At 42.5% G+C, this 576,716-nt stretch overlaps 4 long non-coding RNA genes and 2 other non-coding genes across 6 annotated transcripts; 3 read left to right on the forward strand and 3 right to left on the reverse strand.

Annotated features, from left to right (window-relative positions):
• Positions 1-23,159: 23,159 nt before the first annotated feature.
• LOC120638702 lies at positions 23,160-326,499 on the reverse strand. Its single transcript, XR_005660588.1, has 5 exons — positions 326,408-326,499; positions 292,168-292,389; positions 205,939-206,129; positions 166,424-166,514; positions 23,160-23,360 (listed from the first exon to the last, which is right to left on the reverse strand). It is a non-coding gene; the product is annotated as an uncharacterized LOC120638702 (long non-coding RNA).
• On the forward strand, positions 43,360-98,667 carry LOC114815143. The gene is made up of 3 exons (XR_003762918.2): positions 43,360-43,536; positions 90,958-91,156; positions 98,561-98,667. It is a non-coding gene; the product is annotated as an uncharacterized LOC114815143 (long non-coding RNA).
• LOC114815144 lies at positions 144,877-147,712 on the forward strand. Its single transcript, XR_003762919.1, has 2 exons — positions 144,877-146,848; positions 147,406-147,712. It is a non-coding gene; the product is annotated as an uncharacterized LOC114815144 (long non-coding RNA).
• Positions 203,166-203,302, reverse strand: LOC114815385. The gene has a single exon (XR_003763147.1). It is a non-coding gene; the product is annotated as a small nucleolar RNA SNORA7 (small nucleolar RNA).
• A 90,158-nt stretch (positions 326,500-416,657) lies between the features above and the next one.
• On the forward strand, positions 416,658-433,447 carry LOC120638705. Its single transcript, XR_005660590.1, has 3 exons — positions 416,658-416,725; positions 430,393-430,498; positions 433,382-433,447. It is a non-coding gene; the product is annotated as an uncharacterized LOC120638705 (long non-coding RNA).
• Positions 433,448-546,789: 113,342 nt separating this feature from the next.
• LOC114815251 lies at positions 546,790-546,927 on the reverse strand. The gene has a single exon (XR_003763016.1). It is a non-coding gene; the product is annotated as a small nucleolar RNA SNORA7 (small nucleolar RNA).
• Between the last annotated feature and the right edge of the window lie 29,789 nt (positions 546,928-576,716).

Genomic DNA, 576,716 nt, shown 5'->3' on the forward strand with positions numbered 1-576,716 from the left:
CCGCCCACCTGCACGTAGCTCATCCGACATAGGGGGGAAGGGGATGCCAACGGGCACACTGATTGTTGGGGTGCACAAATGGCAACCCAGCCGATAATGGGGAGATGCACTGCTGAGCGATGCCAGCCAGATGTATGCATCTGTCGTAGGCAGGTCTGGTTTCATGGACGGGGACCCGAGTGCCTATATTGCGGAGAAATGTAAAAAGAGACCTCTCCCCGTATGTCTTCTTGAGGGACTTTCTTGAGAAATACGGCGCGCTGTAGGCTTACTTCTAAAGGGAGAAGTCTCTGGTTTGCGGGGAAAAAAAAAAAATCAGAGGGGGATAGAACGTCTCCTCTCCTGATTCTTCGCGCCTCTTCCCAACTACTTTTAATTCAATGGGATTTCCAATGAAAAGATTCCTGATCTCGGTCATCCCTCCCTTCTCATCCCCCCGGCTCCCTGCCCCAGACACCATTTGATGGCAAGCAAACTGCCCCCTCCGAGCGATCGCTTTGGAGAGAAACAATCCTGCCTGGCGAACGCACCAACTTTCCTTCTCTCTTCCATTGGAAGCTGCAAAAAAAGCAAAAGGCCATTTCGGCAACGAACGACATCAAAGAGACGATTTTCCGAAGCAATCATTTTCCGATTCGTTTGTTTTCCGCCATCGGGAATAGAGGGGAGACCTCTCCCGATGTTTTCCCGACGCCGATCCCGCGGAATTCCGCATCTCTGGCTAGCCGACGAGCCGGGCGGAGGGATGGGGTCGGGCAGGGGGCCCGGGGAGGCCCCTCCGGCCAGAGGAATTGGGGTGCGCCTTGGCCCGCCTCCTCCTCCTCCTTCCATCCTGCTTTCTATCTACCCCAGCGCTTAGAACAGTGCTTGGCACATAGGAAGCGCTTAACGGATACCAACGTTATTAGGATGATGATGATCCACCCAGAAAACCAGGCAGGCGGTTGCCCTGCACTTCTTTTCCAGGGGGGATGGAGCCTCGGGGGCGACTCTGCCTTCCTGCAGAGGGGTAGCCCCTGCCCCTCTCAGGTAAAGCGGGCCCCTCCTTCCTCCCCTTGCCCCGTGGGTGCCAGCCTCACCCACCCTGCCAGGCTTCCTCCATCCCCGTCCCAGCAGTTTCTAAGGACCTGCCGGGACGGGAGGGGTGGGCTTTGGGAATTTGGCGGCCGTTTTCCCCCTCTGGCCCGAGGCACAGGGAGCCGCCTTTTCATCTTCCCTCGGGCCCACCCTTTTCCTCTCGCTCCTCTCTTTCAACGCTGCTCGGGTTGGTGCCCATCTCTCCATTCCCTCCCCTCTCCTCGGAGAAAGGCCCCGGGCTACCCTCGACGCCAACTTCCGAGGGACCCGAATCGTCCTCCCTCCAACCGGCAAGGCCGGGCTCGGGGTGCGCGGTGGGCCCGGGCTGGGCCTAGGCCCGCCCTACCCGTCACACAGGTAATAATCATAATAATCCTAATCATAATATTGCTATTTGTTACACGCTTACTCTGTGCCAAGCGCTGTTCTAAGCGCTGGGGTAGATACAAAGCAGCGTGCCTCTGGAAAAAGCACGGGTTTGGGAGGCAGAGGTCATAGGTTCTAATCCCGGATCTGCCTTTTGTCAGCTGTTGGGACCTCGGGCGAGTCATTGCACTTCTCTGGGCTTCAGTGACCTCCTCTGGAAAATGGGGATGAAGACGGTGAGCCCCACGTGGGACTACCTGATTACCTTGTATCTCCCCCAGCGTTTAGAACAGTGCTGGGCACATAGTAAGGGCTTAACACATACCAACATTATTATCGTTATTATTACCAGGTGGTCCCAGGTGGGGCTCACCGTCCTTATCCCCATTTGGCAGATGAGGTCACTGAGGGAAAGCGAAGTTAAGTGGAGCGTGGCTCAGTGGAAAGAGCCCGGGCTTGGGAGTCAGAGGTCATGGGTTTTAATCCCGACTCCACACCTTGTCAGCTGTGTGACCCCCGGGCGAGTCACTTCACTTCTCTGTGCCTCAGTTCCCTCATCTGTCAAATGGGGATGAAGACGGTGAGTTCTACGTGGGACAACCTGATTACCTTGTAGCTACCACAGTGCTTGGCACATAGTAAGGGCTTAACAAATACCAACGTTATTATCATTATTATGCTTATCAGGCGGTCCCAGGTGGGGCTCACCGTCTTCATCCCCATTTGGCAGATGAGGTCACTAAGGCAAAGCGAAGTACAGCGTGGTTCAGTGGAAGGAGCCCGGGTTTGGGAGTCAGAGGTCATGGGTTCGAATCCCGGATCGGCCACTTGTCAGCTGTGTGACTTTGGGCAAGTCACTTCACTTCTCGGTGCCTCAGTTACCTCATCTGTAAAATGGGGATTAAGACTGTGAGCCCCACGTGGGACAACCTGATTCCCCTGTGTCTACCCCAGCGCTTAGAACAGTGCTCGGCACGTAGTAAGCGCTTAACAAATACCAACATTATTATTATTATTCTCTATGCCTCAGTTCTCTCCTCTGTCAAACGGGGATGAAGACGGTGAGCCCTACGTGGGGCAACCTGATGACTCTGTATCCACCCCAGCGCTTAGAACAGTGCTTGGCACCTAGTAAGAGCTTAGCAAATACCAACATCATTATTATAAGGACGTCCCAGGTGGGGCTCACCGTCTTCATCCCCATTTGGCAGATGAGGTCACTGAGGCGAAGTGAAGTGACTTGCCCAGGGTGCGTCCCCTCCCTTGGGCCCCGAGCCCGGGAGGGCCTGTCGAGGAGGGGGCTCGGCCCCCTAATTCCCCTCCGCCCGAGCCGCAGTGGAGAAGAAGGGAAAGGCTTCCACAGCCAAGGGAAGGGCTTGAGGAGGGGACAGACCCCAAGTGGCCCCGGGGAAAGGGGGGGATGCCCCCCCCCCACCAAGCGACTACGGGCTCGGGAGTCAAAGGACGTGGGTTCTAATCCCGACTCCGCCACTTGTCTGCTGGGTGACCTCGGGCAAGCCACGTCACTTCTCTGGGCCTCAGTTCCCTCATCTGGAAAGTGGGGATAAAGACTGGGAGCCCCACGTGGGGCAACCTTGTATTTACCCCAGCGCTTAGAACAGTGCTTGACACATAGCACTTTCATTCAATAGTATCCATTGAGCGCTTACGATGTGCAGAGCACTGCCCTAAACGCTTGGAATGGACAATTCGGCAACAGATAGAGACAATCCCTGCCCAATAACGGGCTCACGGTCTAAACGGAAACACTTAACAAATACCGTCATCATTATTATTACCATCCTACCCCTCCTCCTCCTCCCGACCAAACGTTCCGGGGAGGGGAGGGAGAGGAGGGCAGAAGCTTTCCCAACCCTGATGGAGGTGGGGGAGGGAGAGAAAGGGCGCGGAGGTCAGGGGCCGGACACCTGGGTTTCTTAGGCAAGGGCCTTCCTGCAGGTCCCCACAACAGGCCGGCCTGAAACGCCTCAACCGCTCGGCCCCCACCGGCCGAGAACAAGGAGACTCCCTGGGGAGCCCAGGGATTCCCGTATCACCCCCCATCTAAGGCGGGGCGCTGGGCACAGCTCTTCGCAGGATGCTGGGTTGGGAGATTAGGGCCGGGAAGGAGCTATCCGTCTTCCTCTGGGTCACTCACACCCCCTTCTCTTTTTTTTCCCACTCCCTCTGTGACTGATCCTTTCGGTCTCTGCCTTTTTTCACTCCTCTCTGATTCCTCTGATTCTCTCTCTCTCCCTTTCCACCCCCCCACCCCCGACTGGATCTGTGCAAAACCTTCCTTCCGCAGTTAGGAGAAGCTCTCGGAAAGCTGCTGGCTGGATTTGTGCAGAACCCTCTTTCCGCAGTTAGGGGAAGCTGCTGGAGGAAAGTATTGCTCATAACGACATAAAGACACTTAAGCCCAGACACTTGAATGCTAAAGGTTAAACTTGCATTCTTCAAGAAAAGGCGCGCTGCCAATTTGAACTGTGATGTGTGTTCACCTTGGGCCTGTCACCCTCTCCCTCTCCCTTTTTTTCCCCTTTCCCACTCCCTCTCACAAGTTTCCAGTTCTTGGAATAACCGAGCGGTGCTGTTGGTGTTGCATTTTATTTTTGCTTCCTGGATTGCACTCACTTCCCCAGTCCTTCTCACTCCCTCTCCATAATTTTGGGACTGTTCATATCTTCCTCCTTTGCGGTCACCTGTCTGTTGCTGAGAGTTCCTGCTTTTCGATCTCAACAGCGAGAGGTCAAACCAATCGTATCCAATAAGAATGTACTAATCAACATTGGTAGGAATGGATGATCAGGAAATCTCCATCTTTACTCCCACCCAAACCCTTCACCCCTCTGATGCCATACTGGTACCGCGTAGCAGAAGAGAATGGCCACCGTTTGGGAACCTTAAAAATTGCTTCCAATGGCTCAGATTTTGAGTGGTGTATAAGCCGCTTCCATTGAATTTCAAATGGGGATCCTAATATTTTCAGATCGTGAAGCAGAGCAAACAATTAATTTTGTACACTGGAAAACCACGAGGATGTTCTGTGTCTCTCACAAAACTGTTGGTGTGACAAAGGTGGTTTATTCCCCCCTGAATGTTACTCCCTGAAATGTTGCAATGAGGAACGGATCAGTTGGCAAGGGAAAAAGGAAGGGGGTATAGATCTGCTTTTAGGAGGGAGACTAAGTCAATGACTGGAGGAAAGAAGGTAGCTTATATGAGGCAGATGAAGTGGAAGGGAAATCTCCTTCCTTCCCTGAACCATGAAATGTGACAAAATCTGGAAGGAGAGACCTGGGTCAGCAGAGCATAGGGAATATATAAAGAGGTGATGGGTACGATTTAGGGATAGATTGAAGTTAGGAGAGTGAAAAGTTGGTAACAGGAAGGAGGGGAAGAAAAAAGGGGCCCTCCACTTCTGATTCGACTCCATTGATAAATAAGAAGCCAGGGAAGGTTAGGAGAATGGTAGAATATACAGCTTTGCTTCCTTAAGCAGAGTAAGATGGCAGCGACATATGTCCCCTGAACGATTGTCCAATGTTTTATATTTAATACGCTGGCATTGTAACTCACCGCACCCATGATTCCACCGGAGGTTCACACTGTTATTGTAATTTTCTTATTGTTTCGGATGCTGGTAGGCATCTCATCTGAGTCAGCAACGCTAACAGGAAGGGATGACTAGCTGGCTCACTGACCATAAAAGAATCTGAGAATCGGGTAACCGCCAATAAGGCCCCAAAGACCAGTGAAATAGTGAAATAGCATCTAATATACCTTCTTGCTGCTCTTTCTAGTAGTTTGAAATTTCAGAGGGAGCTTTCCCAGAGGTCCCACCTTTAAAAGTCACCTTAAAGGAAGGAACAAGGGTGGAGAAGTAAGAGAGGAGCACAGAAGTCCCGCTGCCCCTCGGTTCCAAAATACCAGCGGTGGCCTTATTTATTTTAGCTATGGCAGCATCGGGAACTGAACCATTAAGAATTATTATATAGTGAGGGGAGAAGATTGTCAGTTTGAAGATGTGATCTCATCTCCCTTTACTGTATTTAGCTGAGAGTTTACTCTAGACTGGGCCTGTGTAAGTGAGAATGTGTGTAACAGGGCAGGATTGGCTGTGGCTGACAGAGGGTTTGCTGAAAGGCTTGTTAAGGAAGCACTACTGACCATGCAATCCAATTACATAATGCTTCAAAAAATAACTCCACTTGGATCCGGGAGTCTTGTCAGGGTGACGTATTTCATTAGCCGAGAAAGATATCAAGTATCCATCTTTCCACCCCAGGGCAAATAGCCTATTCAAGCACAGATCTCTAAGTACCCCCCCTAACAAGGAGTTCCATTCTCAGAGGCCAAGGGCCTGTTAATTTCTTCGACTTCACAGGTGCTACTGCACCCTACAGTTCAGCTTCTTTCAGCCCGCCCTAATGCTTTTGGCTGAATTACTTTAAGGCAAATGCAGGGGTCCCTTTTTTCTAAATTATCTGCTTCTAAAAAAAAAAATCTGGATAATGATCCCGCTTCACATCCCTGTGGCTGTGGAGGCCTATCCTTGAAGCACAGCAAAGAGATCGTTAATATTTACTTTTAACAGGTCCAGGAATCGCTGGGTTGGATTTTATTAAGTACTCCCCAAGCCTCTTTATTTACTGTCTGTTTCATTTGACCCTATTCTAAGATTCCTTTGTACCATTATTTGACTCTGCTTAAAAATCATGTTTTTTACGCTTTTTCCCTTATAACCTGGTCCCTGGAACTCTCCCCTATGGGATCAGGGTTTTTATTTCCCTCCTAGCATATGATGTCCCTAACATTTCTCTTTCCCAATGTTGAAAATCACTTGATTTGCTCCTTTCATCCTAAACCTCCGCCTCCAAGCCCATTTCTCTAGAGCAGTCTAACCTCTTTCAGGAAGACATATGGGGGTGGGAGAGGATCCGTTCTGTAGGTACTAATAATATTTGACCTGACCTTCACATTTCTTTCATCACTTGCCACCCCCCCACACTTTTGATTCTTCAAAAACAAAATAGTTCTAACTGCAGAAGTTTTAAGTCCACGATGGAAGAAATTGCCTTCTTGAGTTTGCTTTCCGTATCATTCCATTCACAGATCATTTTACCTGGGACCTGGAAACCTCCTTGTTTAGAAGTTAGCAGAAAGGAAAGGGTGAAGGCTGAGCTTCTCTCACTCTCCTCTACCCAGCAGGCGCTGCCTTTATGGAGTCTATTTCCAGTCTGTTTACCTGGCAAGTACCACATGACCAATCCAGAAGGAAATGCTGACATCATTGTCTCTCTTTCACATGTGCTCTGCTCCCTCCCTGGCTGCGGCTCCCTCATTGCATTCCTGCATTCACACACATTCTCAAACATTCCTCTATTCCTTCTCTTGTCTCACAATGCTCCTGCCTTTCTTCTCTTCTCACACGTACCGTTTTGCCTTCGATCTCTCCACCCTTCGTGGGCGAATCTTTCCATCTCTCGCATTCTCTTTCAGGAGTGACCGTTTACGTTCACTTGTGCCTTTTACCTCTCTTCTCTACGCTTTCAGGGTTTTGAAATAAAACAGGCTTTTAAGGCCTAGTAAAAAGGCCAGTCTCAGGCAAGATGGAGTGGGGACAGGTGGGGGAGAGGGAAGGATAGAACGGCCTATTGCTTTAGTGGATTTAAGAATTGAAGTGCTTGGGGTTTTGTCAAAAATGACTTTCTATTTAGTCTTTCATCTTCTAGCATCAATTTCATCGCTTCTCCTTAACATTACCATGAAAATTGAGCTACAGTAGATAGGTTTCCTCCCTTTCCCGCTCTCCAAAGCCTAACCGCATATCGCAGCAGCTTTCCGCATCTAAAGGGAAATTCAACGGAGGCCTTATTTTCTCTCTTATTTTTCATGCTTGTATCTACTAAGGGTATTAGCTGAGGTACCAAGCAGGCTTCAGAAATAGTCTCTCAGTACAGAACCTTATAAACGGGGAAAAACCCCTGGAGGCAGAGGGAAGGGGAGCCCGCAATACAGGTGCCTCTTGCCTTTTCAAAGGGTTATTTATATTAGGAACCATGTGGCAGGGCTCTGGGGTTCTGTTGCTCTGTGAAAGCTTTCTTGGTGCACTTGGGCACAGAGCCAAAGTATGCAGTTTAGAGGAAATGTTTAATAAAGACACGGGAGCCTCAAACTGTTTATTTATCCTCACAGAAAGGTGGAGATACCGTGTCCCTGGAAACTGCCTCAAGAGCTGACAGCAAGTCAGTGAGGCCAGAGGGTGAGAAAACTCAGGGAATCAAAGGGACGGGATTGCTTAGGCCAGAGGCCTGAGGCCTGAGTTGAGCTGAGTCTCTAATCCCTCTTTCTCTCTCTCTTATTCTCTTCCTCTCTCCTCCCCTCCCCTCCCTGCCCCCCCATACACACCCAATTCTCTCTCTTTTTTTCCCTTTCTCACTTTCCTTTTCCTCTCCTCTCCCCCACAACTGCCAATCCGAGGTTCATAAACTGTTGGGAAAAGAAGCCAACCATTAGTGAGTCTATTAAGTAACCATTAGTTAGGTGTGAACTCATTACCCTAATACACTTGGAGGTGGGATTCCACTTGTAGGACATTAGCACTTTAATGGGCACATTTACCACTTAGTGCAGGGTTTTAAGGAGAAAGGAGAAACACCTCAGTGTGGTAAAGGAACCATGTACTCTTTATGAAAGAGTCTAATGGAAAGAAGAGGGTCACATGAAGGTCGAAGCTGCCCCTTGCTTTTAAATTTTAAAATTCTTAATCCAAGATATTCAGTGACTGATTTTAGCCAGGCATCGTCTCATACTTCTCAAGTCAGAGCTGGCAGTGATAGGATTCTTGAGACAGGAACTCTGATGATATTAGTAGGAGGCTAGTTGGATGACATAGCCACCCAACTAGCTATCATATCAATATGGAAGAGTTTCTTTTTAATGCCTGTCTCCCCCGCTAGACTGCAAGCTCTTTGTGGGTCGGGAACATGTCGGATAATTCTGTTGTATTGTGCTCTCTCAAACGTTTAGTAGAGAGTTCTGCACATAGTAAGCACTCAATAAATGATTGGTTGACTGATTGAAGGAATCAGTGAATGGGTGAACCAGCAGAGCTATCAAGGAGAGTAATATGGCTAGGCAAGTGGCAAAAGAAAGGATACCCCTAGCATCCACATATAATAATAATAATGGTATTTGTTAAGCGCTTACTATGTACCAGACACTGTATTAAGCGCTGGGGTGGATTCGAGCAAATCGAGTTGGACACAGTCCCTGTCCTGTGTGAGGCTCACAGACTCAATCCCCGTTTTACAGATGAGGTCGCTGACTCCCAGAGAAGCCAAGTGACTCACCCAGGGTCACACAAGCAGACAAGTGGGAGAGCCGGGATTAGAATCCATGACCTTCTGACTACCACGCCCGTGCTCTATACACTGTGCCACATTGTATGAGGATTCTCTGTGGTTTCACGAGAGCTGGGTCGTGGAATTTACTACTACTGACAACTCCAAGGTAATCCACCCAACCACTGCTGCATTTACCCAGGTAAACCTTTCACTGTTTTCTTTCCTTTACTCACCCTACTTTACTTGGCTCACTACGTGCCTTTCCAACCTTTATACTTCTGTCCCCATGGTCTTGCTGGGCATGCCAGCTGAAACCCCCAATCTGCTCCTATCCTTGCCCTCACTTCCCACCACAACCACCAGTTGTCTGGGTCCCACTCTCGGAACCCCCAAATCTGCCCTGTCTTACCACAACTGCCCCTTTCTCCTGTGTATGGTTCTCTGGAAGCCCACACTGCCAGGTACTCCCAAAGCTTCAGGGTGGCAGGGCCAGAGCTGGGTGGAGTTGTGGAGGAGGCTGACTGCTGTTCCTTCCCAGTTGACCCAACCCCATCATCCTGAAGCTCTGGGGGTCTTGGGTGATACGGGCTGCAAGGGAACTGCATGGCAGGGAAGAGACATGGGAGGCAGCAGTAGGACATCTGAAAGGCAAACTCAAGGGATGGATTTGGATTTGCATGGCAGAGGAAGCTGGGGTGAAGCAGGGTCATGGTTTCAGGGGACCTGCATGGCAGTGGGGGAGTGAGCTGGGGAATCATGGGTCTGAAAGGCTGAAAGAAAGTGGGGCATGCAGAGACAGCAGGTAGGAATAAGGGCAAAGTGAGGGAAGGACAAATAGAGGGAAAAAATGTACCTGAATGACGGCGGGGTCGGGTGTATGTGTGTGTGGGGAGGCACCAGGGGACGGGGTGGGAGGGAGGAGGTTTACAATGGTTTTTAACCGGCAGCAGGAAGTGAAGCTACCCCTCTTCCATGCACCTTTCCGGGTTACTTCTTAGATCCTTTGTAGTTCTCTTGTTACTCTAAAATCTTTACCTTAAAACTAGACTTGCTGGTTCTCAGTTCTCAAATTACTGGGGTCTATGCTAGTTATTTAAATGACTCGGGTGTTTCTCAGGCTAAATATATGTGCGTTCTGCAAAGTACATAAAGTTTGAAAGGTATCTTAGATGAGTGTTTGACATTACCATTCTCAATATTTACTGAGCACCCAGTGGACTGTAAGGAATTGTATTAATAATTTATGGGGCTTATATTTCTATCTATGGGCCTCTGACAGCCGGTCCCATTTTAACTAAACTTTCTCATCTCAAGGCCGCATTTCTCCCCTCTTGTCAAGCAAACCTTATTGCCATCCTTCCCAAATGAACATTCTTACCGCCATGCCTTTGATCAAACCATCCCATAATACGGGACACCTCTGAGACTTTTTCGTATATTAGACTGTAAGCTCCTTGAGGTCGTGGAAATATGTGTCTTGCTACTGTTGTACTCTCCCAAATGCTTTGCTCAATACCTAGCATTCAGAAGATGCTCAATAAATATCAATGACTGATGGATTAAGTACTATTTTCATGGTATCTGTTAAGCGCATAACAAATTAGTTAAGTTAGTATGTGCCAGGCACTGTTCTAAGCACTGAGGTAGGTAAAAGATAATCAGGTTGGACATACTCCCTGTCCCACATGGGGCTCAAAGCCTAAGTCAGAGGGAGACCAGGTATTGAATTCCCATTTCTTAAATGAGGAAACTGAGGTACGGAGAAGCTAAGTGACTTGCCCAAGGTCACACAGTAGGCAACTGGAAGAATTGGATTAGTAGCCAGGCCCTCTGACACCTAGGCCCGGGCTCTTTCCACTAGGCCACCGTGTTTCTCTGCTTCTCTTATAAACTGACCTAGCGCCGTTCCTTACCTCTGAGTTTCAGCTTAAAGTTCAACTTCTCCAGGAAGGGTTCTCCATTCATAATTAGCTACATAGGAAATTTGTACAGTGCTTTGAACATAGTAAGCACCTAATAAATACAATTTAATAAATGGATGAAAGAACTCACCAGGATCAGAATGCTCTATAATTGTACATATGTGCAGGGCACTGTATTAAGCATTTGGAAGAGTCCATAAGAATTAATATATGTAATCCCTATCCTTAAGGATTTTACATTCTAGTGAGGGAATCGCCCACATCCTACCTCTTGCCTGGAATGTCCTACCTCCTCATATCAGACAGATAATTGCTCTCCCCCATTTCAAAACCTTATCAAAGGCAAATTTCCTCCAAGAAGCCTTCCCTGACTAGGCCCTCCTCTCCTCTTCTCCCACTCCCCTCTGCGCCGCTCTTACTTGCTTCTTCATTCATCCTCCCTCATATCCCCAAAGCATATATGTATATATATTATATATCGTAATTTATCTAATTTATATTAATGTCTGTGTCCCCTTCTAGACTTTGAGCTCGTTATGGGCAGAAATGTGTTTGTTTGTTGTTGTATTGTACTCTCCCAAGTGCTTAGTGTAGTGCTTTGCACACAGTAAGCACTCAGTAAATATGATTGAATGATTGAATGAATGAAAGGGAAATACACGCTAAAATAAATTACAGATTGGCCAAAGTACTGGAGTATAAAGATATGTACTGCGAGCCTTGTTGGGTAGGGATTGTCTCTATTTGTTGCCGAATTGTACTTTCCAAGTGCTTAGTACAGTGCTCTGCACACTGTAAGCGCTCAATAAATACGATCAAATGAATGAATGCATGACATAAAGTAGGGGCTTAAATAGCAAGAAAGTGCTGGAGTGGAAATTAGGTGACTATAAAGTGAGGAGATTGTAAAGTAATTGGGAAGGCCTCCTGGAGGAGAAGTGATTTCAGAAGAGCTTTGAAGACGGGGAAAGCCATAGTGGCCTGTTGGATGGGAAGGAGGACGTGAGCAATATGTTGGCAGCAGGAGAGAAGAGGGCAAGGCCTAGTGAGTAGTATGCTTGAGAGGACTGAAAAGTGGGAGCTGAGGTGTGGGAAAAGAGAATGGATAAATTGGAAGGAGAGAGCTGATTGAGTTCCCTTGAAACCAATGGTCATGTGTTTCTGCTTGATGTGGAGATGAATGGGCAACCACTGGGGGTTTCTGAGGTGTGGGGAGATGTGTACAGAACAGTGTTTTAGAAAAAATGACCCAGGAAACAAAGTGAAGTAGGGAATGGAGAGGGAAGAGGCAGTGATATCAGTGAAGAAGCTGTTGCAGTAGTCAAGCCGGATGAATACAGTGCTACATGTTTAGTATAGTGCTCTGCACTTAGTAAGCACTCAATAAATGCTATTAATCGATTGACTAATTTATTGCTATAATACACGGCTACACTAGGGTGGTGGCTATTTGGAGGGAGAGGAAGGAATGGATTCCAGAAAAGTGGAGAAAAGAACGACAGGGATTTGGTGACAGATTGAACATGGGAATTGAAAGAGAGGGAGTTGTCAAGGAAAATGTCCAGGTTTCAGGCTTAAGAAATGGGAAGGATAGTAGTTGTTGTTAACTGTGATGGGAAAGTTAGATGGAGGAGAGGATTTGGGTGAGAAGATGTGGCATTCCGTTTAGGACACTTGAGGGTGAGATGCCGGTAGGACATCCAGGCTGCTATGGCTCGGTGGCAGAAGTAAATACAGAATTGTGAAGGAGGAGATATAGATAGTAGTTGAAGCCATGGAAGTGGATGAGCTCCCCAAGGGAGTGAGTGTAGTTGGAGAAGAAAAGAGGACCCAGATCCAAGCCCTGAGAGATACTCACACACATATAAGTAGATGTGTATTTGTGTTGGCTTTAAATTGCCCTTCCTCCCTTATCCCTAGAAGGTTAAATTTTGGAGGCCAGAGATTGCACCTAATCTTAGAGTCAGGTAAATTTCCATAATGATTCCCAGAACTAGTAGGTATTCAGTAAAATATTAGATGATGATGATGATGATGATGAAAAAGAATTGATGTTGATTATATAGCCTATGCCTCAGCCCCAGGAACTCAGAGATCCAAGGCTTAAATTGGGTGGATCTGAAATCTAGTTCTGCTTGCTCCCAAGAAAGAGAGAAAGGATCTGAGTAACAGAAGAAGAATAAAAGAGCTATCACCTACTTCAAAGAAAGAAAAATACCAAAGTAAAAATACAAAAGAAAAAATATAAGAAAGACCTCCTCTTGCTCTCAGAAGTAGCAAGGACTTTCTCCTCTAAAAAGGGTAGTATAAATGCTGTATTTCTTTGACACTGAGTCAGAACTAAAAGTATTGGGAAATGGGGACACAAGGTAGAAAACCCTATTATCAAGAGTAAACTTGGACTCTATGTAAGGCACCCAGTGAATTGGCTGTGGCAATACATAATTCTAGTCATAAAACTAGTGAAATTTGAAGACAGCAAGTGTCCACTAGTCTTCTCTGCTGAGGTGTTGTAAGGATTAATAGGTTAAAATTTCCCAATAAGTTATTAAAGTGCTTAGAGCTCCCTGGAGCAGGAGGCACATGTAAGTCCAAGTCATAATAATAAAAGCAATACTATTCCCGCCCCACCTCCACTAGCAGCAGCTCCAACTTCTCCTATTTGAAGTAGAATTTCCCAAAGAGCCAATTCCTCCTGGGATTGTAGAGTCTGACAAGGTTTGTTTTCTCAAGGCTTGCTTGCTTTCCCCTTCCCTCCTCCCTCTCTTCACCCTCTCTGACCCTCCAACCCCCAGTGAAGGAGGAACCTAAGAAGGTATTCTGCCAGGGAGTTCTTAGGGATTTTAAAGAGGGATGGATGTGCAGGCAATAGATCTGTGGGAGCTTATATATACACCACATTTTAAAACATTTTATTTTATGTAAGCTCACCGCTAGCCTTTGGAGCACATCTGAAATATCAAAACTCTGAATGACAAACCCATGAATCGTCTCTAGGAAACCTCTACCATTTCTAGGAAATGTTACACTAGAATCAGAGAATTCCTGAACAGTCAACTAGTCTATCCTCCTGTTTTCAGCCAGACCACACTCAAACCATTCCAGACGGTATGCCCTATTTCTAAAGTTCTCGGGAGAAGGACATTTTTCTGTCTCCCATGGCGATAGATTCTGTTTAACCATTTTCATTGTATACTTCCTTATAATAGGCATGCTGTGGCTGTAACTGTGAACTCGGCCTCAAGAAGCACAAAACTCTGCTCTTGAGCGTGGCTTAGTGGAAAGAGCATGGGCTTGGGAGTCAGAAGACGTGGGTTCTAATCCCGGCTCTACCGTTTGCCTGCTGTGACCTTGAGCAAGTCATTAACGTCTCTGTGCCTCAGTTCCCTCAACTGTAAAATGGGGATTAAGATTGTGAGCCCCCATATGGGATATACCTTGTATCTACCCCAGCCTTAGAACAGTGCTTGGCACATAGTAAGCGCCTAACAAATACCACCATTATTAAAGTATCCTAAGGATTGCATTTCATTTTTCCATTTATCCTTGTCCTCATATTTTAAGCTGATTTTGTGTTCTTATCATTTTGTTGTTGCCTGATGTGTCCATCACTAGTTCTCCACTTTTTTTATGGTATTTGTTAAGCACTTACTAGGTGCCGGGCACCCTACCAAGCACTGCAATATGTGCAACCTAATTAGATTGGACACGGTCCCTGTCCCACATGGGGCTCACAGTCTTAATCCCCATTTTCCAGATGAGGTAACGGAAGCACAGAGAAGTTGCCTAAGGTCACGCAGCAGACAAGTGGCCGAGCTGGGATTAGTACCTCCAAGTAAATGAGAAGCCCTGCACGTGAGTAATGGAGTAAAAGTTAACGTGTCTGGAAAATGTATTTTAACAGGTCCCAGTGTCATCCCTATGTTTTAGGGAGCACCATTTGGGAAGCTCCAATCCAGAAATTATAAAATTACTATGTACTATAAAGTATGTAATGCTCTAGTTTAAATAACAAACACAATTCTGGAGTCCAAAAAGTTGCAGAGGGGAAGGGACTGGGAGATAATTCTCCCATTGTGCGTATCACTGTACTGTGTCCAGTTCTGAACTGCACTATTGACATGGAGAACGTGAAAAGAGCTTAGAGAAGAATCCCAAAGATGATCCAAGGGTTGGAAAATAAGGTTGGGATTAGAAGTCCCAGGCCCATGCTCTATCCACTAGTCCATGCTGTTTCCTTTTCCTGTTTACTCTTAGATAGTAATAATAATGATACTTGTTGAACACTTGTTAAACCCCTTGAGGGCCAGGGACGCTAATTATCACAGGCGTATTCTTTCCCAGTGTTTAGTAAGGTGCTTTGTGCAAAGTAAATTTTTAATGAATACTATTACTATTACTGCTCTACTACTAAGACTTGTCTGATGCCGTCGAATCATTTCCTACCCATAGTGACACCACGGACACATCTCTCCCAGAAAGTTCCGCTCTCCATCTGCAGTCGTTCTGGTAGTGTTTTCCTAACCTAAATCCCTCATGCTCTAACTAACGCCCCTTTCTTGGTGCTTCAGACCTGCTATGGAAGTCCAACTTATATGTGAAGGCTGCTGCTCATTCTCTGTATAGTCCCAGTTCCTTTAACTTTTCTCTACCAGGCCTTATTTCCCAACCCTTGGATCATGTCTGGGATTCTTCTCTAAGTACTTTCCATGTTCTCCAAGTCAGCCTTGAGTAGTGCAGTTCAGAACCGGACATAGTACACTGATGCACACAATGGAAGAATTAGCTCCTGGGTCCTTCCCCTCTGCAACCTTTTGGACTCGAGAATTGTGTTTGTTATTTAAAGTGGAGCATTACATACCTTATAGTACATAGCAAATTTATGATTCCTGGATTAGAGCTTCCCAAATGGTGCTCCCTACGATGCAGGGATGACATTGGGACCTGTTAAAATACATTTTACAGACACGTTGTCTTTTACTCCATTACTCACGTGCAGGGCTACTCATTTGCTTGGAAGCAAGCTCACGCACACGCTCAGAAGAGGGACACCTGACCACTCTTCTGGGAGCTGTCAACGGGGCCTTTTCTGAAGATCATTTTAGAGTGCAAATTTCTACTCCTTGAATTTTTGAACTCTGATCTCATCCCTCAGTATGCTGGCCACTCTACATTCTCACCCTTACAGTTAATTTTGAGCTGATCATTTTCGGTAAAGAACTGACATTATTAATAAAAGTATAAATAACCTTGAACCTTGGAAATGAGCTCTGAGCACTCATTTTGCTTCCCCAGTTAAATAGTGAACTATTCATAGCTACCTTGGGAATGAACATCCTCCGGCCACTGTGCACCTTCCTAATAGTTGTTCAGTCCATCCCACATTTTCCCATTTTATTGATGAGAAGGTTTAAAGATAAAATAGATTACATCTATCATTTCCCCTAAATATATCTTGCTCTTACAGAGGGAGACTGGATTTGTCTGGTGGGATTTGTCCTGTATGAAGCCATGCTGGTCATTAACTCAGTACCTTGTTCCCCTCAACTTGTTTGTAAATTGATTTTGAGATTATTTTTTCCCAGCATTTTTCTGGATATAGAAGTTACATTTGCTTTGCAGAACTCTTTTTCCAAGGTTTTTCCTTTTCCTAAATGTTTGTAAGCAAGAATAATATTCCAACTTTTCTAATAATAATAATAATAATGTTGGTATTTGTTAAGCGCTTACTATGTGCAGAGCACTGTTCTAAGCGCTGGGGTAGATCATACAGCTGACAAGTGGCAGAGCCGGGATTCAAACCCATTACCTCTGACTCCCAAGCCCGGGCTCTTTCCACTGAGCCATGTTGCTTCTCATCTTAAGGCATCTCTCCAGTCTTCCTGAGATTCTAAAATATAGACGTTATTAGTCCTATAAATGATTTTCATCAGTTGAAACAGACTTCTCTGACTCATAAAAGCATAGACTGGAGAAAAAAGATGTTTTGGTTACCATGTAAAATATGTGCCAAACAGTCTCATACAAGACCAACACAAAAGCAAAATTAGGTGGTAAAAGATCTGTAATGAGAACTACCTTTTCGCAGGCCCCTAGAGTTTATTTATTACATGATGTGATCTCAATTGGCTTGAAGTTATTGGGAGAAATGGGAAGCAGCATGATCTAATAGAAAGAGCTGGGCCTGGGAGTCAGAGGACCTGGGTTCTAATCCTGAGTCCTCACCTTGCCTGCCAGGTGACCTTGGGCAAGTCATTTAATTTCTCTGTGCCTCAGTTTCCAAATCTGTAAAATGATGATTAAATCCTACTCCCCCCGTTTAGATTTTGAGCTCCATGTCGGACAGGGGCTGTGTCCAGCCCGCTTATCTTTTGTTTGGTCTAGCGCTTGGCACAAAGAAAGCACTTGACAAGTTAGCTAGGATGCAGGCCATGGAAGTCTTATACAACCTAAAGCCCAATTTCTGATTATACTTAAAATCAATTAGCATATAGGTACTATTTGGAACACTTGGGAAACGTACTCCATGTGAAATAACACAAATGAAGGGAAACAAATGTACAGTCCCACCTGATGTCCTTGATTTACATTAAAAGATAACATTCCTGGAGAGTCCACTGCAGTGATCTAAACCTGAGGTCAGAACACTGAAACTCAGTAAAGATGTAAACGAGGCACGAAGGCTTGTAGCCTCCGAGAAAATGTAGTTGCAAAGTGCTCCTTTGGTTCTTCCAAGGTTTGAGGATGGGAGGATGAAAAAGCAGAAGCAAATGGACATCTTATGTAAACAAGGTCGACAAAGATCTCAGAATAAGGAGATTTTTTCCCTTAACAGATCATGTGGTTTAACACCTATGACTACCCATGAGCTTTAGAGCATTACTCTGTTTTAACTAGTTTGTGCTTCTTCCAATTCACTTGCTTTATCCTTGTCTCCAGCAGACACTGCTGGACAAGCTGAATGACTACACTGTCTAGGTATGAGGAACAGGAGGTAGAGAGATGAGTTATAGATTACTTCAATTCTTAAACAATTCACTGCCTTCTCCAGCCACTTCTCATGCAAATGAGCCTCAAAGAAGGAAGGTGCTTTATAAATGAATATAAATACATTATACTACTAGCAGTAAAAACACATATATTAGAAACAGTGACCTTATTTCTGTGACACTTAGACTACTCAAGACTAAATGGTAATGACCAGCAACCATAGGAGACACATCTCGAAGAAGAAGGTTTCAGAAAAGGGTCCCCTTTGTGGAATCATCAAAGAGTTAATGGAGCAAATGACCAGAGATTATTCAGACTTCAAACAATGAATTCAACAATGTTTCAGAAATTGTTTATCAAAAGATTTCTAAGGACAAGGAATTTCTAGAAAGGGAAATTCCATGCAAGTCCCAGCCTGCACAAGTACTTGAGGATGCCAGCTATAAAATATTCTGGGATAAAGCCATTATTCCTGACTTCATTGTTCATCCTAACTGCCAACACATCATGATCTTGGACAAGAAGCATAAATGAGCTGACATCATTGACATAAATCTGCCTCTAAAAGACAACTTTCAGAAGATGTGGATAGAGAACACAAGGCATCTGAAATGGGACATTAACATGAAGCAAAATGAACTAATGGGAGGATATAATAATAATAATGTTGGTATTTGTTAAGCGCTTACTATGTGTAGAACACTGTTCTAAGCGCTGGGGTAGATACAGGGTAATCAGGTTGTCCCATGTGAGGCTCACAGTTAATCCCCATTTTACAGATGAGGTAATTGAGGCACAGAGAAGTTAAGTGACTTGCCCACAGTCACACAGCTGACAGGTGGCAGAGCTGGCATTCGAATCCCTGACCTCTGACTCCCAAGCCCTGACTCTTGCCACTGAGCCATGCTGCATGGCATTAAACAGGTAGGTGTGAAAGAGGTGGATAGGGAATTCACCTAAGTGCCCCAAAAGATTTAATAAATTGTTCTCAGGTAGCGTGGCTCAGTGGAAGGGGCCTGCACATAGTAAGCGCTTAACAAATACCAACATTACTATTAGACCAGGATCAACCATTTGACTTTAGCTTCTTATAGCCTAGAACAGTGGGTCGATTTTCTTGAGGCTTTCAGTTGTTGTTAGAATGGGAAGGGAAAAAAGAGGACCCTAAAAATAATGAAAAAAGGAGGGTAACAAACTGGAAAACTAAGGGATTCCCGAAGAGGCTACCTGGAGTAAATGAATTTTATCATGGTGTTATAGGAACTCTCTGGGATGAAAGAATAAAACTACTGAAATGAAACCCTTCTCTTCTTTCCATCGTCCATTGTTGGGAGAATAGTATTATCTTGAAAAGAATAAGGACAAAAATTTCACTGGACAAAAAAATGAAGGCTTGATATCTATTTTCACTCCTGCACATGAGTCTCAGGTCACTCCTGGACTTGGAACGCCTCAAATTAATTTAATGTGAAGGTGGGAAATATTTTGTATTTATGATCAAAAGCAAATGTCAGCTCATGATTTAGCTCTAGGCTTTAATCAAGCCAAGGTGCTTATTGGTATACTTAGCTTCAGAAATATGAGTAATAAATAGAGTTTCATCTACTTCTTGATCCATTCTTAACATTTATTGAACTGAAAACCTAATTGGAGAAAACTCGGCCAATAATGAAACCAATTGAATCATTCAACAAAGTCTCAGTGAATCAAGAAACACCAAGAGCTTCGGGTTTGAATAATAAATCACGGGTGGAGGCAACTTTATTTTCCACTGACCTTGCATTGAATCGTCTGAACCACTGAGTCAGGATTTGGACAGCATTTGCCCTATAGTCAAAGATGAGATCCCTGATGAGATGAAGGGTTATGAAGAACAACTATACCCTCTCCTGCTTATATCTGGGAAATGACTTCTTCAAACCTGATCTCCCTGATTAGAGGGAGAATCAAAGTATTCAAGCAGTTGGGCCTCATTGATTGACTCAATACCCGGGCCTTGGAAAGGTTACTACACTCTCTACAACGCTGTACTCTGGCCACTAATGGTCTTGGTTGTCAAACGATGGGAAGACCATCCAAGATCTTCAGAACTGGTTGGATTTTCATAATCGGTGGCAACTACAGGACGTACCTGGGTCAAATCCAATAGGGAAGCAAGAATCTGTCCTTAAGTACCAATAAAGCAGCAGGGTATTTTGTCATGCATCAGTTTTCTCACTGCCATCTTTAATACTGAAAAACAGCAATATATGTGTGTGTAGTTACATATATATAAATATATGTACACAAGCGCGCACACGCACACACACACACATATATGTGTATATATATATAAATCTTTTCTCTTTTCTCACTTCCTAACAAACATCAAAATCACCACACTCCTCGAAAAATAGAAAAACACCGAATATGTACTCAAAACCCAATTCCTAATCAAAGATAAGACTCTACCCCAAACTAAGTCCTCATGGAGTTAGATTTTTCTGGGTAAGCTATCCCCCAGGAGTTGTTAGGTGCTTCTGGAAATAGGCCCTAGTGATCTGGAATAATTAATGAAGCTTCCAAAAATACCTAACATTCTTCCAGGGAGTAGTTTTCCCACTAGAATCATTTGTTCCATAAATGCTCACCATTTATACACGGGCAGATAGTACTTTCAAAATTGACCAGAGAAGGAGGAGACCATATTAGTGTACATGTCAGTTTTCACTGCGCATTGTGTATCTGTGTGCACGGGGCGGCTTCAGGGGTACCGGTTTCTAGAATGGCATTGAAGCGTGATTAGTGGTGTGTTTTGAAACCACTAGATTTGCCTGTACAGAGCTTCCCTGGCAACAGCTGTTTGGTGCTGAAAGCTTACATTTGCTATTGCAACTTCGGGTCAAAAATAGATACTTCCAGAAAAAAAAAATCCTTTCCAGAAATACTCTTCTCCCATGCAAACTCATCCAATGATTTCTAGTGTGACCTAGTAGAATTAGCATGGGACTAGGACTCAGAAGACCTGGGATCTAGTCCTGGCTCTGCCACTTGCCTGCTGTGTGTGACCTTGGGCAAGTCACTTAATTTTTTCATCTGTGCTTGTTTCAGCATCCGTAACATGGGGATGAAATACTCACTCTCCTTCCCTCTTAGACTGTGAATCCTTTGAGGGACAGAGACTGCATCCAAAATGATTCCCTTCTATCTAACCCAGTGCTTAAAATAGTGCTTGGCACTTTTTAATTAGTTATTAAATTCCATACCTATTATTATTTATTTTGGGGTTGGACCAGGCCAGGGAGAGAACCTGTAAGTCAACAGTCCGTAGAGAACACAGGTTTGAAGAGACACAAATTTTGTACAGAAAAGATGTTTTCCAGCCTGAAACAGTGTTACATGATACCGTGTGGAAAAGGGAAAACAGAGACCTATTTTTTCCATAGGCAGCTCAATAGATGGACTCTTTCAAAACTGCATTAGTTTCCATTTAATATGAAGTTTTGCGAGAAAGAGAGAAGCTGGACTTTTCAACACCTAGGACTCACACCCACAGAAACAAACACACTTGCACGCAAACACACACACACACACACTCACCCTCACTTTCTCTAGCACACCCTGGGAGAGCACTTATACAGCCTCCATGAAGCTGAGCAATAAACACTTTGTCTTCACCCTGCTATTTATGAGTTGCTTGGGGGCATCCTGTTCTCTCTGCTAGCCTTACCTGTGCATGAGATTACTACTGAACTGGGTTTTATTAGGAAACCCAGTAAAGAGGATCAGTTATGCCCACACAGCAAGACTCTGCTTTCCTTGTTACTTGGGCTAATTGCGTGGACCAAGTTTGGGACTGCTCAAGTTCAGCTGTCTTCTCTCCCCCTTTCATTTTCTTTTTTCATACTTCATCTCATTCTCTTTTTTCCTAAACCCTCGTGTTCCATCTTCCATAAAACCCTGGTGAGTGCTGGAAACTAAGGGACAGATGATGAGGGAAGGTGGTACAAATGGTAAGGAGGGGAAATTTCCTCTTCTTGGAAATTTATTCTTCTTTAGCTCGCTTGTCTACCTTCCTTAAAGGGTACCTGGGCAAGGCAGATGGAGAGGAAGTCCTCATTTTTATGCCATCTGTTCCTGTTTTTACCTAGGCCCAGCATCAGTGTGGGGGACAGTGGGATGGGCTTTGGAGAAAAGAGAAGAGTGGGAAAGAGCTGCAGGCTGAGAAGAATCTAGTTGGTTCCTTTCTTCGGGGGGAGGAGGGGGATGAGCTGCATTCTTTGATTGCTATCTTTTCCTTGGCAGCCTCCAAGTTTCCCCTCTGCCTCTGCCTGCTTCACCTGATAGGTTACTACTTGGGGAAGGGATGGCCCTTATAGTCCCCTGGGGATGCTGTGAGGGTTACAGCGGGAGCATTCTAGGAGTTTAATCTGTACTGCCAGATCAGAGCCATACTCTTCCTCCTTCTTTCCACAAACATCTGTAAATCTTGTAGACAGCAACAACATGACAGCAGGCGGGGCGAAGTTAGAAGCACCGCCCCCGCCCCCCAGCCCCAATCTGTAGAAGTTAGAATGTCTATAGTCTACTTAATCATTTATCCATTTTTCCATTCTCTTTTTCTTCCTCTCTGTAGACAGTTCTATGTCTGTCTCCTCCATCAGCCTGTAAACTCCTTCAGGATAGGGATTGTGTCTTTTACCACTATTGTACCATAAATTATCATCAATGGTGTTTACTGAGGGCTTACTATGTGCAGAGCACTGAACTAAGTGCTGGGGAGAGCACAGTTCAACAGAGTTGGCAGACACGTTCCCTGCCCATAACAAACTTACAGTCTAGAGGGGAGGCAGACATTAATACAAATAAATGATTTATAATATATCACTTAAAGATATGTACATAGATTGTACTATCTTAAATGCTTAATGCAATGCTCTCTGTATAATAGACACAAAATAAATACTATTGATTGATCGATTGCTGTGAAGAACCTTAATGCTGTTACTAGTGGTTTGGGGTGATGCTGGTGGGGGAATCTGTGAGGGTGAAAAGCTGGAGAACAGTCTTCTACCCACAGCTGACCAGTCATAGGGATAAATACTCCTAATCACCTCACAGAGTGACCTTTAATGAGAGCACTATTTTTTTATCTGTAATGGATCATTCAAATTTTTTTTTTTAAAAAAGAAACCACCTACTCCCAAACCGATTTAAATTACTGGAAATTATAGGGGAACACAAAATAGAAAAAAACAAGTAGATGATTAGGCTCTACCTGATGTTGTCTTTCAGGTTTACTTAGAAGTCTTTGTACTTTACCTTCAACCTCAGTTTTTTGAGACCCATAAAGGAGTGAATGCCACTCGAAAACCAGAGGGGGCTGAGGCCGAGAGCCACTGTATGACAAAGCTGGAGAAAGCGAATGGGGAAACAATGGCAAGATACATGAAAACCAGAGGAATTCAGTGGATCCAGTGCCTCATTTAGTTACCTCGGCAGGTTTCTTTTCCCTCGGTTCCTTCAGAATTGTACACTCTCCTTTAATTCTGGGAAGGGCAGCAGAAGAAAACGGGGATCATGGATACATCTTGTCCAGTTGATTGACAGAACACAAGCATGGAGGAACAGCACTTCTCAGGCCTCTCCCCACCTTGGACTAAACTTCCCCATCCTAGAAGAAAGACAAGACAGGAAAGGATGAGTTAAATCAGCCTCTCACCACTGAATACAGTTCACCGTTATAGAACAGATTAAATGCAGGACATTATCTCACCATAATGCCCTCCTGGCCGTATTCCCAGGAAAGTTCTAACTAATCTTAAAAATAGAAAGAAAAACGCAACCTAAATTCCATTCCTTTTCTTAAATGAGTGATCTGTTCAGTTCTATTTATTTTTCTGGGAGGAAGGCAGGAAAAGAAAGTGAATTTTAAGGCTTATGAAAATGAGCTACTAATAAACACTAGCCGCCGTGGTGCAGACAGCATGGCTGTAGTGAGGGTGGTATATCTGTGGCCAAAGGCCTCTCCCCTCTGATCATATACTTTCTACTTGGCAGTGTAACTCCAGGAAGGGATGGGGGCCAGTTGTGTGAGGGCAAGCATGGCAGAAGAGAGTACTGTCTGGGTACCTAGAGTGAGAAGTCAACCAGGGCTTTGGCAGGCAGGCTGCCTATTCTGTATACTCTCCCAAGCTCTTCGACCAGTGCTCGGCTCACAGTAAGTGCTCCATAAAGACTGACTGATCGACTCATTGATTGATCGATGTAGGTTCTGCCAGTGCACCTTTCTCTCGGTGTAGCAGGCCTTCCTGGGATCCACACGGTTCTCTGGTATAGCTTCCCCTTGGTTAGCAACCTGGCTGGCTGGATACAGGGGTAGCATCTTCATGAAGCTGGACTGGGTTTACCACAAGAACTTCATTGGTGCCCCAAACCATTGTGAACCCATGCCTTCAAAAGTAAAACCAAAGAAAACGAAACAAACTAACCAGCACAACGCATTGACTTGCCTCACTGCTTGTTTTGTTTTGCTGTCTGTCTCCCCCTTTAAGACTGTGAGCCCGTTGTTGGGCAGGGTTTGTCTCTGTGGCCGAATTGTACATTCCAAGCGCTTAGTACAGTGTTCAGCACAAAGTAAGCAGCACGGCTCAGTGGAAAGAGCCTGGGCTTCGGAGTCAGAGGTCATGGGTTCGACTCCCTGCTCTGCCACTTGTCAGCTGTGTGACTGTGGGCAAGTCACAACTTCTCTGTGCCTCAGTTACCTCATCTGTAAAATGGGGATTAACTGTGAGCCTCACTTGGGACAACCTGATTGCCCTGTATATACCCCAGCGCTTAGAACAGTGCTCTGCACATAGTAAGCGCTTAACAAATACCAACATTATTATTATTATTACAATAAATATGATTGAATGAATGAACTCACAATTCCTCTGAGATTCTTCTCAGCGTACAGATCGGAAACTTTTAGTTGGTCAATCAATCAATTGTATTTATCGAGCACTTAGAGTGTAGAGCACTATACTAGGCACTTGGGAGAGTACAACAATAAAACGGACACATTCCTGTCCACAACGAGGTAACAATCTAGAGGGACGAGCTTACAATCTACAGAAGTATATGATCTTTGGGGGTTTGCATTTTCGATGACAACTTCTCCGGAGCCCTGAGACCTAGCACTGCAGAATGGAGCGGTCGGGCTTTTCATGCATTAGGCTGGACTGAAAGAAAGTGGACCCACCCTTCTCCACCCCCACATTCTGGCATTAGAATCCAAACCTCGGCATTCCTCATGGCCACACCAGGGTAATGGGCAATGTTAGTTGATGGCAAAGTCCTAGCTGGGCTAATTAAGCATACTGAGCTAATAACCTCCCATTTTGGGACTGGTATTATTCATAATTTAATGTATTGCTGCTGAAACATTAACCTTTCGACAACTGGCTTCTTGCCCACAGCAGCCTTAGTGCTGACCATCTTTCAGTAAAATGAGTATTATTGTTAAAACAGGGATAAATCATTCAAAGCTGTAGCTTTTGTGTCAAACGGTATGTGAAAATAAGCAGTAAGCTAGGTAATTTATTTACCTTTTGGTGATTATTTTTATGATTTTATGATCATATTCAGTGATTCATAAACATTGGACCAATGCCATTTCATAATCATTTTACCTTTCAAATACTTCTGTGGCTGTTCTGCTTTTCATCTTTAAAAATTTCGGGATTGATACGAGACAGCTTAATCCAGACACAAATACAATTTCATTTGAAGGAAGAAAAAAAAAGCCCCTCAAGCCCCTTCATTTTAAGCACGTACAACAAACCATTTCAACGGGACCTCTTGGAGCTCCCACTTGTTACTGGGTTGCACTCACGGCAAGAAACTTGTCTTTGAAGTTGAACCCATGAAAGTGACTCAAATTCAAAAGAAAGGAGAGGAAAAACAGTTAACAATCTCCTGGCTGGACAGATGATGGGAAGAGCAGAGGAGGTGGAGGAAGGGCTGGGGAAGGGTTGGATGCATTCCAAATGCATTGGAAAGGAACGACTCATACTCCCGCCACCTGATTCCTGGATTGTGATTACCATCCCCAGGAGATTCCCATGCCAACTTGGGCAAGCTCTGCTGAAGGCCAGCAGTGGGCTTGGGCTTCAGAGAGGATTGTTTCCTTTCAGTAGTGCTTCTCCTCATGATGTTGAAAGGTGAGCAGTGGGGGTGAGTGGTTCTCCACTAGGGCCCCGGGGAGGGGTAAATGCACCCCAGTGTGGGATCATGTGCACAACATCGGACTGCGACGTTACAGCTTTTGATGTGTAGTCCCGCTTTCGGCTTCTAACACCCATTGCAATGCAAGTTGCAAATGATTCAGAATTGAAGTTAACTTTCAGGAGGCTGCGAGATGGAGGTCCAACGCCAGAGTGGGAAGAGAAGAAAGTTGCCACTAATGGTCTTCCAACCAGCCAAAACTTGCTCAGGAAAAGGCACCCAAAACCATGTCACCAATATCCTAGGAATCTCCAGAGTATCCTTGGAGTGTGTCAACAACACTAATGAGATTGGTGGCCTTGCAAATTGGCATAAAAGACCCAAGTGCAGGGAGGTGCCTAGATAGGTCTGTGTGCATTGTGAGAGCATTTTGATGCCCCCCCACCTCCCTTCTTACAGGACAGTGCGCACTTCAACATATCCTTTCACTCACTCTCTGCCTCTCATCCATCCACTCTCCAGTCCCTTTGCCCTTTTCCCTTCAGCAAACTGAATAAATATTTGACAGGGAGCAGAGAGACAATTTCAGGAAAGGGGAATGTGGGTCAGACAGAAACATCGATGGATCCTGAAACTAAACAATTTACAAACAAATCACAGGTCATCTGCTCCCTCCAGCACTGCTCTTTCAAACACTAGACAAGAGGATAAATACTGAGGACAATTCTCTCTGTGCTTCATGGTAATATCTTAATCACTTTGAAAGAAACATTAACTCTTGTAGACCACTTGAGTATACTGCACAATGTGGGCAACAATATATAGCCAGCAAAGGACATGAAAGTCCCTAATTGGCCTAAAAAGAGTTAAGGGCCCCTTCAAAATCCCCAATTTACAACCAGGGAGTAACGTTAGGCACTGGAAGAATTGGGCTCACTCCATTTAATCAGTACCCATCTGGTTATTTGGATTGCCTTCTGGACAGTTTATACTAGATTAGCATTGAGTATACCTTAAATCTGTATAGAACTTTTATTTTTCCAAAGCACTTTCATATCAATGATCTCCAGTAATCCTCGTTTTAACCCTGTGCAGTAGGGAGAAGCAGGTGTGACTACCCCCATTTTACAGGTGAGAAAACTGAGAGACTAAGTGACCATTTCACTGGAGACCCTGAGCCCAACAGGAACAGAACCTGGACTAGGACCCATGTCTTCTGACTTCCAGACCCATGATCATTCTCCTAGACCATGCTAGTAGAATAAACATCCTCCCCCACAATCCCGCTGGTCTTACCATCTTTGTGATGCTTTTAGGAAATTTTTCATAAGGGTTAAGGAGCAACTCCCAGATACTGATGACAATTCACCTTGGCTCAATACAGAGCAGTCAAACACATTATGTGTGTGGGAGGAGGAGTGAATGGGAAAAGAGGAGGAGTTATCAGAGATATATTTCTTCAGGGTATACACCTATAGCATTTCTCTTCTCACATACTCCTCAGGAGTCTCTACCAGTTGTGCCTGGCCAACTTCTGCCTCTGCCATTACACTGCTAAAAGTGAATGATGATTTGAAAACTCAACCCTGCTTACCCAGGAGCTGGCAGGGAATATGAAGGGAAAATAGTGAACAAAGAATCAAGTTCAGAGGACAGAAAATCACTGAAAAAAAAAATATAGCATGCAGATAGTATTTATTAGATACCTACCCCGAGCAAAGCACTATACTATACTAAGCACTAAGAAAAAATACATGGGTGAGAATTAGGTGTGGTCCTGAGCCCGAAAGGGACTCAATCCAAGATGGCTTTTATGTAGTTCCTCTAGCAGTCTAGTGGTGGGCCAGGTCACTCAATAATCTAGAATTTGGTAACTTAAAAGGATTCCTTTTTCTTTCCACTTTGGGAGTTTGTCCAATCACAAATACCTGGATCCTGCCCTGTGTTGCTAGTCTAGGCCAAGTACACTAGGACACCCACACCTGTTCTTATACTGTAGTTATCCTCTGAATATCGCTCAGGTGGTCCTTCTAGCTTTCCTGTGGCCTCACTGATATACCGACCCAGGAGATGTAATTTATAGCTGTAGCAGTAGGTCCAGCCCTGTAAAGCAGGCTGGATAAACTGCTTGGAACCCCAGCTGAAATATGATGAGTGCCTTTTTTTTAAAAAATGGCATTTGTTAAGCACTCTCTGCATGTGAGACACTCTACTAAACACTGGGGTACAAACAAGATAATCAGGTTGGACCCAGCCCATATCCCACACAGGACTCCCAGTCTTAATTCCCGTTTTACAGATGAGGTAACTGAGGCCCAGAGAAGTTAAGTAATTTGCCCAACGTCACCCGGCAGAGAAAGTGGCAGAGCTGGGATTAGAACCCAAGTCCTCTGACTCCCTTGTGTCCCCTTCATCAATCGTCATCATCATCGTCAGTGATATTTATTGCACCTCTATTGTTGTGCAAAGCACTGTACTGATGTCTTTGGAAAGTACAATGGAACATGCTCGTTAGGCATGTTCTCTGCCCACAATAAGCTTATGGTTTAGAGGGGGAGAGAGACATTAATGTACTGTCTGCTTCTTAATTTACTCATTTCATGCTAAAGAGTGAATTAAGCAGAAAACCCAGAATTGGTGAAATTCTCCTTCAATAATGTCAGTTAAAGCAGATGTCAGGAAATTTGATGTTATGGATTTACTTCTTAATATAAAGCCTAAAAAAATAACACAGTGTGAGATCTGTAATATGAATTGGACATGTCGATGGAGTGTGAATTGGATTCAAGACAAAATATTATGAATGGTTAATAGGGTCAGCCTACGTATACTTGCTGAAACATTCTCTTCGGTATGCTAATATTCAGAAACTACACTAATATTCAGAAACTACACTGTCAAATATCTTTTGTATCTTATCTCTGTGCTCACAGTGTTATAACAAATAAAAGTGTGTGGTTAGAAAATAGCATCACTTTTAAATAATACTTTTCCTTGAATACTAATTTTTGTTTTATATGTTCATTATATTTGTCAAATACTACACAGGCACATTTTTTATACTGAATTATTATGGAAATTTAAAAGCCGATAAAGGGTAATCTTTTAAATTTTTCCTCTAAAGAGAAGCAGATGGAGTGAGGGCAGGGAAACCAAGTCAAAAGTTACATCTTTTATCTTGATCTTGGACCTTAGATAGGCCAATTCCTCTTCTGGCTGGGTCTGCTCTGCTCTTCTCTCATTGGCTTTCCCAGTTTTAATTATTTAGGGTAATTCTCTGTGGAACATTTCCCCATGCTACATCTCTTCTTTAAGATTCTTCAGTATTTGTCCTTAGGGTTTAATATTCTACTTAACAGCAGCCAATTTGCAATCACCATCATAGTCATCATCATTATCATCTGCTTATCCATAGTGATAGAGAACAGGGATAACGTGGATAAATGCAATTCACAGCTAATCCCCAAACCTCATTTTAGATAACAGCTTCAACTTCCTCCCCCACTAAACTTCTCACCTGAGCTGTTAAGTAATACCCAAACCGACTTATTAGCATTCCAAAGTCTTTCCCTTCTCCTTCCACTCTCAGTTACAGGTCAAAAGGTTGGTAGCAGGAGGGAGGAGAAGAAGAGAAAGACATGAGTGATCCGCAAAATGGATAATCAAGAACTGAGTGCATTTGGATAATGGAAGCGTTCCCTCCCCTTTCTTCTGGCTTAGTCAAATGACACAGGGAGGGGAAGGGGCATCATTCATTCATTCATTCATTCACTAGTAATAATAATAATAATAATTATGGTATCTAAGCACTTACTATTTGTCAAGCGCTGTTCTAAGCGCTGGGGTAGATACAAGTCAATCAGGTTGTCCCACGTGGGGCTCCCAGTTTTCATCCCCACTTTACAGATGAGGTAACTGAGGCACAGAGAAGTTAAGTGGCTTGCCCAAGGTCATACAGCAGACGACTGGCAGAGCTGGGATTAGAACCCACGTCCTCTGACTCCCAAGCCCGTTGGTCTTTCTACTAAGCCACGTATTTATTGAGCGCTTACTATTTGCAGAGCACAGTACTAAGTGCTTTGGGAGAGTGCAATACAACAATAAACTGACACTTTCCCTCCAGGGTTCTGTGACGAGTTTATAGTCATGTGAGACAGGGACTGTGCCTGAGCACTTAAGTATCATCATTATTTCTTTTCACGCACCAAGTGCCCAACCCAGAGCCAGATTCACAGGGCTCGTGATGAGCCTCTATATTCGTGGAACAAATATGTGTTGTGTGTCGTTACATCAACGATGTTGAAAATTTATTCCACATTCTGAGTAATCCACACCCAACCTTGCAACATCATGGATGCTTGTCTTTACTTTGTGTCCACTGAAATCCCCAAACTCACATGCTGGAAAATCTCTTTATATTGAGATGACTTTCTGGAGGGGCAAGTTCCCCTAACAGAAGACACTGGTTTAGGGAGGATCAACAGGATGGGAACAGTGGCAGATATAGATGTATAAGGAAAGATGGAGAGCTGGAAGGAGTGAGTGTGAGCAGGCGTGCAAATCATCATCCTCCTCCTTCTCCTCCTCAGTATTTCCTGAGTTCCTACTCTGTTCAGAGTACTGTATCAGGCCCCAGGAATAATGCAATAAAATAGTCAACGTGATACCTACCCTTAAAGATCTCATAATGTAATGGCGAGAGATTATTGTGTGATTAGGTATCAGTGATAGAAAGGGTGTATTTGTAGGCAAATTGAATGGTAATTGGAATACCCCAACATCTCAGAGAATAAAGCAGAAAATAATTCAGTAATTCCCCCCACTTTTTAGGCATTCCCCCCACTTTTTAGGCTTTTTTCATCCTTTGGAAGGCAAATACCTCTTCCTTATGGGCGAAAGGGTTTGAAGATACTTCCTGAACTTAGAGGAAAATTTGGTTTGAAGATTTAAAAAACCAAAGTAATACTGGTCCCATAACATGGAAAGACAGACTGGAGAACCTTAGTTTTCTTTCCTTTCCTTTAGTTTCTACCTGAAAATATTCTTCATTTGATCAACATGTCCCTGAGGCTAGGTCAGTATTAAGGGAAATACCTTGGAGTTCATTCCAGTCCCTTGGAATTGAGTTCATTCTCCCTCAAGAATTTCAATTAGTTTAGTACAACTCTAGTGGTGTCATTTGGGCATATTACTGAAAAAACTACAGAAGGGCTGGAATGTTTTATAGAGACATTTGCCCAGCTCCTTACTCCCTGTAATAAAGGGTGGTCTTCAAAACAAATTGACAGTCTAACTAAAACACTGAAATTGAAATGAGGCCTACACTACTGCTCTATCCCATTTCTAAGGAATGACATTTAGCAAGCACCCAAATCAGCCACTTTGCTGAAATGACTATTACAATTGAATTCTGCACATGATTTTCAATCTGGTACAATGGGAATTCTGCCACTGTTGCAGTACCGTACAGATTTTGTGAAACATGGGAGTAATGTGACCAGTGAAGACATAACATCTTCATAGTTTCAGTGAATTTCTTTCATTCAGTATAGATGCTAGGTCAGGATAGGTTAAATAATAAAATCATTGGCCAAAATGACATCATGGAGTCATCCAAAAAGGGGAGGCTATGCCGAGAGGAGTATAGAGTTGATGGCTTTTGTTGCAGGATTATGATCTGAAGGGGGTTAATGAACTGAGAATGAGGCTTATATTTGTGTATGTAAAATGAGGAAGAGCTTCTATGCCTTGACAGTTTAATAGGGGACAATAAAAGCCGTCATTTGCCTTGGTATCTTTCATCCTACTTAACTAATTCTAAACCAGTTTGGTTGGTGACTGGATAACTTGCTAAATTAAATCCATGCTATATGTATAGGGCACGTGCATGTGTATGCACACGTGCACTCATGTGCGTGTGTACGCGTGCACTCACGTGTATGTGCATTCATACACATAGAGCCGTCATTTGTTTTTCAAGATTCACTCATTCATTCATTCAATCCTACTTCCCGAGCACTTACTCTGTGTAGATCACTGTAATAAGTGCTTGGAAAGTATAATTTGGCAACAGGTAGAGACAATCCCCACTCAACAGTGGGCTCACAGTGTAGAAGGGGGATACAGAAAATAAGACAAAACAAGTAGGCAGGCATCAATAGCCTCAAAAGAGATAAATAGAATTATAGATATATATGCATCATTAATAAAATTAGTAGAATCTAGATGACACCATTGATGGTGAAATCCTATTCGTGTATATGGATTTAACTGAAAAAATTGACGCATGCCCATCCATTCCACATTATGTGGAGGAAAAGGTAGTTTTCATGATGCCTCTTATTGGATTCACTGCTCAGCAGTTTGGGGATTGCATATTTGTTATTTGCAATTTTTCCAAAGCTTCCAATCCCCAATCCTGATTGTTGCCTGCCAGACAGGTCAGTAGGGTGATAATTTGTCAGTTTTACAATGGACAGTCAGTCTGGTTTTCTCTTGGTCTGTCCCGTCTGGTATAGATTTAGTACTGGAACCATTATCATCATAATAAAAAAAATTGTTTTAAATTTTCAACACCCAGCCATGGCTCTTGTTGCCAAGTTCTGGGTCAAGGACAAGGCATCTGAGTTCATATGGACCTGGGAAGGGTCAGAAGGACCTAGGTTCTAATCCTGCCTCCTCCACTTGTCTGCTGTGTGACTTTGGTCAAGTCACTTAACTTCTCTTTTCCTCAGTTTCCTCATCTGGAAAATGGAGATTAAGACTGTGAGCCCCATGTGGGACATGGACCGTGTCCAATCTGATTATCCTATATCTACCCCAGGACTTATTACAGTGTCTGGCACACAGAAAGCGCTTACAAAACCTTTTTTTTTAAAGAAATATAGAGGTTCAGGAACAATTGGGAGGGTCAGCATTCCTCAAAGAAATATTTGAGTTGTGAGCCAATCAGGGCAGATATGGACAGACTTGTGCAAAATGGCAGTCGTGTGATGTCATCAAGTCACTCCGTGAACCGGTAGCATGTGTGATGTCACAAGCATGTCCATGTTTTTGAAGTGCCATTGCTGGCCACCTTATGGTTCAGTGTGCTGCAGCTGTTTTCCCAAAGTCCTCTGCTGTAATTCCAGATTGCACTCAAACCAGAAGATTTTGCGGCTTCTAGCATTTGCCTGTTCCACCTCCTAAAGCTTCAACTTTGCTTTAAGACAGAGTGAGCCTTACACTTATCCTTTCCCTACCTCAGACTCTCTCAGACTACCCCTCTAGACTCTCTCCAGTTTTCTTCCTATGCCCATACTCCACTGCTCCCTTTGAGATTCCCAGCCCTCCTCGCTGTCGGTTCTTTCTCTGAAAGGAGCTATGTTGTGCAGCACAGGAGCTGAAGTGACTATTACTTTCACTACTGCGGTTATAACAGAGTTAAAGTCGAGGTTTCTAATTGCTCTCTCGAGGCCTTATTACTTGTTGATTAGCTCCTTTTGGGAACCGCATCAAACCTACAACAATAATAAACACTCGCTTCATTGGAAATTTTGTAACAACCCTACCTGCCCTGCAGGCCCAGTGCCTCCGTGCAGCAGCCTGACTGTGTGGGAATTGGAAATGGCAGTGTTTATTTTAGGCTTGCTGCCCCATTTTGGAGGCTTTTCCTCTCGATTTGGTGGTGCAGGATCTATGGCATATTTAACAAGCTGATAAAAGACTACTGGAGAGTTCCTGTTTGCCAAAGACTCTTACTTCTCTTTTTTCCTTTCCCCAAGCCCTAAAACACCCCCAGTGTCGTGAGTAAGTGGAGCTCTTGTGAAACGCTTATGTCTCTGAGGAGTTGGAGGGGTATTAGAGTGATAGCTAGCTGGTGAAATAAAGTGGACACGGCCTTGTCCCTCCCTGTGATAGGCTGTGTGGCTGGTTAAGGGGGAGAGGTCACAGGCACCTGACCTACTGCTTACTCAAGAGGAAATTCAGGAAAAACAAAGCTCAATATTCATGCCTACTGATCCTCCTCTGTCTTGGGATGTTGAATTAACATACACTGGCAATGTCTTGCTTCCTTCAGTTATTTATGTTAGCAGTCTTAGGACAGTCATTTGTGCCATAATATGGGGACTGGGTTCTCAAAGAATCTCATGATGTGGGAAAATCATCCTGTGGTAGCTATTATTAATTCAATGGAAAGTAATGGGTTAGAGGATGGATGGTTTTAAGAGTCCACCATGGCTGACACCATGAGAAGCAGTGTGACCTAGTGGAAAGATCATGGGCCTAAGAGGCAGAGGATCTGGATTCTAATCCTGGCTCTGTCCCTGGCCTGCTGTGTAACCTTAAATTTTCTGAGCCTCACTTTCCTCATCTGTAAAATGGGAATTCAGTATCTGTTCTCCATCCTAGTTAGAATGTGAGTCTCTCCTGAAGCACGAACTGTGTCCTACCTGTTTTTTTCTTGTATCTACCCCAACGCTTAGTACAGTGCTTGTCGCATAGTAAGTGCTTAACAAGTACTATAAATTAATCAGTGGTATTTATTGAGCACGTACTGTGTGAAAAGTATTGTCCTAAGCATTTAGGAGAGTAAAATATAACAGAGTTAGTAGACATGTTCCCTGCCCACAAAGAGTTTACAATCTAGAGGATATTGCAATTATTATACAAATTCCTATATATTCCTAGGCCCACCATTATTAGAATGCTTTACATCTTTGCCATTCATTGTTATTTTACTATATTGAATACTGCCAAGACCCAAAGAAACTCAAAGTACTGTAAAGTACAGAACTGTAAGGAAGAGCCAGAGCGTAACAACGTCTGACCTTAAATGAGGTCAAACACATGCACCCAACCATTTTTCCTACACTGAATATCCTGTGCCAATTTGTGGATTTTGTCACACCTAGAACAGACCTACACTGGAAGAAGAATAATCCCTAATATACTCAGCTCTGCCACAAACGCTTAATATGGTGCTCTGTACACAGTAAGCGCTAAATAAACACCATTGATTGATAATGCATATTTTCTATTTGAGTTTTCACTAGAATGCTTTTAGGAACATAGGGAACATTCTTTGGACAAGACTAGCTAGTTTTAGATTCTGCATGGCTTGATGATGGACAAAACAGTTGCATACCTGTGTGGTGTCAGAAACGTGAGCCTTCCTTAATGTGGAATTTGAAAAATGCAGTCCTCATGTTACAGGAGAATTGGATGTATTTCTATTGAATTTTATCAAATCAGGTAATGAAAATAAGTTTTATGGCAGAAATTGCTGCATTTGACTGTTACTTTCCTTCTTGGATTCCTTGAGTTCATCTGTGGCCCGGAAGTCTGTGGGTCCATGTTGTTAAGAAAAGAACAATTAGCCCAAAGTATATAGTAATATACCCTCTAAGAAAGGGAGGAAGAAAAAAAGAAAGAGATAAGCAGGGTGGGAAATAGCGTGTTCCAGTGGAAAGAGCATGGGTCTCGGAGTCAGAGGACCTGGGTTCTAATTACCAGCAACACCACTTGGCTGCTGTGTGACTTTGAGCAAATCATTTAACTTCCTGTGCCTCAGGTCCTCATCTGTAAAATGGGGATTAAATCACACTCCCTCCTATTTTTACTGTCAGCCCCATATGGGAGAGGGACTGTATCCAACCTGATTATCTTGTATCTACCCTAGTGCTTAGTGCAGTGCTTGGCACATCAAAAGAGCTTAGCAAGTACCATTAAAAATAAAGGAAAGACAGAAATGAGGAAGGTAGGAAAGAAGGGTTTTGGAAGGAAGGAGTCGACGAAAGAAGAGAGATGAAAAACAAAAACGGCATGAGGGACGAGAGAGGAAAGAAAAGAAAGAAAAGGAAGGACAAAACTGGAGAAATAGGAAAACCAGATTCTAGCTAAAGGGAAAGATTGGGTTAACAAACATAGGCCTTGCACCTTTCCTGGAAGGTTAACAAACTGGGCAGGGAAACTGAGAGTGAGTTGTAGTAGAGGGTGAGTAAAAGGCCCGAGGAAGAACAAAAGCTTCTGCCAGCTGCTATAAAATCTTTGCCCGCTGGAAATTAAAATTGCCTGACATGATATATATGGCCAATGTCTATCCACACCCATGTCCATATTACAGCAGCTTGGCAAAGGAAGATTATCAAAGGTGTTGCTGTAATGAGTGTAATTATAATTAAGCAAGAACATACCACAGGGTATAATCAAGCACACCTTTTACTTGCCCTGTTTGGAAGAGGCGAATAAGAAAGAGAGTCATGAATGCCCAGGGAAGGAGGGGTTATTTACGAGAGAGTGGTTAGGAGGAATCACCCTAGGCTGGTAGTTGGTTGTCCTTGAAATGCTAATGTGACTTGGAGGTGCTTGATTTTCCAAGGTGTAGGCCCCAATCTAGCTGTGATCCCTATTACCAGGACTTTGTTTCTTAAAAGATTGAAAGAGGGGTTGTATCCTGGTGTAATATTTACCTGGCTGTCTTCCACCCCTTTATTAAAAATTATATTACCATTGGTGCTGCGAGAGTTTTACTGAATACTGCAGTCAGTCAGTGACCAGTTTAAATTCAAGAGTTGTCGCTCAGCTGATTTCAGTCAGTGACTAGAATGCCACTTAACTGATGTCATTGACTGAAGTTGCAATTTTGACATTTTTAACAATGAACATAGTAATTTTTAGTAATGAACTTAACCAACTAATGGAAGTCTGACTAATGGCTTGGTTAGTTTCAGTGATAGGATTCCCTATGCCACAGGGCTAATTGCTGGGTCGCTCCTGGGGAGAACTGGTCTTTGGAGAAAACCATTTCAATTTCTCCTGGGAGGACTCAACTGGGGAGGCCATGGAGATTTTTTTTAAATGTAATTTGTTTAGCATTTACTATGTGTCAAGCACTGTTCGAAGCCCTGGGCAGTGTGGCTTAGTGGAAAGAGCACAGGCTTGGGAGTCAGAGGATGTGGGTTCTAATCCCGGCTCTGCCACTTTTCTGCTGTGTGACCTTAGGCAAGCCACTTAACTTCTCTGTGCCTCAGTTGCCTCATCTGTAAAATGGGGATTAGTACTATCAGCTCCATGTGGACAAGCTGATTACCTTGTACCTACCCCAGCACTTAGAAGAGTTACCCTATTTATTTTGTTAATGAAATGTACATCGCCTTGATTCTATTTAGTTGCCATTGTTTTTACGAGATGTTCTTCCCCCGACTTTGTTTATTGCCATTGTTCTTGTCTGCCTGTCTCCCCCTTTTAGACTGTAAGCCCGTCAAACGGCAGGGACTGTCTCTATCTGTTGCCGACTTGTTCATTCCAAGCGCTTAGTACAGTGCTCTGCACATAGTAAGCGCTCAATAAATACTATTGAATGAATGAATGAAAGAGTGCTTAGCATGTAGTAAGTGCTTAACAAATACCATAATAATAATTATTATTATTATGTTGGGCATCCAGGAGCATAACACTGAGTCCCCTAAGAGCTTCCAATACTCCCAGTAACCAATCAGTAAATCAGTCAATCAGTCAATCAGTGGTATTTATTGAGCACCTACTGAGAACTCAAATAAGAACTTGGAAAAGAACAGTAGAAGCAAAGAACTTGCAATCTAATGGACTGTCCCTTGCTAGCCAGCAACAATCAATCAATCAATGAAATTTGAACACTTACTGTGTGCAGAACACTGTTCTAGACACTTGGGAGAGTAAAACACAATAGAGTTGGTAGTCACATTCCCTGCCCACAAGGAGATAGAGGAGGTTGGGCTCCAGGGCCTTTCCTAGGAATCAAAACAACCCTGGACTCCGCACTCCTCTAGAGCTGGCCCTGCCAGACTTGGGCCAGGAGGGTGTGGTGAGTCAATGAAGCAATGATATTTACTCAGTGCTTACTGTGTGCAGAGCACTGTACTAAGCGCTTGGGAGAGTACAATGCAATAGAAATGGTAGACACAATCCCTGCCCTCCAGGGGCTTTCAATCTAGTGGGATGGTCACGTACTAGAGTTAGGTCTGGTATGGAGAGCAGTTGCAGGAAGCCGTAGACTGCCTTAATAATGTTGGTATTTGTTAAGCGCTTACTATGTGCAGAGCACTGTTCTAAGCGCTGGGGTAGATACAGGGTCATCAGGTTGTCCCATGTGAGGCTTACAGTTAATCCCCATTTTACAGATGAGGTAACTGAGGCACAGAGAAGTTAAGTGACTTGCCCACAGTCACACAGCTGACAAGAGGCAGAGCCGGGGGTCGAACTCATGACCTCTGACTCCGAAGCCCAGGCTATTTCCACTGAGCCACGCTGCTTCCCCAATGCCTTGACTGCCTTGTATCCTTATGAGCATCTGTGTCTGGTTAATTAGCTTCTTGGGAGGTTCCGTGGGACCAAATAGGATCTAGCTGGGGAGGGGGAAACGCTAATTTCAGTGAAGGTTGGTCACCACGAACTAAGAGTCTCAACTCTCTGGTGTTCAAAGCATAACTCCAGAGAGAAGAGGATGGGGATCCTCTTCAATAATAGAGAGGGACGAAGGCAAACTCCTTCCTCAAAAAATCATCTTAGCTAACAGATATATGAGGCTCTGTTTCTGGTAGCCAGGAACTAATTGAAGTAGGGGGAAAAGGCCATCAGATGGTCCCGGAGGGTCGAGGGACAACTGCTTCAGGCCCTGGACTTTAGACCCACCTCTCCAAAACATGAGCTGCTTGGTCTGAGAGGATGTGACTAGTGCGGGACCAAAGTGGTTTTTGGGATCAGCTCAACTGGAGATTGTGAAAAGGTGGTTTAAGGAGAACTACTGACCTATATCACTGCTAAGTATTTACCTTCCTTAAATTCACCCTTCCCCCACCATCCCAATCAGATCAAGCCTGAAAGCAACTGCTTTGTACCGACCGACTTGCTCTGGGCCTCTTCCTGTCTAGGGATGGCCACGGATTCAGGTCATGGGGGAAAGTGTTTTTTCTTCTGCACTAGCAGTTAGCTTTCCCCTGTGAAAAGAGACTTCTGTTAAACAGGCAGGCTGCTAGTACACCATGTGCCCGTGGCTGACAAGGTGGAAATGCTGGATCATACACATACTGTCTGCGTACAAACTAGAACACTTTTCCAGAACACACTCTTACAAATCCACTGGGCAGAAGCTCTAACTTGGGATCCTTGCCCACTTCCAAGAGGCAGAATGGTTTGCTGAATAGAACACTAGTCAAAGGTCAGGAAATATGAGTCATGGTTATATCATTTTTTTTTTTTGAACGTGTCTACAAACTCTGTAAATTGTACCCTCCCAGGCACATCCTTCGGTGCTCTGCACAGAGTAATCACTCAGTAAGTATGACCGACTCCACAGTCTCCAGTTCCTCCATTTGTAAAATGGGGGATTGATGGTGCTTAAAATTGGACAGAGTCTCAGAATTGGTACATTTTTTGGGGTGTGCCTGGGATGACAGAGCTGGATCGTGGGTCCTCAGTTGATCGGGGAGCAAGAGGCGTTTGAGGTGTTTCGGCACCCTGGGTGGAAGGAAGAGACCTAGGAGGCAATTGAACCAAGGGGACAAGAAGTGGGAGTCGGAAAGGGAAAAGATATGTCCCTAGCCAAATAGTGCCTAGGCTAATTGGTTAATTTGCGTCTATGATAGAGGTGGCCTGCATGGAGGGAAGTTTGATTGGTTCTCTTTTGAAACTACTTAAGTTCTGACTTCTAGCAAAGAATGTATGTTAAGCTCCTTAAGGAACTTGAATGACGGATGTAAGAGAGTTAGACAAAAAGAGATTCACAGCCTTTCAGTGTCATTCACCAAGAAATTCTGTGAGCCATTTTATAGTTTATTCATTTACTAGGGGCTTCTGGATGCTCAATCCACTGCCCAGATCACTCTCCCAGCAGCCTCTCTGCTCTCATTTCCTGTGCCTATGCTGCAGCAGCTCCTGGGGAGCAGTGTCAGAGGGAGGTCAGACAGGCCCATCAGAAATGGGGAGGGGGTGGAGAAAGGGGCAGGAGGAAGCAGGCGATGAGAGAAAGAACTTCCATTTCCTCTCCATAGAGTTTCGTCGAAGAACTGGGGCACGTGCATAGGGTAAAAGAAAGGGAGAAGGCAAATCGGTGTGGTAAACTGTGGGAGGAGTGAAAATCTGAAGCTTAGTAAAACAAAGAGTCTTTAGAACACTCCTTGCCCTCCTTAAAACTTTAAAGAGACACTGAATTCAGGAGCATTTTCAATCCAGCAGTGAGTGACAGGATGAAAGTCAGATGTTCACCAGGCTATAAAGAGGATGTCCTGAAGAAAGCACAGTATCTTCTATGCCCAGGCAGCATACACTTGTTTACTTACGCTGTGGGATTACAAGAACAGTGGGTTCAGAAGCATTTGCTAAATATCTTTTTGAACAATTAACTCTTTAGAATATCAGCTCCTCAAAGGAAGGGGGTGGAGTTGAAAGTTCTGTATAGACTCTAACCCAAGGTGGCAACTCACTAGGCGTTTTGTTCTCATCCAAGCTGCCAATCTTTGGCAGCTTTGGAGGTTGGAAGGTCAGCTGTTTTGAAAAGGGTGGGAAGGATTCTGTAGTTCTGCTCCACAAACCAACAAGCTTCAGGCAAGATCCCCTAAGGGTCCCATTTTAGACTCCAGTGTGGGGCAGGCAGGACCCCTTGATGATGGCAGTGACTGCTGCTGCCAATGCTGAAGTTTTCTAGGTTCTGTCTGCTGAAGAAAGGAAGAGTCAAGAAAATCTCATCACAGACATCGAGGAGCAGTTTTGGGCACGGCCAACTGGATGCGATTGCTTGCCCGGGGTTGTTGCCCATCACGTCTGCCATCCTCCACCTGCCACTTGCCACCTGGCTTCAATGGTTGTGCAGGATGGCAGGTGGCCATAGTAGAAGAGGAGGCACAAATCCCCCTCCACCCTTAATCTTGCCCTCTTCCCATCCTGCAGTTTTCTCTTTCCTTCTCTTTTCTCTTCTTTTCCTTTCCCCTTCTCCCTGTTCCCCCTTCTCAGTCGCCTTTCTTTCCCTTGCCACTCACCCCCACTCTCTCTTTCCTCTTCCAACTTCAGTTCCTTTGGGTCCCACTCTGCCTCCCCCTGTCCAGATACCCAAGTTGATCAGAGTCCTGGTCACTTGGAGGGGAAAGTGATTTCTCTCCCCATCCTATTCCATAATCCCTGGTTCAAGCACTTTTACACTTTTTCTCGCTCTCAAAAGAGAATCACTCCCGCAGTGGCAAGTGCCTAGGCTGCTGCGTCTCTGACACCAGGTGCACCCTTCCCCTCCTGCCTCTCTCTCTGTGGTTGCTTAGAGGGGGTGACAGTGACAGCAGAAACAGCAGCAGCAGGCCTGTCACCATGAGTGTCTCCACCGCCCCCTCCCAGCCAGACTTACAAATAAAACAGAGTCAAGGCCACGGCTATCATTGTGGGTGGGTGCCAGGGTCTACTCAACGTAGTTTGGAGCCTTCTCCAACCCAGAGAGGGAAGCAGCCACCACCACAAGTGTATTACAGAGAACATGACACGTTTTGCAACTTTAGCCCTGGGGAGATCTTGGCAGCAAAAAGCAGGACAGGAGCAAAGAGCACTGACTGAGCCAGACAGAGTTCAAGGTAGATCCGTGCACCGGCCAGGTCGTAGGGGCTGACTTTAGTCCGGCCTGGGTCTGTTACCAAAAATGTCTGGGTCCAGTCTGCTTGAACCCCATATTTTTGCAAGTTTACCTGGCCAGGTCAACCAGCAGGAGGGCATGTGGCCCTTTTAATGGGTTGTTTGGAAGCTTTGGTGGCTCAGAAGTGTGCCCACGCATACGTGCATGTACCCATAGACACACAGACACCTCCCCCACCATCCCCCATCCCCCTCCATTCTCCTGGAGCAAGGCCTCAACAGGAGACTCAAATACAGATTTTCATTTACTTTTCTGTTTGGCTTTTTTGTTTAGCTCGGGGGAGATAAAGCCAAAACAGAGGATAACATTTAAATATTGATTTAACCCTCAGTGGGCAGGCAGCAGGAGGTGGAGGAGACAGAACCTGCCCATACCCTAAGAGTTTTGACTTTGCCCCAGTCTCATCTAGCCCTACAGCCTTGGTTGAGCCTGTCTTGGGCTCTAGTCCCTGATCGGCATCATGGGGGTGGGGGAAAGCAGGGTTTGGGGAAGCCTATTGTCAGGCTTGCTTAGGGGATGCTTGAAAGGGCCTACTGGCCTCACCCTGCCTGAGCCTTCACTCTTTTGCAGAAAGCAGGTCACCCCCCTTCTTCCTAACGTCATTCATCTCCCACTACAACCCAGCACAGGCACTTCAATCCTCTAATGCCAACCTACTCACTGTACCTAGAGATCTCATCTTTCTCACTGCCTGGAACTCCCTCCCACTTCATATCCAACAGAACACCACTCTTCTCATTTTCAAATCTCTACTAAAATCATGTCTTCTCCAGGAAGCCTTCCCTGACTTGCCTTTCATTTCCCCACTCTATTTGCCCTCCCTCCTGTGTCACCTGTACGCTTGGGTCTGTACTCTTTAAATACGTTGATACTCACTCCACCCCAGTCACACAGCATTTGTGAACATATCCTCACATTTTGCTGCATCCCCTATCTGTAATTTATTTTAATGACTGCCTTCCCCATTAGATTGTAAATTCTTTGAAGGAAGGGACTGTATCTACCAACTCTATGGCACTGCGCTCTCCCAAGGCCTGAGTACAGTGCTCTGCAAATAGTAAGTGCTTAGTAGGTACCATTGATGAATTCCTCCTTCATCAATTGTATCTATTGAGCACATACTGTGTGCCAAGCACTGGACTAAGTGTTTGGGAGAGTAAAATATAACAAGAAACAGATATGTTCTGTGTCCATGAGAGCTCACAGTCTAGAGGGGGAGACAGACACCAAAATAAACAAATAAATTACAGATATGTACATAAAAGCGGTGGGGCTGGGTGGGGGAATGAATAAAGGGAGCAAGTCAGGGCGACGCACAAGGGGGTGGGAGAAGAGGAAAAGAGAGTTTAGTCAGGGAAGGCCTCTTGGAGGAGATGGCCTTCAATAAGACTTTGAACTGGGGAAGAGGAATTGTCTGTCAGATTTGAGGAGGGTGTAACAATACCTCTAATTAAAATAAAAGGAGGATGGTGTGTTTTCTGAGGTGGCATTTCAGCGGGTCTTGAGATGAAGTTTAAATGATAGCATGTTTATAAGCAACCCCTTCGTACGAGGGCAAGATGAAGAAAGATCTTGAAGATCTCTAGCTTAAGAGGAGTTGATCTCAAAGGCAGGGTGGAGGGCCTTCTTGAAATCCGCCTATAATGAATTAGCCCGAAGTAAAAGTAGGTGTTTATCTCAAATCATTGCCTCAAATAGTTCGCTACCTGTTGGAAGAAGGGTCTGATCGATGCAAACTGAAGCAGCCGTGCGTGAGCTGTTACACAGCGGTTAGTATTGATCAGAGCTAAAGTCTGCCGATAGGAATGTGGGGCGAACTGACAGGCAGAGAAGAGGGAAGGAGGAAACAGTCTTCGCTGGTGGCAGCCGTACAGAGGAAAGCCGATAAAAAGTCAATTCCACTTAACTGAATGGCTGCTAACTAAATATTTTTGGGGCCAGAGCCTTCCCAGATAGCAGCTGGAGCGTCTCTGTTCCGGAACTGAGACATCAAGCAGGGGCCGTGCATCGACAGGTGAGATAACAAAGACACTCGTGATGACTGGCGGAGGGGGAAACCCAGGCGGCCCTGTGGGTTAGGCTGAGCGTTCTGCCAGGGTGAGCGTTCTGGTTCTGCCAGGCTGAGCGTTTTTCCAGGCTGAGCGTTCTGCCAGGCTGAGCACTTTGCCAGGCTGGACCAAGCACACCAGTGACCGAGGATGGCACTGACAGGATGGAAAAGGACGGTGGCCGTGACAGAAGGGGGAAATCCAGTAGACTGGGGATGTTGCATCCCTTTCCTGGACAGCGAGCCCCCTTACGTGAGAACCTTCAGAACCGACCGCCCTGTGGAAAGCATCACAAGAGTCTGCCCCACCACAAATGGATTCTGATGGAGGTCTGGAAATAGTCACTTGTCTACTGACCCAAGGGGACTAACCATGTAGTTGAAGCAAATGAAAAAGACATGATTTCATTTTTATCTTCAATCTATCAATCACTAGCATTTATTGAATGTTTACTCTGCAGACCACTGAACTAAGCTCTTGGGAGAGAACAAACAGAGTTAGTAGACACAATCCCTACCCTCGAGGAGCTAACAATCCAGCCAGGGAGACAGGCACTAGAAGCTCTATGTCAGGTAAGAGATACAACAGATTATAAAGATATCTTTAAAAGGGCTTTGGGGAGAGGGGGTGGAGATGAGGGATGAGTCAGGGAAGGTTCCTTGGAAAAGACGTTATTTAAGTAGGGCTTTGAAGATGGGGAGGGTAGTGATCTGTAGGATGTGGAGGGGGAGGGAGGTCCAGGCAGGAGGGAGAGGTTGAGCAAGAGGTCAGTGGGGAGACTAGATTGAATCACAATGGGTAGATTAGTTGTATCTTCAAATGCAACTATTTGGAGAGACTGAAGTTATTGAAACCCTTTAAAACCTTTATTTGCAAGGCTGGGCAAGGGGATTTGAATCAGTTTCATGTGCCTGGTTGAGAAAAAGAAACACTTTATCACACAGAATATGGTAAGCATATTGAGTTGGTATCTCCAGAAACAGTGTAGGTAGGAAAAATATCAGTAGGTTCCAGAGATGCTTGAGTAGATTGCATTTGAGTAGCTTGTAATGTTATTAGAGGTTAAGGTAGGGATGTAAATGAGAACAATTAAGGATGTTGGATGGCATAACACTCCTTGAAAATGGATGTTGATCTCCTAGACCTCTGGACAAATGGGTGTCTAGAAGATCAATAGAAACTTTTTTTTTTAAATTGTATTTGTTAAATGCTTGCTGTGTCAAACACTATTCTAAGCATCAGGGTAGATACAAATTGATCAGGTCAGACACAGCCCCTGTCCCACATGGGGCTCACATTCTAAGTAGGAGAGAGAAAAGGTATTGAATCCCCATTTTACAGTTGAAGAAACTGAGGCGCAGAGAAGTTAAGTTACTTGCCCAAGGTCACACAGCAGGCAAGTGGCAGAGCGGGGATTAGAACCCAAGTCCTCTGACTCCTAGGTCTGTGGTCTTTCTACTAAGCCACACTGCTTCCCACATGCCCCTCCCCACCCCGTGCATCCAGTTGTTTTTAATAGACAGAATACTAGTTTGAACAGACCAATTGGTCTAACCCAGGAATGGCAATTCTTGTGTTCTTTTGTGGCCATGGTTCCAATTTTTCCAATCAAGGCTCTTAGGGAAAATGATGCTGGGGCATTCAAGACTGCTATGTTATTTCAGCTATGATTGCTAGAACCACCGATGCAGGGGCCTCTGTTTTTGCTCCTGTAGATGCTTCCAGGGGCCACTGCATCAGATTGGGCTAAATTTAGTCTCTTGTCTGCTGCTTCCAGTATCCAGGAATTTAGTTGAAAGAGAGGGCCTACAGATCATTCTAGACAAAACTTCACTTTTCAGCCCTGAGATTCAGATCAGATGCCCAAACTCCCTAGGAGTCTTCTGCTTTACTTTGGTTCCATAAAGCTGACATAAGCAAGCTATTCCTCTGCACTAGGAAATAAACTTGATTTTTTTTTTCAAACATAAAGTGTGTTGAGATCAACAGAGAGAGCAGTGATTCTAGGAAACCCCACCCTATCTGAAATATAGATGAATTTCAGGGAACCACATTTTCAGCTGAAAGTGGAAAGTCTATTGTATGGCTGAGAAAGTTCCTATGTTCCAGTGCAGAGGTGTCAGCAGGGTATGATGGACATGATCAGAATCATAATGGCATTTACAACAGTTAGGGCCGTATACTGTTTTTCACCTTAACTCCCTAGTTTCATATACAGGTATTTAGAACCTCTGGAAAATTTCCATTTCTGCACTGAAATGATCTATTCTTGGTTGCAAAAGTTACCTTTTTGCTTTTCAAAGGTTGAGCAAAATTTAGTTTTCAACTTTTCCCTGGCTAAGAAAACACGAAAAAGTTGATGTTTCCTGACTTAATCATGCATTGTTTTGTTCAAACAAGAAGACAATTCAATTTCTTTTGAATTTGACATGCAAGTTGCCCTGCACTTGGAACACCCACTCCATTAAGCCATTAAATTGTTGATTTGAAACTACACAAATTAATGTCAGCACAGTGCAATTCAAACCCCGCCTAAGAGAAAGGGTGACTATTTCCTAGGGCATGGGCTTGGTGAACAGATAGTCCTGCATGCACTAGGATGTCGAGAAGGGCATATCGAGTTAAGTGCACAAACCAGATTGAAAGCTGTTTGAGGCCACACATTGGCATCTACTAATTCCACTTTATTCTCCCAAGCTCCTAATACAGTGCTCTGCACAAGGTAGGCATTCAATAAATACTACTGATTGATGGATTGATTGAGTGGTCTTTGGTGCAGTGCATGGATGGGACTTAAAAATATATGTTCTATTCCCCTGCCTCCCCTTAAAATAACATAAACATTAAATAGCCAGCGTACTGGGTTTACCCTGATGTGTCTCGGAATAGATCGTAACTCACGGCTTAAGGCTGCTCCTTAACCTCAATCAATCAATAATATTTATTGAGCGCTTACAGTGTCCAGAGTACTACTGTACTAAGCGCTTGGAAGATACAGTTCAGCAACAAATAGAGACAATCCCTGTCCACAACAGGCTCATAGTCAGAAGGAGGGAGACAGACATCAAAACAAGTGAACAGGCATCAATAGCATCAGTATAAATAAATAGAATTATAGATATGTGCACATCATTAATGAAATACATAAAATTATAAATATACACACAAGTGCTGTGGGGTGGGGAGGAGGGTAGAGCAGAGGGAGGAAGTGGGGGTGATGGGGAGGGAAGGGGGAGCAGAGGAAAGGGGGACCATAGTCCAGGAAGGCCTCCTGGAGGAGGTGAGCTTTTAGTAGGGCTTTGCGGGGGGAAGTATGGTAGTTAGGCGGATTTGAGGAGGGAGAGCATTCCGGGCCAGAGGTAGGATGTACTGTAAGGTTGGTAGATACGGTTCCTGCTCTTGAGGAGTTTGCAGTCTAGTGGGGGAGACATATTAAAATAAAATACAGGTAGGAGAGGTGTTTTCCCTATTCTCAGAAATTGAGAGATTGGTAAAGGGCATTCCTTTCAGGCAGTAGGGAAATGTTATCAGGGCAGAGGGCACCGAATATCTTAAGAAAAGGCAGAAGGCCCAGTCCGACCAGGCACACTTCCGTATTCCATAGGGCGATGAGCCTGATGTATGGAACCTGGTAGATACATTTCTCGCTAACTGTGGTACTTGATAAGTGCTTGCTGTGTTCTAAGCACTGTATTAAGTGCTGGAGGTAGATTTACGATAATACCTGAATAATTCTAGCTGCAGTTGAAGAATTTAGAACTGATCAGAATTATAATACTGAAATTAAAAATTGAGAAAATGTTCATTGCGCAAGGGTAAGGCTCTCATGGAAGTAGTGACCTTTATTAATAAATATATGTCTAATTTTCATCTGAGGACTAGATTTAGTCCTGCCTGAAGGCAGGGGAATTGACTTAATGACTGTATAAACTTCCTTCCAGATTCTCTGCTTTTAACCAACCACATTTTGCTTCACGTTTTTATGTGCTAATTTGCCACTTGAATATAATGCATTCTTAGAGGTTGCACACTTAATTATCACGGTTTGGTTTTGATTATCATCATCATCATTTTTGAAGGAGAGGAGATTAAAAAATGGAGGCAACTACAACTACATTACAGGCCCTGTGAAGAATTGCTCAATTTGAGAATGTGAAGCTGCAAACTTCTGCAGCACAGTGGAGAGAAATGGAAGTAAAACATGTTTAGAGCATGTAAAAGACAATGTTTAAATCACTTAGAGTTTCACTGAGCTCCAGAGGAGGAATATTTTTCTTCTGGTTTACAGCAAAACTTTTCTTCCGGGAGAATCAGCTATCGTCACATTTTAAATTTTGAGGGTAAGCTACTTCAACTTAAGCTTTTTAACTACATTAGACAAAGTCTACAGGCAAAATAAAACTAAAGTAAATCTATAAAATAGGAACAAGCAAACAAGGTCCAGCCCAAGGCTTGGAAGATTGCTACTCAGTTCTCGGTTGCTACTGAGAGGCAGAATGGGTAGTGGATAGAACACCGGCTTGAGAGTCAGGAGGTCATGGATTCTAATCCCAGCTCTCTCATGTCTCTGCTGCGTGACCTTGGACAAGTCACTTCACTTCTCTGGTCCTCAGTTACCTCAATGGTAAAATGGGGATTGAGACTGTGAGCCCCACGTGGGACAGGGACTCTGTCCAACCTGATTTGCTTGTACCCACCCCAGCATTTAGTACAATGCCCAGCACATTGTAAGTGCTTAATAAAGACCATAATTACTAGAGAAGCAGCTTGGCTTAGTGGAAAAAGCCCAAGCTTGGGAGTCAGAGGTCATGGGTTCGAATCCCGATCTGTCCCTTGTCAGCTGTGTGACTGTGGGCAAGTCACTTCACTTCTCTGTGCCTCAGTTCCCTCATCTGTAAAATGGGGATGAAGACTGTGAGCCTCACGTGGGACAACCTCATTCCCCTGTATCTACCCCAGCGCTTAGAACAGTGCTCTGCACGTAGTACAAATACCAACATTATTAATTATTATTACTGTTCAGACTCTGGTAAATAGGATTTCTGGAAGAATGCTCACATAGGGGTGAGAATAGAGATTGTGGGAAGCGGGAACAGTGTGTCACGAAGGGTACAGAATTAGATAGGGGGAGTTAGGAGGAGTACATGTTTTTCCCCACCAGTATATCAGAAAATGAAATATTTCAGTGGGAATATTTACTAGCTTATTACCTATTGGAAATGTTGTAATATATCCAAGCAATCAATCAGTGGTATTTATTGAGCATTTACCTTGTGAAGACCACTGTATTAAGCATTTGGAAAAGTACTAATATAACAAGGTTGTCCACGAGGACAGGAGGAGACAGACATTAAAATAGATTAAATAGAACATAAATAGTAGAGGATAAGACTACTTACATAAACACTGTGGGACTGGGGTGAGATGAGTATCAAAGTGCTTAAGATGGTACATAATGGACACAGAGGGGAAGGCAAATAGAGGAAATAAAGGGCTTAGTCTGGGAAGGCTTATTGGAGGAGATGTGATTTTAGGAGGGATTTTTAGGTGGAGAGAATTGTGGACTGTCAGATATCCAGTTTATAATTACATGTACTTGGACTATGCAAAGGTTTTGGAGAACCTAGCGGATGAAAGGGTTCCACATAGGTCACTGGCCATGGATTCTTATATAACTGCAATGATAGTTGGTTAGAGGGGATGCCAAATTGTCAGCACTTTTTGGGGTGGTGGTGTGGTGGCAGGGGAGGTTTGAAACTCATTAAACTAGACTCTTGAACTGAATTTTCAATATATGGCTATCAAAAGGTTCCTGAGGATTAATGAATGATTTTCAAATTAAAAAAAAACTATACATCTCCACTATAAAAATCCATGCCATTTCACCCATCAACTACTTTCTCCAATGTACTTCCTCCCTTTCTTCCTCTCACCTGCCCATTCAAGCTCTCCAAATTATCCTGTCACCTCCTGATTCTTTCTTCCATAATGTTTCCTCTCCTTAGTCTTTCGCCTATTTATTTTCACTTGTGTCTCCTTTGCTCCCCATCCCCCATTCTTTTTTCCACTTTTGCTTACTCTTTTTGAGTTTATCTTATTCCTTCCCCAGAAATATCTTTTTTCAGACTGATTTTCCCCTTTCTTTTTTTTCTCCCTTCCCTTCCATGATCTTTCCTAACCCCCTGCTTCTTCCTTTCCCTTAAATTCTCCTATTCCCCTTGTGCCCCACTCTTCCCTTTCCTGCTTCCCCACTATCTTCTCTTCTCTCCAAGCCCCACTGTGGCCACTCATCTAGAAACTCTATTTACTAGGGTCTGAACGGTAACAACCTCCTAACCCTTGGATGGACGTAGAGGTTCATTAGTCACCAAATAAAACAATCACAGGCACAGACCCGGAGATCACTTTCTCTAGTCTCAGGTCTGTTAGTCTGTGGTATCTGTTAAGAGCTTACTTTATGTCAAACACTGTTTTAAGTGCTGGGGATGGCACAAGATAATCAGACCAGACAGAGTCCCACAGAACCCACGGCTCTAATTTTGTCCCTGTTTTTTTTTTTAATAGTATTGGTTAAGTGCTTACTATGTGGCAAATACTGTTCTAAGCTCTGGGATAGACACAAGTTAATTAGGTTGGACACAGACCCTATCCCGCATGGGGCTCACAGTCTAAGGAGGATGGTATTTGTTAAGCGCTTACTATGCTCCAAGCAGTGTTCTAAGTGCTGGGGTAATAATAATAATAATGTTGGTATTTGTTAAGCGCTTACTATGTGCCGAGCACTGCTCTAAGCGCTGGGGTAGACACAGGGGAATCAGATTGTCCCACGTGGGGCTCACAGTCTTAATTCCCATTTTACAGATGAGGCAACTGAGGCACCGAGAAGTTGGGGCTCGAACCCATGACCTCTGGGGTAGATACAAGGTAATCAGGTTGTCCCTCGTGGGGCTCACACTTTTAATCCCCATTTTGCATATGAGGTCATTGAGGCACAGAAAAGTTAGGTGACTTGCCCAAGGTCACACAGTGGACAAGTGGCGGAGCCAGGATTAGAACCCATGTCCTCTGACTCCCAAACCCGGGTTCTTTCCACTGGAGAACTGAGGCACAGAGAAGTCGAGTGACTTGCCGAAGGTCACACAGCAAACAACTGGCAGAGATGGGATTAGAACTCAGGTCCTCTGACTTCCAGTCTCGTACTCTTTCCACTAGGCCATGCTGCTTCCCTCCCTGCTTTCTCCCCTCCCCTTCTCAACCCTCACCCAAAGCAGAAGGTGCATCCTCTTTTCCCCTGGCAGTCACACTGGGCATGTTCGATAGGCAAGGGCAGTTTGTGATCTCAAGGTGGAAGTTACCATTCAAATTTAAAATCTGGTTTAGAAATCTGCCGGTTGACAGATCATAAAGTCAGTAGTGATCATCTTCCCATCTTCTTCGTTTCCTGTCATGCATTTCTTCTCCTCTCTTCCTGTGGTCCAGTCCTAGTAGTCAGCACTTAGTTCAGTCTTCTGCACCCAGAAGCGCTCAATAAATGATTGATTAATAGGAATAGTTGCCTTAGAAGCAGTTATAGCAGTTCAGTCTTTCCCTGAAGCCTTTACTTCCAAGAAAGAGCCCTGCCACCAGGGCTGCTGATCCTAGGGCTGTTGCCCCTTGGACAGGCTGAATGTTGATTGGCTTGGAAAATTCTTGAACTCTATATTCTATAACTAATGATAATAATTGTGATACTTGTTAAGTACTTACTATGAGCCATGTGCTGTACTAAGTGCTGGGGTAGGTTCAAAGCAGTTAGATCAGACCAAATCCCTCACCCTCGTGGGGCAGGGGAAGAAGAGGGACTCTTCCACTAGATTTTAAGCTCCTTGAGGGTAGGGGGTCTACCAATCCTTTTGAATTAAACTCTCTCAAGGGCTTAGAACAGTGCTCTGCACACAGTAAGCACTCAATAGATACCCTTGATTGATGAATAGATTTGATTCACTCCACTCACCAGCTTCCTGGAGTCAGAGAGATGTCCCGAATGACTCACTAGGGACCCAAGTTTGTCAGGCCTGGAACACAACCACTACTTTGAGAATACTTCAGTTCCAAGTGGGAAATTCCATTCCTGGCATCTGAAAAAGGTGTTGATACTCATTCTCATATCCCCCAAGGGAAGACAAAACTAGCCAATAAAAGAGCTAGCTCTTCTTCTTTTCCCTTTGCCAATGCTCTGAGCAAATCAGGTCAAGTCAGTCACTCGCGGTCTTCCTCTCTGAATCGCTGGGATTAGTTCTGCTCTATGGTCTGTTATGTTGCACGACCACATATCGTAACAAGACACAAAGCAATCAAAAGCAGCCCTGCCATTCCTCCTGGATCTGATATCCAAGATCTAGGTTGTATTTCAAGCCAACTTTTAGTGGGTTGGATCAATGCTTCGGTCACATAATGTAAAATGATTCTTCAAGAGTTTGATTAATAGTGTCACAATCTGAGCTCCAGTTCAGGTTCAAGCTTTTTCAAGTTTTATTATTTTATACAGTAATAAATTATGAGGGGAGAGAAGGTGAGCACTGGATTTTGTTGGGCCATCTTTTCCTCTCCACCCTGTCCACGTCTATCTTGGCTTGCTATGCCTGTGTGTCACTGCGGCCTGACTTGAACCAGACCTAGGACAAATTGCAACTGAGACAAATGGCGAGTGGGAACCCTCCCAACTGGCCAGGGGGTCAGGGTGGGTTATAGGGGCCGAGAGTTAGGTCAGACTTTCTACTTGACCTCTGAATTACTTGCTCTTCGAGGCAAAGCCAGACCACTCTAATAATGACATAGTACCCTGGGGATTGGATTTCTTGTGTTGTTCAATGCTTTAAAGAAGGCCTACACTCACTCTCTTGGGAAACCCATCAGTTTGCCATGGTTCAGCTACCACCTTTTTGTAGATGACTCCCAAATCAACAGCTCCAGACCACCCTTCTCACCTGCTCGACAATGCCAGATGTTTTCCTTCCTTTAGGACATCTCCACCAAGACGAATCACCAATTCCTTAAACTGAATATTACCAAATTAAACTTGCCAACCTAACCCTTGCACGTCATCAATGACAACACCGCCATTTTATCCCACAAGTCCCCAACCTCATCTTGGTGTCACCTCTGACTCTTCTTTCTCTTTGTCTTATTTATCAACCATATTCAATTTGTTCTCCATTAGTTAATCACAATTATTGAGTGCTTACTGTGTGCAGAGCACTGTACTAAGCAGTTGGGAGAATACAATTTAACAGAGATTTTTATGGTATTTGTTAAGTGCTTACTATGTATCAAACACTGATCTAAGCACTGGGGCAGGTACAAGTTAATTGTGTCGGATGCAGTCCCTGCCCCACGTGGGAATGACTCACAGTCTAAGCAGAAGGGAGAACAGGGGAGCTAAGGCACAGAGAAATTGAGGGATCTGCCGAAGGTCACACAGCAAGCAACTGGCAGAGCCAGGATTAAAACCCAGATCCTTCTGATTCTCAGGCCAGTGCTCTCTCCAGTAGGCCATGCTGCCTAGTGGAGACACATTCCCTTCCCTCAGAGAGCTTACAGTCTAGAGGGCAAGACAGACATTAATCTAAATAAATAAATTATGGATATGTACATAAATGCTGTAGGTCTGAGGGTGGGGTGAATAGAGGGATCAAATCCAAGTGCAAGGGTGATGCAGAAGGGAGTGGGAAAAGAGTAGGAGAAGTGGGAGAAGAAATCTGGTCTGCATCTATTTAGAGTAGATTTTTCAGTGTCTGTCCTAATCACATACTCACCTTGATGAATACTTTCCCTTTCATCCCATCAGCCACCTCAGCACTCATGTATTCATCTTTTGTAAGACTGATTTATTGAATTGATTCTATTGGCTAAGTCTATTCTCACACTCCTTGTAGTTGGCATATTCATTGATCTTTGCCTAGTTACCCCCAACCAAGTCAATACCAGACCAAAAACAAACTTTGCCTCTTCCAGTTCTAAGCTTACCCATTTCTATCACTCCCTTCCTCTCCAGATTAAGAACACAATTCCCAAGGAAACCCAAGTGAAAGGTAATACAAAGAGAAAATAGATCTTATTTAATTTATTTTAGGGCTGAGGCAGGAGGAGTTGCGGTATGTAGCTTGACTGGCCTTAAAAGAAAGCGAGAGAGAGAGAGATGGGGGTTGAGGGGGAGAGAGAGGGTAAGAGAGAAAAGACAAGTGGGGAGAGAAGAGGCAGGGGAAAGTAAAGGCAGAAAGAAGATGGAGGTAAGTAAAACATGTGAGATGATTCTCTAATGAAAATTACTCCAACAACTTTTGGGAGTCTTTGTAGCCTGTCTAGTTTATTGGGCAGGCAGAAAGAAAGAATCAAAGACCTTTTCAAAAGCATATTTTTTTATGCTCAAGCACCGTTTTCCAAATCATTCCACACCTTAAAATCTGGTGTGGAATTCCTGACTTTTAATTTCCTTGGTGCACACCTGCTTTCTCGCCAAATAGTCTCTGGAAGCCCCATTCTCTCGCCTCACTTTTCTATGTCTGAGGGCAGGAAACTTTCCTACTGGGTTATTAGCTCACTGCTGGCGACCCTCTCCAAAACCTACTAAGGCCCTTCCTTAACTTCACCAGAGGGAGTTACCATAAATTTTCACTCTCCTGGAGTTAGATTTTTCCAGTGAAGGGAATAGATAAGATTTCCCCTGATATGGCTGATCATTTCTCCTCAGTCCTCAGATTGTGTGACACCATTTATAGACAGGAGGGGCTAGGATGTTCCAACTTGTATGCTCCCACTGCCAACACATTTCCACCACCACGCAATAGGGCAGTTTACCAACAAGAACAGCTCCGAAGACATGCCCATCACATGACTAGCAGCATGGCCTAGTGGATAGACCACGGGCCTGAGAGTCAGAAGGATCTGGATTCTAATCCTGGCTCCCCACTTGTCTGCTGTATGACCTTGGGTAAACCACTTAACTTCTCTGTGCCTCCGTTACCTTATCTGTAAAAATGGGGATTAAGACTGTCCAACCTGATTAGCTTTTATTTACCCCAGCATTTAGTACAGTGCCTGGCCTATAGAAAGCTCTTAACAGTGGCATAGAGGATAAACCTCAGGCCTAGGAGTCAAAAGGTCATAGGCTCCAATCCTGGCTCTGCCCCCTGTTGTCTGCTGTGTGACCCTGGGCAAGTCACTTAACTTCTCGGTGCCTCAGTGACCTCATCTGTAAAATGGGGATTGAGACTGTGAGCCCCATGTGGGACAGGGACCCCAGTGCTTAGTACAGTGCTTGGCACATAGTAAGCACTTAACAAATACCACAGCTAATATTATTATTACTAATAACAAAAGCCATTAAATAAATACATAAATAAATGAATGAACACGGTTGTGAACAGTTTGAACACAGGGATTTTATTCTCATTCTCTATCCTGGAAACTCACTTTTAGAAAAGTGATAAAACTGTCTTGAGATTTCCTTTAAAAGTTTCTGCCTCTCAGAGACAGAAATTATGTTGTAAAATTCGGTGGTTTGGTTCTTGGCACTTTGAAATAGCAGGACTAATGAGATGAGAAGGAAACCAAAGTTGTCTTGCTGGAGTATGTTAGGTGGAGGGTAGGTTCGAGACTGTAGAAGCAGCACGGCCTAGTGGAAAGGCACTAGCCTGGGAGTCAGAACACTGAATCCTAATTATGGCTCTGCCACTTGCCTATGCTGTGACCCAGGGCAAGTCATTTAACTTCTCTGTGACTCAGTTCCTTATCTGTAGAATGAGGATCAAATGCTTGTTCTCCCTCCTACTTAGACTATGAGCCCTCTGTGGCTTACAGGGACTGTGTCCAAAATAATTTTCTTGAATTTGTCCCAGTACTTAGAACAGTCCTTGGAATGTATCAAGTGATTAGCAGATATGACAATGATTAATTTTAAGTCATGAATTTTTCAGTCCCAACCCAGTGATTATGCACCTTAGAGGCATCCACCCAAAATGTAAGACCACCTAAAATGTTCCTTACCATGTGTCCACTCAAACTGCTCACAAAATGTACCTTTCTGCACACAAATGCAAAATGTACAGAAACTGTATCGGAAACAGCATGGACTAATGGAAAGAGCATGGGGCTGGGAGTCAAAGGGCCTGGGTTATAATTCCACTTCTGCCACTAACCTGCTGTGTGCTCTGTGCCTCAGTTACCTCATCTATAAAATGGGGATGAGGATTATGGTCTAATGTGAGACAGGGACTGTGTCCAATCGGAATAACCCAGGGCTTTAGTACAGTGCCTGCTAAGTAGTAAGTTGCTTAAAAAATATAATAAAACCCCACAAAAACAGCATGACAAATCATAAACCCTTAAAAAAATGTTTGTATATAAAATGGACAACTACACTAGGGTGAAAAATGTGGTCCCATCTTTTTGGGCTGAGAATTTTGATGCCAAATTTCAGCTGACAGAAAATGATTTTCGCCTTCTAAGGCGATTTAGAGCAGATTAAAAAAAATTTCATTTTTAGTTTGTTGTTTGAGGCCTTTATGATGTTTTATTTGAGAGGCTCCTGGGACTTTTGAATAAACATACTGCCTTCTAAAACTGCAAGTTGCTTTTATTTATTTCAGTTAAGATGCCCAGTGACCTCTGGGCATTAAGCAGCAATAAATTACAATTAAAATAATAATCCTACTCATGAAATAATAATAAGTTTATAATGTGGAAAGATAATATTAGGTTATCCAGAAAACCTGTTTTGGGAGATGCCACAACTAGGATGACAATGCCTTTCTTCTGGAAGCCAAACATAAGCATTTCTTAAATAAAATCCTCTCTAAGAGCATCTCTGTTTTTTATTTCTTTAGCTATCTAATGCTGGATTGAGATTGGACTACTTAGGATTGAGTGTTAATTGTTTTTTTTTTCTCTTCTGCTTAATTCTTTGCTTTGGATTTGGGATGAGGTGGGGATGGTGACTGTAACAGATATTTTTGTTGATAATATTGCATTTTCACAGGCAGTAAAGGAAACAACAATGAAACCAACCGATATCATAGTTTGGAATTAAACAAAATTCATGTGTTATTGACCAAAAAACATTGACAATCTGTGAAGTTCAAAAAGATACTAGCAGTGGGAACAGCAGAAACCAACTGTGTTCTACAAAAGGATAAATTCTGAAAGTGTTTTCTAGTCCCTCTAAGACGCATACATTCCTCCATCTGTCAGCTAGCACATCCTCCTCTCCCAACTGTTCTTAAATTAAATGAATACATCTAATGGGAGATTTTCTCATGAAAGCTTATGAGAATTTGTCCAAAGCAAATTAAAACATTGCAATGTAATCATACAATTCAAATCACTAACTGTTTGCCTGGCTCCAGTGCTCACTTTTACCCGAAGGAGGAAATCAACCCTGAGCCCCAGATGGAGAAAATCATCCAGAGAGTAAACCTGCCCTTCTGCTCACTGGCCGAAGTTGAGCAGCTCCAACTTTAGGTTTCACTGTTCTGTACAGCCTGTTCTATACAGGAGTTAGGAGAGTAGAGAGACGTTAAAGAGAGGGAAGAAGTGTGGTTTCTTGTAGCTCCAATTCCTCTGATTTAATGACTACCATTTTGATCTGAGAATGGATCTTGGGAGGTCTCTGCGTGACCCTCCTGGATGTCGGCAGAGGCCTCAACTCATTTTAGAAACTGTTTTGACATCATAGCCCAGTTGGGGGCAGAGAGAGAATTACTCCAGAGCCAAGAATGGAGGGGAACCCCTCTTTGCAGGTGATTCGGTGGCTGTACCCACCTCCTCTCCTGGGACAGTCCCCAATCCTGACAGGTTGGACTATTCTGATGTAAAATAGGCACTTAGTAGCTAAGGGACTACCTACTACAATTCCAATTTTACAGACAAGGAGAATGAAGCACGGGGAGGTTAACCAACTCGACCAAAGTCAATCAACATGTCAGCAATCAATGGTATTTTTTGAGTGCTTACTGTGTGCAGAGCACTGTGCTAAACACCTAGGAGAGTACACTATAACAGAGCTGGTAGACATGATCCCTGCCCTTTAGGAGCTTACAGTCTAGAGGACAGAGGAGAGAATAGATCCCAGGTGACTTTACTCTAACTCCAGTGTTTAACTGGAGCCTTTCAATTTTATTCTTTCGTCACTACTTGCTACCTCTGATTTAACTAACATCTTTCTTCATAAGAGCTCAAAGCACTGCCCACCTATTATTTTGCTGTACCTTCAGCATGCTCTTGTGAGGTGAGGTAGAAAGGGTAAGGATTTATTAGGCTGCCGTCCCCACTTTATGGGGAAAATGAGGCACTAACTAGCCTGCAACATATCCTGAACCCCATTCAAGACTTTTGACTTTAGATCTAGCTGCAACTCCTTTAGGAAGAACAAGAAGATAGAGGAAAATAACTTTTTAAGTAGGTTTACCTTAAGGGAGTCAGTGAATAACCTCGGCACTAATAAAAAACTGCAAAGGGAATGGAGAGGCACAGTGCAATTATTTGAGTTGGAATGTGGCTAGGTCATAAGGTATTTGCTAAATCAAGGCATGGCATTTATTGAGCATTTACTGGGTGCAGAGCACTGTACCGATCACTTGGGAGAGTACAATTCAACAGAGTTGGTAGACATGTTCCCTGCCCACAAGGAGTTTACAATCTAGAAATGCTCTAGGTGCCAAGCACTATACTAAACATCGCAATAGATATGAGGTAATCAGGTTGGACACAGTCACAGTTTAGGTAGGAGGGAGAACAGGCAGTGAATCCCCATTTTACAAATGAGAAATCAGAGGAACAGAGAAGTTAAGTGACTTCCCAAGGTCACACGGTAGCCAAGTGGCAGAGATGGGATTAGTTCTCCCAGGCCCTGGTCTTTCCACTAAGCCGTGCTGGTGGTTGGTGACCTGGGGACCTTACTTTACCAGTAGTCATGAAGCAGGTTTCCCATCTCATCCAAGAGAAAGGTCCTCCACCAGCCCAACCGGTGCCAGAGACATTGGGTCCAGGAGAGATAGGGAAGAGTGCGGTCAAACACTGTTGTCCTTTCTTTAGGCAGCTGGGTTTGTCCTCTCCAAACTCTCCCTCAACTCTACCTGATTCACCCTGACAGGGTCTCAGTCCAGCTGCTATAACGACACAACGGATAACGCATCTTATTGCTCCATCTTCTGTATACGTCAACTATCTCGCCAGTTGTAGCTTCAATTCGGCCCTTCGTTCTGCCTTATGTGTTCCTGACCAATTTCTCCCTCCCCTCTTGGTCTCACTCTTTCCAGGCTGAGTGACAGAAATTCAATGCTGACCACTTCATTATCCAATGACCTTGTCCCTCTGGCCTTCTGCCCCTTTAGCTCTCCTGGGCAGCTTGCCCTACGTCACAAGTCCTTGTTAAAGGTCAGGACCTTCAAGCCATCAGTACTGGGCATGTTGTTTTAATATATCACCAGAGAAATCATGCCTGTCAGATCTCATTAAGCCCCTATTTATGGACTGTGCACCAATCTCTGCAATGGAGACGGGCTGCTACCTTTGAAATACAATCATCACCAGATCAACGGAGTACAGAGTGGGGATTACATCCTATCGATGAAGCCTCCATAATCTGCCTCCACCCTCACGGGCAGGAATGCGACCATCCTTGAATCAGAGAAATCCTCTTAAAACAGCCTTCCAAAAGAATGAGACCCTGAACTGGGTAGGCTTTCTTTATGAAACCTTTTAACCCACCTTGGTCCCTTTTCTGTGTGTTTTCTCTTCTTCCTGTGCTCAGTTCCCCCCTGATTTTTTGAATCTCTGTTTCTTTAGAGGGAAATCTTGAAAGCAATGGTTCTTTGCTCTCAGCCTGTCCAAGAACCAAGAGGATGATGGATCCAGTTGTACGAAACATACGAAACACCACTGACATACTATACTGGTTAGCAGTCACTGTCAGGGTTGTTGCCAGTCAGTGAATACAGTGAAACAAAGAGACCTTTTCTTCAAGGGATTATTGTTATATCATACTCTCCCAAGTGCTTAATACAGTGTTTTGTACACAGTCAGCATTCAATATATAAGATTGAATGAAAGAATGAAAGGGATTGCCACATTTTCCTGAGATGGCAAAAAGAGTTTAATCTCAGAATGGAATAATAGCAATAATAATAATGATGATCATAATAACGGTGTTATTTGTTAAGCACTTACCATGTGCCCTGAACTGTAGTAAGCACTGGGGTAGATGCAATATATGCAGATGATAATAATAATTATGGTATTTGTTAAGTGCCTACTATGTGCCACGGCCTTTTCTAAGTGCTGGGGTAGATACAAGGTAATCAAGTTGTCCCACGTGGGACTCACAGTCTTAATCCCCATTTTACAGATGAGGTGACTGAGGCACAGAGAAGTTAAGTGGCTTGCCCAAGGTCACACAGCAGACAAGTGGCTGAGTCTTGATTAGAACGCATGTTCTCTGATTCCCAAGCCCGTGCTCTTTCCACTAAGCCATGCTGTTTCTCGGATACAGTGACACAGACACATATCAGGCACAGTGCCTGTCCCACAGTATAAAGGAGAAGGAGAGCAAGTGCTTAATCCTCATTTTACAGATGAGGGAACTGAAGCACAGAGAAGTTAAGTGACTTGCCCCAAATCACACAGCTGGCCAGTGGCATAACTGGCACAGTGTTTGGCACATAGTAAGTGCTTAGCAAGTACCATCACTAGAAGCCAAATCTACCGACTCCCCGGCCTGTGCTCTTTCCATTAGGCCATGCTGCTTCTCACTGCTTCTCAATAATGTTTTAGTAACATTTTTAAGGGAATGACTTCAGTATCCTTTCTGCCCTCTGAAAAGCTGGAAACTCAGAACCGGACGACTTTAAGCCACCCCTAAGGCAAATGAGATGAGTAAGAGAAAAACCGAACCCCGGAAGAAGAGAAAACATATGTTTTGAATGGCAAGGTGGACTAAACATCAATGATAAGATGATTCTTAGAAGTGATGACTATTATAGCAATTCATTTGCTAACGGATGATTCAAAAAGCAAAGGGACTAATCCAGAAAAAAACCTTCCTTTCTGGAGAAAGGTATTTGAATAGTTAATAATAATGGTGGTATTTGTTAAGCACTTACTATGTGCAAAGCACTGTTCTAAGTGCTGGGGGGATACAAGAGGATGTTGTCCCACGTGGGGCTCACAGCTTTATGAGCCCGGGCTTTGGAGTCAGAGGTCATGGGTTCGAATCCTGGCTCTGCCACTTGTCAGCTGTGTGACTGTGGGAAAGTCACTTAACTTCTCTGGGCCTCAGTTACCTCATCTGTAAATTGGGGATTAAGACTGTGAGCACCACGTGGGACAACCTGATTCCCCTGTGTCTACCCCAGCGCTTAGAACAGTGCTCTGCATATAGTAAACACTTAACAAATACCATTATTATTATTATTATTAATCCCCATTTTACAGATGAGGGAACTGAGGCACAGAGAAGTGAAGTGACTTGCCTAAAGTCACACAGCTGGCAAGAGGCGGAGCTGGGATTAGAACCCATGACCTCTGACTCCCAAGCCTGGGCTCTTTCCACTGTTCTATCAGGCCTTTTTTTTCTGTCATGTTTATTTTGATAGGACAAATCTAGGTCCCAGATTGCACTAATTCTAAAACTCATGAGTGCGAGCATAAACCAGAGTCGCAGAATCACAGATCCAACTCACTTCCAGAATCTAATTAGTCAGAGGAATTCTGCCCTAAGCATGCAAACTTAAATGCCCTTGCTATGCTGCTTGTATCCCTTGGATGACTTTATTGTGCAATATTGAAGAGACTGAGAACACATGAGCTTTTTAAAAAACTTGTTTTTGGTTTACTTAACACCACTGTTAAAAAGTCCAGCCTTTCTAGCCAGGTAGAACCACACCATTCCTTCCATACAATTCCTTTGGAGACAAATGAGTAGACTCTACAACCTCTTTCTGGTACCCAGTTATGGCATTTACTGAGTATTTACTGTGTACATTGCACTGTACTAAATGCCTGGGAGAGTACAACAGAGTTGGTAGATTCTCTGCCCACAAGGAGCTTCCCATACAGATGGGGAGACAGACATTAAAATTAATTTTGGATATGCACATGAGTCTTAGGGGTTGAGGGTGAATATCAGGCATTTAAAGGTGGAGATCAAAGTGTACAGGTAATACAGAAGAGAGGGAGTAGGGGAAATGAGGGCTTAGTCAGGGAAGGCCTGTTGGAGGAGATGAGATTTTAATAAGGCTTTGAAGATGGGGCAGGTGGTCATCTGTACTATATGAAGGGGGAGGGAGATCTAGCCAGAGGTGTTGTAAGGGAGAAGCAGCATGACCTAGTCGACACAGAAAGACCTGGGTTCTAATCCCAGTTCCGCCACTGGTCTGCTGTGTGACCTTGGGCAAATCACTTCACATCTCTGTGTCTTAGTTACCTCAACTGTAATATCGGGATTTAGATTGTGAGTCCCATGTGGGACAGGGACTGTGTCCAACCCAATTTCCTTGTATCTACTCCAGCGCTTAGTATAGTGCTTGGTACATAGTAAGCACTTCACAAATACCACAATTATAATTATTATTGTTATTAAGGGATAGCCGACAAGAAAGATGTGATCGAGGTACAGGGATTAGGTTGAGATTAGAGGAGTAAAGTGTGCGGGATGGGTTATAGTAAGAAATCGGAAAGGTTAGGTAGGAAAGGGAGAGTTGATTGAATGCTTAAAGCCAGTGGAGAGGAGTTTCTGTGTGATGCAGAGGTGGGTGGGCAATCACTGGAAGTTCTTGAGGAGTGGGGAGAAAGGGAGAGTGAAAAGGCTGCTCCAGAAGTAACCCTATCAGAGGCGCAGGCCAGGGAAAAAAGCAATAAATTGCCATTCTAGATACCCAGAAGGACACCCCCCCCGGCAAATTGTGATGCCAGGAGACGCTTCTGGGGTCTCTCTAGGGGAGCTGGAGTTTCAGAGGAACAACAGATAGGAAAGGGGAATCTGAGAACTCCATCAGCACCTCTTTCCACTACTTCCAGCTTTGGTCTTTGTGAGGGGATGGAACTGGCCCAAAGCCAGGTGTCCTACACTGGGTGCAAAAATATTCAGTTCCGCCACTGTTGATTCCCACAAAGCCAGATGTTCTCTAACAGGGCTGGAGTAACCTAAGGCAGAATGCAAATTGTTCTGTCAAGTCCTAAGGAATTGTGGAAAGGGAAAAACTGCTAGTTGATGAAATAGGGGAGGCTGAAGTTTTGTGATCCGTTCTAGGTCAACTGGACATTGAGGTTGATAGTTCAGAATCCCTTGATATAGTAATCCATCTTCAAGGTCATCTTGACAGAAAACAGACACTGAGGATGGAGAGCCGTCTTTGCGATATCGATGAGCTAAAAAACCCTCCATCCATACAAGTGCCACCAGCAGCAGTGGAAAGAACGTGGGCCTGGGAGTCAGAGGACCTGGCTTCTATTCCCAGGTCCACCTCGTTCGTACCTGCTGTGTGTCCTTGGGTAAGTCCGTTAACTTCTCTGTGTCTTAGTTCCCTCATCTACAAAAGGGGTTTCGATACCTGTTCTCCCTCCTACTTAGACAGTGAGCCCATGAGGGATCTAATTATTTTACTCCTACCTCAGTGCTTAGTTTGGCGTTTGGCACATAATAAGCACTTAACAAATACCACCCACCACCACCCTCCAGGTAACTCAATCCCCTTATTGATCTACACTGGTTTCATTCTGATTCATATTCGAGAGAAATATTGTGGAGAAAGTGACTCCAAAGCACACAGAGGAGGCTTATCCAGTAAAACCCACTGCCACCAAACTGGAACCAGAATTTAATTAATTAGAAATTCATGTGCTGCACTCTTCCAACAGAAGTGAACAGAATAATAGTGTAGGTGTATCTAGGCTGAGGAGGCCCTAAAGCCAAAATCAACAAGTCAATTCGCGGGCTGCTTAAAAGCCACCATGATCAGTACATTTCTTCTTAAGTGATGGTGTCCCTACCTGCCCATCCGCTGAAAAGAATTCAAATGACGCTAACTATTGAAGACTTCCCGGGCTCTCTCTCCCCCTTTCCCTGGGTAGCTGTGGTGAATTTGCTGCCTAGTTGCAGCCCTGAACCTATCCATCAAGTCTAAAGGAAGAGAGCGTTAGAAAGGCAAACATTATCTGTGATCAATATCTTTACAAATCCAAAGGAAACCCCAGCTCCCAAAGGGTTAAGCCTGGGAAGGAAAAGCCATCAGACTGTTTAGTGAGCTAATGTTTTTATTGATGGGGGAGGCCTTTAAGTCCTCAACAGGGAAAGTGGCAGATTGTTTGTCTGGGTAAGAGGGAGCCTGAGGAGGGGGAGGAAGAGTTGAGAGAGCCTGGTTTGGAAGGAACATTATGTTGAAAGTTTCCCCGTCATTTTAACCCCTTATTTCTTTAACTCCTATAATATCAGAACCATTCCAGAACCTGGAATTATGTGCATTTTGAGTTAGAGCCCCTCTTCCCACCCTGGTGTAATACACATCTCACTCTAACAATCTTGCGATAATGCACATTTCAAGCTTAATGCCTGCGGTGAAGTGCACATCTTAATTTAACAACTGTGGAATAAAGCCCATCTCAAGCTAACATTCCTAGAATAATACATATTTCAACCTAACTACCCTAGCATAACACTTCATCTAATTCCCTCACTATAAAATACATTGCAATCTCACACCCCTATATAAGGTACATTTTAGTCTATTATTTTGTATTTGGTAAGCTATGTTTTGGTCTGTGTTTTCCATTACGGAGCAGGAATGTCTGAAGACAACTGTCATCCCTGGGGTAAAAGCTCAGAATCCAGGACGGGTTCCACCACAGCCTTGTGTGACATTCACTTGATGGATACGTTCCTGAAATGGATACGCTTCTGAACTTTCACCTTTGAAGACTTAGGTTCAGCTCTGATGTGCTTCTGCACTTCATGACTTACGCTTCCTGTTGGGAACAGGGAAGATCACAGACTCCAGCTGTGTCGTTCAACACAATGATCAGTCCTGATGGACCTTCCCTTTTGCTAACCATCAGGGCAGGGTGATAGAACTTTGTCAGTCCACCTTAAACGATCGGGGTCTACCTTACCAGAGACCCTCTGCGGTCAATGTCAGGGTCAAGGGTCAGGGTGTAGCTGCTTGCTAATAGAGTGTAAGCTAACATTGTTGTCAAATTGCTGGAGTAAAAAGACAATGCCCACCTCCCGCTGATGACCTTACCCTGGGGGAGGGGGATATTGGCTTTATTGGAAAACTGCCAGTCTCAGAGGTGATGGAAATGGCTGATAGCAGCTAAAGACTGTTTGATTGTTGCTGGAGAACCAGTTCAGTGGCTGGTAACCATCTGAAAGGCAGTTCATTGACTGACCCTGCAGAGCTGCTTATTGATGACTGGGTTTTCCTCACTTGACGAATCTCTCTTGAGCTTCCTATGTAGCAGGGATACTGTTCGGTTGTGGAAGCAGTCTGCTTAGCCGGACAGACCCAGGGCCTGGATATGCCTTTCTTTGGATCACAGAGCAGTTACAGATGCCAGTCGCTCTGGCTTCTAGAATGTAGTTCGACTTCTTTAATTGTGGCTCTGATTGGTTCTTCAGAACGGAACAGGAGGGAATGAGCGGGCAGTGGGTGGGAGGCATTTTACTGTGGTTGAAAGGGTCCACAATAAGATGACAAATGGTGAGAATAGCCCAAAGGGTGAGAAAAGGTTACAAGCACATTAATGTATTTTGGGATATAATTAGCCATGTCCCCTGGTGTGGTTCTGGGGTGGGGGGGTCAGGGAGGGGAGGGAAGGGAGGCCCTATTTCCAATTCATCATGTGCAAGATTAAGATTGCTTTTGCCTTATGGTGGTACCTTACTGTATATCAACAAAAGCAAGAGAGGATTCAAAATCAAAATGACCTTGCTAAGATGTGTGAGGTCTTGCAAACCAATGGGATGAAGTTCACTGATCCTCAAACTGCAGGGTAATTCACAAAAGGAAGAAAAAGAAAATGCAGAAATACAAAATGGTGAATAGCTTTGGGTGCTTGGGCAGAAGAGGATATAAGGGTCACAGTGGATCACAAGCTAATCATGAGCTGGCAATAGAGTGCTATTTTTGAGATAGTGATATATTAAAAGGTATGTGGCTCAGTGGAAAGAGCACAGGCTTGGGAGTCAGAGGTCATGGGTTTGAATCCCTGCTTTGCCACTTGTCGGCTGTGTGACTGTGGGCAGGTCACTTAGCTTCTCTGTGCCTCAGTTACCTCATCTGTAAAATGGGGATTAAGACTGTGAGCCTCATATGGGACAACCTGATTACCCTGTATACCCCAGCGCTTAGAACTGTGCTCTGCACATAGTAAGCACTTAACAAATACCAACATTATTATTATTATTATTACTATACTAGACAAGATCCATATGCTCAACAGTAGTCCAGCCCTTTCTTGAGTACAGTATTGAGTTTCCAATATTCAAACCTAATAGAGGGGTCAAGATTTAATAATAATAATATTTATTAAGCACTTACTATGTGCCAAGTGCTGGGTTCGATACAAGATAATTAACTCAGACAAAATCCTTTCTTCACATGGGAAGGGAGTACAGGAATCTAATCAAACAATCATATTTATTGAGCACTTACTGTGTGGAGAGTATACTATAACAGAATAGGTAGATACGTTTCCTGCCCACAACAAGCTTATCGCCATTTCATAGATGAGGAAACTGAGGGAGTGAGAAGTTGTGACTTGCCCAAGGTCACACAACTTGTAAGTGGCAGAGCTGGGATTAGAGCCCAGATCCTGACTGCCGTGTCAACTAACCTTGCATTTTCAATAGCCAGTCTTGGCTCAGATCCAGTGTTAATGCACTGTATGCCACTGGTGTCCTCCACAGCTGCAGTCAGGGAGGCCATACCTTTAGAGGCCTACGTTGGTGAAATGATCTATTGGTTTAGGCCTGTGATTTTTTCATGAGTTTGTAAATGATGTAATTTTGATTTTTGGAAACAGAGACGATTGGAATTTGCTGATGATTTACTTTCAGATAATGTATAATCGCCCTCCCCCCAAGATTGTACATGTCTTTCTGCAGAAGTGAATGTAATTAAAGAGATCAGTGCATGACCCTAAAGCCCCTCCCACATTAGCTGCCCTCACAGTCTGGCCTTTGAAAGACAATTCCAGCCTCTCCCTGCAAGATCTATTATTGTTTGCGGCTAAGTTTTTCTATCCCATGTCTGTATGACATTACAGCTCAAAGTCTAATACTCCTTCTCTGATTGCTTCACAGTTCCTCAAGGCCTGTGAAGAAAATTCATTTTGAAGCCTCATTCCTGGTAAATATATCTTACCAGATGGTGTGAAACAATAATAATTATTTAATATTTGTTAAATGTTGTGGTGTGAAGGTGTTTCAGAAGAAGCCCCTCCAGCAGTTGAGAATGACAGAAAATTTGTCTCTTTTCCAGGAGACAAGTCCCTCAGACTCAAACCCTTAATTTGAGACCTGGATCTTGATATCTTGTTCACACCACCAGCTCATCTGACAACATTTCACAGTTTGCTTCTAAGCTTGCGGAATTCAGGGACGGCTTTCGACTAAGTACTGCAGCTTAGCCCTGGAGGCCGCTGGTCTGGACCAGAGAGGGTTCAGAGAATCTATTCATTTCTGACCTGGCTCATGCCTTCCCTTGGTCTGAAGAGTTGTTAGAAGGCTAGCGAAGTTCCCTTTGCCAGTTGGAGCTTTGAACTCTCAGAGATGCTTAGGAAGGTTCAGTTCAACTGCCGACCCCAGAGTCACTCCAGGCACACTTTGATGGTGATGATGGTGGAGTTTCCCATCAAGACTGACAGAAGAGCCTTGGTGCTAGCGTGGCTCAGTGGGAAGAGCCCAGGCTTGGGAGTCAGAGGTCATGGGTTCTAATCCCAGCTCTGCCACTTGTCAGCTGTGTGACTCTGGGCAAGTCACTTCACTTCTCTATGCTTCAGTTCTCTCATCTGTAAAATGGGGATTAAGACTCTGAGCCCCACGTGGGACAACCTGATCACCTTGCATCCCCCCAGTGCTTTGCACATAGTAAGCTCTTAACAAATACAATTATTATTATTATTGTGCCACTCATACTCTCCTGTCCCTGTCAGACAGGTTTCCCCTGGGGTACAGAGTTCAAAGAGAAAGTAGTAGAAGTAATAGTAGTATTAGTAATAATCACTTAATCATATTTATTAAGCACTTTCTGGATGCAGAACACTGTACTGAGCACTTGGGAGAGTACAGTATAACAGAGTTGGGAGACACGTTCCCTGTCCACAACAATCTTACAGTCTGGAGGGGGAGACGGACTTTAATAAAAAGAAATAAATCCCAGATATATACATAAGTGCTGTGAGGCTGGGGGAGTGGTGAACAAAGTAGTAATAGTAGTAATTGACTGAGCACTTACTGGGTTTGAAACAAGCAAACGACACATTCCCTGAGCTTACATTATAATGGACCACCCTCAGATGAACCTGAAACCCTGGGTCGGTCCTAAAACCCTGCTACCTTCGGTGATATCCTTGGGACCAGGAGAGATCTAGGGATGTGTCGCTAGGGAGAAAGAAATGAAACAATCTTCTTCTAGGCCTTCTCTTGAGTATAACTGCCTTATTGTCAGACTACCCATGAAATTTGGGTTCTACCTCCAAACCCTGAATTATTACTCAGTTGATCAGTCAAGGGTATTTACTGAGTGCTTACTGTGTGCAGAGCACTGACCTAAGCACTTGGGGTGGTACAACACTTGGGATGGTACAATACAATAGAGTTGGCAGGCATCGTTCCTGCCCCCAAGAGCTTACAGTCTAGTCTAAGATGAGTTTCTTTGATAAACTGCTTGGAGACATACCAGGGCTTTGGGCTAGCAATAGGTTTCCTCATTGCTTTTGAACAGAGCTCTCTGAAACAAGCAAGATTGTCTCTTTGTTTAAGGAAAATAACCTCTTAACTGTCTGTTGCCAGCCAGGGTGGCCAGCCTGCTGATCTTGTCTCCTACCAGTTCTTTGGTATATCACATCATTTGAGACTGAGCTTCCCTATGTTTATACAATGTTTGTTTCTCTTCCTGATTGCAACTGTCCCATTTCAATTTACCATAATGTAGCAGTTTAAGAATCATACAATTATTCATTCTTCCAATGTACCTGGCAGTCAAATATCTCGTAGTAAGGATTACCTCAATGCTGGCTATCTGGCTTCCTTCCTTCCTTCGGTTCTATTTTCCGACCATTAGAGGGTGAATGTGGTTCTAAGATTCAGAGGTATTTCAGGTGCTCAAGAGGTTGGATGGGTCTTTTCCAATTTGACCAAGGTTTGGAGGTGGAACCCAAATTTCATGGGTAATCTGACAATAAAGCAGGTATACCCAGGAGAAGACCTAGGCCTATATATACCCAGTTCATATAGATCTCTGGATACCACTATGGATTTACAGACCTGCAGTTTAGTAAAAAACACAAAACAGAAAAAAACCCAACCTGTTGTCCTGCTGTCATCAACAATGCCAGTCAATCTGCCAAAAGCCATGCTGACATCCTTCATTCTGTTTTCCACCTTTTTCTATCTATGCATTCTTATATAGTCTAATATCTACACAGCAGAATCTGGCGATTGCATTTTAGCAGCATGACCTAATGGAAAGAGCATGGGCCTAGGATTCAGAGGACCTGGGTTCTAATCCCAGATCTTCCACTTTTCTGTGGCATGACCCTAGGCAGGTCATTTAACTTCTCTATGCCTCAGACTCCTCATCTGTAAAATGGCAATTATCTCCTTCTCCCTCTCCTTAGGTTGTGAGCCCCATGAGGGACAGGGACTGTGTCCAACCTTAATATCTTTTATCTACCCAGAGCTTAGTACAGTGCACAGAACATAGTAAGCACTTAACAAATACCATCATTATTATTACAATTATTAAAATTACCGTATTATCGTTCTTATGTTTTCTGTGAAAATTTGGTTGCGTGTAGGGAGTAGTCATAGCAGTAATAGTAGTAACAATTATTGCAGAAGAAGGAGGAGGAGGAGTATTTATTGAACACCCACTGCGGGAATTGCTCTGTACTAAATGCTTGGGAATCACAAAACAAACAAGTGTCCCATTCCTTGCCCACAGGGAGATTACACAGTTTACACATTAAATTATTTGAAAAGAGAGGAATTAAATAATTGAATCTACATGTTAGATTTTTTTATAGGGATTTATAAAATGGTAGCTATTTCTCACTTTCCCTAAATGTTTGGAAACAGGGTACCTTGGTTCAATGAAATTCCCTGAAAATTCCCAAAACTCTTTTCAATTGCTAGCTTAATAAAGCAATTAGGTAATTAATTAATATTAATGTCTGTCTCCCCCTCTAGACTGTAAGTTCACTGTGGGAAGGGAATACGTCTACCAACTCGGCTGTATTGTACTCTCTCAAGCACTTAATCCAGTGCTCTGCACACAGTAAGCACTCAATAAATACCACTGATGATGATGAGGAGGAGAAGGAGGAGGGTCTGATACACTAGTCTAGGCTTCCTATGACTGAGCATGTATGAAAATTAAAGCTGTCTGGGGGGAAAGAAAGAGTTGGCTCTGAGAGAGGAAGTTCACTGAATGTGAGAGTTGAAGGAGACTCAAGAACAAGGCTGAGGTTGTGGGCTTCTGGAACAGTGAGGCTGAGAGAAAAGTTAGGAGGAAGAGTAGATTTAAGAGGAAAGATGTGTGGATTGGTTTTAAACATATTTTGAGGTGCCAACCGAATACCCAAGTGCCAACCAAATACCCTATAGACAAGAAGAGATGTGGGATTGCAGATTAGGCAAGTGCTCTGGGTAGAGGGGTAGATTTGGGAGTTATCTGCTTAGAGTTAATTGGGGAAATCATGTGATGAACTCCCTGAGGGAGTAGATGGAGAAATGAGAAGGGCAGGGGATCCAGAATTGAAGTTGTAGGGCTCCCACAGTTATTTTAATGTCTGTCTGCCCCTGTAGATTGTAAGATCTCTGGAGACAGTGATCTTGTCTATCAACTCTATTGTGCTTTCCCGAGTTCTTAGCAGAGGACTCTGCACACAGCAAGTGCTCAATAAATACTATTGATCGACTGATCGGATGATAGATGCAAGAGGAGCCAGCAAACGAAACTGAGGAGCAGTCAGAGAGGCAGGAGTGGAATCAGGTTATTACCAGGTCAGCAAAGCAGAGGCCAGATAGTGTTTTAAGGAGGAGGGAGTGGGCCATAGTTTCAAAAGCAGCTGAGAGGTCAAGAAGGGCTATGATGGAGTAGAGCCCATTGAATTTGACTGTAGGGAGGGCATTGATGACCTTAGATTGTGCAGCCTCAGTGGAGTGAAGGGGTCAAAAGTCTGATGTAGTGGGTTAAGAATAGAATTGGGGAAGAGGAAGTAAAGGCAGCGGGTATAAAGAAATCATTCCAGGAGTTTGCACAGGTAAGGGAGGAGGGAGATGGGGGTGAGAGCTGGAGGGGGTTCTGGGATGAAAAGAATGCTTTTTAACTGTGGAGAAGACTTGGGATGCTAGAAGGCGGAAGGGAACGAGCCAACTGAGGGTGAGAGGTTGAAGGTAACAGTGAGGGAGAGCAGAACTTTACGGGTGTAGTCTGACACATCACCACAGTTCTCTTCAGGCTAATCATCAGCACATCTTGTGTGTGTGTCTCAAGGGCAGAGTCATCAGCATTTAACAATTCTTGGATAACTGTTTCGGGGCTTTTCAATGGTGCCTGAAGTCTGTTGGCTTGGAAGCTTTTCCCCGTAGATCGGAAACACATTCTTCTAGGTCATTTTTTGCAGCCTCAAACATGGCAGCATTGAATAAATTGAACAGTACTGGATCAAACCCCCAGCCCTACTGGGGAAAGAAAGATCCAGCTTATGGCTCTGCCTAGGGTAGGTTTGAGGTAATCTAGTCATGACCTACCTAGTGCATGCAGGAAGTGTGCTGTCTGCAGTGGCATCAAGTCGCGACCCAGGTGTAAGTGATAAAGGAGAATTCAATCGCATTGTCTCTGAAGGCTCCGAATCTCACTGTACGCTAATCAGCCCTAACAGTCGACTAAAATCCAAAACAGAATATAGATCATTTTATCTTCTCTTTCCTTTTCTTAAATTTGCATATGCAAGGATCTCATTTCCTTCCTAGCTGTCAGGGATGGTGACAGTTGTAGGGTTTTTCTAGCTTTATCAAGGGGGATTATTTTTAACCCAAATTATTTTGCATTGTAAATGTTCAAATCCACATTAAACCCAGATTAATGCAGGAATCAGCCCAAAAGGATATTTACTGAAAAAATAATAATAAGGGAAACTACTTTGGTCAGTTTCTCACCTAAAAATATTTTCTAATGGAAAATACAGTGTTTAGGATTAAAAGGTATACCTTAAAGGGACTCATACCTGTGGTAAACTCTCTTTCCAAAGAAGTAAACTTTGTATACAAACTATAGCCTTAGTCCTTTTTTCACAACATGACCGGAATTAATAATGCAGATAAATCCTAAATAAATCAGGATTAGTGTTAACTGAATCTTGAGGTTTAGTACGCTATAGGAAAATGAAAAGAGGAAAAAAAAAACCTCTTACTTGAAAAACGGCCGGTGCTAACGGGTGAGAGGGCATGTGGAAGGGGGGCAGAGGGAGGTCGTATTATAAAGGACCGAGGGCCAGCTGAGCTGGGTAATCAAAGAACTTCTAATCACTGCAGCTCTGGGGATGTGTTCAAAGGATCTTGTCTGACCACAGACTGTGGAAGGTCACAAGTGAAATGCAGTTGCAGGGAAGGGGGAGGGGCGTCTCCGCTTTTTGGACAGCTTCGCTATTTGCCTTTATTTTCGAGAGGTTGCTTTACATGGCTAGATTTTAGCATCTGATCGGCAAGCAGATTCAACCTCTTTGGTCATCGGTAGACTGAGCCACCTTTCTTCCTCCCCCAACAACAAGAGAAAAGAAAATTAAAGCCCCCGAAGTAAGTTTCCAAATGAAAAGGCTGACACAGTGCAGTCATCGTTTCACCCCAGTGCCGCTGCAGTTCCATACTCTGGCGTCTGAGTCATTTACAGCAAATAATCTAAATCCCGGGATGAATTTCAATGAAGTTATTTGAATTCTTTGATGTTCCTGACATGATGTCCCTAATGTCGCCCCCAAAGCTTTCACTCCGGATTTTGCAACATTCTCTGCTGGTTGCTGGGGGTAAAGTCTGCAGGTGATGGAAAATCCCATCTTTCTGTCAATATGAAGTTTACAACTAAACACTTTCCTATTTTCAACAGTCCCTTGCCTTATGGTGTCAGTGTCTCTTACTCTCCCTCTGCCCTCAATCCCTGCAAAGAATGTCACCACATTCTTTTTCATATTGAAACTCAGTTCTTTCCTGTAAACTGAGAGATTGGTGGAGTTCTCTATTGCACACCGAGGCTGTTTCCAAAGTCAAAATGAAGCAGAGCACTTAGGCAATTTTTAGGTTAACTCAGAATTTGCGAGTTTAATTATCTGGCTATTTACGTCAATCTTTGGCTTTACTTTTGCTGTGGATACTAAGCTATTAGCATACTGGATTCAACTGAAGCTTGATGCTTACCTGAAATGAACTCTTAAAATGCTCTTCCTTTCTGCTTCCTTTGGTGATAGTGCAAATTTAACATTTGTCCTCACTGCCCCTAATCGCTGGGCTGCCAAACTGGTCTGAGGTTTCTCAGAATTCTTGGAGTTTTGAGAAATCATATCTTCCATCTGTTTCCTGTTCCGTTTTTTAGCACTTCCTCCTCTTTCTCTTTCTCGCTCTCTCCACCAAGCTGGGGAAACACACACCAAGGGGCTAGTTGTTCCCGTTGGGTAAGGAACTTGGGGAGTCTGAAATTAAGCTATTACGTTTCTTTTAGGATTGTCAAACTCAAATCAACTCTGAACCACTGATGGACAAAAATCCACGATTTCATTTTTAAAACACTCCTAGGCACTGTTTACATTCACTCCTATCCTAGTATACTCTATGTAGTAGATATTTCGGGGAAGAGATTTGAAAGAGAGAGAGAATGTTTGCGTGCGTGTGTGTGAGAAGAGGGAGACTTTTAAGTGAATGAATATATAGTATATATCAATATAAGTATTTTATTGTGTGGGTCATTCTAGATAGTCTAGAATTTTAGGAAATATTCATATTCTGGCATTTGAGGAGGTTATCTCCATATGTAATCTGATTGGACCAGATCCTCACAGTTAGCAAGAAAGGGGTGTGTGGAGAATGTGTCTAGGGAAAACCCACATTTTTCCCTGAAAATTCAGTCTGTAAAACTGAAGAAGCTACTACTGATTTCTTTATAATGACAGATTAGGAGATGCTTTTCTGAGGTAAACAAACACAGATTTGTTCACCAAAGGAGATCTAGCCTGTTAAGCAATTCATCACACATGTGGCAGGGTTTTAGTGACACATAAAAGAGTCCTGGTTTTTGGTCCTCCCCCTAAGTTCCTTCGTCCTTTGCCTACCACAAAAAGATATCAGATCTGCACTTTGCCTCCCACCCTCATTGTCTGGGATAGGACTCTGCAAATGATCTCTTAAGAGTCAATCAAAAGCTGTGGTGCATTTCAGTCTGGTTTTAAGGGAGCACAAAAATTGTCTAAGAGCTATGGACACGATTGTCCACTTACCTCTCCTTCCGAGGGAGGAAGTGACTGGTGCCACAATTAGCTGATTGTATGAGCAGTTAGATAAATCACAATGCTTATCTGAAGATGTGGTTCTGGAACCTAAAATAAGATCTGGGTGAAACTCTAAACCCAGTGGTTAAAGGAGATGGGATAGCCTGAATAGCAATCTGAAATAAAGAGGGATAGAAATGGTTTTTGTGAACCCATTACTGATCCAATGAGGCATTTTTAAATTTATAGGATTCTCCCTGGAACTAAGCTTCTCAGAATCTGCCTTTGTTACTCAAACATGGTCAGATTTATAAAGCAAGGCCAGATGGGTTTGATCCCAAGATCCTACTGCCCATGGCAAAAGGGAAAGGTCATTAGTAAGGGTCAGCTTGAAGCTCAAAGGTGTCACACTTTGATTCCCAGGTACCTGCTAGCTAACAAGCAGGCATTACAGTGAGCAGATGCTAGAATTCGTTAGTGGGTAAATTTCCACTTAGGCTGGAAACCAATATGGGGAAACTATGGGCTGGAGGCTTAAGGGAGGAGACATCCAGGGATGACAAAGAAGCCAGGCAACAATAGAAAGTTACCAGAACTAGTAAGACGATTCCCTTTCCAGTAAAAGTCAACTCACTAACTCGTAGCAGCAGCTCGTTATGTCTGACTTTGCACAATTAAAAATGAGCAAACTGCTTTCAAACTTTGCACAGTAGCAATTACATCTGATTCCATTAATAAAAAAAAGAAATGAGGTCGGATGCTATTATTTTGAAGTTTAAATTCTGGAAAAATCTCCGCGTTGCTTTGTTTGGAATCTAACCCCAGTAGTTAGGAGTGGTATGATTAAGTTAGTTGGCTTCTTATAACAACATGAGGTTTGCTGTGGGACTAAAGAGATGCCATCAGACTCATCAAGAAGAAATGGAGCTGAAGGGATTCTGAACCACTGAAGCAGCCCAATAAATCCCCTCTAATAGTCAACATTGCTGGACTTTCTGGTGTTGAGGCTGTTGCATGAGGAGGGGGTCTGAAATGAGTCAAGGAAAATGAACAAAAATAGCTATTTTTGTAAAACCAATGGAAACCGCGTCTAATCCAGGAAAAGAAAATTGAGACAGGAAAGGGAGGCCCACATTTTTTAAGGAAATCATGTGGTGTTTTGGTTATTCTTTGTTTATGCAAAAAATTAACATCAGCATTAATTATGTCTTAGAAATGATACACTGAACCTTCACTGCTAAATTTGCACCCTTGCCAAGACAGCCAAACAAAAATAACATTCATCACTAGGATTAATGCAAATATATGATTCTGTGTTTGAATCCCCTGGAGGACTCAAACTGCTAAGCTCCTCACTAATGGCAGAAATCTGATCTGTACAGGAGTTCAAGAGATAGGAAGGATATTTTCACAAGGTAAGTAATGACAACTAAAGAGCTTAGGATGTTTATAAGACTTGTAAGGCCAAATTCTGGAAATGTAAGGGAGTTGGATATGCCAAGGGAAGGATTTGGGGACATTCTATAATATTTAGAAATATTTGTGAACTACGTAGTGCGTTGGTCTAGACCATACCCATTCTGATCCAGGAAGGGTGGGCACTGAGCAAACTTGCAGACACTCATTCATTCATTCAATCATACTTGTTGAGCGCTTACTATGTGCAGAGCACTGTACTAAGCACTTGGAGTGTACAATTCAGCAACAGATAGAGACAATCCCTGCCCAACAACGGGCTCACCGTCTAAACGGGGGAGCCAGACAACAAAACAGGATAAAACAAAACAAGTAGCCCGGTAGTCCATATCTTCATTTGCTCTTGAATTCACCTTCTCCTTCCACCACTTAAGTGCATGGGAGTTGAAACTTTCTTTAAGTCCTTTAATGGTATTCCTAAATGTGCTCTTTTCCTCACTCATTGTGGTTGCCTATCACAGAGTCAGTATTCAACCGCAGCAGGGACAGCTTTTCCCTGGTTATCAGTGTGCCAATCTGATAGCATATAAATGTTTTGAAAAGGAATAGACGGATATACTTCCAGGTGCAGTCACCAGTGAATTCATATTCAATGAAACAGTTTCTGAAAGCACCTCTTCCAAATTGGCATCGCCTAACAAGTCATGGAAAGGTCTTCTGCCTCAGTGTTTGGTTGCAGTTATGCAGACAATTAAAATGGTCTCAGGGGTGATCAGAGCTCAGTTCAAGGTCTTTACCCTGCCTGCCACCCTGGTCTACAGGCTCTGAGTCAACGCTTATTGATCACAAGAGCAATAGGGGTTTCTAGGCTGAAGGTACCACCTCATGGGATGATGAGCCATCATGGGAGTCATGAAGTTCCAGCTCCTAGGGAAATCCCACTGTACTCTTTGGCCCACAAAGATTTCCTGTTCAGTTCCCTTCCAAAGATGGAGTAAGGAAGACATTGTGATCCAAATAAAACAGCAATTTGGGAAATCACTTGCCGGATGTGGACCTCCAAATCCACCAGACCATCACTCGTCCCATCTTCAAAGCTTTTCTGAAATTCCCACCTCCAGAAAGCTTTCCCTAGTTCATTTTTCCTCTCCCCAAGTTATATCCTCACAACTCTCATTCATCTCAGCACTCTTGCAATGCCAATCTCCTGTGGTACTTGTGTATCTATAAATGTTGGTATTTGTTAAGTGCTTACTATGTGCCAAGCACTGTTCTAAGTGCTGGGGTAGATACAAAGCTAATCAGATTGTCCCACGTAGGGCTCACAGTCTTAATCCCCATTTTACAAATGAGGTCACTGAGGCCCAGAGAAGTTGAGTGACTTGCCTGAGGCCACACAGCTGACAAGCGGCAGAGCCAGGATGAGAACTCATGACCTCCGATTTCCCAGCCCGGGTTCTTTCCACTGAGCCATGCTGCTTCTCTAATTGATTTAGATGCTCTTCTATTTAAGGACTTTTCCCTCCAATCAGTAAATAATTATGGTCTATCTTGTCCCACAAGATTGTAAGCCTCTTGAGGGATCATATGTTCTACAAACATTTATTCTGGCAAGTGTTTAGCAGAGTGCTCTGTATACAGTAATGGCTCAGTAAATACTATTGATATGTTGTTGAATGGTTGAGGCCATTACCCCAGGAATATCCAGTGTCTAAGCCCAGTAGTTGTTCTAGTTAATGAAGGGAGATCTGAGAGACCCAGAGGACAATCTAGTTAGTTTTTAGTGACATTTTTCTCAGGATCCCAGATTTTGTACTCTGTTCACAGTGGCAGGGTAAATGCTCCTGGTATATTGGCAGACTGGACATAAGATAGAACAAGAGCGGGAAGATGGGTTCTCTCTGTGCCAACTCTTACATCTTAACTACTAGTATGCCTCTGCTCCAGCTTTGGTCCCACAGCAGTGTAAGCAGACAGGGCAAGCTTGCAACTGCTGAGTGGTCCTGCTCTTGATTTAGGATTGCAGTACTCCACTGTAATTGCAACTGACTATTACATTTCTTACAGAACTTCCTCTTCTGGTAAGAATATCATATCATTTACATATTAAAACTTTTCCCTGCAATTGATTGCGACCTCACAATTCACTAGACAACCTGCCCATTATCTAGAATTGCTACATTCAGTTACCACTACGGGTTTAAAGCCCAGCCTAATAGTCCATTTTTGTTCAGGGGCTATTTAGGCACTACAGCTAGTATTTTCCCAGTGTAATTGTAGAAGGACAAAAATTTCCACACAGCCAGCTATGTATTCGGATGAAGCCATGCCCAGCCCTAGAACTACAATGACATGCATCTTAACTTTATTTCTGACAATATGTTTCTGGTTAATTTGTTTTTTTAAGGAAATCCTTGAATTCCTCTTGCTTCTCTGACAAACTTTCAGGAATTCTGCATAGCCATGTAAGCCCGTCAATGGGCAGGGATTGTCTCTATCTGTTACTGAATTGTCCATTCCAAGTGCTTAGTACAGTGCTCTGCACATAGTAAGCGCTCAATAAATACTATTGAATGAATTTAGAATGCACTGCTATTGATAATCAACCTTCACCCCAAAGATATCGGTCTGTTATCTCTGTAAGCCTTTCAGGAATAGCTGTCAAACTTGAACTCTAGAACCACATCTTCATAAACCACTGTGACTGCATTCTCAGGGTCCTTGATGATGTAAATTACAAGCAGGGCAGGAGGGAAATACTATTTTTTGAATTTTTGGATGACTTTTTCCATATTTACCTTCATTGGTATAAATTATTCATTTTTAACATAAGGGAAGGGGTAGTTGCTTGTGAGCATTTTCCAACACTCTCTCATCAACCTTTCTCCAGGCCTAACGGAAAAAACTATTATTTTGTTCGCATTTTGCTTGCCCTCTCCCATCCTCCTTTATGTTTGCTTTGGGCTCTGCTTGCCCACTCCCTTCCTTGGTACTCATTTTAGAATACTGTCCAGCCACATGCATGTGCAGACAAGAGATACCCACATGGAAGGGAGGCATAGAAGCACCAGGGGAGTGAAATGGCAGCCTCATCTCTATACCTCATGAGGCATTATGGATAATAGGCTCCAAAGTGCCAAGGAGCGGTTCCCATGTTCACATCATCTGAATGGCTCTCTAGTCCATGCTTTGTTGTACAACAGAGACAGATATTAAGGATGAGAATTCTAGGGCTGGAGCTAGGCCTGAGAGGAGTAGGGGTGAGTGAGTTTGAGCTACCTTTAAATCTGAAATGTTGATATGCTCTTTCCCTCCTAACATCAATCAATGGTACTTACTGAGCACTTGCTGTGTGCAGAGCTTGGGAGAGTACAACCTGACTGTCAACTATCAGTTTTGCTCTGGTTGGCTGTGTTCATCTGTTTACAAGGAATATTCAGGCAAATACAATTTTTCAAGGTATTTCAGCCATTAAACCAACCCAAGTATCTTGACTAACTTTTTTTAAGTTTTAAATAAAATCCAGAAGATTATGTTAATGCTGAACTTTGGATAATTTTGGCAAAGTCTTCGTCATACCAGGGAGTATACTTGCAACCACAACTGCATATGATAGAAAAAAATGAATTTTAAAATTAAATACTTCTGGTGCCAGTCAATTTTTTTCCTGTTTCCTCTATATAATGGTCTCTTAATAAGTCTGACTTCTGGGCCTTTGAGTCATTATTAAATGGATGATAATTTTTGATATAGCGGAAGTAATGTTTGAAGCAAACTGAAATTTGGAGAGTTTTGTTTTATTTTGGTTATTTCACCAGCAACACTGAGGGTTCTTGAATTTCAGAGCATTGGAATCAATCAGTCATTCGATCAGTGGTATTTATTGAGTGCTTACTGTGTGCAGAGCACTCTACTAACTGCTTGGGAGAGTACGGTACAATAACCACAAGGAGCTGACCGTCTGCATTCTATTCAACAATAAAGGTTGTTTTATCCAGTACAGTGGAAAATAATAAAAATAGCAGTAGTAGACTTGTATAGTCTTGGAAAAAACCTATAAAGATGCGGACTTAAGTTCGGATTGTGGGCAATGGAAGGGCAGTTACTAGTGAGTATTTTTTTAGTGTTTTTTTAAATGGTATTGCTAAGTGCTTACTATGTTCCAGGCACTGTACGATGCTCTGGGGTAGATACAAGTTAATCAGGTTGGGCTCCCAATCTTAATCCCCATTTTACAGATGAGGCAACTGAGGTACAGGGAAGTTAAGTGGTTTGCTCCAAGTCACACAGCTGACAAGTGGCAGAGCTGGGATTAGAACTCAGGTTCTTCTGACTCCCAGGCCCGTGTTCTATTCATTAGGTCATAATGCTTCTCAGGATTGAAAGGATAGGAGCAAAAACAGTGAAAATGGCTGCCTTGGGACTAATTGCCAAGGTTAGAAATTCTGTGGAAAGTTCCTGTAGTAGAAAAGAAAGAGCCAAGATTTAGAAGAAAGATGGCCCTTGGAAGTGAGAGCAACTTGAGACAGAGAGTGGTAACTGCTGAAAACTGGACATGGAAGACGACACACCCACCAGGCTAATTAAATTTGATACAAAATTGGGGGATAAAAGTGGTAATTACAGGGAGGGGAGTACAATTCAGAATGCCTGGAATGCATTAGGACTGTGGGCCAAGTAAAAGGCTATGTAATTTAATGAACAGAAATGTAAGTTATGAAACTAGGAAGATAAACTAAGAAATGAGAATATACCTGGAGGCCTTAGTATCAGCATTTGAGAGATGCGGCAGATAAATTAAAACCTCCCGTCTAATAAAAGAAACAATTATCAAAATTAAGGGAAATACAAATAGAGGATAGCAGTAACAAATCTAAGTGAATTGTGCTAACTCTCAAAGAGGGGATTTCCAAGGCCTTATCTGGTTACTGAACCCAGTTTTGGCTACCTTGTTATAAAATAGGTATTCTAGATCAGTAAATGGTATAACATAAACAACCAGGATGATAGAGATTTATTGGATTTCCTTAGCCGAAACCATTCCAATAAGGCTTGTAGACTTCCGAAAGGAAGAGATTCAAGGTTGAGTCCGCAGAAATAGACTATTCAGAAGAGAATTCCAAAGAGGTTTTTAGAATGTCTGTGAAATATGTCATATTTCATATGCCTAGAATGGTCTAGACATAGCAAGACATTGGATAAAATTTCCTATAGACCAAAGGGAGTTCTTAGAGGGATTTAACCCCCGAGGAAGCAATAAAACCAAGTAAACCACTTCAAAAATGCAATTGACAACTAGCTCAGGTTAGGCAAGAGCAGGTGGAACAGCCAGCTCAGATCAAGGGAAAGACTGAGGTGGATTGCCTTGGTGGAAAGGGCACAGAACTGGCTGTCAGGAAATCGGGGTTCTAGTGCTGGCTCCGCCACTTGTCTGCTGCGTGACCTTGGGCAAGTCATTTACCTTTCCTCAACTCTGAAATTCCACTCTCCAACCACAACCTCAACAGCCTTTTCTCCCATACATCCCCTCCTCAGACTGTCCAGTTTAGTCAGTGGTATTTAAAAATAATAATGTTGGTATTTGTTAAGCGCTTACTCTGTGCAGAGCACTGTTCTAAGCGCTGGGGTAGCTACAGGGTAATCAGGTTGTCCCACGTGAAGCTCAGAGTCTTAATCCCCATTTTACAGATGAGGAACTGAGGCACAGAGAAGTTAAGTGATTTGCCCAAAGTCACACAGCTGACAAGTGGCAGAGCGGACATTTGAACCCATGACCTCTGACTCCCAAGCCCGGGCTCTTTCCACTGAGCCACGCTGCTATTGAGAGCTTACTGTGTGCACAGTACTATACTTAGCATTTGGGAGAGTACAATGTAACATTCATTCATTCATTCATTTATTCATTCATTCGTATTTTTGAGCACTTACTGTGTGCAGAGCACTGTACTAAGCGCTTGGAATGTACAATTGGGCAACAGGTAGAGACAATCCCTGCCCAACAACGGGCTCATAGTCTAAATGGGGGAGACAGACAACAAAACAAAACAAGTAGTCAGGCAAAAAATAATAGTATAAGTGCTTACTATGTGCCAAGCACTAAACACTGGGGTAGATACAAGGTAATGACGTTGTCCCACATGGGGGTCACAGTCTTAATCCCCATTTTACAGATGAGGTGACAGGCACAGAGAAGTTAAGTGACTTGCTCAAAGTCACACAGCTGACAAGTGGCGGAGCCAGTATTAGAACCCATGACCTCTGACTCTCAAGCCCTTGCTCTTTCCACTAAGCCACGCTGCTTCCCTAACAGTAAACATGTTCTCTGCCATCAAGGAGTTTACTTCTGATCTCTCAACCCCCTCTAATTTTCTCCAAACCCAACCTACTTTTCTTTTATGAACAAATCCATTCTCTCAATTTTATCCCCTCCATTGAACTCAACTCCCTCGCTTCTCTATCCCTCCATCATTCTTTTACCACCACCACCAAATATATATACACACAGTAAACTGTGATTGTGCTTGGGCCACATATAACTGCTGGTGGATATCCAGACAACATGCCCGCCTCATTCATCTCAAACTAACCCTCAAGAGCTATAATTCTGCCTTCACTACTGTCAATCAGTCAATGGTATTTACTGAGCACTTACTGTGTGCAGAGCACTGTACTGTCCGACAGCAATACTTCTCCATCTTTATTGACTCCCAGGCCCATTGCCTGCACCAGCTGTTTCAGACTTTCAATTCCTTCCTCAAACCCCCTGTCCTTTTGCCCCATACCTTTTGCCCTTAATGGCCTTGTCATCTATTTCATTGAAAAAAATTAAAACCATTAGGTGCGATCTCCCTAAAAATCTCCTCTGCACCTCTCCAGTCCTACCTTCATCCCAACCTTCTTCAACTCTTCCATCCTTCCCAGCAGTATCATGAGGAGATAGCCCTCCACCTCTTAAAATCTGCCCCCCTCCACTTGCACATCTGACTCCATCCCTTCACACCTTATTTTAAAACACTTGGCCTCTTCCTTCTCTTTCTAACAGTCATCTTCAACCACTCACTCTCTAAAGGCTCCTTTCCAACTGCTTTCAAACTTGCACTGTTCTAAGCACTGGGGTAGAAACGAGTTAATCAGGTTGGACACAGCCCCTGTCCCACTTGGGGTTCACAGTCTTAATCCCCATTTTACAGATAAGGCAACTGAGGCTCAGGGAAGTGAAGTGACTTGCCCAAGGTCACACAGCACACGTGGAAGAAGCAGGTTTAGAACCCAGGTCTTTCTGACCTGCTCCATCCTCTAAGCCATGCTTCTTCTAGGAAGATTAACTGTCACCACCCCCTCCTGTTTCTTCTCCTATCTCAAAGGCCACGCCTTCTCAATCTCTTGCTGTCTCTTCTTCTGTCTCCCATCTTCTAAACTGTGGGAATACTAAAGGCTCAGTTCAAAGTTTCCTTCTATTTTCCACCTACACCCAGAGCCTTGGAGAATTAATGAACTCCCTCAGTTTCAACTCACTCTTCCCAAATCTACCTGTCCAGCCCTGTCCTATTTCCTCTGCCGTCTCACATTTCCTTAGTCAATCAATCAATCACATTCATTGAATGCTTATTTTGTGCAGATCATGGTATTAAGCGTTTGGGAAAGTACAATATAACAGAATTGGTAGACATGTTCCTTACCCCAAAGGAGCTTACAGTCTAGATGTCCTGTTAACACCTCACATTTAATATGTCTAAATCAAAACTTCTCATTTTCCCATCCAAACCCTGTCTTCTACCAGGCTTTCCAATAACTAGACAAAAACACTATCCTTCCTAACTCACAAACCAATAACTTTAGCATTATATTTGACTCTCCTTCATTCAATGCACATAACCAGTCTGTCACCACTCCTGTCAGTGCTATCTTCAGAACACCTCTAGAATTCACCCTTTCTCCACCCTGTTATCACGCTGAACCAAGCATGGATTATATTCTGCCTTGATTACTCCATCAGCCCTCTCACTGACTTCCCTGCTTCCTGTCTCTCCCCTCATTATCAGTGGTATTCATCGAGTGTTTATTGTGTGCAGAACACTATACTAAGCGCTTGAGAGAGTGCAATACAACAGAATTGGTAGGCACATTCCCTGCTCCTCTCCAGTCTGCACTTCACTCTGATACTCAGGTATTTTTCTAAAAAAAACCTCAGTCCCTGTTTTTTCTCTCCTAAGAAACCTCCACCAGTTGCCCATCATCTCTGCGTCAAATGGAAACTCTTTTCCATCAGCTTTAAACCACTTAATCAGCTCTCTCCCTCTTACCTTACCTTGCTGATCTCTGACTACAATCCAAGCACACGTTTAGCTCCAATGCTAATCTTCTCACTGTGCTTTGATTTCATTTTCCTCATCATCGACCCCATGCCTAACTCCACCCTCTGGCCTGGAACTCCCTCCCCATTCATATCTGACAAACCTCAACTCCCCTCATCTTCAAAGTCCTACTAAAATTATATTTCCACAAAGAGGCCTTCCCTGACTAAGCCCTGACTTCCCCATCTAAGCCTTCCTTTCAGCATCGCCTATGTACTTACACCTGTACCACTTTAAGTACTTTGATATTCACCCCTTCCCCAGCACCACAGTACTCATGTATGCATCCATCTTCATTTATTTTAATGCCTGTCTCCACCGCATACCTCCCCACCCAACCCCATCAGTCTGTAAGCTCCTTTTGGGCAGTGATTGTGTTTACCTACTAAACTGTACTGTACTCTCCCAAGCACTTAGTAGAGTGCTCAGCACACAGTGACTAATACCACTGAAGGATTGATTTTCCATGCCTTAGTTTCCTCATCTGTGAAACAGGGTTAAAATACCAGTTCTTTCTCTTTCTCAGACCGAGAAGCCCATGTGGGTCAGTGAGTGTGACTGACCTGATTATCTTGCATCTACTCCAGCACTCAGCAGAGTGCTTGGGACATAGGAAGAGCTTAATGAATATTATCACTCTTATCATTACAGTTTTCGGCACTTCAGCTCCTGACTTGGGGTAAGTACTGAGGAGTTTTTATATCTCAAACATTTGAAAAAGCTATTTTCAGGTGCTTTTAGGAATGGAGAAATAAGAGCTTTTCTATCCAAATGATAAGCAGTCGCCAAGAAATTTTAAGCAAACTTATGTTGCTTAGGTGAGTAGGGCCCTTTTTAAAGTCACCCAAGGACCCTGCAATTTGAAAAGAGCAGGAAAAGCCATGAAGCAAATGAAAATCCTAGCAAAGAAAAATGGATGGCATGATCGGGATATTAAATGTGATTAATAAATATGAGAAATGCCCAACAACCTTGTTAAGTGTTTTCTGACGCTGAGAAGATTCCCATAAATGTGGTCAGGGGTGATAAATGAATGAACTCCAAACTACTCTAGCTCCATAAACAGCATAGTGTCCATCAGAGGGTGCTCTGTGAGCCAGACACTGGATTTGTTGCACATCAACAGCTGGGTCTTTGAGTTTAGGGCATTTTTAGTTGAATTTTTTTCCTCTTTTAAAAAAAACACACACACAGTTGAAAAGAGACTGGTCTTGCAACTAGCAGCCCCGAGACATACCTGATAAACAGTCTGACTAATGAGATTGGAAATTCTTTTTTTTTTCTTAAATTTGCTCATTATTTGGTTACAGTCTCCATATGGCAAGAAGAGAAGGGGGAAAAAATCTTCCATTGGCCCCCAAACCACATATTTAATCCATGCGCTTATGTCAAACTTAATTACAGGACTTTTGGCATAAAATAACAATCCACATCCTTGGAGAGGAGAACTTAAGTAGTTAATATGTGCGATTGAGTGAAATTGCTTTGCTGAATGTTTATGAGAAACCTAAGACCAGTGAAATGTGCTGATATTTTAACCACTTAAGGGCAAAACCTTCTATTCCCAGAAGTTGAGTGGAAGAGGACCTTTCCCCTGCCCTGATATTTGTCCAAAAGCCCAAGATGAACAATGGCTGGTGAAATATTTTGATGAACAATTTCATCAATTAGAGAAAAAAATTAGGCTAAATAGTTTCCATAACTTGCCATTTTCTCAATGAACTTTTGGCAAGTTGAAAAAGCAGCTCCATTTCCAACCTTGTCTCTATTCCTTGCAGAGAATTGTCCAAAACATTAAAAATCTTTTCTTTCCAAAGTTTACAACGTTCAATTTTAGTCTTTTGATCTTTTCTACCTTAGTTATCCTTTAGGGCTATTCATCTTTACCCTTTACCTCAATTGACATTTTCATGCTAATGAACTCAACTGTACGTAATCTATACATGTGAGTTGCATCTCTGACCAAAACTGCACATTGGTTTTTGACCCTTAGTGGGCAAAAAAAATCAGGGTGCCTTTCTTTCCAGGGGATTCCTGGTCTTTTTTTCCAACCCTGGGTCTCATTTCCCACCAAAAGATGGGAAATTTATCCTATAATTTACTGAAGAAAAAAACTGCCTGTAATACTTGCATATATATATTGCATCTTTCAACATCCCTAATGACCTTTCCCCATCTAGTAGTTGATTAAGTAAACTCATAGCTTCATCTTAACTTCCTTCACCAGAATATACCAGAGACAGAATTGCTTTTTTTAGACTAGAGGAACCTCCTAAAATATAAATTCATCTCCTCCGTTTCCTTCCTCATCACAGGCATCTGATGCCTCGTTTGAGAAACACTGCTTGAGACTGTTGCCGACTGCTGTCATGGCAGTGGTGGGGGGTGGGAGAGGGGCTGGCCAGAGAGACTGAGGCAGCCACAGGACTTCCTGTGGCCTTTTTGATTAATGCTACAGCCTGTTCCACCCAGCCAACCACTTTGGAGACCCACTCCAGCCTCCTCCAGAATTCCCATTCAGAGGCAGGGCTGCTCTGGGGCAGAGGAATGGAGCAGTAATGTTGGGTCCTGGCTTGGGTCCAGATGGGTCTGCAGAGGTGGCAGCGATCTTCCCCCAGCCTCACAGCAGCACTGCCTTTTATTTTCCGGAGATAGCGCCAATGTGAAGCAGACTGCAACGGTGCTCCAGACTGTGTGCGAATTCAAAACACTGCGATAATGATATGACACTCACTTGCCCACCTCAGGCTCCACGCCAGTTTCCAATGACTCTGGCTGGTTCATACATAAATACAGAAATATCATCATCCTCCTCACACTACCCTGCTGACTTTCGATTTACTTCATTTGATGGTCATACCTTCCTCTTGACTGTAAGCTAGTTGTGGGCAGGGAATGTGTCTGTTTATTCTTATACTGTACTCTCCCAAGTGCTTAGTATAGTGCTCTGCACACAGTAAGTGCTCAATAAATACAACTGAATAAATGAACTCCCTTAGTTCGAATGCTGCCATCATGGACCCATTATTTAATCCATCAGCTCATATCTCTTTTTAGTTTCCTTTTTCCCTCTCCTTGAACTTGTTTCTACTTCTTAGGGTGAAAAGCTCTTTTCATCCCTTGATCTTCTCCTATTGTTTACCTCATCTGAATATGCTTTTTTTCTGTAGTTCTATTTTCCTACTCTATTTTCTACTTTTTCTCATCTCTCTTGGGTAGCCGAATTCACTTGTGGTTCTTCTTTTTTTCAATAAATGCCAGGTAACTTTAGCGTCAGAGCAGTTTTCTAAGTAGGGAGGCGAATATATATTTTTTAAATCCCCGAAGTCCATTGGGCTTATTTGAAAGGGACTTATTGGCCGAGTGTGCTTGAGGCAAAACAAATGTCCATTACAAATAAAAAAATCGAAAATCCACATTTTTTAATGGTGTGAACATTGGCTGCTTCATTTCCCTCCCAGTGAAAGGAGAATTGCTGAGTCCCTTTTTTGTCAAAATCAGGGAGTCTGCCTGACTGACAGCTGCTGCCTGGGGGGCTGAGGGGACTGATCCTTTTGCTCTTATCTGCTAAGGATTTGCAGCCAGCTAGTACACTCATGGGAACAAGAGAAGCCCTTGAGGAAGGGGAGACTTTGTTCAGTTAAAACCACCCTGGTATTTGCTCAAGGGGAAAAAGCAGAAGCAACAACCATAACTATAGCAAACTGCCCCAGTCCCCTCTCTGCAACTGGCTATCTAGGAGCAGGGTCCTCACTACTTTTGCCCCCCACCCCCACCTTGCCAGCTGACTTAGGCCCTGGGAACTGCTTTTGGGTCACTCAGGATGCCATTAGGGTAAGAGGGCAGGGGTAGGTGTTGGGGAATCCTGAAATGAAGCTCATTAATCAGACCCAGTGATGAGTTCAGGGTACTCTGGACAGGCCCTAGTAGCACTTTGCTCCAAAACCATTAGTCTCTCTGGTTGGGTGGCGAGGGGATGATTCCTGTTAATTTTAACTGGGCACTGAAGGCTAAGGTTTTGGTGAAAAACAGATTTCACCCCTGAAAATAATCCTGTCCCCAAATGTCTTCCTGGTGTTGATTTAATCCAAGCCTGAGAATGAAACGCTCCAGTAAACCACAAGGAAAATGAATAATATTCTGGGAAATATGATTACAATGGGCAGACATCCCACATTAGGTGAGACAGTCCTACAGTTTGTATTGCCTTCTCACCATCTGAATTATGGCTGGTGGGACCATCCAGTCTCGTTTTTGCCTAAAGTGGTGGTGATACTGACATGAAAGCCGGCACATTAACAATGGTGACGAGTAAGGAGCCATCACCATGGAATAGATGCCGGGGGAAGAGGCAGGTTTTCAACTGTTTGAAGCAAAGGCCTCCTTGGAGAATACTCTACATATATGTGTACTCCATTTTGTATGTGCCTGTCTTTCCTGACTCTTCCTTTCTTTACCTCTCATCCTCTACCATCCCTTTCTCTCCCCACTCCCTGGCCCTCTTTCCCACTGCCTCCTTTTCCTGCCTTTTCTCCCTCCTAATCTTGGTCCCCTGATTTCACCCACATTTAAGCCACGCCTCCTATCCCACTTTGTGCTTCAGAAAATATGATCGCCTCAGTCAAAATGGAAGTTTGTAATGAAATAAAACAGGTGGTGAATTTAGCATTTTAGTTTGCACAATCAGCTCAAGAAATAAATCCCCCTGCAGGCTCTGCTATTAAAACCAAACTAATTATACTTTTATCTGCCAAGGTAATTTCCTTGATATTTTCCGTAACCCCTTGGACTCATCCAACTCACGAAGAGCCAATGCCATTCTAAAAGCACACGGAAGAGGGAGGATGCATTTTTTCTTATTTAAATGCCGGACTCATGGTCACTTTGAGCTCACCCTTGGCATCGCTCCGTGAATTTCCTTTCTGATTCCGTATGAGGGTCTTCGTAAGACAATTCGATGCCCTGAGGCAGAGCATACCTAGTAGTGCTTGGCAGTATTATAGACAATCATTAGTAGGGGAATTAAAGGCAGGTATATATTTATGTGTGTGTGTGTGTGTGTATGTACACACTCACACACGTGTGAGCACATATGCATATTTGTGCCTATTCCATGTCTAGTTGTTTCAGAGTGAGTGTCATCATATTACTGAGATCTCCTGGGTAGCACTAATTTTTACCTAAACATTGGACAGACACACTTGTTTTGTATAAAACGCCTAGATTTACATACATGCAGGTAAGGTATGTATGATGACTTAATCTACGTGGTCAGGTGCCAAATTTCAGGGGTCGGTTTGAAAATTTGGCCAAGTACAGGTCTATCCCAAGTACAGGTCTATCTCACGTCCAGATGGACGGAAAAAGGCAAACTGGAATTCTGCTACAGGCCTCTCCCAGTATGCCACACACTGCTGTTTCCCACCCCTCCTCCACTGCTTTGCCAATTCCTTTAGGAAGGATGAAGAAGTCCACTGACCCTGAGAACCAAAAGAGCACATACTCTTTCCCCGAGGTCACAGACACTCCAAGTGACATCACGGCCTCAAGTCTCAGACGGCCCGGCAGCTCCAGAGAGAAGGGTGAGACCTGATGTAATGGCATCTCCCATTCCAATTTAAATCTGCCCTGGAATTGGCCACATTCGATGCCCTCCTCCTCCATCCTGCTTGCCGAAGGCTCAGTCTTCCCATGTCTGCTGGAAAGATCTGTCTCCTCTGACAGATTCAAGATTCCAGACAGAACTTTCCCATGCCATCGTCCCTCAAAATAGCTGAGCTCCTCAGTATTTATAGCAGCACAAGACTCTAATGGGCCAATTTGTTTGAATTTCCACTGCTTTTGTGTTTAACTTACCCCTCACCCGTGGGCAGTCTCTTCATGCCTTTATTGATGGGGTGTGTTAGGGTGGAGGGGGAGTATTCAAGATGGTAGCTGAACAGAGCATGGGCTGTTTTGCATATTTACTGTTCTTTAAAGCTGGTTTTCTGAGAGAGAGAAAGAGACAGAGAAAGAGGTTTCTGTAAGTAGCTGGGACAATGAGAACAAGGCAGGCAGTATGCCAAGCACGGGATGGCTGCCAAAACACATATCATTAGCTTGGGCCAGCTATAAGCAAGGAAATGAGAAACATATGTTGGAGAGCAAGGTTAGGAGTGAGGGACTATGGGTCAGTGACAGTCGTCCGAAAACTTTTCCCTTGTTCTTCAGCTGTGGCCTGGTGGTGTCAAATGTCATTCTGACTGCCTTGATTTCTCATGGCGGTGGTGCTTGTTTTGTTTTGGGGAATTTTTTTTTTCTGTTTCCTGATGTGTGTTTTTTGGGAGGGGGAAGGGAACGGACAGGGAAGGATTTGTGATTTTTTTTTTTTCAGTTATGGGAAAATAACAACCTTGTTTTCCGTGATGCTCTCTAAATTCCTCACCCTTCCCTGAAATAACGGTGTCTCTGGAACTGGGATTCTGACTGGCCTGTGAGAGGAGAAAGGGGAGGGCTGTGTGTTCCTAAGTAGTCCTCACTGTTCTTTCTTAAATATAATTAGATGCGCCTCATTACCTCACACTGAAGGCCTTTTGTACTTTTTAGAGTTCTATTTCCTGAGATCCACGACATGCTACAGCTTGTAGTATACACTCTCATTTTATATTGTTTTAACAGTTTATTTTTAACGTTTTTCATCCCTTCTCTCTGCTATATCCAAACTATTTGGAAATGATTTCATTTTACACCAAAGGCCACACCCAGTTAAGCCTTTAGTCACTGACACCAAATGGAGTGAATACATTTTCCCAGTACCCTTCCTGTTTCTCTTCCCTCCCCTACATTCCTTTTTTCTTAAGAGTTTTCCCTGGGCAGCTTCTAATAAGCCTTTTCTCTTTGCCTCCCCAGGGCGGAGACCCCTGTTCTCTATAAACCCCAGATGAAGAACAGTATCACACGAAGCGCAGACGATATCCCAGGAGATTACTATGTGGCTACTGTTCTGAAACAGACAACAGCTCCAGACAGCTCCAGACAGCCAGCCCAGAAAACTCACCACATGAGGCTTGGGGAGTCAACTTTGGCCTAAGTTGCGAAATGGACACAGGTCTGTACCCATCCATTTCACATTAAAAATGTTTGCAATGTCTGTGATAGAATTGTGTTGGGGCAGGAGAGAATAACATCGCGTTTAACAGGGTACTTAAAGAAATCAGTTCAAACCACTCCTACTCTTTCAATAAGGAATGAAACGTGTCTGAATGGTTGACTTTTTCAGATAACTTTAAAAACTTACAGGGTGTTTGAACATTTTTCCCCTCCATCCTAAGGCTTTTGTCCTAAAATACATGGCCCACCTAGCTTCTTGGGGGTCTCAGGTCTCTGCAGAGCTGAGGTCCATGTTCTCAGCTCAGCTTGCTCTGTGGAATCCTTCTGACCTCTTTTTCCTGGTTGCTTTCTCCAGAGGTAGGTTTGTGGCTTCTTCCCAGCTGATCACTCTTCTCGGAAATGTGAATAACCTGGATCCCACATTGGGATAGTCTGAGGGTGGCCTATCCTGATTAGGTCTCCTCAGTGATATCGTTCTACAGTTCCCTTTAGTCAGAGAGCACCTCTCTTTAAAGTGCCACACGAGGGTGGCCAGGGGTGGCAGAGTGGGTTAGGAAAAGGAACTGCGGAACAATCAATCAATGGTATTTACTGAGTGCTTACTGAGTGCATAGCACTGTGAGAAGCACTTGGAGAAGACGAGAGGTTGACTTAGCCACACCACAACTTCTTTTGATAATAGCATTACAGGAGTCCTTCTAAGATCCTCAAACTCCTGTCCTGGGGATTTTATTCCCAAACTTCACCCTGTCTTTTGTCCTTTCTTCCTTCTCCCTTTCTGAATGGAATGCTCAGATCTTTTTCCTCCTAGCTTCTGTGAATGTGGGTCTTTCTCAAAATCCCCTGCCAGCTCACCCCTCCCACCCTTTAGTCTCTCAACTTTCTTCACCTGTGACATTCTTCACCTAGTCTCTCTCATCCTGATGGTGTTTTGTAATCTCTCACTTCTCTCTCAAACAACTCCTATCAGTCAATGGTATTTATTGAGTGCTCACTGTATGCAGAGCACTGTACTAAGTGCTTGGGAGAGTACAACAGAGTTGGTAGACATTTTGCCTGCCCACAGCGAGCCAATGGTTTAGAGACAACTTACAATCCAGAGCTTCCAAGTTTCCCTTATCCTTGTCATCACTGACCCATGTCCCTTCAGGGATGCTTTATCTCACATTCCTTTGGTAAATCCTATCCCTACTTTCCCACCACTCCAAGCACCCTTTACCTGCTGTTGTGCTACCAGACTGTGCAGAATAAGGATACAGTTCAATCTTCCACATATTCATTTCTATGCTAATGACAAATAATATAATATAGAGCAATGAGCATGATGGCAATAAGAAGTCGCTCCTTTTCTGCTACTAGAAGGGTTTGGAGATGAATTAACTCATCTTTCCCCATTAAAAGATCAATGTCTAAGCAATTACTCAGGGAAAATCCAAGATTAGGCATGTGCTTCCTTACCTGAACACATGAAATGAACACAAGAGACCAGATAGAGATAAAGTTATTGTTCATATTCTTGATCCCAATCACTCTCCATAAGGACCTATTATGTTAAAAGTGATGTAATATGAACCAAATGGTCCCAATGAACACCCCCTCCTTCATCCATGACCAAGGAAAGCAAGGTGGAAACTGTTTCCAATTGAATTTTTTTATTATTGATTGATTGATAACCCACTTTTCGCAAAGGCTGAATGCACTCTGCTAATTACTTCTTCTGGGAATCGCTTTGCTTTGCCCTTCTGGGGTGGAATGTGGCAGTACAATGGAAGAGAATTTAAACCACATCAGCAACAGCTTAGGGCAGAGCTGAGGCAGAACAGCCTATGGCCTTCATGTCATTATCCTTTCCTCCTTTAGAGTAACAACTTAAAGTTTGCTAAAGGCCTCCCATCAAGTCCTGGCCCAGCCCAGTGCTGCTTAGTTCACCGAGTTTAATTCGATTACAGCCAGGAGTAAGATGGGAATAATGAAAAATATCATAAGGCCCGACTCAGAGATGACTCTTTTTGACTATATTCACCATTAGCTGCCTCAGTTATTCCACCCTCAGGACTTCAACCAGTGATGAGATGACCATGAGAAAGCTGGCTCTTCCACCACTAGTATTCTTTTTCTTGGCAGGGTTGAACTGAAATCAGTGAGCTGGTATAAGAGTAAAAGCCTGAGGTGATAGAGGTGAAAAGCTCTATGAACATATATTGCCACCAAACAATGAATCCCTAAGTTTGGTAGGACTTAATAATAATAATAATAATAATGTTGGTATTTGTTAAGCGCTTACTATGTGCCGAGCACTGTTCTAAGCGCTGGGGTAGACACAGGGGAATCAGGTTGTCCCACGTGGGGCTCACAGTCTTAATCCCCATTTTACAGATGAGGTAACTGAGGCACAGAGAAGTTAAGTGACTTGCCCAAAGTCACACAGCTGACAAGTGGCCGAGCCGGGATTCAAACCCATGAACTCTGACTCCAAAGGCCGGGCTCTTTCCACTGAGCCACGCTGTTTCTCTACATTAGTGATCTTAACCAGGAGGCCAAGATCACATACTCCTATATCAATTCCACTGGCCACTGAGTATTTTAGGAAAAGCTTTTTAGGAAAGTCATCTTTCAGCAAGAATACAGTACTCAGTTACATGTATGAGAGACTGAACAGGTTCTAGCAAAGCCTAAATGGCCAGAGTACCCAGAGGGGGTACTCTTTGTGCAGATGGCCTATTGGAAAAATTGAGAATGCTTCCATTAATGAAGAGAGGGAAAAGCTTTACACAAATGTTTTGTTCCTGTTCAAATCAAGATACTTTTTTTTTTTAAATGTCATTTGTTGCTGGGGTAGGTATGAGATAATCAGGTTGGACAAAATCCCTGTCCCACATGGGGCTCAAAGTATTAATCCCCATTTTACAGATGAGGTAACAAAGGCACAGAGAAGTTAAGTGACTTGACCAAGGTCACACAGCAGACAAATGCAGCAGGGATTAGAACCCACATCCTCTGACTCCCATTTCTGGGCTCTTTCCACTAGGCCATGATTGTTTCTCAGTGTAATCCGGGAGCATATACAGGCTCTTTTCCAAAAGGCACAAGCAGTGAGATGAAGCAGCACAACTTGGTAGTTAGAGCATGGGTCTAGGAGTCAGAAGAATGTGGGTTTTAATCCTGACTACACCATATATCTTCTGTGTGACCTTGGGCAAGTCATTTAACTTCTCTGGACCTTAATTACCTCCTTTGTAAACTGGGGATTAAGAGTGTGCCCCCTCTGTGGGACAGGGTCTGTGTCCAACCTGGATTAACTTGTATCTACCCCAGCGCTTAGAACAGTGCTTGGCACATAGTAAGCGGGTTAACAAGTACCATAATCATCATCATTATCATCACAAGGCCCTGTTCATTGCATTATAGCCCTTCTCTTCACCACGCTCTAATAATCTAAGAAATAAACTCCTTTACAGAAATTGAAAAACTGAGCCCAGAGGTGTGAGGGAAGGAAGAAGATGGGAACAAGTCAGTGCTGTACCCATGAGACAGCAAAGCAGCAGCCCAAAGAAATTAAATTTTTTTCAGAATTATCTGTGTGGTACATACAGCAAGTGCTCAATAAATACCATTTATTGACTGATTGATTGTTTCGCCCATTTCTGTGGAAAGCAATGTGGGTTAGTTAGAAAGGGCATATATCTGGAGTCAGGGGGCCTAGGTTCAGATCTACTTCTGCCACTTGCCTTCTGGGTGATCTTGGAAAAGTCACCTAACCTCTCTTTCCTCATTTAAAACATGGGGCTAATAATGCCTACCTCCACCTCACAGGAATGCTGTGAGGATAGAATGAGATCATTGATTCAAAAGAACTTTGGAAAAATAAAAGTGCAGTAGAAACAGAAGCTATTATTTCACAGTGCCAACTTATTCACTGTACCTCTAACTCATCTATCTCACCACTGATTCCTTGCCCACATCCTCCCTCTGACTTGTAACTCCCTTCCCCTCCATATATGACAGGCTACCACCCTCCCCTTCTTTAAAGGCCTATTACAATCACATCTCCTACAAGAGGCCTTCTCCAACTGCTCCCTCTTTTCCCCTGCCTCCTCTCATTCATTCATTCAGTCGTATTTATTGAGCACTTACTGTTTGCAGAACACTGTACTGAGCACTTAGGAGAGTACAAAGTAACAGAGTTGGTGGACATATTCCCTGCCCACACGAGCTTACAGTCTAGAGGAGATCTCTCCCTTCACTATTGCCTAGGTGCTTGGATCTGTACTCCTTACGCACTTTATATGCACCTCACCCTTAGCCCCACAGCACTTATGTACCTATCCATAATTTATAGTACTGTCCACTTCCCCCTCTAGACTGTAAGCTCCTTGTGGGCAGGGGATGTGCCCACCAAATATTTTATATTGTACTCTCCTAAGTGCTTAGTACAGTGCTCTGCACACTGTAAGCACTTAGTAAATGCCATTGATAGACTGACTAATCATACTCCGTTTAATATTTTGAATATCAGCAATAACACAGTCTAGTCCAATGGATAGCATATGACAGTAAAAGTAAGGGGACCTGCACTCTACCCCTTATCTGCTGAGGCACCTTGGGACAAATCACAGCTTTCGGAAAGTCCCATGAATCCCATCCAGAATGGTACACACACCAGTTCAGTGTTATTATAAGTTGCTACCGGTTTTCCTTCACCATTGGTAGCACAGTACCAATCCATTAGCAGAGGTCAAAGTTCTCCCATAAGGTCCGCCTTTCAAAAGAAGCAGGTTTTTCTCCCTGAATTTAAAGTTGTTTAAGTTGTCATGACAGTTTCCTAGGCCTTGATTAGATTTACGATGATTGAATTGCACCCCTGTTCCCCAGACTGAAGGGAAGTAGAACTGGTGGAAGGGAGAAAGAAAGACAGGACTTTGTTTCTACAATATTTTCAAAATATTAAATCAGCTTTCAGATGCAATGACAAAACCATCCCTGAAGGAGGCCAAGGGGCCCAAAGCATGTCTTTTCATCTGAAACCTGATAAAGGATTTAAAAAATCTCATAAAAATGAAGTGAATTAAGACTTCTTCCCTTCAGTCTAGGAAGAAGGAGGGCAGTCCAGTCATTGAAAGTCTAATGAAATGCAGGTTTATTTAATTCTTAGAACCTTAGTGTTTTCCTGACAGCCAGCTGGATTTGAGTGCTTGGAAGGGCATATAGTATTCCTGAGAATGGATTCTGAGAACCACTCTACAACCTTACCCCAGTGTTGCAAGAATCTAGGTGGAAGATGAGCCCTAGTCCAGTTGGCCTACCTAACCTCCAAAGACATTTCATGCTTTGAAATAACTGTTTGATAGGGAGGATTTTCTAGCTTATGTGGTTGGAAATGAACCTTATAGACAGAGATGCCTGAAGTGCAGGAAATTCCTGAAAACCTAACTGCCTATCATTCAATGCCTGCTTAATAGAATACTCCAACTTTATAAAGAGACCAAGCTGTGCCGAGGGAGCACAGTCTCCCTCAGCCCCATAGCACTTTTGTGCAAATGTCTGTAATTTATTTATTTGCACTGATATCTATCTTCCCCTCTAGACTGTAAGTTCGTTGTGGGAGGGGAATGTGTCTACCAACTTTGTGATTATTGTACTCTTCCAAGTGCTCAGTATAGTGCTCTGCACAGAGTAAGTGCTCAGTAAATATGAGTGAGTGATTGAGTTGTAAAGCTGGAAGGCTGGAGGCAGGAGGATCTAGATGCTCAGTTCCAATAGACTAAATGAGAAGACTGTATTTCTGTATTATTTAGAGGCTTTAGGGGATCAGCATCTTTATAACCATCTTGATTTTCCTTTTTTTCAAAAGTGAAATACACTGGGTCCCACCAACCTGTGGTTTGTCTGCTGGGGTTTTAGTAAACTCTAGTTGGGGTTGCTCTCCCTGACAGAGCATTCCATGCTACTTGGAGGTAGGGTCCACTGACCTCTGACCTCTGTGTTCTGCAGATAGTGTCAGAAACAGACCAATTACCAAAGAGGGTCGAGAAAATCAAACAGAGGCAGAGCAAGGAAAGGAAAAGAACAGATCCAGTTTTCAGTCCTATTGCTTGAATTTACCACTGTGTCAATACGAGGTGATAAATCAAGAGAGATATTTACTGATTAAAAATACAGACTCCTACGGGAAACTTATACTATGGGTGTAAACAGCTTTAGGAACAAAGCCTGAGCAGACTGAACAGAACTAGGGCCCTCCTAATCATAGTTGGGCAGCTCTGCCTTCATCCAACTTTGTGACCCAAGACCGCAAAGAGAGCAAGTTACTTGACTCAACTCTTTACCAGTACAAAGACCCCAAATATTTATAGAAAAAAAAATGTGGAGAGAAGCAGTGGAAAGACAGGTAACCCTAGAAGTCAGATCAATTCAAATGGAATACTCTTATTACATTCTTAATTTTTTCCTTAAGTCTTGAGTCTGGTTGAGAGCTACAGTAAGTCCTAGATCTCTGCAAGGTCAAGAGTCATTCTTTGGCTCATGATTGGGCATGTGTCAGTTTACTGTTGTATTGTACTTTCTCAAGTGCTTAGTACAGTGTTTTGCACACAGGAAGCACTCAATAAATATGACTGACTGAATGAATGATTCTAAAGCTGAGGAGAGAAGATGGGAGATATGGGGAGATGGAGCATGGCTTTTACCGAGTCCAAGGCAAATGGAGACTTTGTCCTTCTAAACCCACCTCTCTCTGGCTGCTGCCCCTCCATCATCCCTACTGTCTCTGGCTGGGATCCCTGGGGGGAAACCGAAGAACTCCCACTCTGATGACGCCTCCTGATGGAGGCATTAATTACGCCACTCTCCACCTTCACATATATCATTGTGATTTGTCACGTGCCAGTTATTCACCTCGATTTTCTTATCGGGTCAGAACGGTATTGCTATTTCAGGGAGCAGTGCCTGTAGAGGACTCTCTTAGTATGTAGTCCAATCCTCTGTGACTGTAAATTTTCTTTTAGCTAACGATAGCTGACATTAGTAATGCAATCACCCCAAACTGCCTGCCTGATAGGGGGAGAGGCCCTGCTGTATGTCTATTAATGGAATGGTTCATGTACAGGAATATGCTTACTGTTACTCTTGGCTCTGTTTCCCATGGATGTTCCCAGTGCTAAATTCTGCCCTAATAGTCTTGCATATAATTCCTTCTGAAGTCAACGGCTAACATCCCATCCTCCCCCACTCCCAGTTGCTGATATGCAGCTCCAATTGACTTGAGGTGGGATCATGTGACACTCATCCAAAGACTGAAAGTGCTCAAGGTCTGTTAAAAGGCTTGGCCTACTCCTTTCCTGAACAGTAATACAAAGGGAGGCAGGCATGTCTTGAGGTTTGATTTCTGTGACCTTTTCCCTAGGTGCTATGAAGAGGAGGAAATGAAGAAAATCCCAAATAAAGCATTTAGAAGTTCATACTTTGGTTTTTAAAAGGCAGCTGTGAATAATAAAATTCCTATATAATTAACCTGGCTCCTCCCACGTTCTTTTGTAACTGAGTAACTGTGAAATGAGGTGAGAGTTGCTTTGTTTTGCTTTTTGCTTATGGAGGAGTCCATCAAGTCTATCCCTGTTGGAGAACACTCCTTGGCTGGACTGCATCAGGGAGCCCATCTCTTTCCCTCGGCCTCCGGAGATTGTTGATGTTACAGCTCAGACGTCACACGCTGTCTTAAGTTCTGGAAAACACTGTGGCTTTTTTTTTAAAGGAAGTTATGTTTATAGCTGTTGCGCTTGACTGCTCTTCTGCCCTTCTGAGTTTCCTCTGAATAGTTTCCAATATGTGCATTTATCTCTGGATGAAAATACATCTTTGAAACATGGAGAAATTAATTACGGTTTCACGAGATGGGAAACGGGCTATTGAAAGCCACGGGGGCGCTCCGATCATTTTCTTCCTTCTTAGAGACCCAGCCTTGCCCTGTAATACCATGGCCTGAAGCCCTTGAAATTGAAAACAGTTGTGAGACTGGCAACAGTACAGAGCTTGTGCCAGAACGTGAGCCCATAAGGAGAGGAGCCCCAAGGAGGCAGTTCGTGTGTGTGTGGAGAAAATGAGGGTGGTGTTTTCTGTTTTTGTGTTTAACACTTCAGCAAGTTCTTGTCTTGCTTTTTTGCTTTTAGGGCAGAATGCAGGCTGTTCTGGGGGCCCAGGATCTGTGCCTATCAAAGGAAAGGTCTAAGCAGCCTCCCATCCACACTGAAACAGCTACTTCTCTCCTTCGTATTTTTAGCTTCCCCTCTTTGCTGCCTGTCCGTCCCCACCAGACGCTCATAGTGATTCATGCAGAAGAGCTGTGGTCGCTAAGCCCCTCCCCAGACCTTCCCTGAAGCCTCAAACCAGTTCAGTAAGAGCCTGGTTAGCTCTCTCCTCCTTCCCAAAGTGCTACGAACAGTACACTTCCAGGCTGCTCTACTCTACTGGCAAGGCTTGCGGGAGAAGCTAGGAGTTAAGCCACACTAACTTGGAAGATGATGTCAGGCAAAACTTTGAAAATGAAAAGCTGCATTTTTCATAAAAGATTTGTGTTTTGTGACAGCTCAAAGATAAGGCTCCAGAAGAAATTTAGGATAGTGAGTTAAGGTCAGACTGGTGACCTCATCCATGGAAGACTCTTCAGGAAGATTTTTATAACCTGCACTGTTTAGACGTCAAAAGATATTGGTGCTTCATAAACTGGGGTTCAGTTCAGTTGGGGTCATCTACTTCCAATACCTGGATCTCCTTACACTCCTCTGTAGTGAGCACCCTTCTTCAATCCTGAAGAAACTTTTTAGACTGTAGTCTAAACCTCTAGACTGTATGCTCCTTGAGAGCATACAGCCAACTCCTTTGCACTGTACTCTCCCGAGTCCTTAGTACAGTGCTCTACATGTAGTAAGTACTCAATAAATACCACTGATGGATTGATTGATAATTTATAAATTTAGTTCCAACCTTAAGAACCCAAGGACCAGAATAAGCTTGGCCATATCAAAGTTCAGTAAAGTTCAAGCGTGATCCTGACAAAAAGAAATTCAGCTAAAAGTCATCATCAAATGGGTCTCCACTGACAAAGTAAAGCTGAGGAAATTGCAATGAGAGTTTGGCCAATTTATCTGGTTATTTCAGTCAGAGTGAGTTTCTTCCCCAATGATCTAGTTATTTGCTTTAATTCTCTGTTTCGATTTGACAACAGAAGCCAGGTCATTGACAGTAAGGAGTGAAAACAGACATCAATCAGTAAGCAGTTCCAGGCATAATTGTATCCTCAGTAAAACTCGGTCTGGAGGAATTCAAGGGAAGATTCAAAGATGTTGTTCTTGATCAACCCACAAAACACTCTGAAACTACTTTCTGTTCACGTCTCCAAAGAGTGAACAAAAAGAATATTCTAAAAAAACAAGCTCTGTCATTCCCAGGTAGAATCTTTGTGCCCCTTAATTTTTCTACTTCATGTTGATGTCTCTCCCTCAGTTTCTTGCCAGTTTCTCTCTGTGTCCTTCTCTTTGTGCTTCCTTTCCCATAATTCTCTTTCATAGCCTTTCATAACCTATAAGAAGCAGTGTTGCCTAGAGGAAAGAGCTCAGGCCTGGGAGTCAGAAGGAACTGGGTTCTAATTCCAGCAGTACCACTTGTCTGCTATATGACTTTGGGCAAATCATTTAACTTCTTTGCACCTCCATTATGACATCTGTAAAAATGGAGTACTGTGAGCCCCATGTGAGACAGGGACTATGTCCAACCTGATTTACTTGTATCCACCCCAGCACTTAATACAGTGCCTGGCACAAAGTAAGCACTTCACAAATACCACCGTTATTATTATTATTACATGGACTGTGTCCCACCTGCCTAGCTTGAATCTACCCAGCATGCAGTACAGTGCCTGGCATATAGTAAGCGCTTAAAAAACCCATAACCCGCCTCCCTCCCCCCCAAAAAAAAACCAACCAACAACTTTCTGGTCATTCTCAACTCCCTCAACCTTTTAAAAGGAAAATGTTCCCAAGGTCAAGAGTATTGGTTTGATCAGAATTCATCTTTTGGGACTCTGACTCTAGAATTAGTAAATATGAGAAATGTTAGCCAATCAGGGATCCTTTAGTGAGCAGAAAGGCCCATCTTACTAAATAGGTCCTTGGTATCCTGGAAGTTCAGTTTCCTCTTAATGGGGAGTATTTGGTTCTAAATTAATAATTTAACTCTGGCTAAATGGCTTGACCCCCTAGGTTTTCCTTCTGAAAACTATATCCTAACTGGAGAAGACTTCTCCCTGTCTCATGAAAACATCAGCTCTTTCCTCTACTATCAAAGTTGCAGCATAAGTAAAAAATAAGGAAACAGAAACAATTCCCATTATTATCTTAAACCTCTATTCTGTAGGTATTAAATTTGGATTGAGAGGTCATCTCACTTTGAAAGTATTTCCATCTGTAGAGCTCCATCCTGTGTCTGTTAAATTAAGCCTGAGAATTCAAATTGTCTCCCTCTAACTCCAAAAATATATATAGATACTTCTGAAAGTGGAAACTATTTCAGTGCTTATAAGTAATTCTGTGGGAGTCAATGTGTTCACAGCTTCCAGGCCAGGAAGGCTGACCCTTCCCAATCTTTAAAAGGTTGTGGAAAGACTGTAAAAATCAAATCAAATAAAAATAGACTCAGCTTTTCTCGCACTAAGGATATTTGGGAACGAAATCTCGGGATGGAAAAGTTGTGGGTGAAAAACACACACACATACTGTATTTGTCCAAAAAAATTTAATTAAAAACTTCTTAGAGTGATAGTATTTATTTCACTCTCTCTCATTTCCAGCTCATTCTTATCAGAATTCTGTCAGCTCGAAAACTGACATTTTCCTGTTCCGATCTTTCCTCAGATAGAGAAGAGGGGATTTTTTTTTCTATTGGACTGATGCAAACAGCAGATCAACCTACAGAGAGACGTCAAGGACAGTTTGGAGTCCTAATCCCTGACCTGCCTGGCCTCTTCTAACTAGCTATTGACATTGAACTTAAAAAGCTGCAATGCTGAGATGAGATAATGTTTTAGAGAGAAAGAGAAAAGGGCTAGGGTGAGGGAGGGAGAGCCCTCCAGAAGTGAAAGTGTTCCTATCATGTCAGCCCAACTTCAGTTTCTTTTAAAGTCGAGACTTTGCTTTGACCTAAATGGTTGAGTCAAAGGGAATGGTTTCAGCCACTTTGCATCCTGAAGTCTTGACCAGGAAGGTAGCATCTTGGGAGATGTATTTCGGTTATTTGATGTTAGCCACATGAACTATATGATTTGCCAAGATTCTGGGTAATGCAATGTTTTCTACCCAGGCATGATACTAACTCTGTTGCATGATATCAACTCCCTTGTACCATGTTCTCCCAAGCCCCTAGTAGAGTGCTCTCCATACAGTAAGTGCCCAGTGAACACCACTAAAAATGGATCCTTTCCCAATTTACAAATAATATGGGTCACTTAGCCAGTGTAAGAGCAGTCTTAGAATAGGTTCTTTGAATATAAATATTCTCAATTGGGTCAAGGTTTTTAAGTACAAACTCTCCCCCCCACCCCCGTTTCCTTTGTTTCTCCTCTTCCTTTTGTCCTTCCCCTTTCTTAGTATTGGCTTTTGTTTATTCCCATTTGAGGATTTCATTCATTCATTCAATCATATTTATTGAGGGCTTACTATGCGTAGAGCACTGTATTAAGCGCTTGGGAGAGTACAATATAACAACAAACAGATATATTCCCTGCCCACAATGAGCTCAAGCAGTCTAGAGGGGAGACAGACATTAATATACATGTATAAATAAATAATAGTTATCTACATATATGCTGTGGGGATGAGAGGGAGGATGAATGAAGGGAGCAAGTCAGGGTGATGCAGAAGGGAGTGGGAGAGGAGGAGAGGAGGGCTTAGGGAAGGCTTCTAGGAGGAGATGGGCCTTCAAGAAGGCTTTGAATTTGGGGAGAGCAATTATCTGTCTGACACGAGGAGGGAGGGAGGGCAAGAAGTAGGATGTGGGCAAGAGGTCGACGGCAAGATAGATGTGATCGAGGTGCAGTGAGAAGGTTAGCATTAGAGGAACAAAGCGTGTGGACTGGGTTGTACTAGGGGAGTAGCGAGGTGAGGTAGGAGAGGGCAAGGTGTTTCGTGCTTTAAAGCCAGTTGTGAGAAGGAGGAAGGTCTCTCAGCCCTGAAAACGGTGGGTTTGACTCATTAACTAGGTGCAGTGCTAAATGAATATGATTTTCTCCAGAACTCCTGATGGTAGAACAGTTAAATGATTGTGTGGGGATTCAGGGTTGCAGAAGTGCAGTACTATGCACCTTCTTCCCATTTCCAGCATGAGCTAGGAGATAGAATTCGGAGGGCTTTTGCTACTACCAATCTAACATGGAATAAAACTTAAAACAGATAAAGTAGTGATCCTTAGGATATAATTTGGTTTAGTTTAGTTTTTTTAATCTAATTTGGGTGCTCATATTTTCCTTCCTCCCATCTAAGGCTACCGAGCTGGATTGGCTAATAACTAGATTAGCAGAGGTGCTGATTTAGCTTGATCAATTAAAAGGAGAGAGCAGATCTTTTCTCTACCTTTATAGTAGTCTCTGTGTCCACTAGACCAAGCCTTTGGGAATTTAGAAGGTTGGCCAAAGGCGCAGCACATGAGTAGATGAATATTCCCATCACTCCATATCATCACGGTAGCCAGCCATGATTTCCTTTACCTTCTTTACATCCATTAGGCCTGACAAAGCACTAGCAAATACACTGAAGGGAACAGTCATACCCTGGACTCTGGGGAATCATCTAAATGACTTAATAGGTCTTGTCCATCTTTAATTTCCATGATTCTCTGATATGGTGGCTGCCTATAAAGGGGCAGATTGATTTTTTTAGACTGACTTGTTGGTTTTGAAAGCACTTAATGAAGAAGGACTTAGCTCTATTCAAGATTCCTCTTTGACCCTCCAATTTATCAGGTATCTATGCTCAGAGACCACCCATCTTTTGACTTCCACCCTTAAGTGATCAGGAGGTGGCTGCTCACTTTTACTTTGTGCTCTAACAGGGATTGCCTTATAGGTTGCAGGAGAGTCCCTTGACCTTCCTCCCTCAGTCTTCCTTCTGTAAATTATGGATTTTAATTGCTGCCAGCATTCCCAGGGGAAGCTTACATAGCTAACACTGTAAAAGGCTCTGAAGACAAACAGTACAACGTAAATGTAAAGAACACTTTTTGATGGTTACAGAAATCTAAATCACTCTGCACTCTCAGTTTCATGGGTTAAATTGCAGTTGATGAAAACTCAAGACAGAAGTCGTGAACTAAACTCCTTTATTCAGTCCAACAGGCCTATTTCCAATGAAAATAATACTTCAAGGCGTGTGGTGGAATTTAAAGTAAGTCAAGCAGTAAGGAGAATGTAACATAAGGAACCTAAAATATATATGGAAATATATATGTGCTATTATTATATTATATATTACATTATTATATATTTGTATACTGACACTGATCTACCAACTCTGTTACATTGTACTCTCCCAAGTACTTACCACAGTGCCCGGGACAGTACTCAATAAATACAATTGATTGATTGGCTGATTGATTTATCTGTCTCCTTGTGGGCAGGGAACATGTCCACCAATTCTGTTGTAGTCTACCAAGGCTTTAGTGCAGTAAGCGCTCAATAAATGTCATTTATTGACTAAGCCATTTATCCATAGGCTACAATGAAGGGCCCTTTAACTTCCGCAGCACTCAGAGAATTTAACAAATGCAATAACAGTAATAATGACAATAATAAACAGCAGCATGGCTTAGTTGAAAGAGCATGGACTTAGGAATCAGAGGATCTGGGTTTGGATCTCTGCTCTGCCAATTGCTTGCTATGCAACTTTGGGCAAGTCACTTAACTTCTCTGTGCCTCAATTTCTTAATTGTAAAATGGGGATTAAATCCTACTGCCTCTGACTTAGACTGTGAGCCCCAGTGGGATAGAGACTATGTCCAACCTGGAGAAGCAGCGTGGCTCAGTGGAAAGAGCACGGGCTTTGGAGTCAGGGCTCATGAGTTCGAATCCCAGCTCTGCCACTTGTCGGCTGTGTGACTGTGGGCAAGTCACTTAACTTCTCTGTGCCTCAGTTCCCTCATCTGTAAAATGGGGATTAAGATTGTGAGCCCCACGTGGGACAACCTGATTCCCCTATGTCTACCCCAGTGCTTAGAACAGTGCTCGGCACATAGTAAGCGCTTAACAAATACCAACATTATTATTATTATTACCCCAGTGCTTAGAACAGTGCTTGACCCATAGTAAGTGCTTAACAAATGCCATAATAATAACAGTAATAATAATACAGAATAGAAACAGGACACTAATAGCTCCAGACACTAACTTTGCCACCTACGTAGAGATGGGTGACTGATTCTCCTATTTATCCTATTTTAATTTCCTACAGTTCCTCCCAAATGCCCTCATCCTCCACCCACCGTCCTGCTAACAAAGCAGCATCAAGACCGCTGGGTCCCCATTTCTCACTTCCATCATGTCTGTTTTGTTGGGACAATTTTAATGCAAATGCCTAGGTGGATGTTCCTAAGACAAGCCTATGCTGTCAGACAGAAAGCCCAATTGTAGGGCAATCACCAAAAAGGCATTCAGCTCTAACATAGCATAACCTGAGATTAAAGGGCATTGCTGTCCTGCCTCAGTTCAAAGTATAAGGAATATGTATTAAATAAATGGACATTTTTGTATTGAAGAGGGTCACTGCTGGATTTTAAGATTTCTGCCTGGTCATGGACTGGCATGACATGAACAGGAGTCCAGACTGAACTCCTCTGTTCTAGGCCAGGTAGGAGATGAAATCATTGTTTTGTTTCTATAACCTGAAAGATCTTTGCAAGAATCCTCCAGATCTGATTCCCCACACTGGCTGAAGAGTTCCTCTAATAACTAAAGTAGAGGTATAAAGCCCGACAGGGTCCATTGAGATGGTGTCCATTGCTTGACAAGACAAGACAACCGTCCTTATGTGATCGTCGTTAACAACAAGACCTTTGAGCCAATTAATTGTGAAATGCTTTAGAGAATGTCTCTGAATGGACCCTGTCCAAACTTCATCACTGTCATCTACCAACTGCTCAACAGACTACAGAAGCTAGAGGCCTTTACTCATGGATCCAATATAGAACCTTTAAAATTATGAAAATAAAGCGGGCTTAGATAATGCTTCAAAACTTTCCTTGAGACTTCTTCTTCTGATGGTCCACAAGACCACCAATGGTTTTTAAATGGTATATGTTAAGTGCTTACTTTGTGCCAGGCACTGTCCTGAGCGCTGGTGTAGATATAAACTAATCAGATTGGGCACAATCCATGTCCCACATGGAGTTCACAGTTTCAATCCCCATTTTATAGATGAAGTAAATGAAGCATAGAGAAGTAAAGTGACTTGCCCAACATCACACAGCAGACAAGTGGTGGAGCTGGGAATGGAAGTCGGGCCTTCTGACTCCTAGCCCTGTGCTCATTCCATTAGGCCATTCTGCTTCCCAATTCTGGACAAGAGAAGAATTAAATTACTAAAAGGTTGGGAACCAGTTCATTCTGAAGAAATTTTAAGATTTAATTAGGACCATCACCATCTTAGTCACTGAGATTCAACATACCGAAGAAGCAGCATGGATTAGGGAAAGAGCACAGGCATGGGTTCTAATCCCGGCTTCACCACTTGCCAGCTGTTTGACCTTGGGGAAGTCACTTAACTTCTTGGTACTCTCATTCCCTCATCTGTAAAACGGGCATTCAATACCTCTTTCTTTTTTATGACATTTGGTAAGCACTTATTATGTGCCAGGCACTCTCTTAAGCAGATACAAGAAAATCAGATAGGATAATAGTCCACATGGGGCTCAAAGTCTTAATCCCCACTTTACAGATGAGGCAAATGAGGCACAAAGAAGTTAAGAGACTTACCCAAGGTTTTACAGCAGACAAGTGGTGCAGGCAGGATTAGAATTCAGGTCTTTGTGACTCCCAGGCCCATGCTCTATCCTCTGGGAAACACTGCTCCTCCCTTCCCTGTAGACTGTGAGCCCTGAATTGGGCAGAGACTGTGTCCGACTTAATAATAATAATAATGTTGGTATTTGTTAAGCGCTTACTAGGTGCCGAGCACTGTTCTAAGCGCTGGGGGAGATACAGGGTAATCAGGTTGTCCCACGTGGGGCTCACACACTTTTAATCCCTATTTTACAGATGAGGGAACTGAGGCACAGAGAAGTTAAGTGACTTGCCCACAGTCACACAGCTGACAAGTGGCAGAGCCAGGAGTCGAACTCATGACCTCTGACTCCGAAGCCCAGGCTCTTTCCACTGAGCCACGCTGCTTCATTATCTTGTAGCTTGATTATCTTGTAGCTACCCCAGCATCTAGTACAGTGCTTGGCACATAATGAGTGCTTAATAAATAACACAATTATTATTATATACTCACTTAGAAGCAGAATTCTAAACCATCTCTGTCATCTTTTTTAAGGTATGAGGAAAATGGGATTACATTTACCGTAGAGAAGCAGTGTAGCTTAGTGGCTAGAACACGGGCTTGGGAATCAGAAGGTCATGGGTTCTATTCCCGACTCTGCCACTTGTCTGCTCTGAGACCTTGAACAAGTCACTTTACTTCCCTGTAAAATGGGGAATGAGACTGTGAACCTCACATAGGACAGGGACTGAGTCTAACCCGATTTGCTTGTATCTACCCCAGGGCTTAGTACAGTGCCTGGCACATAGTAAGTGCTTAACAAATACCAAATTAATAATAATAATTATTATTATCCAAAAGATAAAAAAAATCAAAATGCCTCTAATGGCTCTACTCGGTGGCACAACTGGGAGGGGTGAGCGGACGGAGGGGCAGTCTCTCTCAACTCACTGGGACAGCGGGGATAAGAAAGGGCCTAGAGTAACTTGTCTCTGCGTAGGCTCTGCCTCCTCCTCCCACTTGTGGGAGCTGCCCCGGCCCTGGTAGTTCCCATAGCTGTCTTCACTTCACACTCCATCACCCTCTCGCTGTGAAAGTGGTGAGGGGAGACTGGTTTCGAAGGGGGTAAAGCCCCTGGGAGGAAGATGCCAGGCTGGTAGCCATCCAGGAGCACTGTTTAGATAATATGTCCCCTATAATAGGGGGACCCTGCCATCAGGGTCTCTTTATGGGTCACTTCTGGGGGAGTAGCAGCAGCAACAGAGGGTTGTCCACAAGGCTTGGTGTGAAGCTGGTGGTCAAGGCTTGGCCAGCTATTGAGTTTGTTGATTGCCACCAGCCCAGCTCCATGTTTCCAGGAGCTTCCCTGGATTCTAGAAACCAGTCCCTTCTGGCTGTGTCCATCAGGGTCTCCACTGCTCTCCACTGCTTCCCTCTGTTCCTACAGAAAGTGGAGTGGGGCAGACTCGGAAGTGGGTGGGAGCAGGTCACTGAGAAATGCTACATAAAGTCTAAAATCAAACTGGGTAGCTTTGACCACCACCTCACTGCAGAGCTGAGAAATGAACAAGAAAAGGAAGACACCTTATTGTTGTCCCGAGAATGATGGAGTCTCCTGCCACATCTGATGGACCAGCCTTGGTCCAAAGATCCCAGGGGCAGAAACCTGCTTGAAAGATTGATTCTAGTGCTAGTTGTTCACACAGCGTCACCCATACCCTGCCATTCCTGCCAGTTACGTTCCCACTGGGGTTCAGGGATGCAACAAGTGAGGGGTGGAACCCCTTGCAAAGCGCACCCAAGAAGTTTACGTACAAAATAAAGAGAGGCAGCATGGCCTAGTGGACAGAGCATGAGCCTGGGAGTCAGAAGGACCTGGGTTCTAATCCCTGCTCCACCACTTGTCTGCTGTGTGACTTTGGGCAAGTCATTTAACTTCTCTGGACCTCATCTGTAAAATGGAGATTAGGACTGTGAGGCTTATTTGGGATATGGACTGCATCCATAACCTGATTATCTTGCATCTAGGACTTAGTTCAGTGGCTGGCACATAGTTACCGCTTAACAAATGACATTAAAAAAAAAACCCACATAAAACAAAACCAAAAAAACCCAAAGTGTTGCTAAGCTCAGCTTTGTCGGACTGGACTTGGTTCAGAATGTCTGAGTCTAGGCCTCCAAGTGAATGTTGAGCTTGCATTTAAGCCAAGGAGAGCTTCTGGAACTAGAGAAAATGTTTTAAAGATATCCTTACGTCAGACAAAATTCAAAGTAAATAGAGAGTTAGGAATAAGGCCCTGGCCATAGATCACTCCTCAAGCCCTGAAGCTTCACCTTGTGAAAGGGAGATGGAAAGAAGAATGACTGTATTTATGCTGGACTGTAAGCTTCTTGTGTGCAGGGAATGGGTCTACCAACTCTTGTATTATATCTCCCAAGTGCTTAGGACAGTTCTCTGCAGGCAGTAAGCATTCAATAAATACCATTGATTCATGGATAAGAGAGCAGTGGAAACAGGGCCCTGAGACCTTGATCTACTCTCTCATCTAAACGTGTGCCCAAATGCAGCAGATTTGGCTAGTCTCACATCAACCTTATAAGTCATATATGAACACCTAAATAGCACAGACAGAAAGCAGAAGCATTCTCATTCCCAAGAGAGTGCTGCTGCAGCTGAGTGTGGACAGAGATGACACAGAAGGGAATCCAACCCAGAAAAAGGTCTGGAGAAGGAAAAGTGATATAGGGAAGATGTCGGCAAAGAGGGCAGTGTGGGCCGAGGAGGCAGAAGAGTGAGGAGCAGCTGACAAGAGGAGAAAATTGGGTGGCCAGACTGCTTTCTTTCCTTTCAGTTTGAGAGAGGGTTTATCTTCCCATGACCCCGTCAACCTATCCCATCTCCACCAGAAAACCAGTGGTGGAAAGGTGCTTGCATTCCCCTCTCCCTCTCAATCTGCATCCCTGCCCAACCTGATCGGCATAATTCACGGAAAAGAAGGAGAGAGAGAGGGAGAGAGCTTTTCCTCCTCTGGATATTTCATCAGAATTCTCTAAGCTTTGTCTGTAACCTCTCTTAAAAACCAGAAAATGAAACAAGACATATTTCTGGGGCTGTCAGCAGGTAGATCCCCTGGTTTTGTGGTAAGTAATCTCTCTGGGAGGAAGTCTTTGCTCTGATGTCTGTGTTGAATGTTCTGTGGCTCCCCCCGGCCGCACCGGTGCAGGCCTATGTGCTGGGAGAGGAGGCGGTGATGATATTGCTTCTAACAACTAGACTGAAGTGTAGCCTTAGGCTATCTTGCAAAGCCCCCTCCAAACAGCCTCTAATTAATTTTTATCCTGCCACTCCAATGAGTCCCGGGAGTGCAGCAACCAAAACAACAAAAACCTCTCATCAAGTCATTCGGAAAAAGCTTTGACGTAACGCTTCAAGATTTCAGATCTCCAAAAAGGAAACGGGTGCAGAAGCTTTGCGACTCGATTTTTCTTCAGTTTTTCTCCCTTTCTGTCACGGTGGCCACAAGATGGGCTCTTGACCTCTGGCAAGCAGGGAGGAGACCAGCTTTCTGCTTAGGTGCTATTCCAGGGAGCGCTTTTGAGGCTAGGGTTGACAGAGAAATTAGCCAAATCCTCCAATGACTCGTTCACTACCTGGACCTATGGACTACTTTCTGGTCCCCCCAAACCCTGAACGGAAGGAGGAAGGGGACTTAATGCTGAGTTGAGGTGCAGCTTTGGTAAGCAGAGAGGCTTCAGCCTCTGTGTAAAAGCCCTCTCTGGCAGAGATCGTATTGGAAACAAGGAAGAATCCCCACAGAGACATTTTAACCTTCTGAGTACAACAAAGATCTGGCATTAGAGCTTCACCCTCTGGAAGCACTGCTGGCAACAACACAGCTTCACTGTTTGCATGTCAGCGGCTTGAGGGATTCTTTGTAGGATAGTCTCGCTCTTATTCCAAAGGGAATCGAATGGTGGAGGGAGTTCTCCTTCTCACTGTACAAGTGCTGACTGAATCGGAGGGGGAGGACTTTCACTTGTTGCGCTCTATGCTGAGTCTCAGAACACCCCTGCAGAACCTGGGCCTCACTATAAAAAGCAGATGAGCAGCACACGCTTAGAGACTGTTATCTCATCATCCCAGACTGCCCCTCCAACCCTAGCAACTGCCTTGCGATCCCCACTACTGGGCACAGGGAGACCATATGGGAAAGTGTGGACAGTTTGATGCGAACCATCACTATTACATGGAGAACGAGAGTGGCAATAGGATACCCAAGCAGTTGCTGTATGGTGACCTGAAATTGGAAAATCCAAAGCAAGGAACGAAGAAGAAACTTTTTAGGACACAGTAAAACAAAACTTCAGAAAATGCTGTATCCCAGTTGAAAACTGGGAGTCAACTGCTGGTATTACATCAGCCTGGCATGTATGATCAAGAAAGGAGTGGCTCTTTCTGAACAAAATTTTGGAAAGGAATAAGAGACAGGGAGGCAGAAAGGAAAACAGCACCAGGCAATGAAAATATTTATCATGACAATTACAAGGGATAGCCTTTTTGTTTGTCCAATGGGGTTGGAACTATGAATCCCCCGTTGTGGGCAAGAGATGTATCTGTATATTGCTATATTTTACTCTACCAAGCGCTTACTTAGTGCTATGCACACAGTAAGGGCTCAATAAATATAATTGAATGAATGCCTTTTCAGCCACATACATACTCATAGGTGAATTTTACCATCAGTGGTGTCTTCTTTGACAGCACTGTATACACACATACACATACTCACTACTGGAAAACAACTTAACGCTTGCCCTGCTAACAATGCGATATCTCCTTTCCCTATCCCCAGATAGGAGTTTTAATAATAATAATAATAATGTTGGTATTTGTTAAGCGCTTACTATGTGCAGAGCACTGTTCTAAGCACCGGGGGAGATACAGGGTCATCAGGTTGTCCCACGTGAGGCTCACAGTTAATCCCCATTTTCCAGATGAGGGAACTGAGGCACAGAGAAGTTAAGTGACTTGCCCACAGTCACACAGCTGACAAGTGGCAGAGCTGGGAGTCGAACTCATGACCTCTGACTCCGAAGCCCAGCCTCTTTCCACTGAGCCACGCTGCTTCCCCAGCTGTTTTAGGTAGGCAGGCACCAGGATACTGATCACTCAATTGCTGATGAGGCAGCAGTGGCATTCAGAGACATCCTGAGTGCCTGAGCTGCTCTACTTAGTAATGCACTGCCCACTCTGAACAGGGAAGGGTCTAGAAAAGATGCCCAAAACTCTGCCTGTTCCACCAGACTCACAGTTGGTTTACCAGTGGGTCATATCAAGTGCATTTAAATCTTGGGATAGTCTAGTCCCTCTAGACTGTAAGCTCCTTGTGGGCAGGAACCATGTCTACCAACTCCGATATACTGATATACTCTGATATACTCCCACACACGTAGAACAGTGCCCTGCACACAGTTAGCACTCAATTAATACAACCGATTGTGGTACACTGACAAATAGAAGCCCATTTTCAAACCACACAGTATCAGCGGGACTACTGCAAGTCATATGCAGAAGATAGGCCATCTTGGATTGGACTGGACTGAGGTTCAGGCCTGAACTAACTCCTTTCCACAAATTAATCCTAAAAACATAAACCTCTTTCATCTTGGAAGACCTCCTAAGACCTTCCTCTGATAACCATTCTGGTTCCAAAAATTCTCATTGAATTTCTTTCATTGAACCCAAATCCCTCTCACTGTAGTCTAAACATATTTTCATTCATTTTCCTTAGGGAAAATGTAAAACAGCTGGTTATCAAATGGTTATTTTGTTTTTCCTCATCTTCTCTTTTCATTTCATTTCCATCTTACTACAGGTTCCCAGGTCCCAAACCTTAACACTCCCTATGACATTTCATAACCCTCTAGGCTGTAAGTTCATTGTGGGTAGGGATGTGTTTGTTTATTGTTGTTTTGTACTCTTCCAAATGCTTAGTACATAATAATAATAATGCTGGTATTTCTTAAGCGCTTACTATGTGCCGAGCACTGTTCTAAGCGCTGGGGTAGACATAGGGGAATCAGATTGTCCCACGTGGGGCTCACAGTCTTAATCCCCATTTTACAGATGAGGGAACTGAGGCACAGAGAAGTTAAGTGACTTGCCCACAGTCACACAGCCGACAAGTGGCAGAGCTGGGATTCGAACTCATGAGCCCTGACTCGAAAGCCCATGCTCTTTCCACTGAGCCACGCTGCTTCTCCAAGTGCTCTGCACACAGAAAGCGCTCAATAAATACAATTGAATGAATGAATAATCATATTGCAAGACTAATTCTTTGTTGAATTGCCCCCCCCTTCCATCTATTTCTTCAACATTCCCTTTTCCTTACCAGAGCTCCTCATGGGTCTATTATTGTTATTATTATTATTATTATATCTTTTTGGTCTTCCTCTGCTCTTCGCCAACCCCTTTCCATGAGCTACCCGAGAACTACCAAATTGTTTCCTACAGTTCTTCCAAGAATTCCACTGAATTGGCAGTTGTGAGCAAGAAGCCATGCTGCTTTGGGGGATCAGGGACTCTAACTAATAATAGCTAAATTAGGTCAGTATAGCTAGTATGTTATGCTACATATTTGGCTAGGTTTTAGTCTAGTCAGCATATGCAAGTACCACCTCTTTTGGAAAATAAGAACTCAGTTATTGATGAGTAAAGAAACTGGTACAGAATTTTGCCAGCAGGATGCTGGTATCATACTGAAAGACCATAAAATATTAAACTTAAAAACAAGGTGTTTTGCATTGTCCATTCAGCCACTGCCATTGTTTTCTATTTATTGGGCCACCAAAATCATCCAGGGCTTGGGAGTCTGAAGGTCAAGGGTTCTAATTCCACTCCATCACTTGTCTGCTGTGTGGCCTTGGGCAGGTCACTTTACTTCTCTGTGCCTCATTTACCTCAAATCTGTAAAATGGGGATTAAGAAGACTATGAGCTCCAAAGGGATAGAAACTGTGTCCAATCCAAATTGCTTGTATCCACCCCAGCACTTAGTGCAGCCTGGCGTATAGTAAGAGCTTAATAAGTAACATAATTATTATCCAGCTTCTCTAGATGTTTAGTGCACAATGGAGATCTTAAAGGGAATATGGGTCCTGTAGTATTCTTGAACTCTAACTGGCTTTTTCTCAGTGTGGTCCATTTGTCTCTTTGCTTCTAAGGGAAATTAGTTGCTCTGAAGCCACAAGGCTTTGTTTATCTGAGGGGAAAATCTCTTTCCAGGTCAATCCTCCTGGCAGTAGCCATTACCCAAGAAGCTTTTGTAAAGGGTGCCTTACTAAGGTTGAACTGCAGAAAAAAGAAGCTCCAAATTTGAAGTCCCAGTCAAAGATCTCTTTTTCCTACCGGTCCACCAAAGTGAGCAGGCTTGTTATGCATACTTCTTGGAGGGCAGAGTTTGTAAGGAATTAATGCAATATGGGTAAATATGCTTTTGGATACAATTTTGTTGACAGTGAATTTATTAGAAGTTAGGTGGGAATTAGGAGTTGACTCAGTGAATTTTTATTTTCTTGGTAGGAAAATACCCCCAAAACATACACCCACTTCTCATAACAATAGGGTTGTATTCTTGCAAAGCATCCATTAATGAAATCTCACTCTGTAGTGCCTATCTTTCCTGATACCACAAGAAGATTCTTCTAACACCATGCCCGCTGTAGCCGAACAGATCTGTGCTGCTGGCTAAGTGTTCCTGAATAGGTTTCTAGCTAAAATGCATAATGAAAACACACATTATAGCAAACTTGGGTGCATTTCACATCCAATCTCCCCACATGTCCCTTTTAGAAAACAATATCCTTTTAGTATTTCATCTATTCAATTGCTGAAAGACACGTTTTCTAGATTATTCTAGAACGTAACAGCATAGTGTCTGGCATATAGTACATACTTAATGAATACCATTTAAAAAATATTAAGCAACATCTCTAGCTGGAAACTGGAAGGCAACCCTACTGGTGGTCTAGAGAGTGTGGACAAATTTCCCGTTATGAAACTCTGAATCTGAGTAAATGTGAGTATGCGAGACACCCACAGAGAGATGGAGACACACCAAGACAGAGAGAGGTAGACATTAAATCATTAATCAGCACTCAAAAGAAGTTCTAACCCCAGACAATGAAAAATCGACAACAATAAATTTCCTCCTGGGTTGAGATAATCAGTCTTCAGCGGTACACATCCGAACTGGAATTTTGTGCAGGCTTCCCATTAAGAAGTTTCCATTCAGTGAAATTGGCCTACACGCACCTTGGAATTACTTCTAGTCCAAAATAATTGATCGACAGTAATACTGATGCGCAGAAGGCACTTAAAAAAAAATCTGGTGCCAGAAAATGTTTTAGAGAGCACTCTATTCCATACCTGTAGTGCTTGAAATAACTGCAAATGGCCACATGCAACGAGTGATGGGCATTGGGCAACATAGCTTGTGCTAGGTTGAGCCGATCGGAGCCAAGAACTCTTTGGTGGTAGCCGTCCTGGAGGAGAATGTAGCCAAGGGACTGGCATTAACATAGTGACCCCTTGTGTTTGATGACAGTATCACACCTTGGAATGATTCCCAACTCCAGGGAGGTGGCTCAGACTCTTCAGTTGTCCATCGTAACTGCTCAAACCTCTGGGCATTACCCATCAACGAAAGCATTACCCATCAGTAAAACTTGGTAAATGTGAATAGGGCGTCACGTGCGTAAGGCCCCCGCGTAGGTCGAGGTGCATCCGGTTGATGGAAGGATGGGATGGGGAGGGGTGATGACCCTCGTCTACGTCTTGGTTCTGGGCCTCCTCAGACAAGTTGATGACTGTCGCTCCAACAGGCAGGTGAAGACGACGCCGTGGATCCCTAAGACCGCAAATCCTGATAGTCTACAGAGACATCTGCTTGTCTAATGCATCAACCACTGAATGATTGATCAAAAGTCTAGAGGGACATCTGCGTATGTGCACTGAATCACATATGAGATATCCTGTTCTCCTAGAAGTGAGTTCAGGCCTAAATGGGAGTCATGTTGTGTTGGCTGCTCTCTAGTTGGGCCTTGGGCTGGGACAGGATGGATTAAACCACAGACTTTCAGTCATGCAGTGGTCTACTATATATCTTTTCCAATTTCTCCTGAGTAGAGTTGAGCTTCAGCAGAAGGTTTTTCTCGTAATTGGTGGCCTCTTGTCCAAATCAGTGATGATGTATTTCAAAGTGTGCTATATAACAACCCGTTACTTTAGCAATGTCATCACTTGAACAACTGGAAGGAAGGGGTGGGTGAAGGTGAATGTCATTTGAGTATGGATTTGAGGTGCGTGTAGAGGAGGGGGTGGGGTGGAGCGAGCAGGAGATTTATTACTTGAAAACATGGGCTTTGCAACATTCTTTTGAAAAAGTCACCCACCTCAGTCAAAACCACAAAAATGGTATGACTGCAAAAAATCCCCAAGCAAGATTGGGGCAAAGCTTAAATGCCTGCATGGGATAGTTTTCATATATGAAATAAGGAAGACAGGCCAGAGGACTTCAAAGATGCCACTGTGATCATCATCTTCAAGAAGAAAGGCAAGAGAGTCCCCTGGAAATCACCTCAAGGTTCTCCATTGGAGAGGTCTGGTCAGAATCTTTCTGGAAATATTACTGAAGAATATTGTTTTAACTATTGGTAATCCCTTAATTACAATATAGCAAAATGCAACCCCCCCAGATTCAGGGAGCTAAACGAAATCTCTGCACTGCATTTTCAGTGCTTACAAAGAATCAGCAGACAAGAACTGTAAAAGTCACTAAGCAGACTTGGCTTCCCTGAGAAATTTACCAGAATTCTTGACCTTGGTAGTTTGGATCGCCAGGTCCCCTTTGAAGACAAACTGTTCCACACTGTCTCCTGTTCAGTTGGAGTAAAGGAAGGCTGAGTCTGTTCTGTTCGAACTGGTCAATGTTCTCATTTTTGAGGATGTGTCAAGGGATCTGGAAATTGGTTTTGAAATGCACTGTTGATTCACCAGGAAACTCTTTCAACTCAACAGCTTGTGAACATAGTCATCCAGGAACTGGTTTTAAAAAATTTTTTATTTTTATTTTTTATGGTATTTGTTAAGCTGTTGTAGGCTGATGTCAATGCTCTGGAGGCACTTATCCAAAAAGACATATAGATGGTTATAAATCACCTTATGGAGTAAACATATAGATTTGTCATGCCTGAAGATGACTGGGATTATGTACAAGCTTGCACCATGGAAGGCTGGCACAGAACCCGAGATTTTCATCGGCAAAACGGAGCTGAATATGGTTACAACAATCTGCTAACGAGGCAGTATTCTATCCAATGATGCATGGATAAACCAAAAAAGTAGAAAACTAATTTTACAAGGTTTATGAGATTGACAGCTTCCACAGTGGTACATCAGGCTTCATATAATATAAACTGAAGGTCTGCAATGCAGTAATGGTGTAATGACAGAAGTGACCACAGAAGGCCCACTGACCATTTGTATAGTTTCATCAATTAATCAATCAACATTTATTAAGAGCTTCTAATGTGCAAAGCACTGCACTAAGTGCTGGGAAGAATACACAGACACTGACTCAGTGTCTTGATGACCCAAAAGAGCTTTCTAATCCAGGACAGGCTGAGAACACATGGGGAAAATGCAACAAATCAAATAAATTATAAAAGAAAATGAGGTCAAATTCAGCATTTTAAGAGGATCAAATGCAAAATGTGTAACAGTTCACTGCTTCTCCGCTGGGCCCAGTCCCCTGGCACCTCGCTGTTCCACGGAAACAGAGCTGGGTCAAAAATGGCCATAACCTAGCTAACGTCCTACGTGTTGTAAATGTAGACTGCTGTCTATCCCAGCTCCCATCTGGGTAGGACTTCTCTCAAGCAAAGGCAGATAGGAAGGTCGCCCTGTCCTAGGTGGGCCTAACCTGGGGGCACGGGGGTCTTGGGACTGCCCACTCTTTGGCTTCTTTCTGTTCGTCCTCCATCCTGTGCAGTGGCAGAGGCCACTATCAATATTACCTTCAAGCGACATTTCATATCAATGGGAACAAAGGGGACACAGACCATGAAGTTCTGGAATATGGTCTGCCCAAAATGGAGTCAATCCTCCTTTGCTGGATGGGCCTCATGAAGAGGATGGATGATGAAGCACATTATCTAAGCAGCTGCTCTTTGACCGAAACAGGGCATTCACACACAGAAAAGACATGTGAAAGGCAATTTGAAGTATGGTCTTGAGCAATATGGCTGAGCAGCAGAACAATGAGAAACAACGCCAGTAGTCGGATAAATTGGCATGCGCAATCAAGAAAGAAGAAGCAGCGAATGGGGCCTAGTGGATAGAGCATAGGCCTGGGAGTCAGAAAGACCTGGATTTTAATCCTGGCTCTGCCACTCATCTGCTGCGTGACCTTGGGGAAGTCACTTAAATTTCTCTGTGCCTTAGTTACCCCACCTGTAAAATGGGAATTAAGACTGTGAGCCGTACACACAGGAAAGGGACTGTGTCCAACCTAATTAGTCTGTATCTACCCCAGCACTTAGTACAATGCCTGGCACATAGTAAGTGCTTAACAAATACCATAAAAAAGAAAGGTTTTTTTTCTTGAATGGAAACTTTGGGAAGATCAGGATATTAAGAGACAAATTCAAGAAGAGTGAGAGTTGCTGCAAGTGGTAAATGTATCACTGTCACTGTCAGTAGCATCATCTTTGAATTTGAAGGACAGCTACATATTAGCTGTTAAGTGAGCCTAGTGAGAATAAAGGTTGTAAAGTGGTTGTACTGGTAGCTATATAATTTGGCAATTGGCTATTTCCTCTTCGGGTCCATGGCCAAATAGAATAATATATCAATCAATCAATCACATTTATTGAGTGTCTAATGTACGCAGAGCCCTATAATAGGTACTTGGGAGAAGCAGCATGGGCAGCTGGAAGGAGCACAGGCCTGGGAGTCAGAGGACCTGGGTTCTAATCATGAGTCTGCCATTTACTGGCAGTGTGACTTTGGACAAGTCACTTAACTTCTCTGTGCCTTGGTTTACTCATCTGAAAAATGGGGCTTTAATACCTGCCCTTTCTTGGAGTTAGATTGTGAGGCCCATGTGGGATAGGGGCCATATTTACCACTTGTATTTACCCTAGTGCTTAGCATAGTGCTGAACATAGAGTAAATGCTTAACAAATATCATTAAAAAGTTATGAGATAAATGGTTCAATCCCTGCCAACTGCTGAGAATTAAAATATAAATAAAACACTAATAAAATGGTTTGCACTAGTATCAGAGTCCAAATCCAATATTATTCATGCTATTGTTAGTGCCCTGTTGCTCAACTATGGAAGACCCCGTAGACATTAAAAGATTCATGAAGAAGGATCAGGAAGGAGGTTCAAGAAGATTAAAAGAGGTATTTCATTGCATTTAGAAGAATACAATATCCATCTCCCCAGTCCCCAGTTAGTTGTTTTTAGAAAATCCTTTGGATAGGCCATTACATGATTCGGACTGTGGACATTTGTTTTCTCTTCACATTTTCTGTTTCTTCCAGTTTCAACAACCGTGGCTGGGGAGTGATACAGTTTGACCCTGAAGAGAGCCCAGGGACATTATTCTGTTTTCAACATCCTACAGAGAAATGAAGAAAGAGCTAGGGGCTACATGCAAAAAAAACAAATGAAGCACCATCATCTCAATCCATTCCCTTCTGACATCTTTATGGCTCCTTTCTCCTTGATCTAGACCTTTAGCTGCAGCTGGCAGCTCACCACACCTCAGTGATTGCTTCATATACAAGCCAGACAGATATAAAAATAGAGAAAGGGACTGATCTTAACAAGAAAGGGTAGATGGGACCTTCCAACCAGAGCTCTAGATGAAAGTAGATTCTCCTTGGCAAGTTTGACTGAATTTGTTTGTGTTTCCTTGCTTCTTTCTTCCCTCTGTTCACATATGCCATAATCTTTAATCAATCCTATAATCTCAGGCAGATCATTCGCATTTTAAGAACACGCTCATGAAATACCTCCCAAGTTTAAATGACAGCAAGTCTCAAATTCGGAAAAGCTCATTTCAGCTCAGGGCTTTCAACTTGACCAAATTTCCTTTTGAAACAAACCACTTTCAGCTATTACGCCTACTCCAGATGCTCTCAGCTTTCAAAATGTAGTAATCTATGGATCAGAGGCAAACCGTTGATATCAACATCCAGGATCAAAGTCACACACCCCATAATGTTCTCTAGAAACGCTCCTAGCTAGTGGACAGAGTTCAGAAGTACAGCACTACACCACAGGAAATGGATCTTGCTGCTTGTGAGGACAATGAGCGTAATCGAGCTTTAGGATTGAAGGATTTAGGGATCTTGGGGAACTGAGTCAATGGCTGAGATTTAATCCTAATGTCCAAAAAGCATGTAAGCAGGAGGAGGGTGAATTATTGTCATTCGTGCATTGTGGTAAAATGAAATGCTGGGAAGGATTTGGTGGAATGAGATACTACCGCTTTGGGGAGGGAAATCAAGTGGGAAATGTCCCTGTTAATCAATGAATCAATCAATCATACTTATTGGGTGTTTACTGTATGCAAAGCACTGTACTAAATGCTGGGGAGAGTACAGTATAGCTGAGTTGGTAGAAATGTTCTCCGCCTATAAAGAGATTATAGTCTAGAGGGGGAGGCAGATATTAATATACATAAATTAATGATATTATATAAGGGCTGTGGGGTTGAGGGTGGGGTGAGTAAAGGGTACAAATCCAAGTGTAATGGAGAAGGGAGTGGGAGAAGAGGAAATGAGGGCTTAGTTGGGGAGGGCCTCTTGGAAGAGTTGTGTTTTTAATAAGACTTTGAAGGTGGTGAGAGTGATCATCTGTTGGATATGAAGGAGAAGGGAGTTCCAGGCTAGAGGCAGCATGTGGGCGAGAGATCAGCCCTGAAATAGATGAGATTGAAATAGGTTGGCATTACAGGATTGAAGCGTGCGGGCTGGGTTGTAGTAGGAATTCATAATTAAAGTAGGAGGAGGCAAGGTGATTGAATGCTTTAAAGCTAATGGTAAGGAGTTTCTGTTTGATGTGAAGGTGGATGGGAAACCACTGGAGGTTCTTGAGGAGTGGGATGAATGGTTGTGTAGAAAAATGATCCAAGCAGCCAAGTGAAGGATGGACTGAAGTGGGGACAGACAGGAGGCGGAGAGGTCCGCGAAGAAGCCGGCGGTCATCAAGGTGGGATACAGTAAGTGTTTGGATTCATGTGGTTTGGATGGAGAGGAAAGGGTGGATTTTAGCAATGTTGTCAGGGTTGAACTGACGGGATTTGGTGACAGATGGAATATGTGGGTTGAATGAGAGAGATGAGTCGAGGATAACGCCAAGGTTACTGTCTTGGGTGGCAAGGAGGATAGTGGTGCTATCTACAGTGATGGGAAAGTCAAGGGGAGGACAGGCTTTGTATAGAAAGATGAGGATTCTATTTTGGACATGTAATGTTGAAGTGTGGGCAAGACTTCCAAACAGAGATTGTCCTGAAGGGAGAAGGAAACACAAGACTGCAGAGAAGGAGGAAGATCAGGGTTGGAGATATAGATTGGGGATTCATCCAAGTACAGATGGCAGTTCAAGCCATGGGAGCAAATGATATCTCCAAAGCAGTGGGTGTAGATGGAAAGATAATTAGGTGAAGTAATTGTCTAGACACACACCAGAACATTTTCCTTTATATTTTGACCAAATGAAAGTGAGTTTCTGGGATTTCCCCACCCAGTGCTCTCTTGGCTACTTCATGACAGTACTATTTCATTACTTATTGATTTTTCTCCAAGCTCTCTTCATGGCTGTAATTTACAAAAGTCTTTACAGCCCTTAGTGATCCTTAACACCTAAAGGTGAATTCTATGAGTTCACTGAGGGCTGGATTAGGCTTCCCTCTTTGTATGGAGGATGGAAAAATGAGAAAATTTGGAAATCACAGGGCAAACTTTGGAAGACAAAGGGAGGCAGTAAATGGTGCTTTACTAGCCACGATCAAGGCCTTAAAAAGTTTCCCTGTGATTTGAGAGGTAGCAGAATGAGTAACATTTGCTGTTGGGAAGAAGAATGATCTCTAGATCCGACTTTTTGCGCACAAAGTTGTGCTCACTGACTTTTTCTCATGAAGGGTAGATAGAGCAAGCTGCAGAGTACAGTAAGAGACTGTGGATTTATGAAAAGGAGAAATTACTAAGGGGCCTACAGAAGTTCAACAACACTTAGGACACTACAGACTTTGATTCTGATTAATTTATCAGCTTGTGGAAAGGAAGGAGACATCCTTTGATGGTCTCCAATTTCATATCGGAAAAATAGAAATAGGGAACTTGAAGGACAAAAGACAGACATGTTATGAAAAATATTTAGAGTTTTATCACACTCTAAAAGAGAATCTCAAGAGGAATGACTAAATAAGTTGCTCTTATATAGGCATTGAGTTTCAGACCTTCATCTGGGAGGGAAACCTAATTTGTTTAGGCCTGACTTCTCACCTCCCATCTTTGAACTGTTTCATAACAAAATGTTATTATCTGGCATTTACGTGTTTATGATTCAATCAGTTCCTTTATTGTAAGTTACTAGAGAGGACAATCTCTTTTATCGTTAAACTACTTCCTTGTTTTATTTTCAATATTCTAAGAGTTAATGCAGCATATTAAATGATATATTTGAGAAAAAATTTAATATGATTAAAAACTATCATGAAAATGGATTCCTATATATAAGGTTAACAGAATATAAGCTGTCCTTAGAAATTATTTTTAAAAAGATGCCCCCTAGAGGATTTGTTTTCAGCTGGTCTTGAAGGGAAGTGTGAACATTAAAAGATTTATAAAAATAAAATTCACATCACAATATCCGACCTAGAAAACCTGCTGTCCATAAGGCCACACAGCTGCAATATCAAATTATCTTGATATTTGGGCAACCAATCTGTTGGTTGTGTTCCCATTTCATTTGCATAAGGATTTTTTTTTTCAGTTGGCCTGGAAGGTTCATGTGAAATGTCCACCAGAACAGAAAAATATCTGAATATTTGTAGTCTATCCACTTTACCATTTCTTATATTCATTTGAGAAGAAAATGCTAGTGTAATGGGATGCTTCTCTCAAATGACTTGGGATTAAAATGCAGTTTCAATAAAAGATTTCGGAAAAATGCTGGAAAATCCTGAGAGAAAAAGTGGCATTGGATGTAATTGTTTCATTTATGGGCAGTTACTACCACATATTATTTACTCTCTGGATTCAAAGTACAGTAAAAAGATAACATGGGGAAAAAAAGACAATTCCATTCAGCAGGGAATGTAATCCGTCATAGACTATATATATATATATATATATATATATTAGGGACACAACTTTGCTGGAGTACTTAATATATCCTCAAAATGATCAAACTGTCCTCTGGTGTTTAAGTAAATTCTCAGAAAACACCAAAGAACATTACACAGCTGGTACATCCTTTCTCTCTTTCTACCGCCCACCTCGCACGCTCCGCTCCTCTGCCGCCCACCTCCTCACCGTCCCTCGGTCTCGCCTATCCTGCCGTCGACCCCCAGGCCACGTCCTCCCGCGGTCCCGGAACTCCCTCCCTCCTCACCTCCGCCAAACTGATTCTCTTCCCCTCTTCAAAACCCTACTTAAAACTCACCTCCTCCAAGAGGCCTTCCCAGACTGAGCTCCCCTTCTCCCTCTACTTCCTCTACCACCCCCCCTTCACCTCTCTGCAGCTAAACCCTCTTTTCCCCCCTTTCTCTCTGCTCCTCCCCCTCTCCCTTCCCATCCCCTCAGCACTGTATTCATCCACTCAACTGTATATATTTTCATTACCCTATTTATTTTGTTAATGAAATGTACATCGCCTCGATTCTATTTAGTTGCCATTGTTCTTATGAGATGTTCTTCCCCTTGACTCTATTTATTGCCATTGTTCTTGTCTGTCCGTCTCCCCCGATTAGACTGTAAGCCCGTCAAACGGCAGGTTCTGTCGACTTGTTCATTCCAAGCGCTTAGTACAGTGCTCTGCACATAGTAAGCGCTCAATAAATACTAAATACTACTACTACTACTAGTTTTCTAGCCTTTGTGATCTTTTTCTAAAAGAGGATATGAATGGGACGATCAAAGCTCACTCTAATGATGCTGAGGGAGAACACCCACTCCTCACCCCAATGTCATGAGTAAGAACCCCAAGCTAATATGAATTAGTACATTTGGCCAAATTCTGGATTTAGCCTAACATTTTTGAGTCTCTATAATGGTCTTAAATTAATGCAACTTGATAAGAAGAATGCCTCCAGTGTGGACTAACCATTGTTTAACTCTTCCTTTATTTTCCTTCTCAACCTTGCCTTGAACAGTAGTCAAAGCTTTAGAACAGATGGCCCATTGGCGAGGTTCCTCAGGGGACTCTTTACCTAAAGAGAAAACATTAACATGGTTCAAATGGCCATGGCCCTTCAGAAGGCCAGCACTAAAATACTTGAAGACTGCTCTGCCAGCAATAGTAATTATGGTACTTATTAAGCACTTACTATGTGCCAAGCACTTTTCTAAGCCCTGAGGTTGATCCATGTTATTCAGTTTGGACACAGTCCCTGTCCCACATGGGGCTTACACTCTTAATCTCCATTCTACAGATGAAGTAACTGAGGCACAGAGAAGTGAAATGACTTGCCCCAGGTCACACAATAGTAACGTGGCAGAACTGGAATTAGAACCCAGGACCTTCTGACTCTCAGGCCAATGCTCTATCCACTAAGCCATGTTGCTTCAGTCAAACCAAAATCAATCAGTGGTATTGAGCACTTGCCATACGCAGAGCACTATATTAAGCGCTTGGGGGACTATAATACAATAGAATAGGTAGACATGATCCCCGGCCACAAGAAGCAACTCCAAGGCAACAAAACTACAGCCAAGGGAAAGGAGAAGCTGGGCTCCTTTTAGCCCCAATGACTGAATTTAAAAGAAAAAGTGGGAAAGAAAGAATTGTCATATAGGTAAGTAAAACAATAGTTTGCAGCCTAAATGAAGAATGCATAGCTTCAGCAGACCAAAAAGATCTCACTGTCTTTAATAATAATGCTTTTGAAATACATGTGGGGGTCAGTTCAAAGGGAACGATGTTCTTTAACTCCTTGTTGAAGACAAACCAAGAGAAGATAGGCTTACATGGCAGAAATGGGATCAAGGGGTAGGTATGGGGAAGAACCTCCTGACCATGAAATTCAGAAAAAGTGTAATGATTCCTTTAAACTGAGTTAAAAGGATTTTAAGAGGCCTTCCCTGATTAAGCCCTTTTTTTTACCCGACTCCCTCTCTTTTTGCGTTGGGATCTCTACCCTTTGGATACTTGATATTCACCCCACCCTCAGTCCCAAAGCATGTATGTACATATCCATAACATATTTATGTCTGACTCCCTCTCTAGAATGTAAGCTCTTTGAGGGCAAGGGAGCATGTCTATCAACTCCATTGTATTCTCCCAAGTGCTTAGTATAATGCTCCGCACAGAGTAAGCACTCAATAAATATTATGGATTGATTGATTAGTTAGATCCTCACCTCTCTGAAGCGTTGAGTTATATTCCAGGCTGAAGGTGAACCAGAATATTTTTGTAGGTCTCTACCAGCCCTGTGTCATGTTACAATCCCATGTACCCTCCTAGTTGAGTCTGGAAGGTGTGGAGGTCTATAGGGCTAGAGGATCCCTGATGGCAAGAAGGGTAGAAACTAGAGATGCTGGTTCAGAGAGAAAAGGAGCAGCAGAACTTTGGAATTATGTCCTGTGGAGAAGAGGGTAGAACAAGGTCCTGGAGATATTATAAAAGAAAGGTTGTGGGACAGGAATGGAGAGGGAATCCTACACTTAAAAGAAGGATGAGACAGCCACCCAAAGGAATTCTTGGCAGAAAGTTTGGGAGATGCTGCTTTAGGATTTAGTACGGTGCTGAAATCCTGACTCGAGTCCTGCTTTGAAGGCAAAAGAGGACACTGAAGACCCCAGAAAGATAAACAAAAACTAAAGTGAAATGGCTGAATTTCCAACCAAAATGGAAACACATTACCTAGTGGGTAGAGCAGGGGTCAGGGAGTCAGAAGGACCTGGGTTCTAATCCCAGCTCTGCCACTTGTACCCTGTAAGACCTTGGACAAGTCACTTTACTTCTCTTTGCCTAAGTTACCTCATCTGTAAAATGGGACTAAGACTGTGAGCCCCATATGGGACAGGGACTATGTCCAACTTAATAAGCTTGTATCTACCCCAGCACTTAGCACATAGTAAGTACTTAACAAATACCATAAAAAACATGGCTACATCATTTTTATGTGATAGGTATGTATATATTTGTCTTGCCTTTGTCATCTGATGCTGTATTTACTTAGCCACGGATGAATGCTTTTTGATAAAGCTTCATATTTAAACCCTCAAATTGCAATTTGTCCAAGTCTACTTGCCAGCCTCTTTAACAGTTCCAGGCAAATTGTAAATGGTACAAATGTCTGCATCATTTGCATGCATAATCACGTTAGAATGATGGCATAATCTAGGCAGGTCATTTTGAGTAGAGAGAACAATAGCTGCTAGGTTCCAATTACAGGGCTTCTTTAAGGGTAATTTATGACATAACTGATATGTCTCTGTAATGTCACCAAATTCTCTCTCTCATAGTATTGGGCACCTGAATTTGTTTAGGTCTTTTCTAACCCTCGGTACCAAACAGGCATTTGTGGGAAGAGTGCTGTGCAGACAAGCATAATGATTTCAGAGTTGGCCACTGCTTCAGAGCTCACTCCAAAGCTTCAAAGCTTCAATACCAGCATGCCAGCCAACCTGAAAACATTTTGGGCTATTCTGTCCTTAACCCTGAGGCACTCTGAAATTCCTCATGGCAGTTCTAGGATCCAAGAGGAATAACAGTGAGCTGTTGGGCCAGTGGCCCTTAGAGTCCAGCACCAGTCACCTCAAACACCAGTTGCCAATCAATGGACATCTGGGTCAATCAGGAGGAATGGCCAAAAAATATGTCTGAAGGGCCTTAAAACCGGATCATTTTCAGCTGATCCATATAACGCCCAACTAAAATAACCGGTTGAAAATGCCTTATTGTTCGGTTGTAAAATAGGCCAGAGAGTCCTTTAATTTTTCAGTATTTATATCCATCTTGTAGATGACATTAAAATGCATCAGTCCATAAATATTTTTACCAGCCCATCACCCTTTCACAGCCTGAAAGGATAGGACAACAAACAATATTATATTGGTCCATCATAAACAGTTACTAACTCAGTCAAGAGGGCAAGTCACTCTCAGCAAGGCCGATAGATGTACAGACATCATCAATCAATCATTCAGTAGTATTTACTGAGCACTTAATCTGTGAAAAACACTATACTTAGAACTTGGGAGAATACAATTGCGTTAACAGGCAAGATCCCTGTCCTCAACGGGCATACAATGTAGCAAGGGAGACAGAGGTTTAATAAACTATGGATATGCCTTTTATAAGTTCTAAAAATATCCTTGTGAGGTAGCAAAGGAGGCCCCAGAATCTCTCTGTTACATGGTCTTTCACAAAAAAGAGGGTTTCTCATATTATGGATAGTTTATGTGGTCCTGTCCAAAGCCTCCATCACTCTTGAGGATTCCTTCAGGCCCTTGGATTCTGATCATTATTTCCAAGGAACAGATGAGGAAGTTTAGACAGACAGAAGTTGAGTGATTTTCCAAAGGGCATAAAAGCAACTGTATTAGCAGAAAAAGGACTAAGATTCCTGATTTACAACTTCTTGGTCAGTGTTCTATCCATCAAGTAGTGTTCACTGAGAGACTGTTGTGTACTACAGAGCACTGACCCAGGCAGTTGGAAAACATTAAAAAAGGAGTAAAAGGCAGGGCCCAGGCCTTTGAGAGGCTTACTGTCCAATGGTGAAAACAAGGGGAGAGTGTGCTGCCTAAATGAGTCATTTTCAAACTTTTCAACAGTATTTTCTGGAAAAGAATGCAATAAAGGAGCTGCTTCACCTCAAGTTCAGATTCATCAGTTGCCACATTTAAAATGATTATGATTTAAAAATCTAGTTTGGGCTCAGAGGAGCTGAGGAAACTACGCTCTAAAACAAAATACATCCACCTGAGCTCACACATTACGTACTCATTCAAAAACACCCCAGATCATATTCTCCTCTGAGTAATCTGGGTCTAGTTCTCATTGCTTTGAATAAGAGTTATGCACTTATCACTATTAAGAGGAGAATTAAGTCTACTTCTGCTTCCATTAGCTGTATTCAATTGATCTCACCTTCATATCACTTGAGGTCAAGGAAATAGTTCTGGTCGATCTCTGGATATCTTTTAGTCACCTTGCCACCTTTTCTTTTCCAGACTAAAGCACCTTCGTTCTTTCAATCATTATTCATAGGTCCTATTTAATCATATTTTGGCTCTTCTCTGAACCCCTCCTTAAGTACTTTGGAAAGAGCCCGGGCTTGGGAGTAAGAGGTCATGGGTTCTAATCCCGGCTCCTCCGCTTGTCAGCTGTGTGACTTTAGGCAAGTCACGTAACTTCTCGGTGCCTCAGTTCCTTCATCTGTAAAATGGGGCTGAAGACTGTGAGCCCCACGTGGGACAACCTGATTAACTTGTATCTACCCCAGTGCTTAGAACAGTGCTCGGCACATAGTAAGCACTTAACAAATACCAACATTATTATTATTACTTCTTATCTCTCTTGAGATTTAGAACCCAGGACACCATACTCTAGGAAGATGCATTACTAGCCATTTGTTTAATACTACATTGACTACCTGGCAGCTTCTACAAGACTTCCACTTATGGACTCTACTACTGCTTTATTCTTGTGGTTTACTCTGAGTTGCAGATTCTTTTCTGCCATCTTGCAAAATGCTTTTTTGCTTCTTTTTCATATTCTTTGTAGTTGTTTTTCCCTTCTTAACTGCCCTTAACTTGTCCTCATCAACAACTGCAGAATTCTGGTTGCTTCTGCAAGTTTCTAAATTCATTTTAGATTCTAATCCTATTCACTAAGGTTGTAGATGCTTATGCCCCTGGGTTGATGTCACCTGCAATTTTAATGAGTATATGAATTGCTTCTCAGTCTCTCAGTGTTTTCTTCTTGTTTCTACCCATAACTCAATTCCTTCACCTCTCAATTTCCCCACTTGTAAAATGAGGATTAAAAATTGATGAGTCCCCCATGGGGTTTGTGGAATTCAAAGAATTTACAATTACTGATGCTTTGAGATCTTTCAGCGAGAGGCAACCCAGAAAGGCAAATCACTCAATCAACTACATTTATTGAGTGTTTACTGTGTGCAGAGCATCCTACTAAGTGCTTGGGAGAGTACCACATGACCAAGTTGATAGGCATGATTCCCACCCTCAAGGAGCTTCAGAGTCTAGTGCAAAAGTGTCCCATAGTCTCTGATGTCTACTTATACATCAAACACTTATAAAGGAGTATGTTTATTGGGATCACCCTATTGAAAACCTGGGGTGTACTGAACAGAAGGGAATTGAAAGAGAAAGGAAAGACAAAACAGAAAAATATATAATCATAAGACGATACATCCATAAATATAGTAATTAAAAGAACCAACTGGGGAGAAAGCCTGAAGCCACATGTGGGATAGGGACTGTGTCTGATCTGATTATATCTACTCTAGTGCTTAACACAGTGCTAACCACATAGTAAGCATTTAACAAGTACTATATTATTATTATCCAGGCAATTAATCATATTTAATGATGGGTACAGAGCACTGTACTAAGCACTTGGGAGAGTAGAGGGTAACAGAGTCAGTAAACATGTTCCCTGCCCACAACACACTTACTGCCTAGCGGGGGATACAAACATTAATATAAATAAATAAATTATGGATATGTATATTAGTGCTTTGGGGCTGAAGGAGGGGTGAATACAAACCCAAGTGGAAGGACAACCCAGAGGGAGTGGGAGAAGAGGAAATGAAGGCCTCATTCATTCATTCATTCATTCATTCATTCATTCATTCATTCATTCATTCAATCATATTTATTGAGCACTTACTTTGTGCAGATCACTGTACTAAGTACTTGGAATGTACAATTTGGTAACAGATGGAGACAATCCCTGCCCAACAACAGGCTCACAGTCTACAGGACTGATCCCTATGGCTAGGGTGTAAGTGAGCAAGCAGTGTGGTGGAAACTAGGAATGAATGAACATAAAGTTTTAAGTTGTCCTGGCAGAAAGTACTGCATTCTTTACCTCTGAACCATGCTCAGGACATTTCTGTTAAGTTTAAAAGTATCTGCAAGGAATGTAGGATATTGAGTTTTGGAAATATCATGTTAAATTCTTTCTATTGTACTGAAGAAACAATCTGCAAAGAATTGTCCATTATACCAAAGGCAGTTTTTCCTCCTTGGCAGACAATAATGGCATAATCTACACATTCTAGGAAACAGTTATGTTAAAAAATGTAAAAGAAGGGCAGAAATCAATGCTTCCAAGAATCTAAGCACTATACTTAAGTTTAAGATCCAAAATGTTAAGAGAAGAAAAAAGTAGGGAAGATAGAAAAGTTAAAATTTGGAAGGGGATCATGAAGCTTCTGCTCCCTCTTATGATAGAAGGGGTTCAATATCTGCATAATGCAGAATTCAGGTATGAAATCGTATTTTCTTGGGGTGGGTTGGTAAAACTAAGGTGATATTTGCATTTTTCTGACAAGCTGAAGCACTCTGGAGCTGAGAGCCAGTAGAAAGATAGGCCACATCAAAATAGGGAAGCAGTGTTGCCTAGTGGAAAGAACATGGACCTGAAAGTCAGAGAATGGTCTACAGGATAGAGCACACGTATGGGAGTTAGAAGGATCTGGGTTCTAATCCTAGCTCCACCACTACTCTGCTATGTGACCATGGACAAGTCACTCAGCTCCTCTGTGCCTGTTACCTCATCTGTAAAATGGGGATTAAGACTGTGAGCCCTATCTGGGGCATGGACTATGTGCAACCTGTTTAGTTTGTATCTATTCCAGTGCTTAGTTCAGTGCTCGGCACACAATAAGTGCTTAACAAATACCAAAAAAAAAAAAAAAGAGGACCTGGGTTTTAATCCCGGCTCCACCCCTTGCCTGCTGTGTGACCTTGGGCAGGTCACTAAACTTCTCTGTGCCTCAGTTTATTCATCTGTCAATTGGGAATTAAACTTTACCCCCACCCTACTTAGACAGTGAGCCCTAAGTGGAAGAGGGACTGTGTCCAACCTGATTATCTGGTATTTACCCCAGTGCTTAGTACCGTGCCTTAACATTGAAAAAAAAATGAAGGAAACAAGAAGAAAGGAAAGATTAAAAAAATACTGATGGGATAAGAAAAACTGATGGTGAGAAATGATTCAAGTGTTAGGAAGAACACAGGAATAAACGAGGATCCCCTTTCTAAAGCTCGGAGGTAATTGTTGCTCCAAGAAGAGATTGTAAGTTCCTAGAAGCTAGAGTTCAGGTCTGATCAGCTCAGACCTCTGCCTAGTGGGGCCCTAAATACAGAAGTTATGTGATGATAAGGAAGGGAAGAACCTAGTGAACCTTTAGGGAAAAACCAATTCATCAAGAGACAGGGAGAAGAGTGCTGAGGGTGGGACCAAGGATGTTCTTGAAATGAAACCCAGTTCTACTCCAGACCTGCCAAATTCTTATCCACACAAATTGGTGAGGCTTATAGAGTTCCAATCTCAAGGGCTGCCAATAACTCACCTTTTCTAAGCATTAAACGTGCTGCGTCTTGAAGACGTTTGAAAAATAGATATAAATATAGATATTTGGGGGTAAAAATCCTTTATATTTTTTGATTGCCTCGAATTGCTTATCAAGGGTGTGTGAATAATGCCAGGAAAAGATACTCTTCTAAAAATCAATATGTTGAAAGTGCTGTTTTAGGGTTGCTGTAGTTGTTGGTTGTGTTTCTGAGTTATTCCTATTGACCTGAGTTCAAAAACAAGGTATTGATTTATAAAGTACCTTCAGTAAATAAATGCACATTCTTTCAGCTAACCCTAATAACCTGTAGCATACAGAACAGGGTTTCAACTCAGCTCGCTACAGCACAGCCCACAGTGTCAAGAATAATCCTTCCTAAAAGCCATCAGACCGCCCTTACTTAAAGAATAACTGAGATAGCGGGGAAGAAAGCGCATAGCCAAGTTGTGGAGGAGGAGGAGGAGGAGGAGGCTGGAGGATCTCAGTTTTTTAAGACATATCATTGAAAATTGCATTTTAGTTAGCTATTTACCAGTTAGCTATTCGCCTCTGACTGTGGCAAGTTGGCTTACTAAATTCCCTTATGGATTGGGGCTCCCCCCAATGTGCCTCTTTATGTTTAAATCATTTGTAAACAAGAAGAGGTGGCGGAGAAGTAGGGTGGCCTAGTGGAAAGAGGCCCAGGCTTCTAATCCTAGCACTGCTACTCGCCTGTTGGGCGACCTTGAGCAAGCCACTTAGCTTCTCAGTGCCTCAGTTTCCCCCTCTGTGAAATGGGGATTCAATACCTGTTCTCTCTCCCCCTGAGGCTGTGAGCCTCCTCTGGGACGAGGACTTTGCCGGATCTGGTTATCTCATATCTACCTCAGCACTCAGTAAATACTTGGCTCACAGTAAGGGCTTAATAAAAATCACAATTAATATTAAAGTTTCTGACAATGATGGGGGCATCTATTCAGTAGAATAAATGAAAGCTGAGACATCCCACCCCAGTCACCGTGCCCTTCCCCCAGTAATAATAATGTTGGTATTTGTTAAGCGCTTACTAGGTGCAGAGCACTGTTCTAAGCGCCGGGGTAGATACAGGGTAATCAGGTTGTCCCATGTGAGGCTCACAGTTAATCCCCATTTTACAGATGAGGTAACTGAGGCACAGAGAAGTTAAGTGACTTTCCCACAGTCGCACAGCTGATAAGTGGCAGAGCTGGAAGTCGAACTCATGACCTCTGACTCCGAAGCCCAGGCTCTTTCCCACTGATCCACGCTGCTTCCAGTAGTAGCATTTGAACTCAGTCAATGGTAATTATTGAGCTCTGAGTGCACAGCACTGAACTAAACACTTGGAAAAGCAAAACTCTTAAGGACTTTGGCCCTCCAGGGACTTTTACCTCTAGGATCCACAAGGTGGCAATGTTTTAGAATGGTACATGCGGGTGTTAATGTGATTTAGTGACCTGATAATTGAATCTTCAGGTTAGTAGTAATTCTCTCATGGAGGAGGAGGAGGAGGGGTATTCATTTAGCGTCCACTTGGTATACTGTACTGTACTAGTCACTTGTTAAGTACAGAAAATTAAGTGGACATACATTCCCTGCCCACAAGGAGCTTCCACTCAGTGCGGGGGAGGGGAGGGGAGGCAAACATAAAATAGAGTTATAACTAGAGTTATCGACACATAGAATTGAGTTCACATATATATGCATCTATGAGTGTTGATGATGGCTATAAATAAGCTCCTAAATGCTGTAAAAAATAACAAACATCCAAAAGAGTAGAGATGCTTTCAATAGCGGACATTCTGGGGTGCTTTGTTTTACTTTAAAATGGCACAACAGAAGAGGGAAATTGAGGTGGGCCTGCACCTCTAAGGGTCTCATAAATCCAAATTGCAGGCTGCAGTGGGAAGCATGTAGGCAGAACAGTTCCAACCACCAAGTTCCTTATGAGAGTCTACCTCTTCCACCTCCCTTCTATATGCTTCACTGAAACACCAGGGAGGCCAGTGGAGGATTCTGCTGTAAGTGCCCAATCTGTAAGAGGGAATTAGACTATTCCAATATTTTCTCACTTGGCATTTGCAAGAAGTCCACAACATGAAGAACAATGGAAACCAACAGAAAAGAAATGAAAGTGGGAAACAGAGAAATTCAGCAGCGGCAAGGAGGAGGCCATCGTGTAAGGAGTCAAGAAGGCTGAACATTTGAATTTGGTCATCTTGATTTATACAATTTCCACAGTATAAGACACTGGCATAAACCTGTGAATTTGAATCGTCATCCAAAGGATCTTTTTCTTTCATAGATGAGTTACATTTTTTTTTCAGAACTGGCATTTTTTTACCATCTAAATGAGTTTTTCCTAATGCTTATTTTCTAGATGGCAGTGATTCTCTACTGTGGTGAGGAAAATCACATTTGGACCAAAAGTATATCAGATTGTAGAATAAGACTTTCTTTTTTATGCAACGGAAACTCAGCCCCTTTAATCCTAGTGCTTTTGGTTCTTTTCCATTTTTTTCTTTTTTAAATTGATCTGTGAGAGAATCTCAGCTTCCCTTCCCAACATTAGCCCTATTTGGCTTCTGGCTGAGCCTGAGGGAGGAGATGGAAGAACAAAACAAGGCATTTCTTCACCCAGGAATCCAGGTGACTCTTTTTCAATCTTGATGTCCTTGTCTCTGGCTGGGTACTAAGAGATGTGGAGTTGATTTCTGACTCCTAACTAAAACATCCTACTCCAGCAGATTTTACTTTCCCACCCTTTTCTCTGAAGGCTAGTTATTAGTCAAAACAGCCCTGCTTTGCAAGAATCTTTACTTGACCTTTGAATGCAACAGGAAGGAGATCAGGTTACTGCAGTAGTTTGCGGAGTAGCTTTAACAGTATATTGCAATATAATATTATAATTACCTCTCTTTGAAGAAAGAAAAACAAGTTAATAATCCCTCCCGTACAGATCATGTGGCTCTTTTGTTTTCATTATTTGTCCAGTACCTTCAGTTATTGACCAGGAAAGATGAGAACGTTATATATGGGTTTCTAAAATCTGAAGATTAAGATGTTTGGCCACCTATTAACTGCTTCTTGGTTGTCAACCATTTTTCTAGCTATTGTTTTAATTGTTATATCTTCACGTCTCCAAGTTCCCAAAGTTCTCTTCGGCCCTCTCTCTGTCTGGCCCGCTTCCCACTTTTGCCCTAGTTGAGTGCAGATACTTGTATCAAATTCTGGCTGAAACTCAGATGTCTTCTCAGTTTTCAGAAGATGTCTCCTATTCCTTCCAGAAGTTTCTTCAGGCTTTGTTCCTCTGCCCAATCTGCAAGCCATCTGCACCCTTTATTATTAAGAACATATTTACGGCGATTTCACAACTGTTTAATAGATATGTATCTTATTACATGTTTGTTACACCTCATTAAACATACTATTCAATTGGTATTTATTTAACATGCAGTAAATGCTGCGACCCCCTCAGCCCAGCGGATGGGTATGAGGATCTTGGCCAAGTATCAATCCTCCCCTTTGTCCTGCAGGAGCCTGCTGTTGCCGCAGTCTGGTGCCTTCCTCCTTTGCAGCAAGACACTGACAGTTTCAAGTTGGGACTCCGGCCGAGATTGGATTGTATGCTGCATCCAGGGCTACCACTGGGCTGCTGCTGGCAGCGATCCCACCTCTTCTGGTGTCATTCACCAAGTAGTCACCCCCAAAAGGGGCATGTCCTATATTAGCTTTCCAGACCGTATGTGGAACTGTGATTTTTGGAGTCCCATGACTTCTCTCGGAACTCACCACCTCAACTCAACGTGAAGGAAAATTATCCAGGAGGCGTCCTAGCTGCTATTCGTGACAACAGCTGGAGCATTTTAATGGAAGCATCGGTAAATGAACTAGATGACACTGGGATACTTTTTGAGCCCATTGGTTCATTTCAGCTCTCCCTTGCCCAGTTTCATAGCCCCTAGTTCATCTCAGAGTCCTTGTTTCACAGATCACCGCTTGCTCAGTTCATTTCTAGTAAGCCTAGTGTTCTACAGCCACTTGGGAAGTAATGATACATTTGAACCCTGAAAAGGGTGTAGACCAGAGCAGTAAAGTATCCAAAGGCAAGTTACTTTTTTCTGTTTGGGATTTTCTGGCCACAACTTTCGGCTCCCTTCCAGCTTCACTTTCTCCAGAGGCAGAGTCTGAGGGAAAATTCTGTGCTCTCCTTAAGTTCTTCAGACTTCTTGCACGGTTTGCAGGATCCTCAATAAATGCATAGAAGCTGCAGCAGCTCATCTGTGAGGAAAGTTTTCCTCCCAGAAAGCCACAAGATTTAGCTAAACAACTGATTACAAACTGGGAATTGAAATGGTTTCTGTGAGGGGCAGGAGGTAATTTAGTTCCACGCCATAAATAACGGATTAAAAAGCTTAGCTGACGCTATAAATTAAAAATGTGAAACTAATTATACCAGCCTCGTAAAAGCGAAACAATCAAATCATAACCCAAGTATGTGATGTGACAGCATCCACAGTCTATGACAGGACATGCAGGGGCGGAGAGAACCCGGTAATCAGACAAGAATCCTTCCCCTAGCCCAGAACCACAGTCCCATTTCCATGTTGCGAAGCAAAACAGTAGTAGTTTTGTTGTTCTCTCAATCCGTTTTTCATGACGACAGTTCATCCTTCCCTTCTCCACCCCTTCAGTGCAGATGCATTACTCAAAAAAAGGAAAAAAAAGCCTAAAGAAAACCCACCCAAACCCAACAACCACAGCTGCACTGAACACTGCTCTGTCAATTCAATCCAGATGAGTGTGGAAGGCAGCTGCTGCCAAGGCTATAATTCAACGAAGAATCCCTGAATGTTCCACCCGCCAACTACAGTTGGGAATGTCTGACCAGAGCTTTCTTCCCACTGGAAGTTCTTGGGTACGACCAACGTTGAAGGGCTTGGGCTGAGTCTCTCGTGGATGCCTCTACTACAGGTGCTTTCTCCATTCTTTTCAGGCTATTAAGTCCTTCTGCTCCTCGAAGACAACTGTGTTTGTCGGACCAGTAATCGGTAAACACCATGGTCTAACTGACTTGGACATTTTACAAGCTGTTCTAGCAAAATGGGCTCAAACAACCTCTGAAAACTTGAGTGGAGTTTGACAGTTCACCAGAGTGGGGGACTCTGCATTTCCACATGACAGCAAAATGTCTGTTTTGGGCAGGGAGCTTATGGTTGTGGATGGTCCTTTTTTTCTACCTTTGCTTCCAAATATTTGCTTTTGTCAAATTGAGTGCAAATTCTTGGTTGACTGTCAGTAGACTGAGTCTACCTCATCCCTTATCTTTATAGCCCTTTTCTCAACTCCTTGTTGACAAAACAAAATGGAGGGAAAATTGTTTGAGTTGAGCCCTAGTGCATCAGTTGAAATCAGCTTCCTTATGCAACACAGCTCCAATTTTCAGTTTAAAGGGAATCAGTAGTTAAGCAAATGTTATTGGAGATTCCAAAGATAAGCTTCTAACAGCAGAAACACTGTCCGCTTGCCTTTTACTCCCCCTCCTTACTCTAATGTTGACTTAGTGGAAGTCTCCCATTGAGGAAAGAAGAAAACAGGCTGGAGTCTGATTTTTCCCAGGTGAATTGGTAGCAGTTTTGCCAATAATAATGTTGCTGTTTTTTTTGGCCTGTGAATGTTTTTGGCAGAGTCAGATGAGTGGGCCCTGCAGCCCTCAGATAGATCGATGCTATCGATCTTAGAGGCTCCGTGTCATTTCCAAGGGATTTGCTAAAGAAGCTACTTATGTCCCTTTTTCATTTTCACCAACTCATTACCAGCTGCTGCTGCTCACTGCCTTTAAGCAACACCTGGAGTAGTGAAACCTGGTGGCCCTGTCTCTCCTATTTAGGTTTAGAAATGCCTTCTTCCAAAATGAAAACAAAACAAGAAACCAACCAATTGGAGTCAAATGCTGAAGTCAGTTACACCAGCATACAGGGTTTTTTTTTTGTTTTGTTTTAAAAAGGGCAGCCTGGCCCTAGCCTAAGCAATTGATCCCCTGGCTTAACTTTTAAATTAAGACCATTGTAAATTTGGGAACTTGAGAAGAGATAGAGAGGACACCCATAATCCTTTGCAAATGTCAAGTGCCTCTCAATATTGGTTACTTTTCAAAGGTAGCTAGGTTACAATGTACCGTGGTAATGAAAAAGCCCCGTCAGGCCCACTCCATAGGGTTTCAGTCAATATACATAATATTATTGGGCTTTGCAAGGATTAAAGGTTGTTTCTCTCACAGCCTCACAATAGGTTGATCTCTCCTGCTGCAGGCACAAAAGGGGCCTTCCTGTTTACAGAAGAGTACACAAAATTTTACGCAGAAAGGGATCCAAACAACCCATTTGGAACCTCCCCCTGCTGGTGGGTTTGAAGTTATACTAAAATGCTCTCATGCCCATCAAAAACAAGCCCGCATTTGTCTTCAAAAAAAGCTACATATAGGTTTGCTCTGCTGACTGACCTTGGTGACTTCCACCATTTACTCACTACTCCTGGGATAAAAATCATCTGGAGTCTCAATCCAGTCTCTCTCCAAACATTAAAGGTTTTGGTGCTTTCTGGGAACGGGATGAGCATATTACTATTACAGGACAAGCTGGAAGCTCAAGGGGCTCCAGCCTACCAACTAAGTTTATTATATTGTACTTTTGCAAGTGCTTAGCACAGCGCTCTGCACACAGTAAGTTCTCAATCAATACAACTTATTGATTGATGGAGTCATTTTATGTCCAGGAATGTCACTGATTATTGTTGCACTGTACTTTCCCAAGTGCTTAGTATAGTGCTCTGTACACAGTAAGCGCTTCATAAATATGCTTGAATGAATGTCCACATGGGTAAATAATATTAACAGTGATGGTATTTGACTATGTATCAAGCACTGTTCTAACCGCGGGGGTAGATACAAGATAATAAAGTTGGACACAGTCCCTGTTCCACACGGGCTTCCAGTCGCCATTTTATAGATGAGGTAACTGAAGCAGAGAGGAGTTGAGTGACTTGCCCAAGGTCACACAGCAGACAAGTGACAGAGTTGGGATTAGAACCCATGATCTACTGACTCTCAGGCCCGTGCTCTATCCACTACGCCATGTATGCCCCAGTAAATAATCCTGGGTTGGTTCCAGAGGCCTGATGCTTCCACCGCTGAAGCCATGCGGGGATGTAGTCAATCAATCAATCAATTGTAATTCCTGAACACTTACTGTATGCAGAGCGCTATACTAAATGCTTGGGAGAGTACAATATAACAGAGTTTGGTAGACATATTCCCTGCCCACAAAGAGCTTGCAGTCTAGAGGGAGAAGGAGACAATAAAATCAATTAGGGATGTGACATAAGGGCTGTGGGGCTGAGAGTGGGAAAAGTAAAGGATACAAATCCAGGTGCAAGAGTGACACAGATGGGAGAGGGAGTAGGGGAAATGAGGGTTAGTCAGGGAAGGCCTCTTGGAGGAGATGTGATTTTAATAAGGCTTTGAAGGTGGGTAGAGTGATTAGCTGTCAGATATGAAGGGGGAAGGTGTTCCAAGCCAAAGACAGGACATGGGTAAGGGGTTGGTAATAAGGTATATGAGAACGAGATACATTGATGCACATTTTTTCAGTGTCCAGCCCCTCTGAGATTTAAGTGTATGTTTCCTTGTCAGTGAACCCAAACTTTCCTTATAAATTAGCCGGAGCATAGTGCGTTGCAATCATTATCATCTCATCATCGTCAACAGTATTTTCTCAATGCCTGGGAGCAAAGCAAAGGTACTAGAAATTTGACAAATACACCAAATGCTTTCTATGAAACCAAATGTGTTTCTAGCCCAGTTGTCTATAAACGTATTCTGTTGGCATTTTGGGCTGCAGGTTCTGCTACACTAGCAATCCTTCTAGTACACTGCTTACAATAAATAGCAGTTGATGAAGCTGATGATGATTTTCACAGAAAAATGACCAAGATGCTATTCAGGATCTCTATAAATGCTCTCTTAACTTCCTTGATTAGGATTAGAATAATTTCCCTTCACTTACATTTCCTACAGTGGTTCAAAGTCATGATTTTCTAAGGTCATGGGCACTTCTTTCTGGTTTTTTTTTTTTAACTGAATGCAAAGAAAATGAACACATATAATTACATTATATGTAATGAACACATATAATGGCAAGTGATCTCTTCTATTCTAACCAGCAGCACATTGCGAGAGGAGAGGTTTTTTTGAAACATAAGGTGTTCAAGGAATCTGCTCCTCAGTGGACTGCTCCTGGCCATCTCAGTGCTAGTAGAACTGGAGGCTTTGGGATTAATTCCCCCAAGGAGCTCCAGTTCAGAATAAGAGAGAAGGGCCTGGGGGAAATGTCACTAATATTTAGATTTAGAAGGACTCCCTCCCTTTGGAGAGCAATGGGCCCAATGGCAAGTTCTTATGCCAAATAAGTTCTCCTGCAAGGTTGCATCAAGCAGAAATACAGGGAAAGACTTGGCAGAAATAAGGCCAGAAGGGACTCCTACAGGCAAAAAGGATGCCCAAGTCTCAAGAAAGGAAGAAAGGGAGTGCAGAAGAGCTCCCTGACTGCAGACAGACAAAAGATCAATATCTAAAAGCTGGATAACCAGAGGATTCGTAATTCTTGGGAGACTGAGATTTGGAAAAGGAATAAAATAAACCTGGGACAGGGGTTAGGGACAGGACTTAATACTTGGCTTTGCCTACTTTTGGCATTTGTGGTTTGGCAGTTCCAGTGCTGGAATCTATTGACCCACTTGAAAACCTTCTCCTCTTCTCACCCTAAGTTCCAACCCAACTCTGGTCGTTATTCAAATGAAAGGCTCTCATGAGTCATTCCTAACCTAGACCCCTCAAGGAAAGCCTTTCTGGATCCAAAATTCATTTTTGCAGCATATCATTTACATTTTCTATTGCCCTTTGCTTAAACTGAATATTTGAAACACATGGCAAATATATTGATAAGAATTAGATACTGTTGTACCAAAAAACCACAATGGATCCTATCACCTTTGCTAGATATTCTCTGTCCCTAATACGGGTGAGGCCTGGATAAGAGGCCTAAAATGGCTGGGGAGAATAGACCTCAGAGAAAGCTGGTCAGAAAGGTGAAAGGCTTTTTTGAAGATGCTGAATTTAAGTTATTTCACTTTCTGAAAGAGACTCTAATCTCAGACAAAATTAATACCACTGGGATTGACCTGGATTTTTTTCTGGTTGCTTTTACGTGTATCCAAGTAACAACTTACACGACTCTCCGTAGCAGACGTGAAGATCTGAAGTGGAGATAAGGATATTTCCTTTAGCACATTCAGAGGGGATTGGCTAATGAGGGAGGGGATTTCTGGCCTTCTCGAAATGATTGAGGCCCAGCTCCGCCAATATAGTGCTTCATATTAAAGGAGTTCATGGGACATTGCAGGCTAGAGAAGTCGTTCGTCACATATATTTAAAGTTGAATTTACCGATATTTTATGGTATTAGATATTATTTCTATTAACATTTTATGCTGAAATTACAGAATGATTCGTGAGTACTGAATTTTTGATTGCTTTTACACTTGCTGGGACACTATTAAAGTTGATTTACGTTAATAGCACTGTGAGAAGATATTAACAATGAAATTTCCAAAAGCACTTAGCATCCCATAATTGGAGTTAAATGACAAAAAAAATGAGGGGATAATAAAGTAAAGAGAGAAGAGGAGAGCGGAAATTTTGACAATGCTACCTTTAACCTGTGGTTTTCAATATTTTTTGAGGAAGGTTGTCTTTTGAAATGACGAAATAACCAATCAGGTGAGGGGACAATGATTTATTCATGGGACCTCACACTGCCAATCAGAGAACTTGGTCAAGATCAGTGAAGGTACACTGGCACTGCTGAAGACAGACAGTTTTTTGAGTGGAGATTCAGACTTTTGTGCTCTTGTTTTTCTCTTTCTTTGGAAGCTGAATGACAATTCTGGGTTTCTTAGAAAATTGTTGATTCACTCCTGACTCCCGGGTGGCTTAGGAGTAGAGTTTGGAGAACGGCAAAGACAAAACTAAATTGAAAGTCTAAAAAGATGTTTTATCTTCAGTAGCTCCCAAATCCTAGCTAACCTGGCTAGACTGAGAACTTATCTTCACACCACTATTACTTGATTCCAACCTCAGAAAGACATAGATGGTGAGCCACGATACAAGAGGCAGTATAAGAGGACTTGAATTTGGTTTTGCCTTCTTTTTTTGAAGCTAGTGCATTTTGTTCTAATGAAGACAAAAATCTGTCTGACTCTGGGGCTTAATTGTTGGATTTTTGGGTTGTCCTTCCTGGCCCTGGCTTAGTCAAATACCTGGGGAGAAATACGGAAGCCCAGTTAACTTAAGAGCAACAATTTGAGGCTAGTCTAATAACATTCCTGGAGGTGAGCATTTTTTGGCTCTGCAATACGGGAGCCTCTGTATGATGAGCAAAGCTTAATCTGGGAAGGAGAACACAACCTACTTTATTATTACTGGGAACCAATATAGATGTTTAATGACAAGTTTTCTTCAGCTGTCCAAATAATTGAGTTATTCAACTTCTCTCTTTAACATCAATAACTTCTTTTACTACTGCCCCAAGCAAGAATCTTATTCCCCTAGCAAATGAAGATTTTTGGTTTATCTCCAAGACCCAGCCCAGTTTAGTTTTATTCTTTTCTGTTAGAGCTAGACACTAGACTAGATACTGTACAAAGAAGACTCTCTGGACAGTGAGAATGGTTACGCTCTGGAAGAGGGTACAGAAGAAAATTAAGGAGGTTTCCCTCCTTAGTAAAGTTTAAAAATCTGCCCAGGAAAGTTGGGTGTAGAACTAATTGAAGCAAGGGGATCAATGAGGCAATATGTCAAAAATGTCATCTTCATCACATTTGAGTCCCTTGAAGCTCCTTGAGAGAAGTTTTCAACTGGGCCAAAATTCAATTTAAAGGGATTTTAAAGTTATGATTGGCTGAGAATGGGACTACTTTTAAATTCACTAATCAAGAGTATTTAGGGAACACTTTCAAAGATAAAGATCTAGAACACAGAGACAAAAAACATGGAGAAACAGTCTTCTAGAATGGGAAGATTGCATTCCCTCTCATCTCCCTAATTAAAATTTTTGTTTTTTTTCTCTATTTGAGTGGAAAGTAACCCACACCTTTGCTCAAAACGCATACCCACCGATTTCTGGTTTAAGGCTCAAAAAATAAATGAGACTAAGTCACTTTTGACAATTGATTTGTTCTTTTAGAAGACAAGGTGATGAGTCTAAACAAGTGTAGCTATACCAATATGTAGTTGTATATTCATTTAAAATGAGGCAAAACCTGACTGCAGCTAACTCAAATGTCAAGAGGTCTCAAACTGGTGAGAGTAGATTTTAATGGTTAACACAAAATCTAATTGAGATTTATCTAATCTAAGGTTTTCTGTAGATCCCCCTCCCTCCCTTTTAAATTGTAGCTAAAAATAGTAGAAAATACAAGACTCGTTTTCTTGGGTAACTCAGAATTCCTCTGGAAACCCTGGGTAATATGTTGGTTCAGTATTTCCTCATAACTCTTAACCCACTTAAGAGAGCATCTTAGGTTCTCTTATTGGGAGCCTGCAGTGGTTTTGAAGAAGCCAAATAGGGGTATTGACATGGCACCCCACTTGGAAACTGAATCACTTTTACCTGAGGAACCACTAAAAATATGGTCTTGGGGATCGACTGAGTTATATTCTCACTTGATTTAAGGTAAAAAAGAAAATTGCTAAAGATTGGAAATTGGTAAATAAATGAGAGTTGAATAGATACATGAATAAATAGAAAAATAGATGGATAATATACGTAGATGAATTAATAGATACACAAATGGATGGACAAGTGGATGACAGATAAATAGAAAAATATTCAGAGATCAATAACTGGTCAGAAAAATGGATAGCTATATACATATGAATGAACAGGTGACTCAGGAGCAGAGAATAAATAGTTGATGTATCAGTGAATCATATTTGATGACTGAATGGATATTGTAGATTAATGAATGTGAAAAGAGAGACAAAGGGCCGGATGGAGGGCAGAGGAGTGGATATAAAGATAACAAAATGCTAGTGTCCAGCTAGCAGGTAGTCTCTCACCAGTGTGGGAAGTTTACAGAGAGCTGCCTCTGAATTCCGAAGCCACACTGAAATACCTATGTTTACCTGGGAACTGGGAGAAACCAATGGCAAATAGTTTTACTGATCCTCCATCCAAAATTGCCTTGAGGAAGGCAGGATACGAGAAGGAATGCTAGGGTGAATTTCACAGTGAAAGCCCTGAAAATCACTTGGGGAACCCCCAAAAGCTCCAACTCAGTTGCCCTTGAATCATATTACCCCTAGAGTGCTCAAAACTAGCCCACCTGGGCCCCTGAGCTCCTGAAAACTTTAGCAGAGGGCATTGGTGATCCACTGGATCAATCCTTCATGGGACATGAGGCCCATTCTGTTTTTACCTCTTCTTTATTTCTGATATTCACATACACCTCCACTGGCGGCCCTGCTCTTGAAGCCCTGGTGCTGTAATTAATCCATGTCACAAGAAGATGTAGTGTCGGCAGAATTTATGACTGGGTCTGAGCTGCTGTGATGAGCAGGGGCACCTCAGCCCCTTGTGATATAAATGCCTCCGCTAATTGGATTGCTGGAGCTAATCAGAAGCCAGAGAGAGAATAAAAAATCAGCGTCCCTCCTGCTGGTCCTAGCTGATAAAGCGGACAGCTCCTTGCAGGAAAGGAGACACTGGAATTGAATCTTCACATAGAGGTCTCACTCTAGATTGCTATCTCAAAGGTTACTCATACTTCTGTCAGGAGGCCAGGAACCCAGCTCATGCAGAGAAAATGGAACCCGATGAGGAAAGGCCTGGAGTTTTCCAAAGGAGATTTTACTATCAAATTATAAATATGTAGAAAGGCAGAGAAAAGAGAAAGGGAAGTATGGGATGGTTCAGGAGTGAGGGTGAAAGGAAAACACCATACCAGTGATCTAACAAAGGCCTGGAGTTTACAGTGACTCAAGAGGCCCCTTTCTGGGCAACATGAAAGACAACTAATCAACATGAGTGAATCAGCACACTGTCCCCTTTGGATTAAAGCTCCATGGGCATATATGGCGAGTGAGAGATATGATGGTCTTATTTCTTCAGTTTTTTCAGCCCTATTTCCCTGGAAATCGAAGAAGGCAGGGAGAGCTTCAGTAGAGAAGCGAATTCCAAGCCCGGGAACCAAGGTGCAGAGGGAAGAACTGGAAAAACTGCCAAGGTGGGGGAACTGGCTTCTATCACCGGATTGCCACCACAGAGTGGCTGAGGGGGAATGAGGCCTCCTGAGAAATCTGCAATTCCCTCCCAGTCTTGACCACCAAGGTTGTTCTTGGATGGGGCTGGTGATACAAGTCACATTGGGCTGAGGCATCTCATCTTCCCCTGGGAGGACAAACAGCTCTTCTCGTCTGGCAGCAATCAGTGCCTGATCCGGGGCACGGGCTGGATCTTGGTGGTCTATACCTCTGAAGGCAGAGACAGAAGATGCATACAGATTCCCAGCTGTAGACAACACTTTCTCAATCTCTGGTGTCACCAAGTGCCCGGTCATCACCTTCCAATTCCAGGCCATGGTGCCCGTATAGCCTCTTCTACTGTTCTCTTGGCTCTGGGAGATTGCTTCTTCCTATTGCCCTTGTTTTCTTCTCGATCCCCCCTCTCCAAAAGCCCTGCCTTGGAGGTAGAGCCTCAGATGCCATAAGCATGCAGCAATCCCCCTTTGCGCACAACAAAGACTTCTTTTCTTTTTTATCTTTTGGGCGACACGATAAAAAATAACCCTGTATTTATGCAAATTGCAAAGTAGCGTGTGATAATGAAAACAAAACAGTGCTGGCCTGCAGCCAAGACATGGCACTGACGGGGGCTCCCGACCATTTGGTTTCTGATTCTTCGGGGAAAGCAGCTGTGGAGAAATGAAAATACAGAACACCCCCTCGCGCGCGCAGACACACGCTCATCCACACACATTCCAGTACCCGTCACCTCGGAGTCAGCGAGACTTGGGATCCGGGTACGGTTCTGCCTACAGCCGCTGCTAGAATCACCCTGTCGTCCCCCACGAGCCTCCCTGCCCCCCGTCCATGAATCCCTTTCAGGAATTTACAAACATTTTCCACAGATCAATATCTGTATTGATTATTCATTGTGAGTGAGTCGTGTGTCTTTGGCGATCCAGCTTGGCAGAGGGAGAAGCCAAAGGCTGCCGCAGTAAAAAAAAATAACAGAAGGCGAGTGGGACCCAGCTCTTGCTGGGTTGGCTCCTGTCGGCAACACAGAGACGGAAGGAGAGGAAGAAAGAAAGAGAAAAGCGTAAAAACCCGAAGAAAGATGGGGGAGGAAGAGAAAGAGGGAACGCTAGCAAGAAAGACAAAGTCACAACTGGAAAACTGGTTCCGGGGCACGTTGGTAGCTTGGGGAAAACCCAGCCTCGTGTATGCTGTTACGTGCACAGATACAGTGGACTTATTGCTCTGGGAGTGAAAAGTGACTCACAGTTTTGGTATCTGCTACGTAAGAGCATTGGGGGGATTCCTTGGCTTGCTGACAGGAAAGGAAGAAAGCAGCAGCAGTGAGGTAAAATACGATTCCTTCCTACTGCCTTGCTGAGGATATGCAGTCGCCTGGGCTGACTTGAACAGCTTGCTGCTCTCCTATGGCATGCGGAAGGAGAATAATTAAAAGGGCCAGCATCACTTACAAAGTGAGTAAACACAAAGCCTTTCAAAACGTGCTCTCCAGCTAATGAGAAGCTGTAATTTCTTATACTTCAAGGCAAAACAAGACAGTGATGGGGCTCAGTGGAGTGTGTGTGTACGCATGGATGTGTGTGTGTGTGTGGTGTATATGTGTATGTGGGTGGGGGGTTCAGCTAATTGTTGGCAATGTTTAAAAAAGGGATTACGGGAAAAGACAGTGAAATGATGACAGGAAAACAACTTGGACCAGAGCCAAAAAAAAAAAAATTCAAGGAAAAGCAAGTCTGCAGCTTCGAGAAAGCATCGGTCGCTTCTGTCGGGGGCTTGGATAGGGGCTACCTGTACTTCGCAGCTGTGCATGGAATACTGCCCTGGCAGAGGGGACAGAGCCAAAGGGACAGACCACTAGCGTGCCCAGAGACTCGAACGGAGGAGTGCAAGGTTGCAGAGTTGTGCTGCATTCTGAGCTGAAAAACCTTTTCTTGCCTGTCAGTTGGAGCTTCTTGCTTGCCCAGAATCGCTTTTTCTATTAAAAACATCCCCCAAATCTGCTACATGACAGGAGGAGCTGCTGATTCTCCTGTTTGCCTCCTGGGAGCTGCTGCGGCATTACAGAAGCATACTGAAAAAAGGGAGGCTCAGGAAATTAAGTTTTCCATTGGCTGGTGATCTGGCAAAACATTCCAGGTAATCTTCTCTAGCATCTGGCTCTGCCTGAGGGGGCTGCTTTTGGAGACAGCCTCCACTCCGAGCCCTTCACCTATGGCTTGGGAAGTCCAGACAACTCCAAGATTGGGACTTGCAATCCAGATGTTCCAAGCACATATGAAAAAGTGATAACCCAATGGAATAAAATGAGATGGATTTTCCTTCTGGGTGTGTGGTGATTTCTCTGAGCAGTGAAAACTAAGCGCTACTGAGGTTCTTTTTCACCTGAATGTGGTGGGGCTTTTTTAGGAAGCCTGGGAGCGTGGGGGTCTAATAGAGAAGCTTTCATTCTTTTGCTTGAGATTTTAACCTTCAGGCTACTTCATGATTTCTGACTTCTGGCCCATTCCACTCAGTTTCCTCAGCAGAAAAAAAAATACATTGTCTGCAGAAATAAGCCCTGGGGACCCAGAGAAGGAAGTATTAGTCAATCATGGATGGATTTTGCACGTTTCGTTTCTCCAACACTTACAGAAAGCTGTCTGGATTGTATTTGTGTGTGCATGAGGTGTGTGTGTGTCTGTGTGTGTGTATGCTTCTCAGAGTGTTTGTGTATGTGTGTAGGTCTGAGGAGAGAGAGAGGATGGGAGAGAAGTGGAAACAGACAGAATGTTTGGGTATTTATGTTATTCATGCACTGAATTTTCAATGCTGCCAGGCAGACACCCATCCCTGTGCTCCAGAGCTCTGGAGAGCCTGCACAGACCTGATCTGAATGTTAAATGCAAAAGACTAAATTAGCATACTAACCAAGTCATGTCAACCCCTAGCAATCAGTAAATGGCCGTCTTCTCTCTCTAATGCTGGTGCAGCCGAGCACGCCAGCCACTTAACCGTGTCCTCTGTCAGATCCTTTTTTTGTGTGTTTGTTTTTTGTTTTTGTTTTTTGATGAAAGACTGGAAATTCATTAATGAGGAGGGAAGGAAGGGCTTCAAGGAATTGTAATGAAAACAAATGACCCTCTTTTAACATTGTGACGGCCGAAAAGAGGAGGCTTACTGCTCTGGGACTGGGGGAATAGAAAGCCCCACAGCCCAGAGAAACATTTGTGCAGGGCTGAGAAGTGTATTGGTCAGGAGTAACTTACTCCTGCCTGGGGTTCCTGTGTATTTGCTCCTATGTGAGGGGCAGCCTGTCCCTAACAGATGTGCGCTGAGAAAAACCATGATGTGGGGTTTTCTATCGAGTCCAACTGGAGAGAAGGGGCTGGCACCAGCTAGCCAGACCGGTTCCTTTCAGTTGCTCCCGGACTGGCCACTCAGCCTCTAATTATCAAAGGTTCTGACCTCTGCAAAGGCAGGAAGATTCTTCTTAGATCGTCTGGCCAGCTTCCCCAGCTTCTGAAATAACAAGCATTCTTCTTGTGGGCTAAGCGTTCAGGGCATCCCCTTAAGGAAGCTGCTCTTATTTTGATCTATACCACACCAGAGAAAGCACCGAGTAAAAGGTCCGATTTCCATTCTAGTGTACACTCTCAGCTGCGGTGAGGGAATTCTCCCTGCCAACAGAGACGCTGGCGTGGAGCTCCATGTTCCGGCCAGAGACGTTCTGCTTTCTAGTTTCCCATGGTAGGCACTCATTCCACAAAAATGCACCGGTCCCCTCCACCTCCAGGCCCTGGGGGGATTTTGATCAGGAGAGCTTAGCCTGATTGCCTTACCCTCAAGAAGGAGGAGAAAAGTATGAGTAACCAAAGCAGGGGATTTCATCAAGCAGTCTGGATGGTAAAGGTCATGGGAGGTAGAGTCTATTTTTCAGCTAGGAGAACAGTTAATTTACAACTGTAACTCGGGGGACGGAATGGTCTCTTCTCTCTGCTTCATGTTGGCGTGTACATCCTGATATTTTACCCGTGTGCAAGTCACAGGGTTCCATCGCCTCCCTATATCTGATGGTTTTTCTCTCTAAGTCAGAACTGTGAGTCCTGTTTCTCGAAGGAATCACAATCGATGAATCCATGTCACCATATCCTAGAGCGATGACCTCCATTAGGATTTCTCCAAAGGCCACACCCGGGTTTACGGAATAGTTAGGAAGGCCACGGGTATGTTAGCAAATCATCCACAAATAATTTACATACACCTCCATAGACTTTAAGCGATTTTCAAGCTAAAATTCAATTATAGCTACTCCTGAGGAATCATTTTGTGATTTTTTTCTAGTTTCTGCTCCTATTCACTCACTCAAGCTCATTGAACCAGATCCTGTAGGTCAGAATTATATGTCCGAGAGGACCAGCCAAGTCACAAGCAGGGTGAAGGGTGACAGAGAGGTCCAGGGGGACTCTTTACAGGGCCCCTGGGTCACGTTCTAAAGAACGATGCCCTCGAGCCTATGACAAACCTAGACAAACCTAGCTATGGTGCAGGGCATGTTAGCCGTATGTCCAGGGAAAGAAAGATCATGCTTGTTTCTCTGATCCATTCAATTCATTCTTCAGTATTCTCTTCAGGGTCCCTTTCCTTCTCAAACCTAAATGCTGAAGGTGGCAGCAGGGATGTCAAGGAATATTACTGTTCTTCGGTCAAATGTTTTAAGTATTTTCTTTATCTGCCAGACCTGAGGCATGCTGATTTCCTAGGCTAAAGTGAGAACTAGGCTGGGAAAAACAGCCTTACCTGTGTAAGCGTTCCCCACAGTGAAGAAAGGACTTCCTATTGTGCATTTCCCACCTGCTTCAATTGTGACTTCTTTAAGGTAAGACACCTCACACTGGGAAGAGCCCAAGGGTTTACACTGATGTTGTAGAAAACTTTGGCTTTAATTAAAGACTGTAAGCACAGATAAGTTTCCTTTGCCTCTGCGCTGGTGGGAGCTAACACACCAAGGAATGGCTCGGCAGGGCTGCCAGCCAGTTAGACTTTTGCCCTTAGATTGTGTCTATACTCATTCATCCCTACATGTTCATTTTTCTCTTGAAACTGCGTATAGCTGCCACACTAGAAACAATGACGGTTACGGCAAATGTACCCTTAAAAAGACACAAAGCAAAATGAAAGAAAAAAAGCTTCCCCCTTCCCGCCCCCAACACAAAGCCTGATTTCTTTTATTGTATAATTGGCCCGTTTGTATCGTCTTGTACTCCACATGAGATGGCAAGCTTTTGGAGGGCAGGGACCTAGCTGTAATTTATTTCATTGTCTGTCTCTTGGCTAGATTGTAAATTCCTTTGGGGCAGACAGGGATCCCATCTTCTACCTCTAATGTACTTTCCCAAGCACTAGAACAATGCACTAGAACAGTAGAAAGGCACGCAAAAGGTGATCAATAAATGGTACTCTTCTACTGAACTTTGCACACCGCAGGGCACTCAGTTAAATGTTTATCATGTTGTTGTTGATAACAATAATAAAGGTTCGTGACTGTGTTATCCAATTTGTAAATGTGTTATCTGAATCAAAATGAATCTCTTTCTTGTGTATAGATATATATAGTATATATATATAGTGTGAATATATATATAGTACACAGCATGGCTCAGTGGAAAGACCTCGGGCTTGGGAGTCAGAGGTCATGGGTTCTAATTCTAGCTCTGCCGCTTGTCAGCTGTGTGACCTTGGGCAAGTCACTTAACTTCTCTGTGCCTCAGTTACCTCATCTGAAAAATGGGGATGAAGACTGTGAGCCCTATGTGGGACAACCTGATTACCTTGTATCTACCCCAGTGCTTAGAACAGTGCTTGGCACATAGTAAGTACTTAGCAAATACCAACATTATTATTATTATTATAAACATACTGGTCCAAAACGTACCCTGATTTCAGATCACTTTCTCTGTATGATATCCAGCAACTTTCCCCTTGAACTTTTACCTCCAGTACTTAGTTTCATGTTGCAACTGCAAAGGTAATAAATCTGGTGCAAAATTATAAATCTGGCACAGATACAATGCAGAGCTCATCATCAACAGGAGGAGTAATAGTTGAGCTTTACTTTTCTAAAAATGGCATTTTTTAACTACTTACTGTGCCAGACACTAGATTAAATGCTAGGTTAAAGTCAAGCAAATCAGGTTGGACACAAAGTCTCACATGGGGCTCAGTTTTAATTCCCATGTTACAGGTGACATAACTGAGGCACAGAGAACCGAAATGACTTGCTCCAGGTGACTGAGCAGACAAGTGGAGGAACTGGAATTAGAACTCGGGTCCTTTGACTCTTTCCACTAAGCTATGTGCAGAACATTTTAGAAAGTGTTTGGGAATGTACAATCCAATAATAACAACAATAATAATAATTGGGTTATTTGTTAAACTCTATGTGCCAAGCACCATACTATGCACAGGGGTAGATACTAGATAATCAGGTCAAACACAGTCCCTATCCCATATGGGGCTTGCAATCTAACTAGGAGGAGAACAATTACTGAATACCATTTTACAGATGAGGAAACTGAAGCACAGAGAAGTTGACTGACTTTCCTAAGGTCAGCCAGCAGGCAGGTGGTGGAGCTAGGATAAGAGCCCAGGTCCTCTGACTTCTAGGCCCATGTTCTTCAACTAGGACTTCAACAAGTTTACAATCTATTGGGACATACAGGCAGACACAGATTGTATATATACATTTTATGGAAACAAGAGGGAAAATATAGATACAGCTAATAAAAACAAAGGCAAGCAGAAAATGAATGAGTGATAAATGATTGGATTCAATCAACATCCACATTAGAGGTGTTTTACCTATGTGTGATAATGGGTAAAGTCATATCACTTTCTTAGCCCAAAAGAATCACTTGTGAAAACTGCAGTCAGCTGTGTTCATTACATCAATCTGGCTGGGTATTTATCATGAACTTTTTAATTTGAGATCATGGATTGATTTTTTAAATTTATTCCATTCTCTTTTTCTAAAGTCATTATGTAATTCAGGAACGGAAAACTTTCAAAGATTAAATTAATGACCTTGGTATTGGGTAGTTCATTTGTCTATGTAACCCAGGTCTGGAGTCTCTGTAGAAGACCTCTAAGATTTTTTGCCACTTCCTTTTATGTTTTGACTGCTTTTTGAAACCATTCTCTTGGCCTGCAAAGTATCTATGCTACTTATCTAAATACTGGGAGAAACATGTTATTAATCTAAAGAATTTCAGAAACAATTGAGCCGTAAGATTTCCAAACTGCTCAGTATCTATTTTGGTAGCGCAGACTTGCATCTAATATGTAAATAAAAATCCTCTGGATGGGAATATATTCAAGTTGGAGTTTCAAATAAAATCTGACTAAATAATCAAAGAACTTTCTTGAAACTACTCATTTAGATGCCTCAAAGAAAGAGTTAAAGTGCACTCGGTGTACATACCAAATATCAATTCTTTGAAGTGGCTCCATTAAAAATGTGGAGAGAATTTAAAAGCCCCCAAGTAAAATATCCTTCATTATTAATGATTATGATGATGATAATAATAATAGCAGTATTTGTTAAGAACAAAGCTCTGTGCTATGCACTGGTGTAGATGCAACATAATAATACTAGTAATGATGATAAAAATTTTGGTATTTGTTAAGCACTTACTAGGTGCCAAACACTGTACTTAGCACTAGAGTAATTACAAGGTAATAAGGTCCCACTTGGAGTTCACAATCTGAGTAGGAGGGAGAACATTCATTCAATTCATTCATTCAATAGTAATTATTGAGCGCTTACTATGTGCAGAGCACTGTACTAAGCGCTTGGAATGTACAAATCGGTAACAGATAGAGACAGTCCCTGCCTTAGATGGGCTTACAGTCTAATCAGGGGAGACCGACAGACAAGAACAATAGCAATAAAACTATTGCAGGTAGAGATCAGGTATTGAATCCCCATTTTACCAATGAGTGAACTGAGGTCCAGAGAAGTTAAGTGATTTGTCCAAGGCCATTCAACAGGTACATAGAGGAGCCAGGCTCAGAACTCTGCCTTTTCTGACTCGATTACACTCACCACTCCCAGAGATCATGTTTGGGAATAGCAAAGTCAAGTATATGGAAAGTTTCGGGGGCTAGGCCTGGACCTTTGACGGAGGCCTTGGACGGGTTCTGGAGCCTCATCTCCTAAAGGGAGAAGTGCTTCCTGGAGTTGCAGAAAGTCAGGAGCCTCAGAGCGAATAAGGAACACTGGAAGTCTGGAGCTGGAGGGAGCAGCGGTAATAAGAAGTGTCCTCCTACAGTATCCGCTCACCTTCCCCTCTGGCCCCTGCCAAGCTCCCCTCTGTTACAGCTCTCTAACTTCTCTGGACAAGACTGGGAGATGGTGGCAAAGTGCTGGTTTTCAGCACTCTGGCACCTCTCCCATTATAAAGTAAGCACTGACACAATCCTTTAGTTCGGCTGGATGGATAATCCTTACTTTAAAACCAGGATGCAAACCCACTGAACTCTCCCTCCGCGTTGTGAGCACCATCAGTTCTATATCCCTCATAATTTTTCAGAGAAATATGATTTGATCTGAGTACATTTGCTACAGTCTGGAATGTATTTCCCCAGTACTTGACTTTTAGTTTACAATAGGTATCAGATGTTCTCTCATAGATTCAGTGTCATATTCTAGCACTGATTATTGAACAAGCTGCAGTTTAGCTGTAATTTGAATAGCTTCAATCGAAACTAAAAACTTGCCAGCTTTTTTTAACACCAGCACTGACAGACATCTTAATTAATCTTTGATGCCTTTGTTTTAGAAATGAGAGTAGAGCTAGAATTTCTTCCTCCACTACCATTAAAAGTTGCTCTAGCTATTAAAGAATCAAGGTGCTTTTTGAGTAACACATTTCTAGTTCCTCAAAGCTAGAATTCAAAAAGTAACCCATAACACACTTCTTCACTGTTTACGAGTATTTTGCTCCTCAGTAACTGAATTCTTCTTTACCAATAACTTTAATTGCATCAATCATTTGTTCTAAAACTGCTCTTTGTCTGTTGAACTGTTCCATCCTTCTGAACTCATGATTGTGAAGGTTAGTGATGACACAGCCAAGAGTTACATGTTTTATGTTACTTGATCCATACAAATATATGACTCCAGTCTGTCATGCCTGAAATAAATTTACTGCAAATAAATTTGTCTTTATTCTATGCTAACCATAGAGAACAAAAAAAAGCCAGCGTCTGGGGAGAATAACCAAGTCAGGGATGTTAAGTTCCAACTTTACAATGAAAGGCAGATTTCCCATTAAAAGGCAAATTCTTCATTTCAAAAGATTGAATAAAATGGTACTTAAAAAAGAATTCCAGCTGGTTAAATTTAGGGCACTGAAAAATGTTCAATCCAAGAATATTTTCTGGCTCTGGGCCCATAGATTTTCATTTGATTATAAATTGGTTAAATTTTCATTCACTTTATGCTCTTGCCCTCAGTATTTTGTTCCTAGACAGGAGAAAAGCAAGGGCCAATAGTCAGGTTGCCTTTAGGAATACTGCCTCCTTTACTTAATGTCCTATTGCAATTTAATCACTGGCAGTTTAAAAATGACCACGCACTTGCTGATACATTTTTGGTGAAAGAAGGTGGAAGAAATGTTGATATCTTTCTTTCACTGTTTTTCCTCTTCAATCATCAACCTGACCCTTTCCCTACCTCTTTTCTGCAGCCCTGCCCATTTTCTTCTCTGAAGCCACCTGTAGAAGGGAGAAAATCCTACAGAGTCTATTTGTTTCCTAGTCTTTGCCATCCAGTTTAGACCTTTTCATGGTTTTTTTTCCTTCCCATTAATCATTAAGACTCCCTTCTTCCTTCCCAGCCGGGTCTTGGCCCGGCCCATTGCTATTCCCCTGGCCTAGGACTTTCCCACATGGATCTCACCCAAGAACCCTGTCCTCTAATGCTGCCCCATTCTTTACTCCCATGCTATTTCTGCTTGGTCACCTCCTTTGCTTTTTATAACTGAGTGGCCCAAGCCTACTCTTGGAACCTCAGTGGGTTTGGACTCTTATGATGGGTGGGCATGGGGAGCGGTCCCTTTCCTGATACTGCATGGCGTGGGCATGCCATAGTTACTACAGTTCAGTCCATGTCACCCCACTCCTCGAGACCCTTCAGGGGTTCCCCTTCCACCTCTTTGTAGAGGAGAGGTTCCTTTGTCATTGGCTTTAAGGTATTAGATCATTAATTCATTCTGTCATATTTATTGAGTACTTACTGTGTGCAGAGCACAATCAGCTCTCCTCATCTTACCTCGCCGATCTCAATCAATCAACTGTATTTCTTGAGCACTTATTGAGTTCAGAGCACTGTACTAAGTGCTTGAGAAAGTACACTCTAAAAGATTTGGTAGGCATGTTTCCTGCCCACAAGGAGATTATTACAGCCCAGACTGCACACTTTGCTCCTCTAACACCAATCTATTCACTGGATATAGATCTCGCCTCTCTCACTTAACCCTTGTAAACACCCTCCTTTTGGCCTGGAACTCCTTCCCCCTTCATATATGACAAACCGCCACTCTCCCCACCTTCAAAGCCTTGCTGAAACCACTTCTCCCGAAAAGATTCCTTCCCCAATTAAGCCCTCGTTTCCTCTACTCCTTCTCTCTCGGTCACCTATGCACTTGGATCTGTACCCCTTAAGCACCCCAGGCTAAATCCCACAGCACTCGCGTACGTAGCCATAATTTATTTTAATGTCTGTCTCCTCCTCTAGACTGTAAGGTCCGCTGTGGGCAGGGAGCTTGTCTCCCAAGTCTATTTAGTTGTTCTCTTCCATATGCTTAGTACAGTGCTCTGTTTACAGTAAGTGCTCAATAAATACCACTGATGGAAACAGAGGGAGTAAAATGGGGATCCTGAAAGCAGATCAGTCACTGATGCACCTGTTGCCCTCAAAACCAGTCTCCATATTTTTGCTTAAGTTTCCATTCGGGCAATCCAGTGTTGTCCCAGAAGTCCAGATCTCTTAGCGGCCTCTCTTTCTGGAGCACTAGCAATACACCAAAGCAAGTTCAGCACTTGCAGATCACAAAGAAAAGGAAGTTGCTTTCTGCTGCTGAAAAAGCTAATCCATTTTTTTAAATTAATGTCTTCTCCTCGATATTTTATTATACTCTCCCGAGGGCTTAGTACAGTACTCTGTACATAGTAAACGCTCAATACATACAATTGATTGATTAATCGAGCCAAGTTGAGTGGAAAGAAAGGTAATAGTCTAGCCAGTACAATGTTAAGGAAGTGGGTTTTAATCCTACCTCTGTCACCTGTCTGGTGTGTGATCTTGATCAAGTCACTTTAGTTCTCTGTGCCTCAGGTCTCTCCTCTGCAAAATGGGGATTCAATGCCTGTGCTCCCTCCTACTTAGACTGTGAGCCATGTGGGACCTGATTATCTTGTATCTTCCCCAGTGCTTAGTACAGTGCTTGGCACAGGGTAAGCGCTTAACAAATACCACAATCAGCATTATCATCATTAAGTGGGGACTGGCTGGACAGAATTCACAGGGACACTCTCAGTGAGATGTAATATAATAATTGTGATATTCATTAAGCATTCACACACTGCATTACGTGCTGGGGTGGATACAAAATAATCAGGTTGGACACAGTGCCTGTCCCACTTGGGGCTCACAGTCTAAATAGGAAGGTGAGCAAGTATTTAATTCCCATTATAAAGATGAGGAAACTGAGGCATCCCCAAAATTAAATGATCTGCCCAAGGTGATACTACAGGCAAGTGGCAGAGCTGGGTTTAGAACCTAGGTCCTCCGAATCCCAGGCCCGTGGTCTCTCTGTTAGGCTTCGCTGCTTCTCCAAAGATCCAAAGCCGAAGTTCTATGTTCAGTCTGGTTTGTTCATTCACATGAAATGGACATCTCACAAACAGCAACATAAAACCTCAGTGGAAATAAACATTTTTCATTAACTGATTGGGAATATGGTCTAATGAGGTGGACCTGAAACACAAAGCATTCTTATTATGTGTTAATATTCTTTTTCTTCCTCTCTCTTCCTTTATCCATCTCTCTCCCCTTTCTTCCCCACAACTTTTGTCACTTTCCTGTTCAGTTTCTCTAATTTGCTGCATTTCTCTTCTATTTCCCTCTCACTTAACATTTTCTGAGACATACCACTTTTCTCCCCATTTCATGTCTTTCAGAGTCTGTGTCAGTTCTCTTTGTCTCATTTGATGTTTTAAGGATCTGGGTCATGTTTGTTATCTCATGTTGAAGGAATCAGGGATTTCTATGTCAATATCCCTCTCTCAACTCCTTCTACTTTAGTCTTTAATAGTTTGATAGAAGTGACTACAATGCTGTGTCTATATTAAATTATAGGATACAAAGGCTTGGAAAAAATTTCCTTCTAACTAGAAATAATGTGGACAACCCAGTCCATGATTTTTAGGATATTCTTAGAACTCAAACAAGAAGATTTTCTTTTCCACCAAAAAATCTTATGTTCCCAATTTTATTTCTGAAAACCAGTGATACATCTATCAGCTTTTATCAGAAGTTTTAACACAACTGAAATGGATGAAATGAGTTCATATAGTACCAGAAATGGGCATATCACTAAATGGAAGAAAAAGTTAAACAACCTTGGTTATTGGACAAGCAGAGAATTGCCATTAGGCCATTTTTGCAAATAAGAAAAGTGAATAAACCTAATCCCTGCCAGGAGGTTAGCAGTAAGCCACACAAATTTGCACAGCATTCTTGCTTATTCACCCATGGTATACTGTTCTTCAATTTAGGTGGATAGTCTAATAGTAACCTGGTTGGTTTTGCACAATGTGAAGCTGAAGTCTATTATGCATCCTTGCAGAGAGATACCCCAAAACAACGTGGCTCAGTGGAAAGAGCCTGGGCTTGGGCATCAGAGGTCGTGGGTTCTAATTCCGGCTCTGCTGCTTGCCATCTGTGTGACTTTGGGCAAATCACTTAACTTCTATGTGCCTCAGTTACCTCATCTGTAAAATGAGAGAAGCAGCATGGCTCAGTGGAAAGAGCCCGGGCTTGGGAGTGAGAGGTCATGGGTTCGAATCCCAGCTCTGTCACTTGTCCGCTGTGTGACTTTGGGCAAGTCACTTAACCTCTCTGTGCCTCAGTGCCCTTACCTGTAAAATGGCCATTAAGACTGTGAGCCTCACGTGGGACAACCTGATTTCTCTGTATCTACCCCAGCGCTTAGAACAGTGTTCTGCACATAGTAAGCGCATAACAAATATCAACATTATTAAAATGGAGATTCAAACTGTGAGCCACACGTGGGACAATCTGATCACCTTGTATCTCCCAGAGCTTGGAACAGCACTCTGAACATAGTAAGCACGTAGCAAATGGCACCATTTTTTTAATCTGGCTGCCCAGGCTTAGAATCACCCCCGAGGTGAATCTGAGTTTCTTTTGGGTGAAACCACTAGAAACCTGGGCTGGAAAGGTGTCCTCAAGACCAGACCTCCAGCCTGAGGAACAGGAGGACACCATAGACTGTAAGCTCATTGTGGACAAGGAACATGTGTACCAACTCTGTTATATTGTATTCTCCCAAGTGCTTAGGACACTTCTTGGCAAACATTAAGTGCTCACTAAATATGACTGGTTGATTGATAGGGCAGTACTGTGCTGGAGATTCAAATGATTCTATTCTAGGGAAGCCAAACTTAGCTGAGGGCCTTTCTCTTAAAGGGATAGCTGCCTGGCAGAAAGACAACTAGTAATTTTGAACCTTCCTTATTACTATGACTGTGGTTTGCTAATAGTTCAAGAGAAAAATGCACATAGTTCAGTGGGTAGGATGTTTGATGGGATGATTTCAAGGTTCCTCTTCTCTGAAGAAGCAAGCACCTGAGCAGTAGGATTGTAGACCATTAAAAACCTCCCTCACTACATCACCAGAGTCTCCTGTCTGGAACAACGCATGCGGGGGACTTGATTATACTGTTGATAGTTTGTATGGCAGCACTAACACTTTCTCAGCTTTGCAAGTCGTGATTCCACTAGGGCCCAGGTGGCAACGTGTGAGTGGGTAGGCAGGGCTGTAGCAAATTTCCCTGTGCCTATGCAGTCTTCACCTATGTTAGCCAGCTACAAGCTGAAGCTGGGCTATCAATCAGTCAATCAATCGTATTTCATTCATTCAATAGTATTTATTGAGCGCTTACTATGTGCAGAGCACTGTACTAAGCGCTTGGAATGAACAAGTCGGCAACAGATAGAGACAGTCCCTGCCGTTTGACGGGCTTACAGTCTAATCGGGGGAGACAGTATTTATTGAGTGCTTCCTGAGTGTCGAGCACTGTACTAACTGCTTGCAAGAGTGCAATACTACAGAATTGGTAGACATGTTCTCTGCCCATACTGAGCTGACAGTCTAGATGGGGAGACAGACATTAATATAAATTACAGATATGGCCGTAGACACTGTGGGATCGAGGCAGGGGTGAATAAAGGGTGTAAATCCATGTGTAAAGGAGATGCTGAAGAGAGTGGGAGAAGAGGAAATGAGGGTTTAATCAGGGAAGGCCTCTTGGAGGAGACGTGCCTTCAATAAGGATTTGAAGGTGGGGAGAGTGATGGGATAAGAAGACGGAGGGAGTTCAGGACAAAGGCAGGACTTGTGCAGTGAGATATACGAGATCCAGGTACAGTGAGTAGGTTGGCGTTAGAGGAGGCTCTTGATTCTCAAAGCAGGGCTTTTTCCACTGGTCCAAGAGCAGGGCTCCTCATAAAGCATCCTGTTGCCAGTCAGTGACAGAATTCTAGGCTGCTAAAGCTTCGTATCCAGTCGTCAGTCAACCAATTAATGTTATATATAGAATATGTACTGAGTGCAACACACTGCGTGAGGCACTGGGAAGCATTCAACAGCAGCCAAACACATGCTTCCTGTTCTCTAGGAGTTTACAGACTGAACTATTTACAAGTAGTGGGAATAGTTGGAAGAACAGAGAAATAGCCAGTAGAACTCTTGTGTTCTCTCCTCACAGTATAGTGCTCTGCACACAATAAGCACTTAATAAAGACTATTACTACTACAAGGGAGGCTGTTGCCTTGACAAAACTTGGAGTGTGAAGAATTAATTGGAGATAGTTTTCTGAAGGAGGTGAGAGAAGGGCTCTTAAGGTAGGGGAAAGCTGTGGTCTGGGGGATTTGAAGTGAAAGGGCATTCCAGGCAGGGGAGAAGTATGAGCTGGGGAATGGGGTACATGGAGGAGAAAGATGTGAACTCTCTGGTTCCATTTATCAAGTGGTGAGTTCTCTATCCCTTTTCCACTATCATTTCTAGCAGGACCGGATCCTAGCTCCTGGAGCTTTGGTGCCAAGTCTAATGGAGAAAATAGTAACTATTTCTCTATACTGGTCTGAACCAGTGAATGTGGCTATGATGGTCCCCAAAGTGGCAACTGTACTACACTGCCAGCCTTGGCACAGGCCTGCCCAAATGCTATCATTTCTGGCTGTCCAGGTGTTGGTAAAACATGCCTATGCAAATATTCAGGCTTATATTGGTGAAGGGGGTGGGGGCAATAATCTTAACAAAAAAGAAATGAGGGAATAGGAAGGCTATTCCAGGAAACTCTTTCTGGAAGTGAGGTTTCCCAGAATCTTCAAAGTTTTCCTAGAATCCTTTGGGAATTTAGAACCTTCCTGGAAGGTGGTGGATCTGCCCAATAGGAGTCTGGGAATGGCTCGGTGAATTAGCGATTAAGGCAGTGCTTTTAAAAGGTTCCTTGTCAGCCTGGGGGAAATCACTTCCTCTCGAAGTGATTGCTGCTCGAGAGTCCCTGCTTCTTCAGCTCAGGCCCCTCCCCCTATCCCAGCTTTCCTGGGTTCCTGAGGCTTTCAGCTTTCCTATTCCCTGTCCCTAAACCCTGAACTTGCCTTCCTGTCTCTCCAGTCTTCCCATAACCCCTTTTAACTTAATATGGTATTTGGTAAGTGCTTTCTATGTGCCAGACACTGTAATAATAATGTTGGTATTTGTTAAGTGCTTACTATGTGCAGAGCACTGTTCTAAGAGCTGGGGTAGATACAGGGTAATCAGGTTGTCCCACGTGAGGCTCACAGTTAATCCCCATTTTGCAGATGAGGGAACTGAGGCACAGAGAAGTGAAGTGACTTGCCCACAGTCACACAGCTGACAAGTGGCAGAGCCGGGAGTCGAACTCATGACCTCTGACTCCGTAGCCCAGGCTCATTCCACTGAGCCACGCTGCTTCCCCTGTACTAAGTGCTGAGGGTAGACACAAAATAATTGGATTGGACACAATCCCTGTCCCACATGGGATTCAAAGTATTAATCCCCATTTTATAGATGAGGTAGCTGAGGCAGAGAGAAGTGAATTGCCCAAGGTCACACGGCAGATAAGTGGTGGAGTTGGAATTAGAACTCAGGTCCTCTGAGTCCCAGGTCCTTGCTCTTTCCACTAGACGAGGACAGCTCCAATGTTGAGGAAAGGTAGTGATGTAGAAGGAGGATAATAATAATAATTATGGTATTTGTTCAACACTCTGTGCCAAGCACTGCTGTAAGCATTAGGGTAGATACAAGGTAATCAGGTTGGACACAGTCCCTGTCCCACATGAGGCTCACACTCTTAATCCCCATTTTACAGATGAGGTAACTGGGGCCCAGAGAAGTGAAGTGACTTGCTCAAGGTCACACAGCAGACAAGTGTGGCAGAGTCAGGATTAGAACCCACGACCTCTGACTCCCAAGCCCGTGCTCTTGCAAGGACAGGTGGATGGGGGGAGAAGTTCACAGCTCTCCCAGGCCAACGTCCCCCTCTTTTTTCTTCACATTCTCCTTCTCAACTGCTGATTCCTATCTTGGTCTGGCCCCAGCCCTATGATTCAGCAACTCCAGAAAGCAGGGACTGCCAATCCCGGAAACAGCTGGAGTGGTGGAGGATGTGGGGGAAAGCAGCTGTGACAGGAGCAGCAAGGAGCTGTAGAAAAAAATCAAGGGTAGCATGGGATAGCTCGAATCCATTAATCAATTAATGGCATTTCGTTAGCGTTTACCATGTGCAGACCACTTTAAGACTGAAGAGAGAGGGAAGTGAGTTTAGACTAAGGAGAGGAGGGATAGGGAAACCAAAAGCCATGAGAACCCCAGGGAGGGAGAGGGGGTGGGTTATTTTATGTAATTTAAAGGGACAGTTCAACAGGAAAGAGTGGGTCACTTCTGACCTACTTAATGCAGAGAAATTCACCTCTCTGATGCTTAACTTTTTAAAATCCAAGAAAGTGGCTCTTTCTCACCTCACCTCCAGTGCTGCTCTGCCTTCTCTGACTTCTGATTTAGAAGTATCTAGGTTTTTGTTTAATTATCATTACTTCAGAGCAAATAGGAGGGGTTAGGAATTGATAATTTGGTTGCTCTGCAGGAGCAATGTGAAGTTTGGCCAAAGTGCTGCTAATTGCCCCATTGAGATCGGGAACCTGGGGGCCTTCTAACTTCCGCTGTAGGAGGCCTGGTGCTGAAGTTTGAATTGGAGAAAGTTGTCTGTAGCTTTTCTCTCTTTTGTTCTCTTTCTGAATTAAATGAGAATTTCTCCACTTGTGATTGCTGTGCATCATTTGAAAATATTGGGGATTAACTATGAATCTTTCCCCAACCTCCTTACTACTTCCAGAGGTCTTCCTTGTTTCTCCAAATGCCGATGGAGTGTGGTGAATCTGGGCAGGAGATTTTGAAAAACAGAAGCCAGCACTTGACCCTTGACAGACAATTTTGGACTCATAGGCCAGGTTCACCTCTTTTTACAAGCTCTAGTTAAGTGGCAACCACATTGCCTTGGATTTTATAAATGCAATCTGATAACGCTGATTATAATACTACATAATGAAGTCAGGCAGTCCAGAAATACCAGAATCAGAGCTTAAACCATAAAATCCCAGACATACTACTCTAGAAACACTCCAAATAAATAAATCAACACAAAATCAAATAAACTCAATGCCCAACCTAAATCAGCCATGGGTATTGTCTAGGGAAGGTTTTATGGGAGAATAGAAGACTCTTTAAGGGGCGCTTGTAGGACCGTGCCTCAATGATCATGCACTATATGGTGCCCATTATTTTAGAAGAGAGCTTTATGTCTATCTTATAGCACACAACAATAAAAATACATTCTCAAGGCTCTGATTCCTTTCAGCTGTGTCCAGAGAAAATGTCTGCAGAGCCATAGAAGAAGAGCAGCAGAAAGCTCCGCTGGGCAATTAGACCAATTCCAGTGGGGAATACCTCTGGAGCTAATAATAACAGCATCCCCTGGCAAGAACTCATTTATTTATTCAATCATATTTACTGAGTATTTACTGTGTGCAGAGCACTGTACTAAGCACTTGGGAGAGTACAATGTAACAATAAGCAGACGCGTTCCCTGCCCACAATGAGCTTACAGTCTAGAAGATGACAGAGAAGCCTTGGTCTAATCATTAGGTTGTCTCAATTCAGACCTGTAAGAAGGAGTTGATCACAGGGCATCTTTTCTCTCATTCTAGCCAGTCAGGTTCCCACTGAGGCATGAAAGCGCAACAAATGAATCAAAAGATAGAGTGTGGCCCTTTGCAAGATATATTCCACAATTTTATGTACAAACTCCATTTATGGTCAAAGTGACCCCATTGTACTACCAATTCTATGCTCTAGCACCACAGACCAGAGTAACCAAAGCTCTAAACACACTGTGCCCTCCTAAAATATTTTAAAGGCAGAATTGAACCATCAATTATAAAACAGCTTCTGTAGGTAAATTCCCTGTTAATAGTGTCATTTTCAAATACAGTACATCATCTTCATCAATTTTTTGCCTATCTCAATCTTCCAGATGAGGTTTCGAGGCTCCAAGCTCAATTTTCAGTTCATGTTTTGGTTGCATGCAACAGGCATGCCAAAAAAAATTTGAGCAACCCCAATTTTCTGGGTTCTTCCAAATCAGCTATCTTTGCAGAACTTCAGACACAGGGCCTCTGTTTCTCCATCACGGCATCAATAGTTCTTTACTGGGGACTATTTGTAATGGTTTAAAGTCCACTCTACGTTAGATAATTTTAAACATTTTCATTTGTTTCCAGTGGAACTTGATTGAAACTTAATTTAAGTTCCACTGGAAACACTAATAAACTAGTGATATCTGGACAGGGTAGCTCAATGAGATTCCTGAAGGAAGGAGGAAGGACCACAGCTGGTTTGAAAGAGATTTAGATTTCTTTGTTTTCTTTCTGCAAATTTTGCCTTTTACCAGTTGTATTTATTGAACACTTACTATGTGCAGGGCACTGTACTTGACGGTGTCACTGAAGCCAGAGAATAATAATTGTGATTTATTTTTTTTTTAAAAGAAGTTGGACAGTACCTCACCCCATGTATTCCATATGACTTTGTCCTGACTGAGTACTTACTAACTTAACTATGGCCTTTCAGGCACCCAACTCCCATGGTTGGCTTGGGAAACCTGTATATTCAATCATTTATTAAGTCTAAGAAAGTATTCCTTGGCTGCAAGTGCTGATAAAAATTAAAATGGACGTTGGAGGATGATTCTGGAATCTCCATCCCTATAGATCTTCATGAATAGGGCAGGAAACCACCTGCATATCCACCTCAGAGACACTTTTTCATCTCTATAGGTCTTCCTTTTTGGTATGGTTCATTCATTCATTCAATGGGTATTTATTGAGCGCTTACTGTGTGCAGAGCACTGAACTAAGTGCTTGGAAAGTACAATTCAGCAATAGAGATAATCCCTACCCAACAACAGGCTCACAGCATGGTTCCATTCACATTGCCAAATTAATTACTCTTTAAATGTCTTTCAATCATTCATTTACTCATATACAGAGAGTGCTTACTATGTGCAGAGCACTGTACTAAGCTCTGGAGAGTACATTAAAACAATAGACAGCTACAGAAGAAAATTCCATTTGCAGTGAGAAGCCTAGGTGCCACCATTCACTTTGGGTGTGGGGGTCAAAAGGGGTTAGAGCATTACAGGGCCAGCTAGAGAGATGGGGCTTGGGAGTGGTGAACACAGTCAGAAAAATTTGACTTTGGATCTTTGCTTTTCATTCCTTCTTAAGAGCACTTGCTACAGTGTGGCTTAGTGGAAAGAGCCCGGGCTTGAGAGTCAGATGTCGTGGGTTCTAATACCGCTCTGCCACTTACCAGCTGGATGACTTTGGGCAAGTCAATTCACTTCTCTGTGCCTCAGTAACCTCAGTAAAATGGGGATTAAGACTGTGAGCCCCAGGTGGCATGAGACAACCTGATTACCTTGTGTCTACCCCAGTGCTTAGAACAGTGCTTGGAACATAGTAAGCACTTAACAAATACCATTATTATTATTATCCTTGAAAGAGAGAGACTGGGAGTCCAGCCCTAAGAGCTGGAAGGGAAAAGGAAACGGCTCTAGTTATGGTCTCCATCAGCTGGCCACACGGCACTGACACCTTTGATGGTAGAGTATCAATCGCTTCTTAAGTAAATGATTGCAAGACAAGTCTTTCAAAATTTGAGAAAGCAACTAATACCTATCACTGCCAGGAACACACACAGCCTCTGCAGAGATCTTGTCTACAGATAGTACTGGAAGGAAGTACTATCTTTCAGTGATCTTGTTTTATTCTCTTTTCATCACAGTCAAGGGGAGGAGAGCCAAGTCTCCTATCCAAAAGCGATGATGATTTGGCCCGGCAGGTGTTGAGAGGTGGTGTGTGCCGAAGGAAAAATCACGAGATAAAACAATCGACAAATGCTGATTATATTTCCTATCCTTTAAGTACCAGAGACCATTCTAGAAGCTTTTCATTGAAAATGGCATTGAAATTGGTAACCTAGCCAATGACTTCTTCAGTCTCAAAGTCATCACTGAACTCATGAGTCTTAGGGCTGATGATCTACTCAGATTGCTATTTCAAGGTCAGGACCTGTAAATCAGCAAGAAAAAAATCACCTACCTTTGCCAAAAAATGTGACAATAGATAACAGCAGGGTTCCAAGTTTTTCTTCACCAGGAGAAGTAGGTATCTGGAGTCTCCAAATCAACGTCTACAATTGAATAAAAGATGAGGAGTGGCAAGAAACCTAAAGTATTTATGACAACACAGCAAAAGAACAAATCTCCATCCCCCCTGTCTGAGGTAATTCAGGCTTCTAAGGCAATGTCCAGCATCAATAGCAGATCATATCCCCACTTACTGCAGTAATTTCCATTTGAAACTCAGATTGTAGTTTCAGCTACAGCAGTGGGTAAGCCTCAGTTGAAGATTACAATTATAGACTAAATTCTTGACTGTGACGGCAGAGGCCGGCTGAAGATGTTTTGCCTACCAAGCCATGATCGATAGTCTGAGGCATTTGAACATCCAATTAAGGTCACAGAGTTTATTATTTTGTCATGAGTTCCAACTCCCCTAACACTTCAAAGCTAAGACTAGGCAAACTGAAATTTAAGTGGCTAAGATTTAATTTAAGAAAAGAAGGTGATCACGGTGATGATTTGAGTCCAACAATGGGATTGAAGTTTTGGGATCAAGACCGCCTCAGATCTGGCTAGGTTGTAAACTCCTTGAGGACAGGGATAGTTTCCCAAGTGCAGAGTACTGTGCTCTGCACCAAGGAAGCACTCAAATACCATTGACTGATTGACCTTTTGGTCAAGAAGCAGTGTGGACTAACAGAAAAGGCACAGGCCTGGGAGTGAGAGGACCTGGGTTCTAATTCCAGCTCTTCCCCTTGCCTGCTGTGTGACTTTGGGCAAATCATTAATTTCTCTGTGCCTTAGTTCCTCATCTATAAAATGGGGATTCAATATCTGATCTCTCTCCTAATTAGACTGTGAGCCCAATGTGGGACAGGGATTGAATACAATGTGATTTCCTTGTATCAATCCTGGAGTTTAAAACAGTGCTTGAAATACAGCAAACACTTTATAAATGCCATCATTATTATTCAGAAACCCGAGGAATCCTTTTTAGCACAACTTGGTGAGTTGTGATGGACTGTTTATGTTAGGGGTTAAGGTAGATGGACGGAGAGGAAAATGAGCAAGAATATCATAAAAGGAAATGGAATGTTCTCTAAATTTTAAATTCAGCCCCATTCCATATTGGGAAAGGCTAATCTTTGTCTCAATTCTCACATGAGGTAACATGATTTAATAGACAATGACTCAGAAGTGAGGCCGTTTTAAATCTTTTCTCCCTCCCGCTTAGACGGTGAGCCCTATGTGGGACAGAGTCTCATGTTAGGTGCTTATTATAGGCAGAGCACTGTACTGAGCAGTGGGTTAGATACCAGAAAATTAGGTTGGAGGTGTTGTGCATCTGGTATCTACCCTAAAACTTAGTACAGTGCTTGGCACGTAGTAAGAGCTTAACAAATATCATTATTAATATTACTATTGTTATTAATCCCAGTTTGAGCCACTGATTTTGGGTGTAATCTCAGGGAATCAACTGTCTTAATGGTCCCAGCTGAAAAGTGATGGCAATCAGCTTACATCCCAAAGCAACTGGACTGTATAGCTAGATATATATGGAAAGTGTAATGTTAATGCCCCAAGGCAATGGAAACAATTATGTATGTCCCACTTTCATTCACAAGCTTCAGAAACACCTTAACACCAAACCCAAAGAGTAAATCAAAAAGTATATTGATCAACTGATTATCAGATATTTTACAGTAGGTGGCCAGTGTTTAATACCAATGGCCCTTCAGGTGCCTGCTCCCTCTTCCCAACTCCTCCCATCTTCTGCTCCCCTCACCCGTTTACCAACTTTGACACAAAATGGATCTCAGTGTTACTAGTTCGTTGTATTATTTCTCGTCTCCCCTTCCCCAACTCTTAATTACCACTAATTGGCTACAACCTCTTTACACACCAACTCAACTATAACCTCTGTCCTGGCAAAACTGTTCTCTTCCCTTATAGAGACTTTCATTCTCTAGAACCCCTTCACCCATCCTAGGCCATCATGCCCTACTTGGACATTCTACTCATCCACTCCTCTTGTGATACACAGAATCCCACCCTCAATAGAGGCTGTTCCTCTGTCTCCCACCCTGTAAATGAGGGTGTCCCTAACTTTACATGCACTCTCTTGGAGAACTCATCTTTTGTCAGTAGCTTCAACTTCTATGCTGATGACTCAAAGTCTAAATCGCTACCCCTGCCATCTTGATTTTTCTGAGATTTCACATTTCCTTCTGCCTCTGGGACATCTCTACCTGGATGCCCCGCCAGCACTTCAAGCTCAATATGTTCAAAATTGAACACTTCACCTTCCCTCCCAGGTCCTCCCCTCCATCTATCATTCCCATCATAGTTGACAATCTCCTTGCTCAGAACTTTGATATTGTCTGTGACTCCCTCTCTTCCAATTCCTATATTCAGTATTTCACTAAGTCCTGTCAGCCTTTCCTTTACAATATTTCCAGGGCCGAACCATTCCTCTCTGTCCAAATGACCAATACATAGGTTCAAGTCCTTGTCATATCCCAGTTAGACTACTGCCTCATCTTCCTTCCTGTCTCCAGTGAGTTTCTCCCTTTAGCAGTCAAACTTCAATCTGCTCTATGGATTATTTTTCTAAATATTATCCTGCACATCTTTTAATTTCTCAAAATTCTCAAATGGTTACCCATTCCTCTGCATCAAGCAGAAACTCCTATCATTGTCTTTAAGCTACTCAATCAGCTCTCTCCCTCCTACTTTATCCTCTCTCTTCTTTTACTACAGCTCAACTCACATTTTTCTTTCCTCTTAAATAAAGCTACTTAATGTACCTTGTTTACCTGCCATTGACAAATTGCTCACACCCATTCCCCAAGCTGGAACTTCCCTCAATTTCAAATTTGATGGAACTCTTGCCATTTTCAAGCATTTTATGAAATCACATCCCCTCCAGGTAGATTTCCTCAATTAACTTATAATCTCTCCTGTTTATAGTGTTCCCTGATGTCTGTTCAACACTTCAACACTTGAGGAACAGCTTGGCTAAGTGGAAAGAGCCCGGACTTGGGAGTCAGAGGTCATGGGTTCTAATCCCGGCTCTGCCACTTGTCATCTGCGGGACTTTGGGCAAGTCACTTAACTTCTCCGTGCCTCTGCCTCATCTGTAAAATGGGGTTTAAGACTGTGAGCCCCTCATGGGACAGCCTGATTACCTTGTATGCTTCCCAGTGCATAGAATAGTGCTTTGCACATAGTAAGTGCTTAACAAATGCCATCTTCATTATTATTCTCTGTGCCTCAGTTACCTCATCTGTAAATTGGGGATTAAGACTATGAGACATGTGGGACAACCTGATTACCCTGTATCTTCCCCAGTGCTTAGAGCAGTGCTTGGCACATAGTAAGTGCTTAATAAATACCATCTTCATTATCATTCTGCACATCTAACCAATTAAGTTCTCACAATCTATCATTGTAGTTTTGTACATATCTTATATATCCTCTTAAAACACTCACTCGTATATATCCCCTTTTCTTTCTTCCTCATATCTGTAATTTATTTTACTATCTCAATCAGTCCATCATATTTACTGAGAGCTTATTGTGTGTAGAGTACTGTATTAAGTGCTTGGGAGAGTACAATGTAACAGAGTCAGTAGACACATTCCCTGCCCACAGTGAGCTCACAGCCTAGAGTATTTTTTTTTATCTCCTGGCTAGATTGTAAACTTCCTGAGGATCATATCCACTACTTCTATTGTACTTTCCCAGGGGCTTAGTACTGTTCTCTGCTCACACTGAGCACTCAATAAATACTAATTATTGAGAAGCAGCATGGCCTAGTGGAAGGAGCATGAGCCTGGGAGTCAGAGGACAGGGGTTTGAATCCTAGCTCTGTCACTTACCCTTTTTTAATGGTATGTTTTAAGTGCTTACTATGTGTCACCTGCTGTACTAAGCACTGGGGTAGATACAAGATATTTGGGATGGACGCAGTCCCGTCTCAATACAGGGTTCAGAGTCTTAATCCCCATTTTACAAATAAGATAATTGAGGCAGAGAAGTTAAGCGACTTGCCCAAGGTCATAATGCAGAAAATTGGCAGAGCCAGGATTACATGCTGTGTGACCTTTGTCAAGTCACCTAAATTCTCTGTGTCTCAGTTCCCTCATCTACAGAATGGGGATTCAATACCTGCTCTCCCTTCTACTTGGACTATGAGCCCTATATGGGACCAGATTATCTAGTATCTACCCAAGCACTTAGTACAGTGCTTGGCACGTAGTAAGTGCTTAACAAATACCACAATTATTATTATTGCTGTTTAATAAATATTAAACCATTAAAATAATAATAGTGGAAGGGAAGTGTCTATTTCAACAAATATGTAACTATGCTTTGGATACCCCTATTATTACAGGTATCAGTTATCACCAAACACAACTGGTCAGTGATGCAGGACAAGGTGTAAAAGGTTCTAGCCCTACTATAATGAAAACTATTTCTGGTCACTAGAAATTAGGGATACTGTACAGAGGAAGACAGTGGTTTGCAAGTAACAGATTAAGATTGGAGTAGAGGGGTTGGAAATAAGACATAATTATTACCACTCCTCTTCGCTCTCTCACACCTGAAAATGAATGTCAGATGGATTGTTTTAGGATGCACAGGGTTTTCAAGGGTGTGTGTGTGTGAGAGAGAGAGAGAGAAAGAGAGAAAGAAAAAGAAAGAGGTGGCCAGAGGTGCTGGTGGTGAAAAACATCTGTCTGTGGTGGAGGCGTTGCTGAGGAACATTAGACATTAGAAGGTGGGAAGAGAAAAGGGTACAGGCTCGTCTACTCTGATTTTCTACTGAACCAATTCAGTTACAGTTTCCGTCTTGGAGCCTTGTATTTCCTTTGGCACCACTCAACTGAACAGTGTTTCTAATTCCACATATTCCTTTAATAATCCTAAATGCAAGATGATTGATTTCGGTCCTGTTTATGAACTTACAGCAAAACGGCCCCAATTTCTATCCAAGGAAGAAAAACCCACATGGGAGACAACTGGTCATCCACCAAGTTTCCCCCTCCGTATTATTCAACCCAATAGTAAAATAGGACAGCTTGCCAGGCACTGGATTCAGCCTAGGGTGTGTGGTCTAACAGGGAAGCCCGAGGCAAAGCCCATCAGCAGCCCGAGGTTATAGGAACCGGACCTCAATCTACTTTCTTGAAAGAACAGTTCAGAGATACGCAGCATCTTTGCTTCCCTTTTCCATAGAAGAGGGTATTGCATGAAGCCTTTTCACCAGAGTAGGATAGATCAATTCAATTGTTTATTTCATTTCTTTTATAAAATGTATTTTAGTTAAGGAAAAGTGAATAAGAGAAAAAGACTTTTGCTGATTTTCTAGGCCTATATAAATGTCCTCCTCAAAATAGATGTTGGTTGTGCATTGAGATGAAAATTAAAAATCTGAATAATAAAATGAGAAATCCAGACCGTTTTTATTAACTCATACTTTTGTGCTCATAAGTTACGACACCTCAGATAGTATTGCTCTCCCTCCTACACAGTATTAGTGGAAAAGATTGTACAGTGCATGATTGGCCCAGGGTTTTACTTAGGAATTTCCTGGCCAGGAAACCCTGGCCTGGAGAGTGTATTCTTTTTCAGCACAGGCAATTTTGGTTCCCTTGTTTATTGGGAGCTGCTGTAAGTTTGTGCAAAGCTCATGCCTGCAATTGGCTTTGCCCGGGCCGAATTACTGTCTTGTGGCCACGGACACCGTGGGTACAGAAAAGGGAGCTTGGGAAAGGCCTTTTCAAAACCCGGACCATTATTTTAATGTCTGGCTGTGCTTAACTCTCGAGACAATGCCAAGCATTGTTTTGTACAGCCAATAGAAGAACAAATGATGCACCCTGATTAAACTGAAGCAAGGTTCTGGGATAGAGGAAAGAAAGAAAGTGGTGTGGTTGCCCAGATACATTGGTTAGGCTCATTTAGGATCACTCCATCTCATTCGCACAGTTCTCTGCTCAGAGGAGACTGACATCTAGACAAACCAGTCCTTAGCCACCCTGTGCATGGGGCTGTCTGGCAGGCTGTGTTGTGGGGGTACTGCTTTGAAAAGCTTTGGCATCTGTTTTGTCTTGCCTCATGCCCACATACTGAGGCTGCTTGTTTCCATCTGATCACAATTAGCACCGTGGTAAATTCCTGGTGCCCTGCACTAATTCGGGAGAATGAGCATGTCGCACCCTGCCAAGAACTACAGTGAATCCCGGAGGACTCTGGGCCAGTCTGCCCTTTCATTAGTCTTTTGTTTTAAAAGGAAGTACTAGTGGATGTTAAAATCACATTCTCCTTTTTATGAGGAATAAGCGTGGAGATCTAGACTCAGTCGCTGAGCCTGACTACATGGGTATCTACATAGCTAATGAAGTCTTAGAGGGCAGCCAGTTCACCAGCACTGGAGACAAACGTGCTGCTGTGGAGTTCTGCTGGGCTAGACATTTGTAGAGGATGGCTGTCAGCAGGATACCCAAGCAGCTGCTCTAAGCTGAATTAACACTGGGTGATTACAAGCAGGGTGGACAAAAAAGACCGTATAAAGAAAGAGAGAAGCCAAACTTCAAGCATTAATGATTAGGTATGGCCGGTGGGGAGACAACAGTTAATGGGTGACCATGGTGGTGCACCAGAGTAAGTGATGGGGGAGTGATTGTTGAGCAAAGGTACCATACAGGAGAAGTGCAGCGTGGTCTGGAGGAAAGAGTACAAGCCTGAGGGTTCCTGGGTTCTAATCCTGGCTCCCCCACTTGTCTGTTATGTGACTTTAGGCAAGCCACTTAACTTCTCTGTGCCTCAGGTTCCTCTTCTGTAAAATGGGGATTAAATACCCATCCTCCCTCCTGTATAGACTGTGAGCCCCATGAGGATAGGGTTTGGGCCCAACCTGATTAACTTGTATGTACACCAGCACTTAGAAAAGTGCTTGACACAGAGTAAGCACTTAACAGAGATAATGCGGTTAATAATACGGTTCTAAAAGTGAAGAGGTAAAGCCAGAAAGTCACAGCAATCCCCAAAAGCAACCTGAATACAGCCAACATACCTACTAGGTGTTGGGAAGGGAGAAGCTACTGCTAAAGTCATTCTTTCACCATACGGTGAGTTGTACTGCTAGAGAATAGCCCATACCAATAACCAGTGGAAAACCCTGGCTCAAGAGTGTTGTGATGTGAGGCGGGGCCTCACACCCTTCCTACTTCCTCCTTGCTCCGGAAGATGACCTCCCCCACTGGGAAACTACAGCAGGGCCAGTAACAGGGGTAAGCTACTGGCCAGTGGCAACAGGGCAGGAGAAATGAGCCTACAGCATTCTCCCATTGCCAGTCCTGCCTATTTTCTAAGGAGGGAGAGTATGCTTCCATCAGCATCCCTCAAAAACTAACTGCACATAATAATAATCATGGTAGTATTTGTTTAGTGCTTACTATGTGCAGAGCACTGTTCTAAGCGCTGGGGTAGATACAGGGTAATCAGGTTGTCCCACGTGAGACTCACAGTTGATCCCCATTTTACAGATGAGGGAACTGAGGCACAGGGAAGTTAAGTGACTTGCCCCCAGTCACACAGCTGACAAGTGGCAGATCTGGGATTCGAACCCATGAACTCTGACTCCCAAACCTGGGCTCTTTCCACTGAGCCACGCTGCTTCTTGGTTACATCATGAGATGTAACCAAATGCAGCTCAAGTGAGTCAATGCCTGATGCTAGAACATGTGCATTAAGATGGAATTCTTCAATCAATCCAGAATTCATAGCACTGTGCTAAGTGTTAATCATCATACTAAGGGTACAACAGAAGTAGAACATATGTTTCCTGCCCTTAAGGAACTTACAGTTGAATAGGGGAGACAGATGAAAGCAATTTACAATTACTGAGAGTAGGAAGAAAAGCAAGGATAAAACCCTACTCAATATCCATGTCAGGCAAGATTGCCCACAATCATTACAAACCAAAATCAAGTGAGGTCCTGGAATACAGTCAGCTCACAAGCACTGAAGCAATGCTCAGAGCTGCACAGCTCTGCTGAGTTGAGTGTGGAAGACGGATGGGCCACAGCATGATACTTAAGCAACTGAGAGCTCACCTCCTCCAGGAAGTCTTCCCAGACTGAGCCCTCCCTTTCCCTCTGTCCCTCCTCCCATCCCGCCTCCTCCCTCCTTTTGCTCTTCCTTCTCTTCCCCAAAGCACTTGTGCATATTTGTATAAATTATTTATTACTCTATTTTATTAATGATGTTTATATATCTATGATTCTATTTATCTTGATGGTACTGATGCCTACTTGTTTTTTTTTGTCTGTCTTCCCCGTTTAGACTGTGAGCCTGTTATTGGGCAGGGATTGTCTGTCTCTGTTGCCACATTGTCCATTCCAAGCGCTTAGTACAGTGTTCTGCACACAGTAAGCACTCAATAAATATGATTGAATGAATGAATGAACTGCTGAATGGTGAACTGAAATGGAGCCAATCCAAGCCAGGAGCAGCACGGACTAGTAGATAGAGGCCGGGCCTGGGAGCCAGAAGAACCATTTCTAATCCCACCTCTCCCACATGTCTGTTATGTGACCTGGGGCAACTCACTTCACTTCTCTGTGCCTCAGTTACCTCATCTGCAAAGTGGGGAATAAGACTATGAGCTCCATGTGGGCTTTACCCCAGAGTTTAGTACAGTAAGCACACAGTAAGCGCTGAACAAATGCCATAAAAAAGGAGCATAAAATTGATTATATTAAGACTTAATGAAGCACACTTTCAAACAAGGAAGCATAGCAGTGGGCTGATGGGAGATGCCTGCCATGAACAGACCAGCTTAGCATGTCGTATTCAGGAGAGGGATTGCTTTATTCAAGCAAAGGCTGCGTGATGATCAAGATACCAAGAGGCAAGTTCAAAAATATTGACAGGCTCTTAATGGAGAAAACCCATTAGTGCAGAATAGATCTATCCTTAATTTCAAACAATGCAGAGAAACAAAGGGCCTGAGGAAATAGATGGGGCAAAGTATGATTTCTATAGGGATACCCCTATTAACTTAACACTGTCCCATGGAGAGATCTCACCTGGCAAACGTTCACTTTCCTTCTCGTGCCAAGAAGTGACTCAGACATTTCTTAGCAGTGATGATAATTAAAGTAATTGTGGTATTGTTTAAGCATTTACTATGTGCTGAGCACTGAACTAAATAATAATGTTGGCATTTGTTAAGCGCTTACTATGTGCAAAGCACTGTTCTAAGCATTGGGAAGGATGCAAGGTGATCAGGTTGTCCCACGTGGGGCTCACAGTCTTAATCCCCATTTTACAAATGAAGTAACTGAGGCCCAGAGAAGTTAAGTGACTTGCCCAAAGTCACCCAGCTGACAAGCGGCGGAGCCGGGATTTGAACCCATGATCTCTGACTCCCCAGACTGTGCTCTTTCCACTGAGCCATGCTGCTTCTGAATAATGTTGGTATTTGTTAAGCGCTTACTATGTGCAGAGCACTGTTGTAAGCGCTGGGGGAGATGCAGGGTCATCAGGTTGCCCCACGTGAGGCTCACAGTCTTCATCCCCATTTTACAGATGAGGGAAGTGAGGCCCCGAGAAGTGAAGTGACTTGCCCAGAATCACACAGCTGACAAGGGGCAGAGCTGGGATTTGAACCCATGACCTCTGACTCCCAAGCCCGGGCTTTTTCCACTGAGCCACGCTGCTTTTAATCGGTAGGACACAATCCCTGTCCCAAATGGTCCTCACCATCTAAGTGGGAGGGAGAACAGGTATTAAAGCCCCATTTTACAGATGAGGAAACAGACACAGAGATGTTAAGTAACTTGCTCAAGGGGATTAGAATCCTGCTCCTGCCAGGCTCATGGTCTTTCCACTAGGCCCCTCTGCTACTCAGGAGTGACTCACTCGGGACAAAATTTGACCTTAATCCAGAAGCACAGTGGGAAGGGACAGACTTTATTCTTCCAGGCTCAGTTATTTCTAGGAGATTTAACTGTGTGAGGAGTGTCCTCTGAATGTTAAGCCACTGTGATTCCTTCTGCTTGCAGATGGTGAGTCCCAGCAGTGTGAAGCCAAACCTGTCATCAGACAAGCCTTCAAGAGTGTCAAGGTTGAAGGGTGCTCAGTTTTAGTAAATCCACAAGAATTACAAGAGGGTCTCTCACTTGAATATAGAAGTGGTAGCCTGCTTCATATACCTTCATACGTGAAAAGCAGTGTGGCTTAGTGAATAGAACACAGGCCTGCAAATCAGAAGGAGCTGGGTTCTAATCCTGGCTCCACCACTTGTCTTCTGTGTGACCTTGGGCAAATCACTTCACTTCTCCGTGCTTCAGTTCCCTCATCTGTAAATAATAATGTTGGTATTTGTTAAGCGCTTACTATGTGCAGAGCACTGTTCTAAGCGCTGGGGTAGACACAAGGGAATCAGGTTGTCCCATGTGGGGCTCACAGTCTTAATCCCCATTTTACAGATGAGGTAACTGAGGCACAGAGAAGTGAGGTGACTTGCCCACAGTCACACAGCTGACAAGTGGCGGAGCAGGGATTCGAACCCATGACCTCTGACTCCAAAGCCCGTGCTCTTTCCACTGAGCCACGCTGCTTCTCTGTAAAATAGAGTAGCATTTACATTTTACATTCTCTGTAAAATGTAAAATAGAGATTAAGAGTGTGAGCCCCATGTGGGACAGGGATTGGGTCCAACCTGATTAATTTGTATCTACCCCAGTGCTTATAACAGTGCTTGATGCAGAGTAAGCGCTTAACAAGTACCGTAATTATTATTATTGTTACCTAGAAGGTTCTGACATTAACACGTAGCACAGTCCACTTAATCAAGATTTCCCTCTTAAAAATTTCAATTATCCCAAAAGCCCACTTACTCTCTTACAGTGATGAAATTAACTGTTTCCCTATCTGCTTCATGGTTATATTCTGATTTCATCACTAGTTAAAGTAGGTGTGTGACCACAGGCAAGAGTGTGTTGACAGCACCTTCCTAGAGCATGAGAATTTCCATATTTCCTGGATGGAGACTGCAGACTTTAATTATTCTATTAAAATAGTCCTAACTATGGCCCATCTTAGCAAATTGCACAATTTGTAGTCCTTAAACTAGATGGTAAGTTGGTTCTGCTGTTTGACTTAAGAATCCAAGTGTTTGATCTGAAATTGTTTTTCAATGGCTGTATCTCTTTTAGTATTATTACTTTACATGGAGTAGGTTTGTACACTATTGAAAATCAATAAAATGTAAGATTTTTTTTCCTTAAAAATGAAGTGATCTTACGTTTTTAATGTAGTTTTTTAAAAGTTTCCTCTTTTCAAAATGACAGTTATACTTCCCATTATCATACTGGCACCACATTCATGTGTTCAACTCTTCCCCAAAAATGGGCAATCTTTTATCAAAAAAGAGAATATTAGGTACTTGATAGCACAGAAATCCTCCTTTTCTAGACTATAAGCTCACTGTGGGCAGGGATTGTATCTACCAATTTGGTTATATTTTTACATCGCACTCTCCCAAGTGCTTAGTACAGTCTCTGCACACAGTAAATGCTCAACAAATACAAGTGATTTATATCCATCCATTCATTTAATCGTATTTATTGAGTATTTGTTGTGTGCACAGCACTGTACTAAGTGCTTGGGAGAGCATAACATAACAATAAGCAGACACGTTCCCTGTCCACAATGAGTTTACTGTCCTAGAGGGTAGACTAAACCAAATCACGAAGTACCAAAGAATGAATTGTAATGTAGATTGTAAATTTCTTGAGAGCAGGAATCACATCTCCTACCTCTACTGCACTCTGCACAGAGTAAATGCTCAATAAATACCAGTGATTATTTACCATCCTGCTATCTTTGTCCTCTGCTCGAAGTTCCAGGGAATTGCATGAAAAATTTTATGATGCACCTATAGTACTTTAAAGAAAAGATCTAGGGGAACCAGAAATCAACAATATAACCTTCTGTAGCAAGGCTGTTTGTTGTTATTAGACACTCCTGTAGATGCATCAGGGGTTTCTGATCAATCAGCATCTACTCTATTATTCCCGGCTGAGAAGAAAAATAAGATCTGGGGAAGCTTGGGATAAGAGCCACAGTGGGGACCCCGGAGAAATCGGGCTAGGGGCAACTATCTGAGCGGTGTTTCTAGAGTGGGGATTCTCATTAGACTTTTGTCATGGCCTATTGGAAAGAACATAGGCCTGGGAGTCAGAGGACGTGGGTCCTAATTCCAGCTCCCTAATTACCTGTTGTGTGACCTTGCGTAACTCACCTAACTTCTCTAAGCCTCAGTTCCCACAGCCATAAATGGGGATTAAATACCTGTTCTCCATTCCCCTTTGACTGTGAACCCCAATGGGTCAAGGGACCGTTTACAACCTGATTATCTTGTATCTACCCCAACACTTAACATAATGCTAAAGAAGCAGTGTGGCTCAGTGGAAAGAGCATGGGCCTGGGAGTCAGAGATCATGGGTTCTAATCCCAGCTCCGCCATTTGTCAGCTGTGAGACTTTGGGTAAGTCACTTAATTTCTCTGGGCCTCAGTTACCTCATCTGTAAAATGGGGATTAAGACTGTGAGCCCCAGGTAGAACAACCTGATCACCTTGTATCCTCCCCAGCACTTAGAATAGTGCTTTGCACATCATAGTGCTTAACAAATACCATCATCATTATTATTAGCACATAGAGTTGAACATTAATTATTATTATTTTGACTGCTCCTTCATCAAACTCTCCTGGAGTTTCTCCAGCTGTAGCTCTCATCAGTCCTCCCATCCCTTTCCCTGATAATGTTCCAGGGCCCTGAGACTAGAAACTTATGATATATTTCTGAGGGGGTAAAATTATTCATGAAATTCTGAAGAGCACTGCTTAGTGGGATGTCGGAGAAAACAAGGCCTTGGCACTTCAATGTCTAAATATGATTTTGACTCATTGCCCTTGCTGACTATCTAAGGAAAATATTTAGCTTTCAGAATGAACGTAAACTTCTGTGGAGGCTACAAGACACAACCTTGGACCAGGTTTACAGATTTCTCACAAGGTTGCGTGATCCAGCTGGAACGATTCTTTGTCTTGTGAGAAGAGTCAGTTTCACCTAGGCCTTTGATTGACCATCCATCAATCAATGTATTTATTGAGAACTTATTATGTGCAGAGCGCTGTACTAAGCACTTAGGTGAGTACAAGCACTTAAGGTCATAGGTGTAATTTATTCATTTATATGGTCTGTCTCCCCTTCTAGACTGTAAGCTCGTGGGCAGGCAACGTGTCTGTTATATTGTACGCTCCCAAGCACTTAGTACAGTAATCTGAACACAGTAAATGCTGAATAAATAAGATTGGTTGATTGATCACTTATAATACAACAGATTTAGCAGATATGGCCCTTGATTGTAATTGAGCTGGACTCTCTCACCTTCATTCTGACCCAAAGGCCCTGCATAAGTATGGCAGATGGTTTATTACAGATGTGAATAGCATATGATGTTGCAAGGCAGGTTAGAGATTCTTGATGCTGTCCATGCTTGGCATCACTACTATGACACAGGTAGCAGTAGAGCAGCAGCCCAAGAGACATTTTCCTCATTTTCATCAGGATACCTAAATACCCTTCCTGAACATTAAGACATCAGCGGGTTAAATTCATTGGTCTAACCTCCTGGAAATCCTTCTTTTTTGACAGGAAGCCTTCCCTGAAAACTCGATCAGAGTAATAAATAAAAAGAGGTATTTCTTACATGTTTGTTTTCAGTGAGAAATAACCTCATCTATTTTCTTTCATTAGGCCTGTAAATAATCAGACAAACTCATTGGCAAAGGCCTCCTGAACTGAGTAATTGTAGAAATAATAGTCTTGATCTCCTGTTCGATTAAAGTAAGAGATTGTTGCTGAGAATCTAACCTCTTATTAATGACTTGGTTATAAGCAGTAATGACATCTCCAGCTCAGCTAACTGGCCCCTATAGAACAGAGTCTGCTTGCTGATGATGGCAACATTTCTCTGTCTGGAGACTTCTAGGGAGGAAACTGAGGCCTGAGGGTGTTGGCTTAAAAATCAGCTTGCATATATTTAAAATGCATATTTCCACTTCTACACATACAAAATGATGGATACTGGTAGGAAATTGCAGAATTTAAATGAAGACATTCAAAAACTCAAGTCATTTGAAACTCCTCCTTTGGAGCAGTCTCTCTGAAGGACTCTAAGCAAGCTAGACTGGAGTTTACTCTAGATTGTAAGCTCCTTGTGGGCAGAGAAAATATCTACCAACTCCATTATGTTGTACTCTCCCAAGTGCTTGGCACAGTGCTCTGCACACAGTGATTGCCTGTATGAGCATCTCACTGGGCAGCAAGAGGATATAAGCTGTTGGGCCTTCCATTTTTCATAACTCCAACCTCCCTCTAATGCATGGCCTAGTGCATAGAGCACGGGCCTGGGAGTCAGGAGGACCTGGGTTCTAATCCTGACTCTGCCACACGTCTTCTGGGTGACCTTGGGCAAGTCACTGAACTTTTATAGGCCTCAGTTCTCATCCGTAAAATGGGGATTAAGACTGTGAACCCTATATGGGACAGGACCTGTGCCCAAATCTGATTATCTTGTATCTACCCCAGAGTCTAGTATAATGCCTGGAACATAGTAAGCACTAAAAAAATACCACAATTATTATTATTATTATTAGTCAGATCAGTTAGGAGACTGCAGCTTTCCCTGATTTCTGACCTGGGACTCCAATGAATCCCATCTCTAGCATCCTTCAAAAGGCCCTGAATCTCTGTTCTGTGAACAGAGCTGAATGAGAGGCAAGCAGCATCCCGGATAATGCCCCTTCTACTACTTGTGTTTAGTGTCCATCCACCAGCAGTAATGTGTTACTTTAACAGTGGATATGAGGAGAAGTTCATTCTTTTTAGGATACTGTAGCTATGAAGTCAAGAAAAGAATTTAACAAAAAGCTTATTATGAATAACCCGACAGAAATGGTCACTGAACTCCCAAAGCCATCTGCACTGAATAATTCCTTTGCTACCACAACCTCTGAAATTCTATTGATGGTAGCGTACAGTATATTAAAGGCAGCTGTTCACCTCCAATTCAGGGGACTTCATGTCCTTCTAACAATGGCAGCATTCTTTATAGAAATATACATAGCAGGCATGGGAAGCCATCATGTTGCTCAAACAGAACAGGCACAAGATTTTATGCCCACAGCTGGGGTTCAGAGGAGATTGAATTAGAAACAAACTTTTCTGTTCTGAGACTACGATTCTGCAGCTGAGCCTAAGGAGCAGTCACTAGTACAATAAATGAAATGCTGTGGGCAATTAAGGAGTAACTAAGACACTCCATAGTCTGTTGATAACAAATGGGTACGATGAAAGGGATTGGAAAATATACAGATCAACAGGTTTGGAAAATATGAATTTGGAAGCTTTAAGATTCCGCGTGTCCAACTGCTGTGAACTACTGTAGTCATTTCTGAAAAATCATGGGAGCAGCAAATGTGGCACTAAAAATAGTCCCTCAAAATAATGCTAGGAAAAATGTCAGAAGCAAAAAAATGAGAATTTGCACTGATAAAACCAATAGTAGAAAGAGCACGAGTCTGGGAGTCATAGGACCTAGGTTCTAAGTTTGGCTCTGCTGCTTGTCTGCTGTGTGGCCTTAGGCAAGTCATTTAACTTTTCTGTGCCTCAGTTTCCTCTTCAAAGCCCTACTGAGAGCTCACCTCCTCCAGGAGGCCTTCCCAGACTGAACCCTCCCTTTCCCTTTGCCCCTCCTCCCCTTCCCATTGCCCCTCCTCCCTCCCTCTGCTCTACCTCCTTCCCCTCCCCACAGCACTTGTGTATATTTGTGTTTACTATTCTATTTTATTCATGATGTATATATATATCTATGATTCTATTTATCTATTTTGATGGTATTGATGCCTGACTACTTGTTTTGTTTTGCTGTCTGTCTCCCCCTTTCAGACTGTGAGCCCGTTGCTGGGCAGGGATTGTCTCCATCTGTTGTCGAATTGCCCATTCCAAGCGCTCAGTATAGTGCTCTGCACATAGTCAGCGCTCAATAAATACGATTGAATGAATGAATGAAGATTAAATACCTACACTCTCTTTCTCTTCAACTGTAATTCCCATGTGGGACAGGGATGATGTCCAACCTGATTTTCTTGTATTCATTCCATGCTCAGTACAGTGCTTGGCACATAGTAAGGGCTTAATAATATTAATTATGGCACTTGTCAAACACTTACTGTGTGCCAAGCACTGTTCTAAGAGCTGGGGTAGGTACAAGTTAATCAAGTTGGATACAGTCCCTGTCCCACATGAGGCTCACACTCTTAATCCCCATTTTACAGATGAACTGAGGCCTAGAGAAGTTAAGTGATTTGCCTAAAGTCGCACAGCAGACATGTGGCAGAGGCAGGATTAGAACCCAGGTCCTGCTGACTCCTAGGCTCATGCTCTATCCACTAAGCCATGCTGCTTCACAATAATTACCATAATTATTGTAAATCAGAATCTCATCTTCAGCACCCAGGGACCAGTTTATAATGACCCAGAGAGGGTGAGAGCAGAGAGTAAACTGTAAATAATAAAACCATGAAAATTTTGGGGTGAATGTGCTAACCCTAATTTCAGAGGAATGGGGTAGAGGCAAGTGAAAAGAGCGCTGGAGAGAAGTTCACTCATTCATTCACTCAAACATATTTATTGAGTGCTTACTATGTGCAGAGCACTGTACTAAGCACTTGGGAGAGTACAATATAGCAAGAGACAGTCACATTCCCTGCCCACAGTGCGTTGAAAGTGTAGAGTTTGGGAGACAGGCAACAATACAAATAAATAAAATTACAGATATGTACATAAGTGTTGTGGGGCTGGGAGGGGAGAAGAGCAAAGGGAGCAAGTTAGGGTGATACAGATGGGAGTGGGAGATAAGGAAAAGTGCGGCCTGGTCCGAGAAGGCCTCCTGGATGAGACGTGCCCTCAAAAAGGCTTTGAAGTAGAGGAGAGTAGTTGTCAGATTAGAAGAGGGAGGGCGCTCCAGGCCAGAGGCAGGACGTGGACTAGGGGTTGGCAGCAAGACAGGCAAGATCGAGAAGTTCGGAGAGACTTGAGTTCTATCTGTGACTGCCAACTGATAAACAACGTAGATTTAGTTCATTTAGTCACTCTGAGCCTCAGTTTCTCTTCCTGAGAAGTAGGGTTGCCCAGAGGAAAGAGCACGGGCCCGGGAGTTAGAGGACCTGAGTTCCAATCCCGGCTCCCCCACTCATCTGTTATGTGAACTTGGTTGGACAATTTCTCTGTGCCTCAGTTACCACATCTGTAAAATGGGTATTAAAATGGTGAGCCCCATGTGGGACATGGACTATGTCCAAAGCGATTAGCTTGTTTCTACCCCAGTACTTAATAGGGTGCCTGGCACATAGTAAGCACTTAACAAATAGCATTTAAAGAAAAAAAAGAGGGTAATACTATCTTTCAGGCACCCCTCTCCCTGGAAAGCAATTGGAATTAATAAAGCGGCCCTGAAACAAAAACATACTGGTGGTATGGTCTTCTGTTCACAATATACCTAGGATGCTCACTTAGTTTTGACTATCGCAGTTCCAAATGGGCAGATTTTTATAGCTGAACAGGGTTAAGGGACTATGGAAGTGAGAAAAAATAAAAATATATTTACAAATTACTAGGGTATATGACACTCAGTTACCAAGTTAGACACCAGGGAAAGAAAAATACAGTAACAATGGAAAGAAAGACTAGATAATTAAAACAAAAACATTTAGATTATCCAGATCCATGTATGCATACACATGCAAACACACACATCTTTGCAAAATGGGAATGAAAGGGTAACAGACTCATCATTTCAATATTCCTTGCAGGTAGGTCACCATACTGAACTCTACCTGAAGACAATTTGTTTAAGTCTTTTGTCTTTAAAAATACTTCTTGCCCAGAGTTGTTCTAATACAGTTCTTTCTAAAATCATGACTGATGGGAACAAAAGGTCCAATTCTGTTCTACTTGATCTAACCCAGTTTCCAAGTGGCTATCCTCGCAGAGAACAAGAAAGCATTTTCCAGGCTAGATTTAAAATCTTAGTGGGGGAGGATTTTGTTTGCTCAAACTTTTACAAGGGGAGAAATGCGAAGAAGGAATGGAGCCGGGAAACTAATAAGAACAACACTGGAGAAAATACTCAGAGCTGCCCTAGGGGAGTACCATGACGAGAGAGGGGAGGGCCAGAAGGTGGAGGTTTGGTTGTGTGTGGGGGAGGTGGTTGGGGGTTTCCATTGGCAAAGAGCCTGAACGGGTGTAGCACCGATAATTCTGACAATGGCTTGTTTGACTCTGGCAGCCTGGAGAGCCAGAGGGATTTGTTCATCAGTGTTCATAAGCTGGGCATTAGCATTTGTGAGCCAAGTCCAGAGAGCACCAACAAAAGGGTGTTAACACCACCAGGATTTTTGGAGAGGGTGTTCATTCTACTATCCCCGGGTATAAATTTGGCTTGACCAGTAACCAGGACTTATTGACAGCTACTTGACTAAATAAAGTGTTTGTTTCATTCAAGTGTGGTATTTGAAAGAGCAGTGCAAGTGGGAGCTAATGATTGATTTGTTTGTAAATTGTTTGACTTCAGGTTTCATTGATGTTTCTGTCTGACCCACATTCCCCTTTCCTGAAGTTGCCTCACGGTTCCCCCTTGGAAACTTGCTCAGTTTGCTGCAGGGCAGCAGTAGAGAGGTTAAAGAGTGGGAGGGTCGGTGTGTGTTGAAGTTGATTTTCCTGTGAGAGGGTAGCTGGGGAAGATGTAAGGTTGGTGAGATGGAGGACGTAGAAATAGACTGCCAGGGGTGCAGAAGTATTTGAGCATGGCCCTGGAAATACAGTGGCATAGGGTTTAGTCCTAAAATCCTAAAACCCTAAATCTCTAGATTCTAAGCTCATTCATTATGGGCAGGAAACTCGTCTACCAACTCTATGGATAGTGGATAGAACATGGGCCTGGGAGTCAGAAGGACCTGGGTTCTAATCCCTGCTCCGTCACTTGTCTGGTGTGTGACCTTGGACAAGTCACTCCACTTCTCTGTGCCTCAGTTAGCTCATTTGAAAAATGGGGATTAAGACTGTGAGCCCCATGAGGGACACTGACTGTGTCCAATCTGATCTATCCAATAGAACAGTGCCTGGCACATAGTAAACATTTAACAAATACCATTTAAAAGAGCAAAAACAAACACAAAAAATCTGTTGTACTGTACTCCCCCAAGTGCTCTGCACATAGTAAGTGCTCAATCAACATCACTGATTGAGTGATTAATTAAAAGGAAAATGTAGACATAGATACTATGCCTAGTGTAAACAGATGATAAATCCTGGACTAGGGGTCCCCCAATTAGAACAAGAGCTCCTCAACCTGATTAACGTATCTACCCTGAATTGAGAACAGAGCACATATTAAAGCACTTAACAAATACTATAAAAATTTTTTGTTACTTTCAGTAATGATCCTAGACCTTTCTTATCAGGCCTCACAAAGCCATGGATCAGGTCCGAGGAGGCCACTCTGACACCTGGCAGGAGGGGTGAACTCATTTTCCTTAGGCCAGTGCATATGGGGATTGTTGGGGACTGGAGTGTTCCTTTCAGTCCATCAGTTGTATTTATTGAGAGTTTACGGTGTGCAGAGCACTGTACTAGGTGCTTGGGAGAGGACAATATAACTGATATATTCTCTGCCCACAGTGAGCTTTTCCCTCCCTTTCCATCCAAGGTGGCTATTTGTCTGGTTTTATACCGAACAGCCTGGTTTTCTGATGGCCGATGTCTGTAAACTTGTGTTGGGCAGGGAATGTGTCTGTTTACTGTTATATTGTACTCTCCCAAGCGCTCAGTACATGCTCTGCCCACAGAAAGTGCTCAATAAATATGATTGAATGAGTTTTACCTAATTATGGTGTATCTGTCCGAGAAAGTAGTACAGTGCTCGGGACATAATAATAATATTAATGATAATAATCATAATAGTGGTATTTCTAAAGTGCTTCCTAAGTTCCAAGCACTGTACTATGCACTGGGGTAGACACAAGATAATCAGGTTGGACACAGTTCCCATGGGTTTACCGCCTAAGAAGCATGGAGAACAGGCATTGACTATTTAAGAGATGAAGAAACTGATGATTCTTCATGAATGAACTGGAATTGAATCCCCATTTTAGAGAGAGAGAAGTTAGGTGACTTGCCCAAGGTAACACAGCAGGTAGGTGGCAAAGGTAGAATTAGAACCCAGGCCCTCTGACTCCCAAGCCCGTGCTTTTTCTACACTGTTTCTCTAGTAAGTGCTTAACAAATACCATAATTACTAGATTCAAGGACACTCCAGATCCCCATTCGCTCCTCCTCTACTCCCCCCTCACTCCTCCCCTGCCGAAAGAGCACAGGCTTGGGAGTCAGAGGTCATGAGTTCGAATTCCAGCTCTGCCACTTGTCAACTGCGTGACTGTGGGCAAGTCACTTAACTTCATTGTGCCTCAGTTATCTCATCTGTAAATTGGGGATTAACTGTGAGCCTCACGTGGGACAACCTGATTACCCTGTATCTACCCCAGCGCTTAGAACAGTGCTCGGCACATAGTAAGCGCTTAACAAATACCAACATTATCATTATTATTATTATTCATTTCTCCCCTCCCCTTGATGGGCCTCAATTTCCCCACAATGGTAGTGGGAGGGCAGGGCAGAGGAACGGAGGAGAAGGAATGGAACAGCATGGCCTAGTGGAAAGAACCCAGGGTCTAATCTCAGCTCTGCCAGGCGGCTGCTTTGTGACCTTGGGCAAGTCACTTAACTTCTCTCTCTCTAAAATGGGGATTCAATTCCTGTTATCCTTCCTACTTAAACTGTGAGCCCCATGTGGGACAGGAACTATGTGGGACTTCATTATTTCATATCTTCCCCGGGGCTTAGAACGGAGTTTGCACATAGTAAGCGCTCAAACAAATACTGCAATTGCTGTTATTTAATGATTAGGGAAGGAATGGCAGGGCCTTGTCGGGGAGAATGGGTGGGAGGGAAAATCCTGTGGCCTGTATTCATCCTTTACATCACAGCTCCAAGTCACCTCTGCTAGAACTCACCCTCCTCTTTGCTCTAACCCATTACAGTTCTTCAAATAAATCGGAATCTCTCCAGTTGGGGCCAAAGGTGATCCAAGCATCTTGGCAGTTGCCCAAATCTTTGCCTCCTAGTACCTGGCTATTGTTATTTCTATTACCACTACAATTCATGCTAGTAGTAGTATTTGCTCAAGGAAATTATGTGGCTATAATCATTTTAAAATAGTAGAGATTATTTCCAAGGAAAAATCATTGAAAGGAAACTCTGTGTTTCAGGGGAGGGATCGGCCACTTGGGGTTTTCCCTGCAAACTGACTCAAAGACTAAAGGAGCCCAAACAGTGGCCCGAGGCAGATAGACAATGGCTCTGCCCAAATCTCAGAAGCTCTGGACTAGAAGGGAGAGGAAGAGTAGATTAAATGTCCTTTAGGTCCATTTTCAGATTTCATTATTCCCAGTGCCTGATCCCCCAGAGGCCTGCACTAAATTTTTTTTAATCTCCCAGACAAGCGAGCACACACTTATTTTCGGGGCTGCCTTGAACCGCTTTAAATCAGGGCTGCCGTCAACATCAACTGCAGGGAGAGATGACTCCCATTTTGTCTCATCCGTCCATTTCCTCTCCGGTCGTGTTTTTTCCAGGGCTAGAAATCGGGGTCTGCCTGGGTAAACAAACTCAGCAAAATAACTAGAGATACTACTGTCCCTCTGGCTAACTTATAGGGAATGGAACAAGAAGAAGGCAAAACAGTTAAAAAATATAAGGCTCACGGTTTACCTGTCAGCCCTGGATTAGGATTAAGAAATTGATGCCCTGTGAGGCAATGCCCATGAGGAGATGAGAACAGCGCGGCTACTTAAAGAGATTAAGGGATTCAGTGGAGTGTAATTGAAAGACCAAGCAGCCCTATTGCGATCATTACTACCTAAAGAGAGAAGAGACCCATTATACCAGTAAATACTAAAGAATAGACGGAAAAAATCCAAAGGGTGTCACTGACTAAAGGCAAAAAAGGGAAAACACAGACTTTTGGGTGACGAGCCACTATTTACGGTCCATCGTTGAGGACAAAGTGCTTTTTAACACGGGGGTGAGTGGAGGGTTCAGGAGAGGGGAAAGGGAGATACCGAGGCAACTTTCTCACTTCTCAGCTTTCAGTTGAGGTTCTTCTGCTGACCAGTGTCAAACCTGCAGATTTATAGGAATGTTTACATCCACTATATTTTTTAAACACTTATATTGCTTTTGGAAAATGTATATTTACTATTCATTATTGAAATACACATTATTTTTCAGCACGGCACTAACATTCTAAACATCCGCAGGACCACAGGGGACAGAGGTGAGGGAACAAGAGGGAGGGCAAGCATTTTAGGGGTGAAATGATTAACTTGCCCCACACCCTGTGCACTAGAGGGCAATCACCCCTATGGAATCAGGCCCATGGATACGTACTCTCATGTAACCAAGTCTGGATTGGGGTACTTCGCTGAACTGTGACCCTCCTCTCCTTTTGCAACTCCATCTCCGACCATACCTTATAAAACCTCCTGTATGGAAGGTTGTAAACTGTATATTATAGACATGTGAAGGCTTTGCCGCTGTTCTAGTCCATCAGGGAAATATATACTGAGGCAGGTGGGTTTTTTTTTACGTATTATTTGTATTTATACATTTTTTTGCAACCCCCTATTATTTCCCCAGGACTCTCGCTCCTGCTGGGCCCTGGGGAAATATGTACTGTGAAGTTGGCAGGTAGGAGGGTTTGTTTTTTTTAACATATTACACATATTTTTTACTTTTTTTTACAAAAAAAAATCATTTCCCCAGAAGGTTCATCTGCTGACTAGTGTCAAGCCTGCAGATTTATAGGAATGTTTGCATATATTATATTTTAAAACACATATTGCTTTTGTAAAATGTGTATTTATTATCCATTTTTGGAATACATATTATTTACTAGTAAGACTGCTCCAACTTAGCCATACGTGATTCAGTCTATCACAGAACTATATCTCATCCAGATTCCATAATGAAAATCCTTATGAATTTTTTCTGGCACCAAGTTCCTGGAAGTGCTATTCCTAGACTTATAAGCCTAATCCATTTCTCTTTTTTTCTGCACCAAAATAAACAAACAGCGAGTATGGTAGGTCATTTTAAGGGCAGATTTGAAATTAAAAAAATAATAATTTTAGGGTCAGGCAAGCCAGTGCAACGTCATAAAGGAAATGGTAATTATATTTGTAATTATAAATGTGGAAAGGAGTGTCTCAAATTTGTTTCTGAAATTCCTAAACTATGACCTAGTGCACAAAATGTAATCTAAAAGCAAATTTAAAGAGAGGTTTATGGAGCGGAAACATCATCAAAGCCTGGTCCCTTTGACAAATCAACTTTTTTTGTGGTTTTGAACAAATGCTAAGCTCGTTCAAATCCCGTGAATGTCAAATGTGCTCAGGATGGCTCCTGCCATGAGTTAAAGGTGACTTTTCTTTTCCTCCCTGATTTTTTCTAATACACATCAAGGAGCCCCATACAAAGCCGGTAAAGATGGAGAGTCTGTGCCTCACTGGGGGTCTGACCGTCGCCATTAGTGTCATTCTGTCAATCTCAGAGTGCTTGGAGCCCTTGAGAAGGATGGGTGCTGGCTATTTACTGGTGCCCCTGCCAACATCCATCTCCCTGCTGTCTCCACCGACCAGGGAAATACGGCAAGAAGCAAAGAAAAATTGGAAAGGGAAGGGGAAGGGGAAACCCGATTACACTCTCTGCTTGTATGTGCTATGTAGGGAATGCAATGGGAGAAAGGAGGACAAGCGTGAAGCTAGGGCAGGGGAGTCAGCAGTCTTCATTCTGATCTCTCTACTACAGAAAGTAGGCTTAGAGAATATCCAAGGGGCTCTGTTCACTCTCTCTCCCTCATGCAGAAAGGAACAAAATAAACCAACCAACCAACCAAGGTCTGAGCTTCTCTTCTCCTCTGTGACAGCCAGGGCTCTAATGGTGACCTAAAAGGCAACAGATCCCCTCAATCCTCCCATTGATGCCAGCCAAAGACACGCTCCTCTCTCCCATCTTCCTACGTCTACCGAAAAAATCAGAACTGCCTCTAATCTTTTTTGTAACATATTTGGTCTCAGAGCCTGGGAGATCCTACCCAATCTAAGTCCTTTATACAGCTGAGGAAGTGTGTCGTCTCGTACTATGCAGATATTTCTTTCTTTAGACTTTTTGTTGTCAAGCCTTTATATATTTCTTCCCCTACTAGCTCAGTTCTCTACACACTGATGCCTGAGCTGTCTCAGGGACCTTCCGCGTCTTTACGGTTACAGAAGCAGCAGCCGCTGCCACAGGAGTTTCACTACACAAAAGGAGACACCAAGAGCCAAGATTATGTCTTCAGCATATTACGGGCACATGCAGCGTGTATATCTTCGGTAAATAACCCTCAGTTTTCACATGGATTATTTAGAATTTCTGATGAAACTGCAGAAATGTCAATGCAGAGCATGCACAACCAATCAGGGAACAGCTCTGTGACCTTTGCCCTTCTTTTCTTCAGCATGACTGCTATTATCTTCAAGGGGAAAAAAACCCTCCTTGTCTCTTGTTATACCTTTTTTTATGATCTAGGATGCTGTTAATAATGACTCCATGTTACATAAAACAGATACATTAATGTCACCAAGTCCCAAAAGTACTGAATCAACCCGACTCCTTCAGAAAGAAAGAAAGTAATAGATATACTGAAGGCAAAGCCTTAATAAGGGCTCGGATCCTAAAGAGGAGAGCGGCTACACCAGACTGCTTTCCTGTTCCTATTTGAAATGGGATATTTAAAGGGCAATATGGCTGAAGAAGATCAGAGTCTGGAGAAGATGACTGAATACACCATCAAAGTGAACAAATCAAATGTGAGATTTTAGCTGGTGTTCTAAAAGTCTTCTAACCCTATTATATTTGCACATTACAGTTTCAGCTTTTAATAGGGAAAGAGAACAGGAGGCTGGGTGGTACTCTGATCAAGCACTCATCCCTTTTCTTTAGAAACTAAGTGGCTGTTCGAAACAACGTCTTTTGGTGAGATGAAATTATTTGGTCTCAGTTCAGAGAGCAATCCAGCTCCTCTCACTGAGCATTTTGCTCCTGCTCCATCTGTAGAATAAGGATCTGTACCCTTTAGGCACATGCTATTCACCCCACCCTAAGCCCAATGCCAGTCTCCCTCTCCCAGCTCACTGCTGGCCGGGAATGTGTCTACCAAATCTGTTGTGCTGCACTCTCGCAAGTACAGTACTCCTCTGCACACAGTAAACACTTGATAGATACCACTGATTGAAGGATTGAAGGAGAAAATAGGACATTTAAACACTTTCTCCACCACACCAAAAGCTAGCCTTAATTTTCAGATGAGGTCACGGGCCAACTGACCAGATTTCTACAGGTTGAGCCTCATCGATGGGTCATAGCTGTATCTGGAGTTCAAGCTACCAGTTTGTAAATTCTCAAAAGCCACTCTGAAAAGATTCCCAAGAAAAGGTCTCGGGCCAACTAAATGACAGGTGGAAGGTGTCAAAGCAGAACTCACCATCGAACTGGCAAAATGTAGAAATTTCAAAATTTAGAATTGAAGTCTGTGAATGGAATACTGTAAGAGACAAATCTTCAGATGGAATTAGGAAATATGATAGGAAAGTGGGAATGAAAAAGGAAAAGGGTTTCATTTAAATGAATTGGGCAAGTTCCCACCTAAACCTCTCTGGGCAGGGATTGTCTCTATTGCTGTATTGTACTTTCCAAGCTTTTAGTACAGTGCTCTGCACACAGTGAGTGCTTAATAAATTCGATTGAATGAATGAATGGCTGAATGAATCTCACTAACTCAACCCCCAAAACTGTACAACAGCTCTGGATGTCCCTTCTTCCCTCAGAACAGATGGGATTTCCCTTCAACTTAAATGGACAACACATCTGGCTTTCCCAAGCCAGACACTGTCACAGTATGGCTAGTACTAACCATCAAGGGAACTGGGGGGGAACTGAAGGGCAAAAGAAAAAAGGTGTGCACTTTAGAAGCGGGAAGGGGGGCAGGTCTCAGAATCATGACCTGAACTTCTGAGTAATTGCCTTCTGCCTAAAAGGAGAAGCCTGAAAGAGAGTTGAATTCTCTCTCCACTGGATGTTTATTAGCTTCTTGCTGGTTGGGAGATTCTCCAGAGATATGTGCTAGAGATCATGTAAATCCTGTATTCTGGCAGCAGTGGAAAAACATTAATTTTTACATTAGTGCCATCTCAACATGGAACTGGTTGAAAAAGCATCTGCTCACCCCTGATTAGGAAACCAGAAATATGGATGACATCTGTTCATCTCACCTCTTCCTCCCTCACTAATCTACAGTCATCCAAAGGGGTAAAATGCACCTGGTAAACAGGTATTTCTAACAGATAGAGGAAGGCTTTAACTGTTTACTTTCTGGACCCAGCAGGAAATCTTAGTGGAATTTTTTAGGAAATACTATCCTTATATCCGAATGACTTTGATCTTCTTCTGTGACATCCAAAAGGCACTTCTAGAGTTAAGAGCTACTGGCCTCTGAGAGAGATCTGAAGAGTCCCAGTGTTCTGACACAGAACTCTCAAACAGAGGTAATTTGTCAAAATTAATAATTTTACCTTTGTTTCTTTTGTTTCAGTCATATCAGCAGAAGCATAGTTGATGGAATACTCTCACCTTGCACTCTGAGTAAGCACGGCACACATACCTAGAACCCAAATTACTGTGCATTAATCCAAATGGGATATTGGGGTGCTATTGAGCAGACAGTTCACCATGCTACTCATCATACAGAAAGCTGTATGGCTTGAAAAAGAGTCCATTGCCTTTTATATAGTTAGAAGGTATAGGGAACATATTATTTTTAGGTGGTGAGCCCCTTGTGAGACAGGGACTGAGTTCCATCCCATTATCTTCTATCTTCCCCTGGGCTTAACATAGTGTTTGACACAGAATAAACACCTTAATACTACCTTATTATTAGTACAAATGATAATATTAATAATTATGTTAACAACTGAAAAGTGAAATCAGAGCAGGGAAAGGAGAAGGTAACTGATGCACTTAAAGCCCAGGGTAGAGGCTCTAATATCTGAAATAAAGGAATTGAATGTAAAGACTAGAGAGTTTCATCCTTTACTTCCTCTGATGGGTTTGGCAACGTCAGTGGCAAACAGCCCCATGGCTTAAATTGAGACAGATCTGACAGGTTGGGATTTGATGGTAATTTCAAACCTTAACTCTGAAGTCCTTGAGTTGAGTGAGTTGTTCAGACATTAAACTTTGATTTAATATTTTAGTGATTGATTTCACCTTTCCAAATTGTAATTTTTAGAACTTTGGAAGAAACATATGGTATTTAAAAAAGGGAAAACCACCTAATCCCAATTAAATCTGGTAGCTTCTTTCCAGAACATCCTTCTAGCTCCCTCAGGGTTACTTAAAACCTTCATTGAAAATGTTTTGTAGGAGCTTCATAGCTATTGCTACATTCTTCCAGAACAACTTTTTCTATTTCCATACAATCAACACTGGATTATCCAGTTGCTGATTATCCTTTTGGGACATTATCCAAGTTTTTTGTTCTTCCTTCCCTGGTTCTATTTTACTCTTCATTAGCAGTTTCACCAAGAGCTGGCCGGGGAAAAAGAAGATGCAGTTCAAATCTGGTCAGGGGATGATATCAGGTTGCAAACCCCAAAACCACTCTTACATTTTGACCTCCTCCAACCCATGTGCCCATGAAGTTTCCCTCTGTTCCTCACCCAGTGCTCTGTCCAGAGCTCAGCTGACTGGCACACTCTCTCAACTGCCTGGTACAGTGTTGTGTACAGAATAAGTGCTCAGTAAATATCACTTATTGATTAGTTGAATGACATCTGGAGTGGGGGACTGTGGTTCAGAAGCGAACACCGCATCTTTTACATTGCTTCTGGTTTTAATTACTACTCCTTTATGAACCAAACTGCTGAGTGTCTGCCTTTCCTAATAGATGTTTGGCCCCAGAGATATTCTATGATCTCCCTCCCCAAAGTCACCCACATGGCCTGGATTCCTTCCCAGGACTACTCATACCTTCAATGTGACCCTAACAGGAATGAAAGACTTTTCAACTTAATTTGATAGGCAGCCCTGTTTGAGCCCAGCTTGAGTGGCTTGTCTACCAGTGATGGTGTTTTGGGCTTAGCCATTCACAATTCCCTGCCTGATGCAGCTGCGCCCAGCAACTTGGAGAAGAGGTTTGGTGAGAGAGGAAAAAGGTGAAAGCAAAAATGAGCTTTTGGATTGTCCATCCATTTAAAATGTTCCTACTCTTCTATTAACATAGATAACTGGGAGTTGGTTTTACATTTGTCCTTTGGGCCAAAATTTCCAATTTTTTAAAAACCTTCCTCTGGCAACAGTCATAGGGCTACCACACTTTCACTTCAAAAGCTAAAAAAAAAATCCATTTGGAATTCTATCAAATTCCTTTTTGTTTCCATGCAAGGGAATGGCTGGAAGGCCAAGGTGGGAAAAGAAGATTGATAGTTGGGGAGGAAGGGGTCATTAGTAGTGGCGGAGTGAGTCAGAGTGAGGCCCAGAAGGTGGGAAGGAATGCAGGGGCTTCTAATCCTCCCTCTTGCACTCTGCCAATCAGCGGTTTCTTGAAGCAGTGGGAGGGGACTGACAGGCTAACTACTCAGCTGGCAGTCAGTCGGCTGCCTAAACTTGGCAGGAAGGGGAAAGAAGAGGAGTCCTGGATGTGTATTGCCCCCTGCAGCTCTTCGTAGGTAGGAATTTTCTCCAAGCCCAGAAATGGGGATTTCCAAAAAAAAAAGCACCATTTTCTTCTTTTCCTTTTCCTAATTAACCCGCAGCAAGAGATCCACTTTAAACTTCATCATGAACCTCTGTGGTTCATTGTGTAAGAGGTAGCCATTTCTCCTCAGTTCATGCCACTATCAAGGTCCCTACATTCTAAACCTTTCATTATAATCCCCTATATATTCACTCTAACGTGTTTTTTTTTTCAAACCTCAATATCTTGACCTTTGTACATTCCATTTTGGAAATAACACCAACAATTGGCTCATATTACAAGTTAAATGCTCATGAAATTTCATTTTAAGAGACATAACTGAAAAAGCATAAAAACGTCCAAACTCTTATTTAAAAAAAAAAATCACTACAAGCCAAGACCTTGTATGGTAATATGCAAGTACAATGTAACAACTGAATTATGAACATTACTGAAATAAAGACAAGGAAGGAAAACTGATAGAACATTAATGGCTCTCACATATACACCACCAGGAAATTTATCACGAAAAAGCTGAATCTCTATGTGCTACTCTGGAAATAAACCCTTGTATAAGCAGTTCAATTCTGATGTGGGTCTAATATCTGAGAACAAGTCAGCCTTGCAGATTAATATAAAATTTACCAGCCCAGATAAAATATTAGTGGTTTTTCTTTCCTATCCCTAAGCTGCCCAAGCACAATATATGGAGGGGGAAATAAAGACCCGCACTTCTGTACAATTACTAGACGCATTATTAGCAACTGTTCTGAGAAGCAGCGTGACTTAACGGAAAGACCACAGGCTTGGGGGTCAGAGGTCATGGGTTCTAATCCCAGCTTCACCACTTGTCAGTGCGTGACTTTAGGCAAGTCACTTAACTTCTCTGTGCCTCAGTTACGACATCTGTAAAATGGGGATTAAGACTGTGAGCTCCACATGGGACAATCCGATTACCTTGTATCCCCCACAGTGCTTAGGACAGTGCATGGCACATAGTAAGCACTTAACAAATACCATCATTATTATTATTATCATTATTACTGCAGTCTGATGACAGCTGTCAAAAATTCCATTGCTATTTCTTGTCTGGAAAACTTTGGTCAGCAGGGACAAGGTTGTGATCGAAACCTTGGACTGTCTCCGTGGTGTTAGCTATAATGCCTCAACACATCCCTGCCAACACAGGATGTATTTTCTGGGACATAGGTTGATCTAAAATCCAGAGGTGCTTCACAGTTCCAGGGAACCCTCAGGCAACAACTGGGCACCAACCCCACAAAGCCTTCTAAATTAATACTGAATTGGCATTTATATTATATATCTATATCTAGTATCCAGATAGATACCAGAGAAGCAGTATAGTTTAGAAGGAAGGAGTATGGCCTAGTGGAAAAAGTATGGGCCTGGAAGTCAGAGGACATGGGTTCTAATCTCAGCTCTGGTACTTCCCTGCTGCATTACTGTGGTCAAGTCACTTAACTTCTCTGTGTCTCAGTTTCCTCAACTGTAAAATGGGGATTAAATCCTACTCCCTTCTACTTGGACTGTGAGTCCCATGTGGGACAGGGTCTGTGTCCAACCTGATTATCTTCTATCTACCTCACCACTTAGTACAGTGCTTGGCTCATAGTAAGCACTTAATAAATATAATTATAATGATTAACTACAATTATTTATCTTGCTCTCCTTTAGGAAGTAACAACCAATTACCTGGAATTGTTGAGATGCAAACAAAGCATAGACTTTAGAATGTGAGCTTGTAATGCGCAGGGAATGGGTCTGCTTTGACTGTAAGCCCGTCAAACGGCAGGGACTGTCTCTATCTGTTGCCGACTTGTTCATCCCAAGCGCTTAGTACAGTGCTCTGCACATAGTAAGCGCTCAATAAATACTATTGAATGAATACTCTCCCAAGCACTTAGAACAGTGCTCTGCACATAGTAGGTGCTCAATAACTACCAATGATTGATTGATTGCAAGCACAGTATAAAATTAATCCGATTTTGCTCCAATTCCTTCTGAGCTTGAGGGCCCTTCCTTCACATGGAAAATACACTGATTTCTCTATCTGAATTTTTATAAGTGCAGAGTTACTTGTGCTGGTGGGTTTCTGTCAAATACATGATCATGTCCTCCCCTTAAAGTGATTTGGGCAATTTAGGGGATCCTGGGCCTCCTAACTCAAGAAGCAGAACAATTTGATTCAGGGAAACTTACCTGATATGAGACCAAAACCAGCCCAGAACTAACGGCTCACGGTCTCCCATTGGCTGAGGTAGGGTGTGGGCAGGAAGTGGTTTAGGGACAAGAACTAATGCGCTGGTAATTCCACATCTTAACATTCCTCTACCGACTCACCTCGTGCTACCCAATACATCTGTCCTGCAAATAGCCATATGGGTGGAAGTCACATGGTAAATATTCTGAGTTCCTAATTGTATGGAATTGAGAAAGGCAACCATAATAATTTTTAAGATGAGGAGCCGAACTGGCTAGCTTCAATTTCAAATGAAATAATTTTATGATTTCAAATTTTGATATTATATATATATGCATACCTATAAATACAGGTGTGTGCAAATATATGAAGTATAAAACTGTGGTATTTGACAAGCGCTTACTATGTGCCAAGCACTGTACTAAGCACTGAGGTAGATACAAGATAATCAGATCCCACATGGGGCTCACAGTCTAAGTAGGAGGGAGAACAGGTATTGAACCCCCATTTTTCAGACAAAGGAACTGAGGCACAAAGAAATTAAGTGACTTGCCCAAGGTCACACAGCAGATAAGTGGTGGAGCTGGAATGAGAACCCATTCATTAATTCATTCATTCAATAGTATTTATTGAGTGCTTACTATTTGCAGAGCACTGTACTAAGCGCTTGGAATGTATAAGTCGGCAACAGGGTCCCAGTCAGCAACCCAGGTCCTCTGACTCCCAGGCCAGTGCTCTTTCCATTAGGACACACTGTTTCCCCTGTATCTCACAAAGAATCACCATTTGAGGGTATTTGAAGAAGTCAAGAGTTGAGAAAGGTGTATTTTGATGAAATTTTCTCTAAAATTTTCTTTCATCTTTTTATTTCATCTAAAGTCCAAACTAACATTACTCTGATTTTGCCTGTCAGATTCCCTTTCCCTCCTTCAAATGAGAGACAGAATCTGGACTCTAAAATTTTCTCCCTCCCATATCTGAATCAATCTACTAATTTGATGGATGTGTCTTTAATGCTTTTTAAACCAGTCAATGACTGGCATCAGCAGGGCCAGAACTGGACAGTGTTTTTCCAAGGCCCCAATCTTTCTCTTCGGGAGAGGGAGAGGCAACAATAGAATCTTCATTGCCATTCACCTCCTGACTAGGCAATTCTACCTCCAACATCAAAGCAGCAGCATTAAAATTTAATTTGAATTTAAAATCCCTGACAGGGACCACTACTGGGGAAGCAGGGGTTAACCACAGAGATAATGAGGCTGCTGCTGATTCTGTTGACAGTATTGTGTCACCTAATGAATGTGGTGATATAAATCTTGATGAGGGGGCAGACTGGGAGAGTATCAGGAAAGGTAATAATAATGAGGAAGAGCAAGAGGCCACCTTACTACAGACTCAAGGAGAGAACCCACAAAATATTCTGGCCCGGGAGGAAGAGGCTAAACTCCAGCTCTAAGAAGAGATGGGGCCAGTCTTGTTGACCAATTTGGAGAGAATCCATTTTACCATTTCTGCTGAAGGAGCACAGTTTCTGGGACAAAGTTTCTGGGTCTTCTCAGGCAGGAAAACAAAGACATGAGGGGATCAGGGCCAGAAAGCAAAGGAAAATGGCAATGAGTCATTGCACTTCCAGATCCAGAATCTAATGTCAGTGAAGTGAAGGACTGAATCAATTACAGCCCAATTAGACTGTAAGCTCCTTGCTAGTAGGGATCATGTCCTAAAAGTTATTTATTTATTCATGTATATTAATATCTGTTCCCCTCTAGATTGAGAGCTCGTTGTGGGAATGTATCTGTAAGCCTCAATAAATACGATTAAAAGAATGAATACCAAATCTCCTAAGTGCTTGATACAGTGGTGTGTACAAAGTAAGCTCTCAAAACCACTGATTGATTGAATTACCTAGCTAGTGTCACTCACACTCATAATTTGGCCTGAATTACCCAGATAACTGAGGTAAATCCAGTTTTCCCTGTCCTCAAGTAGTTATGCTTTGTCACATCTCTTAAGAATTGGAGCCAAGACCAGCTAGTGCCCAGTGAAGGGGTTAACTTCACCAGTGCATTGAACCCCTCGAGGTAAATAAAGGAACTCAAGTTGCAGCGTGGCCTACTGGCTCGGGCGTCAGGGGATGGGTGTTCTAACCCCGGCTCTGCCACTTGTCTGCTGTGTGACCTTGGGCAAGTCACTTTATTTTTCTGGGCCTCAGTTACCTCATCTCTAAAATGGGGATTGAGACTGTGAGCCCCATGTGGGACAGAGACTGTGTCCAACCTGATTACCTTGGGTCTACTCCAGTGCTTAGAACGGTGCTTGGCCCAGAGTAAATGCTTAACAAATACTATTATTATTGTTATTATTACACTGGCTTGGGATGGAGCCACAGCTCACAGATACATACATATCTATAAAGTTCATATTATAAATTATTTATGTATATTAATGTCAGTCTCCCCCTCTAGACTATAAAGCCACTGTGGGCAGGGAATGTGTCTGCCAATTCTGGTGTACTGTACTCTCTCAAGTTCTTGTACAGGGTACATAGTAAGCGCTCAATAAATACCATTAATGATGAGGAGGAGGAGGAGGGGCCTGGGAAAATTGTTGTTCAGGAAACAGCAGGGTACACTCTGTCAGGCCTGGTCTGGGGTGATTGTACAGGAACAGTACCCTCCTCTCTGCCTTCACTGATAAACCCAAGATTGTGGGTGGTGGAGGAGTGGAATGGGATGACATTTTTTCATTCCAACCAAACTAAATTATTGAGAGATTTTCCTTGGGGGGGTGGCAGTTCTAGGGAGAAAACTCCTGAGAAATTTAATTTTGGAAAAAATTCAGAAACCCACACCCTCCCCCTCAGGGAGATGGGATTTTCTGGCATTCTGTCAAAACTGGAACCTTTCCTCTGATGTTGGGTATCATAAATGATCATTATTTTGAAGCACATGAGGCATAAATGATCCCAAAGGAGCTTGAAAATATGACAAATCTGGCTCACTAGGTTGCAGAAGTGATCCTACTGCCAGAGCTTGAAAAAAATCAGTAAACTATGGTGCAAATGCAATAATCGTAATTATTATAGTTCTGTTTTCAGAGGGACTTTGATATAATGAAGTCAGGTGGTTGGAACAAGGGTGAGGGAGAGAGTGAAAGGAGACTGAAATTGAAGAAATTGGCCACTTTAAGTGTGCAATAAATATGACTGATTGATTGACAAGATAGTGTAGTCCATCTATGTGGCTGCATCAACTCGGGCAGTTGAATAACTAATAGGGAACAGTAGTGGTAATAATAGTATTTATCAAACACTTACTGAGTGCAGTACTCTGCACTAAGTGCTGGAAAAGAATACAATAAGTCACTGTTGTTTTCCTGATTTAGAGTTCCAGTGCATTTTGGAATTTCAATTTTGAGAGAGAAATTTTGTATTTGTATTCTGAGACAATTAGTATCCTCAATGGAATAGTTTACAAGACAAAAGAAACTGAGAAGCAGCATGGCCTAGTGGATAGATCATGGGCCTGAGTGTCACAAGGACCTGGATTCTAATCCCGGCCCTGCCACTTGTCTGCTGTATGACCTTGGGTAAGTTACTTCACTTCTCTGGGCCTCGATGATCTCATCTGTAAAGTGGGGATTTACACTGTGAGCCCTACGTGGGACATGGACTAGGTCCATCTTGCTTTGTTTTGTTTTCTGTCTCCCCCTTTTAGACTGTGAGCCCGTTGTTCGGCTGGGATTGTCTCTGTTGCTGAATTGTACATTCTAAACACTTAGTACAGTGTTCTGCACACAGTACGCGCTCAGTAAATACGATTGAATGAGTGAATGAACTGTATTAGTTCACATCTACCCCAGCATTTAGTTTACTGCCTGGCACATAACAAACACTTGCCCAATATCATTAAAAAATTGGTTTTATCAGTATCATACTCTATTATAATTCACTTCATAATTCTATCATAATTCACGAGATCACCAAAATTTGAGCAAACAGCAACTTAAATACACTCATCTGGTATCTTTATGTCGTTATTATTATGATGATATTTGTTAAGTATTTACTACGTATCAACACTGTTTTAAGTGCTGGGTTAGACACCAGTGAATCAGGTTGGACCCAATCCCTGTCCCACATGGGACTTACAGTCTAAGTAAGGGAGGGAATAGGTATTGAATTCCCATTTTACACTTGAGGAAATTTGCCCAAGCTCAGACAGAACCCAGGTCCTCTTACTCCCAGGACCGTGCTTTTTCCGCTAGGCCATGTTGCTTCCCAAATATCCTAGTGACAAGAACATTTTTGTGTTCACATATCCATGCACAATCACCAAGACCATAGCTCTTTTCCCATTTGGCATTGACACTGGCCTATACCAATGTGGGTCTTCAATTTCCCAGAGTCAGATAAAGAAAGGAGCTTTTATTAATGATAGGAGAGTGAGACAAAAGCACTGAGCAGGCCTAAATCCTTCAAGAGTTCTATTGGCAGGAGGAACTTCTCTTTCTCTCCCTCTCTTTCAAAAAATCCTTTCTATTGGCTTGCCCAGTAACCTTACGGAAACTTCTCTCAAGTGCAGCCTATTGAGCTCCGTTCTCAAATTGCCCCCAGAGCCTACTGGATATTCCTTCAGATGTCTAACAAGCGTTGAACACAACTGAGGTTTAGAGAGACACAGAAATCAATACCGCGGCTTCCACCAGTCACGCTGAGGGATTAGTCGTCCCAAGGAAAAGCACAGACAGTTGAATAAGAGAATCATGACTCCGAATACCCTAACAGGTTTATGAAGCTAGAGAGCTGCCTCTGGCCTTGATAACCTCCAGTTGGCCCAGAGAAAAAGGAGACTGTGAAAACATTCACTTAGCTTCCTCCCCTTTTGTATTAATGAGGTCAAGCATTCGACCTCAGAGGGTCAGCTGTGGTACTCGGAGGAGCAGCAATATTGGGCCATGGGTGGGCTGACCATTTGAGCAGCGGAGGCTGTAAAGGTGGTAAATGTCTTCCTGGATCTATGTGGCACATATCTGGGTCTCTCAGGTACAGCCCCTGTGAACAGCCTAGAAAATGATGATGCCCAGCCCCAAATGGACACTTAGAAATAATAATAATAATGATGGCATTTAAGTGCTTACTATGTGCCAGGCACTGTACTAAGTGTTGAGGTGGATACAAACAAATCAAATTGGACACATTCCCCGCCCCATGTGGGGCTCACAGTCTCAATCTCCATTTTGTCTCGTCTGTGCTGTCGAGTCATTTCTGACCCACAGCGACTCCACAGATGCATCTCTCCCAGAATGCTCCGCCTCCATCTGCAATCGTTCTGATAGTGTATCCATGGACTTTTCTTGGTAAAAATATGGAAGGGGGCTACCATTGCCTTCTTCGGCACAGTAAACTTGGGTCTCCGCCCTTGACTTGCCCAAGTCACTGCTGCCCAATACTGGTGAGTTTTGACTTGTAGCAGATTGCCTTCCACTCGTTAGCCACTGCCCAAGCTAGGAATGGAATGGGTATCTTCTGCTTGACTCTCCCTCCCGCAGCCGAAACTGGTAGAGTACTGGAAACTCTCCAGGTGTCATCCTGAGAGGGGCAATCTCCATTTTACGGATGAGGTAACTGAGGCACAGAGAAGTGAAGTGACTGGCCCAGAGTCACATAGCAGACAAGTGGTGGAGCCACGATTAGCACCCATGATTTTCTGACTCCCAGGCCCATGCTCTATCCACTACACCACACTGGAACTACCTAGCAACACTCCTTCTACATCGTCAATGATCGTGGAGGGTGGAATAGAACAGCCAAGAATGCAAATGCAATCTGGAGTTTTTCTACATGTATTTAGAAAGAGGGGAGAGCATCTAAACATTTTCCTGTTAAGGAAGGAGACAGCTCAGGGGTCATTTTCCCCTTAGAGGCAAAAGAATGCATGTAAAAAACTCTTCTCATACATTCAGACACTCTAACTCAGCAGTGGGGAATGACTATTCCAAGCATTCACTCTGGACTACTGGAATGTTTTCAAACAGCTTGGTGGGTTTGGTGTCTTTGAAACAGGAGAGAATCAATGTCTTAAAAAGTGTTGCCACTCAATTTCCTCCTCGTCGACCCAAGGAGCGCAGTGCTCAGTCAGAGGGAAGTTCTCGGGGCTGACCCACTTGATCCCCCAGGGAAATACTGCTCCTGCCTCGTCCTGCTTCTCTGAATGAAATTCTGAGCTTCAGGAGCATTTCTGTGCTCTGCTTGTGCACTAACTAGTAAGTGCAGTTCTTGTAGAAGGCACTCCTGCCAGTCAGCTGAGGGTCTTGAAGGAGTTGGGTGAGTCTGTCCTTAGGCTCAGGTGTCTCCATGGGAGCAGAGCCCAGCATGGCAATTCCCCTGGGTGGGCAGCCCCTGTGAAGGGAGTGGAAAGAGGAGACTGGGATGGTTCCCTGGAATTACTCCAGCCTCCAGAGGTATTTCTGAACAAGCCGCTGGACTATCAGCGGCTCAGATGCTCTGGACCTGACATATATTTCAGAAAACCTTCCTTAAATCATGAGAAACAGCTTGGCCTAGTGGCAAGATCACAGGCCTTGGAATTGGAGGACCGGGGTTCTAATTGCAACCTTGCCACTTGCCCACTGTGTGACCTTGGGTGAGTCATTTAACTTCTCTGGGCCTCAGTTTCTTCATCTGTGAAGTGGGAATTTCATACCTGTTCTCCTTCCTACTTAGACTATGGGCCCCATATGGGTCAGAGATCATGACTGACCTGATTATCTTGCATCTACCCCAGCTTTTAGTACTGTATTTGGATTATAGTAAGTCCTTAACAAGTGGGACACTTACTATTATTACTATGAAGATTCACAAAGGTCCGGTTTGGCCCAAAACTGGCATCCCCGATCCAGATAGAGGATTTAATCTGCTGTCCAGTTAATGAGGTCTGACTGGTCCAAGCCATCTACCACCCATCAGAGCACATGTGACTAGGCCTCCCTCTTAGCCCTCCCAAACATCACAGCCCCAAGAACAGAGACATCCCATCACCTTGCCTGTTGGCTTGCATTTTCCTTCAGCAGAATTCTGGCTGGCAAATCAGCATGGAGACAATACCCGCCGTCCAGAGCTCATAGTTGCACCGCCACCGGGTCAGTTGTGCCCACAGTGGACCTAGTGGATTCCCACGCAAACTCAGTGACAGCCGGCTCCCCGTATCGGAAGCCGTGGGAGGAGCCTGGCGCTTACGCTGTCAGGTAGAGGGCACGTGCGTGGAGCTCAGATTCATGTTTATAAGGCTGGTTAGCCCTGAGCGCTGGGAATAGCACCATTTAAATCTGGCTGATGAAGTGCCTGTTAGACACCTGCTCAAGTCGCCAGGGGTCACAGGGGAAGCGGACCCTCCTCCTGATGCCTTCAGACAATGCTGAGGTCAAACTGGCTGGCTTAGGTCTCTGCATATTATTGTGGGCTGAGATCAGACCCAGGTTCTGCATTTACGTGTGTGTTTGTGTGTGTGTATATATGTGCCCGAGTATTAATGTGAGCATGTGGTTATGTGCGGCTCTGAACACATGTATGTGTCTCCGTTGTGTCCACCCTGATGGGTGTAGCCCTCCCCCACGAAGCCATCAATCTAGCCCCGCTCCATCCCCCACTCTTTTCCCCTCACATTAACCTAAAATATGAGCACAGGCTCCTACCCCACCGCGGCTCTGCTCCCACAGCTCTCCCTGCCCCCTCCCTCCAGCACTCTTATCTAAGGCAGTGTGTCACTGCAATTTTATGGTCAACATTACAGGCTCAAGTCCTCCTCTGAACCAATCAAACCGCACCGAATATGCTAGAGAGAAGCCAGGCTTTCGGCAAGGAGCTTGCTTTCTGAGCTCTGCTGTCTGACCCCCTCCACCGGCAGCCATCATAAATCTGCCTCACCTGATGGGAGATGGGCTTTTTAGGATCTCTCAGGGTGCTTTGAGGTAGCACTTCTATGAACTCCTTGCCACAATAAATAATGCTACCTGCAATATGTCTTGGGGAGTGTGTCAGCAGCTGCTGTCCTGCCATGAATTTTTATTCTTGGGCCGTCTGGAAGATAGATTCCAGATACAGCATTTTCCCGCACTTAGTGTCAGATCTCTTTACCCCTTTGCCCCGGCAGAATGACAGGGACCACAAATAAAATAAAATAATAAAAAAGTGGCAAAGGAAAAATGGCCAGAGACGAGAGGAAAGCACCACACTCACCTCTCTGCTGTGGGGCCGCTGCAGATGGTCAGCGGCGAGGAGGATGTGGGGGCCAGTTTGGGTGGACGGTGATTGTTTTCTGGGCCCAGTGGAATGAAGAAGCTCTTGGGAGTGGCGAGAGGAAGAAGGAATTTTCCACCAGGTTGAGCAGTGAGTTGGGAGGATGTCTGGAGGATGGGGTCAGGTGCCCACTGCAAGGAAAATGACAGAAATCTGGGTTCAAATGGCAATGTCAGCTGGTTAGCCCCTTGCTCGTGTGGGGAACTACCTTAGGGTACGATGTATGCAAGAGCTCAAGAGAGGGACCCATTACCGAGATAATGGGTCATTTGTTCAATTGTCAGCAGCAAAATGAAACAATAATCCTTACCTGCCCTCACAACACAAATGGATGACAGGCCCAAGATCATTATAATGTATATATAAACTTGCTCAGGCTTATTTACACTGGCTTAAATTCATTTTACTGCTTCGGCGTGCTTATGAACTACGGTTCTTAAAAACAAGCCCATAGATGGGGACTCATTACCTTGAGCCACCCTTCGGAAGATCAGTTGTATTGTTTTTGACAAGAAGGATGAGGAAGAGAGGACAGGAAACCAGCTTAAATCAGAATATTCACCTGCTCAAAGCCCTGGCATTCCTTGGCTAAACTGGAAATTCAACTATGGCACCCCCCCGAGAGATACTATTAACTATGACGGTTTGGGGAGATGCTAGTGCTCAAGATGAGGTCTTCAATTCTGACTCCTAAGAATGGCCTGCAGATCACTCCTAAGAAATTGAGTTTTTCCATCATCCTTCCTGCTTTCTCCAGTTCAAAAAACATTCACTGTTGTCAATTTACTAGTTTACTAGCAGCGGGTCACTCCATTCCACAAGTTGCTTTCTCCTTGTGGTCTGTAACACCCATACAAGGGAAGTCACAGGTGATATATATCTGAGTACTACTCTTTTAACTATTGGTAATTCCTTAATTTACATCTACTGTCTCCTCCATTAGGATATAAGCCCTCAAGGACAGGGGGTCCCATCTACTACTTCTTTGCATATTCCCCAACTATGTACTCCCTAAGCATAGTCACTCAGTAACATGGACTTTTTTTTAAAAAAATGGTATTTGTTAAGCCCTTACTATGTGCTAGGCACTGTACTAAGCTCTGTGATAAATACAAGGCAGGACACAGCTGAAGTCTCACATGGGAGTCACAGTCTTAATACCCATTTTACAGATGAGGTAACTGAAGCAGAGAGTTGTGATGTGACTTACTCAAGGTCACACAGTAGACAAGCGTTAGAGCCAGGATTAGAACTCAGGTCGTCTGACTCCCAGGCTCATGCTCTTTCCGCTAGGTCATAATCATTGTGGTATTTCTTAAGGGCTTACTAAGTGCCAGGGACTCTACTAAGCACTTGGGGGGAATACAAGCAAATCGGGTCGGACACAGTCCCTGTTCCACATTGGGCTCACAATCTTAAGTCCCATTTTACAGATGAGGTAACTGAGGCCCAGAGAAGGGAAGTTACTTGCCCAAGATCACCCAGCTGACAAGCATCGGAGCCAGTACTAGAACCCAGGTACTTCTGATTTCCAGGCCCATGCTCCATCCACTAGAGCATGCTGCTTCCAATGCTAAATAATGATGATGATATTAATATTTCCAGAATGGGGGTGCTGTAGAATCTGTACCCCAATACTGGAAGTCTCAGACCTCCACATGACCAGACTCTGAGGACCAAAGATCTACTGAGCAGCATTCTCACCTCGTGAACACGTGCATTTCACTTTCTGAGGGACTTCATGCCTGGCCTAAGACCAGAACACCCGGTACTGACCTATGAGTGCAATCTGACCTGGATGTCTCCCTTCCACTGCCTAATTGACCCCAGAAGGTAAGAACATTAGGTGTGTAGATAAAAGAAGATTGAAAGGTAACTCTGAATGATCTGCTTCTTCCCCACCTTTCTCTTTAAGTTTCCCAGGTGCAATTGGAAAAACTGGAATATGGTTTTCCCCAGTCAATGTCTCCTGCTGAACAGCGGGGTAGTCTATTCGGCAATCCTCTTGCTCGCCCTGAAGACATCAGGAAGCAGCTATTGCCACACAGCAGACTTAAAGTGGAGGTGATTTACAAGGTCGTTGACAAATGCAAGTATTGATTGGGTATTAAAGTGTCTTGTGATTAATACAGCCTTCGAAGTAATTAGTGCGAAGATCTCTTATATCTCTACATGTTTAAATAATGTATCTGTGAACACAGGCCCCCTGTCAATCATGCTGACGGAGGCCAGGTATCATAGCATCTGATAAGTCACATGGAGATTGGGTCTCTGAAGATCTTTCAAAACCGGGAGCACATTGCTAATTGCTTGGGGTGACCTGTGTTCAAAGGCCAAGGATTCACTTTAGGAGGGGAGGTGGGCCAGGGAGCCAAGGGAATCTTGGATGCTTACGTCTCAACTAGTGACAGTCAACCCTGGAAAAGCTCCGGGTGCAGAAGGGACCTGACCAAGGAGACTTCAGAGGTTTGGACGGAAGTGGGGCCTTTTCCCAACAGGGCCAAAGACTTGCTGCATTCTCCTGCTGGGGTCTCCTTAGTCCTTGGCCATCTGGGCTTTCTCAAGCCATCTGTTTTTGATGTTGCTTGAGCTGCTTCATCACATCTTACAAGAGACTCAGGCTCTTTGGGGCTAGGGATTATTTGAAGGAAAGAGAGACCTAGCTTGTGCCTGGAGACCTAACCGTGTAATTGCTTCCATCTCCCAGTGCTTCCTGACCCAAAAATGAAAGGTTAGTGACTTTCCAAGGTGCTTTGGGTACGTTAAAATTCCTGATTTGGGACATAGTCCTTCCCTAAATGCAAAGAAAACTTGCACCAACGTAAAAGGTTTCCTAAGAGCCAGTGGTTTGGAAAGTAGAAGGAATGGAATTTTGGATATGAATCCCAGATAAAATTAATTCTGCAGGACAGGTGGATGAACTGATGGTTGCTCCATGAAGCAGCTCTGACCTGCATACATCATATCACAGGAAGAAGGAATTTAAGGACCTTGCTAGCTCAGGGAGCTTATGTTTGTACTCCACCCCCCTGCAAGCCTCTTCCACTTCAGAGATTATTACTGACTTGAGGTCTTCCTTTCCAGGCTGGGGAAAATGAATAATTCAAGTGTTTCATACAGGGTTTGGCACAGAGTTGTCTCTTATCCAATATAATAATAAATTATTATAATTAGTAGTAGTTTTATTATTATTAGACCCCTCTCCTTAGGCAGTGAATCTCAGTTATATCTGACAGAGTTTCTGGGACTCCCCAAAGATTATTTCTACTTCCAGGTCAGGGACGTAAGAAGCCCAAAATACCGGTAATTTCAAAGATTATGATGTGAACATTTATCTATGAACTGTCCAGCTACCTATGGGCTCTTCAGTCCCTGGATCTAGTATTTTTTTTATATATCTGTTGAATTTTGGCAAACATGGAAGAGTGGAGGAGTATCAGGGTTAACCTGGAGGGAGGGGAAGCAGGGTTTTAAGCAGTGAGAGATAATTCATTGCACTGCTTCCACTCCATCTTTGCCCCATTTCGATTTTCCCAGTATTTCATTGGTCCAGCTCTTTCTCTGCCTCCTCCTCCTCCTCCTCCTCCCTGCCCCCAGTCAACCTCTAGGCTGAATCTATGCCCTGGCCCAGCACATGGGAGGAAGGGGGTCCTTGATCTCTTTTAAAAATAATTATCATTATAACATTACTTACCCTTTTTTGGTTAAGACCAGGTGAAGTCACTTCAACTTTTTCTTCCCACACCTAAATGGGTGTGTGCAGATTTAGAAATGAACACTTGTCTAAGGTCAAGTTGGACCACTGAGAAAATCCCAATGGGCTGCTCCTATGTGGGCCAAAGTAGGTTGTGGCCACTGGGGGGAACAAGCTGCCAGTAACTAGCATTTGTAGCAAGTAAGGAACCCTTGGAGCCAATAAGCAGATGGATGAGCCGTGACTAGAACAGCTCTTCTCTTCAAACTCCCTTTCCCTTTTCCTCACCACTTTACTTTCATGTGTGTATGATGGGGAATGGTTTATCCCTTTTCTTAGTAATGTTTACTGAACCAGTTGGGCTTGGTACTTCTTCCTTCAACCTGAGAAAACCCAGAGTTGCTTCCTATCAGGTGCTGTATTTCAAACATTTGGTCTAGTCCTATTTTTGATGATTCTTGTGATAAGGCATCCAACTTTTCCTCTGGGAGACAATTCTATCTTTAATAAAACACCGTAGTTCTACTTATGCTTATTTCTCTTAAGCAAACTTCATCCCACAAGGTCCCTCACATCTCCTTGGACCACTCCTCTTCTCATTTGAGCGGCTTGTTCTTTCTACAGGCAGTGCAAACAACAGGATGAACTAGAGTGAAGCGGTCCAAACTGTGCTACGGGATCCAGCATAGAAAAAAAGGGTTATTTTTAAAGTCAACAAAATATATTTTAACACCCTCAGGAACAAAGAGGAAATAGGAAAACAAACTTAAGCAAAGAAAAAGGAAGGTGAAAGGACCCCCTTCCCTCCACCCACCGCCACAAACCCTGGTGGCTAATATGAGTCTATTAAGATAATAGTCTTTTCCTAGTACTCATCAACATATTCCCGAAGAACAATCCACTGTGGGGCTACATTGCCTGGACACTTCCTGTTTACAGCCATATTTAAGAGAACCTATTAGTTCCCATTTGCAGCCCCCCAGGGAGTTGCAAGGGGAAGGTGTTACCACCGAAGCAGGAGACACAAAGACTGCAAAACCATGCTTGGGCACAGTTCAGTCCCTTTCAGTTTGAGGTGCCTGGCCCAGAAGATGAGAAACACAGAAGCATCCCATCCAAGGCAATTTTGACAGAAGTAGCATCCATCAGCCTTTTGGTCAGTCTATTCCTATTTCCTATAAGACTGTTTCCTATAAGGTGTCGTGTTTCCAAACATTTGGTGAGAGCTTCAGATGGCCAGCCCTCCACAAAAGGCCACCAGAGAACTGAGATAATTTTCTGTTTTGTTCCTCAGTTACTGCTTTAAACTCCAGGTTGCAGCCAAGAAATTCCAGAAATTTCAGATCTGCCAAAATAGAAGCAGTTAGAAGCCCTCTCAGAAAATGACCAAAGACCTCAACCCACAGGAAAAAGCTAATGAAGGAATCTGATCAATTTACGACTGAAAAACAGCAATAAAAAAAGAAATACACCTGAAAAATAAATGGTGAAACTGATGCTCAAGCAAAAAAATAAGTGACGTCTTAGCCAGACAAAGCTACTCCTTATGGCTCTGAGTTTAAGAAAACAGAGGTCTCGTGTCCAAGATATTCCCCGAGAAGTGATTTGATTTAGGGTCCGAACCGGGAGTAGAACTGCTGACTCTTAAGGCAAACTTTATATGGAGCATAAATGTAGGACTAAGGGTCTTCTGAACAGAAATGGATGTAGTCTTGTGAATCTGTTTTTTTGAGGTCTAAGAGAGGAAAAACCTGAGGAGGCATGAAAATGAAGCACAGATACAATAGTGATTGCGAACTTAGAAATCACACTGCAGTAAACGAGAATCTTTTACAGAGAAGGAAGAAGCACCAGATTATCAAGTCCTCTGTTTAATAAAGACAGGAAAGTAGAAATGGGATGAACAAGCAATCCTATTTTTACAGTGAGGTTAAGGGTTACAGAAAGATGTAATATTGAGTTTCATTTCTCAGAGATACTCAATAAAATGAAGATTATTCCTAAGGGTGCAGAAGACAACACAAAAATACTGACTGATTATGGCTTTGATTGAATTAGCGAACGGTGAGCTTCAGTAAGGACTACAGATGAGGTTTTCTGGCTTCAGTGTGGCTTTTCTTTTACACAGAAGCTGGGAGTATTGTTCTGCCTTTAGTATTAATCTTGTTTTCCTTCGTCTTGCACCTGCTAATGTTACCTAACAGAGCTATAGCCTTTCCCATTTCCCCTCCCCCTCCCCCCCCCCAAGTTTATTTATTGTGGCTATTTTACCAGCTATTGGCTCAACACACTCCACTCAAATATTCATCATTTAGCTCTCTGGGTAAATCGTATTTAATCAGCACAGGAGAGAAAATAGCATAATTATAGATGCCGGATGCCATTACACTCAGAAGAAATTAAACCTTGTCTCAAGCCGTCCAGCGGTGCCTCTGATGAAAACAAGCAGATTGCATTACTAGTGGGGTTACTGAGAGGTTAGTGGCCATACGGGGCCAACTGCACCTTGTAAGATGTCTGACCCCGATCAGCCGTAAGGAGACGCATACACGCACACACACATGCTCACAAACACACACACACATGCCTCACCCCCGGCCCCCAACACACGCCAGCATCAAAAACTCATCAAATTGGACCTGGAAATGAATCTCTTATTGTTCTGAGCATGTGATAAATGACTGTGTAATAAAGGAAGCTTAATTCACAGAGACGTTAAAATGGTAAATAAATGGGTCTAGAAAATCCAAGCCTTGAAAACTGACAGAGGGAATTCCAATTCCCAATCTTCTTCAGGGCACTTTTCTGCCAATTGAGTCATAGCAGTAGAAACCAATTAAGGAAAATGAAGAAAGAACCTTTGTCCTTTTTCAAGAGATGGAAAGTCATCCATTTGGGGCGTCTTAGATCTTAAGTGTAATGCTCTCCATTTCTATGTCTGGACCTGGCTCCTTTCACCCTCGGAGAAGACATACAAAAGGCCCAAGCCAAAGGTGCACACAGGGAAAACCATGATTAATCCTATCATCTGTCTGTGGTGATTGGCAGACTGACCATTTCTTGAGTGGAAATTCTATCATTTCAATAATGGCTTAAAAATATTTGAGTAACCAGTTGACACAGGAAAAAAAAGTTGTAAAAAAATTACAGCTCTGATTGTGATTCAAAGGATTTCTGGCAAGAGGTGGAAGCAAGAGGATCTGTTTCTTTCAAATCACCTACTGCCAGCTCACCCTCTTTTACATTAACAGATCTCCAGAGTAGCCTGTTCTTCTCTGAAGTTACAAAGGAAGAAAGAAGCCTTTCACCCAGTGCTATCCTTGTCTTTCACCTGGGCCTGATGCCTGGGCTGAAACTAGGCTTCCTGATCTAGAAAAATCAACAATGACAAAAAAGGCAATCGAGCTTTATTTATTATTATTATTCTTTTCTTTTTTTTTTGGCTAATAATGCTTCTGAGGTTTGGATAAGTAACTAAGAGGAAGGAAATCTCCTTCTAGTCCATCCTGCTACCGACAATTAAGAAACCTCAAAGTAATTTTTGAAAATGTCAGCGTCTCATTTAGCAAAAGGATAAATAATAAATGAAGCGTAATCACTGTCCTGGGCTGGTGGTACAGCTTCGCGGTGTCATTAGTAAACTAACGGTATAATATCTTCGTGTCACAGTTTAATTATATCTTGTAATTAGTTTCAGCAATGGATTGCACAGAGTCAGGCCCCCTGAGCTAAACAAAAGGTAATAGAACTTTCAGCGCCCCTGCATAAATCAATTATGAAAGTGTCCCGCGTTATTTGAGGCTTGTTTGCTGCAATTTTATGCACAAAGCCAAGCGGATCCCTCCTGCCCAAGGAGGGCAATTCGCCTTTCCAAATACCTGACTGTGGCTGAGCCAGGCCTCATTCATGCACTTGTACCCGCCCATCCCCAACAGCCCATTGGAGCGTGCTTGGCAGCCAATGCCGCACGTGGGAAAGGGGATGGTCCGAGAGGACCAGCGTGTCTAGGGAAAGCACCGAGTGCCAGGGAGCAAGGAACAAAATGGGAAAGATGTGACGCTCCGGAAGAACGCTTCTCAATGCTCCGAAGAACAAAGGCAAGGAGGTGAAGGGAATCAAAAAGCTGGGCAACGTCGATGCATATGGGTAGGCTGACATGACCCACATTCCTTTATCCTTTGTCCTTTCAACAGCCTGGCTCTTCCCCAGAGGAATCAGCACAGGTTACATGGCAATGGGAAATAGGGAAGGAGAATCCACATCTTTAATTGGATCTAATTCAGGTCCTAGTGAGCTCTGAAACAGCAAAGGGCTTCTGGGAGTAGGAAAGGGCTAGCTGTGGTCACCAAGTCCATGTGTGAGTGTCATGGATCCCCACTGGGGGAAGCTAAGAAGAAACTCAGGGGCGGGGGTTTGGTGAAGTCCAATTGCCACCAATACGTGTGATCGTCTCAGTTTTGATCAACCTGTAAGGGATAGTGGAGAGTGGGGGTGGGGTCCTGGTTCAAAGTCCTCCTGAAATCTGCTTTGAAAGTAAGTCTAGTGCCATGCTGGCCTTTCTGTTTATACAACAACTTACAGGTTTAAATGAAACCCTGCTTGAAAAAGCAGGCTGAATCTTCCTATTGTGAGCACTTCAGCAAATTTAACAAAAGAAAAAGCCCAGGCGAGGAGCAGAAAAAAAAAAGTCCACTCCTCAGACTGGTGTGCTGCAATCTGGCTGGTTGCTATGGTGACATGATGGCTTGTTCACATGGCAACATACCTTAGGTCCACTATTAAAATGATGAGAGTGAACTAGGTTGCATTAAGGATAGCACACTGTATGCTAAAGCAAGTCTTTATCTCCAGAGAGAGCTGGACAGAGACTAGCATACAGTACAAATGAGGGAGAAAAGAAGGAGGAGGAAGAGGTTGGAGGCCTTGAAGAGGGAAAAACCACAGGAGTACAATAACTGTGAATAGAAAGATCTTCAGCTCTGGTTCTAAAGTGAGGGACTGAGACACACATGATGGACAATGAGTTTTCTTTGATGGACAATGGAATTCATCTTCACAGGACCGAGACTGATGTCAGTGCATCAGCCTAATGACCTGAGGTTCTTATATGAAATGTGCATTACAAATGAACTGGCGGCCCCTTCTCTTCATAAAACATCAACAGTAAACTAAACCAAACCCACGGGCTGCCATGACAATGAATAGCTGAGTTGTTTTGCTTGCCACTTAAATAAAATACTCTAATAACTTTGAGGGTGCAAATTATATAGCATTTGTTTTTTTATATAAAAAGTCCATGACAGCCACAGATCTGCATCATATCACATCAGAGCTAGTGGGGAACGTTTTCTTTTGAAATGGTGCTTTTATACTTTAACGTAGGAGCTTTTATTATTTTTTTTTCTTGCTGACATTGAGAGGGTGGTGATAATTCTGCAGATATTATTCCAACAGCCCTGCCTAGGTTCCCGTGCTTGATTGCTCTCTGCTGTTTAGCATTTGCTGGTGTGGCATTTGTAATAGACAACCAGGAATTACAGGGTTATAGAATTCCGCTGAGGGTTTCAGGTGATATAAACTATGGAGTGATGCCTGAATCACTGGAATTCCCTCCCATCTGCACGCACTCTGCCACCTCTCCGTGGACAGTTGTGTCTTATTTTAAAATCTCATCTCCATAAAGAGAAGGGAAGGGCCACCGCAAAACCCAAGGCGTCAGGCTGCCAGTTTGCAGTTACTGAACTCTCCCTTCCCTCCTTCTGAATGAAGTGACAAACCCAACGGTCCCACATTCAGTAGTTTTCTCCTTCTTCCAGCCCTTCCTGGGTTTCTCACCCTTCATCCTCCTACCCCATTCTTTTCATTTATTTGTTGTTTCCAAACCTTACTCCCCCATCTGCTTTCTTGACTCCACTGTACGTGTGTTTGGTCTCTTTGCGTTGCGTAATCTGATACAATAAATACCTTATTCACCTTGTGGGCTTGGTGGCAAGAGTAAATTCCTGCTCTGCTTAATTTTGAGGTGCATGGGAACTGATGGTTTGTAGATATTATGCTCCTAGTGGGCAAGGGGCACTGTGACAGTTGAATATGAGTGTTCCCGGGATAGAGCACTATGCAGATGAGAACTTAATGCCTGCTTTTTGATGACACTGTCCTATAGACTTCCTCCAATTTTGCTTCCGGTCTAGAAAGTGAGGGCAAGGCACCTATTTTCTTGGCTAATGGATGCTACAAATCAATTAATTAATCATATTTATTGAGTGATCACTGAATGTAGAGCATTATACTAAGTGATTGGGAGAGTAGAGTATAACAGAACTGGTAGGTATGTTCCCTGCCCACAGGGAGCTTACAGTCTGGAGGGGGAACCTTACAGTCTAGAGGGAGAGAAGCCTGGGCAGGAACATGATATTTTTTGGCTTGATTTCCCTAGTGACAAAATGCCAGCTTTGTCCCTCTCCCGGTAACACAGTGGGCAATAATCACCTCATAAGGATGGTAAACTGTATGCAGAAGAAAAGGAAACCTTCTGGTGTCTATCAACTTATCATGACAGCTGCACTCGTGTTTCCTCCTGAGGACCAAAATAACTACAAAGTGTATGAAATCGTTAAGCACATAAAAATCCCGGAGGTAGAGGCTGAGAATAAAACTCATGATTTCCCAACCGAAAGGCATCAAAGCCCCATCCCTCACAGTTCATTTGCTTCCCTTCGCTCGGCACATAGCCGATGTGGGGAGATTTGACTTTGCTCAGTAAGCAGGCAGCATCACACACACACTCACACCACCCTCCCCCTCCTCAGGAAAGGAATATAAAGGTGAGCAAGCTGACCTAACCAGCCCTACCAGACTGGGATGCATAATGAAGGGATGTGGGGAAGCGAGAACCAGGTGAAACCAGTCATAAAGCTCAGAGGGAAGAGAAACATCAGAATCCTCATGACGGCGTTTGCGGCCTGTGATGTACTTTTCACACGTTTAGCGGCACAGCAGCTCAGTTTAAAGCAACTTTCCCATTTAAATGTGCCATAACAGAATAATAAGGTTATACAGCATAACTTGATAGAGGGACATACCAGAAGGAAGGGTGATAGAAATATACTGGGATTTTGAAAGTGGACTATGTAGATTGGAATTACCCATCCTGATGCTGCTCCTGACGATGAAACCCAGAACAATCTTGTCTGAGCCCAGTACAGGGAGGAATAACCCCTGGCATGCAGTCTACGTAAGCTGCTTTTTACTTAACAAATGAATCCATTTTTCACCTATTACTCAGTAAGCAAATAGGGGTAAGGGGGCTGACAGTGACATTGTTTCCTCTATGATCCGTTATGGCAAATTGTAATTGGTATTTGTTAAGCACTCACTATGTGCCAAGAACTTTGCTAAGCACTGGGGTGGGTACAATGCAAGCTGATCAGATACCACCCCTGTTCCACATGGGGGCTCAAGGCCTGAGGGGAAGGGAGAACAGATATTTCACCCCCATTTTTACAGATGAGGAAACTGAGGCAAAGATAATTTAAGTGACTTGTCCAAGGTCACACAACGGGCAAGTGTGAAGCCTGGTCTCCTGCTTCCCAGCCCTGTGCTCTCAACCCTGTATTCTATCCAGCAGGCCACACTGCTTCTAAATTAGGTGAGTCTCACTGCCAGTGCAACTTTCAGCTGCATGCCAAAATCTTTCCTCCATGACTCTGGTGGCAGTTCAAAGCAAAGAGAGTTCTGCCATTCTGATTTCTATTTTCCTGGCCCCGTCATCTGAGAGAGCCAGGAGGTTATACACAGCTGATTCCTCTGACATCCAATTTTGATCCATTTCCTATTGATGATAAAGAGTGGTTATTCCTCAATGTTTCTCACAGTTGTACTGGCTTTGTGGCGGAAATATCCCAGATGATTATGCTGAAATTAGGGCATTTTGTCAGTTTAATGCTCAGATGGTTATTTTTGTTTCTGACAGCCATTAAATGCTCGCCAAAGGGCCACTCGACACCAATAGCACACCTGTGTTTATCCTGGTTTACAGGCAACAGCTGTCAGTGCTCCTCAATGACTTTCTCGTTGCAATATCTTTGAGAAGCAGCGTCACCTGATGGAAATAGTAAGGGTCTGGGAGTCAGAGGACCTGGGTTCTATGACCAGGTCTGGCACAAGACTCTTTACTTCTCTGTGCTACAGTTTCCTCAAAAATGAGGACTCAATACTTGTCCTCCCTCCTACTTAGACTGTGAGCCAATTTGCGACAGGGACTGCGTTTGACCCAGTTATCTTGTATCTACCCCATTGCTTAATACAGTGCTTGGCACATAGTAAGTGCTTAACAAATACTTATGTTATCATTATGATTAATCGACACCACGAGAGACATGGTTCTTGAGGTCAATTTGCTCACTTTTGGGCATGTGAAATTGAATTTTCTCTGAACCATTCAGGAACCAGGAAACTCTGGACTGAGGCAGAGAGCAAGAGCACAGAGAGACTTTTGCCAGTGGAGGACAGACCCCCTAAGTGAGAGCTACCTGAAGGAGATAGATGACAGTCCACAGGGGACAATTGACCAGTGGAAAAGAGAATCGATTAAAAGATGAAAATCTAATGATGGAAAATGTTTCAAGCATTCTAGGGTGGGAATGAAATGAACCATAACTCTCAAATGTGGATGCCATTAGTTAACCTTATCAAGCTCATGTACGTGTACGACTACCTCAGTGGTATTCACTGAGCACTTACTGTGTACAAAGCACTGTATTAAGTGCTGGGGAGAATACAACAGAGTATTCTCTGCCCACCAAGAGCTTACTTTGTTAAAGGCTACAGGCTACCACCACCATCGTCATCGATGGCATTTATTGAGCGCTTCCTATGTGCAGAGAATTGTACTAAGCACTTGGGAGAGTACAACAGAATACTGGTACTCATGTTCACTGCCCACAAGGAGGTTACATTAACAAAGACTCGAGGCCAGGACTACTATTACCCTTTTTGCGAAGGCCTCTGGTGGGCATTCTCAAATGGAGAGCCAAAAGAGTGGAATGGAATCAAGAGTTGCAATGTCCGAAGGGTGATTTACGAGATTCACTTGGGCTGCCCAGCAACCCTCTTAAAGAAGACTGGATTGAAAGCATCACTGTCAAGTGCAAGCTCACTGTGGGCCGTGAACGTGTCTACCAACTTTATATTGTACTCTCCCAAGTGCTTAGGACAGTGCTGTGCATACAGTACTCAATAAATACAACTGATTTAAATGGGGTGACTCCCAACATTTTATAACTCAGAAAGTTCCAGAGAACAACATGAAGTAATTTGAAAGCATCCCATATTGCACGAGAGGATTGCCCAGAGTAGAACGTGGGGAAATACTAAGGAAACAGCACTCTTGGCAAAATGAAATGTGGCTGTGGATAAATATTCAAGCCCACCCAGGCTGTACTCAGAGGTTACCAAAATAGTCAAAGTGAAACTTTAAACACTACCCACAGTGTGAGGGAGATACATTACTTGGAAAATATTGTAGGAATTTATGTTGGTGGAATATGCCTTATGGAAGCTTAATAAATAATATTTGCTTCCTTCTTATGGGATATGTAAACCCAGTCTTATAGGAGTTAAAGAGGGAAAAAGTGCTTCAAATCTCCACATTCTAGTTTTTCATCTTTTGGTCCCACTCAGTCCTAACTTACCCATCATTCCAAAAATGGGAGAATTTAGCTCACGATGCTCAGGGATGATAAGCTCAATCAGCCACATCATTAGTACTGTTTTTCTCCAGAACAGCAACCCAAAAGGTTGTGGACATCCCATCACGTTTCCCTAAGGTTGCTTAGCTGGACTTTTCCTTCTATGAAAACCCAAACAGAATAACAAGACTGAGCCAGCATGATACCTCATTACTCAGAGATGGAGTCACCTTTATGCCCAACTCAAACTTGGCAGGCATATGTGTCAAGTGCTGAGCTGTTCCTGAATGAAACCTTTCTAATCGATTGCTATAGCAATTTCACATACTCTCTCTGCATGATTTAACTGAATTTAGCGCATTGTAGACATTTTGCTTCCTGTCACTCTTTCCAGCAGCCAATTTTTGCAATACCGGTATTCTCACAGGTGGAGGCTACACCCCCTCCACCCAAATCATTGTAGATGCCAGTCAAAGTTCCCCCGATACTATTTTCGGCACCTAGGAGAACATCCTGTTGGGGTGAAAGTACTCAAAGCCACTATATTTTCCCAGCTCTCAACCCTTTCACCAAGGTTGTTGGGTCCATTTTATTTTTAACTATTGCTCTTTTTTTTTAAGATAGAGAGCTGCAGGGGCTTCTTTGCCTAGGTGTCAGTTAATCATTAAAAAAAGAAAAGAAACTTAAGATACATCTTAAACCTATTATCATAAATATATCCACTGGATGTTAGGTTATGATGGTAGAAGAGTGGAAACTCTAAAGTCTAAAAGATCCATTTTAAAGATTTTTGTTTAAATATCCATTTGAGATGATATTTGGACCTTTAATCAAAAAAGTCAGTCCTTATCCAGCAATAATTTCATTAACGTATGACTATGGTCAATTTGAACTCACAAGTCCTTATCAAGCTTCTCACTGAAAATTCTGATCACATGAAATACAGCTCTGAAAAACTGAGAAAAACTATGGCAAAAGTAAAGGGACCTGCCCAGAGGAGGCAGACAGCTGACAGGGATTACCCCCATCTCATTTTCTTTTTGCTGAAAATCCTCCACTTATTACCATACTGAAAGAGAAAAGCAAGAAAGGGAGGCTGCAAGAGAACACCATTTTCAAGTTACTTCATCTATCTGCGCCCAAATCACTTTAAATGGACAAAGAAGTCCCATTCTGTTATTTCCCTTATTTTCAGCATATTACCAGGTGGAGAGGATTCTCAGGTAGCTTGATTCAAGTGCAAATGTCATCAGCTAGGAATAGTCTTTATTGAGCACCCCCTGGATGTAAAGCACAGTAATAAATGTGTGGGAAGTACAAACCCGGAAAATGTCACTTTCTCTGCTCACCAGGAGCTTACCCTCTAATGGGAAAGACAGACAGAAGGGTATTTACAAACAGAGTAATCTAAACAATCACTGATCGAACAATCAAATACAAGTACATACTTAAGTGGTTAAAATGAGTAGAAATGAGGACAGGAGCTCTAGAGTTGGTTGATGGACTTATAGCTAGAATGTTTTCTTAGTAGCAGCGTGGCTCAGTGGAAAGAGCATGGGCTTTGGAGTCAGGGCTCATGAGTTCGAATCCCAGCTCTGCCACTTGTCGGCTGTGTGACTGTGGGCAAGTCACAACTTCTCTGTGCCTCAGTTCCCTCATCTGTAAAATGGGGATTAAGACTGTGAGCCCCACGTGGGACAACCTGATTCCCCTATGTCTACCCCAGCGCTTAGAACAGTGCTCGGCACATAGTAAGCGCTTAACAAATACCAACATTATTATTATTATTATTATTAGTAAACAGCAGTAATGAGTAAATCCCAGATATTTTTTCTGCCCACATCTGGCAAAAAATCCCTTCTCGATTCTCACTTAGTCTCTCTCCCCCATCTACCTCTCTCTCTCTCTCTCTCTCTCTAAGTATATATGATGCTACTGACAATAGATGAGTTAATAATTCACAAGAACCTGAGTAGGTTCAAACAAACTCCTTGAAGAGAGGAGAGTAGTAAGGATGCCTTTGCTGTTCAGTTTCTAAATTTAAGGCTGATGAGCTCTTATCATCTTTGGTGCTTCTTTCTGTGTGTTCTGACACATGAGAACTGGGAGGCTAGTTCCCATAAACAGGGACTGTTAAGAACAGAGGTACAATGGGAGGTGTTTAAGGATTTCCTTCTCGCTCTTCCCTCCCTCACCCTCCATCCCACTTCATGTCGACTTTATTTTCAAGTTTCACTCAATGATGGAGTTGTTTCTTAGCTTCTTGTGCACTTAGCCATTTAATTAAAGCAATCCATATTGAATTCACGTCCAGATGCCTTGACCGGTAGAGCCAGATCCTCATTGGCATGCCAGCTGCTCAAAGAGGAACACGGCCCCTTGCATACTAATCGGGAGAGCAGGCAGTGATTCATCAGCCTATGATACTGCTCCAGCATCTACAAGCACTTATGACATGTAATTGGTGGTGCATAAGCAAGCCAGGCCACATTAAAAACCCTACAGATAGTCAGAGATAAAAATTAATGACTTTTGCTTTGTGTAATCCTGCATGCATTGGTGGGAATGGGAAAGGGCGGGGGGCGGGATTAATGGGCAAATCTAAGTAGACACAAAGGAACAAAGGCTTTACTGGCCTTGTTTACGTACCGAACAATAAAAAACACAAGTGACAAGTTATGGGAAAGGCAAGTGCGAATTTTCGGCACGAGTGAGTTGGAAGACTGCTTGCAGTTCATTATGGATTCCAAATTTCCATATTCATTATTCCAAAACAAACCTCCTTAGTAGGCTCTTCTGGGACCAGCCAGAACAGTTCTTATTATTCATCTTTCACTAGTTGTGAGGTTGACATTATCAGGGCTGTGCCACACTCTCCCTTCAGGATATGCAGGGCATTGAGGCCATGGCTTCTTTGGGATGCAGAGCAAATCTTGGACAGGACCAAGGGAACTAAATGGGATCAAGAAGAGTCAGCTGGGGAGTGTACATACAAATCCAAGGTGGCAGGGGCAGTCTGGGGGCAGGCTTAGACAATAAAAGTGTCTGGGTGGGTACCTGCCGTCTTATGGTGGGACGTGGCCGCTGTCTCGTAAAGAAGGGAAAGCTTGTGAGGGATGGATAAGACCTAGAATAAAATCGGAGAACCAGGCAGCGAAGAAATAGTGAATGGAGAGTGACTGAGGAAATGAATGTAGCTAACAAGGAAGGAATCTGAACTCCCAGGGTAGCCTTGGAAGGTGTAAGTAACCAAATCACTGAGACGATATCGGCAGAGCTGTAGTTCATGGAGACAGGTGTACTGGGGGAAACTGAAAGTAGAGGTAACCAATTAATGCTAGTCATAGGTTCAACAGCGTGGGGTTTGAGGGAACGTTTGAATCTCTATTAATTTTAGTGTAACCTGGGAAACTTCAGGATTAGCTTTCTATTCTCAGGATGGATGCTGATTGTTTTTTAGGAGCCTTCTTTAGGTCAGTATTGGATATGACTTAATTTTGCATCCTGGGTTGAGCTGGAGTAGTTTGAAGGGTTAGGGAAGGGAGTGGTGGGTATGGTCATGGAAATAGTGCACAAGGGTAAGGGGAGGAAGCTGGTAGTGCTGGGAAGGGTTAGACACCATTAAATGTTTAGAACTGTAGTTTAGTGAAGGGCCCTGGAAGTGATCATTAAAAGACAGAGAGATGCTAGAGTATAATGCAGTTTGGACTCAACTATCTGCTTGGCTATCTGGACCATTCCCTCTCCAAATGAAATCTCGTGTCAACCCACCCTAAATCTTGCTGTTTTTCTCAGTCTCCCCAGGGCAGTGAAAGGTATCTGGAGTTAGAGCCATCCCTTTGATCTAAATCCTGATGAATCAACATGTTCAATAGGAACATTTTCTGCGGGTCCCTGGGAAAATTTCCCTCAGCCTCAAAACAACAAAAGAAAAAAAATCTGGGGATAGCAACTGAGAGAAAAGAAAGAGGGAACTGGACAAGGAAAGTCAGTGCTTCTATAATGCAGGGTTTGTATTCCTGAATAAATGGATGATACAGAAAACTCACATTATAACACACACTCTTGTGTTAATGCCAGTTACGTGTGCAGAGCTGGTTTTTCTGAGACCCCACTGGATTGTGGAAATAATTTTCCTTAGTAACCTAATAGGGTTCCTTTCAAAATCTGTAATGAAAACATGTGTTGTAGAATTGATTACATATACACACATACATGCATGTATTTACATACATATATGTATGGATGGATGTGTGTTTATGTGAAGGGCTACCTCATAACATAAAGATGCATAGTATAGATACTAGCTCACTTATCTAGGTAATTTTTAATTTTGTCAAGTATATATTATATATATATATATATATATATATATATATATATATATATAAAGAGAGAAAGAGAGCACAGTCTTTCCAGTAAAAAGATGACACAACTGACAGTAATGTGTTATCAGTGTATATGGGTGAGGCTGATAAAACCAGTATGTGACTGACAATCTTGTACACATCACGTGCATGCAGAGAATACTTCTTGCTGCATTAGTTCATGTGCTACCCTCAGTGCCTGACTCTGTTTTCTTTTCTCTCCATTTCACAATATTTACCCAAGTCCCTGGTTTAAGACAGCCATACCATTTCTAATTGCCGCAAGCCGGCCTGTCCTCTCCTCTGCAGTCGTCTCCAACTCAATTGCTACGTCACACCTTAAGAGGTTTGCTCTCTTTGTGACATTTATGCTTTTCTTTGGTCCACCCTATCTACAGTCGGTCCATTTCAGCATCTTATTTACAGCTACCTACCCCATTATTACAAATTCTCTCATGAAATTCCAGCCTTGAGTAACTCAAATAATACAGTTGTATATAAATTGCCAGTAGACCCAGCAGTCTTTAAGGCAGAAGTGAAGGCTTTACAAAAAGGTATATAAAAAGTGGGCAAGAGAACAGCAGTGTCACCTACTGAGGAGGGTACGTAGAAATACTTTGCTAAATGGGCATAGGCTTAACCTGTAATTCCAGATAGCTCATATTTCACAATGCTGGATATCCTCTCACTCACCAAAATCCCATTCTTTCTTCTGTCTGCTTGTGCCACTTCCTCTCTGCCTTGCCCTCTTTATCTCTCTTGCACCCCTTCCCTATTCTGGACCCTCCCCTTTCCCCAGCCTGCCGCCATCTAGTTTCAGACCAGGGGAAACCCATTCACTTTAATCAGGATATAATCATGAGGGGAAGCAATCTCCTGTAACCCTCAACCCAACCTATCAGTCAGTCATATTTACTGAGTACTTACAGTGTGCAGAACACTGTACTACGTACTTGGGAGAGTAAAGTATAGCAGAGTTGGTAGACCCGTTCCCTGCCCACAGTGAACTTACTGTCCAGAGGGGAAATTTACTGCTTCCGACACATACCCTGTTGACTCCCAACAATAAAATGTTTGGTACCAACCCCTCATGCATTGCCTTGAAAACAAAGCTTCTAAAGTTTGTGACATTAAGAAACAAGTGGTTCCCTTTAAGAAGCATGTTTAGGTGGGGATTAATGAATACAGAAAAGAGATATAGTAGTAATAGCATTTATTAAACACTTACTGTGTGCAGAGCACTTTACTAAGCACTGGGAGAGAATAAATAAACAGGAGGGAATTAGACATGGGCCCTGTCCCTCGGGGGCTCATGATCTAAGGTGTATGGTAGAAAGAAGTTCTCCACAAATCACCACCTGTCTGCCCCAAAGGAAAGAATCTTAAAAGAAGTCACATACTCTGATCTAAGAAACTGGCCTCATATTGACTGTGTAAGTACGGGGATTATGCAAACTACTTTGTCAGTTGCTTATTAACCAGTTAAAGGTTCTGTTTCCCTCATCGGAAGGGAAACAACCATGGCAGAGAGTTGCCAGCCATTATTTTCCTTAAAAAGGAATTGTGAGGTGTTGGGATCATCCTTACTCCCCAAAAGGGTTTTCCTGCATCTTGATCCAGTAATCCAACTGGTTGCTGAAGCCCCGAGGTGGAGCCACAGCAAAAGAATCTGAAATTTTCTCTGCTTCTGATCCAAATCCATCACAAATAGCTAGATCCCTCTGACTATTTTCCAATGAAAGCGTTAGATAAAAATACGGTCGAGAACTGTGGTTTAGGCAACACACTGAGAATAAAATCTGGTCAGTGGGGTGGGGTGAATATGTTTATAACTGTTCTGCATGACTGTCACAGCATCTAGCTCAAAGAAACAAAAACAAATATAATTTACAGTAAGGATTTCTCCAGCTTCCTGGTAGCATCTCTTAGCCAGGAAAAAAGGGGAGCCAACGCTAACAACCAGCAACTTTTTCACTGGTCTAAAGGTGATGCCTGTTGGGTCCTAGTTATCATCTTAGTTGTCCCCATTGGCCTCCTTCCCATCCCTTCCACTCCACTCTCATCCAACAGATCCACAACAGCAATAAGGCTGCCATTTACTAGGTTTCTTCTTCTCTCTTCCCTGTGTCCAGTCTATCTACACAGTCTATGCATTCTCACAAAGCTATTTTAACCTAGAATATCTTGAACTGTATTTCTAAATCATCAAGAAATCACCTGGCAAGAAATCAGACAGTGCTAGAAGTATTGGAAAAATCACGCTGAGCTCATCCAGCATGACATGAGATTAGATGGTATATTGTGTCACTTTGGCCCAAAGAAATTAAGCCTAACTGTGCACATATTATAATAAAGCAAACAGTTATTTTATTGCAGTGTGCAACTGTCACAGTTTTAGATTTCTGGTTGGCCTGGGATTATAATACATTAATTGTATACCCTGATTGCAAAACCTCTGAATCTGGGTTACCTGGATGGTTTGAGCTGAGATGAAGTGATCTAATTAAAGCCAAAAACATGTAGAAAGGCACAGGTTGGAAAAGTTTGACTTCTTTTTATCGATTAAAAATAATAAGCATTTATTAGATACCACTGCTGGACTAGAAGTCAAGCAAACATCAATCAATCAAGCGTTTATTAAGTATCATTACAGAAAGCACTATACTAGGCACTGGAGAAGTCCTACGGAATACACAAAAATGATTGTAAGGCAAGATGGTGGCTTTACAACCTAAAGTGGGTGGTACAAGGGATATCAAGCATAAATGTCCTTTCTGTCCATGGCTATTATTACCAATGACAATTCTTTTTCATTTAGACAAACTCTCTTTTCTTTAAATAATGTTTGTGATGCTGATTTGCTGTTTCTTATTTCAGTAATAAAAAATGCATAGAATAATTTTCCTAGTTTCTTCTTTCCACAGCCACCAATTTTTTTTTATGCTATTTGTTAAGAACTTACTCTGTGCCAGGCACTGTACTAAGTACTGGGATAGATGCAAGTTAACCAGCTTGGACACTTTCCATGTCCCTCATGGGTTTACAGACAATCCTCATTTTACAGATGAGGTAACTGAGGCACAAAGAAGTCAAGTGACCTGTCTAAGGTCACGCAAGCAGATAAGCTGCAGAGCCGGGGAGAGCCTTTTAAATCCTATGACGTGTGTACTCCTTCCTGCTTTATCTTTGTTCTTGCCCCAACTTTCAATATCCATACATAATTTTTGTCTGTTTCTCTGTTAAGCTTCTTGAGAGTGAATGACTGCCTTTCTACTGTTGTACTAATCTCAAGAGCATTGTACAGTGCTTAGAACTAAGCAGTTGCTCAATAATTATGATTGACCAATTGATACCTGGTTAAACCCTATATAATTCTATTTCAGTTCTTACCCATAATAATAATAATAATGTTGGTATTTGTTAAGCGCTTACTATGTGCCGAGCACTGTTCTAAGCGCTGGGGTAGACACAGGGGAATCAGGATGTCCCACGTGGGGCTCACAGTCTTAATCCCCATTTTACAGATGAGCTAATTGAGGCACAGAGAAGTTAAGTGACTTGCCCACAGTCACACAGCTGACAAGTGGCAGAGCTGGGATTCAAACTCAAACTCAAAATACCCATCCACTGTATGTACGCAAGTCAGAGGATTAGCCTTACTGAATTCTCCAAATAACTAGTCTCAGTCCATTTTATTCTTGCACAGTCTTTACCTGAATGGAGATTTCAAGGAGAGCAACCACTCTCTCCACTGAGCGAAACTTTCAGATGGCCCCAAAACACTGGGACGGTTCTATTAGTTCAGCCACGCAAATACTTTTGGGCCCACATCCAACTCCTGCCCAAGTTGGAAGGGTAGATTGGGGGCCCATCTGGCTTCAGAAGGTACTTGTAAAGTTACGCTTGGACATGTCATTCCACAGAGAGTGATCACGGGGGTTTGAAGTGGAACCAGCCAGGTAGCATAATGGCTTTTCCAGGGAGTGCCCTGTTACTGCTGGAAAATCATCTAGGTTCCGCTCTGCCCACATACAGTCCTCTGCACACAGTAAGCACTTATTAAATACGATTGAATGAACCCACCCAGGCCAAAGTATACTTGGAAGGCTTTCTTCCTTGGAGTTGACTCTTTTGGATCAGTCCTGCCCTCTTATTTGAGCCAAATTCTCTCTTTATTTGGTGATATGGGCCAGAGCTGTTGTAAACAATTATAAAGTGCCACTAACCTCCATATTGCTGCCACGTGATCCCCTATGATACTGGGTAGCTGACATTACATAGAGATGGAATTGGGCTCATTAAAAATTTCCTAATCATGAGGATTTTATTTAGAAACTCTCACCTTCCAGAAAATAAAGCAAAATCATTTTTTAATTGGTTGCTTAGAAATTGATACTCCAGCCAAGTACCCTCAGCTCTCAATCAGTTACCACAATGATGGTGAGTTTACAGAAGACAGTGACGTGAGCCCAATCTCACTGGCTTTTGTATAATACAGGTTACCCACAAAGGTTTTTGTCTTTGGTTATTACACAGATGAATCCTCTGTTCCGTACATCAACAGCTTTTTCATTTGTGCCAGACAATAGGTGGAAGAGAGGAAGCAGCTGATGCCACCGATGATGATGATGACAAAAACGATAATGGCATTTACATGATTCTGAAGTGCTTGACAAACTCAGCAAATTACTTGTAAACTCTACAGTCATGGCTGTCATCGAAAGAGAGTCACCTCTGGGGTGGAAGACCGTGTCTTGTATTTGCATATATGAAGAGCAGGGCAACATAACAACTCAGAAGAGGATGAAGACAGAGAGCCAAGTAATCAACTAAAAGCATTTAAAGCTTTTAAGTAAGGGGTTAAGAAAGCAAGAGAGAGAATTGGGCACAAAGATGAAAGGAACTGGGAGTATTTAGCCTTAAGACAAAGAAGTTCAAGTGAAATAATTTTCTTAAAATATTGAAAGGTTTATTACTCTGTGTGTTCTAACCAACTGTACTCCATCTCCACTGAGGACAGAACAAAATAGAATGGGCTTAAATTGTAGGAAGAAGCATTTAAGTTAGATATAAGGAAGAACTTATTAAATACCACAATATAATACTTTAAGATCAAGGTATTTATATGAAACTAGCTGGGAGGGAGAAGGATCGAATAGATGACCTTTGGGGATTTCATCCATGCCTAGTGGTCGGATTGAACAATTATCCAGCGATAATGAGAATTCTTGTATTGCCTGTTTTATCTAGGTTCATTTCCTCCACTGTCCAAATTGGGTTGCTTTGACCTGACACAATGAAAAATCCAGGTTCTAGCTGCCCTACACAACCGATGATCAACTCATTCACCCCCTACATAATCTAATAAACTCCAGCTTCTTTTAAATCTGTGATTAATCAAGCAGAGGATGACAAGTGGAGACCAGGCCTTCACTTGACTGGGTTCCAGGAGCTACTGCTCATCTTGCTGATAATGCTCCTGAATCCTGGGTTTCAGAGCTTGTCTCAAGTGTGGCATGATAATGGGAATTTGGAGTTGCTTTTATTGAAACATCATTATTTCAGCATGGTCTAGCATGGTAATGAGCCTGGGAGTCAGAAGACCTGGATTCTAATCCTGGCTCCGCTTCTGGTCAGCTGTGTGACTTTGGGCAAGTCACCTAACTTCGCTGTACCTCACTTACCTCATCTGGAAAATGGGGATTAAGACTGTGAGTTCCATACGGGACAATCTGATCACCTTGTATCCCCCCTCCCCCAGAGCTTAGAACAGTGCTTCACGCATAATAAGCGCCTAACAAATACCATCATTATTATTATCTCCATATAGCAAGTGTTAACACAAGCCACTATAATTATTTTTATTCCCCTCTCTTTCTCTTCAGAGGTCTTCCATGGAAAGGCTGGTTAGCTACGGCCAACGCTTGGCCCAGAGAGAAGAAGAAGAAAGTTCTCATGGCCCGCGTGTTCTGGCACACTGATTTTAACAAGTGTTGGCTCTTGTCAAGTGGTCAGGTCTGGGACCTGAGTGTAGAGCCCTGGCATTGGGTCGCTGTCCAGAGCCACAGTGAGTTGGGTCTACTGTGAGCCAGGAAACACAAAGCCAGGAAGGAGTCACATGGGAGCAGAGAGGGCCAGAAATCGTGAATCTTCTGTACTCAAGCTCCCTTCGTTCCGCTCTCTTAGTCTCCAGAGAAGAGCTTGATCTTTTATTGGAAAGGAGGCTGGTAAATATTTCAACTGATGGCTTTTATTGAGCACTTACCATCCGCAGAGCACTGTAGTATGCCCTTGGGAAAGTAAAATAGAACTGGTAGACCCGATCCCTGCCCACAAGCTTATCTTCTGCCCCATGCATTCCTACAGGTTACCTTATTTGCGTCCTTTAACCTTGTTCCATTCATCAAAAAGCTAACTTCCAGCTGTCCTCGAAAACCCTTCTCAAGATTGATTTTTTTTCCCCTACCTTGTACAAACTGAGAGCAGCTTTGTAAATAATGACCAAACCTTTACCAGTCCAAACTTATTTTTCCAGGAGTCTATAGGGAGTCCAAGAGATGAAGTCGGAACTCATGGACCAGGTGGCTTAGACCCACAATTGGAATTACACGCTGTTTAGATCTTGTCTCAGGCAATGTTGATCTCTCTTCTCTTTCTTCCCTTTCAAAACTCAGGGTCTCTGCAGAGTACGGATAGCATTTGTGGACACCTGCACCTAGTTACAGAGTTCTGGTTTACCCTCATATCAGAAATGAATTGGAAGTGCTAGGCTGGGAAGCAGTTACGTTTAATTTGAGTTCAAAGGTAAACCCACCCAAGACAACAATCACTACAGAAGGTTCACTCCTGTCTCTTACATTATACAGAGGGCCTGGAGGATTTTTCCACTTCTTTCCAACTCTTATCAGAGCAGGGGCCGAAAGGCCTGATAGAGGGGATCGCAAAAACAGAGAGACATTGATATTGGCAGGCAGTTGAGCAGAAACTCAGAGCTATCAGTCGTGCTTAAGCAGGATTGCTGTGTTTCAACATTTGCTCAGAGAACTATGCTCTCTATTTATCTGTTACACTAGTTAATTTCATCTGTTTTGCAGAAATATTTACTAAGGGTGAGTGAGGGGAGCGGGAGCTGTGGCTGTATCCACTATAACCATATGGTTTATTTACAACTGGGGCTCTGTGGTGCAGATAGCTAAAAGAGGATTAAATTACGCTTTGTAGATTAAGGGTCTGAACACTATAAAACTCATAAGCCTTTGTATGCTAAGCAAGAACTTTTGACTCCCATAGGGTTTTCAACTGATATTTTGCACATGCAGAAAAGACTGAAAATTTCTGATATTTGAGCAATTTCTTCAAAAGCCGGCAGAATATCAAGCTTGTTCCTCAGACAGAGGATGGGTTAAAAGAGAAAACTGCTCACAAAATATCTTTTCAAGGGACTAGATGTGGCATTTTCAATATAAACAAGTTTGCTCCCTCTCTATCTTTGCTAATCTGCTCTCTTCAAAGCAAACTGCCCTGAAACCCCTACAAAGTCACATTTATGGTTTTCTAGCAGCAGAGGTAACTTGCTTCTAGTAATTGTAGCCAAGGAAGGCTGAATTCGTTTATTAACGGAGTTTGCTCCTGATAGAGAAAAAGGACACTAACAAGAAGTCTCGAAGAGGTCCATCACTTGATTCAACTTGAAAGAGTGAGCAGCAGCCTGAGAGTAAGACACCAGGCTGACCGACAGCAGGGTCTCTTCCAACCCCCAGGAGTCATTTCTCTGCCCTCTTCTGATGATGATAATGTTTTTTATTAAGTGCTGACTATGTGCCAGGCACTGTACTAAGCACTGGAGTAAATGCAAGACAATTAGTTGGACACAGTCCCTGTCCCAAATAAACCTCACAGTCTTAAACCCCATTTTACAGGTCGGGTCACAGAGGCAGAGAGAAGTTAAGTGACTTGCCTGAGGTCACACAGCTGCCAGGATTAGAAACCAGGTCCTCTGACCTCCCCACCCCTGCTCTTTCTTCTAGGCCACGCTGCTTCTCAAGGCTGAAGGAGTCTTACACTATTTGGTCTTCTGGTCGATCATTCATATTTGTCTCTCATTCACATTCCCTTTGAAGTTGAGATTATATGCTTTTCAGAGCACTTCTAATGCCCCTTGGTGATGGGTTTCACTTGGGAGAACTTTGCGAATCTTGTTCTCCGAGAATGGCCTGATCTTTGCAAGTGTTGGTTTTCCTGCAGTGCAATTACTTGTACAAGCCTGGTGTGCAGGAGAAGTGACCTAAATCAATCAATCTCTGGTAGTTGCTGAGCACTTACTGTGTGCAGACCACTGTACATAGGATTTGGAAAAGTATAATACAATGGAGTTGGTAGAAATATCCCCTGCACACAAGGAGCTTAGAGTTTAAGGGGAAATCTGCTTGCAGTTAACCTGGAGCTGGTTATGTTGACACCCTGGATAATGAAATGGGTTCAACTGGTGAACCACACCCTTCACGAGAGGGCAGTGGATAAAAAGGGCACTACTCCTCTGGTTACAACAGGGTTGTAATTTATTTCCTTGGACACAGAAATCTGGGATGGCTGAAATCCTGGAAATGTCTCCCTCCCCATATGAGGCAAATGACAACTCTCTCCCCAATTCAAAGTCCTCTTTGGAATTTGACTCTTCTCAAAGTCATTCCAAAAGTTCTGCATCTAGGATTTACTTAGGAGGTAGGTAAATCCTCCTACCCCCTCCAAAAATATTCCCCAATTAACTTCCCAGCCGACTAAACCATATCATCCCTTCACCCTTGCCTGGCACTTATAGACTCCTCAACACTCATGTCAAATTATTTATTTTGTCTTCTGGATTTGTAAATATTTTTATGTTTGTCCTTCCTCTTTGAATGTAAGCTCCTTGGATACAAGAAGTGTAGCACTTCTTTTTTCTACATTTCTCAAGGGTACAGAGGTACAGCATATCACACCAGTGCATGCTCCATAAATACTAGTACCACTAGTAGAAGAAGAGGCTTCCAGCCCTAGAACTCTCTATATCTGTGAACAGTCAATTTTGGCATTAATTCCAAAGAGAATATTTTCTTAAACAGGAAGATTTTCAGACTGGGATGGTTCCATGATCCCATATTTCTGATTCCCTTTTCTTGAGAATCACCAACAAGAGAACTGGCTCAGATCAGAGGAATGACTTAGATGTGCTAAGAGAACAATCTGCGCCCTTAAAGAATATACATTAAATGCCCCAAAGGCAATGGTTCTCAAACTCTGAACTTTAACACCCCAGAGGCAGGTCTGGGAACTCCTGATTTGCCCAAAGGAAGTTTCAACAGATTGATATCCAATGAGCATAACTTTCAGTTCTGTGTCTCCTGGGGCCAATTAAGACAAAGACAGGAAGGAGTAAAGGTCATGGTTTCCCAGAGTTGGATTCTAAATTTAAAGCTAATACTTGAGGATTTTTCCCATAAGACCAGTTTTGCCTAAGTGATTAGTCTCTTGAAGGCAGGGATTGTGTCTACCAACTCTACTGTCTTATACTGTCTACACAGTAAACATTCAATTAATACACTTGATGGATTCATTACTTTTCCTCCAGTTCTGCAAGAAAAAAATCCTTAAGAATTAACTTGAATTTTAGAGCCCCTCCTCAGAAATCCCTGCATCACTCCTCCTCACCTGAGTTGAAGGGCCCCAGGGATAATGGTGAACAAGTCATCAACCCCAGCTAAAAGTTGGTCAGGATCTATCCTGAAAATTTCCAAGCTCAGCCATCTTTAATTTCTCTAAGTGTTTGAAAGCTGTCGTTGGGAGAGTGCCACGAATGTGGAGTGAAATCAAAGATGGCAGCACTCCAAACCAGGGTTCAATGCCTTTTCTTCTTCCTATTTAGACTGTGAGCCCCATGTGGGACGAGGATGGTATCTGACCTGATTAACTTGTATCTATCCCAGCAATTACAACACTGTTTGACACATAATGAGCACTTAACCAGGGTCGCAATAATGATGATGATGATGATGATGATAACAACAATAATAATAATACAAACACTTCTAGGAATTGCCTAGTCTGTTTTTACCAACCATACTGATGGTAAACTCTCTCCACCTGCCTGGATTGAGATTATGAAGGATTTATACAGAGTGATGATGACATCATATCTGATTTATTAAGCCCTTCTTCCCCTTGTGATTACTTTTTCTATTTGGAACAAAAATATCTGTTCTTTCTGGGTGATGGACCAGCCTGATTATTGCTGCATTAGAAAATGATGCTACTCATTCTCACAGTCTAATTGGTCAGGTTTTGGGATATAGGGAAATAAATCACCAACAAACACAAGCAGTGGTATTTTTATCACAATGAAATCCTCACCTGTCAAAGTGAATGGATATGTGTAGCTGCTAATTTTATGTGTCATTAAGAGAACCATAATTGCAGCAATAAGTCTTCTAGGATCATTTCAGGAGGGGTATGCAGAATTCAGTAGGCCTCCTGCAGGCTGCACAACTCTCTGCAGTGTTAGGTGGATCTTAGCCCTGTCCCGGTCAACCTTGTTGTCAACGACTTGGAGCGAAAGTATCATCCCCTGCAGCATTTATTTAGGATTCCTCACCAGGGTCCCTCCCACATGCTCCACTTCAATCCAGTGGAGTGGGGTTAGGTTACACTCTTCATCTTCAGAGGACTAGATGAGGGTGTTCAGTGCTACATACCAGGGAATCTTTGCTTCTCAAGATGGGAGTTGGCAGAAGTGAAAGTTTTAGAACAAAAATCAAGGCCTTTGAGTGCCAATATTTTCGACAATGAATTCCTGGGAATGGAAGGTCTCTCTTTTGGAAAGATTGTTCTAACCTTCCCAGAGAGCCTCTCCTGCCACCTGCCAGCTCCTTCCTCAGGCATGCAGAACAGCTCATCTGGATCCAAATCCATTTTCCTCTCTATACCACTCACTTGGACAATTTAGGCTCCAGCACAAGATGCTATCACTGTGGGTAAAGACGGGAAGGGAAGAGCCAATGTGGCATTAAGTGTTAACTGTCCAGGAATCCCTAAGAATGGCACGTTAAACAGTAATCACTAGGTAACAGTCTCAGACAGATAGAAAGAGAGGGGGGAAAACCCAGGAGTAGCTATCTTTAAAGAGAACAAGCAGATCTGAGTAATCCAATTTAGGGGAGATAAGAGTCTGCTGGTAGTACTGTCCTTTAACTGGACAAACGCCTTCGTTCAAGTGTCAACCCCAATCCTGGAGAGGTCACCGCACTGGGCCTGCTGCCTAATGTACTCCTGAATTGGCTGAGTGGATTTCCGAACAAACACACTGGTCCAACAGAATTGATTTTCAACAGGCCATATTGGTCCCTAACGTAATTATCCTGCAGTGAGTCAGTTCACGGCAGCCCCTGAATTTCAAAGCTGCCGGTCAGCGGAGGAGAGGTTACAACTCGAGCCTTGCCTCCTTCTCCAAATATTGCTTGGGAAATCTCTCTCTCTTTTTTTTCCACATCTCTTAAAGAGCAATGGGAATTTCATTCCACTCTTTCTTAAGCAGCAGCAGCTGGGTTCCTAGCCACAAGGAATGCAGGGAAGTCAGAAGGATGGCCGTCCTCGGACTCGGCTGACGGTGAGAATCACCTTGAGGCTACAATCCTGTGGAGCCCACTTGCTTCGGTACAAACCTTAGCCTCTTTTTATTCCCCAAAAGTTTTCGTTCAACATAGATAAGAACACAAATCAGGTTTAGAAACTCTCCAGGTTTCATGTAAATGATTGGTAATTTTAGGGGTTTAGACTGTGAGTGTCTTGAGTCAGGGACAGGGTCATCTAGCACAGATCATTTAATAAACAATAGATGAGGAGGAGGAGCATCATGATCTGTTGGAAAAAGCACGGGCTTTGGAGTCAGAAGACCTGAGTTCTAATCCCATCTCCACCAGATGTCTGCTCTATAACCTCAAAAAGTCACATAGCTTTTCTGGATTTCAACTTTCTCAACTGTAAAACAGAGATTCAATGCCTGTCCTACTTCCTACTTAGACTGTGACCCATGTGGGACAGGGACTTTGTCAGACCTGATTTACTTGTATCAATCCCAGAGTTTAGAACAGTGTTTGATACACCGTAAGTGCTTAAATACCAAATACCATAATTATGATGACGATGATGATTGTTCAGTTAGTCATAAGCAGGCCAGCTAGCCTAACATTACAACCCAATATACTTTCTTAGTAAAGCCAAAGTAATTGAAACACAGCATCACCTTTTGACTTCTAATTAAACATAACAAAGTCTTCACAGAGAGTCAACTAACAACTCAGTTGGCTGGTCAGCCGTTCCCTAGGATTATCCTTTTTCTGTTGCTTACTCTTTCTAATGAAACACAACTAATCAAAATTTATCCCCCCTTGCTTAAAAAAACAACAACCCAAAATAAAGGCCTCAAACTTCCCTTCAGCTGTCTGGCTGAACCCTCCAGGTCAAGACTCCTACCATTTTCCTTGTATTTAGGATGCACGATTATAAAGGCTGCAATAAATATGGGATAAAAGGATGAACTCCATATTCTGAAATCTTTTCGTTTTACAGAACCTGCCTAAACACTACCTTTCACCCACTTTCTGAAAGCCACAACCCACAAATCTCAGCAAGATCACCAAAAATTCAACTAAATTGATTTCCCTCTTATTGAATGGGACTTAAAAAGCTGAAACCAGTTAAGTGTACATGTATATTCATATTCTCTCCATAAATCAAAATTTCACTCCTTCTGAGTTTTCCTTAAAATGAATATTATCAGTGAAATTTCTCTTTTGGATAAAATCTGCAAATATTAGGTCTGCTGCACTATTTCCAAAATTCAGGGCTAGGAAGATCACATCCAAGATCCAAAGGCAGAGTACTTTTATCAAATGGCATAGCTAATATTCTCAGTTAGGCAAAATAGCTCCTTAATGGAACACTATATCCTGACAGGGATTTGAAGAAAACGTGCCTTCGGGATATGGTTCTCAAAGGGAAAGGGAATGTGTCTGTTATACTGTTATATTGTACTCTCCCAAGGGCTTAGTACAGTGCTCTCCACACAGTAAGTGTTAAATTTATACAATTGATTGATTGATTGAAAGGGGCACTGATCTAGAATGGGCATAGGCTTGGGAGTCAGAAGACTTGGGTTCTAATCCTGCCTCTGCAGGTTGCCTGCTCTGTGAGCAGTGTGGCTTACTGGGAAAAGCACTGGCTTGGGAGTCAGACGACATGGGTTTTAAACCCAGCTCCACCACTGTCTGCTGTGTGTCCTTGGGCAAGTCACTTAACTTCTCTATGCCTCAGTTCCCTCATCTGTAAAATAGGGATTAATACTGCGAGTCCCATGTGGGAAAGAGACTGTGTCCAACCTGGTTTGCTTGTATCTACCCAGGGCTTAGAACAGTGCCTGGAACATAGTAATCACGTAACAAATACCAGCATCATCTTTTGAGAAGCAGCGTGGCTCAGTGGAAAGAGCACAGGCTTAGGAGTCAGAGGTCATGGGTTCTAATTCCAGCTCTGCCATCTGTCAGCTGTGTGACTTGGGGCAACTCATTTAACTTTTCAGTGCCACAGTTACCTCATCTGTATAATGTATAAAGCCTCACGTGGGACAACCTGATTACCCTGTATCTCCCCCAGCACTTAGAACAATGCTCAGCACATAGTAAGCACTTAAATACCATCAGTATTACTATCATTATTCTCTCTGTCTCAGATTTCCCAGCTCAGATTCAAAACTTGCTCTTTCTTATACTTAGACTGTGAGCCCCATGTGGGGCTCCAACCATGAGTAACTTGAATCTACCCCAGATCTTAAAATAGGGTTTGACACACAGTAAGCACTTAAACATTTTTTTAAACCCTTATTTGTTAAGGACATTGCATGACTGATTTTTGTAGGTAGAAAGATCAGTGTGTCCCTGCCCCACCTCAAAATTGCTTCATACCATCTTGGGGTTGGAGGAGGAAAGCAATGGCTTGTTCTACCCAAAGACAGGGTACCCTTGTCTTTTTAGGGCACAAGTAAGGTAGGGATCTTCCCCCTGTTGTGTCTTCTTGCAAAGGGTCCCCTGTGAAAATTTGAGCTCTCTACTCTCACCCACGGGACTATACACTATTACATACTCTCCCCCAATTAGACTGTAAGCCCGTCAAAGGGCAGGGACTGACTCCATCTGTTGCCGATCTGTACATTCCAAGTGCTTAGTACAGTGCTCTGCACATAGTAAGTGCTCAATAAATACTATTGAACATATTTGCAAAGGTGGCTTTATATTTCCAGTATGTGTTGTGCCTTGGGTTCCTCTTTAATGAACCATTTTGAATATTTCATCCAGGTTTCCTTTGTCACCTTCAGGAAACTGAAAGTGATCCCTCTGGTGTCAGGGAACCTAGACATGTTGGACAAGTCACTTCACTTCTTTGTGCCTCAGTTACCGCATCTGTAAAATGCGGATTAAGACTGTGAGCCCCCTGTGGGACAGGGATTGTGTCCAACCTGATTACCCTGTAACTACCCTAGAGCTCCAAACAGTTCCTGAAACATAGTAAGTGCTTAGCAAATACCATAAAAGAAAAATGTCAGTCTGAGGGGCTCAGGAAGGAGTGACACATGCATAACACTCACTAAAAATATGGTAACCTCTTTCTCAATCTCTCTTTCACAGTCTCTTTTTCTTTAAGGTGAGCTTACTCATGGTGAGGTTTATCAGCATTTGTAGTGCAACTGAAGAGATCAATGTCCCAGTGAAAGTTTCCAGCTACACTGGGCTCACTGGAAATAGCAAGGAAAAGGATGTTGATGCTGCAATTTAAAATGTAATTATTTGCATGTTCAAGTGCTGTTATTGGGGGCAAAGTTATATTTAAAAAAGTCAAATAAACATTATTACCAAGGACTCACATCAGAATTTTTCAGGGACTGGGTTTTTTCTCTTGATTATGTAAAATATATTGAATATCCATAATGTGCTAAATGCTGATCTGAGCATAAAAAAAGAAAAATATATCCCCAGTCTACAAACAGCTTACATTAAATAAAACAAGAGCCATATAGACAGATGTTCCTCTCTAGCTTTTTTTTTTCAGCTAATAACGTCTTTCCATCAAAAATGCACTGAACCACCATCCAGATGTTTAGGCTTCCCTCTGACTTTCGTTGGATAGCAAGGGAGGAATTGTGGGCAGAGAGACAGAATCTGGGAGGAAACTTGTTTTGATGACGTGGACCAAGAATATCCTTTTCTTGGAACCATTTTCTTGCTTTCTCAACAGTGTTTCAGAGTTCTGCTTTGCATTCTAAAAGCAGAGCAACCATGAGAAAAAGACAGAGGGAAGAAGGGAGAGGGAAAGATGGAGAGAGAGCGAGAGAGAGAGCAAGGAAGAGTCCCTTTTAATAGGGTGGTAAGGCAAGAGAACTGGAAGAACCTTTGGGATTTCAATAAGTTGAATTTCCCTCAAACCCCTGTGACTTTCCTCTCAACAGGGTCTAAGGAAAAAATCCCTACTGACTTTAAGGGAGGCAAAGGGGATCGTGGATTGATGGCATTTTAAAGATTCCGGTTGGCTCCCAGTTCTAGTTCTTGAAAGGTTTGAAGTGCAAATTTTAGTTCCAGTGAGATGTACTGCAACCAAGATGCCCAGATTGATGAGAAAAGGTTTCCTCCGCAAACATCTCGAGTGAACCCTGACTAATCTGCTTCCTTTGACAATAAAAGGTATTTATCGAGCACTTACTAAGCTAGGTACAGAGCACTGTACTAAGCATGTGGGAGAGTACAACAGAGTTGGCAGACACATTCACTGCCCACAACGAGTTTTTTTTTCTGGTATATGTTAAACACTTACTATATGCCAGGAGCTGTTCTAAGCACTGGGGTAGATACAAGGTAAATCAGGCTGGACACAGTCCATGTCCCACATGGGGCTCACAGTCTTAATCCTCATTTTACAGATGAGAAAACTGAGGCACAGAGACGTTAAGTGACTCGCCTGAGGTCACCAAGCAGACAAGTGGCAGAGCCTGGATTAGAAATCAAGTCATTCTGACTCCCAGGCTCAATCTGACAGCCTAGAGGGCTCCATCCACATTTCCGTTTTGGGCCTATGAAGCAGGGCTATTCAGGCTTTGACCCCCGCCCAAGTGTCAGCAGGTTTCAGGCTTCCTGACCTTAACAAGATGCTGGCAATAGCCATAACTTCCTTTCTTCGACTACGCATAGCTGCCAATCGTATCAAGGCAGGGAGTCAAATATCTTCATCTTCGCCTGTCTTTTCCCCAAAGTAGGAGTGAACAGGGCCAGATTCCAGCTGTATTTTTCAGCCTCCAATTAGCGGATTCCAATTCATCACCCTGAGTATCTCCTGGCATCAGTGTGGAGATTCCCTCCTCTTGCCTGGTAAATCGGTCTTCATTTAAAACCCTCTCTCTTAGCCCTAAATGGAAATCAATTCTGCAAGTTTAGCAAATAGTTAATTACTCCACAAAGAGGATTGATTGGCCTTTGATCACCAGAAAGCTCTGTAGTGTTATTAGTCTCTTTCATCTGTGATTAAACCACAGAGAGAAAGAAACAAAAACTAAATTAGGCTTCTCCTGTTATCCTACAAATATTTAATGATGGGATAATCTCCTAGAGGTGTGTTCAGGGGATACACATTCCGTCAGGAACCAGCTTCAATTCAACCTTGAACCCAAATTCTATCTTTGTGAAGAGACCAGCAAAGAACTTGAGAGAGGAACAGAGCTCAACTCAAAGAAACGCTTTGTAGCACACCCTCTTGTCTGTCTTTTCTTCTTTTCTCTTCTTATGTATGTTTTAATGCATATAAAGATTTTCCCAATGGACTCCTGACATGAATAATAAAAAAAGCTTTTTTTAAAAAAAAAAAATTCCATTTGGGTTTCACTAACTCTCTCGGCAGGACCAGACCTTGTCCCATTGATTTGCAGCATTACGGAGACCCGTTCCCCCAGCGACAGAACCCTCCTGCTTCAGAAGAGGCACTGGTATTTTAGTTTGAGTTGGTTTAACTCCTTCTGCCGCGTGCATCTCAAATAGGGCGAGGAAACGGATTTCTCACACCCACATCTCTGCTCTGCAGTAGGAGACTGGGCTGGACTGGCAGGATGCCAACACCCTAGCGTAGGTTTTCTCGGGATTAATGACAGATGAGTCCAAAATATCTGAATGCCACTCGCTCCGGGGTATAACTTCAAAATCAAGGGGTGCCGGAAGCCCATAGAGGAGGCCCCGTTCCCCTTGGAACCTGTTCTCCGAACTGTTAGGGGTGAAGGACAACAGTTGGATCTCCCCAACCCGTGCCCGATGGGTGCCCCCAAAACCCAGCTGGGCAACGGCTCGGTATAAATAACACCAGTACTGGGAGCCCATGAGAGGTAGCGATGGAACTCTTGGGATGTAGGGTGAGGGGACTGGATTTAATGATGATAGTAATTATGGTATCGGTTGAGTGCCTACTATGTGCCAGGCACTGTACTAAGTGCCGGGTGGATACAAGCAAATCAAGTTGGACACAATCCTTTTCCCACGTAGGGGTCAAAATCTCAAACCCCATTTTACAGATGAGGCAACTGAGGCACAGAGAAGTAACATCACTTGTCCAAGGTCACACAGCAGACAGGTGACAGAGCCAGGATTAGAACCCATGACCTTTTGACTCCCAGGCCCATGCTCCATCCACCACACTATGCTGCTTCTAGGAAATTTACCCCTGGGGATCATCCATGTGAGATTTGAAAATCAAAAGTCTCTGGTTGACAGGTGCCTGTGTGTCCCCAGCAGCAGTTTGTGCCGGATAAGAAGGTGGATCAGTGCCAGCTCCTCTTGGCTTGCCATCGAGGGACAAATCTTATGGTGATAATAATAATCCTCTTGTGCTGAAACAGTATTGTGTCTCTCTCCGCTGAGCTAAAAGCCCTTCATAGCCATTATCCTCACTGATCCTCCACTCTCCTCTAGGGGAGGCAGGGCTGAGGGTAAGGACAAAGCCCATTGGGGTTTCGCTGCATGTCGGTTGCAAATGATGCTATGGGTGGAGAGAGAGACGATCCAATGCCAGACCTACCAGTCCAGCGGGAATCAGTTTTTCCAGGTCTCAGGCTCTTCAGGTTGCCCTGGACTGCTTCAAACTGGCTGCATCACCCTTGTTCTGGGACCATTCCGGTTGACTGTGCCTCCAGCTAGGGGAACCCTGCCACAAAGCCACCATCAAATTATGAGGTCCCTCACATGACCTTGACACTGAGGAAACTGGGCCATAAAGAGACATTAATGATTTGCCCAAAGTCAGTGGAGGAGAGAGGCAATGCCAGATCTCCAGTCCAATGTTCCCTTTGTCCTCCTATCGAAACAGCTTAAGTCCACCTGGTTGTGGTTTTATAGCACTCTGTTTGGGTGAGGACAGAATCCCATAAGACCATGGGATGTGACGATGGGTCTAATAAAACAATCAGTGGTATTTTTTAATGGTATTTGTTAAGCTCTTACTATGTGCCAGGCACAGTACTAAGCCCTGGGATAGATACGAAATTGGACAGAGTCCATGGTTCACTTGGGGCTCACAGTTTTAATCCCAATTTTGCAGATGAGGTAACTAAGGCACTGAGAAGGGAAGTGGCTTGGCCAACGTCACACAGCAGACAAAAGACAGAGCTGGGTTTAGAACTCAGGTTCTCTGATTCCCAGGCCCGTGCTCTTTCTGCTAGTCCACACTGCTCCTACGGGGACACCCGCAAGGCGGTTACAATCTAGTTGGGGCTGCAGGCACTCAGATGAAGTACAAACAGGAGGAAGAAGCAAAAGGTGACATGTATATGAGTTAGTACTAAACTAATGAGGTACATAGGAAACGTATAGATGTTCTCAGAGGGGTTGGAAACATTTAAGTGATAGGTGGTGTGAAGCAATGAAGGGGCAGCTGGGGGAATGGGTGAAAAGATTAGAAATAATAATGATGGTATTTGTTAAGCACTTACTATGTGCCAAATACTGTTCTAAGCACTGGGGCTCATAGTCTTCATCCCCATTTTACAGATAAGGTAACTGAGGCCCAGAGAAGTTAAGTGGCTTGCCTAAGGTCACACAGCGGACAAGTGGCGGAGCAGGGATTAGAATCCACGTCCTCTAACTCTGAACCCGATGCCCTTTCCACTAAGCCACGCTGCTTCTCTAAATGAAATCAGGAAGGTCTCCAGGAAGAGAGGCGATTTCAGAAGGGCTTTGAAGATGTAGAGAGTAGTAAATTCTGCTGGATATGAAGGCAAGGGGAAGCACATACATTCCAGGCAGAGAGGATGACATGAACAAGAGGCTGGTGGTGAGAGAGATGAGGAGAAAGTATAGTGAGGATGTCATCTTGAGAGCAAAATGAGTATGAGCTGGGGTGCAGTGGGAGAAGCCATTACATACTACATTTCCTAAAATCAAAATGGTTGATGATCTGGAAATTTCTTTCCATTTATAACAGATGTCTTGGGTCTCTCGATGGTTTTTTAGCTTCCAGATGGTGAACAGTCCTTGTCAGGATGCTGGGAGCCAGAAGCATGTCTTCTCTTTGCATTGCAATCCTACCCTAGAGTTCTTCATCCTAGTGGGGTCCTGTATAGATTAACCCAATGAATCAATCACTAGACTGGGGTTTGTGTGTATGTGCATGTTCCTGTGTGTAATCACATGTATGTGCTTATACAGGGCCTCTCCAACTAATGGACAAAAGCGGCACCTTCTCTTTGACTGTAGGGAGCCCTTGTGGCCAGGATTACCTGGAGGACACTTAACTCCCTGCTATTGTCCCTGTTTCCTGTAAAAATAAACCTGACCCCATCAAGAAGGGGAGTATGTTGTTGAAGATAGGACTGGACCTGTGTGTTCTTTGGAAAATGGAAGTAAGTGTTCCATGGTCTAAGACCAGAGCAGGCTTCAACAGCCTTAGGCCCAAAAGAGCTTCAATCTGACCGGTGAATTTGAATGCACATCCAGGCTTGTATCTGTGTATTTTGGGAGGCTTGAGGGGTGCTATTTGCAGATGTTCGGTGACCCTTCTCGCAGAATTCAGCGCTTGGGTGTGGGTGCGCGTGTGTGTGCATGTGTTTGTAACTGTTGAGACACAACACCTGTCAGACAGTGCCATTGTAAATTGGACATGTCAGTCCTAGTGTGCTGCTGCCAAGGTGTGAATTAGATAGAGACTCTCTGTGCTAATCTTCTGACCTCTTTGCTCCATGACCAGGACATCCTGAGCCTCCCCAGACCTCAGGGAAACAAGGTGGATTCCAACTCTGTATAAGTATCAGTGGGTTCCAAAGTAGGGGACGCTGAGGAACACTGACAGCTCCCTCATTCATTAATCCACCCACAGAGTATCCGCTAACTGGTCTCACGATGCTGTACAGAGAAGACCGGCTTTCTCAGCTCCCTTCTCTCTGGCCCTCGTCATACTTTCCTGACAGAGGGAGTGTAAGAATCTAGCAAAGAAAGGAAACCTTGAAGGCTTTGGACTGCCAATATTCTCACAGAATTGGTTTGCAGCAAGTTATTCTAGGCAGGACTTGTTGCGGAAAGGGATGAGAGACACTGGAGCCAGGTACTGAGAGAAGCTGGTGAGTTTTTTTCCCTAGAGAGCTTTAAAATAGGCAGACACCCAAGTTTTGGGGGTAGTTTTATTTCAGTTCTGTCTGGAAGCAGAAGGATGGATTAGTTCGAGCCAGCTCTAGGATTCTAGACTTCAAGAATTAAAAAGAAAGAAGGTGTTTTTGCAAGGTTCCTTGCAGGGATACACGAATTGTTGATTTTAGTTAGAAAGAGAATGAAGAGTTAAGGAAAAAAAGGGCATTTAGATGCACTGAAGATTATCAGAAGTCCAGTGTCCGAAGGAAGTTAGTCACTTCACCTCTTACAACAAATGAGGGCAGCTGACTGATATTTTTTCCTTTGGTTAAAACTTCCCTAAAGTTCCACAGGGAAAGGGTTCTGTCTCATTTCATGTCCCGCTTGCAAAGTCTTAAAGATGTCTCTATGGCCTGATAATCATAGGAATGAAGTATGGCCACCTGCAGGAGGTCTCCAAAGCTTTGCCAGAGAGGGTCTCATGGGAAGGCAGACCCAGTGCCTTTTGTGAGGAAAGAGAGGGGCTGGGAAATGGGCTCTTGGAGAAGTGGAGATGGAAACTGGACAGAGGATCCTTTCTTAGTAGTTCTGACCACTCCATCTTCCCCGCTCATGGAACGTAGCCAGTGGGGTCATTTAGCGGCCGGGGTCAGTCTCACAGTTATCCTCTTTAGCAATCTTTCCCAGACTGAGAAGTGGGCTATGGGGCTTAATACATCTCTCTCCCCTCAAATCAACATAATCATACAAATGCAGGTGCAGTTAAGATAACCCGCTCAGGCTGCAGCTTCTAAATGGTGGTAGACTCTGGGTTTATTCCTAGGATCAGGCAGAACTTCCTTATTTAATTTTTACCAATACTTGTTTGATCATTAAAAAACCCTGTCTAACAAGACCTGCCCTGTGATCAATACACATCCACGCTGAATCTTTAATGCTCTGTCTTATCAAATTAGCAGCTTCCACAACAACTCTGTGTGGAAATCAATGCTACCTTGACCTTAAAACACGTACTAACTTGCAGGCACAAATTCACTGGCGTTTTTGCAATACACTGGTGAACATCAACTGTACAATATGCATACAGAGAATACTCTCCATTCCAGCCTTGGGTATACAGTGGAAAAAAGGCCATTTGGGGGCCTATAACCTGTGGTTTTTCTCTTCCTCAAACCAGGGGCTGCAACAGAGGGTGTATGTTTCTTGCACCCAGAGCCGACAACTAGATCAACTAGAGAAGCAGCATGGCATAGTGGAAAGAGCAAGAGTTAGAGGTCATGGGTTTTAATCCTGGCTATGCCGCTTGTCAGCAGTGTGACCTTTAGCAAGTCACTTAACTTCTCTGTGCCTCAGTTCCCTCATCTGTAAAAGTGAGGATGAAGATTGTGAGCCCTACGTGGGACAACGTGATTACCTTGTATCTATCCCAGCGTTAAGAACAGTGCTCGGCACATAGTGCTTAAATACCAACATTATTAATATTATTAGTAATTTTAATTGTGGTATTTGTTTAGTGCTTACTCTGCATCGGGCACTCTACTAAGCCCTGGGGTACATACAAGATAATCGGGTCCCACATGGGGCTCTAAGTCTAAGTAAGAGAGACAACTGGTATTGAGTCCCCATTGTGCAGATGAGGGAACTGAGACACAGAGAGGTTAACTGACTTACCTAAGGTCACACAGTGGACACGTGGCAGAACCTTATCCTTCTGCTAGATCCTCAAAACAGGGCACCTAAAGTAAGCATGCATACTACTGAACTGTAGCAGAGAAGCTGATGTCTTTCAATTCCCACAAGCCCCCTGGCAAATTCCTATTTAACCCACCACACTTGTATTGGCCCCTCCTCATTTCCCAGTACCACTTCCACATTCTAGTCTCCCTATTACCAGATCCAGAACAAAGAAACACAGATTCCTTTGAAAATCACACAAAAAGGCAAAAAGGAGAATAGGGCATAATTGTTTGGGTTTTTTTTTTGAAGTTTATGCCCCATGAGCCTACCTGATTTCCTTTAGGGCCTAGGTAGGAGGGTCAATAATAGTAGTAATAGCATTTATTAAGTGTTTATTGTGTGCAGAACACTGTACCGAAAGCTGGAAGGGAATACAAATGTGGGAATTCGACAAGGTTTCTGTCCCCCAAGAGGCTCATAATCCAAGAGTTTTGGGGTAGCTTACCATTACCTTGGCTTCAGTGCTGAAAACCCAAATAACAGTATATCCTCAGAGCTTGCAGGTCCTAATACCAGGGTCAATTCTTTGCCACCCACAAGGTGATGCTGGGTACAACCCATCAACTGGTAATGATTTCTTTTCAGGGACAGCTTTAAATTGGCTTGGTCATTTTGAATCCCAAACACTTGAATGAGCATGAAGACCTTCAACTAAAAAATGAAGTTCATGTGCTTGAAGGATCTTTGCGAGTACTCATTATATACCCTTCTACTGTGGTGCTGCCCTCTGTGATTATCTGCAAAACATCTATGCAGTCATCAGAAACAAAATGGCCAGTTCATTTTCCTATTTCTTTCCATTGGTGACCCTTGCCCTCCCCTCAGATTCACATGGTTTAAATGGCACCATTTTTTGCTCCTTTGTTCCATCCACCATAAATATTGCAGTTGCTGCTCCTTACCAAGGGGTGTATGATGAGCAAAGAGAGAGAGAGAGGTGGATGGAGAAACAGATCAAGAGACAGACTCTGAGGAGGCTCCTTTTCAAATCACATAAACAGGTTTTGGAGCATCACGGAACTATCAGGAAAGAAAGTGACAATTGGATTTAACTATTTCCATGGAAATCTTTTGAGATCTTTCAAAAGTCAAAGAGTTAATACATGCTAAATTAATATATCTGTTATAACATGATAATATACATTTATTGAAATTGATGTTTGTCTCACCCACCAGAATGTAAGCTTGCTGTGGGCAGGGAACGTGTCAGTCAGCTGTATATATTGAGCACTTATTGTATTAAGTGCTTGGGAGAATACAATATCACAATGAATGAACATATTACCCGCCTTTGACAAACTTACGATCTATAAGGGGAACAGAGTCTACCAACTCTGTTATGTTGTACTCTCTCAAGCAGGACAGTGCTCTGCTTGCAATAAGTGCTCAATAAATTCTGTTGATGGTGATAATATCTAACTAAACTTTTTAATTATCCAGTTTGGAATTTTGCTGTCGGAGCAAGACGTGGTTCCCTTTAAATCTTAAGCAGAGACTGAATCTTCTCTTTCCCCAGTTAGGATGTTTGACAGCCACGTTAAGCTAGCCCCTTGCCGGAACCATGATCTAGGCCTTCTTTTTGCTCCTAACCCTATCTCCAATAAATCACAGCACTCGTCCTTCCTGCCCTTAACCCTCCCTGCCTTTGACTATACTGCGGGGGGGCCCACCTGTTCTGACTTTCATTTCTTGCAAATCTAAATTCACATACTGTGGCTCTATCCACTCTGCAAATGTGCAGTTCTTAGTTGGTGATGATTAAACTGGGATCAAATCTAATATGAGAAGAATGGAATTTGAGGGAAGAAATACCACTTGTAGAACATCTGAATTATTCATATTACCTAGCAATAGTGAAAACACTGTGGGGCCTTTGTAATTTATTATTTAATTCATTAAATTTTTTTTGTGTTCAGCAATCATTTATAAATACTGCTAGTTAATTTTTTGGTCTATTGTCAAGACTCCTGGACAGTTTGGGTGTGTTAAGAGGAATGTCAAGGATTAGTAAACGAGGAATATTGCAGGAGAGTAGATCTGAGACAGCTCTAGCTCAAGAGTGAATGAACGGATAGCGCTAGTATGTGGGAAAGATGAGATTCCTGACAAAAGGGACTATTGAATGGAATGAATGGCCTTGAGTGGCTTAAATGGCCTGAACATCTTCATTTACACTCCTCCGGGAACAAATCAGACAATGCCATCATGCCAGCAGGGGATTCCGCTCTCAGGGTGCTACCAAGTTTAAGCAGCCTAAACCAAGTGCTCTGGCTGGTTAGTATTTTAGTCCTTAGTCTGGTGGGCAGATCACTGAGTGACTCAAGTCCATGACATTTTGGCCCTGCTGATTAGGCACAGCTGCAGCATGACCCCATTGCCCTGGCCACATTCAGAGTAGGGTCCCCGTTTCCCAGGCTTGTAAAGGGAGGGGAGGAGACCAAGAGGCAGAATAGGAATTAAGGGTGTGAAAGGCCTGCAATCAATCAGTTGTATTTATTGAGCGCTTAATATGTGCAGTGCGCTGAACTAAGCACTCGGGAGAGTACAATGCAACAGAATTAGCAGACATGTTTCCTGACCATAACGAGCTAAATACAGTCTAGGGCAGGGCAGAATACAACAATCTCTTCCTGCCAGAACCATGGGAATCTGGGGACTCTATCTGAACAGCTGATGTTGTGATGGCAAGACATCATCATGAACTTTAAGTTTTCATAAGAGCTCCATTAGCAATAGTAATGATGATACCAATAATAATGATAACAATAGTGATATTACGTGCTTACTAGGTGCAAAGTATTGTACTACATCCTGGGTTAGATCCAAGATAAGCAGATTGGACACAGTTCCTATCTCACATAGGGCTTACATTCCAAGAGGAGGGAACAACAGATACTGAATCCATATTTTACAGATGAGAGAACTGAGGCACAGAGAAGTTAAATGACTAGCCCAATATCACGCGGCTGGCAAATAGGGGATCGGGTATTAGAACACAGGTCCTCTGACTCCCAGGCCCATGTTCTTTCCACTAGGCCACACTGCTTCTCATTACTGAATAGGCACTAAGAGCACATCTCCTCCAAGAGGCCTTCCCTGATTAAGCCCTATTTTCCCGGTTCCCTCCCCCTTCTGCATTGTCTCTGCACTTGGGTCTGTGACCTTTGGGCATTTGGTATTCACCTCACCCTCAACCTTACAGCATTTAGGTACATATAGATAAAATTATGAATTATTTATATTGCCTGTCTCCCGCTCTAGACTGTAAGCTCGCTGTGGGTAGAGAACTGGTCTACCAACTCATTAGATTGAAAACCCTTTGAGGGCAGGGATCATGTCTACCAACTTTGTTGTACTGTACTCTCCCAAGTGCCCAGTAAAGTGCTCTGCACACAGTAAGCACCCAATAATTAACATTGATATACTGATTGATAGACAAGCTAAATAAAGCACCTCGCTTAACCTCTCTATCCCTCAGTTTCCCCTTCCATAAAGCAGGCACTAAGATGCACCTCTCCCTAGCTCAAGAGATGCTGAAAGGCTCAGGGAAATTATATGTGTAGGATGCTTGGAGAAAGGTTCTGAGTACACAGGAGTTATGATTCTCACTTCAATCAATCCGTCAGTGGTATTTATTGAGCTCCTACTGTGTCAGAGCACTGTAGTAAATGCTTGGAAGACTACAATATAACATAGTTGGTAGACACTATCCCTGCCATCAAGGGGTTTTCAATCTAGTGACCTCCATCTTTATCTTTCTGGAAAATCTTTTGCTTTTCTCCTGGGCACTTGGTTTGCAGCCTTATGTTTCTCCCATCACTACTTCTAGCCTCCAAAATCACGTCTATCTCTGACCACTCCAACTCCTACCTGTATCTTAAAGAAAATTTGTAAGAGAAACCAGAACTCACTTGGGAACAAAATATCTCATGAGCCAATATACAGATTTGGCATATAATATTAAATAATGGATTTCCTTCCTCCTGCTAGGCAGTTTCAAGGCTTTGTTTCCTCAATTACATTCAAAGCTTTAGCCTAGTTTTAATGCCATGACCTCCTTCCACTGAACCCCTGGTACAGGGCATAATGGCATCAGTATCCAGAAAAGGCCAACTGTTCAACAAATTATTCCAAAGCATTTTTAAAGTCCCCAAGTCACCACAGTTCTCTCCCTAACCAGGGCCATTCTCCTGATTGCCAAAAACTGATGCAGGTTCCCCAGGGCTTCCCACTGCATTTCTTCTGGGGAAATATTTAACATCTGGACAGAAAATGGACTGTATGGCGATAGCTTGGTGATTCAGTTGCATTCTCACCTGGGTGCCTGCTTTAGAGACTGCAGGAATAGTAGCACTTGACAGGTTTCACGTATCTTCCCATCAAAGCCATTTGATTTTTAATAGATTGCGCTTGGCCTAAATGGGGGGATTAATTAAGGACCTGTTATGCAGAAATACAGGTATGGAAGGGGGTTAAAAGCTATAGAGGACTGAGGACAGACCCAATGCACACGTGTGTAGCCATTAACAGGGTGTTAATTGGGTGGTGGGGGAACATAAATAGGAAGCACAGAAGGTGTTTGTTGTGGTTTTCTTGGTGTACAGCAAGGCCTAAGTGCTAACTCTGGAATTTATAACTAGCTAAATTAAAATTTCCTGGCTATGGGGTGGTTGCCTCTGTGCAGGGGTGGGGAAGGTTGGTGCTAATGTAGGAACTATTATTTAGATCTCAGCCTTACTCCTCTCAACTGGATGAGGAAGTCTAACTCATTGTTTAGCCAAGAACACTATACTTCTTAAGCCTCAACATTTGGCCACCGGGGACTCCTCGACAGGCCTACAATTAGTCCTCTTTCCTGCTGCGTGGCTCCACCCAGAAATTTTGTCCTTTATGTCACTCAGTCTCCACCTGCGTCCACTTCTCCTCTCCCTTGCCCAGCAGTGGCTAGCAAGTAAACTAAGCTTCTGCATGTTCTCAGTGAAAATCCAAAGGCAGAACCCAGTAAGTGTGCAACACACAGATTAAATCAGTCAGTCAATGGTATTTACTGAATACTTCAAGCAAAAAGAGGAAAAATGGTCCTCAAGTTGCTCGCCAGCTTTCTAGTTGGGCTTTGGGCAGTTGTAGTGTCCCCTCGAACCTCCCGCTCCCCTTCATCCACCTTCCCCCCCAGATTATTAACTGTTAACTATTTACTCAAACTGTTAACCCCCCTCAAGACTTTAAGCTCCTTATGGGCAGGGGATACATCTACCAAGGAGAAGCAGGGTGGCCAAGTGGATATAGCATGGGCCTGGGAGTCAGGAGAACCTGGGTTCTAATTCCGGCTCTGCCACGTGTCGGTTGTGCGACCTTAGCCAAGTCACTTCACTTCCTCTGGGACTCAGTTATTTTATCTGAAAAATGGAGATCAAGACTGTGAGCCTCATGTGGGACGAGGACTGTTTCCAACCTGCCTAGCTTCTGCCTACCCTAGTGTTTAGTACAGTGCCTGGCACATAGTAAACGCTTTAAAAATACCATTAAAAATATATGTTACGGCATACTATCCCAAGTGCTTAGTGCAGTGTTCTACCCAAAAGAAACACTCACTAAATATGATTGAGTCACTGAATGATCTTCTTGACATGGCATCACAAGTATTATTAAATGCAGGGAGAGATGCTTCTCCTGTTCAGCTGTCACTGTGCGCATCTGTTTGGCATTTGCATTAAATATGCCTTTACCTTTCTTCATAGGTACGCGGAATCCACTTCCCTGACTTCGTTCAGGTCTCGGATTATTACTGCACTGGTTTGGGCTGTTAAGTAAATGTCAGCCGCGAATGCGAGGTGGTGCCAAGCCTCTCCCAGTGATCCAGGTGCCCTTTCCTTTCTGGCTAAGGTCTCGGCAGACTTCCCCTGGGCAAGTGGGGAAGATTTTCAGCGAGAATGAGGTTCTTGCCTTCATGGCTCTCTTCGTTCTCTCTTTAAAGCCTAAACAGCAGTGCTGTGTTCGCATGCATGTATCACACACAGGTTTTTCTACTCTTTCCACTTCCAACATAGCTTCTATTTCCATGGAGTCAAAGGGCTTTTCAGAGTCCATAAAAGTCTATGTACACAATGGCATTTTGTACTCAGCAGTCTTCTCTGGGACTTTTTCATTTTCTGCAGGTGATCCCTAGTTGAGAAATGACTTCTAAATCCTGCCTACTCTCATGGCTGATTAAAGTGAAGAAGTCCCTGTAGTCAGCCCACCAGTACTTTTGTGAAGGTTTTGCATAACTACTGACAACAGTTTAAAAGATCATCCTTGTGATCTATTAAACAAGATTTTTTTTTCTTTACTGGAGATAAAGGTTTTAAAATTAACCCATTAAACAGGAATGGTTTGGTTTTGCTTATTATAAGTAGGAAATTACAAGGATGATGCATTTATTAGTAATTACCCACCGATTTATCATAAAGCACTTTCCAGAAAAAAACATATTTGAATTTCCCAAATCTCTAGCAAAAAATTCATTTGGTAAACAATTTTGTTTCATCACTATTTTCATGATTTTCATTTAACATAGAATTTTCTGAAAGTAATGCAAACATTTTATTCCTCTGGCTAAATAATGACGATGTTGCTTAATTATAATTAGTTCTTGCTCTTTCAGGTATAAGATGAAAAGAATGCAAAGTTCAAAAACGTTTTCCTCTTGATGTAAGAGGACATGGCTACTGCTTTGGGCTTTGAGCATCATGAGGGGATACAGGGTGGCATTGAGAGGTATATCAGCTGTGAAACAACTGCCCAGGGGAAAAACAAAGGAATGCCAGTGAAAGAGTAAGAGCTCTGAGCTTTTCCTCAATCTAAGCACAGTCCCAAAATAGTAATAACACCCACCAATATTTCCACCCAAGCATAACACACACAGATTCACTGACACCTGAGTTCAGGACACACACTCTTACACACAACCTTCACCTACACCTCTCACTGGTTAAAAAACTAACACAGTTCCAGAAGCACCCCTAATGACAAAACACATCCCAAATGTTGTCAAATTGCTTTCACAGAGTTTAATGAGTTGAGCACCCAGAGACATGTTTTTAGATGCTGCAAGATCTACAACTTGTAACTCTCTCAGTATACGTGAAGGAAGGACACTTCTGCCTGGGGATTTAAACTTGAGGGGTCAGGAGGTTTTCAAAGATGGGCTTTTCAAAGATTTGAAGCACATTTTCTTTTACTAAATTTGAGAGAGAGAGAAAATTCATATCCCTAGCTCTCTGTTTCCAGTTCTCACTGGTCTTTAACCTATTTGTCCTGAACCTTGTCTCTTGACTTATATGCTTTCTAAAGAAACATTTTCCCCCATCAGTAGCTACTGCATGAAGAGGCATTAAGAGGAGCCTATCAATCAATCAGTGGTATTTATTGAGCACTGATTTTATGCAGAGCACAATATAGTACTTAGACACAATCCCTGCCCTTAAGAAGTGGAGTCCACAAGGACAGGTAGGGAGGTGGTTGACAAAGGTTGGAATGCTATCTGGAGGAGTGGATTGATGGCATGAGTATAGAGCAAGCTTTTCCTTGCTTCCTGACTGCTAGAAATCCAAGAAGCTTCTTGAGGGCAGGGATCAAGTCTACCAATTCTACTGTATTACTGTCTCCCAAACTCTGAGTATGATGAGAAGTATGATGAGTATGATGAGAAGCAGCGTGGCTCACTGGAAAGAGCACGGGCTTTGGAGTCAGAGGTCATGGGTTCGAACCCCAGCTCTGCCTCTTGTCAGCTGTGTGACTTTGGGCAAGTCACTTAACTTCTCGGTGCCTCAGTTCCCTCATCTGTAAAATGGGGATGAAGACTGTGAGCCCCGCGTGGGACAACCTGATTCCCCTGTGTCTACCCCAGCGCTTAGAACAGTGCTCGGCACATAGTAAGCGCTTAACAAATACCAACATTATTATTATGATTTGTCCATAGTAAATGCTCAGTAAATACTAATGAAGGTTCAGACTATTGAGATTAAAGACTGGTAAGAATTGGAAAGAGAGAGATTGATTAAGCAGTTTCTCAGGAAGCATCTCGATACCTAGGGCAGTCAGAGCAGATCCCACATGGATCCAAGAGTTGACAGAGGCAGAGATCCAGGTCAGACTGCTGCTCTGTGAAGCAATGGACACGGGTGGAGAGAGAGCTACTGGGGATAGTAATAATAATAACTGTGGTATTTGTTAAGCGCTTACTTTGTGCTATGCACTCTACTAAGCGCTAGGATGGGTACAAGCAAATCAGGTTAGATACAGTCCCTGTCCCACATGGGGCTCACAGTCTCAGTCTCCATTTTACAGTGAGGTAACTGAGGCACAGAGAAGTGAAGTGACTTGGCCAAGGTCACACAGAAGACAAGTGGTGGAGCCGGGATCAGAACCCACCATCTTCTGACTGCCAGGCCTGTGCTCTATCCACTACACCATGCTGGTTAGAGACACAATACTATATTTGCCCAAGCAACCAAGGTACTGTCTAGCCAAACACTGAGCATTTTTATTAGGACATGTTGGGAAGGAAGATGCCAAACGAAAGCATTGCCTAGTCCAATCTCATCAGCTGGTTCTAGGTTAAGTGACACAGCCAGTTTTCTGTTTTTCTTGAACGGTTAGGCATTGGCTGGCATCCATTTTACTGCTCAGTTCTCAGCATGTCCAGGATGATGTACTAGAAGAAAAATGCTACCTTCATCCCTTGCCATTCCCATCAATGGAACATCCAAAAATTTCCCCACAAAAACCTAACACTGACGTTTAGCTCTGGAAGAAGGGGACAGTATATTTGCAACCTTCTGAGCAATGCAAAAGAGGAGCAGAATCAAGGGAGATGGATCCTAAATTTCCAATGATGGCACTCCCAGATATGGAACGCTACCCAACCAAGTCTGGCATTCAGTGTGGGTGGAAAGCAAATTTAGCCTGGGCAGGATTCATGGCTATTGCCTATGGCCACTTTTTTGAGTCTGATGATAATAATAATAATGATGGTATTTGTGAAGTGCTTTACTATGTGCCAAGCACTGTTCTAAGCACTGGGATAGATAGAAGGTAATCAGGTTGTACCATGCGGGGCTCACAATCTTAAATCCCCATTGCACAGATGAGATAACTGAGGCACAGAGAAGTCAAGTGACTGCCCCAAAGTCACACAGATGAAAAGTGGTGGATCCGAGATTAGAACACACAACCTCAGACTCCCAAGCCCGTGCCCTTTCTACTAAGCCATGCTAAATGGTACCTTTAATGAGTGTTATTCAGGCTAGGAAGGGAGTGAGGAGAAAGATTTAGTGGAAAAATTGGGAAGGCCCCACACTCTAGACTTTATGATAGTTATAGGAAGGGGCCATATCTACTAATTTTGTTGTACTCTCCGGAGCACTTAATACAGTGCTCTGCATATAGTAAATGCTCAATAAATGCTTGGGAAAGCATATAGTAAATGCTCGATTAATTGCAAAGAAGAGACATGGACCTCACAGAGATGACCCTCAAATATACATTTCCACCAAAGGGATCAATGGAACCACCAGTTTTTTCTTTCTATAGAATGGCTGAGTTTGTTAAATTAAAGACAGGGTTGTTCCAGGCCAGAAAAAGTCCAACTGAAAATGGCAACATTATAAGAATGCCAGACTCAGAACCCTAAAGATACAATACGTGTCAAGGAACACCCTGAAGAGGACTATTGGTTGTTATTGTACTAATTCATTTAGCTTTGAAGTCCAGAAGAAAGCTTGTTGTTCATGCAGGGCAAAGGGCTCCAAATTTATGGGAGACTCTGCTTCCAGAGGTGTCAATAAGGAGTTGGCCACTGGGACACTCCCACATCCTCAGGTGTGCAGGTAATCATTTAGGTCCAGGTAACCCTCTGTCCTTTTGTGCAGAAGCAAAATTTCAGTGGATGGTTCAATGGGCTCCCTTGCCTCTGATTTTGAGGTCAAAAGACTGATTTGGTGGGGAGAGAGTGAGGGAGGAAATGGGGGCACTGGGCTCTGGCCCTGGTTACCTAGCCCTTCAATTTTTTTTAATGGTATTTGTTGAGCACTTATTATGTGGCAGGCACCGTACTAAGTGCTGGGATAGATACAAGCTAATCAGATTGGACAAGTCTACATCCCTTCCCACATGGGGCTCACAGCATTAATCCCCATTTTACAGATGAGATAACTGAAGCACAGAGAAACGACTTGCCCAAGGTCACCCAGCAGACAATTGGGTGAGTCAGAATTAGAACCCAGGTCCTTCTGACTCCCAGACCCATGCTCTATCCACTAGGCCACACTGACCCTTCAGATTCCAAAGCTGGGTTGACAATCACAACAGGAAGCAGAGGACTAATTCCATCCAATCTGGATATTTTTTGAGAAAAAAAAAGAAAAAATACTATTTTGGTTGAAATGATTCAAGTAAATAGTCCCACTTTCCCCAACCCACAGCTGGTGTAAATCAGTTATCGGAGAGTATAGACTGGACGAAGCTGAAAATGCTCCCGTGATAGTTCCAAGTTGATGTTTTGAGCTCTTCTTTTGGGACTCAGGTGAGAGCTAAAATGAAGCCTAATGATCAGCTGCATGCAACTGCATCAAACAATGCAAACAGCCATCCAGACTCAGACGAAAGAAATTCATTTTTAATCTGTATTTCTCCCCAGAGATTTTTTTTTTAAAGCTACATCCCTTCCTTAAAACCTTCTTCTCACAAAGAGGCGATTTCAAAACAGAGTCCACCAACCAGCGAGGACTCCGCTGAGCTGGCTCTTAGCAAAGAAAGCAGCCCCCAATGCTGTTTGGGGAGCCTAAGGCAAAATAGAAGCACACGGTGGAAGAGAGCCCAGAGTTTAGCAACGCATGGCTCTGCTGCCATGTGTCGAAACTTAGCTTTTTAAAATGTAAAATGAAAAACTTACAATACAGACCAGATCTCTAGAGAAAAATAAAAGAATGCACACAATCGCAGCCTCTGAGTGGCTGGGAGCGAGGAGCGCGCAGATATTTATGGCCAAGATCAGCTCCAACCCTGGAGGAGAGGGTTTGGCTGCAGTATCTCGTCTCCATCCCAGGCTGAGGCCTAAGCACATGCGGTCCCTAGAGTTCTATAACACCACAGTTTTTGGAAATAATCCCGTTCCTGTTCATCTGTAACTCTCTGGCAGCTTCAACACTAGTGGTTTTATGAAATAAGCAAAAGAAGCTGGATTCACTCTGCAAGGTTCCTGCACAACTAAAGCTCATTTCCTCACAACTGGAATCTGGATTAGGGTCTACATAAAACTGTCTACACTGCCCCGCTGAATCTGTGTCTAAATTCACAAGACTACATTCTCCTCCCACCCAGACTGGCACATGGTATTAACCATGTCAGCACATCAGCCTGGGTTATTATCATTCATCTGGTCCTGAGCACTAAGGCTTCCACAGTTCCAGGGCACTGAAGCAATTCAGGCCTGAACCCACTCTCACCTGGGTTGTTAATGTGACTTTTCACTTTACTATAGCTGTGAAGAGGTGAATCTCTGGCCCTCCACTAAGAATTACGTATTCTCCTCTTACCTGGAGTCTTGATGCTGTTACTTAAGGTAACCAATTCCGAGGGGCCTGAGAAAGGCACAGGCCATATAATACAGATGTCAATGTCATTCTGGGCCATCTCCATCTTCCAGACTGACATCTGCTGCCTTGGGGTTTCACTGATACTGCTGCTGCTTACTGCTGCTGCATATGAACACCTTTGTCCGTACACTTCCAACTGTGAGGACAGCAGGCTTCCTAACCTGCCCAACCTTTGGCCTCCCTCGCCAGGTTGGCTTTGAACTATTACAACTCTATTCCACACCAAGCCACAAGAAGGTCAATTAAGGGTTGAGAAGAGAGTTTGAGGATCTCACCTCCAGTGCGGACTCTATTCAGACCCAATTCCCTTGGGATGTCACGTGAAATGCGGAAGGTGAAAGAAGGCATTCCAAAGCTGGGGTACCACTGGGTAATTTGGGGGATTTGAAAACATCATCCGTGAAGCTCCACTGGCCCTGGCTAGACCAGCTGAGTACTCACCCAGTATAGTTCCAGCCTTGATCAGGGTCACTTTTTTATTTTTCCAATGGCGTCCCTGGCTCAGTGTGTAATTATGTAAATAACCCTCCCTAAATAAAGTGGTAAAACCTTCTGAATCAATTCTGTCAGCATCTAAGTTAAGGGCCGGTTAGTCAAGAGAGTTCTATCTGCTCTAAGAACCAGCCTTCCAGGGATTATTGCTTAACTGACAGAACAGAGGGAAACTGCATCAGGTCAGCACATCACCAAATATTTCCATTATATCTGACAGCGTATTAGATGCAATGGCATGAGTCTATTTTTTTCTTAGCATACTTATAACACATTAGGGGTACATTATTTAGAACCTAGCCAACATTTAGGTCTAAATGTTAAGAGACATTAACATGAGATACACCTCAGATGGGGTTGTGCCCAGTGAACAGATTTGTAACGTGCTCACTCCCCTGCTCTGTCAGGATGTGGGCATTTCCTTTTGGTTTCAAGCTCCCATTGCCCTAAAGTAATATGGATTACCATTTTGAAAGAGACTGACCCATAATGGTCTGCTTGTGAGAGAATCGGGCATAAACAATTGTGACAAAAAGAAAGCAGGGGGATGATTCAGAACTTGTCACTGAAATATTAGCATGGAGAATTACAATCCTTTCACAGCCTTTGTTTCCTGGGATGCTTGACAGAATTACTCAAAGGCTAGGGTTGCAACTCTAAGAGGCACAACAATTCTTTTCTTTAAGACCCTTTGACAACTTTCCTTTTTTCAACCCTTTATAAAATTCTTTTGACTTGCCTGACAAATTTCTCTATTTAGTTCAAAAAATGGAAATTAATTTCTCCATTGATAGCAGAAAAATGGCCCCAATAATCACTCACACATGTAGGCAAACGTATATAAGCGAGGGTATGTTCTTATACATATGCATCATGCACCACATGCATATATCGTCGTTCCGTAGGATCCGAAGCTTTGTCGGAAAATACAGGAAACTATTTCAAATAGCAAAAATCACTTATGACAGCCCTATCTCCTGTGTAAAAGGTCATCACCCAGCACACGAAGAGCTTGCCTAGTTAAAGGGATACCAATTTTTAAGCGCTCTGCCAAGCTGAAGAGACAGAGTGAGCGAGTGAGAGAGATGTCAGATTTCAGATGCAGGGCACGCTCGTTGCTCGCTCGGGTGCTGAGTTAGTAGGAGGGAAAGAGAAACCTCTATTTAGAGATGATTGGAAAAGAATCAGTACTACACACCACACACTTCAGAAAGACCCAAAGACGGCTGTTCTTTCCCTTTCCCTAGAAATATCAAAATGGCTGTCACGGAGACACTTAGAAGCAGCAAATGGTGGCAAACGTGTAACTTGACTATCGCAGTCACGGCTTCACAGTGCAGGAATGTTTCTGAGAAGGAAAGGCTTTTTACCTCAATAAGGCAGTGTGGAGAGATGGAGGCAATTGGGATGAAGAGTTAGAAGTCAAGGAAGAGCAAAGGGGGCTCTAGAGTAGAGAAGGGGTAGGCTCCAGGAGGCGATATTGAATTACAGCATCCTAAGAAAGAGTTGAACATAATACTAACTGGATCAACTTGCTAGGCTTGTGTAGGATTATACTAATTCACTTGTCCCCAAATGAATCAGTCATCTTCCCCTTAAAGCCACCTTTGAAAATAATGCGGACACTCTCATAAATCACATTGGCAGAGTAATATGGTGGCACAGATCTATGGCCCCAGGATTCCTTAGGTGTGTAGCCTACCAGACTTGAGTACAACCCCACAAACCATTGTATTGGCCCTAAACTGCATCTGCTGGAGATCGTATAGTGAGGCACATGCTGGAAGGTGACAAACATGGAAAAGAGGATTCAATATTTAGAATTAAACAACAAAAAAAAATGAAATAGGATTCTCATGATTATGGGAAAAGCAGTGTTTGAAATAATGCCCAAAATATGTTTTCTAGCTGCTTAAAGGCAGCTGTTATTAGTGGCTTAAGAGGCTCAAGAAATTTCTCTAACTGAGAATGTAACAAAGGAACAGACAGTGTTTGGTGAGAACAATAGAGGATTGAACCTTTTTCTTACATTTTAAAAGGTATATATTTCTTATTTAAATTTACCACTCCAAACACCAGCTTCTCCCCCTGGTGCACCAATTGGGAGCTACTGAGGAGGGGAAAAAAAAAGAAAAATCATTAAACAACCCCCCAAAAAGAGGGCTCAATGAGGTCTCATTTCGTCGTAATGAGCTCCAATTTAACATGATCATTATTTCTGACATTAAAGGCCTGTGAATAGTGTCACATGCCCAGAAGCTATTTTTTTACCCTCTAATGCCAGAAATAACAAGCTGCAGTTAAGGGACAGTGAATCAGGATCTGTAAAATTGCATTGAGAGAGGAATTTCGCTACAGAGTGACTTGAACCCAGAAAATCCTGTCCAAAGACGACAGCCATGGCACAGGGTCATTGGACATCATGAAAATGTTGTGCGGCTTCCTCAGCTCCGGCAGTTGTTCAGACCATGAAAGACGTAGGGGGAAATGATGAGTTGGTTGCCTTGTCTCAGTGGCATAAAGGAACAGTATCTCATTCCAAGGACAGTAGCTGTTTGCTTCTCAAAGGATAAGACAATGGAGACTTTCTGGAGCTGCTCCTCTGTAAACCTCCAATGGACAACAAAATGGAACAATGCCATTGTTTTTTCAGATCCTATAGCAACCACTTCCCCATTTGTTCTAGCGTTTTCTGATATGTCTATAGTGTTGTTGGACACATCATCACGTATCCACACTCCTTTTGACCAAATCACACTCCTAACTCCCTAACACTAACACTGTTCTCAGGGTCATCTCAATAGGCCATCATTTTCTTACCTATTCCCTGAAGAAGGCAAGTCCCACTTGCCTCGATGGAAATGACTGCACCACAAAAGCAAAGTCTGCTGGGAAGTCACCCTCTCTTGGGCACTAGCGTCTGATTTAGTAAAGCAAGAAGAGGCTCCAATGGGAAGAGACCGTAATTCACTAAGGGGAGTCAGGCAGTCACGGCATATTTAGAGAAGCCATCTCCCTATTCTCTGAAAGCATAGAGAAAATCAGATTCCCACTCCATTAACAGTCAATGCATTTGATGTTAAAAACGAATATCTCTCAATTTAAAAATTAATCAATTCCAATTGTTTATTCTTCATGAACATTCTGAAATAGTCTGGCACGCTTCAGTTGTATTGAGGAAACTCTTACAACGTATACAAAAACTCTTAGATCAGCTTATGCTACTATCCATCTACAAACACAGACAATCACCAGCAGGAATACAAAAGCATGGCCTAGTGGAAAGAGCACGGGCTTGGGAGTCAGAGGAACTGGGTTCTGATCCCAGCTCCACCACAGGCCTGCTGTGTGACCCTGGGCAAGGCACTCAACTTCTCTGTGACCCTGAAACCTCATCTGTAAAAATGGGAATTTAGACTCTGAGCCCCACGTGGGACATGTACTGTGTCCACTCCAACCTGATCAGTTTGTATCTACCCCAGTGTTTGGCACATAGGAATACAACACATAGGGCTCTGTAAGTACAAACAACTCAACTGACATACCAGTTCTTCTGCATTACTCAATCAGTGGTATTTAGCAAATGCCTACGGACACAAATTACTGCACTACATACTTGGGGTAGCACAACAGAAGCAATCGATGGTATTTATTAAGCATTTCCTCTGCGCAGAGCACTGTATTCAGGGGTTGGGTGAGTACAGTACAGTATAACTGACACTTTCACTGACAATAACAACCTTACAGTCAAGAGCAAAATATGTGTTCCCTTTCCACAAGGAGTTTATAGTCTAATGGTAGTGATACATCGTATGCAACTGATGTAAGAACACCCTCATTTTTTTTTTTTGCTTTACTAATGTGTAGGATAGAATTGGCACAGCAGAGCTGTACAGGATGTGCTTAATTTCTTTTCTTCTTGGTACTGTTTAAGCTGTAGGGTTTATGTCTAAGTTCAAAATCACAGAAGTCAGGGGGAGTTTAAGAAATAATCTCCTTGAATTCACTTGTCACTGCCTTCAAGAATACACACATGTCCAATATGGTGTGGGATTAGAACATGCCTTGTAAACACAAGGAAGGCATAAGGAGCCTTTCTTTCTTCTTCTGGATAGTCTTTTCTCCTGAATAAAATGAGCATGAAAAGCCACTCCCAAGTAGGGGAGCAGGCTCAGTTATCTCCTGCAAGGACAAACAATAAAATAGCCCAAATTAGCCTCTTCAGAAGGGACCAGAAACAGGAAAATCTAGAAGGTGAAGAAGAATGGAGCTCCAGACATAACTTCCACTAGGGCTCATACCCACCTGGATCATTTCTATACTAATGCTAGCCAATCTCACAGAAGGCATTGACACCATCATCAAGGAACATGCCGCACTCCTCAGCAAAGGGGTTTCTGGAGGGGGACATCACACCATGCTTCAAAGGGGGAGAGAAAGCTTCTGCTGTCTCAAGTAACAATAGATGCATGACTAAAGAATCCCTTTTCAGTGGAGTAGGCACAAACCAGATGTAAAACACAAGGGGTCGAGTCCCATTCTTCAGCAGATTCATTCAGAGCAAGAAGACCATAGCTACCGGGAAGAAATATTTCATAGTGCGTTGAACTGTTTTTCTAAACCACATCCTTTTCTGTTTGTTTTTTGCAAGACACTGAAGATTCAGTGCCATGTTTTCTTTCTAAAGAGAAGACAAGTATCTGTCTGTAACCCTCTTTTGCCCTTCCTCTACCTCGCCCCTTCCAACATCTTCTGAATCGCCTCGATCACATTGATTTCATTGACTCTGAAATGCATTTTCATAAAGGTGCAAATGGGTTGATTAGTTTATTCAGGGGTATTGACAGGCTGTAATGCACTGGAGCATTCAGCCTGCCTCTCCGGCACGCTTGACTGCTCAGTGGCTACTTCGTGCTGACTTGAACAGGAATTGAGTGCTGGTTTGCATCGGGGGCTCCAGTGTCTGTGTGATGTGTCACTCTGGCATCACCCTAATTATGATTTTTAGAAGATATAGCTGTTTGAATCTGGCTGCGGAAAACAGGGCTTTCAATAGTATGCAGCAAAGGAAAGTGAGGGGCATAGGAGAGCAGATCCAGGAAGCCTGGACCTAAGGAGCCTCTGACTAGAAGAGGGTGTAGGCTCACACACCCCCAAACCCACCTCACTCTTACACGACAGGCTTCTCAGGAAGGCCCACCTTTCTAAAGGAAAATTCACTTCAAAGGGGTATTTTTGAATGGGTGTGTGTGTATGAATACTTGCTATGAGGAATAATTTCCATGGGATAGTTTCCCTACATTTAGCTATTCATTCTGTATTTCCAGGCTTCCCCAAAAAATAGATTCTAAAAGGATAAGTTGGGAGAGTGGGCCTCCCAGGCTTTGGTAATTGATGTGGACATTTAGTTTGGGCTCTCCTTCTCTGGGGGCTTAGCTTGATGGAATCACAACGATTGCACTTTTTGTTAAATGCTCACCTTGTGCCAAACCCTGAACTGAACACTGGCATAAATACAGTATAAGCAATGGGACAAATGCGGCTCACAGGCTAAGCTGGAAGGAGTACAGATATTTAATCCCCATTTTACAAATGGGGAAACCGAGGCACAAAACAGTTGAGCAACTTCCCCAAGGTCATATAGCAGTCAAGCCCCCACTAGGCCATTCTCCTTCTGATGTTCTGATTTTTGCCAGGCCTGACACTGGCTTTCTGGGAAATCCTATCTATCTGAGGTAATCCATAATAATGAGTGAAGATATTTGTGGAATAAAGGCAGATCTAGGACCAGAAATCAAGCAGAACCTGCCAGCTTCCTTTTTCTATTTCAACCTGCAAAGCCTTGTTCTCACCAAGCTAGCCCCAGAAAGAAATACCAGCTAATTCCACCTGCCCATGGTGGAAGGTGCAGTCTTTCTACAGTTTATACATTGCTTTTATTATATTTTTTGGTCTAATCAGAGCACCGACATTGTTTTTCATAACACGGCACTGGTGTTTAATTGCTCCAGACTCAGTTATTACCTGAATTCTTCCCCAGTGGGGACCCTACCCTGCAGATACTCCTAGTCTCTCCTTTTTGGGCTCCTCCCCTTGCATTCTTCTGGGCCAAACCACTTCCCCCTTCTGGCTAAATTGGCCAAGGGACTACCAAGGAGGGAAGGAACCGGGATTTTTTCTCTTCTGAATTTTGCATAAAACTGGCTCCTGAGCCCACTTAATGAGAAGACATCAATCAAACTTCTATCCTGGGGAATGTCAAACCCATCCCAAGCCACTCAGCTGCCCCACACTTCTATACACAGACATTGCTTGTGAAATTGCTTTTTCCTCAGAAAATGTGTCGGTTTCCATTCTCCTCAGACAGTGTTCCTAAATGAAAGTGCTTTGTCATTTTTAATGCATGACATTCCTTTTCTCCCACCTATCTAAGTGCCTCGGGTCATAATCTGTCCATGCAACCCACAGGTATTTGGTTTCCAAACCATCCTGGAAAGCCCAGAGGAATCAGAAACTACAAAAGGGTCAATTCTAGGGGGTTTCCTTACACTTACATAATGCAGAAATAACTGAAACTGGAGGTTCCCTCAAATCCCATGGAATAAATAATCTCTCTGGCTAACCCCTCAGGTGCCATTTTAGTGGGGGAAATACAGTCTTTCTCTCTGGCATCTCATTTTTCTTAGGAATCCCCTGGCCTCCCTAGCTAATTACCAAACTCTTAATTGCTCCCTATACTGAAGCAAACACGCTCAGCATCTTTGCTACGGGTAAATTTTGCTGTCAGTAAATCAGGCAACAGGTAGCTTTAGGCAGATTGGAGAATGTTGGGAATGGCATTGCCTGGTTGGATCAAATTTTCTCTTGCTTGCTTTCAATTAAAAAGACTTGCTCCTAGAACAGATGATTGTTTGTGTGTCACTATGTCATATCTATGAATAGAGGGCTATATACAGATAAGTAGGTCTATAGGGTTACATAAGGAAAGTAAAGAAAGACACCAATGGAATGAATGGCTAAATAATAACTAAGGTGGGGAACATGGTAAATACCTTCATGCCATCAGTATAGGAGGAATTATGTAACAATGATTTAATGGGCTGAAAGTAGGAGCACTGGATGTTGAGGTTTTTTTTAAATAAAGGGGTGAAATGACAAAAAAAGATTATGAAATTGCCCTTTATCAGACGATATCCACAGGAAGAGCAGAAACAGCTTCTTCACAGAGACAGGAAAACTGGTCTGGTTTAAGCAACTGAAAGTCTGAGGGTGTCCATAATAGTAGAGCATAGGATACATGTTCATGCATGAAACTGTAAATAGGTTCAGGGTGGGGGGGGGCACGTTAACTGATGGGATCCGTAGAAGAGAAAGACGAGAAAAGGTTAAAGGAACATTTCTAGAAAGGGGGTCCAATTTGTATCCTTTGCTGTAATTGGTTTGTTTTTGTGGAAAAGGTAGAAGGGGTGGTGGAGGGATGTGATGGAGTGAAACAGCAAGGGCTGTGATTCCCTTGCCTGATGAGTTGGAGAGAAATTGTTAGTAACCAAGGCTAGTCCCGCAGGGGTTCATTAAGAGACTGGCCCTCCACAATATCTTGTCATTTCCGACATGGATGCATCAGCATTAGCCAGCTTTGTGGTATGCGTGTGTGTGTTGGGGGGGGGGGGATGAATGGGGAGGGGAGGAATGAGGGGGAGGGGTGCACATACCCACATGTGCACAGCAGAATGTATATGCCTCTTTTTTTGTGAATATCAGGTTTGTGTGTGCATGTGCCTTTTCCACAGAAAATCAATTTTTGAGGGGAATTAGAATCACTTTGGCAGCTTTTAAAAAGGCAAAAAGCAAAAGATGCCAATACCTGGAAGCAAAAACTCACCCCAACACTTAAGAAACATTGTGTAGTCAAACAATAGCCACTCCATGAAAGGAACTAAGTTGAGCATGAGGGAGGAAGAGGATAAAAAAAGACCAGAAACCAAAGGAAAACACAAGCAAATGGCAACTCCTTAGACTAGAGAGGAGAAAAGCAGCAGTATTTTCTTGGAGACTGTGAGATCTGTCAAGCATTGGGAGATGAGGCCAGAAGTTTGAGCTTTAAAGGGATGTGGTGACTGGAGAACGAGCCAAGCTAGCAAAGCTGCAGATATTGTCCTGGTTCCAGGGTTTTCAAAAATCCTCTTTCCTCTGCCCTGGGAGGTTTCTTGCAACTCATCAGGCAAAGGAATCACAGCCCTTGCTGTTCCTCTCCATGACATCCCTCCACCACTCTTTCTACATTTTCCACATAAACAAACCAATTACAGCAAAGGATACAATGAAAAGTCCTGGATGAGGCTTTTCAAAAGCACACACCCAGCCTAGGGGAGCCCATACACTCTGAATTTGGAAAAGCAGCAAAAATTTTTTAAAAAAGCCATCCAGTTTCTAATTCCAGCACTTAAGAAATTCAGTCCCATAAATGCTCTGCCTGTCATGGGCAGTCAAATTAAACTAATATTTATTGAGTCCAGAGAAAATGATAATGTCGTCTCAGAGGGGAACACAATCCCACACTCATCCACTAATTTCACGCACGGACAAAACTGGACCCCTTGTATGGAGATGCTAATCCCCCATCAAACAGATTCTGAGGGTTTGGGATCAATTTTGCTCCTTTGGCTCAGGAGACTTTCTTAGGACATGCTCAGTTAACAAAAGGGTCTGGATCTACCCTCCAGTGCTGCCTCTGGGCTCTTGTCCCAGCCCTTCTGCTCACACCTATAATGTCCCCTGACAGATTCTGCCTTTAAGTTTCAGATTCATTCAGAATGAGCAAAAGGGGCAAAATGGGACACCTCACCCTTCTCAGATAATATGCTCCAAGTGCCCGGATACACAGGGGGGCATGATGGGTGGAGTACAAATCAGGTTGAACAGACACAGGCTCTACCCTTGAGGAGTAAACAATAATTCTGAAGAAGGTGAGCTCTCCATCTTCATGGGGAATAACCACCCTATTGCTGGAGATGCAGTCGTGGCCATAAACTGGAGATTCTGAGGGTGGTTTGGGTCAGATTAAGGCAAATGTTATTCTGGGTAAATGTCCACAAGAGCAGGGCAGAGGATTGCCAGATATTCATAACTATGGGAAACCTAGAGACTATTAGCCTAATTTTGTGGGCTTCAAATCTCCCAGGAATGGGCGAGGCTCAGCTGTGCTCTTCTGTATGATGTTGCTTAATATTTATTAAAATAAAATAACATATAATCAAAAAGACCAGAGAGCTCAACAAACAGAAAAACATTTCTAATGAGGGGATTTTGGAGCTGTTTATATAGTACGTCTCTTTATCTGCACAAAGACCTCTCTAGGTATTTTCACTGGATTGATCTCATCAAATAATAGATTTATTAAAAGAAATACAGGCAGCAGGAAACAGGGCTCTGTAATTATATATTAGTATTTTTAAAAATAAAAACTGACTCCAAGTTTTTTAGTCATTGAAATGGGCCCTACACATCATGTATGTGATGTAATGACAGCTTGAGACGGGGAAGGCTTTTGATGCATTATTAACCATAAAAAAGGCATTAAATACCAGGCTTCAATGCCATAGGGATGCATATTTCACTAGGAATTATTTTTCAATGTATGCTTAAAGTTTATTTTGGTAAACAGATGACTGTAGGCTGTCAGAGCTGGAGTGAGATTTATGTTCATGTGGAATCTTTTTGAAAGGAGAGGAAATGACTGGGACCTGTTGCACACTGACAGAGAAATGTAAATCTCTCCCGTGGCTCGTGGTGAAGTTGGCAAGGACCATACGAACAAGTCCACCTCGACTTGGGGGTCTTAGAGGGGTTCTCAGCTCTGACACTGCCCATCAACTTTCCCCAGGAAGAGTTGAAAGAGCATGAACATTTACTTATTGGGGTTAGAATGTAATCAAGTTGCCCCAGATATGTAGAACCTTTTTCCTTGGATCAAAAACAGGTCTCAGAATTACCTTCTCCAATGCCATGACATTATCATGGAAATGACACTGCTTAAATGGGTTCCATTCTCTTCACTTGGCTAAGAGGTCGATAGCACTGTGGTTAGCAGCCAGTCACTCAAATACACTTGGTCTAGTGGATAGAGCACAGGCCTGGGAGTCAGAAAGACTTGGGTTCTAATCCCAACTCCACTGTTTGTCTGCTGTATGAACTTGGGCAAGTAACTTCACTTCTCTGGGCCTGTTACCTCATCTGGAAAATGGGGATGAAGACTGTGAGCCTCATGTGGGACAGGGACCTAGTCCAACCTGATTTGCTTGAAGCCTCCTCAGTGTTTAGTATAATGTTTGGCACATAGTAAGCACTTAAATACCACAATTATTATAAGCCTCAGGGCACAGAATTCATGTTATCTAGCACTAAGATTACAGTTAACCAATGGAGAAAAGCCCTAGGCACTCAGAACCTTAATTAACTACCTCTTTTCTGCTGGAGAATCGGGCAACTGATTACCTCTTTTATAGTAGTGCAAGCCATCCAGTAAGTGGCAGAGCTCAAATATGATCCTCAACAGCCCTGGATAACTTGCTTGCATAGGGAACCCATACCATCTTTCCTGCCTCTAGAAAGTTCTGACATATGTGTGTGTAATTTGGAAATACAGATATGCATAACCCGTTTATATGAGGCCTATTGTTCAGGACTTGCAAGCTCTTAAAGACTGCTATTGGAGACCTAATACTGCCACTCCGGCCTGTGTTCTACATCTTTAATAATTATGGTATTTGTTAAGCGCTTATTTTGTGACAAAGACTGTAATAAACCCAGGGGTGGATATCAGATAATCAGGTCCTGCATGGGGCCTTCACAGTCTAAGTAGGAGGGAGAACAGGTATTGAAACCTCATTTTGCAGATGAGGGAACTGAGGCACAGAGAAGTTAAATGACTTGCCCAAGGTCACATAGCAGGTATGTGACAGAGCTGGGATTAGAACCCATGCCCATGCTCTCTCCACTAGGTCATGCTGTTTCTCAGTTGTACATTGGACCCCCTCAGCACTGTACTCGTCCGCTCAACTGTATATATCTTCATCACCCTATTTATTTTGTTTATTTTGTTTAATGAGATGTACATTATCCTGATTCTATTTATTTGCCATTGTTTTTATGAGATGTTCTTCCCCTTGACTCTATTTATTGCCATTGTTCTTGTCTGCCTGTCTCCCCCGATTAGACTGTAAGCCCGTCAAAGGGCAGGGACTGACTTTATCTGTTGCCGACTTGTACATTCCAAGCGCTTAGTACAGTGCTCTGCACATAGTAAGCGCTCAATAAATACTATTGAATGAATGAATAAATCTCTATATCCTCAGTCCCTCCAGCCTAGCTTCTGAGGCATTTTCAAAGCAAAGAGCTCCTGGGTTAAAAGACCAGAGAAGCTGTGAGATCATTATTCTCTAAACAGACCAATCAGCTTCACCAAATTCTATATAGAGTATTACAATATATAATTCTCCTTCCATTCAGGGATCATTATCCCTCTCTTTGCTGGACCACAATTGAATCATTCCTTCAAATCTTTACTTCTTGAAGCCTTCCTTGATTATCTCCTCCTGTCACTGTAGCCGAATACTTAAATTCAACTCTGTAAATTACACCTCCAAGTGCTTCCGTCATTTACACTTTTATGGATCTGTGTTGCCCTAGGTATGCCCTTGTCATTTGTGTTTTTTTCCATTATCATGTTGGTGTATCAATCAACAATCAGTGGCATTTATTGAAGGCTTACTGTGAGCAGAGCACTGTACTAAATGCTTGGGAGAGTATTAAACATTAGAGTTGGTAGACATGTTTCCTGCCTACAAGGAGCTTTCAATCCAGAGGATATAAGGAGTCCAAATGATGTACAGTTTTTCCTAACTCTCTCAAGATACTCCTCAAAGGCAGAGACTATATCTTGTCTTCCTTTTCACACCTTTCCACAGTAATACAGTACACTGTGTTCTGCCCACAGAGGGCCCTTGGTAACACAAATTCATTTTGATTACAGGGAAACTGAGGCAAGGGGCCAGTGATTCAGTGGCAGTGTTCATTCATCTATTCAATCATATCTATTAAGTGCTTACTGTGTGCAGACCACTGTACTAAGCACTTGGGAAAGTACAATAGAGCAATAAAGAGTGACCATCCCTACCCACAGTGAGCTCACAGTCTGGCGTGGGGGACAGAATACAGGCTACCGAACGTCCAGTCCAATTTTTAGCCAGTACACTCGGCTTACTCTCTCTCTAGCCTGTACAGAGATATATAGCAAAATGCAGGTTAAGTTGCCTTTAATCTTTAATTCATACACAAGGACGTTCTGCACACGGTGAAATGAAAAGCAAGCTCCAGAGGCAGCAAGTTCTATAGGCTTGGCCAGGCTTCCCTTTTCACAGACAGAAAGCCTGGGGAATTGCTTGGATGGCCTTCCATTGCCCTCTTAGTTTCTTTTTATGGCAAAATGCTTTCTTTTATCAATTCCTCCCCCAATCTCTGATTCCCACAGGCTCGGAGAAAACAAACAGCAGCAGAGCGAAGTGCACCCTGGCTTCTGAATGGAACTGGAGCCTCACTCCACGGCAAAGTGACAGCAGGTTGGGGCGGGGGGGGGGGGGGCGAGGAAAGGGATGGGGAAGAGTGGATGGAGAAAGCTCTAAATGTAAAAGCAAATGAAACTGATATTTCTCCTTGGGTGGAGAAATCGGGTCTAGGCTAAAGAGTGTGGCTGCTCTTTTGAAACCCCTGTAGGCACTACTGAATCAAAGCGAGTCAGACCAGTTGCAGGGGAAACACGAGTCTGTTGTTGTAGCCACCATTAAAAACAGAGGGAACAAGAAAGCGATCCTAGAGCAGGATTCCTCCTGAAAAAAAATCCTGGAAGAAATCTCAACTAGGAAAGCCTGCGATCCTGGCTAAACTTGGGGATCTAAACCTAATGGGGTGACAGACAGTGTTGCTGAATGCCAACGTATCTAACCATCAACAGATCCTGAAGCTACCGGTTCTTCACTGTCCTATCGTCCTTTTCTGTTCAACTTCTGTACAGCTCTGGCCAAGAAATAGACATTCCTGAATCCTGACAGCTGGACAATCTATAGTTAAAGGAGAGAAAAACATCTGGAAAATATCTCCATGCCAAGGAATACTTGCCACTTTTGAGAAAGGATGAGAAAAACAGAGAAGCACCTGAGAATGCCTGTTTCCATCTAGAAGAGGCCCGGGTCATTTAATCTGCTGGAATTTGCAAAGGCTGGGACTGTTGCATTTCTTTCTGCACTGCTGCGCTGGCTAAGTGAACAGGCCAGATGTTGTCATAGGACTGTCCAAGAAGAGTTGCTGTTGAACTTGGCGTTTTCTTGAACTACTGGTTTAAACTGAGGCTTGGGGGAAGGGGATGGGGAAGATAAAAGAATATGTTATTCCTGCCCCTTTTGTCCTTGCAAAGAGAAGAGCTTCCCATACATTCCTTAAATGTCCCTCAGGGAGAGAAGAGCAAGCAGGTTTAAATCAAATTTAAGGAAAAGAACTTTGAAGACAATCAATTGGTGTCTGTAATAGGCAAGCTCCACATCAGATCGAAATAAATAAAAAGAATCTGGATTTCTCCAACTTTCTGCCAAACGGTCATTATGGTCCCAGGCTCATTTATAATTCAAGAAAAGGGAGATCGGTAACTATTACTTGTTGTTGTAAGCCATTGTGGTTTTTAACTTGAAAAATCTAGTTTGAGCTTCTTATGGAAACAAGACAGCAGGTTTGGGTTATAGGCATCTTGTGCTTGCCTCCCGATTGGTCCTGGGATATTCCTGATCAATGGCTGCTTCCTAGGACATAGCTGGTGTCACTTTCCAATATCAAACTGACTGGACTCTGGGGGCTTTCCTAAGCCACCCAGGAAAGTCATGGTTTGAGGAACAAGGATGGAGGAGCTGTGGAAAAGTTAAGGGGATCCCTGTCGGTCAAGATGGCGTGTTGACGTGACAATTCCTAGGGAGGATTCTGAGAGAGGACCCCTTTAGATGTAGGGAATGTGGCAGTCCATAAGGGAGGGGTCTCTCCACCAGGATGATCTCATATGAGACTAAATTAGCAGAGAAGAATTTGGCTTGAGCTGGGGGTAGAAGAAAGGGTTAAATAAAGACAGGGATGAAGTCCAAGGCCTTTAACTGGGCATAACTTGCTGGAGCAGTAGGGTCCCCAGGAAAGAAAAACCCTGGAGAAGCCTCAGAGAGCAGGACGTCTTGATGCATGAAAGGTGAGCTTACACCAGCCTTGAATGGGCTGGGTAAACCTTTCACAAATCTTAAGGCTAATTAAATTCTATCTTAGGATCAAATTTAGGGAAAGAAAAAATTATGTTTGGCAGTGAGTGCTCTTTTTGCCTAGATTTCTACTGCTGTTTAGACTGATTATGCTCTTTGTTAAATCTTTATTGCTTTTATGTTCTTTTTACCAAATTTTCAAATCTCTCTTACTTTGGTAAAATAATTTAAAATTGCAGGTTCAGATGGTGTGTGCCCAATTACTAGCCCATCAACACTCCCCCCACCCCAATACACACAGTGTTTTCTTTTATAAAAAATGTATAATCACAGTATCAGGAGAAAGGACAGAAAACCCTTTGGGAAAACAGTTTTTTTTTTTTTTCCCAGCCACAGAACAGGACTAGCAGTGCAACCACAACTTTTCCCATACCAGTCTTGGGTACTTTTTCTAGCCCTTGAAGGAGGTAGGGCATTCATTTGTAATTCTGGGGTGCTCTCATTGGGAAATATCTTTTTAAGATTTTTGGTAGGTTGGAGAACCTTGAGTTACAAAAATATCTGATGTTTTCCATTTGAGGAAGGTTTGGGTGGGGTGTACGCTAGTGACAAGAAAGGTGGAGGCTAAGGAAGATTTTACAGCCTTTTTTTTTTCTAATATGGTCAGATACTGTACTACGCACTGGGGAGGATACAAGCTAATCAGGTAGGACACAGTCCCTGTCCCACATAGAGTTTAGTCTTAATCCCCATTTTACAGCAAAGTGAAGTGACTTGCCTAAGGTAAAACAGCAGACAAGAGGTGGATCTGAGATTAAAATCCAGGTCTTCTTACTCCCAATCTGTGCTCTTTTCACTAGGCCACACTGCTTCTCATTTTACCATAAAACTTTCCTGAAGTATAAACATGGGACACAGCAGGCAAAAATCTAATCCACCCTGTGTTCCTTATGGTTGTGAACCAGGTCAACATAACCCTCCAGTAGATGACTACATCTTCCTAGCCTTAACCTTAGTTAGCAGAGGGTGTCAGGGTGTGGAATTATGGAGGCTTTCTCCTTTTGGAGTTGGAGCTTTTCACTGGAAAATTCAGTAGAGAGAAAATACCACTTCCTGGTATGGACACGATGTCAGACCTCATTGGCAGTGGTGGAAATACCATGGGTTGGAGGAATTTATAAAAGACTGTCTTAGAGATTTTAAAACAAGGCATTCCAGGAATGGCTATTTATGGAAGAAGTACAGGGAGTACAGATGATCTAATAGGCTTTTTCCAGCTTTAATTTCAGTGTGTCTGACTCTGCAGTGAGAAGCAAACTGATTATGCCCACGGGATATATTAACATCAGGGGATTAGGATCTCATTTAAGCAGTCAATTCTTTGGTATACTGAATGGCATTGTAAGGGTTAATTCCCCTTTTAGTGCAACAATTTCTGGCAGCACAATAGAAAATCCTTGAATTATTCATTCAGGAGCTCCTATATCCTGATGACTGTGGTCTGGGAGCACCCTCAGAAGAAGACATGCAGGTGCTCATGAGTTGATTCTCAGAATTATCATGGCCAAAGGATCAACAGTTATTCTTAGGAAGACTAAGTTTATGTTTCAGGATACACCAAGCAAATCTGACACAAAACTAATACTCTCCTTTCAGTAAAACAGAGCTGAATGCTATCAGTGATATCTGTTTCCTGAACAGCATATTGTTCCATGACAGGAGACTCAAATGGGTAGAAAAAACTCATCAAGAATCCCGATTTGTCGATTGGGAGTCTCTAAAACAGTATGTCGCCGAGAAATCATCAACACTCACACCAAACTAAAGGTAAATATGGCAGTCACAGCATTCAGCCTTTAAGAATTCATTAGATTTTAGAGTTGGAAGACCAAAGAGTGGTAGACACTTCCAAGCTACTTCCTCCTCTTGACCTGAGTGCTCTCCCAAGCATTTAGTACAGTGCTCTGCACACAGTAAGCTCTTAATAAATATGAATGATTGATCAATTGATTGGTCTGTATTTCCCGAGTCTGAAGTCCCCTTCTGTAGAACAGGATGAGACCTCACCCTCACCCTGACCCTCAGCAAAGCTCTGCTGAGTTGCCAATGCCCATGGTCACTCTGTCAGCCAATCATCAAAGAAGATTCACTGAGCAACTGTTTTTTTTTTTCCCACAATGCTGTACTAGATATTGAAGAGAATGCACAAAAGTAAGAGTGCAGGTCATTATCCTTGAGGAGATTACAATCTGGTAGGAGAGACCAGCAAGTAAATGTGAAAAATACATTAGATAAAAATAAATGAATGCCTTGTCTTTCCCCATCCAGTCTCAGCCATTTTTTTCATTTTCCCCTCCATGCATTCTACTGCTGTAGGCAAAGGGCAAGATAGGGGTCCTTTTTTCCTCTATATGAAGGCTAATCGAAGGTTCCAAGCGGAATCAACAGTGGAATCAGGGATAAATCCCATTACTTCTTATTCCTTGGCCAGTGCTCTCTCCACCAGAACTCCCTCACTGTTTTGTCCACACCACGAAATGACCTGTTTCCCACCTAAGTGAATTTTTAGATAGTAAGTTCTGTTATAACTCTGTGCTTACATTGAATGATAGTCTGAGACCCAAGCACCTAACAAATGAAGTTGATGTTGGGCAGATGCAACAGTCTGTAAGGGAGCAGGCCACATTGGCCCCACTTCTGAATCTGCTGTAGGAACCTTGACCTCAGCATCACACGTTTATCTATTCCTTCACCTCCTTTCCCTGTCTCCTTACCTCACCAATAGCTTGGCATACCCCAGGCCATCTTCAGGGTTCAGGTAACCTACCCTGGACCCCTGGTTAGGTTAGCGCAAGATGTAGGGGCAGGGGAGGGCAGGGTCACTAAACCCTGGGCAAATAATAATAATAATGTTGGTATTTGTTAAGCGCTTACTATGTGCAGAGCACTGTTCTAAGCACTGGGGTAGATACAGGGTAATCAGGTTGTCCCACGTGAGGCTCACAGTCTAAATCCCCATTTTACAGATGAGGTCACTGAGGCACAGAGAAGTTAAGTGACTTGCCCCATAGTCACACAGCTGACAAGTGGCAGAGCTGGGATTCATAGCGCATATTTCGGGGCCAAACAAATGACACTCATAAGGGAACTTTATCGGCAGGGAATATGTCTATTTAATGTTACATTGTCCACTCCCAAGCACCAAGTACAGTGTTCTGCACACAGGAAGTCAGCCCAATCCAAATGACTGGTTACAAGTCTCACTTTAGCTGGATTTGAAATGAAACTGGGACGCAGCGGGGGTGTCTGTTCAGGTTATAGAGCCGACATATAAGTGGGTTAGACAGAAATGCAAGCCCCAACCCAAGAAGAGATATAGGTCACCAGTGAGTGGGAGTATAGAAACAATCAAATGACTTTGATTAAGGATGTTAAGGTCACCTGAGGTGACCTTATCCTACAATATCTACAATATCGCCAAGATCCGCCCTTTCCTCTCCACCCAAACGGCTACCTTACTATTACGGGCTCTCGTTATATCCCGGCTAGACTACTGTGTCAGCCTTCTCTCTGACCTCCCTTCCTCCTCTCTCACCCCGCTCCGGTCTATTCTTCACTCCGCTGCCCGGCTCATCTTCCTGCAGAAACGATCTGGGCATGTCACTCCCCTTCTTAAACAACTCCAGTGGTTGCCTATCGACCTCCGCTCCAAACAAAAACTCCTCACTCTAGGCTTCAAGGCTCTCCATCACCTTGCCCCTTCCTACCTCTCCTCCCTTCTCTCTTTCTACCGCCCACCCCGCACGCTCCGCTCCTCTGCCGCCCACCTCCTCGCCGTCCCTCGGTCTCGCCTATCCCGCCGTCGACCCCTGGGTCACGTCCTCCCGCGGTCCTGGAACGCCCTCCCTCCTCACCTCCGCCAAACTGATTCTCTTTCCCTCTTCAAAACCTTACTTAAAAATCACCTCCTCCAAGAGGCCTTCCCAGACTGAGCTCCTCTTCCCCCTCTACTCCCTCTGCCATCCCCCCTTTCCCTCTCCGCAGCTAAAGCCTCATTTTCCCCTTTTCCCTCTGCTCCTCCACCTCTCCCTTCCCATCCCCACAGCACTGTACCCGTCCGCTCAACTGTATATATTTTCGTTACCCTATTTATTTTGTTAATGAATTGTACATCGCCTTGATTCTATTTAGTTGCCATTGTTTTTATGAGATGTTCTTCCCCTTGACGCTGTTTAGTGCCATTGTTCTTGTCTGTCCGTCTCCCCCGATTAGACTGTAAGCCCGTCAAACGGCAGGGACTGTCTCTATCTGTTGCCGACTTGTTCATCCCAAGCGCTTAGTACAGTGCTCTGCACATAGTAAGCGCTCAATAAATACTATTGAATGAATGAAAGTGTCACCTGCCAGTTTCAGTTTTTGAGGTAATGTTGATCCTAAGAATGAGATAGTTTAATTATCTGTATTATAGGAGTAAAGGTACTTCTGATACCCTATACATTAAAAGTTTTGCTATCTCTAGTGTCCTCCCTCCCATAAGCTTCATAGGTGTCCGTAAAGTATGTGAAAAATTAGGAATAGGGTCAACATTTCATCATTCAGGGACTTTTGCCCAATTTTGTGGCTAAAACAATCCTGCTTCTTCTCTTTTTCCTTCTGGCTGACTACCTTTAGGATGCCTTCCTACTCACTCGTCTCACTGAATGGCAGGGGAAATACAATTCAAACCAATCTATTGTTTTTAATTTGGTAGTAGATCTGATTAAAGACTTGTTTAGAGAAGGGAATGATTGTTTAAAGGTATGTTAAAATGTTATTTGGGGATTATCTCTGAATTTTAAGAGTCTATTTCTCACTCATTGAAGATAATTGTGATGCTCTACTCAACTGACCATTTCCAGTTAACTCCTGGCTACTACATCTGTTGGCCCTATAAATTTGTCTCACAGGTCTTTTAAAAGCTGTCTCATATTCTATAATTATCAGGGGAAAGAGAAGAAATAAACTGTAAACTTCTAATTGTAGGCTTAAAATATTAATAAAAATTGGCTCTGGGCTGGAAATCAGCAGAAACAGTCTCAGTTCAAGGGCAATTAAAAAAAATTGGACTCAAGGTGTTGGTGTTTCATGAGTTTTTAAACAGGAATAAAATGGAACTTCAGCTCTTGAAATGTCCAGTTCAAAACTCAATACTATTTTTGTTGTAATTCTGTTAGCTGTTTCTGTCTTTGCTGTCAAATCATGCCCGACCCATCGCAACACCAAGGACATATCTTTCCCAGAATGCCTAACCTTCATCTGCAATCATTTTGGTAGTGTATCTATAGAGTTTTTTAGGTTAAAATACAGAAGCGGTTTACCATCGCCTCCTTCCATGCAGTAAACCTGAGTCTCTACCCTCAACTCTCTCCCATGCCGCTGCTGCCCAGCACAGGTGAGTTTTGACTTGTAGCAGATTGCCTTCCACTCACTAGACACTGCCCAAGTTAAGAATGGGTAGGCCACTACTTGACTCTCCCTTCCATACTCCAGACTGGTAAAGTACCAGAAACTCTCTAGCTGCAACCCTGAGAGGTGAATTCTATAGCTATTAGACCTTAAATGGGCACTAAGCTGGTGATGCCAAATATTAAAAGAAAAAATGGAAACAACATCCTAGAATTCCTCACTCAAGACTGAAAACGCTGGCTCCCTCAAAGCAAAACTTCAAGACAAAGACTTCTTAAACTTACTCTTCTATGTCAACATCCTTCTTGGAGTGAAAAATATTACTGATGTTGGAATTGCTGGTAACTATAAATCAAAGTCATTTTTCTTCCTCAAGTCTTTTCTCCTGCTTCTAAATCTAGACTGTAAGCTTGATGTGGGCAAGGAACATGTCTACCAACTCTGCTTTTATTGTACTCCTCCAAGGGCTTAGTACAGTGATCTGCATACAGTAAGTGTTCAAAAAACACCACTTTTGGATTCTGTTTTATGATACATTCCAGTTTCCCCTGGCAAAGTCTTTATCAGGGATAGGCAGTTCATTTGGCCAGATTGACACAACCTTCTCTAGACAAAAAGTTGACAGGATGGACGTGGAGTGTGGGCTTGAAAAAGAAAGAAAAAGAGGAAGGGATTTAAATTTGGATGTGTTTATGCTTCTGTACCTGATGGCGACTACCTGGCTCCAGCCAGCTGTGCATATGCTTAGCACCACAATGTAGGAGTTACTGACACAATCCATTGGAATGAGTAATTGGAAAAGATAACAGAAAAACAAGGTATGATGTGTGTGGAAAAAACTGATCAGTAGTTGCCACCGAATGCTTGCAGGATCACCAGAGGGCAAGAATGAGAGCAGCTGCTGCTTGCCTGTATGGCAAGGATAATTGGAAACCCACTGATCGCCAAGCCAAGTGAGTTTGCATCCAGCTGGCAGAGGCCAAAGAGTGAACCCCCAATTCTTGACTTGCTGTTGACCCCTTTCCAGCTCAAAGGGGCAGGGTGGGTAAGATATTTCCTACCCAGAAAGTCACAAAGATGAAGAAAATGCTTTGGCCCTCATGGTTCCAAGACTGCCCGTGGAGTGGGAGCCTATTCTAGAGAACACCACCAGATGTTATACGAAGCCCCATAGCCAGTTTTTAAGTAATAGGTTCCCTACCCATCATGGGTTAGAGCAAAGTGCCTGGGTCTAGATTTCAGGAGACCTAGGATCCAGTCCCAATTCTCTCTCTGGCCTTTTGTTTCACCTTGGACATGACACTTAGCTTGCCTCTGCCCTAGTATCCCCATTGTTAAATTGGGATGAAATTACCATTCTCTAGTTCACAGGGATACTATAAGGACAAAATAAGATATTTAGGAGAAAAGACTTGGGAAAAATGTAAGCACCATACATAAGCAAGTATTTCTTATTGCAAACATCTTGCCAATGTTCCTTAAAATGTTTTGGTACTGTTTATCAACTTAAGGAAAAGGCCCATTTTTAATTTTACAATGAAATAAACTTGATTAAAATAAAGGGAATCTCAAGGAAAACCACAGAAAAGGGGAATTTATTCGGGGGCCACCATTTGCCACTGATCTGTATGTTGTTAAACCTTTGTAGAGGAAAAAATGACATATTCTATTTCCACATTTTTACGCAAAGAAAACAGTCACCTAAATTCAGACCTTAAAATCACATTGGAAATGAATAAGGACACTACAAAATTAGAATTATGGCTATTTCACCTTTTGAATAAACAAAATCCATTGACAAGTTTTTATATTCCACTGGTGGCATTCAACAATACAACTGAAATGCCTAAAGATCACAACCTAAGCCTTCCATCTAGTAGGGGATGCAAAAGTGGAATGAATTGGCTAGGAGTTGGCCAATATTCACAAGTCAATGACTTTTTCCCTTTAAACTTGTCTATGCCTCACACACACTTAAATAAGGATTAAAGTAGCAAAATTCATTCCAAATCAGATCATCCTATGGGTAGGCTGGCCCATTAACCAAGATACCTGTTGCTATATAATGGTAATAGTCATCTTCCTGGGGATTATTTCTTACATATTTCTGCAAAGAGAGGTTGTTTAAACATTGGATTGAATCTGTACACAAATTGAAAGCCTTTTGTAGCAGCTCATATTCTTCCATTTATTGTCTACCACCGTAAACTTCCCTTAGTTCAAGCAAGACGTCTGAACCATTACTCAAAACTCAATCCAACTCCGCTTTGGACCAGGTCTTGGATCTTGAAACAGGAGAGTCAGCTGTTGAATCTGAAGCCTTTAAGCACTTGATATTCACCCCACCTTCAACACTACAGTACCTATATATCTTTATATATCTGTAACAATTTAATGCCTGTCTTCCCCTCTAGACTGTAAGCTCCTTGTAGGCAGGAAATTTCTCTACCAACTCTATTGTACTGTATTCTCCCAAGTGCTTAGTACAGTGCTGAGTAAATACCACAGATTGATTGATTCCTCATCCATGAGGCATACATCATCATCTACCCCACTGAGGAAAATTGGATGAAGGGAAGCTAAAATGCAGTTCCTTTGTCTGAGCTCTTTATCATGTTTGCTCAATGGCCAACTTAAAAACAGGAATTATAAATGGTGGACCTATTGCATATTTGAATGGAAACACTTCACAGTAAAGTGAAGGAAAAAGGAAATGCTTATAAAAACCATCCCAGCTCCCTAGTGAGTTACCTGAAATTAGGAAACTGTCCCATTGGGCTGGATCCCCCTGGGGTCCACTGTCACTTGTAGCCAGGCTTTGATGCTGTCCAAAGTTTTGTCAGATCTGGGGCTCTGAGAGCATCCTGAGACTGACAGAGGCTTGGGGAGCTCCAGCTGGGCAATTGGACTTCCAGGGTGTCCAGGAGGAGTTGAAACCACTATCACCAATTGGTATTACAGACCTGGAAGGAGAATTCCAGGGACAGAGCGGAAGCTGAAACCTTCCAAACCCGGGAAGCTACTGGAATGTTTTAGGCAGAAGGTGACTCCTTTATCAATAGTGGAAAAACTTAGGGAGGAAATTCAGTTTTGACCTTCTCGTGCTATGCTCTGCTTGCCTGCCTGCTCCCCTGAGACCCAGACAAAAGACCCTCCAGGTGGTAAAGTATTTGTCTCTGCTGGAGATCTACTTGGGGTAAAAGGGAAGCCATGGCAAGTTTATAGGGGGTTATTTTTAGGCTAAACCCTTTTGTCCAACCACTTCCCCAAGCAAAGCTTCCAAGGGACCATGCGGAGAGCCACATGGTGATTGATTTCTGGTAATTAAATCAACAAGTTTGGCCCTAGTAGCTTTGAACCTCAGTGGCTGTAAATATCATCTTGTAAACCTCAGCTTTGGTGTTTTTCTGTTACTATTCTTTCCAATTTGTAGCACTAATTAAATCCCGACGTTGGTCATTTTCTGGTTTAGGCGTCTGGTTCAGCCCTGATTCCTGGGGCTCTCACAGAAATCTCAACTGAGTCCCGGCTGGAACTTTTAATCATACATCTTCCTTGAATCACAGTAAACATAGGGTGGTCTGGAGGTTTAGTTCTAGTCTGGTGTTATGCAGCTAAGTGGGCCCAATTTCGATCTCATGAAGCAAGAGCTTTGGAGTCTAGAAAGCCACTGCCAAGGAATGTGCCTACATCAAAGTCATGTAGCCTGAGGGGTATAAGGCTGTGCTCCCTGAAGTCTAACGCTGAAAAGTGGGCTTGATGATAATTTAACACGAGCAGTGATAAACATATATGAAGAGAGAAAAAGGAATACAGCAAGAGGGAGAGGGAGAGAGCAGTCTTTCACATGACTCTACAATACTGAAATCCTACCCTTGCAAATGGATGGGATTGAACATATCTCTGCACAACCAACAGTTCACTCTGCATTGTGGGCATGCAAAAGGAGCTCCTTGCTCCACCGAGGCATTTCTCATATGCAGGCTGTTTTTGAGCCTGCTTCTTGGAATCCTGATTTTCATTTGCTTACCCTCCACTAGGGACCAACTCCTCTCCTAATTACTGCCCTCTAGGCTGGTCTGTCTGCTGCTGTGGTTTCCCAGTAGACAACTGCTACACCGCATTGCCTGAGAGAGTACTTAATCTTTAAGACTGTCGTTCTGCGCTACCTACTTTGAGTCCCACTTCCTTTCCCCGCTGTCCATCTTCAGTTTACCCTATAGCAATTACTTGGGGATCCACTCATCTTGCAAGTCTTGCCTGGCAAAGCTATGTTGCAGTGAACATCACCTTGAAGCTGATGAAATGACCACATTTCCATTAATTATTCAATGCTATTTATCAAGTACCTACTGTGTGCTGAGTACTGTATTAAGTTCTTAGGAAAGGACAAGAGAGATAGAAGACTCCAGAAGCTTAGAGTCTAGAGGGGAGGACAGCCGCAAAATGATTTGCAGATAGAAATCGGATACTTAGATGAGTAAATGCTTAAATAACATGGAACGGAAGACAATATGTACAGAAATGCTTTGGATCGATGTAAGCTCCAGGACCTCACTGTTGGTAATCTTACCATTTGATGTTGATGTTGCCATTTTCTCACTATGTGTGCTGCTAGTCCCAGGGAGACTGGATGGGAGAGTAAGGATGACTCAGTGCAACACATCAACTCTGCTACAAAAAGTAATTCAAATGTACATCCTGCTGTTGGAGTGGAAGGGAATCTTCCTACCCTATTCTAAACAAAGCCCCATCACATAGATGACTCAAGGTACTGGTAATTTAATCTCCCTCTAGACTGTAAACTCACTGTGGTCAGGGAATGTGTCTTTTGTTATATTGTACTCTCCCAAATGCTCAGTACAGTGCTCTGCATACAGTAAGTGCTCAAATATGATTGACTGATTGATCATTAAAGAGGGTGCCTGGTCAACCTATTTAAGAAAGTACTGTTCATTCCAAATGGGGAAAGGATTTGAAAAGGTGCCTCACAAGACCCCTGCTTCACCAACTGAATACAGGTTTATTAGACGAGTGTGCCTGATAAATTTTAATATTGCAATAATATCAGTGCTAAAAGAAAACTAATGAATGGAAAGAAAATATCAATGGCAACACCAGAGAAGAGGTGAGAAGCCACATGTCCTGATGGAAAGATCATGGGCCTGGGAGTCAGAAGACCTGAGTTCCAATCCTGACTCTGTTACTTGTGTACTGTGAGACCTTGGGCAAGTCACAAATTCTCTGTGCCTCAGTTGCCTCATCTGTAAAATGGACATTAAGTCTGTGAACCCCCATGGGACATGGACTGTTATCCAACGTGATTAACTTTTATCTACCCCACTGCTTAGTACAGTGTCTGGCACATATAAAGCACTTAATAAATACCATCTAACCACCCCCCCATACAAAAAAGCCACCCAAAACCCCCTAGAAATCAGAAAACTAGATGACCATTATAAGCCAAAGATAGCTCTCGCTGGCTCATGAACTGGTCAGATGCAGTCAACTTCATGGTGCCTCTAACCCTTTCTTTTTTCTCTTACCCCTCTAGACTGTAAGCTTAGTAGGGACAGGGAATGTGTCTATTTATTGTTGTACTTAACTCTCCCAAGCGTATGGTACTGTGCTCTGCAAACAGTAAGCACTCAATAAATATGATTAAATGAACTATATATAGTATTAATATATATATTAACTATATATATACACACATGTATGCACATACAAATATGTAACATTTAGTGCTTATTTTGTGCAGAGCACTGAACTAAGCCCTTGGGAAAGTACAATTGTCAGTCAATCGTATTTATTGAGTGCATACTGTGTGCAGATCATTGTGGTAAGTTCTTGGGAATGTAAAACAATAAACATTCCCTGCCCATAAGGAGCTTATAGAGTAGGTAGACATGATTTCTGACCTCAAGAACCTTACAGTCTTATGAGGGAGAGAGAATTAAAATAAATTATATATAAAGAGAAGCAACTGAATATACATTTTTGCCCATAGACATAAGACTTTGCTTTCATGATTAGCACATAGGCCCCAACATTGACAAATAGCAATGAAGACCAAGAAAAATTCTATAAGGATCTGGAGCGATTCATTATAAAGATTCCAATATATGACAAGCTGATCATAATGAAAAATGTCAATTCTTGGGTGGGTAGTGATGTCAAAATACGGTAAAAAGCAATCGGTTCTCACTCAATTAGAAAGCTAAATTGCAGTGACCTACTTCTGCTAAGAAAATGTGCCAAACATCAGCTCATAATCACCAATAACATCTTCCACCTCCCAAATAAGAAAATGACATCATGGATGCAGCCTACGTATGAAAATGACATTTCACATCTTTCACTTGAAACGTTCCGAATACTGGATGCTCCAAATTTAAACTCTATATTTATTACCATATCGAAAAGAAACTTCCAGACTCTCAATAAGGCTACATATTAAACTCTGGCACTGTTATCAGAGTCAAAAAGTAATCTTAATCAGATGCCAAGAAAATTCTAATGATGTTCTGATCACATCTTCCACCACTAAGGAGAGGTCAGTTTTGAAGCATCAAAAATTGACCAGAATGTGAAGACAAAGATTTTTTGCCAACTTCTGAGGAAGTTGCTATCACAGAATGAAAAATGTCAAAAAACGAAGACCTGATGGCCTCCCTGAAAGAATCTTTGAAGAAGGACCAATCTAATTCTCATGCAGCAGTGGAGGCAGGATAAAGACAAATTCTTGGACCCACAAAGTAGCAGTTAGGATGGAGAAGAAGGAGTGGATTTTAGAGATTTTGGGAAAATAAGATGGACAAGATTTGGCCCCTCCTATCTCACCTTGTTACTCCCCTACTACAACCAGCCCTCACACTTTGCTCCTCTGATGCTAACCTTCTCAATGGACCTCCACCTCATCTTTCATTCATTCATTCAATCATATTTATTAAGCGCCTACTGAGAACAGAGCGCTGTACTAAGCTCTTGGGAAAGTACAATATTGACATTCCCTGCCAAAAATGAGCTCAGTCTCCAGGCCTCCCTCTGGCCTGGAATGCCCTTCCTCCTCAAATCCGACAATTACTCTTGATCCTTCAAAGCCCAATTGAAGGCACATATCCAAGAGATCTTCCCTAAGTCCCTACTGAAGGCACATCTCCAAGAGGTCTTCCCTAAGTCCCTGCTTTCCTCCTCTCCTACTCCCTTCTGCATTGCCTTGATTTGCTCCCTTTATTCATCTTTCCAACCAGCCCCACAGAACTTACATACTTGTAATTTATTTATTTACATTAAATGTCTACCTCCTCCTCTAGACCTCATTGTGGGCAGGGAATGTGCCCATTTATTAATAATTAATAATAATAATCATGGTACTTTTTAGCACTTCCTATGTGCCAAGCACTATTCTAAGCACTGGGGGAGATATAAGTGAATCAGGTTGGACACAGTCCTTGTCCCACATGGGCTCACAGTCTTAATCCCCATTTTACAGATGAGGGAACTGAGGCCCAGAGAAGTTAAATGATTTGCTCAAGGTTATACAGGAAGCATACGGTGGAGCCAGGATTAGAACCCAGGTCCTTCTGGCTCCTAGGACCATGCTCTATCCACAAAGCCATGCTGCTTCTCTATTGCTTCTTCTCTACTTCTGCTTCTTTACTGTTGTACTCTCCCAAGTGCTTAGTACAGTGCTCTGCACATATCAAGGGTTCAATAAATATGATTGAATGAATGCAGGTTGAAGGAAAGAGATGAGACAAACATACTACCAACATTGTGGTCTTTTGAGACAGGGAGGATGTTGATGTATTCAACTGCAATGGGAACAATGTGGGAAGGAGACGGTTAGGGTGGGAATATGAGTAGCTATGTTTTGGACATGTTAAATTGGAGGTGTAGGTGAAACATTCCAATAGAAGTGTTCTGATGAATGGAGGAAAAACTAGGAGATTATTTAAAGCCCTGGGACAGTGTATGCTGCATCAAGTATATTATCCCCTTTTGGTCTGAAAGAGTTAATATACCTCTCCAAACTCAGGACTAAGGCTCATATGCCATTCTTGCTGGGGCGGGCCCATCAGCATACAGATAGAGTGAAAAGGCCCTATTCATTCAATCGTATGTATTTATTGAGCGCTTACTGTGTGTAGAGAACAGTACTAAGCGCTTGGAAAGTACAATTCGGTAACAGAGACAATTCCTACCCAACAACGGGCTCATAGTTTAGAAGTGGGGAGACAGACAACTAAACAAAACACGTAGTCAGGCATCAAATACCTTCAAAATAAATAGAATCTTAGATATATACACATCATTAATGAAATAGAGTCATAAATATGTACAAATAAACACAAGTGCTGCGGGGAGGGGAAGGGGGTAGAGCAGAGGGAGGGAGTAGGGGCAATGGGGAGGAGAGGAGGAGCAGAGGGAAAGGGAGGGCTCAGTGTGGGAAGGCCTCTTGGAGGAGGTGAGCTCTCAGTAGGGCGTTGAAGAGAGTTAGTCTGGCAGCTGTGAGGAGGGAGGGCATTGCAGGTCAGAGGTAGGACGCAGGCAGGGGTCGATGGCGGAACAGGAGAGAACGAGGCACCGGGAGGAGGTTAGCGGCAGGGGAGTGGAGTATAGAGGCTGGGCTGTAGAAGGGGAGAAGCGAGGTGAAGTAGGAGGGGGCCAGGTGATGGAGAGCTTTGAAGTCAAGAATGAGGAGTTTTTGCTTCATGCGAAGGTTGATAGGCAAGCACTGGAGATTTTTGAGGAGGGGAGTGACATGCTCAGATCGTTTAATCTGGCCCTATGAGAATACACTGTAAGGCAGCCAGAATTTTTTATATGTGGATTCTAGCACATTCATTTTTCATGTTTGTCACTATCCTGAAACAACTTTATGTTTATATTGTCTGAAAAATAGGATCCTTTTAGGCAAGACCTAAGCACTGGGGCAAAGAGCCTCTCGACCAGATTGCTTAAACCTCAGTTGAACTGCTCCATGTGCTTTTCCTGGTCTTGTGAATCCATCTGGTGTATATTTTGTGGGGTGGTGTGAAAAGAAGGCGGCAGTGGTAAACCACTTCCATATTTTTTACCAAGAAAACTCTATGGATTCACTACCAGAATGATTGCAGATGGAGAGCGGGGTGTTCTGGGACAGATGTGTCTACAGTGTGGCTATGGGTTGGAAACGACTCGACGGCATGAGACAAGACAAGTGTGAAGAGCAGAGGACTGGGAGTATGAAGATTGAGGGAGACCTGTTCTCTCTCCCCTTTTGACTTTGCATCTGGTGAGGGACAGAGACTGTCCTATTGTGTTGCCTCTACCTTAAAGCTCAGTACAGTGTTTGGCAAAAAGTAAGCGCCAAAACAAATACCACTGTCGATTAAGGGGACCTGGGTTCTAACTTTAGTTCCGTCACTTGCCTGATATGTGATCATGAGCAAATTATTTCACTTTTCTATGCATCAATACATCTGTAAAATGGAAATTCCATATATTTTCTCCTCCAACTTAGACTGTGAGCTCTGTGTGGGACAGTAACTGTTTCCAATCTGTCTTGAATCTATCCCAGTACTTAGCAGAGAACTTGGCACAGGGTAAGCATTAAAAGAAATACTGCCACTATTATTATTATCCTAACTCCCAAAGCAGTAAACTCTCTTCCAGATGGGACTGCCTCCCAGTGTTATTGTGATTCAAATTTTACACAGGGAACACAACTCTTTTGGAATCCCAGATAGAAATATTTGAACATAATTTGTACCAAGGCATTTTGAAGAAACACTTTAAAAATCATTTTTCTAGTTGAATGGAATAAAGGACTCAGAAACCATACTTTTCCACCCTGTAGCAAACCTTCTGCTGTCTTTAATGGGAATATTCTTTGACTGCCGACCTGATCTCTGTCTATAATTCATTTTATTTAGGAGTAGAAATTACTTAACTGATCCAGGACATAAATTATTTACTCAAGTTTAATCCTAGCAACTGTTACTTCTCTCCCCTCCCGACCCAACCGCTTCTCTCTAGTCACTCTTTCCTTGTAGCATTGGAATTTTGGTCATGCACATTTTCCTTTTGCACTGCATTATCTCGATAATATAGTCTAAACAGAACAGGCTTGTGTAGGATATGCTTAACTGTTAATTTACCTAATTAAACTTAATTAAATTAAATCATTTGTATCTTTTTGGGAAAAAGCCAGTTGATATCAGCATAGAACTGTAATGTTTGAGAAGATGATTGTTCAGCAAATGAATGGAGAAGGAAATAATGGAACGCAAAATGAAACAACAGTCCAAATCTCTTGTGCTTGAAAATTAAATGATTCCAGCAAAGTGCTGTTTTTGCGGGGCCCCACGATTAGCTATTTTTCTTAAACCAATTTTCTCTAGAAATTGGTATTTTCACATAGTGAACATCATTTATTTTAAAAGAGATATTTTAAATACTATTTATATTTTCACATATTTAGTATGTTTAAGTAATGGGTGCTCATTTTAGCGTTAGTATATGATTAGTATAATGTGATGAGGTGCTGGCAAGACAGCCTAGTAAGTTATTCTGATCAAAATCCTCCCGCAAAACAAAATCCAAAAAGCTTGAAAAAATGAATTTTTAAAAATATGTATCTTTTAGACACATATTTCATTTACAGTCATCATCTAAACATCCCTGTCACTGTGATATACGTAGAAAAGTAAATGTAAAACATTCCATGCCAATAAAAATCAACGGCAAAAGACAAGAAATTCTAGGCACGAGAGCTTAAATAAATTATCATCTTTGTAGATCTGCCATAAATCCCCCAGTTGGGATATACTGATTTAGAGTTTGCTGATCTGGCACAAATCCAAATGCCTTAGGTTGCTTAATGGATAGAGCGTTACCATTTCACCTCTGTGACCCCACTCCAACTTCTGTCTGAGGTGAGACAAGTTTTCTGGCCTCTGTCCTGTTCCTGGTGGACAGTCAAGGTGCAGATTAGAAACCTACAGGAGGGAGGTTGGGGCTGGGAGTCGACAGGTTTCCTGTTCATCTCCCTGAAAGAACGGCTTCTGTCTCTGGGGTTAAGTCCCTCCCAGAGTAACTGCTTTATAGTAATCAACCCTGGGAGGAGACCTCATCTTGAAGAGCCTGAGAAAGTCACTGATGAAAACAAAACACGAAGCCCATCACCTTAACCGTTCATGGCCCACCTAAGAGGAGAGTTCCTTGTCATCAGGATCACGACTGGCCTCACACAGAAGGAGAGGGAAGCAGCTGGCTCAGGATGCCACTTCAAGAAATAGGGAACCAGTGCCAGCGCCATGTCGGAGGGGGTGGGAGAGGTGATGGGGCAGAACTTAATTTCAAAATGGAAGCAGGGCCTGTGGGAATAGGGACCTGGAAGGAAGAATGCAATGGATCTGAAGCAATGAACGGTGGGTCCCCACGGAATCCTCTCAGAGAAGCACAGTAGGTTCTGGGGGTTGAATAGGCTTTTACATGATGTCATACATAGCAACATGTGTACACATGGCATGACGTGGCAATGTCATGCAGAATGGTATGTACCTGCTTGCACGACATATGAGATTGTCCAGAATGGGGAGGGGGCAGGGGATTTTTTTCCCTGGTTCTTTCACCAAATGTCTGTAACCGGGACTGATCAGAGCTCCAAAGATCATCAAGTGAAGGGAAACTGTCTGCTCTTGGTTTTCCTATCATAAAACAACATTTCCTTCACTTTGGTCTTGTCACATTAGTGCAAGATATCTAGCTTCCAGGTAATCGTACATCCTGATTTATTGGCTGTACCCATTTGGTATTCAAGCATTTCATTTTTCCACTCCATGATCATGAGCAGATAGTTCAAAGGATCAACTAAACTCTTCAAGAAAAAAAAACCCACAAACTCTTTTTATGGTATTTGTTAAACACTTTATGTACTTGGCATTGCACGAAGCACTTGGGTAGATAGGTCATGAGTTTGGATACAACTCCACATCGCACATGGGGCTCACAGTCTTAATCCCTATTTTACAGAGGAGGTAACTGAGGCACAGAGAAGTGAAGTGACTTGCACACAAGTCACACAGCAGACAAGTGCAGAGCTAGGTTTAAATTTCAGGTTCTTCTCACTCCCAGGCCCGGGCTCTAACCAATAGGCCATGCTGCTGCTTAGGAGTTTACATGTGTTCACATAATCACCAGCTAATTTTCTGTCTCCTTCTTTCACAGGTTAAAGCCTTAAAATAACCTCTGGGCTTGAACTGGATTTTTCACTGTCACCCATTAACCCATGGTGAATAGACTGGAAACAAGGATTGGGAAGGTCGACTATCAGGTTTCTGGCTTCCTTACTTTAAAACTACTTTGTTCAGAAACTTGGCTGAGAATTTTTGGTGCCTGGAACTGAATGGATATTAGAAATCATTCATATTGGGTTGGTGTTCTAATTTTTTTTTCAATTACTGAAGTTTGAAACTGAGCTTTGTTCCTCTGGGGGATGGTTATACATTTGAATTAAATGAAATTCATGAGTCAGTACTATCTTTCTGAATATTGAACAGGGCAAATTCCAGCCCATTTAGTTCTAGGTGTAAGGGAAAAAAAAAGTTTCCTGCCCTTAATTTGCGAGTGGCAGATCTTGGTTTTCCCTCAATGTATGTTCATGCACACATTCACAAGTGCAGTGAAACAAACATCCAGTCAAGAATCTCCAGGATAATAGTGTCCTACATCTCCAACCACCATTTTCTACTGTGAGATGTGGGAAAGGGCCAGTACTGAAAATGGGTTTTGCAAAAAGTGTGTGAAAGGGAGGTGTCTTTGACGGGAGAAGCGAATTGCAATTTTAGTAGTGCTGATTTTGCCTCTTTCCTGAATTAAGTCAATAATCTCCTCTCTGGAACTCACTATGACTACTATTTGTCCCTACTTCCCTGGGTTCAATATACAACCTTGGATGACATTCCAGTGTTCTCCAGCTAAAATGGTAAAATCTCTGTATCTTGCTCAATCAGTTGCATTTATTGATATTTATTCAGTACTTACTGTGTGTAGAATGCTGCACTAAGCGCTTGGGAGAGTACAGTTAGGCAGATCTGTTAGATATATTCCCTACCCACAAGGAGCTTGCAGTCAAAAGGGAGAAGCAGCAGGGCATATTGGATAGAGCACGGGCCTGGGAGTCAGGTGATCACGGCTCCTAATCTGGGCTCTGCCACTTGCCTGTGTGACCTTGGGCAAGTCACCTAACTTCACTGTGCCTCAGTTACCTCATCTGTAAAATGGGGATTAAGACTGTGAACCCTACATGGGACTAGCTGATTACCTTGTATCTACCCCAGCGCTTAGAACAGTGCTTGGGACATAGTAAGTGCTTAATAAATACAATTGTTATCATCATTATTATTATTATGAATGACTGCAGGGGCCTTAAACCTGAAAACCACACTCCCACCACCTAACTTTGCCCATATTCACTGGTAATTATCTGTTAGGCACCAAGTGGTGAGCGGTAGACTGCAAAATGGCCCAAGGAAACTTGGTTATGTGGCCAAAGCCCAAGCTTAAATCCAATGGAAAAAACTATGCCTGCAATCTGGCCAGTTCAGTTAATCACACCGGGGGCCCCTTTCTACATATGTTTGTTGGAAGAGGTCACCCGAGACCTTTCCATGTGATGACACAAGTAAACCAGTCTCTAAACGGTGTTCTGGAGTCTGTGAGGGTGAAGGAGAGAGCAAGACAGTGAGATAGAGCCCAGAAAGCTGACACGCAGGGAAAAGACAAAGAAACCAGAAAAGGGGGAGAATGTAATAACTGGGCAAAGGAAGAAAGAATTCTTTTCCAGAATTTTTGTATATTATATTAATGTGGATCTGTTAAGAATTCAGCCAGATTAATGCAAACCATTCTTTTAAGTCCTAAATGGAGGGCTGCAAGAAGAAGAACATCAAAATGTTTGATGGAAAGAACCGGATCAGAATCTCAAGGTTGCTTGCTAAATAAATGTTTATATCCATAAAAGAATATGCGACGAGAAGGGATGTGTGCACTATCAATATATACAAAGGGGTCAGGAGATGCCTAGGGGCAGATTGCCAGGAGCACACTCTGTCTATTTTTAATCACCAAATCTGAAAACATGAGGTTAAAGGTTACCACGTACCTCAAATCTTCTCCACACACCTTCGGAGTTCAGCAGCATCTATTTACACTAAATCTCCATTTCCAAGGTTGAGTCCTTCTCGTTACTTTTTTCTTCCTATGTGCATCAAGATGTCAGTCTGTTGATCATTCTGGCTGGACTTTGCGTTTAATTTACAGGACCGAGCTAGTGTTAGCAGCCGAGCTGTGGTCCTCTGCAGGGGCTCACGGGGCCAGCACTGACCTGAAAGAGTTAAGAAGCAACATTTAATTAAAACAGGAAGGGAAGAGAGAGTAAAATATAGTCCTAAAAGAAACCCAAGCATCTAGAGTGAGATCGAAATCTCAACCCAGGCCTTGTAAAGAATAGGCTAGGTGTTGCAAATTAGAGCTATTTTCCCTTATTAGCAGCAACTTTCCACGACACTGTCAGTTGTGAGTTGGAAGGTCACCTCTAATGTGTGAAAAAGAATCTGAGAGCCCACTCACCATCATTAGTTACGCTTTGACTCCACCTCACCGTGGGTATTCCCTGGGAGAGGGGCAACCTATATACATTTGGTACCTGCATGTGGGTTTCAGAGAGGCCACCGTATTCTGGGCCACGGCATTCCGAGGGACAGGAATATCCTTTTCCTAATTAAGCTACACCTCCCTGCACCTGTCTCCAGGTCCTGTGAAGGACTCAACATAGTTCTGATGCCGAGTTGCCTATGACCAAGTGCCCCCTTTAAGATGAAAGCACTAAGGAGCCTATTCCCCTCTGGCTGTTGGTTATGCGCCCATTAGCGTTAATGGGAGTCAGACATGCGCATCAAGAGGCAAAGAGACCCCTAAGGCTGCGTTTAGAAGTGTGAAGAAAGTCGTTCATTATAACACAAAAAGCACCTAAATTGGAGGTCAAGAAAGCCAGTCACTTTAAGGAAAAGGAAGGACAGAATTTATCGGTTATGCAGCAGTTGTGAGATGAGATTTGAGAAGTACAGCCGGGGCTTTGTAAGGCCCTGTGGGAACTGGGCTATTGTCTTCTTTGGCCAGTAGATGTAAGCACCCCGGGCCCACAGCCCCCCTTCTCAAGTGACCTTAAGGTCAGGGGCACACATGCTGGCCTTGAACTCTCCGTCTGTCTCCCCACCATATTAATTACTATTCCTCTCTGCCAGGGCAAGAAAACAACCTTCACTGCATTAGTGCTAATTAAGAAGAGTGAGCTCCCCATTCTGGCAGTCTTAATCGCTCTCCTCCACTTATTCAGAACAGGAAGGAGTGCTGACAATCTTATTAATAGCAGAAGGAAACACCTCAGTAATGCTCCCTATCTGATAAACAACCGGGCCTGCTGTGTCAGGCTCCCATACACACAGATGCATTTATCCAACTGGCAGCGATAACAGTCCGAGATGAAGTAGAACAGGAAGATGACAAAGTTTGAGAGCTCAGAGGAGTGGTATTAGGACGGAAATATAAGGTCAGAACCAATGTGAGGTCACTTCCATTAGAAGCAATTTTCATACTACTCCTGCAACCAAAAAAAAAATATTAGTGAGTCATAGCGAACCAACTAATTTGGGATGCAACTGGTTTCCCTCAAAACAAATACACTAGCAATTTGAACTTGTGAGACTGCATCAACTGGGATTCACTGCTCACCAGACACTAAGGAACTGAAGTACATATTAGAAGAGGTTGGGAAGCTGTGTGGCCCAGGGTAAAGAGCATAGGCCTAGAAATTAGACGATCTGGGTTCTAATCCCAGCTCTGCCACTTGCCTCCTCTGTGACCTTGGGCAAGTCACTTCACTTCTCTCTGCTTCAGTTTCCCCAACTATAAAAATGGGCATTTAACAACTGTTGTTCTTTCTATTTAGACAGTGAGCCCTATGTGGAATGGCACTGTGTCTGACCTGATTACTTTATATCTATCCCAGCATTTAGAACAGGGTTTGACACATAATAAGAATTAAAAACCATAAAAGAGGCTTAATCATCACTTAAGTTTTCTGAAAATTGGAGCAAGGTTAAAACTGGATTGTAAAACCTTGTGTGCAGGGATCATGTCAACCAACTATACTGTACTCTTGGAAGTGTTTAATACAGTGTTCAACACACAGTATGCATTCAGGAACACCAATGATTGATTGATAAGGACCTAAAAACCATTGGCAAACATTTTTGCAAACCCATCTCCTCAGAGATTTTGTATTACCTTGCAAATATCTCTCCTTTCTCATTTCAGAGAACCAACTTCTCCTTATATATCTCTTTTGGGGGACACATCTGCATTTTGTTAGGAATGCAATAAAAGGTACATGAGATAGTGTCTACACGTGTAAAATACAGAACTGAGGTATTTTTTCAGAAATTTTAGGCCAGAAATTTTAGAGAGGAAAGGAGGGTCCCTAAATAATTCTGTCGGGTTATCCTCCTGAATTAAATTGAATGTAAACAGCCTATCGTGGCACTCTGAGTTCTTGGGAGACTACAATGTAACTGATTCTTGCCTTTAGGGACCTTACAATCTAGAGGGAAAGACAGATGTTAAAATACATTACAGAGAAGAGGAAGGATGAAAAGGGTAGATGTACATGAGTTAATGCTTAAGCAATTGGATAGGTAAGGTGCATACAAAAGGCCAAGGAGGGTTGTACATACTTAAGTGATGCAGAAGTGCTGATCAGGAAGTAGGGGGAGTGCTATAAGGGGAGATTTGAAATGTATCAGGGAGGGTCTCCTGGAGGACATGGTGGAAGAGTGGTCCTGAGAACTTTAAGAAGGGAGAAAGTTTCAGGCAGGGTTGAGGATGAAAGCAAGAAGTTGGAAGCAGAAAAGAAGAGAATGAAGTGCAGTGAGGAAGCTAGCTTGAGAGGAACAAAGTGTGAGCTGAGGTTTAGTGGGAGAAGATAGTGGATACATAAGGAGGAAGTTGATTGAACGCTTTAAAGCCAATGCTCAGGATTTTCTACTTAAGGTGGGGACGAATGGGTAACCATTTGAGGTCTTTGGGGAAATGGGGAGATGTGTACAGAATGAGGTTTTTGAAAAATGATCTGGGCTGCTAAGTAAAACACAGAATGCAGAGTTGCATGGCCTAGTGGAAAAAGCAAAGCTTTGGAACTCATAGGACCAAAGTTCTGATCTGGACCCTGTCACTTGCCCGCTGTGTGACTTTGGGAAAGCCACTTAACTTTTCTGGGCCTCAGTTTCCTCATCTGTAAAATGAAGATTTGTCTGTGCCCCTCTTACTTAGGCTTCGAGCCCTATGTGGGGTAGGAAATGGGTCCTACCCAATTATTTTCTATCTACCCAGACACTAGTATAGTGCTTAGCACATAGTAGACACTTAATAACAAATTGCCACAATTATTAGGGAACAAGCTAGTGAAGAGGTTGATGCAGTAGATAAGCCAGGATGTGACAAATGCCTAGACTAGAAGAGTGGCCATTTGGGTTGAAATGAAAGGGCAGGTCATGGAAATGTGGAGGAAAACCTATCAATACTTGGTGACAGATTGAATGAGGGGGTTGAAAGAGGAAGGGAAGTACAGGGGAAGATATAGTTTGGGGAGGTATCCACAGAGAGGTGGTAGCTGAAGTCATGGGACTAGATCAGCTCCTCAAAGGAGTATGAGATGAGAAGAGGACATAAAAGAGAGCCTTAAGGGACCCCCAGAATTAAGAGGAGGGTGGCAGAGGAAATGCTGGCAAAAGATGAAAGATTGACCAAAAAAGTAAGAGGAGAACTGGGAGAGAACTGTGTCACTAAAATCCAAGGTTAGATAGTGTTTTCAGGAGGAAGGAAAGGTCCACACTTGAAGACAGCTGAGAGGTTTAGGGGAATTAGGATAGAGTAGACTCCGTTAGATTTGGCAAGTTGAAAAGAGAAGTCACTGATACTAAGAGAGCCCAAACCAAACTACCAAGGAACAAGGAGGGCAATGGAGGAGACTAGTAAAGGCAGCAGATGTACACAGCCCAGTCGGGGAGTTTAGACAGTACTTATGTTGGGATTGGATTTCTAAGGAGAGTATCGTCTTTCTGGCAGTCTTCTAAGAACAGAATGAAATCCCATTTGTCTAAATTTATGAGGTCCTTTCTGAAGTCATAGGGATGGACTAAATGATCACCCCGTGTCACTTCCTGCTTGGTGAGCCCACAGCGAGTGTTGTACACAGTATAGATTGAAGCAGAAAGTTAGAAATTAATTTGGTTAACTGGTCCCTTATAGTCCATCTGGAGAATTCTGGCCTCAAACAATTTTTTGAGTGAAAATAATCATTTGAGGCTCCTCTCAAGGAAAAAAGGACAGTTTCAAATTTCTTCCACTCTGGCTGTGTTGATTCGATTCTTTTCCAAATCATAGGGTGGGGCGAGGTAAGGCCTCTTTGGAAAGAGCATGGGCCTGGGAGTCAGAGAACCTAGGTTCTAATTCTGTCCCTGCCACCTGACAGCTGTGTGAGCTTTACCAAGTCACCTAACTTCTCAGGGTCTCCATTTCCTCATCTGTAAAATTCAGATTAAACATCTGTTCTCCTTTCCTCGTAGGACTGTGAGCCCCATATGAGAAAGGGACTGCATCTGACAGGTTTATCTCCTATGTACCTTAATGCTGAGTATAGTGTTTGGCACATAATAGGCATTTAAATAGCATAATTATCATCATCATTCCTGGCATAGTGAAAAACTCCTGGGGCCCCATGGCCTTATGATTCCTGACTAGTGGGTGCCTTTGTCTCTCAGGCCTCTTCTGCCTGCACTGTTCCTTACCCCAGGCTAAGGGGTTTCCTAAGACAGAGCATTGGACCAATGCTCCCTTCCCAGCTGAGTAATTTAAGATGTCTTGCTGCACCTCAATGGGCCTCAGCTTTCCCTCTCTATATTGAGGCTAATATTATCTGACTTCCTACTTCAAGAAGGTATTGCAGGGATTCATTTAATTTTTTAAAAATCCATTATTATTAACTTCCCCGTACCTCATCTTTATCCTCATACAGCGTCATACAAAGCTGATTTAAAGAACATTCACTCAATTCAAGCTCAACGAACAACTGGGTTCCGGAAAGCCTCTTTGATATTTGGCAGCCACCAGAGAACAAGGGGGTCAAGTGTGGAGAGAGGCCTCCCAGGAGTGGCGAGGTTCCCCGGTGCCTTGATTAAAGACAACCCCCCAGAGCCCCTACATTTTGGTTTGGATGCAAATCACAGCCAGGGTCATTTGCACAGCTCAGGGCCTAGAAGGACCAGAGCAGGGAGGCAGGTCAGGGTTGCTGCCATGTATCTGCCACTGGGTATTACTGTCATTACAGACAGCAAAACATCCCAGGAAAAAAGAGACTTGAAACCCCACAAGCTCAGTCCTCCTTTCCCCTTGTTCTCCCTGTCTTATAAAAATAGAAAGAACACATGTTCCCATTAGTCACTTGCTTGAGGGGAGCTGTGGGCTATATGCAAGCAGCCGGTACACTGGAGCCAAATTTGAATACAATTTGCATATTCCAGGTAGACAATGGGCAACTGCATCAAAAACACATTCACTCACCTCCCCCCACCCCCCCACTAAGGCAGTAAGTGAGACAGAAACCAGATGACATTTACAAATAACAAAACCTTCCTCGTTTTATGTTTTCAAATCTACTTTATAGGGCCCCTCATGGTGACTGAAGCCCACCCCAGCTAGAGAGGCGTTCAAAGAGGCTTTTAATTAAACTTCTGCTTGCCAAGATTGGTTTGCATATGCACAAGCGGGAGGACCGGGCCCCCTGGGGAAGTGTTAAAGATAGGCACAGCTCCACACTTCTCCTTGGGAACGTCTGGTTTGTTTGCCCCAGATTTATTGCATTTTGCTTGCTGAAATCCAGCTTGTGTTTTTAGCATTCACTTTCTGGCCTGTGATGAGCTGCGAGAGCCGAGAGTATAGGAGCTTGTGGTCGCTTGATCTTTAAATGCTGAATGATCTCTGCCTTCGGTGTAACCCCAGGGAGTTCAAAGGTTAAGTTTTGGGGATGCAATCAGTGTCCAAGCAAGACAGGACAAGATTGCGGTGAGGTTGAGTCAAGGCACAGCCAGAGGGGAAAAGAAATAAAAAACCTGGGAATCACACAGGTGCCGCTGTTATTGACCCTCCATTTCCCTTCACTGAAGAGAACCGATCCTAAAGCCAGAGGTTTCCCTAGAGCCTTTGACCTGACTTGACCTGACCTTTGTAACACTATCAGGACCAATGGTCAGTAGATATCAACTGTCAATATACAGCTAAAAAACACCATTTAATGCATAATACAGGAAGGGCTATCTATTTGCTGATCGATCACAGATCTGCAAGTTGACAAAATATGGTGTCCCTTGTCTTATCACAATGCTGAGAATATGTACTGCGACAAATTGAATGATCTACACCTTTCCTGTCCCACTCTGGGGCGCTTAATAAATACAGGATTGATTGACAAATCAAAAATGAATGGGAGTGCTGAACTGCTCATTGGATGATTCAAATGTCACTGAAGTGTATAACAAATTCAAATTAATTCAACTCATTAAGTTGATCTATTAAAATACTGAATAGATAGGTTATGTCTACACTAACACTCATTTGGATAAGTTGATAGTGATCTGCATTTGCCTGAAATATCCACGTAATTGCAGGTGTTGGGGCCTGACCCACTGGCATGAGTTAGATTTTCCTTAGCAAGCCCTGGTCTGTCCCCAGGGCTGCCAAACATAGTTGATTCTTGATCCAAGGGTTTGGCAATGTGGGATTCATTCTTTCATTCATTCCATTCAATCATATTTATTGAGCGCTTACTGTGTGCAGCGCACTGTACTAAGCGCTTGGAAAGTACAGTTCGGCCATGTCCCCAGGAGACTGTGCTTTTCCCCTTTAACCCAGAGAAACTTCCCCTGATCCCTGGCCAAGAAGAGGGGTCCCGTACAGAGCTCTACACCCAGAAGCATCCAGGACAGGTTGTTGATGTTTGACATGGATGATCAGGAAAAAATGATTTTCCTCAGTTGCCCCCGGCAGAGTTAAGAGGTACTGAGGGTAGGAATGAGACCACAGAAGGTGGGGAAAAAGAGAAGTGGGTCGATCAGGTTGAGGCTCGGAAACTCACAGGAGTTGAAGACCCCAGTTTCCCTTCCAACTCCATATCAGGGGAAACCACTCCCTCAGGGCCTTTCCTTTCCTCACTGTCCCCAAAACAAGTAAAGGATCCTCAGTTCCTCTGACCCTCCATCTTTCCAGCTTCCGTTGGCTCCTCTGCTCCTTCAGGAAAGGTCTGTATCTCCCCCAGCTCTTTCCACCCCTCATCAGGGTGAAATGGCCTTCTCCTGGAGAGCCCAGCTCACATGGCTCCCTGGCCAGATACAGTCCCCTAGTTCCCTGCTCTCAGCAGCTGGTCCAGGCCCTGCCCCTGCAAAATCACTTTTAGGTTCTGGCCGCCCCTTCGGGAGCAAGGACTAATGGGTAATTTCCACACGGCAGCCAAAGTCTGCTTACAAGTAGCCCAACCTGCCTGAGTAATCAAATGTGGCACACGAAAGTTACTGACCAATGCTGAAGCACGGGGACACATATGGAATCCTTCGGTAATCTCTTTGCTAAATTCAGTTGCAAAACCTGTGCGTGAGTGCTGTGCAGACACTTTTGGTTTATTCAAATAATGTAAAGGACTTATATTTGGAGAAGGAAGTGTAGATAATTTTCATATTATTATGCTTTAGAGACACATTGCTAAACAGCCCAGAGAAAAATCATCCCTCACTTGATAGGAGGAGGTTCAAATTTCCCACCCTTTCTCCTCCTCCTCACTTCCTTCCCTCCCACACGTATCTCTCTGGGCTCCATAAGAACAGATCCTCTTCGGAGTCAATTTTTCAACAGACCACTGCCCAGATATGAACCGGTGTCCTCAGAGTGAAGGTTTGGATAAAAGAGCTGACTCTTTCTGTTCTAGGCTCCAAGCACGCAGCTACCTAGTGGGAAAACACCATGATTTGAGACTCAATTTGAATGGCCACCATCAGCCTGAATGCACTCGACCGACAAGCAAAAGTCATTGGAAAATTGTTAATCTTCTGCTTGCCTGTGTAGATCTGGCTAAGGATGATCCTTTTCTGGCTGATAGACCTGCAATTCAATCAATCAATAGCATTTATTGAGGACATACTTTGTCAGAGCACTGTACTAAGCACTTGGGGGAGTATGATTAGTAGCTATCATCCCTGCTCTCAAGGAACCTACAACCAGGGGGAAGGGAAGAGAGAACAAACAATTATAACTTGACTTCATATAGCTCTTTTATTTCCCAAAGCAGCCTCACATTACTTATCTCATTTTTGTCCTTCTCATATGGGATGGAAGAATGATTAGCCCTTAGCTCATGTTCAGCTTCCAAATCTTCCAAAAAATGACTGGGAAGGGTAGGATAGGCTGGTATATCTTTCTGAAAGTGGAAGACTTTTCTTTAGTCCCCATGGACTCTAGTTTATAGGAGTACATTTTTCTGTGGGAGGGGGAAGGGTCTGGGACAACATTTCAGAAAAAAAAAACCCTAAAAACCTTACATCAGCAAATCACCTATACATTTTTTGTTTGCAGTCTGTGCCCTATGAGTCATATATGAGCATATGGCAACACAGTAAGTGATGCATTGGGATTTCTTCTGACTGAGGAGGCCCAGAAATCAGCTCACTTCAGGAGTGGAACCGGTGTATTTCAAGACGGAAACCTGCTTTGTAAAATATGATTGATGGAAGAAAAGGAGTGAGTGTAGCTCAATATAGAACACTAGCTAAATCAAAAATCTGGAGAGAAAGATGTGCTGTGATGGAATTATTGCCATCGATCTCCTACGACATTATCAATTCATTCCTTTTCTGAAGGAGGGAAAGGCATTGTACTAGTTTCATAATTTAATAAATGAATTTTTATACATAACTACTTAACAGCTTTTCTAAAATTTATAATTAATGAATACAGTAAGAAATGGCTCTAAGCTAGCAAAAAGCAGTGTGGCTTAATGGAAAGAGCATGGGTTTTGGATTCAGAGGACTTGGGTTTTAATCCCAGCTCTAGCACTTGCCAGTTGTGTGAATTGGAGCAAGTCACAATTTCTCTGAGCCTCACTTTCCTCATCTGGTTATCTTTTATCTATCCCAGCACTTAGTTCAGTACTTAGCACATAGTAAACACTTAAAAAAAATACTCCAATTAGTATTATCCATGGGTGGGAAAATGAGAAATCTCCCCCTATTTTCTGGAAATGAGAGTTCACCACTGGCAGAGTGAGGGTAGAAACTACTTAAGCTCTGAGCTCCTTAAAGATCGGTATTCACGTCTACTAACTCTGTTGTATTGTAGTTTACCAAGTGCTTAGTATAGTGTTCTGCACACAGTTCTCTCTCAGTACCTATCTCTGTTTGATGACTGACAATTTACAGTTTGCAAAGTAGGCCACCTGAGCAGGCAGACCAGTCTGGAGAACAGCCTTTGGGAGGGAACTTGTTTCCTTGATCAGAAGCCTCACTAAAGTCCAGATACAAAGACAAAGGCTCAAAAGCCAGGAACAGTGTGTATGGAGACAAACACATCAGTGCAAAGGAACTACTTTGCTTATGTGTTCAGTGAGGAAGAAAATGATAGTTATGCAACGATCTTCAGTCATGCTCACATTCAGAAATAACAGCTCACGATCCCTGATAACATCTTTGAAAATGAAGGTCAACTATAGTATGGGAATTAATGTTTGTAAAGTCTTTTAAGATTGAGGGGTACAGTCCCACTCCCTTCCAAGTGCCCTGTGAATTTTCAGAGTGGGTGTCTGTGGTATTCCGGGTGGTGTAAGTTCTCCAGTCCAGCACCCCCAGGACCCAGGCCTGGCACCCACTCCCCACCCCCATGAGCCACCTCTTGTCCTCCTCTAGGCCTGCTCCCTGACAGACCCTCTACTTTTACCATGGAGCTTTTTTTTCCTCCCTACCCTTGGAAACCTTATCTCCTTGCTTAAGGGAGATGCTTAGGTTTTCTGAGTGTTTCTTGATGACTTCTTCCCCACCTGCATTGCATAGCATATCCCGGGCCTGTCTAAAGCCTGAAGCTGTTTGTTACTGCAGCTGTTGCTCTTGCATGCTTCTCAAACTTGCCAGGTCAGAGATGAATTGTATATTATAAATCACTTATGTTTTTATGTTATTGTCTTTCTCCCCCTCTAGACTGGAAGCTTGTTATGGGCAGGGAACATGTCCGCCAATTCTGTTGTACTGTACTTTCCCAAGCACTTAGTACAGTGTTCTCTGCACATAGTAAGTGCTTAATAAATATCATGGATTGATGTTTCATATTTGTATATAAAATAATATGGATAATGTTAAATACAATAAGAAATACTTGGGCTTCTAGTATTTTAAGATCCACGCCACAGACTCCAAGCTTTCTCCACTTAAAATACAGCAGATTTTGATAGTTTCTTGTTAAATACCCCCTGGCATTATGAAGAATTTACCACTTCCTTTCAAGCTACTTCTGGTTTTGAATTCACATATCACAATGTTTAATGTTACTCCGACTGAGAGAGATGCTTCCATCAGGGCCTGACTCTGAAGATGGAAGGCTCTTTGGTATACTATACCCAATAACTGACAGCATTCACTCAAACCAACATCAATCTTTTTTGGAAATAAAAATCACTGGAACTGCTTCATTTGATACTTCTCCCAAATGAAATTTTCATTGAATTTAAGTCAATCAGTAACAGCAGTATAGAAGTTGGCCCAATTTCATTATGATTTTGTCAGTTTAGCCACAAACAGGAGAGGATAAAAACAGGTATTCCTCTGAGGTATTTCTCTGCACAGAGGTGAATTCTGGTAGCAAATGCATCAATCATTATGAGTTAATAATCTCAACCCCAGCACTGGCCATATGAACCAATTGGCCAAAATGATGAAAGAAAAAAAAGTGAGTTGGAAGCAAATAATAAAATGCAGATGACTAGAAGAAATCATCAGAATGCCTCTGGATTTATTAATTCATTGTGTTCCAGAGTGGAAAAATAATAAATGCTATATTTACTTATATAATGGTCACCCCCCATTTACCTGCCAAACCTAGACTTTTAGATCATTAGTTTTGAATATTCAGATCCAAAATAACTCCTCCACTGGTCTCCACTCCAGCTACATCTTGAAGAAGTAGGGTGGCAAGAACAAGGAATATTTGAGTAAGTATGGTAAGAATGCCATCTGAAGAGGAAAGTCAAACCCTTTTAGAGGATGTGATTTTTCACCTTGAGAAAACAGGACTGATGAATAAAAGCACAACTGAGAGGAGATCACACTCAGATACAAAGATGACAGAGAATCTGAGAAGGATGTTGTGAATGCTTTTTGCCAAGGTTTGTGAAAACAGGAGCGAGCAAGCCAAAAAATGTAAAAGGATGTCATGCTAGAGCTGCTCACAAGAGAACTAAACCTATATCATACTGCAGCAAGACTTGGTCCTCTGAGGTTTCTTCCCCAACCCCCAACACTCCCCCCACCAGCCAACTGAAGGAAATTAACTGTATTCATTTCTCTTTCCCATCAGGCTTTCGATGGACAGGTCTCTTAGGGCCTGGTGTCAGCAGAGGGGTGGGGCGAGAAGCCCATCAGGTTCATTAATTGCTAGAAAGTTAGAACAATCAGTCAGCAAGAAGGTATTGCTGACCCGGCTTCTCAGTTAACCCTCTGCGCGATGATTAAAGGCAGTTTGGACTATCAAAATGACGCCTGGGATATGGGCCGCTTCTGTCTTCCTGGCCTTTTTTTTCCTCCACTCCTTCCCCTCACAGTGCCCTCTAGTTCATTTGTGTGGAGGCTAGCCTTCTCTGTTGATCTTCCAGGGCTCCCCTACTCCTCTAGGAAAATGTCTGAACACAGGGCAATTAGGAATAGTGGTGATTTGACTCATGAACCCAGCATACTTAGTCCTTTGACTGCCAGAGCTCAAGTGAATATAGACTGCATGCGTGCATGTACAGGAAACCACTGAACTACTTCCTGATGCTACATTACTTCAATCAGTGTGCACTGCGCAGAAAGCAACCTGCAATTAGACAATTAGTCTGATACACACTCTTTCCATTAGTGTTTATTTCTGTCGCTAGTCACGTTGCTTACTGGAAAGTGAAGGCTGTTAGCATATATGGTTCACTCTCCCTACCCCCTTTCAAGATGTTTTGCTGATCTACTTTGATTTCTTTTAGCAGCCTGCTGATTCTCCTCTTTAATGCTGCTCTTTGGAGTTGAGGGGCTCAGAGGTGTGTGAATTGCTGAAATCGGACTTACCTGGCATATTTACCTTGAAAAGCTGAAGTTCTGAGTAAAGAGGCCCCTGGCTACTAGGGGTTTGAGAGGGAGCGGTTGGGGGAGGGAGGGAGGGGACACATGGGCAAAAGACCCAGAGAAAATGGATTCCTAGGATTTCACTGGACAAACTAATGAGAAAGAGGCTGATGACGAGACTCTCCCACTGTAAAAGGTGCTGGGGAAGATACAAGATAATCAGGTTGGACACAGCCTATGTCCCACATGGAGCTCACATTTTTAATCCTCATTTTACAGATGAGGAGCTAAGGCACAGTGAAGTTAAGTGACTAGCTCCATGTCACATAGTAGAAAGATGGCAGAGCCAGGATTACAACCCAGGTCCTAATGTTCATGAGCTCATTGGATTAAGAAAACCATAAGCAATCCACTGAGCTTCCCAGCTGTGGGTTGAGTTCTGTCTCACTGCAAGGCAGTGGAAAAATGGGAAAATTGAGCAAATTCCTGGAATACCTAGAGATGACCAAAGTCAGAGAGACTGAATAATGGACCAATAATAATAATAAATGATCATTATTATTATTATAATCATTATTATTATGGTAAATGTTAAGGACTTATTATGTGCTAAGCATCATACTAAGTTCTAGAGTTGTTATAAAATAAGCAGATTGGACACAGTCCCCATCCTACCCGTGGCTCACAATCTAAGGGAGGACAGGTATTCAATTCCTGTTTTACAAATGAGGTAACTGAGGCACAGAGAAGTGAATGACTTGCTCATGGTCATGCCTCAGGCAAATGGCAGAGCTGGGATTAGAACCCAAGTTCTTTGACACCCAGGTCCATATTCTGTCCAGTTGACCATGCTGCTTCTCTTGACTGTGGCTCAACACCGAAAATTAGGCACCTTATCTTATGTCAGGGAGTTTATGAGGATTCACATCACTCTGATTTCCTCTAAGAGCAATTATATCTGCATGGTATGTTTAAAAAGGAAAAAAAATAATATCTTTATATGTCATATTAAAAGTCACCATGAAATTAAAAAGTTGAGAGAAAAATGCGGAGAACATTGGCAGAAAAGCAAATGACTAGGTATGTATTTATTTCCGGCACGACCATCTTGCATCCCGTTGAGCTTTAGCTTGGCCATCGGGAGATGGGGTAACACCCACTGTACCTCATCAATCGATCGATGGTATTTACTAAGCACTAACTCTGTGAGGAGCGCTGTACTCAGTGCTTATGAGAGAAAGTAGACCTAACTGCAACATGTGGGTGTTGAGATGATGGATGAGGCTGATTCTGATCCAACCAGCAAGTATGGACTAATTTGCTTCCACTTTAGTGAAAAATGCATTTTTCAGGCCATTAAGACACCCCCTAAGGCTGCTTGTAAATCATTTTAAAAGGCATTAAACCCACAAACGTGTCACTGGCCAAAATGAACCTATATTGGCCCAATCCCCATTTTCCAGCCACTTGCTCATCTTTCTTCTGCTCTTCATGTTAGAACACAAGTCCCAGGCTCTGCCAATATACCTTGAATTTTCTCCCCAAAACAGTGTCCAAGAACAACCGAAAACAAGGGAAACAGGAAGGAGAGGAAGAACATACTCAGTTTCTTTTAGGCCCAGCACATTGTCTAACAGCCTCTGGGGCTGCTCTGATTTTTGTTTATAGTTCTGAGCACAGGCTTTCAAACTCCCATAGGGAACCTTTTAATGTCTGGTGTACCTTTAGAGGAGCATTACCGTTTCCCAAGAGGTACGCGATCTACCTATTATTTGCCACTTGAATAAGGTTCTTTGCGTATAATTGACATTGAGCTCGTTTCTTACAGAGCTATGATATAAATTCAGGACACAATCAGAGGTACTAACATTTCATTTTGAGTGCGGAAGTGAAAAGGGAGAGGGAACAACAGAGTAGGCCTTGGGAGGGGCTGGCGAATTACAAAGAACTAGCAGGTCAGAAAGTCCCAATTTCTGGTCTTTTCAGCCCTGTTCAGGTCTTGGGAGACACTTGGGATGAGCAAGGCTCAGAGGTGATGGGAGACAATGGCCACCATGGAATTAACATCTATGGATACAATAGTCGTAGTTATAATAATAATAGCAGGCCAGGATATGATAAATACCCTTTCTGGCCTTTTAATTAAGATGCCTAATCAATGCTGTAAAGTTCTTTTTGTGCTCCCCAATACAGTTCTGATAGTGGATGACAGGCAGTAGGTTTCAGGACAGCAACAAATGCAGAAGGATCAGCTAATATACAGGCTTTATGACACGAACACAGTAGTGAAATGCAGGCAGCAGTCACTTTAGAACTACCTGAGTTACTATGAAGCGGCACACCTATGTCTGAATTTTTTTACCTTATCACAGTGTTACAACATCGGGACTAATTTGGGACTGATTACTGAGAAGCAGTGTGCCTTTTAGTGAGTAGAGCATGGGCCTAAGAGTCCAAAGGTCATGGGTTCTAATTCCAGCTCTGTCACATTTTGTCTGCTGTATGAACTTGGGCAAGTCACTTCACTTCTCTGGGCCTCAGTTACCCCATATGTAAAATAAGGGTTAAGAGTGTGAGCCCTATATGGGATAGGAACTGCGTTCAACCTGACTACCTTGTATCTACCCCAGAGTTTAGAACAGTGCTTGGTAAAGAGTAAGCATTTAACAAGTACTATAATAACAACAATAATAATAATTACACCAGGTGCATAAGGTAAATACTATGTAATCCTTTTAGCAATAATGATAATTTTGATTTTAGTTAAGGGCATACTATGTGTCAAGCCCTGTTACAGTTAAGGTAGATATAAGATGAGCATATAGGACACAGTCCCTGTCCCAGATGGGGCTCACAGAGGGAGAAGTGGCATTTCATTCCCATTTGACTGATGAGAAAACTCAGGCACAGAGAAGTTAAGCGACTTGTCCAAGGTCACACAGCAAGCAAGTGGTCTAGCCGGGATTAGAATCTAGGTCCTCTGACTTCGAGCACCGTGTCCTTTTCACTAGATCACATTGTTTTCCTAACTCTCTCCTTGTCCTCACTCCCCAGCTCACATACCCACCCCATGCTTGCCCTCTCCCTGTCTTTCGCCTATCTCTCACTTTGCCCTGGCCTCCAGCTCATTAGCACTTCTGTCCCCATTGGTGCCCATCCATCAGGGCCACAAAACTGGGGCAGAATAGAGAAGGGACAGTTAGGAGTAAGAGCAAGAATAGGAGGAATTGTCCAATCCCACCAAGCATGCCCTTGAAAACAGGAATTGCCCACACTTTATAAAAATGGGTTCATTTAGGCTGAATAAAGAAATTCCATTTGGGGAAATCCCATAGTACATTGAACAAGAGAGCAGTGAACAGTATTCTTGCAGGTAAATAATGCCCCCCACAACACCTTTTCTGCTGCTGCCCCCACCCTGCCCTTCCCCTATGCTGGGGTGGCTCTGGTGGCGGTGGGAGAGGGAAGTATGGGATCTCAGTGCTCAGCGCTTAGAACAGTGCTTGGCACATAGTAAGTGCTTAACAAATACCATCATCACTATTATCTATACCCAGGGATGGGCCTGGGTTGGCTGTATACCTCACTGTAAAAATGAAAATTCTGTGTATTACCTGCAAGAATACTGTTCACTGCTCTATTAGTGTTTTATGGGATTCTATTCATTTATTCATTCATTCATTCAATAGTATTTATTGAGTGCTTACTATGTGCAGAGCACTGTACTAAGTGCTTGGAATGTACAATTTGGCAACAGATAAAGACAATCCCTGCCCATTTATGACTTATAGTCTAATCGGGGGAGACAGACAAAAACAATAGCAATAAATAGAATCAAGGGGATGTACATCTCGTTAACAAAATAAATAGGGTAATAAAAACATATACAAATGAGCAAATGAGCACAGTGCTGAGGGGAGGGGAAGGGAGAGGGGGAGGAGAAAGGGAGAGAGGGAGATTCCCCCAAAGGATTTTCTTTTTTCAACCAAAATGAACCTGTTTTTACAAAGTGTGGGCAGTACCTGTTTTCAAGGATATGCTGGGTGGGATTGAACAGTTAAGATAAACTAATTTTGCAAGTTCGAATTTCTTTCTCCACCCTCTCTGTGACTTTTGCCTGTAGAATTGGATTGGTAATATGTAAATCTCTTTACCAACAGCAATGTGTCAGTTTGCCCATTAAGGTCGTGTATTTTAGACTCCCTCTTATCAACATCAAGGCCAAAAAACAAGTAGTTTGAAACTGTGGCTCACAGCGCTAGTCTTTATAGGAGAAGCAAAAAATAAAATTGTCATCACATTACCATTCATTCATTCATTCAATAGTATTTATTGAGCGCTTACTATGTGCAGAGCACTGTACTAAGCGCTTGGGATGAACAAGTCGGCAACAGATAGAGACAGTCCCTGCCGTTTGACGGGCTTACAGTCTAATCGGGGGAGACGGACAGACAAGAACAATGGCACTAAACAGCGTCAAGGGGAAGAACATCTCGTAAAAACAATGGCAACTAAATAGAATCAAGGCGATGTACAATTCATTAACAAAATAAATAGGGTAACGAAAATATATACAGTTGAGCGGACGGGTACAGTGCTGTGGGGATGGGAAGGGAGAGGTGGAGGAGCAGAGGGAAAAGGGGAAAATGAGGCTTTAGCTGCGGAGAGGTAAAGGGGGGATGGCAGAGGGAGTAGAGGGGGAAGAGGAGCTCAGTCTGGGAAGGCCTCTTGGAGGAGGTGATTTTTAAGTAAGGTTTTGAAGAGGGAAAGAGAATCAGTTTGGCGGAGGTGAGGAGGGAGGGCGTTCCAGGACCGCGGAAGGACGTGACCCAGGGGTCGACGGCGGGATAGGCGAGACCGAGGGACGGCGAGGAGGTGGGCGGCAGAGGAGCGGAGCGTGCGGGGTGGGCGGTAGAAAGAGAGAAGGGAGGAGAGGTAGGAAGGGGCAAGGTGATGGAGAGCCTTGAAGCCTAGAGTGAGGAGTTTTTGTTTGGAGCGGAGGTCGATAGGCAACCACTGGAGTTGTTTAAGAAGGGGAGTGACACGCCCAGATCGTTTCTGCAGGAAGATGAGCCGGGCAGCGGAGTGAAGAATAGACCGGAGCGGGGCGAGAGAGGAGGAAGGGAGGTCAGAGAGAAGGCTGACACAGTAGTCTAGCCGGGATATAACGAGAGCCCGTAATAGTAAGGTAGCCGTTTGGGTGGAGAGGAAAGGGCGGATCTTGGCGATATTGTAGAGGTGAAACCGGCAGGTCTTGGTAACGGATAGGATGTGTGGGGTGAACGAGAGGGACGAGTCAAGGATGACACCGAGATTGCGGGCCTGCGGGACGGGAAGGATGGTCGTGCCATCCACGGTGATGGAGAAGTCTGGGAGCGGACCGGGCTTGGGAGGGAAGATGAGGAGCTCAGTCTTGCTCATGTTGAGTTTTAGGTGGCGGGCAGACATCCAGGTGGAGACGTCCCGGAGGCAGGAGGAGATGCGAGCCTGAAGGGAGGGGGAGAGGACAGGGGCGGAGATGTAGATCTGCGTGTCATCTGCGTAGAGATGGTAGTCAAAGCCGTGAGAGCGAATGAGTTCACCGAGGGAGTGAGTGTAAATGGAGAACAGAAGAGGGCCAAGAACTGACCCTTGAGGAACTCCAACAGTTAAAGGATGGGAGGGGGAGGAGGCTCCAGCGTAGGAGACCGAGAATGATCGGCCAGAGAGGTAAGAGGAGAACCAGGAGAGGACAGAGTCCGTGAAGCCAAGGTGAGATAAGGTACGGAGGAGGAGGGGATGGTCGACAGTGTCAAAGGCAGCAGAGAGGTCAAGGAGGATCAGAATGGAGTAGGAGCCATTGGATTTGGCAAGAAGGAGGTCATGGGTGACCTTAGAGAGAGCAGTCTCGGTAGAGTGGAGGGGACGGAAGCCAGATTGGAGGGGGTCTAGGAGAGAATGGGAGTTAAGGAATTCTAGGCATCGATTGTAGACGACTCGTTCTAAGATTTTGGAAAGGAAGGGTAGTAGGGAGATAGGACGATAACTGGAGGGGGAAGTGGGGTCAAGAGCGGGTTTTTTTAGGATGGGGGAGACGTGGGCGTGTTTGAAGGCAGAGGGGAAGGAGCCCTTGGAGATTGAGTGGTTAAAAATAGAAGTTAAGGAAGGGAGGAGGGCAGGGGCGATGGTTTTAAGAAGGTGAGAGGGAATGGGGTCCGAGGCGCAGGTGGAGGGGGTGGCACTTGCGAGGAGGGAGGAGATCTCCTCTGAGGATACTGCAGGGAAGGATGGGAAAGTAGGGGAGGGGGTTGTTGGGGGGGAGGGGAGAGGCGGAGGGGTGACTTTGGGGAGCTCAGACCTGATCGTGTTGATTTTCGTGAGGAAATAGGTGGCCAGATCATTAGGGGTGAGAGATGGGGGAGGGGGAGGAACAGGGGGCCTAAGGAGAGAGTTAAAGGTCCGGAACAATCGGCGGGGGTGACGGGCATGGGTGTCGATGAGGGAGGAGAAGAAGCTTTGCCTGGCGGAGGAGAGGGCAGAGTTAAGGCAGGAAAGGATAAATTTGAAGTGTGTGAGGTCGGCTTGGTGCTTGGACTTTCGCCAGCGGCGCTCAGCAGCTCGAGCATAGGAGCGTAGGAGGCAGACGGAGGAGGTGATCCAGGGCTGTGGGTTAGTGGCGCGAGAGCGGCGGAGGGAAAGGGGGGCAAGAGAGTCGAGATGAGTAGTGAGGGTGGAGTTGAGAGCGGAGACCTGATCGTCGAGAGTGGGAAGAGAGGACAGGGCGGCAAGGTGAGGCGAGATGCTATTGGAAAGACGGATGGGATCGAGAGAGCGGAGGTCTCTGTGGGGCAGTAGCGAAGATTTGCAGGGGGAGGGAGTGTGAGAGATGAGGCAGGTGAGAAGGTTATGGTCCGAGAGAGGGATTTCAGAGTTGGTGAGTGAGGAGATAGTGCAGCGGTAGGAGATGACAAGATCGAGGGTGTGACCGAGTCGGTGAGTGGGCGCGGTATGGTGGAGGAGGAGGTCGGCAGAGTCGAGGAGGGATAGCAGGTGGGCGGCAGAGGAGTCGTCGGGTACATCCGTATGGATGTTGAAGTCTCCAAGGATCAGAGTGGGCAGAGAGAAGGAGAGAAGGAAGGTGAGAAAGGGGTCAAGGTGGTTGAAGAAGTCGGAGGTGGGACCGGGAGGGCGGTAGATGACGGCGACAAGTAACTGGAGTGGGTGGTAGAGGCGAATGATATGGGCTTCGAAGGAGGGGAAGGAGAGGGAGGGGGGAGGAGGGATAGTGCGGAAGCGGCATCGGGGCGAGAGGAGGAAGCCGACGCCTCCTCCCTTACCGGTGAGTCTGGGGGAGTGGGAGAAGGAGAGGCCTCCGCTGGAGAGAGCGGCGGCGGAGACCGTGTCTTCGGGAGAGAGCCACGTTTCCGAAAGGGCGAGGAGGAGGAGAGAGCGGGAGAGGAAAAGGTCATGGATGAAAGGTAGCTTGCCTGTAACAGAGCGGGGGTTCCAGAGGCCACACTTGAAAGTAGCTGTGGGTGCAAGGGGAGGAGGGGGGGAGGGGCGGGGGGAGGGGAGGGTTTGGATGGGAAGGAGGTGGCGGGGCCCTGGACGAGGAGAGGGGGATGAGGGGTGGCGGTGAGACAAGAGGACTGGGATGGGGCGTGGGTAATGAGCAATCAATCAACCCTATTTATTGAGCACTTACTGTGTGTAGAGCACTGTATTAAGGGCTTGGGAGAGTTTGGGGAGAATACTGGTCTAGTGGAATCAGTGTGAGGCTGGGGACCAGAAGACCTAGTTCTGATAGTCCTTAGTTCAGCCCCTAATTTTCTGAAACACCATGGGAGACTAATTTGTTCCCTCAGTATCTCAATTTCCCCAATGTAAAACTGTTAATTATTTCCCTATGAATGGTTGGGGACAAAACAAAATAATTAACGAGAATGAGCTTTAGAAGAATAAGTGCTATACACCTTCAGTGCTGTATATATGGAAAATATGACTAACTCTAGAGGTGTTTACAACCCGAATAAATGTTGCATAATGTATGTAGTTGCATAAATTATGCATACACATATGGATATTTAAGTATACATGTATATTTAAATATGTGTGGAGGAGCGGTGGATCAGAAATCAGACACTGCTTAGGCCTCAGAAGCTCTATGGAAGCAGTGAGGCTGGAGGGCAGGTATAGAAGGACCTTGGGTTGGTGGACAGGAGAAAGATTATTCCAAACAGGAGGAATGATCTATAATAATGTTTAAAATGCTGAGGCCTGGAGCCTGACAGCAGGTTTGGCTAGCTGGAAGGTCATTCAGTGGAAGTCTATGGAGTCTTTCATAAGAACACAATATAAACAATGCCATATGGAGTCTAGCTAGCCTAGTCTTCTGTCTCTGACACCAAAAGATGCTTAAGGGAATGGAATGATGTTTTCCCTCTAATACCCGATTAGGGATTTCTCATCCATGAATTTATCCACCTCCTTCTTCCACACCTAACTGCTATTTTCTCAAATGTGATACTTTAAGTAGATACTGCCCATGCAAACAGATGAACAACATTTTTCACTTCTTGATTCGACTGAACTTTAAATAAGTGCAAGTGTCCCATCCTAATGAGGGTGAGCATGCTCCTCTGTTCTTAACATTTCAGGTCTCTCCCGTGACCTTATAGCAACCGAATCCAACCAGCATGCCAGCCGGTTGAAGCTTGCTTGGGGAGAGAGGACATGTAATAATAATAATAATGTTGGTATTTGTTAAGCGCTTACTATGTGCCGAGCACTGTTCTAAGCGCTGGGGTAGATACAGGGTAATCAGGTTGTCCCACGTGAGGCTCACAGTTAATCCCCATTTTACAGATGAGGTAACTGAGGCACAGAGAAGTTAAGTGACTTGCCCAAAGTCACACAACTGTCAAGTGGCAGAGCTGGGATTCGAATTCATGACCTCTGACTCCCAAGCCCATGCTCTTTCCACTGAGCCATGCTGCTTCTCAGCACACGCTGAGATGTACTGGACTCAATTCCTGATGTTTATGAATGCAACCCAAATCGTATTTCAAGTAAAATCTAAATCATAATGCTTCCTTCACAGGTCATTTTATGAGGGAATTTTATGGAAAAATCTATGTTGTTACTCCTGTAATATGCTAGTCAGTGTCTGTGAGCACTGCAATTCCACCGACCGAATCACGTAGGACCAACCACATTTATGCCCCACCAGACTTCATTTTGCTTACAACCTGGGACCATTTCCCTCTGATTTTGAATTCTTGGAAGCAGGGCTGAAACATTTGCTCTCTCCACTAAACCCTCTCAGGTTTCACCAGCTAGGCTGGCTAAACCACTTCTCCTGGTCCTTTTTTAAGAAAACTATGCCACATGGCAAGCAGGTGAGTTATCAAAAAGTGTAAGTTCCAGCCCAATTTTAGCAAATAAATAGGTAGAGTCGGGGTGGGTAAAGCAATCAAGACCCGATTAGGACTGGAATGACAGAACTTAATGTGTGCCCAGAAAACCATGTCCTCCTTTTAAAGTAAAACAATGCCAGTTTCACTCTAGCCAGTTGGTAATTGAGACTGCTGTTCTCCTCGGAAGATCCGTTCTGTCCTGAACCCAATGTTCCTTTCCCCTTAATGGGGCCAGATTTCTAACTCCTTCTTTTAGACACTAATCCTCAAGGTTATCTCAGCATGCTCCTGGAAGGATCACCAGAGCCTGCATACATTTGCAGATTAGTGGCTCCTGCCATTAGCAAATTGGAAATTTCACCCCCATTCCTTTCAGAGTGGGATTTTTCTTCCCTTAATATATGTGTTAGGATTCCTATTTTTGCATGTTCTTTATGATTATAAAAAGCATTTCAATCTTCCCTGGCTGCTTCAGCCTTCTGGTGGGTTTCATGGATTTTAAATGTAATGGCTTATCTGGGGGACCAGAGCAAAGACTCTAAATACTACTAATGGGAAGAGCTGATCCTTGACCCAGAAACCAAATATTGATATGGAAACAATGCTCAAACGCAGCTGTGCTAAGCACCAATAAATCAGAAAGTTCACTTGAGGTCACAAGGACAACTCTTTCAGCAACAATTGAGTTATGGAGAGGTGTGGGTGCTGGTGAAGAGCGATGGTTATAAGGCTGTGTTGTTATGAAGCCAGACCTTGGCTCCAATATATAAAAGAAATGTTGGATTGGCCTTTCTGGGGAGTGGCAGGGGAGAGGTGAAAAGGGTGGGCTGGTGGCAGGAAGCCCCCCACCACCCAAGCGGACATTTGCTGGTCATTGTCAGAATGAGTACTTACTGTGTACACAGCACAATACTAAGTGCTTGGGAGAGTACCCTATAGCAGAGTTGGTAGACAGGTTCTCTGACCACAAGGAGTTTACAGTCTAGAGGTGGGGGACAGCCATTAAAATAAATTATGGATATGTACATAAATTCTGTGGGGCTGAGGTATAAATCCAAATGCAAGGGCCATGCAGAATAATAATAATAATAATTATTATGGAAGTTAAGCACTTATGTGTCAAGCACCCTACTAAGCACTGGGGAAGATACAAGCTGATCAGGTTGTTCACAGTCCATGTCCCACATGGAGTTCACAGTCTTAATCCCCACCTTACAGAGAAGTAAAGGGACTTGCCCAAAGTCACACAGTAGACAAGTGATGGAACTGGGATTAGAATCCAGGTCCTTCTGACTCCCAGGCCTGTGCTCTATCCACGAGGCCATGCTGCTTTCCCAAAGGAAAGGGACTAGGGTAAATTAAGGCTTAGTCGGGAAAGGCCTCTTGGAGGAGATGTAATTTAAATAAAGATTTGAAGGTGGGGAGAGGGGTGGTCTGTCAGATAAGAAGGAGGAGGGAGTTTCAGGCCAGAGGTAGGACATGGGTGAGGAGTAAGCAGTGAGATAGATGTAAGTGAGGTACAGTGAGTAAGTTGGCATTAGAATGAAGTGAGCATGCTAGATTGTAGTAGAAATCAATAAGATAGGAGGGGGTGAGGTGACTGAGTTGCTTTTAAACCAATGGTAAGGAATTTCTGTCTGATGCACAAGTGGATGGTCAACCACTGGAGGTTCTTGAGGAGTGAAGAGACATTAAAGGAACATTTTTTTAGAAAAATGATCTGGACAGCAGAGTGATGTACAGACTGAGTTGGGACAGACCAATGGCAGGAGGGTCAGACTGGAGTGTGATAACAGTAGTCAAGGAAGGGTAGGATAGGTTTATGATTAGGAAATCCTGGGCATGGCAGGTGGTTTGATATCTGAATAGAGTTAAATGTAAAGTGCATTTATATACCAAACTATGATTCTGGGAAAGGAGCAATTTCCATATTTATTCCAGCTTGAATTTTCAACTTGTTTTCTATTTATTCAGGCCATAGTCATCAAATGGTCCTAGAGTACTGGCCTTAGAGTACCTAGTGACATCTGTAATTCATTTTAATACCTTTAATTTATTTTAATAATAATAATAATGTTGGTATTTGTTAAGCGCTTACTATGTGCCGAGCACTGTTCTAAGCGCTGGGGTAGACACAGGGGAATCAGGTTGTCCCACGTGGGGCTCACAGTCTTAATCCCCATTTTACAGATGAGGGAACTGAGGCACAGAGAAGTTAAGTGACTTGCCCACAGTCACACAGCTGACAAGTGGCAGAGCTGGGATTCGAACTCATGAGCCCTGACTCCAAAGTCCATGCTCTTTCCACTGAGCCACGCTCCCTCTCGAGTGTGTCTGGCTCCTCCACTAGATCAATTCCTTGAGGGCAGGGGTCCTTCCGACCAGTCTCCTGTTTTGTACTCTCACAAGCTCAGTACAGTATACAGTGCTCAGTAAGAACCATTCATCGATTGATTGACTGCTATCTGCTGAGTGGTAAGCTTCTTGAGGGCACGGATCATGGCCTTCTAAATATTTTGCATTCTTCCAAACAGTGCAAAGCTCTATATACAATAGGTATTCAATAAATCCTATAATGGATGATACCCATTTCCAGGGCATTTTTCCTTCAAAACAGTTCCCATAAGTCAGTGAGTCACTGTGACTCTCTCTCTCTCCAAAATATACTTACAAATGTGTGTATGTCCATTTTTCACTTGAGAGGATGACACTACTAATTGTTTGCTACTAATAAACAATTAGTTGAGGTGACAGGGAGGGTTAATGGTAGAACCAGGAAAGATATGGTAGAACCATAGGAAAGGAAAGGAAGGGTAGAAAGTAAACTCATTGTAGGCAGGGAACACTTCTACCACTTCTGTTATAGTGCACTCTCCCAAGTGCTTAGTACAGTGCTCTGCACACAGTAGGGGCTCAATAACTATGACTGATTGATTGATTATTCTAGATCAAGGTTTCCATGCTTAGGCATACTCAACATCTCTTTAATCCAAATTTCCCTTGAAAATGAAGCCTACTGCTTGTGGGCTGAGTGGAAAGTTAGCCTAAAACCAGGCCAAATGGGTTAACATTTCTCTACAAGGAGACATTTGGGCTATGACAAAGGATACTTTTACCATTTAAACCTACCCCTTGCACTTTTCACACTGACTTACTCATGCTCCAAAGCTTGGGATTGGCAGTCCGGTGAAATTTGAAAGGGAGCACTGTAGTATTACAGTGTTCCCAATCAGGTATTTAACAGAGTAAATGAAGGTTTAGGCACTTTAGCCAGAGAAGGCAGACATCCACACATTATGTTTCCATACCCATGCATTCCATTAGGAAAGAACATGTGCTTCTCAACGTATGGCACACTAAAACTCAATTTACTCACATTTCTGATGCTCAAGGAACAAGGAATTCTGTATACCCTAACTTGACAGAAGAAGGACTTGGAACACAGCTGATGTCCTTAGGTAGTTTCTGTTAAATTGGTGTCTTCTAAAAGCTTAATTTTCTATGGAAAGCGTAAGGGCCTTCAAGGGGTTCTTGGGCCATGCAATAGCCTAAAAAGTGACAAGACAAATTCCTTCCCCTCAGACTTTGGAAGGAATAAGCCTACCCTTGGGCAAAAGGGGCAGCAAAATGCACTGTTAGAAACAGAAGTCAACAAAGAGCATCAAACATAGCTATGCTTTTAAAATGGCATCCTCCCACATATGGTTTATTATACACCATCCCCTAATACTTCTATTGCCGTAGACAGATTAAATAGATCAGAGTAGAGAACTCATGAAAAAAACTTTTCCACTTGACACAATGGATTGCAAATAACCACAAAGTACATTAGGAATCATTCTGAGCTGCCATTAGTACGAAGGAAGGAGTTGGATGATGGTTAGTGAACTTTCTCCACATCTCATCTCTCTACCCCACAAATTTTATCCTTGGATTACAGAACAAACCGTACTCAGCAACTAGAAACTGTTCATTTGCCCAGTCCCCAAACTCCATGTTTCTATTTGTTAGAAGACTGTGTTAAAGTCTTCTTGCCTTAAGTGTTTCAGAGTCTTAGGGACTATGACTAGTTCAAACTTCCATTACAATTTGCCATGGGGCAAAAAGAATTTTGTGTGATTAAGAATCATTCAGGGGTGGTGCGTGAGATGGAGTTGTATGTAAATGGCTCAGATTATACTTCTGAATTTTTAAAGCATCCTAAGTGGAGAGAGTTCCATGCCACACAAAGAGCTCAGCAATGCTAGGCATAAACACATGGGATTTAGCATTGGCAGGAGAGGTGAAAAATGGAGGCTGAATATTACAAAATTCAGTCACATTTTAAAATTTTCTGCTACAATAATTCACTTTATGTAGAATTAATGTGGCTGATTGAACGTTTGTGCTGTAATTTACTTATAATTAACATTTTATGGTGAACAGATTTCACCGTCTCCTTCATGCTGTGAACTCCAAGCCATAGGTCAAAAATAGAGATGAAACAGATAAGCACAAAATATTCTCACTGAAATATTAATGAGATTTTAATTTACTGCTTTAAAAACGCATCTTTCATCAATGTCTATATATTGAATCATTATTTTATTTTAATTTTTTAATCACAGTAAAAACATAATGAACTTTTATAGCTGGTTTAAAGACTCTAAAAAGTCCAATGTGCCCTGAAAGCACTAGGAAATTTAAAGCGCTCCAAACTCACGCAGGTAGCCAAAACCTTGTCTATAGTTGGGTGAGTGTTTGGTTTCAACATGGGCAGGAACTTCCTACCAATTCATCAATTTACAATAGCTTGTGGTAGCATCTTCTGATGGCTTCCTAAATGGAAACTCTAGTATTCCCCAAGGAAATACATCTAAGAACACTAAAAGCTGGGCAGGTAGTTTATTTTTCTCCTTGGACTGTGACAGAAAAACCATTGATATTTCAGCTGAGTCAAAGAGAACTGAGAGTGGAAGTTGAAAATTATTCAAATAGAGTAACTTTCCAATTTGGAGTTTACAGGGGCACTGTCTCAGAGTCCAGTGGTTGTAAATGTTTCCTAGTGTCATGCATTAAAAACCAGTGTCAATAGTGGATTCTCTGGTGTGATATTAGGCCATTCTGGAAACACTGAACACTATGAAAAGAATGCCCTACCTTCACCATTTTCCCTTTAATGGCACCCTTAAAAATTGAAGAACCTATTCTTTAGCTGGTGGAAAATAACTAGACAGGAAACTAGTCAAATGATTAAACGGAATGTGGCTTTGTGTCTTCTATTCTGCTTATATTGTTGGTGGAATTTTGATAAAAGGAACAGCTTCATGACCTTTCCCTATGGAATTCCCCCTTGGCCAATTCCACGGTGAGCTCCTAAACCAATAATGCAACTGTTAAAACATTCCAAATCCAATCCCGGATTGTTGAATTTGCTGCTGCGTTTGCCAGTAGAGAATAAGACTGGAGACAGAAATGCAAATGTGATTAATCACGATCAGAAACGCTGGCCTTTGGACTCCTCTGAGTTAGGAGCTTCATACTAGTTGAGTTTATTTTTTTTCTGCCAAGTTATAGTATTTCTGGAGTGAAGGCAAGTGTCTCAAGAAGGATAACTTTAAGTAGCTCAATTCAAAACTTTGTGTTTCTGGATCCAGGCCAACTGGATCCTAACTACGGTGAATCTTTTGTTCAAATACACTTTCAGAACACATTCCTTCAAACAACAAAATATTACTAATGTGAGTGTTCAAACACTACTATATTTTTAGTGAATCTCTAATTGTTATTTGTCTAATGGGCTGTATTCACTTGCAGGAATGAGCTAGATATCTGGAGCCAAATGAAAACCTATAGACAAGAATTCTGAGGGCCTGATTCCCCTCATCAAGATCATGGAATTAAGAAAGAGATGATTGCGTTTATTGAGAAATCAAGGGTCCCATCAATGTTGGGGCCAATGACTTCCTGAAGTTCTTTTTCCTGACCTTGGTGGGGAAATATGTCGAACTCCTAACCTAGTTAGAAGGAATTGCAGGCAGAGAGGAGGCACAGATTTATGGAAGATATCGGGGAACACTCCCCAAAATATGGTTAGATTATCTAGTGTCATTTTATCTGTTGTGCATTCCCTACAGTCCTGAGCATTGTAGAGCGATCAAGCCAAGATCATTCCATGGATGGAAAGGTGACACTGAATGGAGACTGAAGATATCAGTGAGGAAGTCAGCAAAGACATCACAATTCAACAGAGACATTTCATTCCTTCCAATTTCCACCATGCACTAGCCCATTCAAAGAACTTATTAGAATTTCAAATGAAAAGCTGAATAATATGAGCATTGTAAATCAGCTACAAACAGCCTTTAAAACTGTGTCAGGAGAAAATATACATGTAATTTTCTTTTTTATATTGCATTTTTTCACCCCCAAAGGTTTGTTTGCCGAGAACCAGTACCTGTTTGTTTTTTAAAAAGTGAATCTGAATGACTTTGAGAAGAGTGAAGGGGCCCTATTGGCAACATTCTTTCACTTGGACTGTCAGGAACCTGTCAATCCTGTGGGTTTAGGATATGACCTTATGTCAGATGACATTTTCCTACCTGCAATCCCTGTGTACTAGGATTTCAGCCAGCATCATTTCAATGCTGTCCAGACTTCATGAGAGAGAGAATGGGGGCTGGGGTGTGAAGGGAAGGTTGGGGAATCCAGCCTGCCTTCATCTAAACATTACCTGAAAGAAAGGACAGAGTTGAAACAGGAACCCTCAGTGTTATTTGCCTGAATAGTGGGTTGAATTGTGTTGCAGGAATGAGATAGATACTTGCAGCTGACTGAAAACCTACTGAAAAAATTCAGAGAGCCTGATTCCCCTCAACCAGATCATGGAATTAGGAAAGAGATAACTGCACCTGAGAAATCAGAAGTCCCATCAGCTTTGGGGAACAATGGCTTCCCAGAGCTCTCTTCTCCGACCTTGGACAGAGATGAAACAGGAAACGCCTTATAGAAGAAATAGATGGCACCGTCACTCTCAGTACTCGTAATGTTCTCCTCCTTGCTGGTGTCAGCAGTGATCACTGTACATGCCCGCAGTGGCCCCAAGAGTCTACCAAATAATTCTACATTTGGCTTTAGTAGTCCCCTTAGAAGAACTCCTAGAAATAAAATAATGAATTTCTCAATTTGACAAATTTCTGAAGGAATAACAAGAACTGGTCATCTTGCTATTACTGTGACATTTCCTGTGAAGAATCATCAAGCTCTCTACCAAGACTGCTTACATTTCAGAGGACTGTTGATGAGGAGCAAACCACACCACCTTTATCCACAAACAACCCCGATAACATTTTTGATATAGGACATCTGACTTGTCCAAAATCTTGGCTGTTTGCTCTAGATCCTATTGAGTGAGATGGAATCACAGAGAGTCACAGGATATCTAGAAATAACGCAAGCCAGATAAGGTGAAAGCAGAGATTATTTTAGCTTTCCTTACTCACCAGTATGTGGGCATCTCCCCCACAGGTAGATACTGTAGTATATAAAGGAATGTAGTATATAGGAAGCAGTGTGGCCTAGTGGATAGAACATGGGCCTGGGAGTCCAAAGGACCTGAGTTCTAATCCCAGCTGTCTCTTGTCTGCTGTGTGACTTTGGGCAAGTCATTTGACTTCCCTCTGTCTCAGTTACCTCATCTGTAAAAGGGGGGGATTAAGAATAATAATAATAATAATGTTGGTATTTGTTAAGCGCTTACTATGTGCCGAGCACTGTTCTAAGCGCTGGGGTAGACATAGGGGAATCAGGTTGTCCCACTTGGGGCTCACAGTCTTAATCCCCATTTTACAGATGAGGGAACTGAGGCACAGAGAAGTTAAGTGACTTGCCCACAGTCACACAGCCGACAAGTGGCAGAGCTGGGATTCGAACTCATGAGCCCTGACTCCAAAGCCCGTGCTCTTTCCACTGAGCCACGCTGCTTCTCTAATGTGAGCCCCATGTGGGATGTGGACTCTATCCAACCTGATTAGCTTGTATTTACCCCAGCGCTTAGTACAGTGCATAGCACATAGTAAATGCTTAAGAAATACCATAAAAAGGAGCTTTAAGAAACTTGGGCCTGTATATTACCCACTTTATGGATAAGGATCCTTAAATCAGCTGCTGTCGAAAATGTAGTTTGTACATTCATAATTTCACGGGGACATCTTTTTACTCTTCTGAAGGCCCAGCTTGATAAATGGCAACCTCAAAGTAAAGAGTTGGAAAGGTAGATTTCACCCCAGAATTCTCTTCTCCTAGTTCACATCTGCGCTGGAATCTTCTTGACTGTGGCTGTTGAAGGGTCAAGTACAAAAGTCAAACAGCACTCGTTCCTCAAAAACCTCAATAAGCATCGACCATTCTGCCCTATGACTAAAAAACACCCTCTACACAAAAAACTCTGCTCCTTTTAAATCAATCATATTGAGTGTTTACTGTGCACAGGGGACCATACTAAGCACTTGGGAGAGTACAACACAACAGACATATTTTCTGCCCATAATGAGCTTCTTGCCTCTCATTCTCTGTCTCCTCAACTTGCTGTCCACAAACTGGCCAAATGTCTTGCCCTATACGTAAACCATCTCTCTTTCTTAATCTCATTCCCGGACAATATCATCTGCTATTCCAAACAATTTCAGTCTCCTTCCTTGAAAGCTATTTCCAAAAGGGTGGAAACATAGAACAAGAGCCTGATCTCAGAAAACGCAGAGATGTACTTACAAAACACAGAAACAACTATTCTGGTTGAAAATAACCCAGCTCTATAGGTAAAGCAGCTCATTTGCCTACTTAATGAAGCTAGTCCATAAGACTAGGTCAGCTGCTTAAGGTAGCATTTACAGTTTGGTATGATAACTGCTTGCAATCTGATGACTGGGCTCTAGTCTGAAGGAAGAAACTTGGATTTAAGGATATTTCTACCTATGGTTGGTAAAATCAATTAAAACAGGAAAGAGATGGAAAAAGCTGGTTTAATTTTCAATAAGTCAAAAATGTCAAGCAGGTAAAAGGGAGCAAAAGTTGTACTAAAATACAGTATCAACTTCAGATGACATATGGTCTTTCTAACATCACTAGAGGTCAAATGACCCCTCAAATTTACTCTGGTGAATGAGAAGAACTGCACTGTACCGTGGTTTCAGAAACTGCTCTGTATTTATCATCACATTTTAGAAGATGGTTTTGTTTCTGTATTAACCTTTTGGCTTCTCTATAAAATCAGTATGAACTACACTGGATTATTCTTTTGTGACATCGGGTTTAAATAATCTGTTACTGACACACTTTCTTCTGCAATTTGTCACTCTTCCCAAAACAACCTGCCATCACTTTCTCAAACAAACATTTCCTTTATTACAACCATTTACCATATGTAGCTACCCTAAAACAGCCAAAGTTGATTTGAACAGTAAAGAAGAATATAGGATGAATGTCGCTACTGCTTAAAAGTACACTTTAGCCCACTCAGTTCTGCTCTTGCTCATTATTCTTGAGTTACAAGGCCCAAACTCAGAAAGAATTCCAAATATGAGGTACCCTTATTGTAGTTGTTCTTTAACTACAGGCATGAAAAATGCAATAATGACAAGAATTAAAACTGATCTCATATTAAAAAAAATAAAATTGGAATAACTGGCTTTATCTACCAGAAGTAACCCTCAGTCAGAATATTGCCACCATAGATTTTCAGTACAGCTTACTCAACAGAACATTCATTAAAATGTACAAGCTTTTCCCTAGGCCTTCTCCTGATTCATATCCCAAGGATTTCCTCTGGCTCTGTACTGACTCACTTTTTATTGGCTAGGACAGAGAGGCAAAGGAAAATCTTCTTCTACTGAAGTAAATCCCAACTCTGCCACCTGTCTGCTGTGTGACTTTGGGTAAGCCACTTCAATTCTCTGTGCCTCAGTTAGCTCATCTGTAAAATGGGGATGAAGACTGTGAGCCCCATGTGGGACAAGAACTGTGTCTAATCTGATTTGCTTGTATCCACACCAGCACTTAGGACAGAGCCTGGTAGATATTAAGTGCTTAACAAATGCCATAATTATTATTTGAGGACTAGGTTTGGTGGTGACAGGTGCCACAGGAGACACTACAAAACTCTAGCTGCTGATCTGGTCAGTGCTTTTCCTTTATAGTTTCTCCCTCTTTATGTTCATCCACTGATTTCTCTTTTTCCCTCTCTCTTTTTTATGGTATTTGTTGAATGGTTACTATGTATTAAGTACTGTTCTAAGTGTTGGGGTAGAGTGGGGTAGGGTGTTGGGGTAGTGTTGGGGTTAATCAGGCCTGATACAGTCCCTGTCCACATAGGACTCAGAGTCTAAGCAGGAGGGAGAACAGGTATTTAATACCCATTTTTCAGTTGAGGAAACTGAGGCACAGAGAAGGTAAATGACTTGTCCAAGCTCACAAAGCAGACAAATGGGGAAGCCAGGATGAGAAGACAGGTCATCTGGCTCCCAAGCCCTTGCTTTATTCTCTAGGCCATGATGCTTTCCAGCTTCTCTCTTCAGCACCAAGCCTTCTTCCTGTTCTCCCCCGGTCCCACCTTTCACCCCAATTCCCTGATTCACCCAGAGTTTCAGGACTTGAACAGAAACATTTACTGTAACCTCTGCTTCCTGATTCATGGGCCCTCACATAAATAACTCAGAGCCATAAAATGATAGCCCAACCATTCTGGGATGAGAAAGTGGGGGGCAGATGTCAACGTGAGTCTAACAGGAGGAGGGGACTCTATAATGAGGGCCAGTGGAGAGGCACTGCCTGTTGGCAAATGCAAACATTCTCAACAAGCTAAAGAAAACAGCTCTCGGTTATTCTGGGAAATGATCTTTCTTACATTTGGCCACAAAAGAGACCGCCTTCTTTGCTCATTCAGGGGCCATGCCACTTATTTATTAAAATATCCTCAGTATCTTAAGAAAAAATATTAATACATTAAAATAAATAACACTTCAAAGGCAGAAATGAACATATAAGCAGATGCAGTGCAGGTTCATTCCAGCTTCTTTTATTTTTTTCTAAGTGCCTTTCCTTAATAAAAACCATCAAATATCATTGGGAATTATTACTAATTTTTTTAACAGCACTGAAGAATTAAAGGGAGAGAAAGAGAGAGTATGAGAGTGAGCAAGTGAGAGAGAGGGAGAGAGAGAAAGAGAGAAAGAGAGGTTAAGCTCAAAGGCAGAGAGAGCGAAATGGACCAGATTATACAAAATTAAAAAGCAAATACGAGCAGACAATTTGTGCCGAGTGATTGCAAGCAATTACAGTCCGGCTTTTCTGGAGGGAAGATGGGGGGGAGGGGGTTATTTCAGCTTAAAAGGAGACTTTATTCATTCCTGATCAGCTTCTCCTACTATTCTCTCCTTTATTCTTGGATATCAATTTAAAAAAAAAAATCAGCCTTCAGATGTTACATGTCTAACCCTGCGAATCCCACCCCTGGGCAGAGAGGGAGGATTTAAGCTTCCAATCCGCTCTTTCTATAGCCCTGAAAAACCAATTTGCTCATGAAGAATAAAAAAAAAAAGAGGGGGGGAAAAAAGGGAAAAAAACCACAACAAGGGCATGTGTTTCTCTTGGAGGAGAGCTTCAATTTTACTGTAATTGTCTGAAGAAGGGGCCGCTTTGATCTGCAGAATTATTATTATGCTTCAAATGTCTGTCTGCTAATGTCACAGCTGCTCTTTGGGTTGGTCACACCAATGGTGCTTGGGGGCTAAGTTGGAACTCAACCTTGCTCTCGTTTCCTCTCTCCCTACTGTTTTTCCTTTGTCCAGAAAGAAAACTATCATTTTCTAGGCTCCTTCCAAAGCAATCGAAAGTGCTCCTTCATTGGTTTCCTTCAAGATTTCTAGAACAAGGGGCCCAAGGACTTCTAGATTTAATGGGCAGAAGATTACTGCTGGGGTTGGGGCTGTATGTCAATGATGAGAGAGGGAGAAAGAGAAAGGAATAGAAGCGATGTGGAGGAAAGAAGGAAAAAGGAGGAAAAAGTGAGAGAAAGATAAAAAGAGGAATTAAAATGGTGAAGTTGGGATTGTGCACTCTTGGTTTGATCTTGTACTCTCCCAAGAAATTGGTGTTCTGCACATAGTAAGAGCTCAATAAATGATTGATTGATTAGCTTCTTCCTCACAGAGGAATAGGTACTGGGAAGCTATTTGTGAAAAACACAAGGAATTATTCATCACATTTCCCTGATTTCAATTCTCTGAGTTAATAAATAGTTATGGCCCTTCTCTCCATATTTTACTGCTCAAAAGCAAAGAGTAACCCGAGAAACTGAATTTAACAAAAAGAGACAAAGCAGGTGTCCCTAAACATTGCAATTTGGACCCAAAGACGAAAAAAATGGCTTGCACCAAAACAGTAAATACAACTGAACCACCTCACACTTTTCATCATCACCTTCACACTCCCCCTCCCCATCCTCCAGCCCTTGCCATCTCCTGCATTCCTTAATGTGTTCAGGCCCCCTCTGAAATGGAACCCCAAGAAGGTGACTTACCTCACATATCCTCCAACACTGAGCCTAATGATGTGACAAAAGCAAAAGATCAGGTAGATCAAGTTGCTTTCTGTCAGGATCCTGTGGCCAAATGGAACCCCGCCCCAAACCTCACTGAGATCATTTTCAGCTGGGGTTCAATAAAAAACAGGGCCCAGCTGAGGGCCATAAACTGGAGTAGAATTTGGAGAAGGGCAAACCTGGGTGATATCTAGAAAGGCCTGCTGAGGAAGCAGGAATTTATTCATTTATATTGATATCTCTCTCCACCTCTAGACTGTAAGCTTTTTGCAGTCAGGGAATGTGTCCATTTATCCTTATATTATACTCTCCCAAGAACTTAGTACAGTGCTCAGCACAGAGTAAGTGATAAATAAATACAAATGAATGAATGGTCCCTGCTAACTGGATCCTGTAAAGGTGAAAACTTTAATCTAAGGAGCTGCAACCTGGGGGAAGATGTGGCATTTAAATCAGATGTACAGGGTCTCAGGTTAGTGGAGTGGCACCAAGCACCTGCCAAAATGGGGTATCACTTCTGCGCACTCCAACCACAGAATCCAGGTCTTCTGATTCCTGGTTCCATCCTCTTTTCACTAGGCTATGTTGTTTCCTTTCCTCGGTCACCACCTTTTCCTCTTCCTTCTTCTCTCACAAACAACTCCTGTCTTTCCTACTGGGTCCTCTACCCCGATCCAGAATCCTCCCTATCTCCCAGAAGACACTGTGCTTCAAGATTGCCACACAAACCATTTGGTAATCATGGGGGCAAATCACTGAGGTGACAATGGAGGCAGGAATTATGAAGAGTTCCTGGAGATGTTCTGGATGTAATTAATCTTCCCCTTTATCAGAGGTGCTGGAAGCTCAGTCCACAGTAATTGATGTAGGGACACACGGTATGAGCACCACTTTGCCCAGGGGAACTACACAACAACGACATGTTGCATTCATGCATAAGAAATCCCAACCTCATTGAACCAGTGGTTCATTCTACCCAGTGTTCTATCTCCAACAGAGGCAACAAGAGGTTTGGAGGACCAGTGATTTTTATTAATATCATTATTAATAAATAGAAAATATTTATTGTATTATTAAGTATTGTATTGTATTATTAAGTATATTGTATTAAGTATTGATTATGTGTTCAAACACTGTTCTAAGCTCTCTGGGATAGAAACAAGTTAGGTTGGACATAGTCCAATGTGTCCCACATGGGTCTCACAGTCTAAATAGGAGGAAGTAGGATTTATTCCCCTTTTTACAGCTGCAGAAACTGCGGCACAGAAAAGTTAAGTTTCTTGGCCAAGGTCACACAGCAAGCAATGAGCAGAAACAGGATTAGAATCCAGATCCTCTGCCTCCCAGGCTTGTCCTCTTTCCACTATGCCATGCTGTTTCTCAGTGTGATGCTTGCTCTTTCTCATCCCCAACATAAGAATAATGTCATTCATTATTCAATGTCATTCATTATTCAAAAGCTGTGGGGGCAAAACTGGATCAAGAAGAGTTCAGGACCAGACCTGCAAGACCTCAAACTCATTTAAGTTTTAGTTTGGCTCCTGCAGCCTGTGCCTTGAAGGTCTGGACCTGAACCCTTTGGGTACCTGTTTGCCTGCCCACCCCACCCCCCCACCCCAAGAGTTTACCTTGCAGGTAAAGCCCTGAACCCTTTTGGTTCCAGTTTGGCCTCCGCAGACTTTGCTTTGCACGTTTGGCCCCTAACCCTTTTTGTTCAGATTTAGGCACTTTTCTATTTAGAAAAAGATGAAGAAACTTTCTATCCCTAATTTTATCTTCCTGTTTAATGGGAAGGTCTGTGGAGGCACAATCTCATGCATCATCAGCAACAAAAAATAAAAGAATGCCAACTGGCTGGCAGAAATGACTTTGGCATACAAGCACCAAGTAGTGAAATCAGAACCTGCCAGTCAGAGCAAATCAGAACTAAATACCGTAAAAGCTCAGTGAGGAAAAAGAGTAAGTCTCCAAGGGCAGGCAGCCATTAAAAACAAATTATAAAAATTAGGAATGAACCTACTTCTGGCATGGGAATGACAAATCCCATCTTTGTTTGCAGTCTTAAAAAATACTTTCACTATAACAACACAAGCATCCTTCTATCTCCTTATCCCCCCAGGCACACGGCAAAGTGGTAGGTAAGGGTCTTGATAGTGAATGCGGCTGTCCCTTACTTGGCCTTCATTCATGGTGGACTTTCGAGGTGGATCAGATACCTCATCACCATAGACACATCTGAGGTGGGAACAGAGAGAAAAGTAGCAGGAGAAGAGGAAAAAGAGGAGTGGGGACAGAGGAAAAATAGGGAAGAGAGAAACAAGGACAAAGAAGAATAGAAAAAGATGGGGGAAAAAGGAATAAAGGAGAAGAAAAGGAACGAGGGGGAAAAGGGGGAAATCGGCAAGGGGCAGTACTCCCCTATCTCCTCCATTGCCATCTGCATCTCCTTTACTGCCTTGTCCAGGCCCTGGGGCTGGGGGGCTTGCTCCAGGTTGAGACAGTTTCTCCAGGGACAATACTGTTATTTCTGCCCAGAATTTGGCGGTGTCAGTGGCGGGAGTGGGCCAGGGTGAACTTGGCCTTATTTGAACTTGGTCCTGGGAGAACTGGCACATAATCTGGACTGTGCTCAATGTGGAAAAGCCCAAAGGGCCGATGAACCTCGGCTCAGTTGGTAATGACGGACAGGGGACCCTGCTACACGAAAGTTGGGCCTGTAGACCTGATGCCCCAGAAGGTCTCAGCTGCCTGAGCCTGAGTCCTGGGCGCATAGGCCTGGAATTTAGAGTAGCCACCAATGATACATTGCTTGCTGGATCTGGAACTTGGGCAGTCATAGTCCTTTTTTCTGGCATTTGTTAAGTGTTCACTATGGACCAGGTTCTGAACTAAGCACTGGGGTAGATACAAGTTAATCAGATTGGATGCAGTCCATGTCCCATGTGGGGTTCACAGTCAATCCCCATTTTTACAGATGAGATAATTGAGGTACGGAGAAATGAAGTGACTTGCGCAAGACCACACAGCAAAGTGGCAGAGCCGGAATTAGAACCCAAGTCCTTCTGACTCCTGGGTCTGTGCTCTCTCCTGCTCTCCCAAATATCCACCTTGCCCACCTGGAGGAAAACCTTGATAGTATAATAGGAGGCAGGGCAGAATCTAGGAGTGATTCCACTGTAACCTCTGCTGGGGCAGTAACAGTGTTAATGTCCAATGCAGCACGTCTCTGTCATTACCACCCACTTGGACTTTTGGGGCCAGTCACTACTAGCAGGCACCAAGCCCAAACACGACTGTGGCCCAGTTCGAAACAACCTAGCTCAAGCAATGTTTCCAGAAGGTGCAAACAAATGGGAGTTCTGCTTTAGCACCGGAAAATCTTGAGAACCAACCTTCCAGCAGCACCTTATTTCCAATTAATCATGGAAAGCTTCGGGTACATGAAGGGATTTGAAGGGGTTTTTGAAGGACGAAAGGGAGGTGTGCGGTCAACAGAATTAAGAAGGACAACCCTAGCCCAAACAGGGAGAAGATGTTCAAAGTGGGAAAATCAGACCAAGGTGGGTAGTAAGCAGGTCTGCTTGAGTGAAGTAGGAGTGATAGGGTCTTATGAAATCTATGTGAGATGACTGATAAGAGCTTGCCCTTGGTGCAAAGAGTGATTGGGAATTCACCTCAATTTGAAGGGAGGAGAGGTGGTTGAAGTAGTAGGTGAATGATGACTTGGATAGCAGCATTTCTTCAACGGCCAGTGGTGGGTGATGACCAGCCAACCTGCTGAGAGCATCGTTGAGAGGGGAGAATGAAGGTAGAGCTGAAAGATTATCACAAATTTGTAATAGCGAAAGTCATGGAAGCTGATCTTCCCCCAGTGCTATTTGGTGGCAAGGCTCACATTTCTTTGATTCTTACCAGGCACTAAGGGAACTTTAATGTTATAAGAATTGGTAATACAAAGTATATCAGACACTCATTCCATTTTAAGAATTTGAAGTGTCACTCATTTCCTGCTACAGATTTGCTTTTGCAGATGTTTCATATATGTCATCCCCAGAAAGCCTTAGGTTTTGGGGGTGATTTAATGAGTGGATAAGTAATATGAGCCTATGTTCTTGAAATTAGAACCAAGTTCTTTTGCTGCTCTGAGGAATTTGATCTCCAGAAATCCCTCCTTCTCCCTGTTGTCAATCATCTCCTCTTGGATGCCCAGGAAGGGCAAAAAATGGCCTGTGTTTGATGTTGCAGAGTGTCCAGTTACTTCTCAGTAAATGCTCTTTATTAATGACTGAAATACTGTTGATTAGTAACCAATTGTTGAAGATAATTTTAATAATTCCAAGCAAATAGATAATGTCTTTGAGGCCATCTCCTATGCCCCTCCAAATTATAGTTCTAAATGAGTTTACAGAATCTTGTTATGACAGGTACAATCTCAAATGCATCCACTTATTAAGGCAGTTGGATGTAGTGAAAATCTGCTTTCAATAGATACACTCTCAACGTGTCACACAGGAAATTAAATGGGAACAGAACATTAACAAGGAAGTAGTATGCCTAATTCTCCACACAGGGTCCTGACAAACAGAATGTTGATTTATTTCTTGTCTATGACCTGCATCCTGTGGGATCCAGCTTATTCCCTGGAATACAATCCTTTTCCTTCTCTTTTGATGAGTGCTTGGAGGTTGAGGAAATGTATTCTACTTCCACTCAAGCCAAAGCAAGTGGCATGAGAATTGCCGGGCATGATAGGCGCTGAGATTTAAATTAAGTTTCCTGAGGATGAATATCACCACTGTATTATCACTCTGCTTTTCCACAATGCTAATTGACAAATGCAACATGGTTGCAGCTATTATGTGGTATGTCCAAAATGATGCTCTCATATCTCCGTCCACCTCCTAAAAAGGCTCTCACATATTCTACTGTTTTTGGAAGCAGCCTTTACTACAGAGAATGCAGCCTGCCATTTTTCATTCCTCAGCCATCACAAACACCAATGAGATTCACAAAGCTATGGAACTCTTCTACTACACACCCCCTGAAGGTGTCAATTAGGCATCCACCTAAGATGAAGAAGGAGCGTGGCTCCGTGGAAAGAGCCCGGGCTTTCGGAGTCAGAGGTCATGAGTTCGAATCCCAGCTCTGCCACTTGTCAGCTGAGTGACTGTTGGCATATCACTTCACTTCTCTGTGCCTCAGTTCCCTCATCTGTAAAAGGGGGATGAAGACTATGAGCCCCACGTGGGACAACCTGATTCCCCTCTGTCTACCCCAGCGCTTAGAACAGTGCTCTGCACATAGTAAGCGCTTAACAAATACCAACATTATTATCCACCAAATTATTAGGACAACATGTACTGTTTCTCAAATCTCCTGTGGTTTGAGCAAGAATAATAATTGTGGCATTTGTTAAGCGCTTACTATGTGTCAAGTACTGGACTAAGCACTGGGGAAGAAACAAGATAATCAGGTCCCACCTGGGGCTTATAGTCTAAAAGGGAGTAGTATATATTTACATGACTAAATGAAATTGGGAATTATGAAAATGAATGTTGATTTTGCCCCAAACAGAAACATCCACTCTCTGCTTACCAAGATAAACATGAGAATTACTTTTTGTAGCATACAAACCACAATATTATTAATAATAATAACAATATAATAAAATTACTAATGAATGGTGGTATTTACTAAGCATTTATTATGCCCAAGCACTGCACTAAACACTGGGATAGATACATTAAGATTACCAGGTTGGATACAGTCCCTTCCCTACAAGGGGCTCCAGAGGAACAGAATCAACTTGACGATGTTTCATATTAAAGAGGTAAACTGGATTTAAAATGATCATTTAGAGAATTCTTGGCAAGATAATATAAACTATCATTACAAACTGCCACTGTACTGGAAGACTGATGGATCATTAATGAACTCTCATCTGGAAGGATTCCAGAAGTGACCCTGAGAATTCTAGAACAGGTAGTTTCATTTCTACATCTCAAAATTAGTAGAAACTATAATTAATTTTTGAATCAGGGCACAATGAGATTACTAATTTGTTGGAGGAAGGGCAACAAAATTTCTCTAGGTGGAAACCATATCTCATGACTCCGTTGAAGTTCTTTGAGAGGGTAAGCATGTGAATAGAGTCGACATACATTTAATTTTTCCAAAGGCCAATGACAAGGTTCCAAATCAAATGTTCTTGTTTTAAATCACGTTATCACAGGTTTGGAGAAAATATTCTGACTTGGATAGAAAACTGGCTAAAAGACAGGAATCGAAGAGTAAGGATAAGTGGCCTATTTTCAAGATCAATTAATCATTAATTTAGAATCAATTCTGTATGCAGAGCACTGAACTAAGCACTTGGAGAATACAATATAATTAGCAAACATGATCCCTGACTTCAAGGAGCTTACCATCCATTAGCAAATATTTTGAGATGCCAGGTGGAAGATTCCACGCTCTTTTTTTCCAGAGCTGCCCTGTCACATTTACTTCTCAAGGAATTTTGACGGCCTTTAGAAGTAGCTCTTTTACTTAATCACTAGGCCAATGGGTGGCAGGAACCAAAAGGGTATACAGCAAAATGAAAGGAATCATTTTGTCTCTGCATAAAACCACTGACTAATCACACTTGGAATAGTGTGTACAGTTCTTAGTTGTCCCAGTTTTAGAGAGCTCAAATTCGTAACCTGAGATCTTTCTAAATGAATTATCCTTCACTATGAGTATAATTGTTTTTAATAATAATAATAATGTTGGTATTTGTTAAGCCCTTACTATGTGCCAAGCACTGTTCTAAGCACTGGGGTAGATACAGGGAAATCAGGTTGTCCCACTTGAGGCTCACAGTCTTAATCCCCATTTTACAGATGAGGTAACTGAGACACTGAGAAGTTAAGTAACTTGCCCAAAGACACACAGCTGACAGGTGGCGGAGCCGGAATTGGAACCTATGACCCCTGACTCCTAAACCCATGCTTGCTACATGCTGTACTCTCCCAAGACTGTTCTGCACAAAGTAAGCACTCAATAAATACCACTGATTGATTTTTTACATGTAGTGACAACTCTTTAAATCCCTAACATTCCTAGGACATCTTTCCTTGGAAATCTTGAGAAACAGCATGGCTGAATGAGAAGCAGTGTGGTCCAATGGAGCAAGCATAGGCCTGGGAGTCAGAAGACCTGAGTTCTATTCCTGGCTCCACCACTTGTCTGCTGTGTGACCTTAGGCAAGTCATTTAACTTCTCTGCGCATCAGTTACTTCACTTGTAAAATGGGGATTAAGACTGTTAGCCCCATTTGGGACAGGGCCTGTGTCCAGCCTGATTACCTTGTATCTACCCCAACACTTAGTACAGTGTCTGGCACATAGTAAGGGCAGCGCAAATACTATTTAAAAAAAAATACCTTCAAATCCCCAAGCACGAGTGGGTGGGGTTCATTTTATTGGTTTGGAAAGGGTTAATCCTCTTTAGTACCTCTAAAGCACAAGCAGGTTACTCCTTCCCACCCATTAGGTAGGATTACATGCTCATCATTTAATGGTATTTATTGAGCACTTAATGAGTACAGAGCACTGTACCAGTGCTTGGGAGAGTACTATGGAGTTGATTAATATGCAGTGAATATAAAACTACCAGTTGCTATTTGGGGAAAAAGGGACTTATAGAAAATCAGAGTCCTAAACCCCGCCAAGGGTCAGAGGTAGAACTAGGAAGAGAATTCTAGTCTTTCAGGGAAACACTGTGCTGTTATCACCTGGCCTACTGCCTTATCCACTTAGCCACAGGGCCTCTAAGGACTCATTAGTTTTATTTTTTAAAGTTGAATTAAAATGTCCTCTCTCCAGACTAAGTCTTCTTGCCTTCAAATTTCTAAAGAAGCTTTAAAAAAATTCAGTATTTGAAATGTTTTTAAGCATTTATTTCAAACGCCACTCTCTTTGAACCATTTGTTCAGAACTTTCAATCCATTTTATCAGTGTTTTTTTGTAGCTTAGTCTCATTTCTAAAAGGTTTTTTTTTTTTATTTCTTCTCTATTAACAGCCACCACCTACTTACTGTTTGGATGGGTTTTACTTTCTTTTCTTTGCTTTCATCTAGTGAAATGGGTGAGAAAAACCTTAGGTAATGAACCTTGTTTCCAGTTTTTCCCCTAATGCCCCCTATTTTTATCTCCAAATGCAACTGCTAAGAATGTGAGAAAGTGATGGAAAAATACCAGTGCGCTGACAACTCTGAGAGCATTTCACAGCATATCTACCGTCAGGGGAAGGCACTAGTTCAAAATCACCTGGAGTTGAAGCTGCTCTCCCAGCCTTCTTGCATATTTTGCAAGTAGATATTTCCCTGCATCATTTTAAAAGTCTCAGTGATCAATGTCACTACAGTGTCAAGGTGGGTTTCCCATCCATGACAGAGAGACAAAGGTGAGGTTTTTCCCTAGGAGACACAGCTTGAATCAAGCAATGGACATTATTGGGCATTTGCTATGTAGAGAACACCTTGCTAAGACTTTGGGAGAGTACAAAACAATAAAATTAGCAGACATGTTCCTTGCCTACAATTGGCTTACAGTCTAAAAGGGGAGACAGACATTTATATAAATAAGCAATTCATCATGTATAATTTAGAGAGGTAGAAGCTTCTAAATGGTGACCTGAAAAGGAATGCATATAAATAGGGAGGGGAGAATGATTGCCCTTAAAACATAATGCAGTACAGTCCCAAACTGAGTGTTATAGCAGCTGACTGGATACAGACCGAGCTAGCATGAGGCAATCAGAGGAAAATTCCTGTCCTCCCTTCCTCTTAGGAGGGGGACATGGGACAGGGACTGGGTCTGATTTGATTAACCTGTGTCACTCCCAGTGCTTAGCACACTGTTTTGCACATAGTAAGCATTTAACAGAGTTAAAAATATGCAAACTAAAAGCAGAGGTTTCAGAGAGAGACATCAGAGGCAGTTTCAAAATGTATAGCAGGCCCTGCAAGTGCCAAACATCAACCAATCCATAGCACTTATTGAATACCTACTGTGTGTAGAGTACTATAATAATAATAATAATGATGATGACATTTGTTAAATGCTTACTATGTACAAAGCACTGTTCTAAGCACTGAGTATTAAGTGCCTAGGAGAGTGCTGCAGAAGACAAAGACATAATCCCTGTCCACCGGGAGATTACAAACTACTGGGGAGAGGCGGACATAAGACAATTGAAAAAAAGAAGAAGAAATACTTAAATAGCAGGATATAGAAAACGTTATGTACAAAAGTGAAATGAAAAGTAGGGAGTGTAAAAGTGCCAAGGCCACGCACAAGTCCTGAGATGATAGCAGGGAGAAACAGCGTAGCCTAGTGGAAAGATCACTGGGCTGACAGCCAGAGGACCCGGATTCTAATCCTGCCTTGGCTACATGTCTGCTGCCTCAGTTACCTCATCTGTAAAATAGGAATTAAATCCTACTCTCTTCTAGTTAGACTTGAGCCCTATGTGGAATGGGGACTGTTTCCAGCTTGATTAACTTGTACCTATCCCAGTGTTTAGTACAGCACGTGGTAAGTAATTAACCAGTACCATTATGGCAGTACCATTAATGATAAAATTAATTGGAGGAGGTGGGTTTTTAAGATGGTGAGAGCTGTGGGATGAGATATTTGAAAAGGAAGAGCCTGGGCAGAATTTACATGAAGAGATAGGAACAAGTCACAGTGAAAAATTAGTTTGGGAGCTTTGGGAGTGCAAGCTGGAGTATTAGTACAAGAAAGTTGATTAGTCAGAAGCAAAGTGAAGATGAAGTGCCTTAAAGCCTCTGTCTGGGAGTTCATGCTTAGTGTGGCGAGGAAATTAGACTGTAAGCCCGTCAGTGGGCAGGGACTGTCTCTATCTGTTGCCAAATTGCACATTCCAAGCACTTAAGTGCTCTGCACATAGTAAGCACTCAATAAATAGTATTGAAGGAATAAGTGAACATTTGACATATCTAAGGAGCAGGGAACTGTGCACAGAAGAAAGTCTTAGGTGATCCAAGCAGTAGTTTGAAGTATATACTCAAGCAGTGAGACCAGAGAGGAGGTTGAAATAGTCAAGTCAGTATATGAGGAGCAGCTAGACCAAGGTGGTGGCTGTTTGGATGGAAAGGGAAAGGTGTAATCGGGTAATGTGGTTAACTCATTTTGGGCAAGAAACATGTCTGCCAAATCTGTTGTACTGTACTCTCCCAAAGCACTTAGAATAGTGTTGTGCACACAGTAAGCGCTCCATAAATACATGCATCCAAGCAGTGACTTGCGAGACCCCAGACTCTGGCCACCATCTCAGGGTTGGAGATAGATTTGAGAGTCACCCACATAGAGGTGGCTGAAGCCATAGAGGTGGATGAGCTCCCAGGGGAGTAAATCAAATGTACATCGACAAGATAAAGGACAATTGTGACGTGCACAGTATGGCTGCTTGGTCATATGGCCTTTCAGCTATACCTGCAAGATAGGATTTGTCAGTAGTAGGAACTGCAAACACAAAGGGAAGTTACATCAACATGAACACACACACAAACACACATGGCAGAGGAAGAGCAAGAAGGATAACAAGATGCTGGGGTTGGCTAAACACAGAATTTTTGAAAAGTTACAAAAGCTACAAAAAGGTGGAAATTAGATCAGCCCACTAACGAAGAGAATGAAGCATGTTAAAGAAAAGGGTAGAAAATGATGGCTGGAAAAGAGATGCAGCAAGAATGCAGCATAAAAAGTAACTAAATAATTCTGACAATTGAGGATATTGCACTCCCTGGACAACAAAAATGAAAAGTTGGTAACAGATGATAGGAAAATGCAGTGGCTTTTGAGCACTTTTCTCTTCCATCATTATTAGAAGATTGAAACTGAAACTTGGAAAAATCAAGCGAGAAAAGGAGAAGAAATGGTTAAAGAGTATCTAGTAAACTTGGTATCATTAAATCAGCTGGGTCTGATGACAGCAATTTAGGATACTAAAGGAATTGGAAGATATTATTGTTGAGCCACTAGGAATTACTCATGAAAACTCCCATTTAGGAAACCCCAAATGTTGTGCCTACCTTACAAAGGGGGAAAAGGAAAACCGAAACAATTCATGCTGGTCAATTTAATATTGATATCCAGGAAGATATCGGGACACCTGATCAAACAATCAATTTACAACCTCCTAAAAGAGCAGAAGATACTAGGAAGCAACCAATATAGTTCTGTGAAGAGCAAATCATGCCAGACAAATTTAATTTCCTTCTCAGTTTCTGTTACGTACCCTATAGACAAGGGAGAAGCAGTAAATGTAATTTATCTAGACTTCTGTAAGCCTTTTGATTCCATCCCACATCCCATCCTCACTGACAAGCTGAGGAAGAATGGCCTTGAAGATACTGCGCTTAGGAGAGTACACAGTTGGCTTTAGGGTCTCACCTAAAAGCATCAGTGGCTCTCACAACTTAAGAGAACAATCAGAACGATGTTCCCTAGACAGCAGCCTGGGGCCAAAATATGTGCATTAAATTGGCGATGTTACTAAATTAGACACATTGGTAGTTAAGGGAAACCTACTAATTTCCTGCATACACATGAGGGATCGTGTACTCCTTGAGAGAAGGGGTCACATCTACAAATTCTATGGTATATGCTCAAATAGTATTTAGGGCACATAAATTCTATTGATTGATTGATGGATTGATTGGCAGGGCTCTCAAGGAGAGGATGTTGACTACTTCTATTTGTCCAATATAGAATGAGGAAGAGGAAATGGATTTAAATTAAAGCAAGAGGGATTGTGGAAGGGCATAGAGTAGATTGTCTCGATTATGAGGGTGATAAAATGTAAAAAGGGGCTATTAAAGGAGGTGGAAGAGTCTCAATGCCTGGAAATCATTATCAGTATTTACTGAGCATCTGCTGTGTGCAGAACACTCTCCTGAACACCTGGGAAAGGCAAAACACATAATCCCAGCCCCAAAGAAATTTACAGCCTTTTAAGAAGAGAGTAGACACCTAAATGCCTCTAATGGTTTAGTTACATTCTCTCCCAGAGGCAAGAGGAGGATGATCTTTTGAGTTCCCTCTCTGCTTTAAGATTCTAGGGTTGAAGGCACTAATCGTTTGCCCACCGCTGTAGATGCTGATATTCTAGATATTCTCCCCTGGCACCCTCACATCGTAGAGGGCTAAAACTAAGGACTAGAGATTCCTTTTCAGCAAGCAGGGAATGAGGGGGCACTTGATATTACCTCAGCCTTTTGTTTCCCTTTCTTCACAGTTCGGCACTTCCTGACATCTGGAGAGAAGCACATCACATAGAAAGTCAACTGACCCCAGCCCCTCCTTCCATTCCTTGTGTATTTATGGAGGCCCCTCCATTTGCCTAGGAGGGCCAAGAGAGCCCCTCCCTGGCTGTATACTTCCCTATCCCAACACTAATTAGTAATGCAATCCCACAAAGAGCAAAGCTGCCTGCCACCTCCCCTCACTCACAGTGATTTATGTTCAATTTGTACAAATGGAGAAAATGAGATTTCAAATTTCAATGCCATTTCTGCAATGAGGTGATTAAAAGAGAGAGAGGTATCGCCTTCTACTGTATAGAATATTGATCCCAGTGCTATTTTCCTTTGCAATAACCATTAGCTCAGTATTATTTGCAAACCTCTAATGTGAACCTGGAGATGTAATTTACATTTGTGCTTCACTTATTTGCTTTAACAAAACAACACAAAAGCTTTGGGTCTTTCAATCTATCCATATTGTCAATAAAATTAGCAGCTTGAAGAAAAAAAATTATATTCAAAACCATAACTTCCCATTAACTGCCACAAGACACAACACATGGTTCGGTAGAAGAAAGAATGTCATGGTTAAGCCTAGTCCAGCAGCTTTTTTGTTTTTCTTCCCGGGGTCTACAACTCAATACAGAACTTAAAAATAAAATTTCCACTCCTCCTATTTTTTTTGGCTTGGATGCTCAGGCATCGCAGCAAAAGTTTTGAGTCAGAGCCCTTTGAGGATGTCTCCGGAGGAGGAAGTGCTGACGGGACTGTTTGGCAGAGGCACAGAAGCCAAGTGCCGGCACACGCCTTCGCTCAGAGCACTGAACTTCAGCTACCACCACCGGGCGTGATTACTGGTTGAATCCCCTTAGTAAGCAGGCCAAGTGCAAACACACAGATGCACACAGATAGACATAGACACACATACACGTGCAGAGCCTGGACACCAACACTGAGAGCCTTCCAAAAAGAAAAGAAGCAAAAAAAAAAAATGGGGGTGAGTCGGGGGAGAAACAAAAGCAGAGAAGGAGGGTAATCAAGAAAGAAAAGAGCAGGGCTGTGCTAACACTATTCAAGTGGCAGTTTGTCAGCTTTGGACTCTTAACAAATAGGACAAGGCAGTTCCCTTTTCTCACTGCTTCTGTCTCTACAAACACATCAGCTGCCTACTACTGCCTAACAGAGTCTGGAAGACGAGAACAAGAAAAAGAGAGGAAGAAAAAAAAAGCTAATGACCCATAATTGCCATGATAGTGGAATAGGGGCCAGGCAGCTGTTTTACATTCCTGGTATGTATAGTATGCAAATATCTACAAAGGCCCGACACAGTTTCTCTATTGTGGATCCTGAGGGTAACCAAATTAGCCTTTGGCAGCCATGGTAATTGGGAGGTGCTGTTCCCATTAGGAGTCCTGCAAATTATGAAGAAAAATGGACCAAGGGCTTTGTCACAAATAATAATACCGAGAAGAAAAGAGCAGGCGGCCGTCTTTTCTTTTCTCCCCACCCCCCCGCCTTTTTTTATTTCTACATTGTGCTGTTAATACCTCGCCATTTAGTAATAAGAAAACAGTCTGCAATCCCCTGCTAGATTGAGCATAGATTTTGGGGGAAGAATGTCAAGTTTGCAAGAGTGCAAAATATGGGTTTGTGGTGATGCCTTACGCCTGCAAGCTCCACTCCCTGAGGGTCGCCCTGGAAGAGGAGCATCAGGTCAGGGAGTGCGACTTCCCATCTTGCGATGACCCGAATGCCTGGCAGGGTTGGTTTTAAGCAGAGTGAACTCTCTCCAGAAGGGCAAGGTCTTGTGTCTCGATATCTAAAAGCCTCTAGAGTTTCCATGGTCCAGAGAAGAGAAGATCATCCTTAGATCCGTCCTTCAACCCATGCCATTCTCACCCCTCAAAAACATCTCTAATGTCTGAGTACTGACATGGATCGACTATAATCCCTTAACAAGTCAGGTTCCTGCTCTCTCACCTCCATTCATGGGTATTAGGCCACAGATTCATGCAGAAGGCTTTGGAGCTTTAGCCCAAGGCCTTCCCTGGAGATGGTCTAATTCTATCCCCCCAAGAGCTTTGTGTGGCTGGCTACCAGATGGGCCATTAGGATATCAAATGACCCTATGATCAGATCAGGCCTTTGTGTGGTGCCATGGGTGAATCCAGGTAAAAGAACAGCTTCAGACTGGATGGACTTGGAATTTGCCCCAGATCCCTGCCCCAGATGCCATTGCCTGATGACCCTAGATAACTTGGATTCAGAGGATGGAGCAAATCACAGTTATGAGGATTAACTGCCGCCATATTGACTTCTCATGTGGCATTTCATAAAAAAAATTAGGACCAAAGCCTCTGGGCTTTTGTTGATTTCACAGGGAAGACTATTCTCAAATTGAGGGCCTATCAAAAAAAAATCAGTTCTGGCAATATAATCTCCTTGGTGTCCTTTGGGTACAAAGATGACCCTACTAATGATGAAATTCTAATGTAATGGCATATGCAGGTATGGCTTATAAGACCGATTCATGACTGACAATCTCTTCTACTTTGAATGCAAATTTGGTCCCTTTCTACAGGGCTGAATTTGATGGCTGCATACCTTTGTCAGTTATATTTCTCCTTTTTTCTGTTGTGATTTTTCTCCAAGCAACTTTCTAAAACAGTTACCCATTTCCAATTGCTGGTGTCAAGTTGGTCTTTCTTCCTCTGTCTCACAACTGTCCATTGCAAGGCCGGCCTTCTTGTTTCAGGTTTTGTTTCACTGTGCCTTTAAAAGGTATCTTGGACTCTCCCTATATGCAATTTCCCTATTTTTGTTCCCAAATAGTCCTACCACTGCCATCCCTTGTATCACAGGCAATGTGGTGTCTAGGATGCAATATCTATGACAACATTTACCTCCACATTACCAGTGGGGATAATGATAATTATGACATTTATTAAGTACTTAATATGGGCTGAGCAATAGGATAGACACAATGCTATATAATCAGACATAGTCCCTGTTCCACATGGGGCTCACAATCTATCTTATCACCATTTTGAACAGTTTATATGCACAGTATTGGAATGGGTAGCTACTACAATAAGAGTTTTCTTTACTGTGAGGTTTTGCCAGAATGCAACTCCCGCATTATAGATTTGGGTGTGCGTTGAAAAGAATTAAGGGGAAATAAGAAACTAAGAAAGACTTCCTATAGCAGAGGGCTGAATAATTATATAGTAAACTCAGGCAGTGTAGATAACCAATCTTGATAAGCAAGTGGATTCTTCAGCTTGTATTACCCTGTTGACTGACATGTCTTAATAATACAGACCCTAAAAGAAATAGTAGAATTTAAACCCTAAACCTTAGACAGTGGAATTTTAATCACCAGAAAATGTATCTGCATTCCAGTAGCTGCCTTTGATGTTGGAAATTCGGGTGATCTCGACTTCTCTATTAACCTTTATGGGTGGGTGGAAATTGCACTGGGATCCTCTAAAATCAAAGAAGTGGCAGGTTGCAAACCAATAGTCCTCCCATCTGAGGCTTTGACAAACACTGCTCAGACATTCAAGGAGCAGCTTTCAAGGAAAGCTGGATCTTCTCAAGGGGTTTCTTTGCTAATTAGCTGAGAATTTTTCCAAATGAGGTCAGGTGGTACAACCTGTGTTTGGCCTTTCCAGGAGACCTGCCAACACCCAGGCACAATTCCAGCTTGGGCATTTTGTAGAAAAGGGTGGCTGGAGGTACATCCATTCTTAGGCCAGGAGTTGCATTGCCAGGAGGGAAGGAGGGTTAATTGAGCCCAGTATATCCAAGTCAACACTTTTTCAGGTTTGTTTCTCATTTTAAAAGAAAGCCAGTGCTTTGGTAGCTGGAGACACTAATTCCCAATTTTTTCTCAAGGAACACTTTCAAGGGAAGTTTAAATTTGCCATCTTAGAAAACCCCACTACGATCAAATAAATTGTCCTGCTATTTCCTGGGGACCTTCAGCAATCTGTTCCATGGGTGTCTCTATTACCACCCCTCTTCATAAGTTTCCTAATGTCTTGTCTCATGCTGTTGGGTCGTTTCTGACCCATAGTGAGGCCATGGACACATCTCTCGCGGAACACCACACCTCCATCAGCAATCGTGCTGGTAGTTTATCCTAATACAACACCAAAATCATAACTGTCTAATAATGTTGGTATTTGTTAAGCGCTTACTATGCGCAGAGCACTGTTCTAAGCGCTGGGGTAGACACAGGGGAATCAGGTTGTCCCTTGTGGGGCTCACAGTCTCAATCCCCATTTTACAGATGAGGTCACTGAAGCACAGAGAAGTTAAGCGACTTGCCCACAGTCACACAGCTGACAAGTGGCAGAGCCGGGACTCGAACCCATGACCTCTGACTCCAAAGCCCGTGCTCTTTCCACTGAGCCGCTGTCTAGTCTGGGGCCCTCCAATCTTCCTCTAAATTATGACATTTGAAAGAGGGAGGGGCTGTTTCCACTCGCCTTCACCCCTGCCTGTTTCTACTTTCCTACACCCAGCTCCTCAAGCCCAAGCTCCATGGTGTTTTCCTGAGTGTCAGTTTCAGAATTTAGCTAGATGACAGGAGCTGGAAAGGCGAGGTCTACTGAAACTCAAGGGAGATGTCTGCTGACGGATTAGCTCCAGCTTCCTCCTGGTTTTAAGAGGTGACTCCTGCAACTGCAACAAGGTGGACTGCAATGGCCTAAAACCTAACTCAGACTACACAGCCCACAACAGCACTCAGTTTTGCAGCTGGTATTAAATTTGTAAAAGAAGTCTGCAGATCCCAGGTGGCAGGTTTCATTGGGACATCCTGGGCCATGTTAAGCTACTAACAGCTTCTCCAGGATAGGGATGGTTTGGGGAGCTCCCAGTCTAAATCTCATCCCAGCTGCCCCCTCTTCCACTAATTAAGCAGTCTGGGTTGCCCCCAGTACATAGATCTTGGGAAAGGGTAATTTATTCCAATTCTGATGCCTGATGGAGCCCCCATTTTGGGTTTCATATTTCTTTTCACCCTGTGTTCAAATAAAATTTGACACAGTCATTTCCTCAGAGGGTTGTGGATTTCATCGCTTTTACTACCTAATGCTCCTCAAATATCTATTCATGAATGTTTTGGTTTCTACTCTTCTGATAGAGAATAGACTTTTTTCCCCTCCCTTCTTTTTCTTCTCCCAAAGGAAACTTCAACTTTTCATTAAAGAACCTCAAAGATAACAAGGAAGGGCATATCTTTCACCAACAGCACAATAACATCAGCCTATCTTTGTCCAGCTTCTAATTAAAGCACAGTGAAAAGTTCCTGTAATATCTGAGGCATACAGAAGAATCCAGCAAAGACCTGTCTGAGCTGAGTGAGCATCTCCCAATGGGTGTAAAGTTACCAGGCCATGAGTAAAGTTGTGTGTGTGTTTATTTTCTGAATTCACAGAACACTATGGATGTGCCAGTGTTCGAAACTTCTTTTGCTCCTTGCTCTAACTCTCTAACTTATCTAACTCTCTCTCCCTTTTTCTTTCAAAGATGCCCTCCATATTAAGCTACTCAAACTTATGAACGTAGCCCCAAGAGTTCAACGTTCATTGTCAAATGCATAAACTCTAATTTAATTATTCTCAAAACACATGTTGCTCACATTGAGGGACTAGAGAATTAAAATACGGGAGGCCTCAACACCCATGCTTGTATTAAGCTATGTTCTCCAAACTCAAAATACTTGTCTGGTGAATCATCTTCCGAAACAGCTTTGGAATAATTTGGTGAAAGACAAAAAATGAAGTATTTACAAGGTGGAATTGACCCCATCACCTGAAGTCAGGGAGACCAGTGAGTTAATTCTAACCATTATGGCCCGGTTGTCCATTATGGGATCCGCAGGGGAGACTCCAAGACTAGGACAAACAGGCTCCTGGCTAGGGGATGATATAAATGAGTAGTCCAAGAGCTTGAGAAGCTTTTAGATGGTCAAAGCATTCTGTCAGAAATTAGCCTGGGCACCACCACTGGGATAGATTTCCTGTCACCTTCTTAATTAGGACTGTGCTGGCTGCTTGTCTGCTGTGTATGTGACCTTGGGCAAGTCACTTTACTTCTCTGGGCCTCATTACCCTCATCTGTAAACTGGGGATTGAGACTGTGAGCCCCACAGGGGACAGGGACTGAGTCCAACCTCATTCGCTTGTACCCCACCGCTTAGTACAGTGCCCGGTACATAGTAAGAACTTAACAAATGTCATAATTATTATTATTATTCCTTGTAGGTTTTTGATGGTATTTGTTAAGCACTTACTATGTGTCAAACTCTGTTCTAAGTGGGGTTTTGGTACAAATTAATTAGGTCAGACACAGTCTCTGTAGTTGGTAATTGGCCTAGCAATTTGCTTCACCTCTGAGAATTCCTTTCACTCTTCTGGGGGGACCCCATTCCTGCCACTCAGAAGCAATGCTCATTCCTCCTCATCACTCCTCCATGAACCTTTCACCTGCCCTACCTATCCATTTTACTCTCCAGGTTTTTGAGGGGGCAACTGTGCTTCGACCTCTACCAGCGAGCTAGGAATATGCAAATCATTATTATTATTATTCCTCTAGATTGTAAGGATGTTGTGGGCAGGAAATGTGTCTATTGTTATATTGTACTCACCCAGTGTTTAGTACAGTGCTCTGCACACAGTAAGCGCTCAATAAATATGACTGATTGGTTATTTGCTAAGTGCATACTATGTTGGCAAGTACTCTTCTAAGCACAGGTGAATCGGGTTGGACACAGTCCATGTCTCATATGGAGCTCACAGACTAAATAGAAAATAGAACAAGTATGGAATCCCCATTTTGCAAATGAGGAAATTGAGGCAAGAGAAGCAAAGTGACTTGCCCAAGGTCACACAGCAGACAAGTGGCAGGGCCAGGATTAGAACTCAGGTCCTCCTACTTCCAAGCCTGGGCTCTTTCAACTAAGCCACACTGCTTCCCTAAAAGTGTGATCCAACATAACACTTCCCATATCTTGGGGCCAATAAGGGGGAGTGTAGAAGCCAAATTAATATTTTTCTTCTAGTGTACACTGGAATGAAAAATCCTACATGGTGAATGAAATTAGGTGTGTCTGACAATTGGAATGTTTTGTATCTTTCAGACTTAGCTAACTCTCAATCTGGAACCACTGTCATCACTGTTTCAACTCTCTTATGTGTACGTTTTTTTCCCTAGGTTTCCCCTCAGGGCTTCTTCAAACAGGCAGCAAAAAAGTCACTCCCTGGGAAGGTGCAGTTGACACGCCTGCAAGTGTACTTAAACTTTGCATCTGATCATGTTATGTGTATTGGATCTGAAACCAGTTAGTCAGTTCTTTCAGGTCCCTAAGTGGCGATTTGTGGTAATGTCTACATCAATACTAACAGAGCGGTTTGCTAGCTGGTTTACGTAAAGGAAACGGCTCCAGTTTGGGAGACTGCCTCCATGAGCTCTTTCAGCTAATGAAGACGTGACTGGAAAAACATGCTAGCATGGACCTCACATGCTCATAGAGATATGGACACATATACACCCTGTGGCCTTCAAGGGTGCTAAAGCCACGGAGTCCAACAGTCTGTTCTTTGGCCAGGCCGAACCCTGGTCTCTTCTCACTACCTGTCTTAATCTCTGACAGATCTGTTGTTATTTCAAGATCATTATTATTACTTTAATTCATCTCCCTTGTAGATTCAACACAGAATCCAGGAATCCAGGTTGAGACAACCTTTGTATTCACTTGCTGTGGGCAGGGAATGTGTCTGTTATATTGGTTCACTCGCTGTGGGCAGGGAATGTGTCTGTTATATTGCAATATTGTACTCTCCCAAGTGTTTCATACAGTGCTCTGCACACAGTAAGTGGTCAATAAATGATTGATTGATTTTTCATGATGCAACCCAGCGTCCTGCCACCAGCTCCAGGAATGATTGAAAACTAGAAAAATGTGTGGTGGTTTAGTTTACCTCTCTTAGCTTCTCTTTTATATAAACAGCTCTAATGTTCACTGAGAAAAGGAAGGGAATGGTCGGTCTACGAGGGAATTTATTGCACGCATGTGTGGGACTGCATTTTGGCTGTATCCCTGTAATACTGAAGAATATATTATTTGTGATCATCATGATGGATTGATACTTATGAGTTGTTGGCAGGTTCTCTGTTAGCATGTTAAAACACCTTCTTTTATTTCTTCGGCCGTTGCGTAACCTGACGTTAGGCAGTGTTGTGAAAATGGAATAAATGCACTTAAAAACAAAAGGCTCCTAAAGAAAATCAAAGGTCTCTGTCTGATCTGAGAAGTGTTCAGCCTTCCCATTTAAATCCCTGCTCTTTTGCAACATAGTAAACCACTTAGTGCGCTTGCTGTGTACGTCGTGGATCCTCGAGTGTCCTGTGAGGTCACCACTATGTTTTCAGCAAGCTGTGAGTTTGCAGGAATATACTAAGTTTCTCAGGGCAAAAAATAAAATAAAATAAAGTCTTGAGTCCTGGAATTCCACTCCAGATCATTAGGCTCGTCACTGATGAACCTCAGAAAATCTGGACAAAGAGATGCATGTGATGTTACATTCATCATGCCGGGCACGCAGTGCAGTAAGGAGATTTCTCACGTAGTATGTTGTGTAGGGAAGCTGGAGTGTGGCTGATGCTAGCTAGTTTTTTGCAGGACACTTCAAACCCCCCATTTACTCAAGACCCACTGCACACCCACACCAGGTCCATATGAACTCTAGTGAGGCATTGAGCTGCAAGAACTGGAAGGAGAAGCCACAACGGAAGGAAGCTCAGTCCTTAAAATTTTAAAATGGACATGACCGAACAGGTAGCAGGCCAATTCTTTGTGGGAAAATTGGTCAAATGGTCACCCCATGTGTCCCCTTTGGCATAGCTTTTCTTGGCTTTTTTTTGGAAAGCTTTCTGTAATTTACCCCCGAGAATTCAAGACTGTGGGGCCACCAATCTCCCTTCTTACAGTCTGACTGCCAACGTTGCCTCTTGAGATACCTCTGGTTCAACTGTAAGCCCACTATGGGCAGTGAATGGGCCTGTTTATTGTTGTATTGTACTCTTCCAAGCACCTAGTACAGTGCTCTGCCCAGTAAGCACTCAATAAATACGATTGAATGAATGAATGAATTTGTCCCTGACTAGACTGCTCTTTTGAACATTGGTGCCCATGCGCTATTCCTGGCAGGCTGGCACCTGGAGGGGAAAGACCCAAATATTTGACATCCCAAAAAGCAAGCAGAAAGTCTGGCAGCATATTAGCTGACCGCAGACCAGGGTGCATCTGTGAACTAAACAGCACTAAGCACCGCCTCACATGAATTTTTATTTCGTTTCGTTTTCTTGCATTTTAATTTTCATTACTCTCTTATTGTTGGTTATATCACTGTTCATTGTCATTCCACCATATTTGTGCTGCAGCAACTTAGAACACAATTTATGGAACCTAAACATAAATATGATGCTACACTGAAAGGGAGCAACATATTAGTTTAGAATTTGCAGACTATCACACACTGAGCACACTTCGCTGATTTATGAAACGGCGATAGCCTGTAAATTCTAAAGTGCAGCGCTGCATTCATAAACTCCCAATGAGAGAGAGACAGCGCCCCATCATCACAGTCTCTAGTCCACTCCTCCTGCCTGGCAAACAAAGAGAAACATTTTCAGTCTTCGGCAACGTGAGGCCAGTTATTTTTTAAGAATTATGAACAAACACGAAAAGCCTCTCAAGCTCCCTGGTGAAAGGAGGAGTATGGAAATGCAATAGCCAGGGCTTCCACCATCTTCACTCCCAGCTCTCAGCCTCTCTGTTTAGGGATAGACATCGCACCCTTGTCCAGTAGAATCTCTTCCATATAGGGAACAGTAGGGCCGACCATTGAAGTCTACTAGACTAAGACAGTGTTCTGCATCCTGTGATCAATTTCTGTTGACTGACACAATTATGGTATTTAGAAATCACTTATTCTGAACTAGGGCGGGTACAAGATAATCATATCGAACACAGTCCCTGACCCTTGCAGAGTTCACAGTATAAAAGGTAAGAAGTACAAGAATCTTATCACTGTTTTACAGATGTGGAAGTAGAGTCACAGAGAGGTTAAGTGACTTGCCCAAGGTCACACAGCATGTTACGGGAAGCTGGGGTTCCCAGTCCCATAATTGGTCCATTAGGCCATACTGTCTCCCAAGCCACCCTTTTGAAAGTGTGGACTTGACTTCAAGAGAAGGAAGGTTCTCAATGTAAAAATATCATTTTCCTCTCCCTGGAAGGAATAGAATGCAGTGCTAATAGAATTTGAGATCAGTCAATGAGATAACTTCATACGCAGCCCTCTGAGGAATGGGAGAAAGTACTGCAAGATGCATGGGGAAGAAGGATCCACTCCAAAACATATTGCTGGAAGACTGTGCTTTCTCATGACTTTTGCCAGAAGGATGTGCTTTGAGGCCAGACAGCTTGGTAAAGGCCTAAGCAACTTACAAGAATTCAGAAAAAATTCAAAAGAGGAGGATCCAAGCCTGCTTCTGCTCTAGACCCATTCCCAATTCTCAGCCTGAAGGCTCCTCCCCACCACTGAATCTGAAGCATGCTAACCAATGTGGAAGAGGGGTTATATACGGTAAAAATGGCCATTGGTCACTTTCCTGCGTTCTTCCACCAGATATAGTTCTGTGAGGTGGAATCTGGCACATTTTGGCATATTTGAATGCAGTTTTGTGATATGATTGTTGAATTTTGCAGGTTTTAATTGTATTCCTTCATTAGTTCTAAAAGTGGAGCAAGAAGGGAGAAAATACTTTTGTTACAGTTTGAGAACTGCCCATTGACAGGAACAACTGAAAGATATAAATGTGCCCTGTACCTTGAGGTTGACAACTCAAATCCAAATCCACTGTGAAAGACAGGATGTGTTAAGGGAATGAATGAATAAATGAATGAATGAGTGAATGGCCACAGGGTATATAACATAGACAAGAATAGGTGACGTTTAGTCTTGGACATAGTCTCTTATGGCACAATTATGCGGGACTGTCACTTGGGTCTTGGCTCGGAGAATGGGGTGCAAGAAGGGATCCAGTCTCAAGGGCTTGGATCCTGATACTGAAACTGGAAGCAGACTGTGAGTCCAATGACTGAACGAACCTCCTGATTGGCTCTGCCTCAGATGTCACCTGTCACCACAGCTTTCTGAACCAATGGAATTCTAACTCTCTACTTGCCAGCCTGGACTCATTACAGAAGAATCTTAATTTTTCTTTTGTAAAATAGGGTTAAGCCCAAATTTGCAAACAAGTTTGCTTGAGTTGGCACGAGATGTTTATGCTGGAGTGTTGGGAAGTCAGAGATAAGCAGGCACAGTGAATTGGGCTATTTCTCTTTGAGAAAGGTAAGGAATGATTGATAGGGCATCTCAGAAGTGGGAGGACGTTTGTTTATTTCACACTATGGAAGGCTGGTTCTTTTCAATCCCACACACTTTGGAGAACAGCAGAATTTCCCAAGTTATGGCACAGATAGCTGCACAGTGCTCATACCCAGAGATAACATGGTTTGACATCGATTATGCTAAGATTAAAACAAAGATGGAGGTCTTAAAGAGGGAGAAAGGTCCAATGATCAAAAGGCAAGAAATCATATGGAATGAAAATAAATTACTACCACAAAAATCCAGTCTGGGAATCCAATTTAAAATGTTTTGTCTTCATGAGTGAAAAACAGTGACATTTGAGATTCTGATAATGACCTAGTAAAGTGCAAGGAAAGATGGGAAATAGCACCAGATCATATGGATGAATTGTATCAAATCAGAGTCCCCTAATTCTGAACATTTAACTAGAAGGCTACCTCCCCCTTTTTGAACTCCCCTCTGAGAGCCTGTGATTTATAGCCAGCCGTCGATAATCAAAGCCATAGCTGGATTGAAACTGACAATCAGATCAAGCATCTAAATTAAACATGAATATGAGTCCCTTTCGAAGCATCCATTAAACTAAAAGAATTCTGCTAAAGACGCCACGGCATTTATTGAGAACACCTCAGAGCAGGACTCAAACTGTGAACAAAATGGAAAATGTCTCAAAGAGCTCTCAAAATTAATTAGAAAAATTAAAAGAAATCTAAAAGAAAAGCCACTGCGAAGAACAGGAGGGAGTTCACAGGGTGGCGATGCCTTTTCTATATGAGGGAAGCCCCAACCCAGTCTTTCCTCTCTATGCATTTGGTCTGATAGGCCACATTAAGCATCTTCCCACTAGGGTAACACAGAATTATTCAGACCTCAGCCAAGACATTTTCTCTTGGCAAAGAGATGTAGCAATTAGAAGGTTTTCTCATTACTATATTGGAGGGATTTTTAAAGCAAAAAGCTATCGGCATACTCTAATAAACTGTAGTGAGCATAGGGAGCAGGCTGTCTCTTTCTACTGGATGGTAAAGCCATCTAAAAACATTTGAGAAAGTGACATGAAAAGTCCTTAACCAGAAAAACAAAACAAAATGAAAAAAAAAACCACTGACCAGTTAGTTTGAAATCTCTACGCTCTGGGTAGGTTCCTTCTTCAAAGTGTAAACTCCCTGAGGGCAGGAATTACTTTTTTACTTTGGTTGTACTTCTCAGCAGGTGCTCAATAAATAGTATTGATTTATTGATTCTAATTGGGTAGCAAGGAAAGACAGTTTTTCATGCCAATAAAGAACATCAACTTTTCCTTGATCTTGGTTGATAAATTCTCATGAATAATGCTCCTGAGATTCTCCAAGAAGGACCTGTCCTAAGTAGCCTTAGATTTTTTTCTACTACTAAAATTACTGGCTCCCTAAAAGTTACTCTCTTACACAAAACAAGTATTATTTATAATGCGCTTAATGGTTCTGCTACGTTAGTTCACAGGAAGAGCCAGTGTGCACCAACACTTTTTTACTGCCTTTATTCAGGCCTGTCTGCTTCCCTACAGACATATGTCTAGAGCTATCCAGTCATAATGGTGTGTTCCTTTAAAAAGGGGCTATTGCCAATGCAATATGGATTGCATAGTTGACAAGTTTATTCTCTGTATGGCCCCAAGCTCATATTCAGATTACACTCCGTTCTTTCACAGTGGGACTTTCACTGAGTATTATGGATAATAGGCAATGCAATATACAAAGCAATAATACGCGATGCAATATTGGAAGAAATGGTCAAGTGTATGTCCATAGTGTTAGTCAAGGTGGCCATACCAAACTGTTTTTAATATGGAGAAACGGGTGTACTTCTGTGTGATTTCTATAGCCATAAGGATATACAAAGTCTCTCTAGTATCTTGTGCATCGTCTCAAAAGTCATCTGGGTTTGCCTCATTTTATGGTCTTCATAGCAAGGCTACCCAGATTAATTTGTTCATGGCAAAGATTGTGAAGATAAATATAACTGCTCTGTTGCCTATTGTTCTGGTGAAAAAAGGTTAAGAGTTCAACTGTTTTTCTGCTGCAGCAGACTTATCCGTAGGGGCATCCATTGGATTTAATCATAGTTACATGCATATTGAAGGTCAGAACATGAAACAACATGGTTTCCAATGGAAACTTGGAATGAGCCATCTTTTATACAGCCACCAACCAGTTTGGGCATTTCTATCATCCCACAGTGTTTACCCATTCCCTAAGAGTTTCTCCATTTCCCAACATCCACATTCTCCCCACCATGACCTCCAGGTCGTAGGAACCAGTCAGTGAAGAATAGCCTTATTATTAGCCTCAAGGCAGTGTTGTCCAAAAAACTAATAATGGAGAGAAGGGGAAGAGAGGAGAGAATTTAATTGCTAAGCATGGAAACTTGAAAAGGATAAACTGTAAAAAATGCTAGGCCAAGAAGGATAATCAAGCTCTGCTTCTGCATCCAGAAAAAAACACAACATCATAGAGTTGGCGATAGGTCATACCCAAACCAAAATGTGTCTACCTGTTTCAGGGGCACTTCAGTTGCTTTTAGCAAATTGGAGAAGAGAAAAAAGGAAACACATTTCTTCATCTCGGAGGTAATGAAGAGGGTTTACTACTATGAGATGAAGGGATGGGACTAGGATTTGTTCATTTCCTTATTTATTTGCACCATAAATATTGTCCTATCCTGAAAACTGTCCTGTCTCCCAAGAAAAACAAAGAAAAACAAATGAAAGACAAGTTGCTCATTTTGTTCAATGACAGGATTAATAAAAAGCTGATTAATAAATAAACAGGATTAGAAGATACTTGCCACAGTTTTCTTATTGCCCAAACTCCAACGGCTTCCCTTTTCTCTCTCAATCCCTCCAGCTTTGGAAGAAAGGCATGTTTTCATTCTCCTTAATATTTCTTTCCTTTTGATTTGGAATGGTAAGTGGGTAGGGTAGGGGATGGCCGAAGAGAAATACACTTGTATCAGAGAATTCACATCGATTCTTTGAAAGTAGAAAAAAATACCCTCTTCTCTCTTAACCTCCACCTCCCAATTTTCTTTCTCGTTTCTCTGCTTCTGTCAAAAGTCAACCTAGGCTACAAAAGCCAATTAATCCATTTGCCCTGAACCACTCAAATATTGAGGGTGTTCAGTGTGCAAAACCTGGCAGCTTTGAATCTTTTTGGGAAAGGTAATTATCGAGGGAAAGGAAAAGAAATGAAAACAAAATCAAAAGATAACACGAGGGATCTGGGCCAATGAAGACAAAGCAACGCACTAAACCCACCTGGAGAGCAAAACGGGCCATCAAGTCACTCTCAGCCAATCACCTGCGGTTTGCGGCGGGGAGGAAAATCCGCATGCATTCATTTGGCCGAAGAGCGTATTTCATAAACCTTACAGTGCTGCTATGAAAGCTGGCAGGAACTTCCCACATTTCCTGTCATTCTGTGGAGATTGGTTGCTGGAGTGTTGGTTGATAGGGGAGGGTGTGAGTGGGGGGAGGGCTGGTGGGGAAGAATTGGCTCAGTTGGGATAGAGGGGCGAGTCACCCAGGGTTGTATTTAACTGAAAATGTTAAATGGCAGAGATAGCGGATTTCTTTTGGGTTGTATGAGGGAGCCACTGGCAAGGATAATAATTGTGTATACATGTATATACACATATATATATATATACATACATACATATTTATATACACATATATATGGAGAGAGAGAGAAATAAAGAAAGAGAAGGGAGAGCGAGTGTGAGAGAGAGTGAGAATGAGAGAGAGGGAGAGAGATAGAGAGAGAGAGAGCACACAAACCAAAGGCTTTCTATTATTCGGGACACCGGTGATGCACACTGAGTCAGTTGGAAGATTAAATTAAGTATTATATCTGCTGACCCTATTGCCATGGTTACGGACAGCGGAAAATATTAATCAACCCAAGCCTTTTCAGATGAATGTACTAGAAAAAAATATGATAAATATAAATATATAGCATATCCTCGCTGCTCTGCTGCATTAATGCAGTAAGCAGCCAGTGCACCACCTGATATTGTCAAGATAAACAAATTTTAAAAAATCCTTGCCTCTTGGCAAAGACTTACGTCACTTATGGAAAGCAGGCCATGGGGAGCAGAACTACCATTCACTTTCTCTTTAAATGATCGCGTTTCTCCCCACCCCGCCCTCGCCTCACCCCCCAGCCTTTAAATAATGAACTATAACATCTGGCTTGATTGCAAATCGAGGGTGTATTTTATTGGAGTCTCTTTCCTCACAGGAAGCCTGCTTACTTCCTCACTATCTAGCCAGGCAGTCCTCAGCAAATACAAAAGCCAAGGAATATTGCAAAAGCCAATCAAAGACAGCACCAAACCCCCCAGGAGCAAGGCACTAGGAAGTATATTAAGACCATGGGGATTCTAGCATGTCCCGCTGTAGGACTGAAGAATCAGGTACACAATGTTGTTCCTCAGGTTTGGAACTAAGCTTTACTGATCAATCAGTTAATCTCTCCACCTGCAACAAGTCTCCTCAGAGCCCCAGACTTCACTTGTGCTTTTCCACAAAGGTGGAACCTGCTTCCTGCATCCCTTGCAGCCTTTCACCTATCCTGGGTTGGGGAAACAACCATCCCAGCCTAAATCCATAAGCCCCAAGATATTCACCTGAAAATCTGCCTGTAGCCTGAAGCATGAAGTTGAGCTTGCTTTGTCCAAAAGTACCTCCTGGGCATCTTCAACCTAAGTCACCTGAGATTCCAGGTTTTTTATTTAAAATTGTATGCTATTTGTCACCTGACCAACATTTCATAATGACAACTGTTTAGGTGATGTTTAGTACTATCAATAAGGCCTGATGAAATGCAATTTCTGCTCTTCTGTCTCTCCCAACTTAAAAGCAACAGTGGAAAACATCAAAGGAAAATGACTTCCTCTTTACCTTTTACCTGACACACTTAGATGCTAATGTTAATAACTGTGGTATTTTAGGTGTTTACTATGTGTCAAGCACTTTTTTAATGGCATTTGTTAAGCATTTACTATGTGCCAGGGACTGTACTAAGCATTGGCATAGATACAATGTTGGACACAGTCGCTGTCCCACATGGGGCTCACAGTTGTAATCTCTATTTTACAGACGAGGTAATCACTAGGGTAGATACAAGATAATCAGGTCAGACAAAGTCCTTGTCCTACTTGGGCCTCATTGTCTAGTGGGTAGAGATAATAGGTATTTAATCCCATTCTACAGATGAGGAAACAGAGGCACAGAGAAATTAGGTGACTCGTCCAAAGTCACATAGCAGGCAAGTGATGGAGCTGGGATTAGAATCCAAGCCCAACTCCCAGTCCTGAGCTTTAGAAGTGAAGCGTCATGAGAGTCCTTTAGTCTTTTAGAGTCCTGAAAAGTGACACTATTTGCGCAAGGTTGCACAGAAGACAGGTGGAGGTGGCGGAATTAGAACCCAGGTCCTTCTGACTTCCTGGTTCAGCCACTAATAATAATAATAATGATGGTATTTGTCTCCCTCTTCTAGACTGTGAGCCCATTGCTGGGTAGGGATTGTCTCTATCTGTTGCCCAACTGTACCTTCCAACCACTTAGTACAGTGCTCTGCACACAGTAAGCGCTCAATAAATACAATTGATTGAATGAATGAATCTACTACACCCCACTACTAAATCACAATCTGCTCCTCCTGGAACTAAACCAGATGGGACTCCAAGGTTATAGCCTACTGGTTATTGCAAAATCCTTAAATCTGGTGTAATATGCTCTATGTAAGCCAGAATGGGCCCAATATAAGTAGAGGAAATCAATCAATCAATGTGATTCAGTGAGCACTTTCTGTGGGCAGAGCACTGTGCTAAGCACTTGAGAAAGTAGAGTACAATTCAAAAGAGTTGGTAGACATGTTCCTTGATCACAAGGAGCTTACACTCTAATGAGGAAGACAGACAAAATGAATAATTGAATAAATGTTTATAAAGCTTCAAAGATGGACATAAATAAATACTTAAATGTTAGAGGTGGCCAATAGGGATATACAATTTAGGGTGTTGTGTGCTTAATGGGGAAGACTTTTTTAGAGGAAGTGGGATTCTAGGAGGGTTTTGACTATGGTGAGAGTTGTGGTCTGTTCCACATGGGGAGGGAGGAAGTTTGAAGCCTGGAGAACAGTGTAAGCAAGGGGAGGGAAACAGAATATTTGAGAGCAAGCTACAACTAGAGGCTATCTTAAAAGGAATGATGAAAGCAAGTTGAGAAAAATTGTGGACAGGGAACGTGTTTACCAACTCTGTTATAGCATACTCTTCCAAGTAGTTAATACAGTGTTTGGCACACAGTAAATGCTCAATAAATACGATTGATTGATTGATTGAACTAGTAAGTGAAGAGAACAGGCATGTAAGGTACAGTGAGTTGATAGAGATTTTAAGTCAATTGTGAGGAATTTTTTCCTGATGCAGAGGAACAAGGAGAATTTTGAGGAGTGGTGAGATATGGGCCAAGGGAAGCTTCAGGAAGATGATCCAGGCAGCTTTATGAAACACAGATTGGAGAGGTTAGAGGATAGAGGCCAAGAGTCTGAAAGATCAGTGAGGAAATGGCTACCAATAATATAATAATGATGGTATTTGTTAAGCACTTACTATGTGCAAAGTACTGTTCTAAGCACTTGGGTAGATACAAGATAATCAGGTTGTCCCACATGGGGCTCACCATCTTAATCCCAATTTTACAGATGAGGTTACTGAGGCACAGAGAAGTGAAGTGACTTGCCCAAAGTCACACAATTGATTAGTGGTGGAGCTGAGATTAGAACCCATGACCTCTGACTCCCAAGCCCGTGCTCTTTCCACCAATCTACGCTGCTTCTCGACTAAGCCAGACTGCTTCTCTAGCTACATTGTGACTAGAATTGGGACTAAAGAGGCAACTATTTGCATGGACAGTAAGGGACAGATCTTAGATGATGTACAGGAAAAACCGGCATGATTTGTCAGTAGATTGATTATTAAATGTTGAAAGACGGTGAGGAGTCAGGGTGACTTTAAGATTGCAGACTTCAGGGACAGGAACGATGGCAGAATTACTGACTGAGATAGGAATGGTAGGAGAAGTGGATTTAGGAGGGAGGATGAGAGGTTTGGTTTGAGATATGTTAAATTTGAAGTACCAGCAAGATATCTAAGTGGAGATGTACTGAAGGCAAGAGGAGATGGGGGACTTCAGATTGCCGCCCCTCAGGAAGGTTCCATTTCCTGGTACTGTGGCCCAATCTCTTGACTTTCACTTTAACCCACTTCTTGCACCTTCTTTCTTCCCCCAAATCCTCAAATGAGGAGGCCCAGGAGAAAGCAGAGGAGCTGGGGTGGCGGGGAGATCGAGCCTCTGGAGTGACAGGAAAGACTGGCAAATTTATGTCAGTTCCTGCAGACATACAGTCTCACTCAAACACATGCCCAAATACTACCAAAGAGAAATGGGTTGAGAGCAGCTGGCCCAGACAAGAGGAGAGGAAGTGGAGAAGGGGGTGGGGGAGAAGCTCCTGTCAGAGCCAGTGGGGGCAAAACAAGATTTGGGGGGGGGGGTATTCCCAGGGCAGCAGGTGAAAGTAGTGGAGGGAAAAGCCCTGATTCTGGGAGGAATTGGCCAGGCAGCCCATCTGGGGCCATTGGGAAGCTAATCTGAATCCCAGTCTCTTGCTCCAAAACCTCCCCCACCACCAATTCACTGGGTTCTGTCTTAGTTCTGCTTTCCCTTTCCTCTTCCTTCCCCATGCAACTCTTATCACCCATCGGTTCTCTCCTTTTTCTTTTGTGTAATTTTACAAAGAAGGCTACATTAACTCGATAGTTAAGTCCTGAAGTGCAGCCATAACAGCTACTAAGTCCCCAGCAGATAACAGTAGACAGGAGACTATAGTCTCGGGCAAATTATTTCCCCATAGTAACTGCAAGATTACATACTTTAATATGCATGCACTAGAGAGATCCCTCTACCTGACAGAACTAAAGCAACAACACATACTTTAGTCTCTAAGAATCCTTTCTACACTGGATAGAGTGGAATAGAAAGCATTATATAAAGTGTGCTAACATGATACTTCTGATCTGACTTCTTCAATAGACTTATATTTGGAGTGCTTTTTCCTTCTTCAGAATATCTCCACGTCTCTTTCAACCGCCCAGCTTCGTATAAACACTGAGGGCCCTACACTCTTGTCACTTACTCAATACACATTCCAGCTTTAGGAAGATATTTCCCTCAAATTTGAAGATATTGGCATTCTGTTGCCTGCCAGGGCTGGCTTCAGAAAGTGGTACTGATTCTCTCGGCTTCAAACCCACTGGAGCGAACAGAGAAGCCATAAGGAAATGAGCCAGATGAGAGGGAGAGGGTGAGAGAAAGTTGAAAATATGAGATTATGGAGCATGCAGAGGCCAAATACCTTCTAACTAATCATAATAATAATAGCTGTGGTGTTTAAGTGCTTACTGTATGCCAGTTACTGTACTAAGCGCTGGGGTGGAAACAAGCAAATTGTATTGGACACAGTCCCTGTCCCATATGGGGCTTCCAGTGTCAATCCCCATTTTCCAGATGAGGAAACTGAGGCCCAGAGAAGTGAGGTGACTTGCCTAAGGTCGCACATCAGGCAAGTGGTAGAGGCAGGGTTAGAACCCATGATCTTCTGACTTCCAACCCCGAGTTCTATCCACTATGCCATGTTCCTTCTATATAGGTGCCCAGGCCTTTCATGCAGATTTAGACACAGTGCCCTATTCTCTCTCCCCCAGAAGGACACACTCCACAGAGTGGCTCGATCCAAATCACTTCAAGTGGAAATTAAGCAGCTCACACATCACACGTGAAAACAAATCTGTTTTCTTGTGAGCAATCTGGAAAATGATCAGGAATGACAATTTGACATCAATGTCAACATGACAACTCTTCTAAACGTTCACTGTTCATCTCTGGGATCTGGTTCCACTGATAATCTGCCACTGCCAAATTATGAGCGTTAACAGATTAGTCCCGGACATTGAACCCTTGAGTTATTTTCAGGGACATTGCCTCATCTCCCATACTTCAGTTTCCCCATCTGTGGAATGGGGCTAATCCTTTCTGAACTTCAAGTTGTTATGAAGCTGAAAGATTTGTAAAATGCTTTAGGAACTTGGGAACATTCCCCAGTGCCGAAACCCTAAAATCTAATCAACCCAATTTTCTGAGTGCCTTGGTTTACTCCCTCGAGGTAAGTTGGGGGCTTTGGAAAGAGCACTGACTCTTTTAAATCATTAGAGGTACATTTAGTGTAAACCAGGGGTGTATGCAAAATGTATGCAGACATGACCTAAACGGTCCCCTAGTGGACTGAAAGAATTACTGCTCCTTCAAAAGTACCTAATTTACCACCAGGGAATAATTTTGGTTCAGGGAGAATTGAGTTTGATATTATTAAATTTTCCTTTGAAAGGGCAAATCTTTTAAGAATGGAAGCTAGACTCGTTTCTGAGTGCCATTTTTCACTATTCTTCCTACCACTGAACTCTATTCAACTTGCAGGACCAAAGCCTTTAAGTTACAAACCGATCTCCTATGAAAGGAAAGAGATTCTGTACTCAGGCATGTTTACACTCTCCTTTCGGATCATAATTATTCATGTGTGACTTAGAACATAGAAACAAACTTTTCATTTTAAGCAGAGGCAGTTAAAGGGAAGAACATAAGTTGATCTTTGCTCATCGCCGATTTACAGTCAATTTATTTGCCTTCCACCAAGACGTGGCCAAGGCAAATCACACTGGCAGTGGAGAATATCACACCTTAACAATCCTCACAAGTAGAATATGGTTGCACTAAGTGCGACACTACAATATGCAGAAATATTCTATGTAACAGTGTGTACTGCTTCTATGAGAAGCAGTGTGGCCTACTGGATAGGGCATAGGCCTAGGAGTCAGAAGGACTTGGGTTCTAAACCCAGGTCTGCCACTTACCTGCTAGGAGATCTTACTCAGTCACTTAACTTCACTGTGTCTCAGTTTCCTCATCTGTAAAATGAGGATTAAGACTGTGAGCCCTATGTGGGACAGGGATTTATGCCCAAACCAATTATCTTCCATCTACCCCAATGCTTAGAACAGTGCCTGACACATAGTAAGCACTTAATAAATACCACAATTATTATTATTATTGTTAGTAGCATTATTATTACGGGGGTTACTATTTAAATTAATATGAGGGGGTGTGCTGTAGTAGGGGCGACCAACAGTAGTATAGGATATGGAAAGTACAGGGACTAAAATGAATGGAAGAACACTATGGAAACTCTCAACTGAAACTACGAGAAACCCTTTGGACAAAATATCACTAATGGCGTAATCTCAATCACAAGTAAAGCAATAGAGTGTACACATTCTATGGAATGTGCTCCCATAATTACTCTGTAGCTCAGCCACCTCATCTGTAAAATGGACATTAAGACTGTGAGCCCCAAGTGGGACATGGACTGTGTCCAACCTGATTATCTTGTATCAACCCCAGTGTTTAGTACAGTGCCTGGCATAGAATAAGTGCTTAACAAATACCATTAAAAATATATTCATTTCTAGGCATGAATGAAGACAATGGCTTAGAATAGGGCTAACTGCCAAAATTGAGGAAGCAATGGTTTGTTCTGTGTATTTCTTAAAATGTTTCAATTATTTCCAAAGTGTGGGAACTGGAGGAAGAGCAGTGTTGACAGCTGTTGATAGTAATATAAATAGAAAAGTAAGTGTAATGTAGTGTAAGTTGAATTATACATAAGTGCTATAAACATAAGCGCTAAGGACAGCTGTTGGATAGATGCAATCTGGGAAACTGAAAATTAATCGAGGAATGTCTCCCGGAGAAGATGGTTTATCTCCCCAATAGACTGTACACTCCTTGTGGGTAGGGATCATGTCTACGATTAGCACAGTGTTCAACACATAATAAGTGCTCAATAAACTCCCATGATTGATTGATTCAAGAGTGCTACATTGAAACACAAAGTAGTCATAATAATGGAAACAAAAGGGAAAAATAAATATAACTGGGACCTTTAAAAGTAAGCAAAGTTGAATAAATGGGGGGAGTAACTAAACGGACATATACATATTAATGGTCGCTAACTGGATGACCTAATCAGAGAGGTGGGTAATAATTAGGGAATGCCTCCAGAGGAAGTGGTTTTTAGGAGGATTTGAAAGATGGAAAGGGCATTGTTGGGCAAATTGTAGTACGAGGGAGTTCTGTAAGAAGAAAACATAGATAGTGGGTTAAAGAAAAGAGTCAAAAGAGAAATAGGCTAGGAGTCTAGCTTGAAAGAGTGAAGAGTGCAAGATGTAATGTAGCAGAAGAGAATGCAAAGAAAGGAAACAGTTCATGGAGAATCCTGAATTCACTTGTAAGGAGCTTCTGTTTGATGTGGAGAGAAATAGGTAATCATTAAAATTTTTAGTGGTGGAAAGCAATGTGTTCTAAAAAGCATTTTTAGATGCAAGCAGTAAAGCGGAGGACAGATATCATACTCTTTTAAGTGCTTAATATAGAGCCCTGCAAACAGTAAGCACTCAATAAATGCCATTGATTGGTTGAGAGACCCTCTAGTTGCCCTAGAACCTCTAGACTCTAAACTTTTTAGATCCTCTAGATCCTCTAATTTCTGGACTCTAGACCCTCTAAACCAAAAACTGTGCACTTCTCCTCTAGAATGTAGACTTTCCTTTGATTCAGTAGTATTTATTGAGTGCTTACTATGTGCAGAGCACTGTACTAAGCGCTTGGAATGAACAAGTCGGCAACAGACAGAGACAGTCCCTGCCGTTTGACGGGCTTACGGCCTAATCGGGGGAGACAGACAGACAAGAACAATGGCAATAAATAGAGTCAAGGAGAAGAACATCTCGTAATAACAATGGCAACTAAATAGAATCAAGGCGATGTACATTTCATTAACAAAATAAATAAGGTAATGACAAAATAAATAGGGTAATGACAAAATAAATAGGGTAATGACAAAATAAAAAGTGTCTATCAACTCTGTTTTATTGTAGTCTCCCAAACGATTAGCACAGTGCTCTGCACACAGTAAGCTCTCAATAAATACCACTGACTGACCCTCTTGAACCTCTAGAGCCTCGCGAATCCCCTAGAGTGCCTAGAACCTCTAGACCCTCCCGACACTCCACGGTCTAGACCCTCTAGATTCTGGACTGTAGAATCTAGACTATATTCTCCTCTTCTGTAGTCTTTCCTCTGTGGGCAGGGGGAGTGTCTACCAACTATATTATAATGTATTCTCCCAAGTGCTTAGTGCTCTGTGCTCCGCTTACAGTAAGCGCTCAATAAATATCACTGATAGATAAGCCTTCCTAGAGCCTCTGGAACCTCTAGACTCTAGACCCTCCAGATTCTAGACAGTATGCTCCTAATCTAGACCTTAGGTTTTTCCTTGTGGGCAGTGAAAGTGTCTATCAACTCTGTTAAGTTGTCCTCCCCCAAACATTTAGTAGAGTGCTCTGGATACAGTAAGTGCTCAATAACTACATCGATTGATTGATTGATTGAAGAAGGGAGAGGCTTGAGACAGGGACACTATTAAGGAGGCTGATGCATTTCTTGATTGGGTACTCCTTAAGCACACAGTATATAGGTAAATATTCCTATACCCTACGCTTTCCCTTATCCCTAATCTATTTTAATGCCTGTCTCTCTCTGTAAACTGTAAGTTCCTTGTGTGCAGGGACCTTGTCTACCAACTCTATGGTAATGCACTTTTCCAAGTGCTTAGTACAGTGCTCAATACACTGGGCAGCATAGCCTAATGGAAAGAGCCCAGACCTGGGAGCTAGAGGCCCTGGGGTCTAATCTTGATTCATCTAAATGTGATTAGGATGTGGAGAAGGGCTACCCAATTCAAGCATAGCAAGTGTTCTAGTCTTTTTGTTGAGCTTCCCAAGCTGCCTATTACCAATTTTGCAAATTTTAGATGATGCAGTTCCAGACACATGAAACTGGAACTGAATGTACCGTCGAATGATAATCCCATAAATCCAGAAAAGAGTGTTTGTTTAGTGTACTGGGGTAAATTTGGGAAAGAGTTTACATGGTGCGGGGAGGGTGCTCAGGGGGTGTGGGTTTGTTGGGGAATGGATTCCAAGGACAGGAAAGAAGGAGGGAGTTGTCAGCCTTCTTCCTCCCCTGACCTCCAGGAGAGGTATAAAAATGATTGGCTGGGACTGGAAAGGAAAAGAAAGGCTCTTTAGACAGCTCCAGATCAATCAATTAATTAAGAGTATTTGTTCAGAACCTACTGATACAGAGGACTGCATTAAGTGCTTGGAAGAATACAATAGAATTAGTAGACATGACCCTTGCCCTCAAAGACCTTGCAATCTAGATGGGGAGACAAATTACCCATAGGAGAAAGAAGGAAAAGGGAATAGGAATTAGTGCTTAAGCAATAGGCTATGCAAGATATGTATGGATGATTCAGGTATTTAAATGCTTAGGCAGCACTGAAGAGCTGAACAGTCGGCAGAGGGATAGAAACTGGGGAGAAGACACTTAATCATGGAAGGCCTTCTGGAGGAGACGTGATTTGAGTGGCTTTGAAAATGGAAAGACCTATAATCTGCCTAATTTCAAGGGGGAAGGAGTTCCAGGCAGCTAGGAGGATATGAGCCAGGAGTTGGTGGTGGGCAAGGTGATTAGGAAGTACTGAGAGCAGGCTAGGTTGAGGGGAATGAAGAGCATTAGCTAGTTAAGTTGCATTTACCCCAGTGCTTAGAACAGTGCTGGGCAAATAGAATGCACTTAATGCACACAGTGATAATAATAGTAATAATTATGCACAGTGGGAGAAGAGAGTGGATAAGTAGGGGGGAGAGAGCGCTGACCGAGTGCCTTAAAGACAGTCAGGAATCTCTGCCTTTTGTAGAGAGGAATGGTTAACTATTTGAGGATTTTGATGAATGGGAAGGCATGTGAGCATGTGCAGAATAACTAAAAAAAATGATCCAGACAGTAGAGTGAGGTATGGACTGGAGAGGAGAATGATGGGAAGTAGGGAGACCAATGAGGAGGTTGATGCAGTTGTGAAGCTGGGATGTGTCAAGACCCTGGTTTGGTGTGGTGTGCTGTGGATAGACAGAGAGGTTCACATCTTAGAAACAGTGTAAAGAAAAGAAATAAGATTTGGCAACAGACTGAATATGGTTGACAGAGAGAAAGGAATCATGAATAACACCGCAAAGATGGGCTTCAGAGATGAGGAGGGTGGTGGTGTCGTCTAGCGTAATGGGCAAGTTACGTAGAGGAGTGGATTTGGGATAGAAGATGAGGAGTTCAGTTTTGGACATACTAGGTCTTATGTGGCAGGAGTAAATATGAGATTGCAAAGAGAGGGTCAAGAAGGGTGTTAGAGGAAAGGAAGTGGAGACAGTGAGTTACACAAGCTGTTTTGGGGTACGATGAATGAAGCTATCATCTTGGTATCATCTTGGTACTTCGGGCTCCAATCCAGATCCAAGGGATGGGGTGGGCTGCCTAATGGCACTCTGCCCCACATGCCCTGGGGAGAGGTTTACGACCTCACCCTCCCTAATACCAACTCCTGGGGAAATGCCCTGCTTATTCCTATGTTTCTGGTATCCCATTGAGGATAGCTCTTTCCTCTGTCATTGCAGCCCTCATTGGCAGCTTTTCTGGAAATCCCACCTTATGTCTAACCCATCTTTCTCAGGCTGTAGTATAAGGCTAATTCCCCTAATTCTCCCAGTTGGAGTCCTCAGCGGCCATGGGAGAGGTTTTATGAGACTTCGAGGAGGAGAGAAAGCACTGGCTGACAAGAGTTTCCAACTGAAATGCTAATTGAAGTACCTTCTTAATCATAGCTAGAGAATGGTGGCTATTATACCATAATGCTAAAAGCAGAGAAGGAGATTTGCGGCAAGTAAGATGCAAAGTCACAAAAGCAAGAAGAATTTGTGAAGCATATACACAAGGAAAAAAAACAACCCACAACACAAAGGTACTAAATGGTGTTCTCTATACACTAATGGAAAAAAGCGAATTTCCCAAATGTCATTTAAGTAAGATGATAGATATAAACATTTCCATGCCTGTCAACTTCTTACAAAGAAAATGAGGGTGATCTGATGAGTTCCACAGGGGTCAAAATGACCCTTCCTTCTTGGCCTTGATCCAGGAAAACTTTCCTGGGTTTTTAATTGATGGTTGTTTATTGTAAACAGACAAACCACTATTAAATCACAGGAACAAAATTTTCCACAAAATAATGAAGCTGGATAAGTTCATTGACATTCTCGTCTCTTTCCTCTTTCTTTTCCTTCCTGCATCCCCTACTTCCAGAATGCCTCTTTTTCTCCATTCTTCTCTCACTGTTCTTTCTCAGCATTAAATTCTGTTTTTAATCTTTTTACATTTTTCTACTCTTTTATTAAAAATCCGTCTCCACTTCTGTTTAAAAAAAACTTTCACTTGGACTTTTTTAAAGAACCATTCTATTTTCTCCATAGATTTACAACAAATAAGAACTCAAAACTGCATGAAATCTGGTCAAGATTACTGGGATGAGATTATTTATTGGGCCAGGGGGTGGAGGGGGGGAGATATCATATTTCTGTGACTATATTTCATTCCCATCTTGGATTTTTTTTCCTAAAGGCACTACACATTGTCTTGTTTTCAGCTTCTGGTCAGCCATGATCCCCAAGTCTTTTTCTGGGCCTCTATTTTTTTGAACTACTTCTTCCTGTTTAATTTCACTTTATAAGATTGCTTTTCCCATTTATCACAAGGTCAGTTTGAATTTATTTTCCAGAACGTTAACAAACTGCCAAACTTAGAGTCATCAAACTAGAGAGGCAAACTTTGTACTTTCCAAGCGCTTGGTACAGAGTTCTGCACACAGAAGTGCTCAATAAATATGGCAGAATGATTAATTCCTCCTTCCAGCTTACTGATAAAGATATCAATTCTATTCTATACAGTTTTGAGGATGGCACTTTAATGAGGCACTAGCTTAACATTTAGGAATGCTTCGGAAAACTATATGATATTTTTTCAATTTATTTTAAATTTTGATCTTCATCTACACAGTCTTGGCTATTTTGTTTTCAAAATGAAAACCTGCCCTGAGCACTAGATGGATCTGGGGACTACTTCCCCCAAGTCTACCGATCAGCTCTTGAGCTCATTATTATTGTTGTTATTGTGGTATTTGTTAAGCAATTACTATGTGCCAAGCACTGTACTAAGTACTGGGGTTCATCACTGCCCCAGGGAAGAGCAGGGCTAATATTGGATACTGACACTTTTTAGAGGAAGTCAAGGAGTCATTGCTAAATTCTCCTGGACCAGAATTATGGCACTTTTATGAGCTGAGCAAAATATCTAAAGGGTGAAAAAAATGCATTTTAAACTGTGTAGATACATAGATGAAATTTGATTTAATCTGATTTCAGGCACTTTGTCAAAAATCAAAGGGAGAAAAAGTCAGACATGGCTGTAGCAAGTTTTTCCATCAGATGAAGAGCGGTTTTCAGTTCTGTGAACAATGAGGTTTGTAACAGACTCAATTGAACCCTTGAATAGGACGGTCCTGCTGCTTCCTGCTACAATTATTCTTATATTCCATGATGATATATAAACCCTGAAGTTCCAGGGAGTAAAAAAATCAGTGAGAAACTTTCAAAATGTCACACAAATTTTCGACAAAATGACTAACACACCCTAATTAAGTAACAATTTACTCTCACCTAGCATTAATATTGAAGTTAAAATGCAGTCATACAGCAGTAAGGTTGCCAAGTTTGAGAATTAGACAAGACTGATAAGGGGTGTAAAAGCAGTCCCTGTAAATCCACACCTCAGCCTCTCTTTCAGACAAGCAAATGCCTTTTGGAGAAATGTCCTAGAAAAAAAAAATACCTTGGCAAACTTCAGCCAGATAAAGAGGTTTTTCTGCAGGTGAATAAAAGGACCAATCCATGTTTTCCAAACCAGCTGGGGAGATCGCACAAACCAGTAACATTTTCCGATGGTCCTCACCATCTTCCCTGACCTTCCCCATCTGGGAATTGATTAGAAGGAGCTGAATGGGCCACCAGATTTCCTATAGCCTTGAGACTGTCCTGGTTTATGATGACCCAAAATCCATTTCCATAGTTGGGACTGTGTGATGTGATTTCTGGGTAATAGGGAAGATTGGTGGTGGGAATGCAGTTACACCACACAAGCAGAGGTCCAGAATGTGCACACAGACTTCTGCGAAAAAGCAAATCACTGAGTATGTGAAGTGGCACTAAAGATGCCCACTTGTGGGGACCACTGTCCCCTACACTCCCCAACTGGACACAGCCTGAACTGAAGGGAATTGACTAATCCAGGCTGAGCCTGTCACATTGCTCCATGGGCCAAGGTGGGACTCTTGCAGTATGCTTCCAAACTGAGCCCTGGTCCTTAGGACTTCTGTGAAAGAACAATTCTGGACCTTCTCCCTCCAGGAGTTTGGGTCACTGCACTAAAATGATCAGATTTTAGGGAACTCAAAGTGGGCCAGGGCCAAGATCAGGGGTGAGTCTTTGAGGGCAGAGCTAAAAAGGAAGGGAAAGTGGGTCAATTCACAGAGACAGAAGAAGACAGAAGGAAAGGAAGAAAAAACAGAGAAAGAAGAAGTGAGGGACAGAGAAAAATGGGGAGAGAGAAAGAGAGAGTGAGGCAGTCAGCTAATGTTGGACTGTCCTGTCAGGAACAACAGATGATCCTTAGTCTTGGATTGAGAACATGCACAGAGGAAATGATTATAGGAGTAGTGAGATTCATAGTACCACTCACACTCTATTTATATTACCGTCTTTCTCCCCCTGGACTGTAAGCTCATTTAGAACCCAAACCGTGTCTATTTATTGTTATACTGTACTCTCCCAAGTGCCTAGTACAGTGCTTTGCACACAGTAAGTGCTCAATAAATACAATTGAATGAATGAATGAACTCTTTCATCCATCCCTGCTCAGTCATGTTTTCAGTCACATTCCCCCTGGGCTATGGAGTGTAACGAGCATGTCAGTGTTGCAGCACAATTGTAAAATGTCTTGCAGTCTTCACACACAATAGCCAGTTACTTGCAGAAGCAAGAATAGAATGTAGGTCTCCGGATTTTCAGAGAACTGTACTTTCCATTAGATCATCAGCAAGTATCTGAAGACCGTAGACTCTAAGCTTACTGTGGGCAAGGAATGTGTCTACCAACTGTTATACTGCACTCTACCAAACACTTAATACTGTGCTCTGCACACAGTAAGCACTTAATAAATACAATTAATTGATTGTAGAATAAAATTAATTATTTCATAACATCCCGGGACCTATCATAGTGCTTTGTCTCATAGTCACATTTAATAAATACCATAATTATTACGTAAGACCTGAGTCACAAGGTAGTTTCAGCCCCAAATTCAACAGTAGTAGTAAAGATATTTATAGTGAGCCTCTGGGGGTAATGCACTGTACTGTTTGGGAAAATACCAAAGCATGACACATGATTGTTCTCTGATCACAAGGAGCTTACATTCTAACATGGGGAAGAGACATAAAATTATTTTCAAATGGAGTATCCCGAATATATTAGCTGTACCACTAATCATACATAAGTACAAAAATGTTGAGAAATGGTATACATGAATAAATATGTACTTGCTAGATATGGCTACTATGTTGATATGACTTGTGTTTGGGGAAAGCTTGTTAGAGGGGTGGGTTTTAAGAGGGCTGAGAAGGTGCGGAGAGCTGTTGCTGCCAGATTATGTGCAAGAGGGAAAATTAGGCTCATGGAGCAGTGTGAGCGAGGTGACAGAGGTAGGAGAAGAAAGAGCGAGGTACAACTAGAAAAGTGGTTTGATAAGAATAAAGAAAGTGAACTGCAGAATAGTGGGTGAATAGTGTGTGAAGGGGACTGATACGTAAGTTGGAGAGAGTTGGTGGAGAGCCTTGAAGCTGATCAGGTAGAGTTTTGCTTGATGTAAAAAGAGTGTCTGAAACAGGTGATCCTTGAAGCAGCCTAGAAGATATTTTCATGGAAAGATTTAAAAAGGAAATGTTTAGGGAGCAACACCTAGGCCTCTAGACTGCTCTAGAATACTCTGGGCCCTGGCAACTACTATGGAAATTTAACTGTCCTAAGAAGTTCATAAAAACCCTGCCACAACACTGGGTTTAGTTGTCAAAGTTGAAAAGGGCCTGACTGATTCTTTGTCTACCATCATGGGAGTTAAACAAGGCTGAGTACCAGGCTCAGTCTCGTTCAACATTAAGGATGTGATGATGGGTCTGGAATCTGGTATCGGAATTTACTTTACTTGCTAGAAAACAAGTCATCAACTATGAGTACCATTGAGGTCTCTAGGTGCTTCAGGACCTTTCTCTGTGACTGGGCCCCTCAAGCTCATGCACAAGAAAGCATGCAAATGATTTTGGAATCCCTCTATACCCTAGACTGTGAGCTCATTGTGGGTGGGGAATGAATCTATTAGCTCTGTTACATTGTACTCTCCTAAACTGTTAGTTCAATGATCTGCACAAGGTAAGTGCCCAATAAATCGACTGCTCTACAGAATAGGCACAGCCCTATGAAATGGCAATCCACCTGAAGAAAATTCAGTTTATGTACTAGTCTGCATTCAGGAAGCCCTACACTCAACCAAAGATTTTCATAGGCAACACATAATTTAAGGCTGACATTTAACATTGCTACCTTGGCAGTACCTTCTCCCACAATGCACGGATTGACAAAGAAATTGAGTATTGAACTATAAAGACCAATCAAGATGGACAAAGAGAGCTGATGGCAATGGGGTATCAAACTTCACACCCAACGATAAGATCTACAAAGCTGTAGCGGAGTCCATACTTTCACAGGACTTTGAGACTTGGTCTCACAACAGAAAGTGCATCCCATCTTATCTGTGAGCCATGCTTTGCATCAGATGGCAATCTGATTGCCAATGATGTGTTCCTGGAATACAATCAGTTTACCAATAGTGAGACAATTTTCACTGTCACCCAGCAATGGGTGAGACACAGGAGAAGAATGTATGGCAGCAGATTTCCCAGCAGATCTGGGGAATGGTGAACTGAAAAGGGGGCATACATGAGCAAGGTGAGCAGAACAATCAATTTAAATCACAATATCAAATAATGTGCCTTTACAGTGGCTTGCTGGGAAACCCCTGCCAGCCTAACCTTTCAACTGTTTTAGTCAGGAGAGAGTTTGCTCTCCTTGACCAGAAGCTCTGTGAAGAGCAGGATGCCAAGAGGGAGTCTATAAAACAGTGATAGGCTCTGCCAGCAGCAAACGCTTCAGCTAAAAGACCGATCTTCACATGCCAGAGTGGATAGCCCATTTCACATCAGTTTTTTTCAGCCACACATCAATCTTTTCAGGCTTAGCAATTATTTCATTGTCCATAACATTATGCTCAAAAAGAAGAGCAGCATTGCAATATGTATATATTATATATATATACAAACTTACTAAATCCTTTTACAGCTCCATAAACAGAACGCACAAATAATGAAAGAGCACAGGACTGGGATTCAAAAGACCAGGTTCTAGTCCTGGCTTTGAAATTTGCCTGTCATGTGTCCTTGAGCGATTCACTTAGCTTCTCTTGGCCTCAGTTTTCTCATCCGTAAAAATGGGAATCAAATACCTATTATCCCTTCCTCTTAGACTATGAGCCCCATATGGTTCAGGGCTAGTGTCTGGTCTCATTATACTGCAGCTTCCCCAGTCTTTTAGCACAGTTCTTGGCAATTAATAAGTACTTAATGAATATTGTTATCATTATCTCTGACTCTAGATTGTAAGCTCATTCTGGGCAAGGAATGTGTCTGTTATATTGTAGTGTTGTACTCAGCCAAGCGCTTAGTACCGTGCCTTGAACACAGTAAGAGCTCAATAAATATGATTGATTGATTAATAATTGTCCTTTTAATTCTTTCTCAAATCCCGCTGGCCTAAACCAACAGAGAAAGGGACCACCTAACAAAGAAAGGTGCTATTAAAATGCTCACACATATAAACCAAAGTAGTTGAGGCGGGTCCACATTCACGGAGTGTTTGTACTTAATTTTAGAATGAAAGTTCATCTCCAGAACAAGGTACAGTTCCATTTCCTCTGAGTCCCAATACACAACCATAAAAGGTAAAAGGATAAAAGTCCCTATCCTTGCTGATTCCCCTCCGGACTAGCAACCAATATCTCCCTGACCTCCCAGCAAGACCCAAGAAGGATCTGGGTTTAATCATTTGTACACAATACACCCTTTGCAGCCTTTTAATATTTCCAGTAATTTCTCTCTTATGAGTTTCTAGATAACATAATTCTCAAGGCACTTCCCTTTAAAACCTTACATCAGCAGAGGAGAAAGGAGTGTTATAGAGACAAAACATGGTACACAAACACAGTCACATGTACACGTTACCCTGAGCCTTGGCTCTTCTAGCGATAAAGCTTTAAACTTTGTGCACGCCCTGCTTCTCGAACAAAGACACAATGAAACAAAGAGAAAAATTGAAAAAAAAAATCAAGTCACACAGGGGCCTAGACAAGTCCCTGTCCGGCATCCAATCCGTTTCTGGCTCAGAAAATGATTACCACACAATGGTCAGCATGGCTGGTTCGGGGCAGCTGTGCGATATAAATTGTCAGCAATGACCATAAGCACTCAGAGAAACAATTTAATTCCTCACTTCCGCCATCATGGGCTGATATATTCTTTCAAGGTCATTACCCAAGGCTAGGAGGGTCACTTGATTAACGAGTGACAGCTCCAATGAGGGCCGGTGTGCTTGAGCAGGCCTTATATTAATTAGACAGAAGCTCAGGAAAATAAATGGTACTGAGAAAGGAGGGGACAGGTCTCAGTCATAATCTGTGACCTCATCACCCACACCCTCTTCACCCCACAAAAGGAAACTCTCTGACTCTGTTCCTTAATATTGGACCTTATTTTATTTTAGAACCTCTAAAATGTCAACATAGAGCAGGCTTTGTTTCACATTTAAAAGGACCAGGGTGTTGGCTTCAAGTCTCCACATTGTCTTTGTCCTACCCTCTCCTAAGTAGTTCTTTTCATTTATTGTTTAATTTGGAATGGTAATGTGGAAGGGAATTGTCAGCTATGAACTTCTCAAGCCAAAAGCACCACCTACGGAATTTTCTTCCAAACCATGTGAAGCAGACTATTGATGACATGTCAGTGCTTGAAGCCCAATGGCTAATAACAAGGCCAGAGCTCTTTAATAAAATCCCATTATCTTGCTTAAAGAGTTCAGGAGATTTGGTAATAACATTGCACTTTTGAGGAATAAGAGCCATTTTGGGAAAAATGCTTAAAAACGCATTCTCTCCATGTCGGACACATTGCACCTACCTATTACACCTGCCCTGCAGTAGTGGGATCTTTCCATTACAAACCACCAAGGGAATGCAATTCCTAAGGGCGCGCAGTCAATTCAGGGCTTTATTCTCTAACATGAAAGGCAATGAGATAAGAATGGGATCTGAATTCCAGCAGCCCCAAGTAGAATTTAGTTCCTCTTCAGACCCGCACAGTCTATCTTCCTACTGCTACTCTGGCCGCTCATGACGCCACTCACCTGCCCCAAGGGATGCCAGACAAAGCTTTTTCGATGGATGAGCCCCTCTGACAGCATCTTTCTGCTTGGGTTTTCCAGGATGATAGCATGAATTACTACATGGCATAAAGACCTTGAATGGAGGCTGCTGGGTTCTATTCATTGGTGTATGGAAGTGTATGAGAGAGTGAGAGGTCCTTTGTTGATTTATTCTGTGGTAGAACCATTACAGTTGTGAATCGACTAAGGGCTTGATCTTTCTGAGAGACTCATCTCCAATCTCTTGGATTGAATTGAGAACTCCCCCACAAAACTCTCCAGAATTTCCAGGTTCCAATGTTTCTGTGATGCCCGTGCTACGTTCTCCACCTCCTGCTGGTAACATGATGAAATATCACCAAACTGACATGCTTTTCTCTATGGCAATGAGGCCTGGGTGGAGGGAGCGGTGAAAGATACTACAGCTCTAGGCATAGCAGGCAGTGGATGCAATCCCACTGCTCCTGACATCACCCCACTGCTGAATCCCCTGACATCACCCTACTGCCTATTCCACCAAATCACTGAGAATCAAAATGGGTGACTGTTTGGGAAATGGGAGGATCACTTGCCGAAACTCTGTACTGAAATGGGCTGGAAACTTTGAGATCCAGAATTATTATTTTGCCATGAGTATGGAATGAGTAGGGCATGCCCTCATGGCGGTCAACTAAATTCCCATCAAGGCTGGGGAGAAAATTCCAGTTGCTTTCATAATCTCCCAATCTGGCAGTGTTCCCTGATCCACATAGTGCTCCAATCCTGCTACTTGTGTGGCAAGTAGACACACTCCATGAGGAAGTCTATTCCTAAGAGCCACTAGCCCACCCTTATTTCTCCACTGGTTCCATCATGACACCTTGGATAATGCTGGATAATGTTCATTCTCTTGGTGGCTCAGGGTTCTCACCTTTAACAATACAGCAAAAAAGGTAGTAGCCCTCATACCCAAGTTTCTGATGGCAACCCAGTATCCTGAAAGAATGAATGGAACTCCTAAAAACCCAGATGAGGCTGCCTAAGCAGACTATCTAGAATTAGGCTCATTAAATAACATCTATAAGATGCTTATACCAAGCGCTCTCTTGCTACTTTCTTGAGGACTGGAATTATAACTTCTTTACATCCAGTGAAAAAACAATTCATTATGGGTATTCAATGATAAATGCAGTCCAGAGGGGACAATCCAGTTTTTACAGGGAGGTACTACACCAAGTTTAGATTAATTTTATGCTAGGTTCATCTTTGGGTTAGCAAAATCAAATTTAACTTGAAATCTGTCTGAAAATAGCTTGAACGCCCCAAATAAGGATATGCAAATAATTTGGGTGATTCCAGCAAAATCATTTGCTTCTTCTAAATTATGCGGAGAATAGAGAAAAAAAAATTTTGACCTGGATTACTTGGATATCTGACCAGCTCTGTGAAGACTCAGTCTAGTGGTTATGATTGTCCCATTATAATTAGAATCCTACCACTAGCCAAAGAATATCCTACTGACTGAAGGAACTTTTATAAGTGAAAAAGTCAGCTTCTACATTTGGATATTGGGCAACTATGTTATTTAAAAAAAACCCCAAAAGCCTTCATCCTTTCAAAGAAGTCAATTCAGCAGGTTTCATTTGTGAAATGTGTATTAAGAGCAGCCTCCCTCAGAGCCAAACTTAGCGTGGCTTCTACTAGCTCAGACAGCAATACGGCTCCCTGCGAGTTTACCTAAGGGGTTAGCTGCTTCTAGATTGTTAGGGACTTCCTGGCTCCCATCTTCGTGAGACCAGATATGGGGTTTCATACACACTGTGCTCAGCTGTAGCTATATGGTGGAACTAGATCATCAGGTGACAGAAAAAGATGCACCAACTTGTACTGCAGGCTTGTTTTAAGGATGACCTGCTGGAGGAGAGTTCCAAAAGAAGTAAGTCTGAGGAGGTCAATGGCATGTTACTTTATTCCCTAGCAGAGAGGATAATAATTTGGAGGAAAATAATTTACACACTCTTGAATTCTGATCTCAAGTCCTGGAAATAATTGTGGGACTTGCAATTGTTGCCATTATGGGCAATTGCTGCATCTGTTTATTGGTGACTTAATTGTGTAATCTTAGGCTATATGATGATGCTTAGCAATTGGCTACTGATCTTTCCTGGGAAACAATTTTGCTCATTTTCAAGACTTAATTGAGAGGGGAATCTTTTTTGGAGAATACAAATGTTAATTTCTGACAACAGCATTGGTTTCTAAATTTTTCCACTTCTTTCCCAAATTTATAAATCTATCTAGGCATCTTTCTTTGGTATTTTATCCCCAAGAGATTCAATCCCTATCTTAGAATTTTTTATACTGTGTCTCAGAAGGTGATCAATTTTAAGTCTTTTTTATTTAAGAGTTTTTATATCAACCACCTACTATTCTTCTTTAATGACCTTTCATTCTCAGTCCTCTACAGTAGTGTCCAGACATCCAGGGACCTTGCTACAATAGCTTTGACATAAATAGGCCGATCATATTAATTTTACTGGAAACTGGGCCAGTGGGCCACCACGCATGCCTACCCTTTCCCTCTTGATGGCCATCAAGGGGTGGAGAAAGAACAGGGATGAGGGAGAGAAGGGAAGGAGGGAAAACTAGCATGGGCTTAGAATCCCCCTGCATTCACGGATGATGGTACTTCAAATCCCAGAAATCTGTGAGGACTCACTGAACATGAACTGAGCCCAGCTTGGACACAGAATTGTAGCATATAAGAAAGGCAGGTAAACAAGGAGGAAAAGTAAGCACTGATATATTCAGGACAGGCCCAATTTCTGGTCATTTGGGTATTTTTCTAAAATTTATTGGGACAGTCTGCAGAAATCTCCGACTTCCCTGGCTAAATAGGATATTGGTTTAGCCTAGGCATAAGACCATGACATTGAGCTTAATGCTGCTATTTATGAGCAATGAGCTGATGATTAGGTTTACATATAGTATGTTTGCTTTTATTCTAAACAGTCTTTCTTTGTGTAAATTTAGGAATTTCGTGATCTTTTAAAATGAGTCAATTAAATGGGAATCTGTTTTTCAAATTATTGGTTTTGAATTTAGAATTAGATTGTGTCTGATCATCCCATACAGCTATTTATTATTCAGTAGCATTTACTGCACAACTACAGAGCAGCAGCATGGAAAGAGCCCGGGCTTGGGAGTCAAAAAGTCATGGGATCTAATCCCAGGTCTGCCACTTGTCTGCTGTGTGACCTTGGGCAAGTCACTTTACTTCTCTGGACCTCAGTTACCTCATCTGTAAAATGGAGATTAAGGCTGTGAGGCCCATGTGGGACAACCAGATTACCTTGTATCTACCCTAGTGCTAAGAATTTCCTTCTCTTTCCCTCTTCAAAACCTTACTTAAAAATCACCTCCTCCAAGAGGCGTTCCGAGACTGAGCTCCTCTTCCCCCTCTACTCCCTCTGCCATCCCCCCTTTACCTCTCCGCAGCTAAAGCCTCATTTTCCCCTTTTCCCTCTGCTCCTCCACCTCTCCCTTCCCATCCCCACAGCACTGTACTCGTCCGCTCAACTGTATATATTTTCGTTACCCTATTTATTTTGTTAATGAATTGTACATCGCCTTGATTCTATTTAGTTGCCATTGTTTTTACAAGATGTTCTTCCCCTTGACGCTGTTTAGTGCCATTGTTCTTGTCTGTCCGTCTCCCCCGATTAGACTGTAAGCCCGTCAAACGGCAGGGACTGTCTCTGTCTGTTGCCGACTTGTTCATCCCAAGCGCTTAGTACAGTGCTCTGCACATAGTAAGCGCTCAATAAATACTATTGAATGAATGAATAATGCTTGGCAATTGGTAAATGCTTAACAAATACCATTATTATTACTATTAACTAAGGTGTGCAGAGCACTTTACTAAGTGCTTGGTAGGGTATGAGAGAATTAAAAGATGAGATCATTGTCCTCAAAAGTCAGTGCTCCTCACAGAGTAAGCGCTCAATAAATACCATTGACTGATTGTTTACGATCTAGCAAAGGAGACAAGACATGTAAATAAAGCACTTCTAGGGGGAGCATTAGAGCACATAAGATATGTATGTAAGTACCACAGAGGTTGTGGGAATGGGAGTGCTTTGGGTGGTGTAAAAGGGCTGTAGTGACAATTGAAGAATATAAAGTGGGAAGAGTAGAAGTTCAACAGGGAAGGCCTCCTGGAGGAGATGTGATCTCAGGAGGACTTTGCAGATGGGGAGGACTGTGGTCCATCAAGATATAAAGGAGGTGGGATTTCTGGTAGGAGAGAGGGCATGAGCAAGAGGTTAGCATTAGGAAAGGCAAGAACAAGGAACAGTGAATATGTTATCTTTTGGGCAATAAAGATCACAAGCTGGGTTGGAGTGGGAGAAAAGAGTGGTTAAGTAGGAAGGAGAGAGCTTATTGAATGCTTTAAGGCCAAAAGCCAGGCATCCCTGCTTGAAGAAGAGAAGAAAGGATAAGCCTTGAAGGTTTTTTGAGGAGAGGGGAGACATGTAAAGTTCATTTTAGAAAAATGATCTAAGCAGCAGAGTGAAGTGTAGGCTAGAGAGAGGGGAGACTGGACGCAGGGAGATCAGTGAGGAGACAGATACCACTCAGTCACGCTGGCTGCCATGACGATCACATGGTTTAGGTCCATGTATTAAAAGTTAAAAATATAAGGTCAGGCTGTGCCACTCACATTCCTGCCCAACTGGAAGCTTAAACAAAACCCCTCCTGCTTTTTGGAAGGAAATCTCATTATGTAAAGCTCTGTTTAAAGGGGCATCAGGGTCCCAGAGATCAGCCTCCCTACCTGTTTCTCTAATTATTACGCCATGGACCAGTCTGGGAGAGGCAGCAGGAAGAATGAGTGGGTCGAAGCCTCCAGATTTCTCATGGTGAGAAGCAGTAAAGGGGAGACACTGCTCCTTTACTCCCCATCCTCTACTAACTAAAATGCTCCCAATAGTAAATACGGTGGGGTAAGCCATCAGACTAGTAAAGAAATGCTGGAGGATGCCCCTCAAATGTCCCAGACCCTAATCTTCCTTCCTCTAAGGCCTCTTCTCCACCCAGAAGTTGGGATCCAGGGTATTCATCCTTATTTGTCTACTAGCAGTGTCAGTCTCAACAGGTCTGGACTTTTAGCTTCTCTCAAAGCGGACGCCGCTGAAACATTTCCACACTCTCCTTGCTTAGGTTTACTATGATTCTCTAACACTTCCTGATTTTGGTCTCTGTGTTCAATATGTGAGTGCTTCTGTCACTTTCTCTCTCTTATTTGCACCTGAACTAGGCTTTTGAGGATTTTACAAGAAGGTCAGATTTTCTAAGTCAAACCCCTCTTCTCAGACAGGCAAGCCTGTGGCACATACTGTTCTGCAAACACTAGCCTCAATTTGTCTGGGGGGGGGGAGGGGCTCTCTGATTCATTGTGCCACACTGAGCTAATCTGATGTTATTAAAATTAAAGAGACACACTGTTAGCACGGATTTAGCGAGGATGATCTATTTTTTATTATTTGGGAAGATATGTTTACATAGGTTAGCTCAATATGCAAAAACCCAGGAAGCAATTGGCCAATACTGCCTCTCAACTTATGTTAATCTGCCCTAGGGTTTATCACAAGTGAGAATCCAAAAGATGCAAGTGATAAGTTATCTCATCACATCTTCGGGTGATGGAGAGATTTGTCTTTCTTACTGAGAATTAAGTTGACAGTAAGAACCGAGTACATATGGTTGTCCTTCACATTCGAAGAAGGCAAAACTGATGGTGAAGTTCACCTATGAGTGGGCCTGTGGCTACGGAGGTTAATGCCATGCTGGCACCAAAAAAGGTTGTCCCTTGTTGTGTTGTTTTGCTGAATGTTTGCCACGCCTTGAGCTGTTTGCTCTTTCCCCTCCTTTTCTCTCTGCTCCCGAGTAGCCGAGGCCCGAGCAGACCTGCTCCTTCTGGAAGACGACTACCTCTCCAGCTTTGACGACCCTGGATGCTGAGCTGTGCAACCTTACCAACCCTCAGGAAAGGAGACTGTTGTCTTTTCTTGAACTTTATTCTGCATGGTTGAGGCCCTAGGCTAATATCATGGGGTTTACATGAAGGGTGCATGCTCTTCATACTCTCGTTCATTCATTCAATTGTATTTATCGAGCGCTTACCGTGTGCAGGGCACTGTACTAAGCACTTGGAAAGTACAATTCGGCAACAGATCTACAGTAAATGATATGTGGGAGGTTATAGATCGCCCTACAGTAGCCATTTGGCTAGCCTGCTGTTGCTGAATCTCCTCACATCCTAACCAGTGAACACCCATTCACAGGAGATGTTCACTATCAGCAGTGTCTTCTTCAAGTAGACATAATGAACTATGCACAGTCTACAGGGCCCATGTCTAAATCTTAACTGTATACTCTTTCCCAGCTCTTAGCCCAGTGCTCTGCACACAGAAAGCACTTAATACAAAAAGTAAAAGTAAAAACAAGACTGTAAGCTCACTGTGGATAGGGACTGGGGCTACCAATTCTGTTGTGTTAGTCTCCCAAGTGCTTAGTACAGTGCTTTGCTCCCAGGAAACACTCAATAAATACCTTTAATTGATTTATTGATTGATTTCAGGGGGTGGTACCCATGTTTCAAAGAGGCAGGTTACTTTTTAAAAATCTCCGTAAAGACATGAGTAATTAAAACTGATTTCATTTCATTAAAACTAAGGATGGTCTTGCCAATCCAGAGGTCTACTAGGTACTAATTTTGGTCTGAATTTAACTTCATTCTTCTGGCTGTAACTCTCGTGTGGTCTGCCACAGAAAAAGGAGAAACTGAATCTGTCAAGCTGGAATGTTTATTCTCATTCAATTCGCCATCTATACAAGAATTTGGAGCATTTTTTTGTGTATCGTTAGAAAAATTTCCCTGCGAATCAGTGGAGCAGCTCAATCGCAGTGCTCCATGTTTGTAGGTTTGGGCCTTTTCAGTACTCTCCCCTGTGATTGGTCAGCTATCTCTGCATCGTGGTCTCTGGACTGTGGAGGGGGAGAAAGGATGGAGTAGTCAGCTAATCAAACAGGAAGATAGTGAGAGGGTTAAAGCTGAATAGCACATTACTGTTCGGCGAATGTAATTGGCGTAATAATCATACTGATTACTGCTGTTTCATTTTTACGAAACAGTCTGGAATGGGAAACGGAAGAGAACTAGCCCCTTCCCGCCATAGTCCCAAGCTTTTCATCTTGTGCCCTCTTCTGTTTCTCTGCTGCAGAGTGTTTCAGAATAATTTTTTAAGGATGGTTGAAACAGTCAGGTCCAATATCAAATTTTTGAGGCGGGGGCCCAGCTCACATTCAGCCCCCACCAACCCCAAATTTCAGTTCCAGGATCTAGATTTTTCTCTCTGTATGGAATTTCCTTTGGTATATGAAAAACTAAACTTTTAAAGCTCCTTGATCCAAGTTTCAGTTTCTTCTCAACTTGACTTCCCTCTGACAAATTTTAATTCATTTTTTTTTCCTTTCTTCTAATGAAATGAGCACCCAAACTCCACTCAGAGTGTGGAAACTCCACTCCACCCAGAAGCAGAAACTGGGGGACAGGGCGAGTTCTTGGCCAAGTAGAAGCACCAACATAAACATCTATTTCCTAAACGAGCAGTTCTGTTCTTCCCATAACCGCTTATTCCTCACTACCGGCGATGTCTTTCTGCTGATACTGATCTGCAGTGCTTCCAGGCACCGAGGAGGCATGCCAGTTTAGAATCATTATGTCACCCAATCTGACACCACACATGGAAGCAGTCAGAGAAAGCAGTCGGACATCTTTCTGTCCTCTCTTATCATCCACCGAAGACAAAGCACATTCTTTCCTCACCACCTCAATCAACCACAAGTGTTGGAAGTTCAATGCAATGTATTTTTGTGCCTATTTAACTTCTACAAACTATTATCACTCAAATCCTGAGTGATATGGAGGCTTCTAAATGATCCGAGGAGCTTAGAGAAGCAAATACTTCAGAAACGAATGAGGAAAAGAGGACCATGAAATCAGGTCTGAGAGAGAAGCAACTTAATATGGGAAAACTGTACAAATTCAGCGGGCAATTAAAAAATCCCTCTTAACAGGAGCATTGCATTACCATTCCTCGTTAAATACTTCTCAGTATCTAAAGGTAGAGGGGAATCTGCGTACTTGCAACTCAAGGCTTGTGTATCTAGGTGAACTGTGGCCGCTGGGATTCTAAGGTTGCATACACTTGGCTCTCAGGTGAACGTCTGGCATTCCGTAGGTACGCATTGTGGATGCTTGTGCCTCTGTCAGAGTATCTTTGTGTAAATGAGTTCCTGCTTCTCTAAAATTCTATTTTCTATTGTTGTTAAGTGCAACTGACTTTATTTCTAAAATAAAAAGAGCCAAAAACACCGCACCCCCCCCCCCGACCGAACCCATTGCATTTCCAAACTGCCTCCTTTTTTTTCTTCTTTTTTTATAAGGCCTCTGGCCTTACACTGCTGTTTATCACCTAAGGCAAACTCCCTCTCTCACTCCTTTTCCCTCTCTGTTTCTTTAAATCTCTAAACCACAAAGCAGCATGCGAGCAACACTGTGGGTCAAGATATCAAAAGAGGGAACTTTTATAGGTTTCCTCGATAACATGGACAATAAAAGAAGAAGGGAGCACAAGCAGCATTACTGACCTTATTTGATGCTGTGCAATAAAGGGAGACGGTTGGTTCCTCCTCTGCCTGCATGTGTGTGTCCAGGCCATTGGTGTGTGGAGAGGGAAGCTCTGTATAAACACGCAGCCCGGGTTTTCCTACACTCTTACACTAAAGCTTTCCAAGTGTTTTCAGCAAATAATACCCAAATAAACAGAAGGTTACTGAATACATTAAACTCACTGCAGCAAGAAATTGCTTTTTGACACACAGTATATATAGACAAACTCTTTCTCTGCTTGCACACACTCACACTTTTATACCTGTTCACTGTACAAATTCAGACACCCACCCACAGATATACACACACACATTGTAGATTTACACATACGATCCTAGATTAAGGCAGAGGTGACATATCCTGGATTCATGATTGGTGTATATACATTAGACATTTTCACCGACGCATCTACACCAGGGGCATTTCAATGGCCGTGATTGCGGGTATGGTTTGAAAAAGCTCATTTCTGCGCTGTTGAATTCAGATGCAGGGTAGAAGGCATTAAAAAACACACACACCTTCTCTTCAGCCGTGTAGAGACTGAAACCAGGTCACATGGACATAGGAATAAAATGGTCTCATCTGCCATCACGAGAGATGTTCCCCCTCCCCTCCTGTACTGTATGCCCTCTCGATCCCCAAATCACTCACGTTATTTCAATCCCGAGATCAGTGGATGAGAAACAAAGCAATTTCTCCTTTACCGTTGATTATTATATAACCCACTTTCAAAAGACACACTTACATATCCGCTGTTTTCAGATACTCTAATTACCTAGTTGTACATTTTTTCCAGTGATGAAACTCTCTGTACTTGAATGATTCATCATTACTCCCCAAATTCTATTTGTTTCAAAACTGTGACCTTTATTTTCCTAACAAGAATCATTTTTCTGACTACTTATTGCCCCTCTCCTGACAATTCCTTTAGCTACTTCATCTCCAGGAGTACGTCCTCTCACCTCCTGAAAGGAAGAATAAGTCCTCTGTCCTACAGAATGGGGACCAGGGAGGTCAACACCTCATCCTGAGCAGATTTGCAACCCGGGATTTCCATGAGTTACTCACATTCAACTGCCTTTTCTTCTAAGTACCCAGTTTCTAATGCAATTATTTGGAGAGTATGACAATTTCTCTCCCTTGATAGATTCCTTAACAGAATCATTTGAGTATTGTGATATCCTTCGCTTCAGCTGTTTCCTACTGCAGAGTTGAATTCTGTACCCGTCGACAAAGGTATGCATATTTCAAAGGTACATTTGCTTCATAGGCACACATTAAAAATCTACAGCCAAAACAGACTGTCTATAGATATGCTTGCTGTCAACATACATTACCCTGGTCAGTGTGCCCAGTGTACATATACTGATGACATCTGTATATGGATGTGATCGCATATGTACAGAATGGGCTAGTGGAGCTTTGATTTCTAAGTGCAGGGGAGTTTGGAGAATGGCAAGCAAGATGTTGTTATGGATGAGAACATAAAATGGCAACCATCTTGATCACCACCTTTTTTTTCTTGGCACTGCCAGTATTTCTCACAGAGGCTTGTATCATAGTAGAGCTGTTGAATATCCTAGGAATGGTAGCCTGGTCCTTTGCCCTTCAGACAGTACTATTCAGATATTATCAGGTCAGTAGGATGGGGTATCCAACTCATAGTATGCCTGTGCTCTGGAACATATTCAGAGTCATATGTATATTTACATTATTCATTGCAAATATCGGGGTGTGAGCTGATGTGATTTTGCCTATTCATATACAGTATAAAACATATGCAGAATAGTTAGTCAAACACATGTAAATAGAACTCGAAGCCTTCCATTTATTTGGCAGATGGAATAAAGGCTAATAAATGAAAAATGCACTCACACGCCCTCTGACATCCTGCCCAAGTGCTTTCAATGCTGGGGACTGAAGACTGACTCCTGTCTCCCCCCTACCTCCCCATTCCATTAAAAAGATATTTTGAACACAGGGATTGCTCACAATCTGGTTGAGTGATCCACATACATGAAATGAATATACCTGCTCCTGTTTTTATATTCATATTCTCTTTTTATTTCTGTCTCTCTCTCCCCCCCTCCCCGCCCCCTTTCCCCTAGGCCTCCACCCACCATGTTTCCAGTCTCACATTCAGTAGTTCTTTCAGCTTAATGTAGTGACATCACAGAATATGGTTTCTCTGATCATTTTCAAATTATGGGATTTAGTGAGGTCTAATATTTATTGCTTATCACTATAATGTAAAAATAATGTTTTTCATAATAGGAACATGTATTCGCACACACATGCAGATGCATATGAGGGTAGATTCAGTCGGGTTGCAGTATTCCGATGATAGCACTGTGTGAGGGTGTTTGTGCAAACTGGGAGTGGGATGGGGACTTTATTAAGTGTGCTCATTTTTATATACAGCCAAGTTGAATGTGAGGCACCTGCCCATTGTAACCACTTGAATTGGTAGAGTTTATATGTCAAGACTGAATGAGATGACTCTCGACAGAGCAGAGGTGTCTGAGCACAGTGTGACATCTCATTTTTCAGCGTCACAGACCAGCCTAGAAAATATTTGTACAGAACACACACACAAGATTATTTTTCCTTTTAGTGACTTAAAACAAACTCCTGCCATCATTCAATTCTTTGTTTATCAGAGGTGATTTTTAAAAGTCTTGTATTTAAAAATGGACGGGCAACGAGCCGTCTGATACTGGAATAAACCGCCAATGCTATTTTGATTGCTTTCTGTGAACCTGGGGGAGGAGAGAATGCAGAAATGAACCCAACACCTTCCTGGGCTAGAAATACAGCAGTCAGGGAGGCAATCAGACCATCAAATGAGCTTTGTAGTGCTTCGTACTATCGTTTCATGTGTCCAGGGACCATTGAAGGGAAGAGGGGTTCAAATCACTGTTAGGAGGAGGAAAAGGAGAAAGAGGAGGAGGAGGAGCAGGAGGAGGAGGGGCAGCCTGGGGACAGGGAAGGACTAGGAAGATATGTTTTTCATCCCAGCTCTCACAGAGCAGGTACATGTAATTAACATTTTTGCGTGGAGCTTCATGGCTTCCTCTGAATCTTCCCCAAATAATTGAATGTACAAAAATACTTGTCTTAAATAAAATCCTCACCTCGAGATGACCAGAGTATCACTTGAATTGAAAATCTTTCAGATTTTTAATCCATACATAACCCATATTTTTATTTATGTATTTTCTTAAGGTACTGTTTTGCAGGGTCTACAGTTAGCAATTCTTGTTTCAAAAGAAGGGATTAAATTAGGCTGCCTGACTTTTCAGACATTTTTCCCTCCTGCTCCTGAAATATTCAGTTGGCAGGTTCCTGTTTTCTTGAGAACTACATCAGGGAAGCCAGTCCAGTGAGCCCGACATTTTTCCCTGGGAACTGCAGGGCCTTGGTTGCCTGATTTGGGAGCCTGAGGTAATTAGCACCATGAAGGACTTAGCAGAAGCAACGTAAAGGAAGCCGCTGAAGGAACCGTAAGGCTGGCTGATGAGAAAGTCAAGTGGAGGCCTGCCTGTCTGAAACCTCTTCAATAGATCTGTAGTCTGGACTTGAACCCTGGCCTCTCACCTCAGGGTCCGATATTTCTTTTTTTTTTCCCTTCCTAACTCCCCTGCCCCCACTCTCTCCTCTCTCAGCTTCTCTATCAAGCGGTGATGTACTCAGGCTGACTGTGAATAAATGTAAGTGACCCCCATCCACCCACCCCCACTTCCCTGAGCCTTCTACTGAGGAGAGAGAGAGAGAGAGAGAGAGAGAGAGAGAGAGGGGGAGAGGGAGAGAGGGGGAGAGAGGGAGAGAGAGAGAGAGAGAGTGAGAGAGAGGAGGAATGAGAGAGAAGGAGAGAGAAAGGGTCCCCGACTTCCTCACAGGTAATTAAAGGGACTGTTTTCAAGGTTGCATGGGCTAAAGACAATTCGGCCCTAATGAAGCATCGATCGCCTGGCAGTAAGGTAGAAAGGAGCTGACATTCATTCAAAGGTACCTTTAACTGATGTAAAACACTGCACCGGGAATTATTCTTACTCTGCTGTCATTGCCTATGACCTGGTTTAGAAAAAAATGGGAGTTTGTTTTAAATTTATTTTATTTCAGTATTGCCACAGATGTGTGTCGGGCTTTGTTAAAAAAAAATATGCATCAGAGTACATTCTATTTGGTTGTGTGGCGGGATGTGTTGTATGGTGTGTGTGTGTGTTCTCTCCTTTCCCTCCTCCCTTTCCCCCCACCCCCCAATCTCCACCAGGATAAATTTTCTTCATTAGTCACGTTTAAAAGCCCACCAATCAGCCCTGACGATTCGGAATTCATGAGGTCAGTTATGGAGATGCAGGAAATTATTGGGGATTGGCAGGGGCATTTCTTTCTCTTTGCAAATCAAAACCTGGGTGATTCCAGCAGTTTTGTGGGTGTCAATTTTCTTTTTTTTGGCAAGATTCAAATATTTAAAAATGAAAACAAAAAAGAAAAAAACACCCAGATTTCTTTCGGGTTTGTAGGAAAATATCGTATCAGAAGGATCTGGGAGTGTATGGGATTGGGGACTTTTCAAAGTACTATATATCTTGCTGAGATGAAGTATTTGGAAATACATGGAGAGAAATGTCATTTTCATAGGAAAATGATATCCAGCCGAAGTCTTGTGTAAAGCAGAATGCATCCAACCCAGGCATCCCTTCTGTGCTCAGGCTGGTGTGGCTTTAGCCGGCTGCCTCTGAGCTCTTCCACTCCAGCCCCCGGGCTGCAGCCATGTCTTTTCTGTTTCCTCTTGTGCGCCCTAAATGTTTGCATTCGCAGAATATCTGAATGATAATAAAAGGATAAGGAAACGATAGTTGTGCCAAGTAAATTGGGGTGAATGACGGGGGAGGATGGCCAGTATTGATTCTGAAACAAGTTGAGTGTTATCTGGAGAGGATTTGCTCACAGTCCAGCACTTCTGGGTGTTACAAGAGGCCCCGTGCTCAACAATAGCAGTCCCTTTAGAGGAGGAAACACAAAGGGAATTTGCTCTGATTCAATCCACATAGTGAGGCCCCTCTTGGGGCTAAACAGGGTCACTTTTTACCCTGGCTAATAACAGGAAAAAGGGAATTCTCTATCCCTGGATCCCTGCCTTTTGCCTTTTTCCCTTTCCACCTCTCCATCACACACATACACATATGTCCATACAAACACATTCTCTATCACACATAGGCACATACATACACCCAAGCATACATTATGCCTGCCAAAGACTGAAGAAAGGATGCACTCATTGATGGATAGTTACAATTACCAGTTTTTTTTTATCATCTTTCATTTGCTCTTCCATTTCAGAATTTAATGATTTTCTGATTTTTATTTTTATTTTTGTTTTATTGGGTAAGGGTGCTGGGAAAAGGGGCGGGGGGAGGTGATGGTGAGTCATATTTAACTTGATAGCAGCATAACAACAGTGTCTTATAGCCCTCCCTCTTTCTCTCTCAGCTATTTATTCATTTGTGTTTACATTTCGAAGACATCCCTTTAGCTGCAGGAGGACACTTACCACATATTGCAGTATTAGTCATTAGTACAAGGGGATAGATTATTAGATGCATCGCTGTGGAGTTGAATTCTAAAAGACAATTTGGAACCCAATTTTCAGGGGTTCGTTGTGTTCATATGAATTTGGTATGTTCTTTTCTACCCTTTATCTTGAAAACAGATTCTACCACCCTTTGTATCACCTTGATGCTATTCCTTCTTCTTCTTCTTCTTCTATTTCATATTCTTCTTCTACTTCATATTCTTCTTCTTCTTCTTCTTCCTCTTCGCCTCCTCCTTTTTAAAGTAAACAGGCAGGAAATGTGTAGAACACCTGCTGAATTAAAAAAAAAAGTTTCCCCTAAAAATGGCTAAAATGTAGCCCCGAAGATTCTATCTGCATTAATTTGGCCGAACAACCAGATATTGCTAGGGACAAACTCTGAATAAAGCAGTTCCGAGTTCCCAGAATTGGCACAGCTCAGCCTAAACAATGGCTGCTTCCTATTCACCTTAACCCGGCTTTTCAAAAGAACATCCCCAGAAACACAAAGCATCAGCGGGAAATGGCAATTTTATGAATCCTAATCAATCAAAGGGCTTATTAACTCAATGTGAAGCCAGATTAAAATCTTTAATTATAAATCGTGCTAAAAGGAAAAACAAAATGTACTTATGGTACATTGAAAATTCCGGATATTAACATAGTTGCCATTATCTCTTGCAATATTAAATTCTCCCTCCCATTCCCCCAACACGCACACCTTTTTCTGTTCTTAAAGAACTGAACTGCAGAACAAAAATCATTTTTCTCTTTCAAAAGCTTATTAAATGTATTCTTTTCCCTGTACAACCATTTGCAGGGAAACTGGGTGGGTGAATATTGTGTGTGAGTGAGTGTGTGTGTTGAGGGGTTGAAGCACAGGACACCCCATTATAGCTACCCAGCAAGAGATGGAGGTGGGGGGGGGAGAGAAAAGGGGGAGGGAGTCAGTTGAATAGTTGTTTGTTAAGGGGGCAGATTTGGTGTTACAGGTTTTTTTTTTTTGTTGTTGTTGTTGTTGTTGGGTTTTTTGGGGGGCAGCAATCAAATGTGAAGCATTTTCGCTAATGAAAGCGGCATGCGTGTCTGTGCAAGTGTGTGTGATTGGCAGGATTGGAGATGGCTAGCCACAGGAAGGACCCTTGCTTTAAGCCATGGTGTGAGAAAAGGCTAGGGGTGCTTTTTTTTATCAAGCAGACATTTGGGAAATGACCACAGCAAATTTAATCACAGTTGGGGGGTTAGGAGGAAGGGAGGTAGAGCAGAGCCTGCGAATCCCATGTTTTATTTATTTGTTCAGAGTCACGGTCATCCTATTGTGTGTCCCTCATTCTGTCATTTCAGGCCCCTACGACCCACCCCCTACCCCATCCCCATTGTTAATGGAAGAGGCAGAGAATATGACCACATTTTATAATAAGAACATATCCAACATGGCAAAAGCAGGGGTTCATCCAGAGCAGGGTTCTTTTCTTACCTTGAAATGAAAAAAACAAAATATCTTCCCATTCTAATGACAGTCTAGAATGGCGAGATTAATTCCCTGGGTAAAAATTAAGCAACCTTCTCAGGCAGGGTATTGTGCCCCGATCTCCTCCCGTTGTGTATGATGGCCATTGTGTGATACTAGTTTTGCATCTGCTGGGCAAACCCGGGTCACTGAATTGACTTTCACAAAAATACCTGGCCAATTCTTTATGTACAATCCAAGCTAGTGAGAGAAGAGGAAGCCCTAGTTTAGAGGAAATCAGGCTTCATCTCTTTTGTTTAAAGTTTTCACTTCCTTTTCCCAATCCTCCCGCTGCCATAACACTTCCTTTGGCTTCATTCTTTCTGCCCCCTGTTCTGGGGAGCTCTCCTTCAGAAATGAAGTCTCTTAAGATCCACAGCCATATCCCTCCTAACCCCCGGACCAAGGTTCATCCAGGGAAAGGATGGGGAATGGCTCTGGCCAATCATTTGGGGGATTAGAGATTTGATTTCCATAATAAAAAGTTGATTTTGTCCCATAATGCCAGAATACTGAGTCTAAAATGTTCAATTTCAACCCAGATTGGGGAAGAGAATTTCCTCTGAGGGGTACATGTTAGAAACACCATAGTTGCCCCATACCTTGTCCTGCATGGCTTTGCACACTGGGTCATTCACTCACTATTTTTACCCAGCTAATTCAAATGTGGAGTAAGAGAAACATATGCTTGTTGCTAGGTCTCTGATTTCTATCGACAATCTGTGGGCAAGTAATAGCTCATGTGGTCTTTAAAGCATTGCCAAAAATCTTCATATTCTTAATGCAAATAACTATATGTAAATGTTTAATTATTTGCAAACTTGAAGAAAACATTTTGAGATCACAGACAACACAAGTACCCCTTACACTTCTTATCCTATACAGCAGAGCCAAATTGGGATTTTACAAAGATGCATCATTTTTAAACATGTTTATACACTCTTTAATTTTCTTCCCTTTACCTGCTGCTTCATATAGATTTAAGTAAATACACGGAGACACATCGGGGATGCAGGGGAAGAATCAAGGTATTAGTGTGATTTTCTATGGAAACCATGAGCAGCACCTATTTTGGAGGGCAAAAAAAAGACTAAAAATCACTCTAAATCACAGAGTTCCTCTGAATCCTTATATAACACATTTCTGTGAAATTCTTTTGAAGATGATCATTAGACTTAATAAATCGAATACGTGAGGTAAAGATCTTGTCCTCTTCAGTTCATGCAAGGGTCTTTCAGGAAATTTAGAAAAGACCCTTTTGTCTAACTGGGTTTTCATTTCACTGCTTTAAAATGTGTTGAGCTTGACTTTTGACACTTTCAAGGTTTAGAATTTTTTTTTAAAAGCACAATTATATAATAAATGTTTGTGTTTCCAAAGGGGAAGACGTTAATCTGTTGATAGTGCCAGTATATGAAGAATAAAATGTACCTCATTCTTTTGTTATAAATAATCCACACAACTATGTACATTTGATAAACATAATCTTTGGGCAATTGATACTGTAAAACACTTTTTGAAACAATATATAGAAACACTACATATACAATGTGTTTACCCCACTCTACTGGAAGCTATAAACAAAATAGAAAAATGATGAACAAAGCAAAAAAGTAAAGCTATCTCATGTAAATAATTATGTTAATAAAATGTGCTTCAGATTGCTATTTAAACAAATTAGGCACTGAATGATAAAATGCTCTGAAACTCCAAACATCTATCAATGATAAAATTATTCAGCTTTGATTTTCCTTTAATTTCATTCCCCAATTTGCCCCAGAAATAAGAAAAATATGAGGAAAAGCCCCTCTAGTTTGACCAGGTTTAGAAATAGGGGAAGACAAAATGCAGAATTATATTTAAACCTTTAAAAAGCAATTGTAGATGAATTTGAGTTATTTCTTATATTTTTCAAGAAAACTTTTTTTTATACCACTCAAAAAGTAATGCCTTAGGGTTCATTTTTCCGCTATAGGGTCCCCTCACACTTTTAAATGTTGTCTCCTTTGAGGAATCCCACTGCCAAATTCAGGGAGTCAGATTTCTCTATCTGAAGAAAATAGTTTTTCACTTTTCCACTTGAAGGGAAATGTTTTAAAATTATTTACTAAAATAATGATACATTTTAAATTGATTTTAAATTCATGAGAAAAACAGCATCATGATTCAATGGAACAGAATTCAAAAAGCATTTTTAACATTCCAATTTTAAAATACTTTTAATCTTCTAATTATATTTCATAATTTTTCTACTTGAAGAATATTGTATGTTTCATGTCTGTTTTCTTCCAGAAAGCAGAAAAGTCCCTCCCTGGATAGTGAGCAGTTTCAGTATTAGTAATGCAAGAGGAGTATTTCTATTCTTCAGCCTTTTTTAGTTTCCTTACAAATCCAAGCAAATAAAAATGTAAAAGCTGCTAATTAATTATGTTAAACCTCTATCTAAAAGTCTCAATCAAGTGCCTTCAGCAAATACGCAATGCTTAGTATGCTTTAGTAAGCTCTCTAAATTCCTCCCATTAATATTGTGGGGTTTTTAAAGATCTGCTTTTTCAAATATACTAACAGCTAAGTTCATCATTACATTCATGGTTGAAACAGACAAACAAACAATCCAATTCTCCCAACAGCCAAAGGATGCCAATCCTCCAAGACAGACAAATTTAGCATTTGTATGTCGGTTTTCCAGTGGGAGCAAAAGATCAAAACTCCACCGGCTCCAGCTGATTTCTTCTGGATCAACCCAGATCTATATTTGCGGCGCAAACTGAACTTGTATATTTACATGGAAGGGGAAAAGCAGGTTCCTGGGTCTTTAGACAAACTGGGGGATTTCTCTGCTCCTCCTATCTGTTCTCAGTGTCAGTCTCAATGTGTAGATAAAACCATTTATCTCTATCATTTCCAAGCTGGTCAGACGGCAAAGGGGGAGGGAGGTGGGAAGGCGTGGAGGGGTGGAAGGAGAGGTGATTGTTTCACTTGTTGTCAGAGGGCATTGATCAGCCCTTCTGTCTCCTGGTCTCAGAGGTGAGGGCAGAGTTCCCTGAGGAGCACTGGGGGGCTTGGCCGTGTCAGCGCAAAGCTGTATTGAGTCATGATCCAAATGACTGCTCATTGAGGGAAACGGGTATTGGCGTCCAAATCATTCTGAGACACCCTCAGTAACACTTAAACAAGTCCACTCCGTTAATGTCAGGTCACAGGGGACACATTTAGCCCTCTCTGCTGACCATTAGGCCCTTTGATGGAGTGGACGATAAACTTGACAGGACAGGCTGGACACTGTTCTTGAATGTGCCTATTTTGACAGCATCCTAGGGCTCAGGGTAGGGCGGGTCAGAGTGCCTACCTGCTCACCTCCTGGAAGATAAAAGGGATCTCCTCGTCAGTGTTCTCTGATGACTGAGTCTCTCTTTTAAGCAAACAGGCAAAAATGCAGCTAAAATGGTTGCTAGTGGTGTAGCTTCTTCAAAGGAAGAAAAACCAGATTCTCCTAAACTTCTATCAGCAATAAGGTCATATTCAGATTTTGGATGAAATGGACAGGTCCAACCATTTTGTAATTTTAATTCCTCCCTTTAATTTCCCCTGTCCTACTAAGCCCCGCTGATATACTGCAGGTGCTATGAAATCTATTTATTATACCTTCGGTGGCCAAGAACAAAAAAAAAACCTTATTTTTTTTTTTAAGGAAGAGGAGGAAAAAGATTCAGTAAAAATCCACTCTGCTTCCGTCAAAACACTACCATACTGGCTTTCTAGAAATAATTTATTTTACTTCGTATTCCTGAACAACTATTAGATTCAGAAAATGGGGAGAAGCTAAAGTTAACTGCATTTCCCAGTGATAGGGGACATCAGCTTAAAGCAAACCCAAGCTCTAAAATTAGTCAAAAGCACAAACTAGCAAAAAAAACCAGTCTTTGTTAACATTCAAAGGGTGAATTAATAATCATTATTGTTACTATTTAAACAAATTCTATTTAAATCTTCTGGTCCCCAAGAGATCACCACTGTTTACTTTTTCTGCTTTCCCACAGCAAAAAGGCCTCAGGTTTAAGAGAGCAGATTTTCTGGCATTATGATGCTTTTATCCCAATTTTAACACCTTGTCTCGTTTCCTCTGGAGAATAAACTGATCCCACATGAGAAGGAAAAATGATAAGAGAATTTTAAATGGTCCCCACAATTACAAACTACCATCCAACAGAATTAGCTCTTAACTAGGAAAAAATACCCAGCTAATAAGAACAGAATTCCTCAGACTTTTACTACCACACGAATACATAATTTGATTTGACAAAATTATACAGGAGGTTTCTATTTAAAGTAAAAACCAAATGAAAATGAGGATCTATTTCCTTTTTATTAACTACTATACCAATAAGGAAACAGCTGTGGGACATTTCTAACAAAGGGTGACATTTCTAAAGAAAATGTCAGACCCTCTGAATTTAATCCAGATTATTCAAACCCTATTTGTAGTTCCAGGCCAAACCTGAAAGGCTTTTTGGAGAAGAAACTTTTTCCTCCATTAAAGTATTTTGAAATATTTACAGTCCGCTGAAGTTTAGGGCAATTTTTCTAAGAAACCTTGTTTTAAAAATAATAGAGTTTAAACCCAAATTTCTCACAACTTTTGCCAAACAAATGGGAAAACCAAAAAAAAAAATCACCACTCCTCTCACCCTTGTTATTGAAGCTTAAAAGTGATTCTTTTATTGGTTTAAATGAGGGATTTAGTACTATTCTTTCTGGAAAGTTGTTTACAGTAATTTTCGTGAAACTGATGTGATTTCCTAGTACTATGACAGGAGTACAAAATATACAAAATGTACAGAACATGCATACAGCTATCTTTAACTACTCCAAACTCCTGGAATTTTTATTTGGAACAATACAACGATTCTAGTTTAGGCAAATCTGAGGTGATGTATGAACAGGGATGCATGTACACCCAGCTGAGGTGTCCAAAATAAAATGAAAACTATCACCCTTAAATTATTCTTCTAATCCCAAAGTTAGAAGGACAAAATGCTCTCCTTTAGCTGCAACACTCACTCATGAAATAAATGGCAGTGATCTGGCATTTATAAGAAGAGCAATTTTGTGTTTTAGTGAGACAAGATAGCAAAGGGAAAGTACACCTTTTTCAGGAACACTTTCTTCTTTCATTTAAGTGAATTTTTTTCACCTTTTCCCTTCACTTCAAAAAGTCAAATAATTGCACAATTAAAAACTACAGATTTATTTCAACATCTAGTAACAAGCACAGCACTCTGAAAACCTCATAAAATTTGAGTTCATACATATTTTCCGAAGCATCAACAAATTGATCAAAAAGTAAATTTTGACATAAAGGGACAAAGATATACACTTTTCTTAATAATGAACAATTCTGAAACCCATAAATGGATAAATGAGTAAAATCAACTTGACATTCAAATCAATAAGAAAATGTAACTACACATTGGAGCTTTCACTTCTTTCTCACAACTAGAATTCCACTGACACAATCAGCAAGACCAAAGGGAGGAGGGAGTCTGAGTATATCATCTTTTTCTGAGAACCAGAAGGCCTGAACCGAGCATCAAATATTGAGTTTAGAGCTAAACTCTACTAGTCGGACTAAGAAATTCCGAGAGAATATTTTTTCTAGTCATAGACCAAAATCAAAAGACTCAGAATCACAATGGGTTGGTCATGGGTTATTACATGAAAGTGACTCTGCCTGAGTTTTTCATGAGAAGTCCTTGATGGGAACAGAACATCCCTCCCTGACCCCCTAGAATCAAGAAACCATATAAGATAGCAAACCACTCAACACAAACATTCTAGTCCAGTGAGGAAGCTCTTTAACTTCTCTCCCTGAACCTTCTTCCCTGTGAGGCACCCAATTCCCAAACACAAATCTAATAAAAAAAAAAAAGTGTGAGGAGTTTCAGGGAGACTAGATTCTCAAAGAAACTTCTCTCACCAACAGAAGGTTTCTGCTCACCATTTCATTCCCTGACCATGGTGAGTTTCATAGTTTGTGCATGACTTTGTCTGAGCAATATACTTTGTTCTAATGAATTCCCTTCCCTACTCAGAAACAAACTAGAAATGATATCCTTGGCCACTTTACAGAACATTTTAAAAATACCTTTTTCAGATCTTCAGATAATGATTTGAATGGGATTTCCTCCCTTCCTCCACCTCCAACACATGGACACTTTTACATGATATTACAATATATTTTAGGTTTTCGTTTTGGATTTCATTTTAAGAGACAGCACAGCTTAAATTGGGTTCCCAAACTGCTTCTCTGTATTAGTTCTAGTAGAATAATCTGTTCTGATTTTCTCAATGTTCTTTCACACTCCCTAACAAGGTCATTGGAAAACTAGTATTGATTTTCCCCATAAATATCTAACTATACAAATATATATTTTACAAACAGTCCTGAAGTTGTTGGGAACTATAGTAAACACAAGTAATATATCTTCCCAAGCCTTCTTAATGTAGACTGGTAGCAGACAAGGGAGACTTGAATTCCAGGCAGGGTAATAATATACTAAGTAACCCTCACTTGGCTTAAAACTTTGTATGTCCCTAAATAACCCAAGAGGAGCCTAAAATAAAATGCCTCTTTCCTGTACACATGTCAACAAACTAGGTCCCCTATTCAACAGGCGCCAGAAATCTGAAGAACCATCTTCTGACCTGTACCATTGCACTGGTCCTTCCTAAACTTATGATCCTCTGAAAAGTTCTAAAGCAGCCTGGCCCAGGGGATAGAGCACAGGCCTGGGAGACAGGAGGACCTGGATTCTCAACTTGGGTCCACCAACCTGTCTGCCGTGTAACCTCGGACAAGTCACTTAACTTCTCTGTGCCTCAGTTCCTCATCTGTATAATGAGGATTAGGACTGTGAGCCCAATGTGGGGCAAAGGACTGTTTCCAACCAAATTACCTTGTATTCATTTATTCAGTCGTATTTATTGAGCGCTTACTGTGTGGAGAGAAATGTACTAAGCACCTGGACAGCACAATTTGGGAACAGATAGAGACAATCCCTACCCAACAACAGGCTCACCGTCTAGAAGGGGGAGACAGACAACAAAACAAAACAAGTAGAAAGGCCTCACTACCATCAAAATAGATAAATCTATATCAGCACTTAGTACAGTGTCTGGTATAAAGTAAATGCTTAACAAATATTACAATGACTATTATTATTTTGAACTGGATGTATTCTAACTTTTCTAAAGTCCATTTAAAATTTCACTTTTACTTTCAAGACTTTAACGAACAAATCAGAATCTGCATATGCCTCCCGAATGCTTCACTGAATAATAATGATGATGATGATTATAATAATAATGATTGATTGTGGTATTTGTTAAGTGCTTACAATGGGCCAACCACAGTACTAAGCACTGGGATAGACATAAGATAAACAGGTCCCACATGGGGCTATCATTCTAAGCAGGAGGCAAGACAGGTATCAAATCCCCATTCTGCAGTACAGGGAACTAAGGCCCAGAAAAATTAAGTAACATGCCCAAGTGCACACATCAGGTAAATGGCAAAGCCAGGATTGGAACCCAGGCCCTCTGACTCTCAGGCCCATGCACTTTCCCCTAGGCCCAGCTCCTTCTAAGTGAAGTTTAAATAGCCAAACCAGAAATGAGGGAAGGATGGTGACGGGGTTCCTGACTTTTCCGCCGGGGCTATTGCATCTGGTTAAAGCACAGAGTGCAGTCATGAAGTCTGTGGACAGGCCAGGATACTTAAGTTTCTGACCCAGCCCAGGTCTGGAGTCACCATAATTTGGAGGTGTTCAGATGGAAATGGATTTCTTTTCCTTCTGCTGGGCACATCATCCACCCATCAAAACGCTTAATGTGGGGATTTCAGACAAATGGGGATGGTGGTCAGAAGAAGTGATAAAATGGGGGACTAGGCTTCATATAGTTGTTTATAACAAACTAACTCCAAACCATTACACTGAAAGGTGCAGTCCAAGGGGAAAAATGTATGCAGGCAACAGGGAGTTAAGTAAATAAATTTTTTCTTTTCTTTGTCGATGTGTTTAGTTCTCTTCCTGCCAAGACTCATTTCACTCTGCTATCTTGTGAGAGACACATATGGTGCACTGAAATTGCCATCCAAGAAAGCATGTCCCAGCCTGTTGAGACATCATCAAATAAGATTAAAGCAAAGTAAAAATAAAAAGATAGAATGATTTTTTTTCTTTTTCTTGTACAGAGAACATCTGATGAAAGTCACTGAGGTACTTGAATTGCTTCTAAGGGTTCTGCAACCATTTCTTTACTTTGGCTGGTTAAGAAAAAAGCAGGAATAACAAGGCAATATCCCGATTTCCTTCTTCAAGTTAGTGAAAAAATGTGCTTCATAATAATCCTGATGTATATGAATATAGTACAATATTGCCTTCCGCACTGTGACAAATAGCACTTCAATGCACTATAGTCAGCACCAGGTTTTTATTTTCTTCCTTTCCATCTGTGGGCTTGGTGGACAAAGACTTTTGATGTTGGCAAGGCGGGGGCAGAAATGATCCTTTCACTAATCATATCATTTTAAGATACAGGCTTTTTAAAAAAAATTTTGTCCATCACAGCATAGTCCTGATTTCTTGCTTCCTCTGTCCTGGTTGGTATAAGAATGGATGCGTTTCATTCTGGAGAAAAAGAAACTTTTTCCTCCTACAGCTTATACTTAGAACAGGGGAGAGAGATAACCACCTGGCCCTTGTGGAGCCTAGTGGTTAGAGCACAGGCCTGGGAGACAGAAGGACCTGGGCTCCAATCTCTGCTCTGCCACTTCTCTGCTGTGTGACCTTGGGCAAGTCACTTGACTTCTCTGTGCCTTGGATATCTCTTCCATAAAATGGTGATTAATACAGTGAACCCCCTGTGGCACATGGGCTGTTTCCAACTTGATTAACTTGTATCTACTCCAGTTGTACAGCTCCTAGCACATAGTAAGCGCTCAACAGATACTATTACCAAAAAAAAAAGAACTAGGATTTTACCACTTGATTCAACTGGACGTATTTGCTTAATTTTTACTGGAAAAAGAAATTCCAGGTGAGATCTGCTTCCAGTGACACCAAGATGGGAGTTTATGAGTAGGTCTGAATTTTCAGCACACCTAGTATTACCATAGAAGGCAGCCTATGCCTCTTATGCCCTTTACAGCTTTATTTAGGCAACTTTTACAGTTGTTTCCAACTTCTTTCACTGTTCCCTTACAACCTTGAGAGCACGGGGGATTCAAGGCACATGTTTATCAGTCTCCTAACCTGCTTTCTCAGAATCTTCTCTTATCTTAAGGGGCTTCATTTCACTCTTGCCCAGGTGGGAATTCGGGAATAGTTTCATATTTCTTAAACCAGTGTTATGTGGCTGGCGTGACTATATCACTTGGAAAAATTCTCGAATGAACTTGAGAACAAATGGAAAGAGGAGTGCAACTTTCTTCACCTTTTCCAGTGCACAGGCACAGGGTCCAGGGATCAATCAATCAATCAATCAATTGTATTTATTGAGTGATCACTGTACTAGTCTGGGAAGGGCTATGAAGTCCTTTTGGCATTCTAGTGCAGAAATGTGAAAGCAGGTTGGGCATTTGTTTGCAAACTGTTCCAGGTAGGAGACTGTGAGATTCAAGGTTCCTGTTTCAGATGCACAGACTTAATTGGACCACGGGAAACCAACAATGCATCAGTAGCAGAGATTATCACTGGCCTTAATAAGCTGTTGTTGGCTTTCATAACAACTGCAGCCTAAAACGAGTCACACGGAGTGCAGAGACAATCTTACCGATAGCCTGAAGCAAGGATTAAAGAAACAAGGATCCGAAGGAAAGGAAGAAAGGAAAAAAAAAACCACAACCCAAGAAACAGGGGCTAATGTAAAATCGTTTCCATATTAACCTTCTTCCCTTCTGACAATGGTCAAGTTCTGATTCAAAATACAAATTATCTCCAATTACTTCAAAAGAAGCAGTCACAGAGCTGTCACTTAACCTTCACCATCTGTTTGGCTCAAAAGAAAGCTGTACAGCCTGCCACTTTGACCTCATCTTTCTCTCTCCACACTGGACGGGCACCAAAAGAGGAGCAGGTTCATTGTTCTCTGGAGAAAACTCATCCATTTCAGGGGTGGGGGGAGGCAGGCAAGGAAACAGGAAAAGATGAGGGCAAGTGAGGGTGGGGGAAGGAGTTTTGAGAGACGATTTAATTCAAATGGTTCAGAATTTTCTATTGAGAGAGTAAATGTGTGGACCCCCTGGACCTCTCTGCCCAATATCCCTAGCACTGACACCTTGTTTAAAAATGGGCCAGTGTGGTCATAGGAGATGAAAGTTCTCTGATAGTTGGGCCTACCAGCTTTCCTCAACAGTTCATTCAAAATGGCAAAGTAAAAGGCCAACTAGCAGATATGCAGGATCATCATCAATGGTATTTATTGAGTGTTTACTGGGTGCAGAGCACTGAACTAAGTGTTTGGGAAAGTACAATACAATAGAGTTGGTAGACATATTCCCTGACCTCAGAGAGCTTACAGTCTAGAGGGGGAGACAGACAGTGTGGCTCAGTGGAAAGAGCCCGGGGGGTTGGGAGTCAGAGGTCATGGGTTCGAATTCCGGCTCTGCTGCTTGTCAGCTGTGTGACTGTGGGCAAGTCACTTCACTTCTCTGTGTCTCAGTTCCCTCATCTGTAAAATGGAGATGAAGACTGTGAACCTCACGTGGGGCAACCTGATTACCCTGTATCTACCCTAGCGCTTAGAACAGTGCTCTGCACATAGTAAGCGCTTAACAAATACCAACATTATTACTATAAATAATAAGAATAATATATAATTTATAGATATGTACATAAGTACTGTGGGGTTGAGGGTGGTGTGAATAGCAAATGCCCAAAGGTCACAGATCCAAGTCACTGGATTGCCTAAAGAGTGGGCAAAATGCAGCACAGAACAGGATTAAAACAGAACAGCACCTTGCAGCAAAAAAGTAGAGAAAAGGAGCAAGACAGCAATAAAGTCTTCTTTAGAGCCAGTATTCTAGAATATACTCACTGGTACCCTGAAACATCTGCCCAATAGCAAATAAACTCACAGATCACTTTCAATACCCGGCTGAAGTTAAAACTGTTCCCAGGGCACACTCGTTGACACTCCAGTCCTTTCCCGGTCTTTGGCGGGGGGGGAGGACAGAACCTTAGTTCCAGAGCCTTCGAAAATGGATTCGGGGAACCAAAAAGCTCAACTTCGCAGTGCTTGCCAAATTAGAGCATCCTTAAGAGTTGAAAATGGGGGAAAAAACACAAACTGCAAAGGTACTTCAAAACAGGCATAAAAAAAATCAGAAGGGAAAGCAGTTTCCCAACTGGTTACAGCAGAATAATAGGGTGAAAACTTCTAAATACCTCACATTTTATGGGAAGTTTCTAATGTTTCTACCCAGGAACATTACAATATTTCCACTGGCTCTGATCTTTATTTTCGGTTTTATGGCTCACTGCATAACAGGTTTCTTCAAGAGAGAAAGAAAGAAAGCAGATCCCCTGTAAATGAGGACAAGTTCAACTCATAAACAGTTTGTGTACAGAGAGCAAACTGCCAGAAAGTTTCTCTACACAAGAACCCCAGAAATCCAGCCCCTTTTGATGGCCATGCACACTACATGACGTCACTGGGGCATAATTTTCCATGTGGCAGCAGAACACTCTTTTTCTTGTCAAATGGCATTTGAGCTGAGGGCTCCACCACAATGCCCTGAGCCGGCTGCTGGGGCAGCTTATTTCCCATTTCCATAGCAGATGGGAACAAGTCAATTAAATATACAAAGCTGCAGCACTGTTAATAACAAGTAATCAGGGGAATGTAGGCAGGCTTTCCTCCCTGGAAGGAGTTGGGGTAGGTGGGGAAAACAGCCGTCTGGAAAGAACATGGAGGGAAAGGTGAAATGAAGTCTTTGAGGCACCAGCCCTTTCAGAAATGAGAATTCCTTTGCGTCTTCCCCTCCTAAAACCTCTAGTGGATCAGCTGTGGACTTGGGGTTCTCTCACCCTCACATCTCTTCCTCAGATTCATGCGTCTTTCCAAGTATAAAATAACATGTAACTAGCTCACTAGCAAATTAATTCTCTGTTTAAATACACTCCTGCTGCAGGCCATTTGCTGAGAACAAAAATGAAGGCACAGGCACTTCTATGTCTGAATGCTAAATTTAAACAGATGTCCTAAGGACCTCTACCCCCTCCTCCTCCCAATCCCCCTTTCACTGTATCATTGGTCAGCGCAAACCTTCAAAATTAAAAACAAACAGAGAATTAAGATAAAGAAAATATGGCAGAACTTCTCAGAACAAAAAAGTTGTTTCGTGGACTGAACCTCCCCCCAAACCCCGCCCCGCCATCTCCCCCCTCCCAACCATGGTAAGGGATGCGGTGACAGTGAGAAAGTTGCTTGGAAACAGCATCTGGCTCTGATTAGGTAACAAGCCGGAGCATCTGCAAACTTGTCAGGCCTAAGCCCACAACAAAGTCCTGCGAGCAGATTTGTGTTCAGAATGGGAACTGGCTGTTACGTTTTATAAGACAAATATTATCTGTTCCTCTTCCAGGGCGCTTTGTTATTAAAAGCTGGATGTAATAGAAGAAATTAAAAGGGCTTGTTTCACTTGACATTTCGTCTCTTAAAGACCTGAGAAAAAAAACCCCACACCACGGCACAATTCTGAGCTTGTCTGTCAAGGTTCTTCCCTGTTTTCTTTTCGTTTGGTGTTTTCCACCGACCCTTTTTTTACCCCAAATGTTAAACAAACCACAAGACACTGATGGCCCTTTCCCAATTACCTGCATACTTCAAGAGCACTCTGCAAGGAAGCACAGGTGTTCTAGAAGGTTTCATTTCACTTTTTCTAAAGAAATGTCACAATTATTTTTACGGAGCCTCTTGCTGCCTCCTCCCAACACATACATGTGCGAGCTCATCTTGTTATCACTAGGAAAAATACTTGACAAAAAGTTAAACCACCGAACTGCATCTCTGCATAAGTTGGATACAAAGCTCTGTCAGAAACCAGTATGTTTAGTCTGAAGAAATTGATATAAGAGGGTTTTAACCCTTTTCTTTTGATGTAGGAATTCAGATTCATTTCCCAACTTGCTTCATCTTCCTGCTGGCATTAGGCTACCAATCACTACTACCGCCATCTTACGTGCTCAGTGATGGTAGAGAAGCCACTTGGTAAGAGAGATAGAGCACGGGACTGGGAGTCAGAAGGACCTGGGTTCTGGCCCTGTTCTTGCCACTTGTCTGCTGTGTGACCTTGGGCAAGTAACTTCACTTCTCTGTGCCTTGGTTACATCATCTGTAAAAAGGGGATTAAGACTGTGAGCCCCATGTGGAGCAGGGCCTTTGTCCAACCTGATGACCTTGTATCTACTTCAGCGCTCAGAACAGTGCCTGGTACATAGTGAGTGCTGAACAAATGCCCTAAAAAAAGAGTTAAAGTGAGTCCAGACTGAGAAGGTAAGATCCATGCCCCGGACTAGATTGTAAGGTCCTTAAGGGCAGTAATCATTTATCAGTGGCATTTCTTGAGCACTTGCATTGACCAGAGCACCAAACTAAGGTTTTGGGAAAGTTCAATGCAGTTGGTAAGCATGATCTCTGCCCTCAAGGAGCTTACAGTCTAGAGGGGAAGACAGACGTTAAAATAAATTTCAAGTATGGGAAGCAACCACGTATAAGGATGTGTACATAAGGGCTGTCTAAACTTGGCCCGAGGAAGCATCCTCGCCTACTGAATTGCTAGCATCTTGCAGTTCTCCACAGGTCAATGTTTACCAAGTTTTGACTGTGTGCAGAGCACTTAGCTTTGCAGCAGGTGAGGATTCTCCCTCAAACCAATTCTGAATCCTTTAGCTATTTTGGCCTCCCCACAGACAGGGCTAAGGACGGTGTCATCTTTATATAAAATACGGAGCTACAATGTCTAGACTGTAGTCTTTAGACCAGGAGCTCCTCGTGGACAGGGAACATGTCCACTAATTCTGTTGCACTGTACTCTCCCAAGGGTTTAGTACAAAGATCTGCAGCGAGGAAAAGCTAAATAAATTCGACTGATTGACAATAACAGGTTTCAATCTGTTAAAAATCCTCCATAACTTGGAGCCCAGGGATTAGCATTCCCTGATTAGCAGAGCTCTAAGCCCTAGATTCAGGCCAAATTTGGACTAAGCCTCTCTACATTGTTTTTACATTTCAGTTGTGATTGTCACATATTGCCGATAGAGTGTTACTCCTGCCCTTTTCAAGAAATCCCTGCTCTGCAAAGTAAGGGCAACACCACTTTCAGCTGGATCTCATTCCAGAAAATATATAGGGGGACAATCAATGGACATGAGGAGACTGGGTCGGATGGAGAGTAAGAAGACAATTGAGGCACAACTGAGAGGAAACTACCTGATTAGAGGAGAAAGAGTGCCCTCAAACCATAAAGAAGCCAGCCTCCCAGTAGGACAGTTTTTGTGTCTCAGTACATTCATTCTGCCAGGGGTATGCCATGTTATTCTTCTAAAGCACCTACACTAAACCATCATACATGGTTTTAATTTTGCTAACAACTGAACTTTGCTTCTAAGAAGTAAGGAAGAGAATGGATTTCTTGGGCTCTTTTTAATGCAGAAAAATGCATATAATGGGGCTTAATTAATTAATGTGTAAAGTACCATGAGGTCTTTGGAAACTGATTTCCTTCTATAACCCAGCTTGCACACTTTGCTTCTTTAATGTCAACCTGCTCATTATACCTCGATTTGTCTAGCTCACCACCAAACTGTTACCTGTGTCCTCCCTCTGGCCTGGAACTCCTTCCCCCTTCATACAGGACAAAACACCACTCTCTGCACTTTCAAGGCCTTATTAAAATCACACTTCCTCCAAGAGGCCTTCCCAGACTACATCCTCATTTCCCCTACTCCCTCTCGCCTCTGCATCACCCTTGTACTTACATTTCAATCGTTTAAACACTTGATATTTACCCCATCAGCCTCTTAGAACCTTTACACATATCTGTAATTTATTTTAATGTATTTCCCTACCTCTAAACTGTAAACTTCTTGTGGGCTTGGTGCTTTCCCAAGGACTTAGCACAGTGCTCTGTAAAGAGTAAGTGCTCAATAAATATCATTGATTGATTGATTGATTTTTGGAAAAGCAGAGTATTACTGTCATTTCCCTCTCGGTACCTTTTCTTATTCATATTGAGCATTTCATAATCTGGCCTTAGCCTAGAAGGGAGGTCACGCTGATTTTCTGATGCTTTTCTCAACTCAAGGGAAATTCTTTTAATTGTTGAAGGCCATAACAATATTTATTCGTTCTGTGAACATCCAAACAATTTAGCAGCAGTTTTGTGTGTCTTCCCTTCACTCCCACTTTACAAAATGAAAAACACTATTTCAGATGAAATTGGGTTTACTAGTCTACCGCCATAGTGGTTAACATGCAAGAAAACATGCACAGCTTCTCCTGGAAAAATCGTCAAAATCTATATAGATCTTTTTGAGAAATGTGAATGTATGTTATTGTCCAAATGGGATCTGGCCATTAGTGTCTCCATTTTAAGAGGTTTCTGAAAAATGTACTCCATATTTTCTAAAACAAAAGGTTGGGGAACCTGTTTTTATTAGAATATTTTCTGGAATCTACTAGGGAAGAGTCTTATTTTGGAATTTCTCAGTCTGTGCAGCTTCTGTTAGAAATTTTCAGTGGGAAGTCAGACATGCCCCGAGAAAAAAGGGGTTAAATCCTAACCAGGAATGACTAGCTGATGATCAAGGGGACCAGAGTTGGAATCACACAAACGCTGTAAAAGAACGACAACTCAATCCAGAGCCATATAACCCCTGGGCAGAGCAGGAGAACCCATATCCCCCTCTTGAGACAGTGGCTTAAAAATGAAGGTAAAATGGCCAAGAAAATAAAATATTTCAGGCAAATCCAATGGCTCCCATTTTCTATCATTTGCAGCCTAGCTGTAAAACGGGCGTATTTATTAATAGTGAAATACAAACCATGTTATCAAGAATCTTAAGGAAATGGATTGATGTTAAGTGATACTTCAGAATCCACCCCCTAGCAAAGCTACTGCACCATTACAGAAAGATAAGCAGAAAATCCTTCCTGCAAATAAAGGAGACTTTTTCTGATATACCGTAAACCATCCAGTTGCTGTTCTAAAACTGGTGACTCAAAAATATTGCTGTGGAAAATTTCTGTCCAACAGCTTCACCCATGAGTCTTCTCTAAAAATGAAGCTGAAACTCAGCAATTGGAAGATGGGCGAATCATTACTTATTTGGGTTAATTAGGTTCCGACCATACCATTTCTTCCACCCTTTCACCAATATTAATGACACAAATGAAAATTTAAATCAAGAGGGCCTATATTTGGATTGCAGTTGAAAGAAATGATCATGGGCCAACATGCTTTTAAATGAAATCATTTCCAGCCAAGAGGGAACATGAACTGCTGGTGGATGAGAACCTGGAAAACCACTTTTGCCTTTTTAATTATGGGGTTTGCTTACAGAACATGTTATGTTATGGGGAAATCATCTGGAAGAACAATGAATGCTATGCTGGGAAGATACAGGCCCAATCACAAGGACAAAGCATATGGAGACTTATCATGGTTCTGTTAAGTGAGACCTGTGCTAGGCCTCGCCCAAAATTGCTATAAAAGGGAATGTCCTCCAAAAGTCCCATTGGAATGGATGCAGGAATGCTTGGGGACAGCTGGTCATCTTGACAAGATGTCCAAATGCCTAGCGCACTGTCCTGCACATGGTAGGGGCTCAATAAATATTACAGATAATAATGATGGCTGTCTAAAGCAGCTGTTCAGCTTGACCGACATACCAGTTTGTGAACCTTCCATTTTCTCAGTAAGGAATAGGCTCACTGGAAAGAGCACGGGCTTGGGAGTCAGAGATCATGGGTTCGAATCCCAGATCTGCCACTTGTCAGCTGTGTGACTGTAGGCAAGTCACTTAACTTCTCTGTGCCTCAGTTACCTCATCTGCAAAATGGTGATTAAGACTGTGAGCCCCACATGGGACAACCTGATTACCCTGTATCTACACCAGTGCTTAGAACAGTGCTCTGCACATAGTAAGCACTTAACAAACAGCAACATTATTTGTTAAGTCCTTACTAAATGCCAGTCACTGTTCTAAGCACTCGGGAGATATAAATTAATCAGGTTGTACACGTCCCTGGCCCACCTGGGGTTCACAGCTTCAATCCCCATTTTACAGATGAGGTAACTGTAGTGAAGTGACTTACCCACGCCCTCATAGCAGATAAGGGGTGGAGCTGAGATTAGAACCCATGACCTTCTGACTTCTAGGCCTGTGCTCGATCCACTAGGTCATGCTGCTTCCTCCAAGGAAGCTAAACAGAGTTGTAAAGTCTAACACCAGGGCAAGGAACTGAACCAGTAGATTGAGAGCATTTCTAAAGTGGAAAATTAAAGTCAGGGATTAAAAGTGATGGCAGCTCTTGCTCCCATTTTGGAATTTTACACCGGCAGAAAGAAGTGGAAAGCCACCATGCCTTTTTCCCTAATCAGCTGCTGCTGCTGTTTTCTCCACTGCCGAACCATTTTATTTAACTGCAGCATTTGGAACACAAGGTGGGGCTAAGTGGTAAATAATTCACCATCGACCCTTTCCCCCGCATGGTATGTAATGGCATAACTTGTTACAGCTGTGATCCCAGTATGGCTCACACCTATCTAAAAGAGACCGACTGTTGTCTGGACAGGGTTTGGACAAAAGATATTTTTCTAAACAAACTTCCTGCCTCTGGGAGACTCCAGGTCTCTGCCAAAGCTGGGTGTTTCCCCTGGTTTTTGGTAGTACAATGTTTTGCTACTCTATGCAAGTTACTAGGACAATGCCCCGTGTCCTCTGCTGGTCACCCAACGAAGTGCCACCAGATTGACATGCTTCTTAAGGTGGTGGCTCTTTGCGCCCCTTCATACTCTGCTAAATTCTTTTCCAGCTCATCTGCCATTACCACCACTGCCCACTCCAAGGATTTAAAGACATCTTAGGGGTAAAATCCTGGCAAAACGAACCAACAGAATTATGGGGATGCTACAGAGTCTAACCTGCATGCTAATCTAAGATATACTATGCCTCTGGACACCCTGCTTTCCTGGAAATGGAAATCAGCATTATGATCCAGTGATCCAGGAGCTGTCTCAGAAGTGTAGGCCTACACGTGGGCAGGTCAGCAAGTGGTTGGTTCAACCTTGAACTGCTCTAACGAGTCTTGGTCCCAGTGTGGCCCTGGAGGGATCCTTAGGGTCCAGAGCATTTGTGGAGGGGGTCTTGTGGTCTTGGACAGAACTGAGTCTCCTAGGGGTCCCCATTTAACCAATGTAGTGGGCCTTTAAATCAATCTAGCCTGTGAGCTGGGGCCAGCCTAGGACCACGCCCTATCATTCTGGACAACTCTGAATGCAAAACCCAAAGCTTTCACCTGTGGCTCATGCCAATCTGATGCAGGGCTGAGGCTACTCATGGGGGAATCCGGTGGCCTGCTGTCCACCAAAATGGCTTCATGGGTGCTTCATCTCAGAGCCCGCAGATCTGCATTTCTGGCTTCAGAGATGCTGCAACTCAAATACCCAGGGTCGATTAATTAATCAATAAATAAATCATATTTATTGAGCACTCGCTGTTTGCAAAGCACTATGTTTTGTGCTTGGGAGAGTACAATAGAACAGATTTGCTAGATATGACCCCTGCCCTCAATTTAGCTGTCACCTACGACTCCTCACTGCTTTTGAACCCCTCCATTCTCAGTTGCTGAATCCTGTTGGTTCTTTCTCCAAATTACATTTGGTTCCACCCTTTCCTTTCCACCAATCACCACCCTATCATTAATAGCAATTGCACTAGTAATAGCAACGGTATCCATTGGGTGCAATGCATTGTACTAAGTGCTTGGGACAGTTCAGCAGAAGCAGGGAACAGAATCCACGTCCAGAAAGAGCTGAGGATGGGTATAAGTCAATGTGTAGTAAGTGCTTGAGGTGGCTTGTCGATTGATGTGACTGGGAGTTGGAAATGAATCAAGGGAAGGACTGTCGGAGGAGGTGGGATTTAAAATGGCTTTGAACACAGAGAAAGCTATGTTCTACTGGATTTGAGGGGGAGGGAATTCTAGATAGGGTGAACAGTGTGAGAAAGGAGACAGCCATGGGACTGTTGAGAGTGAGATACCGTTAGAAGGTTAGCTTGGGTGAATGAAGAAAGAGTTGGGGCGTAGCAGGTGAAGGGAGTTGACATGCAAGATGTGGAAAGTTGGTGGAAAACTTTAAAACAGTGTGAGGAGATTTTCTTTCTCAACACAGAGGCAAATGGGGAGCACACAGAGATTGTCGAGTTGAGAGAGATGTGTACTCAGTGAGGCTTAAAGATAATCACTCACACCATGGCATGTAGTAGAGATTGGATAGTGGAGAAGTTGGAAGCAGGAATACCAGTGAGGAGGCTGATAACCAATAGCCTAGCAACAAGAGAGGAGAGTTTGGTTCAGGGTGATACGATGTTTGGGTGGAGAGGAAGGGGCAGATTTGGAAAGTGTTATGTAGGTTAAATTGGAGAGTTTGTTCAAGCTGTCATTATATCACGGTTAGATTACGGAATCAATTTCCTCACTGGTCTCGTCACCTAACCCCCCATTCTTCCATCTATACTACACTCCACTGTCCAGATCATCTTCCTAAAAGAATGTTCTGCTCCCATCAGTCCCCTCCTCAAAAACTTCCAATAGCTCTCCAGTTCCTTCCGCATCAAGCAAAAACTCCTAGCCACTGGCCTCAAGGCCCTCCTCCAGTTCTTTCTTCTTCATATTCATCTGTCTCCTTGACTCATTCTTGCCCAGCTCACACTCTATGCCACCTCGCAAGTGAACACTCTCCACTGTTCTTGTTCTTCTACTGCTTCTGTCCCCACGGTCATCTCTTCCCCATGCCTTTTCAAATCTAAATCACATCTCTCTACATCTTCAAGATCCTTCTGAAAGCCCACCTCATCCAGGAGGCCTCCTCCAATTAATTTTCTTCTCTGAGCTACCATCTTAGTACTAAACACACTCACAGCCACTGTAGCACTTTTTTGTATATTAATTTACATACTTCTAATCTTTGAGCACTTATTTAGTCACCTATCCTTCTTTCCATTCTCTTTTCCCTCCTAACTGTAAATAGTTTTGCGATCATCTCCTCAGCTAGATTTTAATCCCCCTGAAGGCAGGGATTTTGTCTTTTACCCCTACTGGACTTCCCCAAACACTCAAAACAGCGCTCTACACAAGTAGGTGCTCAATAAATACTATGGATTGATTGGAACATTTTTGCACTTCCTTGGGAGGCCCCAAATGCTTTAACACTACTTATTACCTGAAGTTTTTCCTCTGCTAACCTCATGCTTCAGGTTAAGCCATTACCTCTTGCTCTGTCTCAAAGGATCATTTAGTTCTTATTTACCATGTGGTTGATCCTCACAGCACCGAAAACTCTAATGCAAATTATGCCATAATCTTCTCTTCCATACCTTGGTAGCGCATCAACATCTGCATCACAGCATTATCCCAACTAACAAATCTAAGTGTACCAGTGCTGAAGACTTATAAGCCACTGAACCCACATGGGGCATCCACATCTACCTTCTTTTCCACACTACATATTCATCTAGTGTATTAAGACAGAGGGGCCTTTTGCAGTCTTTATTCATTTGTTTTTCTTTGTTGTAGTCAGGATTTACTTGAATATCTTCTGGCCTAACTGCCTGCTTAATTAAGACATGAGTCACAAATCATTTTCATGGCAAGAGACTGTGAGCTTATATGCTTTAGAATTCTGCCGTAACAAGCCTAGAATAGAACAAACTCTTTGTTTCTGTGAGAAATGCTAATTGAAGTGAAAAAAGAGGACATTGAATATAAACCAGTGTACTAAGCAAAATGTATAAGATGCTTTTCCTTTTATCTGCTGCTCCTTCAAACAGGAAAAAGTCCAAAGCAACTGTTCCAATGCTAAAGAGAATAGAAATGCAATATTGTTGCTCTCAAACAAAGTCAGTGAATAAAGGAAGAAAGGTGCAGATTGTAAATATCATTCAAAGCCACACAGAAAATAGCCGGTCCTGTTCCTGTCAGCAGCTGGGGGAAAATGTCTCAGCAACCTTTTTTAAAAATTATGTTACTCAATTCCTTTATGTTTCTTGCCTTAGAAAATCTCCTTTACAGGTCATTTAGCAACTATTAAAAACATAAGGGAACAAAATCAAAACCCTGGCCTTTTCCCTTTGATTTTTTTTAACTCTTCTGATGAGAGGGGTTTTTTTTTTGATAGTTGGAATATAAAAAGCTCAATTTTTGTTTTGTGGGCATTAAAAATCATTTGGTAGGTTAGGAACATCTCTTAAATGGCACAGAGGGGCAGAAACCTGTCTTGCATCAGCACACCTGCTGGCCAGAAAAAAACCATGAATACGGGTTTCCCAAATGGAACACCTCATTTACAAAACAAATCTGTGCCGAAAATTACCTGCTCCTGAACTTGATTGCTACACCCGGTTTTCATCAGCCTTCTCGGAACTCTACTTTCACCGCCTCCCTGCTTACACTGACTATAGGTCAGAATAAAATGAAGGTAGGGAGAGGGAGGTTAAGCGAAATACTTCAGAGTCTTTAAAAGCCCACAGGGCCCTTGGCGTAATGGTCGGGACCACGGATGTCCATGCATTGCCGATCCACGTGGTGACCTGCTGTCCGATCCACCGCTAGGCGCAGAACGGGCTGACTTAATGGTTTTAAGGGCTCTGTTCTCCCGCAGGATTCTTTGGTTTTGAAATCTATCAAAGGAATCTCAAAACAAATTACATGGTAAATTATTATCTCTGTTCTGGCCTAGTCTCTATACCCCCACTGTTCAGTGAGAACAGAGATGGGTGAGCAGCTTGTGAAAGCCTGCAAGATAAGCAGATTACAGAATGTCATCTGCCTCGGGCTACTCTAAATTTCACAGCCAAACTTCTCTGGCCGAATCAGTTCCTTTCTGTCTCATAGAGGTCACAGGCTGTTTCAATTAATGCACCTCTAATGACTAAAGTTTGTTCCTTAATATGGAAGGGATAAGCACAGAGGGATTCAGACCAGAGAGCTGAAGCAAAATTGCCCTCCCCTTCAACCAACACCACTGAATTTAATTCTTCAAGCTGATTTATAAGAATGGAGGAAATGTGCCTTGGAAGGAATATAGAATTCCATTCAGACAGAAACCTTTTATGTAGCTTTCCTATCGTTACCAATGCATTTCTGCCAGCTTTCGGTGTCCTGTGGCTCCCAGTGTAGTGAATAACAAGATTTGATATGAAAACAGAATGCAGAAAACAAATTAGCATTTTGAAAATAAAAAGCTTGGCTTTTAATCCTATTAAGATCATGGCTTCTTACTTTTTTTTCTAAGTTCTCTGAAAGAGATACTGATGTTCCTATTAGCATAAATGCTGAAATCAGCATTTCCTTTGAAAGAAGTTGTTAATATTTGGAAATGGTCGGATTTCCAATCCAAGCTTTGATTGTTATTCTACACTACCCGGCGAGTGCCAAGGTCATGGGGAGATTCACCTGCAGACTGAGCTAAATGAATCCACTCGGCCACAATGCATGTATAATTTAACATTCTCCTCTCGAGTACTTCCATGCATTCCTAAAAAATATTTTATTACAATAACAAATTGGTTTCAAAATCATGCATTATGTATTCTGAAATTAGGTCTGCCAATGAAACCTGTATACACAAACATACAAGCAACCATGCAGGACAGGAAGAGCACATAAATAGTATGGAGACCCAGGATGAAGGTTGAGTGAAACAATTAATTCCCCCAGGAATCTCCTTTCTCTCATTTGAGTATCTTAATCTGCATAGTTGCAAAAAAAAAAAGGAGAGAGAACAAACTGATCATTTGCTGTAAAGTGTAGTTAGAAATCTAATCGTCTGTTTTCCTAGTCTCACTCTCTCCAGACTGTCTCTCAGCAGCATGTATGACTGGACAGTGGTTTCAAGTATCCTAAAAATAGGCTCGGTCTCCCATTTCTCCGGAGCTTTACATGAACATTCTGTTACAATAATTTTCAAACACTTAAAGGTCTTTTTTTTCCTGTGATCTCAAGCTTTCCAAGTACACATTTTACAGCAACTGGACTTTTTAACAAAGCTTCTTTGATATATTAAAGTTAAAGTTATCAAAGAACTCCTTACAAATTTTTAAGAAATACTGTTCCTTTGTCCTAAGCTTTCATCCCCAAGTTATCCAAAGAGTTAACATATTCAGAAAACTGGGAGGTTTCCTATGACAAACACTGCCCGGTTAGTGCGTTTTTCTGATAGATGCTGGCTTCTGATTTGCAACTTTCATTTTAAGTTAAATACACATTGATTTAGCAGGCTTCAACTGCACACATATTCTTTTTCCCGAAAGCAAAGTCAGTATTTCTTGATTAACTGACACTCTCAAAATAGAATTGAGGGCACCTATTTATGAATTATTAAGATTAAAATATTTATCTGATTCCCTCTTTTTTATTTCATACATTTATAAAATGTCAAAAGAAGAATTGCTGAACTAAAGGTAAGTTTTCCATTAAGATCATGTAGAAAATGATGTTTCTAATTTCTAAAATAGTCAAGATATTAAAATAGGAACTTCACAGGGCAGCGGGTGGGTAATTTTGGGTGCTATCTCTTGGTATTTAAAGTTTCCAACTCAAATAAACGTCTATTTTAAAATGGTTCGTTAACATCATCTTCATTTCTTCAAATTACAGGAAAATATCTATTTTACCCAAATGAAGATTCATTTCTTAGGAAAATTCCTTCTAAAATCATTCATAAATCTTTAACGATTAAAAAAAATGTAAAACACCATTCATTATATAGCAGGCATTAGGGCAGATTTTGTTTTTTGAATGCACAATCTAGATTTTTAAAGTATAATTCTGTGGCAAAGGCCTTTAAGAAAGGCAAATTATGAATAAAATTAGATACTGCAACCTTTCACTCTCCAAAAAGTCTGCAAATACTGTGTTAAGAAAGAACAGCTCTATAATTTCGTTTAGATGTACTGATATGACTAGACATATAGCTTTTTTTACAGTGGAATTATAAGGAATAATTGTTTCTAATCTAATCAGTAGTATCTGAAAATGGTAAATGTTAACAGCATAATTTCTGATTTCTTAAAAAGTCTTTTATATTGTAATTTAGGCTGACACGTAAAAGCTTTCCTTTTAGAAGAACAATTAAGAAATTGTTGATAGAAATTAAATGTTTCTGACAATTGTAAATGTATTTTTTCCTTCTCTTTTCCCTGTCAAGAATTACAAAAAGGGAAATACAAAGTAAGATTTGTTGTTAAAGTAAAAACAAGAACCTTCCAAGTCTTGCCTCTTTAGAGATTTTAAAACAACACTGTGATTTATATTGGTAATAAACAAATTCCACAATATAGAGATAGATTTTTAAAAAATATCCTCATTTTAAAAGCCCTAAATTGTAATCTGTAGGCTAAATGATTAAACACTCTCCTTGGTTTGACTGTAGAAATATTTCCTTCATTTTAGCTGTGGGCTATTTTAAGTTGAATACAAACTGCTTCTTTATTTGTTATTAAAGTCAGTTTGCATCTTGCATAACTCAGTATGGACTACAGTTCAACATATACAATTTAAGTAGAAACAACAAAAATACAATTCTCTGAAATAATAATTATCAGATCTCATTTATATATATTTAAAGAAAACTACTAACCAAATAGTCTGTTTTCCTAATGATGATCAGGGAAAAATAATAATTCATGGCAAGAGGAATATTACTTGAAAATCATAGTCTTTCTCAGCAGTGCAAAGACTGGTTCTAGAAACGATTCCACATGGCATTTCAAATTTTTATTCAACATAAAGTGGAAGGGAAAAAAACACTGTAAAAGAAGGAAAAAAGATAAGAAAGACTTGGAAATCCTCTGGGAAAGAGGTAGGAATCAGCTAAACTCTGGGGATACCCACACTGTGGGAGAGCACCCGCTCATGCAAGAGATAGCACTTCAGCTACATATCACGAAAACTTTAAAATCACCTACGTGTTATCCCTAAATGTCGGAAAAGATCTTCGTCCCCAATAGCAGCCCAGAGCATCAAACATACAGAACTGATTGTCCCAGCGCTGGCTGGGCCTTGGTTTTGAAGGTTGGGAGGGGTGGCTAAACTGGGAAACACCATGGAATTAGGAGCTTTTTATGAAAATGAGGTGCCAGAAATTACAGAAAATCTTCAAAGTAGCAGCATGAATTCTACTGACCAGACCCTTGTTGCTGACCTGGCAGTGCGCCAGAGAACATAATTTTGAAGGACAAAAAGGCCAATTTCAGCACACTCCCCACTCTTCAGCTCCTGGTAATATCTGAAGAGTCACATGAAACTTAAACTTGGCCATTCTTAGCAGATCTTAACGGAATGAAGAAAGGAGAGGACGAAAGGCAGCACTGCTTCTGTCTTTTTAAGATGAGGTTTTCTTAACCTAAAGAACAATTTATAACTAATAAAGTCTAGCGAGTCAAGGGTCCGTCTAAAAGAGCATAACCGGAGACTTGTGCTGAACTGCTTTCTGACAGCCATGGCTCAATTCACTTTCTTCTGACAGGCTGCATTCACAGGCAACTCAGACGGTGTGTCCGAGGCAACGAAGACGGACACACAGTTCTATTATAAAGATATAAGGTAGCCATTTCAAAAATGAAATAATCACCTCACAATCATACGGTACCTTTTTTCCCCCTAAAGATCCCAAAGCACTTTATCAACTTAAATTGGAATCCCGACTACACAGCCAGTCTCTTTCAGTGCAGGCACTACAGTATAAATTGGATCAAATGCTTTCAGATTAATTCCTGGAAACCTATATCCATCTTTGTATATCTTTATTAGAGAACTAGCCACAAGACTACTCTCAGATTTTCATTATCTGAGCCGCTTTCTGAGTTGGATTACTTCATGGTATATCCCTTCGTGACCCAAAAACCATCTGTTAGGAACATTATTGTATACTTACGTGGCACACCTGAGCCCAAGAAAATGCTTAGTGGGTTTTGGAGAGGGTGGGGGGAGGCAGTAGGTCTTACTGCTGTATCTTCTAGCATTCTTATCTGTCCTTCCATTGCTTAATGTGACCATTCCTCTGCTTTAGAATCCAGCATGTTTTCCACAAATCAGCCTCAAACTGATCACCAGGCAGTCCTCCGTTGGGCCAAGCACTTAAGACAGTTCTGTGTTACCTTAATTTGAGAGTTTTTTGTTTGTTTATGGTATTTCTTAAGCATTTACTATGCGCCAGGCACTCTATGAAGCACAGGATAGAGAAAAGTCAATCAGGTTGGATAGAGTCCCTGCCCCGCAAAGGGTTCCTAGTCTTAATCCTCAGTTTACAGATGAGGTAACTAAGGGCCAGAGAACTGAAGTGACTTGCCCAAAGTCTCACAGCAGAGCAGTGGCGGAGCAGGGACTAGAACCCGGATCCTTCTGACTCCCAGGCCTGTGTTCTATCCACTAGGCCATACTGCTTCTCTATAGGTGAATGAATTTGGTGGTGGTGCTGCTGCTCCTTCCACTGACTGCTCTAGTCAGTCAGTGAATCAAACATACTTATTGCACACCTATGAGTGCAGAGAACTGTAACAAGTGCTTGGGCGAATAGGAAAGAGATGGGGGCAGGAGCACTAGAAATAATAGTTTCTAGGTTGGATAGCAAAGGATCTCCCTGGTCTCAGGGCAATGCTGTTGTTTGGCCTGGGCTTGAGCTGGGCGGGATGTGGCATTCTCTGGTCTTAGCTCTACCGAGCAGCCACCACCACTGGAAACTGCTCTTCCCAGGGCCGAGGCTTCCGTCCAGAAGTGTTTCTGCCTCGAGGATCCTGCTGCCCCCACAGACCATTCAACCGGGAGATTTCCAACTCAGCCGCCCATCTCTCTGGGCTCAGGGCAGCTCTGGCTCCAGACAGAAATATCCTCCAATGTCGATACAAACGGCAGGGGCAGGGAGCCGGGGTGGGGTGCAGGCGAGAGGTGGGGGGGCAAGGGGTCCAGGCTGAACATTCTGGAGCCTGCTTATGATGTCATGACATCCGGTCACCACCTTGGGCCTGAAAGTCAACTCTAGCTATCTGAGGGCTTAGTCAAGGGATGACTAGCATGGCCATTTTCCAGGGTCCTGAGGGGTGACCCTTACTACCACAAAAACTACTGTGGGCAGTTAATATGTCCGTTTATTGTTGTATTGCCCTCTCGCAAGCGAATAGTACAGCGTTCTGTACACAGTAAGTGCTCAAAAAATACGATTGACATAGGTGGACTTGCTTAGCCACAGGCTGCAAGCGCCGAGGCCTGTAACTGCCTCTCAGCCAGGGATGGAGCACTGCTTGTAGGGACTCAGTCTTTGAAGGCTGGAGTGAAAAGAAGGAGGGAAGCTGTACTTTGGATGCCCGTGTGCTCCATAAACCGTGCAAGTGTAAAGTTACACCACAAAAGCAGACAGAATCCAGGAGAAGGCTGCTGGCTTGTTATGCGAGTTGCATGCACTTAAAAAAATAAAAAGAGAGAGACAGGAATTTAGTGGCTTCCCTTCCCAAAAGAAGGATTTTTTTTTCTGTATACTTAAGGGGAGGGGGTCAGTGGTCTAGAGCTCATGTATATTTTGTCATTATTTTATTGATTGTTTGACTTCTGTGAGAATTTGATTTAATTTTCTTTCCTACCAGCTTGGTTCTTCAGACAGTATGACTGCACTAGGAGAATGATCTATTATTTACGTGCTAAAGAGAAACAGTAAGTGGAAATTCACGCACATACACTGAGAGCTGCCCCTCCCACTTGATGACTCTTCTCTTCATCAAATACAATAAAAGGTTTTTATCAACTTAAAACCCTAAGCAAAATTCAGAGGAATTCCTGGTTCCTCCCTCTGTGCTTCTGAGGAGAGAGGTGGGATTGAAAAAAGGAGCAGTTTGCTAATTTTCAGGAGAAGCTTGCAACCACACACTTGGGATTACAATCCCAGGAATATATTTGAAAGAAATCTCCAACTATATTTATGACATTTCTGAAATATTTTTTCACAGACTATTCTTTAGGGTGAATTCTGGTGCACCATCTCCATAGCCTGAGTTGAGAGTCAGCCTATGGCTTGCTTGTTTCTCCTAAAATCTCTATCCACTGAATCCACCACAGCAATGTGGCAGGAGGACAAGACATCCAATCCACATTTGCCTTCAGATACTCATTTGGCTCGGTCTTTTTTTCTCATGGGATTTGTTAAGCGCTTACTATGTGCCAAGCACCGTTCTAAGCACTGGGGTATAGTTAAGGTTGGACCCTGTCCATCTCCCATAAAGGGCTCACATTCTTAATCCTCATTGTACAGATGAGGTAAGTGAGGCACAGAGAAGTGAAGTCACTTGCCCAAGGTCAGACAGCAGGCAACAGGTGCTGCTGGGATTAGAACCCAGGTCCTTCTGATTCCCAGGCCCGTACTCTATCCATTAGCTCCTACTACTCCTATCAGGATCATTCAGCCCCATTCTTTTCTTTCAGGTTGCTGTTTTTCATGCAACTGAATGGCATTAAATAGTTTAGAGGTCCATCAAGTTCCCCACAAAAGATCCAGGAGCAAGCATAATATTTGCAGAACTTGCAATTCACAAACAAAGGATGAGTTTTCGTAGGGACAAGCTGATTTTCGAAGATAAATTTCTGACCAAAAATCATACAGAGGCTTCCTTCTGAACAGGACAAGGCTAATGCTATATGAAGCGTAGGATGTCCAGATTTTCTCAAGTTTATGCCTCAAACCCCTTCACCTTCTACCTCCTTGAGATTGAGGGTGGATAAAGTGAGTGGGGGTTAGTGTCAAGGTGGAGTTGGTTACCATCCAAACTGTAAATTCCTTGTGGGCAAGGACATATCTACAAACTGTTGAATTGTACTTTCCCAGGTTCTTATTATAGTTCTCTGCACATAGTAAGGGCTGAATAAATACTATTGATTGATTGACAGCAGCTCAGGGATGCTTAATAATAATAATAATGATGGTATTTATTAAGTGCTTACTATGTATTAAGAGCCATTCTAAGCTCTGGGGGAGATACAAGGTTGTCCCATGTGGGGCTTACAGTCGTCATCTCCCTTTTACAGATAAGGGAACTGAGGCACAGAGAAGTTAAGTGACTTGCCCCAAGTCACACAGCTGATAAGTGGCGGAGGCAGGATTAGATCTCACGACCTCTGACTTCCAAACCCGGGCTCTTTCCACTGTGCCATGCTGCTTCTTTAGCTTTCGCAAGGAACCAGGACCTGAGGCAGGCTGGATCACTAGTCCCTAATTCCCACGCTGTTCCCCGATTGGCTCACTCCCCTTTCCTAACTTCTGCCTCAGATTCACTCCAGGAGCTTCCAGTGTTCAAGGCATATGGCCTGCCTCTTGGACTTGATCACATCCAGCTTCACTTTGGGATTATTTTTTTTCCTGAATGAACCGAAGCTGGGATGATTAGATTTCCCCATGGCCCTGGCTGGCAGTGGTTGTGTTTCCATTTTCCTGCTTGCTTCCCTTCCACAAATGTAGTAACGACAACAATAACCACAGTAATAATACCAATGATATTTGTTAAGCTCTTACTCTGTGTCCCGCAATGCACTAGAGAAGCAGCGTGGCTCAGAGGAAAGAGCACGGGCTTTGGAGTCAGGGCTCATGAGTTCGAATCCCAGCTCTGCCACTTGTCGGCTGTGTGACTGTGGGCAAGTCACTTAACTTCTCTGTGCCTCAGTTCCCTCATCTGTAAAATGGGGATTAAGACTGTGAGCCCCACGTGGGACAACCCGATTCCCCTATGTCTACCCCAGCGCTTAGAACAGTGCTCAGCACATAGTAAGCGCTTAACAAATACCAACATCATTATTATTATTATTATTATTATCACTAAGTATCAGGGTAGATACAAGAAAATCCCCCTTTCAGAGTCGCCCCTGGAGAGTTTCCAGTACTCTACCAGTCTCGGCTATGGGACGGAGAGTCAAGCAGAGGCCTACCCATTCCACTCCTGGCTTGGCTAGTGAGTGGAAGGCAATCTGCTAACCAGTCAAAACTCACCCGTGCTGGGCAGCAGCGGCATGGGAGTCGAGTGCGGAGACTCGTTTACTGCGCGGAAGAAGGCAATGGTAAAGCGCTTCCGTATTTTTACCAAGAAAACTCTATGGATACTTTACTACCAGAATGATTGCAGATAGAGAGCAGTATTTTTACCAAGAAAACTCTATGGATACTTTACTACCAGAATGATTGCAGATGGAGAGCCAGGCGTTCTGGGACAGATGTGTCCGTGGTGTCACTATGGGTCGGAAATGACTCGATGGCATAAAACAAGACATGACAAGATAATCAGCTTGGACACAGTCGCTGCCCCATGTTAGGCTCATAGTCTACATCATCCCCATTTTACTGATGAGGAAGCTGAGGCCCTGAGAATAATAATAATAGTAATAATGGTGTTTGTTAAGTGCTTACTATGTGTCAGGCTCTGTTCTAAGTGCTGGGGTAGATACAAGGTATTCAGGTTGTCCCCTGTGGGACTCACAGTCTTAATCCCCATTTTACAGATGCGGTAACTGAGGCACAGAGAAGTTAAGTGGCTTGCCCAAAGCCATACAGCTAAGTGGCAGAGCCAGGATTAGAACCCACATACCCTAGAGAAGCAGCGTGGCTCAGTGGAAAGAGCACGGGCTTAGGAGCCAGAGGTCATGGGTTCGAATCCTGGATCCTGGTCATGGGTTCGAATCCCGATCCTGGTCATGGGTTCAAATCCCACAGCTAGGTGACTGTGGGCAAGTCACTTAACTTCTCTGTGCCTCAGTTACCTCATCTGTAAAATGGTAATTAAGCCTGTGAGCCTCTCGAGAGACAACCTGATTACCCTGTGTCTACCCCAGCGCTTAGAACAATGCTCTGCACATAGTAAGCGCTTAACAAATACCAACATTATTATTATTATTATTATTGTTCAGGCCCATTCTCTTTCTACTAGGCCAAGTGACTTCTCCACAGAGGAAACTAAAATGCCCCCTCATTCAACCTATACCCTACCTCACCCAAGCACTACCAAAGAGGATGAGGGAAATAAAGGCAGCCCCTAGTGCAGAGCTGACGCGATGCCCCAGACTCAGAGTTTCCAAAAGTGGGTCCCCAGGAACACTCCTCCTTCTGTGGCTCAGTTCCTCACTGAGCGGCTTCCCAGTGACTGCAGGACAGAGTGGGCAGCCAGATTCCTGGGAAGAAGATGAGGAGATTCCTGGGAAGGAGATGAAGTGAAGAAGAGAGAAAGAGGAGAGAAAGGACCATTCCAGGACCCACTGCCCCAAAGCTGCACATGGAGATGTGAAGGGACAGGTCCCTACAGGTCCCTTTCTACCCCCGTCTCCTGCTGCATATGGATCAAGAGTGGTTTGGTGGATAGAGTGTGGGCCTGGAAGTCAGAAATACCTGGGTTCTAATCCTCCTTCACATATCAGATGTATGACTTTGGACAAGTCACTTAAATCCTCTAGGCCTCAGTTACCTCATCTGTAAAATGGGGATTAAGAATGTGAGCCCCATGTGGGACAGGGACTGTGTCCAACTTGTTGAACTCGTATCTATCCCGATGCTTAGAAAAGTAGAAAAGTGCTTGTAACATAATAAGTGCTTAAATACCAAAATTATTATTATTCATTGATTCATATTTATTGAGTCCTTACTGTGTGCACAGCATTGTACTAAGCGCTTGGGAGAGTACAGTACAACAATAAACAGACACATTCCCTGCCCACAACGAGCTTACAGTCTAACCCTCCTGTCCCCAGATAGCCCTCCACGAAAGGGGCCTTTCAGATCACTTTAACCAATCGAATAATAATGTTGATATTTGTTAAGCACTTACTATGTGCCAAGCATTGTTCTAAGTGCTGGGGTAGATACAAGGTAATCAGGTTCTCCTACGGAGGGCTCACAGTCTTCATCCCCATTTTCCAGATGAGGTAACTGAGGCACAGAGAAGTGAAATGGCTTGCCATGGTCACACAGCTGACAAGCAGAGGAGCGGGGATTAGAACCCATGACCTCTGACTCCCAAGACTGGGCTCTTTCCACTAAGCCATGCTGCTATAATAATAATGAGGGTATTTGTTAAGCGCTTACTATGTGCCAAGTACTGTTCTAAGCGCTGGGGTAGATACAAGGTAAACAGGTTGTCCCATGTGGGGCTCACAGTCTTCATCCCCATTTTACAGATGAGGTAACTGAAGCTCAGAGAAGTTAAGTAGCTCAGTGGCAAGATCCCGGGCTTGGGAGTCAGAGGTCGTAAATTCTAATCCCCGCTCTGCCACTTGTCAGCCGTGTATCTAACCCAGCACTTAGAACAGTGCTCGGCACATAATAAGCGCTTAACAAATACCGACATTATTATTACTAAGTGACTTTCCAAGGTCACCCAGCTGACAAGTGGCAGAGGTGAGAGTAGAACCAATGACCTCTGACTCCCAAGCCCGTGCTCTTTCTCTGAGCCACGCGGCTTCTCATGGCAGTGGGAGTGTTGTGCAGGTAAAATTGATGCTTTGGAGCTCTAATCTACCAGAGCCTTCTCTGAGCCTCTCTAGAGGCCTTCATTAACAGCTGTGCCACCCTCCATCTTGGCCCTCACCCCTTGCCAACTTGGGTGACTCTAGAGCCGATTCCCCGGAAACCCAGCAGACTTGTGGCGGGTGGAAGTGGAAAGGTGCTGCTAGCATCCCTGAGTAGCGGTTGTCAATTGAATGAGCTCTTGAGCCCAGGAGGAGACACACACAGGATGCAGTCCCAAACCAAAACCACCCAGTCCGCCCAGCACCAACTTATTGTTCTTCAGCTGTACGGAGCTGAATTGCAACAAAAAACCACTAGTAACAAATCTTATTGTTAGCTGACTAATGAGTCTGGCAGCATTAACTCCATTAAGACACAGCCTGCTGTTCAGTTCGCCTCACGCAGATATGTACAAAGACGCACTTTAATGAGCCGCCTAAGGTGTCACTGCCTAAGGCACGTGGTTTTTTGGTTCCCTTTTATTGTTTTGTTTATGAGTTGATTGATGTATGAACAAGCCATTTTCCACGAAATGAGATTAAAGTTTAGTAGATTTGCAGGTGCAAGTCAACACGTGCCTGGTGTATCGAAACTTGTGCGACAAGGATGCAGATGGCAACAACTTCAGATTTACTCCATTTGGGAGTGAGCATACTCTCTTTAGTTTGCTCCTAGGTGCTTTTGAAGGGAAATGAGTGGTACCAGAAACCTTCTTTGATCCATTTCTTCCCCTTCACCTGCCCCTTTCTTTTCTTTCCTATGGATGGAGAGATGGTTGGGAGACGTGATGAGTTTCCCTCATCTCTCTGGTGCTCTCGGGTTGCGCAGAGTCCTGTGACCCAGGGCAGTGGATGTGTGTCTCACTGGAGTTGCACTGCGCTGTTCAATTCCTCCAAGCCTTGACCAGCTCAGACCCCAATGATTAGGTTCCTCTCTCTGCACCCAGGGTAAAATATCTCACTGCTTATCATGGAAGATGTTCAAATGAAAGATACATGCTCAGGATGAATGGAAATCCAGCCCTCAAAGTCGCCCGGTTCTTTCCTCCCTCCCTCCCCATATCTTTTCCTTCATCATCCTTCTTTTTTCCTCCCCTACTTTTTCTTTATTCTTATCTACTGCTCTTTCTCTTCTTCTGCCTGCTTTTAAATCTCTCTCTCTCTCTCTCTCTTTCTCTCTCTCTCACACACACACACACAGAACCTCCTCTGTACCTATTTGGAAAAAAATACACACCAACACTCATTTTTTTCCAGCTTTGTTAAAAAACAGTCCCATTTAAGCCATGACAGCTACGACTCAGTAATCTGTACATACAATTTAATCCTTTAAAGAATCAGCAGGACCCACATCAATCAAGAGCCTTCATCAACTTGTAAAAACAATATTTTGATTCAATCAGATTCAAAGCCCTGAAATTCCCAGCTAATTAATGCAGGGTCACTCGAGGGCTGTGCTGTGGTGGCGAGAACAGTGGTCAAATATTTACCCCTCAACACACTACACATTTGGACCGCTGAGGACCTGAGGAGGAGGGAAGAACAGATAATGCACCTTTAGCTGAAGCAAGTTTCATTTGTCACAAGTATTTGGATAAATCATAATTAAAGGGAAAAGAAGAAAGAAAAGCCTCTTTATTATCCAAATATGCAAGCCATTCAGCTCCAGGTCTGCTAAATAGTTGGTGACCCAGCCAGTATCCTGCTGATCGCTCTGTTTTAACATCTGCATAAGTCCCAAGTGCTTGAGTGTTTTGTGGAGCAAGCCTTCCCTGAAACATACTAAATAAATTTCATGTTTAAAATGGTGTAGACAGCTCAAAGTTACTCTGGAATACAATCCTCTGAGACCTTTTGGGTTAGCTTCAGCTTCCTATAAATTTGCCTTGGTTTCGATTTCCTTCTTTAGACATCTTCTAGGCCTATTCCAGAGAGCCGGTAGTTTTATTTACGTGAGTACATAGACTCGGCTCAAAAATAAAGGTTTCGATGTCTTTGTGTGCAATGTATTCGCATTTATCGCTAGCTGGATGAACTCGCATTTTTCATACATACAGATGAACAGAAAAGCAATCAATCTTACACATCACAATACACAACATATATGTGCACAAATGGGCAGGAATTGTTTCTATCTTTGGCCAAATTGTACATTCCAAGTGCTTAGTACAGTGCTCTGCACATAGTAAGCGCTCAATAAATACTATTGAATGAATGAATGAAATGTCTGTATATGTGCATGTGTGTGTGTGTGTGTGTGTGTGAGCATTCCACACCCAAAGAAAGGATTCATAGAGGCCACGAGCAAATACATCAGTCAATCAACAAATGGTATTTATTGAGTGCTTACTACGTGAAGATCACTGTACTAAGCGTTTGGGAGAGTACAATAATAATAATAATGTTGGTATTTGTTAAGCGCTTACTATGTGCAGAGCACTGTTCGAAGCGCTGGGGTAGACACAGGGTAATCAGGTTGGCCCACATGAGGCTTACAGCCTTAATCCCCATTTTACAGATGAGGTAACTGAGGCACAGAGAAGTTAAGTGACTTGCCCAAGGTCACACAGCTGACAAGTGGGGGAGCCGGGATTCAAACCCATGCCCTCTGACTTCCAAGCCCGTGCTATTTCCACTGAGCCACGCTGCAATTAATAAGCCCATTCCCTGCCCATAATGAGTTTTCAGACTACACATAAGCAAAACTCATCTACATACCAGTTCTTCAGACAGATAGATTTTTGTTTTTCACTTTCCAGGGCCTAAAAATGTGGGGGAACATTGAAGTGCACTTGGCAAAAAGGACATATTTACGTCTCTTCTCTTTGACCCTGTTTCTTGCCTCTCCTGTAAATTATTTCAAAAATGTACCCAGTATGTCTGCAGAACTCCAAGAGCTGAGTGTGGGTTTTTTGTCGTTGTTGTTGTTGTTAGTTGTTGGGTTTTTTGTTTTTTCTACAGACACCAAAATAGACATTCCAGAGATGTGCAAAGAAATTGTTTGCAGGGGAAAGACAATGGAGCACTGTTCTGGCTTCCCTTTAAGGGTTTTTTTTGGGTCCTTGTAGTTTTAGTTTTAAATATTTCTGAATTTGCGTTCTTGAATTACACAGGGGACAGAAAACGTGTCTCTTTTCCATCAAACGCCTGTGCCTGTGTGAAGGTCAGCAAAGGAGCCTCTGGCCTCTAAATCCATCATGCACTATATATACTGGTTTCCCCCTGGATTTTAATGATTAGGAAAAGAATGCCATCATGATCGGAACATACGGAACTGGTAAAAGTTCTGGGTCAAATATCCAATAATCATTTCAGAATTAAACCACATTAGCTGTTTCAGTTATCCTTAGAAAGCAAGGCACAGACAAGCTACCTTTTTTTGTTTTTCGTTTTTTTTTTTTAAAAAAAAAACAGCTATACTCAAGACTTTATCTCAGTGACATTTTACTTATGTCATACTGGTTTACAAGGGCAATTATTGATTGATGACAATACTTAATTGGGCTTAAGGCCAAATCTAAACCAGGGTTTCAAATAAAGCAGTAGGGAATAAAGTGGAATTGCTTCGGCTTAGGGGCAGCCAGCCCTGACCAGGCTCCACTTAAGGTGCCAGAGGCCCTGACCCCCGAATGGAAACTCACTGACATTACTGGGCTGGCAAGGAGAATCTGGGCACCCTGAAGCTGTGTCTCTCCATCTAAGGCTGTCGGGGAAACACACTGGCCAAGTCCGTCCAGGACAAATCTAATGAGAGAGCTTGAAAAAAAATTCCAAGGAATCTGTTTGCCTGAGTGGGACTACGTATAACATCTGACCCAGGAGCTTGCTAACGTTTTGGGAAGTTGGCCCTGGTACAATCTGTCACAATTCAGCCCGGCAGTACTGAAAGGGGGCAGATCTGACTTGTTCAGATACAGCTTTTTGGGATGATGGAGTCTTCTGTCTGGAGTGAAGCACGAGCCTCAATCCTGAGATTTCAGGACCTAGAACCTGCCCAGAGGAAGTGATTACAATGCTAGTGGTTTGCATAACACCACTCACATTCTCTCTTCCCTGCTAGTCATGTTTTTGAAGTAGAAGTAAAGGAGCAGGATATTTGGACATTGTTGCATCCTCAATGTAAGTATTGGCCCAGGTGTCTCTTGGATTCCTTTCCTTCTGCCTAAGCAGGCTGGCAGCTCTAGGTCGTCTCTTCCCCTATTCTACTCCTAGCCTGCCTGGACCCTGAACCCTCTTTGATGTGGATGTGCAGACATTCACTTATCTGGCGTTCTTCAGTCAGAAGTTTCATCCTGGTGCCTAATTCTTCAGATTCCTTACTGTCACGCTGTCTTCCAGCCCATGCCAAGTCTTGGGGATTGCTAAAATGTTTCACTGATCCAAAGAAGCTGGTGATACTACAGCTCAGGAAAGGGTTTCCACTGCTGGGGCCTTAGCCAGCAGTTCTAGACACAGAACGAGAAGCCCACAGATTGGGGTAGGCTTGAGGTAGGCATTCACCCGAATGAGATGTCCAAACTGCCACTGTACTGATCTAAGCATTTATCCAATGCCGCCTTGAGTACCTCATCAGCCTCCTCGCTGCCTCTTGACCCTCCCCAATCTTGGCCATATTTGACTCTGCTGCCCAGATAATTTTTCTAAAAAAAATGTACAGTCCACAGTTCCCCACTCCCCAAGAACCTCCAGTGACTGCCCATACATTGCTGCCCAGATAATTTTTCTAAATAAAATGTACAGTCCACAGTTCCCCACTCCCAAGAACCTCCAGGAACTGCCCATACGCTAATACATCACACAGAAACTCCTATCGGCTTTAAAACACTCAGTCAGCTCAATCACTCCTATCTTACCTCAGTGATTTTCTACTAAGTCTAGCCTGTATACTTTGCTCCTCTATCACCAGCTTGATCACTAGTCCTCAATCTTGTCTCTCTCTCCATCTACAACCTTTCCCACATGCTTACTCTGTTCTGGAGCCCCTCTCCCTTTGACCAAATACATGGCAGACCGCCAGATTCCCCACCTTCAAAGCCTTCACTTCAAATGTCACTTCATTCATTCATTCAACAGTATTCACTGAGGGATTACTGTGTGCAGAGCACTCTACTAAGCACTTAGAAGACTACAATACCATGATAAATTGACACATTCCCTGTCCAAAACAATGATGATGATGATGATGATGATGTTGGTATTTGTTAAGCGCTTACTCTGTGCAGAAGACTGTTCTAAGTGCTGGGGTAGGTACAGGGTAACTGGGTTGTCCCACGTGAGGATCACAGTCTTAATCCCCATTTTACAGATGAGGTAACTGAGGCACAGAGAAGTTAAGTGACTTGCCCACAGTCACACAGCTGACAAGTGGCAGATCCGGGATTCAAACCCATGACCTCTGACTCCCAAGCCCGTACTCTTTCCATTGAGCCATGCTGCTTCTCTAACAAGCTTAACAGTCTAGAAGGGGGAGCTTACAGTCTACACCTCCTCCACGAGGCCTTCCCCAGTTAAGCCCTCTTTTCCCCTACTCCCTCTCCTTTCCGCATCACCTATCCATTAAGATCTGTGCCCTTTACGCACTTGATTTGATATTCACCCCACCCTTTGCCTCACAGCACTTACTTAACCATAATTTATTTATATTAGTGTCTGTCTCCCCCTCTAGATCGTGAGCTCCTTACAGGGAGGATATGTCTACCAACTCTGTTGTACTCTCCTAAGCACTTAAGTACTGTGCTCTGTACACAGTAATCAGTCATATTTATTGAATGCTTACTGGGTGTAAAACGCTGTACTAAACACTCTCTATATTGTAAGCTCACTGTGGGCAGGGAATGTATCTGTTATATTGTACTCTCCCAAGCACTTTGCATAGCGCTCTGCACACATTAAGTGCTCAATAAATGTGATGGACTGACTGACTATAGTTAAACGGAGTTGGTAGATAAGTTCCCATCCATAACAAGTTTAGAGTCTAGACACTCAATAAAAAACACTGATTGATTATCTGCATAAGGCTCATTGAGCTGGGCTCTCCCTGTGAGGTGAGCTCTATCCATCCACATTACCAAACCCTTAGTCCAGGACTTTCCATTGCAGCCATCTTCCTATCCACCAAAGGCCATGTCGCCCTTATTCAGATCCTTTCTCCTTCATGAAGCTTTCTTTTGGAGCTGTAGTCTCTGATCAGCAAACTAGAAAATCTCTTGGATCCCTTTCCAAAGCCCTCCTAACAGGTCAAAGACCTCCGCTCTCCCAAAACCACACAAGACACTATTTAATGGCTTTATTGGTCCACCTCATCTCAGTCAGTAAATAAGATCCCAAAGGGGTGGGGCTTCTCGAAGTTCTGGAGAGGTTTATGTGGGTCAAGCAGTGATAGCCCAGAAATGGAAGGGGTCTTAAGAGAGCATCTAGGCAAGCCCCTTGCCTACATTTAGTGGGCACATTGACCCCTAGAACTATGGGGCTCACTTAGCCAGTAATCAATGCCCTCTCATCCATTAGCTCTCTTGTTCTCACACATTCTTTGAAAAACTGAAGGCAAAATGATTCTCATTTCTCCAGTGTTAAAATAAACCGACCAACAAAAAATCTGATTAGCCTGGGAAGCAGCGTAGCTTAGTGGACAGAGCGCGGGCCTGGGAGTCAGAAACACCTGGGTTCTAATCCCGGCTCCGCCATATGTCTGCTGTGTGACCATGGGCAAGTCACTTTGCTTCTCTGTGCCTCAGTTACCTCATCTGCAAAATGGAGATAAAAGTGTGAGGCCCAAGTGGGGACAGGAACTGTGTCCAACCTGATTAACTTGTAACTACTCCAGCACTTAAAACAGTGCTTGGCACATAGTAAGTGCTTAATAAGTACCATAATGATCATTATTAATTATTATCTACCCCAGCACTTAGTTCAGTGTCTGGCACACACTAGGACTAACAAATACCATTAAAATAACCAAAAAACCCTAAAACAATTGATGACAACACTCAGTCTGGCTGTGTCCCAAATTCCAGGCAGCAGAAAGTGGGATCTCTGAGCAGGAAACATAACTTGCCCTTTACAGATTTCCAGCACTGTTTTAGCCAGTGCTCGCCTTTTACTAGTGGTTTTTAGTAACAAGAAGAATCTTCTCTCCTGATAATTAATGTCTAACTACTTGACAGCTTTATTGTTTCAGTTTCATTTCCGATTTAACCTAGCAGCCAATATTTAATTGTTGATAACTACTGATTCCTTTGCAATGATTTCTTAGAGGGATTTCAGATGCATTCTCTTTCCCCAGGGGCTTTTCACATCACTCTCTCTCTCTCTTTCTCTTTCTCTCTCTCATGAGCTGATCTTACTTTTGGTAAATACACTTCCCAATAAGATATTCTGTTAGTTAATTACAGTTCCAATTAAGTCATTTTTACTAATAAATGAAATCAGATTCCACGATATGTTCAAAACAGCCTTAGATGCTGCTTGTAAAAGCTCAGGGAAGCTTGGCATTATTCTTCAAAGTATTATTTCTGAGCTGCCAAATTACTAGGATCAAGGAACCACAGTTCTTCTGGAAATACACCTGCCACTAATGATTCACACCTTATTATCCCGTTTCCCACTGTCTCATGCCTTGTAGCTTTCTGGTCACTATGCCTCTCATTAGCTTAATGCTATTTCCTTCAACTTCTCTCCTTGAATTCTGGGTCCCTTTATCTGGGAAATTATTCTGCCTATCTCTATCCCTACTGCTTTTTTCTTCCTGGCACTGGAATCCATGGCTGTGTCTTCACCAGGGACTGGTACCTTTCTAAATCATTCTTTTTTTTAAAAAAAAAGAAAACATATGTTTTGTAATGATTGCACCATAAAAAGCACTTGATGCCCAGAATCAAGTTTGTATTCATGGTTTTGGCCACATAAATATAGCATAGGGAGGCATGCATCTCTAGTCCCACCTCTACACTGGCTCTGGGAACCCTGTAGACATTATATTATTTAAATCTTGCTTAGAGAAGCAGCATGAATGACCTAGTGGAAAGATCACTGCCTGGGAGTCAGAGGACTGAGGTTCTAATCCCAACTCTGCACTGTCTACTGTGTGACCTTGGGAAAGTCACTTCACTTCTCTATGCCTCAGTTTCCTCATCAGTAAAATGGTGATTCAATACCTGTTCTCTCTCCTACCAGGCTCTGAGCCTCCCTTAGAGGAGGGATTGAATCTGACCTAATTAACTTTTTATCTCCCCCAGCGCTTAGAACAGTACTTGACACACAGTAAGTGCTTAACAAATAATATTATTATTGCTTCAGGTGGCTTTTTGGATTTTTTTAACCGCATTTATAATCATCTCTGCATTTGCTCCCACATTACATGATCTCGAAGTAGGCCAACAGAATTGACAGAGGAAAGAAGCCACCAGTACCTCCAGGCAACTATGGTGAAAGGTGGGCAGGGGTCGGTGTGTGTGCATTGCGGATGTGTCTGAGTATGTAAGAGTTAAGTGTGAGTGGGTAAGTGGATCTCTCCCCCTCTCAGAAGAGGGACATATCTTTCTACGAGAGGCTGGGTGAGGAATGATGGGGAAAACAGAAGTGGAAGTTTCTTTAGAAACAATACACCTATCTAAGTGACTGACTAGGTCATATTGAAAACCACAAATGTTGTTAGTAATTATCCACAAAAGTAATAATCATATAAAGATCAATGTGCATTAAATCAATTCAAATCTGGGGGCCTCTTTTTAAGCGAAAATATTTTTCCATTTTGGAGCACCAGCTTTTATGGGATGTTAGCTAAAATCCTGGGCCCCCTTGTTTTGAGAGGATCAAGGTAATCACACCCTCCTATTCTCCATTATCAGGAATGATCAAGAACTGGCCGAATAGTATGATGGCATCGTGCTTTTAAAGGGTAGAGTGTGAAAAACTCTGAAGGCATGAAATACTATAGCACCACCTCTTGAAAAGGTAAGATCCTTTCAACTACTCCACTAAGTTAGCCGCTTTTTGAGTGATGGGGCAGAAATGTTCTCCAGGCTAATCAAGTCAGATACCTCTGAGGATTTTTTTTACCCTGTTAGGAAGGAAATCTGATGTGATCAGAACTATAACGACTAGCTGTTCAAAGAGGATATAATTTGGAAGTGATTCTATTCACTCATTCCTGGAGGTTATCAGCTGATGGCTAATAAATACTATTGATTGATACTATTGATTAAGGCAAATTACTCACCAGAAAAGGCCTTACCACAATGCAGACATGGAGGGCTGGAGAAAAATCACTTCCATCATCACCCCCACCTAATTTGTTGAGTAGGCCACTCAGGAAAAAGATAAAATGGTTTCCTTGAAGTTAGCCCAGTCTGTTACTAACATCCAGATATACGCTAATGATAGCGAATCACCAGATGGGCTAAATGGGCCTGGGAATTCACTGAAACTCAACCAAGGAAAGATAGTCAGATAGGGCTTGCCTTAAAAAGGTTAAGTGAGTTTGTCATATGGAATCTGGAAGTTCAATTTTGTTGATGGATCACTAAGATCATAGCTTCCGCTTTGAGACCTGGTAAGGTACTGGAGAGCAGATGTCCAAATTATTCCCACTATCCTGTGAGCACCATGAAGGCAGGAATGGTGTCTATTTACTCTCCTGTACTCTCTCAAGCACTTAGTACACAGTGCTCTCCAGAAAGTGAACATTTATGAAACATAGAATTGACTGATGGATGTATAGACATTAACAGGTAACTGTCAGTTTGGCTGGGAAATTGGGGGTTTAGGGTGGGAGGGGTGACAATGCAAAGCAAGGATCCATAGATGGGGGGTAGCCTAGGGGAAAGAGTACAGGCTTGGGGAGCAGAGGATCTGGGTTCTAATTCCAGCTCTGTCAATTGTTTGCTTTGTAACCTTGGGCAAGTCACAACTTCTCTGTGCCTGTTTCCTCAAGTGTAAAATGGGAGTTCAAAACCTGTTCTCTCTCCTAATTAGACTGTCAACTCCATTTGGGGCAGGTACTGGCTTCAACTCAATTAACTGTACTTATCCCAGCGTTTGGAACAGTGTCTGACACAATAAACCCTTAGCAAATACCATAAAAAGGCAGCTCTTTCCCAAGCCTCCACCTTCTACTTATTGATTCCTAATCTAGGTGCTTGCCTTTCTATTGTACGCTGATGGAGTAATTAATGCATGTTTTCCAGCTTTTTCATCTTCCCAATTAAAGAGGCACCAAATCTGTCCCATAATCTAGTGAGAAGATGAAGTTTAAAAGAAGCTGCTTTGATCTCCCAAAGGATCCTTTCTGAAACAGTCACATTTGTGCTGCTGTCCTGACCCAAGATACTATTCAAGGAGTCCTGACCTTGCTTCAACTCCCCTACAGAATTTTTTCTTAGACCTTCTCTCCCTTCTAAATGGGTTTTTCAGCCAGCCATCACTGACACCTCACTACCGTCAAATCTCTGATTTATCTTTGCTCAGTTCCTCCTTAAAACACTCATGGGCCTATTAAAAAATTTTGAGCAAGAGTATTGCTTTGTAGTGCTTCATGACAAGTGAGTTGTCATCACCTTCTGCTATTGTCATTATTTTAATATTTTGGTAGTGTCTAAGCCTCATATAGGAAAATAAGGAAATGATTGGCATATTACTGCCCTATCTGAGCTACTGCTCAGGTTTATCTAGTTATTAGGGCTTCCAAAATTGACCACACTTGTCCCAAGGTACAGCCATGGCAATGGGGAAAATTCTACCTCATTAAGTTGATACCCTATGCTAATTACCAAACACACAAAGTAAGACACCAAATCTTCCATCTTAAAATGAGCTGAACATGTGAGAAGCAAAGACTCTTATGAAGTGGCAAATATAAGTCAGTAAGAAAGCAGTTAATGTGATGCATGCCTCATTTGATCGTGGGCCAAGGAATGAAGGAGGGCAGAGTCTATGAGAACTCAAGTTCTAGTACCAACCAAAGGGGATAACCTCCCTATCCCAGTGGGGATCCAGGGAAAGGGGGTGAGACATGTGTCAGGCTTCAGAGACCATCAAGGCTGGGAGATTACAGCCTCTACAACAAATCAACTCTCCCATTCCTAAGTGGTTACTGTGACTGAAGCTATGAACATTAGACAGTGAGCTGTGAGAAGTCACAAACTCCTTTCCTATTGCCTTTTTGTTTTGTTTTAACTTATCCCTGACTTTATCTTTAATGTTGCTTTGGGGTTCTTATTGTTTAGTCCTTATGTATCTGTTGCCAGAACTCTTTCCTCTTTTATACTTAGATAGTGAATCCTTTGGGGGCCAGGAACCATGCCTAATTTTTCACCCATGTGTATCCTTTCCCAGCGCTTAGCATTTAGAATTTTCCACGTAGTAAGTGCTTTTTAAATACGTTTACAACTACTCTTGCTAAGTGATACTGACAACCAAGTGGTAGTAGGGCAACCAAAGAGGAGCAGTGGAGAAGAGAGGGAATTATCCCATGGTACTTTTAAGTGTACTGCTGTGTGACCTTGGCAAGTCACTTCACTTCTCTCAGACTCTGTTACCTCATCAAGGCTATAAGCCCCACATGATACATGGACTGAATCCAATCTAATAAACTCGTATCTACCCCACTGCTTAGAACAGTGCCTGGCACACAATAAGTGCTTAACAAATACCAAACCCCAAACCAAAAAAGTTGCAGCCCTAAATCCAGCAGTGAAAACAGTAGGTAAAGCAGAATGGGCATCTGTGCCTTAACTGTAAGATTTGCCAGCCCAAGTGGTTTGGTGGGCCACATTCTGGCTTGTCTGTTTACTGGTTGCCAAGGCCTTCTCTACTGAGTGATTTGTTGGTTCCCCTCAGGATGCTGAGAACAACTGGATCAGGCTAGAAAAAGAAGAGGATGGAAGGTGAGAATAAGAGTGGACCAGTACATCCCCCAAATCCTCATATTGGGTGGCCAGTACATCAAAGAAACTTAGTAGTTTACATTTATTAAATGTTCTCTAAACATCACTGTGAACTTGTCAGGTACTTCGGGCACTATGCCAGAAAGGCACACTCACTAGTCATCTCTGTTACTCCCAAAGTGAAACTCCCTGAAGCAGCATACCCTAATGGAAAGAGTACAGGGTGTGAGTCAGGAGATCTGTGTTCTAGTCCACATTCTGACATTTGTCTGTGATATGACCTTAGACAAGTCCCTTAACTTCTCTGTGCTTCAGTTTCCTCATCTGTAAAATGGAGATTAAAGACCTGTTCTCCCTCCCTTTAGACGGTGAGTCTCATGTGTAATGGGACTTTGTCTGACTTGATGTTATGTACCCCAGTGCTTAGCACATAGTAAGCACTGAACAAATATCATAATTATGATGATTATAATGATGTCACCAGTCATCAGGTCAGCAATTGTCCTTATTTGCCCAATCCCCGAAACTGGGGTAGGGAAGGCTTGGAACAGAGAGTAGAAAATGGGAACAGCACAGAGGGGATAGAAACAGACAAGGAGAAAGCAAGGAAAGAGCCTAGAGGGTCAAGAAAAGGGAAGGAGAGGCAACATGTTTAAGGGAAAATGGCAGGTAGGTTCAGAATTTGGGGTGTAGGAGGCTGGGGGACATATTTCGTTAACAGCAGGCAGGGTGGGAGAAATGCTGATACTTCTTAGTTAAAATTCCTTGAACCTAATCTGTTCTATGGGCAGGGAACATGTCTGCTATTTCTGTTATATTGTATTCTCTCAAGCAGTTGGTACAGTGCCTTGCACACAGTGAGTGCTCAAAAAATATGATTAATTGATTGATCAATCTCTCCCTTCCCAGGCAAAGATGTTCCTTGAGATGCAGTCTTAGTGCTGGACTCCGTAGTGGTGATGCTGACCAGTATTATGAGGCAGCTTTAACCCACCCATTTTTCTGTTTGCCTTTTGAATTTAAAAAACAAAAATCTATTCTTATTCCAGTTGCATGCTTTTTTCTCAAACCCAGTTTCCTCATTCTTCAGTTTAGTCCCACCCTCAAACCCTGCTGCCAAACCAGCAATAACTTCATTAACCGACCCTGGCTTTGATTATACCATAGGGTCAGATTTTGCTTTTACAGCTGTTGTACTTCTGAAGGATCAAAATAAAACTCATGGTCTAAATTCAAAAAACAAAATTGTCATTGGGAATTTCTATTGAAGTTGTAGGCTGGCATGCAAACTTTAAAACATTCTTAAAGCCCAAATTTACAAGTCTGAAAAAGATGGCTTCTGCCACTGTTTTTCAAAAAAAAAAAAGGCTAAATTCTCTCAGAGGGAAGAGAAAATCCAGTGGAATCAAATTCCTCATTGTAGGGACAAGGGACTGTGTCTGATCTAATTGTACATCTCTCAGCGCTCAGCAATTAGTACAGCAATTAGCACATAGAGTGCATTTAACAAATTGCACTATTATTATTATTATGATTAATAAGAGCTCATTCCAATGTCTAACTTTAGCTATTAAATAAATGATGACAATTTCTAGCATGGGTGGCATATTCATTCATTCATTCAATCGTATTTACTGAGCGCTTACTGTGTGCAGAGCACTGTACTAAGTGCTTGGAAAGTACTATATAGGTGACCCTTGGATTTGAAGATGATGGCATGGATAAAGATTACCCTTGATTCCGCTGTTGCTTTATTACCCACAAAGCATGGCACTGTTTTCTCCATCTTGGTGTTAAAACCTCCATAAAGCCTCTGCTCGACGACAATTATCTGTTCTGTGGTTGTAACACACAGGGATATCATTTCCATAGGAGCAAGTGGTCCATCGCCTCCACAGGACAGATAAAACAATTAGGTTGCTCCTAGTTTTTTGGGCAGGGCAGGTAGCTTTAGCTAGCTCACACCACCCCTTGGAACAGCGGGCCAGTCAGTTGGCTCCACTCCTTGCCATCTTGACAGCAGACCACAGCTATCGAGGGCTTTCTCCAGTAGATTTCAGGGCCTCCGCCTCCTCTCAAGAACCCAGTAAGGATGGACCATATAATAGTAATTCAGTTATTTCATCCTGGCTCTCCCCCCATCTTAGCTTTCTTTGATGATCTACTACAATCCAGCCCGCATAATTCGTTCCCCTAACACCAACCTATTGTATCTCAATCTCATCTATCCTGTCATCTACCCTTTGCCTGTGTCTTCCCTCAGGCCTGGAACACCCTCCCCCTAAATATCTGATGGAGCATTACTTTCCCCACCTTCAAAGCCCTTCTTGAATCCCATCTCCCCCAAGAGGCTTTCCCCGACTAGCCCTCCTTTCCCCTACCTGCTCTCTACTCTGTGTCACCTCTACCTTTGGAACTGTACCCCTTCAGCACTTAATATTCACCTTACCCTCAGCCCCCACAGCATTGAAGGACATATTCTTACGCCCTGCCAATTTTCCTATATGTAATTTATTTAATTGTCTGTCTTCCCATTGAGACTGTAAGCTCCTTGTGGGCAGGAATCAGGTCAGCCAACTCAATTTTATTTTACTTTCCCAAGCACCTAGTACAGTGCTCTACAAATGGTAAGCACAGAATAAATATCACGGATTGACTGATCATCCTCATAGATTTGTACTACCATAAACTTGTTCTTTCTCTTGGACCCAGTATCTGTAAATATTTTTTGGTTGCCTGTAAGCCCCCACTATAAGATCCTTGAGGGCAGGGAACATAGGTCTCCCCAACTTCCACTACAGTGCAGAGCACTCAAGAATCGCTCAATAAAGAACACTGATGAATTGATGATGCCAGGTGCTCAAATACCACTGCTGCCTTGCCACTTCCCCATCTGGAACAGAAGATTTGGGCTGTCTTAGGCTGAAACTGCAGCTCCTGCTGCTTGACAGCAATGGAAGCAGAAGGTAAGTACTCCACCTCCATTCCTCTTCTCCTCCGTCTCTCCCATCTTTGTCCACTTCCTCTCCCTCTTTACTCTTCCACCACAAAACCCCACCCCCAAAGACCTGTTCTTCCCATGCTCTGTCCCTACTTAGCCACCATGGTCATATTGAAAAGTTGGCATCCTTGACTGCACGTCAGCTGGCCTGGCTAATGCTGTTGTCTCCCAGTTGTCCACCAGTGTCACCTCATTTGAGGTTTTGATTTTTTGGATCCTAAAAGCTTTTGTTCTGACCACCTTATTTGAAATTTTCACATTTTAGTTCACGATAGGTGACACCCTTACCTATGTTTCCACCCAAACTGGGGTCAGAATTTCTCAATTAGGGTTCTCTCAATTTTCCAAAACATTCAGAATTTCGGGTTGCCAGGTAGACCAGAGAAGAGTTAATTCAGAGGCTCAACTGGATAATAAGGAAAGGCCTGGTTGGGGAACAAGGCCAGAATGGGGAAGGCAGTACATAGGTCCCTATCATCATTATTAATAATAATAATAATAATGGTATTTGTTAAGTGTTTACTAGAGACCAAGGACTGGAAGAAGCCCTGAAGATAATCACATCCCACATGGGCTCACAGTCTCTGTAGAAGGGAGAATAGGTACTGAATCCCCATTTTGCAGAAGAGGAAACTGAGGCACAGAATATTGAAGTGACTTACCCAAGGTCACACAGCAGGTGTGTGACAGAGCTGGGATTAGTACCCAGGTCCTCTGACTCCCAGGCTCATGCTCTTTCCATTAGGCCTTGCTGTTTCCTTAATCTGAGTTGTTGCCACTGCTGCTCAGTGGAATGCCACTCCTTGCTATCCCCAACTCCATGGCAAGGCCACATAAGCAGCATGGCTTAGTGGAAAGAGAACGGGCATGGGAGTCAGAGGTCGTAGGTTCTAATCCCGGCTCCGCCACATATCAGCTGTATGATTTCAGGTGAGACTTAACTTTTCTGTACCTTAGTTACATCCTCTGTCAAATGGGGATGAAGACAGTGAGCCCCATGTGGGACAACCCGACTACTTTGTATCTACCCCAGCATTTAGAACAGTGCTTGGCACATAGTAAGCGCTTAACGAATACCATTATTATTATTATATAAATCATCACTCCTGTCAGCAGCCAGGAAGGTGTGCACCCAGCACATAAACTGGGGGAGCACCATGAGCCTACACACTCAGAGTAAAGGGCTAAAACACACCCCGGAGGAGACAGAGCTGCTGAAAATATCATTAGAGAATCCTAGCCACCCCATCACTCCAAAAACAGTGCAAGCTCATTTTTCCGCCTCTCTATTTACTCAGACCATTTATTTTTCCAGCACGGAGCACTGTATCGTAGATCTTTTACACCATTTCACATGATTGTCACGTGTGTTCATGGCTGGGATGTGTTATAAGATGACCAGAAATTGCTTGCCGCCTTTATTAACACTCTCTTTTGAGCCGAAGTGACTGTTCTGATTTTTCCTTTCGCAAGCGCTAAGGCAGGTAAATTTCCCTCCAGATTATCGATTATCCAAATTATGCCTGGCCCTGGGTAGTTTGGATAATTGAGGTGCTTTTGTAGTTACTGACTAATGGGTATGAAGACAGTCAAACTGGTCCTACTGTCTCCTTTTAACTGTGGAAAACTGATCTTTCATCTTAGCTTTGCTTTCTCTTTTCCTTAAATTGGAACCTGAGCATTGCTGTGCTTTCAAAAAGACGATCTAGGTGCTAAATTATGCTACCTAATTAGGTTATGGAGTTTTTGAGTCTAAAAGATTATATTATTTGGTGGATAATTATCAGGACTTATTACTTTGGAACTGAGAGTAAAAGTTGTGTTTAAATGTAAAAAGAATCAAGTTTTATTTTTGCTTTTTATGACTGATAGTCAGTATCTGCACGGTAAGTATTTCTCGATAATATCACTCCTTTCCATCTCTGATAAATGATGCAAATGGATAAATGGATTCTCCTCCTCCCAGCTATCTGTTGGCATGTAGAGCAGTGTTAAGCTAACCTTGCTTGATTGAGGGTATCACACTAACAGGGTCAATCCAAAAATGTGACAAAATCCAGTTCTTGGTTATCACTGAAGTTAAAAGAATGAGGAAGCTCACACAATACCTAAGCAAAAAATCAGCCAGATTTGTCAGTTTTCCAAGGAAACTCCAAACTTTCCATAGGGGAGAGAAGGGAGATTCCCTAGGGGGATAAAAAAAATTTAAGGTGCATTTAAAACTGACCAAACCTTTTAGAAGTCCCATTCCAAAATAAAAGTCAATTCTATTGACGACAGTGGGAATATTGACAATGCATCAAACAAGTGCAGTAAATCGACACACGAGTGCACTAAATCGACTTAAGTCAGCTGCAGTAGAATGAGGATGAAACTGTAAAGACCAATTGGGTGGTGACAGTGTTAAGAAAAGCATAGCAAATTTTTAAAATATTAAATTTAAGGGGCGTTGAGGGGTTCAAGCCCAATTTCAGCAAAATGATTTGAGGGTTAAAAATCTGGTTAAATCAAATAAGTTGCTAAAAAAAAATTCCCCTATTCCTAATGTGCTACGGTAGTGATATACAGGGAATGCCTCTCCCCACTTTGCTTCCTTAGAGACAGGAATTAACAAACCCAGCCCTGAACCAGGTTTTCCTTCCCCCTTCCCGATTGTCAGAAATTACTGCACTTCCTTCCATTTGGCAAAAAATCTTCAAAACTAAATAGATCTTAGCACTGTTCATCTTAGGGTTTAATAATTCAAAATAGTCAGATAAAATGGTATTTCTAAAGTCTGTAAATATTGATTTTTAAGGTCTTTTCTCTAATTCAAAGGATACTGATATAATTAATAAGTTTTTTGTTCAATTTTGCCTTTTAATCTCTTTCGATTGATGCAGTCAACCACTGTATGAATCAGATTATTAAATGGAACTTTGGTTTCCTTGCTACATGGCCTCCTGTTCATTTTTAACCTTAGGCTCTTCTACAAATTCTTTAATTCACAGAAAAATGAGAAATGAGAGAAGAGGCAAGATGTTCCAGCAAAATACCTGATTTTCTCAACATTTTCCTCAACAGTGTATTAATATTACTGCATTCATTATTAGTGCTTTAATTGCATTCCTCACTATGCGAGTTTCTAAATAGAATTCATTTCTCCCAGATATGGAAGATCATCATATTACAGCAGACACCTATACAGTCCTAAATAAATCCCCGTTTTGAAGTTTACAGTCTGAATGCCTCTTGCTCTTTAAAACTGCAAAATAAAAAAAAAGAATAGAATAAAAAAAAACTCAGCCTTTCAACTGTGATATCGGAGAGCTACAGATTTCATTCCTGCCAATAGAATAAATTTGTACTCACTTTTGTAAAATCATTGACTTAGAGCTATTTTCAAAAGTTAGAAGACATAAAAAGAAATTTGATTTGCTTGTTGTCATCATCATAACTCCATCATTTGATTTCTGTATCGTAGAGCCAATTTATTCAAACTCTGTGCTCATCATAACTACCTGCAGTATGTGTATGTATCTAGACCACATATTTACGCCCCACTAGTTGAAAATAAATGATCAGGATGAATCTGTATATTTGACACTTCTTCTATTGTGAAAAATAAAGGATCAATTTTAAGCCCTTCATTACCGTCCCTAAGAGGAGCAGAAGGGAAATTGAAGATGCTGTCATCAATGAAAGAGAATTTTCTTCTACAAATCTGAGATTTAAATCGGCAGTACTAGCGAACACAATCAGGAGCATCCAATTTTTTTTTCTTCGAATTAAAAGTTGAACAACAGAGTGTTTTCAGACTATAAATCTAAGCCTGCATCACCACGGGGAGAGTTTTAAAAAATGATTTGTATTTCAGATTTTTTTCTGATGAAGATCTTGGACAGGAAAGGAAAAGAAAGGAAAGAGCGAAGGAATCAGGATGAAAATGAAAGAGGGACAAATCACCTTCCCCAGGTTCAGGAAGAGCCCAACCACATAAGAAAGTCTAAAGTTTATCAAGTCTGATCTTACATATATTACAGCCACTGTGTAAAGAGAAAAGACACAATTTCCAAGAAGTCTGTTATTTACCTAATAGACCATAAAAGGCTTCCTGGGAGTCATTATATTCAATTGGGTCAAATTGAAGCGTGAAAATATGTATTTAAAATTTGTAAATATGTATTTGGAGTAGGTGTGGGAAAACTGTTATGGGAGCTGGTTATGCATCATTATAGACAGCATGGATTGAAATAAGCTTTTCCAATGGCCCACACCTGCTCATCGGGTTCCCAGCTACAAGTGAACACACCTGCCTCACTGCTTTAGAAAAGCTAAAAACATCAGCTTGCTCAATTCTCTTCTCCACAAATATCCAACGTGTCAAATGGTACAAGTCAAAAGATTTCACAGGTATTAATTACATTCACATCAATAAAATTAACTTTTGAAGTAAACCATTGAGGGATTGGTGTGACATGATGGAGTTTCAGGTAATCAATTCCTTGTCACTGTCAAATGAAAAAATGATGCATTCATCCACAGAAAGGGATCATTTCACCCCTTACCCACTATATAGTAGTTTCATTTGGGTGTGAAGAGGGCATTTACCTCATCTTATTGTCTAAGACAAATGTACATGCTTAAATGCATAGTTAGCTAAATGTTTTTTTTTATTATTATTATAGGACAGCTGCTTTTCTTGACTTCATATTCTTCTTGCTCTTAAAATGCCTTACTGGGAAAAAAAAAGCACTCCGAGATTTTGTTTTGTTACGCTCACAAAAATCAACACAATCCCACTACCTGCTAATCAAAATACCTGACAGAAAAATAAGTCTATTAGCCTTAAATTTATGAAATTATTGTACCTATTCTTCTACAAGTCCTGAATTTATAGATTAATCATGTTAAATAAACATTTATTAAAGAGTATAAAAGGTATAGATTTGCTAACAAATTCTTCAAATGAAATCACCAGGCTCTCATATATCTGGATTGCAGGTGTTGGAGGACATTTCTGAATATTTACAGTTTTTGAGCACTATTTTTAGGTTCCTGCTAATTTCTGAATGATAAATTCATACACAGAAAAATTCCACATTTGTGTGCTCTAGGTTTGGGAGATTGAGGAGCCAGATCATCGGTTCACTGATTTCAAGCCTCAGCACTGAAAAGGTGGAGGTTTCAAAGCATTCTAAGAACACTGTGAAATATTTTTCCTCTCAGTCAAGTCCTTGCCTCATCCAGTCTGCAGTTGAAGCATCAAATACGAGTTGCTTATATTCTACAATTGGTGCTAAATCTCCATAATTTAGAATTAAATAATCGAGAGATGGGACAATCTGGAGGTGGGGGAGACCAGGTAAGGGGTAGTTGTATCTTTTTAAGTTCTTGGACTGAGGGGTTTACAGGTTCCTCACCCTCTTTTCAGGTTCTGCATAGTTCAGCAATGCCTAAGCCCCAAAGAAGCAACCAAAACTATTCCAATGTATAAATGATGCACAATTTCAAGGAAAGTGAGCAAATGTAACATAAATGCATGGCATTTACTTATAAATTTATCTTCAGGTTTCTTTTTACTTCGGCTTTGATTTCCACCTTGCTAAACAAATGACGAATAAAGCATTTTAATGATAAACTATCGAGAATATTAAATAATGCCAATTTAGATGACAATTTCTAGGCTATCTTTAGATAGCATTTATGCTTTTTGCTGCCTCTGAAGTGGAAAACTTCTTTTCAAATCAGAAAATGAAATTTTGTTAAAACTTTCAGAAGAACTATGCAAAACATCTTTTTAGACTGTTCTATTTCTGTCAGGAAACTCAAAATTAGACCACTCCACCAATTTGTTTTACTGATATCACATATATAATGATTGACTGAATTTTATTCCATCGCTCTTCACAACCTTTTTTATTGAAAAGGAAGAATTTTTCATTTACACATAATGAAACTAAAATTTTCCCTTTCTCAAAAAAGATTCATATACTTTTCTGGATGTTCCTTTAAAATAAATATTAACCTCTCTCAAGGTGTAACATTTACAGATCCTGGTATGCTGTCAACTAATATTCAGGATGCTAATTAACATGGCAGAATAAATTTATGCTTCTCAAAGTGTAAAAACTAGTTGCAAAGATTTTGGGTTGTACCCTAACAAAGGCAATTAATGTAATTGTGAATTGGATATCACAAATGTTCATTTATTTAGACAGTTTAAACATACGGCAAAAGAAAAAAACTGTTTGAAACTCAAACGTATTTAACATTTGCTAGAAAAAAATTTAAATATACGGCAGTGGTTTAAATTTTAAATTTAGTATGAAAAATCCTGAAACCCCAAAAGCTATTCTCTTGCACTGAAGCCTCGTGAGTCAAGCTTCAGTCCTGAGCAAACAAAAGCAGCTGCATTATAAACCCTTGGAAAAAGGGTTTATAATGCAAACGCTGACATGACCTTAACTCTGGAGGTGCAAACATGCTGTTGTAATAGGAAAATTATGCATTAAACCAGAATGGGGTTCATAGAATGCTTTAAGATTTCTATTTGATCATGTTTAGTAGCTTTTCCAGTTTGAAATTATAAATGAACTATTGTAGGTGAATGAAAAGGAAGCTCCTGCTTTCTCCCCGAAACTGTGATTTTATTTTGGAGGCGGAGAGTGTTTGGGGAATGAAGGGGCACAATGGGGTGTTCTGGGCGTTCTGTCCTCTGTCACAGAATGGGGTTATTGAGGGTTTCAGCTCCAGAATCCGACTCGTAAAAAAAATGCTAATGCTTTACACACCTCGACGCAATTAACGGCAGGGAGAAATCACAGGCACATTTTAAATACTACGCTGAAGTATTTAATTCATGAAAATGCAAGGAGCAAACGAATTTGATGATCATATTCTGTAGCCTTCCCCCAAAGTACCAGGATAGTTAAACTGTAGCATTGAAAAAACAAATGTGAGAAAAGAAAGAGACAAATAAGCAAAGAACAAAAAGAAACTCACCAGCAAACTAGTCATAGTCAAACCAGACAGATTAAAGGGAGACAAACCTCTCTTGTCCTCACCAACATTTTAATATTTAGGAAGATAATTTAAAAGGTTCAAGAAGATGGACAGAAATCATCTTCCAAATAGAAATCAAACAAAATGTCAGAGAAAAAGGCTAATTCTAACTTCTAAGACTAAGAAAACTAAATTAATAAAAGGAAAAAGTGAGCAAGGCAACTTTAAGTTGTATAAGAGAAAGCAACCCTCAAAGATTATGATTATATGGGCAAAACATTCTTTTGTGAAAAACAATGATTGAAATGAACATTCTCTGAGATTCAAGAAAGTTCAGACAAATTTTCTCATGTCGTTCCCTGTGCCTTCATGTTCTTTATTTCAAAAAGTCAGTGGTGAAAGCTGAAATTTCTCCCAGACAGGTGTTTCTCCCTCATTGGTAACCAATGTTCCAGATCCGAGACCTTGGAGTGATCCCCCAGAAACTCTAGTTCCCTAGTCTTCCACCAATGCAGTCCAGATAAAACTACCATCTCCTTCAAACTAATTAACCTAATGAATGAAGTCTTATCCGCTCACCCATGGGATGCTTTAAATAGAGGGGGGAAAATGGAGAAAAGGAAGTAACGTTTTTAGAGGAATTCAGTGCTATTCAACAAGCGAGGTTTCCAACAGCCATCCTGAGGCAGATCATACTTATCTCGGTTTGTGAGCAATCCAGGTGAGAGCACTGGGAAGATGGTTATTAGGACCCACGGTCAGTATGGGGAAGATTTTAGTGGAACTCAAGGACAAGGATGGATAGGAGGCAATGATGCCCCTTTTGGGGCCAGCAAGGTGGATCTTCGCTTTCCTGAAACCAATTCAGTTTATTTTGGGGATGCTTTCGTTTCACTGCTGACATTAGTTTTTGTTAACTAGGCCCAGCGGTAGGTGTTAGGCAACCTCTCGCAGAGTCTGTTTTGTCAGTTTACATTTTTGGATTTGGCTGTGGTGCTAGTGATTAACGTCTGCATTTGGTGTAACGTGTGACTGGTGTTGTGTAAATAACGGTGCGTCCATTAATCTTCCCGAAACAGTGCAGCGCTGTGTCCGTGTCAGTGTGGCAGGGGGAGGGTACGGTCACGGAGCTACTAATGTCCTAATAAAATCAGCCTCTGGGATCTGAACCCTAACCTTTCTGACACTCTCAGCTCACTGCTGTTTTCCATTAAAACTTTCCTTTAGATCCTAAGATCAAGGTATTCAATGAGCTCTGCCTTTCTGCTGCTTCTATTTTATACAGCTAGAATGAATCAAGTTTTTAGGGTTATATAATGCCTTCAATTGCATCTATATCGGAAAAGCAAAGGGAAAGTGCACTTTACGACAGAGGAGAGGGAAGGAGTGGAAAAACAAAACAAAACAAAAAACAAGCTGTAGAAACAAGATCCTTTCCAAATAGCATTTAGACAAATCTGCTATACCTGATCCTACTGCCCTGGCTCTGAAAAATATTCACGGATAGACGTGGTTAGGCTTGAAATAAAGGACAACATTAGAGCCCACAAGCTTGATGGCAACACAGCATTTAACTGGCCACCCTTGTAATGGTAGAGTTTGACCAAATGTCAGAAAAGTCAATGGCTTGCACGAAAGAGACTTTTAGAATGATGCCAAATTCTTTCAGGGATGAACTGGCTGTCGGCATTGAAAAAATGGCAGTTCCCTTTTCACCGATATACTGATTCTGTTCGTTGTCATTTTTTTTTTAACTGTAAACACCATTTTGTCTCTTCCCTCTCTTTCCCTCCTCCTCTTACTGAGAGAAAGAGATTGAAGAGAATAAAGAAAATGCTTCTCCAGGCCTCATATCTATAAAAGAAATGCCACCCAGGAAGGGAATGCACATTTTGACCTTTATTGCAGGATCATATAGGATCTCAGATCTGATATTTCTTATTAGATCAATGGGGAACAAAGGGAGACCGGACAGAGAAATGCACCCCGACCTGTAATAGGAGGGGAATCAGACGTTCTTTTCTTTTAATTAAAGAAATTACATTTCTGATCTGGGTGGGGTCAACCTTGCATCAAATCTGGAAAATCAACAACATCACTCTACTCTTTTATAGCACACCATGAGAGAGAAGGAAGCCAAGGAAAGAATAAGAGGTACAGCAGAGGAATGAGGTCTTGGAATGGGGAGGGTGAGGAAGGAGGGTGGGTGCTTGCTGAACTCTTCAGAAAGGCCCGGTACTAGAAGCAGAGGACAAATAGAAAACCCGCTAAGGGAAATGAACAGAACTAGGGAAAGTGTGTGTGTGTGTGTGTGTGTGTGTGTGTGTGTGTGTGTGTGTGTTGGCGGGGGAGGGGGGAAGGGGGGTGGGAATTCAGGTCTGGAAAAGTTATCTTTTATCTCCCAGCTCCATTATTCTACGATTCTATAAATGCCAAATGTCAGGACGGAGTGACGTGCGTAAAGTCAGGCGCGTTAGCTGGAGGTATCGCTATTACTGACTCAGGAACAAAAACTCTAAACAAATACCTTTAAAATGTCAGTATGGAGTAAGTGTGGCTGTACGACAGATGAGAAGATGGTTTCAAATCTATTAACTTGCTACAGTCTTCCTACAGAGAAGCTAGAAATACAGAGCCAAAATTCTGATAAATTCTCTATCTGTTTAATCTCACTTGTCAATTTATAAGATGCTTTTCCAGGCACAAACTGTGAAAAGTGTATTAGGAAACTACAGTTAAAACTGTGACTCAGTTTTGAGGACTTAACATATGATTCTACCTAACGTCAGAATTAAATCTTGGATGGATGCTTCCAAAGCAGAGTGAGAGTTGGTTACACTGCTTGGTCTGTGTGAAAGTGAAAGGAGGTGCCAGAGTGCTACTGAAAGGGAGGGATGAGAAAAACCTGCAGAATATGGTCCAGGACTCTTAGGAGGGGTAAAAAAACAAAAAAAAGGTAAAACTTCACTTGAGAAGGCAATAAATAAATGTGTGACTTTACATTCTTCTGGGCATTACCATTCTCATTTCCCTATCTGTTTTAGGAAGAGGTTTTTATTTTTTTCAAACCAACTATAGTTTCAAAATCGAGCTTAAAAAGATTCAAGGGAAAGGGCCCGTGTTGTTTAATATAAGAAGGGCTCTCATGAAAACATGAAAGCTCTATGAAATTTTAAATGCAATTATTTTAGATTAGAATATTTGGCTTGAAAGATCTTGAGGGTATTGTTTTTGATAAGACAGACCCACTTGACAAGACCTGTCATCACCCTAGGTCTCTCTCTTGTCAACTAAAGATGAAAGGACATCAGAAAGAATTAACTTCAGCTTTTAAACATTTTGAAAATGTCAGAGAGGTCAGGGATGATATATTTCTTTATACAGCATATTTACTTGATGAAATTTGTGGTAACAATGTGTTTTTACTTTTCATTCAAGTTGTTCAAAAAAATCATGGTAATTGATCACAGGCTAATGACAGCTGACAAGGAAACTATATGATTGGATGAGCTTTGTATCAATCACAGCTGCTCCAGGTAAGGGGAGCAAATATTAGATTTTCTAATGGGAGTAATTGGCAACTGTGCCAAAAAAAAACACCGAGCAAAATCTCCTTATACATTTTCCATAGTCATTTATTTGGCTTCCAGTTACCCAGGCACCAATTTTAAGAGCTTTTATGCCTTACACCTCTCTATTGGATCTATTGTTCATGTGTTCTTCTGAGCAACCTCAATAACCAATGCAAAATTCAATCGTATACATCTCTAAAGGAACCGTAAATACTGCTTAACTATTTTAAAAAGAAGGTAGATAAAGGAGTTGAGTATTATCATTGAATACCTGAGTACTTTTTTCATTTTTTTTAAAAGCATCACTTATAAAATTGTGAAGAAGTTATTTAAAACAATAAGCGTCAAAGAGGCTGGTTTAAAGAGGCCAGTTCATAATTCTAAGATGCATCACTGCCATTAAAGAGAAAATAGGTAAGTAAAAAAAGTAAAAGTATAGTTATATCCTAATGTGCTAATTCCTTTTTTCCACATGTGATTCAGAGAGAAAGGTCAAGTCTGCTGTCACTTCTCTCTAACTGATGCTCAGAGCCTGTGTGCACTGAGCATGATATATTTAAAAGAAGCCAAGCAATCGGCCATTTTCTGCATCAACTGTATTAATCATAAACCCTCCATCTTGAGCTGAAACGACAGATTAGGTGCAGAGGAGTCTGTAAACAGCAAATACACAGAAGTTCTCACTGCTCAAAACTAAACTCATCTCCCCCATTTCCCCCCATTTCGAACTGAATTCCTCAATTTTGGGAGAAAGGATCCATAATATCAATCACAATTTATATGATAGGCTGCCTTTAAAATAGGAATTTAGCTATTCTGACCAGCTGATTCCTGCATCTAGGACAAACATCAAGGGGCAAGGGGGGAGAGTGAAAGAAATAAGTAAAATGAAATAATGTAAATACAATTGAAGTAGGAATGCAAATTATGTTGGAAAGTGTTATTAATGTACACCAATGAATATGGAGGTACAAATGATTTGTGCATATCCACATAAATTCACACCCAGTGATTAGTGGTATACTGAACAAGTCAGCAAACAGATTTCAAATAGACCTGTGTTTCCATTTATACATGGGCGCATTTCTATACATGCCCATATATATCATAATAATTAAAATTATTATTATTATGGTATTTGTAAAGCACTATGTGCAGAGCACTGTTCTAAGCGCTGGGGTAGACACAGGGTAATAAAATTGTCCCACGTGGGGCTCACATTTTTTAATCCCCATTTTTACAGATAAGGTAACTGAGGCACAGACAAGTTAAGTGACTTGCCCAAAGTCACACAGCAGACAAGTGGCAGAGGCGGCATTAGAACCCAGACCTCTGACTCCCAGCCCAGGCTCTTTCCACTAAGCCATGCTTCTTCTCTCTATATATATGCATATATATGAAACACACACGTATAACAATTTAATCAAACAAAACTGACCTCCAATCTTGAATTTTTAATAATACTCTCAACTTGGAGAATCAATGCTGCAGTTTACACATTAAACACTATATGGGATCTTCAAAGGTTTAAATTTTTTCAAAGTGAAAATAATTTCTTAGTTGTACATATTATTCTTGATTGGAAAGATTTTGCAGGAAAAAATTGATGTAAGGTTCTGCAATAGAGGACATTTCATCACTAGTGCCCTGTGTGAGGGGGAGAACAAATGGAGAAGATTTTATTCAAATAATTGAAATTGAAATAATTTCTGGGCAGAAGGACAACTTCTCTCCCTGCCCAGATTTTTCCCTCATCATTTCATGCTACCTCACGGATGTATTTTAAATAACATCCTTATCAAACTTCTTCGACTCACATTGCATTCTAGCATTCTGCTAGGGAACTTCTAGCTACACAAATTAATGTAGGAGACAAGAGCCACTTTTTAAAAAGTGCTGTTAATGAATTCTTGCGTGCTGTCAAATCACTAATGATGGGAAAAAAAATTCACGGAACCCACAGGACTCCCTCCTGGTCATTAAATGAATTTGTGATGACTCTCACTGTATCTTACCAGGTCTATTCTCCTTTTACTAATGATCATCATCAGAGTGCTCTGCATTTAGGTAAATCATTGTATTTGAGGATATCAAAGAATTCTAGGCTTTAAGAACCTTGGTCATCATTATTAGCAACTAAATGTTCTTACTACGGTATTGGCTGACCTCTCTTAAGTAAAATTCCCAGCACCTTCCAGGAATGAAAAGTGAACCAGATCATCGTCTCAGGACAGTGTTATGACATTTTGCTTTAGAAGGATGTCCTGGCACCGAAAAGTTTGAAAACACAAAACACCAGGCAAGAGCAGTTAAGTTTAGCTCACCTGACTCTGCTTGGGTTCTGTTCTTAATACAATAGCGGCTTGAAAAGACAATCTCTAACTAATCATGTATTTGAACAATTCACCTAACAACAAAAATGCATAAATATCAAGGAGAATTCACACATGAACAGTTTAGGGAAAAAATAAATCTAGAGAATAAAAAAGTAAGAAAAAAAGTATTATGGATCTTGGATATAGTGTACTTCAGCGCTAAAGAAACAGGTATTGCCTGTCACATGTGAAGTCACCAGTAAACCCATAGTGCATTTTACAGGAAAGTATTTCAACTCTATAGCAATAGAGTATACAACACACTTATGAACAACACTGCGATACCAAAACTGCTTCATTGTCTCCATCAACATATGGAATTTGGGAAGGGGTTGGGAACATCTCAGATTTCTCACTGAAACTATAGTTTACAGGGGCTGATTCTGAGGAAATCATCTCACATAGGAACACATCTGTAGGTGTTAGAGAAGGATCACTGTTGCTCCTAAAATTTCCAAAATTTATCAGATTAGGCAAGTTTACATTTGATATCTGCCCCATCCCCAATCCCACAGCATTTATGATAATAATGGTATTTGTTAAGTGCTTACTAAGTGCAAAGCACTGTTCTAAGTGCTGGGGGGGGGGGGAATACAGGTGATCAGGTTGTCCCGCGTGGGGCTCACAGTCTTAATCCCCATTTTACAGATGAGAGTACTGAGGCACAGAGAAGTTAAGTGTCTTGCCCAAAGTCACACAGCTGACAAGTGGCAGAGCTGGGATTAGAACCCATTACCTCTGACTCCCAAGCCCAGGGTCTTTCCACTGAGCCATGCTATTCATTCATTCATTCATTCATTCAATTTATTGAGCGCTTACCATGTGCAGAGCACTGTACTAAGCACTTGGAATGTACAATTCGGCAACAGATAGAGACAATCCCTGCCCAACAATGGGCTCACAGTCTAAATGGGGGAGACAGACAACAAAACAAAACAAGTAGTACATATCTTTAAATTATATATTATGAATTATTTATTCATTTAGACCTCTGTCTCCCCATCTGAATTATAAACTTATTATGGGGTAGGAATGTATCTGGAAATTCTGATGCATTATACTCTCCCAAGTGCTTAGTACAGGATTCTGCATATAGTAAGCACTCAATAAATACCCGATTGATCAATTGATGCATTCTTGATGAGGGATGGTCAATTATTTGGGCTGGAGAGGAATGGGGAGAACTGAATTGAGCAATCACCATTCTTTCGGGCCCCCATGGCCACCACAACCAACTTAAGTTCCAATACTCAATCGGCTCACTTCCATGGCGGCAAGGGGACAACACAAGCCACCAGGAAATGGCAAAGTGAATAATAATGTTGGTATTTGTTAAGCGCTTACTATGTGCAGAGCACTGTTCTAAGCGCTGGGGTAGACACAGGGGAATCAGGTTGTCCCTCGTGGGGCTCACAGGCTTAATTCCCATTTTACAGATGAGGGAACTGAGGCACAGAGAAGTTAAGTGACTTGCCCACAGTCACACCGCTGACAAGTGGCAGAGCTGGGATTCGAACTCATGAGCCCTGACTCCAAAGCCCGTGCTCTTTCCACTGCGCCACGCTGCTTCTGAATGGAATGCTTCTGAAGTGAATGGAAGCTGACCCTCATCGACCTTCTAGTACTTTATGGAAACAAACCAAGAGCTATCCAAGCCACTAAAGTGACTACTCCAGTAGCCATCCCACCCCCATAAGGATCAATTGGGCATACTTTCCCACCCCTCACTCTTCTGCTACTTTCTTAACCCCCAGATATTTCAAACTCCCGGACTTATTGGGGAAGGGAAGTCTCCACATTGATCCTCGTCAATTATCCCGCTGAGCTGGTTGGGAACATTCATTAGGTAAGGTGTATTTTCGCCTAACCCCGTGTACCCTCTTTCTCTTTTCCCTCTGTGCAACTGATTACAAATCAGAAAGTGTAAAACGGAACCTATTGCTTCTTTCCGGGTAGAAAGGATGTACTTTGAGATGATGTGTAAACTGTGTGGTGATCATAATGACTGTGAGCAAAAGAGATCTGAAGGGAAAGAGAAAACATCTCAGGAGTCATCTTCATTCTGGAAGCCTAAACTCCTCCCAATTCCTTCCAGAGACGGTTTTTGAGATCACCAGAAATACCTACAGGAAACTCAGAAGCAACACTGTTTTTTGAAATTTCAGAATATTTAAGTGTGAAGAAGATCCCTTACTTGAAAAGCAACTAGATCTCTTCACCAATATTTTCTCCTCTCTCAGGTCCAAGTAGCAAACCTCCATAGACTGTCCACGGTGAACTGTGGTTGCAACTAAATTTCCATATTATTTTTCCAAATGAAGTGTAGGCATTAATATACAATATTTTATTTTGGTGCCATCTTAGTTTTCAAAGTAAATGCTTATTTCCCTGCCTTTTCAAATAGAAGCATTTATTTCAAATGTTGTGGCAAAAGAAACAACTGTTCATATCTTATTATGAAAACCAAGTGTTTTTATACACAGTTCCACAGATTGACTACTACTTTCACCCCCAACAGTTCTCTCCTGTTTTACTGGCATGGTATTCTCACATTCAGTGGCTACCCAGGGGACGACGTTTGGAAAGACATTTCAGCACGTTGGAAAGACATTTCAGCAGCTAGGATGGCACGAGTATTTTCAAAATAAATTTTCTTGAAAAGGAGGCAGCCCCCCATCCCCACCCCCACCCCCACTACAGAGCGCTGGGTTTGTTAATGAAGCCATACCCTAAAAGCTGTTTTTGCAGTAAAATTTTCCTCAGGATTTTCTTTTCTCCCAAAAGATGATTTTCTCATTAAATGAAGTCAATGCCTTAAGGACAAAAGGCGATTCTGCTTCATCTTTATTTATTATTTGTTATTTATTAGGTTTTTATAACACCTTTCCTCTGCAGACCTCAAGGTGCTGTACAAATAACTCAAACTAACTTCTACAATAGATATTTTAAAATATTCAAAAATCAAAAATGAATAAAGCGACTAGGGATAGCAGTGAAGGGAACCTGAAAGGGTAAAATAAGAAAGGAAACCATTTTAGTGTTTTGCCCTCTCCCCACACTTCTATTCCAGAAAATTCTATCTTCATTTCAATAGTGCCAGCTAGAATAAAGTGAATAGAATTCCTCCAATGCGTGATGGTGGAGAGAAAAAAAAGAGTGTAAACAGAGACAACACAGAGATAGATGGAGAGGGAAGCTAGAGAGAAGGGGGAAAAAAGGGAGAGATAAAAACGAATGAAAAATGAAAACAGGATCAGGCATATTCAATTCATTTATGAGGATTACTCAGCCAGATTGAGGGCAACCCTTGTGTTCAAGGTATCAAAGAGGGGGAGTGAGAAAGGGAAGGAGAGAAGAAAAGAGAAAAGAGTGAGAGAGCGATGAGGATGGGAGAGAGTAATAGTGAAAAAGAAAAGAGGATAAAAGCATAGCAGGAAAGGAAGAGTGAAAAGGAAAAAGTGCAAAGGAAGTAGAAAGGGGAGGAAACCCATCCATCATCTCCCCTCTACTGAGGCCCCAACTGACACCCTGTCTGTATTTGCTCATCCAAAAGCTGTGAATGGCCTAGGGTAAATAGTACAGGCCTCGGAGTCAGAGGACTTACTTTCTAAACACAGCTCTGCCACTTTGCTGTATGACTTTGGGCAAGTCACTTAATTTGTCTTTCAGTTCCCTCACCTGCAAAATGTGGATTCAATACCAATTCTCCCTCCTACTACGACTGTAAGTTCCATGTGGAACCTGATTATCTTATAATAATAATAATAATAATAATGGTGTTTGTTAAGCACTTACTATGTGCCAAACACTGTTCTAAGTTCTGGGGTAGATACAAGATAATCAGGTTGTCCCACGTGGGGCTCACAGACTTAATCCCCGTTTTACAGATGAGGTAACTGAGGCACAGAGAAGTTAAGTGGCTTGCCCAAAGTCAAACAGCTGACAAGGGGCGGAGCTGGGATTAGAACCCATGACCTCTGACTCCCAAGCCCGGGCTCTTTCCACTAAGCCACACTGCTTCTCACTGCTCTGTATTTACCCCAGAGCTTAGTACAGTGCTCGGCATATAGTAAGCACTTAACAAACACTTATCATCATCATTACTTAAGTATTAATTACCAATTAATTATTCAATTCATTCAATAGTATTTATTGAGAGCTTACTATATGCAGACACTGTACTAAGTGCTTGGAATGTACAATTCGACAACAGATAGAGACAATCCCTGCCCAATGATGGGCTCACAGTCTAATTAGTAAATATTAACTATTTTCAATTATTATTAGTACATGAAGGTTATTCATTGGTTCATTTGCAAACAGCCACTGGGTGGTCAGTAGAGCTGTAGTGATAATGGTGGGGCACCAGCTATCCCCAGCAGCACAGTACCCTACATAGTAGACCCCATTCCCTGCCAGGGCAGTGAAGGAGCAAGGGGTTGAGACATAGGTGACTGGGAGACTGCTGAAGACCACGAGCCCCAGTTTTTGCCACCCAAACCAGAGGAGCCCGGGCTGCAGGACACTGAAAGCACATCCTTATTTAATTTTCTTAGCATTATTATCTTGGTTTGTTAGAGCTCTCCCTATCCAATCTTATCATTCTTAGAATCACTATGTACCCCTTTAGGTTGTGAGTCCCTTTAGGAATTGCGACTTTGTCTAATCTGATTTATCTTGTATCTATCTCAGTGGTCACCATCGTGTTTGGCAAATAGTAATTATTAAAATGCCATACCCATCAACCACTGAAGAAGACGACGACGAAGAAGAGAAGGAAGAAGAGGTTGCCTGCCAGGTGCTACCATGTCATCACTGTGGTCCAAAACAGGTCTATGGTCCAAAACAGGCTTTTCAGGTGGTGGGGCTCAACCCCCAAACTGTAATCATCTCATTCGATGAGGAACTTTGTTAATGGGTCAAGGCTGCGGATCTCAATTTGCCTACGGACCGAATCTCTTTCCAAATCTGTACAGGATCCAAAGGACTCAGATGCCTTAGGCTGCTCCTGCCCCAATTTTGGATTGGACTTCCACTACCTGTTTTCTAGTGGCTCTCCTTTCTGCATTGCCTAGGCACTTTTCTTTTTAATGGTATTCATTAAGTGCTTACTATGTGCCAGGCACTGTGCTAAGCGCTGGGGTAGATACAAGCTAATCATGTTCCTCATGGGGCAAAGGGTCTTAATCCCCATTTTACAGATGAGGTAACTAAGGCCCAGAGAATTTAAGTGACTTGCCCAAGGTCACAGAGTAGACAAACGGTGGATCTGGGATTAGATAGAACACTCCCAGGCCCATGCTCTATCCACTAGGCTTCACCTGGATCTGTACCATTTAAACACTTGGTTTTCACCCCACCACTAACCTCAAAACACTCTGCCAGTTCCCTTCTCAGTATTTTACTTCAATATCCGTCTCCCTAAGGTCAGAGAATCATGCCTACCAACTCTACTGTATTGTACTCTCTCAAACATGGGCCTGGGAGTCAGAAAGTCATGGGTTCTAATCTCACCTCCATCACTTGTCTGCTGTGTGGCCTTGGGCAAGCCACTTCACTCCTCTGTGCCTCAGTTCCCTCATCTGTAAAATGGGGATTGAGACTGTGAGCCCCGAGTGGGAAAGGGATTGTGTCTGACCCCATTTGCTGTATCCACCCCAGCGCTCAGTACAGTGCCTGGCACATAGTAAGTGTTTAACAAATACCACAGTTATCATTATTATTATTACACTGCTTTGTACAAGTAAGCACTCCACAGATATCATTGATTACTTTTAAATGGTATTTGTTGAGTGTTATTTATTCATATTAATGTCTGTCTGCCCCTCTAGACTGAAAACTTATGGGCATGGAAGGTATCGTTCAATTCTGTTATATTGTACACTCCCAAGTGCTCAGTACAGTGCTTGGCACATAGTAAGCACTCAATAAATACAACTGATTGATTGTTTACTCTGTGGGAGTCAGAGGTCGTGAATGCTAATTCCGGCTCTGCCACTTAGCTGTATGACTTTGGGCAAGTCACTTCACTTCTCTGCACCTCAGTTATCTTATCTGTAAAATGGGGATTATGTCTGTGAGCCCCTCATGGGGCAGCCTGATTACCTTCTATCTACCCCAGTGCTTAGAACAGTGCTTGGCACATAGCATGTAACAAATATCACCATTATTATTACTCTGTGGCAGGCATTGTACTAAATGCTGGGATAGAGACTAGCTAATTAGGTTGGCCAGAGTCCATGTATCACATGAAGCTCACAGTATTAATCCCCATTTTACAGATGAGGGAACTGAGGCACAGGGAAGTGAAATGACTTGTCCAAGGTCACACAGCAGACAGGTGGCAGCATTGGCATTAGAACTCAGGTCCTTCTAACTCCCAAACCCTTGCTCTATCCCCTAGTCCACGCTGCTTCTCTGATTGATTGATAGTGGCTGGAGTGATGCTGGTCATGGTGTCCAAAGGTTATTTTCAATCAATCAATGATATTTATTGAGCGCTTACTATGGGCAGAGCACCGTACTAAGCCCTTGGTAGGGTACAATATAATACAGTTGGTAGACACAATCCCTGCCCACAAGGAGCTTACAGTCTAGTGAGAGGAGTTTACAATCTAGTGGGGCCATAAATTCCCAGCTGTTCACAAGGAGACACTTTGTTCAGCTTCAAACTCATTTTACATATACAGGAGCACTCCCAGAAAAGAGACCTAGGCCATTTTCCCGTATAAGACAACCAGAAATTCAGTTGCTACAGACGGGATGGAGATTTGGCCAAAGGATGGCAGTTCAGAGAGAGGTAGAAATTGGAGAGGGCAGTGACAGTGAGAGAGAAAAGAAAATGGAGACGGAGGAAGACAAGAAAGGAGGGAGTGGTAGGGTTGGATAGAGGTGTAGGGAGAGGAGCGGAGTTGGGGAAAGAATAAAGGGAGAGTGAAAAACGGATGATAAAGAAAATGCCAGGGTAAGGAGGGGTAGGGAGAGCAAGAAGGAGACACAGGGAGGGGAGAATTTATCTCTCTCCTGTAGTTACTCTCGTCAGACCTCTGCCTTCTGCTCCTGGCCACCAGTGTCTACTGCCTCCCAACCTTAGCACAGCTCAGACAGCACTGGCTATTTCCACATCCCATGTCTGCTCATTTTTCCGGTACTAGAGAGGGCTGGGCAGGGGCGGCTTAGACTGGCCACCAGTTCTTCCGGAAGAAGGGGGCACTCTCCTTCCACTTCTTTTTCAGTAATTACAACAGCTGTCCCCCCTCCCCCGTTACCCCCATCTCGGGGCTTCTGTCTGGCCGCCCTGGCTGAAAATATTTGGATGGCAGGGCACAATTCCCCCAAAGCATGATCATCCTGCCAAATGTAGACCTCTGATCCCTTTATTCCAGGCCCATCTAGATCCATGTTTCACAGCCCCAGAGCTCTGTTTGGGTGGGCCAGGGGCAGCCGGGTGGAATTGGGGCTTCGTCACCCTCTCTCTGCCTCATCCAGCCCTCAAATCCTCCCTGTAACTCTTCATCTTTGACCTAACAAAACTCCAAAATATCCAGGCCCTGACAAAGCCTTCCTAGGTGAAAACAAATGGAATAGTTTAAGCCCTTCCTATTAATGAAATAAGTGTTCCATCTGAAAAGAAAATGGACATTCACCCCATCTCCCCCTTCGAACAATAACCATCTCTTTTGGCAAAACACAACTTTCATTAAGGCCAGATCTAAGAGCCTCACACAAGTGGTGATAATTACCGAGTGAATTTCAGGCAGTTGAGATTAGCCACTCCAACTAATTCAGGCCAAATAGCAGTCATAAGTGAAACCATGATTCATCCCAAAGGTGCTCTTAAAATGGAGGCTTCTGACTGTGTGAGAACAGAGACGATCATGCAAAGAGGATCCTAAATCGAACGACACCAAAGTGTATGTTTTTCCTCTTTAGGATAGAGTTGAATCATCTTAGTCAGCAAAACTCAGGAAATGCAGGCACATTTCTCCGGTCAAGGTTCAGCACCTGTGCATCGGTTGGTGCTGATCTGTTAGGGCCAGCGTGATGGAAGGTGTCCGACTTTCCCTCTCTAACCTCCCAAGCAACTGGATTGAAATCTCTGCACTGAAAAACCCGTGACAGATTGGCCGCATCCAGAGAAGGGACAAAGAGAGTGGGTGGGCATAACAGAGTGGGGAGCGAAGGTAGAAGGACTGAAATAAACAACTGCAAGGAGGAAGAGAGGTCAGGGAGGACCCAGCAAAGGAGAGCTTTTGGGGGTCTTTTTGTGTGTTTGTTTTGTTTTTTTAATTCTTTTCACACCTCCCCTCAGCCACAGTTTCCTGTGGGCTTCCTATCTGTCTGCCGTTTCTTCACCTCGCCTAAGTGCCCGCTTGCTGGCCATCGCCTAGCACGGATTGCCCATGGGCTCCTTTTCCAGATTTTAACAGGGCTCTGGAGCTTGATATTGAAACTTTTGCTCTTAGCCTGACATTTGCTCCATCTGCTCCTTTTTTTATATCGGACTGGAATGCTATATCCTCAGGCAGAGGCCCACACCGGGAAAACACATTCATTTCCCTAAAATAAGCACAAGAGGAGCTAGAAGATCTAAGCCCCTGTTGTTGGGTATCCACTCCTGCTGGGCATCTTTATGTTCAAGGACAATGTCCATTGTTAGTACGTGGGGAGGGCTTTTTCTCTACAAAGGGAGACACTAGATTTCAAAATGAGTTGCCTGAATGTAGATTCAGAAGGGCACATTACATCTGAAAAGTGCAACATATTTTTCCATCTAATTCAAAAATGTGCACGTTAAAGTTAAAGACTTTTCCCGGCTCCTGTTAGTGACAGCCAGAGCTCCCAAAGGGGTGGCTGCCTTCAAAGACAGGTAAATGAGGGCCCATATAAAACAGCCAAGTATTGATGTTGTAGTAAAATTCCAGAAAAATACATTGGCAGACAAGTAAATTTGTCACTAATAATTTAATGTAATTTCCCTAAAATGGAGGTAATAGGTATTCAGGGAATACACCTCCAGGGTTTACATCAAATGTGCATGTGGAAAATCGTGAAATAATATTTTTTAAAAATGTAGATGCTTTGTCTGACATGTTGGTTTATGATGAAAATTATTCTTCCAAAATGAAAACGGGGAGGGGTGAGTGTGTGAATATAAGCTTCCAAATATACACATCTTCTATTTCCCAAACCTTTTCTGGTGGTGACAGTTCAGAAACAGTGACTGACTGGATGCTGGTAACATTTGTTTGCGTTTTATTTCCCCCTTAAAATGATGGACTACAATTACCAAATATTAATGAACCAATCATGTTGCAAATAGTATTTCCTGTGTCACTCTGAGTTATAGAATCTAATATTGGGCTCATTTGAAACATTCCAAAGTTGCATATTTTTTTTCCCTTTGCAAAGTGACAGCTCAAATTGTGTTTAGTTGCATCCGTCCAACCATGAGCAAATCAAGTATAAAAATTTCATTTTGTCTAAGTGTTAATGCAATTTTTTTAAGCTCATATCCTAGAATGGCTCACTTTGCACCATGCTGGAAGATATTAGATGCTGCTTAAATACTATTATCAATTATAACATGTTGCTAGAAATTTTTAAAACAGCACTTGTTGGTAACTCAAGCTGAGAAGTTCAGAGAGGGAAAAACCCAGACAGGAAAAAAAATCCCTTAGTTTCTTCCAAATGCTCCACTGTTTATGTTTCATATTACAAATCTGCCGATTTCCAGCTATAAATCTGAATTTCATTGCAGATACCGTGGATTTAATATGAAAAAAAGACCTGCAGTTTTCTAAGGCAATAAGGAAGGCTGCAGCTGCCACTAGCTTGGCGGTTGGATGGAACAGCAGGAGAACTGAGAGGCTAGAGGGGAGAGGGGGAGGAGGGAGAAAGGCAAAAGGCGAGAAAGAAAGGGGAAGGAGACCCGAAGGTAGAACAACCAAAATTATGAATTGATATGAATGGCAAAATTATAGCATGCCCATCACTTCTTTAGAGAAAATTGACAGAGTGAAATGAATTCTGCAGACAATAAAGAATCTATCCACACACAAAAAAGAGGCAGTCAAATATGCCAGCTCCATGTTCCCCGTTTCATCAAAGGTGTGAGTTTAATACGGCTGCTGGAGAAAAGTCTGATCCAATTTAGTAGTGGGTCATGATAAGAAGTCCCTAGCCGCTAATGTAGCTCAGGTTTTTGTGTAAGCTTACCTGGTGTAGTTGGACCATGTGTGATTTGTTGTATGATGCTCGTGTTCTCCCCTCTCCCATTCCACTTCTGCCATCATAACATGCATGCACGTATGTATGCACACAGAAACACACACACACACATAAAACACACCTTTTACATGCACATGCAAGGCAATGATCGTGGTAATCAATGCTCATAGCAAAGACTGAAAAATGGTTTTCATAATGCTCAGGTCCCTGAGAAGAAAACTCACCCTTCCTTCTTAGTTTATTCTCTACCTGGTCTTAGAACAAGCTTGCAGTTTGGATGGGATTCAGGGACAACTCCTTCTGGGCCCTTTTGTGTTATTCAAATGTTACTTAAATTTGCTCTTTCTGCTATAAAAAACATTTGCCTTATTTACATTTGTCTAACTAAACCAACCAGAGATTTGGAGGTCAGCATGACTTGTGTACAACTTTTATATAAGGGCTCCTCATGGTACTCTAAAAAGGTTTGTTTTTTTCACTCTCTTCTGAGAAAATCTGGGTAATTTAATTTTCGAATGGCTTTAATGCAGCATTCAAATCAAAATTGTTCCGTGCAGCACTGAACCCATTCTTGGTGTTCAGGAAACGTGTCTTCCAACTCTACTGTACTGTACTCTCCCAAATGTTTACTACAGTGCTCTGCATATAGAATGCACTCAGTAAATATCACTGATTGCTCAGTACCTGGCAAATACAACTAAAACGAAAGATAAATCAAGCCAAACTGAAAGGTTAAAAAAAAAAAAAGGGAAATACAATGGCTTTGGCTTGGGGACTTACCATCATGAGCCTCAAGGCCCAAATGGAGTACTGTTCATTAAGATGACACACAACACATTTTATGCATAGCAGATTTCCATAAGTACTTCAGAGCTAGAATTTCTTGACTTTCTATTGTGAATAAAAGAAACTGGAACTGCATAAACTCATTGGGTACAATTCTGCCGTTGGCATTTATGAGACTATTTCTGTGCCCATGAGGCAGTAACTGGCTCTAATGCCTCAGAGAGGAACATAATGGACTCCCTACATTGGCCTACAAGGTCTGGGAGTGTAAAGGAAAATTCTGTCTTCAGTCAATAAGGATAGTGGTGCTGCAGAGAAGCAGTGTGGCGTAGTGGATAGAGCACAGGACCTGGGTTCTAATCCTGGTTTCGCCACAAGTCTGCTGTGTGACCTTGGGCAGGTCACTTTATTTTGCCTCAGTTACCTCATCGGTAAAGTGGGAATTAAGCATATAGTAAGAATTTAGTAAGCATAGTAAGCATAGTAGCTTGGCACATAGTAAGCACTTAAGAAGTACCATTCTTCTTATTATTTCAGAGTATCCCTGTGCAAGGTAAGCAGCATGGCCTTGTCAGAGTTCTAATTCTGGCTTCATGGAGCAAGTCCCTAAACTTCTTGGTGCCTCAATTTCCTCATCTGTAAAATGGAGATTAAAACCTCATCACTGCTACTTAAACGGCCAGCCTCATGTGGGACAGGGACTGTGTTCAACCTGATTATCTTATAATAATAATAGTTGTAGTATTTGTTAAGCACTTACTATGTGCCAGACACCGTAATAAGCACTGGAGTAGATACAAGCAAATTGGATGGGGCACAGTCCCTGTCTCACACGGGGCTCACCATCTTAATCCCCATTTTACAGATGAGGTCACTGAGACACAGAGAAGTGAAGTGACTTGCCCAAGTCCAAACAGTAGACAAGTGGTGGAGCCGGGATTAGAACCCATAAATTTCTACTTGCAGGCCCATGCTCTATCTACTATGCCATGCTGCTGTACCTACCCCAGCACTTAGCACAGTGGTTACTACACAGTTAAGTGCTTCACAGGAACCCTTATCATCATCATCATTATTATTATTACTATTATTAATGCAACCAATGGTGCATACCAGAGGAATGTGCTGTTTGGAAGCAGGACACAGATCAGCACTTGGAGACAGTTATGGGAGCTATATTACAGGTGGAGGCAGAAGTCACGACTTCCAAGGGAGTGATTCTCCCCTGATAATCCAGGCAAGCACTGGAGTCCTGGTTCAGGCAGAGAAATTACGAAGGGGTAGGAGAAGAATGCCTTCCATCTGCTGTTCCAGAGGGAGGAATCTTGGGCTCTCAGGGGACAGCTGGGAGAAGTAGGAATCACTATTTAGTCTATTCTTAATTCGGACTGGCCCATTGGTCAATTTTTGAAAGTGATTTTGAGAAATTTTCTGCATGTAAATATATGCATATAATCAGCCACACGCACATGTCTGGGCATGGTTGTAAGGGTATCTGCAACTCCTCTACAAAGCAACACTGTGATTGAAGTCATTATTCAAAAATCCCATCCCCAAGCCCTTCATCATCAATGGTAGTTACCGAGGGCCTGTTAAAAAGCTTACCTAAGTGGTTAGGAATTTACAGAAGAAAAAGATGAGGCCCTTGCCATCAAGGAGCCAATGCAGGAGACACAAAACAAGAAGGCAAACAAACAATTAAATAAGCAGGTTTAGACAAATATGAGAAGCACAGAAGTACATAACACATATGCAAACCCATGCCATATGTAACTTTGGAAATTCATACTTGAGTATCCTTCACAAACCTTCCTCGAAAGACACGATTAACCTGTTAAATGGTCCCAGTATTCTTGAAAAATGCATTTTATTTTCCTTATAATCAATCAAATGCATCAAGTGCTTACTGTGTGCAGAGCACTGTACTAAGCATTTGGGAGAGTACAATGCAACAGAGTCGGCAGACATCTTCCCTACCCACAAGGATGAGTTTCTCAGAAACAAAGCTGGAAATTATCTTGAGAGTTCACCTGACCCTGTATCCTGCCCTCAGGCCCAAAGATAACTAAAGCAACTAGAAGGGACCATTGCTCTTTTTTATTTTTAGAGATTTATGAGGATGGAGAGTCTATAACCACTTTCGGTAACACTCCAGTACTTTAGCACTCACAGAGTCAGTAAGTTCTTGCTTATGTCCAACCAAACTTTCTCTTGCTGCAATTTTACCTCTCTATGGAGAGCAATTGGGAAGTGTTCATCTCATAAAAACACTTCCCAGTTTTGAAGACAATTATTAAGTAAACCCTTAACCTTCTCTTCTATGGCCAAAATAGCCTGATTCTTCTTACCTTTACCAATAGGAAGTATTTTCCAAACCCTTAATCATTTTTGCTGCTCTTGCATAGGATCTTCACTTCCTTTCAATCTTTTAAAAACACGGTGATCAAAGCTGGCCCCTAGGCTCTGATAGTTTGGGACTGAAGAACAACTTTACTTTTAATATTCCAAATTTAACCATTCATTCATTCAATCATATTTACTGAGTGCTTACTGTGTGCAAAGCTTTGGACTAAGCACTTGGGAGAGTACAATAAAATAACAAACAGACATGTTCCCTACCCGCAATGAGTTCACAATCTAGGTGACTAGTGCCACGTGCAAAATGAATGAATGATGGACTTTAGAAAAATCAAACATGCATCTTTCCATATTGTACATGTTTATATGTATAGAAGGGACATATTAACTTCCCTCAGAGAGTTCTCCTCTCTCACCACAAAAATTCTGCTAAAATGACATTCATTATCTGTACTGAAACCCACATGGCAAACTAAGGTTCAATTCAGCTGTTTCAATTAAAGGAGCAAATTCGTTCCTGCAAGGACCACTCACTCTTGCGCTATTTAAGTTTGGCCTCCCAGCCTGCTGAGTGCTTCTTGCCCAGCCAAGCTCATATTGGAAATCAAGAAGAAGAATGCTTACTGCCTGACCCTTCCAATCAAAGAAAAGTGAAGGCTGCATACTTCTCCAACAAATTGGGCCCTGTATAATCAGGATTGGCTGCCTCAACTGCCTCAAATTCTCCACTTCCCTTTGGCTGTAAAGGCCTGGTTCTTGGCATTTTTTAATGAAATATGAATAGTGAACACCTGGCGGAGTCAGAACATCCATGTTTTGTGATCAGACTCTTGCTGTTCCTAATCTACTTGTCCTGAGTCTTAAATACACACTCTGTTTTCAAAGACCAAATACATTATGTTAAAGTAAATTCTTAACAATCCTGGTATAAACACACAGGTCTCAATTTCAGCCTTGAAATGTGAGGGTCTGTCTTACCACTTGCTTTAGGTTGCTGGGTTACATTTATGTCCCCTAAACAACAAAAAACATTTAGATTTCAGTGGGTTTGTTTTTTTAATGGCTGTCTAAAATGTGAGCATCTCAGTTAATGGGAGCAGTGACGTAGAGAGTGAGACGAATGCCACAGCAGCAAGCAACTTCCTCGCCATGTGAAGAACAAAAAGGGAGGGGAAAGAAAAAAGGGAAGAGGAGCCTGGTTAGTGAGGTAGGTGGATCAGTCTGCTCAACACTCTTGATTAGGATGGATCCTGTGGGCCTAATTCGTTGGGGTCTGAAGCCTGGGCTACCATGGGGGCTTCGAGGAGCATGGTGGGAAGGCGGTGGTGAGTGGCTGACTGCCCTCCTGCCCTCTCAACCTGTCTCTGCCCCCCAGTGATTTGATCACTACCCATTAGGTTTTCAGAATCCCACCATTTACCAAGGGGCTGCTCCATAGAATAGGTGCTTAGATGTACAAGAGCGTATGACTTAGGATATACTCTTAAATTAAGTTACCTCAGAAACATGGCATAAATTATAATGTAAAACCTGACATGATGATAGTGAATCTAAAACGCATACATGAATACACAGTTGTCACCAAAAGCAGTTACAACTCATGCCTGAACTGTTTGTGATACAGTCTATCCTGTAGGATACAAGTGAGGGGAAATATAAATCTATCTAGAACCACCGATTTTTCCAGCTACCTTCTGTGTGTGGGGGTGAGCGTGTGCACACAGGCAAAACCATGGATCCGTAAATATTTAGAATAGCACAATCTTCCTTTTCCATATTCTCTCTTCCTGCCCAGTCTCTGCAATGTTTGAACACAGGCCCAGGTAATATCCATCCTTCTGCATACTGTATGAAATTTCAAAGGGAGTGAGCTGGGGATTGCATTGGCTAGATTCAGAGATTTTTCTTCTTATATGGAAAATCAGCTCCTTAAAATTGTATTACTGACGTTTATGATTCATTTTACAAATAGGGCAACTTCCACACATAAATCTGAATTTCATTTAAGATATTGTGGGCTTAATATGAATAAAGGCCTCATGTTTTCCTAGGCAATAAAGAAAGATGCACCTGCCACAAGCCTGATCACTGAATAGAATGGGAGGGGGCAGAGGCTGAGTAAAGGTAGAAAAACAAGAATCATAAATTGATAGGAAGAAAAAAAAAGCCTGGCAAGTCCATCACCTGCTACTGTGAGATGGACATAATGGGATGAATTTAAAACACACTTAAAAAGCCGCCACTTTCTCTCCCCTAGCTGGGAAATAATAACAGTTAAAGCAATGATATAGAGAAATAAACTGTAACAGACAACAAGGTGTGCAGTCGGAACAGATAAACTGCAGACTAAGGGAAGAGCGTGAGGGAAGGAAGGGGAAGATAGTTTCTCAGTCACACAAGGGATGTATAATGGGGGACAACAGCAAGAGTTCTAGAATGCTCTGGATTCAAAAGAAAAAAATAAGCGCTTAGTACAGTGTTCTGCACATAGTAAGCACTTAACAAATATGAGTGAATGAATGAATGAAAAGAAAAAATAACCCACTTAGGTATTTCTGCATTATTTGTTTAATGTGTCACTGAAACATCTCCAAGCATATCCATCATGCTTATAGCTCACTTCAGTTTCTCTCTCCATTTGGCCTTGATAGATCTCATGATGTTTCTTTAAAATGGATATTTCCAGGGGCTTTCTTCATCCAGATTGAAATATGGACAATTCAGGGAATTAAGTTATTTCTGCTTCATTGAATATTTAAGCATGAACTCATTTACATATCCTCTTTTCCTTCTTCCTCCTGTCCCTAAATTATTTTAGTGTCATCTTCCCTGCTAGATTTTAAGATCCTTGAGGGCAGGGATTATGTCTATTAATTCTAATTAATGTACAAGTACAAGTACAAGTAATGTACAAGTGCTCTGCACAATAGGTGCTCAATAAATACTGCTGATTTATTTATGCATAATTCACACCAAATAAAAACCTGATTTTTATCCCCTCCACTGATACAGTTGATAGTACAGCTACCTACATGAGGAAAGTGAAGGAGCGTTTTCAGATTACTAAATAAATCCCGCATTAGAGGAGAAAGTCAAGACTTTTTAGGGCACTGAGTTATCTGGAAAGGTTGGATTTCAGGGCTGGAGTGAGATGCCTAAGTGTCCAGATGCACCATCTTTAACTTCATGCTTTCCTCTCTGTTGCTGCCCAGCCAAGCCATGGCAACTGATAAAAGTGTCGATAGCCACAGTGACTCCTGTGCCCCTTTTTACCTCGTGCTGCCCCTAGGTGAGGGTAGGGGAGTTAGGGTGCCAGCTGGACAGCCCTGAAAATTGGCAGGACAAGGTGAGAGAGGTTGGGGGTGGTGGCCAAGGTCTCCTCTTCTCTGGCAGCTCAGAGATGTGAAACTGCAATCCCTCCACCCACAACCAACAAAATAGTGACCAAATCTTTTGCTCAGTTTTGGTGTTGGTAAATTCACCAGCTAAATGCTTCACTCCTTTTTTTATGGTATTTGTTAAGCGCTTACTATGTACCAGACACTGTTCTAAGTGCTGGGGTAGATACAAGGTAGCCATGTTGGACACAGTCCCTGTCCCACATATGGCTTACAGTCTTAATCTCCATTTTACCAATGAGGTAACTGAGGCACAGAGAAGCTAAGTGACTTACCCAAGGTCACACAGCAGACAAGTGGTAGGGCTGGGACTAGAATCCAAGTCCTTCTGAGTCCCAGGCCCATGCTCTATGAACTAGGCTACACTGCTTCTTAACTATAACTTCTTGGCTGCAACCTTAAGGTATCTAATAATATAAATATATTTCAATAATAGATTATTCACACAAACATATGTATGCTTAATGTATGCAGAAGCAGCATGGCCTAGAGGAAATAGCATATGGCTGTGAGTAAGAGGGTGAAGGATGTGTAATCCCAGCTCTTCCACTTATCTGCTGTGTGACCTTGGGCAAGTCACTTAATTTCTCCATGCCACAGTTCCCTATTTATGACAAATAGGGATTCAGTACCTATTCTCCCTCCTACTTAGTCTGTGAGCCCCATGTGGAATAAGATGAACTTGTGTCTACCTCAAAGTAGAATACAGTACATAGCATACAGTAAGCACTTAATACCACTATTATTAATTATAATGAACATAATAATATAATAATAATAATAATTCCTCACCACACAATGAAAGAAGAGGAGGGAAAGAGAAGGAAAAGGAAAGAACTCAAGGCAAATTACTTGTCTAAGGACACTGCTAAAGGTCAGCTGTGGGGAACTATGGCTGAGTAGCTGTAGCCATGAAAGGGGCAATGGGGGCTGGTGGTCAAAGAGAACTAGTCTGAGACAAGGGAAGAAGAGGCAGTAGGGCTGATAAGGAAGTTGGCTTTTGTGAATCAGACTCAGCTGGCCTTTACCTGATCTCATTTGAGCCAGAGCAAGAGCCAGAGCTGAAGAGCTTCATTCTTTTCAGCTAATTCCTCTACTCCTCCCTAAAACTCCCCCATCTGGCTTTCAGTCCCGCTTCCCCTCTTCCCCAAATACCCACACCCACACAAATCATTTGTTGACGGGATCAGTAAAGCAGATGTTGATGGGTCACTATCCCGCCGAGTTGATAGATATTACACCAATCAATTGATCGATCATATTTATTGAGCACTTACTGTGGGCAGAACACTACACTAACTGCTTGAGGAATACAATATAACAGATATGGTAGGCATGTTCTCTGCCCACAAGGAACTCAGAGTCTACAGTAGACCAATGTAGCAGAAACAATGGATAGAGTGGATCACTAGGAGAAAGTGACCAGAACTCTAGTCCCAGGAAAGTGGTGAACAGGGACAGAGGGTGGGACTGTAGGTTGCTATGCTTTTCCTTAGCTCTAAGTTTAGAAAAGAGTGGAAATAAATGTTAGATTTACAAAATCCATAGAGAAAGCAATAACATGCATCCCAAGCCTATTGACTTGAGGTCAATAGCATGTAGTCGGTCCCCTCTTTCCTGAGCTATGACATACGGCAACGCAATCAGAAATTCTGACAAATCAGAATAGATCTTGCTGCTCCATCAGAACAGCAGGAAAAAGAGTGGTTTCGGGAAAGATAACAGAGAATTTCTCCATGAGATCTCCATGGTTCAATCTGTCTGTGGGTCCATGGACAGAGTGGGTGAGGTAGGGAGCAAGGAGAGGCCAACAAGGTTGGCTTCCCCATAGTCAGGGTTGTTACTGGCCCTTCAACCCTCTTCTACCCCCAAATTTCCCTGGGTCAACTTTCTCAGGCCTCCACAATGACTGCTCTATCTCTGCCATGACACTTTGCCCCATTGTCATTCCCTCCCTACAATCCACATCCTTTGACAATTCCCTTAGAAAATATTCACACACAAGCACACGCACACATTTTGTGTTCACATTTTCCCAGGTACAGCAAGTCACTAATAAGTCCATTTTTTTTTCAAGTTGACACAAACCAACAACAGCCAGGAAATTGAAAGTTCAAGCTGATGCATCATGTTGAACTCATACCAAGGCAGAAAAAAGGGCAAAATGGCCCAACTTAGGGATGGTGTCAGACCTAACTTTTAATTTCCTGCATGTTATCAGGTAAAATCACAATAATACTGATATTTAAATATATTTCTCTCAATCTAATTTCTTCTGGAAAGAATAAATTCTCTCCAAAATCTCTGTGGCTGAGCTAGATTTAGACTATATTTTTCCTTTTTTTAAAAAAAATGCACATATGACTTATTTCTATGGGGTAAGTGTATTGCTTTTTACTAGACTTAACCAACAAGGAGGCTGTCAGATTCATTGAACTGATTAATTTTTTTCTTCTTTGGAATTTAAAAACCAGAGCATTGGCCCTGCTATTGTTTAAAAAGGGCAGATTGGTTTGCTTTATCACATTTATCAGCATAAAAATCATCCTTTCCTTTCCCAATTTACCAGAGAAACTATTCTATATATGCCAGGGAATGTAACCTGGTAAAGAGTGAAGCTCTCCCAGGTTGAAGAGAAAAAAAGACAAGTAGAATTGACTGTTCTGGACATAGCAAAAGCACAGATGTGGTTCTTGAGGCTATATCACCTGTGTGAGGAAGAGCAGTCATCTGCAGCAGTAAGGAGAGGACAGCACCAGAACTGGCCATCGTGCAGAAGTGGTTTAAAGGCAAAGACTGGGCTCTCAAGTTCCTTTGTGAGTCCTCAAGTGGGTTGCCTTGCTGCAAAGGCATGGGCACTTTATTTTGCCTTCCGGAAGAGTAGATCCTGGTGGAGGTGGGTGCACAGTGTCTCTCTCGTTCTAGCTCTCCCAAAGCCCCTGCTGTTCGGAATGACAGAGAGCCAGCCCTCCTGGAGTTAATACATAGTTCCGGGACTGCAAAGTACTAATCCTATCCAGCTCACTGGCAACTCCACCTCAAATCACAAAGGGGGACCATGAACTGCAGATGCCAACTAGAAATGATCAGCTCCTTATATACCCTAATGAAGCATAGGGCAATGGGCTCCCAGCAACACCATTCAATGGAGAAACACATACCTGGCAGAGGCGAAGGATATCTTCTTCCATGCTAGTAGGTTTAGGGACTTTATAGATTACATCTGCATGGATGTATTCTTCTAAATTTAAAAGGAGAGGAAGGAAAGACCCCAAATCTCCCAATACATTACACATTTTCACTCACACCCATTTTGATCGAGGTGACTGCAGTTGAAAGATGAAATGGCAGAGGGGGAGTTGAGTTTCCGTACTGTGTGGGCCAGTCAGGCCATGCCCCTTCTCTTTCCAGGTTTCTCCAGTTGGGGACAGAGAGGCTGTGGCTACTGGCAAGCAAAGAGTGTCACACCATCACTACCCATGATTTGAACAATCAGGATTATTTCAATGGCCCACAAAAGACAATTACTCATGTAACCACAACTACTCATGTAACCTTCGCTGCCACCATCGCCACCCTCATCATCAAAAGCATTCATTGCAGGCCTTCAAGGAGTCAGAATGAAAATTGGGATGAGGCTCCTGAGATTGACTGCAGCACTTCCATTCTTTTCAGAGTCTAATAGGCTCCCAAGTGTGGTGTCCTTAAGGGCAGGGTGCAAGATGCTTTTTCCCTTTAGTTGGAAGCAGGGAGAGAGTCTCTATTATTCTTTTTACTTTGGTCTAACTTGGAGTTTTCACAAAACCCCAGTCATCCAGAGTCCAAAGTGAGTGAGCACAATTTGGTAATCTGAAAAACTGCAGTGTCAAAAACAGCAGGTCATTTCCCTCTCCCAATTAAGTCATTTTCACGGTGATGGATTTCTTTTCCTCCTGCAATAGGACAACATCAGGGGGTCCATCCTACCTTCTTCCTTAGAAAGGTTCAACTTCACACCGATACACTTCGAAAGGTGGATGGAATTTAGAGTCTGCCCCAGGGGGTTCTGGAGAAAGAGGCAGGGAGAGAGCCAGGAATGTGACAGACAAACGGACCTATTTTGCCCGAGTGTCCACTGAAAGGAAGAAATGACAAATGGCACGCCCATCATATCGCCTTTATAATATCTCCAACGGACAAGCCAAGATGGAGAAAACAAATATTGGCTTAAGCCACACCAGTGTTTGAAGAATATGAAGCAACACTTGCCTGGAAGCTGGTAGACCTTTCCTGAATTGTAGATATCAGAACTAACAAGCAGTAAAGTGACGAGAAAGAAGATGAGACTTCTGGCTGGCCTCACCATCAGAACAGATTTTCCCCACCAGATAGTTGGCCCTGGCTTGAGGAGAAGTCAGAATTTTATTTTTTTTTACCCTTAGTGAATATGCTCCAAACCCATTAAACGGGGAAAAGGCACAGGCCTATTAAAAACTGTAACAATGACATATCCTCTGTGATTTTTGCTTTCCAAAATCATTTCCTCAAAAAAGTGTTGTGCTAGTTTCTCATTAAAAAGCCGCTTAGTTGTAAAAGAGGTAGTTGCTTTCAGGGTTGAGGAAAACGCCAATTCAAGCTGCCATCCCGTTTCTTGCGTAATCTTGTAAAAGTTTCCTTGCAAAAAAGGAATTCAATAAATTCAGGCTACAGTCTTTATGCCGGATAATTATGCAGAGGAATGAGGGAGGGAGCTTTCAAGTATTTTTACTGGTGGAAACAGGCATGTGTCGCACTATACAAAGGAAAATACTGAAGTATAACTCACTGATATTTCTTCTTTCCCAAAGCCAGGAAGGGAGGTCACCCGAGATGAGCCAACTGGTAAACTGCTTAGCAATTGCCGAACTTTCCAGCCGGAGTCTGCTAAGCAGCTGTGAACTGCTCAAATCTACAGAGCACACCCGCCAGGCCCTGTTATTCTAATATGTTCTGGAAACAGCCTCTTGTGGTGTGGCAGGAGGCCCAGGGCTCCACAGTGGTGGAAGGACCTGGCCATCAGTAGGTTAAAGTACAAGTGAAAACCGAACCTCAACCGGGTCAGCCGGCCCATTGGCCATGCCCCGTTTTGGCCTCTGCCCAACTCCAGCTCCCACATCTGCATGAAATCCTTGCCCGGAAGGAAGGAAACCCAAGGAAAGGTTATTGAGGTGCTGAAGTTGCACCTGAGCCTGTTGAAAATATGGAGCAGCTTTTCCCAAGGGGAAGATTGTATGTGGACAAAAGACACAAGGAGTTTCACCATCCCACCCTCACCCATTAGAGCAACCGGCTCACCTCTCCACCCTCCCATCGACTGTGAGGCAAGGAGAATGGAAAGAAGAAGACAAAAAAAGACAAAAAACAAAAGTTGGGATAGCTCTACATTGGATGGAGTGTACTCTGGTGAGCTCGCAGCAGGCAGGATTCACAAGCCACTGAGAACGGCACCAGGTAATAGGCCTTTGGGGAGAGAACAGGAGCCAGGTTCTTCTATTTCCTTTATTTTTTTTCCCCAGAACATGCTGTAAAACATCTTCCGTCCTCTATCGATAAGCCTAATAAACCCCACTGTAACACCTGCTGCTAGTGTAAAACACCAAGATGGCAACAGCAGGATTATCGGCCCTGGGTGTCAACAGAAAAGTGCCCTCACAGGGCTAGCCCCAGACTTTCGGCAGTATCTCTGCAAATACCAGCTCCTCGCCTGTCAGACATATTACACTTGATGGTTTTTATTTTCTCAGCTACACTGCTCTGAAAGAGTGGCACTTTGCACAGATCCCTTTTCCTCTTTGATTTTGTATTAAGGAAGGAAAAGTGAAAAACACGCTTTGGCGATGATAAGTGGACTGACGCAGGAAGGACGACAGAGGACCAGGAGTCTCTGGCCCAGAGCTGACCAAAACTTTCTGGAAGGCCCGATGGTTATGGTAACATGATACTGTCCAGCTCGCTGCTTCCATCTTGTCAACCTGTCTGGTCAACCATGTGAAGCTTTAGGTGGGGTGGAGCACACAGAGGTGGAGAAAGGGGGTGACATAGAGAACAAGATGGTGCAGAGGAAGGGAAGAAATGGAGAGAAGAAAGGGGAAATGGGAGCAAAAGGACAATGAAAAAAAGGATAGGAGAAAGTCAAAGGAGGAATGGGAAAGACGAGAGCAGGGGAAAGGAATGAGAAAAAAGAGGAAGGTGGAAGAAGGGAGATGAGAAAGGATGCTTATTCTTCCCCACTGCTGCCATCCATATGTCACTGGTCCAGGCCAGGGCTGTTGAACTAGGGAAGCTAAGGTTGCTGCCATTTCCCCAGAGGAGGCATGGCAGCAGAGGACGAGGAGGAGAATGGTGACCCTGGGTCAACTGACCAGTCATCCGCCTCAGAAGTGGAAGTGGCTTTGACGGCTTGGCTTCAGATGGGCCGTTCGAGCCGGGCCCATTGCCACTGCCACCAGGAGGAAACAGCAGTGGCCTCTTCTCCCAAAATGGCAGTTGCTGCCTCCTCAGCTCCATGTGTGGAAGTGACATTCTGGTTCAGTTTTAGGCAGCAGGGTGGCTGAGATTGCTTCCAGCCTCCCTCCCCACTTAATGTTGGTATTTGTTAAGCGCATACTATGTGCCAAGCACTGTTCTAAGCGCTGGGGTAGACACAGGGGAATCAGGTTGTCCCACATGGGGCTCACAGTCTTAATCCCCATTTTACAGATGAGATAACTGAGGCACCGAGAAGTTAAGTGACTTGCCCAAAGTCACACAGCTGACAAGTGGCCGAGCTGGGATTACCGCTATGCTCTAATCAATTGTTTCCCTGACTTAAAAGATATAATGCATTTTTAGTTTTATATTAAAGAACAAAAAACACAGGGTTGGGAAAGAGGGCAAGGTGAGGAGCAGGGTATCTATCTTCCTAGGGATGAAACTGGAGCCCAGGCCATTTCAAGATGATCATCAGGGTTGCCTTCCTTCGGCAGATTCTGCCACTGCAGAGGGAAGTTAACCATCATGCAGTGGGAAACCCACTTTCTATTGTCAAAAAGTTGCCCTTAAGTCACATGTAACAAGATTGTTAATGTCTGTGGTTCTTAGAAGTCATGTTGGTTCCTAACTCTAAAATGGAGTTCTGATTTCACAGACGTCATTTACCTTTACCTAGCTTGCTTCCAACAAACTTCCATTTTTTCAGAGCTTCAGTTTGTTTGTTTTTTTCTCCATATTTGGCAAGGACATAGTTAAGAGGATGATTGGGACTTTTTTTCCCCCAAATTCTTGCTCCAGAGTCGGTTTTGTTTCCCTATTTCTTTTGTGATTCACCCCATGTTTTCCTGACGTGGAAACTGCAGTCTGTAAAATTGTCAGCAAGGTGGATATAGTCAACATAAGGAGACACACCATCAAGCCTCTATATAAATATCTCTTCTCGCAATGTTACAAGCATATTGACTCCATACACTCCCTGGGCACACACCTGTTTGTATATTTGCATACTTGCTCATATGCCATTCACAAAAGCCTCTGAACAGAGAACCGCACCTGTCCCCTTGCATACTTTCTTATGTTCATTGCACAGCTACGCACTTCCACGTAGGCACCCCTGCACAGGGAGGCCGAGAACCGCTTGAAAAGATGCTGTTTTTCCTTCCTGACAAACGGGCATGAAATAACAGGCTGACATCTGCCTCTGCAGGTCATTCAAGTCAGGCTGCTGCATGTCAGAATTCAAACTGCTCCATCCATCAATGGCAGACCAAAAATTAACGTAGCTTGGAAACTCTGCAGCAAGACAGTAACAGCCCAATTTAAAGTCTGACCTTCGTGGAATGGTGGGGTAAGATGGAAAAATTATTTCATGCCCTGTACCAAAGCCAACAATACAATTTGGAGAGATTTTCAGTGAAATTAATTTTAAAGAAAAATCCCCTGGCGAGCAGCAGTTTAACTCTTCGGGTCAGATGAGAGGAGTGGGAGCCGTTGGGGGTTTTAAAATCTCAAGACGTTGCCAACGCCTCTCTCCAGAGCCTCACGAGCATTTCTTCAGGCAAAATTGTTTGAATTTATTTCCACGCCTGCATATTCTAATGAATGTTAAAGGAAAAGGAGGAAACAAAATCCATCTTGGGCTTTTGAGGAGGATCTCTTAGAAGTATCAGTAAAAATCTATTTCTAAATGGAAAATTCTGCACTGCACAATTAAACAAATACAAACCATTGGTCTTGTGTCCTTTTTTGGTCAGATTTGTAAGTACAGTCATTTCCCCCTTACCTACTTTATACATAAATTGTGCTGTTAAATTTTGTTGCCAGTGGGGGCAGATGGGGGGGTGGGAAGGGGGGATTTTAACAAACTCAACTGCAGCCCCAATCCACATAAAAATCCTTTTACTTACTGCACTGGCTGATAATGGAGCATGCCACGGCTCAAAGCATTGGACTCATTTGTGGTCTCAAGGCTTGCTGAGCTCAATTTTATATTCACGCTCCAAACCACCAAAAAGTTGGGAGTTTTTCTGTCTCTAAAATGGCCTTGAGAGGTTTAGAAAAGTTCCCCTAGTGGTCCCTTTAACCCATTAGAACATCCCTGTTACCATAGTGCATCTTCCTTGATGGTAGAGCAAGTCTACTGGGTAAGGAAACCCAGATAGAAGCAGGGGGGATCTGGCTGATGAAGAGTGGGAGCTCAACAGTCAGTTGTTAGCTTCCATAATGAGTTGACTGACTGCTGCCAGGGGCTCTCCTGGCAGAAAAGGGTGGCTGGTCATCTGGTTTTACGTTGGACAGCAGAACGGTTTTCAGCTGTCCGGGCCCCTGTCCAGTTCCAGTAATGGAAACAGCATGGTGTAGTGGATAGAGGACGGTCCTGGGCATGAGAAGGACCTGGGTTCTAATCCCAGCTCTGCCACTTGTTGGCTGTGTGATCTTGGGCAAGTTGCTTCACTTCTCTGGACCTCAGTTACCTCATCTGCAAAATGGAGATTAAGACTGTGAGCCCCATGTGGGACATGGACTGGGTCCAACCCTATTAGCTTGTATCTGCTCCAGTGTTTAGTACAGTGCCTGACACAGAGTAAGTGTTTTAAAAATACGATAAAAAGCAAAACAAAAAAACCCTGAGCAAGCCCAATCCATTTGCTTTGCACCAACCGAAACAAGAATGGCAGACCCTGAAGGTGTCCAGTAGAAGTCTTGAACAAAGTACTATTTTAACAGGGATATGAAGGTTATTTTTGAAGGTTCCTTCCTCTTCTCCCTACACTCTCCTCAGCTAACAGTCTGACCCAAGAAATGGCGATGATCTCTTCAAGGTTTTCAATTTAGCTGCCATACAAATCAGTAAACATTCACTAGTTCTTGTCGACAGACCTAACCGCTCCCACGCCAGGAAAAAGGTGGTTTCCCCTTCCTTTCTTCCTTTTTTTTCTCCCCCTGTGCGTCAATGACAGGAGCCTATTTTCTGGAAATGTCCTCCTCTGTAGCTGGTCTTGTCTTCCATCAAAATACACCAAGTCAAAGCCAATCAACATGAAATTATTTTTTTTTAAATAAAGATTTAAAGAATCAGGACTTCTGACCTGAAGGATGCTAGAAAATCAGCTAGCTCACTAGCTCTGAGTCGTCATGCAATAGTGGTAGTGTGAATGGCTATGAGTCAGAAAAACAAAATCAAGGCCATTTTCATGTCAGATCAATCCAGCCCCAAACTCAATCTGCAGAAGTAGCAAGAGGATGCCCTTCATAACATCCATGTTCACGTTTCAGGATATACCATCCAACATACCCAAATTTTCTCTCTAGCAACCTACCATGAATTGCTCATATATCAATTGAACAAACTCCCTGATATATTTGGCCTGTAGAATCTTCCATGGCAAACATGTCATATGCCCACCCACAGATTTTCCCTTGTTTGCCCTAAAGTCATGACTCCCACTGTGTCATGGATTCTGATGAACAGCTACTCTGCTCTTGCCCCATCTACTCCCAGTATGCCACAGATTTCCATCATATTTACTATCAGTTCTTGTCTCCCTGGATTTAAGAATCTTAACTCCTTCAAACTGTATTTCAGCAGGGAAAAAAGAAGCCCTGCTAAATTGTCACCAAATACTTTTTTGAGAAGAAAAAAAGAGATTTCTAAATAATTTGGAGGTAAAAAAGTGCCATCCCCGGCCATTTCTGAACCCAAACTTTGTGTTTCTCTTATTAGTCCAAAAACAACCTGTCCTTTTGTAAAATGTCACATAACAAGACTCTTACCTCCAGCATCAATCCTGAGGTTATAAGGACTTCAAAGTTGAGAGGGCAGAGTTTGCCAGAATTGACTCTACTTGGTCAGTGAGAATACTAAGTCCTCCAAATCTCCTCCTAAGGCACTTTTCAAAGAATCCTGAAATTTAGTCCTTCATGATGGTAGCCAAAAGAGGCACTAAAATACAGATCCAATTCATCTTATCACCAATGCATGCCATTCTAGTATTCTGTATTGTGCATTTGTATTATGCAGTTTGAAAGCAGCAGTGTAGTCAGATACACAACATTTAGCCAAAAAACAAGTATCTGATGGAGCTTTTATTCCTCCAGGAAAACAGCTATTGGACAAATGGCTGAAGTCATCAATGCAACAGAGGTGGAGGTATCTTGATCTGGGCTAGTCAGCGCTCCTTTTCTGTGATGCTGCAGCGAAAAGAGATTGTGTTGGGGATTGGGACAAGGATTGTGTCCAATCTGATTATCTTGTATCTATTCCAAAACTTAATACAGCCCCTGGCACATAGTAAATGCTTAGCAACTACCATTAAAAAACAAAAAACCAAAACAACGGGCAAGTTACAGTGTGAATAATGTTAATGAACAAGGAAAAGCCCTAAGAAGAAGAGAGGCTTTGAATAATACTTTCTGAAACTGAAGGTATTAGGGCTAAACTAGAGCCACAGGTCTAGTCAGTCTGGATTTGGAATTTAAGACAAGTAGCTAAAGTTGGGGTAAGGGTTACCTGCTGTGGTAGATCCCTTTCAGGGTCCCTTTCAAGGTAAACAGAAAGTAAATCAGGATTTGGGAATGAATGGTGCTCGAAGGCTGAAGGGAAGGATCAGTGGTGGATATGAATTGTGACAGTTTAAAACATGGGAAAAGGAGGATCGTGCATTAAACGCTAGCATATTTCATAATGCTTTTGGGGCAATCTTCAAGCTTTGAAAAAGCATATTAAGCAGATTAAGATGAAAATGTTCAGAATTTAAGCTTTCATAGCTTTTACAAAGAATTAATGAAACAAACAACAAAAATAATGTACCAGGGATTTCAGTTTTCCCAATTGAAAAAGAAATAAAGTAATTGGGTTTGATTTTTGAAGTGTTGCTTATGAGAGATTAATTTCAGTAATGCAGTCCAAATATAATCATTAGAATTCTGTCATTAGCACCTAAAAAGAAGCATTTGGAGCCTCCAGAAGGTTTGATTTAAATCATAACCAATCACAATCAAAATATTCATTGTAAATATGAGTTTTTACATATAAAAAAAAATCATTGTTCTCTTCAAGAAGCTAGAATTTTACTTTTCTTTGTCCTTTTATGCCCCTCAAACGACCACAAATTAAATTAGAATGTAAACTAACAAATCTTAAGAGTTTTATGTCGTTTGAATTATGCACAACTTGAAAGCAAATTGTGTTATAGACAGAGAACAAATTACACTAGTTTTCTATTGTTTCCAAAATGCTGGTTTCATAGAATACTGCTTTATTTTGCTTTCCAAAGCTTGTTATTATCATTCAGAAATATTTCTGAATTAGTCCAGTTTAGGTCCCCCAATTAACACTGGAATTATTATTTTTTTGACCCCTATAATTAAGACTTGTCCTAATAGTATATATAAACTTCAGCAAGACTGGTCCTTTTAAATTGTGACAAAATTTTCTTAAATATCTTTCATTCAGTGAAAATCTCAAAACTTCCTGCTTTGTTTCCCCTGGAAATCTATTGTAAATATTTGCATGAATAAAAAATGGCACAATTAAGGGACTAAAAATTAGAGGAATCAATTTACAAAATACACTGAATCTGTTTTATTTTAATTATTCAAACCACATGGGGAGTGATATTTCATTTTTATGAGATTAAGCCATCTTTAAGTGAGTATTAAAAAATAATTTTAGGAGAAACAATAAACAGGATGGAGAAAGTAATTACATGGAGCTGCCCTACCTTGTTGGGCCTCTGATATCTATTCTAGATTGCAGTTACTTTCAGAATTGTTAAATAATAACAAGCACAATGCATGGGCCATGACGATTGTTGGTTTTTCAGCTGTGGTAAAGCAAAGTGAGAGCCTTAGAATTCATCAGCACATTTTTTTCTAAAAACAGAGGCAGTCTGAAAAACCACCAAAATCACGGGAGATTCAAAGAGCACTGAGCACTAAGAAAGAGAATAAATAGTTTAAAGCAGTACTACTGCCTTCCAGGGCACAGACTCCAGATTGCATACATAGCCTGGTGGGGATTGGCACTGGCAGCTTTTTGTCAGAAAGAAAAGAAAAAAATGAAGGAAGAATAGAAAGAACAGCCTGATCAAATCTTGCAATCTACCTTCCTGCATGAGCTAACATGGCGTGTACTTTTGCTGGCTCCTAGTTGAACGTATATTAATGGACAAGGAAACAGGATATGGAGACTGCAAGAATCTGGGCGTCTGATCCCTCCCAGGCAGTGCGTGATTCCACACACTCTCTGGAGTACCATCTGTGTGAGTATTAAACAGAGCTGCTTGAGCACAAGGGCAGGACAGAAGGCCGCTCCAAAGAACCTCAAACTCAAGTCAGTGTCTCCGATTTTAATTAAGACCTCTTTAAATGGAATTTCTTTGCAGGCATAAGGGCAGATCCGAGGCTAAGGCAGCCCAGTTCAGGAGAGAATGGTCGGACTACCCTCCATGCAGAAAGCAAAAAGAAATAATTCCTAAACAGCATCATCAAAGGTTCCCAGAACACAATACTTAATATCATTAACCTCCCAAGGGAGATAAACTAAATAGTTTACCAGCTGTAACAGGTTGTTTGAATCATTTCAAGCTTATCAGGAATTAGGAAAAGGTATGCTAGTTAACTTTACTTACTAGTTCAGTACATAGCAAAACAGGGCACACATCTGCTTTTTCCTTTATACCCGTGGGCTGGATTTTACCCGCAATCTTAGGTATTTCCCATATGCAGCAGCATGTATGCCCAGAACCAGGCTAGGTTGGGGGAAGGTAACATGTTTATGCAAGATCTATATAGGTTTTTGTCATTGCATAGATGAGTGTAAACGTGGGCAATTTGCACTCTCCCTTTCAAATGTAGCGTAATTTTTGGTCCTTCTTAACAGTAAGTTGCCCGCTGAAGCACATGAAGCTTATTTAATGACGACAAGACCATGCAAATCGATATGAATAAAAAAATGAAATTGATGGAAGTGGCTTGGCACTGCATTTACAAGCATGTCATTGCTTAAATATTCTTTGTATAAATGAATGCCTTACATTTATTGGACATTATTAACACTTTAAGGAACAATGATTCGATATCTTTCCTAGTTCTAAAAAATCTTCTACCTCGGCATATGTCTCCGGAATGGTAAATTGAACATTTGCTATTGTAGCTGTTTATCCCCGTGAGGCAGAATTTAGGACAGACTAAGGAAAATATGAAGAGGGTTATAGAATAGCCTGTTGTGGATTTCATGGACAAAAACACAAAGTGGTTCAATAAGCGCTTTTAAGGATCATAGGTAGTCACATGGCTTGTTTTTGAAAGCAAAATAAAGGGTAATATCTGTGGGATGTCTCTCTCTCCAAAAATCAGCATTTCATGTTCCTTTGAAGATCAACAAACCAACACAACATTGATCTAGAGGCACAACTACATAACTGGGAAATTTTAAACAATATCACAATTAGAGAAGGCGGACTGGGAGATGTTATTACATAATGTGTATTAAATTAAGTGGTGTAAAGATAACCATTTTAGTTCACACTCTCCCTTTAGTTTTGTCCCTTTAAGTTGCTCAGAGCCCGTTTTGAACACGTAGCCATTTCATTTTTTTGTTTAGCAAAGGAGTTAAGTGTTAAGGATGTGTTAGAAATTTTCAAAAGAGAAGGGGAAATGCTGAATTAACAATGCTACTGCATTCAGTAGCACATTTACTGGATTGAACTGCTTCTTCAAATGTATAACATATAAAATCCGGTGAAATCTTTCCTTTGTTGTTTCTTTGGTTTATAGCTTTCCTATAAAATCATCTTCTTCCTGCTCCCCACAAAAATAGCTTTTTACTAATAACCAGTGATCATGTTTTAGACTGACAGACTTGGTTTTGGACTTCCTGACTTCCGATGGTTGTTTTTTGGACTTTGAGTCTCTCACGTTCATTCAATAGTATTTTTCAATAGTATTTATTGAGCGCTTACTATGTGCAGAGCACTGTATTAAGCGCTTGGAATGTATAAATCGGTAACAGATAGAGACAGTCCCTGCCCTTTGATGGGCTTACAGTCTAATCAGGAGAGACGGACAGACAAGAACAATAGCAATAACTAAAATCAAGCTACGTTGTGGCGTGCTAGTTGGTTTTAGGGTGATTGGCATTCCAATTTGGAATGACTTTGGAGTCATTATAAACCACTCAGTGTTTTATAAGCTTTTTTTTTCATAAATATCTGATGCAACATGGCAAAGGATCGTTCCTACCCAGAGTCATCTTTCACTCCTTCAAATGAGGACATAATATAAATTCCTTCCCAGAACAATTTGAAAGCAGCAGATTTGACACAGTGGTAAAAGCCTTTGGAAAATTAGCACTGACAATGGAAGTATTTTGCTTTGTATATTAATATTTTAGCCAAAACCTTGAATTAAAATGATGTACTGGAAAATCCAAAATAATTGCCAAATTCCACATTTAAGTCACTGTAATTTTCTAATTATATTCACAAAAGAGAACATTAAAAAAGACGATAGCCATTTATTATATGAAAATTTCCATTAAAGAGAGAGTGAGTGATCTATTTCTGAAAGAATTCTTTGCTCTAAATTAAAATAATCCAGGCTAATTCTAAATTTAGGCTGGGAAGGCTGTGTCTGCACTTGAAAGCAATACAGTCGGATCCTGACTGCATAAACTCATTCATTTATTCATTCAACTGTACTTATTGAGTGCTTACTGTATGCAAAACACTGTTCTAAGCACTTGGGAGAGTACAATTCAACAACAGACACAGTCCCTGCCCATAATGAACTCACATGAAATCAAACATGGAGACCTCCCTAAGTAAGATTTTTGTCTTAAAACCGAAGTGTAATTTTGGCAGCCGCACACCTGTAGCCTAGGCGCTGTGAGACAGCAGAGGGGAAGAAATGCAAAATAGTACTGGAGAACTGCGGGCTATCACGCAAAGCCAGGTTTGATTGAATGTTGCTACATATAACTGTCTGTGTTTGATCTCTGATCACAGCAGACCTTGTACTCAATTGCCATTCCCATATTAAAACACGCAAAAAATTACGGGGGATCAAATTACCTGGTTCTAACTGAGAGAAGCGTCTCACTGTAAAGTCAGCCATACAAATCAGTACAGCAAATCAATATCATAGAAACTAATTACTTAACTCTGTTTACAGTGCTAGTGATTTTTTATTTGTTTTTTCTCTCCAATTAAGAGTCATTTTTCCTAGATGATTCCTAGAAATTTTCTAGATAGTTCTTCCTCTCTAATGAAACAACAGTGGCATGAGAATCACTGACCTCTCCCAAGAAACTAGCAGAGCCGTAATACTTCTGAGCTATGATTATGGAGTTCTTTTTAGTGTCTCACAATGTTTCAATGTCCTTTACATTTACCAAGTACAACATATCATATGTATAAAACATAACTTATATGTGTATATACATGTATATATGTTTGTGTGTTTATGTGTTTATTTGTACATGCATGTTATATACGTAGAAGTACTTATACGTATACACATGCATCCATGTGTGTGTGTATATATATGTGTATATATATATATATAAATGATGGCAGAAGGCACTTTCCATTTTTCTCCTAAACTCCCCTAGGATGATGTGGGGACCTCATGTCAAAAACCCTCACTTTAGAACAATAAATAAATAAACCAGCTCCAGCCTTCCTGAGGCTGGCCAACTCTAGCATAAGTAATTCAAGAGGCTGAGAGATGCCAGATAAATTTGATTACTATAAAAGATGGGAATATGTTTCTTTCCTTTGAGAATTCACAAAAAGGGGTCAAAAACAAAGCAGTGCTGAAAGCGAACAATTTCATTTCGCCTGCAATTCAAGGCGAAAATTCAAAGGCAATTTCGCAGGAACATTTTATCACAATTTTATAGACCCTCATTTCCTGCACACATCACAATCTTTAATTTCTGAAAGAGGAAAGGAAGAAAAGGGGAAGTGGGGGAGGGAAAGGAGGGCAAGGAGGCTGAGACCAACAGTGAGGGGCTTTTTCTTCTTCTTTTTTAAGATATAAATGCAGATATTTATAAAGCAGTGAGAGATTTGTAAATCTTTCTTCAAAGCTGAACCTACTGCTGAGATTGTGATTTGCTAAAAGCTGCTATAGGCATACTCCAAAACTCAGCAGGGACATCCCTCCCCTTCCAAAAAAAAAAAAAGCTACTCTGATTAGCCTCTTAACAGACATAGGAGTTAGAGAAAACTGTTCCCTTTTTACACCTGCTGCCTGAGTCTTATATTGTGTTGCTCACAGAGAACGAAAAGAGTATTCTATTCCGCTCAGGATGTCTTCTTCTCACCCCTCACTCCCCATCCCTGCTTTCCTTCTCTTCGCTGGAATGGCTGTGGCCACTCATGGATACCTTCCAGAACTGTTATGAGGCAGCTTATTTTATTAACAAGGAAAAACTGCCAGGCTCACCTGTGCCTGAAGGCCCCAACTCAAGGCCCGAAATGTAGTGAATCTGAGTTCTGAATACTACTCCTCCTACGTACCCTTTGAATACCTGACCATAGGAGAGATTGCCGACATCCCAACGGGGCAGATCATAGGTTCTTACTTGTGTGTTTGGCTTCCATGCTTTCTAATGGCCAAACCCTCTTCTAACCTCTTTCCAAAGCCCAAAGAAAGGGAATATTTTACCTAAGAAAAAGTAAACCTTACCCATTGAGCACTAGTCCAGGACTTCACAAGAAATTGTACAGTGCAGGGCAAGAATTACAAGGCGAGTGAGAGCTGTAAATTAAATTTTTCTTTTTAAAAATATGGATTGAATAATAGCTGGTTAGTTGGCCCCAGCTCCCCAAGATGACCTCCCATCTAAGCCTAACACTACTACCTGGTCTCAGAGAACCAGGCTGTTTTCCCACCCTTACTTAAACTCCTGTCATCTCTCTTTTGCTTTGAGGCAATGGGCAAATATTTGGTCTTTCCCAGTAGTGCACTTTACCAAATATCTGTAATTTATTTACATGAATGTAATTTATTTATCTGTACTGATATCTGTCTCCCCTCTCTAGACTGTAAGATCATTGCAGTCAGGGAATGTGTCTGTTTACTGTTGTTTTATAATTTCCCAAGTGTTTAGTACAGCACTCTGCACACAGTAAGCGCTCAATAAATATGACTGAATAAATGAATGAATGAAATATAAATCCACCTCAAAACAAAGGACTAAAGGAAGAGGCAGAACTGGGCTTTGAATCGAGAACCAATATTCCATGAGTCAGCTGGGTCCGAAGGCAATTTGATAAAGATTCAAGCTAATGATTCTGTGTAAAGCACAGCTCTGCATGCTCTCCCTTGAAGTTCCTTATTTTGAAAACAAACAAATCTTTCCTCAGGTAAGTCTACTTGACAGAAGCAAGTCCTTTGAACACACCAATTGGCTGAAGGGAATGTCAATCAATCAATTCTGACAACAAGCACCAACCTTCAACTTCATTCCTTTTCGGAGAGCCCTTCCCCTCTACCATCTTGGGCTCCCTTGCCTAAGGGGCAAATTTACTTCATTTATTAATGTGTCAAGAGCCTATCAACATGTCACCAAGATACTTCTGGAACATGAATCAAGATACTACTGGAATATGAATTAAGACACAGTTTAAAAACACAAATTACTCCATGAAATTACAGCTGTAGCTTGTTTCTGGCACACCAACAAAATTAACCAAAGATATAAATATGTGCACTGAAATGAAAAGAAAAAAAGAACTAAAATAAGGCTGCAGCAAAAATAATCTTGATGGAATAATCTCTCCTTTTTTACCCTTTTATCTATTTGACCCACGCAAAGTACAAATGGAGCTCACTTATCAAAATTACTTTTATAAATATCATCATTAGTCATTCAAATACTCCTGTGGCTGAAACAACAGGTATGCCAGTTGGGCAAGGTCCTAGCAGGCATTGGCTACATGAACTTCATCTGCTTCCTGCAGAATCCAGTATGGGCCCATTCCAGTTATGCTCTTAATAAATGCCTTTTGATAAGAAGGATGCTGATTTTAATCTTAAGTGATTACTGTGGAAATAGGTCAGAGGATTCAAAACTTCGCATCTCTTGAATCATCATGAGCCCCTCTATTACTTCCTCAGCAAAAAAAAAAAAAAGAGAGATAAGAACCGGTATAAAACATTGTATCACTAAGGTGCCATGTTTCTATCTAAAGTTACCCGAATACTTCACTCTTTTTGGAGCTTTGATTCTTTCCCCTTCACATCACATCTTGGAACTTTGTTAGAACCTAACCTTTACGATGTGGACATGCCAAAAATTCTTAATCACTCTGGAAGGCATTTGGCAACAAATTAAGCAAATAGGCTAATACTGCTATGTGACGTATTTAAATATTTGGTTAGGACACAATCACCAGCCCACCAGGTTAGAGCTGTCACAAATAATCCATGCACTTTTGAAGTCTTGCCACTCATTCGTGATGTTCAAGAGTTCATGAAGAGGGCGTGGCTCAGTGGAAAGAGCCCGGGCTTGGGAGTCAGAGGTCATGAGTTTGAATCCCGGCTCTGCCACTTGTCAGCTGTGTGACTGTGGGCAAGTCACTTCACTTCTCTGTGCCTCAGTTCCCTCATCTGTAAAATGGGGATGAAGACTGTGAGCCTCACATGGGACAACCTGATTACCCTGTATCTACCCCAGCGCTTAGAACAGTGCTCGGCACATAGTAAGTGCTTAACAAATACCAACATTAACTGTCCAAGAGTTACAATGAACTACTGAATTGAGTAGGAGAAATAACTCAGTGAGCAAGACCTTCCCCTTCGTGATAGAACCATAGCGGAGAAAAGAGATGATTTTTCTGCATTGCCCCTCCCAGGACCCAACAGATTGCTTAGCTACCACTGCAGCTATATTTCAGCTCTACAAAAAATACTTTTCTGAAAAACAGCATGTAAAAAAGAACCCACTTCCCCCATTACCCTCCCCCCACAAAAATACAGCTCAAAGTTGTGGATGGAGGTAAACTGAGCTGGGAGCACTGATGCCAAATTGCTCCCCTCTCCTAAGCTCCACAAGACCCTAATTTATTTTCTACTTGTGGATATGTGTATGTATAGGTTCACATATGTATCTTTGTGTTCAAAGATGGCACTGCTGACATATCACTTATCCTAACCCACCTTGATTACTGTAGCAGGCTTCTGGCTGTCTGCCCTGCCTCCTGTATCTCCCTATTCTACTCCATATTTCACTCGGTTGTCTGCATCATTTTTCTACACAAACGTTCAGTCCATGTCTCCCCACTCCTCAAGAACCTCCAGTGGCTGCCTATCCACATTCCTCAAACAGAAACTCCTTTGCCTTGTCTTTAAAGCACTCAATCACCTTGCTCCCTCTTTCCTTACCTTACCCCCACACTTCACTCCTCTGATGCCATCCTACTTACTGTACCTCGATCTCATCTACCTCACCACCAACCTCTCATCCATGTTCTGCCTCTGGCCTGGAATGCCCTCCAACTTCATATCCAAGAGACAATTACTCTCCCCACCTTCAAAACCTTGATGAAGGCACACCTCCTCCAAAAGGCCTTCCCCAACTAGGCCCTCACTTCCTCTTCTCCTTTTCACTTCCGTGTCACTCTTGCACTTGGATTTGCATCCCTTATTCACCCTTCCACCAGCCCCACAGCATGTATGCAATACCTGAAATTTATTTATTCATATTAATGTCTGTCTCCCCTTCTAGACTGTTGTGGGCAGGGAATATATCTACCAACATTTATATTGTACTTGTCCAAGCATTTAGTACAATAAGGGCTCAATAAATATGAATGATGGATGGATTGATCAGAGCACAATTTCTAGCCCCTCCCTTATTTGGCTTCACCATCAGAGAGGTCAATATTCTGAGCCACCTACTCTTTGCCCCTCCTCCTCAAATACAACAGACATTTACTCTCCCCAAGGCTTTCAAAGCTTTATTAAAGGCACATCTCCTCAAAGAGGCCTTCCCTGACTAAGCCTTCCTTTCCTCTTTTCCCACTCCCTTCTATGTCACCCTAGCTTGCTCCCTTTATTCATCCCCATCCCAGCTCCACAGCACTTATGTACATATCTGTAATTTATTTTATATTAATTTTGATTTCCCTGTAATTTATTTATATTAAGCTCCTTGTGAGCAGGGAATGTGTCTGTTTATTGTTATACTGTATGCTCCCAATCACTTAGTAAAGTGCTCTGCAGCCAGTAAGTGCTCAGGAAATATGACTGAATAAACATAAGACTCGTTTTAAGGGTGGGGAGAAGGGGTAAACCACTGTCAGTAGGACAAGTGTCTGTGCTGTCTTTCCAGAAATAGTGATGACTTGCAGAGAGAAAACCACAAGCCCCTGTGACCAGCTGAAGTGTGAAGAGGTAGCTGACTGTGCTTAGGGACAGAATATTTCTGAACGCTTACCAGATGGTTTTTTTTATGGCATTTGTTCAACGCTTACTTTGTGTCAAACACTGTTCTCAGCTTGAGGGTAGATCCAAGTAAACTAGGTTGGACACCATCTCCGTCCTGCATGGGGCTCACAGCCTAACTAGGAGGGAGAAGAGGAGAACTGAGATACAGAGAATTAAGTGACTTGCCCAAGGTCACGCAGCAAGCAACCGGCAGAGCCGGAATTAGAACCCAGATCCTCTGATTCCCAGGCCTGTGCTCTTTCCACTAGATCATGTTGCTTCTCCAAGGGCTCTAGCAATAAGGGCTATTAGGGGAGGCTACTCAAGTCATGGGCAAAAAGGAATTCATGTCATTTGCAATCAGGGAAATAAAAGAGCAACAAGAAATATGGAGACGCAATGGCCCCACATTCCAACATCGGAAGAATAGGGAAACAGGACATTTTTCTCTCTACATGTACAGTTTATCCTTGGAGACCTTCTTTCACTCAATTACAACGGCCTGCTCTTCATACTTCAGGGCCTCTTTTGAGTCCAGGTCTATCCAGCCAAAGTGAATCAGAGAGCTGGGCAATTATCCAGGAAGATGATGTCTGTCTAGCCAACTCAGGAAAAAAAAATGCAACCGTCTGACCTAAAATGATCTATCTGCTTTTTCCTGAATGATTTGGAGGGGATCTTAGGTTAGGGAAGCCACTGACGGCACTCGAGAACAATGTACGCTCCTTTAGTGATCAGGGAGCTCGGATGTATGTTATTAGGTATGCAACATAACAGCGACATCATAAGAACACACAAAAAGCTCTTTGTAGAAATTCACAGAACACAGAGCGTGCTGTTAGAGGAACCTTGCTCCAGAGTCATTCCATTTCTCTTTTGGGTTCCTGAACCACAGGACCTGGAAGCGGCAGCCAAGGTTGGGATCTTGAAATGAAAATGCTGAACGTAAAGGCATCTGGTGCCGTTATCAGTATCTCTTATGGGATAGGACAGCTAAAAACTAGGCAATTGGCTATCATGAATTTACCAGATAATAATAATAATAATGATGATGATGAGGTATTTGTTAAGCGCTTACTATGTGCCAGGCACTGTACTAAGCGCTGGGGTGGATACAAGCAAATTGGGTTGGACACAATCCCTGTCCCATGTGGGGTTCACAGTCTCAATCTCCATTTTACAGATGAGGAAACTGAGGCACAGAGAAGGGAAGTGACTTGCCAAGGTCACTCAGCAGAGTGGCAGAAACAGGATTAGAACCCATGACCTTCTGACTCCCAGGCCCAGGATCTAGCCACTACGCCATGCTGTTTCCTGATGATGGGGTAGTTCTAGGTTTTGTTCTTATGCTCTAGTCACAGTCTGAATTTTGTTGAGAGCAAAATCGGTCACATCAACAGTAAACATTAGGTAATTTCCAATCAGAAAGCTCTAAAGTCTCAGGTTTCTGATGTCCCCTATAATAATGGTATTTGTTAACCCCTTACTATGTGCCAAGCACTGAACTAAACTCTGTGAGGAGCAATCTTGTTCATCCTTTTGGGAGCATCTCCAACTAACAGGACAAAGGATTTAAAAATGATTGCCCTACATTTGATTTCGGGTGACAAAGTGAGGACTGGTAAAAATCCAGCTGCGTACACTCCAAATAAGCTCTGGCTAGGAAGTCTTAGCACAACTGTCTTGGTTAGCAGATGGAAAGTGAGCAGGGAGGAGTTTTGTTACTCTGATCAAAAAACTGTTGTAATTCTAGCTTTAGCAGCTGGTGGCGGGACTGAATTTTCAAGTGTTGCATCCCACCAAATACTTGGGCTTAAGTACACAGAGGGTTCTGCTGATCAGTGATCTTCCTCTCCCCTGATGTTTCCTCCTTGCAGCCTTTCATCAGAGTAGCAGACTTCTGTAAGGATTTTATACCTAATTATGCAGTTCTCACAAGTCCTTGGTATGACTATGCAAAGCTCATCCTGGAAATCCTGCTTCTTAGTCAACTGGGAAGTTTCACTGTGTAGCACCTCACACTCCCCCAACTTCTAGTTGACAGGTTTTTTGTTTTGTTTTTCCCTGAGCTCAGATTTGCTTATTGGAGTTTCCAACTCCAATTACAAGCAGAATGGAGAGGTGGATAGAGCACAGGCTCTAATCCCAGATCTGCCACATGTCTGCTGTGTGCCCTTGGGCAAGTCAGGTCACTTCTCTGGGCCTTAGTGACCTCATCGTAAAATAGGGGTTGAGACTGGGAGCCCCATGTGGAACAGGGACTCTGTCCAACCCGATTTGCTTGTATCCACGCCAGTGCTTAGTACAGTGCCTGGTGCATAGTAAGTGCTTAGCAAATACCACAATTATTATTATTAATTATAGGTTTTGACTGTCCTACACATCTAAGGAGGGCTTATCCTAACAAAATGCGTAATATGCTTTATAGGTAAAATTCAAAACTTAGACCTTGGACTAAGCTGCAATATAGGATTGTGTCACTTTAACTTAGAAGAGACATTGTCAAAGCACATTAAGGCCAACAATTTAATACATTAAAAAAATTAAATATCCATATGAATGATGACAACAGAAAATAAACAGGAAAATATAACAATAAAAAAATGACAGGAATAAAAAAAGGAAAAGATTATAAGGATGATGGAATCTTCAAGAGTTAGGGGGAGTGCTTACTGCTTACTCCTTGGAATGGGGGATTTTTTTTTTTTATAGCTCAGTACTGCATAGCCAACAATACTCCTTCCTCTATAGAATCCCAGTACTAACTACTGTTGGGACTAAAAGACCAGACCAGATGGACCTGGTCTAGCCATTCCCAGATATTACAACTTCAGAAATCCAAAAATTATTGTTGAATTAAGACCCGGAGGAGGTGGGTAAATCTCTTCAACTAGTTAAAGTGTGCAAAACATGAATGACATGGGAGAGATGAATGGTTTAATGTCATTCAAGGGAGCAAAAAGTACACTAACACAGGATTTAGAAAAGAAAATTCAGGCTTGCACTGGCTAGATGAACACTGACTTCCCAATCAATCAACAGTCTTCCCCAGCAATAGTATTTCTGGAGCACTTATAGTATGCAGAACTCAGTACTGATCAATTGGACGAGTTCAAGGGAATTAGGAGTTTGTGGTCTAGTGGGAGACGCAGACAGACCTGGAAGGAGGAAAAAGAGTATGAAGATATGTAAACAAGTGCTACTGAGGGGTTTGAGTATCTAGTATAATATGGAAATGTTGAAGTCAGTCAGTCAATCATATTTATTGAGTACTTAGTGTGCAGAGTACTGTACTAAGCACTTGGGAGAGTACAATCTAACTAAACAGATACATTCCTTGCCCACAACGAGCTTACAATCTAGAGATAAGTGGCAGGGGATGAGATATTAATCAAGGAAGACCTCCTGGAAGAGATGTAATTCCAGAAGGGCTATGAAAATGGGGAAAGCAGTCGCCTGCCAGATGTAACAATGATCATAACAGCTTTGAGCAATCCTGGACTGGGAGGAACACACTATCTGTACCAGCAGGGTTTATGTGTAATTTGGGGGAGTGGTAAGTGGGTAGGGCCGGCATTCTTCAAGAAGAGCAGAGCAGCAGGGGGAATGTGCCAGTGAAATATGGCGTAGATCATAAACACTGACAAAACATGCTTCCCCCTCTTTATAAACTGACTTGAATTTCTCCTCTCTGGAAGACTAAACAACAGCACTTATGAATCACTTCTTCTCCTTTGTGCATTGATTTCATAATTACTATTAAGTGCCAACAGATAATCAATTTATAAACCAAAAGATCAGCCAAGGGAAGGGAATGAAGGGAGTGTCAATAAAGTAACTTGATTCCTTTCACTGACAAATAACTTAACTGGGCAACTTTAGGAAACTTCACAGTGTAAAGACAGCCTACAGTTACTAATAATACTTGATTTTCAGTGCCATAATTAGTTGCTTTCTTCCAAGGGATTATTTAACAAATAGCTACAGACTCCAGAAGGATGCTCTTGTGCAAAATAGTGGTGTGAAAGTGAATGATGGGTGGCCTTTGAATAGCAAAATGAACAAAAGGCTCCCACGGATTTTAATAAGACTGATCCACTTATGAATCATAAATCAAATGGGAACCCTCTTGCAGTCCCGAGATTTCCCAGATTTCTGGGGAGAATGCTTCAGAGGAGCAGCATGTTATCACCAGGATTAACAACATTTGTTCACATTTCTTTAAAAACAGTGTTTTGCTTCCTCACCCGGGTGCCATAGGAGAACCTAGTCTTTGGCTTCTCTACTCCAGGACAGCTCCAAGCCAAAGGGTGGTTTAAGGAGAAAACACCAAGAGCTGCCTTGGTAGATGTTTTGGGACACAGAACTTTTTGGGGAGACCAACAGGTCAGTAAACTGGGGAGGAAAGACAGACGAGCCATCACACTCCAAGCCACAGAGATAAATGGCTGGCATCCACAGGAACTATTTCTCATCATTTTACACAATCTTTAATATAGTACATATTTTCTTTGCTGAAAAGGAAATAGTGATATTAACAAATTGGTTTTATTTCTAACCTGGCAGGCTGCCTGCAGTGAAATGTAAATACATGTACATGGGAGCCGGGATTAGCATTTACTTGAGAAAAGGAGTAGTCAATATTTTAATGAGGAAGCCTAAGAAGCAATTGCACTAAACACACTCAGATGTCACAGGGGAGCTTTTTAAGTTAAGCCAACTAGTTCAAAATTACTACTTTTTCTCAGCTTTCCTTTAAGGGAAGTTCAGGCTTACTTAGAAATACAAGTGGCATTTAGTCTTAAACATCATAAAATTGCTATAATATTCATCTCTATAAATACACACATTAACCTATGTACATAGCTTTCATTATATATATGTGTATATATACGTGTATATATATATATATATATATGTAATGTTTGACATGCTACTCTTGTTAAATGGCCTATTTAATAGTATCATCCTCCTGCTTATTTCCAAAATGAAGAATACTGGGTGAAGAAAACTGCCACTACTTGGTAATGCAGAGTTGATTGAAGAAAGAAAATCATAATGGAGAACCCAAGCAGACCAATCCCAAAATAAAGTCATGGAGCACCTACTAGCTGATATATGGGCCTGAGGAACATAATCTGTTTCCTGCCAAATCTCCTGCCCTTTGTTACCTTCCCAGAACATATTCCTGATGTGAGAATGGATGGTCCGATGGACTAACGTGAGCAAACCGAAATCCTTACAACAGGTCTGCGATGGGGGTGTGATTGACATCAGTGGCATTCGGTTGACTTATGAAATTGTTTGAAAATTGTCAAATCATTTTTACCAATCCCAAGGTGAAGGGGTTGAACTATGGCCCCCAACGTGGCACTGCCTCCCCCTCACAGTCAGATGAAGTAATCTGATGCTGGCCTGATGCCCACCCCTTGCATGCAGCCCTGATGGACTGGGGTGGGGCTGCCATGCTCTCTAGGTGGGGGTCACCCCTGCCTAGGACTGCTGCTGACCCCGGGCCATTTATTTTTATTTATTTTTAAACATAAACAAAACAAACTCAAAGCTTCTTGCAGGTACTTTCCTGCTTTCCACACTCCTAGCTGACAAGTGGAGAGACAGCCCTCCTGTCCTTCCTGAGGAGCTGGAAGAGAGCAACCTCAGCTTGCGCTGCTTTCCTGCTTTATGGGGAGGGAAAATGATCCAGATGGAAACCTGATGGAGTGGCCCCTCTGTTTTCAGTCCAACAGTGGAAGCTGTAGGCCCACCCACCTCCGTTGATCCCCACACAGGCTGGAGATGGCGATGGTGATAGCATTGTCGGCTGTCTGTGACCAGCCAGGAGAGCCCCCGGCTGTGGCAGCCCAGACTCGGGTCCCCTCGTGAGGGGGCGGTCAGTTCCAGGTTCATCCACACACACTTTGGTTTCAGAGGAAACCATGCGCTCACCTATGGCCAACCTGGGTTTTTCTCTGAGTTTTACGGAAAGTCCCACCTCCCTCTTCCCCAGCACCCGCCTCCATTCAGAAGATGGCGCAACCTAGTAATTCAAATTATGAGACACACTGATGAGTAGTCATGGAAACACACCTGTTCATCATATCATCTTGAAGGAGAATAACATTACGCAGTGCAGAATGCACCAACCTGTCATGGAACCCTCTCATCTTGGTGAGGTAGTTTAGGGCTGCCAGATGACTGTGGAGCAAGTCAGTGACCAGAATCCTTAGAACCCAATGGTTTTCTCCCTCACTTGGCTTCATCATAGGTCAGGTCCCTCATAGATGGCTTGTTTTTCTCTCTCCATAACATTTTCTTTTGACTACATATGAGAACCAAACTCTTATCTTGGTTTCACTACAAGTTTAAAGACACACATCCCTTAAAACTGTGAATTTTAGAAAAAAGGAACCAAAAGGCTCTTGGTTATGTCCCTTTGCTTAGAGAGTTAGATAAAGGAAGCATGTGAACTAAAAAAAAATTACTGTATGTCTGAGGAAATATTAAAACAAATAGCCCAGCAAAGCGGTGATTGCACAGAACTATATATATTCTCTCTGTGCACTGGACAGGAATTTTTCATTTCATACATCATTTACAACTTGCTGCAGTGATTCCACGAAATCAGTCTTTACCATTAACACACAAAAAGAGACACCCTATGTAATCGCTGGTGGAAAAAAAATCAGGACTTTGAGTGCAGGCTGTACATTGTCAGTATCTCATCACAAGAGTTGTTGGACTATTGCAGTCAGGTGGTCAGCCCTTGAGCTAAGCAGTATAAGGTCACCTCCACAAAAGTCAAACTCATATTTTGGAACATACCGCTGGGCTTCATCTGGGTCTCCAGATTCCTTTAACTTTAAAAATATACAACCAGAGCAAAAGATTTGCCAACACTTGCCATGATTTTTGCCATGAAAGACTTGTATGCTTCCTCCTAAACTAGGAAAATGTTTAGAGGGCCAGAGAGCTCATGTAAACAGCCCAGGAGGTTTCAGTGAGGAAATGGAAAATCAAGGGGTGAAGGCTAACTGTGGCAGGGCCACAGACCTGCTTCATCATCTACAGCAGTTACTCAAATCCTCTGTGCCTCGGTTTCTTCTCCATTACATGGATACAACTCAGATCATTACCTTATTGAGAAACATACCTAACGCAAAGGTTGAGAAGCTAGCAGATTCAACCATTTCACTGACCGTATCAAAGAACAAATTGAATAAGCCGATAACACAATGAATAACCAAATTTAGACAAGCAAATGACTCTCACGGTCTTAGTTCAGAATTCTCCAAATGTACTTGCCCTTTTATAACACATGCCCAAATGCAGTCTTGAACAACAGATGTTCCATGAAACAAACCTCACTCTCACAGATACATTTGGCCAAGAAAAAAGTACAATATACCCACAGAGCTATGGATGAAATCACAGCTTGGTGATTCAGGCTGGGAAACCTACTACAGCAAAAGTCTTAGTATCAGTATTAAAGTGCCTATTGTAAATATCTTCCTGGCAGATTTCAGCACACATTACTTTTAGTTTCGTGCCCTCGAGAAGTGAATAAATCAGCATTTTTCTGGGGGAAAAAGTAGATTGATGAGATTGACATCAAAGTGAGGGAGCATGCTAACCAATGACTTCCAGTGTCCCAATGTCAAATTGGTACTATCTTAAAAGACACTTAAAAGGCTTGGTAAGGGCGTCATTACAAGAAGGTGGAATTTCACACCTCTCAGAAACAGTCCAGGAATTCAGAAAGAAGATCAATGAAAGGTCTTACAGTTTCAGGTCAAAGTGTTTGGAAAAGAGGTTAAATAATTTGTTAGAATATTAGGAAGACATCCCCTAAACAGAAAGAAGTGATGTAGATGGATGGCTCCTATGAAAGATTCCCAGGCTATTTTGCATTGGTTCTGGCTGTACATACCATAAAAACAGCTTGCTGCATTTTGGCATTTCCCCTTCTGGTCCTAGCAGAATCCCAGAAGAACAGAGGCCTGTGAATATTAAGAGAAAAAAAAGAATAACTGAACTTTTTTAAATCTCCAAAGTGCCTAGTTTCAAGGTCATCTTGGTTCTTATACCTAAGGTGGTTTGTGCCTGGGGCAAACCCTATTTAGAACAGACCTTGATCTCCTTTTGGGAAACTATCAATCAGTGCTATTTATTGAGGGCTTACTGTGTTCAGAATACTGCACTAAGCACTTGAGATCTTACAATACAACAGGTTTGGTTGACACAACCCCTTAAAGGGTCAAAGCAAAGGCAGGATAGGAAAATTGTCTGGGTTATAAGAAACTTGTTGAGAATATATCTTTTAAGTGTCTAGATATCTCTTCTACCACTTTAAAATGAATCTACAAGATAATTAAAAAATATGAAGATATAAAATTGCAACTGGGAGTCAGATTCAATGTCCATTCAGTCAATTATACCATTTCTAACAATGGCAACCAAGAATGCGTGGGAGGACAATGTGGTGGTTGCTCTTCTTGATACCTCCCATTCTAGTTATGAGTAAGCCATTTAACATTCCTACATTTATCATTAATAACTCATTGTGCATCTATTTGCCCTGAACTGACTCAACTACTCCTTGAATCTACTGATATTGTCAACCTGCACAATGTCCCATAGTAACAACTTCCTTGTACTTAACACCCATTATGTAAAGAAGTATTATTTTGCATGATTTTGAACTCCCCTCAAACTACAATGGATGTCCCCCCCCATCCTAGTGCTTTTGGATTTGTGAATTTGGTAAACACAATTCTATACTTACCCTGTCCACATCCTTCATAATTTTATAAATTTCAATCATACCACCTATCAGCATTCATCTTTCCCATCTACAGAGTCCTAATCCCTTCAGTCTGACCGCATATGAAAACTTCTCCATCCCTTAATGATTTGGATGCCCTTCTCTATACCTCAAAGCTATTATTTTCTTCTTAAAATAAGGCAGTGTGGCCCTAGTGGAAAGAACATGGGCCTGGGAGTCACACAACTTGGGTTCTTATCCTGGCTCTGTCACCTAACAGCTGTGTGATCTTGGGTAAATCATTTATCTGGGTCTCAATTACCTCATCTGTAAAATTGGGATTAAGATTGTGAGCCCCAAGAGGGACATGGTCTGTGCCCAACTTAATTATACTGAATCTACCCCTGCATTTAGTACAGTCCCTGGCAGTATAGTAAGTGCTTAGCAGATTCCAGTAACAACAAACAACAAGGCAATGAGAATGGCACATATAATCCAGGTCCAGGTGTAACATGGTTCCATGTAGTGGCAAAATGGTGTTTTATATTTTGTTGTTTTCAAATAGCAGCATCTTGTCCAAAGATTTAAGGGAGGAGTAGCCCGTGATCCAAGGTCACTTTTCCAGTGATGTGACTGCTAGCTCACTATCATATAGATGGGTTATGAATTACTTTCCCTTGGCACCTATCTTGCACTTGCTCACATTTAGCTCACCTGGCATTTATCTTCCCACTGATTCAGCTTCTTGAGGCCTTCCTACAGTTTATCTCCATCTAACATTTCACCAACCCAAAGAGCTTCAATTTATCAGCAATAATTAATTCATTCAATCATATTTATTGAGTGCTTCCCATATGCAGACCACTGCACTAGGCATTTGAGAGAGTATAATATAACAATAAACAGATACATTCCTTGCCCATTACAAGCTTACAGTCAAGAGGGGAAAAAGTTGAAGCCTTGACCACACAGTCCTTCTTCCCAATCATTTATGAAAATTTTAAGTGAAACCGGTCCTAGCACTGATGCCTTGGGGAAATCCACTATTTACACTACTAGTTTTCTCTCCAAGACAGAACATTCTTTCCAATCTCATGATACTTGGTTTCCAAAAAGGCTTTAGTGTTGGAACTTGTCAAAGGCACTTGAAAATCTTAATACATTCTGTCCCATGGTTCCACTCTATCCACTTGCTTACTGACCCCTTCAAGAAACCCCAGAATACTGGTGAAACATGACTTCCTCTTACAGAAATCTGTTATCTTTTTGCCAGCTGCCTGCATTTTTCTAAGTGTTCACTAGCCCTAGACATAATTACAGATTCTGTCCATTTGCCAGGTGTAGAAATAAAGCTCACCAATCTACAATCCCCAGGATCCCTCCTGGAACCCTTCTTTAGATGGGAGTTTATAAGCAATATGTTGGTCCTCCAGTTCAGTGCCTGGAAAAGTAACACCTTCTTGCCAAGCTTCAACTTCCCTGCTAAATTGTGACTATGTCTAAGCAGGTTATTTTGCACCAACCCAGAGCTTATATCAATGCTTAACACATAGTAAGTGCTTAACAAATAGCATAAAAAAGTTCCATGAGACCTTCCAAAGTGGATGCAATGCTCTCTGGAGATTTGCTTTCCCCTTGTTAGCAATTTGGCCTAAAGCATCCATTAAGGTCACAATTCCAAGGACTGGGCTGCTTCATATCTCCCTAACATCTTCCACTGTGAAGACTGAACTAAAGAATTCATGGGTTTTTTGCTTATCTGTTTTCATTCTGGAATGTCCCCACTGCACCTCAATCATCTGGCGGCTCAACTGATTCCCTAACCAGATTCTGCTTTGGATATAGTTGAAGACTCTTCTTATTTAGCTTTGGTGTCCTAATTTTGCAACGTCTTCAATCTTGTCTAACACTTCTTATTCACTTTCCTCATCCTGGTCAAGAGTATGGCTTCTATGTTCGTTACTCAAGCATGGAATTCTACTGGTTGGAGATAAGCAATGTGGCCTAGTGGAAAGAGCACAGACGTGGGAGTCTAATCCTGTCTCTACCACTTGCCTGGTCTGTGACTTTGGGCGAGTCACTTAAGTTTTCTGTGCCTGTTTCCTCTACTGGAAAATGGGGATAAAATACCCGGTTTCCCTCCATGTTAGACTGTGAACCTCATGTGGGACAGAGATTGTATCAGATCTCATTACCTGGTATTTAGTACTGTGCTTGGTACACAGTGTGTGCTTTAATGACTACTTCTTCTTCTTCGTATTATTCCATGGTACTCTTCTGGTGAGATGATTATGCTATCACTGTCTAGGGTATCTCACATATTCGATGCTGAAACCCGATTCAAACCCCCAGTCTTCTCACAATCCGGGAGCAGCAAGCCTCAGTTAATTTCTTCCCCTTAAATCTCTGAGATGCGCCTCATCAGTTGTCAAGCACTCTAATTTTCCCATTTGGTACTTTTCCACATTTACAATTACTAGAGAAGCATTTGTGCCCTTAGTCTTTTTTTTAATGGTACTTGCTAAACACTTACTCTCTGCCAAGCACTGTACTAAATGCTGGGGTAGATATAAGATAATCAGGTTGGACCAAGTCCCTATCCCACATGGGGCTCGCAGTATAAGTATGAGGGAGTATAAAAACCCAGTTTTAGAGATGACGTAGCTGAGGCCCAGTGAAGTTAAGTGCCTAAGGTCACATAGCGGTAAAGCGGCAGAGCTGGGATTAGAATTCCAGTCCTATCAGGCCCGTGCTCTTTCTATTAAGCCATGCTGCTTTCGTTCAATAGTAATAACTGCTAGTTTCTCCATTTGGTGGTCAGTGCAGAGAAGGCGATACTAGAGTCATCATGATTTGGGGCAACTGGAGGTGACATATTAGGAGAACTGTGAAAACACATTTTTGACGAAAGGTTAAGCACAAAAGAAAATTTCCAAGGAAATCTAAGGCACCAAAGGACCTACAGGATGAATCTAATGGGGTTTTAGTTATTCTTCATCCCACTCAAGCAAAACCATAATCTCACAATAGAACTCAAGCAGTAGAACTTTGAGTTGCTTATTATTTATACTCTTTATACATACATTTTTAACAATGGAAATGAAAATTGAATTGGCCTAGGATAGAAGTGGATGGCTCTTTAAGAAGCTTAGAATTATTTTCCAATCAAAACTGGGCTGGGTCAAGCAGGGAGTAGAGAATAGAAAAATAACTTTAAAGGGGATAAAAAAAAACCTGTAGTACTATTTATAAATATTTTCTGAGCTTCAACTAATCACTTTGCAAAACAGAGAAATAGAAAGTCATTTTCAAAATGAAGAGTAAAGCTTCTTATTGAATTATTAAAACTGGTAAGGATCAAATTTTAAAGTAGAATATGAATCATAAAAAAGGGATTTTAATTAAAATGATGTTTACTGAAAACATGGGGAAATTAAAATCAGATAAGGGCAGGGGGCGAACCCCAAATGGGAATATGGTACATCAAGAGGTGGGGAAGGAAATTTAATTAAAAAAAAAAAAATCAAGAGTTAGTTTGGAGCAAATTGAGGCTTGGTCCTCTGTTTAATGTTTATAAACCATTTTGAAGATGAAAAGAGCCAGATAAGTGCTAAGGATAATTATTATCCTCTAATGCAATTACATTTTTAAAAATAGGAAGTGCTCTAAGGTAGGTTAGTGAAGCCAACCACATGTTTTCCACTGTTACAACTTAATCTCAAATACTTCCCACCATGTCAAAATTGCGTTTGAAAATTAAGCTTTACATCACATTACATTTGGGCATAATTCTTAAAGGAAATAGCATTCCCACAAAGTCATCATCTGCACCCAGAAGAAAGCAGTGAAGTCCAGTTTTCATTCAACTTTGGACCAGTAAAGAAATATTGGGTATTGCTTATATCTCTGAACTGCCGAGAAACGTTTCAGAGAAGTTAAACATTTTCCACATGGGACTCCACCTATCAGAGACCAGACATTGCACTAAATGAAACAGGGGGTTACTTAAGTGATCTGGCGATCCAGTGTAAATGGTCAAAGTAACATTTTTGCCTTATGCGTCCTAGTTTGGCTGTCTAAATTCTCCCAAATTCTCCAGATAATGACCAGGATTTGCTGCAATTTGACTGTATAGAAGTGACCTAAGTTATGCCACTAATAACTTTACCTAGCAGCACAGTGCCCCATCACGATTAATGTTTCTGTTGTGACATAGGCCAGTGTTTCTAAATCCATTTAGCGCTAGAATCAAGGGGGTTTACGGTAGTTAAATGCAGCAAAATAAGTTATATTTTTCTTTACGCTTTCCTCTTTCAAGAGACAGCCCTTTTTTCCAGGTGTTTTATCAGTTGATAATCTCAATGCATGATAGCCCGAGTTGACAGAAAGTTAGAAAATTGTTTTGCACGTTTGTTATGTGCTGCCAGAGTCTTCAGGAAAATGGAATATTGCTATTATAATCCTCTTAAGAGAAGGATTTAGTGCAATGTTTAAGATTAGTTCTTTTTCTACAGAAAATTTCACTGGGAGCATGTATACATAACGCCGACTGCCTGACAGTTTAAACAAAATTAAAATAAAGTTAAGAGGTCCAATTTTTTTTTAGCAGTGCAAATGTTACTAGCTTCATTCTCAATTTACCCAAAGGAGGCTGTGTAATTTGGGGGTTTGATCATAATCCAGACGGGGTGGGCTGGAAAACGCAAGGCTAAACTCGTGGAGACAGAGGGTTTTTCCTGTGAGACCACTCCTAATAGGAGCCTCCTGAATTGCCCAGGTGGCGGTATCATTGACTGATGCTGTTGCCTGGGGCCTCACAGGGAGCGAAAAACAGTTCCTAAAGTTCTGTGTCATTCGTGGCAGATGCGCTGGTAGCAGGAATTAATGCTGAAGAACTGACTGCATTCTGCTGTTTTTCCACATAGTACTAGACACTGCATTTAGGTGCTGTTGATGCTGCACTAGAAGACAAACACAGAATCTGTGACAGATCCAAATGTTTCATCCTTGAAGAGGGCTTCTCCTTCAGGAGCCCCTGGGCTAATTGGGCCCTATCAGGCACATAACTTCAGAATAATCTTTCTTCCACGGTGAACTCCGCAAAACTGTATATATTCATTAGCATATGAGAAGCAGTACGGCCTAGTGGAGGCCTGGGAGTCAGAAGGACCTGGATTCTAATCCTCACTCTGCTACTTGTCTGCTGTGTCACCTTGGACAAGCCACTTAACTTCTCTTTTCCTCAGTTACCTCATCTGTAAAATGGGGATTAAAACTGTGAGCCCTATGTGGGGCAGGGACTGTGTCAACCTGATTAACCTGCATCTACCCCAGCCCTTAGTATAACACCTGATATTCAGTAAGCGCTTAACAAATACCATCAAAAAAACCCAAAACCCAACCAAAAATGTTATCTTTTTCTATTATGACTCCAGAGCTTACAATAAATTTATAGGAGTTTTCAAATATTTTTTATGGCATTTCTTAAAAATTTACCATGTGCCAGGCACTGTACTAAGCACTGGGGTAGATTCACGCTAATCAGGTTGGACACAGTCCATGTCTCACAAGGGACTCACAGTATTGATCCCCGTGTTGTAGATGAGGTAACTGATGCAGAGTGAAGTGACTTGCCCAAGGTCACAAAGCAGACACTTGGCAGAGCCATGGTTAGAATCCAGATCCTTCTGACTCCCAGGCCCGTGCTCTATCCACTAGGTCAAGCTTAACATGTTGTGTTTCCCAGAGAGTAAGAATGAGATTCCAAAACCGGCTCCCAGATTGTCTGTTGCATCTAGATTTCTTATGGCTATGTGAAATAGATTGAACGATGCTGGACCTTTGGCATAGACCTGTTGCGCTATATTGCTGATGAGACGATGATCTGAAAAGTTTTCTACTTGGCTAGTCATATTTTTGTGGAGTAAACAGAAGATTTAATATTTAAGATTTCTGAAGGAAGCTGAATATATCCAACACAGAAAACCCTTATCTTCCTAACCAATCCCTGTCTTCCCCAAGACCTTCCCATTTAATGTATACACCATCACCATCCTCCTGTCTCACAAGCCCATAACTTGAGTCTTATCCTTGACTGACCTCTCTCATACAACCTCTCTCCCCAGTCTTTGTGGTTCTATCTTCACAACATTCATTCATTCATTCAATAGTATTTATTGAGTGCTTACTATGTGCAGAGTACTGTACTAAGCACTTGGAATATACAATTCGGCAACAGATAGAGACAATCCCTGCCCATTGACGGGTTTACAGTCTAATCAGGGGAGACAGACAGACAAAAACAATAGCAATAAATAGAATCAAGGGGATGTGCATCTCATTAACAAGATAAATAGGGTAATAAAAATATATACAAATGAGCGGACGAGCACAGTGCTGAGGGGAGGGGAAGGAAGAGGGAGAGGCAGAGGAGCAGAGGGGAAGGGGGGGAAAGGGGGCTTAGCTGAGGGGAGGTGAAGTGGAGAGCAGAGAGGGAGAAGAGGGAAAAGGGGAAGCTCAGTCTGGGAAGGCCTCTAGAATCTGCCCCTTCTTCCTCTCCTCCCACTGCTGTGTGACTTTGGGCAAGTCACTTAACTTCTCTGTGCATCAGTTACCTTATCTGTAAAATGAGGATGAAGACTGTGAGCCCTACGTGGGACCACCTGATTACCTTATATCTACCCCAGCGCTCAAAACAGTGCTTGGCACATAGTAAGCGCTTAACAAATACCAACATTATTACTGCTACCATGTTACCCTTAGCTTTCAAGCACTTAATCAGCTCACTTCCCCCCTCCCCCATCACACACATTTTACCTCGATGACTTCCTACTAAATCCTACTAGAGCAGCAGTATGGTGTAGTGGATAGAGCACAGGCCTGGGAGTCAGAAGGTCATGGGTTCTTATCCCAACTCCGCCACTTGTCTGCTGTGTGACCCTGAGCAAGTCACTTCACTTCTCTGCTTCAGTTCCCTCATCTGTAAAATGGGGATTGAGAATGTGAGCTCCATGTGGGTCAGTGACTGTGTTCAACTCGATTTGCTTGGAATCCACCACAGCATTTAGTACAATGCTTAGTACACAGTAAGGGCTTAACAAATACCACAATTATTATTATTATTAAATCCCAGACCACACACTTCACTCCTCTAATGCCAAGTCCATCCCCCTCCATACACCAGGGGCAGCCACTCTCCCCAACTTCAAAGCCTTATTAAATCACATCACCCCAAGAGGCTTCCCCAGTTAAGCCCTCTTCCCCTCCCTACTCTCTCTCCCATCTGTGTCACTTATGCAACTGGATCTGTATCCTCTAAATACTTGATGTTCACCTCATCCTCAGTCCCATAGCACTTAAGTTCATACCCCTAATTTATTTATGTTAATCTCCATCTCCCCTTCTAAACTGTGAGCTCTCTGTGGGCAGGGAACTTGTCCACAAACTCTTGTATTTTACTCTCCTAAGCACTTAGTACAGTGTTCTGGACACAGTAAGTTCTCAATAAATACCACTAATTGATTCCTAAATACAATAGATGGAGAGGCTGTAAGGGGGCAATCTGGGATTTGTCTTCTTGGCAAATTGGTATGAAGGAGGTGGTCGCCTCAAAACTTGTTCCAGTACTCATCAACTGTTTGCCGTTGCATTCTTTTGACCACCACCCACCTATGGCTTACTGGAGGAGTTATCAGGGTCAGGAGATTCCAACATAGGCATTAAATTGGCCTCGGAGTAGCCGTCATACAATGATTATCCTTCTCTAATAAAAACTAATTACTGCCATTTTTCAATTGAATGGTAGTGTGTCATAGCTTCTTCCAAGGGCATACGCTTTGGAATCTGTGTGTTAGGGTCTACGGTGGAATATTTTGTCCATCAGATTTCAAGTGGGGGGAAGATTAGTCAGTGATGATATCTTTGAATATGAGGATTTTCTATGAAAAGGTGTCATTTTATTTCTAGGACATTAGCATTCAGTTCTGTCTAGTTATGCTTTTTATGAAGAATGTTAACATGTTAAAAAGAAACAGAATTATAAACCTATTGAACTCCAAGTGGAAAAATGTTTTGAACCATAGAGTTTGATCAAATGCTAGTTTTTTTGGCTAGCAAACAATGAAACCCTAAATTAGATACATTGAGGAAATTCTAAGACATTTCATAAAAGTGCCAAGGCATTCAGAAAAATATCCCAAAATTTTGGCATAGGCAATAGGCAATAACTTTTCTCCCTCCACTTACGAATGCCATAGGTCCCCAAGAGTCAAGGTGAAATTAGTAAAGACTATCATACAAGCTGGAAAAAAATTGCGGTTTGCAAAGTGGGACGGTGAGGTCTTAAGTCCAATTGACATAATAAACAGCATTTCCATATAGCCTTTAAAAAGACAATGTATAAATATTTTAAGGAGTGAAATATTTGTGTTGGCAATTTTTTTCTTCAGTCCTATGTCCAGAAAATATGCACATTCACATCAAGATCTGCATCCAGGGAATTTGTTTTATTGTTACGCTTGCATTTAAAACAATGTACCTGACCTATTTTGGGGTTATTACAACTAAGTGGAGCCTATTTGTTGTTTATTATTTATAGGCAATTCACTTCAAATTAGGGTTTCTACAGACATGTGTGTTGGGTGGCATCATAAAGTGTTTCCAGATAGTCCCCGGCATTAAATCAGACAAGAAAATGACAAGTTACGATCTATGCCAGCATACACTCTATACTAAAAAGGGTAAGATTAAAGCTGGGTTTTTCCCCTCTTCATAAAGGCCACATAAAAGAGGTTGTGCAGTGGCTAATGTACTGACCTCTGTCTGATAATGACAAGCTCAAGTTCTTACAGTTGGGAAAGGGATAGAACTTAAAGTGAGTGCATTCAAACCAAGTGCTTCTCATCTGAAAGAATCCTAATTGCAACACCTGAGTTTAAGCAGCAAAAAGCCCATTCCATCTCCAATACCATTTTCTTCCTACTCCCATGCTTGCCTTACAATTATCCAGGGAAACAATCTGAGAGTTTGAATGCTTCAGGAATGATTGTAAAACACCAACTTGGACTTTAAATTGATAGGTTTGATTGCAGAACAGGGTTTGGTAATAATTCATTTATAATTTCTTTTTGTTTTTCCTCAAATGTGATGAGCCAATTCTGCCTTCAGTTACTTATGTGCACTCCCCACTGATTTCAATATCCATCAGCTTTTTGATAGTTTTTGCCAGTTCTTTCAGTTGAATGGAAAATGAGAGATGGAATCGGCCTCTTAGTATCTTCACAGTAAGTAATGTCAAGAGACTAAAAGCCCATGTACTGAGAATATGGACTTTTGTCACTGGAATCAGCTTCTGAGCTCTTTCAGCCAGTCCATCTATCTCTCCTTTTTTCATTATGGTAATGAATGCTGGATGTTTTCCAAAATATAAAGAATAAGCTTGACAGTGACAAATATGAATTGAAAGGCCACATTATGATTAAGCCATTTACCTGACCAGTTGAAAAAAAAAAAATCCATGATTGACCCAAGCACTTGAAAGGCCAAATGCTTCACTTAGAAAAGGATGGTCCACCCTGATCCAAACTACAGCTCTATGGAGGAGACACAGCACTTCATTATTTCAATTCGGTTCAACAGAAGCCAGTCACAGAGGAAGCAAAAGGATTAGGAGCCGAGACTAAAAGCAGAAGAGAAGCAGGTATTTGCATATGGCAAGCAGCGAGCTGACCCAGAATCCACTTCTTCCTACAGCCACTGAACACAAAGACTGGGTTTTAACTTCAACTCTTTCTTTTGAGTCCAGTGTTTTAATTCTTCCTCGGGTTGCACAAACAACCTAGTGAGCAGATTGTACTTGTAATGGAAGACGGAATTTGGATGCAGTAATAAAGACCTTTTGAGTTTTGTTTTTATGGTTGCCTCAGCAAAATCAGCAGCTACGTTTATTATTTAACAATTCTAAAAATGACTATTTGTCATAATGAAAGTTAAGGCCATATTCCCTGTGAAAAAGGGAAAAAAGGGGGCATTTAGTAGAATCACCTACATTATCATGAGTAATAGATTCTGAGAAGGGATGAAGAAAGATGAGTTCATTCATTTATCTCCTAGTCAATCTAATTTTTAATTTAATCGTATCCAGTTTCAATCTAGCACAACCTGATGCCACAGCATTGTCCTTTTGCAGATTGAGAGATGGTTGAGTAATTCAAATACTAAATCTACTCTTTCTGAGCTTGCCCACCTTGGTTTTCCACCATGAGACAGCCAGGAGGGGCTGAATAATCATATAAATATCTTGGGAACTATTGAAGAAACTGAACTGTAATGAAATTTGGGAAGTTACAATTGATTTTCACGATGCTGGTAAACAAGGATTCTTCATCTAATCCGTAATAGCATCCTCTCTGCTTTTTCCATCTTATACCTGGGCAGCTTTAGAACTCGTGGTCATCACAGCTTGTCCCGAGTCATTACGTGCCTCCTTTGGGACTCAGGGTGACCAATCACAAGAGCTCCAAACTCCCAATTTACAAGGGTTGCAGGGAATGCTGTGGCCTTGCCCATACACTTGAGAATTCCAAGGCAGGATGGAATGATTCCATGGGAACCCTCAATGTCACGTCATTGTCTGAAGTAATTTTGGAAATCCTGGCTCCTGGACTATGAAGCCCTGCATCTTTTTCAAGGGTGTAATAATAACTCCTTACAACTCTGGGGAACTCAAAGTATCAACCAAAGTCAGTCAAGAAATTGCTGATTTACATCCTTATGATACATTACTGAATGTTTCCTATTATCACTGTCAAAACTTTGCTTTAATTGCTATTTTTAGAAGATACCAATACAATATGAATTGTTACCCTCTCTCTTCATGACATCATAAGAGAGATCTCAACCAACCCTGACTTAGATACAAAAGTATTGAAGGAGGAAGTGGAGGGAAGGGGAACAGAAGGAGCTGTCAAAAAAAGTTCTGATTAGATAGAAAATTTCATATAATTTTAGCAATCATATGATTATGATCCAAAAATTATAATCACCTTGTAGTTCAAAATGGAGTAATTTAGGTAACTTCCTAACAACATCCATCTAAAATTTGGTTTCATGTTAGTTTTAAAAAATGGAAAAGCCAGTATCTCCTAAATACACACAGGAGCTGAAATGATGAACATTAATGGATCCTTTGATGGCATTACAGTCTTCATGTAGCTATGTATTTCAACAATTCCTCGAATGTATATTATTTACTCAATAGATGATAATGATTATGACTTCTGCTATCAAGTAAAGGCATATTTAAAAATTTGAAAACACGTGTTGTTTACTTAATACACCTAAAGGCTCATTATGTAAATACACAGAACATCTTTTGAAACACACATTATTTACCCAACAGATTAAGTGTTTAGTGAAGCAGCTATTACAGACTATTGGATAAATAGATATTTAGACCCTTTTTAATCAATTATTGAAAGCACATGTCATTAAAAGTTTATTAGTGAGATTATTTTAAAAGACCCCCCACCAAGACCACTGAAGTAATCGGGGTTCTATGGACATGATTAAATATAAAAATAAATGACAATATTTTAATCGTAATAGATATGAATAAAAAACCACATGTGCAGTTAGTACTTTGAAAAAACAAGCAACTCAGCTGTTTTCAATTCCCCTTTCAAAGCACAAACTGAATTGACTTTACCATGGATCACTCATTTGCTAAAATTCATTTTGGAAATCTTGCTGACTCCTCATAGAAGGCTCGGTAAGCAGCTTTCTTTACAAATGGTCATTTTTTTTGCACTTCTGCCCCTTCATTTTTCATAAGTGAGAACTCTCACCTTATTAATTGATAATATTGATTATTCCTATTAATGTCTGTCTGCCCCTATAGACTGTAAGCTTATTGTGGGCAGGAAACATGTCTACCAGTCTCTGTTATACTGTACTCTCCCAGCACTGTGTAGTGTTCCGCACACTGTAAGCACTCAATAAATACGGTTGGTTGGTTGATATTAAATATCTGCACAAACACAGGCCCTTTATTATATTGCATTCAGCCTTAGGAAGCCAATTTTTTATGTCAGTTTGTCCAACAGCATCTTACCTGTTAGCATGTGGCTCAAACACATGCATGGCTCAAACACATGCATGAAAATCATATGTGAGATTGTATTCCAAAACTGACCTATAACCTTGAATAGGAAGTAAGGGCCAGAAAACCTGAAGAACAACCACCCAGGTTTCATGTAACTGAAAGGAAGGGAAATAAAACATCTAGGACAGAAAGTGAATTATTTCTAAAGCCAATAGGTTTCTTGTTATCTTCACACAAGAGCAGTGCTTCTTTGAATTCAATTGGGTCTCAATGGTCAAATAACTTCTAATAATTTTTTTAAAAAAAATTTTAAATGTACTTAGGTTGTAAGATCTCAGGAGGCATGTTTCATCTTAAAAAATGATATGGACAACTTAGAAACCTGGAAAAATAGGGTTTGAAATGGATACACTGACAGGAACCAAACCATAGTTGTGCTTCTACTATAATGCAATCTATTCCAGAATAATTTTTCTTTTTATTATTTCATTAAGTTGTATCTCACTAAAGTTCCTCCCAGGATCTCTCTGCAGCACCAAATTTTTCATTGAGAAAACGATAAATCATAGGCCTAAATTACAATTTAATTATAAACGCCTTTGCCTTCTAATGCTGCCTGGGACCTTTTACCCTGCTGCATAATTCTAAAAAATGACCCCTGTCATAATTTCCTTCACTAGAATAATATGGAGAGATTTAATCCTGAATCCTGCTGTCTTATAATTTAATATAAGAGGTAATTATTATTCAAAAGATAATGTTGCAGATATTGAAAATATTCTGAAGTTTAAGTCTAAAAAAATGTCTCGGATTCGATGGAGCTTTCTATCTCCTATGGTAAAAGAAGGTTTTTTAATGAAAAATATTTAAAACACACATTTGTAGTTGGTATTTTGTGGGAAATAATTTACATAACCTTCCAACCTTGGTTAAAAATTCTCTCCCCACATCCAAAACCAGACAAGCAGGAGCAGATTGACAATAGCTGACCATTTCAGAGCTCACTTCCTGCCATCAAACTACAGGTTATGCAAACCACAACCTCTCTGTTGTTCCTCTTTGGAGGACTAACAGGGATGGGGAATGGGGACGGAGATTTGGGATAAAGAGAGAGGGAATTTGGCCAATGTCACCAGATCCTTAAAGCAGAACTCTGTGGGATTATTTTTATCTGGCTACTTCAGAGCAGACCATGGGTAATATGTGCTCCAAATAATTACGACTGAGCTGTCTGATTATTTTTAAAGCTGTGGTGCGTCGTTGCTTTTTCCTCTCCTTTTCCAAAACCTAACCTGCAGGTAATCCAAAGTAAGAGAACAGAAATTCTCTCCAAGCAGAACCTTGCTCAACACAGACGTCCTTATAATCTCTGATAACTGGAATCAAAATCCTCATAATTTTTCTCCAGTTTCTGGTGTAGGATTTGGCGGTTGGAAAATGTCCCTCCTCAGTGGGATTTAAAATGCAACAGTGGGAGGGTAACTCTGTTGGGGGAGATGGAGGATCAGGATGATGCAGCCCTAAAAGAGGTAACATATCAAAATGTGCAACATCGGCACAGGGCAGACAGCAGGCCACAAATGTTTTTACCTTTGTTTCTTATCTGTGCTTATATAACTTAGCCTACCAGGCAAGGGAAATGAGGTTTAGGAGCTAGTGTTTTTTTCCAGTGGGAACAGGTTACAAATATGCCAAGTTTTTGAGGTGATCATCCAGAAGCTTCTGTATGCTGATAACTAGGCTCTTGGGATCCATAGAAAAGAAGACATGCAGATGAAATGTTTCAGTCATTCTACTGCTGATGATGGACTAAAGACCAAAGGTATTATAGGGAAATCCTACATAGGGAAATCACCCCACACAGGAAAAGATTTTCAACAGTGACCAGAGTTAAATGTTTTTAGCGAATTCTGTTACTTCGGAGGAAGACCACCCAATGACACAAGGAAAGTAAGGCAGAAAACCAAGTCACAAAGATCAAGATATCCTTTGAAAGGACAATAGAGTATGACGACAATGGGACATTAAGATGCATTCCCAACTAAAGCTCTGAGATGCTGGTGTAGTGTCCAACTTTCTATATCAACTTGATCTGAACCCACCACAGAAGGTATATAAGATTTCTCAAGCATTTTGTCACCCCCAGAGATGAACCATCAAATTGCAAGGCAGGATTAACAAAAATTGGTCTCTAAAATGCAATCGGTTCCCCAACACTGAGACATGGCTCATCGTGACACAGTATTCCTGGGCAAGGCACATTTGGAGGATGGGGGATTGCAAGACACCCAGTCAACTCCCATATAATGAACTGAAATGATGTATATGCTATCCCACAGGGTTGAACAAATTTTTAGAGAAAAAATCAAGTATAATCTCAAGAAAGGAGGAACAGCTGAAAATATATGGACGACAACAGCTGCAAATAAACCAGCCTAGTGGGTGGCAATTGGAAGAGGGGATTGATCGCCTTAAAGAGCAGTTCTGGGAAGACTGGGATACCAAGAGTCAGATTTGAAAACAGGGACAGGTGCAGCAAATACCAAGGGCATCAGTTCAGCAAAGGTCATTATTTACGTGCACAAAGTGTGGAATGGAATGGGAATCGCATATATGTCTTTCCAGTCAGCAACATGCTTAGGATCTCATCACTAGCAGTGTCATCTCTGAATATAAAGTTCAGATATACATACATGGAAATTTTTTGGTCATAATTCAGTATAGCCTGGATGAAATACATTGAACCCTGCTCATGTAAACAGGGAGGGATTACAGTAGGGTGACTTCCCTTGGATGTCTTGGATTGCCCTGTGGTCACACACTTGGATAGCTGATGCCTGGGGGGGCTGGTGTTCTCTGGGTATCATCCTGCCATCAGTTTGCCTGAACTCTGCAAATAGCCTGGAGGATGCCCAGAAAAGCTGGATAGTGGAATGTAGGGAGGGCTGTGGTGGTGGAATCACTTAAAATGCTCTTGGTAGAACAGGCAGATATGCCAACATCAGGGGGCTTTATTAGTCTGACCTATTGACCTACTAATATTGGTTTTTCACCCTGATTCTTTCCCCAGAAATAGGTGCCCAGTTTGAAAGCGCTCAGTTTGAAATCTAACCTGTTCAGATTCAAGCCAAAACAAGATTTTCTCCAGGAAAAGCCCTCTGTAAAGGCACATCCAGAGAGAGAAAGTCCAGCAAGGGCAGGAGAAGGTAATGAACATCTTCATCAACTCATATTTGGAAGAAGAGGCCAAAAAAAGTGGATCTTTAATGGTTGGTTATGCAATGAGTCCTTTCTATTGTTATAAATCCTATGAAATAGAGATCTCTCCTCCCCTATTGCTATAGAAAAACTTCAGTGACAGTGAAATGAAACATCATAACTGACAGATTCAATAGGTAGATGAGCTAGGGGTTATCGAGTTATCAGAAGGGGGTTCAGAGGAGATAATTATAACCCCTGCTTGCCAATCTTACCTGTATAGTGAACCTCTATATAGCTCAATAAGCGCCAAACACCACAGTACAGAGCTTTACTGCCCTGTCGTTGTCGCTTGGGGAGTAGCTCTTTTAAAGGGTAATAAATTGGTGGAAGTTTTTCCTGTCTCCCATAAATCTAGGGACAGTGCAAATGAGGTGTCCCTCATAATGAGAGAGAGAAAGGGGCTCCCCAGACAGTGACATGCAACTGAACATTAAAGCAATCGTTAAACAAAAGGCTCACTCTCTCTTTCAGGGATGTCACAATATTGTAGGTTTGGGTTGTTGTTGTTTTTTTAAAGAAACAAAAAAACAGGCTCTACCTTGGCCTCATTCAAGGAAGAGTTGAGGTCTGGAAGGCAAGAAGATGTGGAAGCTTGCGGGATAGTCAGGATGGGGGTTGTGGGGGTGAAAGGTCTTTAATTTCAAGCAGTGATAGCAGAGAGAAACATGAAATTTTACTCATAACGAACTAGTAATAAAGAACTTTGCCGAGATTGTTGCACTGTGCCTACTGGATCATTTCGTGAGTAAGAAGGATTTAAGAGTCCCGAGGCATCCTGACAGACACTGGGCTGGACTTTCCAATAACCAAACAAAAGCATATTAAAGTGGACCTACAGGTAGACAGGCAGGCAACCTTTAGATTTAAGGCACTCTGAACATCTCGGCACAGTAAGATGAATTTTCAAAAATAATCCCAGGAATGACCAGGCAGAGAAGGTTCATTTGGAGAGAGGAATATACTAGCAAGTCAACGAGGACAGAGGAAAGTTGTCAATGAGCTCACTGCAAATTTCAGTTACAGAACCCTTCACAGGGTGAGAGCTACAGACGATTTGCGAATATTACTCTTGGGAAATGGGCCCATGCAGGAAAATGGACCAAAATGCCGTACAGTGCAGTGCACTGAAACTTTTGAAATGCATTCATTCTCAGAGAGTCTTATAGAAATTTAGCTTGTGCCTTCATTTGGAACAAGATCTATGTAAAGCTTAGGCTGGAAAAATTATTGCTCTAGCTTGTCAGGTATTGAGTCTCCGATGCCGGACCAGGCTCGGCATTTCAGAGGAAGCCTTGTCCAGATCAGGAATGTGGTCACTGCAGCAGGGCAAGTCAGTGGGATCGTAGCTGAAAGTTCCTAAATGCCAAAGCACTGTATGTTTATTAAGCCTTACTGCACCTTGAGGCGAGCGTCCTACTCAAATATAATTTTCAATTTCAGAGCTGCAGATCATAGAGGGGATTTTTTAAAAAAACAAAAAAACCTTAACATTTCAAGGAAGTGGAATGGTTTTCTAACTTAACCAAGCCTCAGGGCTGGAATCAATCAATCAATAGTATATATTATGATACTAATCATTAGTAGCTGCACCTAGTGGATGGAGAGCACTCTTTTGAATAATTGGGAAGTACAATGGAGAATGGAGGTAAAAGATGTGAGCAACGGCCTCCCACTACCACCACACACACACAAACACAATTTCAAGAAGTTTCCCATCTAACAAATCTAAACCTCATATATTATCTATGGGCAATGTCCAGATTGGTTTAACCACAAACTGGGAGACCAATGTGATGTCAGTTTTTAGCTAAAACCTATCTCTGTCCTTTGCTTCCCTTAGTGTGTGTGTGTATAATAATGATGGTATTTGTTACGCCCTTACTATGTGCCAGACACTGTACTAAGCGCTGGATGTGTGTGTGTGTGTGTGTGTGTACACACGTACATCCTTTAAAAACTCCTTCGGGTATTTTTATGCAAACTTCTTGTTTGGCTGGCAATTTAAATGGATTTTCACACACTGTTTCCGCAGTTTCCCTTCCTACATTCCATTCTCTGTATCTTCTGATGGAGACTCTCTGTTTGAAATCAGTATCTTATTTTAACCCAAAAAATGGAAAATGCCAAATCTAGAACGATTCACCTTAGAGGGATTCCTGCATCACTTCTCATCCCACAAACTAACTGCTTGCAATGATATGATGGGAGGTGTGGGAAGTGGGAGAAGAAATCAAACTGTTTGAAATGTTCAGGTTTGTTTTTTTAAGTCCATTTTTGCTCAGCATCTTCAGATTCCATGGCTCCCTCACCCCAGACCTCTTTTGTGATCACTGGGTTGAGTGCCAGCTAAAACAGGAGCTCAGAAGCATTCTGAAGGAGGAGAGAATGACAATGAATTTACTTGAGAAACCAGCTGGTATTTGGGAAGTTTCAGTTTCCAAATAGTTTTGAGTGGAATATCAAGTCCTTAACAAAGAGCTTTTGTGTATCCCAGGGCAGGACAAGTAACCATTAGAATTACCATAGAAGAATTAATTTACCAGAATAGCCAATAGTCTCTTTTCTACTTTAATAAGAATTAATTGACTACAAGTCACATACATTTAGCTGATTAATCAATTTTAGCTTTAACTACCTCACTCATCTCTCAATTACGCACAGTGTAACTTAGGCTTTGTACAGCACCAGTAGAGTGGTGAGAAGTGGAGTAGCCTAGGTGAGGAAATGGGGAGATGAAAGAGAGATGGCAGAAGCCCTGTATTCTCATTCTGATTGAAACCCTGATTTGCTATTAGGAATCTTACCCCATTCTTCCTCACACTTTAGTCATTGGATGAAGAGAACACCAGTCTGGAAGTCAGGAGATGGTTCAGGAGACTCTCCCCATCTCTAGGATGGGGAAAATTGTCCTTATTATCCATGCTAGAATGTTATGGAAATGAATGACAATGTCTCTAAGTGCACTTTGGTTATTGGGTCAAAGTCACTGCTGTCCTTTACTCAGTGCCCAAAATGTTCTTTACCACAGACAAAAACACACATTCCCAAATGCATTTCAGATTTCTCCCTTACCCCCAACATCATCTGAAGAGCCACATAAGCCAAAGTGATTACAGGAATCAGTGCCTCATATTGTGAGGTCGAGGGGCAGTTACAAATAACAATAATAATAATAATGATTGTGGCATTTGTTAAGCTTTTATTATGTACCAAGCACTGCCCTAAGTGCTGGGGTAGATACAAGATAATCAGGTTCCACATGGGACTCACTGTCTAAATAGGAAGGAGAACAGGTATTGAATGCCCACTTTGCAGACGAGGCAACTGAAACTCAGAGAAGTGACTTAACGCAAGATAATACCATAGGTTCGTGGTGAAGCCAGGATTAGAACCCAGATACTCTAACCCCAAGGCCCGTACTCTTTCTTCTAGGCCACGCTGCTTCTCAATGACCCCTTTTTGGAAATTAAATGAATCAATCCATGGCATTTATTGAGCGCTTATAGTGTGCAGAACACTGTACTAAGTACTCGGAGAGTCCAATACAGCTGAGTTGGTAGGTTTGGCCCCTGCTCCCCAGTAGCTAAAAATGAAAGCAAACTCGAACCTGAAATGTGAATCTGAAGTCTAAACTCTGGAGCTACACCAAAAAGAAAACTTCCCCTGTAGGAGCAGCCTCTCACCAGTGGCCTATCGATATTGTTTCCCAACCTGCCCAAGTACCTTTGCAGAGGAATCGAGCCCTCGGTACTCTTGGCTTCACACTGCAACAGGCTTACAAGCTACTTTAGCTCCATGTTTAGTTAGTGTGCATCAAACAAGGGTAATTGACAGCTTCCCTTCCCCCAGCCTCCCCACTCAGTGCAGGCAGTTTCCCCAGGAGCCGCCTTGTACAACCTCAAACACTTTATTACTGGTCAATTTGGGTTTCCTGCCCACTTTAAGTGGCGGTGCTGAGGGTCTCCAACTCTCTCTAGCCTTTACTGATCAATATTAACAGTCACTTCCACAGCATTTCCCTGCTACTCAGCAAGGACGGAGACTGGTTGTAAATTGCCATGTAATTTAATCAGTAATTTAAGGGAAATGTCATAATTCAAAAGTTAAGACTAATTGTAAAAATAATTTCTCACGAGCTCTTCACCCCCTTAAGTTGAAAAGGAATCTCGAGCTTCTTCTTGTGTTTCCGTTCAATCTCCAGGTCCCCAAAGAGAGATTTCTCATCCACGTTCCGAGTTTGTGTAGGGAGAGGGCAGCTCCATCACATCCCCATTATGGAGGAAAATGTTCTGATTTGGAGGAGTGGATGCCACATCTTTCTCTGAAGGTAGTTTCAATTAAAAGAAAAAAAATCCATAAATTGAAACCCCCAGATTTATAGTCAACACATTATAGGTATGAAAAGTCAGGATTAAACAATTATTGGCTTGAGCTCACATAGTAAAATTTGTTTATGAGGTAAAATTTAACAAGAAACAAACAGTTCGTATTGTTTATAAGCAAATGTGAGCCGTTAAGACAGAGAGGGCTTTGTAAACCCATGTGTCTGGACCAGGACCTGGAGGGCAACTCCTTACTGCTGGCAGGCAAACAGGTTTGTAATGCCAGAACAATATGGCAAACTCACATTTGGACATTCTAGCCAATGAAGGAATGCATAGGACTAGGGTAAAGGAGAATTCTCTAAGGACACCTGGCCCTAGGAGCCAACAGGCCTGCTCCAAGGATGGCAGAGAATAATAAGCACTAAAACAAATAAAACTGATCTAAAAGTGATTATAGTCACTCTTGAGTCCCAGGTCCACCTATATATTGGGCCAGTCATCATTAGAGAAGCAGCGTAGGCTAGAGGATAGAGCCTGGGCCTGGGAGTCAGAAGGACCTGAGTTCCAATCCCAGTTCTGCCACTTGTCTGCTGTGTGATAGGGGGCAGTCATTTTACTTCTCTGTGCCTCAGTTACCTCATCTGTAAAATGGGGGTTAAGACTGTGAGCCCCATGTGGGACAGGGACTGTGTCCACCCGATTTGTTTGTTTCTATCCCAGTGCTTAGTACAGCGCCCAGCATATAGAAAGCACTTAAATTCCACAAGTGTTATTATTATCACCATTGTTCTTATCATTATTATTACCTCATTTTATACTGGCCAGTCAGGTTTTTATCTGATCTTGGCCTCCCTCCTCTGTGGTTCCTGTCCCCACGTTCTACACTTGAAAGTGGGGCCCACTTAGCAGGGTCCTGGGAGGGGATTCAAAGACTCTGGAATGAGTGGAGGATGGTCAAGTTCTCCCTAGGGAAACAGTCTGGATTCGTGTGAACTCAGTCAACTTCTGCGAAATGTGGTACATATGACGACAAAACGTACCCTGCCTAACCCCGTGTAACACATGCCATCTTTCGCATCTCCTCGTCTAGTAATTTTGAATTCCGTCAGTGACTAACTGATCCAGTGAGGTAGGGTGTGAGCCGGGAGACCCGGGTTCTAATCCTGGCTCACCAACTGTCTGCTGTGCAACCTTGGGTGAGTCACTGAACTTCTCTGGGCCTCTGCTTCCTCATCAGCAAAATGGAGATAGAATACCTGCTCTCTTTCCCTCTTAGACCGTGAGCCCTATGTGCCACAAGATCTCTATCTGATCTGATTATTCTGTACCTACTGTAGTGCTTAGTGTAGGATGAGCCCTTAAAAAACACTACAATTATTATTCTGTGCCCTTCAAGACATGGTAAATGAATGTTCAAGAGAGGCATCTAACCTGAGAGGAATAGGAAGGTGCAAGTTCAGGAAAGAAATGCCTGAAGAGAGCTGGGGAATAGTTTAGAACCTGCACAGCCATCTGGGACCAGGTAATCTGGGAAACCTCAGCAAGAATACCGGAGAAGTGTTCAGATGCAAAGGAGTGGCGATGAAGGTGTTCAAGGGCAAAATTATGTGGAATAAACTTAGACTGTCAGCCCACTTACTATCCTAAACACCAATAAAACTTGCTCAAGTTGTTGGAAAAAATTATCATTTCAAAGCTACTCCTGTAATGAAACATCAGGGTCAGAGTGGAGTGCTGGGACGGGGGCCTGAAGGGGCAAGCAGTTCTGAATATGGGTGAGAGCTGGCCCTTCCGCCTCAAACAATAGGGTTCTCAAAACCGCTGTTTTACAAACATTAACCACAGTTGACAATTGTTCTCTCCAATTTACAAGTAGGGAAATTGGAAGCTGAGAGGTTTGGAGTGTCCTTCTGCACAAGACTTAGAGACTCTGTGCTTGGAGTAAACAGGCCAGTCACTCAGATTCTTCAAAGGGAAGGCTTTTAGTTCACTGGTACAACACATCTAAGGCCCAAAGAAGGCAGATCAGTTCAGGATCTTTCCTCGGGATCTCTCCTGCTCATACTCATTTCTTTAACACAGGAGCATAAATCCATCAAATCCTCACAGCTCCCCCATTTCAAGGGGCCAAAGTAACTCCTCCTTAAATTCTCCTTTTTGGTATTTAATTCTTTAAAGAAAAAATGCAATGCTAGCTGGCTCTTCTCCCTCCAGAGACTAGAGAAGCCTCACCTGGGTTCTCCCTCTTTATTCAGACTTGCATCCTTCAAATTCTTCTTGCTGGAGACTAGGCTGCTCCAAATTGGCCATTTTCTGCACCTAACTTGCATCACAATTAGGATCAGGGATTGTCTCCGGTCCTGGCTTTACCCAGTTTCTTCTTGTTTTGAATACTTTTCAAGATGTTAAATGTCCCAGTTGGTTGTTGGAGAATGTATACCACCAAACAGCTGAACAGAATCCCTCTTGTCAGGATGGGTGGGGCTAACCTAAGCTGTTGAGTCGATGTGACCTGGGTTTTGTAAATACATCGAGGAAGGCTTACTGGAGGTGGCGCGACCAGCATGAGCTAGCATAGGAGGACGGGGGTGGGAAAGCTGAGAGCAAAAGTGCAGTTCTAAAGGAGTAAAGAGTGTGAGCTGGGTATTCCCACTGCATAATATCAATCAAGAGTGAGAGATTTATGGGCAAAATTTCCTCTCTTTACACAATCCCACATAAATATTCCTATCCCTCAGCCAATAACTTTGCACTAGTGAGTTACCCCCAGCTCCACACAACCCTAAGGATGGTCCTGCCTCTGGTATCCTGTATGTTGTTTTTTTCCTAGGTCACTGGTGACAACCCTTTTGAGACCCGTGCCCCAATGAAGCTCAAGAGGAAGCTTAACCCGTCCTGTGTTTTGGAGACTGTCCATTCCTGTCTAACAATGAAGGGAGCATCCTCCCTCAACTCCCACCACCACCCTGGCAGGATTCAATCTGGAAACCTGTGGTTTTCCAACCCATGTTGGGAGCCCATTGGGTCTTATCTGGTATCTCAACCATTAGCACGATTGTTTTTAAGAACGGAAAAAAAATAAAACGACTTTCAGAGCTTTAAGTGAATTCCACAAAAGTGTATTTCCAGGTGCAGTAAAGGATGGGCCGTAACCTTCAATCAGAAAGCAGGATCATTCTCTCCATCTCTGGTCCCGCACAGCTCGTGCATGTGCGAGATTGTTCGATGGGTCGCTTAGGCGCTCCCCATAGTTTCTCGGAGGCCTGTGCTTTGCCCGGGCACAAGTAGAGGCCCACCAGCTTGCTGACAGGCTGATCTATTGGCTCTAGGACACGGAAGGGAATTATGCACCAGTCGCCCTGATGCTCTCTTTTGTTTAGAAAAAGAGAAGAGAAAGAAGGAGAGTGAAAAATAAAATCCTCAATCGTTTAGTACAAGTCATTTTACATGCTGGGATAATGAAGTATAAAAAATGCCTTCAAAGAACTGATTTCCTACTTTTAACTCACTCCCAGCCAAGCTCTTTGTGCAGCCTCTCTGGAACACGCATTCCCTGTCCCACTCAAACAAAAGAGCTGCGAATTCATTAAACTCTTTAATTATGCCTTTTTCTTTTTCTCCATTAGCAAGTCCTGCCAGCACAAAGTAAATAAAGCCACCGTGGTCTTTCCCCAGCAGACACACTGACTGTTTTTATTCTTTATTCAGTTTACAATATAAAGGGCCATTTTCCCCCCTCCTCCTATTCTTGGCTAGTTTCCTAGTACAAGCCCAGAAAACAGAAGCATCAACTGTAAAGGCAACGCATGGAACCGGAGCCACTGAATTCAACATTGCAAGCACATACCCTAGTCGGCTTTCAAAGTACCAGCAGCCAACGGCAGCCAAACAGCACTTTACAGCCAGGCGCGGAAAAGATATTAGCTTTTTTTTTTTTATACTCTAGTAAATTTGCTTTTTACATCTATTTCTTTTCAGAAGGGCTTGTTATTGAGCTTACTGTCCACAAATTCCATTGATCTCAGGCTGTGACTCAATCCATATGCTCACGCTTTGACACCAGCACAGCAAGCAAGCGATACAAATCCTGTTCAGGCTACAAACTTATTGATTTTATAGATTTCCCCCAAAGTTGTGATAATGATATATCATTGTTAAATTTGGTAGAACAAACTGCTTTCCCAATCTGTCAATGCGAGCATGAAAACCAATTCACAGCCTTGTTTAGAAGGCTTTCCCTTCAGAAGAATAACTACTGCTAGCGGAAGCGGATCACCAATACCCAGCCGCCGGCCCAGGCTTGATGTATGATACCTTCCTCACTGCCCTTTTCTGACCTGTAGCACACTGGGCTGCCAGATGTATACTTACTGGTTACGATTATCCACCTTGAATTTTCAGAGGGAGTCTGAGTATTAATTATTTACAGCCTTCAACCTACCGCAAGGGATGCCCCCGTTAGTAGCTTTGTAAGACCATTTGGACCATTTCTACGTGACTTTCAGATGAAACTAAATACGTTAGAATCGCATGCTTATTGATTTTAACAAATCATGTTTTTCATTTTTTCTACCCTCTCCTGCAGTAGGCATCGTAGGCTCTCTCACTTTCTTCCAGCAGGGGGGACAGAACCTTTCCTTGGAAAAACAGAGAGAGAGAGAGAGAGAGAGAGAGAGAGAGAGAGCGCCTCCCTTCCTGCTTCCTCTTGTCAATGGGTGATTCCAAAAAGTGAAAATGATTTGGCCCATCCTCTGCATTTACGGAGGGGCTTAGGTTTGGCTAGGATGCTGTTCAGCTGAGAGGTTTTCTCCAGGAGACAGGCCAGAATGAGTCTGTTGCCTGTTGCCTATTGCCTGTTAGCTGTTCCTGGGGGGCTTGTCGTATCTTATAGTTGTCTACCGACATCATCCAAAGCCAAGAGAACAATTGTGCAGATCCCAGGCCTTCTTCTGGCTACCTAGGGTTATACCCAGTTCCCAAAATTTGTCTGCACTGATGAGTTTGCCTGATAATTTTAACATTTTAATGTCTTCTAATTAATATTCACTTGGTCTATATCGCCACCCTTCCTAGACTCTGGTGATTATCGTACTTTGAGAACGTGGTATTTCTCCCTGTTGACAAACTTCTAGCCCGTGTTTCATCTAAATAAGGAGCTTTGTATTTTTTTTCGTGTCCTCTCATTTGTTTTTTGCTGCTTTTTACTCTCCTCCTGGGTTGAAGACAGGCGTCTTTTACACACCTTCCTTTGATTTCCCAACCCATTCATTTAGATGCTACCCCAGCTCCTTCAGCTACTACATTAGAGTCTCTCAAATGAAGTCCAGATTGCTTCTATGCAGACATTGCTCTTGAAAACATTATTACTGCCTCTGTACCAAAATTACCTATTTACCCTCTAGACTACAAGCTCATTGTAGACAGGTATCTTGTCTACCAACTCTGTTGTATTGTACTCTCCCCAATGTTTAGTATACTGCTGCACAGAGTAAGTGCTCAGTATATACAACTGATTCATAACGTCTCTTTTTTTGTTTTTAATGGGTGTCTCGATCTTTATGATCAATCCCTCAAACAATGGCATTTATTGAATGCTTACTATATGCAGAGCACTGTACTAAGCACTTGGGAGAGTACAATCCGACCAAGTTGGTAGATATGGTCTCTGCCCATAACAAGCTTACAGCAATTGTTTTCTTTGATTTTATATTATTTAAGTTAAATTTCCAATACCTCAAATCTGCACATCATTTCTCACATTCCAAATAATAATAATGATGATGGTATTTGTTAAGTGCTTACTATGTACTAAGCACTGTTTTAAGCTCTGGGGTAGATACAAAGTCATCAGGTTGTCCCACATGGGGCTCACAATCTTAATTCCCATTTTACAGATGAGGTAATGGGCACAGAGAAGGTAAGAGACTTGCCCAAAGTCACACAGCTGATAAGTAGTGGAGCCAGGATTAGAACCCACAATCTTTGACTACTAAACCCGTGCTCTTTCATTAAGCCACGGTGCTTTTCATCAGACCAACTAACCTGTAGCAGAAATGTATTTATCCATTCATACAGTGTCTTACAAGTTAGCAACTTTGAAAGCATTCTGCTTCCTTCCCCTCCTCTTGCTGCCTGATACCGACACACCAAGCTCTCCTGTCCAAAGTCAGGAAATCAAAAATACATGAACTTCAGAACACTGGGATGAGACCTGCTGTTCACTGACCTCAGGATGGAAGGGCTGCATGAGGAAAAGGTGGCACTGGACACTGCACTTGTTAAAACACTCAAAAAATAGGAGATGGATTGATTTCTTCTATTGCTGTTCAATAGCCAGAACTGACATCTGTCTGTTGATGTTTTCTATTTGTCTCCGTTCCCCCCCACCAACTCTTTGACTGTGAGGTCTTCGGGAGAAGGGGCTGTTTATATTTGAATGTACTATGAGTATCTCCATTCATCTAGTACAATGTTCTGCCCAATGTAGGTGGTCAAGATATGATGATGATGAGTTTGACATTGTGCAGTACGAGTCCTCCCCTACTCTAACAGATGCTACCACTTAATTCTTCCTTCTTCTATGTACCAGTGTGTGTTCCATTGGCCCAACGGGCTCTTCCGTGGGTCATGTCTGCAAATATGAATTGATCAATTGTATTTATTAAGTACTCACTGTGTGCAGAGCACTGCATTAAGCATGTGCTTGGGAGAGTACAATATAACAGGGCTGGTAGACTTGTTCCCTGCCCAGACATGTTTTACTGTCTCTAGTCTGTATGTTATGGACAGGGGAAGTTGTGCTAATCCTGTTGTACTGTACTCCCTCCGGTACAGTCCTCTGCCCATAGTATGTGTTCAATAAATACCATTGATTGATCGATAGATATGCTTGCTTCCTTTTTCTCCCCAACAAATTTTTTCCCTCGATTTATCTCTATCTTGGTGTTCCACAGTAGGTTGGACCATGTTGCTCTATGAGATGTTATTCAGATGACATCCTTCAAGATGAAATGGTAATCTCACACTTTTTAATGGCTAATGATTGCTCTTCTTGTAGTTTGCATTACTAGATGGCCTGATCTCCCAAGCATATGGCAGCACCGGGGAAGAGGCGGGACTTCCCTGGAACCTCGAGAGGAAAGAACTCCGGCTGACCGTGGAGGCATGAGTGGCTTCCTCCAAAACTAAAGTGTGCCTGGGTGAACCCAGAGCAGACCCCGTGGCAGGAAAGGCCCCTGCCCCAGTCAGGGTCTCTCCCAGTCAGTTGCAGAGAGCTGCCACTGCCTCCAAAACTTCCTCACGAGACCGTAGGTGGGGAAGGAGCTGGGCTGGGCTTTCCCGGCCCATCTCAGAAAGCTGCCAGCGCTACCACCACCAGGTTGTTTGAGCAAATGGAAATGTGCACACATTAAGTTTCCACCACTGGACCGGGGCACAGAGAGGCCACTCGGCAGGGGTGGTGGAGATGGGAGTCCTTTTCCCTCCCCTCAAAGCAGGTGAGCAGCACAAACCAAAGCGGCTCCATTCCAGCTCCTTGGGAGGCCCTGTGCTGCCTGAGGTCTGTCTCCCCACTCATCAGACCAGAGCGTGGAAAGCAGGAAAGTACCTGTGAGAAGCTTCTTGTTTGTTTCATTTTTGTTTAAAAATAAATAAAATATCAATTCCCTGGAGCTAGGAGTAATGCAAGGCAGGGGTGGTTACCAGACCAGGGAGCCCTGGGGCATGTTTACGGGGTGAATAACAGGATGGATCTTGACCGGCCAGGGGAGTGCCATGAGAGGAGCCATGAGTGGAAGACAGTCATCAAGCCGGGGTTAACATGCATCATATGACAGGGAGGGGGAGGCAGCACCATATTGGACTGAAGTTCAACAACTTCACATTGGGACCGGTAGAATCGACAGGCGGTCGAACAACTTTGTAATCCAATCAAACTACTCTTATGCAAATCGCAACCCAGTCACGGACTCATTTTGACCAGTATCTTTTGTTTCTGCTAATCATAAACTCACGCTTTTACCAAGTTCATTAGTTTTCACCTCCTCTTGCAGGATGAAAAGCAGCAATCATACAGGGGAACAACAATGGCGTCACTTGACCTCTGCCACTTTCATCTCAATTTTCCAGAGAAAAATCCAGTAAGGACCCCTCTAGCCAGGATAACTGCAGTATGTGGTCTGGGAAAAAAAGGACATTTTTTTTTCAGCATTAAGCATCAAGGCTGGTCTGGGTCCAGTTCGGACGTCCCACTCGGGCCAGTCGTGAGGAAGGACAGTGGACACTTCCAGCACCAGAAGAACTAAATGGACAAAGCTATCAAAGAGCCAAAAGGCCCTATCTAAATAGCTAGAAAACTCAGTTCCATAATTCATTCCTTTCACCTGGAATCATCAGGGAAATTTGGACTCATATCTTTTCCACCCCAAAAGACAGGCTCACATTTCTGAGACGTTCAAAGAAACTGAACACTCAATTAAAAATTTTATAATGAGTAAGATTCTTCCCCACACTAGTCTCTCCCCCACATACAACCCCACCCCCAAGAAAGCCCTCCTCTCATAATTGCACTGGTCCGAGTGTGTGTGGAGCCTTCACACAGAATGATGGCTTCCCCTGTCTCTTGCATTTGTTCAGCTCCTCTGGGAGGAGCAATTTACAGAAAGCATTATCGATTTTTGCCATAATAGGTACAGAGATGCCTCACTGTCCCTACTCAGCCAGCTCGCTCTCCGCATCACAACTGTCAGGACAGTTTGTGAAGCCCGTCATTATTTTTTTTCAAGTAAATCCATCACAGGATTGAGGGTGGAGGTAAAAAGTGATGAAAATAAAATTATTTTCACCTTGCCATACCCAAGAATGTTTATGTTCTCTGTTGGAAATTAGTGAAAACACCACTGGAAAGCAGGAGGGAAGGGATTCAGAATCGAGAACATCTTGAAAAAATGGAAAAACCGAGATTTTACTTCAAACACATTTCAAATATCCCCTGCTAACATCCATATTTTCAGCTTGTCTATTCCTTCCCTCACATTTTCATTACTCTCGGGTCTTCAGTGAAGTACACGTACACATTTTCTTCAGTATGGTATGTGGGAAAGGAAAGCTGAATTGGAAGGTTTATTTATTAATAAGTATCATTGGTCTCTGGGATGAAATCTGCCTTTAAACTCCTTTCTGAATACAGACCACCCACCCTCTGCAAAGATTATCAATTCCCCTCCACTCCTTTGTGCACCGAATGGTTTCGTGATTTTGTCTCCTTTTTTTTCCACTCGCTGTTCACCAGGGGCTAAGCTGAGGCCACTAAACTCATTCTGCTACTGATCAGCATGTGAATGTGAAGGACCCCTGACTTCAAATATTTCTTAAAATAAGAAAGAGCCTTTTAGAAGCCACATCTAAAACAAACAAACAAACAAAAAACCCACCCTTAAATACATTACTGACTCTCAAACAAATCTTTTCTTATTCATGTCTCCCCTTTGATTAATACTTGGTGTTCCCTTCATGTTAGTCACTTGTCTCATATCTCGAAGGTCAGCCTCTGTAGTACTCTATCCAAGAGATTTACACACCCCCCACCACTATCACCTCCCCTTGTCCCACAACCCCTAATTCCTGAAGACAGCCTTGTTTGAGGCTCAGAAGGTTTAATCCAAAAATTGGCTCTGGATCTCATTCCCAGATCCTCAGTTCATTAGCCATGAAAAGTGATAGCCGCTTAAGATTTTTATGAGACATTGTTCCAAAGGCGGCCCCAGAAACTGCACAATTACACAGCACTTCGCATAAAGCCGGGCTGCCTCTGGCGTAGTCACAAGGAGCTCGATAGCTATCAAACCGCCTAATGAAAAGCAGCAAGTTTGTTCTCATGAAAAAGCGAGGATTCAGTGAAGTTTGTCTCCAAGTGGTGCTTTTTGAAAGGACACTTGTGAACACAGAAATTCAAACCACCCTAACCTCCACTGCATGGGACACTTAAAGACACAAACGTCTTCTTCCCCTCTTCCTATCCCCACCCCACCTTACCCTTCCTCATTTTGGCAAATATATGCACTTGTAAATATGCAACGTTGAGATTTCTCTTGACTGTCTTGTCTCAGAGGGGGAAGTCCAGAGCCATCTGAAATCTGAGGATTTGGAAACTGTTTTTGTGCAGCTATTTCACTGGGTGCATTGGGATTAACAGTAAAAGCCAGCTGTGTAAAGATATCAGGGGTTCCTTTAATTTGGGTATTAAAACTTAAAGCATTCAAATAACGTTAAGGGGTGTAGTTAACTCATAGAGGGCAGGAAATTCAAAGATGAGGCTGTCATTTGCCCTTAATCAGTCTTTGGTGTCTCACTATGACAGCATTTGTTGAGTGTGACATGTAAACCGTCATGGTATTTGAAAACGGAACAACACAGAGATACAACTGTGTGTGTACTCACATGCATATGTCATTCATTTCCCAAGATGATGCTACTGATGGTAAAATCCTATTCCTGTGTTTAAAGACTAATGTGCAACCGATATGCACTTCATATTGTTTGCATTTAAGGATAGATCCTTGCTGTGTTAATACATTTGTCCAATAGGATGGTGAAGAAGCAATATTTCGGCAACTATTACAGTCCCTCCCCTATTTGAGGTGAGAAGTGTGACCTTAAATAATAACAATAATAATTGTGGTATTTGCTAAGCACTTATCAATGTGCCATGCCCTATATTAAGTGCTGGGGTGGATACAAGCAAATAGGGTTGGACAGAGTCCCTGACTCATGTGGGGATCACGGTCTCACTCCCCATTTTACAGATGAGGTAAGTGAGGCACAGAGAAGTTAAGTGACTTGCCCAACATCACACAACAGACGGGGCAGAGGCGGGACTAAAACCCATGACCTTCTGAACGCCACGGCCCATGCTCTGTCCACTATTCCATGCTGCTCAGATTCCTCAGAGTATCACCATGGGTTGCTGTTCCCTCATCAAGCAATCAAATTACCAATATCCAGAGCCAACCGCTTGCATAAGCCATTTGGGAAAGTTAATGCCACCATCAGAGGAACAAAACTACCTCATTAGTTCTCACCTCTCTGTTGTGCAATCTCATATTTCCTGTTTACATCAATGTCCCACCTGCACCTCAATATGCCCCAAACTGGACTCATTTTCCCTCCCAAATCCTCTCCTGCCATGACAGTTGACAACACCACAATCCTCCCCATTTCTGAAGCCCAAAGTCTTGGTGTTTTCTGGGACTCCTCCCTCTTTTTCAATCCCCATGTTCGGCCTGTGGTCATATCCCTCTCTTTTCTCTGCAATATTTGTAGGATCCACCCCTTCTTCTCCATACAAACAGACACCAAGCTGGTCCAGGTCCTTGCCATATCTCAACTTGACTACTGCATCTCCATTTCCACTGGTCTACCTGCCTCCAGTCTCTCCCCTCTCCAGTCCACACTTCTCTCTGCTGCCAGGGTCATTTTTGTAAAATATCTCCCAGTCCTCAAACACTTCAAATGATTCCTCATTCTTCTCTGCAGCAAGCAAACACTCCTGACCATTAACTTTAAGGCACTCAATCAGCTCTACCCTTCTAGTAATCCTCCCATTTCTCCCACTACACCCCAGCTCACACTCTTTTGCCCTCTCAACTGAACCATTGGGCCTCATTCTTGTCTCTCCTCTTGCTCACACTCTTCCAACTGCCTGGTACTCACTCTTCATTCCAGTTCAACAGAGCACAGCTCTCCCCATCTTCAAAGCTCTTCTGAAATTGTATTGACTCCATGATGCCTTCCCTGAATAGTTTCTCATTTCCCCTGCTTATATCCTTCGTAATGTCTGTTCGACACTTCTGCCCATCTTTGCTCTTAAGACACAGAACCTCCTATTGTGCATCTGAACGTTTCTTTGTACCCTGTTACTTAAAACACTAACTCACGAGCATATAGTCTCTTTTCCTTCATCCTCTATCTGCAATTCATTTTAATGTCTATCTCCTACACTACATTCTAATTTCCTTGAGGAGAGGGATCATGTCGAACAGTTCAGTTGTTCTTTCCCAAGGCTTAGTACAGTGCTTTATATACAGTAGGTGTTCAATAATTATTTGGATTGACCCCTCCCGTGGCTTCAACTAGCATCCCTTCAAAGATGACTCCCAAACCTACCTCTCTGTTCCACCCTCTCCCATTCTGTGCTATCTTACATTTCCCCTTGCCTTCAGGATATCTCTGTTTGGATGGCTCTCCAACACTTCAAAGTTCACAAGTCCAAAAGAGAACTCACCTTGTTCCCTAAACACTCTCCACTCCCCAACCTTGCCTCACTGTTGACAACACTACAGTCTTCCCCATCGCACAAATCCAGAATCTGGACAGTAGCCTCATCTCTTTTTCAATCTTCATATCTATCCTGTCATCAAATCCTGTCGATTCTACCTTTATAGCATCTCCAGAATCTACTCCTTCCTTTCCATAGAAACTGCCCCCATGCTGGTCCAAGCACTTGTCAGGTCCCACCTTAACTACCTCATCAGCATCAGCCTCCTTTTATTTTTTTTAAATAGTACTTGTTAAGCACTTACTATATACCAGGTTCTGTCTACTAAGGGCTGGGGTAGATGCAAGATAATCAGGTTGGACACAGTCCCTGCCCCACATGGGGTACACAGTGAGTTCCTCCTTGCATACTTTCCTGTCTCTATCCTCTTCCCTCTCCAGGTCATGCTTCATTAGGCTGTTCAGAACATTTTTCTTTAAAATTGTTCTGTTCCTGTCTCTCCATTCCTCAAAATCCTCCAACGGTTACCCATCCATCCCCACATCAAAAAGAAACTCCTCACTAAAGGCTTTAAATCACTAAATCAGCTCTCTCCCTAATTATCCTCGTTCATCTCCCGCTACAACCCAGCCTGTTCATTTCACTTCTCTAACACCAACCTACTTACTGTTGCTCAATTTCATCTCTCTCTCTCTCTCTCTCTCTCCCTATTTCTTGCCTGAAATTCCCTCTCTTTTTAAGGCCAACAAACCACCACTCTCCCCATCTTCAGAGACCTACTCAAAGCATATCTCTTCCAGGAAGCCCCCCTCGACAACTTCTAATCTCCCCTCCCATTTCTCCTTTCTGCATCACCTATGTATTTGTATTCATGCCCCCGGGCCACTTTCATATTCACCTTCCCCACCCCGAGAGCACTTAAGCATGTAATCTTATATTCTTTTGCTCTCCCAGCTGTAATTTATTTTATTGTCCATATGCCCTACTAAATTGCAAGCTCTTTGAGGCTAGGGATGATGCCTACCAACCAGGTATTACATGATGGTTGATCGGGATTAGAAGTTCAATCTGTGGCCACGGGACAAAATAGCTTTGAAGTCCCTATGCAGCAGCAGGCACTTCTGTGACATTATCTAGTTAGTTTGACATCACTGAGGGTCATATATTTCACTATAATATTCATCTCTCTTCTTTGCTTTTTCCCCCTCTTCCTTCCCTTTTCCCTCCCTTCTCTTCTCTCTTGCTCTTCCCCCCACACATCATTTCTTTGTCTCTCCTCCTCTCCCCCTTCCTCATCCCATTCTCTTCACTCTCCCCCTCCTCATCTTTTTTCTGTGGTCTTCCTTCCCCACTTCACCCCACCCCACCTACAGAATTAGAAAAGTTGCCATGTTATATGGAAATACTTTGGGACTTTTGAGTCACTACTCAAATACCAATAAAAATAACTTTAACATATGTGGTCTACAGTCCTCACTAATATTTACACATCAAGCAGTTTGTCTGCTTTCTACAAAATAGAACCAAGACTCTGGAATCTTGGTTAAGTATAAACGGAAAGCCATAGCAGTATCTTTCAAGGGTGCCAAGGTAATACACAATTTGTTCTTGGGATCTTTTCAAAATCCCAATCAAACCTTGTTCTCCTCCTGAAGTAGTGCCTGAAAACTCAAAATGCTCCGCTTCTTCCAAAAGAAAACTGATGTGCAGAGATGGATATAGAAGAGAATTGTAAACAACTAATATTACATATAATAACCGCTATTACTACCTCCATTCCATGGGGCAGGAAATCCTGCATTTCAGGAATAATTTGGTCAATTTTGGTTAATGAAAGAACATCTTCAGGGACCCCTTGGTCAGCTGATTCTTCTCTCTACCCTGAGTAATGCACATTCTTTGGCCAAGTTTTAGCAGTCTTGTTTCTTTTTGCGCACGCGCACTTGAAATTGTCCAGAGCCAGTCGCTATTTCGGGTTCCTCAGGCTTAGTCGATATTCCATTTCACTTCATCCAGACCCATCTTTTTCATGCGTGCTCATGAGCAGGCGAAAAAAACAAATACACCCTGGCACTTAGGAGACTGAGATTCCACCTTGGGTGAATGGGATGATAGTGAACTTTAAATTTAATTCCTTCTAGGTAAAAAGTGTTTAGTTTTAAAAGTACAAATGACAGTTATAAACTACATACATTTCTCAGATTATTCTTCTTAATATGCCTGAATAAATGATGCCCGAAAAACAAGAGTGGGTGTAACATATCAAGTTTAGGATTTTCTTATGAAAAATCAGTTCTTCGGTGCTAGTTAGTGAACCTGAGAGAGGACTCACTAGCTGCAAGTCAGAATAGGAGAAAGTGATCATTTCTAAACTAGCAAATTGAAGGGCTATTATGTGTAAAACTACTACTGAATATTCATATTTCTAAATCCCTTTGGTAAAGTTTTTGAAACGGGGCAAAAATCCCTCACCAGAGGGAGGCCACTGCAACCTGCCAATGTCGTCAAGCACATTTTTTTAGGCAGTGTTATACCTGCCACATATCTCTGCAGAAAACCTCTGGTGTACAATATGTGCACTGACAAAAATGCCCATTACCAATGTGGAAAGAGAAAATAGAAAACAAGGGTGGAAATTCATCAAGTTTCTACCTGTTGTTCCCAATTTAGAAAGCCCCAGTGACAGCCTTTTAATATCGACACAATTTATCACCAATAGCAAGTCACTTAATTTCTCTTTGCCTGGTTTTCCAATCTTCATGTAAAGATGTTGAAAAAAGAAGTTTGAAGTCCTTAATAAAAGCCAGTTTCCACCAGGATTCAGGGCTTCAGATATACCTCTCATCTCCCTCTCAGAGGCCAGATGAAGTAAAAGGCAATCCAGGCCCCTCTAGACTGTAAACTCATTATGGGCAGGGAATGTGTCTGGTATGTCAGAATGTGGCTGAATGTGTCTGCTATATTGTTACACTGCACTCTCCCATTGCTTAATGCAGTGCTCTGCACACAGTAAGGGCTCAATAAATATGACTGACTGACCATACATTCTTCCTTTCAGTAGGGATAAGAGAGGAGATGGGGCAGTTCTTCCTGTTTGCACAGAAACAGTGCCATTTTGGACGAGCACTGCTGCTGGGCTACACCTGAGATGTCGTGTCTGGAAGCCCGACAATGGCCTCAGCAGGAAGTGGGTGGAACAGCTACAGTAAAGAAACTCCTAGACGGGTCTGTAGAGCCTAGGCCTCTCCTGAATGGAAAAAAAAAAAAAACCAGAACTAATTCCAGGGCATTTGCCCCATAATATAATAATGAAGCAATTTTTCACCCTGGTGATTTTTTTCACTGAAAAACCCCCAGATTCTCTAAATATCTGCCAACCCAGACCCCATTCTGTACTGACCTTCTGTTTTAACTCTAGGTTTTTGTCTTAATCCACTTCTCCCATCCATCTGTCAGAAGCCAAAAGAAAATTCAGAGAAAAAGTAAAATCACAATTTGTCATTACGTATGTTACCCTGGGTTTTGTTCTATGTCAGCAACTTTGGTGATTTATGCGTTCCCAGGAGTGGTTCATGGATACAATTTTTCAACTGTTACCAATCTTGGGTATATATGCTCTGGCTGGATCATTGTGTAAGGGTAAATTGGATCCAAATTCAAGATAATTGATGGGTTCCTCAAGTGTAGGGGCAGCGGTCGATTATTATTGCTCAGTCGTTATTAGCAAATAATCCACAAAGCAGCAAAGATTGACAATTAGACTAAATAAATTTGAGGTTACATAGCATGCATCTGGAAATCCTGTCCCTAGCCAAGGTTCTCCATCAGACCCTCAATCTTGGAATTTTGCTACCTAGGCAGACCAGTGTTCAGTGATGCAGGGGTGGAAAAGGAGGTAGAAAATCAAATCAAGCAGGGTAGGCTGTCTTTTGGAACTGACAGATTAAGTGTGCTCAAAATGACATCGAGAGTCAGAATAAATTGGAGTTAATAAAGCAAACATATTGGCCCATTCTTTCAGGTTTTGAGACCTGGACCTACCACTTACTTCACATTCTACTTCTAGAACAATTCTACCAATGTTACATCTAGGTCTTTTTTAATAATGGCAGCAGCAAAAAGATCTGTAAATGCAGTTAGACCATCCTGTGATTTGCATCTCAAACCACTTGGCTGGGAGAGACATGTAAGTCCGTTAGACTGTAAGGCCACTGTGGGCAGGGAATATGTCTTCTAACTCTGTTGTACTGTACTCTCCCAAGAGCCTAGTGTAGTGTTCTGCACAGAATAAACACTCAGTAAATATCATTGGTAAGAACTAACATCAGCAGGATATCCCAACAGCTGCTCTATGATGAGTCGAAATGAGGAAACCATAAAACATGGTGGATAGAATAAATGTCTTAAAGATACGATGAAGCAAAACCTCAAAGAATATAACATTGCTATAGACAGCTTGGAAGACAGCAGCAGAAAACATATCACTCTGGTGCACACTAATTAGATGTGAGGTGACTATTTTAGAACAGAGGCTTTGGGAAAGGCAGAACATAAACAAAAACATGAAAATAGCACCAGATACTGTGAAAAAACAAATGCAACAGTACAGTACAGTCCAAACTGCTCCCGGGCTGATCCAACCACTTATCACATCCCACTTTAACTCCCGCTTCTTCCACTTCATTGATCTCCCTGGCTCCTGTGTCTCCCCTTTCCAGTCTATACTTCTCTCTGCTGTCTGGATCATTTTCTGAAACACTATTCAGTCTTCATCTCCTGCTCCACAAAAATATCCAATGGTTGCCCATCCAACTTCATTCTTATCAAAAAGAAACTCCACACCATTGACTTAAAGGCATTCAATTTGCCACCCCCATCCTCCTTTATCTTGATGATCTCCTAAAACAACTCAGCCTGCTTATTCCCTTGATCTCATTTATTCATTCAATAGTATTTATTGAGCACTTACTATGTGCAGAGCACTGTACTAAGCGCTTGGAATGTACAAATTGGCAACAGAGACAGTCCCTGCCCACTGACGGGTTTACAGTCTAATCATTTATCTCACCACTGACTCCTTGCTCATGTCCTCCCTCTGGTCGGCAAGTCCCTCCCTCTTTATATACCACCAGCCATCCCTCTTTCCATCTTCAAAACCTTTTTAAAATCACATCCCTTCCAAAAGGCCTTCCCCAACTGATAATAATAAATAACCATGGTGATGTTAAGTGAAGTGCTTCCTATGTTCTAGGCACTGCACTAAGCGTTGGGGTATATGCAAGCTAATCACATTGGACACAGCCCATATCCCACCCAGGGATCACATTCTTAATCCTCATTTTACAGATGAGGTAACTGAGGCACAGATAAGTGAAGTGACTTGCCCAGAGTCACAGGGCAGACAAGTGACTGTGTCCAGATTGGCACCCAGATCCTCTGAGTCCCAGACCTGGGCCCTGCTTTCCCTTATTCACCCTTTGGCATCGCCTACACACCTGGCTCTATTTCCCTTAAGCACTTGATATTCACCCTATCCCCAATCCCACAGCACTTATGTACATGTCCTTATACCCTGCCATTCCCCCTATCTATAATTCTTTTCGATGTCTGTCTCCCCTTCGAGACTGAAAGCTCCTTATGAACAGGAATCACACCTACAAACTCTACTGTATTGTACTCATCCAGGTATAGTGTTCTGCACACAGTAAGCACTCACCAAATACCACTGAGTGAAAGAAAAGGCAATCTTTACATGCATAAAAAGTGGAGGAACTGCCAGGTGCACATTGATTTTTATCAGTCACAACTAAGTTCTGCAGTGTCATTCTTGAACCCAAAGGATAAAATCAGTACACACACATACACACAGATACTCACTCTCTACCCATATGTAATGCTATACACACTCGCCTTTCCCTCTGTTTGTGTAATGTGCACTACAAAAAAGAATTAGGGAAACAAGCATTTTATTTGCGGGTTGGTAATTATGGAGATGGGACAGTCCTGAAACCTTATTTTATTCACCAGGTAGAAAGGGCTGGTTGACAGGGTACAGGGGCACATTTATGAAGTGTCGGCTCTGTTTGATTGCCAGGTCTGAACTGAAGCCTGCAGCTCCTTCCTTTGTGTTCCGCCACTCACTCTCCAGCTGGTAACCAGATCGTTTAAGGATATAGGACTCTAAAATATGGAAAAAGGAACTGAAATATAAAACAGAACCATTTTACTGCTAATTCAATAGGAAAACCCCTATAAAATATTAAAGAAAGTATTTTCAATTATATTAAATGCAATTTGTGGCCAAGTGGGTTAACCTGAACTTACAAAGTTGCTTGCATCTAGTTGATCCCAAATTTGTGGCGAACAGACCAAACTGCACAATGCTTCATGCAGCCTGGAAAATTAGGTGAAACAGGATTTGGGATTCCTCTCAGTCAACCCTAAGTAGACCTTCAGATATGTTGATAAAAGCTCCATCATGAAAAGGAATGTACTGATGGGGCAGGATTACAGTGAACAGCAGTGTGGCCTAGAGGATACAGCTTGGGCCTGGAAGTCAGAGGACCTGGGATCTGATTCCGGCTCCTCCGCTTGTCTGCTGTGTGACCTTGGGCAAGTCACTTAACTTCCTAGTGCTTCGCTATCTCGTCTGTAAAATGGGGATTGAGACTGTGAGCCCCATGTGCGACACAGACTCCGTCAAACCCGAATAGCTTGTTTCCACCCTAGCACTTAGTATGTCTGGCATATAGTATGCACTTAAATACCATTTAGAAAAAAAAAACTTCATAATTTTTGAATGAGGCCAAGGCAGGATGTGGGGAGCAAAAGCTGGAGAGGGGGAGGGGGTGTTAAGTCTTCAGCAGGGTAGTCCTTTCATTTCCCCCACCATTCATGCCTGCTGGCCTGCAATCCAACTGTTTCTTGACTGCTTTCCTCAGATGCCACCTTACCAGCTGCTGCCCAGACAAGAAACACGTGGCACTGGGAAGCTCAACAGCATGGTCTAACTCCTGCTCTGTGAGTGGGTCAAGCTGGCAATTACCACCACGATGTTCTGCCTCGCAAATAAGAGAAAAACATCGTGAATGCACTCCAAGTCTGAACAATCACTACTCATTGTTTAGTTCCCTGTTTATCAGCAGGACCTGAAACTATATGATCACTACAACCATGTGAGATGTCAACTGTCAGATTAGCAGGATCGCATATAAATTGGAAGCTCAACCAGTGGATAGAAAAGGGGCAACTGAACCACTGAGGCCTCTCCACATCAACAAACGAAGATCCTGCAAATGGAGATTAGAAGCAGTGTGGTCTTATGGAAAGAGCATAGGACAGGGAGTCAGAAGACCTGGATTCTAATCTCGTTCTGCCGTTTAACTGCTGGGTGACCTTGGCAGTCAATTAACTTTTTGGTATCTCAGTTTCCTCATCTATAAAAAGGGGATCAAATACCTGTTCTCTCTCCTCAGACTGTGAGCTCCACATGAGAAGGACTGTATCTGCTCTGATTATATCGTATCTATTCCCATGTTTAGCACATAGTAAGCATTTAACATATATGACAATTTTTAGGGTGGATAGATGAGGTACAAAGCAAAATCCAAAGGCCGGGACAGCTTTGGAGAGCTTGACCCTAGTGGGGCATCACACTAACTGAAGGCCTACAAAGCTGTGGTGATGCTCCACCTTCTGCGTCTCTGACCCAGTACTCCCCCCAAGTGCTTATTACAGTGTCATGCACACAGTAAGCATTTAGTAAATACTTGATTAACTGGTTTATAGCAACCAGGAGAAGACTACATAGGCCTACTCCAAGTTATAGCCATCCTTAGATTTATCCAATCCAGCGATACAGCTACTATTGTTTGATATCTTAGCCCAAGTCACAACCACTCCATAATAATAATTAAAAAAATTATGCTATTTGTTGAGTACTATGTACCAGGCGCTGTTCTAAAAGCTGGGGTAGATACAAGATAATTGATTTGGACACATCCCAATCACAAACGGAGCTCACCGTCTTAATTCCCTATTTTATAGATGAGGGAACTGAGGCACAGAAGTGTGAAGTGACTTGCCTACGTTCACACAGGAGACAAATAACAGAGCAAGGATTAGAACCCATGACCTTCTGATTTCCAGGCTCGTGCTCTATGCTCTAGGCTATGCTGCTTCTCTAAACAAACATCTCAAAGATACATCTTATATTGTTTGACGCCTTATCCCACACAAAATCCTGACTGCCCTGATGTCCTGGCTGAGTACCTAAGGTAAATTAATCCCTCTCCACCTCTCCAGCTAATCAACTCATTATGCCTCCTTCTCGTCTCTCCCACCACTGATCGCCCCATTTCCTGGAACTCACTCTCCATATTTAAAGCCCTCTTGAAATCACAACCCTTCCAGGAGGTCATCCTTGATTCATCTCCCACCTTCCCACTTTATCTCCCCACCCCTTTAGTGCTAAAACAACTTCTGTACCACTCTCATATATCTTATTACCACCTATCTGTAATTTAAGTGTGGAAAAAAAGCTGAAATCTTTGCTGGTCCAGACAAGTAAGAGAACACAGAGAAGTAGTGTGGCTTAGTGGAAAGAGCATGGGCTTGGGAGTCACAGGTCATGGATTCAAATCCCGCTTCTGCCACTAGTCAGCTGTGTGACTTTGGGCAAGTCACTTAACTTCTCTGTGCCTCAGTTACCTCTGTAAAATGGGGAGTAAGACTGTGAGCCCCACCTGGGATGACCTGATAACCTTGTATCTACCCCAGCGCTTAGAACAATGCCTGGCACATAGTAAGTGCTTAACAGATACCATCATCGTTTTTATTATTTTCCACAAGGTAAATGCAGAGAATAATCATTGCCCTCAAGAAGCTTAGCTTCTAGTGGGTCATATTCCTCATTCTCCCATTCCTGCAACTGCCTTAGCCAGGGGTTCCTATGCCCCCATGTATGCTTCACACATCAAATCAATGCCCAGAAATCATCCTAGACAAATACCCTTATGGACCTCTGAAACTACTTATTTGACTCTGCCACGTATGTAATCTCTGGGATCTCTTCTTAAGCAAGTGTGAATACGGCTTAAATAGTTAATCAGATTCTACTACGGGCCAAATTTTCATTTGAATTTATTTTATGAGCAATGCCCGAATAGCACCATCAATGGTGTTAATTATATCCTGATTCTGGAATAGTCTTCCCTTACTTCCAAGCCTCCTGTCCCTCATATAGACCTGGTCTTACAAACCAAGAATTCCTCTCAGGCCCTGCTGTCCCTTTTGGACAAGAAAACTAAGCTTCGTCTGGCAAACGTAACAGAAAATGGTTCAAGCTGAAGGAAGCAGAGCATGGGATTTAATACAGTGACTAAATGGGAAAGGCATGTACACATCTCAAGGAAAGAGTGCTTTCTAGAGAAGTGGAGAATTATGAAGCATATTGCATTATGGGATACATAAGAGGACCTCAAGAGATTCATGTGTGGACACACACTGATTAAGTTAAGCTCTGACAGAAATTGCTTTCTATTGTCTGTACAAGAAGTGATCACAAGTGAACTCATAGGTTTAAAGTGAAAAATCTCTCATGTAAACCTGGCCTTAGGCAACTAAGAGATTCCAAATTAGTTCAATCAACTAGGGTCACACTTCTGGCTGATGGATTTCAGGATCCACACTTTACTGATATATAACTGGAAGGGACAAGTTTAAAGTCTTGTCCTGGTAATGGCACCACCAAGCTGTTAAAAAGAAAGATGCTTTTAGAAAAAAAAAAACCCAAAACACGAGAGCATTAAAATAATTATGAGTGAGACAAATAAGGAACAAAAGACTAATGCCATTTCCCTAAAAAAGGGCAGCATAAAAAGAAGACTTAGGTGCTAAACGCATTGAGATTCGTGACCCATTAAGCTTTAGTGTCTATTTTTAATTAGATACAAATTAGCTACTAAAATGTTCTTAATCCTATGGCACCAGAAGAAGGACACCCTTGGGTTTCCCATTCATTTTCTAAATAAGGCCCCTGGTGATAGCTACCACTTTGTACTACTGATCGTTGCTTTCAAACTCTGTTCTAATATGTCCATGCCTGTGTAGCTGGATACTCATATGTATAACAGCTTCAAGCTCCCACTGTGGTCATTCGGCTAATGGCTAGAAAGGTGATGGAGGAGCAGGTATGTGCTCCAGCCCAGGAAGGATTAAAAAAAAAAGCAGCAGAAGGGTGAAGCTTCCATTATTCCTCTAACCCCCAACTTCCAGGGCTCCCTCTCCATGGGAGAGAAGCGGCCTCACTGCCACGCCACCAACTCCCATCACGCCCTGCTTCAGTCAAACAGTGGCATCTTGAGGCCTTCTCGACTTTTAGAACATTGGGAAGGTCACACCCACGGCCACAGCTGATTTCTGTGACCATTGATCTGAGCCACGATGAATCTGAAACCCTTCTGCTTCTGTCTTATCGATCGTCATCTTTGTCTTTTACATTTTTGTTTCTTCTGTCCTTATGTGTCTGTCAGCAACCCAGCACCCCAGCCTCTAGGTCTTGGACTCTTGGACTGGAAGCCCCTAGTGGGACCAGGGACAGTGTTTATTAGCAGATGTGTTCCCTGTCCATACCGAGCTTAAGTTATCTCATGGTGGGGAATTGAATAGTGGTTAAGTGGTACAGAGGGGTTCAGGAAAAGGAAGGAAAGAATGACTAGTAGAAATGGCAAGGGATGACATAATGAGCACATTAACTCACTATTTCAATAGTATTGAATACCATTGCTACTAATAAAAAACAATACATGCCCCTTATTAGTTCCTATTCACTACGTCAAGACATAGAGGCCCTGCTATTGAGGAATTTATATTCTAAAGTAAAATTGACCAAGAATAACAGGTAAATTCCAAAGGTGTTTTCCTGAACACCTGAATATTTTCCCTTCCTAACATGGAGAGATAAATGACCTCCTGGAATATGCTCCCACCTTCTGTTTAAGGACAAGGATTCAGCAAGGGTAAGGGAAACAGGATAGCTTCCTGGGGCAGGAACAGGTAGTGAGGATGGTATAAGAAAGGCAAACTTACGAACATCCAGACAGTCAAAGGGAAATCAGAGGGTTTTTCATTGACAGTGAATCTTTTGGGATTAGTCTTCAGAATTACAGTACAACATTCAGTTATAGAACACTAATCCCTAGTCCCTTGATCATATTCTACTTGTAATGGAAGTGAAATCATTAATCTCGCTATTGGCCTGCCATTGGTTGTTGGTGGCTCAGAATGCATCAATAAGGTTGCTTTTAATATAGCCTTCCAGCTAGCCAGTGTTGGAATGCTTTACCCTGGACAGAAAGTAAAGAATACTGGATTATTTCCAGGTATGTACATTTCTGGTTCTATTCTGCTTGCTCCCAGGCTGTCAAGTGAATTGGCTAGTTGATAGTATCCCACTAGTAGTTATCGCACTAGCTGTTAACCGGTTTTGATCATGCATGCCTAAACCTTCCCTAGGCATTAGCACGAATCCTAGTAGCAGAATGAGGTGTCATATGGTAGCTGAGTCTAGGGGCTAGCTTCTCCTCCTAAGGGAAGGAAGGCTGAATTCCATGGGTCAGTTAGCACCTCCTCTGAATAAAAGGCAGCTCCAGGTTAAGACAAGCTCACTTCCTGGTTCTTCTCTGCCCTACTTTTCCTTCCCCTCCCAACCCTGCAGGATGATTTCATAAGACCATAGCTATTTCAACAGACCACCCTACATTTAGAGCCGTCCTGAAAACCCCCCTTCTCCAAATTTTCCTTAATATCCAGCATTCCAAGTCATATAAACCCACCAGTCACCGCTAGCACTTATTTCTACCCACTCTCAACTCTTAATGTCTGTACAGTTATTCAATTTTACATTCACCTACTTTGATTATTCCATTGGTAAATACTTTCATGCCTGTATTCTCCATTAGAGTGAATGCTTCCTGTGGGCGAGAAATATATTGTTTATTTTGTACTTCCCATCTGCTTAGATCAATACATTGCATCACGTGGAGGCTCAAGAAATGCTATCACTATGACTACTACTAAATTCCATATGCTTAATACCCCCTGAGTTAAGTGCTTCCTTCTGTTCATTTGTTTCGACAGGCAGTATTTTGTAGCTGTCAATATTTCCGGCCAATGTTCCTATGAAGTAAAACATGGTCCTCAATTGATTTTCCCAGGAATTAGAAACTTTGGTCAGTCAATCCATCCATGGCATATATTGAGCACTGATTGGCTGCCAAATACTGTAATAAGCATTTTGGAGAGTTTGCTACAATAGAATAGGTAGATATGATACCCTGACCAAAAGGAGCTTCCAGTCAAGAGGGTGGTGGAGAAGCGGCATAAGGGAAGGGAGTAGGGCAAGAGTCAAATCTTTGAGAGGAAGTGGAGGTGAGAATGGAAGCAAACTTCAGGATCAGTGATTGGATTGCTAGGGAAGAGAAGTGCCTCTATGTAGGGCTTTCTCTTTTCTTTTGTGGTACTTGGTAAGTACTTACTATGAGTTAGGTTTCTCATGTTGGACACAGTTCCCGTCCCATATAGGGCTCACAGTCCAAACTGGAGGGAGAAGGATTTAATCCCCATTTTACAGATGAGGTAACTTTGACTCAGAGAAGTTAAGTGACCTGCCCAAGGTAACCCAGCAAGCAATTGGCAGAGCTAGGATTGGAACCCAGGTCCTCTGACTCCCAAGTCTGTGCTTTTTCTACTAGGCAACACGGCTTCTGCTGGGGTATCAGCCTAGGGAGAAGTCCCAGCAGAGCCTCAACTATTGCTTTCCAGTTTTCTACTGGGGCACTGGAGGGTGGAAGGAAGAAAAGAATTCAGGTCCATCTTGTCAGGGTCAGAAGAGCTTAGTCTAGGCTCCTTTTCTCTTTATCAATTTCCTTGTATGTTGGTGCCAAGATTCTTGACTTCAGTAAGTGAGGTTCTAGCAGAAAGGCCCAGCTTTTGTTGGAAAGTGAGTGAGGCATTTGCCCCTGAAGCGGGCTGGGGCGGTCAGTGGCAGGGTAGAAAGAGGACAGAGGTGATTAACAAAGTGCCCACTATACGGAAATGGCATCTGAGGGAGCTGGGAATTGGGAGAAGACACAGGCTTGCGGGCAATGGGGGTGAACCGAGGCTTCCCCTAGTGACATTTTCCAGGTTCAGGGGGTTGGATGGGCTTCCATATATCATGGAATTAGTAACAATTATAATAATAATAGTAAAACAATAATTGTGGATTTGTTAAGTGCTTAATATGTACCAAACACAGGGTTTAGCTCTAGAGTAGATACAAAATGATCAGGTCAGATATATGCATTTGCAGTGAGTCATAAAGTCCTTATACAGAATGGGAAGGGATGGCAAACATTTTCTTGTCTCAGACCACAGAAACTTCTGAGGTCAGTCCTGCTAGCCAAAGCTCTTTCAGGGCTCTCTGTTTTTTCTGAAGCGAGTGGTAGCTAAACTATATGGGGAAAGCCCCTAGAATACAAAGCTGAGGGTAGGGTCAATGGCAGAAGTTTGGTGGCTCTTGAGAAGCCATTATTTTCTGGCCTTAGATTGGACTTGGGGGAGAAGCGAGTGGTGGGGAAAGAAAACGAGAAAGGGAAGGTGTTTGAGAAGTGAATTTACCTGCATCTTCATGTCCTGTTCTTAAACTGTTCCTCACTCTCTGGATCAAGGAGGCTTTGACTCCTGGGTCAAACACTACTCTGATGCTAATCCAGGGAAGGAGCAGTTTAAGGAGCAGAACTAATAGCTCTGCAACTTATAGTCCACCCACCTCAATCCCATGCCTTGGGCCATGAACTGAAGCAGCGTGCCCCCGGTGGATAGAACACGGGCATGGGAGTCAAAACAATCTTTCATTCATTCAATAGTATTTATTGAGCTCTTACTATGTGCAGAGCACTGTACTAAGTGCTTGGGATGAACAAGTCGGCAACAGATAGAGACAGTCCCTGCCATTTGACGGGTTTACAGTCTAATTGGGGGAGATGGACAGACAAGAACAATGGCAATAAATAGAGTCAAGGGGAAGAACATCTCGTAAAAACAATGGCAACTAAATAGAATCAAGGCGATGTACAATTCATTAACAAAATAAATAGGGTAATGAAAATATATACAGTTGAGCGGACGAGTACAGTGCTGTGGGGATGGGAAGGGAGAGGTGGAGGAGCAGAGGGAAAAGGGGAAAAAGAGGGTTTAGCTGTGGAGAGGTAAAGGGGGGGTGGCAGAGGGAGTAGAGGGAGAAGAGGAGCTCAGTCTGGGAAGGCCTCTTGGAGCAGGTGAGTTTTAAGTAGGGTTTTGAAGAGGGAAAGAGAATCAGTTTGGCGGAGGTGAGGAGGGAGGGCGTTCCAGGACCGCGGGAGGATGTGACCCAGGGGTCGACGGCGGGATGGGCGAGACTGAGGGACGGTGAGGAGGTGGGCGGCAGAGGAGCGGAGCATGCGGGGTGGGTGGTAGAAAGAGAGAAGGGAGGAGAGGTAGGAAGGGGCAAGGTAGGTAGGGGCAAGGTAGGTAGGAAGGGGATCTAAACCCGACTCTGCCACTTGTCAGTTGGGTGACCTTGGGCAAGTCTCTTACTTTGCTGCACCTCAGTTACTTCATCTGTAAAATGGGGATTAAGACTCTGAGCCCCATGTTGAACAGGGACTCTGTACAACTCAATTTGCTTGTATTCACCCTGGAGCCTAGTATAGTGCCTGGCACATAGTAAGCATTTATTTATTCAATAGTATTTATTTATTGAGCGCTTACTATGTGCAGAGCACTGTCATATAAAACAAAACAAAACAAAACAACTAAAAAAACTGACATATTGCTTGGAGCCTTTGGAGGGCCAGGAAGAAGGAGGGAAATCCCCTTCAGGGTACCAAAGCTTTATCCATCATCACTCCCGGGGATGCATGAGGCTCAGAAAAACCAATCCCTTCAACCTGGCAGTTGCTTTGCCTGATTCCCCAAACAGTTCTGTTTGAGGGGGAAAAACGTTTACTATGTATCAACTGCTGTCTTAAGCGCTGGAGTAGATACAAGTTAATGAGGTCAGACAGAGTCCGTTCCACAAGGGGCTCACAGTTTAAGTAGGAGAGAGAATAGGTATTGAATCCCCAATTTACAGATGAGGAAACCTAGGCACAGAGAAATTAAGTGACTTGCCCAATATCACACACCAGGCAAGTGGCAGAGCTGGCCTTAGAACCCAGGTCCTCTGACTCCCAGGCCCATGCTCTCCCACTAGGCCAATGTTAAACAAACTAGTATTTCTGCCTTCCCAAGTCATTGTTCTTTTATGGGGATCACTCATTTAAATATTTCCTAGCCTCATCTTTCACATTCTAGAATCAATCAGTCAATCGTATTGAAGCAGGAAACTATACTAAGTGCTTGGGAGAATACAATATTACAGAGTTGGTATAGAATTTTTATGATAGAATCACTTCTATCATAAAAATAAAGCAAGAAAACACAAAGAATTTTAAACACCTCAGCCAGTAATGGAATTACGGCATCTGTAAGGTGTAAAAAATGATTTCATTGTTTCCTGTAAAGGTTTCTTGCTCTCCAGAAATGGCCCCAGTCAAGATGTAGAAAACAACTTTTTAAAAAACGTATATTAAACCTGACAAACATCTGGTCAATCAAATTTACAGCAATACAAAGGGTGTAATAAAGGTTTATTTCTTCTTGAAGAACAAATTTAAAGATTTTTTTAAAAGCCTTTTATATATAAAAAGAAAATTAGACATAGGCCTCTTGGCCCAGCCTTACTCCAAAGCCACTAGAGAGAGGCTACATTTTTTTGAAGCTCCAGTCAACCAGAGCTCAGTTCCCCCATGGAGGTAGAAAGTTCTGGCCTCCCCTGTCCATGGCGTCCCTTCAAGGGAGAGGCTACCTTCAAGCAGATTAAGGAAGGCACGAGTTATGACAGAAAACGGGCCTTTGGCCAAATACATCCAGGCCTATAACTTTTGCCCACCAATCCTGTTCCTCTCTGTTGCTGCCATGGGGCTGAAGGGGAAAGAAAAGAGAAGCTGCTTAAGCTACTTCTTTCCTCCACAGACGCCAGTCTGGTGTAGACAAAGCCAGAGTGTGGAAGACAGAACCCCTGTATGGCTTTTGTACTGATGGGTCCATTCCCATGATTTTCCTGTACTGCTCCAAGTTATCTGGCATATGGCCAACTTGGCTAGCAGACATTCCACTATACTTACTAGAGAAAATCCTACAGGAAAAGGGGACATTTCCCAAATAGCTGTTAATGAATATTGATTGTTTCTCATCATGGGGAAAATGGCAGAAAAGCGGTGCATTTTACTCGGAAAGTTTTGATTCGCAACTCTGACACGTGAACATGCGGTCGTGAAAGACTTGGTAACCGTTTAACCAGATGCCCATTAGGGTTTGTTGTCACTACCGTATGGCACATACATGGCCCTTCAAATACAGGTAGGATATTACTGAGCAGAGGATATGGTTGGAAGTAGGTTAACCAAGCAAGAAGAGCTCAGATTTTTGTTAAAAACAGAAGTAATGTGGAGCAAAAAAATGACCTGGATGCATTTCTATGGTTTCTTTCACTTTGGAACCCCATGACTAGGTTCAGAAGTCTCAATTGTCCTCCTCCCCCTTCCCACACACACAAATGCACTACTAAGTGGCTAGGGAAAGGGCAATAAGACTCCATCTTTGACCTCCCTTACCAGAAGCAGTGCCTTCTACCACTGACTTCTCTATCCAGGGTTGACAGAGACACAGATCTGTTGATCCAAGGAGAGTGAGAGTGAGTGGGGGGGGGGGGGGGGCGGGAGAGGGAGGGAGGGAGGAAGGAAGAAAGAGCTAAAAAAAAAAAAAGGCCAGGAAACAAAGTCTTCATTTCTATGAAATGTTCACCCTCATCCCCACACAGTACTTGAGTACATATCTATAAATTATATATTATAAATTATTTATTTAACCAATCAGTGGTATTTATTGAGTGCTTACTGTGTGCAGAGCACTGAACTTAGAGCTTGGGAGAGCACGCTGCATCAGAGTTGGTAGACCCATTCCCTGCCCACAACGAGCTTACAGTCTAGAGACATTTACATTAATCTCTGTCTCACTGTGGCTCACTGCGGACAGGGAATGGGGCTACCAACTCTGTTGTATCGTCCTCTCCCAAGTGCTTAGTACAGTGCTCTGCACGTGGCAAGTGCTCAGTAAATTTATATTGATTAACTGATTGGAGCTTTGGAATGTCAAGGGGACCTCTAATTATGAGGAGTGAAATTTCAAAGCTTTATTCAGCCAAGGTGACAGCTAAAAGGCCCTCTTTAACCCACAACTAAAGGCTAGTACTAGTACTCACCCATGCCAAAATAAATCCACTAACATCTCTCATGGTACGGCATGGGTGAGGACAGACTGGACAGTAAGATTATTCTCGAAAGATTTAGGCCAAATGACCCAAATTTGTTAAACACCTGAAAACACAGTACATACCTTCTACCAGATGCATCAATGCCATCTAAAACCTGAACAACATAGCGTAGGGTAATAATAACTTCCTACCATCAGCTTTAAGGCATTCAATCAGTTCTTTCCTCCCTATCTTACTTTGCTGATTTCTTATTACAATCCTGCCTGCACACTTCACTCCTCCAATGCCAACCTAGTCACTGTACCTCGGTCTCGTCTATCTGGCCACTGATCCCTTGCCCACAACCACCCTCTGGCCTGAAATTCTCTTCCACTGCAAATCTGAGAGACCATGATTCCCCTCACCTTCAAATCCCTACTAACATCACACCTCATCCAAGAGGCCTTCCCTGATTAGGCTCTCAATTTTTCTACTTGCCCTCCCTTCTGCATCGCCTACACACTTGGATCTGTAAGCGCTTGCAAGTCACCCTGCCCCAAAGCCCACAGCACTTATGTAGATATACTCTTCAATTCCTCTATGTATAAATTCTTTCAATATCTGTCTTCCCCTCTAGACTGCATGCTCACTGTGGGCAGGGAAAGTGTCAATCAACAATATTGCACTTGTACTTTCCCAAGTGCCTAGCATAGTATTCGGCATATAGTAAGCCACTCAATGAATTACACTGATTCACTGAGTCAGGAGTTTTCTAAAACGGCTTCACAGAGCTCTTTGGACTTTCAGAAGACGAAGCTTTGTTGGGACAATCTATGGGACAAGAGAATAAAGTTACTCCTATGACCTGTTTTTCCAAAACTGTAACCTACATGGTTTTGGTTTTTTTTAAACTGAGTTTAAAAGAAAGTGAAGGTGCATCAAAGATAAGCAGCATGACCTACTGGAAAGAGTATGGTCCTGGAAGTCAAAAGCTGTGGGTTCTTATCCCATCTCTACCACTTAACAGATGCATACCCTTGGAAAGCTCACTTAACTATCTGAGGTTCAGTTTCTTCATCTGTAAAATGGAAATTAAATACCTGTTCTCTCTGGTACTTAGACTGTGAGTCCCAACAGGGACAGAGATGTGCTTGGCTCAGTGGAAAGAGGCCAGGCTTGGGAGTCAGAGGTCATGGTTTCGAATCCCGGCTCTGCCACTTGTCAGCTGTGTGACTGTGGGCAAGTCACTTAACTTCTCTGTGCTTCAGTTACCTCATCTGTGCCTCCCGTGGGACAAACTGATTACCCTGTATCTACCCCAGTGCTTAGAACAGTGCTCTGCACATAGTAAGCACTTAACAAATACCAACATTATTATTATGTGCCTGACTGGCTTATCTTGTATCTTGTCTTGTTTTATGTTGTTGAGACATCTCCGATTCATAGTGACACCATGGACACAGCTCTCCCAGAAAACCCCTCTCTCCTTCTGCAATCGTTCAGGTAACGTACCCATAGAGTTTTCTTAGTAAAAATACAGAAGTGGTTTACCATTGCCTCCTTCCACGCGGTAAACTCGAATCTCCGCCCTTGACTCTCTCCCATGCTGCTGCTGCCCAGCACAGGGAGTTTTGACTTGTAGCAGATCGTCTTCCACTCACTAGCCACTACCCAAGCTAGGAATGGAATGGGTATGCCTCTGCTTGACTCTACCTCCCACAGTCGAGACTGGTAGAGTACTGGAAACTCTCTAGGTGTGACCCTGAGAAGGGTATCTTGTATCTACTCCAGCATTTTGTACAGTGACTGACATCTAGTGAGGGCTTAACAAAAGCCTCAGTTACTACTATTATCTTGTTGGACTAATGAGCACATGTCCTACATATTACACTTGGTGAATGGGAGATCTGTGTAACTGGCATATTCTTGTGCCGCTGACTACTAATATCCAGGGACTCAAAATCATTGGATAACGGGTAGAACAGAGACTAACATCTCTCTATACGCTGCCAAATTATACTGTACACTCCTTGAGGGCAGAGATCGCGTCTACATACTCTAAGCACTTAGTACAGTTCGCTTTCCCAGAATAAGCACTCGGTAAAATTCTACTGATTGACTGCTCCAACAGAAACCGATCACGTATCTGTACTTCCCGTCTCTATTCACACTGAGGCGTCCCTTCTTCTAACAAGGGAATAAAACCCAGAGTTGCTTCCAAGTCTCATCCACAGTCATTCTTGACTAGGTGCTTAGACTTGAATCTCTCTCTCTCCTCTTCAAAGTATTGGAGATACACAAATAGGGACAATTTTTGCAAGTAAAGTGGATATACCAGAATCTATTGGTCGAAGGTTGCTGTGGAACAAATTGCTGCTTTTCAAACTCTTCACGAGAACCTCGAAAAATTTGTTAAGAGTGCTCGACTGATCCTTATTCAGAGATGAATGCATAGACAGGAATGTTCTGTATGAAAATATCTATGAGAGAATTGGGATGGGAGAGAGGGGAGTCAATTTTGCCTGAACTGTAGCTGTAGTTACTCTACTCGAAGAGAGTATTTGGAGGTAGGTGGGGTGATATCTTGTGAATGGAGAGGTTCAAATTGCTTCTTGGATCTTTCTAAGTCAAATGAGAACTTAAAGTACACACCAAGTTCTGATCATATGTTTTCCATGGAAAAATCATTCTAGACTGGGGCCTACTCCACGCAGATCTAAATTGAATTCTAAAGCATATTCAGGTTAAGAAGCTCCTTTCTGGAGACTAAGGTCTTTAAGATTTCAAACTCAATTTTACCAGCGGCAAAATGTACCAACTCTATCAGAGGTCAGGTAAACTCAGGGGCCACGATTTCCATCCTGTTACAGCTGGGAGGAGGGGAGATTAAAAAGGATGTCTGAGGGTACCAGATTCCACCTCAGATGATGCTACTCGCAAAAAAGACCCCCCTCCCCCCGGCCCCCGCCTTTCTCCATAGATGTCGCTGTGGCCCTATTCAGAGCATAAGGCAGTGTTAGATATCTTTGAGGGGTGAAGCAGCCAGGAAAGAAGAGTGAATACTTGAAAATTAATGATGTCAGTCTGTCTTCATATATCAAGCTAATTTGAAAGGGCTTTAATTTTCTTAAAGGATAAAAAAAGGTTTCTTTGCTAGATTAAACTTGCGATTGTCATTCATATATTGTTTATAAGGTACTCATCTCCTTGCTCTGTATTTTTTTGTTTTTGATTTTGTATACTAGTTAGCAGTGAAGACTTGTCTGCGTGTATCAGAAGGAATAAAGAGAGAAACGTCCTTAACTGTCAGTTTTAATAAGAGGAGTCAACATGCCTCTATTCAGGTTAAATATTGTCCTGTCACATTTCAATAGAGTCAACAGATTTTTTAAAGAAAAGTCAAAAGCACTGTGTATGCAAAAAAAAAAAAAAAAACCCTCCCTGTCATAGGATGTCAAAGCCCTTCTTTATCTGGAGGGGCGTGGATGTAGGACAGAAAATTCTTTTGTAAAATGTGAAAAATTACCACTCATAATTGGCGCTGACATGAAAAGGGTTTTTTTTGTTAGAAAAACAAAGGAAATCTCTAATTTAATAATCACCTGTAAAGTGTTATTGTGATGGGAACAAAAAACACACAATCAAAGTCATCTTTTTTAAGTAACTATAGTGTTTTTAAGCAATCACTGCATTGTGTAGCAGTTCATACACATAAACCGATGATGTTCAAAGTGGTAAAAGGCACTCCAAACTCTTGAAGGAAAGTTTCTGAAATAACGAGTGACAGGCTACAGTGAAGAAATGCAAATGGAGGAATTCTGTTCAAAATAAAACCTAATGGGATTTTAGCCCAAGTGTGTAATTTTGCCCCTTGTACCCTAGCCTTCTGGAGGTTTAAAGCCAATATGATCCTTTACTCTGCCACAGAAAATTTTCTTTAAACAGGACCAACTCCTTGGATATGAGGACTAGAACACTGGATATATTTTGTAAAGATCATATTGCAAAATAAGGGCCCTTCAAGAAAGATTTATTGCAAATTCAAGGGAATTGGCACGATGTGATTATTTTAATTCGGGGGAAACGCTATCTTTTTAAAATGATTCTAACCTCCTCCACTGCCTCTTGATAGACACTCATCCATCTGTACCCATTAGGTCAGTATAACAACTTGAAAGCAAAGAAACTATACCTTCCTGGGTTGATCAATAGTCAACCGCTTTTTGTTTTCGAGGGCTGTAGATTCGAAAAGAGAATTTCCTCTCCTCCTAAAAACTGCAGAGAATATTTCATTACCTCTCTCCCATAAGCTCTGGTATCGGGGAAGGAGAACATACTCTCTCCAACAGTCCTATTGGTGTCTTCACTCAGCTCTAATTCCCATGAGGTGATCTGTTATTCTAAAATGAAAGCCCAGATCTGCACGAGTTTGTTGGCAGCCCTTAAACTTGAAGACGGGAATTAAACTCTTTGTAGTGATATGGCCAAATGATGATACTTGACATGACACTTGACAGAAAGTGTTTCTTCTGTAAAAATGGTTTCTTTTCAAGTGTTTGGCACAAAGTCTCACATAATATATCTATAAAACCAGTAACGTTCCTTTTCAGTTCAGGTAATCTAGATTCCTAAAATCCAGGTGGTTCCCTGAGTTTGATTTTACAAGCCACCTGCCAGATGCTAACATGGAAATTCACAGGCACCCTCATTTCCAAGCAACAGCTTTCAGAGCTATTCCACGAAAGAAAACCGGCAAAACCTGCATGCAGAAAACCGGACTGCTCTTCTTCCTTGAAGAGAAAAGCAGGCTGCTCCTTAATGATGGTTTTTGCATAGTGTGGAGAGCGCAAGCCTCTCTTGGAGAACAAATTGGCTACATGGCAAATTCACTTTACGGTACACCTCTTCTCCCCAGCCCCCCAAGACGCTCTTTCAAGGGGTCTGTTGGCCATTTCATTTGTGCAGCTGGCTAATCAGGTTGCTCTACTGGCTCCACGGAAAGCAGGCTATTACCTTCAGCTGGCCAGCAGACTCAGAACCAAAGGAAGGCATGGTTCTTTGTGGTTATAATGAACCCTGTAAGCTTAGAGCCACAAATTCTCCCTTAATCAATCCCTTTCTAGGGCCTCAATCGCTCACAAAAAATCTAGGTCTATATTAGCTTAAAAACAAGAAACAATTTAGGGGAAAATAAAAGCCAAACCCTCTCTCCAGTTCTTTCTCCTCCGAGAGTCATATTTGCTTGGAATTGCTTCTTCATTAGAAAAATGCCGCTTTTACAAGTCATGCAACCTTCTGAACTTTTTAAAACACAGTCTTGATTTTATTGACCATATCTCCAAATCAGACACAACTTTAAAAGCAAAAGTAGAAAAAAAAATCAATCTCATTTATAGAGATTATCTATGGAAGAGTCTAAAACATGATGGCTTCACAAAAGTAATTTGATTCTTAAGTAAATGGCACTGTTAAGGGTCCTCCCTCTGTCTGTTATTAAGCAATTCACAGCCCAATGAAAATTTATTTCATTCCATTTTGGAAAAGTCCTAGCACATCACACAGTCGCCTCTCAAGAATTCAGAGGCTGATTATCCAGTCTGGGAATCATCCTGTTCTTTTCCTTCCCTTCCATTTCTCGCTCATTAATAGCGCTTCCCTCAGAGAATGGGCAAGTGAAGGGAAAGATCACTCAAATCAGGATGCTGCCAGTCGCTCACCAATTAATCTATACAATACAATATAGATTGATACTCTGTTATACTGTACTCTCCCAAGCGCTTAGTACGGAGTTTGGTATATAGGAAGCAGTCAATAAATACCATTGATGATGATGACTTGTTGAGCACTCACTCTGTGCAGAGCACTGTAGTAAGCGTGTACTTGTTAAGTGCTCCCAGGGTTTCAAGCTACTTTCCAACAGCTCTGGAAAACATTTTGGTGGAAGGCAAGACTGAAATCGAAGACAATTTATATTTTGGAATCATTTACAGATTTAGCTATCCGTGTTGTTCCTGTACCTCATTCGAACAGATATTTAAAAGATACGTGCTTATAGTTAGCTAGAAATTCTAAAGGCCAAACTTTCATTCACATGTAACAATTAAAATGATTCTAATCAAAGTCTTCTTTTTTTTTTTGTATCAGTGTGACATTTGGGGACTTCAGACGTAACTGTAAAAAGGAACTCAACTTTTCTTTTTCTTTGGGTGACCTTTGCTCCTAAAATTTGGGGGGAACAAAAAATTTGTCATTAGGGCCTCCAAAACCCTAAAATTCCCTTTACGCTTGTTTATTCTCTAAAGTACATTATATTCCATCAAAACATGACTTTTGAATCGAACATGACGGCCGAATTCTCCAGATGATTCTCATTTGCTTGGATATGGTGCAATGTGATGTCAAAGGAAACTGTGGTATGCATGTGCCTACCAGACAAGGAGGGTACCAGTACCACATTATGAGTTTCCCTAATTGTGAGGTACTGCAAGATTGTAGTCTCCCTTTATGGGGAACTGAATTAGCTTTATTTACTCAGGGTGGGGCAATTCACATGGAGAAGAAAGGCCTTAATGAAGCAGGGTTTCTGATACAGAAATAAATCCATGACTAACACAGAACATGTATTGCACTCTCCCAGGTGTTTAGTACAGTGCTCTGCACATACGACTCAATAAATACCATTGATGGGTTAATGAGTATGCCACAAAGCCAAATAAATGAACAACCATGAACTGTGCATATTAAACTGGATTTCCTTTTAACTCTGCACAGCAGCGGAAAACTACATCATGTCAAGGTGTTGTTGAACAAATGTGTTTACAGGTTCTAATCTGATTGGAGGTGTGTGCCTAGACAATGGATTCTTGGGCCTGTCATAGATGCCTAAAACAGATTATTGGGTGCCTGTTAGATTCCTCTCATAACTTGCCTTGAGGCACTCCTATACTCATGAGTGCACCTTACCCTCAATTTCTCTGCCAACGCATGTGTTTGCAGATCTTCCCAGAGATATCAGACATCTTCCTGGAGATCTTCCCATGTCATAAGACTGCATCAATGTAAGAGATACATTCATTCATTCATTCATTCTTATTTATTGAGCGTGTGCAGAGCACCGTACTAAATGTTTGGAAGGTATAATTCAGCAATAAAGAGAGACAATCCCTGCCCTCAACATATGTCATTCCTGAGTCAGATCAGTGGCCCATCCAGTCCAGGATTTGGGTTCTGATAGTGTCAATAGAAGGCTTTTAGACACTGAGTAAAGATCACCTATCTAATAATAATAATAATTGTGGTATTTGTTAAGCGTTTAATATGTGCCAAACACTGTACTAAGCAAGGGGGTGAATATAAGCAAATAGAGTCGGACACAGTTCCTGTCCCCTATCAGGCTGACAATCACAATCCCCATTTTACAGATGAGGTAACAGACACAGAGAAGTGAAGAGACTTACCCAACATCACACAGGAGAAAAGTGGTGGAGCCAGGATTAGAACCCATGACCTTCTGACTCCCATGCCCATGTTCTATCCGTTGCGCATACTGCTTCTCTACACCATGCTGCTTCTACTCCTAATGTTTATGATACGATCTAAATGCCAAGACTTTTTATTTATATCCTAACTTTACCTCCAGTAACCCATTATAGACCACATCTCCAAGACTTTACTCATAAGACTTTACTTCATAAAGAAGCAGCGTGGCTCAGTGGAAAGAGTATGGGCTTTGGAGTCAGGGCTCATGAGTTCGAATGCCAGCTCTGCCACTTGTCGGCTGTGTGACTGTGGGCAAGTCACTTCACTTCTCTGTGCCTCAGTTCCCTCATCTGTAAAATGGGGATTAAGACTGTGAGCCCCACGTGGGACAACCTAATTCCCCTATGTCTACCCCAGCGCTTAGAACAGTGCTCGGCACATAGTAAGCGCTTAACAAATACCAACATTATTTTTTTATTATTATTATAACCTCCTGGAACCTTTTGATATTTTTGGCCTGCATAGTTTCCTGTGATAATGAATTCCATATGCTCATGTGAAGAAGGTTTTTCCACTGTTCTGATTTTACCATCAGAAGAGCAGAGACAAGTGGCAGAGACAGGAGCCAGGGAGATCAGAAAGGAGGCTGATGCAGTAATCAAGACAGGATAGGATAAGTGCTCCGGTTAAACAGGGCATCAGTTTGGATGGAGAGAAAAGGGTGGATTTTAGCAGTGTTGATCTGACAGGAGTTGGTGACAGATTGAATATGTGGGTTGAATGAGAGAGATGAATCACGGATAATGCCGAGGTTACAGGCTTGTGAGAGAGGGTGGATAGTGGTGCTGTCTACAAGGATGGGAAAGTCAGGGGAAGGACAAGGTTTGGGTGGGAAGATGAGGAGTTCTATTTTGGACATGTTAAGTTTGAGGTGTCGGCCATGTGACCCCCAAAATAGATCATCCCTGTTGGAGCTGAAACATGGTCACCATGCTCTTAGCACTATCGATTTCTCCTTTTCCATCACCTTCTCTGGCAGTGGAAGGGTCATTATGGGAAGCTGCAACAGCTAGAAAAGGATGCACAAGGCAGATGCCATCACAGCTCCTTTTTCATATATATATAGCTTTTGGGGGAAGGCCTGGAGACTCTGTCTAGTGGTGCTGGATTTTCTATAACAGGAAACTACTGATCACCAATGTGGAACTTCTTTCGACCTTCTTGAGTAAATAAGGATTGCTTTTAACAGTGAAAGGCTTTGCTTCAGTCTTTTGGCAGAATGGTCTTTTTTAGAGCAAATCTCACTTTTGACAAGACATCTGTGATTAAGAGATAGAGCAGTTTCTCCCCATACAGCAGAAACTCTATTGAGACAGTCTGCCTTACATATGCACATTGGCTACTTTTAACTTGGATGGTACGCTCTGTTTTGAGCAATCCAAAACATAAAGCAATCCATATACCTGATTTGAAAGTTAAGAAAACGTTTCAGTTTTGCTACAGGAAATTGCTTCATTGCAGATTAAGCTCAATTGTATAATCCCTCCATCTCTTGAGAAATCATTTCTAAAATCTGGTTCAAAACAGTAATCTTATTTCATTTACTCCTTTCAATGTATTTTCAGACAAATCATGAAAAAAATTAATTCCAAGGTTTCAGGATTCACCAAATGCAGAAAATAAGCAACATGAAAAACAATCATTCATTCATTCAATCATACTTATTGAGTGCTTCCTGTGGGCAAAACACTGTACTCAGCACTTGGGAGAGTACAATAAAACAACAAACACATTCCTGCCCACAGCAAGCTCATAGTCTAGAGGGGAGACAGACATTAATATAAATAAATTACAGATGCATACATATGTGCTGGGGAGATGGGAGGGAGAATGAAGGAAGGGGCAAGTTAAGAGTCATGCAGAAGAAGGGTCATGATCAAATCCTATGGTGAAAGCTAGCCATAGGTTTAGAGATAGGGCAGGATCTAGAGTTCAAACATAGGTTTTGTCAAGACTTCACGTTAGGTTTAAGGGAAGCAGCACAGCCTAGTGGGCAGAGAATGGTGATGATGATGGCATTTGTTAAGCACTTACTATGTGCAAAGCACTGTTCTAAGCGCTGAGGAGGGTACAAGTGATCAGGTTGTCCCACGTGGGGCTCACAGTCTTAATCCCCATTTTACAGATGAGGCAACTGAGGCACAAAGAAGTTAAGTGACTTGTCCAAGGTCACACAGCGGACAAGCGGCGGAGCTGGGATGAACTTGGGAGTCAGAGGGCCTGAGTTCTAATCGCCGCTCCACCATTCACCTAATCTGTGTCCATGGGCAAGTCACTTAACTTCTCTGTGCCTCAGTTCCCTCATCTGCAAAATGGGGATTCAATACCTGTTCTCCTTCCTCCTTAAACTGTGAGCCCCATGGGGGCCATGTTTATCTTGTATCTAACCCAGCACATAGTACAGAGCTTGGCACGTAGTAAGCCCTTAAGAAATACAAAAAATATTATGATTTAAGGCTAGAGAGAGAAACTGGTTGCAATGATCCTTGGAATGTCAATAATTTAACACTGATGATTGACTGTGTAATTCATGCATTCGATTTTCCACGGTTTGTCGTTACAGTTTTTCAATGAGCAATCTTCGGGTTTGCTCATGTCAATGAATGAGTTTCTTCTTCCTGTTCCCTTTTGGAGTGAGGACTGTCTAATTTGCATTGAATTCAGGAGGGGTAAAAAAGTGTTGCCTGAAGTACTAAAAGTATGCCAGAGTGGTTCTTACCGCCTAAAGGTAGAATTGTAATTTAATTAAATATCTACCCGCAGGTATTATATTTCAAATGCAAATAACTTTGGTAATGCAATATTGTGACTGAGAATTTAAATTCAAGGAAATCGAGAAAATCAAGTTATGGTTCCTGCTGTAATTAACATTCTTCTGCACATTCCTTAGACACTCGGATGGCATCGCACTACCTACAATTCAGTGCTTACCTTAGGGATTGACTCTAGTTTAAGCACGCTCTGGGAATCATTGCTTTCAAAGGTTTACATTTACCCAATTAACTCTCAATAGTAACACACAAATTCTGATATTTAAGCAGTAAGTAATAGAGTAGTGTGGCTTGCTACAGCTAAAGTTGGGAAAGTTGATGTCTAATTCCAGGTCATCCACTAACTTAGCTGTGTGGTCTTTGAAAAGTCAGCTTTCCTCTGTTTCTCAGTTTGCCACCCTACAAGAAGAAATGCTTGCTGCCTCCTGACCAAAGATGCAAAGCAGATTAATACTGGTAATGGATTTTGAAGAAGGGTTATACAAGATAAATCAATATTTGATATATATTTTATTATTTCAAAGACTTTTAAACACTATATCCCCGTTCTTGTAGCTGAATAGTGGAGATTGTGGCTGTACTTAACTCCGTTCTGAGGATTATAATAATGTTTTGGGAAAAAATACCAGGAAAGAAATCGGTATTTTATCCACACTCTGACTAGATCTTGACTAGTCTAACTCTTCACATGACTTCTGCCGGCATCTGCGGAACCCCCAAATAAGGCTGTGTCTCCAAAGTAATTTCAACTGTGTGGCCAAAATACTGCACTACTGAAATTCTTCTGTACATGCTGCCCTGAACTGTGAAAATGAACCATTTTGTAATCAGGTCAGTAAATTACCAAGATTAGAAAATCTAACTTAATAAGAAAATTAGATGAAAAGTTCAAAAGCTGCTGAAAATATGGGATTGTGATGAACGTGCCCTTTACATGGTAATTAGCTTATCACTAGGATGAAGCAATAATAGAGCAACAGTGCTTAGAACACTGGAAAACAGTGATAAACAGTGTGATGCTGATCCAATTTTCAATTAATCCTTAAAGTTTCTCAAATATCAATCACATTCTCTAGATTCCCCTAAAACCCCAGGACAACAAAGCCCAAGGAAGCAGAAAGGTTGCACTATTTAATAAAGAGGAACTTGAGTCTCCATGACCCCAAAGAGAGAATGAACCCAGTTGAATCGAATATATGGAGAGATTCTATTAAATAGTCTTTTAGAGGAGAAGTTCTCAGGACTCCATCAACTTTCCCCCCTTCACAGACACTTAAGAATCCAAAGGCATGTTAGGCTCATTCTAGTAGCCAGGCTTGCTCTAAGATCATTATTTATTTGAAACTTCAATTCCAGTGAATTTGTATGCCAGCTGGTCAAAGCCCTAGTTAAGCAAAGCATGGCATGAAACCACTGCAAGGGATTGTGGTAACCCCTATTCTCAGGCCAGACCAACAAGTTCCCTTCTTCCTACACATAAAGCAAGAATGGGCAATTTTACACTCAGTCCCAAAAAACTCTCTGGGGACCACGATTCCTTGGCAGCACAGAGATGCATGTGGAAGCATCCTTCTCAAAACCTCATTTTGTAAAAAACTCCCAAATGTAGGTTCCATACAACCCACATCCATGGAGAATGAAACAACGAATTGAGGTGAGAAATTTCTAGCAGGTGCCAGGTACATTCCCCCTTTTCCTGAAAAAAAAAATCAAAACCAAAAAAAACCCCTGAATTCTAAATTCTAGAAAACTCATTCCAAAAGAATATTCTTCTTGCTAAGGTTCAGATTCCTACTACCCAAAAATTCTTGTCAAAATTTATCAGACTACTTCAAGACAACCACTTGATCAATTGTAAAATGCCAGGTATTTCAAAGCGGGGTTTTTTTTTTGTTTTTGTGGCTTTTTTCTGTTGGCAAGCAAAGAAATGCCCAGATTTGGAGTTTGGTTTTTTTAAAAAAATTACCCAGAAATGATACCATATTATAAGCACAAGCAAAGCAAATAATGTTGAGCGTGATGTCACCTCAGCGGAAAAAGTTTCACAAATTAATTCTTGAAAGACACTATTCATTAGTCTCTAAAACACCACAGTCCCATTTGTTAACCCGAAGGGCATAACATTAAAATGGCTTGATCCCTTGTGACGTACAAAAGTAGTTATTAATTTGCACTCATTATCTAAAGCCATTTGCCAGTAGCCTTTAGATAAGTCTAAAATGCTCATACATATAGTTTGACAGAGAAAACCCAAGGAGTGTCAATAAGTACTTATTTTTACAGGTGCCACCATTTCATTCCAGCAGCTCATCTAAAGCTGGAGTTTACCCAAGGTTTCAGACAGTATTATTCAGCTAATAAAACTGTCAGTCAAAAAGCATGCCCTCCACTACATATGTGACTGAACTATCGCCTCGCCACTCTTCCTGAAATTATATCTTCAGAGCAGCGGTTATGTGAACATGGCACTTTTGCCCAAAAATTTTCCATTGCCACTCATTAGAATCACCATTCTGCTCCACCACATCCAGTCATAAAAATCCAAGTGAATTTTGGTTACATTCAGTGTGCAGCAATGGCGACTTTTTTTTCCTCTGCTTACACATACAGATCTGATTCATTTTCTGGGGTCTCTGCATGTATATTTCAATGATCTGGATGGCTCCATATTTTACCATCAATGGTTCACGCTGCAAAATCTATCTGTTTCACTATCGCTTGGTATTTCTGACAGTTTTTGCATTCAGTACAGCTTTAGTCTTTTTTTTCCCCCCCTTTCAGCCTTTTCTTTGAGACAGTGTTATCTTGTTCTGAACTGTACAATGGTTTAGCGGGAACAAATTTTCAGATTATTGCCCAGAAGAGATTGGATTAAATCTCACAATTAGGGTACAATTTGCATTTCTCAAAATGAAATTCATTGTTGCGACACCAACTGCAGTTGACTCAGTAGAATAAGCTATTGTTGAAGTAATTCCTGTAAAAGGTCATATATTTAAACCCTTCAATTTTTTTTGACAACCTCTCAGAAATGAGTGATACAGTTGCTCCACTGTCCAAATAAGCAATAATGTCCATACCACTTATCTTTATAGGCAGTGTGGAATATTATTACCCCATTCATCACAGACTTTTCTGGTTATAAAGTATTTTTCTTGGTATTTGAGAGACCTTTTCTTTCACTGTCTAGAAAAGACTGAAGGTTTGGAACTCAGCCTCATTCCGAGCATTCTCCCTGGAATGTGTTAACTTTGTCAGTGTCACCTGAATAGTAGTGACCCTTTGTAATCGCTGCTAAACCCCTTTTACCTCCAGCCTAGGGAAATGGAGGATAATTTAGTAACAATGGTACTCAATCAATCAATGGTATTTCTTGATGATGATGTCTGTGGTATTTGTTAAACGCTTACTATGTGCCCGGCACTGGGGTGGATACAAGCAAATCGGGTTGGACCCAATCCATATCCCACATAGGATTCACACTCTTAATCCCCATTTTACAAATGAGGTAACTGAGACACAGAGAAGTTAAGTCACTTTCCCAAGGTCACACAGCAGACAAGCTGGGATTAGAACCCAGGTCTTTCTGAATCCCTGGCCAGTGCTCTATCCACTAGGTCACACTGCTTCTGATTGAGTGCTTATTGCATGCAGAGCACTGTAGTAAATACTCTGGAGTCTGGAGAATACAAATGAGTTAGTAGACATGATCCCTGCCTTCAAGAAGCTACATTCTAGTAGTAGTTCCAGAATTTATGATGTGTCTGTGTTGCACAGCACTGTAGTAAGACCTAGGGCAAAAAAAAAGAGGCTGAACCTCATGGGGCTCACAATCTAAATATAAAAGAGGGGAGAGGGCACGGTGATAGACAAATAAGGAAAGCTGAAATACTAAAATCACAAAAACAACATTAAAGACAAAGACAGTGATATACATAATTTAGCACTCCCACATCTCATATGCCTGGAATGGTTCAGTTGAAGTGCTACCAGAAGGCAAGACCCTTAGAAGACCCTTCACATGATTTTTCTAAAATACACTCTCTTCTTAATAAATCCAATATAAAATGGACAGATTTAGAAAAATCTGGCCTTCTAACCTGTCAAATTTCACCTTTAAAGAGTTGCTTTCAATAAAATGGCTTCTCACAACAGACTCTAAAGTTCAATGCCAGCCTTTTGGCATAGTACTGATAGAAGAGTAGCCCTGTCATTAAAGGCCCAAATATGAGGTCTGGATGTGTAAACAGAACTATGACACATGGAAACCAGAAGAAATCATTCCACTGTACACTAAATTGATCAAGTCCTTGACCCTTCTAGGCATATCTATGGGGGCCACTGGAAGTCATCAACAAGCAGCCATTGCAATAAGTGGTGGATCAGAGCAGATTCAGCGCCAAAGCAGCTAAACATTTCCAGTAGTTCTCTCTAGCCAGTTACTACAGCCAGAGAAGGAATCCTCTAACAGTTGCTGAAATTATGCCAACCAGCTTGAAATATATGAAGAATAATTATTCAGAAGATGATACTGAGCTGTCTCCATCTCCCTTGAGGGAGGAACAAAAGGAAATGTGCTTAAATTACAGCCAAAGGGATTTAGATTAGACAAAAAGAAGAGCCTCCTGACAATAGAGAGTTTTAAGCACCGTAACAAGTTGCTGGAAGTGATAGAGTCTCCTTCCCTCAGGATCTTCAGCGCAGCGAATGTGTGCCAAGATGGAATGCCTTAGTGGAAGCCCTTCCCAAGACAAGGGGATGGGTTAGGTGACATCTCAAAGTACGCTCCACTGATACTTTTTGTATGAATCTAATCCTTGGGAGGTTCTTTCAGCATTTCTGGTAATATTCACTGTAGTCATTGGGGGAAGAAAAAACAAAACCTAAAACATATTGCCCGGAAAACTGAGGACCACCCCCCACCCCCAAATACATTTTCCCCCATGATTTGGTTATTTCTGAGTGAGTATCCATTAGCCCTGAAAGCTCCTTGTTTGGGGTCACCTGGCTCTTTCAGATAATTTGCAAGTGTCAGTCCAGTACATGTGAAGACATGGGGAAAACCTGTTAGGAGCAATCAGCTGGAAAGTTTTATCAAAACATCTTTCTTAAACAAGTCACTATAGAGCAATAAATAATCGAGTTGACTGCTCTCAACTATTCCTTTCTTCATTCCCACAAACGAAATAGAGAACAATTCCTTCTAAATTTATCAGGGGAGCGGCCAACTGCAAGTACTTATAAGGCATGTATGTACACATCACCAGGCTATGAATCTTATGCAGGATTACCAAGTCCTACACTATCACTGTTTATATCACTGACATTGAGAGTGAAGCACTTTCAGCAGTTTCGTGGACACATAATTTGTATTCCTTATTTTGTAGGAGAAAAAGGGTGGGATTTTTTTTTTCCAAAATAACTTTACAAGTGCCCTCAAGGCTCCTACTTACTCCCAAACCTTTCTACCTATATGATTTCCACTGTGATTTAGAGTGGGTAAGGATTCCAAATGCTGATCCCACATAAATTAATTAGCACCTAAAACAAGCTTCCCAGAACGAGAAAATTCCTCAACAGATCTCCTTTTCTCTGTCAATAAATACATAATAGAGAAGATTCCTAAATCTCCCAGGAAGATACTGAATCCTAAACTATAAAGCAGGAGGGGACTATAAAGATGGTTGTCTATTCTTGTCTTAAAGATCTCCTGGGATGGAAACTCCATAATCTCCCCTAGTAAGGTGTTTTATCATCCTGATAGTCAAGAAGCAATGACTCATCTCCAATGGAAAGCTTTACTCCTTTATTTTAAACCTGTTTCCTCTTATTTGAGCAATTTTCCTGTTAGGTACTATGGTACTAGGAAAATAATTATGTCGTTTATTTCTCCCAGACATTTAATACAATGGTCTGCTCTTAGGAGAAACTCAATAAATATGAACGGTGACGATGATGATGTTGATGACTGGCCAGTATTTTCCTCATAAAATTTTTCAGGTACTTTAGACAATTATTTAAGCAATCTCTTAGCTTTTTATGTGAAATCCTCTTCAACCTGAAACCCCCCTCTCCCCACAAGTCCCATTACCTTTCTTATAGAACTTATTTTCCATCCCTTTAATCTTCATAATGCCACTCAGGATCCCCACCAGTTTCTGCTTTTAATCGTAGTGATGGAGACTGGAACAATACTCTAATGAAGACTGGGGAAAATGGAGACTATAACAGAAAGTTAGTTTTGCAGGCCCCATAAAGGCAGGATATCTTCAGAAGATGATCGACTCATCCCTTGGGGATTCCTTTTCTATGAGCACTACAACTCTGAGTTGAAATTAAATGAGCCTTCAGACCTGGACTTCATCTGATTTGAGGCTTTCCATATGACAAAACCCCTGTGCCAAGGCTAGAAGGGCAGGACCCCCGGAAGATAGAAAAGGGCATTACTTCTAACCAGAACAGGGAAAAGTACATTGCCTGTCTGAAAGCAGCCCAGTTGTCTATCCCCACTGCCTCCGCTTCCTCTCTTCTAATTCTCCCCTTGACACCCAGGATTTGACTTCCATCCCCTCCACTCCAGAGACATGGGCCTCTCTAAGATCACCAGTCACCTTCTTCTTGCCAAAACCAATGACCTTTAATCCATCCTAATCCTCCTCTACCTCTCAGGTGCTTTCGACACTATAGATTACCCCCTTTCTCCTAGAACTATTATGCTAACTTGGCTTCACTGATAATGTCCTCTCCTGGTTCTTCTCCTAACTCACTGGTTCCTCATTCTCAGTCTCTTTCACTCTCTCCTCTTCTGCATTCTACTCTCTAACTGTGGAGAGTGCCTCAGTTTCAATTCTGGGTCCCCTTCTATTCTTCATCTACATCCACTCAGAGAACTCATTTGCTCCCATAGCTTCAACTGCTCTCTACACGGATGATTCCCAAATCTATCTCACCAGCCATGTTCAATAAATACCACTGAATGAATGAAAAAAGAGCCAGGGCAGCACTTTCTTAGAAGCTCCTTTGTTTTCTTAAATGGTATTTGTAAAGCACTTACTACGTGCCGGGCAACAGAAGCAGCATAGCCCAGGGGATCTAGCACAGACCGGGGAGTCAGAAGACCTGAGTTCTAATCCCAGCTCCACCACTTGTCTGCTGGGGGATCTTGGGAAAGTCATTTAACAACTCTGTGCCTCAGTTGCCTCATCTGTTAAATGGGACATGCGACATGGACTGTGCCCAACCTGATTACCTTGCATCTACCCCAGTGTTTAGAACAATGCCTGGCACATAGTAAGCACTTAACAAATATCATTAAATAAAAGATAATATACTAAATGCTAGGGTAGATATAAGATATTTGGGTTAGATCTACTCCCTGTCCCACATAGGGCTCACAGTCTTAACCTCCATTTTACAGAGAAGCAGCGTGGCTCAGTGGAAAGAGCCCAGGCTTGGGAATCAGAGGTCATGGGTTCGAATCCCAGCTCTGCCACTTGTCAGCTGTGTGACTGTGGGTAAGTCACCTAACTTCTCTGTGCCTCAGTTACCTCAACTGTAAAATGGGGATTAACTGTGAGCCTCACGTGGGACAACCTGATTACCCCGTATCTACCCCAGTGCTTAGAACAGTGCTCTGCACATAGTAAGTGCTTAACCAATACCAACATTATTATGAGGTAACTGAGGCATTGAAAAATTAAGTGACTTGCCCAAGGTCTGACAGCAGGCAAGTTGTGCAGCTGGGATTAGAACCCAGGTCCTCTGATTCCCAAGTCCATTTTCTTTCCACTAGGCCATGCTGCTCCCCTATTCTCAATTCACTTCTGGTCACCACAGATCATCCTCTCGTTACTGTTGTTTTCCACTAGTGGCACTACACTGCTGTCTCCAATTAGGTTTATAGTAGACTGTGAGCGGTAAACCCCCAGTCTTCTGTTGCAATATTTCTGTCTTGTCTTGCTAGCTTCCAACCTGCATTTAAGTTATTTTCTACCTAGTGTTCATCCTCACTGCATTTCATTCTATTTTGGTAAGAACATTTTTCTCATTTGTTGGGCCACTTTGAACTCTATTCCTGTGTCAAGCCAGGATGCCAATGCGATGAGCCTTCTTTAGATTCCATTGTCTAGATTATTATTATTATTATCAAATGCCATAGAGTCGTTCCCAATCATAGTAACCTATGGATGTATTTTCTCCAGAAGGTCCTATCTTCTGCCGTAAGCTTGCTAACAGTTCTTCCGTTATCATTGTTATGGTCTCTATTCATCTAGCTGGTCTGTCTCTTCCACATTTTTCTTGGATTTTTCCTAGCATTACTGTCTTCTCCAGAGAATTAGTCCTCCTGATGATGTGACCAAAATATGATAATCTAAATTGAGTCATTTGGCCTTCCAAAGATCACAGTGGCTTAATTTGCTCCAAAACCCATTTGTTTGTTTTTCAGGCAGTATATGGTCTACGGAGATACTGACTAAACATTGACTATACCATTCAATATACTATGCTCGCCCGCTCATGGTTAAGACCAAGCCTCTACACTGTAAGCTTGTTGTGTGCAAGGAACATGTCTATCGACTCTGTTATTGTATTCTCCCAAGCATTTAGTACAGTGCTTTGCACACAGTAAGTGCTTAATGAATACAATTGATTGACTGATTGACTGAGCCACAGGGATCAACCCTCAAGCAAGTTATGCATTCCCCTATCTACAAAATAAGTAAGTATTCTTTTGGCCACAAATCCCCAAACACTTCCCTGAACTTTGTTTGGGAGATGCCTGGCATCCTAAGGCCATGGGGGTGATTTCCAGGACCAAAACCAGCCTCCTATCCCAGGAGCTGGGATACACAGTCACCTTTCCAGGGATCTGTTTTCAGGCCCTGATGATTGAACTACAACCAGGATTTTGATCAGAATTCACTTGGGAAGAATTTCACAGAGGTTTTATTTTGGTCAAATGGACAGATAATGGAAATAGAATAAAAGTTTTCATTGCAGAGTGGCAAACTGTGCTAAGTCCAGAGAAACTGGAGACATCAGTTGAATTGGTATTCCATTCCTCTGGGGTCAATCAATGAAGCTCAGTGGTGGATTTGAAGATGTGGCCAAGGCCTCTCCAGAGTTTAGAAAGAGTAAACAGGCTACAGGTGCATTTCCATATATTTTCCATGTGTCAAGTTCGCCTGAGAAGATACTACACAGTCTATTTCAAAGATAAATGTTATTAATGCCACCCATAAGGTTGTCATTTCCAGACTTGGCTTTCTCTGTTCCTTCTCACTCTTCACTATCACTGACCCAGATCTCCTCCACTAGAAGTGTACCACAGACAGGAAGGAGACATACAATCTAAAGAAAAGGTGAGGATGAATCACGAGGGCCCTCTGAAATCTTGACTGGACCACTAGTAGCCTGTGGGCCACAGTAAGAGGAACACTGCTATGGAGCCCAGACTCTTAAACAGAGATAAAAGGCTTAATCATAAGAGAGAGAAAATCTTCCCTTAGGGAGCAGGGGAGAGGGGGCAGGATTAGCGGTGACTCATTGGACTTATAGGTTTCTAGATTGCTTAACCCAGAAATGGTGGAAGGATTGGATGAAGCTATTAGTTGTAGATCTTATCCTGAATGTCAACTCACTATATGTATGGGGAAGCAAGTCCTACAGACCTAGTCTTTGAAAATGCTTCCACCTTAAACCCGTGGATGGACTTAGACTCTGTCCTGGCTCGACAAGGGTCAGGGTAGGAGGATAGGGATGAGAAGGGGATGCCAACAACAGGCTGTCCTGGAGCCTCCCCAGGATGCAATACTCCTTTCAGTGCAGAGAACAAATGGGAGTAGGAAGTAAAAGGGAGGAGTGAGGTTTTTATTCTTGTGGCCTTTAAGCTGGGAATCCACGGGTGAATAGCAGAAGCAGAGAGAAGCACCCTGCTGAGAGAGGGACACCCACACAGAGATTAAAGTACACTGGACTGCACCAAAGTACATTTTGACTTACACAGAATCAATGGGGAGTACTCTTATTCTTGGACTACAAGACGTGCCAGGTATGTTAATATTCTGGAAATATGAGGCAGAGCACTTGAGAGCTCTGCCTTCCTTTGTCGGCGGGGTGAGGTAGGGAAGAGGGAACTTTAACCTCTATGTGAGGTGACAAAGGAGGGACCAAGTAAGAAGAAGTGAACAGAGTGTTGCTGATGCCTTTCCTGCAGCTTTCCAAATATCCCATTCCTACAGTATTTTTATATCGGGAATGGTGGGGGGGATTTTATGAGCTGTGCCACTTGAAGGGAAAACTAGCTTAAAAGACCATAAACAAAATGGATTAATAAGCAACTAGGCACTGAGTTGAGGAGAGGAATGTGGCAGGGTGCTGCCTGCAAGAATCACTGTTAGACCCAGTTGTGCTTGGCTACTTCGTTAACAAGCTAGAAGAGGGAGTAAAAGCTTCTTATTACTATTATTATGGTAACTGTATTGTAGATGATACTAAACTGGGAGGTGATCCAAACAAGTGAAGACATTCAGTTCAAAGAGAGACTTTCAAAAGGTGAGAGAGGCAGAAAAATATCAAAATGAAATTTAATTTGGAAAAATGTATGTCTGGGGGTAAACAAACTGAAATTCAGATTTTTAAATCAAGGGAGAATCTTGGATCACAGGAATATAGACAAAGACCAAGGATGAGAGGAGCGGAAAGCAAACTAGATAGAAGTGTGCAAGGCAATCCTGCAGCCAACCAGTCAATGCATTTGTAGGCTGCATCCCAGGGCAAGGAGCAAGACCATATCTCATTCCACTGCACTGGCAAAACCGGACTTTGAATATCACTAACCTTCTGGGGCATTGTGGTGCCTTAATGGGAATGCAGAAAAGAAAAGAAAAATAATTGGCATGAGTGAAGTATGAGGAAAGGAAAAAGCAATAAAATGAAAATAATTTGACTAAATGACAACCTAGAGGAGTGTGGTGACCACCTACATAACACAGAAATAATGAGGGAGATGGAAATCAAAATGCCCATTACGGGCTGCAGTGTTTACCAATTTCAATTTTTGCGGTTCTAATTACTGAATGAAACACCCTGTAGAAACCCAATGAATAACTCTTTGAGCCGGGTCTATGGAAGCCCTGGAAAAACTACACTATGGAGCTTAACAGTAACTTCATCCCAGAAAAGGAGCAGTCCTTACAGTAGATTTGGAGGAGTTTTCAAGTTCACAGAAAGGCTAGTGAATCTCACTTCCCTCTCATCAGTGGGGAACACATTTTCCAGCATAAGATACTGGGAAGCCACCAATCTGGTTTGTGAAGAGTAAACTGTGTCACAGTCATCTCATTTCCTTCTACGATGGAGTGGCAGAGAAATGGATGCAATTTATCTGGCCTTCATTAAGGCTTTTGATTCCATCCCCCACAAGAGCCTCATTGACGAGCTGTAAAAATTTGGTCTCCTGTTAGGAGGATTAAAGAGCTGTCAACTTGGAGGGATGTGTTGAAAGGTGAACCACCAAGATCAGACCTTGGATGAGGACGATTTGTTTTGTTGATGATGAGGTTGGGTGAGGGGGATCGAGAGCACGTACATCATATTGCAGATTCAGAGGTTGGCTATCACTTTTGGAAGCCTGGAATAAAATTCCAAGAGAATCAGACCGTTTGGAAAAATGGATCTGCAAGAACAGGACATAATTCAATAGGGACGTAAAGCAAACACCACAAGCTCGGGAGGGGGTTAGTCAGAAAAAGATTTGGGGCTCAGCGTCAACGGGAACCCGTATATGATTCCAAAGGTGGTAGCGCCGCTATTGAAAATACATGGAACGAGACTATGACATACCCGAGTCGGGAAGTATATTGTGTCCATTTTTGTGCCATGTATGAAAGAGAATTCAGACACCACCCACCAAAAAATAATCAAAGAAATAGAAAATAAAGCTATCCTGAGAGGAAAAAGAACTTGATCATGTAGACTTATTGTTGTATTGTACTCTCCCAAGCGCTGGGATAGATACAAGGTTATCAGGTTGTCCCACGTGGGACTCACAGCCTTAATCCCCATTTTACAGATGAGGTAAATGAGGCACAGAGAAGTGAAGTGACTTGTCCAAAGTCACACAGGGGATGAGTGGCAGAGCCGGGATTAGAACCCACAATCTCTGACTCCCAAGCCCGTGCTCTTTCCACTAAGCCACGCTGCTTCTCTTTTACCATGCTCACTGAAGACCGAACAGGAGGAAATGGACTTAAATCAAAGCAGGAGAAATGTCCTTGGGATATTCGGGAGAACTTCTTAACTCTCAAAGTGATTAACCATTGCAATCAGCCACCAAAGAAGGTTGTGGCTCCTCCATCCCTAGAGATTCTTTAAGGAAAGAATAGGCCACCATCTGTCCTGAATTGTTTAGCCATATACCAGCCTGGGGATAGTGGGCTGACCTCTCAGTCTCCTTCCTGCTCTGTTACACTATGATTAATCCTGAATATTATTGTGAGGTATTCTTGGAAGTTGTAAAGTCACCTCCCTCTCCTTATAGTAGGCACCGTAAGTCTCGTGAAATATGGGAGTCACCAAAGGCCATTAGCAGCAAAGAGTAGAAAAGGTCCGAGCCAACTATGTATATAAGGCAACTAAGTTTCTACAGTGCTTGGAGATAGAGCTGTTCACCAGTTGTCTCCCAAAGTAATAGGTTATTGGAGTTTAACATACCCTCTAGACTGTAATTTCCCTCTAGGCTGTAAACTCATTATGGGCATGGGAGGTGTCCACTAATTCTTTTGTACTGTACTCTCCCAGGTGCTTAGTTTAGTGTTCTCAACTGTATATATTTTCATTACCCTATTTATTTTGTTAATGAATTGTACATCGCCTTGATTCTATTTAGTTGCCATTGTTTTTACGAGATGTTCTTCCCCTTGACTCTATTACCATTGTTCTTGTCTGTCCATCTCCCCCGATTAGACTGTAAGCCCGTCAAACGGCAGGGACTGTCTCTATCTGTTGCCGACTTGTTCATCCCAAGCGCTTAGTACAGTGCTCTGCACATAGTAAGCGCTCAATAAATACTATTGAATGAATGAATGACTGTTCTGCACATAGCAAGCACTCAATGAATCTCAAAGTGAACACCTAGGGAATATTACTGCTACACATTTGAATATGACCCTCTTTAGTTCATGTAATGTCTCCTGCTACCGCCTCCCCAGAGATCATGGAAATATGGGAAAATTTAGAATTCATACCCAAAAGGAGAAGCAGCGAGGCCTAATGGTAAGAGCATGGGCTTGGAAGTCAGAAGGAGCTGGATTCCAATACTGGTCTGCCACTTATCTGCTGCGTGATCCAGGGCAAGTCACTTAACTTCTCTGGCATCAGTTACCTCATCTATAAAATGGGGATTAAGACTGTGAGCCTTATGTAGGACAGGCACTGTGTTCAGCCCGATTATCTTCTATCTTCCCCAATGCTTAGTAATAATAATTATAATTTTGGTATTTGTTAAGTGCTTGCTATGTGCCAAGCACTGTTTAAGTGCTGGTGTTGATACAAGGTAGTCATCTTGTCCCACGTCCTCTGACTCCCAAGCCCGTGTCCTTGCCACTACGCCATGCTGCTTCACTAATACAGTGCCTGGCACAGATTAAGCACTTAAATACTGTAAAGAAGAAAAAGATTTCCTTTGCTCCAACTCCACATTACCACATCACAAGACTGCCTTGTGCCTTAATCTCTCATTTCTCCTACATTCTGGATTTAGGTTTGGTTGTGAGAGGTGTGAATGCAGAGCTCTTCTCCCCGTGCCCAGTTCCAGCAAAAGACCCAGTACAGTATCCAACGGTTTATTCTCTAACTTGATTCCTGAGTAAAGGGTTATGGGTGACTTGAGTCTAGATTTTCCACATTCAATTTGCTTAAGAATACAGTCTGGCATTTGGTAGAATAATTAGTGGATTCTGAACTCGGCTCCCCAAAATGGCTGCAGAGGGCATATCTTCCAGACACTACTCTCTGAAATCCCCCACCAAAAAATGTGCTCTGGATCTGAGATGCTAACTTTATTTAAATGATGAATCTATTGATGCATATAAATTTACACTGAAGGGAAAAGATATAAGGGGCGGAGAAAAGGCAAGAAAGTGGTAGAGACCTAACTCCCTAATGGCTTTAGAAAACTCTATAATCCATCCTACTAATCCAGTTTTAATTATATCAATAAGTAGATAGGTCCCAGACTATATTTCAAGACAGTACATAATTGTATGAATAATTCCTCATGCTATTCCTACTCCCTTGAAAAAAAAACCCTAAAAGAACTTCTGGAACTTATCAGCATGAACAGAATGACCATGCCAGGTTTTTTTGTTGTTGTTGGGGTTTTCTTGTTTTGTTTTTTTAATAATGTAGTATTCTTATAATAAGATTGAGGGCTCTGGCCAGTAAATACAGGGAATATTGGTGAAACCCTGTGAGTTGTTCTGACTGCTAATATTATACCTATTAGGTTATTAAAATCAAGGGGTTAAACTTCAGTAGACTACACAGGCAGCATGGCCTAGTGGATAGAGCGTGAGCCTAGGAATCAAAAGGACCTCAGTTCTAATCCCCGCTCCTCCACTTGTCTGCTGTGTGACTTAGGGCAAGTCATTTAATTTCTCTGTGCCTCAGTGACCTTATCTGTAAAATGGGGATTAAAACTGTGAGTCCCTTCAGGGACAGGGACTGTGTCCAACCCGATTTGCTTGTATCTGACTCAGCTCCTCGGTACAGTGCCTGGCATATAGTAAGCGCTTAACAAATACCACAATCATTATTATTATTCGATACAAGGATCCCATAAATAAAGGAAACTTCAGGAAAATAAATAAAGGGAAATGATAGTGCCACCTAAGTAGACTAAAAACTAAAATTGGTTTTGATTTCTGGATTAGTGAGGAATGGTAGAAGACGTTGCCTTAGGCAAGAGATTTTGTCATGAAATTACCGACCAGTCTGATATTCAATATGATCCTGGCAGGGATGCCATTTGGTTTAACAGTGTCTTGAGATCAACATTAGCAAAATTCCCTAGAGATTGCCACAGGTAGAAGTACCAATCTAAACTTCTGACCATTGTCCATCACACGGCAAAGACCATTAAAGTCAGAGGTGCCTTCTACCCTGAGCTCAGATCTGTTTTCATGGCTTGGTTTCTTTTATAAGAGTCTTTGATGAAGGCCTGTTTGATTTAAAGAAAAATCAATGAAAAGTTACACTAGGAGGAAAGAAAAAAACAGGACACCAGGCACTCACTATATGAGATAAAAGTCCAACATAAAGGACATACACACAGACACGGAAAACAAAAAAGGTTTGGGGGGGCAAAGTGGAAGCCATTTTGTTAAATGAGCAACATTATTTCCATCCTCAGGAGCATAATCTAATATGCCTAATCCAATAAAATTGTAGCCACACCAAGTGTGATAGGTCAGAAAAGGATGGAAAGCGCATTAGATCCAGAATGAGGTACTGAACGTTACTGAGGCAACCCTGTCAATCTGGGTCTCAACCCCATTAATTTTAACCTTTCCCCTGAAAGGTCCTCAGCTTTTAACAAAACTAATATGGGCTGGGGGTGGTGGGGAGGGGTGGAAGTGAGGGAGTGGAGGAAGTGAGATTAAAATGCCACCTTAAATGAAAGCATATAAGCTTTCTTTGGAGTTTCCTCAGCGAATGATAATCATTCTGTTCATTAAATGGCACGGATTGGGAAATGGGAAGATATCATCAGTTCATATTTATTGGCTGTCCGTCATGTGCATGGCACCATACCAGGCCCTTAGAAGGGGATTCAGTGGTAGCTGGAACATACATCAGCAGCTCTTTATGACTGGGAATACTGCATGGGTATCTATATTCTGTAGCATCCAGGAGATGGAATTGCGAACTTCCCTCCATCTATCACCTTTGGAGGGGCACTCTGGAAGACAGAAATGCATCAAGACATCTAGGGGCCCTACCAACCATTAACGCTTTAGTTTAGTGACAGCTATAGGCCCAGGGCTGAGTGTGGGATCTGGTCCATTATGGTTTCCTACCAACTCCTAGAATTTATTTTTATGTGGCACAGTGGAAAATAGCCCTAAGTGTACGTTCGCACTATAAAATAGTCTTGTTTATGGCATGCTGATAGGGGACTTTGATCACTCAGCTCTCACCTTCCTAAGGAAGCCAACAATTTTTGCATACTGGTTTCCAACAAAGAAAAAAGGGGAAAGAAAACCAACTATGATATGCAATCCGAATGAGGCTATTTAACAACATCAAATAAGCCCCGATAGATTGTTGTTTTTCCTCCATCTGTGTAGTGTAGATCTCCCTTTCAAAATGTGAATTACAAAAGCAGGTAAGGGGGTTAAGAAGCAATTACTTTCCATCTCCTGGCCTGTAATTTAAGTGTAACTTAGCATTTTAACTAACACAATTTGGCTGGATTCAGATCACTTCCTAATGCTTCCCTTCAGCCTTCTCAGTTCAGAATGGGGCCTGGTTGGTAGTCGTCGCCCTGAGAACAAACAACATGTCTCATTTCTCCCATTCCCTTTTGGCCGACACTTGCCTCCCGAGGTTAAAGAGTGATGAGGTTAAGTAATATCACAAACACCCTCACAGGTGCAGGGTTCATTAGCAGAGATGCCCTATACTTTCTGCTTAGTGGGACCATCCAGCTCAATCCGCAATGAAGGATTTGAGAGGCTGAGCCATTCACTGTACAATTAGGTCACCTGAAACGCACAGATTTTCCTAGGCCGATCTTCCAAAGGAGCCGGGGAATCCAGTGAAACGAGGCACAGGAACAGTCGTCACAAGTATCTCGAGACTCCACCTATCTGCTCCCTTTGGCCCAAATGCCCAGGCACTGTATTCATTCAATCGAATTTATTGAGTGCTTGCTGTTTGCACAGCGCTGTACATTCCTAGAGTTCTGTTGAGGAACGCTTCTTAAATTGGGTAAGACACTGATTACCCAAGTCTTAATCAAGGCAGCCATTGATTATGAGGTACCCGCTTCATGTATATAACAAAAGAGTTAAACCACATTTTCTTATGATATTTAAGTGCTTATTATGTGCCGGGCACCTTTTTAAGCACCGGGGTAAAGAATAATCAGTTTGGACACAGTCCATGTCCCACATGGGCCTCTCAGTCTTAAACCCCATTTTACAGATCAGGAAACCGAGGTACTGAAAAGTTGAGTGACTTGCCCAAGGTCCCCCAGCAAAGTGGTGGGGCCAGTATTAGAATCCATGTCCTTCTGACACCCAGGCTCATGCACTATCCACTAGGCCAAACTGCTTCTCTAAATCACATTAGAAACACCAATACGATGAGCAGTTTGGAAAGTGAAATTGTTCTACTTGAAGCTAACCTTCTACAGGTATAAAAACTACTTAGGTGAGCATGAGAGAGAATCCACAGACATGGGTTTACCCATTAGTCCACGTGAGGAAATTTGGTAACAAAATGTTTCATGATGGGCTTTAAAGAACGCTATCACCTTGCCCACTCCTACCCCTCCTCGCTTCTCTCCTTCTACAACCCAGCCCGCACATTTCACTCCTCTGGTGCTAAACTTTTCACTGTGACTCGATCTCCCCCATCTCGCCGCTGACGCCTGGCCCACTTCCTGCCTCTGACCTGGAAAGTCCTCCCTTCTCAAATCTCCCAGACAATTACTCTCCCCACCTTCAAAGCTTTACTGAAGGCATATCTCCTCCTCAGACTAACCCCTATTTTCCCTCATCTCCCACTCCTTTCTATGTCACCCCAACTTGCTCCCTTTGCTCTTCCCTCCCTATCCCTGCCCCATAAGTACTTATATAAATATATACATGTCATTTTATTTATAATGATGTCTTGTTTATTTGCATTGAGGTCTGTCTCGCCCCCTCTAGACTGCGAGCTCATTGTGGGCAGGGATAGTCATTCTTTATTGCTTTATTGTACTTTCCCAAGTCTTAGTAAAGTGCTCTGCACAGAGTAAGCACTTAATAAATACTACTGAATGAATGCATGAATGAGTTTCAGTCCTGATGCTTTTGTATTTAGCTGGAGAAATGCCAGTGGGTTCATCCCCTCTCTCCCCACCATCCCGAAGCTTCCTCTTCCATCCCTGGAACTCTAACAAGGAAGAAGCCTCCCGTTCTGGAGGCCAAGTTCCCCACCACCAACAGCGGGACAAGAAGGTTAAGTCCTGGTTAGATCCCCTTCCTGCCACCAGTCTTCCTCCTTCCCCAGGCTCTGGTAGGGAGGGAAAGCATGTATTCCAAAAGCATCAATAAAGAGACAAAAATAGCTGCATCTGGGAATCTAACTCACTCTAACATGTGAGTTGTCAATTGGTGATGATGCAGGTATGTACAACTGGGATTGCTGAGTCAAGAACTGTAGAGAAACAGTGTGGCTTAATGGAAAGACTCCGGGTTTAGGAGGCAGAGGTTGTGGGTTCTAATCCCAACTCCGCCACTTGTTAGCTGTGTGATTTTGTGCGAGTTACTCAACTTCTCTGTGCCTCAGTTACCTTATCTGTAAAATGGGGATTAAGACTGTAAGCCCCACCCGATACAACCTGATAAGCTTGTATCTCCCCCAGTGCTTAGAACAGTGCTTGGCACATAATAAATATCATCATTATTATTGAGTCAAGCCACTGTGGGTTCACCTGAAAAACTAATACCCTTCTTCCTGCATAGTTATGCTATTATCTAATTTTGATACTGAACTTGAGAATATTGGTGTATCGACAATACATTGTGATGAATCACAGCTTCAAACATGGGGACAATGCAGTGTATAGCACTCTGCACACAGGAAGTGCTGAATAAATACGACTGACTAATAAATATGATCTAATGAATGAGGGGAGACCATTGCAGCAGACAGACCAGACTGGCAGGGAGAAAGCAGAAGTGAAGTTGCTCTCCCAGGACCAAAGTTTTGTGCAGATCAGGACATAAGGAGGCAGAGTCAAAAACAGAGATAGGCCCAATAAGGGTCAAACCAGTGTCATAACAAAGGTCTATCCCTACTTGTAAACAAGATGAGAAGGGTTTGTTAATCTGTCATCCATCACACCTAACTGCAAACCAAGATAATTCACCAGTGGATTTAAACAGTAACAACAGAATTTAGACTGTGAGCCCCATGTCCGACAGGGACTGTATCCAACCTAATTAACTTGCAACCACCCCGCATTTGGAATAGTGTTTGAGACATAGCAAGTGTTTAACAAACACCATAAAAAATGACAAGATGCAACTCATTTAATTACAAGGAAAATGAGGGTGAATCTGGTGAACTCAAGTCAATCAGATTTTTCCTAGAATATTTATTTTCCAAATATGTTAATCCCCCCTCCATTTCCACCCTCCCTCTAGTGTGAGGGCTATTTCTTTCCAAGTCTTGGAGGAGGGAACCAATTTCAGTATTTTGAAAGGTTTGCCTATTCCATGCCTGCGATTCTACTATCCCCTACGCGGAAGCCTTTTCCTTGTTTCTATAAAACTATGCAGCTTTCCTTCTGTAGAGAAATTATCCCGCGTGCTATTAACAGCAAAGAACAGGATCCTCTGGGCTAGTGTCAACAAGAGAAAAAAAATTAGCCAGAAATCACGTATTATTCATCCTCAGAGTCCCTCAAGTGGAGGGAGATTAAATTTTGCAGGTAACTTTAGCAGTTCACTTCTCCTTTGTGACTCAGTTTCTCCATCTGTAAAATCAGGGAATGATTTCTCTCCTTTCGTCTAACTTCCCAGAGCCTTAATGAGTACGTTTTAGTAAAGGGCTATCGCCTACTTGGGAAAAAGTTACTAGACAAGTACAAAGTATGGAATTATGGCTTCTATGCTATTATCCCTCTATTCAGGCTAGGTGGCAATAATACCTTTGTACAAAAGGACAGAAAAGTGGACTGTAAATGCCACAGACTTCCCTTCAGCCCCGGATGCCTTGTCCTTTCAGAACTTACTTAATAGGCAGCCCAAATTCCCTTCCAGTGATATAGCCTTTTCCGGTTCAACTTGGAATGAGTTAAACATTTGAGGATCTATCCAATATATTGTAAAGTAATGACACTGTCAGTGCCCAGAGTTTCTTTAGAATTATTGCCGAGGAAACACATACCTGGACAGGGCTTGAAAAATGTAGTTACCAGGTAGGCCTGGCACAGAAGAATGAAGTATTTTTACAGCCCAAACAGTTCTTCCACAACACCTATTTTTACGACGTGTTTCAGAGAGAGTGCTGTTAGGGAATGAGGGAATGTCCTTCTGATAAGATGCATCTATCTGGATAGAACACAATATGATGTCAGAAAGAACGGTTTTGTAAGTGTATACGATGTCAAAGTGTGCACACTATGAGTTTGGATTAACAGCGCTCTTCAAAATGTGTAAAGCTCTGTGTTATTGGAGAACCAACTATATATATACACCAGGTCCTGTCTCCACAAGTCACCTAGAATCCAGGTTGGTGCTGTGAACACACAAATGAAGCGCCATTGAGGTTGGAACTGGATCTTCCACCCACACATTGTTTGTTGCAGGAAATTGAATTCTTATATTTCTCCTGAACCCAATTCTGCTCTACTGTACACCACCACTAAGAGTCAAGGGCAACAGATAACCATGCCTATGTTTCTAACAATTTCCCATTCCCACATTTCTAAGATAGGCAGTCCAGATGATGGAGGTTTGATAGGCAGGAAAGTCACTGGCACCTACCTGTTGGCAGAGATCTTTTTAGCTGCTGTTTGTTTTTAAGTTCTTTTACTTCAAGTAATGGAACGGAAGGGAACTATGACAGGATTCAACAACAATTCTTCCAAGATAAACCCCAGAATAGAAACACAAAATCAGACCATTAACGAATTCATTAGAAGAATTTTTTGGATAGCTCTGTTAAAAAGTAAGTCTACAGCTACTTTGAATAATCTTGATAAGTCTCTTTCCCTTGAACCCCAGAGTGGACCTCTATTTCTGAACTAACAAGCATTTTTGTATGTAAAAGTGTAGAATTTATTTCAGAGGTTTAAAAAAGGAAAAAAAAAAAGAGATACTGGACCCTCTTTTTTCTGTGGTATCCTAGAAGGTGCCATAGGGGGATGGTGATTTTTATTTCCATAGGAAGTAAATATATTGTGTCATCGCACTTTGGTCTCCCAGGATTGTGGGTTAGGGTGGGGAGGAAGGGCTGGGAGGATACTGATGCTG

This window comes from Ornithorhynchus anatinus, chromosome 11, assembly GCF_004115215.2.
Source record: "Ornithorhynchus anatinus isolate Pmale09 chromosome 11, mOrnAna1.pri.v4, whole genome shotgun sequence".
In the NCBI taxonomy this organism is placed as follows: domain Eukaryota; kingdom Metazoa; phylum Chordata; class Mammalia; order Monotremata; family Ornithorhynchidae; genus Ornithorhynchus; species Ornithorhynchus anatinus.